Genomic DNA, 535,032 nt, shown 5'->3' with positions numbered 1-535,032 from the left:
AAAGTATTGGAGTTTCAGCTTCAGCATCAGTCCTTCCAAAGAACACCCAGGACTGATCTCCTTTAGGATGGACTGGTTGGATCTCCTTGCAGTCCAAGGGACTCTCAAGAGTCTTCGCCAACACCACAGTTCAAAAGCATCAATTCTTCAGCACTCAGCTTTCTTCACAGTCCAACTCTCACATCCATACATGACCACTGGAAAAACCATAGCCTTGACTAGATGGACCTTTGTTGGCAAGGTAATGTCTCTGCTTTTTAATATGCTATCTAGGTTGGTCATACTTTCCTTCCAAGGAGTAAGCATCTTAATTTCATGGCTGCAGTCACCATCTGCACTGATTTTGGAGCCCCCAAAATAAGTCTGGCCATGTTTCCCTCCATCTATTTGCCAATGAAGTGATGGGACTGGATGCCATGATCTTAGTTTCTGATGTTGAGTTTTAAGCAAGTTTTTCCACTCTCCCTCTTTCACTTTTCAAGATGCTCTTTGTTTTCCTCTTCACTTTCTGCCATAAGGGTGGTGTCATCTGCATATCTGAGGTTATTGATATTTCTCCCAGCAATCTTGATTCCAGCTTGTGCTTCATCCAGCCCAGTGTTTCTCATGATGTACTCTGCATATAAGTTAAATAGCAGGGTGACAATACACAGCCTTGACATACTCCTTTTCCTATTTGGAACCAGTCTGTTGTTCCATGTCCAGTTCTCACTGTTGCTTCCTGACCTGCATACAGGTTTTTCAAGAGGCAGATCAGGTGGTCTGGTATTCCCATCTCTTTCAGAATTTTCCACAGTTTATTGTGATCCATAGAGTCAGAGGCTTTAGCACAGTCAATAAAGCAGAAATAGATTTTTTTTGTGGAACTCTCTCGCTTTTTCAATGATCCAGTGGATGTTGGCAAATTGATCTCTTGTTCCTCTGCCTTTTCTAAAACCAGCTTGAACATCTTATAGTTCACAGTTCACATATTGTTGAAGCCTGGCTTGGAGAATTTTGAGCATTATTTTACTAGCGTGTGAGATGAGTGCAATTGTGCGGTAGTTTGTGGATTCTTTGGCATTTACTTTCTTTGGAATTAGAATGGAAACTGACCTTTTCCAGTCCTGTGGCCACTGCTGAGTTTTCCAAATTGCTGGCATATTGAGTGCAGCATTTTTTGCAACATCATCTTTTAGGATTTGAAAGAGCTCAACTGGAATTTCATCATCTCCACTAGCTTTGTTTGTAGTGATGCTTTCTAAGACTCACTTGACTTCACATTCCAGGATATCTGGCGCTGGGTGAGGGATCACACCATCGTGATCATCCGGGTCTTGAAGATCTTTTTTATATAGTTCTGTGTCTTCTTGCCAGCTCTTCTTAATATCTTCTGCTTCTATTAGTTCCATACCACTTCTGTCCTTTATCCAACGCTTCTTTGCATGAAATGTTTCCTTGGTATTTCTAATTTTCTTGAAGAGATCTCTAGTCTTTCCCATTCTATTGTTTTCCTCTATTTCTTTGCACTGATCACTGAGGAAGGCTTTCTTATCTCTCCTTGCTATTCTTTGGAACTCTGCATTCAAATGGGTATATCTATCCTTTTCTCCTTTGCTTTTTGCTTCTCTTCTTTTCACAGCTATTTGCAAGACCTCCTCAGACAACCATTTTGATTTTTTGCATTTCTTTTTCTTGGGGATGGTCTTGATCACTGCCTCCTGTTCAATGTTGTGAAGCTCTGTTCATTGTTCATCAGGCACTCTGTCTATCAGATCTAGGCCCTTAAATCTATTTCTCACTTCCACTGTAAAATCATAAGGGATTTGATTTAGGTCATACCTGAATGGTCTAGTGGTTTTCCCTACTTTCTTTAATTGAAGCCTGAATTTGGCAATAAATAGTTCATGATCAGATCAACAGTGAGATCCTGGTCTTGTTTTTGCTGACTGTATAGATCGTCTTCATCTTTGAATGCAAAGAATATAATCAATCTGATTTTGGTGTTGACCATCTGGTGATGTCATGTGTAGAGTCTTCTCTTGTGCTGTTGGAAGAGGGTGTTTGCTATAACCAGTGTGTTCTCTTGGCAAAATTATATTATCCTTTGCCCTGCTTCATTTTGCATCCCAAGGCCAAATTTGCCTGTTACTCCAGGTGTTTCTTGACTTCCTATTCTTGCATTCCAGTCTCCTATAATGAAAAAGACATCTTTTCTGGGTGTTAGTTCTAAAAGGTCTTGTAGGTCTTCATAGAACCATTCAACTTCAACTTCTTCAGCATTACTGGCCGGGGTATAGACTTGGGTTACTGTGATATTAAATTTTTGCCTTGGAAACGAACAGAGATCATTCTGTCGTTTTTGAGATTGCATCCAAGTACTGCATTTTGGACTCTTTTGTGGACTATGATGACTGCTCCATTTCTTCTAGGGGATTCTTGCCCAAAGTAGTAGATATAATGGACATCTGAGTTAAATTCACCCATTCCAGTCCATTTTAGTTTGCTGATTCCTAAAATATCAACGTTCACTCTTCCCGTCTCCTGTTTGACCACTTCCATGATTACACAGGTCCATGATTCATGGACCTAACATTCCAGGTTCCTATGCAATATTGCTCTTTACAACATTGGACCTTGCTTCCATCACCAGTCACATCCACAACTGCATGTTGTTTTTGCTTTAGCTCTGTCTCCTCATTCTTTCTGGAGTTATTTCTCCACTCATCTCCAGTAGCTTATTGGGCATCTACCAACCTGGGCAGCTCATCTTTCAGTGTCCTATCTTTTCACTTTTTCATGCTGTTCATGGGGTTCTCAAGGCAAGAATACTGAAGTGGTTTGCCATTCCCTTCTCCAGTGGACCACATTTTGTCAGAACTCTCCACTCCATAGGTCTCCACATGACCCATCTGTCAGGTAGCCCTACATCGCATGGGTCATAGTTTCTTTGAGTTAGATGAGGCTGTGGTCCATGTGATGAGATTGGTTAGTTTTCTGTGATTGTTATTTTCAGTCTGTCTGCCCACTGATGGAGAAGGATAAGAGGCTTATGGATCTTCCTAATGGAAGAGACTGACTGAGGGGGAACTGGGTCTTGTTTTCATGGGTGGGGCCATGCTTAGTAAATCTTTAATCTAATTTTCTGTTGATGGGTGGAGCTGTGTTCCCTGCTACTTACCTGGGGCCAAACTATGGTGGAGGTAGTGAAGGTAATGGTAACTTCCTTCAAAAGATCCCACACATGTCCTGCTACACTCAGTGCCCCCAACCCTGCAGCAGGCCACCACCAATCCACGCCTATGCTGGAGACTCCTGGACACTCACAGACAAGTCTGGATCAGTCTCTTATGGGATCACTGCTCCTTTCTCCTGGGTCCTGGTGCACAAGGTTCTGTTTGCGCCCTCCAAGAGTCTATTTCCCAGTCCCGTGTATGTTCTGGGAGCTGTACGGTGGAGTTAATGGCAACCTCCTCCAAGAGGGTTTATGCCATACCCAAGTCTGCTGCACCCAAGGCCCCTGTCCCTGTGGCAGTCCTCTGCTGACCCATACCTCCACAGGAGACAGACTGAGTTCTGTCTCAGGCTCTGTGAGATTCCTGGGTCCTGGTGTGCACAAGCCTTCTGAGCATCTCTGGTGGGAATGGGGTTTGATTCTAAACATGAATTTGCCCCTCCTACCATCTTGCTGGGGCTTCTACTTTGCCCTTGGACGTGGGATATCTCCTCATGGCCAGTCCAGAGAAGCGCAGCCACCACAATTGACCTTGGATGTGGGGTATCTCTTCAGGGCTGCTCCAGCAAAGCACAACCACCACTTCTGACCTTGGACATGGGATATCTCCTCTCAACCTCTCGCCACTCCAGCGCCAGGCAGTCTATAGCCAATGTGGACCCAACTTCCATTCTTGTTTGTTGCTGGCCACAGAGGTTCATCCTTGGTTGTCTTCTCTCAAATCTTTGTCATCCTACCTTATACTTTTTTAGATTAACTTAACATCTTAACATTGCCATATCTGATGTCAGTACCTAAACTCCAGCTTCTGTTTTGAGTACAAATGAGTCTACTTTTATTCAGTCCATTTTTGGCACTGCTGCAATAGGTTTTTAAAAACATGATAGGATGATCATTGGCAGTATTAACAGATAATGTTTTTTCTCCCTACACTGTTTTCTTATCTTTTTCATTAATTTTTATTGAAGTACAGTTGATCTACATTGTTGTGGTAGTTGCCACTATACAGTAAAATGAATCAGTTAAATGTATACATATATTCATTCTTTTATAGATTCTATTCCCAAATAAGTCATTATAGAGTATTGAGTAGACTTCTTTGTGCTATATAGTAAGTTCTAAATAGTTGTGTATTTTAAATACTGTACTATGTGTTTGTCAATCTCAATATCCCAAATTGTTCCCTTTCCTCCCTTGGTAATCATTGATTTGTTTTCTACATCTGTGACTTTATTTCTGTTTCATAGGTTCATCTGTGCCATTTTTTTTCATATCCCATGTATAAGCAATATCATGTAATATTTATCTATCTGACTTACTTCACTTATTATGGTAATTTCTAGGTGCATCCATGTTGCTGCAAATGGCATTCTTTCTTTCTTTTTTATGGCTAAGTAATAATATCCCATCATATATATGTACCACATCTTTTTTATCCGTTTCTTCATTGATAGAGATTTCAGTTGCTTTCATGCCCTGGCTCTTGTAAATTGTTTTTCCATGAGCATTGGGATAAATGTTGTTGTTTTTTTTTTTTTTAATTATGATTTTCTCCAGATATATCACTGGGGTATGGTTGCTGGATCAGGTAGCAACTCTATTTTTTAGTTGTTGTTGTTGTTTGTTTTTGTTTGTTTGTTTTTTAATGGAAACTCCATGCTATTCTCCATAGTGGTTGTACCGATTTACACTCCCATTAACAATATAGCAAGGTTCTCTTTTCTCCGCACCCTCTGCAGCATTTATTGTTTGTAGAGTTTCTGTGTTAGATATTTGGACTACTATAATAAACTACAGTAGATTGGATGAAATAAGCAATAACACTTTATTTCTCACAGTTCAGTGGGCTAAGAAGATCAAGTTGATGGCAGATTCTGTGTCTGGTGAGGGCTCACTTTCTAGTCTATAGACAGGCACCTCCTCACTATGTCCTCACATGGCAGAAGCTATAAGGGAACTCTCATGCACATTAAGTCGCTTCAGTCATGTCCGACTATTTGAGACTCTTTGCAACCTGCTAGGCTCCTCTGTCCGTAGGATTCTCCAGACAAGAATACTGGAGTGGGTTGTCATTCTTTCCTTCAGGGTATCTTCCCAACCCAGGAATTGAACCTATGTCTCTTATGTCTCCTGCCTTGGCAGGCTGGTTCTTTACCACCAGTGCCACCTGGGAAGCCCAAGGGAACTCTCTGGGGGTCTCTTTTATAAGGGCTTCCCTTGTAGCTCAGACGGTAAGGCGTCTGTCTACAATGCGGGAGACCCGGGTTTGATCCCTTGGTCGGGAAGATCCTCTGGAGAAGGAAACGGCAACCCACTCCAGTAGTCTTGCTTGGAAAATCCCATGGACTGAGGATCCTGGTAGGCTACAGCCCATGGGGTCGCAAAGAGTTGGACATGACTGAGCGACTTGACTTCACTTTATAAGGGTACTCCCTAATCCCATTATGAGGGTTCCTCCCTCATGACCTAATCACCTGTCAGTGGCTCCATCTCCTAACCATTCCAATTAGAATTTCACATATGAACTTTGTGGAAAACAAGCATTTAGCAACCGCACTTGTTTTTATTCTATAATCGATCCTCATTTGATCTAATGGACATGAACCTTCACTACTTTAGATAAAGTTTCCAAAAATGCAATCCTTGGATCTGCTTATTGGCATCACCTGGGAATTAGTCCAATTCCTAGGCCCCACATAGACTTGTTAAATCAGAAAATCCGGGGCTGGGGTCCAGCCATCAGTTCTTTTACAAGCCCTCTATGAGCTGCATACTCCAGTTTGAGAACCACTGCTGTGTAGGAAATTTGTCATGACCAAACCATAAAATAACATTTAGTTTTTGAATTTTAATTATTTAACTAAAAACTGCAGAATACCTATCAGTTCAGTTCAGTCGCTCAGTCATGTCCGACTCTTTGCGACCCCATGAACCGCAGCACGCCAGGCTTCCCTGTCCACCACCAACTCCCGGAGTCTAGCCAAACCCATGTCCATCGAGTCGATGTCACCATCCAACCACCTCATCCTCTGTTGTCCCCTTCTCCCCCTGCCCTCAATCTTCCCCAGCATCAGGGTCTTTTCCAATGAGTCAGCTCTTCACATCAGGTGGCCGAAGTATGGGAGTTTCAGCTTCAGCATCAGTCCTTCCAATGAACACCCAGGACTGATCTCCTTTAGGATGAACTGGTTGGATCTTCTTGCAGCCCAAGGGACTCTCAAGAGTTTTCTCCAACATCACAGTTCAAAAGCATCCAGAATACCTATAACTGTTAGTCCTTTAATGGACCAGAACCTGGTGGTCCAGAGTCGATGATAAGAAAGTAAGAGAGAGAGAGAGGCCGATATCCCCTGGTTTACGTGGGAAGCCAATAGAGCCCTGTTCTTAGGCACCAGGCGCCCTCTCGAGTGGGTGAAGGCACAGTGCGTCTTCTCGAGAGGGTCTTAGAAGCCCGGGCAAGAAAGTGAGCTCAACCGGCCTCTGCACTCCAAGGAATTAGCCAGAAACAGAGAGTTAGAGAGAGAAAGACAGAAAGAATAGAAAGAAAGAAAGAAACGGGGACCCAAGCTCTGATGAAACAAAGGTGTTTTAATCAACATGGTGTGTGCATGTATACTGTTTTACAAGTGGTTATTCTCAGCAAAGATAAAGATTAAAATTCCAGACTTACAAAACATAAGATGATCCCTATCAAAGAGAGAGTTGCAAACAATCACCTTTTACCATATGGCTCATAAAAAGGAAGAGGGTACTTATCACCTTAATGAGAAATGCCTGGATTCCTCAGCCTGGGGAAAGGCGTGGCTCTCCTCTTAATTCCTGAATATTCAGGAATTAGTAAGAGCCAGAGGGTTCCTGACAGATCCAAAACAGCACACAGGAAGCCTCTTGTTAAATGCTTCCTGACATATAACCTCAAAGAATATTCACTTTTACTTTGACTCTCTAGTTTTATTTTCTTCTTGTCTCTTATTAGTGTTATAGACTACTGAGAATTTCAAGGGAAAGAAAAACATATAAATGGCTTCCCCCTCAGATTAGCTCTTTCTTAGCAGTTAGTATGTGGAGACTCAGTGTTATATCACATTATGAAATATTTTTCTCTACCAAAGTAGCAGGTATAATTTTGTTTAATATTTCAAGCCTCGCCATGTGTTAGAAAATTTTCCTCAGGCATTGAACCTAAGTTTTCTGACTAAGAGTTTTAGTCTCTCCTTCTTGAATGAAATATTCAGAAAAGTGAGCACATACAGGGTCTTATTCACCATGGTCAAGGATTGAGTCCATAAATAGGGACAATAGAAGACAGAGGATATAATTTAATTGCATTCTCATTAAAGTCTGTTATTCTAAGGGCTTCCCTGGTGGCACAGACACTAAAGAATCTGCCTACCATGCAGAAGATGCAGGTTCAATCCCTGGGTCAAGAAGATCCCCTGGAGAAGGGAATGACAGCCACTTCAGTATTCTTGCCTAGAGAATCCCATGGACAGAGGAGCCTGGTGGGCTACAGTCCATGGGGTTGCAAACAGCAACTAACACACACACACATGCACATTCTAAAATTCATTGATGAATATAATAAATGCACTGGGCATGATCTTATACAAAATTCTGCATTACTAGGATTAAGTCTGCCTGTGAGTGACAATCAAAATATTCACATTTTAAAGCACATAGGATTTTTTCTGCCACATAGAACAGTCTGGAAGCAAGTGATCTAAGGATGACAGAGTGTGACATTTTGCTTTTATTTCTTTTTCCATTGAACTTTATATATAACCCCCATTTGGAGTTTCAGGAACACTTTTAAGCTTTAACCGTTAAGTCTACATTCCCCCAGAAAGAGGAAAAAAGGACAAAGAAATTCATCTCTCTTCCTTTTGATAATAAGTATTCCTCATCACTTCTATGAAGCTTTCCTTGACCAGAATTTAACCACATGATTGACTGTCAAAAATGAGAACTCCTGACACTTCAATATGTGCCACACTCCACAAAATAATTACAGTTTCTATAAGGAAGAAGAAAAAAAATGCAGAATGGGCATAACTATGAGTTTCTGTAAAACTGTGGTCTTATCATCTTTACTGTTTAAGTTTTATCCTTTATTGCCCTTTGATTTACCTAGACTGAAAAAAAAATATGATTTATTTGTGATATGTAGAGACAACATATTATTGTTGTTGTTCACTTGCTAAGTCGTGTCTGACTCTTTGTGACCCCACGGACTGCAGCATTCCAGGCTTCATATCTTATTAGGATGGTGCAAAAGTAACTGTAGTTTTTGCATTGCTGAAATTTGCTGTTTGATATTGGAATATATTCTAAATAATTATGTTATACATCACTTTAATGCACTTTTCTCAGTTTATGCTTTTGTGATAGATTTATTACTTGCTATTTATTTTATATTTATTTTAGACTATGGAAATGATGTTAAACAAAAAGCAAGTTACAATGATCTTCTTATTTTAGTTCAAAATCAGCCTTAAAGCAACTGAGACAATTGTCAATATCAATAATGCATTTGGCCCAGGAACTGCTAAGAAACTTACAGTACAATTGTTGTTCAAGAAATTTTGCAAAGGAGACAAGAGCGTTGAAGGTGAGCATAGTGACCAGCCATTGGAAGTTGACAACAACCAATGAAGAGGATCATCAAAACTGATCCTCTTACTACTACATGAGAAGTTGACAAGGAATTCAACGTTAACCATTCTATGGTGATTCAGCATTTGAAGAAAATTGGAAAGATGAAAAAGTTCAATAAGTGGTTGCCTCATGAGCTGACCCAAAAAAAATAAAAAGAAAAAAGAAAATCATTATTTTGAAGTATCCTTTTTTTCTTATTTTACGCAACAACAAGAAACCATTTCTTGACTGGATTGTGATATGCAATGAATAATGGTTGTTGGTCCCAACACTTCATGGCAAGTAAATGTGGAAAAATGGAAATGGTGACAGAATTTATTTTCTTGGGCTCCAAAATTACTGCAGATTGTGACTGCAGCCATGAACTATAAAGATGCTTGCTCCTTGGAAGAAAAGTTGTCACCAAATTAGACAGCATATTAAGAAGCAGAGACATCACTTTGCCAACAAAGGACTGTATAGTCAAAGCTATGGTTTTTCCAGTAGTCATGTGTGGATGTAAGAGTTGGACCATAAAGAAGGCTGAGTGCTGAAGAACTGATGCTTTCAAATTGTGGTGCTAAAGAAGACTTTGACTGCAAGGAGATCAAGCCAGTCGATCCTAAAGGAAAGAAAGTGAAAATGTTAGTCGCTCAGTCATATCCAACTCTGAAACGCTATGGACTGCAGCCCTCCAGGTTCCTCTGTCCATGGAATTTTCCAGGCAAGAGTACTGGATTGGGTTCTCTCTCTCTCTTTAGTCACTAAGTCATGTCCGACTCCTGCGACCCCATGGGCTGTAGCCTGCCAGGCTCCTCTGTCCATGGGATTCTCCAGGCAAGAATACTGGAGTGGGTTGCTAGTTCCTTCTCCAGGGGATCTTCCCAACCCAGGAATTGAACTCGGGTCTCCTGCATTGCAGGCAGATTCTTTACTAACTGAACTATAAGGATTGGGTTACCATTCCCTTATCTGGGGATGAAACTTGGGTCTCCTGTATTGCAGGATGATTCTTTACCATCTGAGCCACCAGGAAAGCCCTTATCCTAAAGGAAATCAACCCAGAATATTCATTAGAAAGACTGATGCTAAAGCTGAAACTCCAATACTTTGGGCACTTGACGTGAAGAGCCAACTCATTAGAAAATATCTTGATCCTGGGAAAGGTTGAAGGCAGGAGGAGAAGGAGGCAACAGAGGATGAGATGGTTGGATGTCATCATTGATTCAATGGACATGAGTTTGAGCAAACTCCAGGAGATGGTGAAGGACAGGGAAGCCTGTCATGCTGCAGCCCATTGGGTTACACACAGTCAGACACGACTGAGCAACTGAATAATGACAACATATGACAACAGGCGATGACCAGTTCAGTGACTGAACTGAGAAGCAGCTCCAAACCACTTCCCAAAGCCAAGCTTGCAGCAAAAAAAGGTCATGGTCACTGTTTCATGGTCTGCTGCCAGTCTGAACCACTATGGCTTTCTGAATCTCAGTGAAACCATTATATCTGAGAAGTATACTCAGTAAATCGATGAGATGCCCCTCAAACTGCCACACCTGCAGGCAGCATTGGTCAACATAATGGATCCAATTTTTCTTCATGACCATGCCTGACTGCATTGCACAACCAAAGTTTCAAAAGTTGAAGGAATTGGGCTATGACATTTTCCCTCATTTGTCGATTTCACCTGACCTCTCGCCAACTGACTACTACCTCTTTAAACATCTCAACAACTTTTCACAAGGAGAACACTTCAATAAACAGCAGGATTCAGACAATGCTTTCCAAGAGTTTGTCCAATCTCAAAGTATGGATTTTTACGCTATAAGAGTAAATAAACTTATTTCTCTTTGGCAAAACTGTGTTAATTGTAATGGTTCTTATTTTGATTAATAAGGATATACTTGAGTTTAGTTATAATGATTTAAAATTCACAGTCCAAAACCATAATTACATTTGCATCAACCTAATAATAACATTGGGCACATAGTTTCATCTTTAAAGTATTTTATTACTTAACTTTCAGTTCAGTACAGCATCCTTATATTTCATATTTTTAATTGCAGCATGGATAGGACTTCTCTGGTAGCCCAATGGCTAAGACTCCATGCTCCCAATGCAGGAGGCCCAGTTTTGATCCCTGGTCAGGGAACCATTAATAGATCCCACACACCATAACTAAGACCCTGTGCATCAACATAAATAAAATCAAATGGATAAATATTTTAAAATAAGTAAATGTAGCATGGGCTCATAAAACTCCAAAAAAAGTAAGTTCACTACAAAAAAGTGAAATTTCCATTTCACCCTGCTTTGCTATCTCAGTCAGATAAAATGTTTTTAAAATGCCAATTATGCCCTGAATGAAGTAGTTACTCCCCGGTGGTTCTAGCAGTTATCTTCATAAAAATCCAGAAGGTTTGCATTCTTTGAATTAGAGTCACTTCCTCAGCCTGTGTGCTCAGGAATTCCTAAGGCAATCAACTTCAAAGTCTTTTCTCAGCTGGGTGGATTGTCTGAACAATACTTCATAGAGCCTGTATTCATTCATTCAACATGGACCTAACAGAATTCTTTCTGCAATTACTAGGCAGATAGCCTGAAGTCAGGCAGTGCCTTTCTATTTTAACCTACTGGAAGTTGAATTTTTATTTAACAACACATCACATAGTTGCAACTTAATATGAAACCCACAGTACTATAACCAAAAGAAGAAAAATAAATCACCTTTTAAAGAAATCAGCAGAACAAAATTTGTATTTCTAGTAAGACAAAAATAAAAATCATAATATAGTACTGTCAAACAACTGTAGTAAAGTATAAAACTCTCTTCTCTCTCCTGATTTTTGATGGAAGGATTTCTAGTCTTTGAAGTGAAGCGAAGTGAAAGTCATTTAGTTGTGTCCCACTCTTTGCCACCCCAGGGACTGTAGACTGCCAGGCTCCTATGTCCATGAAATTCTCCAGATAAGAATACTGGAGTGGGTAGCCATTCCCTTCTCCAGGGGATCTTCCTGACCCAGAAATTAACCGGGGTCTCTTGAATTGCAGGCAGATTCTTCACCAGCTGAGCTACCAGGGAAGTCCCAGTCTGACAAATGTTTAAATAAAACACTAGCTGTAACTCATTGTTGGAAATTGCTTTTCAATGTTTTTTTGTTTTTTTTTTTTTTAATACGAATTCTTATGTTCTTAATACAAAGTTACAAACATTTAAAAATTGCCTATTAAAATGAATACAACTTTGGTACAAAATTATGTTAACTTAAAAATATTAAAAAAAAAATATTCACCTAATTTAAAGCACATTAGTTTATTTTTTAAGGTGATATAAATTCAGGGGTCACTCTTCTGTATACCCTACATATTAAATGGTCAATAAAGAACTTGATAAATAAGAAGAAAAGTAATGCATATCATATTAAAATCCATAATTTTTACATAAGAATACCTAAAGTGATACTTGCTTATGAATCTTAGTCTAGACACACTTTTCAGGTCTTTTATTTTTTAAAAAATTATAAGAAGTTTATATTTATGTTTGGCTTCTATAATTAATTATTATACATTTTGCTGTTGTTCTACTGATAAGTTGTGTCTGACTCTCTGTGACCCCATGGACTCCAGCACACCAGACCTCCCTGTTCTTCACTATTTCCCAGTGTTTGCTCAGATTTATGTTCATTGAGTCGGTCATCCTACCTAACCATCTCATTCTCTGCAGCCCCCTTCTCCTTTTGCCTTCACTCTTCCCCAGCATCAAGGCCTTTTCCACAGAGTTGGATCTTCGCATCAGTTAGCCAAAGTATGGGAGCTTCAGTTTCAGCATCAGTCTTTCAAATGAATATTCACAGTTGATTTCCTTTAGGATTGACTAGTTTGATCTCCTTGCAGTCCAATGGACTCTCAAGAGTCACCTATAGAACCACAATTCAAAAGCATCAATTATTTCATCCTCAGGCTTCTTTATGGTCCAACTATCCACATCTGTACATGATTACTGGGGGGGGGGGGGGGGGGGGGTAATATATATATATTTTTGACTACACGGACCTTTGTCGAGAAAGTGATATCTCTGATTTTTAATATGCGATAATCTCAATTTAAAGAATTTGTTTTATACAAACACTGAATTCTTTAGCCATTCACAAACACTTTTATAACTATAAATATTTTCACAGTGTTGTCAAATTATCTCAGTGTTAGAAAACATAGTGAAAAATGAATATGTGACATAATGAAGTTTTATCCTTCCTATCTTTCCCAACACTTTGCCTTCTTTGAGACCTTAACAATATTGAATGATTAGATGGAGACTTGAGACATGGCCAACATAAAGAAGATAAAATTTTGTTTTTTATAAAGATTATTGTATCTTAATCTAAATGAATAGGAGCTGACTTGAGGGACCCATACTATATGAAGTTTTTACTTTTCTCATCCAGGATAGAACTGAGGCATAGAGCAGAAAATTTGAAAAAGAAGGACAGAGAGCAGAAAGAAGTGGGCAGAGTCAGAAGGAGAAGAACAACAAAGGGAATCTGGAGAATCATGGGGAAAAAAGAGTTGGAAAAATGATCAAAGAAAGAGGAGGTAGCCAGAGAATCATCTGAAGTGAACTCTATGAATTAACAGGACAAAATATTGTAATTGTCTCCTTATACATATTTATACTTGATCTCATATATAGTAAAATTTCTGGTATTGCAGGAGTTAAATATCTTCTTACATATTATGGCCTTATTAAGCAATTTTGGGAGAAGTGCCTTAACATCTGAGAATATTGAACCTTAGAACTATAGCCAGTTATATTGAAATTAAAGCCCTCTGTAGAACAACGTTTCCTCTAAACTGACTAACTCTAGAGGGAATGGTGCTGAGGATGTTAGTAAAGAATAAGGCGTAATGGTGTTTAAATTATTACTCGCTCAAGAAGACGAGTAATGTTGATGTGCGGAGACAGTTGGAATCACAGCATTGTAGCCAGTAGGAAAAGCATACATGTCAGGAAAAGTTGATCTGACTAGAAAATTGTGACTTTTATTTGTAATTTTATTCACACCAAATCCTTCAGGAAATTGCTAATATAATCTATTGTAGGAAGGAACCCACCAAGGATCATTTATATAACTGAATTATCCACCATGGATTCTTTTTTTTTTTTTCCATTTACTTTTATTAGTTGAAGGCTAATTACTTTACAATGTTGTAGTGGTTTTTGCCATACATTGACATGAATCAGCCATGGATTTACATGTGTTCCCCATCCTGAACCCCCCTCCCACCTCCCTCCCCATCCCATCCCTCTGGGTCTTCCCAGTGCAACAGCCCTGAGCACTTGTCTCATGCATCCAACCTGGGCTGGTGATCTGTTTCACCCTTGATAGTATACTTGTTTCAATGTTATTCTCTCAGAACATCCCACCCTCGCCTTCTCCCACAGAGTCCAAAAGTCTGTTTATACATCTGTGTCTCTTTTTCTGTTTTGCATATAAGGTTATCATTACCATCTTTTTTATTTTTTTTTATCATTACCATCTTTTTAAATTCCATATATATGTGTTAGTATACTGTATTGGTCTTTATCTTTCTGGCTTACTTCACTCTATATAATGGGCTCCAGTTTCATCCATCTCGTTAGAACTGATTTAAATGTATTCTTTTTAATGGCTGAGTAATATTCCATGGTGTATATGTACCACAGCTTCCTTATCCATTCATCTGCTGATGGGCATCTAGGTTGCTTCCATGTCCTGGCTATTATAAACAGTGCTGTGATGAACATTGGGGTGCACGTGTCTCTTTCAGATCTAGTTTCCTCAGTGTGTATGCCCAGAAGTGGGTCATATGGCAGTTCTATTTCCAGTTTTTTAAGGAATCTCCACACCATGGATTCTTAAAGATCTCTGAATTGTTTTTGGGCAGAGGCAATCTGTCCCTTTCCCCAGACTGCTCAGGTACTAACTGTACCCAGAAAAGAGAGGCTGGAACAAACAAAGTAGGCAAGGAAGGGAGCTGGGATAGACACATCCAGTAACAGACAAGATTTTTGTGATGAAAATAGAGCACATATCAGAAAACAGAATGAATACATTTTAGACTGAGAATAAAGTTGGAATTTTAGACACATGTCTGATTAGGAAACTGAGCTTGTGGTTCACTTGGTAAAGAATACGCCTGCAATGCGGGAGACCTGGGTTTGATCCCTGGGTTGGGAAGATCCCCTGGAGAAGGGAGAGGCTACCCATTCCAGTATTCTTGCCTGGAGAATCCCATGGATGGAGGAGCCTGGCAGGCTACAGTCCATCAGGTCGCAAAGAGTTAAACACGACTCAGCAACTTCACTTCACTTTCATTAAATAGAAGGAAATTGGGAGAGAGAAAGAAATTCATAACTGTTGGTAATAAACTATGTAATGAAGAAGCTGGACAACTGCAGATGAAAGTCATAAAGGCAATGGCAAACTGACATTTGAAAACCTGTTAGAATTTGGCCTCAGAGGTCTGTGAGTACTGAGATTACCAATACCTCTGACATATTACCATAAATTCTGGAAGTTCCAAGGAAGTCTGTGAACCTTTGAAAAAATGGTGAACTTTGTGACAACGGAGTGTTTAGACATCACTGAAAGGATAAGATAAGGGAATCTGTTTGTTGCAAATGTTACCTTGTGCTAGACCTTAGCCCATTATTGTCTAGACTACATAATGGAATGGAATGTAATCAAGTTATCCTCACCCCTTCTGTACTGATAAATAAATGCAGGATCCAGAGGTCCCAAGAAGTAGCTTCCCACTTCATTCTGCTATTTGAGAATCAAGAAGGTGGAAGCAGATAAAACAGTCACCTTCAAATTTAGGAACTGCTAATGAGACCACAGATGAATGAAAAATGTAGTTGGGAAGAAGCAGTCAGTGAGAAGTTGGTTTCTCCCTCTCCATGAATGGGATGTATGCTTAGTCGCTTTCTCTTGTCCGACTCTCTGCGACCCCAAGGACTGTAGCCTGCCAGGCTCCTTTGTCCAGGGGGATTCTCCAGGCAAGCATACTGGAGTCGGTTGCCATGCCCTCCTCCAGAGAATCTTTCCAACCCCGGGGGTCGAACCTGAGTCTCCTGCATTGCAGGTGAGTTCTTTACAATGTGACCCACCAGGGAAGCCCATGAATGGGGTTGGGTGTTTTAAATGGAGATTGCATCTAAGAGAACTGCAGGATTCTTAATAATTTAGAGAAATATTTATGATTCCCCCTTAGGGAGATAACTAATAAAGACATTGCATGTGTAGCTTTTTAAATGAATGGCAGTAGTCCATACAGATATGCAATCAAAGTTGCATATTTAAAAGACTGTTAAAGGACACATGAACAAAATTAAATCAGTGCCATGAATCTTGAGTTAAGATGCACAAAAAGAAGGAAAAAATGTGTTAGATTTAAGAGACTCATTTTAGTTATGAAGAAGACATCTTTATCTTGCCTGGAGCAAGGGTGGGGTTTCAACTTTGAGTTGTCCCATGTCCTCAGTATTCTAATGACCATGTCTCCTGGCACCTTACTCTTCCCAACCCCAGACCCCACATTCATCCACTACTGAAACTGTACCTCCTTGAATTGACGGTTATTCACCTGTAAAACCCTCTCTAACCCTCTCCATCTCTGTGTCTTCATTTCAGGCTATTGACAGTTTCTTCAGCTTCTAGTAAAGCTCTGATCTTCTCTTAGGAGCCTGCTACCTCCAATGTTCTCTCACATTCTTCGTGTATCTATGTTTGGAGATGAGAAAGCTGTTTCCTCATTGTTGTTGCTTTCATACAGTTTTTACTGCCTTCCCAATCCTCTTGATCTTATTTCTCCATTGTGCCTCAGACACTCACTCATACTAATTCTAGGCCCATTTATTACCAATCTCAGCAATGCCAGAGAATTCTGTGTCAAGGAATTCCCTCTTTTACATCATCTCCTTCTGCAGAAAACTACAAAATGTGAACCAGTAGAAAGGAGGGAGCACAGCAAATCTGAACAAAGCAAATCTTCTCCTGAGTGTGAACTCCAGGAAGTTCTCATAAACCTACCTTAAGTAAAGAGCATTTAGGAACCATGCAATGTCCTCACCAATCTTATTTTAAATTTAGTGACAGGCTCCACATGGAAGTTTCTAATGGAGCCAAGACATTAAAGATTAATATGCTCAAACTTGTGGTCACTTATTGGTCTTGTATCAGAATATAAAATTTAAAGTATCTTGTGAATAGGATGTGAAAATTACTTCAACTACTTTTTATGTCTTATTGGAATCTAATCTAAGTCAGTGATGCATCCACACTGGGAACTGGAGTGAAAGAAACCATTCTCATATCATAGGTGGTCTCTGCTCATTGTAGACATGCAGCCTATTGTGAACTGGGACAATGAGACAAGCTTTTTTTGTCACAGTTTTACTAAGATAGAGGTTTCAGGAAATTCTCACATGTTTTATTGTGCAGTTCAATGAATTATAGACAATAATATATTGCACAATGTCATTAAAATTTTAGAGAAAAATCTTGACATATTTAATTGCACACATAAAATTTTCTTTCTCTTCTTTGAAATAAAGACAACAGCCATCCTGGTGCACCTTAAAACTTGGCAGAGTGTTTGTTTGTTGTTGTTGTCATTGTTATTTAATGGAGTTTAATGAAAATTTTAAATGGTTCTCCCCACAGGCCAGTAAGTAATAGTTCATGATTTTGCTCTCTGGTCAGCAGGGGCCCTGGTAGGCTGCTATTGAGTATTGTTTGTTGAGTACAGAACAATCCATTTTAAGCAGCAGAAAAATAAATGTTAAGCTTAAAATTCTAATATAAAACTGGAAAAACTGAAAAAGATTCTTGGTTGGATGAAAATTATCTCACTAGAGAATGATGATGGGGGAGAGCTAAGAAAGCTTGTAATCATTTCACTCACAAGGAATTCTGGTAAATAATTTTAAAAAGAAATTCAGGCTACACATGCTGTTTTGAAATATTGAATTTTAATTTGTTTGAGCACACGTGTTTGCCTGTGCATGATTGCTTTCTCAAGAGAGAACTCAGGTCACTCTGTCATTCTTTCTAGCCCTTTCTCCTCTTCTGTTTCCTCCTTTTACCCAACAAGCATTAGTCAGTAGGGTAAGAGCTAATTTGCAATGATGACTGTGATGGCAACAACAGAGAAAGAAATTCTCTCTTTGAGAAAAAAGTACAAATCGGAAATACAAGCATCCCTTTGAGGAGAGACTCAGCTCTAATTAAAGGAAGACTATTAATTAGAAAGATTGAAGGCAGGAGGAGAAGGGGGTGACAGAGGATGAGATGGTTGGATAAGATCACCGACTCAGTGCACATGAGTTTGAGCAAAGCGGGAAATAGTGAAGGGCAGGGAAGCCTCGCATGCTGCAGTCCATGGGGTCACAAAGAGTCAGACGTGATCAAATGATTGAGCAACAACATTTAGTTAGTACTTTGCTTAGTATTAGTTAGTATTAATATTAGTATATATAAATTATATATTATTCAGGATATATCATTGAATTTGGTGTTGTTTGGTCACCCAGTCATGTCCGACTCCTTGCGAACCCATTGACAGAATACCATGCTTCTCTGTACTTCACTGTCTCCTGGAACTTGCTCAAACTCATGTCCACTGAGTCGATGATGCCATCCAAGCATCTCATCCTCTGTCGTCTCCTTCTCCTACTGCCCTCAATCTTTCCCTGCATCAGGATCTCATAATATACTATATTATCACATACATCCATTTAAGTAAGTACTTTGTTTATTCAGGTCTTGTGTTAAAAGTTTGTCCTATATACTGATAAGTAAACTAAAATGTAAACACTTTTGAGCTCAATTGAGAATATGACTGGCCATTTAATCAGACTGATGCAAAACTTATCCATGCTCTGGTGTTTATCACAAACATCCAATTTTGGTTAATAGGATTTTCTTCCCTTTAATGTGAAGAGATAAGAATGTCCTTGCTATAAAGTTGTTTTATTACCAAATCTTGTCTCTTTCCAACTCAAATGTAATACCTCTATTCATTAAAAATGTTTTGGTAATTATGAAAACAATAAGCAAAATTAATTTCAAAATTCAAGCTATTCAAATTTAACATAATTTGCAAGAAAACTTAGAAGTATTATCATCTAAAAGTGATAATGTTCACATTAGAGTCTACTCCAAGATATCTATTATAATAAAGGTAAAAACTCTAAACATTTAAATAAAAAAAAGTGCTTTAGAAGGTTTGGAAAGCTAAACACAGTATAGGGCTCTGCCTGTGTTTAAATGGCACCCAGGTGGCTCAGATAAAGAATCTACCTGCAATGCAGGAGACCTTTGTTAGATCTTAGGGTAGGGAAGATCCCCTGGAGAAGGGAATGGCAATCCACTCCAGTGGATTGCCTGGAGAACTCTATGGACAAAGGAGTCTGGTGGGCTACAGACCATGATGATTCAGAGTCAGACATGACTGACTTTCAGTTTGTATTATGTACCATATTTGAGGATGCTGGTAAAAAGGGTCATGGACAACCAGCATTTTCTATCTCTCAGAGTTCAATTTTAGATTTTTCTGTGTGTTCTTTACCACAGAAAATAGTGGTAGATATTAGTGGTAGAAAATAGTGGGCTAGATATTTTACTAATTTGATTGAAGTTTATGATATAACATACTTTTCAAAGTATGCCATCTATAGGACCGTGTTTTGGCCATTAAAGTTTTCTAATACATATTTTCATTATATTTGTTAAAGCACAAATTCCTTATTTTAGTAATTACATGGTGATTAGGAAAGTTTAAGCTATCTAAGTTAGACTAAAGTAATCACTCAAATTATTGTAATCCCACTTCTCTGCAATGAAAACAAAATACCCTTGAGCTTTACTTTCTTTGTAGTAGAAATCAGGCTTGATTTCTGAGGTATAACCTTTATTTTCAAAATGCTCCTTACATCGAGTTTGTTTAGAAGTTACTATTACAAATGATGTGTTATATATGTAGATTAATTATGCATTAAGTAGGTATTTATTCTATTGTGGTGCTCTTAACTTCCCAGGTGGTGCTAATGGTAGAGAACCTGCCTGCAATACAGGAGACTTAAGAGACATGGGTTCAATCCCTTAGTTGGGAAGATTCCCTGGAGGAGGCATGGTAACCCATTCCAGTATTCTTCACTGGAGAATCCCATGGACAGAGGAGTTTGGTGGGCTACAGTCCATAGGATTACAAAGAATTAGACATGATTGAAGCTACTTAGCACACTTGCATGATTTTCTTAGGAATTATAGAATCAGAAATTATATTATTTTTAGAATATTAAGTGTGGAAATAAGCCTATGATCCTTGTTTTGGGAGAATATGTTTGCTAGTCTCTCTGGCTCAAAGATTACCAAAAGCCAATCTAGTTTTTTTCTCAGGCCTTCTTTGGCTGGTACCTCTGGATCAGAAAGTAAGCTCTAGACCTGTCCTTTGCATCACCATGACACTCATAAACAGGCTGATCATCTATCTAATGGAGGCTTAAATAGATCATTAATGAAAGGTTAAATTTTCCAAATATTATGACATATGAGGACTGGGAATTAAGATGATAATCTAATTAACAAATCCTGTTCAACCATAAAAGAAGAAGAAGGTCAGCCTCACAATTTATGCCTTTGGAGGATCTTCATTTGCATACTTCTTCACATTCAATCTTTCATAAACTTTTCAATATCTCAGAGTTTGCTTTTTTCCTGAAGTTGTACTTTAAACTTTCCCTCTTTCTTCCAGTTGACCTATTTCCTTTCTCAGGAATCTCCAACTTATTCTCTTTCACTGGAGAATAAATCAGTCCTCAGTATCTCCCTATCTCAGAAATTCTGGATTCTCATCAGTATAGTAATGGAAGTATTCCTCGACCCAGACTTCCAGATGAAAATTGTTCATCTTCCCAGAATTCAGCCGCTTTCTCTGATTTTCACTCCTTAGAACTTGATTTTTGATGTAACTCAAAAGCATCCAAAGGAAAACTTTGCTCATTGATTATGAATTCAATAATCAATGATGCTTAGATTTTAAGGATTTTAATCCTTCTCAAGTTCATAAGATTGGAAATCAAGAAAATTGGCAACTATTAGTACATCAACTTCCCTGAAGAATTAATTCTACAAAATTCCACTAATTTATCTTGCAAATCCTATTTATCCTGATATTTACATTTCATACCATGCTATATTTTATAATATTGCAATATTGTTGTGTTACATAATTTTTCAATAACTAAAGAAATGCTTTTCTTTTTTTTACAATATGAAGACTAATACCTTATTTTATATAATTTGTTCCTGGAATAAAAAATGATGGTAATATTCAGAACAGACAAAATAATTATCTAAGTTATGATTAAATACAGAATAAGAGGCATATGTGAAACTGGGATTATTTAACACTTTCCTTATTTCCTTCCCATAATACATTTCAAATTATTATTAAATTAATTTTGAATGATGAACATGTCACTTTGGTACATTGTCTCTGAAAATTCTACCTCAATTAATCAATGCAAAATTTTTAGAGTTTTAGAGTACTTCTATGAGCCGAGAGAAATGATTATTTTCAGAAATCATTCTACACTTTTCACTGTTTTATGTCATATTCAGGAAAAATATCTAGAAATGTAATGCGTCTCTTCAACCTACCAAATACATTCAGAGAAATCATTTAACTGTCACGGCAGAAAGTGACATTCTTCATGAAAAACTGAGTGACACCAAGGAGTAATTAGTAAAATTAGATTTTATATTTGTTTCTCTGTGTAGGAATTGTGTGTACCAGGAAGTGGGGATCCTTGGGACCCATTTTAGAAGGTTGCCTACCATATGTGTTTTCTTAGCAACTAAACAAGTCTCATGATTCAGTTGGTAAAGAATCTGCCTGCAATGCAGGGGACATGGATTTGATTCCTGGGTTGGTAAGATACCCTAGCGAAGAAAATGGCAACCCAGTCCAGTAGTCTGGCCTGGAGAATTCCATGGAGAGGAGCCTGGCAGGCTACAGTCCATGGGGTCAAAAATAGTGCACATGCTATTGAAAATTGTATTTACATATATTTTATGTAACAGATGTTTGTAAAGAATGTTGGAAATGTCCAGAGATTACATAAATTTGTGAATCTAATTGAGGTTAACAAATAGTTATCTTTAAAAAAAAAAGTTATATAAATGTATTAATAGCTAAGTCCTATAAGGGAGGATGAGGACATCCAAGGATGAATCAGTCCTTTGAGAAGTGAAGTTTTAACGAAGTGAGAGAAATGGAAATAAGGGTATAAATGGCAAATGGGCTTCCCTGGTGACTAAAACAGTAAAGAATCTGCCTTCAATGCATGAGACCTGGGTTTGGTCCCTGGGTTAGGAAGATCCTCTGGAGAAGGGAATGACTGTGTTGTCACTATAGTTGCTTTTCCCCCCCACCAACCCCCGAGAATCCCGTGGACAAAGGTGCTTGCTGGGCTACAGTCCATGGAGTCACAAAGAATTGGGCATTACTGAGCATCTAAGCATGCATGCACATAGAGTAACAGACATCAAGAAGCCCATCCAGGAAACTGATTTTCTTATTATCAAGTCAATTCTAACTGCTGCCACTAACTTCACGTCCTTCTACTGATCTCTGATTACTCACTAAGAAATTATAACTCTTAGGTGCTCCAGCCTCTCTTTAAATTGTGGGTTCTAGAATTAGTATTGCAATGCTACATGTCAAAACTAGTATGAAAACTTTGTATAAAATAGCTACATTGAATCCTGAATAAAGTGCACAACTCTTCTTCTGTATTTATATCAGCCATCTCCTGGTTGAGCATCACATTTAGAAATCTTCCCAAAGATGGATATAATTTTCTGATAAATATTTACAAGTTTCAAGTTGATAGACATTAGTCACTCCATTTATCTTGCGGTTTCCTTTAAAAGAAGTCTGTCAGTGTCTACATCTTATTGAGAAAAGTCTGTGAAGTTAATGCAGATAGAATTATCCAAGAATGTAAAAAATAAATATTTCATCCTGTGTCAAAAATAGAAAAGAAACCTTAACTTCCTGTCTTAACAGATTCTAAACTTTGTATGTGCCTTTTGTTCTCTGGATCATAAAACAATAATCTGTGAGAAAAAAACAAAACTAAGACCTCCACAAAAATATCAAATTTTCTATTCATATACAGTATTAACCTTAAGAAAGGATTAAGCTTTACTAACAGTATTTGAATTAATTTTTATTCACGTTTATAATTTATATATGGATACATGCTATTGATTTTATTTGAAAATGTATTGTATTTGTCTTTGAAGCACAAACATGAATGTTAAGTGTTTGCCATGGTAGGTCTATAATAAATATCTGCTGAGTAAATTAAATTTATTTTGATGTTATTTCAGAAATGTAAATATGGCTGTTCTCAAATCAATTATTTGTTTAGCTCTTCTATTTTAATTACTCTTATTATAAAATATAGAACATATGAAATACTTTAAGGCAACAAATACAGTTATCTAAACAAAGCAAATCCTTTGACGTTTGTGTTTTTGCTGTAGTCCTAGCGTGTACATTTTAAACACAGTTGTAATCAAATTGTACATATAATTTTCTGTTCTGCTTAATCTCCATATTCTATACCAAATAAGCTGTCTTTTGTTATCATTTCCCTACAGTTTATATCAATATAATATAACACCACAGTGGCCCTCTGTGAATGTTTATGTTCACATCTATCAGTCAGTCAGTTCGGTCACTAGCTCATATCCTACTCTCTGTGACCCCATAGACTTCAGCACACCAGGCTTCCCTGTCCATCACCAACTCCTGGAGCTTGCTCAAACTCATGTCTATCGAGTCGGTGATGCCATTCAACCATCTCATCCTCTGTCTTCAACTGTCAACTTCTCATCATGCCTTCAATCTTTCCAAGCCTCGGGGTCTTTTCCAATGAATCAGTTCTTTGCGTCAAGTGGCCAAAGTATTGAAGCTTCAGCTTCAGCATCAGTCCCTCCAATGAATGTTCAGGACTGATTTCCTTCAGGATTGACTGCTCTGATCTCCTTGCAGTCCAAGGGACTCTCAAGAGTCTTCTCCAACATTGCAGTTCAAAAGCACCAATTCTTCGGCACTCAGCTTTTTTTTTAGTCTAATTCTCACATCCATACACGACTACTAGAAAAACCATAGCTTTAAATACATGGGCCTTGTTGGCAAAGTAATATCTCTGCTTTTTAATATGCTGTCTAAGTTGGTCATTACTTTTTTTCCATGGAACAAATGTCTTTTAATGCCATGGCTGTAGTAATCATCTGCTGTAATTTTGGAGCCTAAAAAAATAAAGTCTATCACCTTTCCATTGTTTCCCCGTCTATTTGTCATGAAGTGATGGGACCAGGTGTCACGACCTTCATTTTTGAATGTTGAATTTTAAGTCAGCTATTCACTTTCCTCTTTCACTGTCATCAAGAGGCACTTTAGTTCTTTTCACTTTCTGCCATAAGGGAGGTGTCATCTGCATATCTGTAGTTCTTGATGTTTCTTCAGGAAGTCTTGATTTGAGCTTGTGCTTCATCCAGTCTGGCATCACATGATGTACTCTGCATATAAGTTAAATAAGCAGGGTGACAAAATACAACCTTATGTACTCCTTTCCCAATTTGGAACCAGTCTATTGTTCCATGTCCATTCTAACTGTTGCTTCCTGACCATCTGCATGCAGATTTCTCAAGAGAAAGTTCAGGTGGTCTGGTATTCTCAACTCTAAGAATTTTCCACAGTTTGTTGTAATCCACACAGTCAAAGGTTTTGGCATAGTCAATAAAGCAGTAGTAGATGTTTTTCTGTAACTCTTTTGCTTTTTCGATGATCCAACAGATGTTGGCAATTTGATCTGTGGTTCCTCTGTCTTTTCTAAATCCAGCTTTAACATCTGGAAGTTCTCGGTTCATGTACTGTTGGAGCCTGGCTTGGAGAATTTTGAGCATTACTTTGCTAGCATTTGAGATGAGTGCAATTGTGCAGTAGTTTGAACATTCTTTGGCATTGTGTTTCTTTCAGATTGGAATGAAAACTGACTTTTCCAGTCCTGTGGCCACTACTGAGTTTTCCAAATTTGATGGCATATTGAGTGCAGCACTTTCACAGCATCATCTTTTATGATTTGAAATAACTCAACTGGAATTCCATCACCTCCACTAGCTTTGTTCATAGTGATAATTCCTAAAGCCCACTTGACTTCACATTCCAGAATGTCTGGCTATAGGTGAGTGTTCACACTATCATGGTTATCCGGGTCATCAAGATTTTTTTTTTTAAATAGCTCTGTGTATTCTTGTCACTTCTTCTTAATATCTTCTGCTTCTTTTATATTGTGCCCATCTTTCCATGAAATTTTTCCTTGTTATCTACAATTTTCTTGAAGAGATCTCTAGTTTCCCATTCTATTGTTTTCTTCTATTTCTTTTCATTAATCGCCGAGGAAGGCTTTCTTATCTCTCCTTGCTTTTCTTTGGAACTCTGCATTCACATGGGTATATATTTCTTTTTCTCCTTTGCCTTTATCTTCACATCACTTATTGTCAAATACATATAATTTTCTAAAGTGTAATTGCTTTATACCAGTGTGATTTACTTCTATCACATAATTTGACTCTGTAGCTATAATGTATACTATTATACACACTTCAATAATATTGAAGATTAATTGAACTCTAGTATTTGAAATGTACTTTTACAACCAAGTGCTTGACTCTTGTGTTCATGAAGAACCCTATTCATATTTATATCAATGCATTTCTAAGGGATCACATATCCAATGTCCTCAGGGTCTGGGGAATAAAGTGAATTAGCAAAATACTCAGGTTAGAAAAACGACCACTAGTCACAACGTATTAAAAGTAAATATGAGTTTGTGAGAACTTTGATTCTGAATGCAAGTCCTACATTGTTGTTGATGTTTAATCACTCAGTTTTGTTCAACTCTTTTGCAACTGCAAACCATCAGGCTCCTTTGTCCATGGGGTTTCCCAAGCAAGAATATTGGAGTGGGTTGACGTTTTCCTCTACAGGGGCTTTCCCGAACCAGGGATCAAATTCACATCTCCTACATTGGCTGGTGAATTCTTTACCACTGGGTCACCAGGGAAGCCATGTCCTTAATAAATGCTCTATTTGCTATGTAAAGTCCATAAATTTCCCCCGCATGATCATGCTAGCCAGTGCAGCCAGATCATCTGCATTTTTGTATATTATTATTTGTTTTGTTACAAAGTACAGATATTCTGTATCAATTCCCCAATTTGCTAAATGTTGGCAAAGACTTATTAAAGCCCTATATCATAGACCAAACAAACTTTGTGAGCTCTGGCATAGAATTTACTGCAAAAGTACACATGTCATTAGTAACATGTTGGGTTTAATTCTAATCTTAGTATTAATAAAATGGCAAATTCTACTATAGGCAATCTGGTCGGTCTCTGATTTTACATAAACATATGGAAATCCAAAAATTTTACCTGGTTTACCTCAAGGTGATTCGAATAAGTCACAACAGCTGTCATCAGTGACAAGGACACTTTCTTTTGCTCTTTGATTTGATTAAAATGTTGAACAATTTCAAAGGACAAAAAAAATAAATTTTGGAGTATATTAGTAATGATAATACAGTGAAATTTAGATTCCATGTAACTTTATTCTTAATCTCATCAAATTTCAATTTAACCATTTAAGACAAAAAAAGAAGCAAATGATACCAGATTTCATAAAACAACTTTTTGATTATATCAATAGTTTACTGTAGAGTTAACAGATTTCTTGCTAACACTCACATGTATAGTAAGAAAAGTCACTCAGTCGTGTCTGACTCTTTGCAAACCCCTAGACTGTAGCCTACCAGGCTCCTCCTTCCATGGGATTTTCCAGGCAAGAGTACTGGAGTGGGGTGCCATTTCCTTCTCCAGAGGATCTTCCCCACCCAGGGATTGAACCCAGGTCTCCTGCATTGTGGGCAGACGCTTTACCGTCTGAGCCACCAGGGAAATCTCACATGTATATTTACCCATTAAAGCAGCTAAAACTAATATTTAGAATCATGAACTGAAAGCTCTAAAAAGGCACCTGCAGTTTGATAGTAACCTCTGTCTCTCCCAGTTTGACGAAGGACTCATCATTTACCTTGGCTGATCCAAATTTCTTCATCCATAGAAAAGTCCTAAAACCCCAATTTACACTGCTTTAAGAATAAGTGGGAATCCATAGGCTTTTAAGAAAATAAATAATCCAAAGATATTACTTGCTTCTGAAGAAACTAGAGACTCAAAAAAAATGGCAACTGTACTTTCCCATCTCTCTATTTGGTTTTTATTGTTAGTTCTGTGAGTACTAACAAAGTTGTGAGAGAGTTAATTCTTAGTAAGGTTGATAAAGAGTCCAGGACTCTGGAGGAGAAAGGTGTCCAGAGCTCTTGAGGAGGAGAAAAGGACAAACTTTTTTCTTTTTCTATAATCTTCTTGTCTTAGTCACATAGCATTCCTTTGTCTTACTCACATATTTTCTTTAAGCCCCAAACTAGTGATTGTACAACAAAGCAATTCATCTTGCTCAAGGGTATGTTTTTCCTTAAAGTCTATATTAATAATTATATAATAACAATATATCTTGCTTGAGGCCATATTTCTCTTTCTTAACAAGAACCTTCTGACTAATCTTGTTATCTTAGTTATCTTAGTAAGTGGGTCTGGTAAGATCTTTCTATTGTTAGTTCTAATCCTGTTCATTTAAGATGTATGTTGCTGGAGTGGATCTGATAAAAGTATATAAAGTCTCGATAAGACTAGAGAGAGGGGCACTCTCTGTCTCTCTTCTGATGTCTACATCAGAAGCTTTCTCTGTCTTTTTTCACTGCAATAAAACTTCTACCACACAAAAACTCTGAGTGATCAAACTCTGGTCTCTGATCCTGAAGCTAAATCTTCTTCAGAGATCACGAATCTGACATCCTTGACCATAAGCTATCAGTTGGTTCACGCTTCATTGTGCTCATGGGGTTACGTTCAGATTTATACTACATAAAACACAGGAATAAACTTTTTACCAAATATTCTAACAAAGGTTTTAGGATTGTTTGGCTTTCATCTTGTTCTTGCTTTTCATCTTGTTCTTGTTTTTCAACCAACAGTCATGAAAATGTGATCTCCCCCATTTGGAAAAAGCTGGAAGGTGTGGTCATCACTGAAATGAGACACCGTCAGCAACACCTTGGGTCTTCCCAGGTAAAGAATCCAACTGCCAAGGCAGGAGATGCAAGAGACACGGTTTGATCCCTGGGTTGGGAAGATAAACTGGAGTAGGAAATGGCAACCCACTCCAGTATTTTTGCCTGGGAAATCCCAAGGACAGAGGAACCATGTGGGGTAGAGTCCATGGGGTTGCAAAAGTTGGGCATGACTAAGGAAACACAGCAACACTTTCAACCAGTGAGCAAAGACTGTGGACAGAGTAGTCAGAAGCAGAGCCTAGAAAATTCTTGAGGAAATGAACACGGGGCAAGAAAACCACCATACAAAATCTTCAACATTAAACATTTTTTTTTTTTTGGAAAATATTATGCAAGTAAAGTTATAGGATAGGCTTCTCTGGTAGATCAGACAGTAAAGAATCTGTTTATAGGTTAGTGTATAGAAAATAGCTATTACTCTTTCAAAATCAATAATTCTTAGTGTGAGATTACCTTATATGCTTTATCAATAACAAGAGCAGATGTACATGTGTGCATCTATATATAAGTGAACCAAAAATAATACCAGGAAACATATTCCAAGTTTGCTTAATAGCAACTAAAAATTAAAATATATTGTCAATTTTTTAAACTAAAATTTAGACTTAAATCAGTTTTGGCAGATAGAAAGGTATGTATAAGAAGCGGTTCTTTATAACCAAATTGATATTATAAAAAGACAGAGAAAAACTACAAATAATTAATGTTTCTATCTCATATAAAAAAGTGGCCTATCAAATAAATATCTACAAGATATATTTTCTTTGTGTTGTACACACTCATTTTGAATTTCAATTTTAATTTAGAAAATTAAAATATTTAAATTTGTTTTATGTAGGTTCTTAAACTAAATTTAGAATTTTAATAAAAGTTTAATTATTACCTAATGAATACCTATCATTTCTCCAGATGTACTGATATTTGATTAGATATTTTACTCCTGACTTGCTTTTAAATAAGCTGATGGTGAATAAAGAGAAAAATTTAATCAGTAATTTACAAATAATTATCAAAGTAACAAAAAGAGTGGATATCTGTTTATGTATAACATTCATTTTGCTGTATAGCAAAAAGTAATACAACATTCTAAATCAACTATACTCCAATAAAAATTAATTTTAAAAAGATGCTATATTGACACAATATTTGTTTATAAGATGTTAAAATGTAGACAATGCTCTAAACTAAATAATTCATAAATATTTTAAAGAGAATAAATGAAAGCTAAGTAATTTTGTGCAAAAATCACTTTTAATCTGCATCAGTTGCATTCATTAGCAGTTACATTATATATGTATCAGTTCATTTCAGTTCAGTTCAGTTGCTCAGTAGTGGCTAACTCTTTGAGACCCCATGGACTGCAGCATGCCAGGCTCCCCTATCCATCACCAACTCCCAGGGCCTGCTCAAATTCATATCCATCGAGTTGGTGATGCCATCCAACCATCTCATCCTCTGTTGTCCCTTTCTCCTCCTGCCTTCAATCTTTCCCAGAATCAGGGTCTTTTCCAATGAGTCAGTTCTTTGCATCAGGTGGCCAAAGTATTGGAGTTTCAGCTTCAGCATCAGCCCTTCCAATGATTGTCAGGACTGATTTCCTTTGGGATTGACTGGTTGGATGTCCTTGCAGTCCAAGGGACTCTCAAGAGTTTTCTCCAACACCACAGTTCAAAAACATCAATTCTTCAGCACTTTCTTTCTTTATAGTCCAACTCTCACATCCATACACAACTATTGGAAAAACCATAGCTTTGACTAGATGAAACTTTTTTGGCAAAGTAATGTCTCTGCTTTTTAACATGCTGTCTAGGGTGGTCACAACTTTTCTTCCAAGGAGCAAACGTCATTTAATTTCATGGCTGAAGTCACCATCCGCAGGGATTTTGGAGCCCAAGAAAATAGTCTGTCAGTCTTTCCATTGTTTCCCTTTCTATTCACCATGAAGTGATGGAACTGGATGCCATGATCTTAGTTTTCTGAATGCTGAGTTTTAAGCATTTTTCACCTCCTCTTTCACTTTCATCAAGAGGCTCTTTAGTTCCTCTTCACTTTCTGCCGTAAGGATGGTATCATCTGCGTATCTGAGGTTGTTGATATTTCTCCTGGCAATCTTGATTTGAGCTTGTGCTTCATCCAGCCCAGCATTTTACATGATGTACTCTGCATATAAGTTGAATTTACAGCCTTGACATACTCCTTTCCCAATTTGGAACCGTCTGTTGTTCCAGACCACGGAGCAACCACGGAGCAACCAGAGCCCAAAGATCCTTGGAAAGGATATCGCAACTTCTGAGGACAGCAATGGAGAAGTGCAATCGAGGCTTCAGGGAACAGCACAAGGGGAACCGAGGTGTCAAGGGGACAGCGCCAAAGAAGTAGACGCTTCAGAGGACAGCGATCAGGAGGTGGCAACAAAAGTAGCAGATTCCAAAACAAAGGGCAGAAGCAGAGTTTTAATAAAGCATTTGGACAGTAATTTAAAGTAGAATATTTATTTGGCAAAAGCAGAACTATGTTCACCAACGAGGAACTGAACATTACTTTTCATACAAAGTCAAAAGCACACTGTATTTCCTTCCTGACCACTTGCCCAGTCCCCATCTCTTCAAGAGAGAAAAGCTTCATCTAAATTATTTCATCTGATTGATGACTGTCATTTATAACTTTTTGCTACTTCTGCCTCGGGTATTCCTTTGGAAAATGTGTATGGATTCATTACATATTCTAATGTATTGTCTAAAGATTATAAGATAAAGTCAAGCATGCATCTGCTGATACTTTTTAAGTTGACCTCTCTTTATACTTAGAAGTGTCTGTTAATAGTAGGCTTTCCTGGTAGCTCAAATGGTAAAGACTCTCCTGCAATGCAGGATCCCTGGAAATGGCAACCTACTCCAGTAATCTTGCCTGGAGAATTCCATGGACAGAGGAGCCTGGCAGGCTGCAGTCCATGGGGTTGCAGAGTCAGGCATGACTGAGAAGCCATCACTGTTGTTCCATGTTTGGTTCTAACTGTTGCTTTTTGACCTGCATACAGATTTCTCAGGAGGCAAAAACATAGTTCAATGGCTATACATATGTTTTTGCCTCCTGAGAAATCTGTATGCAGGTCAAGTTTTGATTTAAATATATGCATTATTGGAATGACATATATGGAATGTCATATAACATATATGGAATGACATATATATATACACATATATATACATATATACATATATGTTATTCCAATAATGCATATATTTAGGATCAAAACTCCTACTCATGTAAAATCATGTTATTACCATTTTCTGAAAATCATCATCTATCAATACTTACATGGTAGGTGATTTTATAATTGTCACAATTTATTTAAATGGAAATGTAATTTAAAAATGAAAAATTATGTGTGGAATTTATTGTTTCTTTGATAAATTATTTTGATTAACTGTGATTGTTTTCTTAACTCTTCAGCTGCTCTTATGTTATCCTAATTTATTATATGGAAATTAACATAAATTTCACAACATTTTATGGTAATGTTAATAATAAAATATCTCTAAACATTTTTATTGTTTCATAATTTCTTAAACTATTACATTTCATAAGATATTACTCTAAGTCCCTTAATATTCTTCTTTCTCTATTTTGTAACTATTTATTGAAAAATTTGCTATATATCACATATAACTCTGCTTTCAAAAATCTTCCCTTTAGGGAACTAAACTAAGACCTAGATAAGCACATCCTAATTGCCATATTTCCTACATTTTCATCTGCTTTGCCCTTGAATTTTTAGGCAATGCTAAATTATATATGTGAATCAGATGGAGTCCATCACATTGAGTTAGTTATAATCTATCACAGAAATCAGGTAACAGAAAATGTGCAGAAATAATTCTAATCCTTAATGTCAGTTTATAAGGTTTTACTTTGTAAACATGGGGACATAATATAATTTCTCCCTCTCTCAGACTTATCTGAAACTTAGTCTAATTAGTTTGTCTGGTTAGGATATGTAGAGACATATTTTGCATATTTGCTACCATACATATCTCCGCAAATATGTATACAATTTCTGGGCTTCCCTGGTGACTCAGAAGGTAAAGATTGCCTGCAGTGCAGGAGTCCGGGGTTCGATTGCTGGGTTGGGAAGATCCCCTGGGGACAGGAATGGCAATCCACTCCAGTATTCTTGCCTGGAGAATCCCACGGACAGAGGAGCCTGGGCAGCTACAGTGCATGGGGTTGCAAAGAGTCAGACACGACTGAGCAACAAACACACATACAACATCTATGTTATGTGTCTTTACATCTGTTTGTATGTGTGTGTCTAACAGGTGAATTTGCAAAATAAACATATACCATTTTATTCTAAATCTATAAGAAGAGATGATTTGCTCTGCTGCCAAGCAATTAAGACAAAAGTAAATAAATATTAGAGATGAGACTGGAATAAAGTTTGCTTTTTGCTCTTCACATTTACAGACATTGTTGAAGTCACTATTTAAATTTACCTTTAAATTAATATTTTTAATGCTGTTTCAAATTTAACTTTAGTGGTACGCTAATAAGGACTAAAATCTGTATCTCCAGATAGTCCTAGTGGTAAAGAACCTGCCTGCTAGTGCAGGAGCCACAGGAGACATGAGTTCGATCCCTGGGCCAAGGAGATCCCCTGGAGGATACCATGGCAGTGCACTCCAGCATTCTTGCCTGGAGACTCCCCATGGACAGAGGAGCCTGCTGGGTTACAGTCTATAGCATCACAAAGAGTTGAACATGGCTGAAGCAACTTAGCATGCAAAATTCACACAATGAAGCCCTAACCCCCAGTATGGCTGTACTTGGAGATGGGACTATGATGAAGTAAGGCTTCCCAGGTGGCTCAGTGGTAAAGACTCTGCCTGCCAATGCAGGGAATGCAAGAGATGCAGGTTCAATCTCTGCTTGGGAAGATCCCCTGGAGTAGGAAATGGCAACCTACTCCAGTATTCTTGCTGGAAAATTCCATGGACAGAAAAGCCTGGCAGACTATAGCTCATGAGGTTGCAGAGTCAGATATGACTGAGCATACACATGCACACACACACATTGAGGATGAAGTAATTAAGTTTAAATGAGACCTTGAGGGTGGGACCTGATGTGATGGATTAGACTCCTTATTAGACAACACACCAGAGAAAGTGCCTTCCTCACTCTCATGCTCTTTCTCTCTCTCTCTGAACATAGGCACCAAGGAAAGAGTAAGTGAGGACGTAGTCAGAGGTACAAGACCAGAAGAGAGCCCTCAACAAAGACTAAATTGACTAGATTTCATTCTCCAGAGCTGTGTGTGTGAGTTTGTGTGTGTGTTAAGTTTCTTCATCTTGTCTGACTCTGTGCAACTGTATGGACTATGGCCTGCCAGGCTCCTCTGTCCGTGGGATTCTCCAGGCAAGAAAACTAGAGTGGGTTGCCATGCCAGTGAGTAAATAGATTTCTACTGTTTAAGCCACCCTTTTTGTGTTATGGCCTGCTGAGCAGACTAATATATGGTTTTAACGTCATGTGTCCTAAAAATATTTTATGTTAATGCAATATTAAATCAAATGATAAACTAAAAATTTAACATATGTGCTTAGTCAAGATGTAATGAGACCTTGAATATAAACAGTTACTATAGAAAGCAGAGGAAGAGCCAGATATATTAAGAACATAGATATCTACACAATCTGTTATTGGATTTGAAATGGAAGGCAACAGATTATAAAATTGCTGAAGTTTAGCCTTGCTGTCAGAATGCTCCTTGGTATGAAATTGTGTATGACCTACCTCCCAAATGAAGAGAAGACAAAGAAGGATTATAAGACAACATGATTAATTGTGTAAGTGTTCATGGTTCCTGTGTTCTGGTTCCTGTGTTCTCTGGATCCTGTTTAAGGCTAACCCTTCAGCCATTCATAGGATCCATTCTTTGTTACTTGTTCAAAAACTCTACTGCAGAGACTTGCTATTTCATCCATGGTAAAATAGGAGACTAGACTCTCCTATTCTTACCTACTATAGGCAAGACAAAATATGTGAAATAACTGCTTTCAGGTATGGGGGAAAACAGCACTAACCTGTGAAATGTATGTTGGAAACATTCAGTTGCCCACCCACGTCCAGTTCTTTGCAATCCCGTGAACTGTAGCATGCAGGCTTCTCTGTCCATCACTATAACCTGGAGTTTGCTCAAACTCATGTCAATTGAGTTGGTGAAGCTCTCTAACCATCTCATCTTCTGCTACCCTCTTCTCCATTTTCCTTCTATCTTCCCCAGCATCAGGAGCTTTTGTAATGAGTTGGCTCCTATGTACAAGGTGGCCAAAGTATCAGAGCTTCAGCTTCAGTATCAGTCCTTCCAATAAATATTGAGTTGATTCCATCTAGGATTGACTGGTTTGATCTCCTTGCTATGCAAGGAATTCTCAAGAGTATTCTCTCGAGTGGATAGCCTTTCCCTTCTCCAAGGGATCTTCCCAACCCATCCACCCTCACTGCAGGCAGATTCTTTACCAGCTGAGCCACCAGGGAAGCCCAAAAATACTGGAGTGGGTAGCCTATCCCATTTCTAGCAGATCTTCCTGATCCAGGAATCAAACCAGGGTCTTCTCCATTGTAATTGGATTCTTCACCAGCTGAGCTACCAGGTAAGTCCAATATTGCAGTTTGACTGTAAAGTTTGTGGAATTCTCCAGGTGAGAGTACTGGAGTGGGTAGCAGTTCGCCTCTTCTGGGGATCTTCCCAACCCAGGGATTGAACCCAGGTCTCCCACATTGCAGATGGATTCTTTACCAGCTGAGCCACCAGGGAAACCTCTTCTGCAGCACCAAGATTCCAAAGCATCAGTTCTTTGGTGCTCAACTCTCTTTATGGTCCAACTCTCACACCCATACATGACTTCTAAAAAAAGCCATAGATTTGACTCGATGGATTTTGTTGTCAAAGTGATGTCTCTGCTTTTTAAAATGCTGTCTAGGTTTGTCATTGCTTTTCTTCCAAGGAGCAAGCATCTTTTAATTTCATGGCTGCAGTCTTTGTCCACAGTAATTTTAGAGCCCAAGAAAAGAAAATCTGTCATTGTTTCCACTTTTGTCCCCTTGTATACGCCATGAGGTGATGGTACTGGATGCTATGATCTTTGTTTTTTGAATGTTGAGTGTTAAGTCAGCTTTTTCACTCTCTTCTTTCATCCTCATTAAGACATTCTTTAGTTTCTCCTCACTTTCTGCCATTAGAGTGGTATTATCTGCATATCTGAAGTTGATATTTCTCCTGGCAATCTTGATCTCTCCTGTGAGTCATCCAGTTCAGCATTTCCCATGATGTACACTGCATATTAGTTAAATAAATGGAATGCTAATATACACCATTGTCTTATTCCTTTTCCAGTTTAGAGTCAGTCCATTCTTCCATGTGATCGTCCCTTGTGGCTCAGATGGTAAAAGATTCGCCTTCAATGTGGGAGACCTGGGTTCGACCCCTCGGTTGGGAAGATCCCCTGGAGGAGGGCATGCAACCCAATCCAGCATTCTTGCCTGGAGAATCCCCATGGACAGAGAAGCCTGGTGGGCTACAGTCCACGGGGTCACAAGAGTCAGACACAACTGCATGACTAAGCACATCACAGATTGTTCCCTGTAAGGTTCTAACTGTTTCTTCTTGATCTGCATAAGGCTTCTCAGGAGACAGATAAGATGATCTTGTATTTTTATCTCTTTAAGAATTTTCTACACACTCGAAGGCATTAGTGTACTCATTGAAGCAGAAGTAGAGGCTTTTCTAGAATCCCCTTGCTTTCTCTTTGATCCAATGGACTTTGGCCATTAGGTCTCTGGTTACTCTGCCTTTTTTTTCTAAACCTAGCTATACATCTGTAATTTCTTGGTTCATGTACTGTTGAAGTCTAGCTTGAAAGACTTTGAGCATAACCTTGCTAGCATGTGAAATGAGCACAATTAGACAGTAGTTAGAACATTCTTTGGCACTGCCCTTTTTAGAGGCTCATAAATAGTACAACTGTATAATTTATGCATAATGATTTTGCTGCACAATGCTTAAAATTTACTTTTTATAGATTCTAAGGAAATATACTATGCACAGGAGCTAACATACAATTGATCAATTAATCCTAAGTGTTAGTCATTCAGTCGTGTCACCCCATGGACTGTAGCCCAACAGACTCCTCTGTCCATGGAGTTCTCCAGGCAAGCATGCTGAAGAGGGTTGCCATTTCCTTCTCCACAATTAATCCTAAGATAGAGCATAAACTGGCAATCTCCTTCTCTGAACACTCCAAATTTAGGGGGTACCAGTTTTATATATGTATTTGACATATATATATATATATATATATATATATATATTTCATTTTATATTCATATATTTGATTTAATTTCCCAGGAACTAGGGAATGTGAATGTTTTAATGACCTTTATTTCTTCAGTGTGTAGCATGATTTCTAAACAGAATAGATAGCCTATAAATATGTGCTCTATGATTAACTACACTTTGAATAATAAGGAAAATAATGATGTCACCTCATTTAATATGTTGAAATCTATAAAAACAAAATAAGTAAATTGCAACATTATTGCATTGCTGTAGATAATTTTTTTAAAAAAACCTGGCATCAGATTAGATAAGCAAGCTCCTCATTTCATACAACTATTGTGAAAAATCAGTTTGCTGATGCAGACGATAACAATTTACCATGAATCTCAGAGTAAAATTATTTTTAAATGTTCTAATGACATGTATTAAGTAATCAAGGGATGAGACACTGATTGTGTGGAAAAGGAAGGATTACATTAAAGCATGCTTTAATGACACATTTTCCCTTTTGTGCTAAGTTAAATAAATAGAACTGAATATATATTAATTATAGAGGTGTTGAGTGATAGTGTGAGTACTTCTAAAACTATAGTCATTTTTTAATTCTTTATAATCTATTTTCCCTTGTTCATATAAATCTATATAAAACAGAATATTGCATAAATCTCTCCCATATAGTTTTTTCTTTTCTTTCTTTCTTTTTTTTTTTTTTACTGAGTGGTGCAAATGATACAAAATTAATACTTCTTGAAATGATAACTGAATGACAATGAAGGCACCCAATAAAGTAAAATTATGTGTTGTTATTGCTTAAAGTTACTAGAAAATCTTGACAACCTGATAATAAGCAAAAGAAAGCAAAAGATAAATAAATCAGTTTGTATAAAGGAAAAGTATTATAAACAACATAGTGATCTGAAGATTTCATTCTTTGCAGCCTCATCCTTCAAATACCAAAACATATTTAGGTCACAAATATTTCAGTTCAGTTCAGTCGCTCAGTCATGCCCAACTCTTTGTGACCCCATGAATCACAGCACGCCAGGCCTCCCTGTCTACCACCAACTCCCAGAGTCCACCCAAACTCATGTCCATTGTGTCAGTGATGCCATCCAACCATCTCAGCCTCTGTCTTCCCCTTCTCCTCCTGCCCTCAATCTTTCCCAGCATCAGGGTCTTTTCAAATGAGTCAGCTCTCCGCATCAGGTGGCCAAAGTATTGGAGTTCCAGCTTCAGCATCAGCCCTTCCAATGAACACCCAGGACTGATCTGCTCTAGGATGGACTGGTTGGATCTCCTTACAGTCCAAGGGACTCTCAAGAGTCTTCAACACCACAGTTCAAAAGCACCAATTCTTTGGCCCTCAGATTTCTTTATAGTCCAACTCTCACATCCATACATGACTACTGGAAAAAGGGTCGTCTTGACTAGATGGACCTTTGTTGACAAAGTAATGTCTCTGCTCTTTAATATACTGTCTAGATTGGTCAAAACTTTCCTTCCAGAGAGTAAGTGTCTTTTTATTTCATGGCTGAAGTCACCATCTGCAGTGATTTTGGAGCCCAGAAAAATTAAGTCAGCCACTGTTTCCACTGTTTCCCCATCTATTCCCAATCTATTTCCCCATCCCATGAAGTGATGGGACCAGATGCCATAATCTTAGTTTTCTGGATGTTGAGCTTTAAGCCAACTTTTTCACTCTCCTCTTTCATTTTCATAAAGAGGCTCTTTAGTTCTTCACTTTCTGCCATAAGGCTGGTGTCATCTGCATATCTGAGGTTATTAATATTTCTCCCGGCAATCTTGATTCCAGCTTGTGCTTCTTCCAGCCCAGAGTTTCTCATGATGTACTCTACATATAAGTTAAATAAGCAGGGTGACAATATACAGCCTTGATGTACTTCTTTTCCTATTTGGAACCAGTCTGTTGTTCCATGTCCAGTTCTTACTGTTGCTTCCTGACCTGCATACAGATTTCTCAAGGGGCAGGTCAGGTGGTCTGGTATTCCTATCTCTTTCAGAATTTTCCACAGTTTATTGTGATCCACACAGTCAAAGGCTTTGGCATAGTCAATAAAGCAGAAATAGATGTTTTATTGGAACTCTCTTGCTTTTTCAATGATCCAGCGGATGTTGGCAGTTTGATCTCTGGTTCCTCTGCCTTTTCTAAAACCAGCTAGAACACCTGGAAGTTCACGGTTCACGTATTGCTGAAGCCTGACTTGGAGAAGTTTGAGCATTACTTTACTAGCATGTGAGATGAGTGCATTTGTGTGGTAGTTTGAGCATTCTTTGGCATTACCTTTCTTTGGCATTGGAATGAAAACTGACCTTTTCCAGTCCTGTGGCCACTGCTGAGTTTTCCAAATACGCTGGCATACTGAGGGCAGCACTTTCACAGCATCATCTTTTAGAATTTGAAATAGCTCAACTGGAATTCCATCCCCTCCACTAGCTTTGTTCATAGTGATGCTTCCTAAGGCCCACCTGACTTCACATTCCAGGTGAGTGTGAGTGATCACATCTTTGTGATTATCTGGGTTGTGAAGATCTTTTTTGTATAATTCTTCTGTGTATTCTTGACACCTTTTCTTAATATCTTCTGCTTCTGTTAGGTCCATACCATTTCTGTCCTTTATTGTACCCTTCTTTGCATGAAATGTTCCCTTGATATCTCTAATTTTCTTGAAGAGATCTCTAGTCTTTCCCAATCTGTTGTTTTCCTCTATTTCTTTACATTAATCACTGAGGAAGGCTTTCTTATCTCTCCTGGCTATTCTTTGGAACAAATACTATGCTTCAGTAAAGGTGGTATATAATTGAGACTACTGAAAATTGTGTAAATGCTTCTCAAAATATGAGACAAGAGAACAAAAATGGGTGAGAGTTTGTGAAACAAAGATAATTAATAGTTACTCTATAAATAAATTAGCAACAAGGATATATTGTACAGCACAGGGAAATATAGCCATTAGTTTGTAAAAACTTCAAATGGAGTATAATCTATAAAAATATTGATTCACTATTTTGTACACCTGAAACTAATGTAATATTGTAAACCAACAGTACTTCAATAAAACAAAATACTTTATAAAATTGGAAGCTTGATTTTCTGCTGAGATAGGTAGGAAAAAGAGTAATGTGCGGCAGTGATTGGAAATGAATCTAGCAGATAATTTTAAAACAACTTCCATACGAAATGGAAAATGAAATAAGCTAGAGATAAGCAAAAGATTATCAAGCTTAGGTATGTCAAGGGGAGACAGAAAAACGATATGGAAAGAGCTTATCCACTGAAGTTGGTGTAACAAATGTCCATATCAAAGTTCTGAAAATTATTTGCTTTGAGACCATGGGAAATTATATAACTTCTTAGTGCCTCAGTCTTCACATTTGAAAAACATTAAAATTTCAAATGTTATTTCTAGGAAACTGATGCAAATGAATTTACCTTTTGAGTGAACTTCAAGGTGAAACATGATGTGTGTGTTGCACTAAGGAAATGTTTACTTTTTCGATAAACTGATTTTCTTTAAGATTAGACTTATTTTAACATAATGGAGTCCCATTCACATGTCAAGCATCTTTGGCATTGAAACAAAGAGATATAAGAGCATATATATTTCTTTATATTTATGTAGAAATAGTTCTTTTCAAGGTCTAAAAGTCGGATGAGTTTGTAGCTATCATTGTTTCTGTTGCTGCTGTTTTTACTTGGTTTTACTTCTTTCAGAACTGTCACTTAAAAGCAATGTGACTATAGGAGTGGCATTTAATCAGGTTGAGAATACTTTCACAGGGATGGTATAAATGAAATAAAAGATAGAAAAGCATATAACTTTAACTGAAACATATATTATCATTAAATGCTTATTCAGACCTTTCAGTATTAAAATTGATATGCCTGTGTATCTGAAAATAGAGGACTAATGTTTAGATGTGCCTTCTTAATTGAACTTTATACTATTGTTTCTATATAAGTTTTCCCTAAGTTTGGTTAGGGCTTCCCTGATGGCCCAGCAGTAAAGAATCTGCCTGCCAGCCAGGAGACATGGCTTTGATCTCTGGGTCAGGAAGATTCCCTGGAGGAGGAAATGGCAGTCCACTCCAGTTTTCTTGCCTGGGAAATCTCACGGACAGAGAAGGAGCCGGCAGGCTACAGTCCACAGTGTTGCACAAGACTAAACAACGACAAGCTTAGAAACTACTCATGTTATGGTACCATTTGACTGTATGCAAGCTATCATTCCTAAGAGCAGAAACGCTCCGAGCCCAACAAAGTAACAGCCTTGTAAGAACAAGAGATTTAAGTACATCTATAATATGGTATCTGAATGCGATTTTATCTAGCTAGTTTACAGATGCCATAATAAACCTAGATTTTAAGGGTAACTGTTTCACATTTCCTTCCATTTCTGGGTCTACAGTGGGAACATTTGTATGCTCAGCACCTAAAGTATTTTTATCATCTGATTTTGCATATGACCTTTTCACAGTTTCAAGAATTTAAGGGATGTTATAATAAATGCTCATTATAAACTATAATGAAGAAAGGCTGGAATTTTGCTCTGCTCATTTTTTTTGTGTTCATCAGTTAAACGACTTACTTAAGAAAAAAAAAAAGAATCACTTTTCTCACATTACGTTCCAACATAGGAACCTGGTGTGCCATAGTGTTCTAGTATTTCTCTAATATTCTCAGAGAAATGTCTCACATTTCCTTTCCCTTACACTTCTTTTGATTTTGTTTTAGCTATTTTTGTTTCTTTGTTGTTAAGGTATCTAATGATTTATGATGTCTATCTTCTTTGTGAATTGTACCTTTTATCATTAAAAATATTCATTTTATTCATTAAAAAAAGAAAAATGTATATTTAGCAGTTATAAAATATCAAATTCTATCTTCACTTAATGTTACTGAATTTAAGAAATGATAGATCCACCACATGCAATATTTTTAATTATACATATACATATATGTAAGTCTGTATATATAATATGTGTATGTAAATATGTACAGACACATGCAAGGAATCACATTTAAAATTCATAATGAAAGAACACTACTATAGTGGAATGTTTAATGTATTTCATTATTTTTTTGTAAAGACTTCTATTACATTTTATTATAGTTTATTTAGATTAAGTGAAAATTTGTTTCCTTATATTAAGTACATATTTTATATGAAGAAAATTATAGCAATGATATATGAGTGAATATATCAGCATGGGATGAGGATTTTCTCATGCAATTCATTTAAAAATTTTTGAAAATAGATTGGAAAATACTGAAGAGAGTAAAGGTAAGGATTTTTTTTTTTAACACTGTAACACTGGACAAATACTTTCAAAGGTCATACACTTGAGACACATCTTACTAAAACTTTGAGATTTAATATGAAGATTATAGAATGCTCCCACTTTTCAATATCTTCCCACCACACAGAAGGACTTCTGTATAATGTTCTAAAAATACTAATTAAAAGTCAGAAATTATCAGAGAAGATTAAAAACACACAGAATAATATTTTTGTATATAAATGAAAATGACTTTAAATCGTAAAGATGCCATGAGGCAAAAAGTATAGGAGTAGATAAAGGTATCTATGTGAATAATAATCAAAAGAAAGCTAGAGTAACTATATTGAATTTCAGACAAAGCAGACTTCAGAACACAGCAAAAGCAAATTATTAGAGATTTTTTTAAAAAAGGAATTTACCAGACATAAAGAAGCAATCAACTCACCAAGAAGATCTATTATCTTAAATATGTTTGTAAGGCAAACATGGATAGAAATTAAAGGCGAGAGAAAAAGCCATTCTCTTTATAGGATACTTCAACATCTCTTTGTCAGTAGCTAATAGATAAAGGAGGAGAAAAATCAGTAAAATAGACATTTTCTGAATGGCTCTATCAATAACATTTCATAATGAACATTTATAGAATATTCCATCCAGAGGTAGTAGAAGAAACATTCTTCTCAAGGTGAAGTCGGACAATTACCAAGATAGATCTTTTTCTGTGTTATAAACACACCTTAATAACATTTTAAAATCACACAAAATGTTCTCAGCTCACAATGGAATTAGAGTAGGAATCAGTAACAGAAGCAAAACTGAAAAAAAAATTAAATGTTTAGAAATTAAGTAACACTTTTGAAATGACACATGGATTTCAGGAGTTTCCAAATAAATTAAAAATGTGTTTTGGATTAAACAAAAATGAAAATGCAACTCTTTAAAATTTGAGAGACGCAGTGACAATAGTGTGTAGAGGGAAATATATGGTCTTCAGTGCATATATCAGAAAAGAAAAAAGATCTAAAGTAAATAATCTAAGGCTCTATCATGGAGAACTGTGAAAAGAAGAACAATTTAAGTTTAAGGTACTTCAAATAAAATACAAAATTAAAACATATATGTATATATAAATACATACATATAAAATTAGAAAATATATTATATGTATATATATGCATGCATATATATATACATAGAGACAGACATACGTATATACTCCCTCCCTCTGGAACATCCCTCACCCCCCCTTCCATTCCTGTACTTAATTTTTTAATTCTTACTTCAACTTATATATATACATATATATATAGTATGATTTATTTGCATTGTTGTAGTGCAGAAACAAGCACAACATTGTAAAGCAATTATCTTGCAATTAAAAAAACAATAAAAACAAAGCCTGGTTATTTGAAAAGATCAATGAAATTGATAAAACTCCAACCAGTCTAACCAGAAAAAAAAAAAAAGAGGTGAGAAGACACAAATGAATAATGTATGAAATGAAACAAAGGAGGTCATCACTATAGATTTACAGATCTCAAAATGATAATAAATGAACACTGTGAACAAATCTATGCCCACAAATTTGATAACTTAGTTAAAATGGATTAATTCCTTAAAGAAACAAACTCCAAAACTCATTCAAAGAGAAATAAATAACCTAGATAATCCTGAATTCATTAAATAAATTCATAATTAATAAACATCTAGCAAGAAATGTCTAGGCCTAAATTATATCTCTGGGTAGTTGTACCAGACAGTTAAATAATAATAATTGTACATAATATTTTCCAGAAAATACAATGAGAAGTAATAATAGTAATAATTCATTTTATGAGATCAACAGTACCCCAGTATCAAAGCCAGAAATGACTGTAAAAAAAGGGAAAATAAAGACTACTATATTGTAAATGTAATTGGATTTGATATGCTATTAACTATAGAGGGTTTTTATCTCTTTCAATTCTTTTAAAGACCTTTCTGGTTTTGATATTCGGGTAATATATATATATGAAAAACAAATATGATTCATTCAAAGTTAAGGCTCTTTTAACCACCATATCAATTCCCCAGCGGCTCAGTGGTAAAGGATCTACTAGCAATGCAAAAAACTCAGGTTTGATCCCTGAATCAGGAAGATCCCCTAGAGAAGGGAATGACAACCTACTCCAGTATTCTTGCCTACAGAATCCTATGGACAGAGGAGCCTGATGGGCTACAGTCCACGGGGTTGCAAAACAGTTGCACATGACTTCGCAACTAAATAACAACGTTCAATTCAGTTCAGTCACTCAGTCCTGTCCGACTCTGCCACCTCATGAATCACAGCATGCCAGGCTTTCCTGTCTATCACCAACTCCTGGAGTTTACCCAAACTCATGTCCGTTGAGTCAATGATGCCATCCAACCATCCCATCCTCTGTCGTCCCCTTCTCCTCCTGCCTTCAATCTTTCCCAGGATCAGGGTCTTTTCTAATAAGTCAGCTCTTTGCATAAGATAGCCAAAGTATTGGAGTTTCAGCTTCAAAATCTGTCCTCCCAATGAACACTCAGGATTGATCTGCTTTAGGATGGACTGGTTGGATCTCCTTGCAGTCCAAGGGACTCTCAAGAATCTTCTCCAACACCGCAGTTCAAAAACATCAATTCTTCGGTGCTCAGCTTTCTTTATAGTCCAACTCTCACATCCATACATGAACACTGGAAAAACCATAGCCTTGACTAGACAGACCTGTGTTGGCAACATAGTGTTTCTGCTTTTTAATATGGTTTCTAGGTTGGTCATAACTTTCCTTCCAAGGAGTAGGTGTCTTTTAATTTCATGGCTGCAGTCACCATCTGCAATGATTTTGGAGCCCCAAAAAATAAAGTCAGCAAACATATCATTAGGATAACAAAGAAAAATCATTTGATTGTAACATTTTAACATAGAAAATATTGACAAAATTTAACAGCCATTCATAACTTTAAAGATCTCAGTAAACTAGAAATAAAAAGAAGCATTCATATCTGATTTAACAAATTTAAATATATATTATATATATATAGAGAGAGAGAGGGATGCAGAAGGACAGTTCCAAGCCCAAGTAACAGCACAAATACTTAATTCTGACAGATTAAGAAATACACTTGTATCCAATAAATTTGAAGCCAAAGAGTTGGCCAGGTATATGTGTTCAGAAAGTAGCAAATGTATGTAAGCAAAACTTCCTCATCTTACCTAAAGAGCAAACATATGAATAGAGATGAAACGATTCACTGAATAATATGTGTACATGGATGAAAAACAAGATTATAACAGGAGATCTTCCAATGTTGACAAAAAGAAATGAAAACAGATGGGAAGACTCTACAGGATTATTTATGTAGACTGTGTGAGAAGCATTAAAAGAAGAAACAAAAAATGAATGAGCTGAGAGGTGGAGGTAGAAATTGAAAGTGAGATATGAAGATATGCTTAACTCTAGAGATATTTTGAAAAGGGAAAGGAAGGATCATTGGCATTTTCAGTTACAAATTTGCAAGGGAACTTCAAGCAAGTGTAGTAGGACAACAGACCAGACTTCAGATTGTTGAAAGGTCAGTTATATGTGAGTGAGGTGAAGTTGGGTATACCACATCTCATGGGATAAGGGCTGAAATGCACATATCATAGTTTTACTGGGGTCCTTTGTCATGAAGTAAACAAGTTCCTTCATGTGTCTCAGCATAGTTTATTCCTGTGCAAAAAAGCAATAATGTAATTCATAAAATGATTGTGAACACTAAATTTTTGTAGTATTTTTTTGCAAAGTATATACTCAGTGATGAGCACCTTTATTAATATTATTGCTGTCTCATTTTTTTAAAAATTGACAGAGCAGAAGAGGAGAAAAGGAGAATTGCTGATTGTCTCACGTAATTTTCAGTGATGACATACTGGAGTTTTCAATCATGCCATAGCAAATATGGTCAGTGAATGATGAACTTGGAGAGGTATAAGTTAGTTGAATTTAAAAGTTGGAGATTTAAGTGATGGTTCGAACTAAAGTGGATTTCCCTGATAGCTCAGGGGTAAAGAGTCTCCCTGTCAATGTAGGAGATGCGAGTTAGATCGCTGGGTCAAGGAGATCCTCTGGAGAAGAAAATGGCAACCCACTCCAGTATTCTTGCCTGGAAAATCACATGGACAGAGGAGTTTGGTGTGTTACAGCCCAAGGGGTTGCAAGAGTTAGTCACAACTTAGTGATTAAACAACAACAAAAACAAGAACTAAAGTATATTTATACACATGGGAAAGGAAAATAGACAAAATTGGATTGAAAATTCAAGAAAGTTAAGGTCAGAATTATATATATATATATATACACACATATATATATATAAAATACATATATATATGTATGTATGTATAATACATATATATGTATGTAGGTATAGGTACATGTGTAAATGCATTGTTAATATGAATATTTAAAAGAAAGTGAAAACTGATGTCATATCAAATACATTGATTCTTGATAACATAGAGTTCAGTACTTTCATGTATAACTGATTTCTTAATTGTCTTGTAGGCAACTGCTGTGTCTTACAATCCTGGTTATTGAGTAATATTGATCACTCTATAATAATAATTATTGAGTAATATTGATTTCAAATTCAAAGACATTTAAGTTTTTTCCCTTTTCTTAAGAAAGTACAATATTATATTGTAGTATGACCAGGAATTCCCAGGATTTTGTGTTAATAACATTTGCCATTGAGATGTAACATGTAATGGTGTAGAATATACCATGTAGGAATATATTGAGGAGAAGGCCATAATGGAAATTGAAAATAAATGTACTTAAACTCTTCACAAGTGAAAGGCTTTGCCATCTATTCATTTATTATTTATTGGTTCTGCACAAGTTGTTTGAACATACTATTTTCCATTTATTCATCTTAAAGTTGGGCAATAAAAGCAAACAAACAAAAAAAACCATTAAATTCCTCATAAAGTTGAACTCCTTTTTGAGAAATTTAATCACTGACTGATAGTTGTGAAAATCCACTGCACTACTAAATATAAGGGACTTGAATAAAAGGATTCAAAGGCAGTCAAAAATATACTGCAAATTGGAATTATCTTTTAATTACATATATATGTGCATGTGTGTGTATACTGTTTTATAGCAATGGTTATAAGGGAAGAAATACTCAGATTCTTGGAAGAATAATTCCAAGTTGTAATTGCATACTTAGCTAAACTGTACATTAGATGAGAGTCTTCCTTGGTAGCCCACACAATAAAGAATCTGCCTGCAACATATGAGACGCAAGTTTGATCCTGGGTCAGGAAGACCCCCTGGAGAAGGGAAATGGCTGGCTGGTGGTGGTGGTTTAGTTGCTAAGTTGTGTCCACCTCTTTGGGCTCCTATAGACTGAACCCAAAGAGTTGGACATAACTGAGTGATTAACACTTTCACTTTTTCTCTTTTTTTTCACACAAAAGAGTCAACAGAAATTCTCAAACATGGAGAGAGATTTACAAAATTATCTCCCTCTCACTCTTTTTCTCTTAGGAACTAAACTGATGTAGCATGCTGACATTTTATCAATTCTTTTCAGATCTCTTAGTACTTGGAAATTGCCTCAAATATAGTGCTAGCATATTTGCATTTGTTTCCAAAAATTCATATTTTATTTTATTTCAATTTGTTTTTTATGGCCACACTGCACAGCTTGTGGGGATCTGAGTTCCCCAGGCAGGGACTGAACCCCAGACACAATGATAACACAGCATCCTAAACACTGGACCAGCATGGAACATCCAGGAATTCTCATTTTAATACAACAGTTACTAAAACTTGCCCAGTGAATTTCATTATTATTTTTATAATTTTATTTATTATTTTTGGCTGTGCTGTGTCTTTGTTTTTGCACAGGTTCTTGTCTAGTTTCAATGCTCGGGCTTATTGTCTTGGCTTCCTTGCTGCAGTCATGGCTCCCAGGGTCTAGAGCACAGGTTCCGTGGTTGTAGAGTACAAAGGCCTAGTTGCTCCATGGCACGTGGGATCATCCCAGACCAGAGATTCAACTCATGTCTTCTGAGTTGGCAGCATATTCTTTATTACTGAGCCACCAGGGAAGCCCTGTCCAAGGACTTTTAAAATGCCCTCCTCTTAAAGACAAGGAATAACATCCTTTCTAATTTTTTCTTCAAAGCACTTGTTTTTCCTCTTTGACTCAAGATTAGGGTTATATTTTAACACTTCTTTCTATGCATACCTCTACCACTCCATCTTGATGAAGAATTTTAACAGCTATTACTTAGGAGAAGTAGTTGTCTAGCTCTTCTGACATGGAACATGGTGAATCCATGTACAACTAATCATATCCATAATTCAAAGAAGCTTGTGACTTACAATATGTTTTAAAGATCTCTATGATTCTCATAGTGTTATGTAATAAATATGTAAACTATTTAATGGACTTCATGTAAATGTAACTAGAGCTTAAGAGTTAAGAAATTTCAGAGGAACATAAACAACACCAAGAGCAACAAATTCATTTTGCCAAAGAGGCAAGTATCACAGGAAGTTTAAGGCGCTGACCCCAAATGACTTTTACAGTTAGTGATAGTATTTGGTACAAAATAAATTTTAAATTTTTTTCTAGTGGATCATACCACGGTTTCACTTGTGTGTTGATCTAATACTTCTTTGACCACAAAGATTGCATTTTCAAAATTTGTAAGTAATATACATATATTACATAGAATATGTACACATATACTTCTGTAAACGTAAGCATGCAATGTAATTAAAAAGTTATGTATTATTGCCAACCCCTTCCCATGTAAATTTTAAGCATTTTTATATTGTTTAACTCCTGAATGAAGGCCAGTTACTGCAATATTATAAATAAAAATGAATCTCTAGATATTTACAAGTATTGAAATATTAGGCCCAGTACTTTCAGTAGTGTGAGTGATGTACCATAATATTACTAATTTATGAGCACCAAAAGACCTCTGCTCACCTTGTCACTTTTGTGGTTTCCCATTGTACATGAACTTATTTCCGTTCATGATTTTTATTTTTTTTGTTTTTGTTTGCCTCTTTGTTGTAAATCAAATATGTTTTTGATTTTTTTTCCTGGTAACATCTCTATGGTTCTTATGGGTTAAATACATCCCCATAAAATTCATATTTTCAAGTCCTAACCATCAGTACCTTATAATATGACTATATTTGGAGAAAGGACCTTTAATGAGTTAACGAAGATTAAAAAAAAAAAGTCGTGTGAGTGGGCTCAATGTGACTGCTGTCCTTAGAGAAGAGGAATGAGCCCAGGGGTGGGGGCGGGGACAAAAACATGCAGAGAAATGAAGAAAAGACAACCATGGAAAAGCCAAAGAAAGAGACCCTTGGAAGAAAACAACTCTACAGACCCCTTGATCTTAGACTTCTAGCTTCCTGAAGCTTGAAGCTTCTTGCTTCAAGTCACCCAGTCTGCATTGCTTTGTCATGGCGGCCCTAACAAATGAATTCAGTGGTTTAGCAAACATAAAAGATAGAGGTACCTGAAAAAAGGCTTACTCATTTGGTGCAAGTAAGAACCACCAATTTCATGCGCTTACTTAGTATCTCAGTCACGTGCCTTGAAATGACCTACTTCCCCTAAAGTCTTTGTGACATCATTGCTTCTGATATATAAATACATGAAGAGGCGGTCAGATTCTCTAGTAAGGTGCAACAAGCAGTCATTGTTGACAAGAATCAGCTGGAAGTGATTTGCGTAGTAACCTTCTTCAAAGGACCTTGCATCATGGCATAGCCAGTCATGTTGCTGGGGCAGACCAGAAGTTGACATATTTTTTTCCTTCAGAATAGTTATGGAATCACCAGCTTTTTAAAAAATTACATGAACACTTCCCAAGGCAAAGTATACTGCAAATTATCACACTCCATCAAGACTGAATGCAGTTGCCTGGGATGAGACAAAGGTAAAGCCATCAAAGTGGGGAAGAACTGTTGATCTTGATAAGGAAGACAAGCAGACTCTGCAGTTAAGAGACACCAAGAGAGCAATGGGAAATGCAGATTCAAGTGGCCAAATTAGCACAACATAACTATCAGATATTTATTTCTGAAGTAAGCATTTAATAATAAATAGGACTGAATATAATTTGCCTACATGATTTCTATTTCTACCCATTTTCCCCATATGTGAATGTTTCCTTTCACACTTTGCAATACAAATATAATTATAAATATTTAAGAAATGCAGCTGGATATAAATGATGTCTTCAGAAATAGTCCATAAGTAACTTTTATTTTTCCTACATATTGTTTTAATATTTCAGTAGTCACTTGTATAGTTATAATATTAAGAAAATATATTCTTACTTTATAGGTAGTTACCTGTTTTGTTAAGTGCCTTTCTAGATAATGTGAAGTTCACTTAAAAGTGATGTATCAGTATATGAGTGCAGCTTACCTGTCTGCTTATAAAATCTAGTATTTCTAAGAAACTTCATCAAACTAAAAAGTAAGTTTTTTTACAAAGGAGAGTCATGATATTGTTTATATTAGAATTGTAGATAATAGGGTACAGAAGTAACTCTGAGCTCCAATAGAATGATGCTCCAAGTTGAAATTCACATTAATAAAATAAGTAAATCAACTGCCAGATCTTGCATTAGTGTACATTTAGGTGTTATATTTGGTTTGAATTTTCCAAAGTTCCTGATGTTTCATTTGTTTGGTAATTATTAGCAAATATTTTTAGAAATGCTATAAATACATTCTGCATTATTTGATAAATGTTTTATCTTCTTGGCTCATCAAAGAATCACTAGCTTGTAAGAAACTCTGAGAAGCTGTATATAAATTTATCTTTCCTTGTTTAAATCAATGACATTTTCCACAAAAATGTTTCATAATAACACAACTTAAATTTTTGGTATGACTGAAGACTGTAACGATCTGATGATTTGTTAAAACCAACCTTTCACGCACTGGCACAATATTAAAACAAAACCAATATTTATTTTCATCTGAATTTCAGCCTGAGGCTTCTTTTATAAAGAGTTTTTTTTTAATCTTCTTTTTAAAAATTTTATTTCTTTGGAAAACAATTAACATTTTCATGAACACTTTTAATAGGAACTAATATTAAGATCAAACATTGCTTTTAAAATTTGGGACTTACATATTAACTTTGTTATTATCGCATTTATTTCAATTTTCTGAAAGGGTAGGAAAAAACAAATATATATTGGCATACATTTTAAAAAAGAAAAAAGAGCAGTTTAATTATAAGAAGATGGAGTTCAGAAAGTTTTCTTTTTTCCTTAAAAGGAATGAGAAGTCGGCATGTTGCTATTGCTCCTTGACATAAAGACAGTGTCTTTGTTTTATGTCCTCTGTGTCTGAATCCTGCAATGCCATCACAGCAGAGAGTACTCTACACCGCTTTAAATGATAAGAGTTTCAATAGGCACTTTAGTGGAATTAAGAAAAATCTAACACTCTTCCACCGTGATGCCACATAGCTATCTTCGTTCTAGGTTGTCACGTCAGTAAATTGTATTGAATAGGCCTGAGCTCGTCTCAGTGTGTTTCCAAAATAACAAAACAAAACCAAGCAAGTACACACTAGAGGATTTATCTTGTGTTGGCAGAATAAACCAAAGCTGACAATATGATAAATATAGCAACTTGCTAGAAACCAGATAATCAAAGGAATCTTGTCCTAGAAAGCCGTGTGTGTGTGTGTGTGTGTGTGTATGTGTGCATGTGCACGTGTGTGATTTCTATTTATGTTCCTTTCCCTTAAATTTCTTCTGTTGGCTGTGTTTTAATCTTTGCCTCTCCCCTAAGTGACTTTATCAGGGTTATAACTCTCTTCTTCTCCAAACATGTCTGCCAAGACTTTAAAGCGGGGTCCCCAGTCTGTTAGGTAGTTGTAGTCCTGGTCCGCTTCCGTGGTCAGAGACTCTATGGAGCTGAGAGAGTCGGCTACTGATCCGTTGCCTTCATAGGCATATGTTGCCAATGAATCATATGGTGGGGCTGTGGGGTCCACATCATGTTCTTGTAGCCTTTGATTAATGAAATCCCTTATGTCTGTGTTATCTTCCACTGGTGGTCTCTGACGAGGTAAACAGAGAGAGTCTGGTTTTATATCCCTGCGAATTTTGTTATCTTCAATCACTTTTGGGTTTCTCAGAGCACCAATGTCGAAAGCCTGGGTGTCCTCCTCCCCGCCTCCTTCATCATCATAATGGATAACGTTGTCTCTGATGTCTTCTTTAGAGGTCATCAAGGTGTCTTTCTTCTTCTGCCGTCGCAGAGCTACATACAGCACAACTATGGCTAGAACAAAACAAAAATGGCAAAGTGAGACTGTGTCTGCTCATCTCTCTGTAAGAAATTAAATTGATCAGGGCTGGCTGAGTTTTTTAATGACATCCTATTATTTTCAAAGTACACATATTGTAATCTGCATGGATCCTATCTATGCTGATTTTCATTGTTTAAATTCAGTTTCATTTTTAAATTGTAGCTAAAGTGAAAACATTGCAAAACTCACAAATTCTAATAACAGTAGTCTTATATTTGACATATGTTTAAATATCTCAGTGTCAGGTAATTTGTTACAAAGTTTTAAAAAAGCAGACAGAGAAAGGCAAATATATAATTTATATGTTGAATTTTTTAAAATGGTGTAAATGGACCTATTTACAAAACAGAAATACAGTCACAGATGTAGAAAAGAAACTTATGGTTACCAGGGGAGAAATGCGGGAGAGAGAAAGTGGGAGATTGGAATTGACATGTACACACTACTATATATAACATAGATCATGAATAAGAACCTATGATGTGGCACAGGGGACTCTAGGCAATATCTTGTAATGACCTATATGGGAAAAGAATCTAAAAACAAGTGGATATATATATGCAAATAACCACTTCACTTTTCTGTATACTGAAACTAACACAGCACTGTAAATCAACTATAATCTAATAAAAAATTAATATAAAAAAGAAAAAAATAAAAGAATGGCTTGTCCAATCATACATAGAACTGTATAGCATTGAATAAAACTTGGGCCTTCCCTGGTAGCTCATCTGGTAAAGAATCAACCTGCAACTCAGGAGACCCCAGTTCGAATCCTGGCCCAGGAAGATCTCCTGGAGAAGGGATAGGCTACCCACTCCTGTATTCTTGGGCACCCCTGATGGCTCAGAAAGTAAAGAATCCGCCTGCAATGCGGGAGACTCGGGTTCAATCCCTGGGTTGGGAAGATACCCTGAAGGAAGGTATGGCAACCCACTCCAGTATTCTTGCCTTGACAATCCCCATGGACAGAGGAGCCTGGCGAGCTACAGTCCATGGGGTCACAAAGAGTCAGATCTGATGAGTGACTAAGCACACAAAATTAAACTTGAGGGGCTTCCCAGGTGGCCCTAATGGAAGAGAACCTGCCTGACACTGCAGGAGACAAGAGACCCAATTTCAATCTATGGGTCAGGAAGATCCCCTGGAGGAGGGCATGGCAACCCTCTCCAGTATTTTTGGCTAGAGAATCCCATGGACCGAGGAGCCTGGAGGGCTACAGTCTATAGGGTGGCAAAGAGTTGGATGTGACTGAAGTGATTTAGCACACAGTAAAACTTGAATATTTTTGCCCATAATTGACACTTAGATATTATTCATATCTAGATTTACCTTGTGTTAACATTGCTTTATTTCTGACAAAATAAACACAAATCACAGAAAAGCCACTTTTAAAAGCATTAAACAAGAAAGAGAAAAAGAAAAAGAATATACAATATAAGAGTCAGCTTTCCAAATTGTGTCAAGTAAGACCACAAATAATTTAAATTCTGTGTCTTACCATATTGAGATATTCTCCAAACTAAATGCTTAGTAATCAGTTGGCCTTCTTAAAACAAGATCATACTTTGAAATACTTAATTTACTCTTATCATCGAATATCTCTTTTCTTCCCCCATCAACTTATGGTCATCATTATTTTGATATATTTTTTTTTGAGTGAATAAACACAGATTCACACCATTAAGTCAGTGCTCAATTTTGCCTGGAATAATTCTCCCCTCTCCTCCATAGCAGTGGCAATAGATTGAAAGCCAAATGTGTTTAATTTAACACAACAGTGTTTGGAAGAAAGATCTTGTCACAGGGTTAGAAAGTAGGCGACTACATGATGATTAAAGCAAGTTTATTCCCTTTTCTTCCAAAATTAAGGAGGAAGATAGAGGAGATAAAGGTAGGGCTTCTGTACAATGGGTTTTGAAGAGATGTTCAGCACTTTTCACTTCTGGGCTTTATGCAGATCTCAGAACTGAAAACACTATGGTTTGTTCATCCAAAGTGTGTGTGAGAGAGTTTAAACCTCATAGAGAGACCTGCATATGTATAAAATGGCTTGAGAGTTGCCATGACTGACACTAGTTAGATGCGCTTGAGAGTCAAATAGAAGTTCCTGGACACCACAAGATTCTCATGCTTTCACTTACCCTAGGAAATATATAAAATGGCTAAGAATAAGATGATCGAAAGGGCTCTGAGATTGGCTACAGAGATCAAATAGATGGATTTGTAAGCAGACCCCGTGGCAAGACAGTGTCAACATTCAAAGCTGTGTACCAGCAATTCACACCTAGGTACAGGGTAGACACCTGGTAAATACTTAGCAAGTGTGTGCTAAGTTGCCTCAGTCATGCACAGCTCTTCCATGGACTTTAGCCCACCAGGCTCCTCTGTTTATGGGATTTTTCAGGCAAGAATACTGGAGTGGGTTGCCATGCCCTCCTCCAGGAGACCTTCCTGATTCAGGAATCAAAGCCAGACCTCCTCATTGCAGGTGGATTCTTTACCGTCCAAGCCACACATCCTAGTGAGTACTTAAAAATTTTATTTTCTATCCCAAAGATAAAGGCATGTGTGTACATTTGTCAGAATATTTTGGTTAAATAATACACATGCATAGATATAAGCTGATTCCACAGAGCCCAACTGTACCTCTGTTGCAATTTTCATTTAAAGGAATGACTGGAAAAATAAAAATAAAAATCTCTCTTTGTTTTTGTGAATCCAGTAGAGGATGAATAAGTGAAACAGAGTCAGCTGAACAAAGTTGATGGAAGAGGGAAGCCCCTGAAGTAGGTTTTCATTCTCACAGAGATGTTACAGAATACATTTTCTTCAATCCTTTCCCTTCGCTGTGCTTCTCGATATTTTAGTGTATTCTGTTCTGTCCTAGTGGAAATGGTGAGAGTTTGGATGTAAGGAGATCTGAGAAAAGTGGAATAAGAATTGCTTCTGGCCAGCACTTTAGACAGAAAAAAACAAATTCAGAGGTGCCTTTACTTTCCTGTGCCTTCTCTTCTCTTTCATTCTTTATTGAACTAGTATTGGACAACTACTCTGTGCCTCGTATCATTTTAAAGGTTCTACAATCCCATAATTACCAGGATGTAAAAAAATGAATTTAAAACTGCTGCTGCAATGGGATAGAAAAGTTCATTGCAGCAAGTGCCACAAACTGTTCACACTTGAAAATTCCCTAGGGCTTGAACATACTTTTGGTGATATTTATTTCTATTGGTATATTTCCATGTGGTGGGAAGTAGAAAATTAACTTTGATAAAAATATAATTCAGTATAGATAGTCTTCCTTCTATCTATATGCAGCAGCTCAATGAAGAAACACTGATTTACATGGTAAAATGAGAAGAGAGATACACAGACAAGGGAGAGAAAGAGAATACGTGATTAATATTGAAACCAACCTAAGAGTATAACAATGCACAGAAGGATTGCAATCAAAGCCCCAGTGCTAAGTCCTACAGGTAGAAAAATTGCTTCCACGTTACAAGACAGGATGGTGCCATCAGAGTCACATCGACAAACTCGAATAGTCATTGTGTTTGTGCTGCTCTGGACAGGATAACTGCTGTCTTCTATTACAACGGGGAGGAAATACAACTCTTGCTGCCTGCGGCTGTATCCATTTCTTCGGGTTTCAATTCCAGCTGTGTTGTCTACAAAACATGACACGTGTGGTAAGATGGTTACTATGAGTATCACTTCAAATCTTCAAGTTGGTATCTGTTAAACAGTAGGAAGCTCTTCTTGAGTCAGTAAAATACACCATATTTCAATTCTTTCTTTTATCATTATGAAAGCTGCCAAATTGTAATCAGATGCAATCAAAGAAAATCCTTCAGAAAAGAAGAAACATTAATCTTGTCTGCAGTAAGAATTAAATTTTTTATTGAGAAAGAATAGAAAATTGGTTACAAGACAAGAAATATGTTGTATCAAAGCACTTATCTTTTTCTGATATCAAAATCTCACAGAGAAAACAAACCTCAGTGGATGCTTTCTTACATGATTAGAAGAACAAAGATTATAAAGGATGAATCAGCATAGTATTTTACCTAAGAATATAGTCTTTAAAATATGACACATATCAATATACTATTTCAGATAAAATTTGATTTTTTACTTTTCCCAAGTCTATATCTATGCTACATATATGTATATATGTGTGAATATATGTATACATTTTCACTTTTCTAAAACAGCATAAGAAACATGCAAAAGAAAAGAAAATGTGTTAAATCATCAAGATTCATTAAAATTTGTAAGGAGTTTGAATCACAATAGCTATCAATTCTATCAATTGCCAGATAAAGAAATGTGATATAATGTATATATATATATATAGATAGATATACATATATTCATACACAATGGAATATTATTCAGTCATAAAAAGGAAGGGAATCCTGCCATTTGTGACAACATGGATGAATCTAGAGGGTATTATGCTAATGAAAGACCAGTCAGAGTAAAACAAATACTGCATGATAAAACTTACATGGGGAATCTAAGGAAAAAAGAAAAGTAGAACCCATAGAAATAGAAAATAGAAAAATAGTTGCCAGGGACTGGAAGTGGGGAGAAATGGGATAAAGTTGGTAAGAGGCTTAAAAACTCTTAGTTATAAGATGAATAAAGTCTGAAGATCTATATTATAGTACAGTGACTGTAGTTGATAACACTGTACTGTATAATTGAAATTTGCTAAAAGAGTAAAACTTAAATGCTCTCATAAAATAAAGGTGAAAAAAGTGTCTATCCATTTAAACCAAAAACAACTTCCAATTACACTTAAAATATAACAAGATAAAATGAGGGTATGGTAAATGGCATGAGTGGCAAATACAAGTTTAGATCATGAAAATATACTATATCATGAGGCAAAGATGATCTGGTTCATGTTATTATGAGTAACCAAATATAGATTCTCCAGCAAATATAAAATGGTGGAAAACAGTCAATACTTTGGTTCCTGAATGATATGACTGTCTATTTAGTTGCCCAAACCAATGGTCTGCAAGTCTTACTCGTTTTCTTCTTCATCATTTTTACATGAAATCTAGGAGATCTAGCATCAAGCTTATGTATTCCATCTGCCAAGTCACTAACCTCCATCCTCACAGCCGTGTCTCTAATTCAAGACACTTTCATCCATTTTCTGCAATAGTATCAAATATAGTTTTGTCTTCCTCTATTGTTTTCTACACTGGATTCATCCTGATCTGCTAAAGTGCTCCTGTGTAAACCGTTCAAAGACTTCCCAGGTCATTGGATTTGTTATAAACTCTTTAAATGGCTTATAGACAGGTTAACTAAAGTCAGAACAGCTGATCTGTTGCCAGCCTTAATGTATTTAATCCAGTGTCCTTTGTATTTTTGTAGTGATTTTAATAACAGCGGATGTTACTAAATATTAGTAACAGTGATGGTAGTATCAGTGGTGGTAGATATGTAAGTTAGTTATGATGACAGAGCTGGTAGCTAAAATTATCTTAAAGGTAATAAAGTCTAGGCACTGTGTTAAAGGATTTGCATTACATCATCTTATTTAATAAAACAAGCATGAGGTTAATTTATGGTAACTATGAAGTTGAAATTATTTAGTATACTTTAATGTATTGAGAATCTGCCATTTAGGTTGTATTGCAGTAGGAGTGAAACCTGTATTATTTTCACTAAAAAGCCTGCACCATACCATGTGTCATACAAATAAAAGAATTACTTGTATGCACGAGCAGTGCATGTAAAAGAAATGATATATTTAAAACATGAAAAGTAATTTCCCAAACAGTATATTGGTTGTCTGACTCATTAAGGGAATGCCCCCATTATAAATGGAAGTAACTTGCCTCATTAGATATAGTCTATATAGGTTAAACAGTTTACTGTTAGTCATAAATTTTGTATTTCTCATATATAGATTTCTATATTTTAAGAAGTTGAGTGCTTTTAGGAAGAGCATTGATTTCTACCTTTGTGTCCTTTTACAAAGTTGCCTGATAAAAGCTAAATTTTTACGAGGTTAAACTTACTTCTGAAGTCACGAACTGTAAAATTTGGTTTGATGGCAGCTTCAGGTGATAATTTAAAGGAGAATTGTTGTCCAGCAGGTGAAAGATCTCGGTCTGCAGCACTGACTATCTGAATTATCTGAAACAAAGTTGAGATCAGACTTGAAATCAGTCATTGATTTCAAAGGGAACTCTACATACCAGGCTAATGCATATATTTAATGAAACATGAAAGGAAACCAAAATGACATTTTAGAATTTATATCATTGGGTCAATCATTTACAAATACTTTTATAAACAGTAAAATATTTAGAGTTAATAGTGGCAGGTACAATTACAGGGTATGAACTAATTCTAAATCAATGTCCACATAACTAAAGAGAATAACAATGTTGAAAATTCTCACTAATAAGCAAAATAAAATTAAAATGTACTTGCTTGCATTTTAAACTAGACAAAATAATGCTTTCTAGCCTAAATATGAAAATACTTACTGGAGACAAAGTCTCTGATTATTTAAAAGTCCTTTCAAGGAAAAAAAAATTAGTATCATTATGTTTGTGAGAACGAGTTTTATCTTCATAAATAAGTAAAATAGTGAGAAGGAAGCAGAGGATGTAGATCTGTTTTTGTTCTTATGTCCCCCCACCCACCCACCAGTGGGTGACAATATAAATTATGTTTTCTTGGAGTTTTTTTTTTTTTTTTAAGAAGTAATCATGATCAACTTTGTTTCAAAAATTTTCCAAAATTGCTCCTGAAATATCTAAACAGTTAAAATTCTAATATTTCAATGAGACTCCCTTAGGAATTTGGTGATTAACTTTCAAGAGCCAAGCTATGACACTGATAATTCACTGTGTAAATAAAAAAATACAAATGGCTTTGAGGTATTTATTTATTAATGTATGCAATGACTTTGCATCAGGAAGAAATTGCAGGACATGTGTGCAGAAGAGGAAGGCAGGGTGCAGCTCAGGTGACCACATTCTTAGACTAAATTTGAATTTGCCAGAGGAAGACCTTAGATAATCCTGTGCACTTAGATTGATTCCATTAAACATGAGAGTTATTTGCCCCTATTTGTTTTTATTCCATGGTTAAAACTCAGACTTATGATTGCTATCTGCCTTCTATCTAGCTGTGTGTTTTGGTGGGCACACCCAGGACCACACACAAGTACATAACATATATACCCGGGCTTCAAGTTCACTGCTAGGTAATTTTTAATTTGATCATGGAATCGCTAATGAGAATTTCAGTTGCCTATTTTACTGTGGGGGTTTCCAGGTGAGTAAAGTGGGCTTCCCTAGTAGCACAGATGGTAAAGCCTCCGCCTGCAGTGCAGGAGACACGGGTTCGATCTCTGGGTCGGGAAGATTCCCTGGGGAAGAAAATGACAACCCACTCCAGTATTCTTGCCTGGGAAATCCTGTGATCAGAGTAGCCTGGTAGGTTAAAGTCCATGGGGTTGTAAAGAGTCGGATATGGGCATAACTTAGCAACTAAACAGCAATAAGTTTTACTGTGATTCAGTCACACAGGATCTATTTAGCCTTTAGAATTATCATGGATTCAACACCAAAGGCCAAATTGTGGAATACGGCAATTTAGTCTAATAATTACCACGCAAACCCTGTAAAGCTTCAATTTTCCTCAGATAAAACCGTGTACTCAGATCACTATATCTCATCTATGAAATTTCTTTAAATTATTTGGGAATTAATTTGCCAAGTTTTGCTTTGCCTTTGCTATCAACTAGCATAATTATTTTGTCATAATAAGTCGACATCAAAATTTATGAAGAAAATAACTTCATAACAAAAAAATCTTTTAAAATAACATACAGAGGTGACCTTTTTGGTATAAACTGACAATGATCTGGAATTGCCACTTGGGAGTTATTGCCCTAAGGAGCTACTGAGGCCAATGTGTCATTGATTCATCATATAAATCACTATTGACTTATGTAGAGTCATCTTTTCTCTTCTTTTGATAGGTAGAAACAGGCACAGAGATGGATAGGTAAGGCATACATACATACATACATATATATTAAGTTATTATATAATCCAAAACAGATAGTTCCTATGCATAGTTTCTAGACCCTTAGGATGACTGGGATCAAAAGCAGAAAATGCTCATATACTGTATTTCTCATATTTCAGGGTTATATTTTGTATGTAAGTGTGGCCCAAAAGGGCTTCCCTGGTGGCTCAGTTGGTAAAGAATCCACCTGCAATGTGGGAGACCTGGGTTCCATCCCTGGGTTGGGAAGATCCCTCAGAGGAGGACATGGCAACCCACTCTAGCATTTTTGCCCAGAGAATTCCCAAGGACACAGGAGCCTGACAGACTGCAGTCCATGGGATTGCAAAGAGTTGGACACAACTGAGTGACTAAGCATAGTGGCCCAAAAGAATGCAAAATGCTTGACATATAATTATTATGAAAAAGAGCTCTCAGCGACCCCACAGATTTCTTACCACTTTATCTGAGTATACAAAAATAAAGTTATCTCTAATAACTTCTACTATTCGCAATTTTTTAATTTATTAGAGAAACATAGAAACATTAGAGTTCTATTTCCAAAAGTCTTTAAATTGGCACATTACATGATTCTGATTGCTATGATATAATCAATGTCCCACATTACCTAAAAATAAAGGACTAGCTTTGAGAGATCCATGGAAGGCTCTGGAAAGTAGTAAATACCTCTAAATTGTCAAACTTTGGTAAACTTATTTTCATTTTTTGTCTGTGTGCTCAGTCACTCTGTTGTTTCAAACTCTTTTGCGACCCCATGGACCGTAGACCACCAAACTCCTCCGTCCATGGGATTTTCCAGGCAAGAACACTGGAGTGGGTTGCCATTTGCTACTCCAGGAAATCTTCCCAACCCAAGGATCTAACCCACATCTCTTTTCGTCTCTTACGTTGGCAGGTGGATTCTTTACCACTGTGTCACCTGGGAAGCCTCTTATAACTTTGCAAATAATGAAATCCAGCATAAATTTTGCCTGCATTTAAAAGGATAAAGCATTTAACTTTAAATGTGTATGTGTATATATATATATTTCTGTGTCTATTTAAAGTTAAAGGTGCAAATTTATCACTTGGGAACATATGACTAAATAAATCATCCTGTAATACAGTTAATGAAATGAATGTGTTAGTTGCTTAGTCATGCCCAACTCCTTATGACCACATGGACTGTAGCCCACCAGGTTCCTCAGTCCATGGAATTATCCAGGCAAGAATACTGGAGTGAGTTGGCATTCCCTTCTCCAGGGGATCTTCTCGACCCAGGGATTGAACCCGAGTCTGCACTGAAGGCACATTCTTTACCATCTGAACTACCAGGGAATTTTCTCCAAATTATCAAAAAAAGTAACAGGGCAACACAGTCCCCTAGAAGTTTCTGTACTGATGGGAACAGTCTGCATGTACACGGATAAAAATGGTAGCCACTTGGAAACTAGGATGAGCAAATACAAGCTACCGTATAAAAATATATAACTAATAAGGGCCTATTGTATAGCACAGGGAACTCTATATTCTGTAATAACCAATATGGGAAAAGAGTCTGAAAAAGAATGGATATGCATCTATGTATAACTGATTCAATTTTCAGTACACCTGAAAATAACTCAATACTGTAAGTCAACTATACTCCAACAAAAGTATTTTTAAAAAATTGTAGCCACTCATCTCATATAGCTACCAGGCACTAGAAACAAATAAGTGTGAATGATAACTTTTAAAATTTATTTAATATTAATCAAATACATATAAGGCTAGTGAACATCACACGACTAGAGCCATGCAAGAAATATTCTATGAAGCAGTAGGAAGCATTCAAATGGAAGCAAATACTAGATATTAAAGAAGGACATTTTTAATAAAGATACAGTTTCAAATATTAAGATATTTCCTCAAGCAAGAATTAAAACTTCAATTTTACTTAAATAAGTAGTTAAATAGTTATTCTGTGTAAAACAAATAGAAATAGACATCAAACCAAAGCATATAGATGGATTTTTCTTTCGGAACCTAGGTGCACAATATTGGATTAATTATATTCTTATTGCATAACACACTCTTACCATCTGCTCATGCCTGGTTCCTATTAATCATATTCAGTTCAGTTCAGTTCAGTTCAGTGGCTCAGTCTTGTCCAACTCTTTGCAACCCTATGAATTGCAGCATGCCAGGCCTCCCTGTCCATCACCAACTCCTGGAGTTTACTCAAACTCATGTCCATCGAGTCTCATATCAATTCATATCTCCATTCATTCATTTATGAAAGTGAAAGTGTTAATTGCTCAGTCATGTCCTACTCTTTGCAACCCCATGAACTGTAGCTCCTTTGCCTATGGAATTCTAGAGGCAAGGTTACTAGAGTGGGTAGCCATTCCCTTCTCCAGGTAATCTTCCTGACCCATGCATCGAACCCAGGTCTTCTTCACTGCAGGCAGATATTTTACCATCTGAGCCACCAGGGAAGTCCTTTATAATAGTGTTTATAGAAAAGCTGGTTACTCACCATTACCCACATAAATGCTAGGATTTTGAAAGTAGCTTTCATTAACAGTGTGGTCCTTCCTCATATGCTCTCCCCACTAGAACTTCCCTCCAGAGTAATACTTAGTAAGAAAATGTAATTCAGATATTTTGAATAACCCAGATGTTCTATTCAAGGCCACCAGAGAAAGTTTTCCATTCTTCATGGGCTTAAGAGTATCTATGCACCCCTTCATAAAAGCATGTGAACAAAGCAAGAAATATCATAGAAGAATGTAGTCTAAAGTTTTTTGCTCACTGGACTTGCAATCACAAGTTATTTGGAAATTTCATAGTCTACAGAAAATAGCAGAATATGCAATTCTAGAACTGTTAGTTATACAGAATATATTCACTAGGCCATCATCATTTTTATCCCATGTGGTATTAATTCCACATGCAACACATGCCATTAATTCAAAAGGATTCCATTTATGGTTTATTTGATGAAGACATGTGATCCGTGTCTATATACATGCATGGTCTCATAACCTAAAACACATGCATATAGCAGGTCTTTATAAAATCTTAAATAATAACATGGATAAGATACCTGTCCTGGTTTGGCATTTTCACACACAGCTGTCTCATATGGCACAGATATTTCTGGAGGAAATTCATTGACATCTAGGACATTAATTAATATGTTGACCCTGCTGGTTAATAATGGGTTACCTGTTAAAAACATACAAGGAGAAAAGATGATTACAAAATCTGATCAATCATTGCTTTTATGGTGAATATCACTAACATTTAAAAATCAGCATTCATATGGAATCCAGAAGACTTTTTCTTTATGGGAAACTGAGACATTGTGTCAAATCTAAACGATAAAAAAATGAATATGGGCACTCTCCCTGTCTCACTGTCAGAGACAGTGCACTACACAAGAATTTATCCCTGAAAATCACCCCCAAAGTTAAGGACAACCATTTAGCTCATGTTTCATAAAAAATGCAACCATCAAACTAGAGTGAGTTAACAGGACCAATCTTCACTAAACAGTGATATTTTTCATTGAATAAAATGTATGCTTTTATATGTGTGTCTATAACTTTATTCAGTAGTATCATCTACATATTTAAATAACTTTCTCAAAATGATCCCCCCTAAAAAGATGATAAATTACAAGGAATATGAAGGAGAGATGACTTTTTATAGATGAAAATTAAAATAAACTTAAGGAAGTAGAACTAAGAGATTATGTACAGTTAAGATGCACCCTAAAATTATTTGCTGATGATGAGAAAAGACAAAGTAAACAGCATTTCCTTCCTACAGTGTCAAAAAACAGTGCTTTGAAAAATTATCTCTGCCAAAATCCCATCACAAGTTTTAGTCCCAACCTGCGATATGATACCAACTTCTCTGTCCTTTGCTGAAGAAGACCAGGCATAATTCAACAAATAAGGAATAACATAATGGATAGGTTTCAATTTATTTATTTTACCTAATGAAACTTTACAGATGGATAAAATGCCCCAGGTTGTTGTATCTTGTCCAAAGTCACACATCTAGAGGAATGGGGAGTTAATATCCAAACTCAGGACTATGGAAATCCAAGTATTATGCTCGCTCCATGTTTTTAATGATTGGTTATTGTGTTAGATTCTTCATCTGCAGTGCCACTGAAGATTCACAGTATTGGCATTGTTTTAGATCTCTGTCTGGATGCTTTTAAAGAATGCATACAAATCTTACCACATGACTGATTCTGACAAGCCTACAATATTCTGTTATGCTAAAATTGATTTAAAGAAATAAAAAGCATTGTCAGCAGTAGCTTAAAAAATGTTCACACATTCATATATGACAAAGTGAAATCCATTGTCGTATATCAGTTCAGGCACAGACAACATAAAGGGAGGAGAAATGGAATGTTTAATAAGTTACTGTGAGGATGGGACAAGATTTCTCTCCCAATTATATTTATAATACAGACTTGCGTTTATAATATATAAACATGTTATTAATTTAAACTGATTTTTACCCATGAGAAATTCTGTTTTGGTAGTTTTAAATATTTATCCTCCTGAAATATAGATTTTATATCTGTCCCAATGAGTACTGTGTCTCAAAATATAATCACTATTGTAACATCTTATTATTAAAAGTGTTTCTCAAAGATGAGCTTTTGGTAATTTAGCTAAAGCCAAATATTTTGTTGTGTGAACTTTTCCTGTGCACTATAGGACTTTTAGAATCACTACAGAATAAATGTGACTAGGCATCACTGTGGCAATTACAAAATGTGTGTTAGTCATGTTCGACCCCATGGACTGTATAGCCTGCCAGGCTCCTCTGACCATGCAATTCTCCAGGCAAGAATACTGGAGTGGGTTGCCATGTCCTCCTCCAGGGGATCTTCCTGATCCAGGGGTCAAACCCTGGTCTCCTGCATTGCAGGCAGATTCCTTACCATCTGAGCCAACAGGGAAGCCCCTAACATAACAGTAGATACTGGGCTTTATAACATGCACAGTAAAAGAAAAATGTGAAGAGATACAGTTGCTAGTTAAACTCATTCTTGGGACAGAGGGTAGAAGTAGAAGAGACTTTTTTGGCCTTTCATGGAAAGGATGCAGAGTAGAAACAACCACAAAGACTTTGAGTGCTTCCTTAAAAAGTGCAGAGAGAAAGTCTTCCCTGAGTGGGTTTGAACCCCCCAACCTTTCAGTTAGCAACTAAATGCTCCAACAGACTCTGCCACAGAGATACATGCAATTACAAAATAAATACCCAAATAAGAATAGAGGAAAAACTGTAACAACATCAAAGACAGGTTATTCATACTGTCCAAAATGAGTTATGGGTTTATAGTTTTCAATATATATATAACTCTTCTATTGTATATTTGTAAAACTACTTATGACTAAAGGTTTAAAAATGTCACCTTCTATTTGTAAATCTGGTTAGGTAAGCAGCAACATTTCTCTTTGACAACTACTGTATGCAGGTAAGAATTGACCTTTTCACAAGGGAATATTTTTATTAGAGCAATATAGAATTTTTTTGATTTATGTATGTAATTCACTAAATGTTACGGTAAAGTAATGACATTTCTTTTCTGACTCATCTTTAAAACAACAGTGATGACATTTCTTTAAACTTGATTTGGCATAAACATTATTATCCAAATCCCTTCCATATTAGAAACCAGTTATCAATGAGCAATTATAAAATCAATTCAAATATTAACTTAGTAAATATTAAATACTCAAAACCTTACACAATTAATTGCTGTGTTCCCAGTAGTCAAGCCATTTAAACTCCAATTATCATTGCTTCATATTGCTTATATTGAATAACCAATGTATTAATAGTTTTGTGGTCAATTAAGATAATCAATAATTCTGTTTTGTCCCTCAGGCCTTCAAGAATGTTTTAAATCTTCTTTCTTTATTCTTCATGATATCTTCATCAAATCCCATACATTTTTGAGCCAGTTTGAATTAGAACTGCCTTCACATTTTAAGGTGCAACTTAAACCAAGAAAGAAAGATTAAGGCCAAATTATAAAAATTGAGAATAAAGGAGAAGTGAAATACCATAAGTGAAATGCATATTATAAAATAACATTTCAAATTTATTCCAAAAGTTCAGTTAACATAGATAAACTGAACAAATTCCTAGAAAGACATATATTGTCACACGTGTGCGTGCTAAGTCACTTCAGTCATGTTTGACTCTGACACCCGATGGACTGCAGCCCTCCAGGCTCCTCTGTCCTTCGTATTCTCCAGGCAAGAATACTGGAGTGTGTTGTCATGCCCTCCTCCAGGGAATCTTCCCGGCACAGGAATCAAACCTACGTCTCTTATGTCTCCTGCACTGGTAGGCAAGTTCTTTATCTATCGCTAGCATCAAAATGAACTAGAAAATCTTAATAGACCTAAGGCAAGTGGGGAAAATTAAGCTTTAATAAAAAATCTCCCAACCAAGAACAAGTCATGCCCACATGGCTTCACTGGGAAAGTCTAGCAACTATTTATAGACCACATAATATCAATTATTCATAAACTCCTTCAAAAAATAGAGGAGAAAATGCTTACCAGCTTATTCTTCATATTGTAATACCAAAAGTCAATCAAAAATATCATCAAAAAAAGCATGGATTAACCTCATAAACACAGAAACAAAAATTGCTTAAATATATATTAGCAGTCAATCCCAGAAGTATATTACAAAGCTAATATATAATGACCAAATGTCATTTATCCTAGGCATGTAAGGTTAGTTTAGCATTTAATAGTATTACGATCAATGTGATATATCATATTAATAGAAGAAAGAACAAAAAATTGCATAAGCATTTTGATAAACTCAGCATTAGCTTCTGACAAAATCTCATCCATTCATTATTAAAAAAAAAAGATAAAAACCTTAACAAATAATAAATAGAAAGCAACATCCTCAATCTGACATAGTCTATCTATGATAAAGAAGCCCATAGCCAGCATTATATTCAGTGGTCAGAGACCAAATATTTTCTTTCTAATACTGAGCATATGGCAAGATGTATGCTCTTACCACATATTCACCATTGCACTTGAGGATTTATTTAGTGCCATCAAATAAAAATAAAATTTAAAAGTATTCAGATTGAAAAGAAAAAAAAATATTTTTTATCAAAGAATGTCAAGAACCTGTAGGTTGGGAACCCTAAAATATCCACAAAAAAACGTATATGTATAATCAGGGCAGCACATCAAGAACAATATTAAAAATGGCTATTGTATATTTAATATACTAGAAAAAAACAGAGAAAAAAAGAATTGATAAAGAATTCAAGTCACCATAGAGTCAAAGATAATAAAATATTTAAGAATCAATTTAGCAAAATAAAGGTAGGAATTACAAACAGAAATTGACAAATCATTTCTCAGAGAAATGAAAGGGATTCCTGATAGAAAGGACTGCTGATGGAAATATAAAGTTGTACAGTCACTTTAGAAAATAGGTTGGAACTTTCTTTAAACCCTGAAGTGTGAAGTAACATTCTCTTCAGTTGTGACTCTTTGAGACCCCATGGTCTATATAGTCCATGGAATTCTCCAGGCCAGAATACTGGAGTGGGTTGCCTTTCCCTTCACCAGGGGATCTTCCCAACCCAGGCGTCAAACCCAGGTCTCCCGCATTGCAGGCAGATTCTTTACCATCTGAGCCACAAAGGAAGCTCAAGAATTAAATACTGAATGTGAATTTATAAGCCAACAATTCCACTGCCATATGTCTACCTAAGACAATGAAAGGAACATCCACAGAAAACCTGTATACATATGTTCATGGAGGTATTATGCTTACAGTCCCAAACTGGGAGCAATTCAAATGTCTATCTTTTGGTGAATAGATTAACAGTAGCATATCCATGCAGTAAAATTATATTATAAAAATGGGAAACAAAACAGTGATGTGTGCTTAAACAACATGAATGAACCTCCCTCATTTATGCTTTATTGATAAGGCTAACAGCACTTCTTGTTTTTGTTTTAGTCTCTGTGTCAGACTCTTTTGCAACATGATGGACTATAGCCCTTCAGGCTCCTCTGTTCATGGAATTTTCCAGGTAAGAATCCTGGAGTGGGTTGTTATTTCCTTCTCCAGGGGATCTTTCTGACCCAGCGATTGAACCCACATCTCCTGCATTGGTGGCAGTTTCTTTACCACTTAGCATCCTGGGAAGATCAATACCACTCCTTGAAACTGTGAATCACTCAGTCATGTCTGAATCTTTGTGATCCTATGAACTGTAGCCTGCCAGGGTCCTCTGTCCATAGGATTTTCCAGGCAAGAATACTGGAGTGGGTTGCCATGCTCTTCTCCATGGGATGGGGACCTTCCTGATGCAGGGATAGAACCCAGGTTTCCTGCATTGCAGGCAGATAATTTACCATCTGGACCACCCGAGAGGCCCCCTCTTACTTGGAGCTTATTTAGCTGTAGAAAGCAAAAAGTTTAAGAGCCTTTGGGCTTCTGACACACAAGAGCTTCCCAGAGATTCCAGCCCTCAGCTGTCAAGTCTTCTAGACTTCCTGGGGACAGATATTAAGACAGACCCTTTTAGAATCCTTTAAGGGCTTCCCTGGTGGCTCAGAAGGCAAAAACTCTATCTGCCTGCAAATCAGGAGACCTGGGTTTGATCCCTGGGTGAGGAAGATCCCTTGGAGAAGGAAATGGCAACCCACTCCAATATTCTTGCCTGGAGAATTCCATGGACAGAGGAGCCTGACGGGCCACAGTTCATGGGGTGGCAAAGAGGCAGACACTTCTGGGCGTCTTTTACTTTTTAGAATTCCTGACCCCAAAATGTTCTATCATGATCTATTATGCAGCCATAGGTGACCAATTCCAATGATAAGAAATATCAAAATGCATATTAAAAGGAAATAAGCTTTCCAACTAGGGTTTCAGCTGCAAGGGCCCTGCAGGGCACAGTGGCCATGGGGTTAGAAACAGTATTCTTTTCCAGAGGTCTTGCAGGAGCTTTCCTCCAGGGCGTTGTTGTTGGGTGAGGGGGAGTTCCCACTTGGTTCCAGGTCTGCAGACACATCAAGCAAGGCTTCGGCTTCCATGGAGTTTGATGCAGCTATCAGCTCCCACAGTCACCAGGCCTCCTGGAGTGGAGTCACCATCCTTCAGAGCCATATGTCACTCTGTCCTGACTCACAGGGGCTCTAAGCCCACCTACCTTCAGCTGTGGGTCAGGCTGGGCCGGCCCCTGCTGGGACATGGAGCCTGGCCTGGGCGATTGGCCAGCAAGGCTAAGGAAGCTGGTGAGAGTTTGTGGAGGTCTCTTTCCCCCTCATCTGCTGAGGGAGATCACAGCTACCCTCAGGAATCTCAGGTCAAGTTGGCGTCTGGCCTCACTTCAAAACCCAGACTTTGAGAGCAAGCAGGACAGTCGAGGCATCATACGTGACATCAGCATGTCAAGGTGTGGCCAAGCCGGAGGCCACGCAGATCATCGACTTCCTGTCTATCTGCACACTCACCTACTTCCTGGGGTGCTGGTGTCTATAGTAAGCAACCTGGCAGGTCTTCCCTATGAATTTCATGATGCCTGTTCCCAGTGCCTGGTCCATTCCAGCTACATCATACCCCACATATTCTATCTGAGCACAGAGGCTGAGAAGGAGCAACTCATCAGGAAATCCAAGGCCCAGATTATCAGGATGGGATGCCGATAAAGCTTGTTTTGTTGGGTTGTTGTTTAGTCACTATATCTGACTCTTTGTGACCCCATGGACTGTAGCCCACCAGGCTCCTCTGTCCTTGTGATTTTCCAAGGCAAGAATACTGGAGTGGGTTGTCATTTCCTCCTCTAGGGGATCTTCCTGACCCAGGGATTGAACTCACATCTCAAGCTACTCACAAATTATTCATTAATTACGTGTATATTCAAATGTTCTAGAGGGTATGGTAAGCCATATATATCAAAGATGTATAAGATAAAGTCTTGGCTACTAAGAAGTTCACATCTGAGAGAATCCCTATGCAAATAGGTGAAGTACAATATAGTTCATAATGCCAATAAAATAACATTGACAATGCAAAAATATTTTCAATGTAAAAATACTATTTTTAATTCCAATTTTGATAGGTGAAGTTAACACTTTTCTGTACATATCTAAAATATCATTTTATTCAAATTTCAACCTTTAGGTGACAAGCTTATCATGTAGTTTTAATTTCCAGAGGGAAATCAGATGCTAATTAAGGAAACAAAAGCCTGACACAGTTGTGTATGTGATTCTGATAGAGAAATTTTACTGGTTTAAACTACTCCTAAGTTAGCTTGATTACTGTAGGGCACCCATAAGCAGTTGAAAACTTACAATAAAATATAAATTATCACAACAAATTTGAATTCTATTATATTTACACATTATACAATTGTGAGAAAATTGGTATCATTTCTAAATTAAATCCATGAGTATATTGGCATTAATAATTATTATCACCATGTATACAACACATTGAAGGTTTTATGAAATGGTTCAATATTTATAAGTAATTTTTTAAATTATGTATTACTTGTCTGTATTGCACATACTACTGAAATGTTATCAATACTAGTATAAATCAAAGTTACCTTTCTTTGAGAATACAAAATATTGATAGTTTCATATGTTACTTAGGGAAAAAAGGAAAATGTTAAATGGTAGATAAACTACCTAGACTCATAAATGTAAAGTAAGGTACTCATGGAGAGCAAAAGAAAGGCAGTTAGAGGAAAAAAGCAATAGCTTCAAGCCAGAATTGAAATCAATGGTTTTATTCAGCCTTCAAAAGTCAACTAGGCTCTCTGAGTAAGTACATGTCTTCATAGAAGTACATATCTTCATAGCAACATTAAGCTGCTTTATTTCCCAAATCCATGCTAATAATTAAAACTTTAGAGAATCTGGCATTTGGTTTCAACATCAGTATCCATCCAGTGACCTGGGTATCATTTTTAAGGTGGAAATTTCTTGGCAATAATCCCAGAAATCCTGATTCAGGATGTCTTGAATGGGGTCCAGGAACACTCTAAAAGTGGACTCTGATGCAGGCGAGAGTTGAGAAGTTGAAGAACAGTAATAGAAATGAAAGGGCCCACCTGCACACTCACTATCAGTAAATGTACACATGACTTACAACACTCGGAACAAAAGACTAGCCAAATGAGAAAGAAATGTCCCCTGCTCAAACACTGCAGAGAATCCAGTCACCCCTGTTGCTTGATTCTTGTGACATAAACCTCAGTGGATACAGTATAACCCAGACGGTGCTGATTTATAGAAAATGCAGGTCCCTTGCATAACTACCTTGGGGAATTTGGAGAAGTGAAATATGCTTCTTTGAATATATGCTGAGCTAGAAACATATAGTATTGATGGAAACAACAGAAAAGAGGATGGACTCAGAACACACCTAAAAACTTCTTAGTTTCTCCATGTACATTTAAGGCTCTGTTTGACAAGGCCTCTGACTTTCTTTTCTTTCTTTATCTAAAAAATGGAGATATATTAATAATTGACATATGGTGGTGGTGGTTTTTTTTTTTTTTTTTTTACTTTGTACTTTACAAACTTTATTAAATAATGAACATTACTAACTTTCATTATGTGGTGGTGGTTTAGTTACTAAGTCATGTCCGGCTCTTTGTGACCCAATGGACTGTAGTCTGTCAGGCTCCATTTTCCATGGAATTCTCCAGCAAGAATACTGGAAAGGGCTGCCCTTTCCTTCTCTGGGGGATCTTCCTGACCCAGGGATTGAACCCACATCTCCAGCTTGGCAGGCAGATTCTTTGAGCCACCTGGGAAGCCCATAATTGGCATATAACATTATATTAATTTAGGTGTACAACACAATGATCTGATATTTGTGTTGATCTTGAAATGGTTGCTTGACGCAAAAGCACAGGTGTGCAAAAAGGTGAATGTGATCAAAACATACAGACTTCCAGTTATAAATAAATCAGTCCTAGGGATAGAATGGTCAGCATGGTGACTGCAGCTGACTAATAGAGTATTCTATATGATAAAGTCTTTCAGAGGGGAGAGCTCAGGCTTCCTTTCTGACTGTATTTTCTTTACCCTCCTCTCCACACTCTGGACACCCACTGTACTACCCTGCTTGTAATTTTTCATCTAAACATGAGCTTTGATATCATTCTGTCTTTGCTAAAGATGTTTTCTCCACCTAGAATCCCCTCCTCTCCACCTTTTTCATATCTTCTCCATCTTTTAAACACTCAGCTCAAATGATAATTCCTATGATGTAACTTAATATGCTTGTGCTTTTAATTTTTTTTAATTTTTTAAAATATATTATTTTTGATAATTAAATAATTATTTTTTTTCTTACAGCACTTTGTATTTTGCTTGTATTCTTAATGAATTCAACCAGATCATTGTCTTTCTCACAAAATTTTCAGGCCTAGTGATTAAGTAATGGGCTTCCCAAGTGGCATTAGTGGTAAAGAACCCACCTGCCAAGGCAGGAGACTTAGACATGTGGGTTCAATCCCTGGGTCAAGAAGATCCCCTGGAGGAGGAAATGGCAGTCCACTCCAGTATTCTTGCCTGGAGAATCACATGGACAGAGGAACCTGGTAGACTAGAGTCCGTAGCTGTGGCAAAGAGTCAGACACGACTGAAGCGACTTAGCAGCAGTGATTAAGTAATACAGCCTCCAAACTCTCTTCACTTTTAGAGACACTTGTCTTTGTGTGTGTGTATTTAGTCACTCAGTCATGTCTGACTCTGCAACCCCATGAACTGTAGCCTGCCAGCCTCCTCTGTCCATGCGGATTCTCCAAGCGACAATACTGCAGTGGGTTGCCATGTCCTTCTCCAGGGGATCTGCCCAACCGAGGGTTCAAATCCAGGTCTCCTGCATTGCAGATGGATTCTTTACCAACTGAGCCACAAGACTTGTTTAGTTGCTGAGAAAACACATGTGGTAGGCAACCTTCTAAAATGGGTCCCAGGGATCCCCACTTCCTGGTACCCACATGAGTTGTGTGTGTGCTGACAGACTTCAGTCATGTCCGACTCTGTGTGACCCTGTGGACTGTAGCCTGTCAGACTCCTCAGTCCATGGGATTCTCCAGGGAAGAATACTGGAATGGGTCACCACGCCCTCCTCCAAGCAATCTCCCAGACCCAGGGATCAAACCCACATCTTTTAGGTCTCCTGCACTAGCAGGCGAGTTCTTTACCACTAGCACCACTGGTGAGGCCCACCCACATGAGTCATCTCCATGTAATTTTCTGTCCTGAAGTGTGGTCTGGATCTAATGATTTGCTTCGGTTTAGTGCATGTGTGTTAGTCATTCAGTCGTGTCCAACTCTTTGTGACCCCATGGACTGTAGCCCATCAGGGTTCTCTGTCTGTGGGAATCTCCAGGCAAGAATACTGGAGTAGGTAGCATTCCCTTCTCCCTGGGATCTTCCCAACCCAGGGATTAAACCCTAGTCTCCTGCTTTGCTGAGGCAAAAGTGATACCACTGATAAGAAACAGCATGGCATCACTTTTGCAGGGGAGTAGAACTCTATTTGAAGAAGACAAAATCCATGGAGTCATCTGACTCCCCCACCTCCTCCTTCTTCCTCTCTCTTTTCTCTGCTGATGCCTGGGCTGAAGCCTCAGCAGGAGTTGCAGAATCACCCTCTGGAGACAGGTGTGCTGGGCAGTGACTGATGTCTTCACTGTTGTTTTCCTTTCAGCTCACTGGTGACCTTGTTGAGCCAGGTCATCATCTACCTCATTGGTCCTTGCTCTGTCCAGGATATTCCTTATATCTTTGGCACTGGAAAAGGCACTGCTATTAACGGCAGTGAGCAGGTAGGAGGTGGCATAATATAGGTAGACACAATTTTCTAAATATAGGGAAATTATCACAATGAAATCATTAGGAACTGTTGTAGTTTTTTTTTTTTTTTTTTTTTTTTTTGAGTGTGATCTAGTAATGCATACCTATTAGATAGAGATCAAAATCTACCCACCTACAACACGGCCACACACATACCAATTGCACATATATTTGCCTAGCCTCATATTTTGAGTATTTGTAGATCAGTCAGGAAAGCATCTGCCTGCAATGTGAGTATCCCAGTTTCAATCCCTGGATGGGGAAGATCCCCTAGAGAAGGGAATGACTACCCATTCTAGTATTCTCACCTGAAGGATGCCATGGACAGAGGAGCCTGGTGGATTACAGTCCATGTGATCACAGAGTCAGACATGATGGGGGCACTAACAATTTCACACTCACATATTATTTTCAAAATGCAAATTAACTATAGAACTCTAATAGGTAAGTAATCTAATGAGCTTAAATATAGATGGATAGATAATAGATAGATGCCAAGATTAACAATAATTTCAATTCAATTATTTGTACAATGCAAATGTACATATAATTACTATGCTGTTTTTCAGTTGCTAAGTCATGTCCAACTCTATGACCATATAGACTGCAGCCTGCCAGGCTCCTCTGTTCATTTAACTTTTCAGACAAGAATACTGGAGTGGGTTGCCATTTCCTCCTCAAGGGGATCTTCCTGACCCAGGAGTTGAACCTGTGTCTCACTATGTTTCCCGCATTGGCACATGGATTCTTTACCATAGTGCCACCTGGGAAGCCCTGGCTCCAGTCTTGTTCGGGTTAGTCATTCACTGTGTGACAAATGAAATATATCTTAGCTTACACTTTCTTCACTCTTGCAATGTGGATAGCAATAAATTGAGTGAATATATATAAAGTTACTATAATAGCTTGGTTTACTAGCTTAAAACATTTCTTACAATTATTATAGAAAAATTAGATACTTTTTTTCTCATTTTGCCTGAGAACATTATTCCATGTCTATTTGGCACACAGGCAGAAGGAAACCCTTTAAAAAATTCTACCAAAAAAGTTTATTTATTTTGTTTAAATCTTTCATTTCTTAATGACCCATTTGGTCAGTATAAATCTTTTGCAACTTTCCCCTGAAGGCTATCTGAGAGTATATTTAAGTCCATTGAACTCAGCATATGTTGCATAGTTTTAACTAACTAAATTAATTTGGGGGATCAACTTCTAACTATTCCCAAACTCTCCTTAGGAACAGACTTCAATATTAGTTTTAACCCACAACCAATAATGCTTTGAATGTAAATAATGTTCTGTAGAAGTTTATAAAAAATTAGATGAAATTTTGTTGATCTTATCATAGATAATAATCTCAGGTTGATTTTTCTCTACTGCAGATGACATTATTTGCATTATGTTGAAGTAAGAAACATTAAAGCAAAGTAGTTCTAATGCTAAATAATCTTAAAAATTAATTACCTTACAGTTTAATCCCAGTTTATAATGGTGTACTTACATACAAGTGCATATTCCCAAAATATAGCACTTAGTAAGTCTATCATTGATTTCTGATCTGTTCCACAATGAATGGGAACAATGTATCACCATCTGGATAACTAACGCAATCAAGAAAAGAGGAATCGTCTCTGGTATCATCCATTTATTTTATAATTTTGTAAATTTTCTAAGGCTTTAATGCAGTTATTTATAATTATCTTTGTATAGTAATATGTGTTATAGTCAATATCCCCCAAAAAACACAAAAAATTAGAAACATTTGCTGTTGAAAGTTTCTGATAATTTGAATGAAGTGAATTTTTGAGACTTCCACTTTTTTTTTTTTTTCCAATTTGAAAGATTAGTATCATAAAGCCAGCAAAGCAGTAATGCATTAAAGAATTATTAGGGGTCTAATAAAATTATTTGGACCGCCAACTGTTGTAACACTGATTAATGATTGCTTTTTAATTAATTGGAAGTTGTTCAATCATTGTACCATTTCATTTCATCTGAGAGTTTTTATAGAAGGGTCAGGGCCAAAGCATATGCTAGTATAATCTGCAATAAGGTACATTTACACAATTTTTTTCCACTTGGCAGGGCAAATGTGGGCTATTTATTTCATAGTCATTCACCATGACAATAATTTCCTGCTCAGGCTGGCTGGTTTGAGCAGAGAAAGCAACCTTATATATTAAAATTTAAATAAAGTTGACTTTCAAAGTCTGTGAGCTCAAATAAAACCCACAATAGCCTATCCTTATTGCAGAATCATTAATTACCGCATGGTATGTGCTTGGCCTCTTTCTTCTCCATGGAGGTGTAAGGTGCATAGTGTTTGTCTCACCAGACTTCTTTGAAGATGATAATTCCTCTCAGTAGTCTTTGAATAGACAGTGGAGTGGATCGAGGTAGATAATTTAGAAACATTAGCCAGCCGCCCTCTGACAAGGTGTGCGTATGTATGGGTTGTGAGTCTAAGTCCCAGTTCTGCATACGTCCCAGTGAGTGCCAACATAACTGATGAGACTCCACACTGTGGGGTTTCCTAAGTTGCATTTAGGTAAAAACTACATAGGATGTGACTGCAGCCATTAAACTAAAAGATGCTTGCTCCTTGGAAGAAAAGCTATGACCAACCTAGACAGCAATTAAAAAGCAGAGACATTACTTTGCCAATAAAGGTCCATCTAGTCAAAGCTATGGTTTTTCCAGTAGTCATGTATAGACGTGAGAGTTGGAGCATAAAGAAAGCTGGGCACCGAAGAATTGATGTTTTTGAAATGTGGTGTTGGAGAAGACTCTTGAGATTCCCCTGGACTGCAAGGAGATCAAACCAGTCAATCCTAAAGGAGATCAGTCCTGAATATTCATTGGAGGAACTGATGCTGAAGCTGAAACTCCAAAACTTTGGCCACCTGATGTAAAGAAAGAACTGACTCCCTAGAAAAGACCTTGATGCTGGGAAAGATTGAAGGTGGGAGGAGAAGGTAATGGCAGAGAATGAGATGGTTGCATGGCATCACCAACTCAATGGACATGAGTGTAACTTGGCGATGGACAGGAAAGCCTGGCGTCCTGCTGCCCATGGGGTTGCAAAGAGTTGGACATGACTGAGATACTGAACTGAACTGACCTAACATAGGATGTAGAGATTGGGGTGGAGTTAGTGCATGCCCTAATTATACTGATAATTAACAAAATATGTCCTGAATATAGCACAATATTGTTAATCAACTATGCTCCAACATAAAATTTAAAAAATTTTTAAAAATTCGTTTAAGTTTGAAAAATGACAGACTTAGGAACAATGACACTTGTTTGCATTGTAAAGTGCACACTCCCCTTACATTCTACAAATGGGTGCAGGCCAGGCTCTGACCTGAGGTGTCGAACCTGCTACTACACGTGCCCTCACACCACAACGATGGTTTTTGGTGGCTTTTGTACCCCATGGGGAGAAGAACTTTTGGAGCTACAGTACAGGTGAGTGAAGAACTAGAGGCAGGCTTTCATCTTTAGTTAAGGTACTGGATCTAATATCTGCCTTAAAAAATAAATGCACATTTTCCATGTGTATTAACAAAAAGGTTAGGTGACACAGGATAGCTTTAATGAAGACTATTTTGCTAGACAATATGTCTTAGATAATAGAAATTATTTGAATAGGCTACTTCTGGTCAGTTATCACCTAATATATCCAAATCATTAGAGTGAATATAATGTAGTTCATAGAGGTCTTCTACCCCATAACTTAGATATCTCATTTTCACTCTACTTGTCAAAGATCTCAGAAAACTACAGTTTATTTTCTAACTATATTATGGTTAAACTGCCCCCAGTATTATGGATAAAGGAAATAATTCAGAGTTGAAATAATTGAAAGTGTGAAAAAGATGATGAATAACATATGTAACCATAATAGGAGGTGATATGGGAAAGAAGAAAGATATCTAGCAGGAAAGGAAACTTTAAAGCAGAAAATCATTTAAAGAGAACGGGCGAAGCTAACATTCCATTCTGTTCTCCTGACAGCATGTCTGTTGAAGCAGCGGATTGGACAATCCACTCTGAGAGGCTAGCTGAGCAAGGAAGGAAGATTTGAAAGCAGACAGCAGGACAGAGAAAGCATACAGCAGAGGAGCAGCCTTCAGACTACATGTTTAGCATCGCAGGGATGCGCAAATTTCCTCAGGATTGAGTGAACACAATAGAAAGCTGGAATTGAGAAACCATGCTATGAACTCTCCCAAGAAAACCATCTGCAGCACAAGGGGACCTGGACCTGAAATTAAGAAGCTATGGGGTCTACCACTGGGTGCTCATAGCAAGTTCATGGGCAGATGGGATGTCAGGACACCAACACCAAATAACACAAAAATTACATGAAGAGAGTTAGTATTTGGGCAGTCCACTTAGCCAGTCCGTTTTAATCCTAGAAGCACTGGCAAAAAGGGGAGTGCTCTCTCATCAACCAGGGGTATATGAGAGAGATTTATGTGAAATAATAACATTTGCAGCAACATGGATGGTTCTAGAGATTATTAAGTTAAATGAAGTAAAGCCAAAGATAAATATATGATATCACTTTTATGTGGAATCTAAAAAAATAATAAAAGTGAACTTATTTGCAAAACAGAAATAAACTCACAGACTTAGAAAACAAACTTACAGTTAGCAAAGGGGAAAATCAGAGAAGGGATAAGTTAGGAGTTTGGTATTAACATATACACACTAGAATATATAAAATAGGCTTCCCCAGTGACTCAGTCATAAAGAACCAGGCTGCCAATAGAGGAGACACAGGTTCGATCTCTTGGAGAAGAAAATGGCAGCCCACTCCAGCATTCTTGCCTGGGAAATCCCGTGGACAGAGGAGCTTGGCAGGCTACAGTCCATGGAGTTTCAAAGAGTCAGATACAATAAGTGTGACTAAGTCTTTCCTATGTATACACACTGAATCGAGACTGATCAAAAACCTCTCAATAGAAATCTTCAGTTAGCGCTTCCCTGCATTGAAACTGACATTAGCTGCCAGAACGTTGTACCAAATGCACAAAAGGAAATAGGAGGAAAGCAATATACAAGATACTTAGAAGGAATTTCCTCAAATCTTTCAATAGACCTTATGCAGAAGAACTGCTATGATGCATTTCCATTATAGACAATGATGTTGATAGCCAGTGTCTCCACTCCTATCCTGATCTGTTACCTTAGGAAGCTTGTCACCTTGATAATATCCTCCACTGTCCAGCCAAATCCACATGACCTACCATCACAGTCTAGAGGATTCTGGACCATGCAGAAGCCAACACAAGGAGTAATGCCTAACAAGCCTATAGATTCCAAATGATTCCTTGAAGAATTGCACTTAAAACTCCTGTATAAACATCCCACCCTGACAAGTGCTCAGGGCTGGTGCACTGGGAAGACCCAGAGGGATCAGGTGGAGAGGGAGGTGGGAGGGGGGATCGGGATGGGGAATACATGTAAATCCATGGCTGATTCATGTCAATGTATGGCAAAAACCACTACAATATTGTAAAGTAATTAGCCTCCAACTAATAAAAATAAATGGGGAAAAAAAAAAAAAAACTTCTGTATATTCCACAATGGTGTTCATACACTAACGAAAGAAGAGAGAAAGAAGAAGGGTGACTTTAGAAATGCTCTCTTTAGGACTTCCCTCGGTGGGCCAGTGGTTAAGACTCTGTGCATCCAAGGGGCACAGTTTCAACCCCTAGAATGGAGATCCCGCATGCTACATGACACAGTAAAAATAAATGAATAAATAAAATCATGCTCTCTTTAACTTCAAAAACTGTTTCAGAACAGGTGATTTTATGTGATGATGATTCCCTCCTGCCTGGCCTATGAAACTCTGCATAATATATACAGGGGTGCAATGTGGAAAGACATTGGAATGATGGTGGATTTTTAAGGTTACCGGGTGGAAAGAAGTGAGCTCACACCATGAAAAGCACCGCTAGATATCCCTGCCGTCCTGCAAAAAAGGTGCAGTGGCAGCTGTCACAATTTTTCTGGACTTGGACAATGAGGGAAAGGAGCAGGTTTCTGAGTTTCCCCAGGAGACCACTCAGCTGTCAGTCCAAAACTGAAAAACAGCTCAGCGGGGACTCGTTTAAGAGTGTGAAATTCAAAGAACTGCAGTATAACATTGATCCCGTCCATGCCATACTTACTAACTTTACTCGCAATTATGGAGAAATTATACTGCGCGATGCTTTCTCTGTCTAGTAATTCATTAGTGGCGATGGTTCCTTCAGTAGCATCTATTGTAAAGTAGCTGTCCCCAGCACTCTTCCAATCGATGAGGTACCTGTGTACAAAAAGAGGAGATGCAAATGTGCAATGATTACACATTCATCATTATGGCAGTCGGGCTAAGCTGACACAGTTCCTTATTTTTCTCCCTGTAGCTATTACCCACCTTGCAATAAAGAAGAGTGTAAGTGACAGCTTCTTTATTGCAAAGTCAGTATGCTCAAGGGGAAACTGGGAATAATGAAAGATTTAGTACTCCTGCTGTTCATATTATTTTAGGGTCTTGACACCTTGAAAGCTCAGCAGAGACTAAAATTCTAAAGCTGACCATGGGTTTCCTTAACCTGCTGAATATTAAAACTTTTTCAAGCAGTAAAAGATTCCTTAATGGTGGCTGTGGGAAGAGCTGGGGGTGGGGTAGGCATCTGGAAACAGCAACAAAGAACTTAGGTCAGAAAAGAGGTAGCATCTTTGTTTCCATGGACAGAAAAAAAAAATCATGTTAAGGAAACGGGAAATTCTTAAACTGACAGGTGCTATAATTGCACAGAAATATTTTCCTCAAGCACACAAAAAAGGACCATGATTGTTTTACTACTCTTAAGTATCAGAACAAGTTCCTTAAAAAAAGTGACCTTGGCTATACTGTCTCTTTATGTTCTTTATTAGCCAAACTCCTTGATAGTAAGTGATCCGCTTTCTTTATGTGAAACAGTTGGAATAAGAAATCCAAGAATATGAATTAAAAAAAAATATGCATTTGTATAAATCTTTATGTAGCAGTGAACATATACAGTGATATATATAAAATCATTTTAAAGGTGTATTTTCAATCATCATATTAACAGACATTTTGAAATCTTTCCATGTGCCAGGTATTGTTCTAAATATTTATGTATGTTAATAAATTCTCACAACAACCCTAAATAATGATATTATTAATTGCCTCATTCCACAGGTGAGGAAATTCCTGAAGTTCACAAAATTAGAAAGTTTTAGAGCTGATATTTGAACCAGGTCATAAATGTTTCCCACATAATTATCATTGTGTAGACTTACCAATTTTAAATGGACCATTTTAAGTGAAAAGGCTCTGCTAATCAAAAGGCTAAATGCACAATATATTTATCACCATTTTTGTGATTAGAGAATCAAGGTGAGGTCCTTACAAACAGTGGCTGAAGACAGATGACATCATTGTAGTCAGCGCGTCTAAATCCCCGGTCATCATGAAATGTTAATTAAAGCTTGTGTTTCAAAATAGCAAGTTTTAATCTTGACAAACAGGTTATTTAAAATTGGGACAGTGTGCGTAACATTTTAGAACTAGATCAAAACTAGTTTGATTTATAACTTGTCAGTATTCATTAGTAACTGATAGGATCAGAGTTAGAACCAAGCTTTTTATCTGCCTTTGATATTTCCATTGTTGATTTTTGAAATGCATTGATGCTTTATGAGTTCAGTGTAGCATCCTGTCTCATAGAAATGATCTCAAAAATTATAAATGAACTTAAAAGCCACAGAGTACAGCATATAATGAGCTTCATTCTCTCTATTGTAAGATGCCCTTTTTGGAACAAAAAAGCATTTTCTCACAGTACCCATTTTCAGCACCTTTATTCAACTTGGTAACATGCCTAATTTGAGGTAGATTGTTACTGAACTTCCTTAGTGACTATAGCATTTCTGAAGAATTGCTGGTGTAGACTAACAGTGGCTGGTATTTAATGGTAGAATTCACTAAATATTTGCTGAGTGCCCACTATGCTGCAGACATTGTAGTAGGGTTGAAGCACAAAGGAAATTATAAAGTATAATGCTCACTAATAATGAGTCTAGTTGAAGGAATGTATATAAAGAGGATTATTATGTTTGATAGAAGAACAGAAAAGACAATACAGGAGTACAAAGAAGATCCCTGGTTCAACACCTATTGGTTCAGGCAAACCTCCCCGCACACGATGTTTGACTGGCATTAGAAGGCTATAAAGGAATTATTTATGAGAAGAGAGAGGCAGACAAAGTAAGGTGAAGAGGAAAGATATTTTAGGAACATCAACAGCAGCAGCAAAACCATAGACTGCAAAACCAAACTCACTTCTCCTGCAATGAAAACAAAATACCCTTGAGTTTCACTTTCTTTGTAGTAGAAATCAGGCTTGATTTCTAAGGTATAACCTTTATTTTCAAAATGCTCCTTACATCGAGTTTGAGAAGTTACTATTACAAATGATGTGTTATATATGCAGAATAATTATGCATTAAGTAGGTATTTATTTTATTGTGGTGCTCTTCTTAGCTTCCTAGGTGGTGCTAGTGGTAAAGAACCTGCATGCAATACAGGAAACTTAGGAGACATGGGTTCGATCCCTTAGTTGGGACGATCCCCTGGAGGAGGGCATGGTAACCCACTCCAGTATTCTTGACTGGAGAATCCCATGGACAGAGGAGCTTGGTGGGCTACAGTCCTTGGGGTCGCAAAGAGTCAGACATGACTGAAAAGATTTAGAACACATTCACGTGCAGGCTGAAGGAAAGAAGACACGAAACAGGCCGGTGTCCTTTACTTTGACCAGGATACTCATGTGAAGTGGATGTTAGATTTACTTGTCATCTTTAAGTGTGATGGAGATAGGACAGGAAAATGGAATCTATAGAAATTATTAGTTTGGATAAGTAGAATGAAGACTTTGATGTCAGAGCTGCACAAGGTCATAACAGGTTTCCTCAGAAAACCATAAGCACCAAGAGTAATCAATATTGATGCAAAAATATTCATATTTGGTACAGATATGGTAGAGCATTAAATCTAAGTGTGACTGGAAAGCCTGAATGTAACTTGCAGTGCTGAGTTACTGTTACTAATTTCCATACACAATGGATGGAATACCCATACACTTTTCATGGATGAAACATTTTTTAGTTATTGTTTCCTGTGACCATTCTGTTCTGATCTTAACAAACATATTTTGCTCTGAGCACTACAATAAAGTCTCACCTTTCAAGCATATGCTTCCTTTTTTCCTAAGCCCTATTTTAAATAATAGCTTTATCCACATACTATTGGAGAAGGGAATGGCATCCCATTCCAGCGTTCTTGCCTGGAGAATTCCATGAACAGAAGAGCCTGGTGGGCTGCAGTCCATGGGGTTACAGAGAGTCGGACACAACAGAGTGACTAGCACTTCACATACTATACAATTTCCCAATTTAAACCGAACAAGTCAATCATTTCCATATATTCAAGTTGTGCGGTAGGTGGTAAGTTTTAAGATGTTTTAAACTTATTCGTTCATTTTCTTTTTTCATTTAATTCATCACTTGGGCTAAGCTCCAATTACCTGGGAATTTCACTTCTATAGATTGAAGATTGTGAAGGTGTGGTGTTTCTGGATTTTCCCTCTGCTACTTCCTTTTGCATTGAGTGCATATTATTCTGATGGAATATTAATTATTTTATCAAATAATAATGTTATACTCTATATTTTTAGTTATTTTATTTTTATCTGCTGCAGGTTTTACTATATACTGCTTAACATAGATTGAAATTTATGTTAACTTAATTCTAATAAAATATAGAAATTTCACTCCTATGTAGGCATGTGCTATTATATATACGAAAAGTGAAAATGAAGTTGCTCAGTCCTGTCCGATTCTTTGCAACCCATGGACTATAGCCTGCCAGGCTCCTCCATCCATGGGATTTTCCAGGCAAGAATACTGGAATGGTTGCCATTTCCTTCTCCAGGGGCTCTTCCTGACCGAGGGATTGAACCCAGGTCTCCCATAGTGCAGGTGGATTCTTTATCAGCTGAGCCACAAGGAAAGCCCATATACACATATACATATATATTAGCATATTTTTTCCCTGGTGGTGGCTCAGTGGTAAAGAACCCACCTGTCGTTGAGGAGATACAGGTTTGACCCCTGGGTCAGGAAGATCCCCTGGAGAAGGAAATGGCAACCCACTTCAGTATTCTTGCCTGGGAAATCTCATGGACAGAGGAACCTGGCAGGTTACCATCCATGGGGTCACAGGAGAGTCAGAAACGACTTAGCAAGTAAACAACAACAAACAATATGTTGATATGGCAAAAAATTTAGTAAAACATTTTTATAATTAGTTCTTTCATAACCTTATGTCTATTAAAGCTGGAAAATAAAGGGAAGCAAATATTTTGGGAAGAGCTAAAGTTGTCTAGTCCTACAGACTCTTTTACCCTGAGAAATTCTCTAACTTCTACAGGTCCTGGATGGAGGCAGGATGGTCTTCTCACTTTGTTCTCATTTAGACTCTCCAGGAATGAAGCAAACAGTATGAAGTGAGGGTGACTAGACTCCAAATTTTCAGCCTGCCTGGGAGAGGACTTCTCCCTGTGAGTGAGGCTGAGTGGAGGAAGCAACTGGCCAACTGCTCAACTAGGAATTTTGCTTCTGAGAACTCAGAGGTGGAGATTGGAAACACTGGCATTCCTGCCCCTTCCAGCAAGATGATATACCCCAGGATTGAGAGCTGAGGACAGAGGAGCCATCTTTTCTCAACCATTCTGTCCAGGGTCCAGAGAGAATTCTCCATCCGGCTGAACTGACAGACGAGAGTGGAAGTGAGAGAGCGGGTCCTGGGTCAAGCGCCATAGCCTCTTGCTGTTCTTAAGGAGTTTTAGTTGATCTTCTTGAATAAATGTTTCTTCATTTGCTATATAGAATAATTAAATATTTCTACTTCAAGGAAACATATCTAGGACTCTAAGAATGTCTTACTTAGGACAATACACTATTTCGGGTTTGCTGAGTGAGGACTTTCTTAGGACTAGCACTGAGTGTCCTGAGACCCAAAAAACACCTTGGTCCCAGGAAAAAAATGGAACAACTGATCACCTTATTTCTAGTTAACGCTTACAGTATCTTACAATTTATAAAGCTGATTCAGACAGAATATGTGTACAATGAATCACTATACACTCACAGGTAATTTTTTAAATATAATTTTTACAAATATGTTATTTATTTGTTTGTTTTGGGTGTGCTGGATCTCTGTTACTGTGTGGGCTTTTCTCTAGTGGGGGAGAGTGGGAACTACTCTCTAGATGTGGTGCACAGGCCTCTTCATTTGGTGGCTTCCCTTGTTGCAGAACATGAGCTCAGCGTTTCCGGGCTCTAGAGCATGGGTTCAACAATTGTATCCCACGGACTTAGTTGTATTGTTGCATGTAGGATCTTCCCAGACCAGGAATCAAACCCGTGTCTCCTGCATTGGCAGGTAGATTCTTTACCACTGTGCCACCAGGGAATACCCGCAGGTCATTTTTAACTGTAGTTTTAACTTTTTCCGGTAATGACTTTAAAAACTTAAGAACTTAAATATTGTATCCATAAAATAGGTGCCTATCTCTGCTGATTCATACACATATATACATAATGTGTATATATATATATCAAACCAAAATTCAATATATTGAAAAGTGAACAGGCAAATTTCATTTATTTAGTTACTTCAGTCGAACACTGAGATAAAGTTTGCATTCCATAATTATCCACCACTGAGAGGCAAAGAAATATATATAGAATGAAGACCATGAACTTTTTGGAGAGATAACTTGGGTGATATACTAGTTCCTTCACTTACCTTGCGCAATTAGGTTAGGAATCTTTCTCCCTATTATCTGTTCTCCTTGTCTCTTATAAAATTTGGAAAATAATACCGATCTAGCCATGTAAGGGAAAGTGTGGTACAGATGAAATGAGATAAAATATATGTATCTAGTTATAGAATCACACATGTGGAATGTTTACACACATGTACATGTGTGTGTATGTATCCTTTCCTCCTACTCTCTTTCCACATTATCCGTTATTTTGTAGTATTTTTCATTTAAAACAAAAGTCCTTCTTTCTAACACATAATTGTATGCTTTGTTGTAGCACCAAATTGTAACATATATATCTTTCAACTTTAAAACATCTGAGGGTCTTCCCTAGAAATCCAGTGGTTAAGATTTCACCCTCCCGATGCAGGGGATTCATATTGGATCTCTCATCAGGCAACTAAAGTAAGATCCTGCATGCTACAACAAAGACACAGTGCAGCAAAAAGAAAAAAAAAAAAACCTTCCTGAACTACAGTTCAGTTGAGTTTAGTCACTCAGTCGTGTCTGACTCTTTGCGACCCCATGAATCGCAGCACGCCAGGCCTCCCTGTCCATCACAAACTCCCAGAGTTTACTCAAACTCATGTCCATCAAGTCGGTGATACCATCCAGCCATCTCATCCTCTGTCGTCCCCTTCTCCTACTGCCCCCAATCCCTCCCAGCATCAGAGTCTTTTCCAACGAGTCAACCCGTTGCATGAGGTGTCCAAAGTATTGGAGTTTCAGCTTCAGCATCAGTCCTTCCAATGAACACTCAGGACTGATCTCCTTTAGGATGGACTGGTTGGATCTCCTTGCCATCAAAGGGACTCTCAAGAGTCTTCTCCAACACCACAGTTCAAAAGCATCAATTTTTCAGTGCTCAGCTTTCCTCACAGTCCAACTCTCACATCCATACATGACCACTGGAAAAACCACAGCCTTAACTAGACAGAACTTTGTTGGCAAAGTTATGTCTCTGCTTTTTAATATGCTATCTAAGTTGGTCATAACTTTCCTTCCAAGGAGTAAGCGTCTTTTAATTTCATGGCTGCAATCACCATCTACAGTGATTTTGGAGCCCAAAATAATAGTCAGCCACTGTTTCCACTGTTTCCCCATCTATTTTCCATGAAGTGATGGGACCACATGCCATGATCTTAGTTTTCTGAATGTTGAGCTTTAAGCCAACTTTTTCACTCTCCTGTTTCATTTTCATCAAGAGGCTCTTTTGTTCTTCTTCGCTTTCTGCCATAAGGGTGGTGTCATCTGCATATCTGAGGTTATTGGTATTTCTCCCGGCAATCTTGATTCCAGCTTGTGCTTCTTCCAGCACAGTGTTTCTCATGATGTACTCTGCATGTAAGTTAAATAAGCAGGGTGACAATATATAGCCTTGATGTACTCCTTTTTCTATTTAGAACCAGTCTGTTGTTCCATGTCCAGTTCTAACTATTGCTTCCTGACTTGCATATAGGTTTCTCAAGAGGTGGGCCAGGTGGTCTGGTATTCCCATCTCTTTCAGAATTTTCCACAGTTTATTGTGATCCACACAGTCAAAGGCTTTGGCATAGTCAATAAAGCAGAAATAGATGTTTTTCTGGAACTCTCTTGCTGTTTCAATGATCCAGCGGATGTTGGCAAATTGATCTCTGGTTCCTCTGCCTTTTCTAAAACCAGCTTGAACATCTGGATGTTCCTGAACTACAAAACCCCCACAAATCCTACAAGTACAAACCACTGGAACAGTGTCAGGCTTTATTTCTTACAATAGTGTTTTTGCTTGGTCCTCATTCACTATTTTCTGGCATCTAGTTTTTATCTCCATCATCTTGTGAAGTTGGTACCCCCTTTGTATGTTATCCTCTCAGAAAGCTTCATGGTGGTTTAGTTGCTAAGTAATGTCTGGCTCTTGGAACGCCATGGACTGTAGCCCTCCAGGCTCTTCTGTCCATGGGATTTCCCAGGTAAGCATAATGGAATGGTTGCCATTCCCTTCTCCAAGGGATCTTGTCACCCCAGGGATCAAACCTGTCTCCTGCATTGCAGGCAGATACTTGACCAACTGAGCCATCAGGGAAGCTTCAGAAAGCTTACTGCCTTCTTAATATTTTCTACTTAGTGAAATATCTTCAGCATCCTCCTGGAACTGGTCAAACTCTTAATACTAGGTCCTGGCATTTTCCTAAGGTCCTATCTTAGTGTGACTGGCTAATCCCTATGCCTGACTGAATGGCAAACTTGAGACAATGACCATTTTCTATTGTGATATTTTGCCCAGTGTAACAATTAGGGGATATTGGTAAGAACTGATCATCGGTGAACTGACAATGAAAACACTCCTACATTTCCTGGATATTTTCAGAGAAGACATGCTACTGCTACTGCTAAGACACGACTCAGTTCTAAAATGTCTTCAATTAGTTTCTGCAAAACACCATCCCAGTGTGAGCCATCAGTAGTTTATTTTGCTACAGCCCACATCCAATCTAAGGGTAGATTGATATCTTAATTGCAACTAATCACAACACTATAATATGAAATGTCTAACTTGGCCCAGCTCACCTGTTTAAATAAAGTAAAACCTTTAGATACTGACTGTGTTTGAGTCATCTTATATTATTAAATGAGAAGATGATATTCAAATGAAAAAGGTATTTATGATCTAAATGATACAAATCTATAGTTCCTAGTATGCACAGTGACTGTTGCTAAGAAATTTGGTTTAATAATTGAATGGAAATCAAAAATTAATGCATTAACTTAATCTTCACAAGCCACTTGACAGAGAACAATTTTATTACTTTTCTGTAAATGAGTTTTCAGAAATGTCTCGAAGTTTTGCTCTCTTCATTAGGTAAGCATTTCCCTTAAAATTGTTTCTTTTAATTTGCCTAATAACTTTGTCACAGTTAATGGAAGAGCTAACTTTGACCCTGTCCCAATTCTCAAACACACTTTATACAAAAGTACTTGAGGACACAGAGTTATATTAAAATTATTACATTTCATTCTTTAAGCAATAAAATGCAGAAGTGATGACTCAAGTCCAGGTAGGAAATATTATTTTGTTAAATTACTAAAAAATAGACCAAAATATTTTCCCTCCACTATTCCGTTTGTTTGCCTTTAAAAAATTATGTCTGGTTGCAGATAACTAAATGAAAATAAATTCAGTTCAATCTATTTCCATAAACATTTTACAGAGAACTTAGGTCATATACAACACTTAGAATGTAATTGCTTCATCAACTTCACAATTACATTGTTTTCTTGGGAATCCCTATATGTTTCTCTCAAACTTTCAAACTTTGTTAAATAGTAGTTCTAATTTCCTGCTAGTTTTTTTTTTTTTTCCTAATCCTCCTCTTCATTCTTAGTTTCCTCTCAGCAGAATTAAGTCATATATCAGTTAAGATAGATTCCCTTGTTTATTTTAAATGTCTGATGAAAAGATAAATGCATTATCAAATTATGAAATTAATAAAGGCACAGTTCTTCTACCTTTAAATTCCGTCTAGAGGCATGTAATGAGTGTAAAATAGGTCTCTAATAGTAAAGGAATATTCCATAATCTACATAGCATTGAAATCATAGCCGTTATACTTTTTTATTTTCTTCAATGTGGCTTAAGGTCTCCTCACTATGGTGATTTTTTTTTTTTTAGTCATTTTTTAATAGTCACACATGGTTTTCTGCCTGTGTATGGCCTTACATAGCTAGATGTCAACTCTCCTCTGCCCCCAAGCCTTTAAACCTGGTCTTTGATTTATTCTGCAGGGACTTCACAGCAGCTTCCTCTAGAGGAAAGAAAATTAAGTTTAGGCAAATATAGATTAAATATGGGTTCTACACTTAAGAACTTAGATAGCAAGCATGCAGTGAAAGTTTTTTCAGTGTTAAAAATATGAACAGTACTACCTGGATAAGCGAGTAAATTAGGTGATCACACCTTTGCTCATGGTCTTCCCATGAAGCCTTGCCAAAACCCTCTAGGAAGTATTTGTTGCTTCCTTAAAAAAAATCGGGGGGCTTCCCTGATTGCTCAACAGGTAAAGAATCCACCGCAATGCAGGAGACACAGGAGATATGGGTTTGATCGCCGGGTCAGGGAGATCCCTTGGAGGAGGAAATGACAACCCACTCCAGTATTCTTGCCTAGAGAATCCCATGGACAGAGGAGCCTGGCTGGCTATAGTCCAAAGAGTTGCAAGGAGTTGAACATGCCTGAAGGACTAAGCAGCAGTATTACAAAATTCTATATTCTTACTTCTTTTATCTTATTTACATATTTGAATTTTTGTTAACAGTCTTTCTCAAACAAGAAGGATAAAATAATTGTATTTTGTTTTAATGATTATGCAGAAAGTTTCTTTAGAGTATGGCTGGATTTATTGTTCCATCCATAATATCGTACATTTGCATGAGGGCATTGAGTTATCTTATAAAGATATCTGACTGTTCCTTTTAATAATGACCTGATCACATTTCAAGCTTGGAAATATTTGTTTTATATCTTTGAGTATCCAGACATACTTATTCTGAAGTCTTTTTATGTAGCCATATCACAACTATTCCCTTGACCTGAATCAAATGCCAGTTGTTTTCAAATCAAGTTGGATCTCTTTACTCTCACTGAACACCATGGCCAATGTCTCTGAAGACAGATGTCATTGTAACTAGAGTCATTTACCGTTTAATACACAAATATGGGCATCATGTTTGAAAGAAAGCTTTTATTTTCTGTTTGCTTTTTTTTTTTCTTTATGATAACTAATCTTCCATTTCTTCCTTGTGATTTATCAACTCTTTAGCTCCTTTTCTCTGAAAATTACTCACATTCTCTTAACTCAAAAATAGCCTTGGACAGCTTATGAACTAGATTGACTATTATAATAATTTTCATGGTGAAAGACTTATATCAGCTTAGGATATATTTGAAGTAACAATCTTTAAAAAATCAAAAATAAAAAAAAAAAAAATCAAAAATATAAAAACTCTAAATAACTGATTTTAAAAAAAGCTATTCTCTAAAAGTATGTAAATTGTAGAGAGGAGGAAAAGAGCTGTGAAATTTACACTTACATAGAGCACTCAACCCTTTGAGAGAAAGCAAAGAAACTGAAACTCTAGCAGACAAAATGCAAACCCCAAACATTTAGGTAAGTAATAAAGAACATAGACTTAGGGACTTCCCTGGCCATCCAGTGGTTAATAATCAGCAATTCCAATGCAGGGGGCATAGGTTCAATCTCTGGTCAGGGAATTAAGATCCCACATGCCATGTGGTGTGACCAAAAACAAAGAAAAAACAACAACCAAATGAAAAACATAGACTTGGGCATTGCTTTATTCTGAGGAGTTACATGAAGCACAGAAAGATAGCTTCAAGACATTCATCATCATAACTATTATCTGGACATTTTAGCCATCATTTCATTATAAAAATGCAAAATTTGTTTTAAAATAAAAGTAAATTCATCATTGGATATCAAGATCCAATCCTTATAAAAATTAGAGCTATATATCTGTATTATAAATCCACTGAATTCTGTCAATAAATTCTTAGCTATATCTAAATTTTGTAAGGACTTTGTAGTGATCTGGAAAAATAAAAGGTACTGAATCTCAAGTAATAGCAATTTTTTCCATATGTACAAAAGTCAGCAAAATAACTGTATTTTTTGATTTTATATTTCTAGCCAGATCAATGTCAATTTTCACATACTTGAATACAACTCTTTTCAGGTTTAAGTAAAGTCATTTCAAGTTTTAAACAAGATGAACCTATGTAAAGTGTTTAGTATGCTTGCTGGCATATAATAAGGTCCATGGTTATCACATGTTAAAGATCAAATAGTGTACATTTTTTACTGACATGTTTTGGCATTCTATTTTAACAAGTTACTGAACATTATTAAATTTTATTTGTATTTCCAAAACTTCTGGAATTACAAAGCAATGCAAAAACCTAGATAAATACCTCAATTAACCCTTATTAGCAGAATGATTAGAATCTAGCTACTTATGTTCAAATTAATCACTCAGTCATGTCCTACTCTTTGTGACCTCATAGACTGTAACCCACCAGTCTCCTCTATCCATGGAATTCTCCAGGCAAGAATACTGGAGTGGGTTACCCTTCTCCAGGAGATCTTCTCAACCCAGTGATCAAACCTGGGTCTCCTGCATTGCAGGAAGATTCTTTACCATCTGAGCCATCAAGGAGGTCATTCCCATTTTACTGAAGTCATAATTGAGTCTTCCTGTGCCTCAGTTTCTCTTGCTATAAAATAATCACTCTGATGCCTAAAAATCTCTGGCCAAAGAATAAATTATTACAACATCACTATTTGCTGTTAGTTAATTGCCACTGAGTATGACTAAGATCATGGCATTCAGTTCCATCCCCTCATGACAAATAGAAGGAGGAAAAGAGGAAGCAGTGATAGATTTTATTTTCCTGGGCTCCAAAATTACTGTGAATGATGTCTGCAGCCATTAAAAAAAACAAAACAAACAAAAAAAAAAAAAACGTGCTTCTTGAAAGGAAAGCTAAGACAAACCTAGATGGAGTATTGAAAAGCAGAGACAACGCTTTGTGGACATAGGCCCATACTGTCAAAGCTATGGTTTTTCCAGTAGTCATATATGGATGTGAGAGTTGGACCATAAAGAAGACTGAGTGCCAAAGAATTGATGTTTTTGAACTGTGGTGTTGGAGAAGACTTGAGAGTTCATTGGGCTGCAAGGATATCAAACTAGTCAACCCTAAAAGAAATCAACTCTGAATATTCATTGGAAGGACAAATGCTGATGCTGAATCTCCAATACTTTGGTCAGCAAAGCGCTGACTCACTGGAAAAGTCCCTGATACTGGGAAATGATTGAAGTCAAACAGAGCAGGGGGGGCACAAAGGATGAAACGGTTAGGTAGCATCACTGACTCAATGGATGAGTTTGAGCAAACTCTGGGAGATAATGAAGGACAGGGAAGCCTGGTGTGCTGCAGTCCATGGGGTGGCAAAGAGTTAGACAGGATTTAAGGACTGAACAACAACAAGAAGACAAAGGCTAGAAATGTAAAGGAAACAATAGCTAGAAATTAAGCTCATGGCAAGAGGGGACAGGACATGATTATTTGTGGGGGCATTACACCTAACTGAACCTTTCTTCTAAGGTTGTGTAGTTCCGGTTAATGCCATTGCTTTCTGGCTCTTTGCTATGCTAAGTGATGATGAAATAATAATATTAATAAAATACTCAACCATGTGGAATATCCTAGTCTTAAATTAATACCAGGCACAATAACCCTATGAAAAGGGTAATGCAAAGCAGTAAATGCAGTAAAGCAAGAGGAAACAAACAGAACATACCTACACATGCCAAGTAATTTGTCGTCTTAATGCTTATTTTTTATAACACATTTTTACTATCATTCCTATGTGAGCAAACATGTTTTCAGGCTTAGAAGTGATTCATACTCCACATTCCTCAACTGACTTGATTCAAGTCTACTGTTTCCTCTATGGACATGAAAGTAAGACAACTTTTATGTTGATTCAAAACCACCTCTGTCTTTTGACAACCCCTCACGGGGCTCAATTAGATCCATCTGTGTCTACAGCTCCAGTGAATCTGGCTGCCACCCATTAGAAATAAGACTAAGGATGCTCCCTTATTTCAAAGTAGCACTTGTCAGACACTAGCTTCTGTGACATGAAAAACAAACAAAGAAGATAGGCTTGTAGCTGGAGAATTTCTCTACAGTGTAGCCTTCTTTTATTCCACACACTTGGATCTTGATCTAATTATTTCCTTATGCTTGGAAGTTTGTAATTCTTACCTTTACCTTTACAGGGTGATATTTTTTAGTTGTAAATGCTCTGATTTTTTTTAAGTATTTCATTAAAATAATATTTTATTCTTATCTTGACCCTATCATGTTACAATCAGTATTCAAAAATATAACATATAGCAAATTAAACAACTTAGTATGTCCCCTAAGATATCATGTCCCACTATGTCCCACAAGTCTCATCTACTGAAGTGTAGAGAGTTTCAATCCATATTTATTTACCTTTTTTTTTTTTTTTTTTTTGCTGTTTTCTTTACAACCTTCAATATTTCTTCCATTCTGCTTACATTCTTGAAATTACCTGTAAATCTACTCAGCAGGCATTTTCTACTTTCACTGTGACTAGCAGCACACACAGGGTGTTCAGGAACAAGACTGATGAATGATGACAGATTAATGGATAACAACTACTAACGCAGCAGATTCTTGAGGATGCCCCTGTGAACAGTGATGACAAACAGACTTTTTTGGACTTTAACTGAAAGTGAATCATGCTGTAATTTGAGCATGTATAACAAGTTGAACCCAATGAGGAAATGAGCCAGGATTCAACCCGATTGGGAAGGGTGCTAAATAATGGCACTTCCCTTTCTCAAGACAAATGTGCTCTTTTAGAGTTCTCTCTTGATCACAGACATGCTTCAAGAAGGAAGGCATCCAGGCCACTGTAAGGGATAGATTTGACACATACAAAGAGAAGAGATTCTATGCTTTCAAGCCATTGCCTGAGAGTTTTCTCTATGCTATGAATGTGTTGAGGCTACCACTGAAAGGTTGATCTTTTTGGTTTATTTGTTTGTTTTAATCACTCATTACCCCACGACTTAAAATCTTGCATGCATCTATGTATTTTTCCTATGCAACAGAGTACTGTTTTGCTTTAAAAGTCTATTTAATGTGTTCTTTGGTTTGGATTTTGTATACTAAGCTTCGACCCTTTAGAGTTAGAAGATTGAGAACAAATCCCGTTTTTCTCTTTCTCTGTCTGATTTTAGTTTGCATCTGCTAAGCCCAAACTCCCAATCCTTCCCTCCCTCAAAACACCCATCCTCAGCAACCACGATGTCTGTGAGTTTGTTTCTGTTTTGTAGATATGTTCTTTTTTTTTTTATTTTATTTTATTTTATTCCCCACCCCTCCTGCCCTCTTTGTAGGTGCATTGACACATGGCACAGGTTAAGTATCCAGAAGAAGCAAAGTTGAATCAGAACAAATCTCCAAATATCTTACAGGATCAATTTATAAGTGTGGAAAAGGGAATGCTACCATATTTGAGCAATAGAGTGGCATTTAGGGGTGGGGGAAGAGTGAGCATTTTCTTACACTTTCTTACTCTTGCTTGGTCTTACTGATTGCTTGGTCGAACTCACTACTCAGCAGCCATACACCAATAAGGAGCTCCTTGCCAAGTCTGGACTTTGAGCAACTCCACAACGCATCTTACCTTAAATCTGACTGCAATTGTGCCTCTCTTAGGAGATGCAATTGCCAGTGAAAAATTGAACTGCAAATTACTCAGGCTTGAACAATCTTTTTTCAGACACCAACTTTGGGTAGGGGACAGAGATTTTAGAGTAATTGAAAAATGTGTTTTATATATGTGTGATATTTCGGGCACCTTGAACATATCTTAATATCGTTATTTGTGAGATGCATCCTTTTAGGCTGACTACTAAATCCCTTTTGTGGATAAAAAACTGAGGTTGATCAGCTTGAGTGACAAGTCCAACATCAGGTCACTACTAAACCCCATTAAAGGGATTGCTATCAGATGTTTTTGCTCAAACCCTATGAAGTGAAAGTTGCTCAGTCTTGTCCTACTCTTTGTGACCCCAAGGACTATACAGTCCATGAAATTCTTTAGGCCGGAATACTGGAGTGGGTAGCCGTTCCCTTCTGCAGGGGATCTTCCCAACCCAGGGACTGAACCCAGGTCTCCCGCATTGCAGGCAGATTCTTTACCAGCTGAGCCACCAGGGAAGCTCAATGGCTCTTCCTTTATTCTACCCACCATGAAAAGTCGTTACATTTTCAAGCATTGCATTCTATAACTAAATCATTCATACAAGCCTGGTCAGAGCCTTCTTTTCTTTCTCTTTCTGACACATAGAAGAGAAAGCACTGCTTTTTCTCACCTAACGGCGCTGCTGCCCACGTCCAGGTCTTGCGCGGTGACCGCACCTATGATGGTCCCCACGGGAGTGTCCTCATAAACCTCCATGGTGTAGAGTGGCTTGCTGAACACCGGCGGCTCTTCCACGTCCAGCACGCTGATCTTCACCGTGGCCGTGTCCTTGAAAGGGCCCGCGGAGTGAAACCGGTGGTCCAGGTGAACGTTGGAGGCCTCTACTTTAAAAGTGTAAGCTTTCTTTGTTTCAAAATCTAATGGCTGTAGGAAGGACAAAACAAAAGTGAGAAATACTTTCAGACAGGATGTGGCGAGGATGACGGACCTTGCTGCAGAGTAACTTACAAGTTAGTAGCAAATTATCATTTTCCTTTAAAGATCAGTGGGTAAGGGAAGTAAAAGTTAAACATTTTAAGAAAAGAAGCTACCACTTGTAAAAATGCCTGGATAACTTGTAAAGATAATCAGCTGCATGCATTCAAATGATATATGCATACACATATATGTTGCTGCTGCTGCTAAGTCACTGGGAAAAAGTGAAGTTGCTCAGTCGTGTCCGACTCTTTGCGACCCCATGGACTGTAGCCTACCAGGCTTCTCCGTCCATGGGATTTTCCAGGCAAGAATACAGGAGTGGGTTCCCATTTCCTTCTCCAGGAGACCTTCCTGATCCAAGGACTGAACCGGGGTCTCCTGCATTGTAGGCAGGCGCTTTACCGTCTGAGCCGCCAGGGAAGTCCTGTTGCTGCTGCTGCTAAGTCGCATCAGTCTTGTCCGACTCTGTGCGACCCCATGGACTGCAGCCCACCAGGCTCCTGCGTCCATAGAATTTTCCAGGCAAGAGTACTGGAGTGGGTTGCCATGGCCTTCTCCAGGGAAGTCCTAGGAAGGGCTTATTCCTTTCCTGTGACTAGTTACCACAAAAGATCAAGTGGCTATGAAGTATTTTCTGGTCTTATCCAATGCTGACATCTGGTGGATCAAAGCAGTAATTACAAATACAACAAAATTGAAATTAATCTTTTCTTTTTCTATTTCAGCTGAGAATTTGGTGTAGCAAAATGTATTTTGTTGTTGTTGTTGTATCATTTTTATTATTTTGATGATAATACCCTTTTCTATTAAATACTTTTGAATATCTAAGTGTTTTTGCTGTAGAAGGTCTATGTATGTTGCTAAGGTCCGTTTCTAAGTTCTGTCTGAGTCTTCGTGACCCCACAGACTGCAGCACTCCAGGCTTCCCTGTCCTTCACTGCCTCCCAGAGTTTGCTCAAACTCATGAGCATTGAGTTGGTTATGCTGTCCAACCATCTCATCCTCTGTTGTCCTCTTCTCCTGGCGCCTTCAGTCTTTCCCAGCAGCAAGGTCTAGTTTTGGGGCTTTATATTTGTCAGCTTTACACATGTAATTGGTAGGTACTATAATGCATTATCAGAATATTTGACCAAGCATTAAGGCTTTGAGCATATATAATTAAATAACAATATTAGACAGAATATTTAGATGTAATTTGTCCCTGGAGTCATGATCCTTGATTTTTCACTTCGCTTACATTTACCCTTTTTCTGAATATTAGTTTTATGTTCCCATTAACTGGAAATATTACATTATAGAAATATGCTGCTGCTGCAGTGCTTAATTAAAACAAAAACTTTAAGGTCACTTGCTCTGACTTCTAATCACCTGTGACAAACTAAGACAACATGAAATTAACATGAATGTAGTTAATTGACACAGTGATTTTCTGGGACCTTTAGAAGTTTCTGCTTTCTCAGTTAATTCCCTCTAGTATGACTCCATTACGAGGAGGCAACGACACCCCACTCCAGTGTTCTTGCCTGGAGAATCCCAGGGGCGGGGGAGCCTGGTGGACTGCTGTCTATGGGGACACACAGAGTCGGACACGACTGAAATGACTTAGCAGCAGCAGCAGCAGTGTGACTCCAATGATGTGCTAATTGTGTTGACACGTCCCTTTTTGGCCTTAGTACACCTGGGGGAAATAAAGTGGGCACCTTTCATTCTTTTAAGGACTAGATTTCTGTTTTATGCGTTTCCTGTGAAGAAGGGAAAAGAAAAGGAAAAAAAATTGCTGTGAAATCAGAAAATCACAAATTAATCAAGTTTATTATAGCAAATAGTAACACTTCTCAGACTTGAAATAAAGTCTCTTTCACAGTAATTTTCACTCAGGGGGATCTATCTTTATTTTCCCTGTAATTATTCCCTTTACTTTGTTTAATTAGTGCAGTTTTTACTCATATATTTATTTGCCTTGGATTCAATGCTTTATTTTAGTTTTTATATTTTCACTTATTCATTTATTCATTATTCATAAGGTTTTACATATAGTACTGATTTTCTTCAACTTCTATCTCCTTCTTTTTAAGACTTTTCATTTGTCTTAAAACTAACATAAATATAAGTAGAGTTATTGCATAATATGCCATGGTTGATATTGCGTCTGTTGGTTACACAGATAGAAACATAGTATCTCAATAAAGAGATGATCCCATAATGCTACTGGTTTGATCAGTCTACAGCTTAAACTACTGTTTTTTGTTAAAGGAATCGGGCTCAAGAAAAGACAACCAATTGCCAGAATAGGATAGCAAATATCATTCAAACCAAAAACACAAAACTGTTACAATTACTGAGACTGCTTACCTGGAATGAAGAAGATCAAGACAAAAAAAGGATAAACCTTTTCAAATATTGAAGGGCTCTCATGTTGAACATCAGTTTGATATACTCTGTAAGTCTTTCAATGGGGAGTTAACAATAATTTAGTTTACTAAATATGTCAATTTTAAGGTAAAAAGGAAGAAGTTTCTAACAAATGAAACCATTCAAAGTTAAATTAATGTTAAAAGATATTGATTGCCTACATGGTATTAAGACCTGGAAAGCATTCCAGAAGGACAGAAGAGACAAAGATAATAAGATTTTCCATCTTGTTTAATGACTGAGTTGTTTGTAGAAGTACTAAGTCCCCCATCTTTTGATGTATTCAATGGAAATTGGATGCCAAAGAGATAGCTGAGTTATGTATAATTTATAAGCTATACAAGCTGTTTAAGGTAACTTATAAAATACAGTTTGCTTTTACAAACTCCAAATGCCCCATAAATGTTAAACAATATAATATTTATCATAGTTATCTGTAACTTCTGGTATAAGACAATTTTGACTTCACCTTTGGTCTGTTTGTCTAGAAAGCTATTTGATCTGCCTTGGCTGACACTTATGCCCTTCTCTGAACCAGAATTGACTCCCTTAAAATGAAGAAGTTGGTACCAGCTATTCTTCCTTTCCCTCTCTACTTCTACCAGATATTGGAAGGCTTCTGATTGTGGGATTAGGCAAATTCTTTCTTGACAAGATCTCAGTTTTATTTACCTACTTAACCAATATGCCACTGTTATGGACTTGCCACTGATGGACATGTCTCCCCACTTCAAAAGTCATTTCAAGCCCAGACATGAAGGCAAAATTTAAAAAAAAAAAAAAAAAAAACTTATTCTATATTTTGTTTTAGGAGATCAGACATAATTTCTATCTTTTAAGAACTCCTGACCTGTCACTGCAGGCAAATATTTAGTGGTTGTGGAGATAAAGAGAGATAAAATAAACTTTCTGTACATATAGATATTATTTTATGGCTGAAAACTTACATCCTGCAGTGATCAAATAACTGAAGAAAATTGTAGGAGAAATGCCACAGTAGTATCTTACTTCTTCATGATCTTGGCCCTTAGGTAATGCCATTTTATAAAACTGGATAATTCAGAAAGAGAGAGAAAAAAAAAATCAATACTAGTCTCTCTCTAGTTGACTTTATCCAGCTCATGTGACAGACGGTCCTCCACTTTTTATGGCTGCAGGGTAAGACGGGGTGGTGCTGAGGAATAAAGTTCACCTAACTTTGCAATCAACAAAAATCTTATTATTTGAAATAAGTATAGGAAAAAAAACAGATTTTTTTTGTTATTGTTAGGAAATGAATCATATTCTGTAACAGAAATCCATTATGATGAAGTTAATTTAGTTCTGCCACATTAAATAGAAAACTTTGTGGTACTGCTTGGGGCACATTCAATTTTATGAACCTTTCTAGAAAAGTAAGGAAATGATTGATTGAAGAGAATTTAGTTGAATAGCTCCTTCTCCTAGGGATGTTTCAATAAAGGAAGGTTAGCAAGGCCAGAGTTTTCAAGAGGTAATTCACATTGTAGGGAATAGTATGGTAAGAAAACAACTGTGGAGAAATGAAATAAGATATCTTTAAATGGCCTTTGGAATATAAAGGGAGGAATTAATCAAGATATTATCTTTTTGCTTCTATCTTTTTATCCACTTTCTCTGCTCTTACTTTGCTGAGGCCCAGGTCATGTAAAGCTACATAAAATATTAAGTGCAAAATGATTTTCTCATTTCAAAGAGGGAAGAGCAATTTTTGTTGTAAAATACAAGAGAATAATTCCCTGGGCTCTTCCAGGCCTTGTCACTTTTCCAGAAAATGTTGCACAAAAATGGATAGCTAGAGTTATATTTTGATGAATCTGAGAAGCAGCTTTGGTAGACCAAATTCCAACCTCTCCCAAAGATTCTTGCCCCCAAGGACAATATAATCTCTTCTATAATCTCTTGTATAATTGTATGCCCTTGAGTGTGTGAGGGTTCTCTGAACTGAAATCATGAAATGTAGTATTACATCATGAATTTGCTAAGTTTTATGGAAAATATAATCAAGGTCTTCAATCACTTAACATTGAGTTAATTACAAGGGAGATTTTCATTTAAAGAGTCTGATGTAATCATGTGAGGTTTAGTAGAAGCTAGTAATTGTTCCTGGCCTTGAGGAAGTACATTTGTGATGTAGGAGCCCACCTGCCTGTGATGCATATAGTAACTGATGGTAACTGAGACTGGACCTTCACCAACAGCCTGCAAAGTAAGTAGGGCCAGCAGTCATAAAGCCCTAAAGAAATGAATTCTGCCAAAACTAGTAACCTTAGGGAAAAAAAAAAAAAAAAACCCAAAAAACTCTAAGCCTCAGATCAATTGTAGCCCTGGTCTATACCTTGATTTCAGCCTGGAAGACCCTGAGCATAAGACTCACTTATGCTCTACTCTGACCCACAATAGTTTGTGCTTTCATCACTGTTTACTTTCTACTCTTCTATATAGCTTCTATATAGTCAAAGCTATGGTTTTTCCAGTAGTCATGTATGGATGTGAGAGTTAGACTATAAAGAAAACTGAGCACTGAAGAATTGGTGCTCTTGAACTGTGGTGTTGGAGAAGACTCTTGAGAGTCCCTTTGATGGCAAGGAGATCCAACCAGTCCATCCTAAAGGAAATCAGTCCTGAATGTTCATTGGAAGAACTGATGTTGAAGGTGAAACTCCAACACTTTGGCCACCTGATGCGAAGAACTGACTCAACTTGAAAACACCCTGATGCTGGGAAAGATTGAAGGCAAGAGGAGAAGGGGATGACAGAGGATGAAATGGTTGGATGGCATCACCGACTCAAGGGACATGAGTTTGAGTAAACCCGGGGAGTTGGTGATGGACAGGGAGGCCTGGCGTGCTGCAGCCCATGGGGTCGCAAAGAGTCAGACATGACTGAGCAACTGAACTGATATAGCTTCAGTTTTTATGATGAACATGTATATCTTTCACCATAGTAGTAGAGTCCTCCCTCTGAACAAAATGCTTTAGAAACAACTCTATTCTTTCAATCATATTATAGATCTTAACGGTTAATGGAAAGAAAATTCTCAATGAACTCAAATAACTGAAGGCTGTAATGTATCTGAAAGAGAAGATGCTTTTCAAGCAAGCAACTAGACAAGAGATTTATAGTAGACTGAACAAGGTTAAAAAGACACTAGGAACAAGCTCTTGTAAAGTAGGTTTATGATACCAGTGTGTGTGTATGCATGTCCTAAGTTGCTTTAGTCATGTCAGACTCTTTGCAACCTTATGGGCCATACCCCACCAAACTCCTCTGTCCATGGCGCTTCTCCAGGCAAGAATACTGGAGTGGGTTGTCATGCCCTCCTCCAGTAGGTCTTCCTGACCCAGGGATCAAACCCAAGTCTCTTATGTCTCCTGCATTGGCAGGCAGGTTCTTTACCACTAGCGCCACCTGGGAAGCCTTTATGATACCAGGCTGAACTACCTGACTTTCAGATCAAGCATCATTTTATAGGGAAAGTCAAGTTCCCCAATCAATTAAGTAGTTTTGATCAATACAGTAATCAATTCATTTATTTGTTCCTAGCACTTTCTTATTCTATAAGAACTCACTCTAGAACTCTACCAGTACTCAAGTTACATATTAAATCATCCACAGATGATGTCTGTAACTACTTCTTTAATTGATTTATTCAAATTAATTTAAATCTGCATAATTTGAATCAAATATTTGATTAGAAAAAAAATTAAAAAATATATTTGATTAGATTTTAATACAGTAGGAACTGAGGATCTCTTGTTTCATGAGTTAAATTAAGTCCTTTTTTTTTTTCTTCTTACAGAAGAGGGGTAGCCAGAACAAATAATAAGTAAATAATTCTTTTCAGTTAGTGGTAAGGTTTATGAGGAAAATAGAAATGGGACAGAAAAACAGCTGGGGAGACATTACATAGAGCAGATAGGATGCACTTCTCTGAGGATGTAATGCTGGAAGTGGGATGCAAAAACCAGGTATGAGGGAATCAGAGGGAATTGAACCTAAGGGAGGAAATTAAGGGCAAAATTCATGCATATTTTATTCCTCTTTGCCACACATATTGCCTGAATATTCAACTGTGTGGGCTTCCCTTGTGGCTCAGCAGTAAAGAATCTGCCTGCAACGCAGGAGATGCAGGAGGTTCTGGTTCAGTCCCTGGATCTGGAAAGTCCCCTGGAGAAGTACGTGGCAACCCACTCCAGTATTCTTCCCTGGAGAATCCCATGGACAGAGAAGTCTGCGAGTCTCCAGTCCATGGGTTGCACAGTTGGACACTACTGAAGCGACTGAGCACGCACACACACATCCTACAGTGTGCTAGATGTCATGATAGATGTTGGAAATGGACAAAAATCCCCCACAGAGATCACTCTCTTCTGGGATTTGATGGACAGCAGTAAGATAAATAAGCAAACTGTAGCGTCCAAAGTGATCATAAGTGCTATGGAAAAATCCAAGACTTGAAAGGCATATGTGTATAGTGTATCGAGGGATAGATGAGGAAGAATGTGTGTGTATTTATGTGAGAGAGAGCTATGGGAGGGCCTGGTATCGTCTACACTGAGGAAGAAATTCAACTCAGTGCTTTACAAAACAAAATATTTTTTTTTATTCACCAAAAAATAGCCAAACTGTTATTCTGTTTGACTTTAAAAAGTTGTCACATTTTCAGGTGATGATGTTCCTTTAGTAAGAGGGAAAAACAATGAAATCTGGACATTTTTAAAGCAGATTTTAGTTTTGATAAATTTAAACAATATTTCAGTTCCAAATTTAAAATAAAAAAAGAATTCTCGAAGAACAGTAGAGTTTCAGAACAAAAAGTGTCTGTCAAAAAAATATTAAGCTGAAGAAATATATACTTAATACAACATATCTCTAAAAACATTGTTAAATACTATTCATTAGAAATGAATTTAATTTTTCTATAGGCAAGTTATCAAGGATTTTGTGCAGGACTGCAAATTTTTGATAATTTAATGTATTAAGAGTCATGGCATCATATTTAAGCCTGCATTTCAGTCACAATAATTTTTGGAATGAATTCACTAAGAAAAAACATAATACAAAAGAGAATTAGAAGAACATCTAGTGTTTTATCTGAGGGCTTATGGTGATATTTTCCCTAAGAAAGAGAAGATTTCATCAACTGTTATAAATGTCTAAGCAAAATATGCGTTTTATAGGCACATGCAGTATAAATCATGACCATCTGGAGGGACAATTATATTTTTAACTTCTTGTATGACCACTGTCACATTTTATTTCCAACCTGTATTGTTCTTTGCAATAGTTAAAACTATGTGCTTTTAAAATATGTACTATAAATTGACTGCAACTTGTGTAGTCTTGAAGAAGTTACTTTTCTCCAATGAGTTTCATATTTCCCATTTGCATAATCAGTGAAACAATATTTTTCTAAATAGCTTAAAAATATGTTGAACTCTGCATGGTATGTGAGGACCAAGAACAATATTGCATCTGAAATTAAAGCAATAAACCAATATGAGACATTTTTTTAGACAGAAATTTAAACACCCACATATTTCAAGCATTTCCTTTATCATGGTGACACATATATAGTAATGGCCAAGTGTCTTTAGGGGATTAAACTAAATAGAAAATTCAGATGCATTTAAAATTTGAGCCACCATAAAGTCTCATATGTGTTTGGGCAGAAATGGTAACTTTGGGGGAAAAGAGTAAGGTGGGATCAGTATTGCCTGGAAGTCTTTGGTGAGAGACATGGGTGCGAACCATTTAAAAAACAGAAAAAAAAATGAACAGAAATGCTCAGGAAGGGTGCTACCTTCTATGTAGCTGGTAAAATAGCACAGCATCTTCAGGAGAAATTGCAATGAGTTTGGTGTGGTTGGCATGTAGTGAATGAATGTGTGCATATATGTGTGTGTGTGCAGGTGTGTGTGTGTGTGTGTATTCAGAGGATGGTAATAGAAAACATGCTATCTGCTCTTTATCTTAACAGTGATGGAACCCAGAAACACATGAAGGGCAAGAGTAAAATTCACTCAGAAAGGAAATGGATGAACATTAGGCATGTGGCTCAGAGAAGAGCCATTGTAATAGTGGAAAGAAGAAACAAAGATGGTTGTAAATCAACCCATGAGGAGGAAATTTTAATTCAAGTTTGGGAGGGGATCAGTGGCTGGGTTTCCCATGCTATTCGGTAAGGGGAATTCAGTGGTAATAGAAGTAGCATAAAAATAAGCCTAGATTTCTGCTTTAAGGAACTGGAGAGGAAGCAGGGCTTTATCCAGGTAGGAGAAAATGGGAGCAGGCATGCTACTGTTGGGAGAAGTAAAGGAATTCAGCTTTAGACACTTTGAGAGTGAAAAGACTATCACACACACATTAGAAATGTTTACAAGGCAGAAAACAATCTTCATTGGTTATGTTAACTTTGGGGCGGGTTAAGAGTTGAGACTGTGTGGATCACAATAAACTGTGGAAAATTCTGAAAATGGGGAATACCAGACCACCTGACCTGCCTCCTGAGAAACCTATATGCAGGTCAGGAAGCAACAGCTAGAACTGGACATGGAACAACAGACTGGTTCCAAATAGGAAAAGGAGTACACCAAAGCTGTATATTGTCACCCTGCTTATTTAACTTATTTGCACAGTGCATCATGAGAAATGCTGGGCTGGAGGAAGCACAAGCTGGAATCAAGATTGCTGGGAGAAATATCAATAACCTCAGATATGCAGAAGATATCATCCTTACGGCAGAAAGTGAAGAGGAGCTAAAAAGCCTCTTGATGAAAGTGAAAGAGGAGAGTGAAAAAGTTGGCTTAAAGCTCAACATTCAAAAACCTAAGATCATGGCATCTGGTCCCATCACTTCATGGCAAATAGATGGGGAGACAGTGGAAACAGTGTCAGACTTTATTTTTGGGGGCTCCAAAATCACTGCAGATGGTGATTGCAGACATGAAATTAAAAAACGCTTACTCCTTGGAAGGAAAGTTATGACCAACCTCAGTTCAGATCAGTTCAGTGGCTCAGTCGTGTCCAACTCTTTGCAACCCCGTGAATTGCAGCATGCCAGGCCTCCCTGTCCATCACCAACTCCTGGAGTTTACTCAAACTCACATCCATCAAGTCGGTGATGCCATCCAGCCATCTCATCCTCTGTCGTCCCCTTCTCCTCCTGCCCCCAATCCCTCCCAGCATCAGGGTCTTTTCCAAAGATTCAACTCTTCGCATGAGGTGGCCAAAGCACTGGAGCTTCAGCTTCAACATCAGTCCCTCCAATGAACACTCAGGACTGATCTCCTTTAGGATGGACTGAATGGATCTCCTTGCAGTGCAAGGGACTCTCAAGAGTCTTCTCCAACACCACAGTTCAAAAGCATCAATTCTTCAGCACTCAGCTTTCTTCACAGTCCAACTCTCACATCCATACATGACCACTGGAAAAACCATAGCCTTGACTAGACGGACCTTTGTTGGCAAAGTAATGTCTCTGCTTTTTAATATGCTATCTAGGTTGGTCATGCAAAGAGTTGACTCTTTGGAAAAGACCCTGATGCTGGGAGGGATTGGGGACATGAGGAGAAGGGGATGACAGAGGATGAGAAGGCTGGATGGCATCACTGACTCGATGGACGTGAGTTTGAGTAAACTCCAGGAGTTGGTGATGGACAGGGAGGCCTGGCATGCTGCTATTCATGGGGTTGCAAAGAGTCGGACACGACTGAGTGACTGAACTGAACTTTAGAGTTAAGACTGGGAAAGTTAGGTGAAAGAAAGTGAAAGTGATAGTTGCTGAGTCGTGTCCCACTCTTTGTGAACCCATGGTCTATACTGCCCATGAAATTCTCTAGGCCAGAATACTGGAGTGGGCAGTCTATTCCTTCTCCAGAGGATCTTCCCAAGCCAGGAATCAAACTGGGGTCTCCTGCATTGCAGGAGGATTCTTTACCAACTGAGCTATCAGGAAAGTTAGGTGAGATGCTTAAAAACAGAAAATGACAAATACGAAAATTATATAATATTTACAGAAACAAAGAACACCTTGTATTTTTCTCTGAAATTTTCATGTTTGGCAAAAACAATAAATCGAGGTGTATGCTTGGCTATGTAAAACAGTTGAGTGCCTGCCCAGTCGTGTTGGACTGTCTGGGACCCCATGGGCTGTATGTAGCCCGCCAGGCTCCTCTGTCCATGGGATTTTCCAGGCAAGAATACTGGAGTGGGTTGCTATTTCCTTCTTCGGGGGATTTTCCCAACCCAGGGATAAAACCCGGTTCTCCTGTGTCTTCTGCTTTGCAGGTGGATTCTTTACCGCTGGGCCACCTGGGAAGCCCAAACAGGTATTCCTAATTGTTCATTTTTTCTAAGAGTTTTTCCAAAATTAACCATGGGGTGGTGCTGTGCTCCCAAATCAATTGATGTCAATTCACTCCCTTGCCACTGAAGCCAGCGAAAAGGAGTTCAGTGACAGCAAGGCATAAGTAAAATGTCCCGCGGAATCAGTAGAGAGTTTAGCCTATTTATTTAAAATCCCGAGGAAGAATAAAATACCTTATCTCTTACGTTTTTAAGGAAAAACAAAATAATTCTCCTTTGGATTTACTGTGATCACAATTACGGTTATTTGAAATGAAATAATATTGTTATGCAATAGCAAAATAGTAAGGATTTATTTTCTAGTTCCAAAGAAGTTTCACTTATTTTAAAATAAGTAGGAAATTACTTTACCCTTCTTTATTTTAAATGCTGTCATCACTTATTTGAGTTCCCAATAAATATATTGTAAAAATAGTACAGAGCTGTTTTAGAAATTATTTGTTATTGAAATTGCTCTTTTGCTCAATATAAGTATTCATCTCAGTATTTAACTGCCTAAATCTCTTAATCAGTAACAAGCAAACCACAGTGTGCATGTACATAAATGCACAAACTACATATCCTGTATTTTCAGTTCTTGAATATTTATAACTCATGTTAACTTTACATTTGTATTTATATCCAGTAAATATATATTTATTCTCATTTATGGGCTTCGTGGGTGGTGCTAGTGGTAAAGAACCCGCCTGCCAGTGCAGGAGGCATAAGAGACGGGTTGGATCCCTGGGTAGGAAAGATGCCCTAGAGGAGAGCATGGCAGTCCTCTCCGGAATTTTTGCCTGGAGAATCCCCTGGACAGAGGAGCCTGGCAGGCTATGGTTCCCAGGGTCACACAGAGTCAGAGACAACTGAAGCAATTTAGCATGCACATTCTCACTTATCCAGTAAGATATAAAATCTATGGACTAAAAATGTATATTTAATTTAGCTTTTCTTGTAACAATGAGATGACTGAATTTAAAATGACTTCTTCTCTCATTTTAAATGTAACCCATGGCCTAACTATTAGCTGTGACAAAAAAATTTTAAGTTATATTACCCTAACTTTGTTATTGTTTCTATTGTTATAATACTTAGCAATATATAGGGCATTTTTTATTTATTTATATTTTCTTAGTGCAATAGGACATAAGTATAAAATAAGAATAGTTTCTTTAAAAAAAAAAGCAGTATCTTGTGCCTTGGAGAGATATATAAAGTTGCATAATGTTATTCTGAATTCAGAGTGACACAGTGAAATGGCATTGTCACAGTGCTCATAAACTGAACCCAAGTTGAGGTTTAAAAAATAAAAATGCCTTTTTTTCATTCTGAGAAGCTCATGTAAACTTGACCATCATTTTTAATCCACTTATACCTTCCATGCATGGAGAAAGAGGAGAGAGGGAAAAATAGTAAAAGGAAACTAAATAAAGATTTTGGAAATGTAATTATAACAAGAATGTGTGTTTTAGAGAATTTTAAGCATTTTAATTTATTCTTTAGTGAGATAAAAAAGAAAATCACTCAAAAACAGAAAACAGCATGATATTTTAAAACAGATGTATTCAAATGGAGAATATGTATTTTTAGACTTTATATATGCATGTAATATACTTAAGAATATAATTTCTATATGAATTTGATTTCATATCAAAAATCTTCATTGCAATTCTATGCTGAGCTATTGAGAGAAAAGTTTCCAAAAGTAATTTTAAGATCATTATGGAACCTAAACACTGCTGTTGATATTTACATACATATTTATTATTGTACATCTACTTTTCCTGGGACTGAATAAGTTGAAGATACAGTTTTCTGAGAACTCTATGTATGTGGACATAAATAGTCTTTTAATAGAGTTTTCCCTCAAAAAAAAAAATCTATTTAAAGAACTATAGGCCAACTAGTACACGAAGAGATGCTGAACATCACTAATCACCAGGAAAATGTTAACAGCATAATGAGATATCACCTCATATATGCTAGACTGGCTATTATCAAAAAAACAACAAAATAGTGTTGGAGGAAAAAAGAGCCCTTGTGCAGTATTGGTGCAAATATAAATTGGTGTAGCCATTATAGAAAACAGTAGGTAGGTTGCTCACAAAGTTAAAAATAGAGCTACTATATAATCCAGCAATTTCTTTCCTGGGTATTTGTCCAAAGAAAACAAACACTAACTTAAAAGGACATATGCAAAACCATGTTCACTGCAGCATTATTTTGTTACTGTTATTTAGTTGCTAAATCCCATCCAACTCTTCATGACCCCATGGATTGTAGCATACTAGGCTCCTCTGTCCTCCACTACCTCCTAGAGCTTGTTTGGGGCTTCCCTGGTGGTTCAATGGTAAAGAACCTGCCTGCCAGTGCAGAAGGAGGGGGGTTCAATCCCTGGGTTGGGAAGATCCCATGGAGAAGAAAATGGATACCCACTTCAGCATTCTTGCCTGGGAAATCCCTTGGACAGAGGAGCCGGAAGAGTTACAGTCTATTGGGTTACAAAAGAGTCAGACACGATTTGGTGATTAAACAACAACAGGCAGTATTATTGCCAATAACAAAAATATGGAAGCAACTCAAATGCCCACTGAGAGGTGAATGGATAAAGAAAATGTATATACAGTCGTCCCTTGGTATCCACAGGCTCCAAGACCGCTTGCAGATACCAAAATCCAAGGATGCTCAGATCCCTTATATAAGATGATAGTATTTGCATATAACCTGTGCATATTTTCTGTATACTGCAAATATTTTTTAGATCACTTATAGTATCTAATATAAGTAAATGCTATGTAAATAGTCGCCAGTATGCAGCAAGTTCAAGTTTTGTCTTTCAGAATTTTACATGGAACTTTTCCCCCGAATAATTTGGCACTTGATTGAATTCTCGGATATGAAATCTGCAGTGATAGAGATATGGAATAAAATCTTGCTATTTACGACAACATGGATGAACTTTGAGGGCATTGTGCTAATTTAAGTGAAATAAGTCAGACAAAGAAAAACAAATATCATATGATTTCATTTATATATGAAATCTAAAACAAACAAACAAGCTCATAAATACAGAGAGCTGATTGGTGTTGCCGGAAGTAGAGTTGGGTAGTGGGTGAAATGGGTGGCATGGGGTGTTGCTCGCGCACTCAGTCGTGTCCAGCGCTTTGTAACCCCAGGGACAGTAGGCTGCCAGGCTCCTCTGTCCATGGGATTTCCCAGGCAAGAATACTGGAGTGAGTTGCCATTTCTTCTTCCAAGGGATCTTCCCAACCCAGGGATTGAACCCGCATCTCCTACATTTCTTGCATTGGTAGGCAGATTCTTTACCACTAAGCCACCTGGGAAGACCCCAGTAAAATGGATAAAGGGAGGCAAAAGGTTTTTTCTCTTTCTCACATTTACATATTTTTTCATGCCCCTTCCTGACAAAAGACAAACTACATATCCTGAGATAATGACGTATTTCTAATATTTTGAATCTTACTCTCCATTCTCTTCTATACAAATCAAGTTAACATAACTAGAGGGCTTCCCATCACATTACACCTTCTTGTCTTCTTCCTCCTTCTGGTTAATTTTTCTGTTTACTTACCACATCATAGCACCCTCAAGCCCAGCTTTATTCCTTCTCATTTCTTCCATTCACCTGTAGCAGAGCTTGCCCATATCAGAATTCACCCACTCTGAGGTCTAGGCTCATGAACAAGTGTGTGAGTTAGATATTGATGTTCTCATAAAAGTAGTAAATAGGACAAGGCCAAACTTGGTATACTTCGTGTTTACTTCTACATCTTATCTTTAAATTAACCTGTTCATCTAAGCTGATAACAATAGCAAATTAAATTAAAATTAAACTCTGGTAGAATTTTTTAATAACTTAAGTGAATTAATAGGCCTAGTTGTTTCAACATAAAATATGCATGTGTGTGTGCGTGCTAGGTTCCTTCAGCAGTGTCTGACTCTTTGTGACCCTATGATCGCCTTCCCCTGTCCATCATATTCTCCAGGCAAGAATACTGGAGTGGGTTTCCATGCCCTCCTCCGGGGGATCTTCCTGACCCAGGGATCGAACCAGCATCTCTTATGTCAGGTGCATTGGCAGGCACATTCTTTACCCCTAGCACCACTTGGGAAGTCCAGCATAAACTATATACCTGTTGAATCACAGAATAAAAGTTGGGAATCGATATTTTCTAGTTACCCAGACTTTATTTTTAATTTAAAATATTCATAATTGAAAGGAAATTAAGATGTCTCTCATTTCCTTTGTGTTGTTTAATTTTTATTGGGTAATCTGCTTTTCAAAAACATGTCCACGTACCTTTTTCAATTTGATAACTCCTTCTTGTGTGTCCTCATCTGTGACGATGTCAAACAAATTTCCCCCATCTCCTGGAACAATATTATATTCAATTTCTGCATTTTGTCCAAAATCAGGGTCCACGGCTCTTATTCTTCCAATAGCTGAGCCAACAGGGGAAGACTCAGGAACTTTCAGATGGAAAATGCCTGATGAGATACATTTATATTTTTTGTTTACAGTGAAGTTAGTAAAATGTATAAGATTACTTGGCTTGAAAATACAGTCAACAGAAAATAAACCAACTGTAAAACATAATAGTGCAAAACCAAAAGACAGTTTGTTCTCCAGTTAAAGGTTATAATTAGGAGTAGTACTTTCACTTTTCACTTCAAAGGATTCTGTTGTAAAATTTCAAGCATTAAAAATAGAAAGTGTTGAAATTACTATGAAAAAATATTTTACATACTAACACCATCTAACACTTGCACCTATTATCAAATGTGAAGGTGAGGATATCCACGAAATAAATTGGCACTAATGTAAAAGAATCCAGGATATAAGACATAGATTAAAAAGGTGTATAGAGAGATGATAGATGAATAGATAGATGAACACACAGAAAATAGAAGAAAAATATTTAGATACTTAGCAAAATAAGGTTATTCTATTATTTATTAAAAATAAAATATTTATCCTAATATTTATATTATCTTAATATTAATGTATCCTATATTTATAAAATATTTATAGTATAAATATAATACAATGAAATATTTAGTCAATGAGTATAATCATTAAACTAAAAATGACCTTGAAATAAGTATATGAGTGTATATGTATTAAATATATGTACATATATTTAATCTATAATGGATTTAATTATATTGTGCTATAGGCTAATATTAAACTTATATTTAGTCAATTTTTCCTGCATTTCCTTCTAGGTATTTTTGCACACTTTTAAAATCAGGACAGAAATTTCTCTCTCAATTTTTCATCCTTAAAAGAAAAAAGTAAACTGCTAACTTTGTGCCACCAGGGGGCGCACCAACATTACTACAAATCTGATACTCCGTCAAGCCTAAAAAATAAACTATAAAAAATACAACAGAATCACAAAAAATTATGACATCCCACAAAATTAAAACATACATTGCTTACAAGAATTTGCAAAATTTTATAAGGTATGACATGAAGAAAAAGATACAGGTTATTTTATTGATATCTCACCAATAAAAGTAGTTGATTAAACAGTAGTCTGTTTAAGCCAAAATAAGGAAACAAAGAAAATAGGAGGAAATATAAATGCTAAATCAAAACTAAACACAAAAACACAAAGTTTAAATTAATAATGACTTTGATTAAAATTTCTATTAGCTGATTTTGGATTGCAATTTCCTATAAGTAAAGCAACCAGGGTAATTAATTTGATTTGCACTTCTATGTAACTAGAAGTTATAGCAATTAAATTAGGAAGTAAATATGTTTTTGAATGGTGAAATTCATTCAACATACTAGATTACAGTATTACAATCATTTCTTTTTAGAGATATGAGACAAATAATAAATCACATTAGGGAGATTCTGTCAAATAATTTATTCTTTACTCCCAACTGTTTTTATAGGTTTTATTGTTCTTTCACAGTCAGCTTCAAAATTTTATAAATTAATTAGCCCTGGTAGCTCTTAAATCTTGCCATCTGCCTTTCTACCACTCCCCCAAAAAGATTTAATACCATTTGCTCTTATAATGTTAATATTAGCCTTATTTATATCCATTTAATGTTGGAGAAGACTCTGGAGAATCCCTTGGACTGCAAGGAGATCCACCCAGTCCACCCTAAAGGAGATCAGTCCTGGGTGTTCATTGGAAGGACTGATGCTGAAGCTGAAACTCCAATACTTTGGCCACCTGATGTGAAGAGCTGACTCATTCGAAAAGACCCTGATGCTGGGAAAGATTGAAAGTGGAAGAGAAGGGGAAGACAGAGGATGAGGTGGTTGGATGGCATCACCGACTCGATGGACATGAGTTTGAGTAAACCTGGGGAGTTGGTGATGGACAGGGAGGCCTGGCATGCTGTGGTTCATGGGGTCGCAAACAGTCGGACAGGACTGAGCGACTGAACTGAACTGAACTGAATGGACATTGCCTCAATGGTACATATAAATATATGACATATAAATATATACACAGTCTCAACAGAGTTAAATGTTTACCTAAATCTTTTGTTTGCATGTAATAGAAAATATACAGAGGTAGAAAATTCTTGTTTAATCAGTTTATTTAATAGCGAACTGACTGCATGTTGTTGTAATTGTTGAGTCTCTAAGCTGTGTCCGACTCCTTGTGGCCCCGTGGACTGCAGCACGCCAGGCTTCCTCGTCCCTCACTATCTCCCTGAATTTGCTCAAACCTACGTCCACTGAGTCAGTGACGTTATCCAACCATCGCATCCTCTGCCACCCCCTTCCCCTTTGGCCTTCAGTCTTTCCCAGCATCAGGGTCTTTTCCTGTGAGTCATCTCTTTGTATCAGGGGGCCAAAGTATTGGAGTTTCAGCTGAAGCATCAGTCCTTCCAATGAATATTCAGGGTTTATTTCCTTTAAGATTGACTGGTTTGATCTCCTTGCAGCTCAGGGGACTCACAAGAGTCTTCTCCAGCACCACAACTCAAAAGTGTCAAAAGTGGCTTAGTTGTAAAGAATCTGCCTGCCAATGTAGGAGGCACAGGAGACATGGGTTCTGTCCCTGGGTCAGGAAGATCCCCTGGAGGAGAAAATGACAACTCACTCCAGTATTCTTGCCTGGGAAATCTTCCAGACAGAGGAGCTTGGTGGGCTATAGGCCGTGGGGTCTCAAAGAGTTGAACACAACTGAATACCCAGGCTTTCCAGGTGGCACTAGTGATAAAGAGCCTGCCTGACAATGAAGGAGACATAAGAGACGTGGGTTCGATCCCTGGGTCAGGAAGATCCCCTGGAGAAGGAAATGGCAACCCACTGCAGTGTTCTTGCCTGGAGAAGCCCATGGACAGTGGAGGCTGGGGGCTACAGTCCATGGGGTCTCAAAGAGTCAGACATGACTGAAATCTCTTAGCACACACATGAGCATGCACACACTAACAAGACAGCTGCCTTCAAGAGAGATATGAGAAATCTCTCTAAAAGAGAAAATGTGATATGAATAGATAAATAGACATAGATCAAATAAGAATACTTCAAGTGGCAATAATGGAGCATTAGGTAGACATTATAAAATAATTTGGGTTGAAAAACTCATATTTGTCTATCAATCTAGCAATTTTTCACAGACTATAATTATGATTCATTAGGTTTCATCCCTTAAACCCTTAACAGAGAGGCTAACCTATAGAGTTGCTCAATATTTGTGGTCTTAAAGTAGGGTTTGAATTTGAGGCAACAAGAGAAAAGAAAAAGAATAAAATCATAGGTAACATTTTTATATACTCATGGCCTACAGAAAAGGTAAAGACAGATATCAAGGGGAATTTGTATGAGTTCAAATAGCCATGATTATATAATCAGAACATAATGCAGCTTTTTCAACCTAGTTTCTTTGGAGCATAAGTGTCTCACAATAACCATATTAAACTCTGACCCTATTGAAGCTCTCCTGAGATGTAAGCAAGCATAAAGATGTCTCAATTCCTGTTTAATGCAGCAAGAAAGCATGTGACACAGTTATTAAAGTTGTACTAAACTTCTCAGTTACAAACTCCAAAGAAAAATGAACAGGCATAGCACATGTGAGATATTGTTTGTTTCTTTCATTCTTTTTTTCTCAATGCCTATGGTTTATCAGAAACGCATCTTCATCCTTTGCATTTCACTGTGTGCTTGTGATATCGAATAGAAGAAATACCAAAAACCTTGCGATCTGTCATGGTCTAATCTCATGGTACATCAAGAAGTGTTAGGAAAGTTCTTGAGCTTTTCCAATAGAGCGGTGGAGGTATAGGTTGAAAAATAAATGCTCCTTTAACAGGGTGTTTAGTTAAGAAATGTGACTTGGTGTGCTCAGCCGATCCTTCTTGTCTCTCTCTTTGCAATCCCAGGGACTGTAGCCCACTAGGCTTCCCTGTCCAAGGGATTTCCCAGGCACGAATACTGGAGTGGGTTGCCATTTCCTTCTCCAGGGGATCTTCCTGACCCAGAGATGGAAACTGCAGCTCCTGTGTCTCCTGCATTGGCAGGCGGCAGTCAAGTGTAGTGGATTTCAAATTAAAAACATGAACAGCTGTACATGGTGGTGATAGTGATACATCATTGGAGCAAGGGGAGTATTGAATGAAATCTTTAGGAAAATATGTGTCTAACTTATAATCTTGGAATATTTCTTACTCTAGCCTATCTATTTAAGGGAAGCAAATAAGTTACATGTTAGGTTTAGGTTTAAGTTTAGGTTTGCTTCTCATTTGAATATTTAAAAATAAAAATAATAGAATCAAAAAATCAAGGAAAATAATCTAGTCTGGAATCATCACTTAGGGATTATGATTAGTGAAGGCAAAGTATTTAGCCAGAATTGAGACCATTCAATGTTAGAAAAAATGTTGAAACTCAGGAAGGTTATCGAAAGGACATCAGATAATACAGAGCATAGATGAAAAAGTTCTCCTTTTCAAGACAATATCCTGAGATATGAGTTCTATGTTTTATAAAAGAACATTTTATGAGGCTAATAACAATAAACATAAGATAGCTATTATTTGTATTATGCTATCAATATACGTTAAGTAGCAGCTTTTAAAAAAACTGTCAGCATACAGTAAGCTTGCAAAACTCATAATTATCTAACGGCATTAGAAAATTTGTGATTAAAATGAAATACTATCTCTGTCCACAAAAGATCTACTCAATAACATTCCATTAACATGCCTGACCCAAATTAAGATATAATAGAAGTTAAACAGTGGTTTCCCATTTACATCATTTTTGTGCACTGAGGTTTTAAGGTACATAAAGCAAACACATAAAGAGCACTGAATTATCTGTTGTTTACATAAGAGGTATACATATTAGTAAGGTGGGAGATGCATTCATTAAGACAAACATTTCTCAGTAGGACATCATAGTTAGTAATAAAGCCTGCAAAATACGGAACAAGTCAGAAAAACTGTGCATTAGTCTTGTCAGATTGCTTACACTCTGTCGTTTTATTTTCAATGACTTGACATTTTATCGCTTCTAGAAACTCAACAGCAATAAAGCTAGGGTCATTCAGATTAATTCAAAACTGAAGTAAATCTTCAACTGTGCCAAACTTGGATGGCTTTTGATGTACTATGTAATTACACTGCCATCATTTTCTGGGCATCCTACTTCTGACGCATATGAAACATCTTAATGGCACTACCTGTCCAACAGAGATTAAGATATAAAACAGGTGACAAGAAATTATTCACAGTGTCAATACTGATATATACTTACATATTTATCAATATGAATGCTATGCTTAACTATCAGAACTAATAAATGAATTCAGTGAAGATGTAGGATCCCAAATTAATTTGCAGAAATGTGTTGCATTTCAATACACTAGTAACAAAATATTGGAAGAAAAATTAAGGAAACAATTCCCTGTACAGTTCCATAAAGAAGAATAAAATACCTATAAATAAATATAACCAAGGAGGTGAAAACCTCTACTCTGAAAAATGAAAGACATTGATAAAACTATAATCTAAAGATTTAATGCAATCCTAATAAAATACAAATAATATTTCATAGAACTGGACAAAACAATCTTAAAATTTGTATGAAACCCACAAAAACCACTAATAGCCAAAGAAATCTTGAGTAAAAAGAGCAAAGCTGGAAGTATCATGCTCCCTACTTTCAAGCTATAGAACAAAATCAGCCATAAAAAAAGAATAAGTTTTGCCATTTGCTGCAACGTGGATGGATCTAGAGGGTATTATGCTAAGTAAAATACAAAAATACAGAAAAGGACAAATATCACATGATCTCACTTATATTTAACATTTGAGAAACAAAACTTGACTCGCATTGTTGAAGTCAATGGCAGAAACCAACACAACTTTGTAAAGATTAAAAAAATATATTTTAAAAATCCGACAAAACAAAAACAGACTCATAGATATTAAGGAGAATGGGGCCTCACAGGTGGCACAGTGGTAAAGAATCCACCTGCCAATGCAGGAGACAAGAGACAAGGGTTCGATCCCTGGGTTGGAAAGATCCTCTGGAGGAGGGCATGGCAACCCACTCCAGAAGCCCATGGACAGAGGAGCCTGGCTACAGTCAACTGAACCCGGCTACAGGCTACAGTCCGTGGGGTTGCAAAGAGTTGGACACGACTGAGCGACTGAGCATGCAGGCATACACACACAGACACAGAGAACAAACGATGGGTGATTTCCAGAGGGGAGGGAAGTGTAGGGGACAGGCAAAATAGGTAAAGGGAATTAGGAGCTATATACTTGCAGTTATAAAATAAATAATCACAGTCTTATATTGTAGAAAGTAACGAATATAATCAATGGTATTGTAATAGCTTTCTATGGGGATGGATGGTCATTAGATCTACTGTACTGACCTTTTAGTGGTGAGTTTAAGTGTCCAATCACTATGTTGTACACCTGAAACTAACATAATATTGTACGTCAACTATGTGTCAGTTTTTAAAAGTAAATTAATTATTGATACATGCTAAAATATGGATTAACTTGTAAATATGCTATGTTAAGTAAAACATGCTATAAAGGTTTAAATATTGTATGAATCCATTATATGGAGTGTACAGATAGGCAAAGCTATTAAAAAAAAAGTACATAAAATTATGCATGGGATTTGGGGAGGCAAAGGAGAGGGATGGCGGAATTATTCTAATGGTATGCCGTTTCTTTGAGATGATAAAAATAGTGTAGAATTAGATCACGGTGGTGGTTACACAACTGTGTATGTATGATTAAAAAACACTGAATTGTATACTTTTAAAAAACAAAAAAAAAGTTTTAAAAAATAAAATTTAGAAAATAAATGTGTATTACTATAAAGCTGTTGAGTCAGTGATTGAAGTCAAACATTAGTGATCCTGTATGTATGATTTACCACCTAGTTACAGAGAAGTAAAATGTTGCTTTATAAACATTTTAGTGTTTTAATTACTTAAGGATGTGTGTGTGTGTGTTAGTAGCTCCATCATGTTTGACTCTTTTCAACCCAATGGACTGTAGCCCACAGGCTCCTCTGTCCACGGAATTCTCCAGGCGAGAATACTGGACACCACCAAATGACTAATACACACACATACTGGAGTGATTTGCCATTCCAGCATCAAACCCAGGTCTCCTGCATTGCAGGCAGATTCTTTACCATCCGAACCACAAGTCCTAAGCATACAAAATGATCTTTTCTTATCTATAGAAAATAAAAAAGAAATGAAAGCAAACATCATATCGCATAGGATATTGCCTGATATTTTACAGAAAAGATAATAATATCATATGGAGGATAGATCAGCTTCCTGAACTTTTAGACTAAGACACATTACATTACCAATAGTATAAAAAAGTACAATGTATAAGATGCAATAAAACCATTTTCCTTTGTCTTCCACTGTTCCTTTAGAGTTTCTTCACTGGCCTTTTCTGCTCATCTTTAAATAGACAATCCTATGTTGACTTTAATTACCAAAATCTGAATTTGGAAATCAGACATTTCTAGTATAGTATATTTATTAATGTTTTGATCCTTAAACAAAATGAAGACTTATCTCGTCTGCCACTCCACCTCCAAGCCAAACTGGACCAGTGCAGATGGGGCTTCAGTTTAGAAGCCGATGTCTTTAGAGGATTACCCTCTGTCTTGTCATTCACTTACCAGTGAAACTCCCACCCTGGTTTACTTCAACACAACATCACTGAATGCAGATTTGAGAGGAGATGTGCAAGTAAGGTCCAATGCTGTGAAGAGAAATATTGCATAGGAACCTGGAACGTTAGGTCCATGAATCAAGGCAAATTGGAAGTGGTCAAACAGGAATGTCGACATAGGAATCAGCGAACTAAAATGGACCGGAATGGGTGAATTTAACTCAGATGACCATTATATCTACTACTGTGGGTAGGAATCCTTTAGAAGAAATGGAGTAGCCATCATAGTCAACAAAAGAGTCTGAAATGCAGTACTTGGATGCAATCTCAAAAATGGCAGAATGATCTCTGTTTTTTCAAAGGCAAACCACTCACTATCATGGAAATCCAAGCCTATGCCCCAATCAGTAACACTGAAGAAACTGAAGTTGAATGGTTCTATAAAGAACTACAAGACCTTTTAGAACTAACACCCCAAAAAAGTTGTCCTTTCCATTATAGGGGACTGGAATGCAAAAGTAGGAAGTCAAGATACACCTGGAGTAACAAGCAAATTTGGCCTTAGAGTACGGAATGAAGCAGGGCAAAGGCTAGTAGAGTCCTGCCAAGAGAATGCACTGGTCATAGCAAACACGCTCTTCCAACAACACAAGAGAAGACTCTACACATGGACATCACCAGATGGTCAACACCGAAATCAGATTGATTATATTCTTTGCAGCCAGAGATGGAGAAGCTCTATACAGTCAGCAAAAACAAGACCGGGAGCTGACTCTGGCTCAGATCATGAACTCCTTGTTGCCAAATTCAGACTTAAATTGAAGAAAGTAGGGAAAACCACTAGACCATTCATGTATGACCTAAATCAAATCCCTTATGATTATACAGTGGAAGTGAGAAATAGATTTAAGGGGCTAGATCTGATAGACAGAGAGCCTGATGAACTATGGATGGAGGTTAGTGACATTGTACAGGAGACAGGGATCAAGACCATCCCCATGGAAAAGAAATGCAAAAAGGCAAAATGGTTGTCTGAGGAGACCTTACAAACAGCTGTGGAAAGAAGAGAAGTGAAAAGCAAAGGTAAAAAGGAAAGATATTCCCATCTGAATGCAGAGTTCCAAAGAATAGCAAGGAGAGATAAGAAAGCCTTCCTCAGCAATCAATGCAAAGAAATAGAGGAAAACAACAGAATGGGAAAGACTAGAGATCTCTTCAAGAAAATTAGAGATACCAAGGGAACATTTCATGCAAAGATGGGTTCGATAAAGGACAGAAATGGTATGGACCTAACAGAAGCAGAAGATATTAAGAAGAGGTGGCAAGAATACACAGAAGAACTGTACAAAAAAGATCTTCACGACCCAGATAATCACAATGGTGTGATCACTCACCTAGAGCCAGACATCATGGAATGTGAAGTCAAGTGGGCCTTAGGAAGCATCACTATGAACAAAGCTAGTGGAGGTGATGGAATTCCAGTTGAGCTATTTCAAATCCTAAAAGATGATGCTGTGAAAGTGCTGCACTCAATATGCCAGCAAAATTGGAAAACTCAGCAGAGGCCACAGGACTGGAAAAGGTCAGTTTTCATTCCAATCCCAAAGAAAGGCAATGCCAAAGAATGCTCAAACTACCACACAATTGCACTCATCTCACATACTAGTAAAGTAATGCTCACAATTCTCCAAGCCAGGCTTCAGCAACACATGAACTGTGAGCTTCCAGATGTTCAAGCTGGTTTTAGAAAAGGCAGAGGAACCAGAGATCAAATAGCCAACATCTGCTGGATCATCGAAAAAGCAAGAGAGTTCCAGAAAAACATCTATTTATGCTTTATTGACTATGCCAAAGCCTTTGACTGTGTGGATCACAGTAAACTGTGGAAAATTCTGAAAGAGATGGGAATAGCAGACCACCTGACCTGTTTCTTGAGAAACCTGTATGCAGGTCAGGAAGCAACAGTTAGAACTGGACATGGAACAACAGACTGGTTCCAAATAGGAAAAGGAGTATGTCAAGGCTGTATATTGTCACCCTGCTTATTTAACTTATATGCAGAGTACATCATGAGAAATGCTGGCTGGAAGAAGCACAAGCTGGAATCGAGATTGCCATGAGAAATATCAATAACCTCAGATATGCAGATGACACCACCCTTAAGGCAGAAAGTGAAGAAGAACTAAAAAACCTCTTGATGAAAGTGAAACAGGAGAGTGAAAAAGTTGGCTTAAAGCTCAATATTCAGAAAACTAAGATCATGACATGTGGTCCCATCACTTCATGGGAAATAGATGGGGAAACAGTGGAAACAGTGTCAGACTTTATATTTTGGGGGCTCCAAAATCACTGTAGATGGTGATTGCAGCCATGAAATTAAAAGACGCTTACTCCTTGGAAGGAAAGTTATGACCAACCTAGATAGCATATTAAAAAGCAGAGACATTACTTTGCCAACAAAGGTCTGTCTAGTGAAGGCTATGCTCTTTCCAGTGATCATATATGGATGTGACAGTTGGACTCTGAAGAAAGCTGAGCACCGAAAAATTGATGCTTTTGAACTGTGGTGTTGGAGAAGACTCTTGAAAGTCCCTTGGACTGCAAGGAGATCCAACCAGTGCATCCTGAAGGAGATCAGTCCTGGGTGTTCTTTGGAAGGACTGATGCTGAAGCTGAAACTCCAGTACTTTGGCCACCTCATGTGAAGAGTTGACTCATTGGAAAAGACCTTGATGCTGGGAGGGATTGGGGGTAGGAGGAGAAGGGGACGACAGAGGTTGAGATGGCTGGATGGCATCACCGACTGGATGGACATGAGTTTGAGTAAACCCCGGGAGTTGGTGACGGACAGGGAGGCCTGGTGTGCTGCGATTCATGGGGTCGCAAACAGTCGGACACGACTGAGCGACTGAACTGAACTGAGCATAAGTGACAGTGCGGATGTGGTAGAGCCAGCTCCAACACACAGATGAGGAAACTGAGATGGAAACATGTAGCTACTTACAGTCAGTAAGTTGAACCAATCAAATGTTATCTCTACTCTAAACTACAGTCCCTTATTTGGTCTGCCCATTTCACTTTACTTTTTTTTTTTTTTCCGCTGCCTTAGTGTCAGTCAAGTGGAGACAATTGTTGAGTTAATAAATAAGCCCTTTACAAATACAAATAATTCAAGTTCTTCTTAATTTCAGCTGTACTGATGAATGAAGACTCCAATTAAGTGTGGATTCAGTCTGTTGGATATACTTGGGCAAAGTTCCTCTTTTCATTGCTTATAAAATAAATATCAATGAAGATATAGAGAAGAGAGCATTTTTAAAGATAAAATGACTCCTGCACCCAAGAAAGGAAGGATATTTATCATATCTCTTTCTGTCCTTCCAATTCTGTCTTTCTTTTTACATAGGTCCCACATTTCAAGTGCAATTTTTTTATATTTAATACCATAGTTTTACTGATTTGTAGTTCAGTAAACATGTGGCTATATTTCCATGTGAAACAAATTACTATTTATAATATTATTCTTTTTCAAGACGATGTAGTGAAAATTCCAACAAAAACATTCCAAATGAATTATGAAACAAAAACCAATTTATATTACTTAATAATTGTCAGGAGATTCCCTGGTGGCTGGGGGCTTCCCTGGTGGGTCAGCGGTAAAGAATCTATCTGCCAATGCAGGAGATGTGGGTTCAATCTCTGAGTTGGGAAGATTTCCTGCAGAAGGAAATTGCAACCCACTCCAGTAGTCTTGCCAGGGAAATTCCACGGACAGAGGAGCCTGGCTGGCTACAGTCCATTGGGTTGCAAAAGAATCGGATAAAACTTAGCAACTAAAAAGTAACAACAATGATTGTCAGAATAACAACTGTTCCTGATTTTCAAATATATGTATATATATACACATATATATAATTATATGTGATTTATATAACCACTCCTGCCATTACATAATAGTAAGCATGATGGAGAGCCTGGCGGGAGCACACAACATTTCAAGTGCATCAGTAACCTTCCACTGTACATTCATTTTATGGAGCACATTTACTATTCCCTTAAAACCTCCATTAAATATACAACACTATCTTTCGTCCTTGTCTATTTAATTTCTGAACCATCTAACAAAACACAATAGGTGGATAATTGATATTTTTCAGTAATTTCACAAAAACAGGCCACATCAGAGATTTTACTATAAGTTATAAATATATTCAGCATCTTATAAACTAGGGTCTTGAAAAATGTTTGAAATTCAAATTCACCTGGGAATACTTATTTAGCCAAAGTTTGACTTTTCAAAGATTTTTTAAAATATTCTGATACTAGTCTAGAAAAGTGATATTTGTTAAGTCACTTCCCACATGATATTTTAGTTTCTTTTAAGCAAAACTAATTTTTTCAATAGCAACAAGTTAATTGATCTACAAATTTTATTTATAAATATTCATCATATGTTAATGCATCATGTGCACATGCAATAGTTTAAATATTCTGTAATTGTCTATATTTTATTAGTTGACTATTCCATATCTCTTCCCTATTTTGTTACTTATACCTAAAATATTTCACTTTCCTACTACTCTTCATTGCCTTTTGCATAAATTCTATTTTTCATTCTTTCAAGGACAGCGTCAAGTAATTTTTAATGAAATTTGTTCTTGTGTCTTTGCACTTCCATTTTTTCACAGTTCTTTAAAATTATGCATTATGTTTTTTCAGTGTTTTAGTATATTTTGGTACACATTTGCTGTTCCACTGATTAACTCTTATTAGATATTTCAGAGATAGCATTGACAGTCTTTCCTTCAACATTCTCTCAGATATACTCTGTAATGATTTGGGTGCCCATCTTACACATTTGTATATCACTGTGTGCGTAAGTCCATCATTTACTTTACTTCAAGTAGTATAATTGTTCATTAATTTAATCTCCCCATTATACACAGAGATGCTTGAGGGAAGAGATTAATTTTTTATCTCCTTTATGTAGTACAAAAATGAGATAGCCATTTATTCTTCAATAAAACTAGCAATCCATGAAACATTATTCACTAAAGGATACAATTTATTCTGTCCAATATTTGGTAATAAAATGTTTCTTATGTACAAAATATTTTGTTTTTATGATTTTTAGTATTGCTTATACATGTTTAACTCATAAATATTGTAGCAGTCCAATTTCTTTGCCTGTTTATGCTTAGACCAATAGTAAGGCAAATATGAAATAGGTTTAAATCATGTGAAGTAAATGGGAATTTAGGTTACTTTCATAACTGCGATAAAAAATGTACACCATTGTCAGAAATATGTTTAAATGTTTGAGGTGATAATTTCTAAGGTTCTCCTTAAACTTTCGTCATTCCCCTTCCTGAACTTATACTCAAAATTAAAGATTTATGTCCTCTTCATTCTGATTAAATTCATCCATGCCTCAAGTTTCCTTTATCACTTCTATCTTTATGTTAGAAAAGCTTTTTCTTTTTCTTTTTACTTTGATTTCTCTTTGAAGCGTTCTGTATTTTCAGCTATTTTTTCCTGATTTCCACTAATTTCAGCATATCAACAAAAAAACTATCCCTTAGTTTAAATAATTTCTTTGCCTGCTCTTTATTTTACTTATCTCTGAATCCAGCAGACCACAAAGTCCTTCCTATTCTGCTACTTCAGATTTCTCAATTCTGCATCTATCTATTCCAAACAGTTACCCTAGGTTTGTTCCACATCTTCTCTCTGCTTCAGTGTTTACCAAATTATTTTTCTAACTTATTGATTTATGACATTGTCACTCTAATCAAAAGCACACACATACATAAATATATGTGTCTGTTTCAGGTTCATGGCACTCTGCAACCAACCTTCTCTCTTTCAGTCTGTTAAATTTTTAACTATACATGCATTGCTTCTTAAATTCTATATCCTTCATAAGTATTTTGTAACAATTCTAGCTTGATCAAATAGCTGTACCCTCTTTACACCAATGATTATTCTTATCATATTACAATTTTGAAATTTTATAGTGGTTGTTATTTATTTGCACATATAGGTATTTGTCTTATAGAGTGCACTGTAGGGTGAGAAGAATAAAGAGAGTATTATTCAATTCACATCTCTTAAGAATCAAGGACAAGTGTCATAAATACATGTATTTGATTATATAAAAGTGGCAGAAATTTTTGACAATGCAGTTTTCAAAGGCTACAGTAATAATAAAATAAGCTTAAAGCATTTTAAGACAACTGCGGAGATGATATTAACAATCAAAGCATATATTCTTTACTCTGAGTAAAACTGTTTGATAATATTAATATTATTGTTATCATTGCCATCTCAATGACATCACTTGCTATCCATCTCATAAGCTCAGCTCCTCTGGTAGTCTGCTAATAGGGCAATGGAACAACCAGGTTCCAATCTTCTATACTTTGCAACGTTGGGAACAGGACCAAACCAAAAGTGTCAGCGCTATTTTAAAAAGACTCATATACTCATCCGCAAAGCACAATATGATATTCACAGGAGCAATACTAAGAAAGGAGAAATAGTTTTAAAGTTCTATTGCTTTTCATTTGGTTACATCTGCTTACACATTCTACTGAAATTCAGTAGACCCGTCTCACTGGAGAATTGGGAGTGCAAAGTTTTTCACTGAGCTTGCATTCAAATTGTATTCACTTTGATAAAATTTGAAGTCAGCCTTAAAGTATCAGTATCTGACGTCCATAAACTCTTTGGAAGACGTCTAAGCAAGATATAAAAATGTATATGAGTGCTTAATTGTTAAAAAAAAAGAAAAACTTTCAAAATACTTAATTTAAAATGACCGCAGTTTAGTATGCAGTCTCCACCCATATAGGTGGAATTTTATAGGAATAGAATTTTGTGCGAATTAAAAAATTCTCATGAGATGCAAAATAATTAACTCATTACCTCTAGTTAATGAATAACGAAAAAGCCATCTCAGAGAATCAACACTTGCCCCTTCATCACGGTAAACTGGTGGATTTCAAATTGTGCCCTGCAGACTACCTATACCAGAATTTATTGGAATGCTTATTTACAATTCAGATTTCTAGGTCTAAGCTCTGTCAACTGAAGCACTGCTTTTATCACTACAACATAGGGTCCCAAAGGATTCCTAAGGCAAACATGGTTTGAGAACCACTGGGAGACCACTGATGAGTAAGTCCCAGATTATCAATTGTATGTCTTATCATCAGGAGATAGTTACTTCTTATTTGTTTTTATGAAAATAGACAAAGACCCATTTGGGAGTTAAACTGAAAGTATTTATTCTACTTAGTGAAAAGCTAGTTTTAAAATGTGTCTTGCCTGATTTTTCAAGAATAGAAATAGAATTATCAAATATAATGACTCATGCCTACATTGTATGTGAGAACTGGAAAATTATTGAGTATGAACTCTTTGTGTACTTTTTTAATCCCTAAAATTTATATTGTTTAATGCTTTCTGGGCTTCCTAGGTGGCGCTAGTGGTAAAGAGTCATCCTGCCAATGCAGGAGATGTAAGAGACCCAGGTCTAATCCCTGAGTTGGGAAGATCCCTGCAGGAGGGCATGGCAATCCACTCCAGTATTCTTGCCTTGAGAATCCCATAGACAGAAGAGCCTGGTGGGCTATGGTTCACGGGGTCACAAAGAGTTGGACATGACTGAAGCAATTTAGCATGCATGCACACAATGCTTTTTAAACATTTCCTCCCAAAGGAAGAGAATATCTAGTTGTCAAATATCATAGGTACATACACTATTAAAGATCAACTTATTTAATTTTTTTGTCTTAGTCATATCTTTGGGAGATATTGAGCAGCTGAGCACAGACACACACACACACACACACAACCTAAAAGCCACAGATTAGAATAAATTGTCAGAGAATGCTAGAAAAGTGCTATGTGTTTGAAATTTCTTAAATAAAATTTAACTATGGGAATTAAACTGTGTATTAAAGTGGATGCTAAATTGGCACTAGTATTAAATTTGAGAAACATACACAAACAGGACTTTATATCATTAACCCCTTCACGTATTTTTTTTTCTTACCACTTAAAACCAACACCCAGTTCCAATTAAGGAAAGCCTTAACTTGCATTTGATCTACTCTGTCAAATTTGCATACAACTGATCTATGCCACTCTTCCAATCTCAAATATTTTAGTGAAGCTGAAGTAGGCTTTCTCACTTAAATAGTAGTGGAACTTACATAAGACCAATTATTTTAGTCATGTTTCTTCTGGTATTTCATTCAGAGTAATTGCTACCATCTCTTTCTAATTCTTTCACCTAAAATAACATATCTGAGACAGCGATAAGAACAGAAATCCCACCTTTGCCTCAGAGGCATCTTTAGAATCATGCTGGGGTTTTTAACAGTTTATTTGTACTTGACCAGCAGGTGGGAAGCAAGCCCTTGGCCAGAGTCTCCAGATAAACTAAGAGGTGAGATTTGTACATATTTCATTCCCTAACAGGCCCAGAAGGAGACTGTGAAAAGAACTGAAGTGATTCTCAGCATGTACATATTTGTGCATGCGTGTGCTAAGCTGCTTCAGCGTGTCTGACTCTGAGACCCCATGGACTGTAGCCCACCAGGCTCCTCTGTCCATGGGATTCTCCAGGCCAGAATATTGGAGTGTTGCTATGCTTTCCTCCAGGGCACATATTTACATATTCAGCTGTATCCTGGGTACTCAAAATTCAGGAAATATTTTTTCCTATGATGTTATTTAAAGAAATATGTAAATCTATATAAAGTTTTAAATTTTCAAGTTGCATATTAAAATCAAACATAAAATATATAAATATGCACAAATATATCTAAAACTAAATTCAAATCATGAACATGTATCTTTAGTGGGTGATCTCAGTCATCCTCATAACAATCAAACATTGGGCACCTGGAAGAACGTGAAAGTACATTTTCTAAGGCTGAATCTGAGTAGCTGATTTTAGTTTCTTATTCAGAATAACTTATTACATGGTTTTACTGAGAAAATTTCAGTGTCAAAGCTCACCATTTTCCATTTAGCAAATGGTGAACAAAGAGAAAGAGACTTTGTGACCCTTCTGGGTGTAACTGGGTTCATATTAATTCTAATAAATATCTTTATTAATTACATATTGTAATGACTACTTCCTTAAAGATAAACAAAATATTGTAAATTTTAAACTATTAAAAGAGCCAATCTCAACCTGGATGCTAAAAAATAATGATAGGATGAAATGAAGAGATATGTTTTAAAGAAACAGATCAATATTTTTCAATAAGTAAAAATATTTTTGTCACCATTTACTTAATTCAATAATTAATCTGGGCATCCTATCATTTTTCGATATCATACATTTACAATTTAAGAAAAAATAGATAGCTGGATATATGTATGCATATATTTGGGCTTCCCTGGTGTCTCAGACAGTAAAGAACCTGCTTGCAATGCAACAGACACAAATTTGATCCCTGTGTCAGGAAGATCCCTTGGAGAAGGGAATGGCTATCCACTCCAGCATTCTTGCCTGGAGAATTCCATGAACAAAGTAGCCTGGCGGGCTACAGTCCTTGGGGTTGCGAAGAGTCAGACACAACTGAATGACTAACAATTTCACTCTCATGTGTATATTTATGCATAATTCTGTAGTTTTTGATAGTTTGTTCAAAAAAGAAGATCAGATATTGCTCATTGTGCAGTAGGCATTTTGGCTGATGCATTTAATTCTTTAATTTTAGATAGTTTTTATGTTAACTGAAGGACAATAACATTGTTCTCTGGGGTGAATTTTAATATTTGTAAGTGTTTTATTTGTTAAATTAACAAACTGTAACATGGATACAATGGTATGTTTTATAAAGTAACTATTGCACAAATATTATCAATATAATTGAATCAAAATTCCTATAATGAGAAACAGTCAATATAAATAAATAAGTTAGTTATTAGATGAAAACAGACCTACTTTTATTTGTTTATTTTTTGGCCACACCACACCAAGCCACTTATGGGATCTTAGTTTCCTGACCAGGGGTTGAACTTGGGCCACCACAGGGAAATCACTGAGTCCTAACTAGTGCCAGGGAACTCCCCAAAAAGCAGATTTACTTTAAAATATTGTTTATGACTAAGAAACTGTCTTAAAACAAATATTAATGACCTATGTTCCACAGTCAAATTTGTTTACCATGCAAACAGTTCTTACATGCTTATATTGAAAAAAAAGCAAACACTTCTTTACATTTCCTATAAATTACCTCTTTTCATCTAAAACATGAAAGGCTTTATTTCACCTAAGTTGCTTTCTTATTCATTACAAAATTATTATTACAGAAGAGATAAGTGAGAGAAGTATTTTGCCTAATGTGAATTAACCACATCACTTAATTGATTTGATCTCATAGTGTATAATTTAGATAAGCTTGTTAGATGGTTTTGTCACTTAGAATTCAAGTAATGGAAACCACCAGCGTTTTGCTGGTAGCTTGTTTTGACAGATGAAGATCCTCTACGGATGTATTTGATTATAGCAGATGGAAGTTATATGACTATATGTAAAAGATTTTACAAAGAAAACTTTTAATCTTCATCAGACTGCAGGTAGAGCTCTTTTAATATACTGGCATTGTTTCTCTTTCTAAAGCAGTATTCCCTCCTTTTTTTGTGAATAGTGCTCTATATTATCTGTGGGACTTTTTAGTGCAAAACACTATCAAAAGTAAATTGCCTTTTAAGAGGCAAAGTGATAAAAAGTTAGAGTTTGAAGTCCTTTCATAAGATGAGGTCTTCGGTTCTCCTACCAGGGGGTTGTGTGATCTTGGACAAGTTACTTAACTTTTAATAATAATATAGCCTTGCTATTTTATGTCTAAAACTGAGAAACTACTAGACAGTCATTGTAAAGCTAAATGGGAATATATATGCAAATCACTTTGCATAATGCATGACACATGGTAACTTATTAGTAAATATCATTGTCACTATCATCAAATTAAATTGGTAGGAAATTTTGATGCTGCAGGAACCATCTATTTTGCAACAATAAAACAGTAAACTATTTACACTTGCATCATACAAATGGCTATGACATTTAATTTTATTTTCATTTCTAACAGATTTATAGAAGGAAATAGATGGAAATGGGTGCTTAACAATGTTACACATGCATATGTATGCACACAAAGTCAAAACAAATTATGATTAGTAAATTTTATGAAATAATTCTTGTGCATTTTTAAGCAATGATAAAATGTAGCTCCATGAAGTTTATCTGAGGAAGGATTTTTTCCAGTATAATTGATTAATAGATAAGAACAAATATAGCTGGTTATGGGAAATTCTCTTTTTAAGTTACAATATGTATGAAATCTATATTTTCCTGATTTTTATATTCAAAAGGTTAGTATTTCAGTTTGTCATTTTATGTCATATTTTCAGTTTAATTGATCCATGTGAGAAACACTCCTGCACAAAGAGTATTGGCTTCTATAGAGGTGGCTTTTCTGTTTTTAAATGTATTCTGTATTTTCCTCTGAAGGATGTAATTCAAAATGACAGCACATTAAAAAGAGCTTGACACAAGTCATGTAAAGTTTCAAGGGGATTAATTTTTTATTCATGCAAAATGTGAAAAACCCTTTTCTTTCTCATGATTCAGAAATATCTCTCACCCTATTATATTTTCAGGCTATAGTTCAAATGTGCATGTAAAACTTGCATATTTGAAGAAAGAAAATAATTAGATCACAGTGATCCATTTGGTATATTTATTCTACCCTTTCATTTCTGTTTACAGCGACCATTCAACATATGCCATGTGACTTTTTGCAGATGTGTCTTAAAAGTATGGTTTTAGAGTTGCAGGTAAAAGAAAACAATTTTCATTAAATGATTTGAATGATTTTCATTTTCATATTATGTTGAATTGGAAGAAATTTGAACTGCAGAGTCAAAAAAAAGTTTGCCAGTTTTGATGATCTTGGGCAAGTTAATCTCTCTAAGCCTCAGCTTTCTTAACAGCAAAATGTGGAATATAAAGACCTCGAAGTATTTCCAAAGAAAATGTTCCTGACACAGCATGTAAATGCTCTAAAAGTTCAAATACCCTTACTTGCCGAAGTATTCCCTCGAAGTATTTCCAAAGAAAAGTTCCTGACACAGTATGTAAATGCTCTAAAAGTTCAAATACCCTTACCTGCCGATCCTTCTTTCTGGGTCTCATCTAGTTGCTCTTAGACCTACAGATTCAACTTTGAATAAATTCCAAACAGGCCTGCCACTTTATCCAGATCCTTTTCCCTAGCAAAGACCTGGAGTTGATTTTCCTGTTGCCCTGGGACCTGAGTGTGCCATCGTGGTTCCCTGACTATATTCTTCTTTCTCTCCCATTGAGACATTTTCATTTCCATGTTGTACTCCAGTCTATTTGTCTGATGGCTGCACAAACTTTTGTGAACTACCCTTCATTCATATTCAGAAGCTGTTTCTTTCCAATGGTTGAGTTTTACACTCCTCATCTGAAAATTTTTACCATCATCCTTGTGAATAAGAGTGTTGACACCACCTAAGAAGATCTCTGCTGTCTCCTATACACTAGACTGAACCTATTTTATATGCACAAAATCCAAAACAGGATTTTAAATCACTATACCACCTTTTATGTAAAAGTATACTGATTCTTCAAACTAGTCTCCTCAATTAGCTATTACAAATTGCCACAAATAAATAGTAAAAATACTAAAGTCAGTATTTTTGAGGTGAGAACATGTTCTTTGTTGATGCCATATGCTAGAGAATCAAACACATTATTTTTTTCTTTTAAATATATATTTATACTTTTTTTGTTTCCCTTAATAGAAGAGTAAGGGAAAGGGATGCTCTAGGGCTCTGTTATTAGTCATAACATATTATTTGCTAGCTATTTGTCATACACATCCCATTTGCTAAAGTAGGGTGATTTCTAATTGCCAATCTTATAACATTTGTTCAGTACACTGACTTTCTGATCGCCAACTAAAGATATTTTCACAACACAAAAATATGTTGGTAGTTTTAAGAAAAAAAATGACCAAGTATTAAAGTACGTAAAACCATACAGCTAAAGGAATAAAATATCCATTTAGCTAAATGTTCTCAGTGTTATATACTTTAGTAGATAAACTCGCCTGGAATTAGATGAGGAAAATCATTTTGCTTTGTTTTATAAAACTATTCATGCAAAACAGTGACTTTGTCAAGTTCCTTATAGAAACAATGATAGAAATATTCAGTTTCTGTATTCTAAGTTCTAGGAACACTGAACTACAATTCTCAAAAAGTACCGAAAATCAAACAGGTACTTATTGGTGTTAAATGTAATACTGCAAAAGAAAACTAGATATAACACAAGTGAGAGGTATTCATTTTCAACAAGAAACATAGAATTACAGAGAAGAGATAGGTGTGAATTATTCTATTATCATAGAAACTGTAGTAATTTTCACCTACAGCCAAACTCAAATAAAATACAACTAAAGTAATGAAATAGCATCACTATATCATATGATATCTCTAAGGAACTATACAGAAACAATTCAACATATATAATTGATAAAGTGAAGCCAGAAAATTTTATGTTAGTTATATGATATAACAAATAGTACAGTGGTATGTACATCATAGGTCAAATTATACAGTAATTTTCATATTTGTATTACTTTTTCAATTAGTAAGGAATTAGACAAGATCTCAACCTACTATGAATATTTTACTTTCATATGAATTGATAACATAACTTATATAAATATTGACTCATTTATGTTATTTTCTATTAAAATCATGCTATGTATGACTCTAATGGAAAAATGTAATTCTGAGGACATTTAATTTTTAGCTTCTGCTTCCTAAGGAGCAAAAGCGTCTGGAAAATCATTACAAGTCTTGTAAAATTCAATAAAAAGTAAGACATTTTTTAAAAAGCTGCACTGATTTAGACTTAACAGGAAAGAACGTACTTTTGGGGAATCGAGGTGGATTGTCATTGACATCCGTGAGGGTGATGTTGACTATTGTCGTTCCAGCTAACCCTCCCAGCTGTCCGCCCATATCCTTGGCTTGGATGAGGACTTGGTATTGTTCTTTGACTTCCCTGTCCATGTTTGGCAAAGCTGTTCTAATAACACCTTAAGGGGGGAAAAATAGAAAACAAACATCACAAATGTTCAGTTTTCCAAAATAGTCCACAAGAAAATGATTCTATACAGATTCTTTAGCAAAGACATGCTAACAAAAATTATGTGGTTTTTTTCAATTAATTTAGTTTAATCAGAGGCTAATTACTTTACAATATTGTAATGGTTTTTGCCGTATATTGACATGGATCAGCCACGGGTGCATGTGTCCCCCCATCCTGAATCCTCCTCCTACCTCCCTCCCTACCCCATCCCTCTGGGTTGTCCCAGAGCACGGGCTTTGAGTGCCCTGCTTCATTGATTGAACTTACACTGGTCACCTATTTTACATATGGTAATATACAGGTTTCAATGATACTCTCTGAAATCAACCCACCTTCTCCTTTGCCCACATACTCCAAAAGCCTCTTATTTACATCTGTGTCTCTTTTGCTGCTTTGCATACAAGATCATCGTTACAATCTTTCTAACTTCAAAATATATGCGTTAATATACTGTATTGGTGTTTCGCTTTCTGACTTACTTCACTCTGTATAATAGGCTCCAGTTTCATCCACATCATTAGAATTGACTCAAACACATTCATTTTTATAGCTGAGTAATATTCCATTGTATATATGTACCACAACTTCCTTATCCACTCATCTGTTGATGGGCATCTAGGTTGCTTCCATGCCCCAGCTTTTGTAAACAGTGCTGCAATGAACATTGGGGTACATGTGTCTCTTTCAATTCTGGTTTCCTCAGTGTATACGCCCATCAGTGGGATTCTTGGGTCGTATTGAACCAGAGATCAAATTGCCAATATCCACTGGATCATCGAAAAAGCAAGAGAGTTCCAGAAAAACATCTATTTCTGCTTTATTGAATACACCAAAGCCTTCGACTTTGACTTGGAGATGGGAATACCAGACCACCTGACCTGCCTCTTGAGAAACCTGTATGCAGGTCAGGAAGCAACAGTTAGAACTGGACATGGAACAGTAGACTGGTTCCAAATAGGAAAAGGAGTACGTCAAGGCTGGATATTGTCACCCTGCTTATTTAACTTACATGCAGAGTACATCATGAGAAATTCTGGGCTGGAAGAAGCACAAGCTGGAATCAAGATTGCCGGGAGAAATATCAATCACCTCAGTTATGCAGATGACACCACCCTTATAGCAGAAAGTGAAGAGGAACTAAAAAGCCTCTTAATGAAAGTGAAACAGGCGAGTGAAAAAGTTGGCTTAAAGCTCAACATTAAGAAAACTAAGATCATGGCATCTGGTCCCATCATCTCCTAGGAAATAGAGGGGTAGACAGTGGAAACAGTGTCAGACTTTATTTTTTGGGGCTCCAAAATCGCTGCAGATGGTGACTGCAGCCATGAAATTAAGACACTTACTCCTTGGAAAGAAAGTTATGACCAACCTAGACAGCATATTAAAAAGCAGAGACATTACTTTGTCAACAAAAGTCTGTGTGGTCAAGGCTACGGTTCTTCCAGTGGTCATGTATGGACGTGATAGTTGGACTCTGAAGAAAGCTGAGCACTGAAAAATTGATGCTTTTGAACTGTGGTGTTGGAGAAGACTCTTGAGAGTCCCTTGGACTGCAAGGAGATCCAACCAGTCCATCCTAAGGGAGATCAGTCCTGGGTGTTCATTGGAAGGACTGATGCTAAGACTGAAGCTCCAATACTTTGGCCACCTCATGTGAAGAGTTGACTCACTGGATAAGACCCTGATGCTGGGAGGGATTGGGGGCAGGAGGAGAAGGGGACGGCAGAGGATGAGATGGCTGGATGGCATCACCGACTCGATGGGCATGAGTTTGAGTAAGCTCCGGGAGTTTGTGATGGACAGGGAGGCCTGGAGTGCTGCGATTCACGGGGTCGCAGAGTTGGACACGACTGAGCGGCTGAACTGAGCTGAACTGACGGCAGTTTTATTTCTAGTTTTTTAAGGAATCTCCACACTGTTCTCCACTGTACCAGTCTGCATTTCCACCAACACTGTAAGAGGGTTCCCTTTTCTCCACACCCTCTCCAACATTTACTGTTTGTAGACTTTTTGATGGTGGCCATTCTGAACAGCGTGAGATGATACCTCATTATGGTTTTGATTTGCATTCTCTACTAATGAATTATGTTGAACATCTTTTCATGTGTTTATTAGTCACCCGTATGTCTTCTTTGGAGAAATGTCTCTTTAGTTCTTTAGCCCATTTTTTTATCAGGTTGTTCATTTTTCTGGTATTGAGCTGCATAAGCTGCTTGTATATTTTGGAATTTAATTCTTTGTCAGTGGTTTCATTTGCTTTATTTTCCCCCATTAAATTATGTGTAGTTTTAAAAGTGAAACACCCACAATGTCCAACGGTTTGGATATAATTCAATATATTGCGGTAATAGCCATTTACTGACATTTGTGCAGCATTGGGAAGATGGTTAAGGACCTCACTAAGTCAACCCCACTTAAACATAATTTACACAGAATGATCTTACCTTTAAAAAATAAATTGTTAAAAAAATGTATATTTTATATGCATGCTCAGCCACTAAGTCATGTCCAATTCTTTTCAACCCCATGGACTATATAGCCTGCTAGTCTGCTCTGTCCATGGGATTTTCTAGGCAAGGATACTGGAGCTTGTTGCCATTTCCTAAGTGGTTACAGTGAGCATGAGATTTCTAAAAAAATACCATATTCTTCATTCTTATTTTTTTAGGATATATATATTAACTTTTTTAAACACTTGAAATATTTTATTTGTATATTTTCTTTTGTTTCTCAGGATTCCTCTCACTAATTTTAGTCACAGATTTTTTTTTTTTACTTAGATTTCATTAAGCTTTGCCATTGTAGGGAGTTTTGTCTCTCTTATCACCAAGTTATTCCAGCCTCTAATGGAGTGCTTATCATTCAGAAAAAAACTTGGTAAGATTGTGTTGATCATCTGACTAGTGGGATGACTAGCTGAATAAAGAAAGAAATCTATAAATAATTTATAATCATGAACCATTTGATATATATGCATATTTATATAGCTTACTCATTTTCTGCCCTTATGCCCAAGTGTAGAACTGTATTTATATGTAGTCATAGTGAAAAAGCTGAAATCTTCTGAATTTATTAAATGAATTTTATAACAAACACTAATATATACCCAATAATTTTAGGGGGGATTGCAGATAACTTGTCTTAAATGCTTGTGTATTTAGTATTGCTATTTCTTAAATAATAAGGCTTATATGAATAATAAATGTAATATAAGTTGTAAACACAAAATATAGAATCGAAATCATAAACTAAATACATATCCCTAATTCTTCTGTACTTATCTAATGTTGTTCTTTTGCTAATTTAGATTTAACTACAATCTGAGTTTTCTTCTAGCCCTTGGCAGGAAAAAGTTGTAAAAAAGGCAAATTCCATTTTTACTCCTGCTGTTTCATTTATGCTCTGCTATTCACTTACTATTATTTCAATCTGTTTGTCCTTTCTTCAGCTTGGATTTCTGATGTTTCAATTCCAAAGGTCTTAACTAAGATCCTTTATCTCTACATCTTGGCTGTACGCCTTAAGCTACATGACATCTGCCTGCCTTATAATATTTATATTTTCTAAATAAATGCCTGAATTTAATTCACATTCATGCTATAGTTTCCACTTGTTGATAAGATTTGTGTTTACTCAATTCATTTCCAGTAAGAACATATGTATATTTTTTCATTTTACTCACTTCATTTCTAATAGGACAATTCCCAATATCACAATGGACTTCCCTTCCCTAGTGGCGCAGTGGTAAAGAATCCACTGCCAATGCGGGAGACACAGATTTGATCCCTGGGTTAGGAAGATTCCCAGGAGAAAGAAATGGCAATGCACTCCAGTATTCTTGCCTAGAGAAACCCATGGACAGAGAAGCCTGACAGGCTACAGTCCATGGGGTTGCAAAGAGTGGGATACGACTTAGTGACTAAGCAAAAACAACAGTAAATACTCCACAGAAACTCCACAGTAATGATACCACAAATTGTAATTAATTTAAAAACTAAAAAATTAATTTAAATAGTAAATAAATAAATTCATTGATTTATAATCAATCTTTACTTTTTAGGCACATGTACATTGAATCCTAGTATGAGTGTCTTGTACCTGATGAACTTTCCAACATACACAATCAAGATAATTAGGGTAAAAGCAAGAATGAGAAAAATATATTTATTTCTGCCAATATAAATGGAAATATATGGTTAAGAGTATTATACCCTTAAATTTATATATTAAATAATACTAACCTATCAGGGGATATAGTCTCCCTTTACAATCACCCTCCTGCTTGTATTCAAGCCTCTCAATTTTGGTGAATCTGGGTGTATTTCGTAAAATTGGGTTTGATAACTCTGATCTTACCAAAATTGATGCTTTTGAATTGTGGTTGGAGAAGATTCTTGAGTCCCTTGGACTGCAAGGAAATCAAACCAGTCAATCCTAAAGGAAATCAGTTCTGAATATTCATTGGAAGGACTGATGCTGAAGCTGAAACTCCAATACTTTGACCATCTGATGTGAAGAACTGACTCATTTGAAAAGACCCTGATGCTGGGAAAGACTGAAGGCAAGAGGAGAAGGGGAGAACAGAGGATGAGAGGGTTGGATGTCATCACTGATTCGATGGACATGAATTTGAGCAAACTCTGGGAGTTTGTGATGGACAGGGAAGCCTGGCGTGCTGCAGTCCATGGGGTTGCAAAGAGTTGGACATGACTGAGTGACTGAACTGACTGACTGACTCTGCTGTCAACTTTTTGAGGTGAAAGTAATGTACTACTATATTGAAAAAATCATAAAATATTACATGTGATAATCGAGTATTTGGTTTGATCTGAGTTATTTCTTGAAGTGGCTGTTGAACTGTAGGATTTAAACATGGGGCCATAGAGTTAGTAAACACCTTTACTAAAATATACATTTCATTCAGGCACTGTTACTAGATTTAAGGGTACAGTGGGAAACATGCTTCCATCTGCTTCCCCAGTACCAATTTGTATACTTTTCTAGACTTCTTTCTCCTCTCTGGCTTCTGGTTACTTTAGGCCAATATGCAAATGATTGGATAGTAGACAGATGATGAGGTTGGGCTTTTCTTTCCATAAATTTCCCACATTCCACACTCTCTCCTGCCACGGTCTGCCTGTCTCTACCCCCATTCCCTCATTTTTCCACTCCAGTGTGGAAACTGCAGCCCCTTCTTCTTTCTTCTCCAGATTCTGCATTATCCTTTATGGTTTCCTTACAATCTGCTCGCACATCCCATAAAGAGTCCTTTTATTAAACTAATTTCAAATTGCCCAACTGGGTATCATCTTTTTTCATCTGGGAAAATAATTGATAGAGTCTCTTACAAGGTCCCTTCATGAATTGTACATTTAATGGGTATGTGTTCCTGTGGAGTGGTGCAAAGCCCATAAAGAAGCTATTAAATGATTAAACTAATTTCAGATGGTGATTGCTGTTATGAGGAAAGTGAAAGCAAGTGCTTCTGAAGGTAGTATCAGAAATGTCCTCTGCAAGGAAAGACTTTAGAGCTGCAATTCTAGAGAAATGGAAGAAGTAGACTTATAAAGAACATAGGGAGGAGTATCCTAGTGATGAAAAGGAGAGCATTACTTCCTTAAAGCTTACAAGAAGAGCACTTGGAGGTCGATATGGCTGCAGCATACCACTATTGAGAGAGATGGTATAAAAGAAGACCACAGATATGAAGAAAAATGAGATAGTGGTTTTCAAAGATAAATAAACCTTCTGGGAAAACATCTTGAAAATCAACAAGTAGGACTACATCAAACTAAAAAGCGTCTGCATAGCAAAAGGAGTAATCAACAAAAATGAAAAGGCAGTCTATGGAATGGGAAAATTGTCTGTTTACCATATATCTGATAAGGACTTAATACCCATAATAGAAAAGAACTTATGTGACTCATTAACAAAAACAAAAATCTAGTTTAAAAAATGGGCAAAGAAACTGAATAGAAATTTTTGCAAAGAAGTAATACAAGTGTCCAGTAGTTACATGAAAAGGTGCTGGACATCAATATTCATCAGGGAAATGTACAATTATCAAAGCCACAATGAGACATAACCTTAAGATTTTATAATGGCTGTTAACAATAAGTCAAGAACAAGAGATAACAAGTATTGGCAAGAATGTTGAGCAAAGAGAACCCTGTGCACTGTTGGTAGGGATGTAGCATCCAGTTCCATCATTTCATTGGATATGGATAGGGGAAAAGTGGAAACAGTGACATATTTTCTTGGGCTTCAAAATGACTGTGGATAGTGACTGCAGCCACAAAATTAAAAGACACTTACTCCTTGGAAGAAAAGCTATGACAAACCTAGACAGTGTATTAAAAAGCAGGGACATCAGTTTGCCCACAAAGGTCCATCTAGTTAAAGCTATGGTTTTTCCAGTAGTCATGTATGGATGTGAGATTTGGACCATAAAGATGGCTGAGCACCGACGACTTGATGCTTTTGAACTGTGGTGTTGAGAAGACTCTTGAGAGTCCCTTGGACAGCGTGGAGTTCAAACCAGTCAGTCCTAAAGGAAATCAATCCTGAATATTCACTGGAAGGACTGATGCTGAAGCTGAAGCTCTAATACTTGGCCACCTGATGTGAAGACCCAACTTATTGGAAAAGACCCTAATGCTGGGAAAGATTAAGGGCAAGAGGAGAAGGGGGTGACAGAGGATAAGATGGTTGGATGGCATCACTTGCTCAATGGACATGATTATGAGCAGTTTCTGGGAGACAGTGAAGGACAGGGAAATCTGGCATGCTACAGTCCATAGGGTCACAGAGTCAGATACAACTTAGCGACTAAGGAACAAAAACAACAGTAGGAGATAGTATGGAGTTTCCTTAAAAAAAAAATTTTTTTTTTAAATAGAGCTACTATATGATTCAACAATTCTTCACATCTGAGTATATATTCAGGGGAAGTGAAAATAAAATCTCTCACACCATGTTCGTTACAGCATTATCCATAATAGCCAAGATATAAAAATAACAGAAGTGTCCATCAACAGATCGATGGATAAAGAAGATGTGATATAATGGAATATAATTCAATAATTCAGTCATGAGAATGAAAAATAAAATTCTGCCATTTGCAACAACATAGGAGAAACTTACATTATGTTATGTGAAATAAGTCAAACAGAGAAAGATAAATATGCTATGATATAATTTATACATAGACTAAAAAGCTAAACTTACAGAAACAGAAAGTAGGATAAGTGGTTACCAAGGGCTGTGAGGTGAAGGAAATTGGGAGATTCTGGTCAAATGGCACAAGCTTACAGTTATAAAATGGATAAGTTCTATGAATATAATATATATCATGGTGCTTACAGTTAGTATTACTACATCATATACTGAAAACTTGCTAAGATAGGTCTTACAATTTCTCATCACATAAAGAAAATGGTAATTGTGTTACATGATGAAGGTGTGGCTAATGATCACAATGGTGGTGATCATTTTGCAATATACAAGTGTATCAAACCAATACGTTGTATACCTTATATTTACACAATATTATATGCTCATTATATCTTAACAAAGCTGGAAAATATTATTAATTTGAGACTATTCAGATAGATTATGTGGACTGATGGATGGATAAATAGATATAGATAGATAAAGAAAGACAAAATGAACAATAGATGAAAGACTGCATTCTCCATTCTCTGAGGATTAGAGTCCAGAGGAGACCTGGATCACCGCTCTATTCTTAAAAAGGCAGCCAGGAAGATGAGGTCTGAGTGTGAAGCAGGTCATAGAGCTCCTCCTATAGGAGATCCTCAGAGACAGTGCAGATCACTCGGATTGAAGATATAATATAGTCTTCACTTTCTCACTTAACTCTCTGATCTTACCTTTTACAACTCCGTCTTTTGTTCACGAGAGCTTTGCAACATCTTTTCCCTCTGCTGGAAATTTCTTTCCAAGATGAATAGGACTTCCAAGGTAACTTCAGTTCCTTTCAGTTCAGTCACTCATCGTGTCGACTCTTTGTGACCCCATGAACCACAGCACACCAGGTTGCCCTGTCCATCACCAACTCCCGGAGTTCACCCAAACTCATGTCCGTTGAGTCGGTGATGACATCCAACCATCTCGTTGTCTTGTCGTCCCCTTCTCCCCCTGCCCTCAATCTTTCTCAGCATCAGGGTCTTTTCAAATGAGTCAGCCCTTTGCATCAAGTGGCCAAAGTATTGGAGTTTCAGCTTCAACATCAGTCCTTCCAATGAACACCCAGGACTGATCTCCTTTAGGATGCACTGGTTGGATCTCCTTGCAGTCCAAGGGACTCTCAAGAGTCTTCTCCAACACCACAGTTCAAAAGCATCAATTTTTCGGCTCTTAGCTTTCTTTATAGTCCAGCTCTCATATCCATACATGACCACTGAAAAAACCATAGTCTTGACTAGACGGACCTTTGTTGGCAAAACAATGTCTCTGCTTTTTAATATGCTATCTAGGTTGGTCATAACTTTCCTTTCAAGGAGTAAGCCTCTTTTAATTTCATGACTGCAGTCACCACCTTCAGTGATTCTGGAGTCCAAAAAAATAGTCAGCCACTGTTTCCCCATCTATTTGCCATGAAGTGATGGGACCGGATGCCATGATCTTAGTTTTCTGAATGTTGAGCTTTAAGCCAACTTTTTCACTCTCCTCTTTCACTTTCATCAAGAGGCTGTTTAATTCTTCTTCACTTTCTGCCTTAAGTGTGGTGTCATCTATAAATGTAAGGTTATTGATATTTTTCCCGGCAATCTTAATTCCAGCTTGTGCTTCTTCCAGTTCAGCATTTCTCATGATGCACTCTGCATATAAGTTAAATAAGCAGGGTGACAATGTACAGCCTTGACGTACTCTTTTTTCTATTTGGAACCAGTCTGTTGTTCCATGTCCAGTTCTAACTGTTGCTTCCTGACCTGCATACAGGTTTCTCAAGAAACAGGTCAGGTGGTCTGCTATTCCCATCTCTTTCAGAATTTTCCACAGTTTACTGTGATCCACACAGTCAAAGGTTTTGGCATAGTCAATAAAGCAGAAATAGATGTTTTTCTGGAACTCTCTTGCTTTTTTGATGATCCCGCGGATGTTGGCAAATTGATCTCTGGCTTCTCTGCCTTTTGTAAAACCAGCTTGAACATACAATAAGATGGGAAAGACTAGAGATCTTGTCAAGAAAATTAGAGATACCAAGGTAATATTTCATGCAAAGATGGGCTCAATAAAGGACAGAAATGGTATGGACCTAACAGAAGCAGAAGATATTAAGAAGAGGTGGAAAGAATACACAGAAGAACTGTTCAAAAAAGACTTTCATGACCCATATACTCATGATGGTGTGATCATTCACCTAGAGCCAGACATCCTAAAATGTGAAGTCAAGTGGGCCTTAGGAAGCATCACTACGAACAAAGTTAGTGGACGTGATGGAATTCCAGTTGAGCTATTTCAAATCCTAAAAGATGATGCTGCAAAAGTGGTGCACTCAATATGCCATTAAGTTTGGAAAACTCAGCAGTGGCCACAGGACTGGAAAAGGTCAGTTTTCATTCCAATCCCAAAGAAAGGCAATGCCAAAGAATGCTCAAACTACTGCACAATTGCACTCATCTCACACACTAGTAAAATAATGCTCAGAATTCTCCAAGCCAGGCTTCAGCAATACATGAATTGTGAACTTCCAGATGTTCAAGCTGGTTTTAGAAAAGGCAGAGGAACCAGAGATCAAATTGTGAACATCTGCTGGAATATCAAAAAGCAAGAGAGTTCCACAAAAACATCTATTTCTGCTTTATTGACCAGTGAACTTAGTGGTAAAGAATCTGCCTGTCAAGGCAGGAGACAGAGGTTTGAGTCCTGGGTTTGGGAGATTCCCCTGGAGAAGGAAATGGCAACATACTCCAGTATTCTTGCCTGGGAAATCCCCTGGACAGAGGAGCCTGGCAGGCTATAGTCCTTGGGGGTGCAAAAGAGTTGGGTTCAACTTGGCAACTCAACAAGAACAAACCATGAATTAACTGCTCTACTTTTTTCATATCTGTCATCAAAGTCATCTTCATAGGACTGTATTGGTCATTCTATCTAAAATTCTACACTGAATTAGTTTTTTTTTTTTTTTTGCTTCTGCAGTGATTTTTTTTTAAAGCTAGTTCATTCTTAAACTTTATTAAAAATGTGGTGTCCATGACCACACAGATAAGGTATATAATTTAAAGAAAAATGTTGCCAATAATGTATTTTGAGGATAAGAAAAGTTATCAGGTTATGTTGAGGAGAAAATGTGAAGTTTGCATGGCCCAACTTTGCACCTACAACATTCCTTAACTATTCTTTAAGATTTAGAAGTCACTTCCCCAAAAGGTTTTTTTTTTTTTTTCCCTCAAGGAAATTTCCCCACTCTCATCAGCCTATATCTAGCGCCCAGGAGCCACACTATGTATCATAGAATTGTATCCTAGGAAACCCAAATGTAATTTTCTGAGGACACGATGACCTCCTTCAGATAGATGGGTTCTATTTGAGGATCGTCTTGATTCATCTCAGAATCCTGGCACACAGAACCTGCTAGGCAATTGGTTATAGATAAATATGTATCAAGGAATTAATACTAGAATCCAGCACCTTATCACTCAATACCTGCTTTAACACTTCCAGTAAAGTGAAGCTCACCATCTCATGAGGTGTTTGCCCCTCTTATTTACGGACAAGCATTAACATCTATTTTTTGTTAATGAAACCAAAATTCTTTCTCCTGTAATGCCTACGAGCCACTGATAGTCCTTTTACTCTTGTGCAACACAGAAAACAGCTAATTCCTCTTTTATACAACAATTCTACAACTTCCTAAAGACATACCCCTGGAGTATTTTCCTTTCAAGGCCAAATATTGTTATATCTATCTGCTGATTTGTGCATTCCATGGTTTCTAAAATAAGGCAAGTAGAGTTCACACAGAGTTTTCATAAAGTGTGACAAGGCGGAATACAAGGAAACCATTGTCTGTGGTATATTTTTAATCATGCAATTTACTGTACATATGCAAATTATTATAAAACAGGTAACAGCATATGCTGGTGAATCTTAATAATTGTCTATTTCCAATTTCACTCCTGTAAAAAAAAAATCTGTTTTTCATAAGCACTGACTGAAATGTCTGAATCCTGTAAGACTTTTCTCTGACTTAAAATCAAAGGCATGTTCAAGTCATGAAATAGTATAAATATGTATATTGTAGTTTATATAAAGAATTAATCCAAAATAAAGTCTGACGCATGCTTTAATTTTAGTATGGGGCTTTAAAACACTAATGCATTTTTTAAGACTGAAAAACATACATATCAGTCAGGGTGGAGGAGGATTTATTTAGGAAGTAGGCTTAAAGAGAATAATCTTTAAACAAAATGTGCTAATGGAACTGAAAGAGGAAAAGTCTTGAGAAAGTGTCAGTTCTCTCAGCATTTTATCAAATTTCCCAAACAGAAGCAAGGACAGAAATACAGAGCACGAAATCTTAGGATAGTGGATATAAGAAAAAAGAAAATAACTCAGGCTTGCAACCCCATTCTCACTCAGTTGTTTTCATGTGATTTCTCAAAATGCACATTAAATACATAGCAAAGTCTTGTAAATACACTTTTTGACAGTGCACATAAACAAAAAGACATTGATGACAAATTTCTAAAGATGACTAGTGGTGATGTTTACACAGTGTGAACATTCATAATGTCACTGAAGAGTACACTTAAAATGGTTAAAATAGTAAATTTTCTGTTATGTATATTTTACCATGATAAACAATTTAAAGTTTATAAATTTTAGAATATGTTGAGCTAAAATAGGCTTATAAGGCTTTCTCAGGTAGAGCTGAGATTATTTAGAAAAATCAACATATCACCACATGATACACAAAATAGCAATATCTAGTTATCCAACTCAGACTAGAATTTGAAATCATTTAGAGAAAAATTCAAATACCTCAGAAGAATTTTAAATGCAAATTGTCATGAGATCAATTATTTATAATAACATTTGTTTTCCTAAATAAAATAATTTATCAATACTATGGAAACATTTAACCTCTCAATTTCATGCATCAAATAAAATATTACAATGCCTCTCATTTAATGTTTTATAGATTATAAATATTTTTCTAATATATAATAAATATTAAGCCTATAGTATATATAATATAAAAGTATATCAATGGAACAAATATTTTAGTGTTTAATATATGCTAAATATAACAAGAATCAATATTATTTGGTGTTTATAAATCCATATACCTTTTAGCTTTTTAAAAATGTTTAATAATTATTTGAGGCATATACATGAAGGCATGCAAATGTTAATCACAGTGAACAATCTCTTAGGTAAGTCATAGAATTACCAAATTAGCCAATTTTGAAAAGAACTATCATTTGGGGATGTATTTCATAGAATGCATCACTTTATATCATTTATAAATAAACTGACCTTATTTTTATATTATAGAGATGCAATGAATGTTTGTCAAACAGCAATGTCAATGAGAATGTAAAACTTTTATCATTCCAAGTGAATAATAGTAAATGGTTATATTTATCTCTTCATAAATATTTAGGTACCAGAAGTTTTGATGAGGCTCTTCACTTAGAAATTATTTTAAACTGTTTTCTGTAGTCAAATGTGGAAATTTTTTATTAGTATCAGTTTTTCATGCATTTTATTTCACAACAGCAAAAGGAATCATAAAAGGAAGCTATATGGCTGGAACAAATGGAGGCTATTTCTGAGAAATTGCAATTACCCTTGATTTTTGATTTATTCTGATCTACCACAAGGTGATAAATTTGACAAAAAGTCTCCTTAATGGTTTCTGTGCATGAAGAACTAGTTATCATTCTATTAATGATGTGCTTCACCATCCACTCTTTTCCTGTCTAGTGGTCTGGGGCATTGTTAGTACCAAGACTTCTGTCTCCAGTGAAAATCAATGCTTCGAAAAATCTATTCCATAGTTCACACCAGAATTGTTTCACCTTCAGTTATAAATAAAAGGCCTCATATAGAAATATAAATACACAATTAGAAAAGCCTTATGATGAATATATATACACTCTTCTGTAAAATGATGCTTTCAGAAGACATTAGAATTTATCTAAATTTGATATTGAACAATCAAGAGGAGGCAAGTATTTGATTCATATAATTGTCTGTTCATTATTAATTTGACCAGAGCAATTATACTCTGCACCCATGACTTATGCTTCAATTCATCTTCATATTTTGTGTTTTTTTTAGTTGGATATTATCTCCATCTATAGTTATTTTGCCAATATTAAATCTTTACTCTTTCTTCTGCCACATTTATTCTGAGTATATAAACTCATCTTCTTTATAATCAATACAACTCAGGAAGTTTAGCCTAATACTAAACACTTTCCTCCTCACCAATGTCTATACACCTTCCTTTCCTTTTCTCGCATGCTCTCTGCCTGTGAGAAGTGCTTCTCAGAGGTTGAAGTGATCTAAGAGACATATGCTGTTCTTACTTCTATTTCTGTTAGATTCTCTAAACATAATTGTATCAGAAAAAATAACCCATAATGCTTTGATCTCAAAAAAGGATGGATAACATCTTTGATAATTTCATTATTTGTCTATACATCTGACATTTTGTACAAACCTTCTTAATTCCTCTGGAACATTGTACCATCATAAACAACTTTCTCAAACTTTTTATCACCAATTTTCCCTTTTTTTCCTACAAATATAAAAACTTTCCAAAGGTAAACAACAATAACCACCACAAAGTTTCCTCAGTACCTATACTTAAAATATTTACTTCTCATCTTGTCTGTCTCCTTCTTAAAAATAACTTTAAAAAAATAAATAAATAAATAACTTAAATTTTAGGTATAATCTTCCCATTACACACTCATTCTTAACAGTTGCCCTCTGGCTTTTGATTTCTGATCTTCCAAACCAAAAGAGTTTCTTTGTACCAAACCTCTCTGTATTTCCTTAAGCACTGATGTTCCCTTCTTCATGGGCTAATACTGTCTTTACAACTATTTACCTTTTTTTTTCTTTTTCAGGTGTACAAAAGGGAGCAACTCCCAGGCTTATTATCATAATGTTTAGATGGCTTCTGTCTCCCTATTGGCTTGATGAAGAAGGTGAGAAGTGAGGACAGGATGGCAGGTTAAGTTGACAGAAAATTTGTAGGTTCTTTATTTTCACTTAATTGACCTTATGTTTCCAGGCAGCATCCATCTATGGTTAATTATTAATTAACCTATGTCTAACTGGTATTCCAGATTCTAAACATGTCGAGGAAGTATAAGTTTTGAGAAGTTTAACTCATTTGCATGTATAGTGTCAGAAGCGAATACCTTAAAATCAGTGTAGCTCTTTAAAGATCTATTTACAGATTTTAAAAGTAATTTATCAGTCCATTATATTAACAATTGATTCCATTACTTTAAACTAATGTGTTAAATAGTATGGAATTCACCATGCAATATGCTATGAGGTATATATGAATTAATAAAACAACCGTCTTTACAGGGTTTCTGCATTAACTGTGACACAGAGCATCTCCTTTGATCACTGGTCAGCTTGACTGGAGTTCCTGAAAATCATTGTTATTCAAAAACAAATTCTCTAGAAACAGGGCTACCTTGTTTAGTTTTAAAGAGAATGCAAAATCTTCCTGCATGTTTTCCTGCCCTTCCTATATTTTCCATAGATTCTTATATATTGGGCTTTGAAAACTGGAATTTCAAAAGTTTGACTTAAAAATGAGACTGAATTCAAAAACATAGAGCAGAAAAAATAGTGATCTTGGGGTTTCAAGTTTGTCAGCCCTCTCCTTTCCCCTATCTATGTTTATCCAAAGTCACCATCCATAACCCTTGATAAACAGAACAATAGAAATTCCATTCTTGAGTTGATTTGGCCCCCAAATTGAATATAATTGAACTCAACCAAGAAAAAAACTATTTTAGCTTTTTTAGAAATAAAAAAGCTTTTTTTTTCTTTTTCTTTTATTTCTTTCTTATTTTTTCTTTTATTTCTTTTTATTTTTAGAAATAAAAAGCTATTTTAGCTAGAAGAAGCAAACAAACAAAAAAATATTCCTAACCGTTTGAAAATTTAAAGTAAATAATACAGAGAATTCCTAACAAATTTGGACTTGACATATATGCATAAAAAATTTATTTTTATACCAGTTTCAATCTGAAGGAACTAGCTTTGTAGCAGCAAGGTAAGATCTGATCTTCTTGGCTTGATAGTCAGCACACTGAATCTTTATTGAGGTGTTAGAAGAGGCAAGTTCCCATGCCAAGATTTAATTAAAGTTTAAATATTTGAAGGGGAGGTGATAATGTTGTCTCTAATAAAAAATTTACCTGTCTTGGGATCAATAGAGAAATAAGGTTGTCCCTGAAGAATGCTGTAAACGACTCTGGCACTGTTTCCATAGGTTGGGTCATCAGCATCCGTGGCCTTGACTTGGAGAACATAGGCACCTGGAAAATAAGACAATATGACTCTAGCAACTTTGTTGTATAGAGCTCAAGAGTATGTCTTTTATCCTCTGGACTCCTTTTTCCTTTGGACTTTGGCATTCTTTTAATCTGTGAGTATAGGAAGACACTGAGAGTAACTCAAATATTATAGCCAAAATGTTGAGCAACAATATTAGCTGTTAGGGCACATGATACCTCTTTTAAATAGGTATCATTTCCAGTAGCGCCATCATAGACCTCAAAGTCGTTGCAGTAGCTTTATTGATTTGTACACTGAAGAAAACATGACTCCACTTACATTATCTCATCTGCTTACTGTAGATGTTTAATTGCATGATTATGATATCAGAAGAAGAGATAAAAGGTTTCAAGGCTTCCTGAGCTTTAGAGGGTATAAGTAATTTGCAATTGCAATTTAAAAATCAACATTTACACACTTATTTAGGAAGCCTTTAATTAGGACAGAATATTTGAGAAAGCGAGGAACCAAAAATAATTGCAAGAGTATCTAGAGAAGCAACTTTATGCCTCAAGGTTTAATCATTCTAAGTGATAGCTGATATTGGGAAACTTTAAAGACAATCCAATGCCAAACAATGATTGCAATCCAGTTGCCCAAAGAGACAACGCCAAAGAGTGCTCAAACTGCTGCACAATTGCACTCATCTCACACGCTAGTTAAGTAATGCTCAAAAATCTCCAAGCCAAGCTCCAACAATATGTGAACTGTGAACTTCCAGATGTTCAAGTGGGATTTAGGGAAGTCAGAGGAACCAGAGATCAAATTGCCAACATCCACTGGATCATCGAAAAAGCAAGAGTTCCAGAAAAACATCCATTTCTGCTTTATTGACTATGCCAAAGCCTTTGACTGTATGGATCACAATAAACTGTGGAAAATTCTGAAAGATATGGGAATGCCAGACCCCCTGACCTGCCTCTTGAGAAACCTATATGCAGGTCAGGAAGCAACAGTTAGAAGTGGACATGGAACAACACACTGGTTCCAAATAGGGAAAGGAGTACTTCAAGGTTGGATACTTTCACCCTGCTTATTTAACTTATATGCAGAATGTATCATGAGAAACACTGGACTGGATGAAGGACAAGCTGGAATCAAGATTGCCAGGAGAAATATCTACAACCTCAGATACCTAGATGATGTGACTCTTTTGGCAGAAAGCAAAGAGGAACTAAAAATCCTCTTGACAAAAGTGAAAGAGGAGAGTGAAAAAGTTGGCTTAAAACTCAACATTCAGAAAAGTAAGATCATGAAACCTGGTCCCATCACTTCATGGCAAATAGCTGGGAAAACAGGGGAAACAGTCACAGGATTTATTTTCTTGGGCTCCAAAATCACTGCAGATGGTGACTGCAACCATGAAATTAAAAGAGGCTTGCTCCTTGGAAGAAAAGTTATGAACAAGCTAGGCATCAATTAAAAAGCAGACACATCACTCTGTCAACAAAGGTCCAACTAGTCAAGGCTGTGGTTTTTGCAGTGGTCATGTATGGATGTGAGAGTAGCACTATAAAGAAAGCTGAGTGCCAGAGAATAGATGCTTTTGAGCTGTGGTGTTGGAGAAGATTCTTGAGAGTCCCTTGGACTTCATGGAGAGCCAAATAATCCTTACTAAAGGAAATCAGTCCTGAATATTCATTGGAAGAACTGATGCTGATGCTGAAGCTCCAATACTCTGGTCACCTGATGCAAAGAACTGACTCATTTGAAAAGACCCTGGTGCTGGGAAAGATTGAAGGTGGGAGAAGGGGAGGACAGAGGATGAGATGGTTGAATAGCATCACTGACTCAATGGACATGAATTTGAGTAAACTCCGGGAGTTGGTGATGGACAGGGAGGCCTGGTGTTGCATTCTATGTGGTTGCAAAGAGTCGGACACGACTGAGTGACTGAACTGAACTGAAAGACAATCCACATTGTCTGTAGCTTTCCTCATCTCGTGATACTTTCCATACTTTTTATGTACTAAGAGAACGTTTAGGCTCCAAAATCACTGCAGATGGTGACTGCAGCCATGAAATTAGAAAACGCTTGCTCCTGGAAGAAAAACTATGACCAACATAGTTCAGTTCAGTTCAGCTGCCCGGTCATGTCTGACTCTTTGCGATCCCATGGATTGCAGTAGGCCAGGCCTCCCTATCCATCACCAATTCCTGGGGTTTATACAAATTCATGTCCATTGAGTTGGTGATGCCATCCAACCGTCTCATCTTCTGTCCTCCCCTTCTCCTCCCGCCTTCAATCTTTCCCAGCATCAGGGTCTTTTCGAATGAGTCAGCTCTTCGCATTAGGTGGCCAAGATATTAGAGTTTCAGCTTCAGCATCACTTCTTCCAGTGGATATTCAGGACTGATTTCCTTTAGGAAGTACTGGTTGGATCTTCCTGCAGTTCAAGGGACTCTCAACAGTCTTCTCCGACACCACAGTTCAAAAGCATCAATTCTTTGGCTCTCAGCTTTCTTTGTAGTCCAACTCTCACATCCATACATGACTACTGGAAAAACCATAGCTTTGACTAGACAGACCTTTGTTGGCAAAGTAATGTCTCTGCCTTTGAATATGCTGTCTAGGTTGGTCATAGCATTTCTTCCAAGGAGCAAGTGTCTTTTATGGCTGCAATCACCATCTGCAGTGATTTTGGAGCCCCCCAAATATAATAAAGTCTCTCACTGTTTCCATTGTTTCCCTATCTCTTTACCATGAAGTGATGGGACCAGATGCCATGATCTTAGTTTTCTGAATGTTGAACCTTAAGACAAGCTTTTCACTCTCCTCTTTGACTTTCATCAAGAGGCTTTTTAGTTCTTCTTCACTTTCTGCCATACGGGTGGTCTCATCTGCAAATCTGAGGTTATTGATATTTCTCCCAGCAATCTTGATTCCAGCTTGTGCTTCTTCCAGCCCAGCATTTCTCATAATGTACTCTGCATATAAGTTAAATAAGCAGGGTGACAATATACAGCCTTGACATACTCTTTTTCCTATATGGAACCAGTCTGTTGTTCATGTCCAGTTCTAACTGTTGCTTCCTGAACTGCATACAGATTTCTCAAGAAGCAGGTCAGGTGGTCTGGTATTCCCATCTCTTTCAGAATTTTCCAGAGTTTATTGTGATCCATACAGTCAAAGGCTTTGGCATAGTCAATAAAGCAGAAATGGATGTTTTTCTGGCACTCTCTTGCTTTTTTGTTGATCCCATGGATGTAGGCAATTTGATCTCTGGTTCTTCTGCCTTTTCTAAAACCAGCTTGAACACCTGGAATTTCACAGTTATGTATTATTGAAGCCTTGGAAAATTTTGAGTATTACTTTACTAGTGTGTGATATGAGCGCAATTGTGCAGTAGTTTGAGCAGTCTCTGGCATTGCCTTTCTTAGCAATTGGAATGAAAATTGACCTTTTCCAGTCCTGTGGTCACTGCTGAGTTTTCCAGATTTGCTGACATATTGTGTGCAGCACTTTCACAGCATTATCTTTTAGGATTTGAAATAGCTCATGAGTATGAATAGGCAAAAAGATAGGACACTGAAAGGTGAGTTCCCCAGGTCAATGGGTGCCCTTTATACTACTGGAGATCAGAGGAGAAATAACTCTGAAAGAATGAAGGTATGGAGTTAAAGCAAAAACAACACCCAGTTGTGGATGGGACTGGTAATAGAAGCAAGGTCCGATGCTGTAAAGAGCAATATCGCATAGGAACCTGGAATGCTAGGTCCATGAATCAAGGCAATTTGGAAATGGTCAAACAGGAGATGGCAAGATGAATGTCGATGTTTTAGGAATCAGCGAACTAAAATGGTCTGGAATGGGTGAAGATAACTCAGATGACCATTATATCTACTACTGTGCCTACTACTTAGAAGAAATGGAGTAGCCATCATAGTCAACAAAAAAGTCCAAAATGCAGTACTTGGATGCAATCTCAAAAATGACAGAAAGATCTCTGTTCATTTCCAAGGCAAATCATTCAATACCACAGTAACTCAAGTCTATGCCCCGACCAGTAATGCTGAAGAAGCTGAAGCTGAACAGTTCTGTGAAGACATACAAGACCTTCTAGAAGTAATACCCAAAAAAGACATCCTTTTCATTATAGGGGACTGGAATGCAAAAGTAGGAAGTAAAGAAACACCTGGAGTAACAGGCAAATTTGGCCTTGGAGTACAGAATGAGGCAGGTCAAAGGGTAATAGAGTTTTGCCAAGCGGATGCACTGGTCACAGAAAACACTCTCTTCCAACAACACAAGAGAAGACTCTACATTTGGACATCACCAGATGGTCAAAACCGAAATCAGATTGATTATATTCTTTGCAGTCAAAGATGGAGAAGTTCTATACAGTCAGAAAAACAAGACTGGGAGCTGACTGTGGCTCAGATCATGAGCTCCTTATTGCCAAATTCAGACTTAAATTGAAGAAAGTAGGGAAAACCACTAGATGATTCAGGTATGACCTAAATCAAATCCCTTATGATTATACAGTGGAAGTGAGAAATAGATTTAAGGGACTAGATCTGATAGACAGAGTGCCTGATGAACTATGGATGGAGGTTCATGACATTGTACAGGAGACAGGGATCAAGACCACCCTCAAGAAAAAGAAATGCAAAAAAGTAAAATGGCTGTCTAAGGAGGCCTTACAAATTGTGAAATGAAGAGAAGTGAAAAGCAAAGGAAAAAAGGAAAGATATACCCATTTGAATGCAGAGTTCCAAACAATAGCAAGGAGCAATAAGAAAGCCTTCCTCAGCAATCAATGCAAAGAAATAGAGGAAAACAATAGAATGGGAAAGCCTAGAGATTACTTCAAGAAAATTAGAGATACCAAGGGAACATTTCATGCAAAGATGGGCTCGATACACGCCAGAAATGGTATGGACCTAATAGAAGCAGGAGATATTAAGAAGAGGTGGCAAGAATACATAGAAGAACTATACCAGAAAGATATTCATGACCCAGATAATCACGACGGTGTGATCACTCACCTAGAACCAGACACCCTGGAATGTGAAGCCAAGTGTGCCTTAGGAAGCATCACTGTGAACAAAGCTAGTGGAGCTGATGGAATTCCAGTTGAGCTATTTCAAATCCTAAAAAATGATTACCAACCTAGACTGCATATTAAAAAGCAGAAACATTACTTTGCCAACAAAAGTCCATCTAGTCAAAGCTAGGATTTTTCCAGTAGTCATGTATGAATGTGAGAGTTGGACTATAAAGAAAGCTGAGCACCAAAGAATTGATGCTTTTTAGCAGTGGTGTTGGAGAAGACTCTTGAGAGTCCCTTGCACTGCAAGGGGATCCAACCAGTACATTCTAATGGGAATCACTCCTGAATATTCATTGGAAAGACTGATGCTGAAGCTGAAACTCCAATACTCTGGTTACCTGATGTAAAATTGACTCATTTGAAAAGACCCTGATGCTGGGAAAGATTGAAGGTAGCGGGGAGAAGGGGACGACAGTGGATGAGATGGTTGGATAGCATCACCGATTCAATGGACATGAGTCTGAGCAAATCCGGGAGTTGGTGATGTACAGGGCAGCCTGATGTGTGGCAGTCAATGGGATCACAAAGTGTCAGACACAACTGAAGGGAACTGAATTGAAGAGAAGTTTATGGGAGTTTTAGTCATTTTGTCTCATATTCATAGTCACGATTAAATCCTCTGAGAACTAAATGAGCATCTCTACTTAATGTCTATTCAGTTCATGTTACTATTTAGAATTGAAAATAAAGTAAAATCAAAGTTATCAAATGTTGTGTTAATAAAGTAATATGTTGCTGATGAGGAAGGAAATATCTATTGAGCATAAAGGGAGTGATATATACATCCAGAGTGATACAGTGGACAGAGCACTTTTCCTCTCTTGGAGACACTCAGTGTAACTGTCTGTTTGGAGATGCAAGATTGCTTCATTTACACATTCAGGTTTTTTCTTTAAGACAGTGCAAACCAGGAACAAACTCAGTCTTAAGTGTTTGCTCTAAAAGCTAAAAGCTAAGATAATGAACCATCTCTTCATCTCTCTTTTTTTTGCTGATATGAAGTGTTAGAATGCTTAAAAAAAAAAAGTAAGAAATAACAGTCAGTCGACATGTGTGCTTGCAGTTAGTCACTCAGTCTTGTCAGACTCTTTGCAACCTTGTGGACTGTAGCAATGCCAAATGTTTTATGTTAAAATATTTTGGTAAATTCTAGTTATGTCAACAGATGAAGAATATGTGTTATTACAACAGCCTTTCTCAGGAAAGGAAACTACTAGAAGGAAAGTAGGCAAATATTTCTAAGCTTTAAAGAATGAGAACTACTGTTCTTCATCATCTATCATCTTTATCACCAGCAACAATATCTGCCTCATTATTAATAATTATTTGACAACTAAGTATTGATAGGTAGGCAGTGGGGTCTTATATTAAAGGCTTATCAAAGCTATGTCCTTCATAATGCTATAGGAATGAACAGTTGCAAGAGTAAATTCCCTTCCCTCTTCTGAATAGTGATTCTTTTCCCCAGAAAAATCAGTCACCTAGATCTCCATTATCATTTAATGACATATGTGCTATAGAGGTAAAGTATACACATATTAAATAATGACCAGTTCTAGATAAAAATGTTGCAATTCTAGGTATAAATACATGCATTGCTTTACTTTGAAGAAAAAAATTATTAAATCTTCTAGAAAATATATAGTAACAAATTTAATAAACTTTTACCTAACAGTCACCATATACTCAATGCAGAATTCAAGAACAAAAAAGATAATATCTTCCCTTTTACATTTCTGTTGTTAATATTAACATAAACCTTCACTATGTATGTAGAAAAGTATATTCCAAATACATGCTAAATTCTTCACACTAACAATTTTAATCTCAAATATTAAAGGAGTTAAGAAATATTCCCATAAATTATAGAAGCACCAAATTCAATCCCATTTTGCCCACCTCAAAAGGATCAGTAAATAGCAATAATAATGACACTTGTTTCATTGATACTCTCATTCAGAGTATGGAAAAATGATTATCCTCTCAATTTCAATAGAGCTTAAGTCTGGTTTAGTGAAAAGGCAGTTTCTGATGCAAGTTATTCAAGAATTCTTAGAACTACCTCTATATGACCTTACAAGACAATTAAGCAACATTGTATCAGCTTCTCTTGCTGACTGCTCCATGACTTTCACCAAACTAATGCAAAGGAAGACTTGATACTCCCTTCATTAAGGAGACACAACTAATTGTCTGGAGTACATACATCTCCAAATACTACCTTGGGCAGTGCTTGAATAGCATCTCTTTCTGACACTAACAAATACTAAATACTCAAGAGCTGGGAGGTGGTTGGGGGCCTGTTAGTGTGAAGCAAGGAAACAATATAATCAATGGCACCCACAAAAACTGGAGTCATCTTCTTGTGTGTAGCCAGCATCTTAGAGTTTATTCTCCTATCACTCAGATGTAACCACCCTAAATGTTGAAGCTCAGAGAGTTATCTCTTTTCCCTAAGTTCTATTCAGTGATCATGTTGTGGGTTCTGGAGCCTAATGTAGGCAAATCAACATTCTTTCATAACACAGCTATACTTCTTAAGCTTACTTCTCTTAGCTCATGTAAAATGTGATAGTCACACTGTATTTAATTTTCTTAAAGATAGTATTATCAAGGGGGATACATTTTAGAAATTATTTGACACAATGTCTACATTTCACAATTAATTAATTGAAGCCCTGTGATATCAAACCATTCTTGTTGATACTAAAAGTCATTTTCATACAAAATGGTAGAGAGGTAGAAGTAGAACTGAACCCTACTATCTCATGGTTTCAGCCTGAGTAGGAATGGATCTGTTGATTCATTCATTTCTTCTTTCAATCAAGAAATGCTCAGTGATCCATACCATGCACCAGGTACTACTCTCATGAAGAATAATACGTTGCATAATTATTTATTCTGTCAAACACCACTTCCAGCATGACAGGTCTATGCTTATGTGTTCAGTCCTCAGTCCTCTTTAACTCTTTGCGAGCCTATGGACTGTACCTCTCCAGGCTCCTCTGTTCATGGGAAATTTACAGGCAAGAATCCTGGAGTGGGTTGCCAATTCCTACTCCAGGGGATCTTCCTCATCCAGGGATTACACCCTCATCTCCTCTGTCTCTTGCTTTGCAGGCAGGTCATTTACCCAACTGAGACACCTGGGAAGACAGATTTATACTCAACGTGGTTTGCTTTTTTTTTTTTTTGCATTTTGGATAGTAAATAAACAAATTTTCTAGAAATACATTGAAAATATAAGTGGATTATATTGAATTTATGACCTCTTGTTTAATTTCCCAGATGTATGAGGTCATTCTAAACATTGAATCAGTTCTTTGCTTTTAATCACCCTGCCACTATCTCAACTGGTTTGAATCTTCACTCTCAAGTCACAAGGCTCCAAAACATTCTAATTGCTTCCCCTTCCAATTCCTATTACACAGGAGAATCATTTTCCCATAATACAAGATTGATCAAGTTACTCTCATTCATTAAAAAGAAAAAGTTGTGATTGAAAAAAAAGAAAAAGAAAAACTTTTAATGGATTTCTATTCCCAGTGAAAGACAATTATTTAAATTCATTGGCACGCTATGAATAGCATGACATGAATGGGTTTCAATCTCCCTCCCAGATTAACTTCCAACTAGGGACCCTTGCAGTGATTATACATACTTATTTACTATTTATTCGAGACATTTTCCCCTGTGTTCTTGCTCAAGTGACCTTGCTGCCTGGAGGATATTGGTTTCCACCATCTGGAGCTATCCCACACACTTCTGATGTCCCAATTCTACTTCACTTCTGAGAGTCTGTGCTTTTCTGCTCCCAAGCAAAGATAATTTGTCCACACCTCTGTACTCCCAGTAGCCTTAGTATATTTTGATTTTTAAAACGACACACAATGTATTCTTTTCATGGACCACATAGTCTTTTACATCAGCAGCCCCTCCATATTCATTTTTGTACATTTAATGTCAGTCATTAATTACACCCTAAATAAATGCTATTGGTGAATAAACATATTCACATGTACACAAAAAAGACAAAAATACAACACATAACACTCTAAATGGCCAACCTGGCAGCTAGTTACGACCTTTAGAGTCTCTTTTAACGCTAAATTGGGAGTTTAACTTGTCTTGAATTTCTAACACACATCACTGTTCTCATTTAAGAAAGCAGAACCCCAAATGAGTGACATTGCATTGAAAAAGATCACATGAGTAAGGTTTAACCACAAGCTGGTACACAGACCTGAGGAAAGTCAATATACGTTTATTCACTGAATAACACTAACCCTCTCACCGATGCATAAACGGGAAAGGAAATAACCATGCAATGCAGTGTATCATTTTATCTTTGTGTTTGCCCTTTGTATACACTACATTATAATCAAGAAATAATACAGTTAGAGTTTAAAAGGTACAGAATGATAAATACAATACACTTTCTTTTTAAATAGGACTGGAAAATAAATGTACATTTTATCATATAAATAAGACATTAAACAGCAGAGAGAATTTCAGAACCGAGTCAGATAGAGGGAGCAAATGAGGCCATGTGCACACATGGGACATTTTTTTAAGGAACTAGGATGCTATGACATTGAAACTTGAGTTCTGCTAAAGCAGACTTTAATTATACAGTAAAATTAAACATGAATGCATAGCAGTTGAGCCTAGTCTTTAAAGGAACTGGGTCTTTATCAATTTTACATTATATTTCTCTGAGCTGCTTATGAACACTTGGCTCTTAGATTCCTTGGGTGGATTCTCTTCCTATGCTGCTGTACTGACCTTCTGTTCAGTCGTGTCTGACTCTGTGACCCCACGGACTACAGCCCACCAGGCTCCTCTGTCCATAAGCTTCTCTTCCTATATTTGCCCCTTAAAGTTGTATATGGCTCCTCTGCCCCTTTTATCTTCAACCAGGGCTGCATATGAGACATTTGCAAGGGTTATTAAGAACACCACTTCCTGGGCCCTCATCAGAAAGTCTGATTTAATTGCTCCTGGGTGGGCCAGGTATCAGACATGATTAAAAATCTCTGTAGATGAGTTTGATGAGTAACCATCACTGAGAAGTACCATTACACACATATTCCTGAGGAGATTTATTTAATTAGGAGAGAAGGCACGGCTTGCCATTGAACTTAGCACTTTTGCCTCTGGAATCTTAATGCCTAAGTTTGAATCCTAGATGTACCACTAGCAAACTGTGTGACCTCAAGCAAATCACTTAACCTCTGTTTTAGTTTCTGCATATGCAAAAAAGTGAAAAAAGAGTACTCATTTTTAATATAGAAGTATTAAATGAGCTAATATTTGCAGGGAAAAGAGTTTTTCATATAGTATGTGCAATTTAAAATAAAATAAACACATACATAAATAAAATAAATACACACTTTTTGTTCTCCTGCATCACATGGAGGGTCACAACACCCAGATGTATAACTGATATGATTCCTGTCTCCAAATCCATACTTTAATATTTGAATATTATTTGAATATTGAATACTAATCTAGATTTTATGTCCCATATATTAGAAAAATGTGACTTAGAGATGTGTGTTTAAGATGTATTAAAATGCAAAAAGTAGAGTATGACAGTATTGGGCCACTTTATTAGAGACACATGAATGAAGAATTTGCATACTTATTAAACCTGCTTGAAGTAATCAGAATTTTTAAGGATCAGAAAAGATATATGCCATAAAAAGCCTCCAGAGTAGAAGTTATGCTCCCTTGAACTGTACTTCAAGGATCAGAGCAGGTGATTTGGTTTTTTCCTGCCTCCAATTCCAACATTGCTCAGCCTGGCCTCAGAGTATCCCCTGGCACATGTAATGCTGTGACTTCAGCTTGTGATTTGTTATTCAGTCCCATGGTCCAAAAGCACTCTAAGGTTATAAAACTCTCCTTCCAGATATGTCCTAAATATTTTAGACTATACATATTTACACCTTGTGATCCAAATGTTCTTTGATGGATAAGTGAATCCATTTTTATGAGCACTTTATCTCTCTGTTGCTTGCCAAGAATTCTATATGACGAACACTAACACAAATTCTAATGTGTTCTCCCAGGAACACATACTGAATGAACTCTGACTTCTAGTGATGTCCAATGCTATCTCCTTTGTACTTAGTGTAATTTAGAAATTATTTTCACAGAAGTCGTTGTTAGGAAATTTCTTAGAAATAATGATAAAAATATTTCCAAATTAGCACACTGGTCAAAGAATCTACCTGCGGGAGACAAAAGAGATTCGGGTTTGATCCCTGGGTCTGGAATATCCCCTCAAGGAGGAAATGGCAATCCACTTCAGTATCCTTGCCTGGAAAATCCCACGGACAAAGGAGCCTGGTGGGCTACAGTCCATGGGATGGCAAAGAGTCGGACATGACTCAGCAACTAGCAACAATGAAAAAATATGAGTCTGTAATTCATTCACTCAGTGGCTCCTGGCTATAATTTAGTAAGATCTATATTTTGGCTGCATAGCCAAATACATAAAGAAATCACTTCTGATCCAAATGTACTTAGCCAAGGTATTAAGGGCCAGTTAATTAGAGTTTATTTAAAAGACATCCAACACACCTGAAATTATTTGTTTTTATTTGATTGGATGATTCTGCCATGGTAAGAGCTTCCCGGTGGAGCTAGTGGTAAAGAACCTGCCTGCCAACGAAGGAGAAGTAAGAGACAAGGGTTTAGTCCCTGGGTCAAAGAGATCCACTGGAGGAAAAAAGGGCAACCCACTCCAGTATTCTTGCCTGGAGAATCCGATGGACAGAATAGCCTGGGGGCTACTGTCCATAGCGTCTCAGAGTCAGACACGACAGAAGTGACTTAACATGCACACATGCATGTCATGTTAAGTGTAAGAGAGACCTATGTATCTAGCCACCTAATATCTATATCTATCTTCCCATCCATTTATCACTTTATCTAGTTTTAGAAATAAAGAAAAATACAAGCTGTTTATTTGTGTATATACGTGTGTATGTGTGCGTGTATACACCAGAAGCCAAAAGTAATGTATCCTAGAACTAGTTCTGTAATTAAATAGATAAATGATCTTTTGCAAATCTTTTCAACTCTGTAAGGATAATAGTGTAATTTTAGTGGATAATGCAGTTATCCTCTCCAAAAAACTTAATCCCCCTAACTGTAGGAACTGTGCATATAATACTCATGTATCACTATCTCCTCCACTCTTCAATGTTTGTTAGAAGGAACTTGACTCCCATGCAGTCATTTGATTCCATTCTAAACTTTCTGGCTAATAATGATTGGTTAAGGAATGTAAATATAATTTATTTCAAGCCAATAAAACCAGAGGAAATATTTGATGGGACCTTCCAGGGAATGCTCTCTTTTTCTTTTTCCCTGGACTCTGGTGTGCAACATCTTGGGGTAAACACAACTTGAGACAGTCACATACAAGAGGTCATACACACTTGAGAATCCCAGGGAAGGTAATGAGGGGTCTTGATTCCCCCTGCCTGAAGCTCAACCTCTAAGCATTTTGATGATTTGAGACCACAGAGCGCTTTTTGTATGAGATTTTATAATTGAAGATAGATGGGGGGTTTTCTATTACTTTCAAATTAACAAAATTTTGGCAAGTCACTTAAACACTCTATACCTCTGTTATTTCAAATAGCAAGTGGGAATATAAATAGTAGAGGTCTCATGTAACTCACTTATGCGTTAATGCAGCGGTTCCCAGCCTTTTGGGCACCAGGAACTACTTCTGTGGAAGACAGTTTTTACACGGACAGTGGTGGGTGGGAAGGTAGTGGTGTAGGGATGATCATCATAAAGCACAACCTAGTTCCCTGGAATGTGGTTCCCAGTGATTCCCAGTCGGGTTCACGCTCCTATGAAAATCTCCTGCCTCCAGTGATCTGACAGGAGGTGGAGCTCAGGCAGCAATATGAGTGATGGAGAGCAGCTGTAAATACACATGAAGCTTCGCTCACTCACCTGACAATCATCTCCTGCTGTGCAGCCCACATTCCTGACAGGCACCAGTCTGTCTGAGGCCCAGGAGTTTGGGACCCCTGCATCAGCACGTGTAAATTGCATTGCGTAATGGCACATAAGGTGCCCACATCAAAATGATTGTTACAAATTTTCAACTTCATAATGATGGGCTAAGATTTCCTTGTTTCCTTCCCATTTCAGTAATTTGTTTGACAAATGGAAACGTAATGCAGACTTACCTCTTTTTAAAATAGCTTTTCCATTGCTACAGAGTGGTCTTTTGGTTCCAAGATTTTGACCATACCTTGACTCTGTCCAAATCCTTTGCTGTTATGTTATGCATTACTACACAGTCTGAACACTTTCAAGACCATTCACAGTCTGATATTCATCTCTTTTTTACCATTCTAAACCTTAACTCCTCAGTTTTCCAAATCTTCCCTCCAGGAAATGTTTTATCCACTGTTCAACAAAAATGAAAGCTCTGCCAATTTGATTTTGGGTAACAACTCTGAGCCTCTCATCCAATAATTGGAAATAGATATCTGAATTTCATAAAGAGTTTGCAAAGTATACATTAAGCAATATATGGATATCACCTCCTCTGGTTTCTTCCACTATTGCCCATTGCTGAGGGTAATACAGACCAACTCATTCATTGTTACACTTGCACAGGATGATTCCATTGTTTCCTTCCTTTAGTTGAAATCCTGCTTTCTTCTGAGCTTAGTATTGCTTATTAGCACATTTTAGGCCCACATTTTAGGAAGCTGCCTTCCTCCAGCTTTCCAGTACTGTTTCTGAGTAATTAATCTTTTCTACTACCAGTAAAAGGGGCTCCTCATGTTTTTTTTTTTTTTAATTTTTTTTATTTTTTTTATTTTTAATTTTTTTTATTTTTTTATTTTTTTATTTTTTTTTGCTCCTCATGTTTATCTGACTTCTTTAGGGATATTTACCTGATTCATGCACATCTCTTTCTTCAGGTTGCCTCCAACTACGGTTGGTTTCCTCAGTGTCGTTTATTCTTGGCTCTCTCCTTTATTTCTTGATCACACTTTCTTAGTTTTCTCTATACATCCTTTGCCTTTCCCTGCCCTTAAAATATTCATGTATCCCAGGCTTCTCTCTCTCCCTATATGCCTAAATCTACAATCTTACTCATATTTTCCCCTAGGTTTTAGTGACTGGACTATCATTTATATACTCCAGTTGCTTAAATTACAAAATTTCCAGTTGGCTTAGCCAAGATACACTGAATTTTTTAGTTGCAGTCTAAACATTTTAAAAAATCTTTTTTTTTTTGTTTACTTCCAGTCCAGTATATTTTATTTGACTAAAATTTGCTAAAATGTGTTTGTCCTTTTCATTCTGCCACTAATTTTCTTCAAAATGTTATTGCTTTTTGGATTCCCTGGTGGTCCAATGGTTAAGAACCTCCCTGCCAGTGCAGGAGACATAGGTTCAATCCCTGGTCCAGCAGGAGTCCACATGCTAAGGGGCAACTAAGCCCATGTGCCATAACTACTGAAGCCCACACACCTAGAGTCCAGGCTCCACAAGAAAATAAGTCGCTGTAATGAGAAGGCCAACTAGACTGGCCCCTGCTTGCCACAATTAGAGAAAGCCCATACATAGCAATGGAGACCCAATCCAGCCACAATAAATAAAATTTAAAAAGAAATCACTGCTTCTTACCTGGATTATGGCCTTATAATATTTAACAATCATTCAGTTACCTGCTATAACCACCTATGATTCACCCTGTGTACTTAAAACCATATTCGAAAAATAAAATTTTATTTTGTCCTCAGCATCATCTCTAATGCCCTTTGTGACTTTGCCTCTACCTACATTTCCAGGTTTATCTCTTGTGACTCTTTCTGTCTACTTCATGTTGCCTCAGTACAATATTACTTCTCTAAGACATGGTGCTATTTCATATCCTGCTGTTTATAGATTGGGTTTTGATTATCAGAAAAGTCATTTCACCCAGGTGAACTTTAGCCTTGATTGAAAATTGGACTCAATGACTCCTCTTCCAGAAACTCATTCCCATATGTTCACAGAGCATTAGGTCATGTCTCTCATGCTACCACTAGGCAGCAAGCATGCCCTATCTTAAAGACTGCTTACAGTTCTCTTTTCAATTCAGTACTTACTGTGGAGCTTGGTACCTACTAGGTACATAATAAATTTATCTTGAATAAGTTAATAAAAAATAAGTGAGTTTCTCTTAGAATTAATCTTGATCGGCCCATTATAGCAGTTTCCAGTGAAACCTTTGTTCTCTCTCTTGACTCAGGTCCAAAATCCAAAGTCCCCTCATCTCAGCTTTTGTGGCAGTGATGCTGTTTTGTTATCTGTTACAGATATCAAATGAGCAGCTTCAAATCAAAAGTGACATGAGAACTCTTAATGAAAGTGCTGAAAGAATACAAGAAATCAATTAGTAGCATGTTAATGATCTCGATGTATCAGGCCCTGCTAACTCTATTAAAGAGTATATGACTCTACTCCCAGTTTCAAAGAAGAGGATGAACTTTTGTAAAAGTAAGGACTCTACTGAGGTCAATATCTATGGAAATTTCATTATAAGAAAGTCCAGAACTAGTTCTCTCAGTTTACATAACTTGGAATTCAGTGACCTTAATTATTGATTATTTCACAACTCAAAGACAAGATGATGCCATTTTTAAAAGTGCTCACAGACAGATTTGTCCACTGGCGGAAAGCATGTTCAGCTATGAAGTAGCATTGATTTTTGGCATTATTGCTTAAATAATCTTAACTAATAGATAAAGCTGTGTTATTTTTGTATAAGTGCTATGATTTCATATTAAGGTTATGTTCCTTTTATGTTGCTGTGGTTAAATGCTGCAGTGATTTAGGCTGAGGTTTAGTTGCTAAAGAAATAAAAGACTTCCATGTGTCAGCTGGTGCTCTGTGATGACCTAGAGGAGTGGGATGGAGGGGAGGGTGGAGAGAGAGTGGTTCAAGAGGGAAGGGACACATGTATACTCATGGCTGATTCACAACATTGTAAATCAAGTGTCCTCCAATCAAACATATTTTTTAAAAATATGCTGTAGAAAAGAAATAAAAGACTTAAACACAGGACAGTTGACCCTTGAACAACACAACTTGGAACTCTGTGTGTGTGTGTGTGTGTGTGTGTGTGTGCGTGCGCGCACACGTGCGTGTGCACACGTGGGCGTGCTTAGTCACTCAATCATATCCGACTCTACGACCCCATGGACTGTAGTCTGCCAGGCTCCTCTGTCCATGGGATTCTCCTGGCAAGAATAATGCAGTGGGCTTGCCATGACCTCCACCAAGGGATCTTCCTGACCCAGGAAATGAACCAGGATCTCCTTGTGACTCAGCTGGTAAAGAATCCGCCTGCAATGTGGGAGACCTGATTTGATCCCTAGGTTGGGAAGATCCCCTGGAGAAGGGAAAGGCTACCCACTCCAGTATTCTGGCCTGGAGAATTCTATGAACTGTACAGCCCATGGGGTCGCAAAGAGTTGGACACGACTGAGTGACTTTCACTTTCACTCCTTCATTGAAGGGGATTCTTTACCAGCTGAGCTACCCAGGAGCTGTATGAGTCTATTTGTACACATTTTTTTCCCAGTAGTAAATATTATTATATTTTACCACAGGATCCAAGGTTGGTTTCCATGGGACTTGGAATGTGGATAAGGAGAAAACCATTAATATGAAGAACCAACTATAAATTAAACCCAAGTTTTCAATTTCATAGAGGTTAGCAACCCCTAGCCCCTGTGTTGTTCAATGGCAAGCTGCAGATCTGCTATATCCACTGTAATCCAAATCATCAAGATAGAAATGTACTACAGCTAAACAAAATTCAACCTTTACTATATTTCATAGTACTTCTATTCCAAATTCTCTTAATTGATGAACAAATAACAATGGACACTACAAATCACCTGATCTCAGTTTATTAATCTATGTAATGGAAGGTTTGGAATAGATGTCTATAGATTCCAGGATACAAACACATGTTGTAATTCTAGACAAAAAAAAAAAGCTGCTTAAATTGATAGTCAATGAGATTAAACTGTGATGGGTCTATCAACTTTATTTTATTTCACCTAAGTTTCTACCAAATGGTCACTTCATGTAAGTTTCTCTCCTGATAATGGAAACTAAGATTTTAATTTGAAAAAGTTATATTTGTCTTTCTTATGGTAATGCGTTTTCATTTAGAAAAAAATCTTCAGAAGTTGGACATGAGTTTTAAAACTCACCAAAATAGAAAAATAACATATGCATTATCACTGCTTTATAGAATAATGGTCTGCTTGTTAACCACTTTGAACTTTTCAGAGTAATACATAGGAAGATAAAAAAAAACTTTATCACTAAATCATAATTTTAATGCATACTATATGGAACATTGAACTTAAGTTATTAGCTTCACAATGTGTTCTGATAACTTAGAGGCATTCCTGTTACTTAAATTGATACAATTTGATGCTACTTTATAATACATGATTGATGACAAAACTATAACTTTGCCATTATTTCCAAAAAAAAGCTGTATCTCTTAATTCACTTATAATTCTATTATTTTTCATGAGATTTCTCCTATTATGTTAAATTATTCCTTTGGAATATTTTGGTGAATATATTACTATATGGAGTTGTTCATATATAGTATTTTTAAAAAAAGCTTTCAAGTTGTAAGCCAGCCATAAAATATAGTGCAGATTAAAAGATAAAAAGGGATTAAAAGTCTAAGAGAAAGTGAGTTATAGCTATATGGGGTTACTCATGAATTTATTTTATGATCTAGCTGAAGAGACAGAAAAGAGACCAAATGAAAAGTGGGCAGACAGCATGAGATGGTGCTCCAGAAGCACAAGAATATTCAGAATATTATAGTCATGAATTCAACTCATATTTGATTTAAAAGGTAGATTGAAAACTTGGTGAAGGGCAATTTTGCTTGGTACAATTACAAATTATGGGTTCCTGGTATTATAAAAGAAGCTGTGAGAAGATAAATTTCAGGAAAGGGTTTCATGTCCTTGCTTGGAAATATTTAGCAGCTGGCCAAAAAGTCCACTGGCAAACCACAGTTCTTAATGCATGAAGAGGTGAGATTCAGATCCAAGTTCTCCTCTTCCTCCTTTAGAGCACTAAGCCTAGTGCCAAACTCAGTAGAAGTTTACATGCCTTTGAAGGTTTGGAGTTATGTCCATTCTCTAAATCTACCCAACTGAGAAGTCATGAGTCAAAGAAATGTATATGTCTTACTGCTGTGGTCTCTCCCTTATTGTCTTGTCTATAGGTATTGACAGTTTCCCCCACCCTGCCCCCAGAGTCAGGCCCAGGAGCATGGCCTTTTTGTAATCTGTGACTTTAGGGTTTATCTATTTATTAGGCTCATTCTCCAGTTGGGTTTCTCTACAAATACTGATTTTTATTTTATTTTTTCTCTTTTTGTCCTGGTTTTTCTTGATCCCCAGGAATCCACTTCCTGTAAAATCCAAATAATAGAATGCAGGGTCCTAGTAGACCCCATTTTTAGAATTTTCCATCTAAGACAGAAAGCTTCAACATCTCACAACCTCTATTTCTTAGCTCTGAACGGTGAGATGTTGCACTGAGGTGATGCCTTGAGTCTTACATAATGTCCAAAGAACAGAAACCCAAGAATCCCAACCCACTAATAGAGTGATTAAAGCTAAACACCTGGGTGTCTCTCAAATATGCTCTAGGGAAAAAAATTTTCACTAGTTTTCATTTATTGAGCAATCAGTTAGATGACCGTTATTGTGGCAGTTAATACTACACTAGGTACTGAGAATATAAGAAATTTTAAAAAGCAAAAACAAAAGAAAACCCTGCTCTTAAAAAATAGTTTTCAAAGCACTTAAGCTTACTTTATGTTTTTTCTTTTGTGGAACTCAGAAAATTATACTCATCTGCAGCTCCCTCTTCTTTCTGAAAAAAAACGTTCAAGTACAACAAATATATATTGGACAGTCAAAGTGTATAAAATACTGACTAAAAGATTTTCTGTGTATTATTTCACTTAAGGCTTGAAACTATCCTACCTCCTATAATTAACTCCATTTTTACAAATGATAAAGTACTGCTTGGGCTTCCCTGATGGCTTAGATAGTAAAGAATCTGCCTGTAATGTGAGAGATATGGATTCAATCCCTGGGTCAGGAAGATACCCTGGTGAAGGGCATGGCAACCCACTCCTATATGCTTGCCTGGAAAATGCCATGGTCAGAGGAATCTGGCAGGTACAGTCCATGGGGTTGCAAAGAGTTGAACATGACTGAGGGACTAAGCACAAAGTACTGCTTGCTCCTTGGAAAAAAAGCTATGACAAACCTAGCCAGCATATTAAAAAGCTGAGACATTTCTTTTCCAACAAAGGTCCTCATAGTCAAAGTTATGGTTTCTCCAATAGTCATATATACAGATGTGAGAGTTGGACCATAAAGAAGGCTGAGCACTGAAGAATTGAAGCTTTCAAACTATGGTGTTGGAGAAGACTCTTAAGATCCCCTTGGGCAGCATGGAGATCAAACCATTAATCCTAAAGGAAATCAACCCTGAATATTTATTGGAAGGACTGATGCTGAAGCTGAAGCTCCAGTACTTTGGCCACCTGATGCGAAGAACCAACTCATTGGAAAATATTCTGATGTTGAGAGAGATTGAGGGCAGGAGGAGAAGGAAGGTGACAGATGATGAAATATTTGGATGCCATCATTGACTCAATGAACATGAGTTTGAGCAAACTCTGGAAGATAGTGAATGGCAGGGAAGCCTGATGTGCTGCAGTCCATGGGCTTACAAAAATTCAGACATGTTGAGTGACTGAACAACTTAAAAGTACTCTTGGTATTCTGTGGAGCTGGGCACACTCTGGCTGTTGATAACAAAGACTTTGCCCTTAGCCACGCCCCTGCATCACTTCCAGGACACAGGAATTTTGTAAAGTGACTGAGCTTTTCCATTTTTCTTGGCTTTACTTGATACAACTTTCTTTTCTTTTCTTTTCTTTTTTAATCTGGAATTGAGATTACTTGTTTTAATGTTTGTACTTTCCTAAGATATTTTAATACCTTCAGCTTTGTTATTCTTTCTTAAGATTGCTTTGGCTATTCTGATTTTTTTTTTTTTTCCAGTTCAAAATGAATTTTAGAATTGTTTTTGTCTATTTCTGTAAAAACCACTATTGGGATTTTGATAAAAGTTACATTGAATCTGTAGATCACTTTGGGTAGTATGGCCATTTTAACAATATTAAATCTTCCATTCCCTGAATGTGAATGTCTTTCCATTTATTGGTGTCTATTTCTTTCATCAGTGTTTTATAGTTTTCAAGATACAAGTCTTTTAGCTACATTGTTATTACCAAGTATTTTACTCTTTTTGATAGTATTGTAAATGCAATTATTTTCTTAATTTCTTTTTTTATAGTTTGCTGTTAGTGATAGAAATGAAACTAATTTTTGTATGTTGATTTTGTTTCCTGCTGTTTTACTGAATTCATTCACTAATTTTAATAATTTGGAGGGACATCTTTAGGGTTCTCTACAAATAAAATTATGCCATCTTCAAACAGAAATCATTTTACTTTTTCCTTTCAGCTTTGAATGTCTTTTTTTTCCCTTTGTTTCCCCTTTTTTCTTTTCCTATTTGTTCAGGCTAGAATTTCTAATATGATGTTGAATAGAAATTTTCAAAAGTGGATATCCTTGCCTTCATCCCAATCTTAAAAAAAAATAAAAAAGCGTTCAGTTTTTCACCATTCAGTATGATGTTAGCTATAAGCTTCATTCTTTCATTTCAAAATAACAGTATAGGTCACTGGAACATAAAAGAGAGCCCAGAAATAAATCTATGCATATAAAGTCAACTGGTCTATGATAAGGGATACAAGAATACACAATGGGAAAAGGACAATCTCTTCAACAAATGATACTGGGGAAACTGGATATCCACAGGAAAATGAAATAAAATTGGACTGGACTTATTACATACACAATAATTAATTCAAAATGGATTAAAGGCTTAAGTGTTAACACTTGAAACTGTAATAAAAACATAGGAAAAATCTTCATGACATAAGTGTAAGCAAAGATATTTTGAATATGATCCACAAAACACAAATAATGAAAGGAAAAATAGACAAATGAGACTATATAGAGCAAGAAATCTTCTGCACAGCAAAGTAAACAATCGACAGAGTGAAAAGACAACCATAGAATAGAAAAAAAAAAAAGAAGTTTCAAACTATATATTGGATAAAAGGTTATTATCCAACATACTTAAAAAAAATTTGATCTTAAAAATGGGCAAAGAATTTGAATAGACATTTTTCCAAAGAGTACATACAAATGTCCAACAGTTATACAAAAAGATACTCAGATAAAATCAACTTGGACATGCAAATCAGAGCCAAAATGAGATGTCACTTCATACTTATTAGAATGGTGATTACTTTTTTTTTTAAGTGCAGGTAGTTGATGATGTGGAGAAATTGTAAGCTTTATCCCTTGTTCATGTTTGTGGGAAAGCAATATGATGGAAATGTAAAATGGTGCTATAGAAATAGCATGGAAACTTCTCAAAACAATAAAAACAGAACTACTACATTATAGACCAAGGCCACTTGGGGGTATACATCCAAAAGAACTGAAATTGAGTTCTCAAAGGGATATCCATACTTCCATGTTCATTGTAGCATTATTCATAATAGGAAAGATATAGAAACAACTTAAATGTCCATTGACAGATGACTGGATGAAGGAAACATGAAATATACACACAATGAAATATTACTAAGGCTTTAAAAAAGGAAGAAAATCTTTACATATTCAACACCACTGATGAATCTGGAGAACATTATGCTAAATGCAATAAGACAGTCACAGGGCAAATACTGCATGATTCCACTTATGTGAGGTATAAAAATAGTCAAACTGAAAAATAAAGTAGTATATTGGTTTCCAGTAGTCATGTATGGATTTGAGTTGGACTATAAAGAAAGCTGAGCATAAGAATTGATGCTTTTGAACTGTGGTGTTGGAGAAGACTCTTGAGAGTCCCTTGGACTGCAAGGAGATCCAACCAGTCCATCCTAAAGGAGATCAGTCCTGGGTGTTCATTGGAAAGACTGACGTTGAAGCTGAAGCTCCGATACTTTGGCCACCTGATGCAAAGAACTGACACATTCGAAAAGACCCTGATGCTGGGAAAGATTGAGGGCAGGAGGAGAAGGGGACAACAGAGGATGAGATGGTTGGATGGCATCACCAACTCAATGGACATGAGTTTGGGTAAACTCTGGGAGTTGGTGATGGACAGGGAGGCCTGGCGTGCTGCAGTTCGTGGGGTCGCAAAGAGTTAGACATAACTGAGTGACTGAACTGAACTGAACTGATATTGGTTGCCAGGGGCTGGGGAAAGGGAGAATGGGGTGTTGCTGTCCATCGATTACAAAGTTTCAGTTTTACCAGATGAACAACTTCTAGAGAACTGCTGTACCACATTCTGTCTATAGTTACTATATTGTCCACCTAAAATTTTAGAAAGACATATCTCATGTATGTTGTGTTCTCATTAAAATAAAAGAAAAAAATTATATTAATACTTTTTAAAATTCAAGTAGTCAATAGTCTATTTTGTTGTGTCGCCAGCATTGGTGGCTCAGATGGTAAAGAATCTGCCTGCAATGCAGGAAGCCCTGATCAATCCCTAGGTTGGAAAGATCCCCTGGAGAAGGGAATGGCTACCCACTCCAGTAGTCTTGCCTGGAGAATTCTATGAACAGACAAGTCTGGTGGGCTATGTTCTACAGAGTCCCAAAGAAATGGACTATACTGAGTAACTAACACTTTTTCAAGAATACATAGGAGATATGTCCATTGAGGCTTAGATTTATTTATTTTAATCTTATTATTTAAAAGTCTAGCACCATTGAATCCCATGTGTTCACATTCAGGAAAACTGGAAATTAATCTTATATATAAACCTCAATTAATGAGGCATTTTGATACTTCACAATTTATTGATTTGAAAACTGAAGATGAATAGTGTCTTATTGAAACTGAAAATAGATTATAAAAAAATAGATTACAAAGCAACATTTGTAAGATTATAGCAAACAATATCACCAATATTTAATTAAGAAGCAATGTCTGGATTTCAGCATTACATTTTTAGTACCAGACAGTTATTTTCAGTGGATTTTTTTTGTTGTTGTTCATGTCATTATAAATTAGTAACTGATACATCATGCTGATTCTTCCATTACTGGAAATCACACAGTATTTATTCTTAAGTCAAGATGTTTGTATTATCCATGCAATTTGCTCTGAAAAGAAGTGAAAGTCTCTCAGTCGTGTTGGACTGTTTGCGACCCCATGGACTGTACAGTCTGTGGAATTCTCCAGGCCAGTATACTGGAGTGGGTAGCCATTCCCTTCTTTCCAACTCAGGGATGGAACCCAGGTCTCCCGCATTGCTGACAGATTCTTTACCAGCTGAGCCACAAGGGATGTGAGAGAATACCGGAGTGGGTAGCCTAACCCTTCTCCAGCGGACCTTCCCCACCCAGGAATCAAACTGGGGTCTCCTTCATTGCAGGCGATTCTTTACCAACTGAGCTATCAGGGGAAGCCCTACTTTTACAGAGACATATACAAAGATCATGTGGAGCAATTTTGAAAATAATAAAAAAGATGCATTATTATTATTATTATTTTATCAATGTTTTCAATTAAATTTTTTATCAAGAAGTCATAAGTCATTTGAACCAGAAATAGACAGCCTGCATTGTTTTCACATTTTGGCAGGTCTTCCCATTATACTTCAACTACTATACTGAATTGTTAACTTTCTATAGAGCTATATATTTGACAGAATTCTGTTTTCATTAAAATATAGTGAAGTTGCTCAGTCATGTCCGACTCTTTGTTACCCTATGGACTGTAGCCTACCAGGCTCCTCCATCCATGGAATTTTTCAGGCGAGAGTACTAGAGTGGGTTGCCATTTCCTTCTCCAGGGGATCTTCCTGACCCAAGGATCAAACCCAGTTCTCCTGCATTGCAGGCAGATGCTTTACCATCTGAGCCACCAGGAAAGCCCTTACTTAAATATAGTTTTACCTAATATTTGCAACTACCCTATAAGGTAACAGCTAATTATAAAAAGCTTTGTTCTAAGCACTTCTCTTATATTAGTGCATTTAATCCTCACAACAATATTGTGAGAAAGAAATTATCATCTGCTTTTTACAGGTGATGAAACCAAGGCAACAAGAGTTTATGTCATTTGCCCATAGGTGAACACCTTTAGAGCTAGCTCATGATTCAGGCTGTCTGATTCCTCAGCCACTATTTGAATACCATTTTAGGTCTCATCAAACAGTTATATGCAGATGAATTGGGATGGTTAGCTAGAAACATGATGTTTAGTTTCAGAATGGTTCACTCTTATAACAAAAGATTCATGCAAGCTCCCCAATATATGTTCAAACACAATTGTGGGTAGCAAATTTGAACCCAAGGCCTAGATATAATTTCATGTTTCATCATTCTGAATTACAGTTGCATCTCAATATGTCTTTTGCATTGATTATAAGGCTGTCCCTGGTCTCTCAGGGGTAAAGAGTCCACCTGTCAAGCAGGAGACATGGGTTCAATCTCTGAATCTGGAAGGTTCCCTGAAGGAGGAAATGGCAACCCACCCTAATATTCTTGCCTAGGAAATCCCATGGACAAAGGATCCCGGCCAATACAGTCCATGGTGTTGCAAGAATCAGACACGACTGAGCAATTATACAGTCACAGCAACTGATTTAAATGTGTAAATTATAAACATAGCATAGTTTATCAAAGCATAACTTAATATGGCTAAAAGTAATAATCCCTAGCCCAATTGTTACATTTTCTTTATATGAATGTTTTTGTTTTTTTATAGGATTTTAAATGTATTTTTTCTTTACACTATTTTTCTTTACTACACCATCAGGAATTTCCAAATATCCCAAAGTTGCATCAGTATCAGTATATTATTAAATTCCTATTTTGTTAATTGGTTCTTCCCACTGTCTTCCCATCGACCTGCTTTCCTGCACTGCTTGACTGGATGGATAGCTCTGAAGTCTCCATGTCATGTTAAACTCTTTCTTGGGCTAGTCCCTTAATTTTGGAGAGGAGATTCTAGTACGACTTTCAAACGTGTATTGGGAATGTTTATTGTATATGTACTTCCTTGAATTTAACCAGTAATTCTTGGTTGGAAATCACCTTTCTTTATAACACAAAATCTATTGCTTCATTGACTCCTTAGCATCCATCCTGTTTTCATGCTGCTCCTGAGAAGACTAATGTAATTCTGATTATCCACTTAAAGTGAATTATTTGCTTATTCTCTTCTTTTTATTTTCATTCATGTGTGTGCATGTATGTTTCTTTTCCTCTTTTGAAATTTTGGGATTTTCTCTTAATCATTGTTATTCTAATATTTTTGTCTCTTTTTTTGGTTCATTATTCAGGGTGTTCAATGGGTGAAAAATTTCAACTTTCTTCTCATATCTGTAGATTATATTCCTTTTATATACTATTTCTTTCATAATTGTCTAAATTTATCTCAGTTTTATCTTTCTAGAACTGTTGTTATTCTTAGTTCCTCTGCATTGATGATTTTCCATATTTCTTTCTCACATTAAAAAAATAGATGTTTTGTTGTATTTCCTTGGAAAATGTCTCAGTTTTTTTCATTAAATATGTCTCCAAATAACTCATAAGATGAAATCTTCTTTCTTCCTCTTTTAAGGGTTTTGTGTTGCAGTCTTCTTAAAATGTATGTTGATCTTTGATTCTGGTTCATCGTTTAAGATGGAACAATAAAATCATTTTGACGGCTCTCTCTGTGGGGTCAGAATACGTTTATTTAGGGCAGAGCCTTCTAATCCATGCACCATGGACTAACAGTGTGCTATAAAGGTATTACAAATTTAGCATGGATTTGCCTCTACCCATGAAGCAGCAAGATACAAATATGCAGTCACCTTTGCCACGGAGCCAATAATTTCCTCCAATGTTCAGTGGAAATGTTCTTGTTATCTATATTTGTTTCTGCATTCAATATTTTATTAATATCAATATTTATGCAATCAAATGTGATAGGAAAAGGGTGTGTGTGTGCTAAGTTATTTCAGTGGTGTCCGGACTCTGTGCAACCATACTGACTGTAGTCCGCCAGGCTACTTGATGCATCCCCCAAAAATAGCAAAATGTTTATTCCATTTTATGTATGTTATATTCTCTGACTTTGAGAAGTTTGCAATCAGAGTGTAAGATGCACAAAGCAGTTAGAACAATAGACCAGACAGAACATAACTTTATGACAATCATAAACAAAATATGTTTATGAAAAATATGAAAAATGAAAATAGTTTGAAGAGATTGATCTACATCTTTAGAGTAGTTGAGAGAAATGTTGGTGGTGCATATGTGACTGAATTTTGAGTATTAATAATGGGTTTAGAGGATAAAAGTATTGGAAGGAAGCTATCCAAGTGATAAAAGTGGTATAAAAGAATACCAGAAAGCAGAAGTGAGTATGCCCCCCAAATCCACAAGATAATTGTTCAGCAAATAGTATGAGTTGTATTATGAAGAAAAAAATGACAACAAAATGAATAAGGTCAGAATGTGGGTTATAATCTCCCTCAAGGCCCTCATCAACACATTTAACAGAAGTTTCTTGAGAGCGCCCCATAACCCTCAAACTGTTCATGTTACTTTTGTTCGTGTTAAAGACAAAATAGCTTTTAAGATTTGTAGAAGGCAATGTTAAAAGGATTTCTTCTATCACAATACAAAATATTTAACTATCAACAATGAAATTTTCTAACTACTTAGAATATTATTACAAAGTTGTTGTTCAGTCGCTAAGTCATGTCTGACTCTCTGTGACCCCATGGACTGCAGCATACCAAGTTTCCCTGTCCTTCCCTATCTCCCAGGGTTTGCTCAAACTCATGTCCATTGTGTTGGTGATGCCATCCAACCATCACATGATCTCATTAAGAATTTCAACTATTTTATTTCTCTATTTTTTTAATTCCCAATTTACTGGCTGTAGACCACCAGCATTTAAGATAGTAGGCAGGCCGATTATGGAAAAGATGGCTGACAGACCATCACCCTTTCTCTGCATGATCATCAGTGATAACACGAGACACTGCTGGTGTTTGAGAGATCTTCAATCATTTAAAAACTGGCCTTCTGTGATATTCATCAAGTTAACCCCATTCTGCTCTCTAGAGACACTAAAGATCTGTAGCTTACGTGTGAGTGAGTGAAATGAAAGTTGCTCAGTCATGTCCAACTCTGTGTGACCCCATGGACTATACAGTCCATGGAATTCTCCAGGCAAGAATACTGGAATGGGTAGCCTTTCCCTTCTCCAGGGGATCTTTCCAACCCAGGGATGGAACCCAGGTCTCCCGCATTGTGGGTAGATTCTTTACCAGCTGAACCACAAAGGAAGCCCATAGCTTACATGATGAGCTTCATACATTGGAAGCTAGCTGTCATGTTCCTCCATATTGGTTCTACTTTTCTTCCAGCTGAATACTCTATACCATTCAGTTATTTCTTGTATAGCATGGCTTTTCACCATGTCCTTCTTGTTTTGCTTCTCCTGGTCTCTCCAGAACTGCTAATTGTCATTCCTGGCACTCAGAAATTAATTTTTGAGTTGTAGAAAAATCAGTACCAGGCTTCCCTGATCGTTTAGCGATAAAAAGAAAAAAAATCTGCCTGCCAATACAGGAGATACAGGTTTGACCCCTGACCCAGGAAGATGCCACATGTCACAGAGCAGCTAAGCCCATGTGCCACAACTACTGAGCCTGTGCTCTGGAGCCCAGGCGCTACAACTACTGAACCCACATGTCACAACTATTGAAACCCACACACCCTAGAGTCTGTGACCTGCAACAAGAGAAGCCACAGTGATGAGAAGTCTGAGCACCACAAATAGAGAGTAGCCCCTGCTTGCTGCAACTCGAGAAAAGCCAAAGAAGACCAGCACAACCAAAAAGAATAAATACATAAAATTAATATTAAAAAAAAAAAAAGAAAAGTCTGTGCCTAGTTGTGTGAGACTGTAGTTCGTATTAATTTAATCAGAACAGGCATCAGAACATTAGGTAACTAATTGTATTGTTGGGCACAGGAAGTAGGAATAAACCTTCGCTTGGCTCCATGCTGGGAGTAGATGGCATAAGCAGGAACTGCCAAATCCAGTCTTTCTTCTTTTAGCCCCAGGCTATCTTTCAACTATTTTCTATTAGCATTAAATCATTTAACTGAGCACGCCTTCTACATAAAATGCCTGAGAGTGCAAGATTAAAAAAAAAAAAAAAAAAAAAGATACATTTAAGAGAGTCTTAAAAGAGGGCTGTATTAGCCAAGTTTGAGGCTATAACACTGGAGTAGGAAATGTCAACCCACTCCAGTATTCTTGCCTGAAAAATTCCACGGACAGAGGAGCCTGGCAGGCTACAATGCAAGGGGTCACAAAGAGCCGGACAGGACTGAGCAACTGAGCACACATTCACAGGGCCATAATGTGCGGGCAAATATTTGGTTACAATAAATACAAAGCTTAAGTTCTGAAGTGATGTTAACCTACTTGCATAGAGGATCTGAAAAAGAGAGGGCCTGCTTTCCTTTCTTTTTTCTCCTATAATTTAGTTTAATGTAAATTCAGATTATTAAATATTTATTTCTTTAAATGAAATATGGAGATTTCTTTGCTTTCAAGCTTTAAGGAGCTAGTTATTAGTTAATTGAGAACACCTGATGGTTAGCTCAACACGAATATAATTTACTAATGCCAGGAGACAGCACCTCCATCTAGAAAATAATGTACATTTTTTAATCTAAATACAGAAGTAATACATCTTTATAGAAATTAAATTCAGCTATACTCCCAATATCTAGGAGCTGTTTATGATAATACTTTTCTAGGTTTTATTGTCATTTCCCCACAGATTTAAGTGAATTGATAAATACTAAAATTGTCCTGTGTGTTTGCTAAGTTGCTTCAGTTGTGTGAAGCAGTGTGAAGTTGTGTGAAATTGTGTGAAGCACCTCAGGAGTGAGATGCCATTTCCTTCTCCAGGGGATCTTCCCAACCAAGGGAAGGAACCCATGTCTCTTATGTCTCTTGCATTGGTAGGCAGGTTCTTTACCATTAGAGCTGCCTGGGAAACCCATATGCTACCCATAATATATTATAACCCACTTTTTAAAATTTAATAATATATAGTGCAAACCATTCAGTTTTTAAATATTACCAACATACTGTTAATAAATACACAGTATTTCATCAAATGGGTTATCTCACTATTTTTTAAAAACTAATCCATCATTAATGTCATCTAGTTTATTTCTTACTTTTACCATTATAAGGAAGGGCACAATGTATATCCTTGCATATATAAATGAGTGCGTATTGGAGAATTAATTTATTCTTAAATAAGTATTTAAAATAGAAAAGAATATCTCATTATATCTATGTATCTTATCCATATCTGATCTAATAAGAAATGGAATATATTTAAGATGCTACTCATGTATTTAATTAGGAAGATCAACAGGCCTCATTGTATGTAATATTTTTATAAATATTTTATATTTTATAATGATTAAAATTTTTATATATGATTTTTTTATAAAACCATTATTTTTCACTTTGTTATTAAAGAACTATTTGAAATAAAGATTTTATTTAAAAAATAGTATTAGATCAACAAAAGTACTTAATTTTATAAAGGTACTAATTTCTGAACCCCAAAGTGTATAAGAGACATTTTTCTTTAAGCAGTAATGTAACTGAGCTTAACAAAGTGGGCACGGGGAGGTCTGGCTTCTGGCTCACAGCAGAGGAGCATTGCAATTTCATCAGGAGGCCCCAGGCTCTGAGCATATTCCCCTCCCTGTCGCAGCAGGTTTCAGCAAAGCTGTAGTTGCTGCACCTGTAACCAGACAGGTCAACATCACGTTTCCGGGGCTTATCTTTAGAAAGAAAAATATTACCAGTAATATGCTGTGAAGCTAGACTCTTGAAGCTACTTTTACACAGTCATGTGAAACAAAATGTTTTACCCAAAGCAGCCTCTTTCTTGTCTAGGTATCCAACATATGTGCAGCCTTGATAACACACATCATCACTGTGTTGAATGTTGAACAAAATCAGGAAGGAATATTTTTCTGCTCTTTTGCATTCAAGACATTGCAAAATACACATTTTTTTTTTCCGTTTTATCTTTCTGATGTAAGAAGTAACCAAATCCATAAATGTAATACCACTGGGTTTCTAGACAGATGATAAAAAACAGCTGCCTTTGTCTACAATCCCTTTTTGTGCTGGCAATGGAAGCCGGAGTTACTTTTCTAAGCATATCAGTTATCAACAACTGGCAAGATTTGACTTTTGTGGGTCAGGGAATGCAGTAAAGTATCAGGTATAGTCTGAGACACTTCCTTTATAATACAAACTATATTTGATCAGCAAAACATAAATCTCAGAGCTTCCTTCTATGTTTCAGGAAATATAGGAAGGGAGTTTAAATGATTGATGCTTAAATTAATCAATTCCAAACATAGTGTCCTATTTTTAGCTTTGTTAAATTATGGTAAGCACTCTCACTTTGTGTGTGTGGGGGGCGGGGTATTGTGTGCACTTATTTCTATTTTAAAATCTAAACAACTGTTTTGCTCTAGCTGCTAAGATTTACTTCCCTCACTAATCTTCCATGTCAGGCACATTACCCAACACAGCACTCACCACAAATATTTAATTAATCGTTACTTAAATGACTCTGAATAACTATTCATGAGTGAAACTTTTGAATAAATGTGCAAAGTCAATTATTTGGTATAATTCTTAAGGGCAGATAAAAGTAAAAAGACCTGCATTCTTACTTTCAAATAATCATTTGGTTAAGTAAGGATTTCAGTTGGTGTATTTCTCATGTGCTCTGGGTATTCTAATGCACACTGGACATCAAACTCAGTGGAGAAGGGTAAAAAAATTAGTATGTGTTTTTAATATGTGTTTTATATTTATTTATTTGCATTTTTATATGTTAAATATGAGTGTGTTCCACACCCACTTTGTTGTTGTTTAGTCCCTCAGTTGTGTCTGACCCTGTGACTCAATGGACTGCAGCATGCCAGGCTTCTCTGTCCTTCATTATCCCCCCGAGTTTGCTCAAACTCATACCCATGGAGTCGATGATGACCTACAACTATCTCATCCTCTATCCTTCACCTTCTCCTCATGCCCTCAACCTTTCCCAGCATCAGAATCTTTTCCAAAGACACGGCTCTTCATGTCAGGTGACCAAAGTACTGGAGCTTCAGATCCACACCCATTAAAGCACAGTTATAGAGATAAAAGTTTCTCAATATATGTAGACTGAGCAACAGAGATGCCCATAAAGTACAAGACTGTTTGTGATCCCCTACATATTTGAAAAGTAGAATAGCTCAATCAAGTCTGTTTTATAAGACTATATCAAAAGTACAAGGATATTGTCAAGCATACTTTGTGATGTAAATATCAATATTTAGAAAAATGTATAAATAGAAAATTTAAAGTAAAAAAATTAAATTTAATACAGTTTTATAGTAAAGAAACATACCAAAATCTAAAAAAAAAAAAAAAAAAAGGAAGCTGAAGAGAGAAAAATCTAACTTTTTACACTTGGCTTAAGTGTTGTCAGTGTTACCCAAATGAGGTAAATGTTATGTCTTCATAGAATGTAGACTGGAATTTCAGTCAGTGATGACATTAAGCCCAAACATAAGCTATCAATATACCAAAAACACCTTCCCAAAAGAATAGCCCACCACGTGATATATGTAAGTTGCTTACATATATTATAATTGCAAAGCATTATTGTATATAATTACATACATATATTGCAATTTCAATGTATATTTCTGTACTAAGAATAAGATCTCATTCATTTTATTGTCTCTATACTATTTGTGATAAACTAGGAGAAAATTAAGAGTTCCAAAAAAAAATACACCGTCAGGTGTTTGATATTAAATTCCAATCTCTTTTACACCTAAAATAAAACCAACTTACACATATAGAATTTTCAGGCCCAATCCTACTTTTGGAAAATCAAACAAGAAATATTAATACTGCATCCATCATAGACTCGGGATTTTAAGCTAGAAGTTACTTAAAATATCTCTTTACCTTCCACTTTTTGAAATCAAGACAATAGACAGAAAATGTTTAATGAATTATACTATCAGAGTTGGGAGAAAACTTAAGTCCCTCTGTTATCAAGGCAGTGCTCTTTCCTCTGCCCAACATTAAAGAACATCTTCACTCCACCAACATTCCTTACATAGGCAAATATGAAGGCACATAAATGATTTGACTAGTGAGACAAACACAATTAAATTAATACACATTTGCCTCCTTTTCTGGGGCTCTTTTTCATAATAAATAACACTCCGCAAGGCCTCTCCACAGGCTAAATGATGATCAGAAGTCAAACTTTGGATTGAGTCATCTATTATATATTTGGAGGTGGTCAAAGTAGCTGAATTTATCTCTGCATGGGACAGTAAAAGTTTTCTTCAAGGAAATCGATATGGTCTACAGTTTCTATGGTTGCAGTTTCTATTTTTACTTAATTCTTCTTGCTAAATGTGCCTTATCAATTATTTTGAAACCATGCAAGAGTGTGTGGCTAGATCAAATCAAAACTTCAAAAGAAGGGAGGAAGGAAGGAAGGACCAAAGAGTAAACTAGGAAAAAACTCAAAATTTATTCTTAATTGATGGCTACTAATTTGAGTTCCTTTGGACTTGTTCCAACTCTGTGATGGGAAATTTAGTTGACACTAAGACAGTTTTAAATACACATAATTGCTTTGACTTCATATTATTAAAATCATATTTAAATTGTTACAATTTTCATCAAAGAGTAAGAAAGGTTATAAACTGAACTCTGGTTTGAGAATCAAAAATGTAAGTTTTAAGATGAGTACTGTGTTGATTTTAGTATTAAATCCATTTGTTTCCATTTAATAATAAAAACCAGTGATTGATAAATAGCTTCTGGGTTTAGTCATATAGATATTTGGCGAGGCTCAGAGTGATGTGGTTACCAATCACGGTGATAAGCTGTCTTGTTGGTTTAGCATGATTTTTCCTGAAATGAAACAATATCCCCTTAGAGAATCCTATAGCTGTGGAGTTGATGGTGATTTTAGGATGGCAGTGGGAATAAGTGGCACATTTATTGTTGTCACTTTTCTCAGGCTTCCCAATCATATGCCGACTGTTACTTAGATCCAGAAATTAATTTGGATTGAGAAAGAAATAAACCTTCCTCTTCTTTCTAAATGTATTCATCGGAGGATTAAAAGTCATACATCCTTCCTGTGACAGAAACTCATGCCAGATATTTTAAATGTTTATTTGATATAAATATATGAACATCAGTAAATATATTTAAGAATAATGTTTGTACCAAAGTAAATTTATCTACAATGGGAAATCTTTTGAGAACTCTGGTAGGAAATGGTTCTCAAGGAACTGATCTATGGCCCTTCTGATCTTCAAAGAAACTGTGATGCTGCTTGAAGTGGTATTAGAAAAAACAAAAGCATATTCTTCTCTGTTTTCTTCCTTACAAAAGCTGGTTGATCCAATAAATTTACTTAAATAACAACATAATTTATAGAATAATTATATCCCCCAATTTATTAATATGATGTAGAGCAATGCTCAGAAAGAGTAACCAATCAACAATGGTTCCCATAGAATTGATCTTCCTCTGCATACAAGGATTTAGTAGAGCAAAACGGCCTTCCTTTGATAGCTGTATCCTATTCTCTACCACTTACCAGCCATTTCACAACATTCTCCTGCATTGTGCTCTTGTCCCTAGCTTTTGAACATTCATATCTACAAGTTGACATCTCATCGGAACACTTTCAATCATTACCTTTCAAGTAATTGTGACATTGGAAGCATGAAAGGATCATTCTAATGGGTATTTGTAGGAACTGTTAGTCTAAGTTGTGGCTGAGGGCAGAAGATAGGACTCAGGAATTACACTAATAGCGTCTGAAAAAAACAAATAGCCACAATAAAAGGAAAATTCAAGAGAGTGGGAGAAGAGAACAAAGTTAGGTCCAGAAATGCACAAAGAACTCAGAAATGGGCACATCAAAGAAAGGGCAAATTGAGACACATCTCTTCATGAGCGCAGACTCACCTAGAGAAGTATTTGGGCTCCTTCTTTCTTGCTAAACAGTGCTGTTCACATTTATTAGCTGTATATAACTGTCAGCTTGGTCAAACTCTGGGAGATGGTGAAGGACAAGGAGGCCTGGCGCGCTGCAGTCCACGGAGTCACAAAGAGTCGGACACGACTGGGCAACTAAACAATAACTGTCAATAGCTGTATCAAAAGTGTCTTTGAATATGTGCAGTACTAAACAATTATGCTTTTTTGAGCTATTCAACTTTTCAAAAAATTCCAAGTATTTTTGTAATTTTGATTCATATTAACTGTAAAATATACATATGTCGAGTCATGCTAATACTGTTTTAATATTATGAAAGATTTTTAAAGATATTTAATATTACTAAGATTTTTTCTCTGTATCATTAGCCAGAATTGGGGAATAAAGATTTTACTTCTTAGAAGCAGGATTCAAGTTTCATACACGCTGCTATATAAAAATAAATAACTAATGAGAACTTTCAGTATAGCACAGGGAACTCTATTTAATACTCTGTAATGACATATATGGGAAAATAATCTAAAAAAGAGTGTGTGTATGTATTTGTATTAATGGATATTTGTGTGTGTGTGCTAAGTCTTTTTATTCGTGTCCAACTCTGGGCAACCGTATGGACTATAGCCTGCCAGGCTCCTCTGTCCTCTGACCAAGTATTCTTGCTTGGAGTGGGTTGCTGTGCCCTCCTCCACCAGATCTTCTGGATGCAGGGATTGAACCTGTGTCTCTTATGTCTCCTGCCTTGGCAGGTGGTTCTTTACAACTAGCACCACTTGGGAAACCCATATGTATGAATAAACTGACTCAACTGATGTACAACTGAAGCTAACACAAGACTAAATCAACTATACTCCAATAAAACTTTCTTAAATGTTTCATAATCTTTTCATTCAAGAAACCATTTATTTAATACTTTTGAATGGGGCTGCTGAAGGTGCTGGCACATGGAAATGATTGGGGGAAACAGACCTAAAACAAAGTATAACAGGTGTTCAGTAAGTGTAGAAATAAACACACACATACAACCCCCACACACAGACACACACTGAAATAAACCAGCAATTTGGAAAAGGAAGTAATCTTTTCTTTTTCAGCCTGTAAATGTGTTCACTATTTTATCCAAATCATATAAAAACTACTACTTTTTGAATTTAGAATGCATTTGAAATGTCCAAAGTCTTTTTTTTTTTTTTTTTGACCAAGCTTTAAAACCGATACAGTGTTGTTTTCCTTATTATCTGTATTACTTTAGAACATACAAAGAAATCTAACAGTATCTGCATGAGTCTCTCTTTCTGGATGACTTGTGACTATTTTTGATCCCTCCAAAAGCTCCCATATAAAAGAGTGATGGCATAGAACATAGGTGGTTGGTAACATTTGCTCAAGTTCATTTAAGTGCGAGGTAAAATGAATCTATATAGAAAATAAACTGAAAAGGTCTGGTTTTCAAACAATTACTTATTAACCTGCTATTTTATCACTTCTTAGTTGACGTTTTGATTTCCTCTAGTTTTGTTATAAAAGGGGAGGATAAAAGATAATGTAGGCACTGACATATACACGCTACCATGGGTAAAATAAAGAGCTAGTGGGAAGTTGCCCTATAACGCTGGCAGCTCAGTTCAGCACTCGGTGATGACCTAGATGGGGAGAGGGAGGCTTGAGAAGAAGGGTATGTGTATCCTGATATCCGATCCACGTTGTTGTATAGCAGAAACCAGCACAACATTGTAAAGCAATTATCCTTCAATTGGAAGTGTTAGCCACTCGGTTGTGTCTGACTCTTTTGGGACCCAATGGACTGTAGCCCACAAGACTTCTCTATCCACGAGGATTCTCCAGGCAAGAATACTGGAGTGGGTAGCCATGACCTTCTCTAGGGGATCTTCCCGCCCCAGGGATTGAACCCAGGTCTCCTACACTCTAGGCAAATTCTTTACCATCTGAGCTAACAGGGAATCCTCCAATTAAAAAAAAAAAAATTAAAAACATACTAGACACACACACACACACACACACAAGATAATGTAGGTAAGAGAATAGAGCTAAGGAGAGGAAATATGTTTGCATGAAGTTTCCAAGGATTTTCTGAGGGGCATGGAATATACCTCTACCATCCACCTTCCACAGCCTGCTCCTCACACAAACCTTCTGTAGGGATACTAATGAGATGAACATTTGTGGTCCAAACCCAAAATGTAACAGGGAAGGCCAGTATGGTTTTTCACGTGAAAAAAAAAAAAAAAAAGTCAAAAACGAGTTGGCTTGTCCTAGAACTGAGTAAAGGCTCTGAATCCATGTGTTTTATTAATGCATGGAGCCTTCTTGACAGAGCACATCACAGACAGCTCATCCTTCCATTAAAAAACCTACTGTTCCAGAAACAAACTTCAGTCTGTTTGGGAACCAGGGTTTTTTCCTCTGAGCCGCAAACATGGGAAGCTGCATCACTCTGTTAGCTCGGCTGCTGCTCTTTCTTTCTGTCCTCAGGGCCAGCTGAGCTGCTGACGACAGATACCTTCTTGGCATTAAAATTGTGTCAGAGCGCAGAGGGTTCTCTGCTTCCCACCCAAAGCCACTGAAGAAAGAGCACCCAATCCTACCTTCTGGAAAAGGCTCAAGTCCTGCCAAGTGGGCAGATATGAATGCCCATTATTGAATGTAAAGGTAGATTGTGGGAAAACTTCCTTCAGAAGATCGTGCATGATGGTAAAGATACTAAGACACCCCATGAATGAAGTAACAGAGCGTGGGTGCCCACTCCTGCACTAAGTAGCACCCCTCACACCTTACATCCGTTCAACAGTGTGTGGCCCTTGGCTGCAACCCGAGTTCCAGGAAAAACTGAATCAGGCTAAACAGCGTCCTTCCCTTGAGAGTTACCAGATCCCTTTTAGGGAAAGCAGATTGACTCTCCTTTATTTTCAACTTATTTATTTTTAATTGGAGGAAAATTGCTTTACATTATTGTGTTGGTTTCTACCATACATCAACATGAACCAACCATAGGCACACATGCGTTCCCTCCCCCTTGAACCACTCTCCCACTTCCCACCCCATCCCACTCCTCTAGGTTGTCAAAGAGCACCAGATTTGAACTTCCTGTGTCATATAGCAAATTCCCACCGGGTACCTAGTTCACATATAGTAATGTATATGTTTCAATACTACTCTTTCTATTTGTTCCACCCCCTCCTTCCCCTTCTGTATCCACAAGTCTATTCTTTGGGTCTGCATCTGCATTGCTGCCCTGCAAACAGATTCTTCAGTACCATCTTTCTAGATTCCATTTGTTGGTGTCTATTTGCTAAGTCATGTTGACTCTTTGCAACTCCATGGACAAGCCAGGCTTTCCTGTCCTTCACTGTCTCCCAAGTTTGCTCAAACTCATGTCTTTTGAGTTGGTGATGCCTTCAAATAATCTCATCCTCTGTCATCCCCTTCTCCTGCCCTCAAAATACATGTATTCATATATGGCATTTGCTTTTCTCTTTCTGACTTACTTCACTCTGTATAAGAGGCTCTAGGTTCATCCAACTCATTAGAAGTCATTCAAATGTGATCCTTTTTATGGTTGAGTATTATTCCATAGTATATATGTATCACCTTTATCCATTCATCTGTTGGTGGACATCTAGGTTGCTTCCATGTCCTAGCTACTGTAAAGAGTGCTGCAATGAACATTGAGGGACATGTATCTTTTTAAATTATGGTTTTCTCAGGGTATACAGGCATGTCACTTTCAATGTCTCCATCAATTAATGGTCACAGATTTTCTTTATAAAACTGGCTGAGAGAAAGCTTCAGTGTCAATCTATGAATTAAATTTCATTGGTCAAAAATATTTGCTGAATGTGACATTGGACATCTAATCTTCTGGCATCCTCATAGCATATGATTACACGACATTGATTTTGTTTGTATTTTGGTAACAACAATAACGAAATCTCCAAAATGAAACTTTTATGTTACTGAAAAGAAATAAAACATAGAACGTATGCTATGCTAAATGAAAATTTGTTGACAAAGGTGATCTGAAGTTTCTACAACAGCTATTATTCATCTATCTTATATACCTTGAAGTTTCAGAACTACCCAAAAAACAAAGTGACAGAACTGTCAATATTTCTTTTATGCTGTACTTGAGCTAACTCTAAAACAATCATAGAAGTGTGGATATAGTACATGTTAGTTATGTATACATACATTTGCAACAAAATTAGTTTTATATAAAGATTTCACAAATATTTCTGATATAATTTTTGAGATTAAAACCTCAGCATTACAAAACATATATGAAAGCTATTTTTAAATATCAAAGTAAAAATAGCTCTCCAAATTTCATCATTTGCTATATATCAGAATGCTTCTTCATTTATGACATTAATCAAATACTTCCATAAAAACACTGAAATTTAAATACTGATATACCATAATTAAATTAAAGAAGGTAACGTTTCAAAATGTTAAGAAAATTTGTGGGTTATATGGCACTTAATGTTTATAATAGCTTTGGTATTTTTATTAAAGTCATCATAAAATTGACATGTTCCCTCTTAATGACAGGTATGACCTTATGTAGTAAAAGAACTGTTGAATATTCAACAACTGCTTAAATCATCAGAATTAATCAAAAGGTTTGGTTTATTTGGGGAAGAAATTATAAGAGAAATGCATACTAGTGGCCATGAAATGTAGATTAAAATTCTTAAAGAAACCTTTTGAGGAGAGAGAATTTAAATTTTATGAAAGAAACTTTTATAAGCAAATAATAACATCAAGTTGAATGAAGATAAGTAGTCAAGAAAAATGGGGTGGAGGTGTGATCACCATATACCTTGAATTTTATCATGGGAAAAGAATCTATAATGGAAAAAAAGCACTCCTCCATGGTGAACTCTCCTCCAAAACTCTCTCTCCAGCCAATTCCTCACTATTTGTCTTGTCTTCCCGGGAAACTTCACTTCTCAGTTCCCAAATATAGTCTTTCTACTGCTATGATTTAATTCATATTCTTCTTTCCACCTGGGGGTTCTTCCTGCCTACAATTTTTATATTTGCTGTAAATATACTCATCCTTGAAATCTGAGTATCATAACCACCATGAATTTGTCCATGACCTTTCTAGCTAGAATTAATTTTCTACTCCCCTGTGCTTCCACAAAACTCTCTACTTATATTAAAGTATTTATTGCATGCCACCTCACATTACAGATCTTTATCTAAACCAGCTAGCTTCATTCCAGTTTGTAGATTTCTTAGAGGCAAGGGCAAGTCTGAAGGTATCTCTCATAATAAAGAGAACCTTGCATAGTGTTTCCTTAGAAAATAAACTGTCAAATGTCATAAAAGGAGTTCATGGATATGGACAGTCAAGACCCTAAATAGCTTGCACTGGCTTCCTCAATGTCTCAGTCGGTAAAGAATTCACCTGCAATGCAGGAGACACAGGAGATCCAGGTTCGATCCCTGAGTTGGGAAGTTTCCCCCCACTTCACCAGTGGAGGGAATGGCAACCCACTCCAGTATTTTTGCCTGGAAAATTCCATGGACAGAGGAGCCTGGTGAGCTACAGACTATGGGGTCTCAAGAACCAGACCCGACTGAGTGACGAAGCATGCATAAAGTAACGAGGCTAGAGTTACAAGCTTTAAGATTGTTGTTTGTTTGGAAAAAATCAAAGACAAGCATTCTTTAGGAGAAAAAGAAAAGTCTCAAAATTTGAACTCATTTAAAATTCAAAAGGTCTCAAATATTTGAGAACTTCCAAGGGCAGAACAATAAGAGTTTTCAGAGACAATTAAGACACAGTATCCCCATAGACTAGTATCTTGTTGTTTACTCACTAAGTCCTGTCCAACTCTGTGATCCCAAGGACTGTAGTCCGCCAGGCTCCTCTGTCCATAGGATTCTCCAGGCACGAATATTGGAGTGCATTAACTATTTCCTCCTCCAGAAGATCTTCTCGACCCAGAAATTGTACCTGCATCTCCTGTGTCCAGGCAGATTCTTTACTCACCCCTGAGCCTCCAGGGAAGCCCCACAAAGGGCACATCATTTATATCATGCTATATTAGCTTTATTAATGTTATTATACCCACATTTATTACAGTAAAACTACACTGATGCATTAAAAACTGGCAGTGAACAGGCAGTTACATACAGTAAGAAACAAATATCGGACATTGAACAGCAAGTGTCATGATATTGATATTTCTTCACTCTGGGTGATCACTTCTAATTTGGACTCTGAACAGAAAGCAAATATTTCAAAAAAACAGACTCAGGTGCCACCTCCTCTGATGCTCAGCACCATTACAGCACAAGCCAGGAATATTCTGAAGAACCCACAGAGTTAACACAGTGGAAAAGCCACACTGTTGCTAAACACTCACAGATGCAAAGGGCTGTGGCATCACACAGTCATCTTTAAAACCTGTGCCTAAATAAAGATGAGAAATCCTTGAGAGAACAAATGAGCATCACAGCTTCATAGCACTTGTCACATTGCAAACAAAGGCCCATGCTGTTCTTTCTCACCAACATTCCTGCATGCAAAATCTCTGGCACACAGCAATTGCTTGGCAAATATTTGTGGAATACTATAAATGAATTTAAAAGTTTAATCTAGACTCAGCCAAAGAAGAGATTACTTTTGCTTCTTCAAGATTTTCTCCAAATCTGTAGTGAAGTGGTTCATGTTCTAGTACACATTGCAAGTTTTTCACTGCAAAATGTAGGTTGAATCATTTCAACAAAACATTTGGGTCTTCTAAAATCCAATAGTAAAGAACAAAATGTTTTTATGCAGTCTATGAGGTGCCCAGAACTGTTGTTCAGTCACTCAGACAGGTCTGACTCTTGCGACCACATGGACTACAGCACACAGGCTTCCCTGTACTTCACCATCTCCCAGAGTTTACTCAAATTCATGGCCATTGAGTCAGCGATGCCATCCAACTGTCTCATTCTCTGTCACCCACTTCTCTTCCTGCCCTCAGTCTTTCCCAGCATGAGGTAGGAGCTGGCTCTCCACATCAGGTGGCCAAAGTATTAGAGCTTCAGGTTCATCATCATCACAGAAGTTAGGGATCATATTAATTAATAGAGTTATGATTCCAGTTTCAACAGTGGGCAAAACAGGAGAAAATGTACCTTTTATAATTATGTCTATTATGACTTATTTCTACTTGGTATGATCTATGCTACATATGGTAAAAACCTATGAAAATCTTCAATCATTCTAAATCTAGCCAAATAGCTTCTGATTCAAAATTTTTCAAATATCCTTTCTTGTTGGAAACTCAGAACTATTCTAGCTCTGTGACATGCTTTGACAATTGAATTTAAAAGTGATATCTCAATGTTGTTTGATTCATATCTCTGAAACTACTGCTTCAGGGCTTTCTGATTTTCTTACCTATATTATAAAATTTCTTCTTGGCCTATCAGATTTTTTCCAATGACCACCACTGTAACTTCTCTGATTGCTATCTTTGTCAAGTCTTTAATCTCTCTTCAACCGTCCACCACTACATATGATTTTTTGGCATCTCTTAGTTCCCAAGAATTCAGGCATTTTCCTGACTTGGTCTGTTTGCACCTAATCCAGACTTGGAAAATAATATCCCAGCCCCTCAGTCTTCTATAGCTATAGTGATTTTTCCAAGCTTCAGTTGTTCGATTATTTTCTTGACAATTTTTGCTCTATCGGCATTTCGCTTGCACTATTGAATGGAGAGCAGACACTGTCTGAGGAAACAGAAGAAGATCAGAAGTTCTGGGGAAAGGAGGGGTGAACACAAGAGACAGGCAAGAGGAAGGAGAACAGGACAATTAAGGAAGACCCCACAGGCACTGGATGCTGGCATTCTAGAGCACAGTCACACCAGATTGGAGTGGCTAGGGAAGACTCAGGAAGACTGCCCCAAGACTGTAAGTTAAGGAAAGAACTAATGTCCTGGGACATGACTGACAACACTGGAAGGGGAGATTGAGGATACACACAGAGAAAGTACATACGGACTCCCCACCACCAAAATAAGCATAAATTCACAAGTGTATCAACTAAAGGGAAACCAAGGAAATATTTATTTGCATAGCATAAAAATGTGTGCTTGAATTGCCACTAAAGTTTTATTTTTTTGCAGCAAAATATACATAGAAAAAAGTTCAAAAATACTTTTAGGGCACATTAGTGAGCACAGAAAGTTGGTTGAGGCAAAGGAGAAAGACAGCAGACAACTTTGTAGGGAATTACTTCAACTTAGAGCATTTTGGAACCATTTACTTCAAAGTATATGCTTCAAAACCCACTAAAAATATACAAATGATAAAAGAAAGTATAAACAAAATAATTTTTAAATGAGATTAGGGGATAATTTTATACCATTGTGACCATATCTTAATGTTATTAGAGACTTATCTCATAGAGTACTGACCAGGAACTCTCCTGGGCACTGGAAATAAAGCAATGAATAAAATAGACAACAACTACTAACCTCCCAGATTATCTTTTCTTCCCTGGTAGGTTGGAAAATGACTGAATGAAGTCAAATTTCCTTTATGATTTTCCAACTTCAGGTTTTAGAACTTTTACAACTGATGGCCAGCCTGGAGGAGGGCATGACAACCCACTCCAGTATTCTTGCCTGGAGAATCCCATGGACAGAGGAGCCTGTTGGACTACAGTTCATGGGGTTCCAAAGGGTCAACATGACTGATGCAACTTAGCAGGTAAGCATGCATGATGGCTAGGCTCTGGGCACCACTTGGATTCCTCCTCCATTCTCCAAATCTCCCCGTTCAGTTAAAAGATCGTTCCTCCCAGTCTTTACCTCTTCTGTTTTCCTGGGCTAGAAAGTTCTGGCCTAAATCCCAATTGGCTCATTCATTCCAGTCTGGAGTCATATGACATCTCATGAGAGAGTCTTCCTTGATCAGGATCTTTAAAATACTACCTCACAAGAAACTTAAACAAAAATAAATAAGCTACATCAAGTTAAAAACCTTCTACACAGCAAAAGAAGCATTCAGCAAAATGAAAAGGAACCTTAGGCATGGGAGAAAATATTTCCAAACTATATATGTTTGATAGATTAATATACAAAATAAATAAGTAATGCATACTGTGTTGTGTGCTTAGTCACTTAGTCATGTCCCACTCTTTGCAACCCCATGGACTGTAGCCCACCAGACTCCTCTGTCCATTGGGGGTTCTCTAGGCAAGGATACTGGTGTGGGTTGCCATGCCCTCTTCCTGGAGATCTTCCCAACACAGGGATTGAACCTAGGTTTCCTTCATTGAAGGCGGATTCTTTACCACCTGAGCCACCAGGGAAGCCCATAACTCATACTTTAAAGCAAAAATAACAGCCATAATAATCATCCAATGAAATCATGGGCCAAGGAACTGAAATATACTTTTCCAAAGAAGTTATAGAAATGGCCAATAGGTATACAAAAAGATGCTTAATATCATTAATCATCAAGGAAAAACAAAGTGAAACTTTAATGAGGTATCACTTCATATCTATTTGAATGACTGTCATCAAAAAGACAAGAAGTAACAAGTATTGGTGAAGATGTGGTGAAGAAAAGGGAACCCTCCTGAATTGTTGGTGGGAATGTCAATTGATGCAGTCATAGAGGAAAATGGTATGGAAATGCCTCAAAAAACTAAAAATAGAACTATCATATGATCCAGCAATTCCTCTTTGGGATATATAATGTGTGTGTGTGTGTGTGCTTATAAAGTCAAATGTTATTCAGTTATAGAAAGAAGGACATCCTGACTTTTGCAACAGCAGAGATGGAATTAATGGGCGTTATGCTAAATGGAATAACTCGGATAGAGTAAGACAAATACTATAGATTATTGCTTATCTATAAAATCTTAAAAAGTTGAACTCATAGAAACAGAATAAAGGGGCTGGGAGGTGGAGAAATTGGGGAGATGTTGACTAAAGTGTACAACTGAATAATTTCTGGGCTCTGGTGTACAGCATGGGAGTCTAGCTAATAATAATGTATTATATACTTGAGAGTATTTTATAAATTGTATAAAAAGTATATTTTATGTACTTGTATTATTTAGGTAAAAGTGCAGGCTTCACTGATGATTCAGATAGTAAGAAATCTGCCTGCAGCGTGGTAGACCTGGGTTTGATCCCTGGGTTGAGAAGATCCCCTGAGGAAGGGAATGGCTACTCACTCCAGTATTCTAGCTGGAGAATTCCATGGACAGAGGAGCCTGGCAGGCTACAGTCCATAGGATCACAAAGAGTCAGACACGACTGAGTGACTAACGCTATATACTTGAAAGTTGCTGAGAGAGTAAATCTTAAATGATTTCACCACAAAGATGAGGTAACTGTGGTAATGGATATGTTAACTAACTTTACAGTGCTAACCATCACATTGTACACCTTAAGTTTACACATTATATATCAATTACATTTTAATATGGTCAGAAAAAAAGTCAAAATACCTACCAGTCCTACTCTTTTTCTTTTTCCCTTTTCCAGCTTTATTTTTATTTCTATCATTTATAACCACCTGACCTTACATGCATTTATTTATCTTTTTTGATCAGCATTTCCCTGATTGCAGTTAAGACATATGAGAGCATTTTTATATTTTGTCTCTTTTTAAATTCATGGTGTCTAGAATACTGACTGGTAAGTATTAGATACTCAATACTAAATTTTGAAAGAAAATAGGAAGTACATGAAGGAGATAGGCAACAGACAGAAATGAAAACTTAAAATAAACTTTGATAATATGATGCTATATGCACACATTTATAAGCTTATTTTAGCTTCTATTAATATTCAAATCCTTTTTAAAGACTATTTTAGGCAGTCTTAAAAAATAGAATTTGTGTTCAAAAATAGATTAATTTCTTGAAATGTAATATTTTTCAGATGTAGATATAATTGCATGAAGCGGTCAAGTCAGCTTTCTTCTTAAGTCTGGCCATTTCTGTTAATGTTCCTGCCACATGGATTCACAGAGCAGACTTTTGTTGTTATATATTTAGCAAAAGCTGAAGTTTGTACAGTTCTATGTCCAACATAATGAGGTTTTGACACATACTTTAGAACATAGCAACACCTTATTAGTTACAGAATAATAAATAGATGCTGAAATGAGAGAAACAGACAACTCTGAAGTTCTTCCCATCACCTCACTCTCCAGGGAAAGAGAGGTGTTAAGAGGTGCTGAATAATAATCACAGATGAGTCACTTTCTGACTCTGTTGTCTTGCATGATTTACAGAGCATAAACCCTTAGGCTGGTCTTTGCTTTCTTCCTCAGATCCCAGTAGGAGATATTCATTTTTATTGTGTTTCTTAAGCCTTCAAGTTTAGGCAACTGATAAGAACTCTGGGACCTGACATTGTTTCAGTTCCGGGGTGAGCCTCATATTTTCCTTAGACACCTGATGCAATACTTTTTACAACAATCAGCTTTCCTCTGAAACCCCTACCATCTCCAGCTGCTCCCTGGCATTATTCCCAAAAATGAAATAAGAAATGATGGTTTGGGCTAGACAGAGCCCAGCTCCTGTGAAACTCAGCAGTGAATGTGATAAGCTGGCTATTACAAAAGACAGCCTCAGTCTTGTGGAGAAAAAACCTATTTCAGGACTGTTTTTGACTCAGCAGACTGATCACATGAATTCTAACTTAGCCTCACCCTGTACTAGAAAATCTTTAGTGCCACAAAACTACACATAGCCACCAGTTAGAAGATGATAGCATGAATGAAACGTTAAAAACAAGAGGGAGTGTAAAGTTCAATTGAAAACCTGTCCGCTAAAGATCTCTTGTCTGGGGCATGGGAGGGGGCAGGGCGGGGGGTGGATACTGGAAGAGGAGGCCGAGAAAGATACAGCAGCGCAAAGCCGCTGACCCAGATAGGAAAAGAAAGGAAAGAGAGGCATGATTTTCTGACTAATCCTGAGAGCACCGGGTGAGGTTTCAGCGGAGTCTGTATGTGAAACTGCAAAGCAATCACATGAAATGTAATTTGCTCCTGTGTTGGCAAAGGGAGGGGGCTGCAGGTGGGCGCAGGGATAATCTGTATCAGGCAATGTAAGCTTGATGGAAATAGCTTCCGAAAGCATGTGATTGCTGTAACCAATTTAAAGTTGGAAGTGAAATATGATTACTCCATATCTGGGAGTTTCTACCCCAGCTCTAGCCCAGGTGGTAATCAAAGAAGACAGCCTTGCATCTTCCCTTACCCAAATCTTAGGACTACCCAAGGCCTCTAAGGCAGGCTATTGGTAGAAATGAGATCCAAGATAAAATTTCTGGTGTTCTTCTTGGCATGGAATTTTATTTTCACATTTCTATAGCCAACTCTAGTGTCTGTCTTCTTCTAGAAAATGGAACATTATCTGCCCAGACAGATTCTACCCAAATACTTCATGTACCCAGAATAATATCACCTCTTCACCAAGTCTTTATGTTCTGTGTTATAACATTGGTATAAAAATGAGCTTGGATCAAGTGAGTTTATATGTATTATAAGCTCCATGTGTTGTAGCTGCTCCAGTAAAGTGAAAAATGTTAAGTATTACCTATCCCCTCCCTTGACTTGAGACGATTGATTATTTCTTTGTGTTTCTCGGTGACGGCCCTGGAGCCTTTGTGTTGAGTGAAAGGAGTGATACAAATCTGCAAAGCTGGAAGGGTTCTCTTTGGTTATTTCACTAAGGGATAGTCGAATAGAAGAAAAAAATCATAGCACAGAGAAACAGGGAAAGAGGAGGTATATTAGTCTGTCAGAGCAATGGAGAATTTGCAGAAACTATTTAAAGGGCTTCCCTAATGCCTCAGGCAGTAAAGAATCTGTCTGCAAAGCAGGGCACCCAGGTTCCATCCCTAGGTTGGGAAGACCCCCTAAAGAAGGGAATGGCTACCCACTCCAGGATTTTTGCCTGGAGAATTGCATGGACAGAGCAGCCGGGTGGGCTACATTCCATGGGGGTGGCAAAGAGTTGGACACGACTGAGCAACCGATGCTTTCACTTTCATGTTTAAAGGCATTCTTAGGAAGCTTTCTGATAACAATCATAACAGCTATTGTCGTAATAAAATGCTGTGTAGCAAGTAGGTCAAAATTCCTTTGCAAACTATAATAAGCCATTATTCTCACGCTCATAGTCCTGCTCATTTAAACTGAGTTTTCCTAGTGGCTGTGTTTCAAACTATGTGTCCAGCTGTGCTTGACTGCCCCATGTGGGTTGTTGGGCTGAGGTCTTATTCCTGAGTCTTTCTTCTGGGACCCAACTTAATGTTATAAACAGATATCTGGCAGAAGCTCTCTTCTTGGCATTTACAGAGCATTAACAAAACAAAACAAAAGCTTGTGAATGATTATGTCAATTATCTGCTCCTGTCATGCCTCTCAATAAACAAAGAGATCAAAGTCAACCACATCACAAGCCCTAAATCAAGAAGCAGAGAAGCACCTTGTGCCTACAATAAGAGGACAGACAAAATCCCATGACAAAGGGCCTGAATGCAGGAAGGGAAGCTGATCTTCCAAACAGTGTTACTCTGACCTCTTTCTTTATCATCAGTAAATCCCCAGAAAAGACTATGATCCTTCAATGCCTTCAAAATCAGACAGTGAGAGTAACCTGGTTGCTTGCTTGCTTCATGTGACACTTGTGAGATCCTCTCCAAGTTAGGAGCAGCGGAAAAGTGAGGGTGGTCAAGAGACAGCACGTTTGTTTGCTCTTTACTGGGATTTCTCTCGAGCAGTAGTTTCCAGGAGCTCAGGGTTGGAGAATTCTCTTTCTTCCTCTGCTTTCTCTGTGTTCCCTTCTTAAAACCAATGGATCACATCAAAACAATAAAGAAAATCTCTCTATTTTTCAATAATTTAGGCTACACCTGTTTGGACATCACTACTCAACTTTTTAAAGAAACCTTTATCTCATTATTCCAGTATCTTCAGCCCAGTGATTCTGGGATGTGTCATAATTCCAATAAGATTATTCATAACATTGAAAACTTTATCAATACCACTGTGATCGTATGATGCTTGTGCTGGCATTTAACCCATTTATTTCATGTCCCATAGTATGTATGCCAGGCTGGGGACTACCCAAAACCCTGACTAAGGAGCACCCAGGTCAATCTGAAATGTCTCCAGGAAAACAGGAGAAGACAGTTTTGTAAACTTTATGTTTGTCTCACAATTTTTCACGGTCCAGTAGTGAGCAGTATAATGAGTTGTCATACATTGAAATTAAAATCCAGAAGAGAGTATTTAGTTACAATAAAACACTGGTTCCTATGCTTTGAGATTTCTCAAGCCAGTATCATTTCATCATTTTCCTTCAACAATGACAACAAAAACACCGATAAAACTTGGGGTCTATAAATCATTATCCATATTTTATTTTAATGACTATAGACAGTCAACAAAGCCATAGGAACATTAAGAATTATATGACAAATTATAGGTTCATTTCCTTGGAGACATTTATAAGCCAAAAAAAAAAAAAAAGACAATCTCAGAATAAAGATAATTTAGCTGAAGGGAAAAAAATAAAACATGGCTTTCTCCTGATATTTTCTCATTTTGTTATTCCCTGATAATAACATCATCACACGCTGGAACCTAGGAATCATTACCTTAAATATCTCTTCTTTCACCCATTTCAAGATGTACTTGATTGGTTGTGAAATTTCAAATGCTATGGGGATTCAACTGGGAGCTCTCTGGTCACAGAGAGAAAATAGCTGTTATTCAGTACAAAACTAGATTGTTCCAGTTTAGAAAATCTATGCTTCTCAGCTATTTTACTATCTACAGGACTATGTTTAGCAGCTATTCCCCACTTAACACCCAGGCTACCACTTATCTAAATGAGTTACCATGTGGAAAATGTGTACGTACTTGCAGACACAGCATCCTAGATGCATTATTCAGAACTCTTCCGGCTGCCAGTGATAGAAAGTCATCTCACACTACCTTAAGGGGGAAATGGGCTTTATTGACTCTCATAACCTAGGAGTCAGGGGTGCTCTGGCTTCCAGCACATCAGACCCAGAGATTCCAAGGATGTTGTTGGAACTCACACTTCTCACCTCTGGGCTCTGTTTTCATCTTCAGTCTCTCTTGTCTCAGACACAGCGACAAGGCTGCCTGTGGCTTCAGGTTCACTTTTTTTTTTCTCTCAATCACATCAGGAGAAAGAAAATGTTCCTTTTTTTAACAGAGTGCTCTAACAGAAGCCCTGGAGTGGGAATTCCTGGCTGGCATGGCGTCCTTGAACTTACAACCCAAATCTCTATCACCGGAGCTGCTGCTGCAACCTATGGTACATATGCATCAATATATAATTTGTTCTTTTTTTTTTTTTCTTTTACCAAAAGAAGAGGGAGAACCTGAGACACTGGAGAGAATAAAACTGGGCAGATGCCACTACTCTGAGAAACCTCATTACCTAAACCCTCCAGTGAGGCTTATCTACACCAAAGTCATCTCTTCTGTGCTAAAGGAAAGGTGATCAATAGACCCTTCAAGGGGCCTCAGTAACTCAGATTCCAAAGGGTGAAGAAACCAGAGGACTCAACAGCACAAACTGATTAGCAACTTTTGTCTCTGAAACCAAAATGCCCTCGAAGAATATTTCTCAAAAGCTTTCATCTCTCTCATGCAACAACCTAATAACAAGTTTTGCAATGTTTAAACGATTCTGCAAAGTTGATTTATAAGAAATGGACATAGCACATGTGTAGTTTTCTTGGCCCTATGCAAGTATTCAATTCACTTTTTTAAAAAGGACCCCAGATAGACTTAGTGACTATTTCTCTCCATTGATGCCATTTCATTATTTACCTTAACAGAAAAACTCTGAGCTCTTCACTAAAGTCAGGACAGAAATTCTAGTATGTAGAAGTATCACATCACTATATATCCTGTAAAAATAAAATCCTCTTCTAGGTATAAATTAGAAGTCTTACTCAATGTTTAATACTTATTAGCACACCTCTAATTATTTACCCCTAATTGATTTTTGCCTAAGATTTAGTTAGATTGCTAAAAGAGGGACTGCTACATGAAATGATGCTACAATATTATCAGTAACATTTTTTGTAATTGTTAAAAAATGACCATATATATGGTATATTAGGAGACAAAGAATAGTTAAACATGACTGAAACCACCCAAAACTTGTACTCTGTATGTTGGAGTGGTTCCCCATGAAAATTAATAAAATATAATCTAAAATTATAAACTAAAGATGCAAAAAGCTTAACTTTTGATATAGTTCATTCAAACTACATGGAAAACATTCCTCTACACTTGTATATCTCGAGCATACACATTAATGCTTTTGTTCTTTTGAACACAATCATTCCTCAGCCTAAAAAATGGAAGTAAATATATTTTATACAAAATGCTATGCAATTATTAAAATATCAGTTCTCATACGTAGCACACTCAGGTTTTATTTTATTTTCAAACTTAACTTATCCTCAAAAAAATCGTAATTTTTTTTTTTTTCATTTGGGAAAGTTGCTAACTTCTGCGACTATATTAAATTTGTTTGGAATACAAGTTATATTATGTGCATTGAGTTATTTCAAATACCCCAACTGTAAAATCTATTAACTAACAAAACACTAAGATTTATAAAAAATGAATCAGTTTGGACAGTCTCTGTACAATTCTTATTGTATAAATCAGAGGATATCAAGAGAGACAGAGATTATTCCCAAAAAATATTTTAAAAAGAAAATTATCAGCTGCTAGACATTCCAAGACAAAATTAAGACTCACACTGTGTGATTTTGAGATGTTCAATTTTGATACTTTTTGATCCTAGCAAATAGTAGATAAGGTAAATGTGATATTTAAAACCAGGGACATAGTATGGTTTTTGACTGAAAACTAAATGAGACATGGAAAGGAAATGGATTGGAAAACTGTTAAGAATCCTCATTTTTTCTCCTCAGGGACTTACATAACTCTTAATTCTACTCATCAGTTCTGCATTCAGTCAGGTCACTTCAACAAACATTTACACCACAGGATTTTAAATGGAACTCCTGCTTTCTCAGAGTTTTGATAGAAGTTCCAAGGCTGAGAATGTTGTTTTTGTTTAGATGTTAAGTCGTGGCCATTGTATGAGACCCCATGGACTGTAGTCCACTAGGCTCCTCTGTCCATGGAATTTTCAGGCAAGACTACTGGAGTGGGTTGCCATTTCCTTCTCCAAATGCTGAGAATTTGGTGTCAATTTCTTCATACTTGTAAAGATCTGCAGCATCTATGGAAGGTTGACCCAGAGGGTGATCCAAAGCCAGCCTGCCTCAAGTGGACCATTAGCCACTCCCCAGGTTATCTAAAGACAAATCATTCTTGTCATGGGGGAAGGGGGTCAATAGGAAGGGCATCTTTAGAGCAGCTTTGTCAACTTGACCTCACAGTAGAATAACAAGGATGCTCAGACCACACCTGGAACAGTACATCCCAATCTCTGGGGATGGAACACAGTGTTGAAGGCGCCCAGGTGACTGCAGTGTGCAGCCAGATTGGAGAGACAATCTATGCAGGGTCCTAGCTTTTCCCCTCCTCTCCCCATGGTGCTCAAACCAAACCAAGCAAAAGGTTATGGGGAGTTTTGGAAGGCTTGACTAATGTACCAAGGACCTGGGAGCTCAGAGGGATCACTTGATACACACCTAAAAATTTTAAAGGAGGAAGGACCAATAAAGGGGTCCAGTGTGAGGGAGAGAAAACTACTTAGAATGGTGGTAGACAAAACTCTACTTCTCTAATTGTGAGGTAGAGGCACGGCATTGTAGGAGCCAGATGTGGGCGTTCTGAAGTAGAAGTATTCTTGAGTAGTTTTGAAAGGAGTTTCATTTAAGAAGACTGTCTAAAGACTGCAAAAGCCCAGAGAGAGAGACGGTGTAAGTGAAATCAGTAAAAGCAAATGCTAACAAAATGAAGCATTGCCTGGACCACAGAATAGAGTCATTCTCCCCAGTATGGTACCTCTTGGCAACCACAGAAATATTCCACAAAGAGGCATTCTCTGAACTTTAAGTTAGAGAACATCAATCAAGATGACAGTTATACTCTTCTGTAAAACCTTGCCTCCTACTGGCCAACTTCAGAGGGACCAGATATGGTAGTCAGTGAGTAGAGAGGAGGAAGGATGTTAGTTGGGGCAAGGAGGAGGGAAGAAGCTACTGATATTCCTCCTACTTCCCCAAGCCAGCTTCCAATCAAGCCTGATCTGAGAGCAAAGGGAAGATTTGAATCAAGTGAAAATGATGTTTGACAACTTGTCTTTTTTGAGGAACCACAGTTTGGACACATTTGATATTCAAATTTTAATCCAGAGACAAGAAGAATATATCAATGGATCTTGTTTGAAGGTGGTGAAGAAGAGAAAATAAACCTGTTCTATAATTATGATCTTCTCAAATCCAGCTCATTCAATAAACACGTAACTTATTTTAAGTTCCTAATTGCCAGACAGTGTGCTAAGTATATAGGAGACAAAGATAATTACATTTCTGTGGGTGTGTGGTTTCTGGAGCACATAACACTGAATTCCTTGTAGAGAGAACACTTACATAATCATCCTTGTTACAGCTGATGTGTTGTAATTACATTAGACATAATAGTAGTATTTTTCTCAGGGCCCAGTATCACCCATACCTGGTCTTGTAAATGTTCAAAAATATCTGTTGAATAGATAGATGAATAAAGAGCTATGCACATGTAAATTAAGATTAGGGGCTTCCCTGGTGGTCCAGTGGTTGGGATTCAGTTCTTCCTATGCATTGGGTGCAGGTTCAATCTCTGGTTGGGGAACTAAGATTTCACATGCCACATGATATGGCCAAAAAATAAATAGATGAATACATAAATTCATTTAAAATTAATGTTATATTCACTGGCACTGTGGAGATAATAATTTTTCTATTATAATGTAGTATAGCACATACTTTATAGTTCAAATTTATGTATTTTTGCTAATTAAAAGAACCAAAGCCATGTCTTCTTCTCCCAATAGCCCCATCCTGGTCCTTATTTTTGTTTTTCCCCTACTACTCTATGTTGCCACTTTTCACCCTTAAACACACACAGATACACGCACAAATGGTTACAAATAGAAGTAAAATTAAAATTTTTTAAAAAATGAACAATTCATTTATGGTAGCCCCGAAAGCAAAAGAATTCATACTGTGGAAAGACTAGCCTGGGTGGCAAGGAGAGGTGTAACATGTCTTTTCTGCTCTTGATGTTTCCTGGAGCATTGCCCTGGCTCCATACCCCATATAGTAAGTCCCCTACATGTGAATGAGTTCTGTTCCAAGGGTGCATTCGTTAAGTCCAATTTGTTCATAAGTCCAACAAAGTTAGCCTAGGTACCCAACTCACACAATCAGCTATAGAGTACTGTACCATGGTGGGCTTATCATACTTTGCACACAAATCATACATCAAAAGCAAACACAGAAAGTAAAGAGAACATTTTTAATTTTATAGTATAGCTCCTTGAAAAGTATAGTAGCTGGCATAGAGGACCTGGCATCAAGTGGACAGGCAAGAAGAGTTACTGACTGGAGGAAGGAGGTGGGAGATGGTCGAGCTGAAGGATGATCAGCAATCGGAGACAGAGGACCAGCTCCAATTTCACCCACGCCTGATGCTGATGGCACAGGCTCTGATTCCTTGCTGGAACTGGATTTTTGAAAGTTCCCAAGCTAAAGGTTCCTATGTTGGGGACTTAACGTATCTTTATTCAGTCCTTTACCCCAAGGAAGGGGAAGGAATTTGCAGCTCCTCCAATTGATCTATTCTGGACAGGAGGAGGAGGAATGACGGCCGGGCTGTAACCCAGCCTCCCACTGTTAATGATTCAGTTCAGTTCAGTCGCTCAGTCGTGTCCGACTCTTTGTGACCCCATGAATCGCAGCACGCCAGGCCTCCCTGTCCATCCCTCTAAATCTAGAATCTCTTATTTGAAAACCTCCCTCTCTGGAGATTATGATCAACACTCTCCAATACCAGCCTTACTAGACATGGATGTGTCTCTTTGTCTCCAAATTCTTTCCTCCTGTATCTGCTCATAACTATCTTAAAACTCACATCATGAGGGGGATTATTCATTGTGTTCTTTTCAAAACTCCCTTTAATAGTCTTTGCCTTTTTCCACATTTAACAGATCAGATCTGGCAGTTTAATTCCTGATTTTTCCCCTCATATTTACCTTCTTCTTTATGTGTTTACCTGCAAAGGGATGAAGCTTGACAGCATAGGATTTCAGTATATAAACCCTGTGGGGGCTTTCCTGATGTTTCAGTGGCAAAAAATCTGCCTGCGATACTGAAGAGGAAGGAGACTCAGGTTTAACCCATGGGTCAGGAAGATCTGTTGGAGAAGGAAACAGCAACCCACTCCAGTATTCTTGCTGGGAAAATCGCATGGGCAGAGGAGCATGGCGGGCTACAGTCCATGGGGTTGCAAAGAATCGAACATGACTGAGTGATTAACACACACACACACACACATACACACACACACACATACCCCTTTCATTTTTATTTTCTTTCTACATCACAGCTTGTCCCTTAGTCATTATGAAAAAATGACAGTCTATAGAAGTTTCAGTGTCCTTGCAATACAGAGGATAATATGTAAGCTTGATTTTAACATTTTGTTTTTGATTTATCTGAAAATTATCTCAGACTTTTGGAAGGAATCCTAAAGCTTATTCCAATGAGGTTAGAAAAGCTCTTAAAAGTAGTTTTGCTAAGATACTGTCCTTAGTTTTTCTGAGTCACTAAGGAATAAAGATAAATTATTTAGGATTTTAATTTTTTCTTCTGCAAAAATTAATTTATACATGCAAAACTCATTTGTTCTTGAACTATTTCTCCTTCAAGAAATACATATATAATGACTTTTTATAAGACCTTAATAGTATCATTAATATTAGATTGAACAAAGAAATTGGACATTGAAATAGTATTTAATAGAACTGTACTCAGTATTTTTATTATAACTTTTTGAAAATACCTCTAAGTTATTTTTAATATATTTGTGTCTCACAGGAAGGAAAATAAAAGCAAATGGATTGGGTAAATATAAAAATAGATTGATGTTTTAGCTTAGACTGTTTGTTGAAATATAATACATAAAGGGTTTAAGAAAAAAAGGTGATTGTGCTTTTACAATAGAAGTAATGATTCATACTTAGATTGTTTCTTATTCTATTCATTACTTTCTTGCAACCAAACATTGTCAAAGAAGGGCACTCTTTCTTCTTCTTGTGTATAATCCAGATCTACTTCATCAGCTCTTCTGGTTGAATAAGCAAATCTCCTAAAATATGCACAAATCATTCTGTAAATCCTTAACTTTACTCCTCCTCTCTTTGATGGATAGCCAAGGCTTCTGAATATATGGACATGGTATCCAGTACCTATTGTTTCTAAACAGAGATATGCTATTAGGATCACTGCTATTTCATTTCATAAGGAAGAAAAAAATGGAAAGCCACCATTTAGATTTTTGTTGTTGTTCGACCACTAAGTCATTATGATGCTTTGCGACCCCATGGACTGCAGCATGCCAGGGTCTTCTGTCCTCCTCTACCTCCCAGAGTGCTCAGATTCATATCCATTGAGTTGGTGATGCTATCTAACCATCACATCCTCTGCCACTGCCTTCTCCTTTGGCCCTCAATCCTTCCCAGCATCAGGGTCTTTCCAATGAATTGGCCCCTCGCATCAAGTGCCCAAAGTATGGGAGCTTCAGCTTCAGCATCAGTTCTTCCAATGAACATTCAGGGTTGATTTCCTCTAGGATTGTCTGGTTTGATCTCCTTACAGTCCAGGGGACTCTCAAGAGTCTTCTCCAGAACCACAATTCAAAGTATCAATTTTTTGTGCTTAACCTTCTTTATGGTCCAACTCTTACATCTGTACATGACTACTGGAAAAACCACTTAGATAAGCTCAATAAACGTGTTACAGGTCAACCGCTGTAACAAATGCCAAGCCTCAAATTAAGAAATAGGAGAATAAAAGATCAAATTAAAAAATGCATGAATGTCTGAATTTGCTTTGCATATTATCGCTTATTTTTTTTTTTTTGCAACTACTATTTAGAACCTGTGTGTCAGCTGAAAAATCGTATCTAATTATTTATGTGCTATTGTTAGAAACATTTTATTTATACCTTATATATGGAGAAGTTGATTTGGGGAGAGATTACATAATTTCCCAAAGTTTAGAGCCAAAATAAAATTGAAATATAGATTCATGTAATTACACAACTCACATGAACATTCTTCCAGTGATGAAAAGCAGCCCTCAAAGTAAGTCAGTTATTTAAAAAATATGATGCAAGATGAAAAATGATATGTTTTAAGACATTAAGGAGCTGCAATTTAGGAGCAAGATTATATCTGTTTGATTTTTAATTTTACTATGTATTCTGTTGCAGATTCTCATTGTTTGTAGTAATATTTTCATCATTGACATATGAGTCAATACAGTGATCTTCATCTCAGAAAAGTAGATTGTTTTCCTTTTTCACTGCTAAACAGGCTAGAATGTGCTTTGGCTAAAAGTTTTATTTGAAAGCTACTGCAGCTCTGAAGTGAGTATTATCCAAAAAAATGTAATTAATCTTTCTTTTACTATTTCAAGATGTTTCTGTTAAACCTGTAAGCTGAAAATACTTCCAGACACTGAGTTCAGTCAGTTCGGTCACTCAGTCATGTCTGACTCTTTGCGACCCCATGGACTGCAGCACGCCAGGCTTCCCTGTCCATCACCAACTCCTGAAGCTTGCTCAAACTCATGTCCAACGAGTTGGTGATGCCATCCAACCGTCTTATCCTCTGTCATCCCCTTCTCCTATTACTCAGACGCTGAGTATTAACTATTAAAATAGCTTTTTTTTTTTTTTCTGTGAAGAACCTACTAAATCTATTTACTTTTCAAGGAATAGTTAGACTTTATAATAGACAAAATTGATACTTGAGTAACTTCTCAATGAAATGCTGGAGACTTCAGTAGTTATATGATCTTATGGGGTGAAGACTTTTTGTTTGACTAGGCTATTTAAATAACTCCATAGAAACAGAAGTTAACTTAGAGAAAACAGATATTTATGGAAATATTTCTTGTCCATAGAAAACAAATTACTTATGGCTGCTAGAATGCAATTGCTTATTGCCCTGTGGATAACCCAGATTTCCAAATTCATTTCAACATTACTCTTCTTCATATACATTTATGTTTCTTTGACTTCTTCTTTATACCAGTTATAATATCTTACTGATTCTCTCTTCAATAATGAGGTAAACAAAATCTTTAACACTTACTCAATTTAGCCCTGCATAAAAGTTATAAATTTCTTTTTTATTGAAAATATTCCTTTAATATCTTTAAGATATATTTTTCATATATAGTATATTGATGCACAATGTTATTTAAAAGAGACCCTCAGTTGTCTTATTTTCTTTTAAAATACACAGAAAATTACCATTTAGAAGACTATTATTTCACTGTTAATCACCACATACTGGAAAACTTACTTTATTCCAGTTTCCCACATGCATTTGGCCTTCTCTGGTGGCTTAGACAGTAAAGAATCTGCCTGCAATGCAGGAGGTCTGTGTTCGATCCCTGGGTTGGGAAGATTCCCTAGAGAAGTGAACAACTACCCACTCCAGTATTCTTACCTGGAGAATTCCATGGACAGAGGAGCCTGGTGGGCTACAGTGCATGAGGTCGCAGAGTCAGACACAACTGAGAGACTAACTCACACACATACACGCACACGCATTTAAATGTGTTTGGATTGAAGCAATTTTAATTTCTTAGCTAGATACTGAAATAAGTTTCTTATTTTAAGGCATGCCTTGTGTCTAAAAATCCATTTTCTCAATAAAGTATTTGAAAATATCTTAATATAAATTATCATATTGTCACATCTTAATTTAGATAGAAATTGCATGACACCCTCAATTAGGTTTATTTTTTTTTATCATTTAAATTCTAGTCATTATATCTTTGGTTATTAGTATCTTTACCATATAGCCTATATATTTCTCAGTTTTACAGACAGAAATGCTTTTAAGTTAGCTGATTGGAAACTAAAAATTTTTAACTTATGCCTATTGCTATGCAATACTGCAAGCATTACCTGTTTGCTCTTTTTTAATCTGAAAGTCCAATAAAATACCATTAAGTCATTATGATAATTACTACAAAGACATAGATTGATAACAACTGTATTAAAACAAATTTTTAGTTACACAGTTTTATTCTATTGAAACGGACAAACTTTCTATTCTACTGAAAATATAAAGCTCAAGCTATTCACAAATAAAATTTAAAAAAATGATGTCACCTGGTTAAAGTTTCTTTATATTCAAATATAGGGAAGAATCTATTTTAAGGCTTAATTATCCACACAGTAATGTCTTACACAGCTGAGCTATTTCTCCACATTCAATTTCCCTTGCTATGGTTTGTGCTAATATGTTTGATCACATTTACTTAGAACACATATTAGTTTACAAAATATTTCTTACCAAACAAAAAGAATCAAGTGGAATTTTAATTATCAAATGCAAAAATGCTAAATTTAGTCGTAGATCTATTATTTATTTTTTTCAGATTTGACAATTTAAAATGTCTTAAATTGCACACAGAAACAATGTGTGCAATAATAAACAATATTAATAATGTTTAAATTCCATTCAAAATTTTCCATTATCTCATAAACTACCTGTTTTCCCACTTTCTTCATGCAAATTCGTCTTAATTTCTACTAAGCAAAACTGGCAGGCTTATACAATTGACCCTCAAATTTCCAGGCGCGCTCAACCTTAGTCATTTGAATTATTTATTTCCACCACTAGATGTCACTACGCTCTTCGTAAAAGCTAGTGTAGCTAGCTTCACGGAGAAACAGAATAGTAAACACATAATTTATTAAATCTAAAAGTCAACATTATCTGTGAGGAATCATTTGGATGCATTAAAATTTTAATTAATATTATATTTACTATTTAAATATCATTATAAGCCTGTGACATGAGGATCAAGCATTCACATTCTCATTGTCAGTTAGCATTTTAATATTAGAACTTCTCAATGATATTCCTTCAAATACTTACGAAACAAAAGATTTCTATGTCTACCACATGTTGATGCTCCCAATGATAATATTAGGAGAAATATCCTCATACCAATTTTATAAGAATTAAATGAGCAAATATTGAACACACTTTATTCATTTTACTTGATTTCTCATTTCCCTTTTAGTAATATTAGGATACATATTATTTTAAACATATAATTATGGATACTGATATCATTCACTGTTAAAAGCTTTGGAATATTGTACATAAGACATTTATTTTTGTTCTTTCATCCATTCATTCAATAAACATTTATTGAGACCAATCTTGTCCAAGAATTTAAGTGAAATGTATAATGCAAAATCAGACAGATATTCCAGCCCTGGTGGAATCTAGCTGTTTATCAATGACAACCAATGGAAAGATTTTGACTGAAAAAGAGAAGCTTGCCTCTAAAGTCAGATATCTTAGTTCCATCAGAAGATTTTAGAAGTTTGAGAAGAAGAGGTCTTACTTTTAGAAACTCTGAAACTACCTATCAATAATATTCAAAGTTGAGGTACCTAACCTTTTTGTGACTTGGCACAAGAAGACAGCCATAAAATTAAAAGCACTTGCTCCTCGGAAGAAAAGCTATGACCAACGAAGACAGCATGCTAAAAAGCAGAGGTATTACTTTGCCAACAAAGATCATCCAGTCAAAGCTATGGTTTTTCCAGTGGTCATGTGTGGATGTGAGAGTTGGACCATAAAGAAGGCAGAGCACTGAAAAACTGATGCTTTTGAACTGTGGTGTTGGAGAAGACTCTTGAGAGTCCCTTGGACTGCAAGGGGATCCAACCAGTCCATCCTAAAGGAGATCAGTCCTGGGTGTTCATTGGAAGGACTGATGCCGAAGCTGAAGCTCCCATACTTTGGCCACCTGATGGGAAGAACTGACTCATCTGAAAAGACCCTGAAGCTGGGAAAGATTGAAGGTGGGAGGAGTAGGGGACAAGAGAGGATGAGACGATTGGATGGCATCACTGATTCAATGGACATGAGTTTGGGCAAACTCAGGGAGATGGTGAAGGACAGGGAAACCTGGCATGCTGCAGTCCATGGGGTCACAGAGTCGGACACGACTGAGCGACTGAACAACAAGGCCTTCAGAGAATGTACGGCATTTTAAGTTGGTATAGACACAAGTTTGAAGTTATGGTGTATTCACTCCTGTCATCTTATTTCATTTTTATGAGCCTCCAACAATCCAACAACATACAGGAAAGGGACTAGAAAAGTAGGAATAGTAGTGAGTCAAGGAAAGAGAATCATGAATGTTTAGATAGTCAAATTTGCTTCAGCAAAGGAAAACCTCCTCTGCAGCAGCTGCTTGCAAATTGCAGATTTTTCCTAATGCTACATCTGCTGCTCACATTTTAGGAAGCAGTTACATACAGAAAAACCTTTTTCTCTAAAACATTAAAATTGTTGTCTCTCTTCTGTGTCTATCCTTGAGGGACGTAAAGTTGATCAACAGCATTTGTAGAGGACTTGATTCTTGGGAAACGTGAGAAATAAAGAAAAAAAATTAAAGAGATATAAAGCCGTATTGAAGAAGGAAATGGCAACTCACTGCAGTATTCTAGCCTGGGAAACCCCATGGACAGAGGAGCCTGGTGGCCTACAGTCCACTGGGTGGCAGAGTCAGACACAATTTAATGACTAAACAACAGCTACAAGGCCACATACTCCATGTATTTCAGAAGTACAGAAATTATATAGCTTTAGTGGTCCTACTCTAAACTCTCTGGTAAACCTTAACATCATAGAGAAGATACATTTACATAAGGTTAGCACTATCCATATACAGATCTTATTCAGCTTACCATAGGATTATGCCCCCATAAACACATAGTCAAAAATGCATTTAATTCACCTAACATCATAGCTTAGCCCAGCCTACCTTAAATGTGCTCAGAACTCTTATATGGGCAAAATCATCTAACACAAAGCCCATTTTATGATAAGTGTCACTTCAGTCGTGTCCAACTCTGTGTGATCCTGTGGACTGTAGCTTGCTAGGCTATTCTGTCCACGGGATTCTCCAGGCAAAAATACTGGGGTGGGTAGCCAATACCTTCTCCAAGGCATCTTCCCAACCCAGGGATCCAACCAGGCTCTACCTACACTGCAGGTGGATTCTTACAATCTGAGCCATCAGGGAAGCCTGGAATAGCTCATGTAATTGATTAAACACTTCTGAAAGTGAAGAGCAGAATGACTGTCTGGGTGCAGGATAACTCTGGGTGTATTGGCTGTTGCCCTTGGGATGGCCTGGGCTGACTGGGGCTATCTCTGCTCTGGTATCACAACAGAGCATCTTACTGCATATGATAAAAATTCAAAGTACAGTTTTTACTGAATGAGTAGAACTTCTGCACCATCGTAAGGTTAAAAACAAAAAACAAAAAAACACGGAAAGAAACACATTGTCAGTTGAACCATTGTAAGTCAGGAGCATCTGTACTGTGATAATGTCAAGATAAGTTTAGCATGGATGATTCTGCCTCTCTTCCATCTGGTTTTGAAACTGATCTGTTTACTTTATTCCTACAGGAAAGTAGATGCGCTCTTTCTGAAGTTAACTTACTTCCCCTTAAAACAGTTTTCTTCTCCGGCTTCCTTTCTTTGCTCCTGAGGAATGCTGCTGTTTCCAACCAAAACTGTGTGAGGCCAGAAGCAAGTGTTGGAGACGGTGCCGTTCGAGCAGCCTCTGAGAGTCACAGCGAAGGGCACTGGGCTCAGTCCAATCACGAGATGAAAAGGCAAGACAGTCCTTTCTGTTCCCTCATACCTCAGCGATGCCTCGTCCTTGCTCTTCTAGATATGATGCGGGGGAGAGGAATCCGCCACGACAAATATCCCTCTGTGCAGCACCAACTGAAGTTTTGCTACAGCAGCATTTCTGCTGGCTTCAACATGAGCAAAATTCATCTCAGAACCTTTGAAGCCATCAGGGGAAGACAGGGAAGGCTATTCAAAGCTTTTTCCTGTGTAAAGCTGCTGGTTTTCCTTTTGATTTGCTATTCCTGATTTTAAAATGCCCGCCTCTCTGCATTTTCACAGATTCCCTAACCCATTGGCAAAGTCTCAAATTGTTTCTAAACCAGAAGAGAGAAATACAACACACACATACAAAATGAGAAACCTTGTCTTTAAGATTTTCAGGTGAACTCTACCTCTCAAAGTATAATTTTCTTCCCAGCAGTGCTGAATTATGGGTCACCAAATCTACATCTGCTCACCTAAAAAGCTATTGAATATGCAGAAGAATGAATTGAACCTTTCTTATAACACGTGGTCAAAGAGTTCCTGAAAATGTCCAAGTTTCAATTCTCTTATGCAGAAATTCTTCAGGTAAAGGCAGAAGATATGACATTATTAGGCAACATATTTCAAACTTAATGCCATCACCTATAAGACTCATTCAGCTTTAGATAAGTGGAGAGATATACAGGCTACAAAAAAAAAAAAAAAAAAAGGTGAAAATGCTGTTTCTATACCCTTTCTTCAGATGCTGAAAAACTACTTACAATCCACTCTACTTCTATCTTTATATTTTTTTATCCATTTATTTGCTTCCAGAAAGCATAAGGACAGAAAGCATTGCATAGCTTCTCCTACCAAAATCCCTTTGTAGCATATTTTTCTCTATCAGTTCAAGTCTATTAATTATCCCTCTTAACACTTTCTTATATCAAAATTCTCTCTTTTCCTACAGTACAGCTAAATTATGGAATGACCCATAAATTAGAGAATTAAGGGACTGGAAGAGACATTTCAAATAGTCTAATTCAAGCAGCATCTCACATTTCCATCCAAATGCAAGGATATCTTGTCTATGACCTTTAAGAAACTGTCTCCAGAATATAAGTGAACACATTAACAATCTTCTCGCTCCCTCCCCCTTTCTGTAGATAGATAAATACAGATATATATATAGATAAGATATATAGATAGATCACTTATATATCTCCAGTATGTAATTCACTTTTATTGAAACCCTCTCAGTGTTAGTTATTAAGTACACTGAATTGAGACATCACCCCCAAATTATTCCACCATCACCCCATCTCAGCTCTGTCTACCTCCAGGAGTAGCTTCCCTTTAGTCTTCTTCACATTTGTGTTCAGTCATGCCCAACTCTTTGCAACCCCCAAGACTGTGGCCCTCCAGACTCCTTTGTCCATGGAGTGGGTTGCCATTGCCCTCTCCAGGGTATCGTCCCATCTTGGGGACTGAACTCTCCTGCTCGCAGGCAGATTCTTTACCACTGAGCCACCAGAGAAGCCCTCTATTCTTCCTAGTAGGTCTTGTTTTGTCTCCTTGAACAAAGCTAAATACTATAGTCTTCCTTCAAACTCTTCACACCCCTGAGGATAACTTTTATTTTCCCTTATGCTCCCTATGTCTTTTATTAGCTAGATTGCTTCTATTTTCTTTAATAGTTCCGTAGGAAATAGATAGCAATCCTTCTAGAATATCCAAATGGATAAATCTTTTGCTTTTTAACACTTAATGATTTTACTATTGTTTCCCTGGTGGCTCAGCAGTAAAATCCACTTGCAAATACCTGTATCCAGTATTCTTGCCTGGGAAATCCCATGGACAGAGGAGACTGGTGGGCTACAGTCCATGAGCCTACATGGGTCAGCCATCACTTAGCGACTAAACACACACACACACACACACACACACACATGTGCACACACACACAAGGACATGGGCTATAGCCTGTCAGGCTTCTCTGTCCATGGGATTGAGCCTGACATGACTTAGTGACTAAATAACAAGTTTACTACTAATTTGTTTCTATCAGTTTGGGGCACTGCTTCAAAAGGAGATCTTGTAAGTCAGATTTTGATACATTTTTACCCATCACAAAGTGTTTTGTTTGTTTGTTTTATTTTGTTTTCTATGAAACAATTTGTAAGTCTTGGGTAGGGTTTTAGGTCAGTATTTTTTTAAAAATGATGGATATGGGTGAGTGTAAATTCCTTTTCTACAGAATTAATGACTTATGGCTGACTGTTGAAACATGCAGATATGCTACCAGCAGTTATGATATATTGGATGTGTACTGTATTCATAGTGGATGAAGTGAAGAGCTTTGAATTGCCAGAGGAGAATTAGCCTGCATTCTTCTTCCTCCCTGTATTAACTTACATTTCCCATTTAAAGAAATCAATGCTCAATCTATAATAACTTCACTAATGCTATTGCTGGGCTCCCCTGGAGAAGGGAATGGCAACCCATTCTGGTATTCTTGCCTGGAAATTCCATGGACAGAGGAGCCTGGTGGGCCCTAGATCATGGGGTCACAAAGAGTTGGACATGACTGAGCAGCTAACACACACGATGCTATTGCTAATTCAAAGTTTCAAATAGGAAAACTAAAAGGTACAACTACAATCACTATATGCTTCGCTCCTGTGAACTGGTGGAGGAACAGAAAGACAGTAAGAAGAAATGAAATAGAGGATACTGTGTTCAAGTCCTAACTGGTCATTTCCTACTTGCAACCCTTGCTAGCTTCTCAATTCAGTTCCGTTCAGTCACTCAGTCATGTCCAACTCTTTGCGACCCCATGGACTACAGCAGGCCAGGCCTCCCTGTCCATCACCAACTCCCGGAGCTTACTCAAACTCATGTCCATCGCATCAGGGATCCCATACAACTATCTCATCCTCTGTCGCCCCCTTTTCCTCCCGCCTTCAATCTTTTCCAACATCAGGGTCTTTTCCAATGAGTCGGTTCTTCACATTGGGTGGCCAAAGTATTGTTAGCTTCTACCAAGTCTCAAAACTTGAACTGGTAATGACAACTTTCATTGTTTGATTTGCCTTCTGTTGTCCTTAACCTATATTCTATCTCTTTCATGTGCTTATTTCTCAAAGCTGGAAGATAGCTCCTTTTAAGTCATATTACTATTGGACAATGCAAAGGACTTTATGGCCTTCTTTTATGTGACAAGTTTGAGGCTGATGTGAAAATTTTGCTTTGAATACTAACTACTCACGATTATTTAAATACAGTCACCTTTCACATAGATTTTACGGACATTGTCTCTTCTCTGAACTTTTCAGTCAATGCTACAAATAACAATATTATTTAGAACTTCTTACACACTAGGTCACAGTTTACTAATGGTTTTTCCTGGCTGAGATAATCAATTAGAACTATCACATAAAATAGTGCACACAAATGTAGATCTTCCTGAGGAATTTGACATGTTTAATTTAATCAATAATCTGGTTATCCTTTTTCCTGGTAAACAACAAGCAAAACCAAGAGAGAAAAGTTAAAAATCAAGAAGAAACCCAGGTTACAGCATGACTACAGCCCAAAGTTTGGACTTTAATCCTGAATGTTCCTGAAGCCACATTCACATTGTTTTAGCGTACCTGTCCTTTTCTTGCAAATCACAATGCATTTTACAGCGTTTTCTTTCCAAAAAAAAAGACAATTGATAAAAAATTCATGAATATATGCAAGAGTGGCTCTAAAGAAAACTGCCTCTCAAGTCTTTTCTAAAACATTTGACTAAATAAGATGCGTTATCATTTAAGTGAATAAGAGAAAATGAGATAAGCCTCTAATTACAGTTGACAGTAACACTCTAGTATGATATGACTTGTGCCTCTAGTATTGATATGAACGCCTCTGAGCATGACTCCTGAATTCTATCTGTAAGCATTTCCCCATCAAAACCCATGGAATTCTCTTTTGACAATGTGCCATGTATGATTAAAACCTAGAAGCAATATGTTACATTTTAATAGAAGCTACTCTCACCACATTAAGTGATACTGTCAATTATAAGAGATTGTTCCATGAATTTATTCATTGGAACCAATTTGGTTCTCCTTTGATTAGCCTTTTCTGTGCACATCCCTTCAGCTACATTTAGATATAAGAACTAGAACTACTAGCATCAGTTTGACCACCTATATGCAATCATGGATTTTTTAAATATTACTGGGCATTGTTTCTCAATATTTCATGTTTAATTAATAAGGGTAAATGTAGAGAGTGTGCGCTGTGACTGTAGTGAAAACAGGCCAGGAAACAGGTCCAGAACAATTGAAAGGAGACTGTGAAGTGCTACTGACTTTCTATTCCATTTTCTTGGATGTGAATTACAACTCCAATAATATGCTTTTGGTGGGAAAAAAAAAAAAAAAAAAAAAGCAGTTTCTGGCCTCTTGTGGGGGAGGATCTGAAGAGGTTTTAAATTATATTTTGTCATGAAAATACACATCTTGTCATCTTTCTTTAGATGTTAGAGTCTTTCATCTCGCTTGAAAGTTCAGATTGATCGGTAACCTTTTTCTTTAAAAAAAAAATCATATGTCAGGCACTTTGATGTGTTGTGCATATTTTTGTTCTGGAATCTCAGGAAGCTCAGACCATAACTGAGAAATGCAAATTGAATTTTCCTTCCTACTCACTGACCTTGGAATGGTGTTAGAGTGCCCTGGGAATCAGACTGCCCTACTTGGGACTGCTCTAGGCAATTCAATGACATAATTGTTGATGTGGCTTAATTCTGCAATTGAGGTTTGTGCAGACAAAACAAACTTCCTCATCTCCTCACCTTTGGTGGATACTTCTAGAAGGAACTTTGGTGTGTTGACCAGAACCAAGGAAAATCTAGTCCAGTGTTAAACTGCACTGTCTCTGTTGCTGTCTCATTCTCTCCTTTTCTCTATGTGATTTTTCATAGGGACCTATATCTTTTAGGTGAGGGCATTCTAACCACTAACAAAATCTGTGAATGTGCCAGTCCTATGGTTTGGGAAGTAGGCTGAATAAACTTTTGAAGACAGGACTAATAACAAAAAGTATTTTATTAATCCCAACAATTAAATAAGCCAGCTGATGCTCTAAATCATGATTTGATGTTGCTGGTACCATGTGAAAGGGGAAGGAATGAAAGGGCTTGCTTGTGTTTGTAGGATGTCCTTGAACAAGCAAAAATGAATGAAAATAATGTCAGTGGAGGGGGTGGTCTTCACCCAGAGTGGCAGAAGTGAAAGCTACATGTATGTGCCGAGATGTGCGGGCAGTGCTAGGAGTGATGCAAAGATACTCTCTTCTGACTGCTTGTAATTTCTCAATAAAAATTGAACCAGGATATCAGCTGAGAGAGAATGGAGAAGTTATTGGATGCTTGTGGAAACAGCATAACAAATAAGGAAGAGTCTCTAAGCTAGTAACCGACTGAACAAACAAGGGGAATTTCATGGGACAGCTGAGTGGCACATGTGGACAGCTGGAGTTTGTAGTCATGGCAGACAGGTTGTCATGGCTATATTATATATCCCCCAGACACATTACATTGTTATCATGATAGGTATGGAGTAAACATAGAGGTGGATTTAACCAGAGTCAGGGCAAAAAACCTTGAAGTTGTATGCAAGACAGTGATAATAAAAATCAAACATAGCATTTAAGATGGGCAAGAAAGAATGGAATGTCATGGATGCGAGAGTTAAATGTAAAGAGATATTAATGAATGAATTATGATCTCGGGGGGGTAATTTTCTGGAATTGCATTATTAGAGGGAAAGAATGGGAAAGATTGTGTTTAGGGATTGACATGCTTGAAACTGAAGTTATGGAGACCACAGTTATTGAAAATGTCATGATGATAAAAACACTTGACTAATAACCATGAATGTGAGAGGCTGAAGTAGTTAAATGCCAAGTCATTGTGTGTATATGTGTGTGTATGTGTGTGTTTATAGCTGGGTGGTGTGTGTGTCAGAGACAGTGAGAGTGAAAGTTAGGGAACAAGAAGATGAGGCTAGAGATTTAGAATAATCACTTGTCAGCTTTCAGTTCAGTTCAGTTCAGTCACTCAGTCATGTCTGACTCTTTGGGACTCCATGGACTGCAACACCGCCAGGCCTCCCTGTCCTTCACCAACTCCCGGAGTTTACACAAACTCATGTCCATCGAGTTGGTGATGCCATCCAACCGTCTCATCCTCTGTCATCCCCTTCTCCTCTTGCTTTCAATCTTTCCCAGCAACAGGGTCTTTTCCGAGTCAGTTCTTCATGTCAGGTGGCCAGAGTACTGGAGTTTCAGCTTCAGCATCAGTTCTTCCAAATGAATGTTCAGGACTGATCTCCTTTAGGATGGACTGGTTGGATCTCAATGCTAACCAAGGGACTCTCAAGAGTCTTCTCCAACACCACAGTTCAAAAGCAACAATTCTTTGGTGCTCAGCTTTCTTTACAGTCCAACTCTCACATGCATACATGACTACTGGAAAAACCATAGCTTTGACTAGACGGACCTTTGTTGGCCAAGTAATGTGTTTGCTTTTTAATAAGCTATCCAGGTTGGACATAACTTTTCTTTCATGGAGCAAGCATCTTTTCATTTCATGGCTGCAGTCACCATCTGCAGTGATTTGGGATCCCAAAAGAATAAAGTCTCTCACTGTTTCCATGTTTCCCCATCTATTTGCCATGGAGTGATGAGACTAGATGCCATGATCTTAGTTTTCTGAATGTTGAGTTTTAAGCTATTTTTTTCCCTCTCTCACTTTCATCAAGAGACTCTTTAGTTCCTCTTCACTTTCTGCCATAAGGGTGGTGTCATCTGCATATCTGAGGTTATTGATATTTCTCCTGGCAATCTTGATTCCAACTTGTGCTTCACCCAGCCCAGCATTTCTCATGATGTACCCTGCATATAAATTAAATAAGCAGGGTGACAGTATACAGCCTTGACATATTCCTTTCCCTATTTGGAACCAGTCTGTTGTTCCATGTCCAGTTCTAACTGTTGCTTCCTGACCTGCACACAGATTTCTCAAGAGGCAGATCAGGTGGTCTGATATTCCATCTCTTTAAGAATTTTCCAGTTTGTTGTAATCCACGCAAAGGCTTTGGCATAGTCAATAACGCAAAAGTAGATGTTTTTCTGGAACTCTGTTGCTTTTTCAATGATCCAATGTATGTTGGCAATTTGATCTCTAGTTCCTCTGCCTTTTCTAAATCCAGCTTGAACATCTGGAAGTTCATGGTTAACGTACTATTGAAGCCTGGCATGGAGAATTTGGAGCATTACTTTGATAGCATGTGAGATGAGTGCAATTGTGCAGTAGTTTGGGCATTTTTTTGACATTGCCTTTCTTTAGGGTTGGAATGAAAACTGAACTTTTCCAGTCCTGTTGCCACTGCTGAGCTTTCCAATTTTGCTGGCATATTGCGTGAAGCACTTTCACAGCATCATCTTTTAGGGTTTGAAATAGCTCAACTAGAATTCCCTCACCTCCATTAGCTTTGTTCATAGTGATGCTTCCTAAGGCCCACTTGACTTCACATTCCAGGATGTCTGGCTTTAGGTGAGTGATCACATCCTTGTGATTATCTTGGTCATGAAGATCTTTTATGTATAGTTCTTCTGTGTATTCTTTCCACCTCTTCTTAATATCTTCTGCTTCTCTTAGGTCCATACCATTTCTGTCCTTTATTGTGCCCATCTTTGTATGAAATTTTCCCTTGGTATCTCTAATTTTCTTGAAGTGACCTCTAGTCTTTCCCATTCTATTGTTTTCCTCTATTTCTTTGCACTGATCACTGAGGAAGGCTTTCTTATCTCTCCTTGCTATTCTTTGGAACTCTGCATTCAAATGGGTATAGCTTTCCTTTTCTCCTTTGCCTTTCACTTCTCTTCTTTTCACAGCTATTTGTAGGGCCTCCTCAGACAACCTTTTTGCCTTTTTGGATTTCTTTTTCTTGGGGATGGTCTTGATCACTGCCTCCTGTACAATGTCACAAACCCCAGCTTTATTACTATTGAAATCACCAAGAATTATGACAAGGGTAGTACTGGAGAGAGACGGACAGTGGGTTAGTTGCATTTTAATGATGGTAGGGAAAATGCTTCTTGGGTTCATAAATGATAATAAGGAAGATGGAAAACTCATTTTCACCTCCAGAGTTCTCAGGACAAAGCTGGGGAAGAAAAATCATCCAATGCTCATCAAAAATTTGGGGGGAAGAAATGTTCTTAGGAAAGACCCCAGTATTGTTCAGAGCAAGAAGATTAAGGGACAAGAGACTGGGGATTTTTGCTTTTAACAGAATTTTGCTTATAACAGGCTGCATGCTGCAAAGAGCACGTTGGACACACAGCAAGAGTTGGAGAGGGATGGGGGACAGAAAGAGAAGCAAGTGTGTCTGGAGTTGGGGGACGGATGGGAGATGGAGGGAGGTGAGGAGGCAGTGCAGTACCAAAAGGGGATGAGAGTTTATTTTCCTTTTGTGTCTTTCACCTTTAAAATGTATGTTCATGTTTTTGTTAGTTTTATCAAGAACTTTTTCTGATATCATGTATACTAATTCTTAATTGCATATTTACTTTTGGCATCTTTCATTCATTGCTAACAAACTGGTTAATGCCATTGGATATTTTACCTTTTAAATGTACATCTTTTGGATAATTTAGAAAATGGCAAAATCTGCGCTGTCTTGCATTTTTGGATGATTTGTAACATTATTATATAAATTATTCCTTCAATTTTTGTGTTCCTTATCTCAAAGCAGACACATTTTCTTGGTTCTGAAATCATTCTTGATTTTTCTCCTTCATTCTTTGCTCACCCATAAATTATACTATGGATTATATTAGACGAGTCAGAATTCACTCTCCTTGCACAAATTTTTCAGGATGGATGGAACAAATAAGGAGATTTATGGCAATGGGAGGACACCTACAGAATGAAAGAGAAATGGAAAGCCACAGGGGTATCAAAATTGGGCTGTAGGGAGCTTTTCTACATCTTCATTTCCCATTTAATATAAAACATGAAATCAGGTGGCTGTCTTTGTGGTTATAAAATGGGAAATGTTCTCTTTGGTAAACAAAGCAAAATGTAGTTTTCAGCTCAGTTCAGTCACGCCCAACTCTTTGTGACCCCATGGACTGCAGCACACAGGCTTCCCTCTCCATCACCACCTCCCAGAGCTTGATCAAACTCATTTCCATCGAGTAGTTTTAACTGTGACAATTGAATCTATATATATTTTTTCTCTCTCTCTCCTGGTCATAAAAGTCTTTTAAGATACATGGATATAAAATATTTTCCATTTCAGAATGTAGTGACATGGTAATTAGGTGCAAAATATGTGATTGAGAAAAAAAATAATATACATGATAAGTATCACTGATTAACACACAACTTATTCTCCAACTAGCCAGGAAGCAAATAGCCTATTAATGAGAACCTGAAGGATTGGGGTGATGAGAGAGTGAGACAGAGGATTTGTTAGAGTTCGCTAATGACTGCAAGAAGATCCAACCAGTCCATCCTAAAGGAGATCAGCCCTGGGTGTTCATTGGAAGGACTGATGCTGAGGCTGAAACTCTAGTACTTTGGCCACCTCATGCGAAGAGTTGACTCATTGGAAAAGACCCTGATGGTGGGAGGGATTGGGGGCAGGAGGAGAAGGGGATGACAGAGGACGGGATTGCTGGATGGCATCACCGACTCAATGGACATGAGTTTGAGTAAACTCTGGAAGTTGGTGATGGACAGGGAGGCCTGGCGTGCTGCGATTCATGGGGTCGCAAAGAGTTGGATACGACTGAGCCACTGAATTGAATGGAACTGAATGATTCCAAGGCATTACATCCCTCTATTCTTTTATATTTTTTTCTTCTCATTATGCCCCTCATTGATTCCTACTTTTTTCATTCTCTTCTTTTCTTTACTGTTTCCCCCACTTGGGCTTAACTGGAGCAGTGAAAGATTTAAAGTTAAGTATTTTTCTTATGTTGGATATTCCAATCCAAACATATATCACTTTCACAATCAGAACTAATAAATACTGAATTTTCAAACTAACAAAGTATATTTGAAAGATAGGAAAGCAGAACAATTTCAGGTCATTATGATTTGCTAGCTGGATACATCCTCATGAGCCAATATGACTGATGATACTGCCTTCATATGTCCCTTAGTCCGAACTACTGTCTGAAATTCTACCCAGAATCATTCATTTTGAATATCAATTAGTTTTCCTGAGGAGAATGCAATGCAAGTCATTGATATTTTGGTGTAAGTTAATGACATCAGAAATCCTGTTGGATAGTGACATAGGAAGCATGGGCTAGATTTAGTAGAAATAGCATTTCAGATCACTGTTTTACTGGATGGAGTGGGGGAAAGGAAAACAGACTTCAGTGAGTGCTTGTGTTTGGAACAAGAAAAGTGACCTTGAAAGGGATTGAATAATAATTCTGAGTGGGAAGGGTAGTTGAAAGCTGAAGGGTTTGGCTCTGATGCCAGCATGCTGGCACTACTTCTTGCTAGTTATGTTTGTGGAGGAACAGTTCTTAAGTCTCATTTTCTCAAATTTAAAATATAGAGCGTGATTACCTTTTTTGAAAGTTATTTTGCAGAATGGAATGAGAGTGATCCTACATCCTGGTTTACCAGGGAAGCTGTAGATTTGCAGCTATTTCCCATCATCTTATCTAGTTGACATTTGTCCTAGATCAAAATATCCAAGATTGGAAGATTCATTATAAAACTGTCCTGAATATAAGCTACATACTGTCAACTCTTTGTACACACCAAATGAATGGTGCTCACCATTATTAGAATAATAACTCACAGTTATTTTTAGCATTATTGTTGAATACCACTGGAAATTCTTCCATTCTAAGTTTATTCTTTGTAACCTAAAAATTTAGTATAGTGTAAGTGCTACATGAGATTCTTATGATTAATGAAATAATGTGTGGATTAATGGTAAGAAGACCACAAAGTTATTGATAATTGTGATTTTAATAGTTAATAACTTTATTTTTATTATGAAAAACTCAAACTATGTCTTAATTAAGACTGAATCAGACTAGTGGATTATTGAATCACATTCCATAAGCAATGGTCTAAAATAGATTTTAAAGGATTTTGGGAATAGCATGGAGCACCAAGGACAATTAATTTGCTCCAAAAGATCTTGAGCTGTAAGTGTGCTAAGTGTTCTTGGTAGTAATTTTAATTCATGGACATATTTTCTATGACAGAGCTTTTAGCTAGATCATTCAGAAATCCAAGTGTCTCACTACATGCATAGACCCTACATTTTTCTCTGCTAGAACAGGATATCTTATTAGTATTCCAGAGCATATGATCCAGCGATTTACAGTATTCAAAAGCCTGTGAAGACTGTGAGAATATTGAAAGTTGTGAGAGGGGAAAAAAAAAAAAAAAGCTAAGAAAAGAATAAAACGATGAGCATTTCCTTCACACTTGTTCCCAGCTGGGACTACAGCTGCTTGATTCATACCATCTGGGGGTGTCTAATTAGAAACTACCTAGAATAGGCTTTTAAAGAAGTAGTTTGAAAATAAACTTAACATCAGCAGCAGTTCACATCCCAGAGGGCTAGGAGTTAAGGTTGCATGAACTTATGGATCAATGAACAAAAGAAATATTCACTCATCGCTGCACGTGTACGGTATTATTCCTGAACAAAGCAAAACGCTGCTTGCTTCTTCAATGCATAATGAAAGTGGTAGATGGTCAGTAGTTTCCAACTATGTGCAACAGTGTGGACTGTAACCCGCTAGGCTCCTCTGCCCTTGGGATTTTCCAGGCAAGAATACTGATGTGCATAGCCATTTCCTTCTCCAGGAGCTGTTCCCAAACCAGGGATTGAACCCACGTCTCCTGCATGCACTGCAGGCAGATTCCTTACTGCCTGAGCCACCAGAGAAGTCAAATGCCAACCAGCATTTAGGCTAGTAAATAAAACAAGAAAAAAAGAAGCTATTCATATGAGACTCTTGCACAAACTCCTTGTTACATTGTGGTTTAAATTGTTTTCCAGTTTTAAATTCATCTTTTTCTTCTTTTTTAATTTTTAACTGGAGGATAATTGCTTTATAATATTGTGTTAGCTTCTGCTATACATCAGCATGCATCAACCAAATATAATAATGTGTCATTTCAAAACAAGTCACTATTAATATTTAGGCTACCAAATAATTTGACCAATGATGGTCAGAATTCTAGCCTCAAAAATTGTTTTGGTCTACCAAGAATAGCCTTAAGGAGAAATAAAATTAAAATTTTCCTGTTTTACCAATTTAATAAAAAAAAATTATTTACCAGTCACAATAATTTAGATGTCAAGATGTCATAGAAATTTTCCAAATCAAAATAATGCTCTAATAGCACAAATTACCAACATTTGAAATGCACATCCAGAGACTGATGAAAAAATAAATAAATAAAGCTTCAATTTTGGAGTCACTGCCTTTTTACTAGTTGTATTGATGTCCATCCTCTATCACCAGGTTGAATTTCACAAAAGAACACTAGTATATAGGGTTATCATTACCATGTTTCTAAATTCCATATATATGCGTTAGTATACTGTATTGGTCTTTATCTTTCTGGCTTACTTCACTCTGTATGGACTCTGTGGGAGAAGGCGAGGGTGGGATGTTTCTAGAGAACAGCATCGAAACATGTATATTATCTAGAGTGAAACAGATCACCAGCCCAGGCTGAATGCATGAGACAAGTGCTTGGGCCTGGTGCACTGGGAAGACCCAGAGGAATCAGGTGGACAGGGAGGTGGGAGGGGGGATCGGGATGGGGAATATGTGTAAATCCATGGCTGATTCATGTCAACATATGACAAAAACCACTACAATATTGTAAAGTAATTAGCCTCCAACTAATAAAAATAAATTAAAAAATAAAAAAAAATTACTTTGGCCAAAAAAAAAGAACGCTAGTATACTATATATAAATGATACAATATGGGAACAAAAAATAAGTCATTTTGCTTAGATCATAATAAGATAATTGTTTTTATTTGAAGTATTTAGAATTAAGACTATCTTATATTCTTGTCAAATATAATTTACATCATCAAAACTACATTAGCACATAGGAACTTATATTGATGCATAATAAAAATGGTGTAGTTACTTCCAAACCTAGAAAAATTTAGTCTTAATATTTTTTTTATTAATTAGTCAAATTGGTAACAAACTGTTTCATTGTCTCCATTTTCTCCCCTAAGAAAGAAATAACAATTCCATCTCCAGAAAAAGAGATACTTTTGCATGTTTAGGTGAGTATATTATCACTATTAATACAAAAATTATAATCACTGTTTTTGAGTAAAAAATATTCAGCTCTCTCAAAGGGACTGTGACATAACATTTGAAAAACCTAGAAATTGTGGTTTCTGGTTGTATGTTTTCACTGCACCGTCTGTTACCAAAATATAATTGTATATTATTTCAAAGAAAAAGTAAAAGAGAAAGACTATCAAATGTTATAATACTGGACAAAGTCACACACAGGTTCTTATCAAATATGAGCATTCTCTGTTATCATTTCACTATTTTTTTTCTATTTCTTTTTGAATCTCAGATTAATAATGTGGCTTAAAAAAACCTATGCAACAAGACTCATAATTTTGTATCATTCCTTATATGTAATATATTGCCAGCGCATGTTTTGACTTTACGGAAAAAAATGAGAAATGTGCATTCAAGATTAGGAGACCATCATCAGTATTCATTAGGCAGAGTATCTAATATAAACAAATGGAAGATATTCTCTTGACATACATAAGTTTAAAATGTAGATCATAATCACCAAGACAATTAGAACTGAAGTAGATGAAACAACATAGTGTGTATCCCCAGTTTATAACTATTATTTGAATGTCACCTTATTTGTGCTATTAATTTTATTACTTTGAGCATCAATTATTTGTATTTTTTATAGGCCAGAATTAAATATGAGACCAATAACCTGTGTAATCTTCTGAGCCTTATATTTTACTAAAAGGAAAACCACATTGGGCTTCAAAGACAGAGTTCTAACTGGGAACAGGGCAGAACATTGGTGACATTTTTTAGTATTCCAAAATACACCTCAAGTGAATCGAGCTGATAACTAACACTTTTAAGTAATTAAGCTAAGATTACTTGGGCATATCAAAAATCTTGTAAAATGGGATGAGGGTTGTTTAAGAACAGCTGAAAAATTAATTATATAATCTACAGCATTTAATACCTTGGGGGGATCCCTTTTTGACTGGAGATTGTATTAACCAAACAAGCACCAGACCAGTACTGGGACTACTAGTAACAGAAACATGAGGAGAAACAGGAGGTTGCTCTATACATATAAATTAAATGGTAGGAAATAGTGACATAAGAATAGGACATGATAATGGACTCAAACACAGACATATAGAAGAGAAGTTTATTTATAGCAGTTGTTGGATAAAGGAGGTGGGGGAATGATAGTAAAGTAGGAATAATTCATTACACATTTATTCATTGAACTCAAACATGGCAGTGTTCTGCCATGAGAAACTTTTGTAATCAGATAGAAGATAAAACTAACAGAAAGCATGAAGCAGTCACTAAATCTTTTTACTATCTGTGGATTCGAGGCACAGCCATGAGATTTATTTGACAAAAGGATTGCTACAGCAAATTGTGTCATGGGATGTTTTTCATTGGAAAACATTATTTCAGTTCAACTTTTTCAAGTTCAGTTCTTACAAACTTAGAGTTTCATATTAGAGTAATAACACATACAAACACACACACACACACACACACACACACTTCACCAAAATTATATGCAATCATCAAAGTGATATGCATTTTAATTGGCACATTTCACGGAGTAACTTGGTCATATGAGTCATAGAAGATTACTTTTTTCAGAAAGTGTAATATCTATTAAAAGATGCTCTCATCTTATAAAGATTATTCAGCTATTTGGAGGAGGAACAAGAGGTAATCTTCCCATTTGATCTGTATTTCTCAGAGTTCACACTGGGAGAAAATAAGTAATTTCTATCATATAAGAAAATGTTAGTAATTATTGGTTAAGTTATTTTAATTAATAATACACAGTATCACCTTAATACAGGTTACTGCTGTAACAAATACAGCGTTTGCCTGAGTATGGCTTTCTTCTTGAAAAGTTATCTCATATTTAGCCACACTGCTATTCAGAGTGTGCTCTATATTTAGACAGAGTTGATGTATTAGGTTGATCGATATAAAATGCTTTCATCAAATATTATACAATATCAGTTCCTTTGACAAAGTAATCAAGATGCATCTAACCTACATGGTGAAATTCATAAATTCTCAGGAGAACAATAAAGGTCAATCAATAAGAGTCCAAAGAAACAAATTCTACCCCAGTTTTTACTTCTCAATATCTTCCCTGAACATGACAACTGCTAACATTTGCTGAGTCTCAATTTCTTCCTTTGGACAGTCTGTAATCAGTCAGTTATTCATTCATATTTTTCAGAAAACTCCATCAATCATCTTTTCTCTGCCATGGTTATACAGGTTCTATTTATAACAGTGGACAAATGTGAAGATTTAAGTACTATATGATAGTTATTTGTACACCATAAAGTTCCAAGTAAGTGTGAAATTAGTTTATTATAAATTAAAACTAATTAAAAATGTGAACATATAGTGGTGGAAAGTGGTAGTCATACAGTCATGTCCTATTCTTTGTGACCCCATGGACTGAAGCCCGACAGGCTCCTCTGTCCATGGGATTCTCCAGGCAAGAATACTGGAGTGGGTTGCCATTCCCTTCTCCAGAACAGATCATATTTAAGATCATAAAAGAAAAATGAGGACAAAGTATTCATCCAGAGCTCAACTAATGCCCCATGTAACCACACAGCAGATTACTCAAATTTCAAAAAAAAAAAAATTCATACTCTTAGAGAAAGCTTTCCAAGACACACTATTGCTACATAAACAAAGACATGAAATAAGCTTCCATTAAAAATAAGAAAAGGAGACACATATTTATGCACAAAAAGACACAATATGTATGTATGTGTGTCTCTTTATAGATGATCATATTTGTGGTTTCTGGGGGCTTGGAGGGATTGGTGGGAGAGGGAAAAAAAAAGTATCTTCCTTTGTTTCCACCCATTCTTCCTATTCTCCAGTTCACTTCTCCTCCCCCCGATTTTTCTCTTTCTTTTCCTCCTTCACTTCTACCTCTTCCAATCATGTTTAGATCAGTTCAGTTCAGTCAGTTCAGTCGCTCAGTCGTGTCCGACTCTCTGCGACCCCATGAATTGCAGCATGCCAGGCCTCCCTGTCCATCACCAACTCCCGGAGTCCACTCAAACTCATGCCCATCGAGTCGATGATGCCATCCAGCCATCTCATCCTCCGTCGTCCCCTTCTCCTCCTGCCCCCAACCCCTCATAGTTTACCATATATTGTGTTAAATTAAAAGCTTACAGTATTTCTTAGTGATAGGATCATGGGATAATTTTATATACTAGTTTTCACTTTCTACAATGTTCCACATTTAAAATATGATATGTTGTTAAAAATTCATATTCAGTTCAGTCACGGTTACACAGATATTAGCAAACTTTTAAGATTTACAAATTTGAAAAGAAAAAGAAGGGGGAAAATTTCTTGATCAAATTAATGTGTTTCTATAAATGAGATGTTAATATTTCTTCCCTTGGAGAAAGTCTAATAAGTTCTATAGTAGAGGAATGATAGTTGCAATGGGTTAAGAATCTACCTACAATGCAGGAGACCTGGGTTCAATCCCTGGGTTGCAAAGATACCCTAGAGCAGGGAATGGCTACCCACTCTGGTATTTTTGCCTGGAGAATTCCATGGACAGAGTAGCCTGGCAGGCCCCAGTTTATGGGGTTGCAAAGAGTCAGACACCACTAAGCGACTTTGCATTTTTTTTTATGTTATAGAAAAATATGCAGGCCTTTAAAAATGAGTTAGCTGCACATGTACTGACAATGAAAAAAACATTGTGCAAATAATGCATACACCTTATTAAAAGCTGCATTAAAATGATAAATGATATACATATAATCAAACTATATTTTGTACAGGTGTAAAATTATAGAAAAATAAATTTAGAATATGTAGTACAGGAAGAACAGGAAAAATTCACACTTTGGATTTTTATACAAATGTTTGAATCTCCTTAAACATAAATGCTAATTATATTTTTAAAATGCCAATAAGCTGATATACACAAATATTTGCTTAGGGCTTAATAGAACTTCCACAAAATATGTATTTCAATAGAGTTTCATATACAGTAGAGTCACAATAAAATTTAACATATTTCCTATTCTTTTATTCAATAAGATACTTAATTTTATTTTTCTTCTCATTGTTTCCTTCTTAAAAATAAGGCATTTTGCATTTATCATGAAATAAAATCAATTTTAGATTATTAGGAGTTACTTCATAATAGTGCACTTTAGGGACAGGGAAGCCTGGAGTGTTGCAGTCCATGGGGTCACAAAGAGTCGGATGTGACTTAGGAATGAACAACAAAAATGGACTTCAATTACTAAAATGCTCAAAGGCAGTTGTATAAAAATATGCTAGTCACCACATCAGTTCAGTTCAGTTCAGTCGCTCAGTCGTGTCCGACTCTGCGACCCATGAATCGCAGCACGCCAGGCCTCCCTGTCCATCACCAACTACTGGAGTCCACCCAAACCCATGTCCATCGAGTCGGTGATGCCATCCAGCCATCTCATCCTCTGTCGTCCCCTTCTCCTCCTGCCCCCAATCCTTCCCATCATCAGGGTCTTTTCCAATGAGTCAACTCTTCGCATGAGGTGGTCAAAGTATTGGAGTTTCAGCTTCAACATCTGTCCCTCCAATGAACACCCAGGACTGATCTCTTTAGGATGGACTGATTGGATCTCCTTGCAGTCCAAGGGACTCTCAAGAGTCTTCTCCAACACCACAGTTCAAAAGCATCAATTTTTTGGTGCTCAGCTTTCTTCACCGTCCAACTCTCACATCCATACATGACTACTGGAAAAACTATAGCCTTGAATAGATGGACCTTTGTTTGCAAAGTAATGTCTCTGCTTTTAAATATGCTACCTAGGTTGGTCATAACTTTCCTTCCAAGGAGTAAGCGTCTTTTAATTTCATGGCTGCAATCACCATCTGCAGTGATTTTGGAGCCCCAAAAAATAAAGTCTGACACTGTTTCTTTCCACTGTTTCCCCATCCATTTCCCATGAAGTGATGGGACCAGATGCCATGATCCTAGTTTTCTGAATATTGAGCTTTAAGCCAACTTTTTCACTCTCCTCCTTCACTTTCATCAAGAAGCTTTTTAGCTCCTCCTCACTTTCTGCCATAAGGGTGGTATCTTCTGCATATCTGAGGTTATTGATATTTCTCCATATTTAAGGCAAAAATTGCAAAAAGAGACTAAAATATGCTTTGGTGCTTTTAACTCTGAAAGCCTGAATATCCATTCCATATTGAATTTAAAGACCTTATGAAAATTTATTTAGTTTTTAGTTTGCCTTACCAGTTTTTACCTAGTGAGGTTGCATTTCTCCTTTTTCCTAATGATTAAAAATATCTAAGATTTTTAAATATATATATAACATAAAATACTGAAAAAGTCATTTAATTATATATACATGCTAAATAAAAATATATCATCCATCTAAGCTTATAACATAAATTACAGTATTGTCTGTAAACTGTCCATAAACCTGTGTTTGTAATTGAAATCTGTTATTTAGTGAAAGAGTCACAGACTTCACAGTTATGGATTTTCTTTCACTTCCAAATGAACTGAAGTTCTGAAATGAACCTTAGTACTCTTATTTTAATAGTCACTGCTGCCTGCAAGCTAGCTGCAGGTCATTTTAGTTACCAGAAGCAACAGTAATTTACAGTATCATTCTATAACTATTTGTAGGTAAAATTTTGTAGGCAGCTGACTCCAGCCAAAGGCTAGCTTTAGGATAGCAACATAATCCCTATGAAAAAAATGTGAAATAACCCAGCCATCAAAAGGAAATTCACCTTGCTTGACAATATTTGGAACAAGAAATAGTTTCTGAAGTTTGCTCGACATTTATGAAAATATAGAAATTAAGATAACGAGTCATCTAAACAGCACATACTTAATACATTCATTTTTCATTATATGAACATTTCTTTTTTAAAAATCTTAAGTCCAGATGTTTCCCATTATGAATAATTTGTCAATTTGTGCCAGAAACTAAATTTGAAAAATGTGACTGATCATTCCCATTAGAAATGAGACTCAAAGTCTGTTCCACTAAATCAAGCTTAAATTAGTGAGTGTGTACTTAGATGTAGTTGAAATCTAAGGATTCTTTGTGTTAAAAACTTTTAAATTATATTTTTGGCAAACTGGCTGGTATTCTTCAACTTGAAGGTATGAGAGATGTTAAGAGACAAAGCACAGAGTGGAAAGTCTCTACAAAAGAAGAAAAGATGTAGTATTATTCTTGTTTCAATATGAAGAATGGTGTGGCTGGTTTCATTTCTAATCTAGCTACCCTGTGGTTTAGAAGAATATTTTATTTTCAAATTTGAAAAGTGAAGATTGTCTTTTGTGGTAGACAGAACAGTGGCTCTCTGAAGTGTCCACATCCTTACCACTGGAACCTGTTACTATATTACCTAACACGGATAAAAGAGCATTGAAGATGTAGCTATCCAAGGATCTTGGGATAGGAAGAGGAATCTGGGTTATCTGAGTGGGGCCAGTGTAAGCACAGGGGTCTTTATGTAAGTCAAGAGAAGAGTTAGACAGAGGAGATGAGTAACCTTGAAGCAGGGGCTGAGGTGATGTGATTCTAAAATGAAGAAATGGGCCATAAACAAGGAATGCAGGTGGTCGGAAGGGAGAAAAGGCAAAGAAATTAATTCTCTTCTAGAACCTCCGGAACCAAAGCAGCTCTTGATTTTACCAAAGGTGGGTCTTTCCAGCACAGGGCTCTGTGCAAATGCATGGATAAAAAGCTCATAAACCCAACCCTGAAAATAAGTTAGTTATAAAGCATAAAAGTTTAAGGCCATGGCCCATATCCATTTTTTATTCATAACTGTATCTATGCATCTGTATTAATTTGTTGTTGTTCAGTCACTCACTCATGTCCAACTCTGTGCAACCCCATGGACTGTAGCATGCCAGGCTTCCCTGTCCATCACGAACTCCCAAACCTTGCTCAAACTCCAGTCCATTGAGTTGCTGATGCCATACAACCCTCTCATCCTCTGTTATCCCCTTCTCCTCCTGCCTTCAATCTTTTCCATCATCAGGGTCTTTTCCAATGAGTCAGTTCTTCGCATCAGGTGACAAGAGTATTGGAGTTTCAGCTTCAGCCCTTCTAATGAATATTCCGAATTGGTTTCCCTTAGGATTGACGGGTTTGATGTCCTTACAGTCCAAGGGACTCTCAAGAGTCTTCAGCACCACAGTTCAAAAGCATTTATTCTTCAGCATTCGGTCTTACTTATGGTCCAAGTCTCACATCCATACATGATGACTGGAAAATCCATAGGCTTGACCATTGAGATGTTTGTTAGCCAAGTGATGTCTCTGATTTTTAATACCCTGTCTAGGTTTGTAATATCTTTACTTCCAAGGAGCAAGCATCTTAATTTCATCACTACAGTCACCATCTGCAGTGATTTTGGAGCCCTAAAAAATAAAATCTGCCACTGTTTCCACTGTTTCCCCATCTGTTTGCCATGAAGTGATGGGACCAGATGTCATGATGTTAGTTTTCTGAATGTTTAGTTTTAAGCCTGCTTTTTCTCTTTCCTCTTTCACCTTCATCAAGAGGCTCTTTAGTGACTCTTCGCTTTCTGTCATCAGGGTGGCATCAATTGTTTATCTGAGGTTATTGATATTTCTCCCAGCAATCTTGATTCCAGCTTGTGCTTTATCCAGCGTGGCATTTTGCATGATGTACTCTGCATTTAAGTTAATAAGCAATATATAACCTTGAGGTGACAATACATAACCTTGAGGTACTTCTTTCCCAATTTGGAATCAGTCCATTTTTCCATGTCTGGTTCCATCTGTTGCTTCTTGACCTGCATAAAGGTTTCTCAGGGGCAGGTAAGGTGATCTGGTATTCCCATCTCTTAAAGAATTTTCCACAATTTGTTGTGATCCACACAGTCAGACTTTAACATAGTCAATGAAGCAGAAGTAGATGTTTCTTTGGAATTCTCTAGCATTTTATATGATCCAACAGATGTTGGCAATTTGTTCCCTGTTTCCTCTGATTTCTAATGTCAATGTTAATGACTAAATCTATATACAACCTCACAGTCATTGAGAGATCTTTATAAATTTTCTAGTCCAATTTTGTCTTTTTGGAAATTAGAAAACTGAACCTCACAACATTTGAACTATATTAGTAGTTGAGATTAGAAATAAAAATAACATCCTTCAAAACATATTTTAGGCATTTCTCTTAACTGCCAGTTTAGGGCTCCTTCTACCATGTCAAAACCTCCCTGCTCCATATCACTAGGAAATTGAACTGCATATTTCTGTTCTAATTCACTGTGCAAAATAGCCTTTGACTAGACTATTTTATACTGTATTGAACAGAATAAACAATGCTGATGGCAGAGTTCAACAATTTTCAGGGACAGAGTAAATACTGATTATTATATAATAAACAATATATAAATAGAAGAATTACATAATTTATTATCTAAACTGGAACATTTTGTGAGTTAGCAAGGACATTATTAATGACTATGTGGAGACAGCAATGAAAATAGTACTGTCAGCAGAACTGGATTTATGTCACTTTACATATAGCGAAAGCTAGCACCTAAAGAAATTTAACAACTTACCAGGCATTGTCCTAAGGGCTTTGCTTGCATTCAGTTTCTGTTTCCTCAGCACCTGCTTATGCACTTTCAACACTCTCATTTTAAACATGATAAAATTGAGGGACTCCTCTGGTGATCCAATGGTTAAGAAACTGCCTCACAATGCAGGGGACACATGTTTGATCCCTGGTTGGGGAACTAAGATCCCACATACCACAGCAGAGCTGAGCCTGTGTGTCCCAACTACTGAGCCTGCGCTCTCCGGAGCCCATGTGCTGCAACTAGAAAGTCCACGCATCACAATGAAAGATTCCACATGGCTCAGCGAAGAACCCACATACCACAGCTATGACCTGAAACAGTCAACAAATAATTATTAAAAAAATAAAATTGAGACATGATGGGTCTCAAGACAAGATTTTACCTATGGATAAATATATTCATACTCAAGTATGAAGCTGAGACTCAAACCCTGCCCTGGAGGCCACAACATGAACAAATATGCAATGCTATCTCTCATACAATCCATGGTCATAGGCGGCCTGGATTATTGAGCCATGAGGACAAGTATGATAAAAGAAGTTGTGATTAAAAAAAGAAAGAAAGAAAGAACTTGTGAAAGAATCTCCAGTGGTCAGACCATAGCCTATCCCAATCCTCACTCTTTGGAAGCTAACAACCTGATATGAATCAGAATCCATTTCCCCCTCCCGGATATCACTGAGGTGTATTGGGGAACTGACCTTATATTCCACACTAGAATCAATAACTGTGTGTGAGTCAGTGTCCCAGTTTCACCAGGAAGTTGACAGTAGATGGAGGGGATAACTGAACTTCCACCTCCCCAATCCCCAGGGGAGAGTTACCCCACTTTTGGCAGAGCAATGCTGTGGGGCCCAATAGGAAGCTGGATACGAATACTCATCTACCCATCATGCCAAAAAAATCAATAGTTCTATCTGCAAAAAATTTCAGAATCTCATAATAACAATATCCAGGATGCAATACAAAATAACTTGTCATACAAAGAACTAGGAAAAAGACAACTTGAATGAAAGAGAATCAATAGATATCAGCAACAGTAAAATAAACTTGAATCCATCAATCCATCCAAGAGACTGGAATCATCTGACCAGAATTTTACAGAGGCCGTTGTACAAATATTTAATAAGCAATTATGTATTCTCTTGAAACAAATAAAAATAAAAAAATTTTAATGAATATTTGGAAGTTACAAAAATAACCAAATGGAAATGATAGAAGTGAAGAATATGACATGGAAACAATACACTCAGGGAATGGGCACAATAGTAAAGTGAAGACAGAGGAGAGAATTGATGAATTTAAAGACATACGAATATAATTTATTTGGTCTAGACATCAAATAAAGCTGACTGGAAAGCAAACAAACAGAATCTCAGAGACCTATAGGGTGTTAATAAAAGAGATAATGTTCACTATCATCAGAGTCCCAGAAGAAAAAAGATAGTGTAGGATGAAAAAAAAATATTCAAAAAATATGACTGGAAACTTCCTGAATTTGTTGAAAGGTGTAAAACTAAATATTCAAGAAGCAGAGCAAATCCCGAGTAGGATAAACCTAAAGAAATTCATGTCAAGACCTATCATACTTCAATTTCTGTAAGCAAATGACAAATAAAAATCTTGAAAGCAGAGAAAAATTGTACATTTTATAGAATCATAATTAAATGATAGTAGATTTCTCATGTGAGACCATAAAAGCCAGAAGAAAGTGGACAAGATTTCTTAAGTACTGAAAGAAAAAACTGAACTGTGGATTCTATATTCAGTGACATGCTTTAGGGATGGAAAGAAAATAAAGACATTGTGAAATCAAGGAAAACTAAGAGAATGAGATAATTATGTTTAAAAAGTAGAATTAAAATTGGACCTACAGCAAAATAAGGTTTCTGTACTTCACTTAAAGTAGTAAAACATCAATTACACCAGTCTGTGGTAAGTTACATATGCATATTATTTTAACGAGAGCAACTAAGGAAACAAACAAGATTGTATACTCCAAAACACTAAAGATGGAATCTTAAGGTGTTCATATAACCCACGGGAAGGCAAGAAAAGAGAAACAGGAATTGGTTGCTTAGTAAACAAACAGAAAACAAGTTAGAAATGGTAAACAAGCTATAAAATATTAATCATCAATTTAAATGTAAATGTTCCATATAAAACAAGTCCAACAATATGCTCTCTACATGAAACTTCAAATACAACATAGATAAAGTGAAACTCAACATTTAAAAAATTAAGATCATGGCATTCAGTCCCATCACTTCATGGCAAATAGATGGGGAAACAATGGAAACAGTGACAGACTTTTTTCTTGGGCTCCAATATCACTGCAGATGGTGACTGCCACCATGAAATTAAAAGACGCTTGCTCCTTGGAAGAAAAGCTATGACCAACCCAGACAATATATTAAAAAGCAGAGACATTACTTTACCAACAAAAGTCCACCTAGTCAAAGCTATGGTTTTTCCAGTAGTCATGTATAGATGTGAGAACTGGACCATAAAAAAAGTTGAGGACTGAAGAATTGATGCCTTTAAACTGTGGTGTTGGAGAAGACTCTTGAGAGTTCTTTGTACTGCTAAGAGATCAAACCAGTCTATCCTAAAGGAAATCAAACCTGAATATTCCTTGGAAAGACTGATGCTGAGGCTGAAGCTCCAATATTCTGGTCACCTGATGCAAAGAACTGAGTCACTGGAAAAGACCCTAATGTTGGCAAAGATTGAAGGCAGGAGGAGAAGGGGATGATAGAGGATGAGATGGTGGGATGGCATCACTAACTCGATGGACATGAGCTTGTGCAAGCTCTGGGGGTTGGTGATGGACAGGGAAGCCTGGCGTGCTGCAGTCCATGGGGTCGTGAAGAGTCAGACATGACTGAGCCACTGAAATGACTGAAGTTGAAAGCAAAACTATAGATAAAAATATATCGGATAAATATTAAGCTAAAATATGTGGACAATACTAGTGATACCAAATCAGCAACATTCATTTTTAAAAAGTAAAATTATACTTCTAAATATTTTACAATGCCTTTTCATTCACAAAAATAATGTTGTCTTCAACATGATAAAATAAGTACCATTAAACCTAGATACTGACACAATTATTTTTTTAAAGTGCATTAATATTTATAAACTTACCTCTTTCTTCCTAAAATGACTTCATAATTTCCCTTTCTAATTCTCCTTTACTTGATGAAACAGAATTAAAATATATTCACATGCAAAATAAAAACAAAAACATAATAGCTAATATCCTGTGCTAAAAGAAATTCCTTTTGAAACAGGTATCCTTGATAATAAAAGAAAGTACTTCATTTCACTGTCCTAATTATGCAAATTGAAGTTCTTAAACTCTCTTGCCAAAGAGGAAGATGAAACTTTCCTACAGAGAGAGTAGACCAACTACTCAAACCAACCCTACTCCACCTCAAATATAGTTTGAAAACCTTTTATAATGGACTGATTCATTCTCTTTCAAGTTAGGCTGATAAAATCTCCATATGATATCTCTCAGACCAGAGTTATCAGGGAAAAAACAAAACTTCTAATCAAATAGACACCAATGACACATGAATTAATAACACTGGAATAGTATAACTCCCATCCACTAGGTTGACATGAGTGGAAATCAAAAATCTAAGGTTTGTAAAATAAGCTTTCCCCTTGTCCTCCTTTTAGCAGCATATCATTTAATCAGAATATATAGATAATACTATTGAGCACATAAACATAATTTTCTAGAAATTATCGATGATAATAATTATTTTCATTGCTATAATTTTGGTTCTGGTATATTGACGGGCAAATAAATATCTTCTTAACTACACAGATAAACTAATTCAAAACATTTAGAACTTTCTTTCTTTGTTTACTGGGACTCCTCCTCATCCTGTCCTTGAAATTAAAAATGAGATGTTGCATATTTCTTCTGTGTGTGGTTGAGTTTGTGTGCTTTACTTCCCCATCTTCATCCTTTCAGAATACTGTATGTGCAAGTGCTCTTTAAATTAATGCGTAATCATTTAAAACTGAGGACTAGCAATTGATAGCTTATTCTGTTGCAGGAGATGGGACAGATTTCCAGGGCCTGGGAGTGGGTTCTTGTTTGTCAAAAATGAATTATTGGGGAGACACTTGTGCTGGCAAAGCAAGAGGCTTTATTGGGAAGGGGCGCCCAGGCAGAGAGCAGCGGGGTAAGGGAACCGAGGAGAACCGCTCTGTTACATGGCTCCCAGTCTCAGGATTTATGGTAATGGGATTAGTTTCCTGTTGTCTGTGGCCAATCATTCTGAATTAAGAGTCCTTCCTGATGGCGTGTGCATCACTCAACCAAGATGAATTTCACTGAGAAGGATTCTGGGAGGTTGTTGGGACATATAGAGCAGCATCCAAACTTCTTCCAGCTGTGAGTTTCAATTTAGCTTGTTAGTTCTGCATTCCTTACCGGGACTTCCTGTTGTAAGATAGCTAATGTAAGTGGCTACTATTGGACCTGGCCAGGGTAGGCAGTTTCCGTCAGCGGTTTCCCTAGCAACTCTGCCTTACCACACTGGGGAGAAATGTGTGGTAAGACTGGCTCCCCAGTTACCAAGTCGGTGTAACTTTATTAGTAAATTAAATGATCTTAAAAAAAAAAAAATGCCCACAAGCTAAAATTCAAAAGTAAGATTGCATTCTGAAGCTTTGTGTATTGCTTATACCTATCAGAGCAACTTCCTGCTTTATTATTGTGAAACAAGAGAGATTTTATAATACTACTGGAGGAAAGACTGATACACAGTATCTCTGAAAAAAAGGAGATCGGTTATTAATTGAATTGATGTTTGGCTTGTCTCAGTAGCTTTATTCTCTAGGAACACTTTGGCTATAATTGTGAGATGAGTTTAACCTCAAATATTACATGCAGACAGGAGAATAGCAGGAATTCATAAGAGATAGAGGAACGTTGTATAAGTGACACAGTTTGATTTGTCTGGAGGAAGTACTTGCCCCAGAAGATGACGATGTGATTGATATTATTGAGTACAGTGGTTCCACCGTGTGTTCCCTCGTGACAGTTTCATCCAAGAATTTTAGTTGCAGAGGCTGAGAGAGCTAATTATTCAGTTCTATGCTTTTCAGTTATTAAGTTAGATTTTTATAAGATGATTTATTTAAGCCACACACAGCTTATTTATGCATCCCCATTTTACAATGAGAAGATGGAAAAATAGTGACAAATCATTTGGCTGTGGTCCTTCAGGTGGAACAATAGTCAAACTAGGATTGTCTTCATCTAATAGCCTCTTTCCACGTAAGAGGTTCCAAAAATGACTTATAAAATAAAGTTAGCTAGGAAAAGAAAACTGACCCAACATATAAAATATACTCCATATATGAATAGACAAATGAACTTCTCAGGTGGCTCAGTGATAAAGAATCTGCCTGCCAAGCAGAAGATGTGGGTTCAATCACTGGGTTGGGAAAAAACCCTGGAGAAGGAAATGGCAGCCCATTCCAGTATTCTTGCTTGGAAAATACCATGGACAGAGGTGCCTGGTAGGTTTTAGTCCATGGGGGTCACAAAAGGGTTGGACACCATTTAGTGACTAAATTACCACCATGAATAGCCAAAGATTTCAATTTTCAGCAATGCATGGATAAGTTATTTGAACTACACCTTTCACTGAAAACAGTCCAAAATACCAGTTACCCGTACATTTTTTAAACGCCTTTTGCACATCATTGAGAGTTTTGTTGTTCAGTCACTCAGTTGTGTCCGACTCCTTGAGACCCCATGGACTGCAGCATGACAGGCTTCCCTGTCCCTCACCATCTCCTGGAAATTGCTCAAATTCATGTCCATAGAATTGGTGATGCCACCCAGCCATCTCATCCTCTGTCTTCCCTTTTTCCTCTTGCCTTCAATCTTTCCCAGAATCATGTTCTTTTCAAATGAGTCAGTTCTTCACATCAGGAGGTCAAAGTATTGGAGCTTCAACTTCAGCATCAGTCCTTCCAATGAATATCTAGGACTAATTTCCTTAAGGATAGACTGGCTTGATCTCCTTGCAGTCCAAAAGACTCACTCCAACACCACAGTTCAAAATCATCAATTCTTCAGCATTCGGCCTTTTTTATGGTCCAGTTCTCACATCTATATATGACTACTGGAAAAACCATAGCCTTGACTATATGGACCTTTGTTGGCAAAGTAATGTCTCTGCTTTTTAATATATTGTCTGGGTTGGTCATAGCTTTTCTTCCAAGGAGCAAGTGTCTTTTAATTTGATGGCTGCAGTCACCATCTGCAGTGATTTTTGAGCCCAAGAAAATAAGAGTTTATAATATTTTAAGGCGTTATCAGCTCAAATTTAAAGAGAAAAGAGAATCCAGAGACGTGAGGCTATTCTTTTTCCATCAGTACATTTCTATCCCTACAAAAATACAGATTTATTTGACAGTCTCAGGGTGAAGGAAAAATAAACAAAAGCCTAAGTCTGACATATGTTAAGAATTGTATCAAGAGTGCTCCTCGAAAAGGTTAATATCTCCAAAGCATATGTCTCAGAGAAAGATGAACCCCATGTAAATCTGTTCCATCTTGGATCTATGACCTGGGCTTGTGTGAAGCTCATCTCAAGACTTGATGTTGTATAAGGTAGCCCTACTTATGCACTGACCAGGTAGAAGCAAACTCAAATACTTTCTTAAGAAATCTTCAACCTAAACCTTACAATATTCTTGGGGAACACAGTAAAACTAAAGGAAAAATAGAATTAACAGAAACATAAAATAAAACTAAACCTGTTAAAAACTTTAAATATTGGTCAATATTGGATGATGATAATATGTATTTTACTTAAAAATTTTTAAAAATTCCAAAATTGCAGAAGAAAAATGATAAAAATATTATGTGGTGGATCAAATATAAATGTAAAATTCTCAAAGTAAAAAAAAATCAGGATATGTTTCCAGGGAGATTAGACAAAATCAAAGTTCATAGAAAATAAAGCTTTAAAAAAAATGGACACAAAATGTACTGACTTAAAAATAAATTGACGATAGACACATCAGTTTATTTCTCTACTCTGGATTCTATACCACTGGGTTATATATAGGTATATCATTATACAGTGCCAGTACTGCAGCTTTTCAAAAAAATAAGATTTTATATATATTCATGATTGACTGACTGATTGACTAATTATGATCCATGATTGACAGTCCAAGACCTCACAACTCTAATATTTTTTAATAAATAATTACCTAGCCTTGAGATTGGCAAATTGTCTCAAATAACCCGACTACCTATTAAGACTTACTCTATATCAGTAGTGAACTTTTATAAAGTCACCTTCTACCTACTATGTTTAGGATGAAATTTATATGACAAAAATAAGTCACAGTTTCTTATCCGACTGTGATTTTTAAAAATAAAAATCTAAAAATAAAATACATTGTACAAAAACTATATTGACTTAATAAACTGGAAATGTTGCCATTTTTAATGTAATAAGCCTTGGTCATTCAAGGAGATTCTATTAAATAGTTGCTTTTAATAGTCAATTTATGGGGTCTCTGATAGCTCAGTTGGTAAAGAATCTGCCTGCAATGCAGGAGACCCCAGTTCAATTCATGAGTCAGAAAGATCCATTGGAGAAGGGATAGGCTATCCACTCCAGTTTTCTTGGGCTTCCCTTGTGGCTCAACTGATAAAGAATCCACCTGAAATGTGGGAGACCTGGGTTTGATCCCTGGGCTGGGAAGATCCCCTGGAGAAGGGAAAGGTTACCCATTCCAGTATTCTGGCCTGGAGAATTCCATGGACTGTATAGTCCATGGGGTCGCAAAGAGTCAGACATGACTGAGTGACTTTCACTTTCACTTTAGAGGTTTAGATTCTGGAATACTCTCTTTTTTTTTTTTTGGCAGAGTGGCTTTCAGGATAGTTCCCCAACCCAGGTTTGAATGCCCAGGGAAAGCACTGAGTCCTAACCACTAGACCACCAGAGAACTCCTTGAAATAGTCTTTTGATATCAGCTTTGTTTTTTCTACTATTTAGCATATTAGCTACAATTTGCCAATAACATTTTCCATTTCTGACATGGCTGAGTCTTGTTCGCAACAGGCATTTTATTTTATTCTCTATGTTAGTGACTTATCTCTCTGAGAGTATAATACTACTTAATGTTTAATTATTTTCTTTTGTTAATTCTACTTCCTTAATATTTGTTTTGTTTTCTTATATGGTATACATTTATGCTATTGCTTTTATTCAAACATTTGATGAGTGTTAGTTTTCTCTTCATATTTGGAGTTGAGGGCCTGGATTAAGTATTAGAATTAGAAAGAGTATTTTCTCTTCTCACATGAGTATACTTATTTGAGTCAAGTAATTGTAGGTCCTAGTTATTAAAACTTTGGTCAAGCTACTTATGTGAAATCAGAATGGGGAAGATGTCGGCAGATATGGAATTTCTTCTCAGTGTTCAATAGTTAAGTTTCTGAAAGTAGAGGCATCTCCATCTCTTATGTTTATGTTCAGGGCTCTACTTATCTTAATGAACAAAGGCTCGGTTGGAAGCCCCTATCTTTGAACTCATAATTTAGAGAGATGAACCAAGCATTTCTTCTAAGAGCAAAATATAAGACACACATTGACTATGAATGAGGAGGATGATTATGTGTAATAAATTCCCTTATAGACTCACAGTATGCATCAAATTCCATTCACTCTACTTCTGATTTAAAGTTTCTTTTTTATTCAAACACACAATAACATTGATGGAAAGCCTTCATTTTGACAGTATGGGATATGTGACTACTCACATTTACTGGGATTGACTGCTACAATTTTTATGTATGATGTTGATTAATTGGATCATTGACTTGCTTGCAGTTTTAAAACTTACCTATTTGCTTATTTTTTTAATCTATCTATTAGAATTTAGATGCAGTAAAATGCAGAGAAGGTGTGTTCAACTTACTGAGTTTTCACAAATGTATACATCCATTTAACCAGTATTCTAAACAATGTAAAGACCACTGATTGCTTTACCTCAGAAGAGACTTTAATCTCATACAATTTGCACAATTTTATGGCCTAAAATGCACAGTCTTTCTTCACAAATGTTCCAGGTAAATTTGATAAAAAAATATTATGTTATTTTGTGAATAATGTTCTAAACTGATAGATTACATTGGTTGATAGTATTTTTGAAATCACTCATATTTACATATCAATTACTGAGAATTGAGTGTTAACATATCCAACCATGAGTAAAATTTTGTTGTTGTTCTCTGTTTGGCTCTATTAGTTTTTACTCTGTGCATTTTGAAACTTCTCAAGAATTTATCCTTCTTATATCTTATTTTATTTCTAGTAACTCACCTTGTATTAAACACCACTTTGGTGTTAAGTCGCTTAAGCCATGTCCTACTCTTTTTGACCCCATGGACTGTAGCCTGCCATGCTCCTCTGTCCATAAGAAGAGTTCCCACAAGAGACATCAGCTTTCTTCTGCTTATACTTATATACTTATATCCATAGTATATCTTCCTTCACTTTCTTTTAGTTTTAAGCTATTTTTGTCTAAATATTTAAAATGCATTTGGAGTAGAGTGTGTGTAGTTCACTCTTCTCTTTTATTCAGTCTGAAAATTATTGCCTCTTAATTTGAGTATGTTATGAGTTGAAATTTTCCTTCAAAAAGGTTGTGTTGGGACCCTAACAGCCTATACTTCAGGATAAGAACTTACTGAGAAATAGGATTGTTATAGAGGTAACCAACTTAAAATGGGATCATTTCCCTGGTGGTTCAGATGGTAAAGAATGAAGGAGACCCAGATTTGACCCCTGGGTCGGGAAGATCCCCTGGAGAAGGGACTGGCTATCGACTCCAGTATTCTTGCCTGGGAAATCCCATGGCCTGCCACCGGAGCCTGGCAGGCTAAAGTCCACAGGGTTGCAAAGGGTTAAACATGATTAAGCAACTAACTTCACTTCAGAATCCTATTCAAAGATGGCTGGTATCTTTATAAAAAGGGAACATTTGGCTACAGACATGTGAGCAGGAAGAATACTACATGAACATGAAGACAGCCACATACCGGCCAAAGAGAGAGGCCTAGTACAGTTCCAGCATCACAACCTTCAGAAGGAATGAACACCTTGATTTGAAACTTCTAATCCCTAGAAATGTCAGACAATATTGTTTCGTTGTTTGAGTCACCAGTTTGAAGTAGTTTGTTACAGTAGCCCTAGCAAACTAATATAAGTGTTTAGCATATTTGTATTTAGCCATTGGTGTGTGTGCGTTCAGTTGTGTCTGACTCTTGTGACCCTATGTAGCCTGCCAGGTTCCTCTGTCCATGGAATTTTCCAAGCACGAATATTGGAATGGGTTGCCATGTCCTTCTCCAGGAGATTTTCCCAACTTAAATTAAACCTGCATCTCTTGCTTCTCTTGCATTTGTAGGCGTATTCTTTTCCACTAGTGCCACCTGGAAAGCCCAGTCATTGATATAGCTGTATTTAAATATACCAGGTTGCCATTTGTTTACTATTCAAGGGTTTTTGTTTGTTTTCAGTTATTTTTATTTTTTTTTTACTTTTCCAGTCTTACCTCAAATTAAATGGATATTTTAAAATTATTCTATTTATTTACACTATTGGTTGTTTTAACTTTGTGTGTATGTTGTTTGAGCTTCTTGGACCTAAAATTTGACATTTTTATTCAAAATTTGACAAATATTCACAATTATTTATTCAAACATAAATTTCCCCTTCATTTTGTCTCTTATTCTTCCTGAATCCTAATTCTAGATATATTTGATGGCTTGATATTATCTCATGTCAATCTCTTATTTATCTCAGTCATTTTCCTCTTTTATTTTAAGAGTGTATAATTTCAAAGACCTTGATTGTCATTTGTCTTTTTTCTGATATCTATAATCTGCTATTGAGCCCTGCCAATGAATGGTTAATGAGGTATACCAAACTTTCTATTTCTGGAATGTCCATTATTTGCTATTGGTGCTGTTCTATCATCATGACAATGTTTTCCATTAGTCTTAAAATATATTTATATTTTTTATTTGTTTATGTATGTTTATGCATGATTTCAAAACCAGAGTCATCACGATATTTATAATTATTGACTGTTTTTTCCTTGAACACTGATCAGATTTTTCAGTTTCTTTACATGACTTGTATTTGTTTTTATTGTATGCTAAAATTTTTAATAATACACTGTAGAAAATCTGGATGCTCTTATATAGGGTCTTAAGATAATTCTTTTTGAGGGCAGTTAAATCACTGGCAGATACTTTTGATCTGTCAGGCCTAGTTTAATTATTTTAAAAAGTCTCTTCCAGGTTTTGCTTTTAGACAGAGGACACGGCCTTCACTGAAGGAAATGACTTGTGCTCTTAATGCATGGGCTTTCTGGAGCCTCACATAAATGTATGAGATATCCAGTGAAATCCCCCCTCTGTGGCTAGTCTGTCCCTTCAATATCTCCCTGCCCTGCATCACAGTGGGTATCTCAGCCTCAAATCTGCCTCCCGCAGGACTTAGAAACTAGTTCTGTGTGTGCGTGGAGCAGCCCCCAGTGAAAACGCCTCCTAAATCCCTCCTCTGACTTCTCAGTGCTTCTCTGTGACCCTCCTTGCTTTCTATACAAATTCCTGCCACTTCAGCAATTCTTGAACGGCAGTAACTTCAGCAGCTCAAGCTATAACCTGTCTCTGGACATTCTTTTTAGAATCACATTCCTTGTGCCATAGCAGGAAAAGTGCCTCTAATCAAAGATTCCAGCTAAATGTGGGGCTTGATTCATGGGAATCTCTCAAGGATGACAAGCCTGTACTACTTGGCACACACATTAAAAGACTGCTGCCTCACAGACCTTGTGCAATTTTATCATTGTTTATGGTGAAACAATGATAAGGGCTTCCCTGATACGTCAGTTGGTAAAGAATCCGGCTGCAATTCAGGAGACCTGGGTTTGACCCCTGGGCTAGGAAGATCCCCTGGAGAAGGGAAAGGCTACCTACTTCAGTATTCTGGCCTGGAGAATTCCATGGACTGTAGAGTCCATGAGGTTGCAAAGAGTCAGACACGACAGCGACTTTCACTTTCACTTTATGGTGAAAACATACTGGAGGAATAAATGGCAACCCAATCCAGCATTTTTGCTGGGATAATCCCATGGACAGAGGAGCCTGGCAGGTTATATCCCTAGGGTTCCAAAGGGTCAGACACGACTGAGCATGCAAGCACATGCACACATGTTGAAAACACAAGCCTAATATCAATAATTCCACTGTGGCCAAACCCAGAAGTCCCTGTGAAAGAGATTATATCCTACCGAAATGCCTTATTTTTTGGTCTGCTATGGAACACTTCCCAGCTTCCTACAGATATATTTTCTAAGTATTATATTGTGCTAGTTCCATGTTATTTTTAAGCAAAGGAGAAATAAATGTGTTTGCTCAGTCCACTGTCATGAATTTGAACCCCTAAGACATTACTTTTAACATCCACTTGGCATATTTTTGCACAGTTTTATTATATTTTATGCCTATCATATCTCATTTCTTAGGTTCTGAGTCTCTATTCAAATATTTTGGATGAATGGTATTTCATAAAAAAAAAATGTGTTCTCAGAAGGAGATGTTTTTACTAATGTCCTTCTTATATGATTTACTAGGAACAACTTCAAGGATGAAAATAGGAAAATAAAAAATGTCATTGAAGACTCTGCTCCAAATCTAAAAATCCCAAAGAAGAAAAAGCTGCTGAAGGAAAAAATAAATTACTAGCATTTTATTAAAATTCTTGTAGAGTGTAGTTTTTCTTTCCTTTTTATTTATTTATATTTTTTTTACAAATGGTATATCTTTCAATCCTTATATTTACCGGCAAAAACATTTACAAAAAGGAAACACTTCTAAACATTACCCCACATGTTATCAAATTTGAGTCCAGATCTGCAGTACTCCAGGGTCTATTTTATTTCCCTATAATATTCTGACTTTCTAGAATTATGACCTTTCTTGTTAGTGTTCTGCAAACACTCTTTCAACTTTGCTTTTGTCAGTCATACTAGTCCTTTTTAAGATACTTTTCACTAGCATTCTTAAGAAATAAATATATGGACCCAAAAATAATCTTTAAAAGTTTTCCTTTTTCTGCTATTTACAAAACAATAGTCTTCTTATTGCAGAAAGACACTCAAATTTTTTTAATTTTGAAAGCTCTCCCTGGTTGAGAAACAGTATACCTGCTTCTGTTACTGGGAATTAACACATGATGATAGTGTTCTTAGTAACTGCGTAGGGAGGTTTGTTACTTTTCAAGAAGCAGATAAATTATAGCTTAAAAAACAGAATAGAAATTCTATATATTGTTTTTAAACAAATTTTTGTACAAAGCTAAGACTTTGTACAAAGCTAGAAAAATTTTTCTTTTATAATCCCATTGGTATTTCTGATGTTTGGAACTCTTTGTTAGTTTAAATATATAGCATTTTCTTTTAAGTAATAAATGGTAAGGAATATAGGCAGTAAAATTTACATGACCTTATTAAATTCTAGAACATCCACTCTGGCTAACTGAACAGAAGTGAGAATAATGAAAGAGAACTCAGTTTAAAATGAACATATTTGATAATAGAAATATAAACATAATAATTTGAGCTGCTTTTAATTGAGGCCTTAGCTAATTAGAAACTTAATATTAGTTACAAAAATACCTCTTCAATGAAGATGACTTTTTTCAGAACTGGTAATGATTATTTTTAAAAAGATTTTAAAATGGAAATTGTTTCCATTTTAAAATGGAAAATACTTTCTTATAGTGCAGTTCGTACTGAATTCTCATGATATCAATATTTTTAGAGTAAATCATTTTACTGTCAAACAGCATATACTTGATTAAACAAAGGGAAAAAGAGAAGAAAAAGGCATGAAACAAAACCTCTCAATAGTCAGGCTACCACCAATTCCTTTCTTGTCTAGTTTGAATTATGTAGCAGCTAATCATTGTTTGACACTGTCTTACCATCAAAGCATTTCATGAAATTATCCCATTGCAATGTTTTTCTCAGAGGCAAAATTAACATGGATGACAGTTTAATTGACATGTTTCCTTTTCTTCTAGTGCCATTGCCAATTAAACAAGTTGTACAAGATTTTGATATTCACTTTTGTTCATTATTTATACAATTGTAGTCTCTGATTTTTTTTTTCTTTTTCAACTTTCAGCTTCTTAGTCAGAAATGAAAATAGTGCCAACCTTGATAAACTCATTAACCTTAATTTCTGAGGTAGTTTTCTCTAATACTTAGTGGGTAGTACTTGTTAATATGGGCCACTGTTTTCAAATTTGGCTTTGGTAATTTTTGATTTTCCTTTCACCACACATATATGAGGCAAAGAACTTAAGAATCCTGAGAAATCATACAGGGAAAGAATGTTTCAAGTGAATCTAGAGTTTCTCCTTTTTCAAGCTTCTTAATCTCAGTTTAAATGTTTTTTTAATTTAAAAATATGGTTGCGTAATTGAAATAATTATTTTGTAGGGAAATAAAAAATATTTTATCATGAACTTTTAATACTTTAATGGGCTTCCCTGGCTCAGTGGTAAAGAATCTGCCTGCAATGCAGGAATTCCAGTGTGTTCGATCCCTGGGTGGGGAAGTTTCCCTGGAGGTGGAAATGGCAACCCACTCCAGTATTCTTACCTGGAGAATCCCACGGACAGAGGAGACTGACGGACTACAGTCCAAAGGGTTGCAAAGAGTCAGACATGACTAGCACAGTCCCTCTTAATACTTTAGTAAATTCAAAACATTCCCTTCAGCCCCAACTAAATGATCATTGCTCAGCTGTGTCCGACTCTTTGTGACCCCACGGATTCTAGCCCACCAGGCTCCTCTGTCCACAGGATTCTCCAGGCAAGAATACTGGAGTGGGTTACCATTCCCTTTTCCAGGGAATCTTCCTGACCCAGGGATTGAAACTGGGTCTCCTGCCTTGCAGGCAGATTTTTCACTGTCTAAGTGACTGCGGTTTTGGATACCGATTAAATGGGAGCATACAATTTCAAGCCACATGCAACTTGTTATTGTAAGACTTGTTCCTGCCTTTCATTTACCCTCTCATCCTGCCATTTCTTTTTCTTTCTTTTCTTCTTTTTTCAGGAAGCTTTTCACTCTCTTTCTTCATGCATCTGTTCAAAATTGTTGACTTTACCTTAGCCTCCTCTCTGATACTCAATCCACCATCATGGCTCAACAAACTTTTCCTGTAAAGGATTAGGCTGCATACAGTGCAGGCTTTGCAGGCCTTTTGGTCTCTGTGGCCAACAATTCCACTGTAGTGTTAACACAGACACAGATAACACATAAATAGACAGATGTGACTGCATCCCAATGAGAATGGGTGATGTGCCAGAGTCAGCCCTCAGGGTGTATTTCGCTGTTCCTCACTAGACCTTTGGAATGAAAGCTTTTTGAAGGTATGGGTTTTGTCTGTTTTCCTCACTGTTCTAATCACAATTCCTAAGAGGGTCTTGTATATAATAGGTTTCCCAGAAATATTTGAATCCATTAAATATCACAAAGCAGAAAACTTTCAGCAAAATACAATATTATATGATTTGGAAAACACTTGGATTCTATACAAATCAAAGCTTTCCCAAGTAATTATGTGGCTTGATGATGAGTTACTCTGTCTGGAATAATGGAGCAGGTTCACATTTTCAATTGAATCAGTGTCACCCTTGATTTTATTGTGAATTTGGTCAAAATAAACAGATTTTCTGGGCTAATTCCTGGAGAGACTTTTATATAGTGATGTGCTTTTTACTGCGTTTGAATTGCATGCTGTTGTCACACTGAGTTATTTCCAGACATAGATTTCCAGTCTTTTATCATGTTTGGTTTAGTGATCTTATTAACTCAGTAGTCTTGCCATTTTGCCTGTCTTTTGAGTCTGTTCTTTTGATGGCATATTTTCACCTCAGTCAATGAGTATAATCTATCAGTGTTTGGTTGCTTGAAGTTATTTTCCTTAATATCAAACTAACTTTTTACTCATCTTCATACCTCAATACATTGCACAATGGAAAGCATAAACAAAAATTATTTCAGAAAATGGAGCCAACATCTATGTGGAATACCCAAGCAATTGAACCCCAGAGAACTCTCTGTTGCCAACAGGGCTTTATATATGTGTAACTGCTCTCTCATGATCACTTATCATAAAGCAAGAGATAATTGGGCCAAGGTAGCCTCTTGCCTGCTTTCGTGTACAAAAAAAAAAAATTAAAAAAGTCGAATTGAGCAAATAAGAAGAGAAAAAACATAAACGGAAAAACCAATATCACAGCTGGAAGGCAACTTTAAAGAAAAATGATGTTCATCGCTATCCTGCCAGTAGCTGGCAAAGTAGTTTTTATAAAACATATTTAATGTTTACAACCACTTGGAGGCTCGGAAAAGAGTAATACTTCGAAAATATGTTTAATGTGTTGAACCACTCGGTGGCCAAGAAGCAGCTTCTGTTAACATGTATTTAATGCTTAGAGTCATTTGGTGGTTGGGGGGAAAAACACTTCTTGTTAATTTTTAACATTTACGGCTGATCAGTGGCTGCTAAAGCAGCGATCAATGCAGGACTGTTTATTTTTCAGGCAACACTGTGCTGCTACTAAGACAATTCACATGCTTTTTTTAAGGCCACCCAAACCTTGTCAGTCATTTTACCTTTGCAACTGTACCACTAAAAAAAAAAAAAAAAAATCAAACACAGGGAGGGATAAAATGCTCCGGGAACACACAGTCATAACATCCAATGTCCCTGAAAATGGTTCTGCCATGCTGTATGCTGTGGACACTTCACCACTGACACCAGAGGGATAAACAGGCTTTGTTCAATGTCATCAGATGTGTAAAGGCTGCTCAACACATTGCAAGGCAAGAGTGTCATCTGATAATTGGTGTTTCTTACAAATCAACAGCTTGTCTTCACACATTAACGGAAAAGAGCACTCTACACCAAAGTAAATGTAAATTGGGATAGAGAGTCTGTTAGGTTCTTACATAGACTTAGCACAGTTTGAACAAAAGACAATAGTAAATATTGAGCTCATGTGTCACAGGGAGGGACTACATAGCAGAAGGGGGTAAGATCACTAGCTGAGACCTCTACAAGTTAGGCATTCTCCTGCTAGTTTCCTAAGATGATCATCACATTATTAACAGGATCCTTCCCCATTTATTGACTGCATTTTTCCCCCCCAGGCATTGGGATCAGTGCTAAACATACATTTTCTCCTTTACTGCTTGCAGTATACCTCTGGGAATAGGGTATTTTTATTCTTCATTTGTAGGAAAGGAAATCAAATCAAAATGAGGTCAAATAACCTATGCAGTCCTCACAACGAGGAAATGGTAGACAGGGACATGAATACTTAACAAGTTCACTGCCCACATACTGTGTGGCTAGAATACACTACAGCAGAGTTCTGTCCTCTATCTCTCTGTGGAAATATCTTTTCATTGACTATGACTAGAAAAGATCTATTCCAATATGGAAAATTATGTTTTCAAAAATCAGCATATTTTTTTCCGCTTCTGATCTTATCAGCCATTTACTAGGTCAGCTTTGGTCTCTCATATCACAATTCCTGGTGGCTCAGAATATAAAGAATCTGCCTGCAATGTAGGAGACCAAGATTCAATCCCTGGGTCAGGAAGATCCCCTGGAGAAAGGAATGGCAGCCCACTCCAGTATTCTTGTCTGGAGAATCTCATGGGTCACAAAGAGTTGGATTTGACTGAGTGACTTTCACTCACTCATAATAAATTGTGAATTAAATGCAAAACAAATAAAGGGTCCCTGATTTATATGTTGTTAACACATGTGTAATATACAATTTAGAGGTAAGCACTTCTATAGGTACTCTAAATCCCTTTAAGAATCAGAAAAAGCCATTTCCTCTTTACTCATCTTCTAGAATAATTCAGTCCTAAAGCCTTTTGTGCTGGCAGAGATGTGCAGTTGGGGAGGGGCTACAGCAACCAGATGAAGGTGCCTGAGCCAGATCCGAGTGAAGGAGGTGTCCACAAAGAAGGGCTAGCAAGGGGTATCAGGGATCGATTAGCATGAGTAAGGCATCCATGTGTGAGAAATATGGCCTGTGTAGGGACTCAGAGCCCTAATGAGGTGAACAAAACCCCCACCCACAGTGGAGGAGACAAGATGATGGAAAGAGTGAAGATCTTCAAAGCTGGAGTCACAGAGCCCCTTGGTGGTGTCTTCAGGGGTCGTGACAACTAAAGACTGGGCTTGATCAAACAAGAAAATGTATTAAGGATAGAACAGCCAGACTTCTCACTCTTGGAAAAGAGAATTATAAAATATAAAGGGATGAAAAATAAACAAACCTGTGATAAATGGTGACATTAGATTGGAGTTGAAGGTACTAGAGCATAATCGTGGTTTTCAACATCTGTACAGTGATGGAGAAATAAATATTTTGTAGCTCAGCTGGTAAAGAATCTGTCTGTGATGCAGGAGACCCCAGTTTGACTCTGGGGTTGCAAAAAATCCCCTGGAGGAGAGCATGGCAACCTACTCCAGTATTCTTGCCTAGAGAATCCCCATGGACAGAGGAACTTGACAGGCTACAGTCCATGAGGTCACAAAGAGTTGGCCATGACTGAGTGACTAACCACAGCACAACATGTACATGTGCATAGATTTACTACTTAGCTGTGCCCACTGAAAGAGACTGGGAATGATAACATTCTAATAAGGAAGAGCACATAGAAACCAGATTTTTGCTTCTAAATATTATTGTCCATAAGGGTGAGAAGAAAACTTCTTGGAAAAATAGCTTTCTTCTTGACCAAGGCAGCAAACATGCAAAACAAGTCCCAAACATACTTTTGAGCCAGAAGGTAAGAAGTATTCAACTAATTAAGGATGATATTAAAAACACATAGAAATTAGCTTAACAAAGATTTCATTGGCCACATCTAAAAAAATTTCAATATTAAATAGATACCAATAGATTAGAATCAATTTAATAAAATATGAAATCTTGAGACCACAGAGATGCAAATTAATAGATGGATAATTTGAAAATATGATGATGACTAGGTTATTTGTCCAGTTTTAAGATTCCTCTTAACAAAATATGAAATAATCACAGGAAAGATAGAGCAATTTTACAGTGTAATCAGCATCTAATATAGACAACCTTTATATACACCTCAGTTACGCCTTCCTTCAGTATTCACATCTTTATCTAATCCTATTTCCTTGAGTGTAGAATGGGCTTATCAAATTGATTCTAAAACAATACATAGAATATGACAGAAATAATAGGATATCAGACCTCCCATGTGACACAGCAGTAAAGATTCCACATGCAATGCAGGAGATGCAAGAGACACATGTTCAGTCCCTGGGTTGGGAAGATCCCCTGGAGAAGGAAATGGCTGCCCACTCCAGTATTCTTGCCTGGAAAATTCCATGGACAGAGGAGTCTGTCTGACTAACAGTCCATGGGGTTGCAGAGTCAGAAATGACTGAACACACACGCACAGTAGGAGATCAATTCCAAAATAACAACCACATGAGGGCCTTAGTAGTGCTTCTTGTGACAGGAGAATCTTCAGAGGAGATATTCCTGATAACTAGCTTGACACGAAATCCACAAGAGACTTTGCAACAGAGACACCCAGCCAATTCCATGCCCCAGACAAGAGATAATACATGTTTGTAGTTTTATAGTTTTGAGGCTCTAAACCATTGGTCAACTTGTTACAAAGTAGTAGATAATATCAATTTCATACCTGGCAGTGAGGTGCTGCCATAACAAATACTTAAAATGTGGAAATGCTTGTGTAGTCAGGCAGTGGGCTTTGAGAAGAATGTGTCAGGACAAAGTGCCTAGAACACATGGTTTATTGAATCATCATTTACTTGCAAGGTAAGTGAGGAAGCTGTAAATGAGGGCTTGCAACAAGTAAGAACCTCTTACTGGGAACTAGAGGAAGAGGGATCATTGTTATGCAGTGGCAGAAATTTAGCAAAACTGTTGCCTGCATTTATTTCAACAATAGAAAATAGATTTAGTGACTTTTAAACAAAAACCTATCCAGGTCTTGCTGCTTTTGAAGCTTCCTGGTCTTTCCACATGGCAAATGACACTAAAATGAAGAGGTGACTTCCAAGCAAAGCTTAAATCCAGGACATTGCCCTGGAACATTTTACTATATAAGACATTATGGAGACAGTTGATGAAGCTTGAATAGAGTCTAAAGATTAGATTGTAATAATAAATTAATGTTAATTTCCTTATTTTGATAAATGTATTTTTGTTGTGTAAGGAGAATGTCTTTATTTGTAGAAAACAGGCAAAATTCTTTCTCCACTCTCCTGATGATGGCTATGCTTATGGGGCACAGATAGAAATCAATGGTAGTTTCCCTGTTCATTCTATACCACTTGAGCTGCTCTATGAGCTCATGGCTGGCATGTATGATAAAATATTGCTTTATCATTTTATGTTTGTCTTTCTGTGACACTTCTGGGAAAGCAAGGAAGTATGGAGATTTATGCTTTAAAATAATAATGGAGTAATAAATTGTGTGAATAAATAATGGTATAATAAAACATTACATTTTAACTACAGTCAGAGTCTTCACTATTTCTTTCTTGGAGCTGGACTATTTAGTAAGACCATGTAGAAAATATTCTCTGTTTAAAAACCTACCAACCGAGATTTAAGCAGTACGTGAACCGTGGACTTCCAGATGTTCAACCTGGATTTAGGAAAGGCAAAGAAACAAGAGATTAAATTGCCAATAGCTGTTAGATCAGAGATAGAGCAAGAGACTTGCAGAAAAATGTCTACTTCTGCTTTATTGACTATGTCAAACCCTTTGAGTGAATCACAACAAACTTTGGAAAACCCTTCAAGAGATGGGAATACTTGACCACTGTACTTCCCTCCTGAGAAATCTGTATGCAGGTCAAGAAGCAACAGTTAGAACCAGACGTGGAACAATGGACTGGTTCCAAATTGGGAAAGGAGAACATCAAGGCTGTATATTGTTACCCTGCTCATTTAACTTATATGCAGAGAACATCATGTGGAATGCCAGGTTAGATGAAGCACAAGCTGGAATCAAAATTGCCAGGAGAAATATTAATAACCTCAGATATACAGATGACACCACCCTTATGGGAGAAAGAGAAGAGGAACTAAAGAGTCTCCTGATTAAAGTGAAAGAGAGTGAAAAAGCTGGCTTAAAACTCAACATTCAGAAAACTAAGATCATGGCATCTGGTCCCATCACTTCATGGCAAATAGATCGGGAAACAATGGAAACAGTGGCAGACTTTATTTTGGGGGGCTCCAAAATCACTGCAGATGGTGACTGCAGCCGTGAAATTAAAAGATGGTTGCTCCTTGGAAGAAAAGCAATGACCAACCTAGACAGCATGTTAAAATGCAGAGACGTTACTTTGCCGACAAAGGTCCATCTAGTCAAAGCTTTGGTTTCTCCAGTAGTCATGTGTGGATATCAGAGTTGGACCATAAAGAAGGCTGAACACTGAGGAACTGATTCTTTTGAACAGTGGTGTTCGAGAAGACTCTTGAGAGTCCCTTGGATTGCAAGGAGATCAAACCAGTCGATTTTAAAGAAAATCAGTCCTGAATATTCATTGGAAGGACTGATGCTAAAGTTGAAACTTCAATACTTTGGTCACCTGATGCAAAGTACTGACTCACCGAGAAGACCCTGTTGCTGGGAAAAATTGAAGGTGGGAGAAGGGGGAGACAGAGGATGAGATGGTTGGATGGCATCACCAACTCGATGGACATGGGTTTGAGCAAGCTCTGGGAGTTGATGATGGACAGGCTAGCCGGGTGTGTTATAGTCGCTGGGGTTGCAAAGAGTCAGACAGTACTGAGCGACTGAACTGACTGAACTGAATAACCTACCAAAACCTCCACCAACATTTCCATCCTGGAATTTATCCCCAAACCTCATGTAAAACAGAATGCAATTCATTAAAAAAAAAAATCCAAGGGGGTGCATGTTACTTATTTAATTTTTGTGAAGCCAACAGTGTAATTCCTTGAGATGTGCACTAGTTTACTTAATTCTTTCTAAACATTTTTTAAACTCCGTGAAAAAGAGATACTTATTCCCCTGATTTTTTTCTGATGCATGGAACACCACCCTCTAATTATAAAATAATACAGTAATATAATATTCATACTAAAGTCTATACAAGCACAACTGAGATTAAAAACTAAATTTAAAGCTTCCAAATAAATTTAGAAACCACTAACCCTAGAAAAAGGATATAATTGATTGCACTAACTTTGTTATGAAGAACCGGAGTCATTCCTATTATCTGATCCATAAGAGTTTTCATAGAAAAATAAAGATGAAATAGTAAATGATACTGCATGTAATTATCATAATGGTTAAGGAAAACAGGAAATGCAAATCTCCATTAGTTCACCTGGCCCCTAACTATTGCTCAGGAAATGGTAGGTCTTACTTCATAAATTATGATTCACAATTAACATCTATAACATGTGCCATAGGGACCTGGTTACGAATAACCCACTCAGTGGCTTAAAAACGGCTGAGCTCAGGCTGAAGAAGACAATACAGGTATAAATATGGATTTATAAATCTTAAATCTGTCAGCACTCTAGAAAAAGTAACTGCACACCCTACTGATGCAAAATCATCAGATATTAAAGAGGGCACATTACTGTAATTCATTGTTACTCCAATGATCTTACAGAATTAAGACCACATTCATAACATCCAAATTTGTCTCCAAGGAAAAACTTCGAGTTGGGGAATATCTGGATCATAAAGTAGTTTCCTTAGGTCAGAGTAAAGGTACTTTATCTGTGAATATTATTTCCATAGCATATTAGATGTAGCACAAGTTAGTGACAAAGTGACCTTTCTCTTAAACAATTCATAGATTCACTAGAATTTTCTTCAACTTTGGGGAACTAAATATATTCCACAGTCTTAAAAGTCTTAAATACCAATTTACCTCAAAAATTTCTACTATCCTGCTCACCATTATCCTCCCTTTGTAAAGTTATGAGTTTTATACTTTTCACATTTGTTAACTTTGATTCCAGGTTTAATTGTTCATCATATTTTCAGATGTAAAATCCATTATTGCAAAATTGGCATTTACCTAATAGATATTTTTCTTGACCTTTTATATCACAATTAAGCTATCTTTTTGATGTCCAATCTTTCAGTCGTGTCCTACTCTTTGAGACTCTTTCCATGAACAGAGGAACTCCAGGTTTTCCAGGCAAGAATACAAGAGTGGATCACCATGGCCTCCTCCGGGGGATCTTCCCAACCCAGGGATCGAACCCATGTCTCCTGTACTGGCGGGTGGGTTCTTTACCTCTGAGCCACTAGGGAAGCCAAAATGAATGTTAATTTAACTTGAATATTTTTTTACTATCTGTTGAGAACAAAACATTATATTGAGAGATAGAAGAGTAAGCCAAAATTCCCTGATTAAAGAAATTTGAAATCTGCTTGCTCCTATGTATGGAAGCTGAGCAGATGAGGCTGAATGGAGAAGGAATATATTACCTCTTATAGATACAATTTGCTTAGATATATATTTTTTTAATTGGCCATGTCTTTTATTAAAAATGAAATAGGAACATTCTTGATTATTGGGAAAGGGTAGTGTTTCCCTGAGAACACCTCAAGCGTGGATATGCAAAGCCAACTGTGAGATTTTCCACAATAGCTACATTGTCCAATACACCATAGTCAGTTCTATCTGGTCTTGACTGCATTATTTAATATTCCAAGGAAAATGACACAGAGGCAGGGATTTCCTAAAATGGGTGTAGCAAAAGAAAACAGAGGGGAGAGAAAAAACAAACCATGGGACAATTAGAGAAGTAAGCCATTTCCTGATGCTAAGGAGGGTATGCTTGGGAGTGGAGTTCAGGTGCTCTAGGGACAGAACTATGATGTTAGGATGCAGCAGGATTTTTTTTTTTTGGTCAAGTAAAAGCTGAAACAACAAATCTCACAAAACTAACCAGGTCTTCTCTTAATAGGTGTATTTTGGTTATATGTACATGTAGGATTCTGGGAGATGGCAAAAGTAGTGCCTGATAGTTTTTCAATTTCTAGTATTTAATATGTAAATGGTGTTTATACTTAGTATTTATCTGAAAATGGCATATTATGTAAACGCAATCCAAGAATACCTGGGTGAACTCATGGCATATGATACGGTTCCACATTCAAAAGAAATACTCTTCTGTTATTAAAAAAAAATAAACTATATTTTAAAAGGAGGGTGCATTGAAAATCAGTTTAGGTATTTACAGAAGTCTCTTGAATAACCAGTGAGAAATTTTGGCTATAGTATATGACAAAGCATTTTAAAGAACCTGTTCTTCCATGGATCTTTCTGATAACTCATGGTAGCTCAGCAAACTCTGTCTCTCCCCAGTACCAAACATGGACCACTTAGTTCTCTTACTCACCTATCCTTCGCTTGAATTTCCAGATTTATTTCTCTCTTCAGGCACTAGCTGAAAATTCTTTATATAAAGAATGTTTATAAATCTTTATATAAAGGTTCAGCTCTTCAGCCCTAACCTTTCTCCTAATTGGCATAACAAAAGACCTAATGGATTATCTAATAAAACAGAATTTTCTAATACTGCAGAGGAATGTGTCTGTTTGCTTTAACGATGCTGAATCAGTACTAAAGAGTAACTAAAGGTCATGAATTCATGTAAATACTTCCAATTCACATGCAGTAAGCACCAGGTTAAAGTATTTATGTACTGGATTTCATTGTCTTCTTAAAAGCCATACTTTGTCTCAAAGTACTATCTTCATTTTTCTCCCCCCACCCTTCATTTTTCTACTTGTACTTATCTTCAAAGTGTAAGTTTATAAACAGCTGTCCATATTTTTAGGGACTATTTACTAATAAGACATTTTCCAAACTGTATTTCTAAATCTCTAGCAATCATCAGCTCAGTTCAGTCCAGTCGCTCAGTCGTGTCCGACTCTTTGTGACCCCATGAATCGCAGCATGCCAGGCCCCCCTATCCATCACCAACTCCGGGAGTCTACTCAAACTCATGCCCATCTAGTCAGTGATGCCATCCAGCCATCTCATCCTCTGTCGTCCCCTTCTCCTCCTGCCCCCAATCCCTCCCAGCATCAAGGTCTTTTCCAATGAGTCAACTCTTCGCATGAGGTGGCCAAAGTATTGGAGTTTCAGCTTCAGCATCAGTCCTTAGCATAGCATAAAAGAAGCAGTTTAAAAAAAAAAAAAAGTAGCCCTGAGTATGCACACAAAAGTTTAAATCGAAGTGAACTCCTCTGAGCTGATTTCTTAGGTCAAGGAAAGAAAATGGTCTTTGAATGCCTGATAAGGTCACAGACACAAGTTCCAGTGCATTTATGGTAAATCCATGTGACAACTCCTATAGCCACTAACCTGCGTCTGCCCTCAGGGTACCCTGTGCAATCTTCTCTGCATGTCTGGGATGGCTGAGGGGGCAGCAGGAGTCCTCTGAGAAACGTCAGACTTAGGAAATATTAGCAGTGGTTCACATAGAGCATTTCCAGTTGAAAACTAGAAGTGATGAGGAACTTTATCTTACAAATGTGCTAGAAACCAGAAGTTACTATGAAATAAATTCAGGGACTGGCTATGGTGACTGGGCAATAAAAGGTATAATTAAAAATTGTCATTAAAGCTGGAATCCTTAACTCACTGGCCCTAAAATACATATGATAGGACTTCGTGAATTTCGGTTGTTGTTATTCAGTTGCTAAATCATGTCTAACTCTTTCTGATCCCCATGAACTGGAACACACAGACTTCCCTGTCCTTCACTATCTCCCAGAGTTTGCTCAAATTCGTGTCTACTGAATCAGTGATGACATTCTTTGGGAATTCAAGTAGTAAAAATTATATTATATTTAAATTGCTAAGAATTATGATGATACTATAGACTAACTGTAAATTTATTCTAGTAATGGCTATATAATGATACTTGCCTCCGGGTTTGATGGAATAACTGCTATGGGTTATTATAGACACAATACCTTTTTTACAAAGTCTCTCTGGATAGCTCCAAAGCATGAAACACATCCCTTTATGAAGTCTTTCCAGATGCAATACATGTTTTGGGTAATTTATTTTGGGCCTAGAATTACTATTTGGTATTTGGTGTTACCTCCAGAACTGTGTAGGAGCCTGAATTTGTAATGGCAATCACTTTCAGTACAAAGTGAGCAATGTCCTTAAAATAAAATGGCATTCTATGAATTCAGGGAAATATAAAGATTGTAAAATAGTGAAGAAATGTTATATATCCTAGATATTTATGTATCTATTCAAGCATTTACAATGGAGCAAGACAGGAAAAAAGTTAAGCAGAAAAAAATGTTGAAAAATTAAACGAAATTAGTTGTATCCTACATAGTGCAAGAATAATCTTCTGGGTTACAAGTAAGATATTTCCATCAACCTGCAGAAAAATACATGCTGAAAAGGCCTCATTGTAGCATCTGACAGAATTTTTATTTGCTTACTCACCCACAGGAGACATTTCTGGAACACTAGCAATGTAAGGTCCATCCAAAAACTTCGGCTCATTATCATTAATATCCTGCACTTTGATGATGAATTCTGATTCAGGTTCCAGGGGCTTCCTGGTTTCTATGTCCACAGCCTGAGCACGAAGGGTATAGAAAGGTTTTTCCTCTCTATCCAGGCTCCTTATGGCATGAATGTCCCCTGTAGTTTCATCAATGGTAAAAACGGTGCCGGCGCCATCTCCCGAGAGGGTGTATTTTACGGTGCCCTCTCCTTTATCTAAGTCGGAATGGAGCTTTAGGGAGAGAGAGAGACAGACAGAGAAATACCATTAAAGGGATGCTCACATGTTAAAAAGTCATAATTGCAGTATAATTTTTTTTATCAGAAAAGTTAAACCAAAAACTTACAGCTCTTTTTTCCCTTTTCCCTTTTTTATCACCAATTTTTTTTACAAATATTTTTAACAGAAAAATTTGGAAAATGTATGGTGAGCACCTACATATACTATATATCTCAGAGATTCCACTGTTTCCCTTTCAATCTTACTATACAGGACTTTTGATTTATCACATAGATAGATCACACATCTATCCTTTCATTAACTCTCCCATCAATCCATCTTATTTCTCCATGCATTACAGAAGTCAGAAGTATAGCCCCAAATCCATCAACATGCATAAATACAATGATTTTGAACATTTACTTCTTTCACATACTTTGGGGGATGAAATTTCATAAAATGAAATGCACAACTCTTAAGCATACTTATTGCTTCATTTTAAGTGACTGTTGTATTAAAATAGATTAGCTGATATATATTAAATCAGTCCATGGTGACACAAACAGTTAGGCATGACTGAGCATGCACGTGCATGCACACATATTATATCAAAAACCTTCCAAATACCCTGAAGATAGAAGTCAATAATGTGCACCCATTGAGACATATAGTAAAAACAAAGCAAAGCTCAGAAAACACTATCTTTTCACTTGAAAGGAGAGGGCAGTTTTGGCGTACCAGGTCGATTTCAGATATGAATGATGGAGTACCTCATTTTAACAGACTGACTCTCAATGAGTTATTCAATCTTACTCAGCCAGATGATGGGTTGAATAACTGATTATTCCTTCAGATCCACAAATGTTTAGCTCTAATCTGTACTATATATTTGAAATGTAATATAGAAAAGTTTTGAATTTCTGCTGATTTCTTTTGAAATTCAGCACATGTCTAATTGACTATAATACAATAAGGAATGAGAGACATATAAATATAGTAGAGGAGAGGACCATTAAGAAGAGAAATTATTATTGTGATACTGTAAATCAGTGTTTTTCAAACTGGAGTCCAAGAATTAACATAAGATGACCCTGATGCTGGGAAAGATTGAAGGCAAAAGGAGAAGAGGGCCACAGAGGATGAGATGGTTAGACAGCATCACTGACTCAATGGACATAATTTTGAGCAAACTCTGGGAGACAGTGGAGGACAGGGAAACCTGTCGGGCAGCAGTCCATGGGGGTCACAAAGAGTTAGACACAACTGAAGTGACTGGGCATGCATGCATATCATATGATATAAATGTTTCATTATATACAATCTCTAAGAATATGTATGAGTGAAAGTCACTCAGTTGTGTCTGACTGTTTGCAACCCCGTGGACTATACAGTCCATGGAATTCTCCAGGCCAGAATACTGGAGTGGGTAACCTTTCCCTTCTCCAGGGGATTTTCCCATACCAGGGATCAAACCCAGGTCTCTCTCATTGCAGGCGGATTCTTCACCAGCTGAGCCGCAAGGGAATTCCCAAGAATATGTATACTCATATATATAATGTGAATAATATACATTCATATTCTAGTTAGATTTAAAAGGATGCTTATTTTTATAAATCATATTAATTTTCATCCAGATGCTGATCTGAAATGTTTTAAAATATTTTTATCTGATTTCAATGTTCAAATTTTTAGATTTAAAAGTTCATTCCAGTCAACAGAGTAACCAAAGAAAATATGTTAAACTTCTAGTGTAACTGAAACCATTGGTGCCATATTTTAAATTTCTCGTGCAAGTATAACTCTCTTGCAAAATTTTGGAGAAAAATGAGTTTTGTTTTTCTTAATATTTCAACACATTCTAAAAGTTTTGAAAATATTTTAAAGCATATAATAATCCTTTGCAAATAGGCATTGTGTGTATTAGTAATATTAAAAAAAAATCAACTTCGCCACATCTTTGTCCTTAAACTCAACATCATCCTTTAGAATCAGTAAAATAACATCATCCTTCATATTAATGTCATTAAATGACTTTATTCATTTTGTGAATTTGTATTTATTCCAAATGGCTCTGAAGTACACTTGCATAAGTGCATAAGCAAAGAATTTATACTGGGTGGATGTTATAATTTAAACAATGAGAAAACTATAAAGGAGCACCACATCTTTTTTTTTTCCTTAAAAGTCTCTGTATATTTTACTCAAGTCTAAGGAAAATTGCTAAAAATGACAGGAAGAAGTTTTTTCCTCCTAATTTTTTATAAACTGCTATGAAGCATAGGAAGTTTCAAGCGTAAAATCAAGCTGTAGATAAATGTTCTTTGAACTTAGGAATTTCAAATTACAAATTTCACCCATACCATTAAAGGTTTTCAGCACAGTGAGAATTACTTTTGCTTTCAAATTTATCTGAAGATATGAGACAGGCAAAAGCAATGACTTTATAAACTGGATCCATTTTGCCAATGGCCCCAAAGAATATCTGCTAATTTTGTGGGAACCAAGTGAAAATTCTAAGTAGGTTTTTACAATGTGATCCAAGTAGAGTTACCAAAAATATCTCCATTTAGCCAAAATCAGACCTGTTTTCTTTTCAAACTGACATAAGACTAAAAAAGCAAATGTGTTTTCAGTTCATGGATCCAAGATCCAAATGAAATTCAATTGCTGCTACTCCTTACACGTCTATCTTTTCCTTCTAATTTAAAGTTGGGTTTTGCAGAGATTAAAGCTTCAGAAGAAATATGTGAAAAGATGTTAAAATTTAAACTGAAAATGAGATTGATGAAGGTAAAATTCTCGAGAGGATTAGAATGGTTATAGCAGTTTATTGCATGATAATACCTTAAAGAAGATCACCTGCAGTATCCGGCATTGACAGGCAATGTTTAAAATTATTTATTCAATATTGATTGAGTCCACTACATGCATGACTAGCTAAAAGTATAAGTATTTTTGCAACATTAGTTCTAATGTTAAATGATGTTGGCCTGATGTTGGGTATCTTAGAATTTTTTTTTGTATTACATATAGAATAATTTGAGTAGAGAATGTTATAAGCTAACATGAAAATCCCCACCATCCTCTTACCTAGAGATAACTTCTATCACTTTATACCCTTTCTGTTATATATATACACATTCTTATATAAATATATCTGCAAGTTTATATATATTTATATATGATTTTATGTGCTGCGGTATTGTGCAGTCTCTTCAGTTATGTCCAACTCTTTGTGACCCTAATGACCATAGAATGCAAAGCTCCTCTGTCCATGGAATTCTCCAGGCAAGGATACTGAAGAATGCCTTCCTCCAGGGGATCTTCCTGACCCAGAGATAGAACTCGTGTTTCTTGAGTCTCTTGCATTGGCAGGCAGGTTCTTTACCACTAATGACACCTGGGAAGCCCATAATTTTATATGTATATATAATAGTCTCTTATTATAAATACATATAAACGTGATATAAAAATGAGAAACCTGTCAACATTTTCCATAACCATAATCATTTCCAGTGTAATTTTAAATTCTTCAGAATTACTTTTTAATACCTGCATTATATTTTTTAAAGGAAGTTGAGTGATTCAATGGCTTTTGCTCATCCTTTCATAAGTGATGTGATGACTATGTGTGTGTTGTCCTGTTTAATTCCATAATAAACAGGTAAATACAAACAGAAGGGTAATTATCCAGACCAAAAATGTGATGTTTTTTATGAATCAAAAGTTTTTGAATCTTGAATGATTCCAGAACTTGATCTCCATAGATGAATTTGATTTCTTAAAAATTTTAGCAATGCAACTCAGGCTCAGTTTACATTATGAAGCTCCTTCATCTTCCTTTCATTTAGCAGAAGAGGATTACAGAAGAGTTCACTTAATGAGTTTCATCTTTTGGGTTGTGTAACTGTGAACAATCACACGATGCCCTTTTACAGAGGAGCTTTAAGCTTCATGTATAGCGAGCTAATGATTCCACAAGGATAAAATTATTTTCCTTTATAGCAATTTAAAAATAACAGCAAGGAATGTTTCTTATTCCAATTGTTTTGCTTTAAAAGCTGTTTCTGAGTAGGTGCTGACTATATTTACAGACTGAAGCAGCCAACTCCAGTAATATCATCTTTTAGTATTGACACTTAAAATTTCTGCCAGAAACAGAGTTCCATAAATGGTGTATATAGAAATATGCACTGTCCAGGCAGTTGTTTTGTGGAAATGGTGTTGTTATTTTCTCATGTTTTCCAAGTCATCTCAGATGGAGCGTGAAAATGAGATGCCAAGAGAGGCTTAAAAAAGATACTGAGGACTAGCTTCAGAATGTGAGCAAATCTGAATTCCAGTGCTTAAAAGTTTTGAGAAAGCCAGCCTAAAGTTAAGTATTTACCAGCATCTCCCTGATTATATTTTAGAAACTGATGCACCAAAAAAAAAAAAAGGAAGAAATTTATTCTTATTTTCTCTGGGTTTAAAAGTGCACATAAAATGGAAAATACTTTTTATATCACTACAACCAGCAGTGATTTTATTTCCATTTGCTATTTCCCAGGATAAGCATTGGTTACCAGGCATGAGAAGGGCATAGAGTATGTTGGGCAGAGAAATGTATAATTTTGACAAATTTTTTTACTGGAAAGTTAAAACTTCATTGTTATTGTTCAATTGTTAACTCATGCCTGACTCTTTGTGACCCTATTGACACCAGCATTTCAGACATCCCTATCCTTCACTATCTCCTGGAATTTACTCAGTCTCATGACCACTGAGTCAGTGAAGCCATCCAACCATCTCATGCTCAGTCATCCTCTTCTCCTCCTGCCCTCAATCCTTCCTAGCATCAAGATCTTTTCCAATGAATCGGTTCTTCGCATCAGATAGCCAAAGTGTTGGAGCTTCAGCTTCAGCATCAGTCCTTTCAATGAATACTCAGGGTTGATTTCGTTTAGGACTGACTGGTTTGGTCTCCTTGCTGTCCAAGAGACTCTCAAGAGTCTTCTTCAACTTCATAATTTGAAACAAATATTTGACTTGGTGTAAATACCTGCAAACTACTTTACTATGTGTTTATGGGTGTTATGGTATTATGGGTATTAATCTAACCTGCTTTTTAGATTATATTGTAAACAATTTGCTTTTCCAATAAGTATGAATTTATTTACATCTATTTATGTTAATCACAAGTATTTTAATCAAAATAATACATTGAAATGGCTAAAATCAGAGTATGGATGTGTTTATCATATACAACTTTTACACTCCTTTTCTCTGTCTTTTTCACCAGGGAAATCTGTATCTATTGTCTTCCAGAAACCAACAGTAACACTGATGTCTGATTGATATATCCATTGCAAGTAAAGAGCTTGTTTTTTCTCCCCCCTTATATTTTCTTCTAAAATGTTTGCAGCCTTGTTTTCATTTTGGTATTCTAATTATTTAGAACATTGTCTCCAAGTATGAGTTTATGTGTGCTTCTGTTTTGAATAGTGTGTCCAGATATGAGTTGATACATTTGTGATTCTTTCATTGGGTTGGGCACTTAGCAAATTCTTTCAATTCAAAAACTATTTTCCTTCAGGACTAAGAAACTTCCTTCTATGATTATTTCATAATGAAGTTCTATCCTCTGTCTTTTCTATTGTTTATCTAGAATTCATTCATTCAATGTTAGACCTTGTGCACCTTCTATAAATAATATACTCTTTCTACAGTTATTCATTCCTATATGTTTTGGTCTATTATGTGAAAAAGTTAAAACTCATCTTAAAATTATGTATTGCTTTCTATATTTTCAAAGTCAGTAAACATGCCCCCACGTGTGCATACATACGCACATACCACAGACATATTAATTTCCAAGATTTTTTTCATTTACTATGAATGTCCCCACTTAGTAGAATCATGTTTTTGTTTTGTGTCCACTGGGAATGCCCGAATCTTTTCAAGAACTCTAATTTGTATATATATGTGCGTGTGTGTGTGTTCCCTAAACTTTCTATTCCTTCAGGATCACATTTTGTTTTTGGAATTTGAACCTTTATTTTTCATATCACTGGCTTTCCTCAAATGCTTGATGACTCTCATTCAACAGTTCATATTTATGAATAGAGTTTTGAAATTGCAGATTGAATTTATTGATTACAGTTTTGTCCTAGGTTGAATGGACAATGAGGTTCTATCAGTGGCCTAATTCTTTTCAGATTTTCTTTAGCAGAACTTAAAAAAAAAAAAGTCTTTATTGTTTACATAAGACTCATTTATGTCTGGATTCCATGCATTATCATGCAGGTGGGAGGAATTCTGTACACAGACCATCAGTTAATCTCCATGTTTTATCATCCTTTTCTCTTAATCTTTGGCATTTTTGAGTCTTTTTCAGAATTGTTCCTCCTTAGTTGGAACCCTATCAATACAAATGCTTGTGAGTAGCTTTGAATTTATTTGACCAGTCACCAATCCTTCACCCACTTACTGGTTTATAGAAATTGGCTATACTGTCAGTATACTGTAATGGTCTTTATCTTTCTGGCTTACTTCAGTCTGTATAATGGGCTCCAGTTTCATCCATCTCATTAGAACTGATTCAAATGAATTCTTTTTAATGGCTGAGTAATATTCCATGGTGTATATGTACCCACAGCTTCCTTATCCATTCGTCTGCTGATGGGCATCTAGGTTGCTTCCATGTCCTGGCTATTATAAACAGTGCTGCGATGAACATTGGGGTGCACGTGTCTCTTTCAGATCTGGTTTCCTCAGTGTGTATGCCCAGAAGTGGGATTGCTGGGTCATATGGCAGTTCTATTTCCAGTTTTTTAAGAAATCTCCACGCTGTCTCCATAGCGGCTGCACTAGTTTGCATTCCCACCAACAGTGTAAGAGGGTTCCCTTTTCTCCACACCCTCTCCAGCATTTATTGCTTGTAGACTTTTGGATGAGACAAGTGCTCGGGCCTGGTGCACTGGGAAGACCCAGAGGGATCGGATAGAGAGGGAGGTGGGAGCAGGGATCGGGATGGGGAATACATGTAAATCCATGGCTGATTCATGTCAATGTATGACAAAAACCACTACAATATTGTTAAGTAATTAGCCTCCAACTAATAAAAATAAATGAAAAAAAAAAAAAAAAAAAGAAATTGGCTATACTGTCTGATGCCCTGCACACCACCTCAATCAAGATTATAGCCGTCATCACCCAGTCATGTTCAATTTTCTCCTCTTATCACTCCAAATATAGTTCTTTATTTTTTTAAACATTGATCCAAGCAAGATTCAAGCATTGCATTTGAATTTTGTCTTTGTTTTCTTTAAGTTGAAAACAAGCATGCCTATTAATATTAATTATGTTGTCATTATCTTCTTTAAGAAACTTAGGCTTTCATTCTAAATGTGTCTGCTAGAACAAGGAACTTCTTGATGTGTCTTTAAATATTTACTGTTCTATCTTAGACCATCTCTTCTTCAGTTTTTAAGTATATACGAGTCAATATGGTGCCATAACAGTGTGTGTGTGTGGGGTTAGGTTGTTTCAGTCATGTCCCTGTGTGTGACTCTATGGACTGTATCCGGCCATGCTTCCCCGTCTGCGGGATTCCTAGGCAAGAATACTGGAGTGGGTTGCCGTTATGCCCTCTTTAATATTGAGATCCTTGTAACACAAATTACAGACATCTTCCACCAGCCATCTTCATAAACACATTTAGTCTAAGAAAGAAACTTCCCAGTATAGGATGTGCCTCAGTAAATTTTGGTGTAATAGCAGCATGGAAGTGGTAATATTTATTTTCAGTTTTGAAAATCTATGATTATGAAGGCTGTAGAGTGACTTAGTACTATGGTTCAGCAGTTCATGCGTGAGATAGGAAATAATATTATTTACATACAGGATTCATTCTGATAAGTGGGCCAAAATGAATATAAGGAAATTTTATGTGAGTTTCTTTGGCTGAAATAATCTTATGACGCATAAAACAAACTACTTTTGCTACATTTTCCTTGGTAAACATTCATTCCTGTTTTGTAGTAGTTGCTCAGTTCTCAGGAACCTTGCAGTGGTCGTTGTAAGAGCTACAAAGTGATTAGATTATGTTCAAGGAATTGTTTATTGATGAAAGAAGACCAGACACAAAGATGATCTATAACCCTGCCTGAGTAATGACACAATGCAAAAATTCTGTCTTTTAGAAGCCACAGAATGCCCAAGAAGATTTGGCATTCTATTCCATTCTGCCCCCTAAGGGGACTCATTTGTTCTTCCTAGCTTGACTGTTGTCATTTGAGCAAGAGGAATACCACTTTACAAGGCTGGGAATTCCCTTTAACAGCCCAATGTGAGTTCAGAACTCCCCTGACTGGATTACAGACCCAAAGCTATTTATCATCTGGAAATATTTCACCTTCTATTTAAGAGAGTAGAAATGCATTTCAAAAAGGCCCACACCTCCCCCGAGGTAAGCCACAGAAGAGCAAAGAAGAACAAAGACTATTTACAATGCTTGGGAACAATAAAAATTGATGTGCTTGGATATATTACACATCCCATTAAAGAAAAAACATACTCTTCACCGGGTGTTCTCTTCCATCTTTATTTTTCTCCTTGAAGATTGCATGTGTGGCTACATGTGAGGAGCATCCTAACTAATTTTTTAGATTGTCATATTTTACAACTTAAGCTTTTAAAGATTATTTTATATAATTTGAGAGTGTCACAATGTATTAATAGGTACTTCTGTAAAAGTTTGAGAGGTCATTGGAATGGTGCCTGGATTCAGGAGGAAAAATATGAGTAGACAAGGTCAAAATAATTTCTTTCCTACAATTCCAAAGCTGTAAAATATTTTTCACAGTCAGGTTTTTGGTTAAAAAAAAAAATCTTAAACAATAAACTAGCAATAAACTAGTCTTATCAAATTGTCAGAAACAGAATCTCTCTTTGCAGTAAAATTGTATTTTATGTAAGATTTCAAATATGGTTATTTTTCAGAATGCTAGATAAATTTGTATGGTTTATTCTAAATGTAAAGTAAATGCCAAAAATAATGCAGAAAGTAATGCCAATAATTATTAGTAATCAAGATACAGTATTATAGCTAGAGGTAATTTTTTAATTTATTACCATTTTGTCTGTGTGTTATTACTTTTATTATTTGCCTTTACTGAACAGCAGGCACTATGTTGTATATTTTATAAGCTTTATTTTAATTCTCAAAATGATCAATGATATGCTAAAATTAAAAATTTGAGAGATAAAATTTTTAAACTAAATTCTAATAGTTTAACATGTTTAATTTTCAACAGCTATATGTTCTATCCTAAATTCTTAGTAAGTGTATCTAATAACTCTAATAAAGCAAGCAGACCCAAATACTAACTCTAATGTTAATCATGGAATGATCTAAAATCTATGATTATGAGCATCAAAATTTAGGTTTGGAGTCCCAAATCCATTTGTTCTTGCCTGGACATTACTGTGTAACTTAATACATGTCTTTGGACTTCAGAATCCCTCATATGTAAAATGTGGATTCTAACATTTATATCATAAATTTGGAGGATACTGTAGAGAATTTGACTTCATATTGTCCATTTTCCTTCATTTATCTCCATTTATATCCAAATGAGCCCAGGATAGCAATATTTTTTTTCATTTGTATCAATTTATACTCATATGTGCTAATTGGATCCAAAATAGTGATAGAAAATGCTATCAGGCTTCTACTTTTGGCTAGACAATTTTTAGTGGTTTTATATACTTTCTATATTTAATGCTGAGAACAACCCTACAGGTACAACTCTATTAACATCATCATTTTGTAGATATAGAAACCGAGGCACAGAGAGGCTGCTTCCTCGGGACACACATAGAAAGATACAAAGCTGAGACACCAACCAGGTAGTTACATAAATGCATGTCACTAGCACTTAAACCAAGCGTTTCCTTTCAATTTGGAAATTATAATGTCATTTTCATTAATTTTCTAAACAGTCTCTCTTGAGAGGAAGCATACACATATACATTGAATCTTGGTCAGATAATTAGCTTAGCCACAGATGGAAGTTACCTAAGTATTAGCTTTGTGACATCAGTTGGAACAATACCCAATTGTAATATTATGGTTCCATTAATGAGAATGGTTTCGGGCCTGGTGCACTGGGAAGACCCAGAGAAATCGGGTGGAGAGGGAGGTGGGAGGGGGGATCGGGATGGGGAATACGTGTAACTCTATGGCTGATTCATATCAATGTATGACAAAACCCACTGAAATGTTGTGAAGTAATTAGCCTCCAAAAAAAAAAAAAAAAAGACCATGTTGTTACCTCTATTGAACTGTCTTTGCATTTGTCAAAAAATAAATTTTCCTGACCTGTTTAAAAAAAAAAAAATGCTTTGGACTGCCAACTAGTGATTGCACTACACACTAGAGAATGTCACTTAGTATTTTTTCTCAAAGACACAGGAGTCGAGGCCAGTAGGGAACAATATGAGCCATAATAACAACGATATCCATTCAAAACACTGTCTCTTTCTATAGTTGTGTGCCTCTCAAATCACAATTTTCTATAGAAACTTTTGATAAGCATATACTATATAATTTTAAAATGTTATATTTGTGTTTTATTAAAATACAAACTGATATTACATTTATAGTTAGAAATCATCATCTAAGTAACATGCTGTGTCAATTACAGATTTGGACAATTAATAGTCAATTAGAAAGAGGTGAAAATCTCTTGGACAGAGGAGTCTGGCAGGCTACAGTTCATGGGGTTGCAAAAGAGTCAAACACAACTTAACCACTAAACAACAGCAGGAGTAAACAATATTTATGTTGAAGAGAATATAACTTACTTTTATATCAATTAAAATTATTTTTTGAAGATTTTGCACGTTTACATTATAATTTGCTTTGAGACATATAAAAAATCTGTTATCTAAAAGACAAATTTGAGTAACTATTTCATTAAAGAAATGGTCATTAACATGTGTGGTCCTTTCATCAATGTACTAGTTACAATGTACTAATAACCACATGGAGGAGGCAATGGCACCCCACTCCAGTGCTCTTGCCTGGAAAATCCCGTGGACGGAGGAGCCTGGTGGGCTGCAGTCCATGGGGTCGCCAAGAGTCGGACACGACTGAGTGACTTCACTTTCACTTTTCACTTTCATGCATTGGAGAAGGCAATGGCAACCCTCTCCAGTGTTCTTGCCTGGAGAATCCCAGGGACGGGGGAACCTGGTGGGCTGCTGTCTATGGGGTCGCACAGAGTCGGCCACGACTGAAGTGACTTAGCAGCAGCAGCAATAGCCACACAGATAAACATGTGAATGTGCTTGAGAATGTTTAGACATGTGTACATGTTGTATGTGAGAGAAAAAAGAGAAAGGGTTGGTATTTGTACATTTTCATGTGTTCAGACATGCACATTTTTGTAAAATGAATAAAGGTCAAGTAGATATACATACTATAAATCAATGCTCTAAGAACTCAATCTGAAATTACATTTTATCTGCTTTTATTTTTTTCAAGGGTGGTTTGAAGGTGACCCATTTTCTGTAGCATGCATTACTGTGGGGATTGCTTTATGTATTAAAGCACAAAGCCTTCTCATTGAAGTCTTTTATTTCCTTTCCTCACTTTACAGTGACTTCTTTAAGTGGATTTTGAAAGTATAATATCACCAATGCAGAAAAAATAAATCCAAGCGCTTAAACAGGTTGCTTTCTTTTTATCATGAGTCAAGCTGTTTTATGTCAAATTAACCACTAAGAATTCATCTTTCTCAGTCTTTATCCTGTAACAGTGTCATAAATATTATCTTATTTGCATGATAAGGTACACATTAAATAGTATTGTCCCCCAAAGTATAAAAATGAGTAATCTTAAAGCTAAATATCAATTTGTTAAAGATAAATGAAAACAGTACTATTCTATGTAAGGAAGGCAGTAAGTTATATGTTGTTTCTAAGTACAGGTTAGCCATGTTTTTTTTTTAAGCTCTCATTATAAACACATTAAGTAAAGAATCATTCTCAAGATTCACTTTCTTCCCATAGGCCTAATAGTATTCCCTAGAAATCTCCAGAGATAATAGATCCACTTTAACTCTAACTTTAAAATGAAAAGAGAAAGAATAAAAATAAAAGAAAAATGAACACAGCTTTCATAGAGGCTAGGACCTCAGTTTTGACTGCTTTTAGCAAATGTATAATATTGGATACCTGAGTGAAATAAATTTATTTCAGGCTATTGTATTTTTAAAGGTCAGTTTTTTTTTTTTAAACAAGGAATTCAAGATTATAAAGGCAGACGATTAATTTGACATTGATTGAGACCTTAAATGGTGAATAAAGCTTTCAAAGTTTGATTGCTTTTCAGAATAAACTGAATTGCTTTGTGATTAAAATTACTTAATAATTCATAGAATCCATGGAATCATGTGTATGTATGTGTATTTGTAGCACATTTTCCTAAACCTGACATATGAATACCATGGAATGTATATCTGCATTATTTCCAAAATTAAAATGTATATATATATATATATATATTACTGGTCTCCTTTCACTGCTTGTTACAATATTTTTCTCTTGATATATCATTGAAGGAATTCCCTGGTGGTCCAATGGTTAGGACTCTGAACTTTCATGCCAGGGACCATGAGTTTGATCCTTGGTCTGGGAACTAAAATCCCCACAAGCTGTGCAATGTGGCCAAAGGGGGGAAAAAAAAAAAGTCATAATTCATTGAATGCTGATTAAAGTAAGTTATACAGAATTTCTGAGATTAACTGAGGTCCGATCTTGAGGTCCGATCATATACTTCATTGTATTATTATTTTAGATCATATAAACGTGTACACACTCAATACAAAATTGAATCCAAATCAAGGCTTAATTCTCAGTTGTGATTGAACTCCAACATATACAATGTGATCAGCAGAATTCTACTTTAATGCCAAGATTGTTCTCCCCTTAGTATACAGAATCTGCAAAAACTCCCAGCACTGAGAAGACTGGATTTAACCCTTCAGGTTACTTTATGTTGGGTAAGCTCGACATAATCACATGCAATTTTTGAAAACAGGAGGGTTTTTTCCTAGATGTAGAAAAAGAAAGTCAGAGATACATGATTTAGCTGGTTTGTAATAAAACGAATATTCATGCTGAAAGTTACTAACACTTTCAGAAGGAGTTGAAACAGTTCCCATACCACTGCTGGCAGTATGGAGGGGACTTCAGTTCTACAAAAGTGAGGAAATACATACTCCCATCAATCTGAAAGAGCTTGAAAACTGACTTTTCCCAATTCTCAAGAGAAAATAACAGTACTGCCGACACCTTGGGTTCAGTCTTTTGAGACCCTGAGCAGAGAACCCTGTGACACTATACTGGATTTCTGCCTGAAGAACTGTGAGTTAATAAACAGGTATTGTCTTAAGCCACTAAATTTGTGGGAATTTGTTATGCAGCAAGAGAAAATTGATACATGTAGGTAATTATAGGAATAAAATATTATTGTTATTTCATTTTTAAAATGTAAGTCATGATTTTAATTAAAAATGCAATTTTGATTTCTTGGTTATGTGCTCCAATTTTCTAACACATTATTTAGTTTGCTAGTTTGTTTAATTTTTCCTAGTATCTTTACTATTTTTACTAAACTCATCTGCTACTTCTTTTGTACAAATGATCCTGTATCAATCCACTGGGTGAATCTAATGACATTGTCAAGTACTGCATTTCATCCCTTTAACCATTCAGTGGCCTGGAAAAGGAAATGGCAACCCACTCCAGTATTCTTGCCTGGAAAATCCCAGGGAAGAGAAGCCCGGTGGGCTACAGTTCATGGGGTCACAACGAGTCGGACATGATGAAGTGACGGAGCACTGAGCGCAACCATTTGGTGGGAAGAGCTCTTAGGTCTGGTCAATGTTGATAAGCATCTGCCTTTCAATTCAAATCTGCTTGACTGTCAAGATAGTCCTCACCTCATCCTGCATGCTAGACAACAAAATGGAGGCTCCTTGAAAACAGAAGAAAATGAAAGCTACTTGCAAAGCAGACTGAGGTAGGAGAAATAAGGAAAGAAAAGGGGGAGGTCATGATACCATCATGTCAATTCCAGGAATCATTCAGACTTTCCACATAGAATAAACCCATAAATCTCCACTCTGAATTTGTTCTTGCCAGTCATTAAAAAAATCTTGTCTAATTGACCACAAAATAGAACCTTTCACCCTTTATTTTTCCATGCAATTAGCATCTATTGAATACTGATTGTACTCCACAGACCTGGGGACAAACCCATCAGCAATTACTCAAAGGTCAACATGGATATGGAGAAGGCAATGGCACCCCACTCCAGGACTCTTGCCTGGAAAATCCCATGGATGGAGGAGCCTGGTAGGCTGCAGTCCACGGTGTTGCTAAGAGTTGGACACGACTGAGCAACTTCACTTTCACTTTTCACTTTCATGCATTGGAGAAGGAAATGGCAACCCACTCCAGTGTTCTTGCCTGGAGAATCCCAGAGATGAGGGAGCCTGGTGGGCTGCCGTGTACGGGGTTGCACAGAGTCAGACACGACTGAAGCGACTTAGCAGCAGCAGCAACAACAAGGGTAAAGGATCTGTTGTTCCACATCAAAGTCGTTAGGAAAAAAAAAAAAAGCTCAAAAGATTTCACTGTTAATTCTTCATCCTTACACAATTTAAAACAACTATTTCTTGTGTGTGTTAGTCACTCAGTCATTTCCAACTCTTTGAGACTCCTTGGAATGTAGCCCACCAAGCTCCTGTTTCCATGGGATTTCCAGGCAGAAATACTGGAGTGAGCAGCCGTCCCCTTCTCTAGGAGGTCTTCCTGACCCGCTAATAGAACCAGGGTGCCTTGCCTTACATGCAGATTCTTTACCATCTGAGCCACCCAGGAAGCCCATTTCTTATATTAGATCAGAATAAAATGTCTGCCAGTCTTAACTTTGGAATGAGTGAAGCCTAGTTTAGTTGATCTGATATGTGGTGAGCTTGGGATTGACAGCAAAGCTGTCATCATGTAAATTGTCGTGTGAAGTCAGATGAAATGTGCTGTTTCATTATGTGCAGAAACTTACATGGTGGCAAAGGCCTCTGTTCCTGTCATTCAAACAATGACCATTAATTAAAGCTAATTAAACTGGTTCAAATGCTTAGATTCAGTAATTTTCTCATATTCTTACAAGTATTCTCCAAGTCAGCTATTCTAAACATTTATTTTTAATATGAGGTTTTTTTAAAAACAAAACAGCAGCTACCTCACTATGCAGGGTATGTTGAATGAGCCAGGGCAGGCTCCAGTTTCCTCCCAGTTCCCTTTCCCTACCCAGAATCATGGATACACTCTGGAAAACTCATAACAATGCACAGAACACATGAAATTCTCTGCTTAAAACTTTATGACGCCACAGTGTACTCCAAGCCAATCCCTCACCATTGTGGGACAGGAAACATTTTGTGTAGAAGATGTTTCTTTAATTCCAAGTGTTGATTCTGTCCATATAAAATATGAATAATGATGTATTTTAGTTTAAGATGGGCTTAATTCATTGCCTTATAGAACACTGAGACCTTTGCTTCTGTGATCCTTCCATGTTTGCGTATTTGACAAATCTGCCACCCTTTTTATATCCTGAAGCCTTCTCTGAGAACTCGTATCTGTTGGTTTTGAGTACACACTTGCTGCTAATGATGCTTAAAATTTACTAGCCCTGCTCATAGGAAGGAGAATAAGACGGCATTTGAGCAGTCAGCTCAGATATGTCAATATATATCAGCTCACATGCAAAAAAATTTAAAGGCATTCTACTTGTTTAAACTGCATCTTTCATATTCAAGAACTATTTCTACATGACTCTTGAACTCACCAGTCCAGATCGCTGAATAATCCCTTGATTAGAGAAACTAACCACCTGGCTGTTTCCCAATTACTTTGATTATACACAACTCTTAAACTAAGTGATACTATAGATCAGCTATTCCAAATTTAGTGTTAACTGAAGTTGGTAAAGAAGGAGATAAAACTTTAAAAAGAAAAGAAAACACACACACACACACACAGTTGCGTGGCTCTGTCACAGTGTAAAATCAGGCCTTTAGAACCGGAAAGAACCTGAGAGAATATTGTTTCAATTACTTTGTTTCACAGTTGAGGAAATTGAGAATCAGAAAGGCTAAGAGATTTCCTCAATATCCCAGAGTTTAGTTAATTACAGAAATCAGAATAGAATCTGGGTTACCCAGCTCTCTGCCCAGAGTTGTTTCCATTACACCGAGTGAAATTATCTGCCACTATTTTAGGGCTAGATGACTCATGAAAGCAGCCTCATAATAATTAATAAATCAAAATACCATATGCCTATAAAATTTAACACATAAGTACAAAAGTCTAGCTTCCTGATAGCTTAAGATATATGTGTGTGTGCTCAGTTGTGTCTGAATCTTTCAGACCGCATGGACTGTAGCCTGCCAGGTTCCTTCATCCATGGGATTTTTCCAGACAAGAATATTAGAGTAGATTGCCATTTCTTACTCCAGGGGATCTTCCCCACACGGTGATCAATACTGAGTCTCTTGCATCTCCTGCATTGGCAGGCGAATTATAAATGACATTAAATGTACTTCATTCTAATTTCATATATATTCTCATGTATAAATTTATATAATTTCATATATAAACATTTTAGTGAATTTATATGAAGAAAAAGTCAGTAAAACAAAAATATCAGGGACTGAGACTACATCAATGCTGGGATTAGAAAGAATCACATCAATTTCAAGCTTCATTGGCAACACAGATAAAATAACATGAAATAAAATTAGTAGACACAATCTTCATTATCAGACTTGTGTATGTGTGTAGAGAACAATATAAATCAAATGAAATGGGATCTTTTTATTATTAATAATTACATTAAAATTTTCTATTTGAATAATTTATATAAATATACTAATTATTTTATAAATATTGCCTTCTTTGGCATCATTAATAATCTTGTCCTCCTTTGCTGTGAGAATGAGGAGCCTGAGGATTGGGATATTAAAATAATTGTTCAATATATTGCAGCTCCACAGTTGAGAGGCTGGACACAAAACTCACTTATCCTGACTTAGAATAATTTTATTTTTAATTTTACTGTAACCTATTTTGGAAGTTTTTCAACAACAATAACAACAAAACCACCCCCCCCCAACATTTAACCCTATTTTAAAGGCCTATAATTTGCAGTCATGAAGAGGTAGTTAACAGTGAATATTTTCTGTACTTCACATCACTTATCACACATTATATATTGTGGAACATAAAATTTTATGAAATTATAGTTACATGCTTGAAATGGATGTTAAATCTCTTCATTTCCTATGTCACAAGTGAGAGCTGTAAACTTGAAAAATTAAAGCTACAATATAATTTATCTTACCCAGAAATAGTCTACTATACGTTATACATTTTTGAAGTAAATAATGATGGATAATACTAAAAATGACATTTCTCCATGGAAAACTGTATGATAAATAACTAGAAATGCCATGATATAACTGGAATTATGTCCCCTGAATATAGAGAGAAGACTCTCAGCTCCTTACTTTTCTATGCAATAAATAGTTGTGCATACAATGCTTCTTTTTTCATGGGACAAGAATCTTTCTCTTTCTCATGACAGATATGATAATGTCAGATAATATAGGTATTTTATTAGCTGTTTCTTTTTTCCCTGCAAATAGATAAACCAAACAAATCTGTTTATTCCAATGCTAATAAACTACATATATCTACAGGGATTTCCCTGGTGGTCCAGTGGTTAAGACCATGCTTCTGGTGCAGGAGTGCAAGGTGTGATTCCTAGTCAAGCAATGAAGATCCCACTTGCTGTGGCAAAAAAAAAAAAAAAAAATACTCAATATCTACAGTGATTTCACGCCTTGCAATATTGTCTTCAATTTGGGGTTGAGAATTTTAAAGGCTATTACATAATATAAAATGATGTGAGGTCTGTGGATATATTTCTTTAGCAGGAAAAGTTGCATGTAATTTTTTTTTTTAAGACTGCTTCTGCTTTTGAACTTTTTCAATCTGGTAAACTGAGGTCACAATACAAAATCAAGAATTCTATGTGAAAGAGACAAACAAAAAATTTCAGTATAGAGGTATAAATTCTCCCTTCTCATTACTTTCTTCTTAGTTCCCTATATAAGTGTTAATTTTCTTCCTCAGTGACGCTATGCAGTTAATTATAATAACCACCATCTACATATACAGCAAAAATAAAACATTTTAGTCATATAGCTGCAACAGCAGTCAATAAATGGAAAAATGAAAACTACAAAGTATCTTTTTTTTATTAAATTTGGAGTACAAAATGAAGCAGGGCAAAGGCTAAGAGAACTATACAAAAAATATACAAAAGACTAAGAGTCTTTTGCCAAGACTCTTCCAACAACATAAAGGACAACTCTACACATGGACATCATTAGATGGTCAATACAGAAATCAGACTGACTATGTTCTTTGCAGATGAATATGGAGAAGCTCTATACAGTCAACAAAAACAAGACTGGGAGCTGACTGTATTTCAGATCATGAACTCCTTCTTGCAAAATTCAGACTTAAATTGAAGAAAGTACGGAAAACAACTAGGCTATTTAGGTATGACCTAAATCAAATCTCCTATGGTTATACAGTGAAAGTGACAAATAGATTCAAGGGATTAGATCTGATAGAGTGCCTGAAGAACAATGGATGCAGGTTCTTAACATTGTACAGGAGGCACTGATTAAGACCATCACCAAAAAAAAAGAAATGCAAAAAGGCTAAATGTTTGGGGAGGACTTACAAATAGCTGAGAGAAGAAGAGAAGTGAAAGGCAAAGACGAAAGGGAAAGATATACCCATCTGAATGCAGAGTTCCAAAAAAATAGCAAGGAGAGATAAGAAAACCTTCCTCAGTGATCAATGCAAAGAAATAGAGGAAAACAGAATGGGGAAGACTAGAGATCTCTTTGAGAAAATTAAAGATACCAAGGGAACATTTCATGTAAAGATGAGCACCATAAAGGACAGAAATTGTATGGACCTAACAGAAGCAGAAGACATGAAGAAGAGGTGGCAAGAATACACAGAAGAACTGTACAAAAAAGATTTTCATGACTCAGATAACCACCATGGTGTGATCACTCACCTAGAGTCAGACATCCTGGAATGTGAAGTCAAGTGGGCCTCAGGAAGCATTGCTACAAACAAAACTAGTGGAGGTGATGGAATTTCAAATGAGCTATTTCAAGTCCTAAAAGATGATGCTGTGAAAGTGCTGGACTCAATATGCCAGCAAATCTGGAAAACTCAGCAGTGGACACAGGACTGGAAAAGGTCAGTTTTCATTTCAATCCAAAAGAAAGGCAATGCCAAAGAATTTTCAAGCTACCATATAATTGCACTCATCTCACATGCTAGCAAAGTAATACTCAAAATTCTCCAAGCCAAGCTTCAACAGTATGAACCGAGAAATTCCAGATGTTAAAGCTGGATTTAGTAAAGGCAGAGGAACCAGAGGTCAAATTTCCAACATCTGTTGGCTCATAGAAAAAGCAAGAGAATTCCAGAAAAACATCTACTTCAGTTTTATTGACTACGCTAAAGCATTTGACAGTGGGGATAGCAACAAACTGTGGAAAATTCTTAAAAAGATAGGAATACCAGACAACGTTACCTGCCTCCTGTGAACCCTGTATGCAAGAATCAACAGTTAGAACTGGACATGGAACAATGGACTGGTTCAAAATTGGGAAAGGAGTACATCAAGGCTATACATTTTCATCCTGCTTATTTAACTTATATGTAGAGTACATCATAAGAAATACTGGATTGGATGAATCATAAACTGGCATCAAGATTGCTGAAAGAATATTAAAAATTTCATGTATGCAGATGACAATACCCTTATGGCAGAAAATGAAGAGGAACTAAATAGCCTCTTGAAGGTGAAAGAGGAGAGTGAAAAAGCTGACTTAAAACTCAGCATTCAAATAACTAAAATCATGGCATCCAGTCCCATGACTTCATTGAAAATAGATGGAGAAACAATGGAAACAGTGACAGTCTTTATTTTCTTGCACTCCAAAATCATTGCTGATAGTGACTGCAGCCATGAAATTAAAAGATGCTTACTCCTTGGAAGAAAAGCTATGATCAACCTAGACAGCATATTAAAAAGCAGAGACATTACTTTGCCTACAAATGTCCATCTAGTCAAAGTTATGGTTTTTCCAGTAGTCATGTATGGATGTGAGTGTTGGACCATAAAGAAGGCTGAGCACTGAAGAATTGATGCTGTTAAACTGTGGTGTTGGAATAGACTCTTGAGAGTCCCTTGGACTGCAAGGAGATCAAACCAGTCAATCCTTAAGAAAATCAATCCTAAATATTCATTGGAAGGACTGATGCTGAAGCTGAACCTCCAATAATTTAACCACCTGATGCAAAAAGCCAACTCATTGGAAATGATCCTGATGCTGGGAAAAGTTGAAGGCAGGCGGAGAAGGGGACAACAGAGTATGAGATGGCTGGATGGCAATACCAACTCAATGGACGTGGGTTTGAGCCAGCTCTGGGAGATGGTGAGGGACAGGGCAGCCTGGCATGCTACAGTTCTTGAGGTAGCAAAGAGTCGGACATGTCTTAGTGATTGAACAACAACAACAAAGTACCTTTTAAAATTAAATCTGGAGTCAATTTAAGCTTTGAGAATATGTGTGTGTGTGTGTGTGTGTTGTGCTGTTCTGTGCTCTGCTTTGTCGCTCAATCATGTCAGACTCTTTGTGAGCCCATAGACTATAACCCGCTAGGCTCCTCTGTCCATGGGGATTCTCCAGACAAGAATACTGGATAGGGTTAGCATGCCCTCCTCCAGGGGATCTTCCCAACCCAGGGATCGTACCCAGGTCTCTCACATTGGAGGCAGCTTCTTTACCATCTGCGCCATCAGGGGAGCCCAGGAATTCTGGGGTGGGTAACCTATCTCTTTTCCAGGGAAACTTCCCAACCCAGGAATTGAACCGGGGTCTCTGGCATTGCAGGTGGATTCTTTACCAACTGATCTACCCAGGAAGCCCCATATATGTATATATATATATACACACACACACAGACACAGACAACACACACACAGACACACACACACAGACACACACACACACACATTCATACACCCCAATGATAATGCAATTCTAGATCATCCTCCACAAATCACGTGCAGTTTTCACTACCAGCACCAACATTAACTTTTTCTTTCATATTAAATCTCAAGTTGATTTTCATGTAGTACATAGAATACAAATTGTTTCCTGCTTAAAATAAGAGCTAATAATTCTGTGTCATTAATAACTGCAACATTGGCATACATTAAATATTTTTAAAGTATTTCTCCAAAATATAAGAAACGACCTTACTGAGTAAAAAATCATTGATATTTAGTCTTTACAAAATATTTCCAGGTTCAGCATTTCAAAAAAAAATAGTAGTAAAATGTTTCTTAATAAATGATAACATAAACATATAAGGACAATCTATTCTCTTGTGGTACTGGAATGTAATCTTTGGCAAACTATTGCTGGTCTTCTGAGAAGTTAATCCACCCTTTAGTACCCTTATGGTTGTTGTTGAGTGGCTAAGTTGTGCCCAAGTCCTTTGTGACCCCATGGGCTGTAGCCTGCCAGACTCTTCTGTCCATGGGATTTTCCTAGTGAGAATACCAGGATCTTCCCAACCCAGGGATCAAACTCCCAGTCTCTGGGTTGGAAGGTGGATTCTTTACCACTGAGCCACCGAGGAAACCCCCTTTTGTACATTATCCAGTCCAATACTCTCTGCCTTTTCTTGTTCTTTTCCTTATTATGGGAAATTGACAGATTCCTTCCTTCAAAACAGGGCATATATAAAGGAGAGAAAAATCTGATTTTCACTACAATTCATCTAAAACGTTGCTCTAAAGCACCGCACACAGTCAATTGAATACTGAAACACTCTTACAAAGGGGCTTAAGGGTCCTCCATGTCTCTTCAAGGTACTTAATTTTGAAGTGCTTCTCCCATTTACACTTGCAGCAAGACACACTTGCAGGGAATCCTTTATTAAAGCAGAAACGGTCATTGATTTAGAAACATGAGTCTTAGAGCAAATAAAAATTGACTTTTTTTCCCATTCAGAATACAAACCCACTGAACTATCCCTTCAGGTTTGATGCTCCATCAGTTAACACTACACTATTTTCACAAGAAATATGATTTGATCAGAGAAGAACTGCAGCAGCCTGAAACATATATTCCCAGAACATGTTTCTAAGAGTACTGCAGCCATTAAATGCCTTCCATAATGTCTGTGATAAATCTTACTATTAGTGAACAGTATCAGTTAAAGGCATCTCTTTGGAACTGCTAGTCTAACCTACAGGTGCCCATTTTCTATGGAATTTTCCAGTCATAAACGTGGATAGGTCAATCTATCAGTGTTTTTCTTAAAGCAGTAAACTCAACAATAGTGTAAAGGCTTCCTTTTTAATTTAGTTTTTTTATTTATTTGCTATTTTATGTAGTTATAATGTAGAATTTATCATTTAAAAGCATGGACTTTGGTACTTAATTGCATGAGTTTGGTGCTATGACCTTGGACAAAATAATTAATTTCTTTTGTGTAGATGGGAATAATAGTGGCAATGTGATGATTAAATAAGATAGTAAAAGTAAAGTGTTTTTTACAGTATAAAATGTAAGCATTTTTATAAGCGTTACCATTTCTTCCAACCCATCGTGTCTATATTCTTGCTTCCAGTTTTTTGGAGCCAGTCTGTTTTTTGTTTTTATTCCTGAAGTTTAGTCATGGTTAAACTCTTGTATTCTGTCCCTTCTTTTGCCTAATGATCTTCTGTTCTTTTATTCCATTTGATAGGCCAAGCCAACATCTATGTGTACTCTATAAAAGACTTCTGAAATACTGAGACTGTGATCTGTCTGAGATCAAATTAATTCTGCAAAACAAAATAGATCAAGGTGATTGTTTAAGTCCCAGAGAGAGCTGGAAAATTAGACCCAGGCATCCACTTTAGCTGCTTAGTGATAGTGAAGTCGTTCAGTCGTGTCCGACTCTTTGCGACCCCATGGACTATAGCCTACCAGGCTCCTCTGTCCATGGGATTTTCCAGGCAAGATTACTGGAGTGGGTTGCCATCTTCTTCTCCAGGGGATCTTCCCAACCCAGGGATCGAACCCAGATCTCCAGCACTGCAGACAGACGCTTTACCGGAACCTAGGCCAAAAGCAAGGGGCTGGACTAAACCTCTTGATTCCTCAGAATCAATAGCAACACAGAATTAGTCCATCTCCGTGACTATTTCCAGGTGTAATGTGACATAATTATTGCTGATTCATTCCCTAATTATAATGTGAGAGCTATTACTGAGTGGTAATATTGCAGCAGCCAGGAGGATGCTTACCTCTCTGCCATGGAGTGAAAACAACGATTATTACATTCAATCTTCAAGTGATGGCCAGAATAATACAAAAATGGTTTTACCTGCCATCCATATCAATATAGTGAATATGAAACTTGTTTCTGTATATTTTTTGGCTATAAAAGTATATTTATACTCTGTCAAATATTTGTCCAACTTAAATCAAAGCCTGCAGTAGTTCATAAAATTAATAAATTGATCAATTTCCTTTGCTTATTTAACATTATCATTACAAATAAGTAATCAAGAAAATTAATAGTTTTCCTTTTTCTGAATATTTTATTCAGTCACTGAAAATCTTTAACTTGAATTTCTATTTTTTTTTCCCAGCTCTGAGCAGCTTATGTTATCTTAGTTCCCTGACCATAGATTGAACCCATGCCTCCTGAAGTAGAAGCCCAGAGTCCTAACCACTGGACCACCAAGGAATGTCCAATTACATGAATTTTGAAAAACAAAAACAAAATCAGATAATTGTGTATCTATGATGCAAAATAATGTGCTCATTCTAAAATGTCTCCCATTGAATAAATTTAAAAAATAATAACAAGACAAAATTGAATAATCTGCCTAATCCCACACAGCTAGAAAATAAGAAGTAAAAATGTAGGTGTCTGACTCCACACTCTGCATTTCCACCTTTAACTGTGGCAGCTTTCAGTAAATATTTACTCCAGACCATTAAATCATAAAAGACAGTGAGATCTGCTAGCTTTGATTCTACTGAAGTACTTGAACTTTTATTTTTAACAATCTCTATCTTTGTTAGCTTTTTGGGACCTACTTGAAAAGTCTATATTGAATATGGCAGTCATTGCTCAAGGCCTACCCAATATCCATTACCTCTTTCTTCTTATTATTAGAATATTTCCATATTAATAGAATCTATTATTGATGAGCTGTATCTTGGATAGCATTAAGCCTAATTAAAATGCTTACCTCCCCAAAATACCTTGAAGACAAGGTAGACACTGGATTCCATTTGACTAATAATATAAACATGGAAGAAACCTCTAAAATGGATAGATTCATCTGTTCTGTACTTTTTGCTGATTTTCTTTCAGCTTTTCCATTTTTTTTCCTTCATCTTTTCCATCTTTTCTTGCTGACATAATGGCTAGACACTCAGAAGTCACTTTATGGGGATAGAGAAGAAAGAAAGCTTAAGGTGATGGATTGGAAAATTAAAAGGCCATTTTTGATGTTATCTTGGAGTTGCTGTACCAAACTCAGGGTATCTATCTCTGGATTTCTTTTACACAAGAAAAATAAATCTCAACTTGTTGAAGAGATTACAGTTGGATTTCTTTTCCATGTAACTGAATCCAATTCTGACTTAGTGGATGTTTTTCTTCATGCAATAGTATTTCAGTTTGTAAAACTTACTTACAGTTTGTAGTAATAATCACATATATGTAAAATGCATATATAAAGAGTATCTTAAACTCATTCAAATATTCAGCTGTTAAATATTACATAATAGACTAAATGACTTTGATTAAGCCATTTTATGTAGTGTTTTTCCTAAATAAATACCTTATGCAAAGAAAATGAGCCATAAACTCTCTAATAATTAGTGAATCAACTATCTTGTAAAGAATTTTAAAGACAAGGAAATTTAAGGGTAATTGTCTTTATTGAAAACCCAAACTATCTTCTCTGTTGCAAATCAGATAAAAGTTCTACATACTAATTTGAAGAAACTTGTTTTGAGCTTTATGTTTTAATAATACTATTTTCATCATTTAAGTGTATTTTCTAACAAAATAAAAGATATATTTTGAACCAATAATCTGTCTTTATTGCATTTCTTCTCCATATCTTTTTGCAATGTCATTAAAATGTAATCAATTACAAATTGTCTTTAAGGTGTTTTCACTTCTGTAAATATGTCTGAGCAAAAGTAATTTTTTAAGAAGAATTCAAATATGGTGACATTTTAGGGATTGATAGGCAATTCTTTTAATATAGAATATTATGTACAATTTAATCATAGCATTTCACAAATCTCCATTAGCCTGCAGACACATCTTGAAGGAAAGTATCTCATTAGCCAGTAGATACAAGATTTAGTGTGTACAGCAATATTGAAAAAAGCCAATACTATGAGTATTTTTATAAAGTTCAGATTTCCTGATTAAAGTATGATTCTCTGGAAACTGACTCAAAGTGGATGCATATAAAGTACTTGCTTATTAATTACCTTAAGAAAAAAATTGGAATGCATTTATAACTGATAGGTATCTGATTGACCTTGTTTTGAATGTTACAAACTGTACTTTAAAAGTGATATAATATAGTTGAAAGAAAATATTAAAAAAAGAGAATCTTTGATTTAGTTTATTTATGGCTAAAAAGTTAATATTTTCATTTTAATGATACTTGTTTGGGAACCATGTGTGTGTTAAGGGATCTTATGTCCAGTCAGAGAACAGAATTTGCATCTATAAATTTATTAATAATTCTTTCCTTATATAGCATATAACATTTTCAGGATAATGCATGTATATAGTGCTGTATGCTCAGTTGCTTCAGTGATGTCTGAATAAAAAGAACTGCAATCTCCACATTTTCTCCAAGTATTCATGTGAATTCTGTTTAAGTTGAGAGAATAGGGGTTTATTTAATTAGAATTAGTAAACACAGTCAGATTTCAGAGTTAATTAGGATATGATTATTTATCTTGCATTGCTGTTCCTTTATCAAAGTGACTGAAACAATCCCAAAAACCAATCATTAACACTTGAAGTAGATATTACATTTATAAGCCCAGTTATCAAGAAAGGTTAACAATTGTATTTAACCATGGGTCTATTATATAAGGAAAATCAAGGAGAAAATGTCAGAATAAGCATTGTTACTGGATTCAAGTTTTGAAATAACTTCAAATGCATTCACAGTGGGCTGTCCCTCTGAACACTAAAGGACATTGAATAATATCACTGTTGCATCAGCAGGGTTCACACAGTTACCCACAAAGTGGGTCACTAACATACTTACATAAGTAAAAGCTACAACATGGAAAGTAAGTGTGAAAATTATTAAGAAAAAAAAAGAAGCAATTTGAAGAGTAAATTATAGAATCAGTACTTGACTTGCCGTAAAATTATTTTCCAATCACCTCAAAATTAGAGCAGTAGGTCTAGGATACAATAATTTTAGTTCTTCCCTTCCAAGCAAAGAAATAGAAATTTACCTTAGATGCAAAGGTTATATGAGAATGTATTTTGGATTATCTTATTTCTAATAAAATAGTTTAGGGACTTCCCTGGTAGTCCAGTGGTTAAGGCTTCATACTTCCACTGGAGGGGGCATGGTTTTGATCCCAGGTTGGGGATCTCAGATGCCACATGACTCAAGGTGCAGCAGGGGGGGACAGGGGCGTTTACCCCTACAGAATTCTATAAGATCAGTTTGATTTATTCTTAACAAATGTATCTGCCTAGTTTAATACAAGATCTTGTAAATTACACATTATCATAGTTATGGCTTCTCTATTTTGGTTAGTAGTTACTCAGAACAGAATTAAGAACAATGACTTGGCTGTCTCATCCATTTGCCTTTAGTGTATGGTCCTAATCCATCTATAGACCCTCAAGTGGCTTCCGCATCTTGCCTGTTGTAAACATTGTGGCAATATACATAGGGGTGCATATATCTTTTCACATTAGTGCTTCTGTTTTTTCAGAAAAATAACCAAAACTGGAATAGCTGAGTTATATGGTATTTTTATTATTTTGAGGAAATTAAAATCTGTGTTTCAAAGTGGCTGTACCAATTTGCATCCCCGTCAACAATGCATGAACATTCTTTTTTTGTCACATCTTCACTACTCCTTGTTATTTGTTGTCTTTTTGATAAACATTCTGACAGGTGCAAGGTGACATCTCATTGAGGTTTTGATTTGCATTTCCCTGATGATAGTGATGTTGAGCATCTTTTCATGTGTTTTTTGGTCATAGGTATGTCTTCTTAAGGTTTCTTAAAAAGCACTTCCCGATATTCATCTTGATTCTTTGTACATTGTGGGTAAATAAAAGCTCATTTTCTTTATTTACTTTTATAAATAAATGAAGGGTCAGTAGTTCAGAAGAAAGAAAGAAAGAAAAATGATTCAAACTTATGCTAAAACAAATTCAAGAACTATAATATTTAGTTTCTTTTTGAAGCATATTATTTAAAACATATGCTGTATTAAAACATTTTTGGTTCAGAATTATCTTTTTTTCCTTCTCATCATCCCAGATCCTTGAATTAGCTATTTATTTCTAGAAATAGGAGTGATTACCTAAGGAAAATCAAGGTGGCCCAATTTTGGGGAAAAAAAAAAAAACACCAAGTTTTTATATTTAACTTATTATGTTTTTTTATCAGTGTTATGAGAACCACAACCATTCTTATCAAACCCCCAGTCCAGTCTCTTTTCTCTTCCAGTGCAGTCATCTATTCTTTTCTTCTCTCTGTTCATTATCAAGCTGAGAACATACGGTCCTGAATTTTCACAAGACAGTTGTCAAAAGTCAATTCTCCTGTCACTCATTGTATAGTAACTGTCAAAACTGATGGTGAAGTCAAATCTCTGTGCATATGATCCACACTGAGCAAGGCTGGAAGAAGTCAGGGACTACTGCGCATTGTCGGCAACAGAAATAGCTCTTATTTCACTAAAGAAAGTTCAGTCCTTGCAATGACCTTTAGGTCCTTCTGTTTTCTGGCCCGCACAGTCCATTCCCACTGTCTCCTTAACCCCTGCTGCTTCCCTCTCCTCGTACCCACTGGGCGATGTGCGCACAGACTCTCCAGTCTCCTTGCCTAGACTGCTGTTCCAACATATCCACATGGCTAATTTGTACTTTCTCTGTCGGATATCATCACTCACATATTACCAAAATTAAGTATATTTGCCAGCCTTATGTTAAATTGCAACCCACTCTTTCTTGAACCATTCCTGATTTTCCAAAGCCTGGTCAGCTTGTTTTTTTTAACATTGATGATTTTTTTAGTGAACTGTGTAATCTCTTCTACCTGACATTCAATGTTTTATCAACCTGCTAGACCTTCCATTTCCAAAGAGTAGGGGCAATTGTCTGTTTTTACACCCAAATGTGCTCAGAGGAGAAAGGGATGACAGAGGATGAGATGGTTGGATGGCATCACTGAGTCAACGGACTTGAATTTGAGCAAACCCCAGGAAATAGTGAAGGACAGCGAAGCCTGCTGTCCTACAGTCCTTTGTAAAGAGTTGCAAGGAGTTGTGAGGGACTTCAGGATTGTCAAGTGATTGTAAGGGATTGTAAAGAGGTGGATATGATTTAGAGACTGAACAAAAACATACTCAGCTCCCCCTGAACGGTGCCTTACTCACTTAATTATTCAATAAATACTTTTTGAATTAATGAATAATTTTCTAATGATCATTCCAATTTTTTTTGTAAATTACCTGAAATTGCACATCTACTCAACTTACTCTCCTGCTCTCTGAAATGATAATATCAAACCTATTCACTGCACTGACAACCTCCAGCTCTGCCCCTTCACCTGAGCAGATGGATAAAGTTATCCATATGAGCAGATTGACTTAACATGATAGAAAAAATTTCAGTCCTCTTTCTACCTGCCTTTAATGCTATTTACCATTTTCTCCTTGAAGTAATATTTCTTTGATTTCAAAGACACTACTCTGATTGGACTTTCCTTCTACCCTTCTGCCACTCTCACCAGTTTTCTTTTCAGGCTTATATTCCTTTCCCCACCTACTGGACTCTCCATCTGTGTTTCCCTGTTTCAGGCCACCTTATCTCCTTAATCAGAGTCCTATATCAGGTAATATCATCTACTTCCTTGGTTTTAATACTTATTAAGACACTCGAACAGCACTCTCATCTAAACTTCTTCTAAGTTTCAAACTGTTGAATATATATACCCCTCATAATTTAAATGTGATGTTGCTGTTTACTTGCCAAGTCATGTCCCACTCTTAGGACTCCCATGGTCTGCAGCACGCTAGGCTTCTCTGTCCCTCACCACCTCCCAGAGTTTGCCCAAGTTCACATTCAATTGAATCGGCGATGCCATCCAACAATTTCATCCTCTGTCGTCCCCTTCTCCTCCTGCCCTCAATCTTTCCCTGCATCAGGGTCTTTTCCGATGAGTCAGCTCTTCACATCAGGTGGCCAAAGTATTGGAGCTTCAGCCTCAGCATCAATCCTTCCAAAGGGTATTCAGGGTTGATTTCCTTTAAGATTGTTGTATAACACAAAAATATTAACCCACGTGTCTCAAGGCATTCGTTATTGTTGTGTTGTGCTTATTCACTTAGTCATGTACTACTACTCTTTGCAACCCTGTGGACTGTAGCCCACCAGGCTCCTCTGTCCATGGAATTTTCCAGGCAAGAATACTGGAGTGGGTTGCCACTTGCTACTCCAGGGATTCTTCCAGACCTGGGGATCAAAACTGCATCTCTTGAGCCTTCTGCATTGGTAGGCAGATTCTTCATACCCCTGACACGTCTCTTTGAAAGGCCTCACCCACTGAGTGTCAGTGGGAGGGAGTCAGCATTTGAACACCTGAAGTCAGTCTGCCATCCTCTCCCCTGTTATACCCCAGTTGCTTGCCTCCAAAAGAAAAGCAAACTTCTGTTTCCCCAACTGGACCTCTTGAGAATTTCCTTTTTTTTTTAAGTTTTTATTTTATATTGGAGTACAGTGATTAATAATATGTTAGTTTCAGGTGTATTTCAAAGTGATTCAGTTATACATATACATGTACCTATTCTTTTATTCAAATTCTTTTCTCGATTAAGTTGTTACAGAATACTGAGCAGAATTCCCTGTGTTATACAGAAGGTCCTTATTGGGTATCCACTTAAATATAGTAGTGTGTACATGTTAATCCGATGATCGGCGAGCAGCTTGACTCCACTTTGGGTAACAGAAGGACACGAGGCGTATGTTTGCTATGTGGTGGGAGTAATAGCATCTACCTTATGGGATTGTTGTGAAGATGAAGTGAGTTACTCCCAAAGCTATGAGGACTTGGCCTGACAGGTAGTATGCAAGTTTTTTAAACCATATTTTTCTTGTTAAAACTTGCAAGTTTCACAACCACTTCACCTTTGACTATGTGTTTTGCTTTCTTTGTGCACTTGCTTATGGTGACTTGTCTCTTGGTGTGATATGCAATACTTGTGTTGTGAGCTCATTTCCTTGGAACTTTATCTGAGGAAAGATTTAAGACCTGAATTTAAGAAACATTCCTTAACAGGTTGTTTGGGATTTGCATTTCCTGGGTCTGTGGGATCATTTCCAGCCTGACATCATTTTTAAACTATACATTTGACGTCAAGCTTTTTCTGAGGTCACTGCCCAGTACAAAGGAAAGCTCATGGATAAGAACTCTCTAGAGAGACTTCACTTCTTTAGCCACACAGAGCAAGTTTGCAGGATGCAGACCTCTATGACTCTAGCTAGAAGACTCCCCATCTGCCCCGCCAATGATTCATTCTTTAGAATTGTTCTGTGTCTTCCTACATCACTTTTTTACTTTCACAGACGTCTGACCTGCAGCACAGTCTAAAGACTTTTCCTGTCTTCTTTTGCACCTTCTGATTGATCCTTCACATGACTTTTCCCCAAATATCTCTTGAACCTGTGGTCACAACTGGACTGGTCAGAATTGACACAAGTGGCCAGTGCTATTCCAGAACAAGCATCATTCTCTAGAGCAACATTACTTGCTGATTCTCTCTCCCCAAGTTTTATCTTATATTAACATCAACTCCATGACAGACAGTGCAGTAAAAAAAAAACAAAAAAACTTAAAACGATAATAATAATATTTTACTTTTAATGCTAGGCCTTCTAGGAGGAAGGTCTTAGTTTGCCATATTGCCAGAAATGAAGATCAACTCTATCTTTTCCTCATCAGTTTAAAACAAGAGGCATGTTGGCCAAAAATGTTAAATGCATTAGTGAAAAATGTGTATAATGAATTCTTTCTTAAATATTTTCTTTTTATAGTCATGAAACTCTTAATTTACCATACTACTTGGAGGGCATGTCAGTATTGGTATAATATTTTTCAGAATCTAATGATGCATAAATGTGACTACAGTATAAGCTAGTAAAAGTAATGGTAACAACCTAGAGGGATGGGATGGGGTGGGAGGTGGGAGGGAGCTTCAAGAAGGAGGGGACATATGTATATGTATGGCTGATTCATGGTGATGTACCGCAGAAACGAACACAATGTTGTAAAGGAAATATCCTTTAATTAAAAATAAGTTTAAAAAAAAGTAATTGTAAAATTTCTCCTCTTCTTCACCATGGTTCCATGACAGGTTTCCCAGAAAAATAAAGATCTTTTTATCCTGTGAGAAGTTTGGTTGATATTTATGGTCATTAACCCCCATCCTTTTAACTGCATGTGTTTCATGCACCTTGGGTTTAACCAGAGTTGACTTAGCAAGGCATTTATTTTGGGTGAGTGCCTCACTTCACCCAAATGACAAGTGCTCTTTGCTTCATGGAACTCTATTGCTTTTGTTGCCTAGAACCAATTATATCTTAGCTAATCTTTTGCCCTTTTAATTTTCCTCGATACTTTTTACAATGAAATGTGAAAATGACTAATGCAAGATTACACCCACTTTCTGGTTTATCCACTTATGGATCAGGGCACAGAACTGTCTCCAGCTTATTATGAATTTGCTTTTCTCAGTTATGGTCAATAACAAGATTTCTCTTGCTCTGGGTTAGTAGTACACCCAGTCATCTCTATTATTTAACTAATTTACTCTTATGGTACTGTCTAAGGTATATGCTTGTCATTTAAAATTATATACATGTGTGTATGCATTCACTTCCCCCATAGGCTTTGTATTATGCATCTCTTTGCTTCAGAATTTTGGGGCCTAACTTCTTTTCCTTTGTGTATTAAAGGCTTTTGAGAGAAGTCTGCCATTGAGGAATCTTCGAAATTCCCTCTAGCAGAAGTGAATTGACCATTGTTTCATAAATGTGTCTTTTCAAGGCCCTGGATTAGTCTCAGTCATGTCTGACTCTTTGAGATCCCATGGACTGCAGCCTGCCAAGCTCTCTGACCATGGGATTCTTCAAGCAAGAATACTGGAGTGGGTAGCCATGCCCTTCGCTACCCAGGGATCAAACCTGGGTCTCCCTCATTGAAGGTAGCTTCTTCACAATTTGACTCACAAGAGAAGCCCAACTTTTAAGTATATGACTTGAAATTAAACCTCAATAAAGACTCACTGTAATCTAGTTCCTTTTCAGGGAAAATGACCATGTACATGCTCCCTTTCAGTTTATATAGTAAAGATGGGCAACATTTAGAAAGGATGGCTGGAAGGATAGTGGCCTGACATTTTCTCTGGATATTGGAAATTCTTCGTTAGATTAAGTCAGACCAGCAGAGAGCCTTAGTCCTCTATGACATGAGAATGAGACCTTATGAAAATGCTCTTACAAAGATCTAAAGGAAGACTATTACAAGAACTGGCTCCTTAAAACTTATTATTTACTGTAAGGATATTGCCATTTTTTAAAAAACTGTGGATATTATTGATGGCTACTATTTTTATTTGGGGCTTTGCAGGTGGCTCAGACAGTAAAAAATCTGCCTGCAGAGAGGGAGACCCAGGCTCAGTCGCTAGGTCTAGAAGATCCCTATTTGGTACTCTTTTCACAAAAACTAATAAGACATATTCTCGTATCTGACTAAAAGGAAAAGTGTGTCATGGTAAAATAAAACGATGTGTGTGTGTGTGTGTGTGTGTGTGTGTGTACAATTAACTTTTGGAAAGTCTTATCATGCAACTGTGTCATAATTTCTGTATGTAGATGAAAAGCCAAGAGCCATATGAGCCCACCACTAGAAAACAATTCTTCCTGACATGGATTTTGTAATCCTATGCTTTATAGAATTTTTTCTAATTTAATTTTCCCTCCATTCTGACATCCTCACTTTACTAATTTTATTTTATTCTTTAAATTATATATACTTTATATATACAAAACATGTAATATATATATTATATATAATTAGAAGACATATTAATCTTTCTTGAAAGCAGAAAAAATATGGAAAATAGATTAATCCTCTATATACAACTTAAATATCATTCTTTCATATACTATCAAAGGGCATAGAATATTTGAAATTTCAAATATGCATAATGCACACTTGTTTATCAAATAAAGAAAATTAGAATTTGAAAGATAAAGCCATTTCTTCTTTGTTTATTTTAAAGTATTAGTAGTTTATAATCTTGACTGGCTTTTATCTCAATAAAGTCAATCCTCTATTACCAAAGTACAGATTAATGTTTTAAAAATTCATTGCATTCAAAATTTACAAATAGATTTATATTATTAAAATGCACATTATATTTTTTAAAGTTATTTTAATTTTCAAAAATCAGTATACACATCTAGAGTATCAAAAAATGCCTGCTGTCAGAACTTCTGAATACCAGCACATGCCACCCTGGGTCTATAATGAAATGTAAATTTCCTTTTCCATTGTTTGTATTGTATTTTTAAACATCAAAAAAGAGAAAGAGAGATGAAAAGTTTTTAGCATTTCAATGAAATATAGTTTTTCAATAATTGAAAGTTGGTAGACTAGAAAACATGTATTACTATAATGACAAGGAGAATAAATGATTTGTGTTATGAAAGAGAAAAAAGATGAATTAATATATTTTGAATTCCAATTCAATTCTTTAAGCAGAATGAAAAAGTGCATCAGTGTCTCTCCAAATTTTAAGTTAGATTTCTTTTTAAAGAGTCAAATTTGCTTGTCTTTTGGTTGATAGATAGTTACAGGCAAAAATCTTTTACCCTAATGATTTACAGACCTGCTGAAATATCTAGGTGCAATTATATTTAGAATCTTAATGAACTTTAGTAGTTGTTGTTGTTTAGTTGCTCAGGCATGTCTAACTGCAACCCCACAGACAGCAGGACCCCAGGCTCCTCTGTCCATGGGATTCTCCAAGCAAGAATCCTGGAGTGGGTTGCCATGCCCTCCTCCGGAGGATCTTCTTGATCCAGGATCAAACTCACGTGTCATTATGCTTCCTGCCTTGATAGATTGGTTCTTTACTTCTAGGGCCACCTGGGAAGACTGATATGATGTAAACTAACATACAAAATATATCTTCAATATATCAAATGATTTTAAATATCTCAAATTTGTGTAGGATAGGTGTGCATATTCTGTAAAATTTCCGAGGAAGGTTGATAGAATCTTCTCTTGAGGGTACAGGTTAGGAATAACTGACTCACAGGGCAGAGCAGGACACTTTTGCTTTGTGTGGATGAACCAGTGTTAAAGTTAGTTATGCAGTCAAGTCACCCCACTGGTAACAGAAACATAGAAAGATAAGAATTCCCTATGTGAGAAAAGTTTAAATCTTCATAACATCATTCTTTTGCCTCCTGTTATCTGACCTATGTAGTCTGCCATGGAATCACTTAACTTAAAAAAAATACCAAAAAACAAAACAGTGAATACATCATAATCATTCTTAGATTCTTGTAGTGCATCCCTAAAAGTATGTCAATATTTAGCAGAAAAAATATATGAGGCCTGCACTTTAAAATATATTATATGTATGCAGAATAAATCAAATTTTAAATATGCATATATGTGATCAATAAGTACTTGATGCCATAAGTACTATAAGTATAAACTCATTCATGAATATCATGGTGACTTTCCCCTAAAAGTGTACAAAGTAAAAATAATGGAATATTTCCCAAAGAGAGCAAGAGATAAAATTGAAAGAATGTTGACCCAACTTTTGTTGTGATCATCTGTTAATTTTCTCACAGCTGATTTTATTTAATTAGGAGATGACATTAGCTAACTTTGCAGTTAAAACATTATTGCAAATCTTTAACACATTGTATCTTTCCCATTAAAAAAAAAAAATTCAGTGAGTGTTTAGTATACCTTTCTATGTTCTATTTTTTTGCTCCTGAAGAAATACTTTTAAATTTAAGAATACGATAGCTATCATAAAATAGAGATGTACATATTGCACCACTTCCTTTTAAAATTAGTGCTAACATAGCATGAGGGAAGTGTAATTCAACTAGAGAAATGAAAATTTACATTTTTTATCTCTGAAACTGAACACTGATTCTCTGAAAATCATTTGCATTAATAAAATCTGTCAAAATGTGTTGAATATATGCAACATTTAGACAAATGTCACCATTATCTCTTACTCAGACATGGTTTAAGGACCATGTTCATCATGTCCTTTATTATATCATCCATGCATATTAAGACTACAAATGACTTTCAGCTACTTAAATTCATAATCATGATATAATATCTGTGCCTTTATAGAGTCCCAGCATAATGTTGCATATATTCTTCTTTTCAACTGACTTTGTTCTTTCACAGTGAAGTACTGTGACAGATAGTTCCACCAGAGATTTCTGAAGCAAATAATTGGTATAGTTTCTTGTAGCTTACAATATCACATCGAATGCTTATAGATGGTCACAAAAGGAAACCTGACAAATTCAGTTGAAATGGACACATTTCCTACCATATGCCTGTCATATGTAATTAGCTTTTTAAAGGTAAGTAGAACAAGGAATTTGCATAATGTCACCCTACTTGGTAGAAATCTATTATTATCTCATTATATAGGGCAATGTCAGTTATATAATACCCTGTTTAGAATTACATAAGGATAATTTGCTATTAAGTTATGGCTACAATAATAGCTAAACTAAATCAGGATAATTATGAATGCCATTTTTGTTATAGCTTTTTTACCTATTGTTTTTAGGAATGGGATAAACCTGCACAATCACAAAGCTAATTTACATTAGCATTTATGCAGGTAGGGTTTCCCAGGTGGCTCAGTGGTAAAGAATTTAGGTAACAATGCAGGGGACTCCTGAGACCCAGTCTTGATCTCTGGATCTGGAAGGTCCCCTGGAGGAGGAAAGGGCAACCGACTCCAGAATTCTTGCCTGGAGAATCTCATAGACAGAGAACCCTGAAGGACTACAGTCCACTGGGCCTCAAAGAGTCAGATGTGACTGAGCATGCATGCACAGTATTTATGCAGATATGCACTGACTATCGGGGCTTCCCTGGTGGCTCAGATGACAAAGGATGTCCTTGCAATGCAGGAGACACTGGGTTCGAACCCTGGGTCAGGAAGATCTCTTGGAGAAGAGAATGGCTACCCACTCTAGTATTTATGCCTGGAGAATCCCATGGACATCAGAGCATAGAGGGCTATTGTCCACGGGGTCCCAAAGAGTCATACGTGACTGAGCAACTAACACACACTGATTATCACCTTCAATTTTATTAATGTTCTTACTAAAGAAATGGTTTCTCAAGCTATTAAAGTGATAATAGTTACACTCAGAATCATTCTAGTCATTAGGAGGGAATTAAGTGGAAAGCTTTGATAAGCTTCTGTGGAAGCCTTTTGTTTATTGAAGTATAGTTGAATTGCAATATTATATTAGTTTCAGGTATATAGCATTGTGATTTAGTATTTTTACAGATTATACTTGATTGAAAGTTATTACACGATAATGGCTATCATGCCCAATGCTATACAGTCTATCCTGGTTGCTTATCTATTTTGTATATGGTAGTCTGTATCTTTTAATCTCATAACCCTAACCTTGCCTTCTCTCTTCCCTCTTTCCTTAGGTAACCACTAGTTTGTTTTCTATATTGTGACTCTATTTCTGATTTTCATATAATCAGTTTGTATTATTTTTTAGATTCCACATATAGGTGATATTATACAGTATTTGTTGTTCTCTGACATTTCACTAAGCATAATAACTAAGTACAATATTCTCTAGGTTCATTCATGTTACTGCAAATGGCAGAATTTATAAGAAATGTTCCAATGCATGTGTGTCTGTATATATATATATTCCATTGTGTTTATATATAAAGTTATGTTTATATATTTATATTTATTTATATATTATGTTGCATATATGATATATGTATGTATATATAACAGCTTCTGTATCCATTCAGCTGTTGATGGGCATTTAGGTTGCTTTCATATCTTGGCTAATGTAAATAGTGCTGCTCTGAACATTGGTTTGCATATATCTTCAAAATAGTTATCATTTTTCCTGAATATATACCCAGGAGTGGGATTGCTGAATCATACACTAGTTCTCCAGCAGTAAAGTGCTAGAGAATTCTCCTGAGAGTCGCTTGACTCTCTCCAGCAGGGAAATCAAACTACAGGAAATCAACCCTGAATGCTCACTGGAAGAACTGATGCTGAAGCTGAAGCTCCAACACTTTGGCCACCTGATGTGAAGAGCCGACTCATTGGAAAAGACTGATGCTGGGAAAGATTGAAGGCAGGAGGAGAAGGGAATGACAGAGGATGAGAGGGTTGGATGGCATCATCGGCTTGATGGACATGAACTTGGGCAACCTCCAAGAGATGGTGAGGGACAGGGAGCCCTGGCATACTGCAGTCCATGGGGTTGCAAAGAAGTGGACAGGACTTAGCTACTGAACAACAGCAACACAGTAGCTCTATTTTTAGTTTTTTTGAGAAATCTCCGTGCTGTTTCCTTTAGTGGCTGCATTGAAAGTCACTGTTTTGAGATTGCAGTACACTGGTACTTTGTGATCACTGAACAGATGACAAGATGAAAGAAGCTATGATAGTTCCTTCCGATTGTAGCATGTGCTCTTTCTAGATGGCTGATAATAATGGAGATGTCCTTGTTTAAAAGTGTAAACAAAATACTTTTGTGATACTTCCTAATCTGAACTGAGTGATTGCAATCAGGTGCAAGTAGGCTCATACAAGCCAAAATTTTGCAATTTCATCCTATTCCCCTTTGTAGAGGCATATGTATGAGATGTTAAAAGTTCTTCTCTTCAGTCTTCACCTGGGTCTCCTGCATTGCAGGCAGATTCTTTACCATCTGAGCCAGCAGGGAAACCCAGGAATACATTAGAAAGTGGAGTCACTCGGTCATGTCCAACTCTTTGCAACCTCATGGTATGTAGCCTTGCTCCTCCATCCATGGGATTTTTTAGGTAAGAATACTGGAGTGGATTGCCATTTGCTTCTCCAAGGAATACCTTACACAGCGATAATTGTATTTAACTAGCTCCACTTTAGGAATTTCTGTTTCTCTTTGAAATAAACTTGTTCATTTATAGACAACTCTGATTGACATAAGAAGTTTGCCAAAGAAGTTAGTATTTTCCTTTAGTTACTAGACTTATGGAAACCACATTTATTGACTTTGCTTACTTTCAGTGTTAGACTTCTTCTGGGCCAGCCAATTTCTGTTATAAGAAAACTGTCTCTGCCTGATCCAAAGGAAGAACCTAGCTTCTGTCTCCATGCTATGACCCACACACCAACTGAGCCTGATTGGATTAAGAGTGGACTCTTGGGTCAATAAGAGCTACAATATTAGCCTAGACCAGAATTACCTTACTATGACACTAGCCTCCTTCTTATCCTCTCTCTCCTTTCTCCTTTTTTAACCTATACCTCCCCATTTTCATTTTCTTTCTTTCTCTTTCTTTTTTTTTTTTTTTTTGCTTAAATCTTGACTAACAGATAACCCTGAAAGCTAAAAGCAACATGTCTAAGAAGATAAGAAGAATTGTTCTGAGGGTTTTGAGAAAAGGATTATACTAATGATCCCAAAAAAGAAACATCTAAAACTAGAAAATCCAATTGTTCCAACTGCAAATTTAGTAACAGTTTAGGATGAAGAAACCACTACCTGGGCTGGACTGTAAGATCACACCCTCCATCTTCTCCTTGCTCTCTGAAAACTCCGATTCAGGTGTCTAGGGAGTTAGCTCATCTCCAGACACTCCTCATTTGTGCATCAGCTGAATTAAGTGTTTAATCTCTGTCTGAGTGATAATACCTTTTTTTTTCAATATAGTTCTATTTTCTATGAATTTTGGACAAGCTCATAAAAAACTAATCTCAAGAAATGTCCTCCTATTAAATGAAGATGATTTGACTCTGTGGTCAATACTGTCATGACCTTAGAGAAGCAAATAAAGAAAAGGGTTAGGGAGAGAGAGAGAGAGAGAGAGACTGAGTATAGTAGATGAAGGGACATGTGGGCTTGTTGGATTTTTTTCAAGGAAGGTCTCTGTTTGCTTTGTCTTTTAACATAATTTAGTCCAGATTATCTACTTTATTTGTACATAAAGAAATTTTAGCTCAATTGGTAAAGAATCTGCCTGCAATGCAGGAGACCCCAGTTCGATTCCTGGGTCATGAAGATCCGCTGGAGAAGGGATAGGCTACCCACTCCAGTATTCTTGGGCTTCCCTTGTGGCTCAGCTGGTAAAGAATCTTCCTGCAGAGCAGGAGACCTGGGTTCAATCCCTGGGTTGGGAAGATCCCCGGAGAAGGGAAAGGCTACCTACTCCAGTATTCTGGCCTGGAGATTTCCATGTATTATATAGTCTACAGAGTCACAAAGAGTCGGGCACGACTTAGTGACTTTCACACTCACTTAAAGAAATTATAGTGTAATTCTAATAAATATCTTTTTGTTGTTGTTGTTAAGCTAGTTTGAAGTGCTTCAGTTTTTAAAACCAAACGTCAGTTAACAGACACATTTTGAAAAGACAAATAACCTCCTTCTTTTTTATGGTAAAGATCAATAAGTGCTTACCCTAAAAAAAAAAAAAAAAAAAGACTTATCAGAGCTCAATCTCCAAAACACCCACTATCACATATTTATTGCCTTATCATTTCAAAACACTTACTATTATTGAATCTTAACACAATCTGTAAGAACGATTATGTTATCTCCGTTGTATTGATGAAGATTAACTGGGTAAATGTCACTTAAAACACAATATGAGCTCCATGATGACAGTGATTTCCCTATTTGGTTCTCTGTGAACTGCACAATGTTGGCACACAATATTATTTCTTGAATAAATGAATGAATAAATATTCAGGGATATGTACAAATATCCAGAGATTAGAAATTAGATTGTCTCTATTGAAGTGAGACTATGCTTTTAATTAGACCCTGGGTAAATAGGCAAGAAACTTTTTTTTATGGTTGTTACATGGAAGTTATATTGTTTTAAAATATCTTCCATAAAACTAGTACTTTCTAGTGTTAGAATATCAGTGAATTCTTGACACTATGCTATGCCAAGTCCCTTCAGGGGCATCTGACTCTTTGTGACCTCTTGAACTGCAGCCCACCAGGCTTTTCTTTCTGTGGGATCCTCCAGGCAAGAATACTGGAGTGGGTTGCCATTTCCTTCTCCATGAATCCATGAAAAAACAGCTATCAAAATATGATCTACTAAAGACTAGGGCAACTGATAGTGTTAAACGCAGGAATATTCTGATGGTCTACTAAAAACAGAAAAGTTTCAAACTTTCCTGATTGTAAAATTTGAATATTATTATGTACATAGCCTACCTTGCCTTGCCACCAGCCGTGTTCTGTATGTTGATAAAAGACCAACTATACAATTAAAATGATATCTTGACTTTCATGTACCGACTATGTATTTAGGTGAGGGTATAGAAGTAAACAAATACATAAAGCATATACTTAGGAAATTTGAAGAGTGCATAGTAAGAAATTTTTATGCTTAGTGTCAAAGTATGGGTTTTTGGCCCATGGCTTTGGTCATTAGAACAATATCGTTTATTGAGCAGAGGAAATGATGCACAGCAATGCAGAAAATAATAATAATAATAATATTTACATAGGAACTTGGATAGAAAGACTGGAATACACTTCTGAGAGCACGAAATAGGTGTTTTGTTTTTTTTTTTTCTGATGTGAGTTTTAGATATATGGTTTACATTTGTGTGTACACATTTAGAGATATAAGATTAGTGAAATCAAATAATAATACTCTGGAATTGCTACTGGATGAGAGGGTGTGTTAGCCTGCTCGGGCTGCCATAACAAAATATCACAGGTTGAGTAGCATAAACAACAAAAATTAATTTCACAGTTTTGGAGTTTAGGACTCATGAGATCAAGGCGGCAACAGATTCAGTTCCTAGTAAGAGCTCTGCCTGGCTTGCAGATGGCTGCCTTCTTGCTGTGTCCTCATATGGTCTTTCCTCTGTGTGTGTGTGCTAGGAGAGAGTCAGAGATCTCTTTCCATTCCTCTTATTATGGTCTCTTATCCATAATAAGGTTAAGGACGCACCCTTATGACCTCATTTAACCCAAATCACCTCCTAAAGGCCTGAGTTCCAAATACCATCACACTAGTGGTTCAATCCAGTTCAGTCACTCAGTTGTGTCCGACTCTTTGTGACCCTGTGGACTGCAGCACACCAGGCTTCCCTATGCATCACCAACTCCCAGAGCTTGCTCAAACTCACGTGCATCAAGTCAGTGATACCATCCAACCATCTCATCTTGTCATCTCCTCCTGCCTTCAATCTTTCCCAGCATAAGGGTCTTTTCCAATGAGTCAGTCCTTCACATTAGGTGGCCAAATTATTGGAGCTTCAGTTTCAACATCAGTTCTTCCAATGAACATTCTGGACTGATTTCCTTTGGGATAGACTGGTTTGATTGCCAAGGGACTCTCAAGAGTCTTTTCCAACACCACAGTTCAAAAGCATAATCTTCAGCGTTCAGCTTTCTTGATGGTCCAACTCTCACATCCACACATGACTACTGAAAAAACCATAGCTTTGACTAGATAGCCCTTTGTCAGCAAAGCAATGTCTCTGCTTTTTAGTATGCTGTCTAGGTTGGTCATAACTTTTCTTCCAAGGAGCAAGCATCTTTTAATATAATGGATGCAGTCACCATCTGCAGTGGTTTTGGAGACCAAGAAAATAAAGTCAGTCACTGTTTCCATTGTGTCCTCATCTATTTGCCATGAAGTAATGGGACCAGATGCCATGATCTTTGTTTTCTGAATGTTGAGTTTTATGCCAACTTTTTCACTCTCCTCTTTCACTTTCATCAAGAGATTTTTTAGTTCCTCTTCACTTTCTTCCATAAGAGTGTTATCATCTGCATATCTGAGGTTATTGATAATTCTCCTGGAAATCTTGATTCCAGCTTGTGCTTCATCCAGCCTGGTATTTCACATGATTTACTCTGCATATAAGTTAAATAAGCAGGGTGACAATATGCAGCCTTGATATACTCCTTTCCCAATTTTGAACCAGTCTATAGTTCCATGTCTGTTCTAAATGTTGCTTCTTGACATGCATGCAGGATTTCTCAGAAGGCAAGTAAGGTGGTCTGGTATTTCCATCTCTTTAAGAATTTTCCACAGTTTGTTCTGATCCACACAGTCAAAGGCTTTGACATAGTCAATAAAGTAGAAGTAGATGTTTTTCTGGAACTCTCTTGCTTTTCCAATGATCCAACAGATGTTGGCAATTTGATCTATGGTTTCTCTGCCTTTTCTAAATCCAGCTTGAACATATGGACGTTTTCAATTCACATACTACTGAAGCCTCACTTGGAGAATGTTGACTATTACTATGCTAGTGTGTGAGATGAGTACAATTGTGTGGTAGTTTGAACATTCTTTGGTATTTCCTTTCTTTGGGATTAGAATGAAAACTGACCTTTTCAAGTCTAGTGGCCACTGCTGAATTTTCCAAATTTGCTGGCATATTGAGTGTAGCACATTCCCAGCATCATCTTTTAATATTTGAAATAGCTCAACTGGAATTCCATCATCTCCCCTAGCTTTGTTCATAGTGACACTTTCTAAGCCTCACTTGACTTCCCATTCCAGGATCTCTGACTCTAGGTGAGTGACCACACCACTGTGGTGATCTGGGTCATTAGTGTCTTCTGTGTATTCTTGCTATCACTTCTTAATATCTTCTGCTTCTGTTAGGTCCATAACATTTCTTTCCTTTATTGTGCCCATCTTTGCATGAAATGTTCCCTTGATATCTCTAATTTTCTTGAGAAAATCTCTAGTCTTTCCCATTCTATTGTTTTCCTCTATTTCTTTACGTTTATCACTGAGGAATGCTTTCTTATCTTTCTTTGTCATTCTTGGAAACTCTGCCTTCAGATGGGTATATCTTTCCTTTTCTCCTTTGCCTTTCACTTCTCATCTTTTCTCAGCTATTTGTATGGTCTCCTCAGACAACCAGTTTGCATTTTTGCATTTCTTTTTCTTGGGGATGGTCTTGATCACTGCCTCCTCTACAATGTCCTGAACCTCCATGCATAGTTCTTCAGGCACTCTATCAGATCTAATCCCTTAAATCTATTAATCACTTCCACCATATAATTGTAAGGGGTTTGATATAGGTCATACCTGAATGGTTTGACCATACCTAAATCTGGTGATTTTTCTACTTTCTTCAATTTAAGTCTGAATTTGACAATAAGGAGTTCATGATCTGAGTCACAGTCAGCTCCTGGTCTTGTTTCTGGTGACTGTAGAGAGCTTCTCCATCTTTGGCTGCAAAGCATCTATTCAATCTGATTTCGGTTTTGACCATCAGTGATGTCCTTGTGTAGAGTCATTGCTTATATTATTGAAAGTGGGTGTTTGCTATAACCAGTGCATTCTCTTAGTGAAACTCTGTTAGCCTTCTACCTGCTTCATTTTGTACTCCAAGACCAATTTTTTCTGTTACTCCAGGGATCTCTTAAATTCCTACTTTTGCATTCTAGTCCCCTATGATGAAAAGGACATCTTTTTATTATTATTATTTTTCCTTTGGTGTTAATTCTAGAAGGTCTTGAAATTCATCATAGAACCATTTAACTTTAGCTTCTTTGGCACTAGTGATTGGTGCATAGGCTTGGATTACTGTGATGTTGAATGGTTTGGCTTGAAAACAAACAGAGATCATTCTGTCATTTTTTGAGATTGCACCCAAGTACTGCATTTTGGACTCTTTTATTCACTATGAGGGTTACTCCATATCTTCTAAGGGATTCTTGTGCACAGTAATATATATAATGGTCATCTGAGTTAAATTCACCTATTTGGGTCCATTTTAGTTCACTAAAAAAAAGGAAATGGCAACCCACTCCAGTACTCTTGCCTGGAAAATCCCATTGACAGAGAAGCCTGGTAGGTTATGGTCCATGGGGTCACAAAGAGTCAGACACGACTGAACGACTTCATTTTCACTTTCCTTCACTTTAGTTCACTGATTCCTACAATGTTGATGTTCACTCTTTCCATCTCCTGTTGGACCACTTCCAATTTACCTTGATTCATGGACCTAACATTCCAGGTTCCTATGCAATATTGCTCTTTACAGCATCAGACCTTGCTTCTATCACCAGTCACATCCACAACTGGGAGCTGTTTTTGCCTTGGCTCCATCTCTTCATTCTCCCTGGAGTTAATTCTCCACTCTTCTCCAGTAGCATATTGAGCACCTACTGTCCTAGAGAGTTCATCTTTCAGCGTCATATCTTTTTGCCTCTTAATACTATTCACACTAGAGGTTAGGACATTTATATATGAATATTGGAACTCAGGGGTTCTGTTAAGTTCTTTATGTAAAATATTTATTTAAATAATATTACAGTTTCCATATATGTGGTGGTTACTGTAATTATCCCTATTTTAAGTGTTGTTTTTTTATATTGGGGCAGGGGGATAGTATTTTTCTTTGGGAATGAAGAGGGTAAATGGGAACTGTCAGAGGAAAATATATAGATTAATCAAAGTGGAAACAAAGCAAGATGACCCAGTGAAGACTGCTTGAAAAACTGGAATTAAAAAAAAAAAGAAAAGAAAAATTAGAATATATATATTGATATTACATGATGTGCATTCTTTGAAAATGAAACTTTTAACAAAGCTTATAAAAACATTTGGCATTAAACTTTCTCTCATATACAGGTAGGAAAAGGGTCGACCACATATTCAGTACAGAGGTAGTAAGAGGAAACGGAAATATTTTACCTAAGGTTGCCTTCTTTTTTCCTATAACCTTCTTAGAACTGCTGATTCAGCCCTTAGGAGCCTGTCTGCCGCAGAAGCCACTGTGCAAAGCTCCTGAACTAATGACCCAGAGAGCTGTGACCAAGAGATTCTCAGTGATCCTTCTCAGGATAGCATTTTATCAAGAGAGGCATTCAAACCATGCCTAGGAAAGAATGTGAGGAAAAGGCAACAAAACACACAGGGGAATAGAAAATAAAAATGTCCCTCAAACTGAACATGGTAAGTTAATAGTCTCAAATGAGTGACAGAATTTTATCGATTGTATTGACTTGATCAATCCTAAATGCAGTTAGACAATTTAGTTCTGTCATTAGAGCAACTAGTTAGAACAGAACAGGCATGTGGCTATTCACTTCAGATATCCTAACATGAATGTAGTATCAGTGTATCATAATATGCAGGAAATTGATAGAGAAAATGTTGGATTTGGCTATTTTGCTCTTTATTTAAATAATCAGTAAATATTAAAGCCTATAGACTTTCTTTCTGCCTCATACTTCTTTTTGTCACAAAATAGAACATTGATTTAAGCTAAAAGCCAAAGTCTAGAAATCACGTTTGGTTTTTCCTTTTTCTTTCTTTTTCTTTTTTTTGATACCCCAAGGGTAAATTATTACAAGTACATACTGTATAATTTGTATCCAAATAGAGCATGGACTTTATTCCCCTGTATTTAGATCCATGCTCACCATAAACAAATACTCTATTGTCTTATGTTCAAAGCACTAGAGAATAATCCAACTTCCGTTCTAACCAATCTTCCAACAATAATTTCAAACATCAAGCATTAAAAAAAAATAATAAAGCATAAAAACTAAAAAAAAAAAAAAAGCAATCATATCATATTGCCCCCTTCATTCAATCCAATCTATAGGTTTCAGCTATAGATAACATAGTAACCCAACTCCTTGGTATGTGAATCCAAGCATGATCTATTTGACTTCTATAACTCTATCTTGTTCCATTCTCCCTCACACTTACCAACCACCCTGAGCCTTCACATCTTACCAAAACTGAGATGTTGTCTGATTCAGATCCTCTGTGTATGCTTTTCTACTTTGTAGAACTGCCTCCTTCACACTAGTACATCCTCCAAAGGATGTACTTCCCTTGGATATTATTTATTTCAGTACCCTGTTATTTCTTTTTCAAGTGTGCAGATTCCAATTTACTTAATAATTCACATATCAGTTCAATTCAGTTCAGTTGCTCAGTCGTGTCTGTCTCTTTGCGACCCCATGAACCACAACACGCCAGACCTCCCTGTCCATCACAAACTCCTGGAGTTTACTCAGACTCATGCCCATCGAGTCGAAGATGCCATCCAGCCATCTCATCCGCTGTCATCCCTTTCTCCTCCTGCCCCCAATCCCTCCCAGCATCAGGGTCTTTTCCAATGAGTCAACTCTTCGCATGAGGTGGCCAAAGTATTGGAGTTTCAGCTTCAGCATCAGTCCTTCCAATGAACAGCCAGGACTGATCTCCTTTAGGATGGACTGGTTGGATCTTCTTGCAGTCCAAGGGACTCTCAAGATTCTTCTCCAACAGCTTTCTTCACAGTCCAACTCTCACATCTGTACATGACCACTGGAAAAAACATAGCCTTGGCTAGACAGACCTTTGTTAGCAAAGTAATGTCTCTGCTTTTAAATATGCTATCCAGGTTGATCATAACTTTCCTTCCAAGGAGTAAGCATCTTTTAATTTCATGGCTTCAATCACCATCTGCAGTGATTTTGGAGCCCAAAAAAATAAAGTCAGCCACTGTTACCACTCTTTCCCCATCTATCTGCCATGGAGTGATGGAACCAGATGCCATGATCTTAGTTTTCTTAATGTTGAGCTTTAAGCCAGCTTTTTCACTCTCCTCTTTCACTTTCACATATAGAAGTGCTCAAAATATGTATGAATAAATAAGCAAACATTTGCTATTGGGGGGTTTGTAGTCCAATGATTAGGACAGATTCTCTAACCTCATGAGGCTTTTATCCTCTAAAGTATGCATAAACAGCTTTCTACAAAGTTAGGTGAAACTAAACTTGTACTACACATAAAGCAGACTGCTGTGGATGTAGAGGTGGAAAACGTATTCAATGTATCATGGAGAAAGAAAATGTTTTCAAGGGCATGTTAAAACAGGCTTGGGTAGTTTGTGCTAATAAATTAACTCAAAAAAGGTTTAACACAACAAAGGTTAAGCTCACACCAAGTTGGTCATATCATTGGAACATTCTAGGAGGGCATTCTTATATTCAATAATTCCAGATAGGAGCAGGATCAAATCTGGCTTTGCATTCTCAACACATGCATTCCAGGTTATTGATGCAGAGGAAGAAAGGTGTGAAGAATTATTGGACAGTCCTTAAATGTATCACTTCCATTCATAGCTCCTTGGCCAAAAGTAGTCACGTGATCCCACAAAACTGCATAGGGCCTAGGAGTTGGGTGGTAATGTATAAGCTGCCCATGATCTTGGGCTTCCCTTGTAGCTCAGTCAGTAAAGAGTCTGATTGCAATGCTGGAGACCTGGGCTCAATCCCTGGGTTGGGAAGATTCCCTGGAGAAGGAAATGGCAACCCACTCCAGTATTCTTGCCTGGAGAATCACATGGACAGAGGAGCCTGGCAAGCTATAGCCTATGGGGTCGCAAGAGTTGGCCACGACTGAGCGACTAAGCATGCACAAGATCTGCAACAGTTCCAAATGCCATGGGAGGTGATTCTTTTGTGTCATGGTGAGGTAAATTTATTACCCAAATGCAGGGTCAGTGGTGACTGAGATTTTTGTGAATTGAAAATATAACTTTACTGTCTTCAAAAATACACCATGCAGTGGTAACAGATAAAGAAGAAACTATCCACTCTTCTTGCATAATACATTATAGTGTTTTGTCCCTTTTTCTTCCTGAATGTTTTACCTAATATATCACAATAATCCTTTAGGACTGCAATATAAAGCTCCTTATGCCTCTTTGGCTCCACTTTAGATAAAAAATGGCAAACAATAATCTTCAATTTAAGAAATAATTTGCATTTTCTCACTTAAAGGGACACTGAATGACTTTAAAAATACAGTGGAAACAGCCACTCACTTTCAACATTTCAAATACAGTAAATCCCCTACATATGAACAAGTTCCCTTCTGAGAGAGTGCTTGTAAGTTCAATTTGTTCCTTAGTCCAACAAAGTTAGTCTATGTACCCAACAAACACAATTGGCTATATTGTACTGTACTGTAATAGGTTTATGACACCTTTCACACAAATAATACATTAAAGAAACACAAAAATAAAGATAATGAAGAAGGAATTCATAGGGCCTGGACTCCATCTGAGGCCTGTCCATGCTGATCATGCTCAGCCACCTCTCCAGTGGACTCTGAACTCTCTGCTTAGTGCCTGTGGGAACGACAATGGAAGGATAAGACCCCCTCCAGACAGGGGAACCTTGAAGATCATATCCAGGTTACTCATCACCTAAGAGAAAACAGACACTAATCACTCCCGCCTCTGGACAGTATCTATCGGAATGTAACCACAGGCTTATCGGTTATTAACTGGTTGGAATGTTGAAGGAGTCTTTTGGGCCTAGAAAAGAGAACAACAGTCTCAAAGGGCCCTTGCTGAATAATCTAACTTCGGAGAAAACAAAACAGAACTTTAGTTCCACCCTGATGTTCCAGGCTGGTTGCATCTATCTGGGATTTATCAACCCCTGTCCAGAAACCTTCCACCCCCTACACATGCCCAGAAGACTTATTGCCCCCTGCCCAACTACAAATGTCATCTCAACAAAAGAATACTCAAAATATCCCGCCTGATTAATGTTTCTCTTATCGCTTTCACAAACCTCCCTATAAGTATGAAGCCTCTTTGATCCCTCTCGGCACTCAGCCTGGTTGTTAGGCCGACTGTTGCCCCTCCTTGCCTGAATAAAGGTAATCTACTTCTGTTGAGGTCGTCTTTCCTCTTCTGCTTCACCCGAACTATACCCTACAAATGTAACCACGGGTTTATTGATTATTAACTGTTTGAACACATAACACATGAATGATGGGGTTATTGTGATTGTATTTATCCCTCCTTTGTGAGCCTCAAGGAATTTGGGGTGGTGGGTTCAGACACGTACACATGGGGTATAAAAGATTTTCACAAATGCTGATTGGGGTCCTTGGCTAAGAGGAGGCTCTGCCTTGGGACCACAGGTGTAATAAACTGCACTCCACTATCTGCTTTGTCCTTCTGAATGAGTTTGTTTCCCAGAAAGCATGGCTATAACAATGGCATTTTTAATTTTATAGTATAATAGTACAGTACAACGGCTGGCATACAGGGGCTGGCCTCAAGTGAACAGACAGGAAGAGTTACTGATTGAGGAGGGAGAAGAGACGGGAGATGGTATAGCTGAAGGATTGGATCATCAGCAAAGGGAGATGGAGGGCAAACTGCAATTCCACTAACACTTAATGTCGATGACACAGGTTCTAATTCCTTGCTGGGTTCAATTCTATCTACCCTTTTGAAAAAAAAAAAAAGACCTCTGATGTCTGGATGGTAGCTGTTTTTCTCATCATGGATGACTTGGTAATACCGGATTGTGTTCTGAATGGCCGCTATAACTTTCATGTACCACTCTACATTCAGACCCTGTGCCTTAAAAACCAACAGCGCCTCCTCAAATGAAGAAACCCCCCCTTTCCATTTCCTAGCACCATTAATCTCTTCAGTTCTTCAGTTACGTCTTCCCCTTGTCTCTCTTAGGCCTTCCTCTGGGATTCCAATTCCTGGTGCTTCTTAGCCTTAGGACTTCAACAAATACCTCTTGACTTCCTATTGTTTGTTAAGAGGAGGGGATTCAGTTTTGAGAAAGCTGGCCCAACCCCTTGCTTATCATGACCTTCCATCTGAAGAGAGAGATAACAATACATGAAGAGGAAGGACTCCCAGCAGAGAGAGAAGAGAGCGGAAGTTCAAGCTGCAGTGGGGAAACCAGGAAGGGCTCGCGGCCTTGCCAAGGTGAATGAGAGGGGAGCAATCAATGGCCAGAGAGTAGGGACAGTTTCTGCAAGTCTTTGTCTTGCTAAAATAAATATTCCTACCTCATGTCAAGAGACTGTATAAACAACTACCCACCCCCCTCCATGAAAAAAGGAAATGGGCAGGTCTTATAAACTATTATTTTACATTTTTTAATGACAAAGGAGATGTAATTTCATCCTAAGTATAAACAGAGGAATTTTAGGAATGCATTTTCTTACCAAACACACCGAAGTTTCTGAATCTTGTGAAGGAAAATGTAGCTGTAGTTTATACGCTGCAGGAAATTTTCTTATGATATGGTCTCAGCATTATAAAAGTGAAATAAGGGAGGTTGGAAATCAAGTCTATTGTTCCAGATGTGGTTTAGGCAGTCCATAGTTTTCTATTATCTCAACTTTTTCAGAATTGGCAAAGACAAAATCTTCCAAAATATCACAGAATAGAGTTATTCATAGAGAAGCAGACACTATTCTCACAGATGAGTCAATTATATAAAATCTCTTATTTCTGTGTCAGTTTGAGAAGAGATGGATGGATTCTCTAAAAAGAGCAATTTGGATTTTCCCTGAATAGAAATATCTACTATGATGGTTATTTGAAAAAAAAAAGAGAGAGAGAGAGAGAGAGAAAATGCTTTTGCAAGAATTCTAATTCAACAACAAGACCACCACTATTATTATTATTATTATTATTAAATATGGCTATTCCTCTGTAAGCAAAAATAACAAGTGGATAAAGGAAGAGGGAGAACACTGAAAAACACTAAAATTCAGATAAAAGAGACAGTGCATATTGATAAGACAGCAAAAAAACACTGTCAACTTCTTACCCAGTATAACAGTTTAGTCATGCCCATGAAGTCATCCTCTTCATTGAACTTTGGAGGTTCCCTCTCTATCACTCACCACAGTTTGTAGTCAAAAGCATATGTGGTGGATTGCTTAATAACATTATCCTTCCAGGTGTCTATGAATATAAGGAACAGGCATATTCTTCTACCTGCCTGTCTCATTTTAATTCCTCAACATATATTTAAATAAAACTATTGGAGGGAAGATTAGAAAAGTATTTCTTAAGTTAATAGAATTCCAATTATTTCTCCAGAGTGAAAATGGCTCTTTTTTTTTTTTGATATTGTAAGGGCAAATCATGTGACACATGGTATGTTTAAAAGCACCTGTGAAAAGAAAATCCCATTCAAGGAACTATGTGGCACAAGTCCTGGAGTAAATATTCCAGGGTAAGGTGAAGATTTCTGCTCTTTCTGGGTTCATAGTACACTAAAGACCTTAATTTATAAAGGATAGTTTTCTAGCCTCTGCCTTTTACATAGATAGGACATTATTCACAGACTGGCTGATATAAAGGAAGATTTATAGAAAATCAAATTTTCATAGTTGAAAAACACTTTAACTTGTTCAGGAGAAACTATAAGTCAATTGTCAATTTTGCAAATTGGTAACAAAAAAATATGTTGTCAAGAATAAAAACAAGCAATTAAAATAATATTGGAGCCTAAAACATCACTCTCCATATAGTTAACTTTAATCACTTTAGACTTTTCGGTGTTTTTGATAAGAAAATGAGACCAGATAGTTGATATAAATGTCCTATGTCTGCTCATATGTTATTACTCACTACTAGTACCCCAATCCCTAGCTAGATGGTGTTCTGCATGCTAAAAAAGATCAGGCTTAATTCCTGAGTATCTGGATCTTATGGAAAATTGGAATGACTTGGATTACAATGTTTTCCTATCTTTCACACAAAGATCTACTTAACTAGCAGAGAAAAAGAGGAAGAACATGTTATTAGTTATCAGCAAATCAAACGGAAAGATTCAACTTATATACATATAAATTATTAGAAGCATTAACCTTGTGCAGGTAAGTTAATTTTTCTGGCCTTAGCCATATTATATGACATAATATTAACTCTTCTACCAACATCCAATCTTACAGAGAGCAGTAAAGAATATGAAGTATGCTAACATGCTGTGAAACTGTAAGGATTTACTTAATATTTATTGTTTTATTATTTAATACAATGAGAACGGTGAAGGTAATAAGGCTAAAATGTATGTAAAAACTCAATTGCCAACAGAAAATCAGAAAATTAGATAATCAACCATGAGTTGTTCTTGATTTGATCTCAGTTTAGAATTGACTATGATGAAGAGAAACAGATTTTATTTCTAGAAAGAATTAATGTTTCCTTTTACATTTCTCCCTCTCTCTCTCTCACACATACACAGAGACACACAACCCAGAAGATTCTGAAAATATGGTCCTGATTTAACATTATGATAAAGTAAAACCTTTCAAAAGTTCTAAAAGGAAACTTGACCACTGCTTCAACTCACTATGTTTATGACAGACCTTAAGCTATACAAATGCCAGCTGCCAGAATTCATTAGGATTATATGAGAATCCCATTTGAATCAACAGAAATCTATTGATCAATTCTGAGTATCCACCACTCCTATCAATTAAGGTTAAACTAGAAACAACTACCTACTGTTGGAGAGAGACAGCTGGCATTGACACATAAGAGCCATTAACTGACTTCTATTACCCATTTGTGAAAAAAAAAAAAAAAAGTACCTTAGATCATATGACTGGTGCACTAAACTAATAATGGAAATGCTTTTTCCTCTGACTTACTGGTTATCAACTGATGCATGTACTTTTGCAGGAGGAAAATAATTTTTTGAACACTGCTGACTTCTCCACACTCCACCAATGGCTTATGATGATTGAATGCTCAAGATCATGTAATGTGCTGGAGATGAAAGCAGTGGAAAATTACACATTGGTGTATCCAGGGACTACAAACAAAAAATTACTGGACAAAAACAAAATGCATCCCCAATATAGTATGAAAACAATGATATGATAAGCCAATCCAATGAAAGAACCTTGTTGAACCCAATGTCGAATGAAAATGGAATCTTTTTCAGAAAGATATAGTTGGAAAACCTTTTCTTTAGTGGATAGTCAGTCATTCATGGAAAGACACAGAAATGGAATTCTGTCATTGGGCTTATTTTAGAATTTTCCCTCTTTTTTTTTGCCCATAGCTATTTTGGAATAATTACTACATGCAGAGCTTTAGAGCCATGACATTGTTAATGAACCTTATGTTCACAAGGCATATTTCTTTGTCATCCAGGAAAAGAAACTGTTACTAGCCTTTAGGGGCTGTAAAATTTAATCAAGTTTTAATTGATGTTTTAAGACCCTATAAAATTTCCCTTAATCAAGATTTCATATGAAAATATTTTTAATAACAGTGCTTTCTAAGCTAGTATCTCCAAGCCAAAGACATGAAAGGACAGCTTTGAGAAAGCTTATGACTTTGATTTAATGCAGTTATTTTTCTTAACCTAAGAGAACTTTGTTTGTGATTACTTAGAAAATGAATATTGATTTGGGGGAGTATGGGAAGAAAATTTGTATTTATTATTTGTAATCATCACCTGTAATTTTTGTTAATGAAGTCTAAAATTGAGCATGGAGAAGACTTAATGCAAAAAGAACTGAATTTGGGAAGCAAGATCAATAGACATACAGATAAATCATTTATTATCCCAGACATAAAATATGAAAATGTCTGGAAACTATAAACTTGAAAATCAAAACCCGGTATAGAAGGCAGAATTAAGGCCTCTCCCCTCTCCTAAAGATGTCCAAATCCTAATCCCCAGGATTTGTAAATGTGTTATCTTACATAGCAGAAGGGATTTTGCAGATGTGATTAAATTATTTTGAGATAAGGAGATTATCCTAGATTATCAGGGTAAACAGGGTAATCACAAGTTTTCTTAAGAGAGCCAAAGGAGATCTAACTATGAATGTGTAGAACCAGAATGATATAACCTGAGAAAAACTCTCAGCCTAATGATGTCTTTGAAGATGGATGTGTTTATGTATGCAAAGTTGCTTCAGTTGTGTCCAACTCTTTGTGAGTCTATGGACTATAGCCTTCCAGGCTCCTCTGTCCACAGGATTCTCCAGGCAAGAATACTGGAGTGGGTTGCGATACCCTTCTCCAGGGGATCTTCCTGATCCAGAGACTGAACTCATATCTCTTGAATCTCCTGCATTAGCAGATGGGTTCTTTACTACTAGTGACACCTGAGAAGACTTGAAGAGGAATGCAAAACTCTAAGCTGAGGAATGCAGGCAGCCCCTAAAAGCTGGAAAACGAGGTGAAGAAGGACTTCCCTTTGGGACCTGTCCTTCAAGCATCTTAACTAAGACTCATGTCAGACTTCAGATCTACTAAACTGTAAGATTATATTCACATTATTCTAAACCACTCAATTTTTGGCAACATGTTACAGCCATTATTGGAAACTAATACACTCAACTAATTCTCTAGTATTAGAAAGTAGCCTTGCCAATGGAAATATAACAGCATGCCCACGTGGAATTACAAAATTATAAGCAATGTTGAGAAAATTATTGGCCATTAACTCATTCAAATAGAGCAGCTCTTCTGATTGAGTTGATGTTCAAGCCAACAATCTGGACAATTATAAAAACAAATGGTCATTTGAGTGGTTTGACAAGTTTTTACAACTAAACAAATTATCTATTTAATGAAAGTGTTTACAGCCCCAGTGAAATTTAGCAATAGTTAATCAAAACTTGCCACAGTATGTCAATTCTGATAAAGTGGAAAGAGCCTTGAAACCTGAATCTGAAAGTTTTCAACCTAATCCTGACAGTTACTAGCATAAAAACACAGTAAGGTCATTTAATTATCTCAGTTCTTAAAAAAAAACAACAAAAAAACAACTATAATGTGGGGATATTACCGTGAAAAATTAAAAGCTAATATACATGTGAAAAGGAGCCTGGTTGAAAAGTTACCATAGTGTGAAACATTTTTACACCAAATCTGATTCACACAACTCTCTGCATTCAGAGAAAATTACTCTTTATGGTTGACCCTCATCTACTTTTTCTTTTACTTTTGTAGGTAGTAAAGTGCTTTCACCTGGAAATATTTTCCAAAGATTGGACAACATCTCATCATTTGCCTCATTTTTTTTTTTCAAGATGGTGCTAGAAATCTACTTCGTAGAATGTTGGAGACCCACCTGCTCAGATGCTCCAGAAAAGAAATGATGTTTGAGCACCTCTGGGAAAAGCTGCTCACTGCTCACTTTTCTTAACTGCTTGCTGGCATCCCCTTAACAACTTTCTCCCAAATCCTGAAATCCAGTACCACTCAGGCAGAGTCCACAGATCTTTCTGCTCAGTGGTGTCCAACATGTTAGTAATCTGATCCAAATCTGTATGCCTATGTAGTACATACAAGTATCAGTGAAAATTTAAAAGCTGAAAATAAAGACATCTATAACCTTTTCCCCAGCTATCCACCAAATGGCTATTCAATATACCTTCACATCAATCAGACTGGTAAAAGGGATTCAAAGCCAAACTCCTGTACTTGTAGATGATGTGCTTCCTTCCACTTTTGAATTGTCCCCTCTGTGCTGAAAGTGAAAGCTGCTCAGTCATGTCTGATGACTCTTTATAACCCATGGGCTGTAGCCCACCTGGCTTCTATGTCTATGGAATTCTCCAGGCAAGAATACTAGAATGGGTAGCCATTTCCTTCTCCAGGGGACCTTCTCAACCCAGGGGTTGAACCTGGGTTTCCCACATATGCAGGCAGATTCTTTAGCATCTGATCCACCAGGGAAGCCAGATTCATACCTCTAAGTCAAATCACAGGACTACCCTGGTGGTTCAATGGTAAAGAGTCACCAACACAAGAGAATCCATGTTCTATCCCTGGGTCGAGAAGTTCCCCGTAAGAAGGAAGTGGAATCCACTCCAACATTCTTGCCTGGGAAATCCCATGGATAGAGGAGCCTGGTGGGCTATAGTCCACGGGGTTGCAAGAGTCAGACACGACTTAGAGACTAAACAACAACACAAAGTCTAACCACAACTTCAAAGACCAGATAACGCATTGAACTTCCAACTGGCCATCATGTCAAATACAACATACCTAAAATTATTCTCATTATTTCTTTCATATTTTAACAACTCAATACCTTTCTAGCATCTTCTCTTTTTATGGAAGGCAGACAGGATAATGTATATTAAATGGTCACACTGAATGCCTCTGAGTTATGACTAATGTAGTAAAGAATGTCATAGGGCATAACGGATATTTTGGTTTTGGTTTCATCCGTATCATCTCCTTCCTCTGACAGAAATTGTATTTGCCTCTCTATATAAATATCACTTTGTGAAGGTTACGAACGAAAACACCCTTGTTTTCAGGGGTAATCATGGGACATAGGCTGGATAAATCACTGTACAGCAATTTTCCCTGGACACACATTGGCCATGAATTGAGCCTGGGAGATAATTCAGATTTGGCAAGAAAGAGTCTCTTTTTCTCCCATCATAAGGCTGTAAGTATGAATATGTAATAGTCTAATTAATTGTGGCTATGGTTTTTAACTTGCAGAGACACTTGATCTAAGAATGAAGTCATATATATTTAAAAAAAAAAAACAGAAAAAGCAGCAGTTGAAAAACTCAAAAAGAAATCAAGAGAGTACATTCTTAATAGTTCATGATTTGGGCACAATTAATTCATTTTTGTTTGGGATTTTGAGTTATATTTTGGGTATTTAACACTAAAAGCTGCTTCATATGCAAATGTATATGAAGATTATAATGGTGCTGATTATAATAGGGGATATGTTTCTAGTTTAAAATCTATCATAGTTGATTTTTCCTGCTAAAAGAGAGTGATATATTGATCACAGAGAACAACACAGGCATAGTTGATTTTTCCTGCTAAAAGAGAGTGATATATTGATCACAGAGAACAACACAGGCTGAAAACAAAACAAAACAAAGCAAAATTAACCACATAAGATATGAAAAGATAAAAGAACTGAAGAGAGGGAGGGAGGGGGAGAGAGAGAAAAGAGGGAGAAAGATATGAGCAGAAAGGAGAGAGAGAGCATACACTATTATACACAAGCCTTCAGGCTAACATGGCCGAAAGCTAGTCCAAATTTTGCAGAGCATAGGAAACAAACAAATAAAAGCCTTTGTAGAAAGTACTGATTAAAGTTTCAGAACTACTTTCAGGCAGAATTAATAAGGACATTCTGCAAATAATAGTAAAGGAGCATGAAAAAAGGGAATGCCAGCCCAGAATAGAACTATGACACTGGTACTCTATGCAAGGATGAACATCTGTATATCCAGGCAAAAGACGAATCTATTAATATTCCAAACAGAAACTATAATATTTTTTCCATTATTTATGAGTTTATTAAGTATACAATTTATAGTTTCTTGCTTATATTTATGCTTGAATTAACTTGAGTAATTTGCATATAATTCTCATTACAGAGTATGGATTCAATCACTGTCAAGAAATTCTCAGGTTGGTTTAGCAAATTTATGAATTAGAGATCCCTGGCTGGTATTGATACATATATATGCTTTAGTTGATATATACATATGCTGGGAATTAGTGGTTCATATCTACTATCAACACAAGTCTGGTGTCCAGAATTCAAACAGTCTTAAAAATGATTTCTTTTGAAATTCTTTCATTTGGCTGAGCTTTATGATACTGCACTGCTACACACCAAATCATATTAAGAAGTAATTCTGAGTTCTTCCCCTTATTCCCTGCCCAAGTTCAACTGCATTTACTTTTCAAATACATCTTGAGAGTTTTATCTCCTCTCTCTATGCTAACTGCTACTGCTTTAGTTCCAAGCCCCAATGTGATGTCTGAACCAATCTCCCTATGGATTAGCTTCTCCAAGTTCAGTGCATTTTCAATGGATTATACTTCTATATTGCCATCAAAGAGGTCTATCAGAATGAAAATGTGATAAATTCCTTCCTTTGCTTTAAGCCCTCTAGAAAAAAAAAAATTTTTTTTCTCTTTTCTACAGAACACAAACTTAATGCCTTGTCAGACAATGAATAGTCCTCATTGGATAGTGATTCATTTGGAACCCTTTCACATCATTTCTTTTTCTTTCCAAATTCTTTATTTGTGCTTCTTTAGATTCTCTGAGGGCTTTTCAGGTGGCTCACTGGTGAAGAATCTGCCTGCCAATGCATGAGACTCAGGAGATGAGGGTTTGATCCCTGGCCTGGAAGATCCTCTGGAGGAGGAAATGGCAACCCTAATCCAGTGTTCTTGCCTGGAGAATCACATGGACAGACAAGTCTGGCAGCTACAGTCCTCCAGGCAGGGTCGCAAAGAGTCAGACACAGCTGAGTGACTGAGCACTCACATATGCAGTTGCTCTGAATATCTTAGAATTTCACCAAAGGTCTCATGCTGATGTCTGCATACATAATTTGCAGTGCAGCTTTTCCTTCTTTTTTTTTTTTTTAACAGTATATCCACTCATTTCTTGTCCTTAAAAGTTGCTTTAAATGCTGAGTTCCTATAACCAAAAATCAATGTCAGTTATTACCTACTAGGTAAAATCTCTGTGGATTTTGTCCAATCTCTCTTTCCTGACCTAACTTCCCAACTCTCCGGAGACCTGACCACCATGTTGGGAGGGCTTCCCTTGTGGCTCAGATGGTAAAGAATCTGCCTGTAATGCAGGAGACCTGGATGTGATCCCTGGATGGGGGGATGATCCCCTGGAGAAGAGAATGGCAATCCACTCCAGTATTCTTTCATGGAGAATTCCACAGACAGAGGAGCCTGGCTGCAAAGAGTCCAGTGCGACTGACACTTTCACCTTCACTCACTTCTGTACCACATTTATAAACTAGGTTTGCATAATCACTTTCAACATTTTGTATGGGGACTTTCCTGGTAGTTCAGTAGTTAAAACTTCACCTTCCAATGTAGGGGGTGTGGGTTTGGTCCCTGGTTGCAAGCTAAGATACCACTTGCTTGAGGCCTAAATAAATAAATAAAACAGAAGCAATATTGTAACAAATTCAATAAAGACTTTCAAAAGTGGTGCACATCAGAAACATCTACTGCTTTATTGACTATGCCAAAGCCTTTGACTGTGTGGTTCACAACAAACTGGAAAATTCTTCAAGAGATGGGAATACCAAACCACCTGACCTGCCTCCTGAGAAACCTGTATTCAGGTCAAGAAGTAACAGTTAGAACCAGACATGGGACAACAAACTGGTTCCAGATTGGGAAAGGAGTACTTCAAGGATGTATATTGTCACCCTGCTTATTTAACTTCTATGCAGAGTACATCATGGGAAATGCTGGGCTGGAGGAAGCACAAACTGGAATCAAGATTGCTGGGAGAAATATCAATAACCTCAGGTATGCAGATGACACCACCCTTATGGCAGAAAGTGAAGAGGAACTAAAGAACCTCTTAAAAGTGACAGAGGAGAGTGAAAAATTTGACTTAAAACTCAACATTCAGAAAACTAAGATCACGGCATCCAGTCCTAACACTTCATAGCAAATAGATGGGAAAACAATGGAAAGAGTGAGATACTAGACTTTATTTTCTTGGGCTCCAAAATCACTGCAGATGGTGATTGCAGCCATGAAATTAAAAGACGCTTACTCCTTGGAAGGAAAGCTATGACCAACCTAGATAACATATTAAAAAGCAGAGACATTACTTTGCTGACAAAGTTTCATCTAGTCAAAGCTATGGTTTTTCCAGTAGTCATGTGTGGATGTGAGAGTTGGACTATAAAGAAACCTGAGTGCCAGAGAATTGAATATTTTGAACTGTGGTGTTGGAGAAGACTCTTGCGAGTCCCTTGGACTGCAAGGAGATCCAACCAGTCAAACCTAAGGAAATCAATCCTGAATATTCATTGGAAGGACTGATGCTGAAGCTGAAGCTCCAATACTTTGGCCACCTGATGCAAAGAACTGACTCATTAGAAAAAACCCTGATGCTGGGAAAAATTGAAGGCAGTAGGAGAAGGGAATGATAGAGGATGATATGGTTGGATGGCATCACTGACTTGATTGACATGTGTTTGAGTAAACTCTGGGAGTTGGAAATGGAAAGGGAAGCCTGGTGTGCTGCAGTCCATGGGGTTGCAAAGAGTCAGACACGACTGAACAACTGAACTGAACTGCATATCAGAAAGATCTTTACAAATAAAATAAAAGGAAAACATTTTGTATTATTCTTTATAACTACAAATATGTTTGTGATCTCCTTATGGTATGCCCTATGTCAAAAACAGCCTGAAACATAATAGAGGATCACAAAACCTTGCCTCATTAAACTAATTTAGTAAAATACATATATTAAATTTTCTAATAGAAAGATCCATTTACACGTTCTATTATACATCTCAGCAGTTAAACAGTTCTAAACAACAATTACATATATTTTCTACTCACTATGTCAGTTCGTCTGCTAACCAATTATCACCCTTTCAAGCTGCACACACCTGGAATTAATTTAGTCTTGGATTACTGTGACAATTGCAAACTCTTTTCTGTGGTATATTACAAGCAATTGAGGAAATTACAGTCTGTACTCAATACTGGTGTTCTACAGAGAGTTTCTGAAAAACCTGACAATCTGGAAACCAAAATTCTCTAGTGAGAGTTCAACCATGAGAACAGCAAATATTGTGAGAATGTCATCCGCTCACTGGTCTTAAAAGTAACACATAAGTGATGATCAAACAACCAATCAGCATTCTTGTTGAATCTAAGGCAATATTTCTGGAAGTGTGATCATTGGGACAGTAAAATCTGATTCAAGGGGGTTTTCTGTTAAAAATGCAGGTTCTCATATCTTATTCAAGACCTACTTATCATCTGTGAGGAAGGAATCTGAGAGTTTCTTTTCAGAAATTCTTTTAAAAATTTTTTGGTAACAGTTACTTGAAATAATTGTGATAAATCCTAAATGACTCCTGCTTTTGGAAAAGGAGGGACTATTAAAGTCCAACCACTATTACACAGACATGGCTGACTTTTCCTGAATATAAATCCACTTAGTGATGGACTCTCCTATTGCCCCACTTAAGGTACTATTTGAATTCTCTAACTCTGAGATTGTTACATAGGAGACACTTAATAAGTAAGAGCTGTAATTACCATTTTGATTTATTTATGACAGTGAATTGCAAGAGAAACTTATCTAGATTAAAAATTTCACTGTTGCCATTTTTAATAAAATATAATATTTTTATTCTGTAAATAGTTATCCAATATCAGTATGTATAGTATAGTGTAAAGAGTACAATTGGGAAGATATAGATGATTTGACTGTAGCTTTTTGGTAGTTGTCAGACCAAATCAACATGGCTCATTTCCAAGAGGCAAGGGGTTTAACCCTGGTTGCTCTCCTCCACTTACAAGACCAGTAACACAGCTACCTGACATTATTTCTCTAAATGTTGTTTTTGTCAACTCTGTTGGCAAATGTTGTATTTTTGTCATAAAAATACACACGTGACAAGATATAAATTATTAAGTAAAAAAGTTTCTAGTCTTTCTCTTCTACTGTCTTCTGAAAATGATTCTTGCTTGGGTTACTTCAGTTAATTCACCTCTCTCAATTCTTAAGTTTATTTATCCCTGAGTAGGAAACCATTTGGACTTCCCTAAAGGCTCAGTTGGCAAAGTATCTGCCTGCAAAGCAAGAGACACAGGAGACAAAGCTTCAGTCCCTGGGTGGGGAAGATCCCCTGGAGGCGGGCATGGCAACAGATTCCAGTATTCTTGCCTGGAGAATCCTATGGACAGAGGAGCCTGGTGGGCTACAGTTCATGGGGTCACAAAGAGTAGGACAGGACTGAAGCAACTTAGCGTGCACACAGGAAAACATTTATTTGGCATTTGTGTTTCCTAATTAGGTGAAAAAATTTGAGACAGTATGGTGGAAGAGAACAAGAACTGGAAAATGCTTTTCATTGACTGGGAAGAGTGCAGTTTGAAATGAGATATATTGGGCCAAGTGCATGGATGTTATGAGACAGAAACTAATTCCCAACCCAGGGAATAGGACCCAGGGATTGAACCCTGGTCTCCTGCATTGTAGGCAAATTCTTTACAGACTGAGCCACCAGGGAAGCAAATAAAACCTTAAAGAAATGTTACTTGGGGATTATGGACTTCACTTATTGTCTCCAAGAATTGATAGTATTCAAATATTTTTTGAATATTTTCTTTTAAACATGTGGTTTAAACATGTGGGTACAACATCATATATTTTACATGCCCTTGGTTAAAAATCTCAGGAGAAGTTTTTAAAGAAAGTGATGTGTTAAAAAGTCTTTAGCACTTTGCTCTGCACAAAGCACAAATTAAAAAAAAAAAATCAACAATGCTATCTATTAAATTTTATCTTTCTTTGATTTTTTTTTCAACTCCCATAATTTTGTTTGAAGTATTTTTCTGCTACATTGTTCCCACAAAGTCTCACAATGATAAAGGAATAAGGGTTTTGTTGCTGTTTTATTTTAGAATTCATTGGTTTCACTTCAATAAGCATAACTGGCAACTTAAAACTATGTGTGATTATCTTCTTCTTTCAGCCGCTGTCTGTGAATATTTTCTTGGGAATTGTTCACCTATGACAGCTCACCCTGCCTCCTTCTAATCTCCCTGCTTTTCATGAAGCTGCAGATCCAGTTGTATGGAGGCACAGACCCAAAATTTAATTTTGACGTTTATGTACACACACTGAGGCATTGTTTCTGGCTTGTCTGTTTCACCCCTTTGTTTTCTAATGAAACAAGAAAATAACAAATTTTACTCATCTTGTTTTGATTTGCAAGATTTGTTTTCCCCTAAGAATCCATAAATTATATTTGAGGCATGTTTTGACAAATGGTATATACATTTGCTGTTTTCCATATAACTTTCCCTGTTAAGCCTTATGAACTCTCTTCCTCAATTAAAATAAACATTTACTATACCTGCTAAATTTGTCTTAAAGTTGATTAGAGTATGGGAATTGCTTTTAATTTATTTTTTCATGAAAGTAAGTAAAAAATAGGAACAAATTAACAGCTTATGTTTCAGCCAAGAGGCTATTAAAGGCAGAGTTCAAAACCTCTTAGGAATATGCCATTGCATATTTTGACATCTAACATTTATGTAGCGTGAATATTTTGCACTTGTATTTTAAAATAGACACTTGAAGAATTTGTTTAATTTCTAATATCTTTACTTATTTATGTTTTTCAGGTTTTCACTTAAGAACTCTGAGAATTTCTTAAAGAAAAAATCATCCCAGATAAATGAAGAAGAATATCTGAAGTAGCCCTCTGATATGTCTAGAAATATCTGAAGTGGCACCTTACAAGTCTTACTGCTCTAAAGCTCTTCATTTCCGCTGAAACATAGACTCTCTTGTACACTCTTACCCGATAATTGAGTAATTGCAAGGTCCTTCTTCAGGGACTGAATTAACATATGTCTTAAGTTATAGCCCGTTCAACATCATTTCATTATCTCCTTGAAAGTGACATCATGGAATGAATAATATGTATGACACCACTTGCCTTCCCAGAGCTTTATGCCAACAGTCTCACCTCATTTGGGAGTTTGCTCTACTCTCTGTTAACATGCTTCATGTGCCAGGGGGCATATTAAACACTGTCAAATGCTATCCTGGCTGTGTGGGCACACCAGCATATGCTAGCCCCTCTCCTCAAGGAGGACTTATAGTCTTCCTTTGCACTTTAAACTATACTATATAACATGGGTCACCTCCCCTGTATCAGAGTTCCTACTATTCTGGCTTCACACATAGGAAGACCTATTTTTGGACTTCAGCTCCCCAATTTTATGAGCTACTTGTGATTTTTTTTTTTAATTGGAGTTCAATTTTGTGTTGCTATCTGCTGTACAACAAAAGTGAATCAACCATATGTGTACATTACGTCCCCTCTTTTTTGGATTCCCTTCCCATTGAGGTCACCACTGAGGACTGAGCAGAGAGTCCTTTCTGCCATATAGCAGGTTCTAATTAGTTACCTATTTTATACATACTGGTGTATATATGTCAATGCCCATCTCCCAATTCATCCCACTCCCCTCCTTCACCCTTGGTACATATACGTTTGTTCTCTACATCTGTTACTTGTGAAAATTGACTGAACTCTGCTAAGACTCCACTTTCTCACCCTTAATATACAGAAAATAGTCCTCACCTTTTGGGTGTACTGAGAAAATGAACGAAATAATTCCTAAACACTCTCCACATAGGAATGAAGAAGAAATAGTTCTTACAGGCACAATCTCCACTCTGTCATCTCCTCTCCCAACTTCTTAATCTACTCAAATTCTATAAAAAATTATAAATAATTCCTAGAGTTTGAGGAACCATGGGGTTTTTAGCTATATTATCTCCCATCATAGTGTTGGTAGATATCTGATGTGGTTTTGGTTTGTCTATATTTGATGCTGGAAAATTTTCAGTTGGATATTTTCTAGTAAGTCTCTATTTTCTATGAAGAAGACTAGAAATAACCTGTGGGCAAAACATTTTCTTAGTTCTGGGAAGAATTAATATTTGGGATTCTCAGGTGGCTCATATGGCAAAGAACCTGTCTGCAATGCAGGAGAACTGGTTGATCCCTCGGTCAGGAAAGCTCCACTCCAGTATTCTTGCCTGGAGAATTCCATGCAGAGAGGAGCCTGGCAGACTACACTTCATGGGGTCGCAGAGTTGAACACAACTGAGTGACTAACATTTTCACTTTCATATACTTATATAAATATGTGATACAGCACCTCCCCATCAATATGAGGACATTTTTCTACTAAGACATTTCTGGTAAGGGTTTGTCCAAGTCTTAGCTAGTAATGTCTCTCAAATAAGATTTAAATTTTCTTCCATGTATCTATTTAATCTGAAAGTTTATTTGAAAAGTAGAATAAATTTATATTAGTTATATAAAGACTATTAATGTGTTAAGCATGTTCAATGCATGTAGAGACCCTAATTGAGGCACATATTCAGAAGAATAACAGGGGAAAAGTCATCTAAGGAGAAAGAAAATTCTCTGTCAAAAACCAAAGCTTGGCCATGGGAGAATGGTGTTACTTTGGATTTAGGATGGAGCTGGTTCTGAATGCTCTGCCAATCAACTGTTAAGGGCATGCCTGGGGCAAAATCGCTGCATTCCTGTGTGTGATTCAATGGAGCTTTTACCATAGGGACATGGCCCGTGTGGCCTAGACAGTTTCCTAAGTGATGTACACACTATTGTTGTGCAGTCACTCAGTCATGTCTGACGCTTTGCAAGCCCATGGACTGCAGCACGCTTGGCTTCCCTGTCCTTCACCATCTTCTGGAGCTTGCTCAGACTCATGTCCATGGGGTCAGTGATGCCATCCAACCATCTTGTTCTCTGTCATCCCTTCTTCTCCTGCCTTCAGTCTTTCCCAGAACCAGAGTCTTTTCCAATAAGTCAGCACTTCGAGTCAGGCACCTGAAGTATTGGAGCTTCAGCTTCAGCATCGGTCCTTCCAATGAATATTCAGGATTGATTTTCTTTAGGGTTGACTAAGGAGGCTGTATAATTTATTATCCAACAGGAACACTTTTGAAAGTAAAAATGGGTGCTATTAATAAATTTACCCTGAGAACAAGATGGCAGAGGAGTAGGTGGACATCAGGAAAACACCTTCAGACACAAATGCACGCAGAACTCCATCTTAGAGTGGACAAGAGTACCTGACCAGTGGGAAAGAATATATAGAACCACACAAAACTGGTAGGACTAAGGAACTGGCGGGGGGGGGGGGGGGCGGGGAACAACAAAAAAACCCACAAAAAACAACAGGCATGTTAGCAGGACTGGACCTGCCCTCAGTGGGTGGGGGAACTGAAGCAGGGGTCTGATCCCCACAAAGGGGCAATTGTCTGAGTCAGAGGAGAAACATTTCAGGCTGAGAGTGAAACCGCTGATCTGTGGCAGCCTAAATGGAATAAGAATCAGACAGTCCTTGCCGCAGCCATACATACCCTAGACAGGGACACAGGTGGTTGAGAACTGGAGTTTAGGGATTCTGGAGCAATCCCAGGGCAAGGGCTGCTGTTGACTGCAGAGAGACAGATTGAGGGGATGTGAGGGAGGCGATTGTGCTTGGAAATGCCTGTGGAGGAAAGCTGGGGAGCCATGGAAGCAAGACAATACTGCTGAGTCATGCCTAGGGGCTGGAGCCATCACCATAGCCTCTCTCACCCCAATCGCCAGCAACAGCAGCTGAACAACAGAGAGGCTGGCCCATCAAACACCTGATGCACTGAACTACAGAGTAGGAGCCCAGCCAGGGGTCCCCTCCATGTGCCTGACGCATGGAACAGCAGAGAAGGACCCCAAGGGAGCCCTCCACGTGCCTGAATGCACAGAGCTATGGAGGAAGACTGGCTAAAGAGGCCTTTAATGTAAATAAATATAGTCTATCTCTATTTAACTTTGCATATCTATTCTTTCTTTCTTTTCTTTTCTTTCTTTCCTTTCCTCTCGACACATTTGTTAGTGTTATTTTCATTGCTTTATTCCCCAATTGGTTCCTTGCTTAAGTTTTGTTTTCCAGTTTGTGCTTTAGTTAGTTTTATTCTGGTAGATATACTTTTTTGGTTTCCTTTGTTCTCTGGGTCAGTCTATTGTACTTTATTTTTGTTGGACTATTTTGATTTTGCTTATGAGTATATATGTATATGTGTATATTCAGTCACACTTTTTATTGTTGCTATAAACCTCTGCTTCTATGTTGGGCTTTTGCAGTTCTGTGGCATTTTTCTTTCTTTTTTCTTTCTTCTTCCATTTTTTCCTTTTTTAAAAATAATTTTACCTTTTAATTTTGTAAAACTTGTTATATTTTTCTACATTTATTCCTTTGCCTTTGCTACTGTTCTTTTCCCCTCCCAGTTAATCTTTAATGTATATAAATCTTCATCCACCTTTATTTAACTTTGCATATCTATTCTTTCTTTTCTTTCTTTCCTTTCCTCTCCACATATTTGTTAGATTTGTTTTCATTGCTTTATTCCCCACTTGGCATCTTGCTTTAGTTTTGTTTTCCAGTTTGTGGTTTAGTTAGTTTTGTTCTTAACTGGTTAATATAATTTTTTATTTCCTTTGTTCAATGGGTCAATCTACTGTACTTTTGTTGCACTGTTTTGACTTTGCTTATGGGTGTACATATATGTGTGTATATTCCATTATTTTAATTATTATTTGTCTGATTTTGTAACTGTCATTTGTCTGCGGTTCATCTTTGGTTTTCCATTTCTGGATATTTGCTTTAATCTCACTTAATGCCATAACAAGACACTTGTGGAATCATTGTTCCTAACCAGAGATCAAGCCCTGAGCCTTTGTAGTTGGAGCACTGACTCCAAGACCTGAGACTACCAGAGAACTAACGCTAGGGAGTATGAAATAGTGAGAAGTCACATAAAGGAAACCACCTGAATACAAGACCCAGCATCACCCAACCACTAACAGCACCCTGTGCAGAACATCTTATCTAAACAACAAACAAAACAATAATACAAACACAATCATCAGCAGACAGGATTACTACCTCACTCAGCCTTGCTGATCAGAGGAAAAGCAAACAAACAAAAACTCAACACAAATCTCACCCTATATGGAGCTTACACAAACCACTGGACCAACCTTAGGAGGGCAGAAACCAAAAAGAAGAAAGAATTCAACCTTGAAGCCTGGGAAAAGGAGACCTCAAACACAATAATTTAATAAAAATATAATGAAAAGGCAGAGAAATACTACACAAATGAAGGGACAAACTAGAAATACAGAAATCCAAATAAGTGAAGAGGATACAGGGAAATTACCTGAAAAAGAATCCAGAATAAAGATAGTAAAAATGATCAAAAACCTTTAAAACAAAATGGAGAAAATGCAAGAATCAATTTAAAAAAGACCTAGAAGAATTAAAGAATAAACATACAGAGACAAACAATACACCTACTGAAATTAAAATACTCTAGAGGGAATTAATAGCAGAATATCTGAAGCAGAAGAATGAGGCAGTAAGCTAGAAGATAAAATGTTGGAAATAACTTCTGAAGATCATAATAAAGTAAAAAGAATGAAAAGAACTTAGGACAGTCTCAGAGACCTCTGGGACGATATCAAACACAGCAACATTCGCATTATTTCTGGAGGTCACAGAAAAAGAAGAGAAAAAGAAAGGGTATGAGAAAGTTTTTAAAGAGCTTATAGTTGAAAATCTCCCCAACATGGAAGGGGAAATAGTCAATCAAGTCCAAGAGGAAGAAAGAGTTCCATACTGGGTAAACCCAAGGAGAAACATGCCAAGACACAACTGCTGCTGCTGCTAAGTCGCTTTGGTTGTGTCCTACTCTGTGTGATCCGATAGACGGCAGCCCACCAGACTCCACTGCCCCTGGGATTCTCCAGGCAAGAACACTGGAGTGGGTTGCCATTTCCTTCTCCAATGCATGAAAGTGAAAAGTGAAAGTGAAATCATTCAGTCATGTCTGACTCTTAGTGACCCCATGGACTGTAGCCCAGCAGGCTCCTCCGTCCATTGGATTTTCCAGGCAAGAGTACTGGAGTGGGGTGCCATTGCCTTCTCCAAAGACACATACTAATCAAGCTCATAAAGACTAAACACAAAGAAAGAATATTAAAAACAGCTAAGGAGAAGCAACAAGTAACATACAAAGGAAACTCCATAAGCTTAATAGCTGATCTTTCAGCAGAAATTCTGTAAGCCAGAAAGGAATGGTAGCATATATTTAATGCACCAAAAAGGAAAAATCTAGAACCAAGATTACTGTACCCAACAAGGATCTCATTCAAAATTTATGGAGAAAGACTAAGCTTTTCAGATAAGCAAAGGTTAAGAGAATACAGTACCACCAAACCAGCTTCACAACAAACGTTAAAAGGACTCATATAGTCAAGAAATACAAGAGAAGGAAAAAGATCTATAAAATCAACCCCCCAAAATTAAGAAAACAGCAAAAGGAACATATATATCAATAATTAATTTAAATGTAAATAGAGTAAATACTTCAACCAAAAGACACAAACTGGCTGAATAGATACACAAACAAGGCCCATATATATTCTGTCTACAAGAAACCCATTTCAGACCGAAAGACACATATTGACTGAAAGTGAGAGGATGGAAATATATATTCCATGCAAATGGGAAGCAAAAGAAAGCTGGAGTAGCAATCCCCATATCAGACAAAAAAGATATCAAAATAAAAAAAAAATATACAAGAGATAAGGAAGAACACTACATAATGATCAAGGGATCAACCCAAGAGGAAGACTTAACAATTGTAAATATCTTTGCACCCAACACAGGAGCACCTCAATATGTAAGACAAACACTAATGGGCATAAAAGTTGAAATCAACAGTAATGCAATAATAGTAAGAGACTTTAACACCCCACTCACACCAATGGACAGACCATAAAAATGGAAAATTAATAAGGAAACAGAAGTCTTAAGTGATACTTTGGATGAGATTGATCTCATTTATATCTTCAGGATATTCCATCCAAATGGAGAAAAATACACATTTTTCTCAAATGCACATGGAACATTCTCCAAGATAGACCACATCTTGGGTCACAAAGCAAACCTCAATAAATTTAAGAAAACTGAAATCTTATCAAGCATCTTCTCCCACCACAATGCTATGAGACTAGGCGTGCTGTGATTCATGGGGTTGCAAAGAATCGGACACGACTGAGCGACTGAACTGAACTGAACTGAACTATCAAAAAAAAACTGTAAAGAAACACAAACACATGGAGATTAAGCAACACATTTATAAATAACCAACATGTTACTGAAGAAATCAAAAGGGAAATTAAAAAAAAATTCTAGAAACAAATGACAATGAAAACACAAAAACTCAAAACCTATAGGATGCAGCAAAAGCAGTTCTAAGAGGGAAGTTTATAACAATACAATCCTACCTCAAGAAACAAGAAAAACATTGAATAGACAACCTAACTTTACAACTAAAACAACTGGATACAGAAGAAGAAGAACAACAACAACAAAAGAAAAAAAGTAGAAGGAAAGAAATCATAAAGATCTGAGCAGAAATAAAAAAGAAATGAAAGAAACAATAGTAAAGATTAATAAAACTAAAAGCTGGTTCTTTGAGAAGATAAACAAAATTGTCAAGCCTTTAGTCAGACTCATCAAGACAAAAAGAGAAAAGAATCAAATCAACAAAATTAGAAATGGAAAAGGAGAGGTTACAACAGACAATGCATAAATACAAAGGTTTATAGGAGACTATTATGAAGCACGCTGTGATTCATGGGGTCACAGAGTTGGACACAACTGAGCAACTGAACTGAACTGAATGCCTATCCTTCTAAAACTCTTTCCACCAGGGCCACCATCATTCTGATACAAAAACCAGACAAAGACAACACAAAAAAAGAAAACTTCAGGTCAATATCACTGATGAACGCAGATGCAAATATTCTCCACAAAATTTTAACAATCAGAATCCAGCAACACATCAGAAAGCTCATACACTATGATCAAGTTGGGTTTATTCCAGGGATGCAGGATTCTTCAATATACACAAATCAATGTGATACACCATAGTAACAAATTGAAAGATGAAAACCATATGATAATCTCAATAGATGCAAGAAAAGCCTTTGACAAAATTCACCCATTTATGATTAAAACTCTTCAAAAAATGGTCATAGAAGGAACCTACCTCAATGTAGTAAAGGCCACATATGATAAGCCTATAGCAAACATTATTCTCAATGGTGAAAAACTGAAAGTATTACCCCTAAGCTCAGGAACAAGACAAAAGTGTTTACTTTCATCACTATTATTCAGCATAGTTCTGGAAGTCCTAGCTACAGCAACCAGAGAAGAAAAATAAATAAAAGGAATCCAGATGGGAAAAGAAGTAAAGCTCTCACTGTTTGCACATGACATTGATGCTGTAAACAGAAAACCCTAAAGACAGTGTAAGAAAATTATTAGAACTAATCAGTGAATTTAGCAAAGTTGAAGAATACAAAATCAATATACAGAAATCACTTGCATTTTTATGTACTCACAATGAAAAATCAGAAAGAGGAATTAAGGAAACAATCCCATTCACCACTGCAACAAAAAAAATTAAATATCTAGGAATAAACTTATCTAAGGAGATAAAAGAACTGTACACAGAAAATTATAAGATGCTAATGAAAGAAATCAAAGACAACATAAACAGATGGAAAGATAGTCCATCTTCCTGGGTAGGAAGAATCAATATTGTGAAAATGACTATACTACCAAATGAAATCTACAGATTCAATGTGATCCCCATCAAATTACCAATGGAATTTTTCACAGAACTAGAACAAAAAAGTTCACAGTTCATATGGAAACACAAAAGACCCCGAATAGCCAAAGCAGTCTTGAGAAAAAGTGGAGCTGGAGGATTCAACCTTCCTGGCATCAAATTATACTATAAAGCTACATTCATCAACACAGATGGTACTGGCACAAAAACAGATATATAGACCAATGGAACAGGATATAAAGCCTAGAAATAAACCCATGCACCTATGGGTACCTTGTTTTTGACAAAGGAGGCAAGAACACACAATGGAGCAAAGACAGCCTCTTCAATAAATGGTGCTGGGAAAACTGGACAACTACATGTAAAAGAATGAAATTAGAACACTTCCTAACACCATACACAAAGATAAACTCAAAATGTATTAAATACCTAAATGCAAGACCTCTTAGAACATAGACAGAATACTCGGTGACATAAATCAAAGCAAGATCCTCTATGACCCACCTCCTAGAGTAATGGAAATAGAAACAAAAGTAAACAATTGGGACCTGATTAAACTTAAAAACTTTTGCACAGCAAAGGAAACTATAAGCAAGGTGAAAAGACAACCCTCAGAATGGGAGAAAATAATAGCAAATGAAACAACTGACAAGGGATTGATTTCCAAATATACAAGTAGCTCATACAACTCAATACCAGAAGAACAAACAACCCAATCAAAAAATGGGAAAGAGACCTAAACAGACATTTCTCCAAAGAAGACATACAGATGGCTAACAAATACATGGAAAGATGCTCAACATCGCTCATTATTAGAGAAATGCAAATCAAAACTACAATGAGATATCACCTCACACTGGTCAGAATGGTCACCATCAAAAAGTCTACAAGCAATAAATGCTGAAGAGGGTGTGGAGACAAAGGAATGCTCTTGCACTGTCGCTGGGAATTAAATTGATACAGTATGGAGATTCCTTAAAAAAAAAACTAGGAATAAAACTACCATATGACTCAGCAATCCCACTCCTAGGCATATACCCTGAGGAAACAAAAATTAAAAAAAGACACATGTATCCCATTGTTCATTGCAGCACTGTTTACAATAGCTAGAACATGGAAGCAACCTAGATGTCCATTGACAGATGAATGGATAAAGAAGTTGTGGTACATACACACAATGGAATATTACTTGGCCATGAAAAGAGTGACTTTGAGTTAGTTCTAATGAGGTGGAAGAACCTAGAACCTATTATAGAGTGAAGTAAGTCAAAAAGATAAAGATAAATATCATATTGTAACATGTATATAGGGAATCTAGAAAAATGGTACTGAAGAATTTACTTACAGGGCAGCAATGGAGAAACAGACATAGAGAATAGGCTTGTGGACATGGGGAAAGGGAAGGAGACAGTGAGATGTATGGAATGAGTAACATGAAAACTTACAATACCATATATAAAATAGATAACCAACAGGAATTTGCTGTATGTCTAAAGAAATTCAAAGAGGGACTCTATCAACCTTGAAGGGTGGGGTGGGGAGGGAGATTCAAAACCAAGGGAATACATGTATACCTACGGCTGATTCATGTTGAGATTTGACAGAAAACAACAAAATTCTGTAAAGCAATCATCCTTCAACAAAAAGTAAGTTAATTAAAAAAAAAAATATCCTGACATCAGGCATCTAACCCTATCCCTAACTGGATTATAGCTGAAAGGAAGATACCTATTCCTTTGTTTCACAAAAAAACAGCCCTAGTGCTAAAAGGCAAACAGAGAGGAACTTCTCCGGTGGTCTAATGGTTAAGAATCTGTCTTGCAAAGCAGGGGACAGGGGTTCGATCCCTGGTCTGGGAACTAAGATCCCACATGTCAAGGGGTAAGTAATCTTGTTTGTCACAATGCTGACCCCCTATGCTGTAACTACTGAAGTCCATGGCCCCTTGACCCTGTGTTCTGCAACCAAGAAAAGCCAACACAATGAGATGTTGTGCAATGCAACAAACTCATCACGGCAAAAAGAAAAGGAAAAAAAAATTAGCAAGATCTGCACTTCAGGCTGGGACAGATATCAGTGCAGTTTGCTCCTCACTCCCTGCAAAAGCAGTTGCAAGGTTAGCTTCTTCATGACAGGTGCAAGGGACTAGACCTCCTGCTCAGTTGGTACTTGGGTCTTATTTTCGTATCATCTCAAAATAGCAAGCAAGGATGACCTGATTATGTAGACCCATATTATTGAAGCCCATAACATAAGGGGAGCATATCAAAACCTGTATTTTCACTTCAGATATTTCCTCTTCCCTTCTATCCATGTTCACATTTTACTCATCCTAAAATTCTCACAGTCCTTACCAACACTTAGACATTTATATCTCACTTACTGTTTTGAACTCTCACCCAGGAAGCTTAGCATATTGAGAATATAATTATTTTTCTGGAAGCAATTATTCTACTTAATTGAACTGGAATATTTCCCTCCTTAGTCACTTATTAACTTAATAGCTGCCCTTGATCATTGTTTGACACAAAAAGTTTCACTCAGTAATGTGTATACCCAGCCATTAATAAAAAGGCATCACTTGAAATATATGGGCATCCTGGTAAAGAATCGCTTGCAATGCAGGAGACCTGGGCTTTATCCCTGGGTTGGGAAGATCCCCTGGAGAAGGGAAAGGCTATCCACTCCAGTATTCTGGCCTGGATAATTCCTACAGTTGATGGGGTTGCAAAGAGTCGGGCAGGACTGAGAGACTTTCACTTTGACTTTTCACTTTGAAATATAAATATGACTATACTTCAAATGCTGTCACCTGGTGTCACCAGCAGGGAGGCCCAGCACTCAGCTTCCCTTTTCTTCTGCTCTTGACTATTTCCCTGGTGGCTCAGATGGTCAAGAATCTGCTTGCAATGCAGGAAACACGGCTTCGATCCTTGGGTGGGGAAGATCCACTGGAGGGAATGGCAATCCACTCCAGTATTCTTGCCTGGAGAATTCCCTGGACAGAGGAGCCTGGCCAGCTCCAGTCCAAAGGGTCGCAAAGAGTCAGACACACTAAGCGACTAACACCTTCTCACTGTCTATACTTCAAAATCGATTGGCCGATAGAAATAAAATAATCATCTTGTAGCTGATAAAAATAAACTAATCATGTCTCAAAAGTATTCAATGTCCCAAACTAAAGTTTGATATTTAATGAAAGACTGTATGTCTTATCAGCGGAGGCAAAGACTACAAATATGCTTGGCAAATTAGTAATGAGGGCTTGTTTGCAAATATTGATAAAAATATGTCATAAGTAGCACTTCTAAATACTGAATTAAACACTGGCATTCTATGCTAAGAAAACTAGATTTCTTCCATGAATTGCAAAATTTTAAATTTACATAGAATTGCTAAGTTTATTTGTAATTGTTGAGCATAATGAGTATAAAGGAGCCAGATGTTATACATAATAAATGTGTTGAAACTAACCAAATAATGAAAACAGAGTCTGTTAAATAGTTTAAATAATTTTATCCACTATGCATATTAATATTGATTTAATCTAGTGTGTTAAAAGTCGTGTCTTGATTTTGTTCACTTGTTCTCATTAATATATTTGGTTTTTGACATGACTTTCCTCGTATATTGTAAACTTTGAATAAACTTATTTCATCTGTGCTTTATGATAGGAATCATTGTACTCCTGACAATATGAATTTAAAGAATTCTAGCAATAATTTCCCCACTTATTATGATTGTGTGGCTGAGATTATTTCATAACTGCAGTGCTGGCCGTTTGAATACCCTTAAAGAAAAGAACAAAAGCTTGGAACGTGGGTCTGCTTGTGATGCTGGGAGATTCTTGGGAAACTAGGGAGTCACGGTGGCAATGGGAATCTATGTCTTGTTCCATAGAATATGACAAATCCTTCCTCTATGGTCCTCTTGTTCCAAGGAGTGAAAAGTACCTTCTGATAATCTAGACACCTTTGTGTAAAACCTAAATTTCCCTATTCCATCCAGGAATATTACAGTTTCTACACCAGGTAAAAATTCATGTGAGGGTAGCACAGTGACATTAATGACACTTGGCTGAGGATGGTCACACATTGTTCCATATGTGGGTTAAGTTATCCACACAACGTCCATCTTATTTCTTTCCACATCATCCCTACTCTAAAGATGAGGATACTGAGGTAGGAAGTTTATTAAAAGCCACAAAAGAGGTCAAGATTCTTTCACTGCACCTTGCCTTTTCTCTCCCAGGAGACTCATTTCTGAGAATGAGCATCCTGAATCTTCAAGACAGACAGGACTGAGCAGGCAGTTCTGAGCATCCACACGTACAAGGTCAAAAGTCCATACAGAAATGTTGTATCAAGGATAATTATCTAGGGATTTTTTTTATAAAGAACCAGGTAGTCGGTTTTCGAAGTTTTGTGATATAATAGATTTCTGTCCTAAATATGCAACCTTGCTATCATGTGTGGAAGCAGCTATAGACAGTATGTAGATAATCATGACGGTGTCCCTATAAAACTTTATTTTCAAAAACAGATACCAGGCTGGATTTGGTCTGCAAGCCAGACTTTGCCAATTTCTGATTAAAACTCATATTTGAAAGATTTCTGTTAATATTAATCTTTTTCTTTGTTGCACTAAATATTTCTCAAGAACACCTTGATTTCGAAATAAAGGAAAGCATGAGCAGAGGCAGCCATTAAACAGAGAAACACTTTCAAAGAAGCTTAGATACTTATTACTATTAGGAGGTAAAAATGTGTAATTAAGATTTTTCAACACAGTTTAGTATCAGAACCACTCTTTCTTTCCAGGAAAAGTGAAGCAGTGGGATCACGGAAAGGAGTGCATTCTGAGGAACTTCTCAGTACAGACACAGGGAAACTGGGGACAAGGATTTCTTCAGGAATAACCAGACACTGAAATAACTTTCCTCCATCCTCTCCTCATTTATGCTATTTCTGACCCCAAACCATGAGGGTGAAGACTTGCTCTTTCATGATCCACAAGAGCCAGATATTTATAAACATTCACTTAATTGGAAACACATAATGTTTGCAACAAGTTTTCATGAGGTGATGATGAAGGTCCAGTTATTAAGGGCAGAAAAGTGAAATCGCTCAGTCATGTTTGACTCTTTGCGACCCCATGGACCGTAGCCTACCAGGCTCCTCCGTCCATGGAATTTTCCAGGCAAGAGTACTGGAGTGGGTTGCCATTTCCTTCTCCAAGGGATCTTCCCGACCCAGGGATTGAACCCAGGTCTCCTGAATTGCAGGCAGACGCTTTACCATCTGAGCCACTAGGGAAGCCCCATTAAGGGCAGTTCAGTTCGATTCAGTCGCTCAGTCGTGTCCGACTCTTTGCAACCCCATGAACCACAGCACGCCAGGCCTCCCTGTCCATCACCAACTCCCGGAGTTACTCAAACTCATGTCCATCAAGTCGGTGATGCATCCAGCCATCTCATCCTCTGTCGTCCCCTTTTCCTCCTGCCCCCAATCCCTCCCAGCATCAGGGTCTTTTCCAATGAGTCAACTCTTCGCATGAGGTGGCCAAAGTACTGGAGTTTCAGCCTCAGCATCAGTCCTTCCAATGAACACCCAGGCCTGATCTCCTTTAGGATGGACTGGTTGGATCTCCTTGCAGTCCAAGGGACTCTCAAGAGTCTTCTCCAACACCACAGTTCAAACCATCAATTTTTCGGCGCTCTGCTTTCTTCACAGTTACTCTCAAATGTATACATGACCACTGGAAAAACCATAGCCTTGACTAGATAGACCTTTGTTGACAAAGTAATGTCTCTGCTTTTTATATGCTGTCTAGGTTGGTCATAACTTTCCTTCCAAGGAGTAAGTGTCTTTTAATTTATGGCTGCAATCACAATCTGCAGTGATTTTGGAGCCCCCCAAAATAAAGTCTGACACTGTTTCCACTGTTTCCCCATCTATTTCCCTTGAAGTGATGGGACCAGATGCCATAATCTTAGTTTTCTGAACGTTGAGCAGAGAGGTGGTCAAATATGTCACTCAGTGCTCTGGGTCCTCTAGGGAATCAGAGATATGCGAACATCTACAAACTGTGTACCTTGAAGTTATTCCTTGATATTAGAAAAAATATGTATGGATTTGGGCAAGTCTTCAATGATACTATCTAAAAAGAAGTCTAGTGCATCTTTGTACATATATTTAATGTTTTTATTTGTTAGATTAGCTTCTAGTTTTCCCTTAAATTTCTCCTTTTGTTCTCTTAAGATCTTTGCTAAGAAAGGAAGGAAGGAAGAAAGGAAGGGAAGCAGGGGGAAAAAAGAAAGAAAGAGAAGAAAGAAAGGGCTATATTTATGCTATTTTTGGTTTCACTTTTATTTTCAGGGTAATTTTAAAGCTAGGCTTTAAATGGATTAAGAAGCTCTGAGTGTTTAATTAAACTTATTTTCTTCAATCATTTATTTGTTAGAAATTAAGCTTTTGCTTGTTTTCATGTATTTCTTTGGCACATACGAATGCAGCTATAGACTTGAGAAGACATTCAGTATTCTAATTTGTATATAGCAAAAGAAAAATTTTAAGGAATTTCTTGATCACAATAATTTAATGCATAATAAAAATAATTTAAATATTTTCCTATTTGATGATCAAAATATTTTAACTGAAGTGAAAAATTACTGATGGGTTATGTTTTCAACCATTTTTAATTGCCTGGCTTTATTTTCAAAGTGTAGTTTTCCTTGTGTTTTCTTTGTTGCTTTTTTTTTTTTAAAGCTACAACACTGTTTAAAATGGCCTCAAAAGTTACTATTTGAAATGTATTTGCAATAGTAGTTGATATGGCCAGCATAACTATGACTCCATCTTGTCAAAGCTACCAATTTATTGTTTAGCTTATAAGTCTACTCCACAGAGAATTGTCTTTAGAACCTTTTATATTATGAGAAAACATCTTTGCCCTATTTTAATGCCTATCACTTTGAAAACACTTTGATTTACAACCTTGTATCCTTTAAAATAGCTGGCTGAAAGTATCATAAGATCCCATAAATAATCTCAAACTATCACAGGTTATTTCAAAATTAAATATCACTGAATACTTTGTAAAATCAAGAGAAATGTAATTCTATATGAGCTGTTCATTCCTTATTATAATAAGTCACCATTTATGATGGAAAAGTAACTTTAATCAAGGAGTGAGACTATTTATATAATTATGAGGAAGTTATATTTTAAACAATTATTCATACCCAGTGGCTGAAAGATAAGTGATTTTCTATCATTAAGATAAAAAATAAGTATGTATATACAAAAGGTTATACTTATTGAGAAGATAGTTGTGGAGATCAACATCACTGAGAGTCAGAAGCAGACTTGGGACATTTCTTCTTACACTCAGTTCCACCCCTCCTTTATATTTTTAATTCTAGGTCAAAATTTCAAAATGGAAGAGAATATGATTTATTTTTATGTTGCATAAAAAGAAAGAGAATGAAAGAGAGAGAGAGAAAGAGAGTTATCATTTGACTACTGACAAAACAATTCAGTTAGCTGGCAGGAGAAAGTGTTTAAATTGTTCGTAACTTTACTAAAAGTCACTACATTACTTGTTAGTGCAATGGTAAAGAATCTACCTGCCAACGCAGGAGATGCAAGCAACATGGGTTTGATCCCTGGGTTCAGAAGATCCCCTCTAGGAGGAAATGACAACCCACTCCAGTATTCTTGTCTGAACAATTCCGTGGACAGAGGAGCTGGCAGGCTACAGTCAGTGGGGTCTCAAAGAGTTGACCACAACTGTGATTGAACACGCATACACGTTATATGTTATTGCTTTAGTGAATCACCATACTATATTACACTGAAAGATAATTCTCCATTCTCTTTTGTTCCTGCAAGTCTTATGCAGAAAGCATTTCCTCAAGTATGTATTTTTAAGAATTTTATATAACTGCAACTTTGAAAAGTTGAGACATACTACCTTCTTCCAAAACAAAGTTCACATAATGCTTGCAATGCAATAGAATAACTATAATGTCTCCTTCCCAGCAAAGGGCAGGAATTAAATCATCAGGGTTCCTCTTGTAATGAAACCCACTGCATGTGCTGGCATCCACCTGACTTATCCATTTTGCCCACTGGTACCTGAGGCCATGGGAACTGACTCAGTGATGTGAACGCTCCAGTTGCCTGATGTGCTATGAGTGATAATGTGTCTTTTCTCTGATCCAAACATCTCATGCTTTCTTCCAGCATTCATGAAACTGTGGAAGACTAGCCACTCCCAATAGTTGACAGAAAACAAGGACAATAGCAACAGCATAGCGGCATTCTTTAATATAGAGAATGAGTAAACATTAAAAGTCTATAGTGGTTACACTGCTATATGATATATAGGAAATCTCATATATGCAATCTTTATGAGAAAGTCCAGGAGCAGAAAACATATGCTTTCATAACAGTAATTTTATATATTAGTTGCATTGATTAAATGTCAGCAGCAATAGATGATGCCGCTCCTTATGAACAACAAAACATATATAGATAGTACCTCCTATGACAGTGGTTTTGGTTTTTTTCAGAGCTGAGAAAGAGGAATTTTTCTCACATATCTGCTATGTTTAAAATATACAAAGGAACCCCTCTATATTACAAGCATGGTTAGAGTGGCATAAATTCATAAATGCAATGTTGCTAGAAGATGAAAACATTATATTTGAAAACTTTATTATTCAGGTCATTTCGTACTTGCTTTTTCTGTTATCTTTTCATTCAGGTGCTCTTTCTCCAGGTACTTCTCTAATCATTCCACTGGGTCCCATATCTTAACGTCTGCTATAAAATGTGAATGGTGGGTCATCGTTTCCCTGTTGGTTCAATAAAGAATGAGCCTGCAATGCAGGAGACCCAGGGAAGATCCTCTGGGGAAGGAAATGGCAACCCACTCAAGTATTCTTGCCTGGGAAATCCCACGGACAGAGGAGGCTGGTGGGCTACAGTCCATGAGGTCTCAAGAGTTGGACACAAAGACTAAAACACCACCATCACAGTGGTTCATCAATGTTTAGCCCACAGAAAGCACTGTTTTCCAAAGAATACAACTAATATTTGTTTTGTTTTCAATTAAATGGTTTACTAAAAATATTTGGAAACACACACACACGGCAAACATACACACACAACGGATTGTACTGTTAAGTTTGTGACAAATGCATCTGAGCTATTTCTGGTGCAAATATAATCTCGGCATATGATATTCTGCTGTGCCCTTAGTCATGTGGATTGACATGCATACTTAAGCACTTTCATATGGATAGTTATTATAAGACCTAAAAATTAGAATCAAAGCTAACCCTTTATCTTAGCTTTTAAGTAACCAGTCAGGCAAATCCCTAATTAATGCAGAGAAATGATTAAAATGACAAGAAGGACTGAAAGATAATTAGAGGCAAGGTGGAAAAACAGTAGGAGGAGAAGAGGAAAAGAAAGGAGGATAAAAAGAAACAAAAAGAGTGTTAATGTTACCCATGTTACTTTTGAAACGTTTTTTGTTAATGATTCATATATTGATTTAAAGATGTTGACTTTCTTTCAAGGTCCTGCCAATTCAAAATAAACCCATTAAACCTTTATGGCACAGCTATTATGAAACAACTAGCAGGCTAGAAACACGAAACAAATTGTAAAGGGGAGAGACTAACTCGCATACAATGAGCACTGACAGTTTGTCCAACCTCTAATTTAGCAGCAATTGTCCTTTTGGATGTATTGCTATCTAGTCATACCCCAAAATGATTATTTCAATGACAATCTCATATACTGAGAGAGACTATAAAACTCAGGGATATAGTTAAGAACCAAGATGTATAATAAAATATCAGACTTACCTAATGGTTTCCTCTGATGTCTTGCTACAGAAAGAGCAGGTAGCTAAAGATGCTTTGATTAGCGGCAAGGTCAATCCATTTGACAGTAGAATGGATTAGAAATAAGACCTTGATTTAGGACACTTGAATATACTGCAAAAGTCTCTCAAATATGTGAGGCAGGAGTCAAGAGGATGAATACGTTTTTAAATCTTGTATGAAGATCGAGCTGGTGTGATGAACCTTGAATTTCAAATGAGCAGAAATTACTTTGATTTTGAAAGCTCACACTTTAGGAGCAAATTGAACCATGAAAACTACATTATGGGCTTCTTCAAAACTACAATTCATCCAAAATTCTCCAAATTATCCAATTCTCCAAAGCTGCAATTAATCCAAACTATAATTCAGATGACCATTATATCTACTCCTGTGGGCAAGAATCCCTTAGAAGAAATGGAGTAGCCCTCATAGTCAACAAAAGGTCTGAAATTCAGTACTTGGGTGCAATCTCAAAAATGACAGAATGATCTTTGTTCGTTTCCAAGGCAAACCACCCAATATTACAGTAATCCAAGTCTATGCCCCAACCAGTAATGCTGCAAAAGCTGAAGTTGAATGATTCTATGAAGACCTATGGCTTCCCCAGGTGGCTCAGATGGTAAAGCATCTATCTGCATTGCAGAAGACCCGGGTTCAATCCTTGGGTCAGGAAGATCCCCTGGAGAAGGAAATGGCAACCCACTCCAGTATTCTTGCCTGGAAAATCCCATGGACAGAGGAGCCTGGTGGGCTACAGTCCATGGGGTTGCAAAAAGTCAGACATGACTGAGTGACTTCACTTTTTCCCTTTCAATTTATGAAGACCTACAAAACCTTCTAGAACAAACATCAAAAAAAAAAAAACAAAACAGATGCCGTTTTCATCATAGGGAACTGGAATGCAAAAGTAGGAAGTCAAGAGATACTTGGAGTAACAGGCAAATTTGGCCTTGGAGTATAGAATGAAGCAGGGCAAAGGCTAAAAGAGTTTGCCAAGAAAATGAATTGGTCATAACAAACACCCTCTTCCAACAACTCAAGACAAGACTCTACAAATAGACATCACCAGATGGTCAATACTGAAATAACATTGGTTATATTCTTTGCAGCCAAAGATGGAGAAGCTCTATACAGTCAGCAAAAACAAGGCTGGAGGCTCACTGTGGCTCAGATCATGAACTTATTGCAAATTTCAGAGTTCAAATGAAGAAAGTGGGGAAAACCACTAGACCATACAGGTATGACCTAAATCAAATTCTTTATGATTATACAGTAGAAGTGACAAATAGATTCAAGGGATTAGATCTGATAGACAGAGTGCCTGAAGAACTATGGATGGAGGATCATGACATTGTAGAGGAGGCAGTGATCAAGACCATCCCCAAGAAAAAGAAATGCAAAAAGGCAAAATGGTTGTCTGAGAAGGCCTTACAAATAGCAGTGAAAAGAAGAGAAGATAAAGGCAAAGGAGAAAAGGAAATCTATACCCATCTGAATGTAGTGTTCCAAAGAATAGCAAGGAGAGATAAGAAAGCTTTCCTCAGTGATCAATGCAAAGAAATAGATGGAAACAACAGAATGGGAAAGACTAGAGATTTCTTTAAGAAAATTAGAGATACCAAGGGAATATTTCATGCAAAGATGGGCACAATAAAGGCCAGAAATGGTATGGACCTAACAGAAGTATAAGATATTAAGAAGAGGGGGCAAGAATACACAGAAGAACTATACAAAAAAGATCTTCATGACCCAGATAACTACAATGGTGTGATCACTCACCTAGAAACAGACATCCTGGAATGTGAAGTCAAGTGGCCCTGAGGAAGCATCACTATGAACAAAGCTAGTGGAGGTGAAGGAATTCCAGTTGAGCTACTTCAAATCCTAAAAGATGATGCTTTTCAATTGCTGCACTGAATATGCCAGCAACTTTGGAAAGCTCAGCAGTGACTACAGGACTGGAAAAGGTCAGTTTTCATTCCAATCCCAAAGAAAGGCAGTGCCAAATAGTGTTCAAACTACCGCAAAATTGCACTCATCTCACACATTAGCAAAGTAATGCTCAAAATTCTCCAAACCAGGCTTCAACAATATGTAAGCCAAGAACTTCCAGATATTCAAGCTCGATTTAGAAAAGTCAGAGGAACCAGAGATCAAATTGCCAACATTTGTTGAATTATTGAAAAAGCAAGAGAGATCCAGAGAAATATCTATTTTTGCTTTATTGACTATGCCAAAGCCTTTCACAGTATGGATCACAACAAACTGTGGAAAATTCTTCTAGAGTGGGAATATCAGACCAGCTTACCTGCCTCCTGAGACATCTGTATGCAGGTCAAGAAGTAACAGAACTGGACATGGAACAATGGACTGGTTCAGAATTGGGAAAGGAGTACATCAAGGCTGGATATTGTCACCCTGCTTATTTAACTTATATGCAGAGTACATCATGGGAAATGCCAGGCTGGATGAAGCACAGGTTGGAATCAAGATTGCCGGGAGAAATATCAATAACCTAAGATAGGCAGATAACACCACCCTATGGCAGAAAGTGAAGAAGAACTAAAAAGCCTCTTGATGAAAGTGAAAGAGGAAAGCGAAAAATTTGGCTTAAAACTCAATATTCAGGGAGGGGGGATCGGGATGGGGAATACGTGTAAATCTATGGCTGATTCATATCAGTGTATGACGAAACCCACTGAAATGTTGTGAAGTAATTAGCCTCCAACTAATAAAAAAAAAAAAAGAAAGAAAAATGAAAAAAAAAAAAATCAATATTCAGAAAACTAAGATCATGACATCCAGTCCCAGCACCTCATGGAAAATAGATGGGGGAACAATGAGAACAGTGAGAGACTTTATTTCTTGAGGCTCCAAAATCACTGCAGATGGTGACTTCAGCTATGAAATTAAATGACACTTGATCCTTGCAAGAAAAGCTATGGCCAACCTAGAGAGCATATTAAGAAGGAGAGACATTACTTTGCCAACAAAGGTCCATCTAGTCAAAGCTATGGTTTTTCCACTAGTCATGTATGGTTGTGCAGTTGGACTACAAAGAAAGCTGAGCACTGAAGAATTGATGCTTTGAGCTGTGGTGTTGGAGAAGACTCTTGAGAGTCCCTTGGATAGCAAGGAGATTAAGCAAGTCAATCCTGAAGGAAATCAGTCCTGAATACTCATTGGAAGGACTGATGCTGAAGTTGAAACTCCAATATTTTGGCCACCTGATGTGAAAAACTTACTCATTGGAAAAGACCCTGATGCTGGGAAAGATGAAGGCAGGAGGAGAAGGGAATGACAGAGGATGAGATGGTTGGATTTCATAACCAACTTGGTGGACATGAGTTTACGTAAGCTCCTGGAGTTGATGATGGACAGTGAAGCCTGGTGTGTGCAGTTCATGGGGTCTCAAAAAGTTGGACATGACTGAGTGACTGAACTGAACTAAATGCTACATGACTCACAAATGAGGAAGATAGAAAGAGAGGAACAGAGAGAGGAAACAAATAGAGGAAGAGAGGGAAGAAGGGAGGAAGAAAAGAGAGGGAAAGAAAAAAGAGAAAGAGAAAAGATACATAGATGTTGAGCCATAAAGACAATTTTAAAATGTCTTAGTATAACTTTGTGATATAACTTGCATTATTATTGGATATAAGGGGATACATGCTGCTGCTGCTAAGTTGCTTCATTCTTGTCCGACTCTGTGCAACCCCATAGACAGGAGCCCACCAGGCTCCCCCATCCCTAGGATTATCCAGGCAAAAACACTGGAGTGGGTTGCCATTTCCTTCTCCAATGCATGAAGTGAAAAGTGAAAGTGAAGTAGTTCAGTCGTGTCCAAGTCTTATCGACCCCATGGACTGCAGCCTACCAGGCTCCTCCGTCCATGGGATTTTTCCAGGCAAGAGTACTGGAGTGGGTTGCCTTTGCCTTCTCCAAAAGGGATATATACATGAGTTAAAATAACATCTGTATATTGTGTTAGTTTGGAAGACTTTCAATATAGACAAATTATTTTTTCAATGCAATTATAACTACTTTAATACACTACTGTACTATTTCTATTTTTTCTTTATCTTTTATTTTACTAATTCAAAACCAAATTCTACATGTAATTATTTAAAAAATAAAATTCTATTGCCACAGTCTTGACTTTTTGTGCATGTGTATTTATATGCTTATACATATATACATATGAACATACACAGAATATCTTGTTTTATTGCATTTCACATTATTACACTTGTCAGATAGTACACATTGTTCAAACTGAAGGTTTATGCATCTCTGCTCCAGCAAGTCTATCAGCGCCATCTTTCCAACATATTTGCTCATTTCCTGCCACTGGGTTTCATTTTGGTAATTCTCCAAATTCTAAAACTTTTTTGTTATTATATTTTTAGGTGATCTATGATCAGTGATTTTGACAGGACTACTATGACTTGCTGAAGGCTCAGATAATGGTCAGTTGGCAGCTTGTAGCAATATTTTTTAATTAAAGTATGCACATTGTTATTTTAAATATAATTCTACTGCACATGATAGATTTTTATGCATAGTGGAAACCAACTTTATGTGCTTTGGGAAACCAAAAAAGATGTGTGTGGCTCACTTGATTGCAGTGTCTGCTTTATTGCTGTGATCTAGAACTGAGCCCACAATATCTCCAAGGTATTTATGTATATTGCAAAGCATATATTTTTATAGGTACATCTCTTTGGAACTTTAGTGTTGTAGATTCACTGGTTTCTCTTGGTTGTTTTTTTAGTAGTCTTCTCTCTGTTCCATCACAATGATCCCCTCAAACAAACAAACAAACAAAAAAAAAACTGCAATAATGAATTGGTACAGTCATCTCCTCTTTTTCCTCCTCTTTAACAGTTTCTTGCTGATGAAGAGAATTGCACATTACTGATTAGTTTTAACACTTAGAAGCCATTTCCCTTAAATCATATATATATATACATCCTCTTGGTTTTGTTTCTCTGGGAAACACTAATAGAATCTCTATCAGATCAAACCAGCACAGAAGAATCTTTTTTACCTACACTTCTGAAATGGCATCTACAGTTTCTTCAAACTGTAGAGAAAATGATGAAAATAATTTTAACTATATTTGCTTCTGATTCACTCTCTGACAAAATCAGTAGAAGTGTTCCAGTCATTGTTTCATTTGACCTGCAGAAATTGGCATTGTCACTTGTTATTCTTAAGACTTTTTTAGCTATATTTTCTGTAACATTCTTTGTCTTTTATTTCTTATTCGTTAAATTGATCTATTCTTCATCTGCTTTGCAGTTAAAAATCAGGGTTCTCATATTTTCTCTGTAACTTTTCCTAGCTCATTGTCACTTTACATAATTACCACTTATGTGATTTTGACCACCATCTGTATATCATCTCCTGATCCTATATCTCTACCATAGGTCTCTCTTGTGAACTCTAGGTTCATGTATCTAAACAACCATGAGATACTTCACCTGGGTACTTCTAAGAAACTCTGGATATATAATATATAAGAGTGATCCTTTTATTTCTTCTCTAGAACCAAATCTATACAGTACACTAGCAAAACAGAACCCTCTCATTCTCTACACGTGATTGTCTACTAACTTTTTTTTTTTGTCTCATCCTTCATATTCTCTTGAACAGTGGATCTTGAAATTTTATTATCCATCTACCTTTTAAATGACCACATTTAATATCCCTTTTCCTTTCTTACTCCCTAGGTAATTCTCCTGTAACCTTCTCCTACACATGTTTCCTATCTCCATGTTTGTTTTTGTGTCTCCAGTGTCCTTTAAATGGATCACTGAGTGATCTTTCTAGAACTGCAGTTTCTTCCATGTGAATCTTCAACCAAGGCACTTTGTGGATACTGACACCTTTAAGAACAAATAGTACTGCAATGTTCAGCATAGTGATTGCAGTTCATAGTACTGTATTACATATTTGAAGGTTGCTAGGGGAGTAAATCTTAAAAGTTCTCATCACAAGAAAAAACTGTAACTATGCACAATGATAGATGTTAAGTAGACTTATTGCGGAGATCATTTCACAATGTATACAATAGCAAAACACTATATTGTACACTGGGAACTGCTATTCTTTGTCAATTATATCTCAATTTTTAAAAAAAATAAATAAAAGAATAAATATTATTAATCTTGACATCAGACTTGAGCCTCTGTACTTTCTCTATTTAACCTACTCTGAAACTTTCTATAACCTACTCTGAAATGTTGATTTTACACTCTCTGATTATTTTGAAATATAGTTATTGAGGCTCACCTTGCACTTTCAAGCAAGAGAGCTTATAAAAACATTCTCTCAGACTATCTCTTCCTAAAAACAAAGACATCTTTCAAGATTCATTTCAGGTACTTCATCAACTGTGAACCTCTTCTTGAATTTTTCTTTTAGACATAGTCATAGACCTTATTTTGTCTCCACAACTCCTAATAGGGTCTTTGTCATAGTACATTTGACAGAGTATTAAAATTATTGTAAGCTCCTGAAATGCTTGTATGATAATAAAATGTGATGTTTTCTGGTGCCATGGACCTAAACTACCTGCTCTACCCAATTTAAAATCCCAGTTTCAGTATTTCTTGGGTGTTGGGCCATGGGAAATTATTTGATTTTCCTGCACCTCAGTTTTCTGATAAGTAAAGTGGGGCTACCAATAATTTTCCTGATAGCGCTGTTGTGAAGATTACATGAATTTATATAAGTAAATAAATTAAAATAGTGCCCTAAGACACTCAACAAAGCTTATCTGTTATAACTGCAATCTAAAGACATTAATACTTTACTCCCACAAGGCTTAACACTTTCTGAAATGATAATGCATTCTCAATTAAAAATATGTTGAATAAACAAATTCCTCTGAAATTAGGGATTAGATATACTGCAATATTGAATCTTTATGCCATATGCCATATTCAGTTCAGTTCAGTTCAGTTCAGTCACTCAGTCGTGTCGGAAACTTTGCGACCCCATGAATCGCAGCAAGCCAGGCGTCCCTGTCCATCACAAACTCCCGGAGTCTACCCAAACCCATGTCCATTGAGTTGGTGATGCTATCCAGCCATCTCATCCTCTGTCATCCCCTTCTCCTCCTGCCCCCAATCCTTCCCAGCATTAGGGTCTTTTTCAATGAGTCAACTCTTTGCATGTGTGGCCAAAGTATTGGAGTTTCAGCTTCAGCATCAGTCCTTCCAATGAAAACCCAGAACTGATCTTCTTTAGGATGGACTGGTTGGCTCTCCTTGCAGTCCCAGGGACTCTCAAGAGTCTTCTCCAACACCACAGTTCAAAAGCATCAATTCTTCGGTGCTCAGCTTTCTTCACCATTCAACTCTCACATCCATACATGACTATTGGAAACACCATAGCCTTGACTATATGGACCTTTGTTGACAAATAATGCCTCTGCTTTAAAATATGCTATCCAGGTTTGTCATAACTTTCCTTCCAAGGGGTAAGTGTCTTTTAATTTCATGGCTGCAATCATCATCTGCATTGATTTTGGAGCCCCCCAAAATAAAGTTTGACACTGTTTCCACTGTCTCCTCATCTATTTCCCATGAAGTGATGGGACCAGATGCCATGATCTTAGTTTTCTGAATGTTGAGCTTTAAGCCAACTGTTTCACTCTCTTCCTTCACTTTCATCAAGAGGCTTTTTAGTTCTTCTTCACTTTCTGCCATAAGGGTGGTGTCATCTGCATATCTGAGGTTATTGATATTTCTCCCGGCAATCTTGATTCCAGCTTGTACTTCTCCCAGCCCAGTGTTTCTCATGATGTACTCTACACATAAGTTAAATAAGCAGGGTGACAGTATACAGACTTGATGTACTCCTTTTCCTATTTGGAACCAGTCTGTTGTTCCGTGTCCAGTTCTAACTGTTGCTTCCTGACCTGCATACAGGTTTCTCAAGAGGAAGGTCAGATGGTCTGATATGCCCATCTCTTTAAGAATTTTCCACAGTTTATTGTGATCCTCACAGTCAAAGGCTCTGGCATAGTCAATAAATCAAAAGAGTCTGAAATGCAGTACTTGGATGTAATCTGAAAATGACAGAATGATATCTGTTCGTTTCCAAGGCAAATGATTCAATATCACAGTAATCCAAGCCTATGCCCCTAACCAGTAACACTGAAGAAGCTGATATTGAATGGTTCTATGAAGACCTACAAGACCTTTTAGAACTAACACCCAAAAAAGATGTCCTTTTCATTATAGGGGACTGGAATGCAAAAGTAGGAAGTCAGGAAACACCTGGAGTAACAGACAAATTTGGCCTTGGAATGCAGAATGAAGTATGACAAAGGCTAATAGAGTTTTGCCAAGAGAATGCAATGGTCATAGCAAATACCCTCTTCCAACAACACAAGAGAAGACTCTACACATGGACATCACCAGATGGTCAACACCAAAATCAGATTGATTATATTCTTTGCAGCCAGAGATGGAGAAGCTCTATACAGTCAGCAAAAAGACCAGGAGCTGACTGTGGCTCAGATCATGAACTCCTTATTGCCAAATTCAGACTTAAATTGAAGAAAGTAGGGAAAACCACTAGACCATTCAGGTATGACCTAACTCAAATCCCTTATGATTAGGTAGAAGTGAGAAATAGATTTAAGGGACTAGATCTGATAGACAGAGTGCCTGATGAACTATGCCATATTAAATAAATACTTTCAATTTAAGAATTTCTGCTAACAATCTCTTTTGAATTGAGACAGAGGCACCCAGTTATATTTGATGGTATAAACAACTTACTCGTGTATGTGTGTGTGTGTGTATGGGCAGGCACATCTATGTGTTCCTTTAACGACACTTTTTTGAGGTGACTTTGAGCAATAAGTAATGCATGTGTTAAACATGTTTGCAAATCAAATTAGTTTCTGTGTTGCTCTGCAATATGGTATCTTACACATATCCAGGTGTTGTAGCAAATTCAATGAAAAAAGTATTGGTTTTACCTCTGGACAACCTTGGAATTTATTTGTGTATTAAGTCACAGTCATTATAAGCAATGCCACAGTTTGGTCTTTCTTGAAAGGATATCAACAATAACATCTGATCCTTTTAAATATTAAATATAACAGTTGTTGAGGCTAATATCCATTAAGCCACTCACTCCTTCCTCATTAATTTCTACAGGAAGAAATTCTTTTAAACTTGAAGGTAGGGAAACTTTTTTTTTTCTCTTAGTAAGTAGAGTTTCCAATAATGGTAACTCTTCAAATCAATGTTTTCTATGTTCATTTTGGGGCTTCTCTGGTGGCTCAGTAGTAACGAATCCACCTGTCAATGCAGAAGGCACAGGTTTGACCCCTGGTCCAGGAAGATCCCCTGGAGACGGAAATGGCAACCCACTCCAGTATTCTTGCCCGGAAATCCCCATGGACAGAGGAGCCTGGAGTGCTATAGTCCATGGGGTCTTAAAGAGTCAGATATGACTTAGCAACTGAACAACACAATATGTATGTTCTTGCTGCAAAGAAACATATGTTAAATCTGAATCTCAATTATAATTATAATGGTTCAGTTGACTATTGTGCTTGGCACTTGTGCATTTTCCTTTTCCCATAACACAGACTTCTATATTATTTATAGTACTTTGTTTTACTGTGAACTGTCTCAAAGCCTCCTAGAAAGAGCAGGAGCACAAATATATTTATATATGTTTACACACTTACATATAATGGCTTGAATTGGCCCCAGCGTTATCATATTACTATTCCCATATCTAGAATCATCAAGACAGAGTCAATTAAACTTTAATTAGTTTCCATGTGGAAAGGAAATCTTGGAAATAGTCTTTTCATTTGCATTAGAAACATACATTGCCTGAGAACCATAAGTTTTCATTATATTTTACAAATGGGGAGCCATGCATCTATGAAAATAATGTTTTAATTTCATAATGGATTAGATCTTAGGTCTATTTCTTTCTAATCTATTTGTAAATACTGATTCATCTCTTAACTGATTTGGATGAATTCCATACTATCATATCAATTATAAAAATAGAATTCAAGAGTATCAAACAAAACTTCTATAAGTAGTTCCTAGATCATTTTAATCATGTCCACTGGGAGGTGAAATTCTACTCTGGCTAGGATAGATTAAAAGTCAATTTCATTAAATTTTCAACAAAATGTCAACTTTCTCACCTCAAATTCTGGCAAGTAAAGGCTATGGATCTGCTTTAATTAAAGTCAAAATGGCTTCTCAGCAGACATTTGCCAGGAACCTCAATGTGATGTCCAGCTTCCATCACAAGCAGAGTTGACATAACTGACACCCAGGAGACAAGAATTCTAGAGGTAAGCTTCCTCTCCATTTGTCTTGGATTTCAAAACCCAATCCTTATACTGAATTAATTCACAAGAAATCAGTGTACTATGACATAAAATTATCTTATTAGAGAAAACTTTACTCTTTTATACTCTTGGATCACACAAATATTTTAAGCAGAAACAATGTACAGTAACATCAGGGGACATTCATGCTTTGGGGTGCTTTCCTCAAAAGTTTTGAAGTCCCTTCTTGTGCTCAGAGCTATTTATGGAGCAATGCCATCTGAGTGGAGGTACCCTGGACTCAGTTGAAACTTGTTGGGCTCCAGTAGACAGTTCTCCCCTTTATGGCTCTCTCTGACTTTCCACTTAATTTTAGGGTTCATCAGGTACACTATGGACCTCAGAACTACCATGTATGGAGTTTTCCTGGATCCAGAAAACCAGACTCTGACTCCTAGTAGCCAACCTGACAAGGAGATTGCTCCTGCTAAATGGTACTGTATGTTTTTTGCAAGGTCACTAAAATTTGGACTGTGAGAATGGTACTCAAATATTGATTTTATGTGAATCACACTTTATATATAGATAGGTATCCCACAGGAAATATTTGCTAGGGCCCCATATCAGTTCAGTTCAGTCGCTCAGTCGTGTCTGACTCTTTGCGACCCCATGAATTGCAGCATGCTAGGCCTCCCTGTCCATCACGAACTCCCAGAGTTTACCCAAACTCATGTCCATTGAGTCAGTGATGCCATCCAATCATCTCATCCTCTGTTGTCCCCTTGTCTTCCTGCCTTCAATCTTTCCCAGCATCAGGGTCTTTTCAGATGAGTCAGTTCTTTGCATCAGGTGGCCCAATGTATTGGAGTTTCAGTTTCAACATCAGTCCTTCCAATGAACACTCAGAACTGATATCCTTCAGGATGGACTGATTGGATCTCCTTACAGTCCAATGGACTCTCAAGAGTCTTCTCTAACACCACAGTTCAAAAGCATCATAGGGTCCCATATACCCTAGTGCATTTGTGAAGGACAAATCTGATTCCATATTAGATCTATTTCTTTTATTTTAATCTTTGTGCTTTGTTGCTTATACTTAATCATACTGGCTCTGCACCATTTGCAAAAGAATGCTGCTTATAGCCTGAAATATACACCATAGCCCATTCTCAAGACCTTGGCCTTTAAGAGTCCATTTATATAGAGATAAAAACTTGCAGAATAGAGAATAACATTTGTCTTGGAGATTTACAGGAACCTCTTCACTTTACCTATGTGGACACCTGAAGGACAAAGGATTCCTACCCAAGAAGTTTACAACTAACCACACCCTGCCTTCCCTTACCTTGCCTTTAAAAGTGCTTTGCTGAAACTTTCAGGAGTTCACATTTCTTTGGGAACAAGCCATCTGTCTCCTTGCATGGCCCTGCGATAAAACTTTCTCTGCTCCAAATGTTAACACTTTAGTTTGTTCAGCCTCACTGTGCATCCATCACAGTGTTTGGTAACAGGAGGGCAACCTGACTATGTGTTCATTTTCAACAAAGTTTCTAGTTGAAGACCTTCCGCATTATATTATTCAATATTTTTAAAATACATTTCCAAAAGGTAAATTCTAAAATCCTAGGGCAAAGAATTTAGCTTTTAAATAAATTTGTTTCATTTAAGTCAGCATTAGAATCATAAGACTCATCATGTTTCTCATTAGTTTAGATTTTCACAAATCGCTAGGGACTTTAATATTTCAGAGATATAATCTATTATATCAGTTCCCTAATACTCTTTTGACTATGGTTTTCTATTTCTGATTTAGATTTATTTTAAACTCTCTTCAAGCATAAACATTTTTTTTATTAAAACCATAGCAAAATCTTTTAGAAAAAAAAAAACCTGGAATTAGCAAAATGAAAATAAATAAAATACGCATTTTCCTGAAAAAAACTCTGGTGTCATTGATAAGGTCTATGACAGATATGGCTCCAAAGTGGATGTAAGAATAATAACAGTAAAGCATAAATCTGTTGAAACACATAGTTAACATTTTGTGGAAAAAAAAATTCTTAAACTATGAGACTAAAATTTGCATATTGTGTTGAGATTGATGTGTATTTATTTGGGTTCCAACATTTATTACTTTGGCCATAAACACCTTTATAAATACCTTATGAAACCTATAATAAAGAGCGCCTCCTGGTGGTCCAGTGATTGAGAATCCAAAACAGACAATGCAGGGAACTCTGGTTTGATCTCTGGTCCAGAAAGATCCCACATGAAACAAGGCAATTAAGCCCATGTACCTGCAATTACTGAGCCCACGTGCCCTAGAACCCATGCTCCACAACAAGAGAAGCCACAACAATTAGAAGTCAGTGACCATAGCTATAGACTAGTCCCCAGTTGCCGCAACCAAAGCCTGCATGCAGCAGTGAAGACCCAGCGCATTCAAAAATTAATAAATAAATAAATAACCTATAATAAAGGAATTACTTTAAAGAATAAACAAACCAAATCAAATGCAGATCTTCCTTAACTTAGACCAGAGCTACATCCCAATAAAGCCATTGTCAATTGAAAACATTGTTAAGTTGAAACGCATTTAATACACTTACCCTACTGAATATCATTACTTAGTCTGACAGACTTAAACATTCTCAAAACATTTACATTAACCAACAGTCAGGAAATCATCTAGCACAAAGCCTATTTTATAATGGAGTGCTGACTATCTCATGTAGTTTATTAAATACTGTAGTAAAAGTGAAAAACAGATTGGCTGTGTAGGTACGGGATGCATATTGCTTTTGCAACATTGTAAAGTTAAAAAATCTTAAGTCAAACCACTGTAAATCTGGGACCATCTGTACACCAGATCCATAATGTAAATGATATGTCCTACTTTTTAAGGGGAGGGAAATGTAGATATTCTTGTCATTCAAAGATATGAACAATTTAGAATACTTATATCTCCTGATTTTTTCCTGTGTTTCTTGCTGGTAAACAATTCCAGAATGGATATGGCCAATAATGTACTATAGTAACACGTTCAGTTACATTTACACATATTAACTTCATGACTTTGGTGAATAATGTCAAAAATAGCAATATAATATATACTAACTTCATTAAAATAGCCAAGGAGAATTGAAGCAAAGAGGGAGGAAATGATATTCCAAAGCTTACCCGGGTCATTGAGTCAGGAAGAGAAACCAGGTCTCTTGACTTCAATTCCAGTGTTCTACTCACTGGTTTGTTCAACTCCTGTGCAAAACACCCACACACAATACCCAATGCATAAGCCCCCTTGCTATCAAGTGGTTGGCAAAAGAAACACGCCATTACCTTTCCCACATACTGAGGCTCGGAGCCCATGTATTCCTCCAGCACAAAAAACTGATTCCATACCCAGCCACGTTTAACTCGGTGGACATGTGATCGTTGTCCTGGTAGGTGGATAACATTCTCTCTTGGTTCAGTGGCTAAAGTCTGCTGTGGCTGAGGTTGAAGTGGTGTTAGGAGACCTCCATCAAACAGGACCCAGAGCAGCAGGGATAAACAGTTCCTTGTAAGCATTGGCAAAACTTTCCTACAGCAGAGTAATAAAAACTCCAGCACTTAATGTAGAATTGTGGAATCCAGGTTTGAGGTGTCTGTGGCCTCCACCACTTAGCTTTCTGTTTTATTGCAGAGATGATAATGCAGGCATTAATCCTTTTGATGAAAATGCTTCTGCTATATTATATTCCATTTAAAGGGACCTATAAAACAGATTAACAAAGATACATTACATTGATAGAATTACATGATGATAGTCATCAAAACTCTCATTATATATCTGCCAACATTGAAGGAAACAGAGAGAAAAGTCTTTAAAAGAACTATATTAGTAAATGATCACTGCTATTTAACTTATTAACTTGGATAAAATATCTAAGTGTTTTTCACTGACTTGAAAAAGTATGAATCACAATAAAGCAAGAGTTTATCATAAATAGAAGCAATCATTTTTTAAATTTAATAACCATTTAAGAGTAAAACAGAGATCACGATTTTTTTTTTACTGAAGTATAGTTAATTTGCAATGTTTCAGGTGTACAACAAAATAATTCAGTTAGACATATATATATATTCTTTTATATATTTTTTCTATTATAGGTTATTCTAAGAAATTGAATATAGTTCACTGTGTTATATAGTAGGTCCTTATTGTATGTTCATTTTATATACAGTATATTTTATTTTTTAAATTTAACCTCAAATTGCCAATTCATCTCCCCCCACCCCATCCCCCTCTGGTAACCACGTTTGTTTTCTATGTCCATGAGTCTATTTCTATTTTGTAAATAAGTTCATTTGTATCACATTTTTTAGATTCTCTGTATAAGGGATATTACATGATATTTGTCTTTCTCTCTCTGACTTACTTCACTTAGTATGGCTCTCCTTTATTGCTGTTTAATCTCTAGGTCATGCCCAACTCTTTTGTGACCTCATGGACTGCAGCCTGCCAGGCTCCTCTGTTTATGGGTTTTCCCAGGAAAGATACTGGAGTGGGTTGCCATTTCCTTCTCCAGGGGATCTTCCAGACCCATGGATTGAACCCGTGTCTCCTGCATTGCAGGCAGATTCTTATCACTGAATGCACTAGGGATATGCATGATGATTGCATTATTGCAGCAAATGACAGTATCTCATTCTTTTTTATGGCTGACTAATATTTCATTGCATATATATATATATATAGGTATCTATAGATAGATAGATAGATGTAGATATATCACATCTTCTTTATTCATTCATGTCAATGGACACTTAGGTTTCTTCCACATCTTGGTTCTTGTAATTAGTGCTGCTACAGATATTAGGAAGCATACATCTTTTTGAATTAGAATTCTTTACTGGGATTATGCTTTTTAAGGTGAACTGAGAGTAGGATTTCATAGCCTTAGGACAACTGACATCTGGGGTTGGATAACTCTTTGTTGCTGGGGGGCCAGCATGTACATTTTAGGAATCCTAGAAACGCCCCCTTTCCTTCACTCAGGAGATGACGGTGGCATCCTCCCCCACTGCTAGTTGTGATAACCAAAAAATGTCTCCAGCCATTGCCAAATATCCCCTGGAAGGAGCAGAATAGATCAAGACTGAGAAGCACAGATTTAGAGAATAAGGAAAAAACAAAGCAGTTTTAAAGAAACAAAAAATTATCTGAAGTTAGAGAATAGGAAATATAGGACCACGCGTCAAAGAACATTCACTGGAAGGATTAACACTGAAGATGAAGCTCCAAAACTTTGGCTACCTGATGAGAAGAGCTGACTCATTGGAAAAGACCTTGATGCTGGGAAAGATTAAAGGCAAAAGGAGAAGAGGATGGCAGACAAGGAGATGGTTGGATGGCATCACTTACTCAATGGACATGAATTTGAGTGAACTCTCGGAGAGAGCGGAGGACAGAGGAACCTGGCGGGCTATAGTTAATGAGGTTGCAAAGAGTCAGACAGGACTTAATGATTAAACAATAACAACAATGGAAGAATAACGTAAATTTACTAAACAAAAATGATCTAAGATGTATGCTATTGAGAAAAATGTCAGATGGTTTTATAAGACTTTATAAGCTTTAATGTTTAAAAAAAATGCTTCTCTAGTCTTGGCATACTAGAAACACTGGGATACAGAGGAATTATTTCATAGATAGTGTGTGACTCAGAGCAAACTTGAATCACTATCAGATGGATAATCTCTACTTTGCATTTAGGTAAAACTGAGCTTTGAACATTTTCCTTACAACAAACACTTTTTTCATTCACTTATCTAAGGTTTGAGTGTCTAAGATGTACTAGGTTCTTTGTAATACAGTAGGTAAGGAAACAGACATGATGCTTATCTTTCCTAAATCAGGAATGGAAAATAAATATAGTCAAATACATAAATGAGGGCAAATTTACCAATGCTGTGGAAAAACAAAAGCAAATAGAATATCCTGATGGCAAAATTTAAGTGGTCAGAACTTAAATTAGACAAAAGTCTGCCATCGGTGACAGTTTCAGTGAGAATTAAAAACAAGAGCAACTTTATATTCTTCAAGCAGCAAGGGAAAAATGTGGCTTTAGCCAGGGAAGCTTCACACATTGGCACTAGGGGACAATTGCCCACAGCCTTCTCAGAGGTTTCCAAAGATCAAGAATGTCAGAGGTCAGAAATTATATACAATGCTTCCAAAACAAGACAACTAAAATAAAAATCAGCTTATGTTTAATCACATGCCTATAACACAGGGCATTTTGTCAACCTTTCAGTTGCAGTTTGGTTTAGTGACTATTCAGCTATATATAATACAAAAGTATAATGCATTCTTTTTTTTTTTTGCATTCTTTACATATATTCGAATGTAAAAAATGTGGGAGCAATTCATTGAAGATAAGATGTGAAATGGGGAGGGTCTAAAAGTTATACTGAGAGCATCCTACAATGACACTCTCAAAAGGAGAAATAAAGTAGGATCTATTTTTTTTTCCTCTGGCCTGAAGGGATGCACCTGTTAACTACTAACAAAAACATGAACTGTATATATTTTATTGCATCCTTTCATTCTGGCAGAATAATGTTCATAAAAAGTTAACTTAGACTTATATTGTCCAATATGGGAACCACTAGCCATATGTGGCTGTGGAGTTGAAATTTGGCAATTTGATATTGAGATGTCCTCTAACTTTTCACTTATATACCACATTTCAAAAAATTACTGCAAAAATAAGAATGTAAAAGATCTCAGTATTGATTTCAACATTTATTTTTTGTTGACATGCTAATAGTTTGGGTAAAGAAGGTTTGTTGTTGACTCGCTAAGTTATGTCTGACTCTTTGCGACCCCATGGACTGCAGCATGCCAGGCTTCCCTGTCCTTCATCATCTCCCAGAGTATGCTCAAACTTATGTCCATTGAGTGGGTGATGCCATCAAATCATCTGTTTGTCTATTGACCTCTTTTCTCCTGCCCTCAATCAGAAGGTTAAATAAATACAAACTATTACATTAATTTGACCTGCTTATTTTTCTTTTTTAATGTGATTACTGGAAAATTACAATTATAGATACAGCTTGCATATGTGACTTGCATTATTTTCTATCATGTAGCACTGACTTAAATAAGAGTTTAAGTCACAACTGTGATTTCTACTTAAGTCATATATATTTTAATATTCAGAATAGAATATCCAGCACAAACTGTATCATGTTTGTATGACAATATATTGGGATGTCAGAGGATATTTGCAACTATATGCATTAAGCCTGTGTAAAAATAATGCACATATTTTCCTCAGCTGTTTTCAAGTTTAAATTACTAACACTGACATCTAAAGTGTTTGAATTCTTGAACTTTCTGTTTTGTCCATGTTTCTTCCCCTACTCATGCCAATCCTACTCCCAGCATTTATAGAACAAATGGGGAGATAAACGTTAAGTAGAAGAGATGGATGGCAGGAACTCTAACTTTCCAAACCTAGTCTAGTACATGTAATTAGGTTGTCTTTTTGCCTTTGTGCTTCATTAATTTTTTTTTTTCTCCTCCACTTTTTTTGGGGAGGTGTGAGGTGTAAAAATTCAAACTTTAGTGAGTATTGACTCCTAAAGTTATCTCTTTAAACAAGCATCTTTTTATTTTACATCCTACATTTTTTATATTGGACAGGTAGCTATATTCCATCATCAGCATCATCAGTATAGGTCCAGCTACCCATTACCCTTGATAGTTGAGGATCCGAAATCTGAGTTTGGACCTCCTTTTAGAGGAGTCTTTCAGAAACTCTAACTAGCTCATGGCTTCCCCCTTTGTTACCCAATAATCCCTGCTAATTTGAGGGGATTAGCTTATAAATTATTAATAATTGAAGAAGAATATGAAAGTAACATAGAAAGAATGTTTTTTATAAGCTAATTCCACAACACCTTAAAGATAGATTAACATTGCCAAAAACAGCCCCTAAATGCAAAACATTGTCATGAGGCTGAAGTTAAATGGAGCCACATCGTGGTACAATATCCCCCCATTTTCCTCACCTGGTGCCCACATCTTGTTCTATCCTTTGATTCTCTCTGGACACACATTCTACTCAGCCCACTGTATTCTTATACTTTTTTCATGCATTCTCCTTTATTTCCCTCTTTCTCTAAGTAGACTGTTCCTTACTCACATCCTTGCCATCAGAATACTTTCTCCTTTTTTTGTTACATTTTTATATTCAGAGGAATATTTGTTTATGGATAGTTTTGCTGTTATTTTCATTAGGAAGGTAATGGTTAGGGGTGACCATACAGGTCTGAGAGATACACACATAATCTTATCCTTTGCCACGAATGTTGCTGTTTTAATATGAATTCTGCAGAAGGCAAAGCTTTTTAGGAACTCAAATACCACACTGGAGTAGAAAGATCTGTAATTAACATTGTAAAGCCTTCTCTCTGCACACTGGGATGCAACATATAGACAGACGATTGTAGTTAACGCTGTAGTGTGTATCTGGAAATTGCTAAGAAAGTAGATCTTAAAAGCCAGGACTTTTATGATGTTCATGAGCTTAACAGTTCATGAGCTGCACAATCTTCCTCTGCATCACTCTAGACCCTAGCCATTCTCTCCTTCTCTCAAAACCTTTATTGATAAATGATAACAAAAACATAATAATTTGTATTATAGATGTACTTGTATGATTATTCTTCCAGTTTTCTGAGTAGAGTGACAAAGGGCTAAGAGAGTAGCAATGATGACTATTGTCAGCCATTCTCAGCTGTTCTGTTCCTGGCATCCACAATGGCACATGGTAAGTACCAAACACATCTTTGTTAAATGTGAGCAAGTAAGTCATTGAATGATGGTAGCTAACTTTTATTGAAAACTTACTATGTTCCATATAATGTTATGTGTTCTGTATCAGTACAATTGTTCTGTGAAGGAGGAGCTTTTATACCCATCTGACAGATAAAATGGAGAAACAAAGACTCTAAATGACTTGACGGTTTTCCACAGACAAGCACGTGGGCAGTGTGTTTGAATTTGGGCAGTCTGACTCAGGAGCCCATGCCTTTGGATTCTATTCTACACTATACAATGAATCCATAAATAGATGAGGATTTAAGGGCTTCAAATCCCCATAAGAGAATGAGTATGAGCTTAAAGACCTGAGTTCCAAATTCATTTTCCAAATTGAGTACATATTTCAATATTGGGCAGCATAAACTTTCTTAGACTCACTTAGATCATCTGTGAAATTAGAAGATTTGAAGCAATCAGGTCAACATAGTTCCTCTGAAGTTAGGAGGTTCAGGACTCCCAGCCCTCACCCAACTAAGGTGTGAAAAATAGACACATAATTCTAGGCAGAGAAGGATAAAAGAAAATAAAAAGCTGTAATTGGCATGGTTACTGAGCTAACAGGATTAGATGGTGACTGAAAATTCAGAAACTGCACAATAGTCCTGCTAATCCACCCAGCAAGGTGCTGGGCAGGCCAGGTGACCCAAAGCCGACAGGAAGATAAGGTCCTTTCCAGCTGTCCAGCTTCTTGCCACTTAGACTGAACTGAGGGTGCCACCCTGGGGTCAATCACATAAGTGGTCAGCTTGTGGGACCAAAGTGAAGACCCTGAATTCGGGGGCCACTTCCAATACTGGTATCGTTGCATGTGAAGTCACTTTAGTCATGATGAACTCTGCGACCCTATGGACTGTAGCCCCCCAGACGCCTCTGTCCATGGGATTCTCCAGGCAAGAATACTGGAGTGGATTGCCACATACTCCTCCAGGGGATCTTTCTGACCCAGGGATTGACCCCGCGTCTCTGATGTCTCCTGTATTGGCAGGCAGGTTCTTTACAACTAGCACCACCTGGAAAGTCCCTTGGTATAGTTAAAAAAGAAAAAAAAAATCATAATAAAATAAGTAAATAAAAAGATAGGCTTTGGAATAAGAGAGGTCTGAGGACTAATTTCTAATGAAGTCATAGCATAGTTTTATGCTAGATAACTGTCAAGCAGCATTTGAATTGTAGGGGCGCAATCAACATCATTCTTAGATCTGTAGAGCTATATGCATGAAGAAACACAATATATGCTAATCTCATCACTCAATTAGAATGTGTGTACACTTGTATTTCCTAACTCATGTTATCCTATTATGATCCTAAAATCCACTCCAAGACTATAACATTGTGGTACTTTAGTTAGGAGGGGGCAGATATTATTTTCAGTGGTGATGCCACTCCCAGCAGATCCCAGCCTCCGGCAACAGTTGTCAGCCAGGGAGCTTTTAAAGTGTTATATCACGACAAATGTAACGCAAGGAGATTGAAGGACTCCGGTTCTTAAATGAAAGACGAACAACTCCCTCGGGTATGAAATGTAGCCAAAATTACAAGGAAAAACTATGTGGAGTCATCAACCTGGGTGCACTTGCCCCGATACCAATGGTGCTGTTAGAAGAATAAGAATAGAGCCTTGCTCTGAGGTGTCAGCACCCTATGGAACCATGTGAACTTTAAAGAAGACGTATGTGTTACAAAGAACATCACCAGAGATGCGTTTTATTCCCTATACTGGATTTCGGGCACAGTGTTTAAAATTTTATATTTGTCTATTATTCCTAAACTTTTGTGGAGCCAAAGTGGCTTTCCAAAGACTTTCCAAGCCCGCAGATGAGTCTCCGGAGCCAAACATTGCTTTTAGCAGAAGGGGAATTTTAAACCATGGTTATATATCAAAGCCGGGGGATACTCAGATGTGAAATACCCACTGACAGCTTTTCTATTGTGTGTCTTCAAAACTGAGAGATACCCAAAGGCTATGGGTTCTGTAGTTTTTGTTTTTTGGGATGTGCTTGTTTTTTAAATTTTGGGAGTGTTTGTTTTTAAGAATACTTCCTGAAAAGGGATCTATTATATGTGAATTACTCTGAAAGTGTCTATATTACCGGAGGTCTTATTAGGCTGACAGACACAAGTAGTTCTCAATTGTGTGTAACATTCTAAGGCTAACTGCAAAATGGGTAACTCTTTAATAGTGACTATGCCTATGAATTAATTTCTTAAGAGTACTTGTTAAATATTTTATATAACCATGATTTACATGTTTGTATAAAATATAATTTGTATTTTATATAAAAATAAATAATTCATATTTTTATAAGCTTTACATATATCTAAGTATCCTCTGGAGAAGGCAATGGCACCCCACTCCAGGACTCTCGCCTGGAAAATCCCGTGGACAGAGGAGCCTGGTGGGCTGCAGTCCATGGGTTCGCTAAGGGTTGGGCACGACTGAGCGACTTCACTTTCACTTTTCACTTTCATGCATTGGAGAAGGAAATGGCAACCCACTCCAGTGTTCTTGCCTGGAGAATCCCAGGGACAGGGAGCCTGGTGGGCTGCCGTCTATGGGGTCGCACAGAGTCGGACACGACTGAAGCGACTTAGCAGCAGCAGCAGAAGTATCCTCTGTTTTGATATATGACCATATTGCTCATGTTTAGTCACTCAATTGTGTCCAACTCTTTGTGACCCCATGGGTTACAGCACATCAGTCTTCCCTGTCCTTCACCATCTCCTGGAGCTTGCTCAAATTTAGGTCTATGAGTCACTGATGCCATCCAACCATCTCATCCTCTGTCATCTCCTTCTCCTCCTGCCTTCTATTTTTCCCAGCATCACAGTCTTTCCAACAAGTTGTCTCTTGGAATGCCTTTGAGATGAGCAAATACTCCTACCACATCTCTGTTGGTCCTAGTAAGCCCACACCAAAAGTAAAATTTAGACTCTTTCAGGTGCAGTAAATCCTTAACCCAACTCTCCTATTTTACAAATGACACAAATGAGTAGAGAAGTACGGGTGGTAAACCCATTTCATTCTCTTTTAGAAGTGAAATAAGGATGCTTGAAGGTGATAAATATTTTATGATTTTGATTTGTGAAGTTCATTAATCCTTGCTCTCTAACTCATCCTGGTGGCTCAGATGGTAAAGAGTCTGCCTACAATGTGGGAGACCCGGGCTCGATCTCTGGGTTGGGAAGATGCCCTGGAGAAGGAACTGACAACCCACCCAGTATTCCTTCTGGGGAAATCACATGGATGGAGGAGCCTGGCAGATTACAGTCCATGGAGTTGCAGAGTCGGACATGACTGAGCGACTTTACTTTCACATTATCTGACTTATCCAGACCCTACTCTTTACTGTATATAGTACTCATACACAGTGAAAGTTAAATTGTTAGTCGCTCAGTCATGTTAGACTCTTTGTGACCCCATGGACTGTAGCCTGACAGGTTCCTCTGTCCATGGTGTTCTTCAAGCAAGAATACTGGAGTGGGTTGCCATGCTCTCCTCCAGGGAATCTTTCCAACCAAGGGATCAAACCTGGGTCTCCTGCACTGCAGGCAGATTCTTTACCTTCTGAGCCATCAGGGAAGCTACATATGTATGCAATAAATATGCTGTAAATATATAGTATATATGCTGCTTATATAGCATAAATGATACTGATACCTCCAATAAGCTAAGAAAAAATATTATGGGAAAAGAAGAGAAACTCAACATGGGCATCTTCCCAGTATGTATGACAAGGAATACAATCTCTCTTTCCATTTCAGAAGAGAGATTTGAGTACACATTCACTTTCATGGTATGGTTTTAACTGCATTGTTAGAACAGTCTTGATGTCATGTCCTAATATGGTACTTTACCTCTTTGGTCTTCCTCTGAAAAACCAGTAACAATAGTCTCGTCATGAGAAATACATAGACAAGTCCTGACTGAATGACATTTTTTAAAATGCCAGAGCAATACTTTTCAAAACTTTGAATGTCATAAAAAAAAACAGGGAAATATGGAAAGCTGTCATAGGCAAGAGATGCCTAAGGAACCATGAAAAGTAGATGTAATAGTTGAGATTTTGGAACAGGAAAAAGACATTAGGCAAGAACTTAGAAAATTTGAATAAAGTATGAACTTTAGTTAATAATAATGTGTCAATATTTATTATTTAATTGTAACAAAGGCTTCATGCTAATGTAAGATATTATCTTAGAGGTATTGGATATATGTGTGTTCTCTGTACTACTGAATAGTATTCTCAATACTATGGAAATATTGTTTCAATATTTCTGTAAATTTAAAGATGTTCAAAGATAAAGTGTATTTAAAAAAAAAAGGAATCCAGGAATTCAGTAATGATGATATTTAAACAGAATGGCAAAGAGAATCTCCAGAACAATAGAATGGAGAGAAAAAAAAAATTCCAAGAGGTATTAATACCAAGGAGGAGAAATTAATGGATTAAAACAAATTAATTGCATGTTTTTAAATGACAGAGAAAAAATCATGCTTCTTCTCAAGTGTGTTGATGAAATAATGATTAATACAAAAAAGAGGCAATTATTCATTCCTAGAAAATAAATAAAAAATGACTAGAAATGTAACTGAATTGTATTACAACATGATTATATTAAAAAATGAGGCTATACTGTTTGAGGAATTTTGAGCTTACTTATTTACCACATGAAACAATACCCTGATGCCAACATTCACAAGAAATATTTGGTTAAGAGGCTTCAGTACAAAGTTAATTCTTAAGAGAGTGAAAAATCTGGCTTAAAACTCAACATTCAAAAAACTAAGATCATGGCATTAGGTCCCATCACTTCATAGCAAACAGATGGGTAAGCAATGGAAACAGTGACAGACTTTCTTTTCTTGGGCTCCAAAATCACTGCAGATGGTGACTGCAGCCTTGAAATTAAAACATGCTGGCTCCTTGGAAGAAAAGCTATGACTAAACTAGACAGCATATTAAAAAGCAGAGACATTACTTTGCCTACAAAGGTCCATCTAGTCAAAGCTATGGTTTTTCCAGTAGTCATGTGTGGATGTGAGAGTTGGACTATAAAGAAAGCTGAGTGCCAAAGAATTGATGCTTTTGAATTGTGGTATTTGAGAAGACTCTTGAGAGTCCCTTGGACTGTAAGGAGATCCAACCAGTCCATCCTAAAGGAAATCAACCCAGAATATTCATTGGAAGGACTGATGCTGAAGCTGAAATTCCAGTACTTTGGCCACCCGATGAGAAGAACTGACTCCTTGGAAAAGCCCCTGATGCTGGGAAAGATTGAAGGTAGGAGGAGAAAGGGATGACAGAGGATGAGATATTTGGACAGCATCACAACTTGATGGACATGATTTTGAGCAAGCTCCAGGAGTTGGTGATGGACAGGGAAGCCTGGCATGCTGCAGTCCATGGGGTCGCAAAGAGTCAGACACAACTGAATGACTGAACTGACTACTTTCTAAAAGACACAGGAGACATTTACATGGAATAAAGGGACAAGATCAGGAGAAAACAAAAAACTTTAGAGTTCTGTTCAGAGCACCTGAGCGCAGTCGCTAAATTGTGTCAGACTCTTTATGACCCCATGGGCTATAGCCTGCCAGGCTCCTTTGTCAATGGATTTTCCAGGCAAAAATACGCAATGGGTTGGCATTTTCTCCTCCTGAAGATCTTCATGAACCAGGAATCAGACCCAGTTCTCTTGAATCTCCTGCATTGGCAAGCAGTTTCTTTACCACTGCAGCACCTGGGAAGCCTCTGTTCAGATACTGCCTTGTAAATGATGGAAATTTTTGTAATGGTAATAATTCAAAGGCTGAAAATAATAGGATATCCATTTTGATTACCACTTTCACGATGCCTGGAAGAAGGGGGTCTTAAGTTGGAAAATAGTTTGGATTCTTACATTGCATTGAAATTCTGTATCAACAAAATAAGGGAAAATGCTCTAGCTCTGACAGATTGAGAAAAACTTACAAGAGGTCAGCCACTAGGGACTGATGGATAGCTGCTTAGAAAATCAGCTTAGAGTAAGGCTGGATTAACTCCCAGTTCTAGAAAAAGAGCCAAGATTGTCTGAAGGATGTTAAACTTCATCACACCCCTGAGTAGTCTCCCTGAATTTTCAATTTTATGGTGCAAGTCACTACTAGAAGGGAAAAAAAAAAAAAGGGAAACTACAATGTGTACATTCTGTGGGTAAAACTAAATAGGGTATGGAGTTCTATACTTCAGAATAGCACATTGAGGGGTTCAATAGACACTCTTCAAAGCAAAACAGCAATTTTACTAAGAAAATTATTTAAAAACAATCATTTAAAATTGCTAGAAATTGTCTTAAGCATATACAGCAAACAGAAACATTCATTTGAGTATCTCTACTACATCTTGGTGGGTTTCCCAGGTATCTCAGTGGGTATAGAATCCTCCTGCAATGTAGGAGACACAAGAGATGTGGGTTCAGTCTCTGGGTCAGGAAGATCTCCTGGAGGAGGGCATGGCCACCCAACCCAGTATTCTTGCCTGGAGGGTCCCATGGACAGAGGAGCCTGGTGGGCTACACAGGGTCGCAAAGAATCAGACTTAACTGAAGCAACTGGGCATGCACACGCTACATCTTGGTAATAACAGAAAGGGTCTGTGACATTGAGCCGTGACCTGCTTTCTTAGATGATATTATTAAATGTACATGTTCCAGGTCTGTGTTACGGAAGCTCTCTGCTTTGGGCAGAAGCAGCCAGAGAGCAGAAGGCTCCCATTTTGCCCAGCTCCTAGTCTCAACCTTGGATTTCATCCCAGGAGGAAAAAGCTGGCAGCAGCATTTCCATAGCGTGAGGCCATGCCCTACAGGAAGAGCAGGTGCTGGTTCCTCGCTGTTGCAGAGCTGCAGGTATTATTCCCAAGGGAAAGGAAGGCCAAAAGGATAAACAGCTCCAGGGCTGCACCTGAGAGGACACACTTTATTTCAAACAGAATGTGAACTCCTTGTCTAAAAGTGATGTTGACAACAATGGTGATATTATGCATGCATGCCAAGTCGCTCAGTTGAGCCTGGCTCTTTGGGACCCCATGGATTGTAGCCTGCCAGGCTCCTCTGTCCATGGGATTCCCCAGGCAAGAATACTGGAGTGGGGTGCCGTGCCCTCCTCCAGGGGATCTTCCCAACCCAGGGATCGAACCTGCTTGTCTTATGTCTCCTGCACCAGCAAGCGAGTTCTTTATCTCTGGTGCCACCTGGGAAACAAAGAATTTTCTAAGTCTATGATACAAGCAAAATGGAAGAGCAGCCAAGAGTTTAATAGCAAGAACCAGGAGAAGGACAACAAAGAGGAGCCCTTTGGGGTCAGTCAACTCTGGGGAGTAGAAAGCTGTGCATGTGTGCTAAGCTGTATTCATCCCCAGAGATTACTGCCGGGATCAACCAGATATGAAGGAATTCCCCAGGCTGCACTCAGACCACCAACATGGGCAGGTGCGGGTGTGGGGTAGAGGGGTGGTTCATTGGCACAAGGAGCTTAAATACAACTTCATACCAATCATCTCTTGCAGTCATGGAGAATGTGTATATCCCCATTTCTGTGCCCTCATAGAAGTAATTAGAGGCAGAACATTTTAGGTACCAGGTCCCAACTAAACTTGGAGCAAAAAAGTACAAATGCATTACTCAGTAATGGCAGCTTACAAATCACACAGATATCCAGTGGTAGAGGGCAGTCACCACCTAAGGGGCTGCAGCACAGTCACTGGCCGATAGGCGGCTTCTGCGGATGCAGGACCGATACCATAGCGAGCCGGGTTGAAGGATGGACAAGAGAAAACTAACGTGAACAGGCACATCAGACGCCACACATTTTGTGGAGGTAATATACTTTTCCAAATAAGTTCACCTAATTCACTAAACAAATAAATGACCAAGCAAACAACAGCAAGAGCAACTGCCAGGGGAGGGGATTAGAGCTTCAGTAACTACTGCGGTCACAGTATATTATGTGTAAAGGCCACTCTTCAACCCTTACAAAGGAACACGTAAATGTGGCCCACACATGGGGGAGGGGCAGAGAAATTAGCCTTGGAAGGGGCTCAGATGGTGAACTGAGAAAACGAAAGCTTCAAAGTAGCTATTGTAAACATGGCTTTAGAGTTAATAGGTGTCCGCTATATACAAACTGGGAGCCAATTTACAGGGTCCATCTTTGCCTCATTTCTACAGCAGCAAGCAATGGAATATTATTTGGACTGAAAAGAGTGGAATACTGATATATGCTGCAGCATTGATGAACACTGAAAGCATTGTGCTAAAAGAAAGACACTAGCCACAGACAGACCACGTGTTCCAAACTGCAGATATATAAAGACAGAGGGTAGATTAGTGGTTGCCTAAGGCTGGTACTTGAGGTAAAGTGTGAGGACTGATTGCTAATGTGTTTGGGACTCCTTCCAGAAAGCACAAAACAGATCTTTAAAATTAGATTGTGATGATGTTTGCATACTCACATGAATATACCAATAAAACACTGAATTGCATAGTGCAAGTGGGTGAATTGTGTGGTATGGAAATACTATCACAATAAAACTATTACCAAAATACAGATACACATAGTCACAAGACAAGAACAAATGACCAAATGGAGAACTTCATAGTCAGGATTTTGGACTGGATGTAGGGTACCTGAAATTGCCTTTGTTTCAACTCAATTCAATTCAAATAAATTGAATCAAGTAGAGTCACAATGCACCTGCTAATAGATTTTACATAATAGTGGTCAGTCTATCCCTGTACTCACCTATGACTTATATTCGAGACTATGTTCATTGATTTACCACTGCTACTGAACTGGGTTTCATCATGACCACCTAAGTATCAGGTACATCCTTTAAATGGTTACAGAAATTCATCGGTGCTGGAGATAGTCCCACATTTTCTCATTTACACTGCATTCTGATTCAGTGGGGTATACTGTTAATGCATGATATTCTTCCAACACACAAAGGTAGTGCATTCTTCCAGATGGAGGCATTGAACTTGAGTAAAAGAGAGGTCTGAATCCATGCCTTGACTTACTTGCCAGACTAAGACTTGAAAGCACTTTTACAGATGCCTCAGGCAACCTGATCCGCTGTGAGCAAAAGGGCCCTTGGGTTGCAAAAATAGACACCATTTTAATCTTTATGGAGAACCACAAAGACTTAAATAATACTAATATTAATGCAGTGAGGAGTTTCACTCACCAGAATCCCAGAGGGACTAAATTCAGTAGAAAATGAGGCTGAGATTAGCACAAACTATATTTTTAAGAGGAATGCCTTAAGGAAGAAAGTATTGACTACGAGACCATCATGACAGTGAGCAGACACCGTGGGCTAAAGGTAGGTGGGCCTGGGGAGGGCAGAAAGGAATAGGGAAGGAGATTTTGGAGATGGGTTTTAATTTGGAGGATTTTAGTGGGCATAAAAAGGCATTAGGATGACCCAGCCTCACATCAGAATAAATTTCAGAACACAGAAATAATTAAGGCTATAAAACTATTGGATTTCTGAAAACCAAGAAAATATATTATCTCTAATTTAAAAAAATACTTCTATGTACTGACCAATTTTAAAATGAGTTGCTGACTCCTAAACCTTAATGAAATACTAGAGAAGTTTTCTTGCAAATTATTTGAGGGATAATGAGGGACGTATTCAGGTTCATAAATTAATATTGAATTTTAATTTTTCAAATAGAAAAACAGTGGGGGTTATAGTGGAAAAGGAAGAAGAGCTATCACAGGAAAAGAAAAACAATGAGCAGCACATATTCCCTAAATCTGCAATTCCAGACAATACTGAGATTGTAAGTTTGCAAGACTTTTTGTTCTTAGAATTACCTCCAATTCCTCTTTGTCTCTTAGTGTACCTAATTACAAAGCTTCAAATGAGAATCATCAAAACGTTTCTATAACTCTCTTTAAAGTCTTCTCCATATTGCTATGGCTTCTCTGCTATATGCCACATTATAATTTTTTCATTTATAAAACCCACTCTACTTAAATATATATTTATTTAAATTATAAATTACTGTATTGCCCTCCTGATTTATTAAAATATCATTGTATAATACATCATGGCCCTTATGACTTCCATATGCTACAGGATATAAATGGATTTTCTTCTTTTGGGAACCATTCTATAGTTTAACTTATTGAAAGATATCTTATTTATAATTCAATTATTTAACCAGTTGAAGGATACATATTATTTACCAAGGTAGCAGCTGTGTATGTGAAATTTATTCTTGATCCCTTTTGCAATAGTATTTTACTATAGAGTACTACTTCCATAGTATACTGTTAGTTTTGTTATAATAAATAATCACTGATATTTGATTATGAAAATTATATATTCCCTCTGTACAACAATTTGAAAATATGGCATAAAAATAAAATTACTTATATTGACATCTGGATTTTTGCTCATTTTTTCAACATACAAATGTTTATTCACCACCTAGTATTATCCAGGCACAATTTTAAACACTGTAGCCTGTCACTGAACAAACTGACACAATTTTCTATTTACATCATGCTTTCACTACCGAGATAATGAAAATAATACTGATGTATTAATAATTATTTGAATATTTTATTCCCATATTTGAAATATTCTTATGTGTTGTATATTAATGTATGCTACAATGGGAAATTTAGAATTGATTTACAAGATTGTAGAGCACAGCTACATTTATTTTTCTTCTATTTGCCAATTTCTAAAATTTTATTGATATCAGTATCTCATTAGAAAATTTAAAATGCAAAACGAACTCATATTTTTCCAGAATATAGAAGCATAGTGTGTCTGGTGTTCCAATGGTCAATTGCCCCATGACCTTAGACTTCAATATGCCAAGAAAGATTTTCCAATTTTCTAAGAGTTATTAAATACAAATGGAGACAGTCCAAATGAAAGTAAATAGAAGAGAGATTGTCAAAAAGTGAGGCCTGTGAAGAAATCACAGAAAAAGATATTTTTTAGCTTTTTTAAATCTCATAAATCAAAGGAAGTGGTAAACCATTTTTTCCAAAAATTTACATACAAATGATGTAATTCTATAAACTATAATTGAGGAAACTGGGATCCATGTATCAGACAGATTTTTATTAACAGTATAATTTAGGGACTGGCAAATATTTTACATAGTGGACCAGAAAAGAAATATTTTAGGCTTATGGGTCTTAAGGTCTCTATCATAAGTACCCATCACTTTCACTGTAGTTTGAAAGAAATCAACAACATGCAACCAGATGGATGTGGGTGTGTTCCAATAGGACCATATTTACAAAATCAGACATTGAGCAGGATTTGGCCAAAAGTCCACAGCTTGCTGATCTCTACAGTCTGAATATACTTTGAACAGCACCTTTCAAGAGGTACAGTGGAAAGGTATCTTTGAAGTCACTGATAATTGGATATGTGTCAGATTTTCCATGTCAATAAGACCATACTGTTCAATTCTTTTATTAATAAATACATGAAACATATAACAATAATTTTGGAATCTACAGGAATATTAAATGAAACATTGTGATGTCTAGGGAGCTTCCTTCATCCTTAAGCATCATTTATTCTTTGTAATTGAGAAAGGAGCTTTCAAATAATGTCCCCTGATTGTTTCAAAAGGGAAGATATTCTTCAACATACAGTAGGAAGCATACCACACCCCAGAGTGAGGCATAGACACTAATCTACATTGACCTACATCATTAGAGGCTCTGAAGTCATGTCCCAGTGTGATTATACATGTTCACTATGCTCATGATTAATGGATACAGTATTTCAGCAGATGCCGCTCTGACTTTCAGCACTTAGAGATGGCAGATGGGTGACAGAGAAAGAAAAACAAAAGCCATAATTTTGTGACAGTTTCTAATCTTGGATCTTGATGTATCTGGTCTCAAGGAAGCAGATCTCACATTTCTCTTTCTTTTTTCTTTTATTATTCTTTTTCTTCCTTTATCCTTTCTCTTAAAAGTTGTCATGCTCTTAAAGAAGGTGAAAAATATGTTAACATTGAAACTTAGGAGATGAGAGATTCTTAGAGCTAACAGGCCAAATTATGAGGGGGAGGTGGTGTGTAGATTATAGCACCTAGGCAACTGCTCTTCTGCACAGATTTTTTCTCAAATGATAAATAAATTGTCCTTTCTTTTCTGGTGTGAACACATAGATGAATATTGGCTTGGACAGGTGCTGGGCATGTCTTTAATTTCATAAATTGCATTGCATTCTGTCTTTACTGCCAGTGAAGTCCTTTACACTTGTATAGTAAATTGTTTATTGCTTATTAAACAATAAAATCCAGAAATTAGATTGCTTTACAGATTAATGAATCTGTTAAAAATTCTGGGTAATTCTGTTTTCAAAGTCACTGGTTCTGAATTCAATGTTACATATATAAGCAGTGAAAATAACGTAATATTTCCTTTTCTCATTTAATCAGAAGGCTATGTTTTACATTCACTTAATATAACACTGTTTTGGATTGAATGTTTGCTCAAATGCAATATCAGTATATGAAATAATGGTACCATATAAGTGAAAGAAGTCATACCTGCTTATCAAGTCAGGTTTTGGGCAATAAACATAAATTTGTCAAGCTATTGCGCTTTGCATCATTATGGCTTGGAAGAAAAATCAATAATGCATTTGTAAGGGTAGCATTCACTGAAAGGAAACAAAGAAACAGTCCCTGCTGAGGCCGCACTTGAGGTGAACTCAAAATGGAAAATTATGAGAAAATTGAATGCAAACCTACAGCTTTATAGATTGAGAAGCTAATCAATGAGTTCTAAAAACTGTGCAAGTAAATAGATATATGCTTAGTCACTCAGTCATGTCCAACTCTTTGCAACCCCATGGCCTGTAGTCCACCAGACTCCTCTGTCCATGGAATTTTCCAGACAGGAATACTGGAAGGGGTAGCCATTCCCTTCTCCAGAGAATCTTCCCAACACAGGGATAGAACCCAGGTCTGCCGCATTGCAGGCAGATTCCATCTATATTATACTGGGTGTAGCATACAAAATAGATATTTATCACTTACATTTGTAAATATATTATGAAAATGCTTTTTAAAAGTTAGCTCTTAAGCAACTCCCCTTCATGGATCACAGCCTTGCCATAGCAAAGGGGCTTTTATAACTGTGCAGCTATGCCATGCCATGCAAGGCCATCCAAGACGGATGGGTCATAGTGAAGAGTTCTGAAAAAACCTGGTCCATTGAAGGAGGAAATGGCAACCTGCTCCAGCCTGTACTCTTGCCTGGAGAACCCCGTGGACAGTAGAAAAAGGTAAAAAGATATAACACTGGAAAATGACACACATATCCACCCCCGTCCCTCACCCCCCACTCCCCAGGTCAGAAGATGTCCAGTATGCAGCTGGGGAAGAGCAGAAGGCAATTACTAACAGCTCCAGAAAGAATGAAGTGGCTGGGCCAAAGCAGAAATGATGCTCAGCTGTGGATGTGTCTGGTGACGAAAGTAAAGTCTGATGCTGTGAAGAACAATATTGCATAGGAAAATGGAATGTATGAATCAAGGTAAACTGGACATGAATGTGAGCAAACTCTGGGAGATAGTAGAGGACAGAGGAGCATGGCATGCTGCAGCTCATGGAGTGGCAAAGAGCCTGACATGATTTAGCGACTGAACAACAATTAAACAACTGTTGCCAGTTTCTTTGTGGATATTTGAATTAGATCATATAAAAACTAGCATCATTTTAAATGTTTTTAGATACAAGTTGGGGAATGATCATTTTTGATGTTCCCCAGTGTTTGCAAAGCATGCATTTGGAAAGGGATTTTGCTTCGTTTGGGCTTCCCAGGTGGCACAGTGGTAAAGAATTCACCTGCCGAGAAGGAGACCAAGATACTCAGGTTTGGTCCTTGGGTTGGGAAGATCCCTTGGAGGAAGAAATGGCAACCCATTCCAGTATTCTTGCCTGGGAAATCCCATGGACAGACGTGCTTGGAAGGCTACAATCCATGGGGTTACAAGGAACCGAACACAACTAAGCATGCTGATCTTGAAGCTGAAACTACAATATTTTGGCCACCTGATGCGAAGAGCTGACTCATTTGAAAAGACCCTGATGTTGGAAAAGATTGAAGGCAAGAGGAGATGGGGGTGACAGAGGATGAGATGGTTAGATGGCATCACTGACTCAATGGACATGAGTTTGGGTAAACTCTGGGAGTTGGTGATGGACAGGGAGGCCTGGCGTGCTGCGGTTCATGGGGTCTCAAAGAGTCAGACATGACTGAGCAACTGAACTGAACTGAAGCATGTTCTAACCATATATATATATATATATATATATATATATATATATATATAAACCATTGCTTCCCTCAGGCTTCCCTTATCACTGAGTGGTAAAGAATCTTCCTGCCAGTGCAGGAGACAGGAGTTCAATTCCAGAGTCAGGAATATCCCCTGCAGGAGGAAATGGCAAGCCACTCCAATATACTTGCCTAGAGAATCACATGGGCAGAGGAGCCTGGAGGGCTACAGTTTATGTCCCACTCTTGGGACGTGACCAAAACGACTGAGCATGTATGTACTGCTTCATTTGGAGTCAGATTCAACGAGGAAAGAAGGAAAGGAGGGAGGAAGGAAAGGCAGAAAAGACACTTAAAAGTTAGCTTCATTATTATCAGGACTGTTCTGGAAGGAGAGTTATCTTGGAAGTCTTTACAACCAGACCATTATCCTAGTAAGTCCAGAAATCTTTGTATTTGCAACACTGGCTGATATTGCCAAACTAAATACATTGTAAGTGGACACACGGATTTGCACTCTCACTCAACGTATATTGACATGTAGCCCCTTATTTTCTCAAACCTTTATTTCTGAATTTTTGATTAGTAATCTTAAAATAGTTTAAAAATATGTAAAGTTGATTTATTTGACTTGACAAAACACAGAGACTGTACATCTTCCATTATTTGTAAGGTACTTGATTTTTATTTAAAATTAATCGTCATGGTTTTTGTCCATTTTTCAATGGGACATGTGTTAATTTGCCACAGCAAATTACCAAAACCTTGCTTTCTTAACCAGCAGACATTTACTGCCTTACATTTCTGGAGGCGAGAAATCTGAAGTTGAGGTGTTGGTAGGGTTGGCACCCCATGGGGATTATGAGGAATAGTGTTACATACTGCTTTCCACAGTTAAATTTCTTGTTATCACAGGAGCTCCTTGCCTTACAGATGACATTCTCCTCTTGCTTTCACATCCCCTTCCCTCTGGGCCTGTCTGACTCTGTGTCTACATCCACCTTCTCCTTTTTATTTTTCCCTTTCTATTTTTCCCATTCATGTTGAATGAAAGTGTTATTTGATCAATCTTGTCTGACTCTTTGCAACCCTATGGATTGTAGCCCACCAGGCTCCTCTATCCATGGGATTCTCCAGCAAGAATACTGGAGTAGGTAGCCATTTTCTTCTCTAGGAGATCTTCCCAACCCAGGGATCAAACCTGGGTCTCCTACATTACAGGTGAGTTCTTTACAACTGAGTCACCAGGGAAGAACCTTGGCAGATGAAGGCCAACCCTGATGATCTCATTTTAACATGATTGCTGATATGAAGACTCTGTTTCCAAATGAGGTCACATTCTGAAGTCGTGAGGGATTTCAGTATATCTTTTTGGGAGGGGAACACATTTCACTCCATCACAGGACAACACATCTTTTTTTTTTTTCTGTTATTTAAATGTTAGGGCTTTCCCGGTATTATGTAACATTGGTCAGGTGTGTTGTAAATGTTCCAGGTTGGCACATGTGTTTTGGTTAGTTTATGAAATATTATGACAGTAGAAACTTCAGACTCTTGTGGTCAAATTTGTTCTTCTTCTCTAAGATTCCTGGGTGCTCTGTCCATTTTCTGATGTTCTCATCTGGTTCGCTCATTTCCTTTTAATGTCAGTCTTTGAACTTCTTGGAATGTATTTTAACATACACACAAAATGTAGAGTATTCAACTACATTTTATCCAGGAGACATGCCAATCATCCTAATATCTCTTTTAACTAATGCATGTAACAGTGTTGTATAAGAGCTAATATTTGTTGAATCTGACTGCCTTCTGGGCACTCATCCAAAACTTTATATTATTAATTACTTACCAAAACCCCTAGTTTTTTATCATTTATATTTACAGACAAAGACAGGAGACACAGTGGGGATCAGCCTGCCTATTCTAAGGGCTCCATACCTCCCTTGGCTGAAGTTGGGAAAAACCCAAGAACTCCTCATGCTTCAGAAAAGAATGCCCCTCCCACAGTCTTTACTAAAAAACTACTACACATCCAGTAGATAATTCTTTGTTATGCTTATGCATCTCTTTCCTACTCTTTCAAGTGTATTACACTGTGGCATCAATTCCACATAGTGTAAGAGGCAGGACTACCAAAGTTATATGCATCTTATTAGAAATAAAATCCTGAAGTTAGAACATTAAAGATTTCATACATGAGACTTCTAGCATCACTTAGATGGTAGGAGAGGCAACTGGGAGAAAAAGTTTCTCCCATTTACTTTCCCTGGCCTTGGCCTTGTGGATGGTACTCACTTCTTCATCTTCACCCAGCTGTCCATTCTACTGACACAGCCTCCTGAAAGTCATGTCCAAGTGCATGAAGGTATGTCAGAGCTAGCCCTTTGGTTATGCTATAGTACCACATTTCTGCTCTTTTTGAAATTGATGTACTTTACAGGCTTAAGAATTTGAGAAGATCAATAGGCATTAGGCTATCATCAGTATAAAGAGCCTCAATCTTATGTGATATGTAAATGTAAAACTTAATTACTCTAGTAAAAGGAAGTAAACTATACACTAAAGACCCTGATATATAACAATAATTCACAAGAAACTCATAATAATAAGCAGGAAGAAGATATGAAACACAAGGAACAAATAATTATGTAAATGGTACTGGCCTTAGTTAGTAAACTACTATACACCATGACCTGTTTTTCCCATGGGTCCACAAGAAAATACACATGAAGATTTTTATCACTATGCTGTTTGTAACAAATGGAAGTAGGTGCATATGCATCACTACATCAGCAGGGACATAAAATATGTTACAGGCATTAGATGAGATACAATAAAACAATCAGAAGTAATGAACTAGATTTACATGCAGCAACATGACTAGATCTCAAAAAGACATGCTGACTGAAAAAGTATGAAATAGAAAGATATTTTTAACAAAAATAATGTTGGCAGTATTAGAAATATAAATAATCAACATGACTTGGTGACTGAACAACATGACACCAACATTTTTATGTATCATAAATATATCAAAAATATTATAAAATATTTAAATATAAAGCCCTATTATTATAAAATATTATACAATATTATATAAAATATAATTATATTTAACATATAAGCTATATAATAATATGTTTATATAATCTACATATTTGTATATATAATCTACAATCTATAAATATTTAAATAATATATAATATACAAATAATATTATATAAAATATAAAATATTATAAATATAAAAGTCCTATCTAAAGCAAGGGTTTTTCTGGAGGCTCAGATGGTAAAGAATCTGCCTGAAATGCAGGAGACCTGGGTTCAATCCCTGGGTTGGGAAGATCCCCTGGAGATGGAAATGTCTATCCACTAAACGGCTACCCATCTAAAGCAAAGTATGGAAACAGGATTGGAAGGGCATACATAATATACTCTTGAGTAACTGTTTCTACACATATGTAGACATGGAAGATGGATGAAAGGAAATCGTATAAAGAATAAGAGGCATTGCATTCAGCACCGATGCCAGTAAGCCATGACCTGAAGGATATGATCAACTCAGTTTTGTGCACCTGGGGTCTGACAGAAAGAACAAAGTAGATAAAAACTCACGTGGGCAACTCAAGCCTTGAATCTAGCTGTTAGAGATGGAGTGGTTTTATTGCTGGAAAATGTCATCCTGAGTTATGACACAGATGACAAATGATGACAGGCTGTGGAAACCTTCTCTAATAATACATCTTATGTCACATTAGGATCATAATATATTTGGAAGGGATTGTAGCATTCATTGATCAATGTTTTTTTCAGTAACTCCCTTAAGAAAATGAAGAGTTCATACACTGCTACTGTATTATTTTTAAATGTATAAACACATCACTGTCTCTGAGATAATTATTTTTAGATTTTACAATGTATAATTTGAGCAACATTTATAAATTTTACCAAGCAATTAAAACAGAATATTTTGAGTCAAATGCTTGACAAAAGAAGCATCATTAAAACGTGTGGGAAAATGCTGCCTACTTTACAAGGATCTGATTTTTCACACTTCATATTCTTGTTTATGATACTTAAATTTGAAGGAGACAATTCTCCAGGCACCTTTTAAGTTTCTGCTAATGAGGTACTGACTGTCCTCGAGTTCTGAACCATCTTTTCAAGGATGCAAGATAGAGAACAGGTCTTTCAGTGGAAGAAAAGACAGTTCTACTTCAAGTCTTGGAAGGCAGAGACAATATCTCCACCAGAGCAAAAGTCAAGCCTGCTTACTGTCCTTTATGAATGATTCAGGTTCCTCTCCTGTAATCCAACTCACCGTGTTTACAAGTATCACTTGGTCCTTTCCACATCACCTTATGGGATTCAAGGGCCAGGGAAGAACAAGAACAAGAACATGCTGCTGCACTGGCAACTGCTGTCACTGTGAATCAGGAAGCACATTGCCTCTGACCAGTGAGTCCCACGCCATCTACCAGCATCCTTGAAATTGGCTGGCTAATTTGTTAGCTTGCAAGCAGGGTAAAGTCTCACATAGGTTTCAACAATAATCAAGAGGAAAACTATTGGACACACTCTGTGCTCTGAAGTCTTGACTCTTTGACTATATCACAAACCAGTACTGTATATTTTATTTATTGAAGACATTGGAAGAAAATCCTCAGGTTACCAGAGGGGCACAGACAAGGATTTGTCACAGATAGCGGAAATATTCAATTGTATCATGTAACCTGAGTACTTCAGGATGTTGTCTGAGCCATTATATATTTGCTATTTTCTTGAATGGTGGGTGATGGTAATCACTCATTGCCCTTTTCCCATGGTCTCTTTTAGCAACACCCACTGTAGAGGTAACATTTGTGTTACAACTCAATGCGTGTGCATGCACGTTCGTGTCCAACACTTTGTGACCTCATGGACTATAGCCCGTCAGGCTCCTCTGTCCATGTGATTTCCCAAAACAAGAATATTGGAATGGGTTGCCATTTCCTTCTCCAGAGGATCTTCCCAACTCAGGGATCGAACTCCTATCTCCTGCAGTCTCCCGTATTGGCAGGTGGGCTCTTACCACGACTGCTACCTGGGAAGCCTCAGCAACACCACCATAGAGGCAATGTGGATGTTACAACTCAATGAGCAGTCACTTGTCAAAGTATTTTCTAGGATGACAGTAGTAATCTGACAAAATAAGAATACTGATAAAATGGAGTTGGAGAAAAGAGAAATACACCTTTCTAGAGTCCCCTTATACTCTACAATAACTGACATATTAAAAGGTTAAGTAAGAGGAGTGTGTATCATATGCAGCTGCTTCTTCATTTTTTCCAGACACTAACCCTTTAGGCTATGATCATAAATCCAGGAACATTCTCTATACTATGTTGAATAATTCAATTTGAGTTTCACTACATATTTGGTGCTCTTGGTTACAAGTGAATTTTTCATTTACATAATCACATTCTGCCCACTTGAATATTCCCTGTGCAGTTGCACTTTTATATAATATACTTGTTCACCATCTGTCCTCAATTTTGGTCAAGAGATGCTTCATATTTTTCAACACTTTGCATGGTAATTGTGCCACCCCAAAAGTCATTTTTGTTAATACACTTCTTGCTTATGTACTGTCAATATGACACTTCAGGTTCTCACTGACCAAAAGATGGTTTGCCTTTAGAAGTGCTACATCCACCTATCAGAAGCAAAGAGAATGTTACTACAAACCACCAAAAGTATATTTGAAACTTCAAGTGCATGCATACACACATATACTACAATTGTATTGAAGGCATTGAATGAAATAAATGATTTTGGGTATGTAAACATATACACACATGTATCAATTATATATATTTCCACTCTAGATTTCATTTTAAAGTTATAATGAGACACAAAATTAATTTAATATTATATTTTTCTCTTTAGGTCTTTCTCTATATGATTATAATAAAGTACTACTGTATTTAGTGATCATTTAAGTATTAGGTAGGGTCAGAATCCCTGCTATTTCTTTATTCTGGTAAGGTGAAAAGAAAATTAAATGTATATGGTACGTCAAAATTTTTTGTTCTTTAAAAAAAAATGCTTCAACTCAACTGAATTACTTTGTTTGGCTTCTCCTAATAGATTTTTTTTTTATGAGAAATTTTGATATGCTTGAGAGTCTTTTCCCTTAAGACAAGGATCTAGTTTTCCATTTCAAAAAGAAAAGCATATATGTGTGTGTGTGTGTGTGTGTGTGTGTGTGTGTGTGTGTGTTTGTATGTGTGAGTGTATATATATATAAATATATATATATAGTCATTTGTCCTTTTTGATGCATTCATGTGTCTACACAAACACACACACACACTGTCTCTCTCAAACATTTATCTTCATTAAATTTAGCAGTTTTAACTACTCTTCCAACATAAAAATATCAAGAGTCAGTTATTTTTTAATTGCATGTGAACATGAATCATCAACCCAAACATAAACCAACTTAAACAAAAAAAGCCAGTATAAGTTATCTAAATCTTACTCTTAAATTTACTGTAAATATTTTATAATCTAGATTAATTTTATAGCCTGTCATTCTCTTCCTCTGCCCTCCTACCCAACTCCTAACTGCATTTAAAACCTCTTTCAAATACTAAACTTATATAGCTATCCAAGCTTTGCAGAGCTCAATCAGACTATTTAGCATAATAACTAAATAAACTTCTAGCATTGATATTAGAGAATCATATAGTTCAGCAGAGTTTTTTTAGTAAAAACCTAGACAGGATTACCCATTCTGTAACTTTCTGGCTGTGTAATTTCATGAATGAATTTTACTCTTTCTTAGCAAATCTCTCTAAATATCCATTTCTGATAAAGGAACAATTTAGTAGTCATGCCCTAATGTCACTGTAAGAGAAATAGATGACCACATTCTACAGCACACAGTGAACTGTCAAAAAAAGGTAATTGTGTTTTTTTAATACTAAATTTAAATTACATCCACAGGAGCAGTTATCCAAAACAACATCAAAATAGAATAAGTTCTCATTCTCTCTACTTTTTCCTCTTTTCTTTATTATGATTTCTTCTGAGATCATGTGGGTTGTTCTTATTTTAAAAATCTTCCACTTCTCTTCGCTACTCTGTGGACTTCTTCCCTGAGGAGAGGAGAAGATCCTGGTCTAAAAGAACAAATCCAACTAATTGTACTACTGTTTGCTTTTCACCACTAGCTTTCAGCATTATCTTTCCTTTGTTTAATATATACTATATGAAGGATTACATATTGTCTCTTAAGAGTAGTTCAATAAAGCCAAGAACAAGTGCACAAACATGAAACTACTAAGCTCTGAAATAATTATTTTATTTTTGCTTTTATTTTTCTATTAAATGATATATGTTCACTTTAGAAACTTTAGAAGCATAGTAAAAAGCAGAATATATAAATCTATAAATCATTCTTGTAATCTTATTATGCAGAGTAAACCAATGCTAACTAGTTTTTAGGAGTTCTAGATTTTTGGATATTGCCATTTTATTAAACGCAATTTCCTATGTATTTTAACCTGGTTTAACTGGGCACCATTCATCAGAAGAAAATACCTTTAAATAAGGTAGAATTTGATGAAAACATAGATTTTTATAGTTTTTATTTTAATTAAAGAGATTATCTTTTAATGATGCTATTTATTTTTATAAGTAAGTCAACTGAGTCACCAAGGGATTAAGAGATGCTCTCAGAGTAAACGCACAGAGTAAGTTGGGAGATAAAACAAAAGAAAATAAAGTTCAATTTGCTCTGAAATCTTGGCTTTTCTATCCATTAATATTAAGCTTCCCAGAAGAAGCGGAAGATAGGGGCAGGGTGGACAGAGAGAGAGAGAGAATAAAGACATAGTTGTGGAACCATAATATAGACTATACTGTAATGTTAAAAACGCTCCAGGGACGGCTTATGAGCAGTGTGGTAGGCTAATTAGTAATAGTAGCACAGTCGTGTCCGACTCTTTGACCTCGTGGACTGTAGCCCACCAGGTTCCTCTGTCCGTGGGATTCTTCAGGCAAGAATACTGGAGTGGGTTGCCATCTGCTTCTCAGGGGATCTTCCCAACACATGGATGGAACCCGGGTCTCCTCCATTGCAGGCAGATTCTTCAGCTTTTGAGTTACAGAGAAGCCCCTACACTGGCTGTTCGGGATGTTTGCCGATATGACCTGAGGGCCCATTCCCGGCCCGGCTCTAGCTCTCTTCTGATTGGCTGGGATGTGCTGTGGACTGATCTATAAGGACTCTACCAGCTGATCACTCTTTCTGGAGTTAGCCAAACAGAGGTGTTGAAAAGCATCTTGTGCCCCAAAGAGGCAAACTTGGATATTTCTTCCCCTCCAGCATGATGGGTGGCATCTCTAGCAGTTGCCTCTAGTTTCCACATGAGAGCCAGCTTGGTTCCAGCTTGGACTGGTCACCCAGCCCCAGGATTTTAGAAATAGTACTCCACACTGTCCAGCACATTCTGTCAACAGTGGCTTTTATGTTTCTTTACTATACCCAATTGGTTTCTCCACTTTTCTACTTTGTTATCACTTCCCTCCATTGAATTCCTTCTATTTCAAATATGCTGAGTGTTTTGTTTTTTTTTTTCTTTTTGTGTCTTCTTGGTTGGATTGCAAATGATACAGTGTTTGCTGAAATCTTCCTTTCGATGTGACTTCTATATGGTATAAAAATATATCATTTTCTACACGATCATTTCTTAATATTATAAAAATGTATCATTAGTCTTAGGGAATATACTATTCTGCATTTGATTTTGTCTTCAGAGCTCTAAACAATTGTTTATACATATAAAATGTATCTAACTATAGAAAATAATCACGAAGTATTCAATTTCTAAAGAAAAGAACTCTAAAGGTGATTTGTTAAATTGGTAAGTAGTTTTACTACCCTGAGAATTAAAAAAAAAAAAGAAAAGAAAAAGAAAAAGGAATAACTGTTAACAGTGAAAAATGCTGCATATTCTGATAGTTGCTACTTAAAAAAATAAAGTAGTAAATTTTTCTTTCTTTTTTCTGTTGTTTTGGGGTAGAGAAATGTTGTGGCTTCCACATAAGGAATTAGTGTATACGTAAGCATTCTACTTGAAAACACATTCTAGCAATTTCTTTCTTCATACTGGCCCACAAGAGAAAAATGCAAGATACTAATAAACTGTATGCCCTCTCTTTTAAAGGGAAATCAAGTACAAGTGTGCAAATCTTCTCTCATTCAAGAATAAGAAATAAAATGGTTCCCAGAGAAAATAACCCAGTGGATTTGAAAACAAAGAGTGGAAGATTTTGCAGCCTTACAGATTTGCTGCAGTGGCTGTGAATCTCTGGAGAGCAATCTTGAGGCTAACAATCCAGGAACAAAGAGGTTTAAAGTTTACATCTTGGTTTCAGTCTATAAATCCCAGGGTAATCTACATTCTCTTTTAACCACCCAGATAAACACCCTTTTATTTACATAGATTCTATTTGATAGCCTTCAAACACTTATCAAGTCTTAATGCTCTTGATGATATTGACAACATGACTTTCAGTTATCTCCTAGGACTGCCTTTTATACACAGACTTGGGTGTACTATGCATTTTAACCACAAGAGCACATTGTCTGTTTCTATAATAGTTATGTTTACAGCATACAGCTTTGTTCCTTGAATGGTTTAATTTCATTTTTGATTGTCATTTATTCTTAATGGGTTTAGAATGTTCACATAGCTACAGACATATATTTCTACTCAGCTTCAGAAATGTATGAGAATAAGATTAGAATCTGCATTATACAATTAGTAGCAAAAATGGTGTTATATTGACATCAACAGTTTCACAGCAACCTTTCTTAAAATTGGTTTTATTTCTTTTTATATATTCTATTCATAAAGTAGCCAGTTCAGTTTATACAGATGAGCTGTAGTATTAGGACAGTACATGTCACCTTTGATTGACTAGTTAGAAATGCACCAGAACTGATATCAGGGCTGACTTAAATTGCCTTTTATTGATATTATACATTTGAGTTGTGACTAAGATAAACAGAATTTGGGCTCCATTACTTTTACCTTCAGTGTAATGACCATAAATATGTTACAACACATGGTAGAAGGGATTTTGCAGATGTAATTAATGTTGCTCATCATTTAACTTTAAAATAGAAAGGATACCTTGGATTATATTATAGGGGTAGCCGTTATAATCACATCAGCCCTTAAAAGCAGATTTTTCTTCCCTCCCAGTGCAGAAAAGGAAATCTGACAGATATGGCCAAGAAGTAAATCAGAGGGATTCAGAGAATCAGGATACCATGTGCCAATGTTGTTGTATAGATGAAAGGGAGGCATGTGTCCAGGAAATGGGAACAACAAAGGACTGAATTCTACCAACTACCAGTGGAGTTTAGGAAGAGAATTCAAGAAGTGTGTAGCCCTGATCAATATCTTGCTTTTAGTCCTATGATCTTAAAAAAAAAAAAACAACAAAAAAACTCTGTATTTTGTATTGGAGTATAGCCAATTAACAATGCTGATAGTTCCAGGTGAACGGCAAAGGGCCTCAGCTATGAATACTTCACAAGTATCCATTCTCTCCCAAACTCCTCTCCCCTCCAGGCTGTCATACAACATTGAGCAAAGTTCCATGTGCCATACAATAGGTCCTTGTTGGTTATCCATTTTAATTATAGCAGTGTGTGTGCATACTCAGTCATGTCCAACTCTTTGGAACCCCATGGACTGTAGCCCACCAGAGTCCTCTGTCCATGGGATTTTCCAGGCAGGATCACTGTAGAGGGTTACCATTTCCTACGCCAGCAGTGTGTACATGTACACAATCCTGTGATGCTTTAAGCACAGTAGTAGCCACACCATACTGGACGGCGGCCCTACACAGCTACAAAATGATAAATGAGTGTTGCTGGAAGCCACTGTGTTGTGGTAGTATGCTGTGAGGCAGCTGGTCACTAACACAGTGATTCACACAATCTGCATTCAGCTCTGTTGAAGCATCTGCAACACTTATTTTAATGCTAGTGGATTTTTCCATCATTACTGCTTTTAAGACTTGATTGCTAAGTGTGCTTTGCTGTTGTTTGATTGCTTGTTTGTTTCTTTTACCAAGAAATAAGAAGCAGTGCATTATGGTGGAGTGAGAGGTGAGGGTTATGATGTCTCATATTAGCATCATAATATGTCTCTGTTTTGCTTCTGTTTGTAAACTCATTCAAGTCAGGGAGCCTCTCTGGATCACCATTTCATCACCAGGACATAAAGAAAGGTTGTTCTGATTTTCGTGTCAGTATTAAGGTGCTATGATTCTATAAAATATTTGTAAAACTTCTTGAATATACTGAATTACCTTCCAGTAGCTTTGAAAAATATAGAAACTATTTAAGACATTTTTTGACTCATTAATTTAAATAAATACTTAAAAATGCTTAATGAATGAGAACACAAATCAAGTTCTGAAATGTGTGCTGCAGAATCCAAGGACTATTCTACTCCCAAGAAAGTATATTATGCTTATGGGTTATTGACTTTTGGTTTAAAAAGCTGGGCATAACCCAGTTCTGATACAATGAGTTTAAATATTATTCATTTTAAATCCATAAATGTTAATGAGTACTTAAATGCTGGGCAGCATAAGAAACAACAAAGATAAATGAGACAAACCCCTGATCTTGATGTTACAGCATGGAAGGTAAACACTTATGCACACTAATGAGTGTAATAGTAATAATAATGTTAATGTCAATAATCACTTTAACTCAGACGGTAAAGAATCTACCTGCAATGCAGGAGACCTGGGTTCGAATCCTGGGTTGAGAAGATCCTCTGGAGGAGGGTACAGCAACCCACTCTAGTATTCTTGCCTGGGGAATGCCATGGACAGAGGAGCCTGAAGGGCTACAGTCCATAGGCTTGCACAGAGTCAGACAGGACTGAAGCGACTTAGCAAGCATGCATGCATGCTAATAATAGCCAGTTCTCTTAAATACTTTTTATGCACCAAATTTTTTAGTTACTCTACCATTTAAACCTTATAATAATTAAATAAATTTAAATACTACCATTATTTATACATAACATATAACAAAACAGCAGTACAAGTCATCTAAATCTTTTGTCCACAGTCATATATCTAGAAAATGATGGAAAAATATTTTTATTTCTAGCACCTGTGTCATCTTCATTTGTTTTTTTCTAAGACGCATAGGTCAAATATATATACTTACTATATGTATTCAGATATAGGAAGTCAGAAAACACTGAAATATCTCAAAATCAAATTCATGATTTTTCTGCTGAACTTAATCTTCCTTTCTGATTCCCATTTATGTGAACAGTGAAAGTGAAAAGTGAAAGTGAAGTCGTTCAGTCATGTCCGACTCTTTGTGACCCCATGGACTGTAGCCTACCACACTCCGCCGTCCATGGGATTTTCCAGGCAAGAGTACTGGAGTGGGTTGCCATTTCCTTCTCCAGAGGATCTTCCTGACTCAGAGATTGAACCCAGGTCTCCCGCATTGTAGGCAGACGCTTTACCATCTGAGCCACCATGGAAGCCTATGTGAATGGTAACTCCACCTACATTTATGCCAGAAGCCACTTGAATCAAACTTAAGTAAACCATTCTTTACCACTCTGTCCCAAAAGTATAATTTCAATGCATCACCCAGTTTGTTGATTTAGCTTCTACCTACCTTAAAGCCATTCATTAACTTGATCTCTACAACCACAAACTCACTACAAATGACAATTATCTCTTGTGACTCTGGTTTAGATGACAAAATACCATTCCCTAAAAAAAAAAGAAAAAAAAAAAAAGCATTGTAGTGGCTTCCTGATGCAAAGGCAATTAAAAACTGAAAATCTTAAGATTGACTTAAAAGTCTAAAATTAGGCAATTATGTGCTTTTTATTCACAGAGCTTTCAAAAACAAAAGAGCAAAAACCTTTTATTAAATTGTCTACCTTTTCTTTTCTTTTTTTTTAACTTTTTATTTTCAATTGGAGTATAGCTGATTTTCAGTGGTGATAGTTTCAGGTGTACAACAAAGGGATTCAGTTACCCATATATCTGTATCTTTCTTTTTCATTTTCTTTTCGCATTTAGGTTATTACATAATATTGAGCATATGTCCCTGTGCTACACAGTAGGTCCTTGTTGGTTACTCATTTTAAACATAGCAGTGTGCACATGTCGATCCCAAACACCCTAACTATCCCTTCTTCCCCCAAATTTCTATCTTTTCTTATTGCCTAGTAACCTAAAATGTTGAAGAACAGTCATCATAATAGTTCCAAACAATATTGTCTCTTTCTCTCATTTATTTACAAACTCCCATCCACTTTGCATGAATCCCTTCCTCTTCCCTCCTACCCTCTTCCACATCATTATCTCAGAATATGTCATATATGACTTCTTTTAGGAATGTTGTCCTCCAATCTCCCGATAATGGCTTTTCCAACTATAATTAGGAGAGAGTGTTTATTTGGTATGAGGGAAATTGGGTGTCAAGTAGTTTAGCAAATGCTCTGTTCTGGGGAGTTATAATTGGAGTCACAAAGTTGAGGTTGACAGTTAAAAAACAGTGAGAAGATAAGATTGCCTTTTCACTTCTTATACGTATCTCGTGGCTTCCAGTCAAGACAGAGTCTAAAGACTACATGCTCTGGTTATCAGGAGGAAAATACTACACCTTGCTCAATTTCAATTGTCCTCTAGTTTCAGTATAAGGTTTTGAGCACTGAAATGCTTTTTGCCTTCAATGTACTCACCATTGCCAAAGAACAGCGTCATATCAGACATCGCTGAACCTTCTATTTCTTAAGTCACATTGAAAGTAGGACTTGGATTTGAATGTATAAATTAGATGCTCTTGTCATAGTACTTTATATATTCACAGGCAAAAGTATCTATGCCTTGATCATCTTTTTTCTTCCCTCATACACAGTAAAGCCAATATTTATGGGAGCACAACAGAAATGTGATATACACTCTAATTTTAAAATGGCTATAACTTCAAATACATATCTGAAGTCCCTGGGTTGCTTTGAGATTATCGATTTTCATGGCTAAACATTGGTACTATTCTCAAAATAAAGGGTGCTAATAAAAATTCCATTAAAGGGGAGACAAATTTGCATTTGAACAGGAAAGCTACATTTCACAAAGATAAAGCCTGCTCTTTTTGAGAGCAAAGTTAAAATGTAACAAATTTGCCTTGTTGCTTCTTATTGATTATTTTTGCACCCCTAGGAAATCAAGGGGAAAAAATCTCAGATACTTTATTTCCTTGGCTTTGTAGAGAACTGAATCATCACTTTCTTTTCTGGTACCTGAAACTCCCAGTGATACTGTTTTTTTTTCTAATGGATCCAAATTTTCAGAAGTTAAACATCTTTCTACTGAGTACCACCTAAGTTGTGTTGGACTATATAAACACAAAGTTAATTTCTGTCTTGACTACAGGATTGAGAACTGAAAGGAATATCATGACAGGAAAAACAAATATAGTATCAGTGGATCTTAAATTAGCCTTGTAGTCTTCAGTACATGGCCACATGCCAAAATATCTCAAGAATAAAAGGCCAACATTATATCAGTCTTTGAAGTATCTTGCCATGAGGAAAATTACATTTGAGGTTCTTAAAGCAATTGGTTATTCAAGTTCACAGACAAATGGAAGCAAGAAAAAAGATACTACAATATAAATCTATGCTGTATTTTTATTTAAAAAAATAAAAGGATATTTGCATGAATTTTATGATTTGTTGTTTTAGTGAATGAAGATATTTTACTTTTCAAAATACACTGATGTGAAGAAATTAATTTAAGAAGGAACATTATCAGATGTAATGGTTACCTAAATGGTTTTGCTCATTTTCTCTTTTATTCTTCATTGGAATGATTATCTAATGAAAACAACCTCAGTTTTATAAAATGAGCTAGGATCAATTGGGATAAAGCATACTTTATCTTCTCCTTAAATGCCAGTCCCTTTATTCAATTAATCATAACAAGCTCACACTCAGTCTCTAAATCGTATCAGACTCTTTTGTGAACCCATGGACTGTAGCCCATCAGGCTCCTCTGTCCATGGGATTCTCCATGCAAGAATACTGGAGTGCATCTCCTTCTCCAGAGGATCTTCCCAACCCAAGGATCGAACCCATGTCTCTGAGTCCCTTACATTGCATGCAGATTCTTTACTACTGAGCCACCAAGGAATACATCAAACATACAGATTATCTTTTTAACAAATTTAATGAGTTTGTAGTCGCAAGCTTATTTTTTTCTATAAAGTCACAAGAGAGATAACAGAAGAATAAGTACTTGATGACAGAAAACTGTTTCAAAATTTTGTGTACTTCTAGCAAAAGTGTTATATATAAATACATTTTTAAAGGAACTGCTTATTATAAAATTATAAAATTACCACAGTAAAACACTGGATTTACATTTCCTTTAATCCCAAATTAAAAATTCAGACTTTACAATTATACCTATATTATATGCATCCCTCCCACCCCACTTTTGTACTTATGAATGGAACAAAAGTTCATTGAGATATTTCATGTTTTAGGATTCTTATTAGGCATACAAATGACTGATTTTTCTTTTACCTTATTAAAGACTTGGGAAAGGACTTCTAGTCTCTGATTCCTTAAGCAAGCAGCTTGGGAGTCAATACTCCATCCTAACAACAGGTAAAATGCCAAACAGACTGAAAAATCTATAGTTCTTCTTGGATCTGGGAGGACACAGGACAAACTACTGTCCTCAAAGTTAGAGAGATAAAGAAGTGAATATAGGGAGTCCCAGCTTCACAGAACTGGGAGTCATGAGCAGAAACCTCCCCAGGAAACAGCACCAAGGTAGGAAAACCTGAACTGTAAGTGATGAACTGTTGGGGCTCAGAGTGCACAAGTCTAAGAGTTAAAAAGCTCCAGAATCACAGCCCCCACACAGCATCATGACATTTGCTTCCAGGAGCTTCACCAAGTTCCCATAGAAAATATCTCACAGAAAAATCCCCTTAGGCTTCCAGTAAGGGGAGGAGAAAAGGAGCAATTTTGAAATAGGCCAGCCAGTGCACTCTGTTCTTCTTAACAAGGCCTGTCATCAGGGGAAATCAGTTAATCAGAGCCTAATCTACTAGGATATTATCAGAGACTAACTGCTCTGGGAAAGGGAAATAGTCAACCGCTGGTGGCTCTAGCCTCTTTCCTGGGAGAAGGGACATAGCCAAATCAAGCCTACTCTAGCCATCCTGTCCCAACAAAAGGGAGGAGGGGGAAAAAAAGCCTGAGAAACATTTGTGAAGTTCACAGCCCAGGGGCAGGAGTTCACTAACAGACTAAGATCTCATCATAGGATTATAGAATGAATCCCATCCCCTCACATCTAACCAACACAGTGCTAATAGTGTATTGGTAGACATTATTTCTATACAGTATATCATGACTAGCAATAGAAAGAAAGAAGGAAGGAAAGAAGAGAAAGAAAGGGAAAAAGGAAAATTACAACTCAGACTAAAAGGCCAAGCCAACAAAATTTGACAGACCGTGTACCAGTATCAGACATGGCAAGGATGTTAAAATTGCATATTGGGAATTTAAGACTATGATCAATATACTAAGGACTCTAATGGATACATAGATAGCATGCAAGAACATAAGGGTGATATAAACAGAGAGTTGGAAATCCTAAGAAAGAAACAAAAAGAAGAGCTAGAGATTAAAAAATAAGATAAAATAGTGTATCAGAAATGAAGGATGCACTTGACAGGTTTTTAGTAGATAGGACATTGGCTGAGGAAAGAATCTCCTGAGCTAGAAGATCTATCAGTACAATTCTTCAACTGAAAAACAAAGAGGACAAAAAAAAAAAAAAAAATCCAAGACCTGTGAAGGTCTGTGGTATGTGGCACAACTGTCAAAGATCTGATATACATAAAATGATACCAGAGCGAGAAGAAAGAGAGTAGAAGAAATATTTGAAATAATAATAGTGCTTAAAGATTTTCCCAAATAAATGTCAGACACAAAATAACAGATCTGGAAAGTGCAGAGAACAGTATGCAATATGAGCAGGCTGAAGAAGAGTAGAGAAATATTCAAAGTGTTGAGAAAAAGTGAAATTGAGCAGGACCCCTGGGGGTGGGGGTGGAGGGGCTCCTGGGCCCAAAACCCTTTCTGTGTCCTCCATTTCTTGTTATGGAATCCTGTTCCTGTCCTCCATTTCTTGTCCTCCAATCCTGTTAGGAAACAGGATTCATTCAGACTCCATGACCTCCCCTGAATTCCAATGGACAGGTTCAAATAATTACTAACTAGGGAAGGGAGGGCATACAGAGACAAGAGAGGAACAATCAAGAAATAATAATGCAGCCTTGGGGCAAGGTCCTGGTTCCCCCTCAAGGGACACATATGGCAATATCTTTGAGCTATTTTGCAGATACTGAAACCCATACCAGGTTAGGGCTTTCCTGGTGGCTCAGATGGTAAAGAATCTGCCTGCAAGGTGAGAGATTAGGGTTCAGTCCTGGATTGGGAAGATCCCCTGGAGAAGGGAATGGCAACTCACTCCAGTATTCTTGCCTGGAAAAGTTCACGGACAGAGGAGCTTGGTAAGCTACAGTCTATGGAATCGCAAAGAGTTGAACACGACTGAGAGGCTAAGACTTTCACTTTCTTTTCACACCAGGTTAGAGAAGTTAACAATATGTTGCCCTCATGCATATAGACCCATGACTGGTTGGAATAAAAAGGCTGATGAGGCTGACTCACACTTACTTTACCACCAACCAATCAGAAGTATGTTCACAAACTGATCAGGCCCTCTTTGAATCATTATAAGATTCCTCACTACCTACTCTAGAACAAGACACAGCATTGAGAGTTATAGCCCACTGTGCCTCCCTTTGCTAGGCAAAACAACAAAGTCATTCTTTTCTATTTTACCCAAAGCCCTATTTCCAAGATTTAATTCAATATCAGACTACAGACTCCGGATTTGGCGCTTTAGGGTCAGTCCTGGAACGTCATTGTTCTTGTAGGTATTCATTTAGCTTGCTCATGTGTTACAATGAGTGTATACTGAAGGTCAAGGTCTAGCGGAAGTAGGTCTGCCATTTTGTACCTATTTTGTTCTAATCAGTTTATGTCATGTCCTCAGGCTATGCCATTCTTTTAAAGGTTGTGCCCTTCCCCCTTCCTGTCTCAATCCTATCCAGTCTTCTTCAGAGGATGGGATGGAATCAGGAGAAAGGCATGTGTAGTCAGTTGCTCAGTTGTGTCTGACTCTTTGTGACCCCCATGGACTATAGCCCTGCCCCCCAGGCTCCTCTGTCCATGGATTTTCCAGCAAGAATATTAGAGTGAGTTGTCATTTCCTTCTCCAGGGGGTCTTTCTGGCCCAGAGATTGAATCCAAGTCTTCTACATCTCCTGCATTGGCAGACAGATTTTTTACCACTGTGTCACCTATGTAGCCCATATCAGAGGAAATATTCCTATTTCATTCAACAAGGCCAACATTACCCTCTATCATATGTCATCAGGGAAATGCAAATTAAAATGACAATGAGATACCACTATGCAACTACTAAAAAGGCCAAAATCCAGAACATTGGCAATACCAAATACTGATGAGGATGTAGAGAAACTGTAACTCTATTTATTGCCAGGGGAATGCATAATGGTATAGCAACTTTGGAAGACAGGCAGTTTTCTTATAAATCCAAAGAGACTCATACCACTGAGCAATTATGTTCCTTGGTATTTATCCAATGGAATTGAAAACTGATGTCTATACAAGGCCTGCATGTGAGTGCTTATTACATCATTGTTTATAGTTGGAAGAAATCCTGATGTTACTCAGTAGGAGGATGAATAAATAAACTGTGGTATTTGAGACAATGGAACATTGTTCAGCACTAAAAATAAATGAACTATCATGCAATAAAAAGACATGGTGGAAACAAATGCATATTACATGAAAGAAGCCAATCTTAAAATTCTGTTAACTATATGATTCTAACCATGTAACATTCTAGAAGAAGCAAAACTATGGAGAGAATGTAAAGATCAATGGTTACCAGGGGTTGGATGATGGGGTCAGGGGTGGGAAATTTATAAATAGACAGAGCACAGAAATTTTTCAGGCTGGTGAAAATACTTGGTATGGTATCATAATGATGGACACAAATACATATTTGTCCAAACTCACAGGACTCACAACACCGAGAGTGAATTGTTACTTAAATTTCAGATTTTGGTTGACAATGATGAGTCACTACAGGTTCATGAATTGTAACAAATACACCACTGAATGTGGATGTTGATAATGGAGGAGGCTATGAATGTGTGGAGCAATAGCTATATGTCAAATCTATGTGCTTTCCCCTTAGTTTTGATGTAAACCTAAAACTGCTCTAACAAAATAAAATCTTAAGTAAAATACAAAAAGCACAAATCATTAAAATGAAAACAAAATGGTATTGCTTTGTTTCTTGCTCTGTGCTAAGTAATATTCATGCCTTAAGCCAATCATCATTGCAACCAGATGAATAAGATGCTATTAGTATCCTGATTTTAAAGATGAGAAAAAACAGGTGTTTAGAAAGTCTTCATAATCTGGACAAGGTCATTTCTGTTATAAATGGCAGACAGTATCTGAACCCAGGTTTCTCTTCTGCCAAACTGGAGCATTCAAACAATTACCAGCTTTATTTTCCTTGATTTCGTCAGTGATTTTTAATTTCTGCAATAACTTTTATCAGACGTTACTTCCTTAGGCCTATGCACGTCTTTGCCTTCTCCTTACACTTTCCATCTCACCTTTGATGTCTGTGCTCATGGATTTCCTATTTTTATTGGCTATCACTGAAAGTAAAATTCAGCACAATTTAATTGTCTTTGGTTTGCTGAAATGTGTTCTTGAAATATAGACACTGTCTTTCACACTGGATGTGATCTTCATCTGCGTGTATTAATTGTTCACCTCAGTCCTGTTCTTTGCTCCCGGAATGTATAGGGACAGAAATTTCTCCCTTATCCCTCCAGGCCTTGAGTGACTATTTCCCTCAGAATAAGTGCCTGAGATATTTATTCTGATCTTCAGCTAAGAAGGGAGTTAATTTGACACTATCATTAGGAATTTTATCACTGCATTCATTCTCTCTACATTAAAAAAAAAAGTACACGTAACAAGGTGTCTTGTCTGTTCCTGTGTGATGCTTATATCCCTCTTTGCTTCCAGATGTCTGGGTAACTTTTTATTTGATTGTTTACATTTTCAAGGTTGGAGCTTTGATCTAGCCATATTCTTTGTTTATTTGTTTAGTTTTGCTTTGTTTTGCTTTGCCCTGCTCAGCCTTCTCTGAAGTCCCAGCTGAGTGAGTGGCTTATGTTAGATTTTGAAAGTGAAAAAGTGAAAGTTAGTTGCTCAATCCTATCAGGCTCTTTGCCACTCCATGGACTGTAGTCCACCAGGCTTCTTGTCCACGGAAATTTCCAGGCAAGAGTACTGGTGGGTGGCCACTCCCTTGTCCAGAAGATCTTCCTGACACAGAGATTGAATCTTAGTCTCCTGCATTGCAGGCAGATTCTTTACCACTGAGCTACAGGGAAGATCTTAGACTTTGCTCCATCTGTACTTACAATTTCTTTGAGGAGACCCTCCACCACTTTTCTGGACTGGACCTGAGCCTCCTGTGTCTTCAGATTGACATTAGTTCTGAGTGAACCACCTCCAGTGTTTCCCCTAGTTGCCATTACTTCTCACCTCCATCCTTACTTCAAGAACATCAATGAGGTCCTTGAAACAGTTTTATCACTTTCTGCCAAACTCCAATGCCCTCTGCGTGGAAGAGCCCTGTGTTGACCACTTGAATCTTTTTTTCGTTTATCCCCAAATTATACTGGATCTGGATGACACTTCTTGAGTCTTGGGATGAGAAGTCAGATGCTAATTTCAGCTTCCACTGAGATTTAAAAAGGCTGTTCATTTCACTCAGCTTTTGGCAAACAAATTCTACAAACTGCTTTTATATTAGCATTTTTTCTTTCAAAATTCATAGTGTTTTTTGTTTAAAGCATACCAGTGATTTTAATAAAGCTGTCTAGAGTTGGAGTATGCATAGACCTGGGTGTGAAAAGGTAGAAATTGATTTATATACATTAAAATAATTGATTTTATTCTCTGAAGACTCTAAGTTGCTCCTTGGTGTTAAGTGAAGCACTTAGGGAAACACATTTAGCTCTTCAGGTTCGGAAACATTAGATGACATTATAGACAAACTGGAGTCACCAGCTTGCTAAGTGGTCCTCCCATCCTTCAGAGACATAAAAACTAATGTGTTCTGCTCTGCACCTCACTTTCTGCTACTAGGTCTTATGAAGTGCTAAGAAAAAGTCATTAGCTGTGCACCTTTTTTGATTTGATATGAAAAGGATGGCAGATATTCTATACATATTGTGAAGAGCATTGGTGTACATTTCTCAAGGTAGCATAAATTGTGTTGAAATCATCAGTTCAGATTGCGTGTAAATAACTTGTATATATTTTTGAGTACAATATAAAAAGCAATAATTATCAAGAAATATTTGTTTTATTATACAAATGTCCTGTTCCCTGCTGATGAGTAGTTTTTGTATGTATTTGATATACTTCCAGGATTTATTCTATTTGTAAAAGAAGCAATTACTCTATTAGCGAAAGGGTTGTAGACTCTCCATTTCTTCAGCCTCAGCCCTATGTCTATCCCAGACACTTGCACAAGTCAAAGAAACTGGTTACAGGCTTTACAAGCGCCAAAATGCTAATTGTCAAGATTTTAAGAAAATGACCATTTTTCCATTATTTTCTCAGTGCCATATAAAAAGCTGTTAAATGGGTTGCCTGTTTCCTACCGTGATTCTTTCCAGTGTTAAAAGACATGCTTTGGGAAAACCAAAATTCAATCAAAGAAAGAATGAACGGAAGAAAATGTGTTAAAAAAGGGACTTCTGGCTAATTTTACAGAAAAGGATACAAATTCTCAAAATGTGTGTATGTGGGCAGGGGTGTTACATATTCATAGCACTCCATAGAAATTATTTCTGAGTCTCTCAAAAACAGTTACGTTGTGCTTTTTCAAATTAACACATGCAAAAGGAAACTACAAAGAAGAGAGAAAGATGTTAGAAATAAATGAAAGAAGAAAGCAGGGGGAAAAGAAATAATTAAATGGAAAATAATATTTCAGGAGAAATAGTATTAAATACAGAAATCCAAAGGATGATATTAATGTATTTTGAACCACAGAACATGAACCAAAATCTTACTTTTCTTCCCTCCAAAATCTTCACATTGAACATTATCTGTGTTTTTTACAATTTCCAAGCACTTTAAAACTTCAGATTTATTCCTACACTTTCAGAATATATGATTATGCAAGTAAATCTAGGAACTGGTAAGATTTCTATTATCTGAGGTGCTGTCATAGATTTTGTAGGAACTCTATTGGCTTCCAGCAGCATAGAAGGCAGCAGTCGTGTATGCAAGTCTGGGAATAGCTTTAAGTGAGATATTATGAAGGTAATATACAATATAAGGAGCCAGTCTATGTTTGAATCTTGTTTCACTAGTAGAATTAGATATGCAGTGGCATTTTCTGACTAGGAAAATATCTGCTGTAATGACCTGACATTAGCATTTTGTGTGTATAATATGCTATCCCTACTGGGACATTTTATGAAAGCTAGAGGTTGTGACCTACCGTTCATTTCACTTAGCTTCTGAGGTGCCAGAGATTGATGGAGGAGCCAAAGTGCATCATTGCTCTTCACTGGACCTTTGCATTTATTAGTCACGAGTCTGATGCTAATGGGATTCACTCTTTTGTTGGATTGATGCTCAGGGTTAGGCGGGCAGATGAGCTCCTGATTTTGACCAGAGATGATTTGCCCAATGCCAATTAGAAGAGGAGGAGGGCAAGGTGGAAGTTGAACTTGGACTTAATAGGAATAATAGATGCTGAGGGCGCATGATTAAACTCAATAAGATAATGCACTCTATTCCTAAATTGACAAATTTACCTAGCCTTTCTGTTACCTAGACTTTCTGTTATTGTCAGCCAAGCAAAATGTAATCCTTTGAGAAATAGTCCAGCTAGTTGTTTGTTTTTTTTTAACTACTCATAGGACATAAAGTTATTTCTGTTAAATATAGATATTATTTTACACATTTCAAAAATAGCTCTCCTATTTCACACAAACGACAAAAAGAAAAAGGGTGTTACCCAATCATTTCGAAGACATGATCCCTCAGGGTAAACAAATACGTCCTGTTTTAAATACCCTTTACTGTAAACATAAATTTAACATGAGGAGACAAGATAAATATTAAAATTGGAATAGAGTAGTATTTTTAAAATTATACTTGTTCTTTCAAGTTTTTCTCTCACTGGGAAATTTCCCTCACTTCTCTCTCACTGAGAGCCGGAGTTGCTGAAATTTATAGGAGGCGCTAGTGTTTCAGAACTCCTCTTGGGGGGAAAATTTTAAAAAAGCAGTTAAGACTGATACCTTTTGGCAACCATAAGTTTGTTCTCAAAGTCTATATTTGCCAGAGGGGAAGGACGAGGGAACAAGACAGTCAGAGGTTTGGGATGCACATGGTCACACTGCTATATTTAAAATGGATAACCAACAAGATCCTACTGCGTAGCACAGGGAACTCTGCTCAATATTCTATGGCAGCCTGGATGGGAGGGGAGTCTGGAGGAAAATGGATACATGTATATGGATGGCTGAGTCCCTTTGCTGTTGACTTGACACTACCAAACATTGTTAATCAGTTATACTCCGATATAAAATAAAAACTTTTTTTTTAAAAAAACTGATTACCTTTTTCTTAAAGAAGCTTCCTAAATTATGTTCTAGGAGTTCAGGTATTTGCATATTTGCACATCCCTTTATCTTATAAATATGTGCCGTTTTCTCTGTGTATTTCACAGGGCATGCTGAGTCGCTTCAGTCATGTCTGGCTCTTTGCAACCCTATGGACTACTGCAGCCAGCCAGGCTTCTCTGTTCATGGGATTCTCCAGGCAAGAATACTACAGTGGGTTGTAATATTATCATTATTTCAGGAATTGAAAAATCCCTAGCACAAATACAAACTTTGGGCAAGCTCTGAGCAAACTTATTTCAATAGGTGCTTGAAAGTCACTTATTGAAAATAAAATTGACAAAAAATGCTGGTTGAAATGAAAATCAGAAATTCGAACATCAGGATAAGGATACTGGGCATGCTCTTTTATCGATTCATGCTTGCTCTTTAGCATATTAGGGTGTCATCTGGTGCCCAAGAAATATTTGTTTAGTTGTTTTTGTTTGATCCAAATTAATTTTTCGGGTATGCTTTTAAAAACTGGCAAGAAGATAAAAGATGTAAACTGAGCTCTGTTATAGTGACATTATTACTTAGCAGCAATATGTGGGATGGATTAGAGAAAAGAAAGATGGAACACTAATATAACAATAAATGTAAACTCTTTACCCAAACCATCACAGATATATGGTGGACATGAGAGACATATTCAAAGAAAAATCCCATTATTTCACTAGTAAAAGTTGCATAAGAGATGCAAGGCAGAAGGAGCTGAGGCTTATGCTGAAGTTTTAATCTGAGGTCTGAGGTGTCTTAGGTAGAAGATGCCACATGTTAAATTTGAGATCTGATGACTTTGCTTTATGATGTCAAGATTCCACACTCTACCTGTTGCATGACCTTAAGAAAAGGCAAGGGATAAACATTTACAAAGGATTAGGACTTCTCTTGTAGCTTAGTTGGTAAACAATCTGCCTGCAATACAGGAGACCAGGGTTTGATCCTGGTCTCCTGTCGGGAAGATCCCCTGGAGAAGGAAACAGCAACCCACTCCAGTATTCTTGCCTGGAGAATCCCATGGACAGAGGAGCCTGGTGGGCTACAGTCCATGGGGTCGCAAGAGTTGGACACGACTTGGTGACTAACCCACCACCACCACCACCACCACCAGGCCTTCTCTAGTGGCTCAGTGGTAAAGAATCTGCCTGCCAATGCAGGAGACACAAGTTTCACCCCTGGTCCTGGAAGAGCCCACATGCCACTGGGCGACTAAGCCAGTGTGCCACAACTACTGAGCCCACGTGCTCCAACTACTGCAGTCCGCATACCCTAGAGCCCATGCTCTGCAACAGGAGAAGTCGCTGAAATGAGAAACCAATGCACTGCAACTAAGAGTAGTCCCTGCTTGCCACAGCTAGAGGAGAAAAGCCCATGGAGCAATGGAGTCCCAGCACAGGCATAAATAAATATATGTTTAAAAAGTCAAAAGGTATACATTAAAAAAAAAAAAAAAGCTTTCAATCTGGAGTAATTAAAAAGAGCATGAGAAAGAAATCTTAGGCAGGACACTATACTCAGGAAAGGGTTTAAAAAAAAGGTCTTTTTGATCATGGAAAGGCAATCCTAGACATAAGAAAGACCAGAAAGCTTAAGTCAAGAAAGAGAAAATTCTGAAGTTTTCTTTTTTTTTTTTAAAGCAATTACTGGAAAAGTTGACATCATTGGAGCTTCAGGCCCAATAGTGACATTTTTCTTTTTGTAAGTTTCAATAAAAGAGTAGAGATGGACCTTCGAAAGCAAGAGATGGGATGAATTATGTATATAAAAGCAATATGTGTCAATCATCATTTAAAGAAATTTGCACAGAATAAGCAAAGTAGGATAAGAGCTTGAAAGTAAGGCTTTTACATATTTTCAGGTTTTTTTTTTTTCTTTATCAGAGGGGAAACTGTTTAGACTCAAAAACCTGAGTATAAAAAGAAAGAGAAGGATGGATTTAAGTAGACCTGAATTATAATCTCAGATTCTACCAAACACCTCTGAGGCTTAGTAGATTCATGCTTGAATATCAAATAAGCAATATGTTTAGCTCTAAATATTGTATTTATTTATTTTTCAAATTAATTCATTTATCTGGGGGCTGTGCTGGGTCTTTGATGCTGTGTGAGCTTTCCTCTAGTCGTGTTGAGTGGGGTCTACTCTTTAGTTGTGGTGCACAAGCTTCTCTCTGCAGTGGCTTCTCTTGTTGTGGAGCATACTGTCTACAGCACAGGCTCAGTAGTTGTGAGCCTGCTCATGCATCTAGTTTAGGCACACAGGTTTAGTTGTTCATGGCATGTGGGATCTTTCCCACTCAGGGATCGAACTTTTGTCTCCTGCATTGGCAGGTGGAATCATAACCACAACCACCGGGAAAGTCCAGCTCTAAACATTTTAAATTATTGTATAAGAGGTTTAAAAAATAATTTTTGAAGTGTAATTCATATAAAATTTTAATTACATATTTTTACGAGTTTTGACAACTGCATCCTTCCTGATAACTGCCTCCACAATAAAGACATGGAACTTTCCCACCACCCAAAGTCATCTGACCCTCCTCATCCCAGCCCCTGCCTACAGGCAACCATTGACCTAGATTCTGTCACTATGGATAAGACTGGTCTTTCTTAAATGTTACGTAGATAGTATAAGTATGTATTAATTTTTCCAGTTTCTTTACCTCAGCATATTTTTTTGAAATTTATCTATTTAAATGAGTGTGTAAGTCTCTACTCTTTATTACTGCTGAGTATATTTCATTGTACATGCGAGCATACATGCTAAGTCACTTCAATCATGTCTGACTCTCTGCAACCCCATGGACTGTAGCCTGCCAGACTCCTCTGTTCAAGGGATTCTCCAGGCAAGAATAATAGAGTGGGTTGCCATTCCCTCTTCCAGGGATCTTCCCAACCCAGTGACCAAATCCATACTTCTTAAGTCTGCTGCATTGACAGGCAGGTTCTTTACCACTAGCGCCACCTTGCAAGTCCTATATTTCATTGTAAAAATGTTTAATTTATCTATTTTATCCAATTTATCCAATTTATCTATTCACTTGTTGATAGACACTTGGCAGGTTATAGATTTGGGATAATATTAATAAATCTTTGTGCACACATCTGTTTAACTGAGAGAACTTATACAAAAATTCAAAAAAAATCACTATCACAGAAAACTGGGAAGGCAGGCATGTGGAGTCCAGCATCTGCCACTGTGTGAAGATGGGATATTAGTTTTCCAATTTATGAGACACCACTACCATAGTTACAAAATATTTCTTCACCAATTAGTCATGTACACAGGCTATACAGACATTTGATTGTGTGGTCCTAATTGTTCTGTATGTGTGTGTTCAATTGTGTCCAATTCTTTAGTGATCTCATGGACTGTAGCCTGCCAATCTCCTCTGTCCATAGAATTTTCCAGGCAAAAATAGTGGAGTGTGCTGCCATTTCCTACTCTAGGGGATCTTCCTTACCCAGGGGTTGAACACACATCATTTGCATCTCCTGCATTGGTAAGTGGATTCTTTACCACTGAACCACCTGGGAAACCCCCTAACTGACTTATTTTGAGTCAATAGGACATGGGACAGGATGGGACTGGCTTTAGCATCAGCTATTAGCATCAGTGGTCTACCCCCACCCCCACATGCCAGTCTCAAATGGTCATAGTGTTCTAGAACTGGAGTGGCTAAATTTCTCTCCTGAGTGACCAAGTGGCTCCTCTCTTCCAGGTCACCTGCTTCTTGGTGAAAGAGAAAGATCCTGAGCCGGGCTCTTTTCTTGCATCCATGCACACACTTTAAACAGCCAAATTTCATTAGTAAAGAATTATTTCCATGACAGCATGTGGGAGTATTTTTCCATCTGTTTCATGTAAATCAAAGAGACACTCTTCAGATATTCTAGACCCAAGGAAAAAAGAAATTCATGTACTGATTCCTCTCGATTTACAGAAATATTTGTTGGATGGAGTCCTGCCTTAGAATTAGATCTGGCCCTATATAAAGAAATACCACAATCTCAGGTCCTTTGCTGGTTCTCTACTAGTTGAGGAGTTTCTGGATTATTCTGAAAGGCACTGTAAACTTCCCCCTTTCTCTTAAGCCTTCGTGGACATTAGTAGGAGGCGAAAAGTGATGGAAAGAATAATTTAAGCTCTTCTTTACTGTGGAGGGCTCGCAAAATCTGTATAGGGTATTCTGTCTTAAAGAACTCTTTTCCTTACACTACTGTTTTAATCAACCCATCTAGATAGATGATAGATAGATGGTAGACTAGGTAGGTGGATGATAGATGGATGATAGATATAGATAATAGATGGATAGATAGATAGACCGATACACACATACTGAAGGCTTTGATTGGGAGTGGATTGCTGAGATGAAGCCCCCACTCAAGGTACATAAGAGTTCTGGTTGTAATAAGGGAATGATGAGGAGAAGGCTTCTGGAGGGAGAAGAATAACCTCTCTGAAATGGAAGAGAGATCAAAGAGAGTTTGAGGGGCAGACTTCCAAATAGGGAGCTAAGCCTAAGAACAAGGGGACGGCCATCCAGTCACTCTAGTGTTGTGTTTACATGGCTTTCTTTTCCAGAAGACACCTGGAACCATCACACTAAGCATCCGTAATTTCAAGTTGTTGCTGGTTTTGGATTCATAATTTATTTTCCTTTAGTTAATCTTAGACTTCAGTGACACCTAATATACAGCAGCCTTGTGCAAGGGGTTTTGTATATAAGTAAAGAAGGAAAACAAATAGCAAACTCACTGAAGACCATGGGAGGGAGGCAGTTAACTAGTTGTTTAAGGCAAATAACAATGTGGAAGTTCCAGGCTATTACCAGGTCAAAAAGGTAAAGTTCCAGGGGTAGCTGAAAGTGGTAATAAGATATAAGGAAAATGAAAAAGTATGCCTGATCCAGGAGAAACTTTTTTTTTCCTCCAATCATTTAAAGAGAAGGAGACCATTGAAGAAGAGGAAGAGTGGCAGGTGTTTAGGTTATACATAGTGTTCATCCATCTTGGCCACACAACTCAGGTCCAGCACCCCCCTAGCTGCTAACTATACTAAGTGTCACAGAGTCACCGCCTCCTATGGCAATGTTCCCTGCTTTACTCAGGGTATTTATCTTCAGTTATTGCAAATTCCATTTGCAAAGCAAATATTCTTTCCAGAATGTGTTTTACACTATTTTAGATATTGATAAAATTCTGAAATAACTTTATTCATTTGAATACTTTGATAATCAAACCAAAATTTAACATAAAGAGTAAGAGTGGACAATACATGATATAAAGTTGTTTTGTGCATTCATGACAAATAAATACCATGTATTTTTCTATTTAATAGCTCTAAAGAATTTCTTTATTTTAACTAGTTTCTTGTAACTAGAAGAGGGTATCAGGATTTTCAAAAGAACCTCATTGAGTATCTTTGATCATTTAACCTTTGGGCAAGTTTGTCTCTGAGAGTATGTTTTTAGTCAGTCATTGGAGAGCAATCATTAGTGAATTCCCATATCCATCCATCAATTTCAAGTTGAAGCTCACACATTGCCCTAAATCCAACTCAGAAATTTATGGGGAAATTGTATCACTTCTGACATTTTAGAAACTAGTTAAGACAGATTGAAGCCTACAAGGCAGAGGAGATAAAATGTAGAATTTTATCTGTAAGTCAATCCAAGTTAAGTATTATTAGTAACAAATTTTAATCTAGTTCTCAACTAGATTTTGGACTTTTAACTTCTAAATAAAATAATATGGTATAAATCTCAGCATCAGAACAGGGACAATTTTTGTATATGAATTTACTTACAATTACTCCTAAACTCAAAAGACGTAGTTTAATTTGAATAAATAAAAGAGATAAACTGTGTTATTTGGGCTTGTCCATCCAGCTTGCTTTAACAAAAATACGAGAGATTAGGTGGCTAAACCAATAAACTTTGACTTTTCATAGTTCTGGAGGTTGAGAAGTTTGAATCAAGACACCACGAGATTCAGTAATCTGTGAGGACTGCTTAGTAGTTCACAGAGCAGTTCACTCATTGTCCTCACGTGGGACCAGAGAGATCTCTCACGTCTCTTCTTATTGGGGCACTAACATCATTCATGAGGACTCCACCCTGATGACCTAATAACCTCCCAAATGCCCTGCTTCCAAATGTCATCATATTGGGAATTTGAATTTCAACATATGACTTTGGAGGAGACATAACATTCAGTCCACTCCAGGATTTATATCTGAATTTTACACAAAAACATAACAACACCTATACCTCTGTCAAGAATAAAATCAAGTAAAATAAAGCATGCCAGGCTCCTTCATCAAATAAATTATTTAATTTAGTAAAACAATATTGTTAATTTTTCTAACTAGTTTCCTTTGGTTTTCAGATAGATTTGAAATGGAAAAAATCTTTAAAGAACAATTGCTTCTTGAATAGTCAATGCAACAGTGTGACAGTTTACATACAGAAAACCAAGAAGGAACAATCAATTATAAAAATAATTATGATTGCTATTATCCAAGATTCTTACATCAGATAATATTTCTTCACATTGTCAGAGTCTGCACTTATTTTTCTACCAGTTCACAGAGCTGGTATGACCTCTGTGATCTTGTGGCACCTTCACATTCCATAAATGGAAAGATGACAGAATTCCACACATCACCTCTAACAGGCAGAGAAAGCAGGATGTCCAGAGGCACTGCTTTGGGTGAAGAGCAAGGCTAAAAATGCTGACCTCAAGTAATCATGACTAATAGTCAATGGCATGGACTTCACTGGGCAGGGCTTATTCAGAAGACCATCCAGCACTTTCTTTTTGTAATAAAATGTTTTCTAGGATGCGGGTGTGGAGTTGGGACACCCGTCAGAAGAGCTGAGAAGGGGAATGTGATAGGAACTTGTGTCACTGTTGGAAAATGAGTGAGCTGTGACATTGAGTGGGCTGTGATATTGACTGAAATAGATTCACTCAGGGAGACAAGTTAGGTATATCTTTGATCTTTTTTATAAGCAGCTGGATAGAAAAAAAAAAAAAAGCATCAGGAAAGGAGGGACGGGATAAAAGAAAGTGTCATTTCACCCTTTTTATTCTTAGGATGTCCTGATTCTTCAGCCTAGAGCTTTAAATATTTGTGTAACTACTTTCTTGGGGAACTGTCATCTCATAGTCATTTTGTATGTATTGAGCTCCTAAAGCTATGGATGCTTTATAAAGCTACAATGTAAATTTATTTCTCTCCAATATCCCTGTCACTTTCCCTGTCTCCACATAAAAAGCAAGAGATGTAACATTTCATTATTAATTACAGCAGCAGCAAGCTGGCTGTCAGGAAGTCAAACCCCTCAAACACACTTTCCCCACCAAGCTGCTGAGCTTTCAGCCATTTACTCATTAAGCTTATGATGATGATGGAGTTTTTAAAACCTGCTATTTGTAATGGACAGTAGGCCTTAAAAATCTGTCATAAATTGCTCAATTGAGGAAATCAAATGGCAAAGAGAGCGATCCAGGCTAAGAGCAAACAAATTGCACCATAAAGGGAAGTTGGGTCTTTAACTTGGCTTTCATTTTTACAAAGAATGTGAGGGCGACCCTGCAACTGTGAATGCTGTGGGATTGTTTAACTGAGAGCAGTTATTCACAGTAAAGAGGCTGAACATACAGGGGAAAAAGAAATTTCAAACCAAACCAAGAAAAAGGACTGACAGCACTTTGGGGTGCATTTGTTTTTTAAACAATAAGTTACTGGTGAGTGAGAACGACTAAATCAATTTTTAATGTGCATTTTCCTTAACATTTTAATAACAACCTATATAAGATAACAGTGGATTTCAAGGTGATCACAAATCAAGTTAAAGACCTAAGCATACAAAGGAATATACTCTCCCATCTAGTGAGAGGTTTGAAGAAATGCACATCAATTTGGATATTTTTCATTCATTCATTCAAGATACATTCATCTGTACCTATTATTATATGGTCCAGCTTTTTATCTAAGCACTTCAGAATCAAGGATGAACTAAACAGAAATGTATCTTCTGTTGAAGGAGGGAGATAGCAAAAAAAAAGAAAGAAAGAAAAAAAACAAAGAAACACCTGCATAATACATGGTATCTTAAATGGCACATTTGAAAGGGATAAAGTCATGAAAAAATAGGAAGAGCAAAGGCAGGTAAAAAGGGACGGGGAGGGCAGGTGTGGTGGTTTGAGACGAGGATACAAGCTTAAGTAGGAGGTAAATTCTGAGAATCCCATTTGGGAGGTGATAATAGGGACACTTGAAGAAAGAAGAGCATTCCAGGTAGATTGACCAAAGGATTGCGTTTACTAGCGAAAGCAAAATTTCAGTTTTATTCAATAGAAGCTCTTTTAAACCAGGAGAGCACAGGAGTGGCTAGCTCAGCAGTGTCCACTTATGAAAACGGCTCTTTCTAGTATGGATCAGTCTCCCTAATCATGCAACCCTACAATAATTACAGCCCCTAAACATCTTTTAGAAGTCTATATTTGGCACCAACATATCATTACAAAGAAGAACTTGTGTATGTCTATTTGTCCACATGATTGTGTCAATCTTTTACATATATATAATGCTATATAAAAAGTTAATATTCCCATTGATGATATAACGTCTGCTTTACTCATATAAACAGAAATGTTTCTACCATATTAATGAATTATTTAGAGTTTTAAATCCCAGGTAGGCACTTTACTCATTGGAAAAGAACCTGATGCTGGGAAAGAGTGAAGGCAGGAGGAGAAGGGGATGGCAGAGAATAGGATGGTTGGATGGAATCACCGACTCAATGGACATGAGTTTAAGCAAGCTCTGGGAGTTGGTGAAAGAAAGGGAAGCCTGGTGTGCCGCAGACCAGGGGGCCGCAGAGTCAGACATGACTGAGCGACTGAACTGAACTGACTGAGCCACTTTACTTGGATAATACTTCTATGGAGTTGGAGAGAAAAAAAAAAATATATGCGTACCTTAGCGAAAGAGTCATTTGAAAAGATAAAAATTGGAGACGGTTTGCTATAGTGACAGTCTGCTATAGTATTAGAAGTGGTATCATTTAGGACCTGAAATCTTAACTAGGCAAAAAGAAATGATTCTGGAATTGTATGTTGTTGCTGTTCAGTCACTTAAATTGTGTCTGACTCTTTGCGACCCCTAGACTGTAGCCCATCAGGCTCCTCTGTCCATAGGATTTCTCAGGCAAGCATACTGGGTGGGTTGCCATTTCCTACTCCAGGGGATCTTCCTGACCCAGGGATCAAACTGGCATCTCCTGCATTGGCAGGCAGACTATGTTACCACAGAGCCTCAAGGGAACTGTAGACCAGAGAACAAGAAATGATCAGTAGCAAATAGCCAAATATGTGTTGAAGCCACTAAAGAAAAAAAAAAAAAAAGGCAAATTAAAGAATCTTTCTAAAATCTAAGCATTTGTTGGTCTTAATAGAGAACACCACTGTATAAAACTCTCTTTAATCCAAACTTCTAGTATTATTTGCAGACATTTATTATTTCTAAGAGCCTCATAGAACTCAGTACTTGCTTTGTAACTTTTCTAAGTAGTCATGACAGCAAACATATATTGTATAAAATACAGGCTTTAGTTTTATATTTTGTCTGTAATTGACATTCATGGTTTAATAAGTTCTACGTGGGTCAGTGTACCAGTGGACTTTGCAAGTTATATTAGACCAGACAGCAACATTTTTATATAATTGATATCATTCTGAAACTTTACATAGCTTTTTTTGCACTTCCTTGGGCTGATATCCATTATGTTCTCTCTGTCTTTTCTGTCTGTCCTTCTCTCCCCACACTGACAAGCTTGGTGCGGCTTTAGGACATTTACTAAATATACTCCTAGGTATTTTTCAGTGATTACCAATGATTAGATTCAATGACTGTTAGCCTTCATTATAAGTTCCCCTTAACATTTGTACTTTTATTTGTGGGAAATAACCATGCACTTTCATAGACATGTGTTTCTCTCAATCTGTCCCATCAATTTCTCAGGAGTAATTGGTACAATTTAAATCTTCACCTAACTCTTCTCCTTCCATTGTACTTAGAATAGCGTCTATTTTTAAAGTAAGGACTATTCTTGTGCTATTCTTTTATTTTGGTAATTTATGGAGAACTCACTGCCCAAAACAGGCACATGGGCACTATAAATAAAGCAGTCTGATGATTGCTTAAACAAAACTGGGCTCTATAGACAGGCAATGAGCTCTCATTAAGGTGAGGCTAGAGATGAGTTTGCAATTTCTCTGAATAATCTTTTTTAAAATTTCTCTTTATACACTACTGCGCATTCCATAAAATTATAATCTTGAAAGATACCAGCACTTTGTTTAACCAAAGAAAAAAATAAGCATGGTATTTGAGTTATATCTTACTAAGTTGCACATTTAAATATATTTAAAAGTTATGAATGTGAATTGGAAAGATTATTCAGATGGAAGCAATGAAATTTCCATTGTAGAACTAGAGATATTTCAGATTTTAAACATTTGCTCCCTTTGTGATTTCTTTTTCTTTTTTTGCTATTTAAATTCAACTTAACCTTCCCTGTCGTTTAAAACTAAAAATAGCATTTGTGGTCTTTTATTATTTTCATGCACAATTTAAACAAAATAAGTTAGTGTTTTATCTTGATTTAGGTATTATAAAGATTTAGGTGCTAAAGATTACTCACTTATAAAATGGCCTAACTACTTCATCTGCAATGTGAACATTTTGAAAATATGAAGAAAAAAATGAAAACTTTATTACATTTAATTTTATAATACAAAATATAGGATTGAAAGCAATTATATTTACAAACCAATTCTGTATTTAAAAGTGGATTTATTTAAATGTGTTTTGTTGTTGTTGTTAGAGAAAATTTTAGTTGTTTTTTTTTTTTTTTCCCCTTAAAAATTGCTCCTAAAGTGGCTATACTACTGTCTAAAAAAAGAAAAAAATTAAACTTGGGCAAATTAAGCCAAATGGAAATAAATGTGTTCTTTTTATAGTTAGCAAAAATCTTTTATTTTATTGTCTTTGAACTCGGTAGAAGCTTAATGGAAATTTAAGTAACTTTAATTATTAACACATCAAATGCATGTTTGAATATGAGTAAGATCAAACAGATTTTTAAGCTATTTCCATGAGGTCTTAATTTCACCATTATGCAGACAGAAGCCATAATTTAGTATTGTGTTTCTCTGTCAATTTATTCCTCTCCAATTTTTGATGTGAAAATCCCATCTTTTTATTTTCTGTTAGGCTGCAACTAAGTGCATGGGAGGCTAGATATACATGGAAATCCTACCAATTAACAAATATTTTTCATCCTTAATGTCAATCATAACCTGAAATCCTATAGATAAAATATTCCAGTAACCAGATATTGTTTAGACATATTTCTTCTAATAATTTAAAATTTTGGTGAAATTTGAAATCATCTTCTTTTCCTCCTTAGTACTACTTCTCTCTATTAAAAAAAAAAAAAGACCAGTAATAATAATTCTGGAAGGTTAAGAACACTGGGTTGTATTAATTCCATTCTCTTGATTTAGTTGTCAAAGTCATCTTCAGGTTAACTAAAAAAATCCTGTCTTTACCGTTTGATATTTGCTCCTTTGTAGGCGAATATTCACAGTAGAAAGCCACCAATCAGCCGGCAAAGTCAGCATAGTTAGTTAAGAAGAGCCTGTGTGTTTAAGTTGCAGGAGGCTTGCAGGAAGCGCGCGTGTCGGCAGAGCTGCGTGATAAGGCATCTGCAATAACTGACTGCATTGGGTTTCCCTTTGGCTGGTGTCTTCACTCTGTCACTTTCATCCATTCCATAATTTGCACGAAAAGAAGGCAAACCACAACAACTCTTTAAATTCTGGAAATGTATGGTCAACTGTCAGTTTCCCTTCTATGAAGTTGTTTATCTCTGGATTTTACTTGGCACACAATTTTTCAGTAGATGTAGCCTTCCTTCCCAAGCAGAGGAAATCCCGTTGATCAATGGGGATTGTGGTGCTTATCAACATCAATATGGAGACAGCTTAATTCCTTAGATTAGCATTTGGCTCCACCCGGCCAGGGTTTCCTGAGAAATTACTATTAATATATTTCAAAATATCCAATTTCTTTATCTTCCTCCTACCAGCTCAAAATATAAGCCATGCCATGTGGCTGCATCTTAATCATGTTTAAGCTTGAGAGCCATCCTTCGCAAGTTTGTCTCAGTTCGTAGATATGAGAGATTGTAATATTTTAACATTTCCTACTGCCAAGTTGCTAAGCAATAAAACTATCTTGGCACTTCCCTGCCAGTTCATCATGAAGAACTACTTTAGATTTGCTCAGTCTCTTGATGAAACAAATGAAAGGCAGCTGGACCAAATGGGCTTTCAGAAACATGTTGCCAAACAAATTCTTGAAATGTTCACCCCTTTCCGTGGCTAGCTGGGTGGAAGCAGAGAAATCCTATATGTGGAGCAGCATAGAAAATCATGTCTTAAGTATTAGTGATTAAAATTATACAAATATTAGTTCATAATTATAGAATTACATCCTTATCTCACATTACCTTTATACAAGGTAAACAGAGGTGTGATCATGTCTCACCTAAAGATATATTTTGCATACTTTAGCATAATCATCAAATGATATATATTAGATTGAATGCATATGATGAAGCTAGGGACTGTGCCCCTAGAGAGCATCATGACACACAGCTCTTTAATAACACTTATACTTGTTTTTGCTGACTCTCTCCTCTCCTATGAAACTGTGATCTCCATGAGAGCAGGGCAGAGTGCCAGACATTTATTCTTTAATTCAATGGATGTATATTGAACATATAGTATAGTAAAACCATGTGCTGGATACTAAGGATAAAGTGATTTTTTTTTAACTGGAAGATAATTGTTTTACAATGTTGTGTTGGCCTCTGTTGTACAACAATGAGAATCAGCCATAATTATGTATATCCCTTATCTCTGAAGCCTCCCACCCCTTCCCCCCATTCCATCTCTTTAGGTCATCGGAGAGCTCCAGGCTGGGCTCCCTGTATTATATAGCAGTTTCCCACTAGTTATCTATTTTACATAGGATAGTGTACATATGTCAAGGCTACTTTTTCAATTTATCCTACCTTCTCCTTTCTTCACTGTGTCCACAAGTGAAGGATCTAGAAATACTCTATGTTTGCATCTCCATTTCTGTTTTAATGGCATGAGTCTCTCTCACCAACCTTATTTTTGAGAAAGGCATGAATGCAAAATTACCTCGATTATTACTTAATCAGATTGGTGGTATAATCTATGAAGGGAAAGTGCATGGGGTCCCTGTGAGTATAAGGAGCAAGTTAGTCTGCTGGGAAAGGATGGTGTTTGGGGAAGGGCCCTGTAAGAAGTCACATTAATTGAGACTTAAAAGTAAATGGGATGTCATCAAGAGAAGAGAAGACCTTTAGCTCCTTAGTAGAACTGGAAGTGTATGGAGTAAAGAGGTTAGTGAGCAGAAGGTAATGGGCACATATTATGGATGAGAGGTAGACTAAGGACAAGCTGGTTAGCAAGGATTTTATATTGTTAAATATTGTGATCTTTTCCCTAGAACTTTTGGGAAACCATCAAGCAGTATTAAGCAGGTCAGTAAAATAAGTAGTTCTGCAACTGGACGGTAGATGGTGGGGGTGGCCAAGAGGGTGAACAAAACATTTGCAGTTAGAAATGGGAGAACATGGTGATTAATTGAATGTTAAAGGCTGGGTCAGGGAAGATACAGATAAAAATAATCATAAAAGTAATAGCTAACATTTATACAATGCTTGTTGGTACCAGTTACTGTTGTTTAGTCACTAACTCAGGTCTGACTCTTTGCAACCCCGTGAACGCAGCATGCCAGGCTTCCCTGTCCTTCACTATCTCCCAGAGTTTGCTCAAACTCATGTCCATTGAATCAGTGATGATATCTAACCATCTTATCCTCTGTTGCTCCCTTCTCCTCTTGCCCTCAATCTTTCCCAGCATCACAATCTTTTCAATGAGTCAGCTCTTTCCACCAAGTGGCCAAATTATTGGAGCTTCAGCATCAGTTATTCCAATGGATATTCAGGGTTGATTTCCTTTCAGATTGACTAGTTTGATATTCCTGCTGTTCAAGTGAGTCTTGAGAATCTTCTCCATCACCTCAATTCAAAAGCATCGATTTTTCAGCACTCACCCTTCTTTACATCCACCTCTCACACTGGTACCTGACTACTGGGAAAACCATAGTTTTAACTATATGGAACTTTGTCAGCAAAGTGATGTCTCTGTTTTTTTAATACACTGTCTATGTTGGTCATAGCTTTCCTTCCAAGGAACAATTATTTCTTAATTTCATGGCTACTGTTACCATCCACAGTTATTTTGGAGCCCAAGAAAAGAAAATCTAGCACTACTTCCACTTTTTCCCCTTCTATTTGGCATGAAGTGATGGGACTGGATGCTGTGATCTCAGTTTTTTGAATACTGTTTTAAGTCAGCTTTTTCCCTCTGCTCTTTTACTTCATCAAGAGGCTCTTTAGTTCTTCACTTTCTGTCATTGTAGAGGTATCATCCATATACCTGAGGCTGTTGATATTTCTCTTGGCAATCTTGATTCTGGTTTGTGATATATCCAGGCTGACATTTCACATGATTCCAATTTATTAGTTCATTTACTTTACAAAATACCATATGAGGTGGTGTTGTCATTATGCTAATATCATTATGTGAGTGAGCATAGACATATTAAATTGCTTTCCCAAAGAAATCCAGCCATGTAAGTGAGCTGGTTTTCAAAGTCTAGTGTTGGCTCCAGAATCTATCACATAAATATTATTTACAGGCTCACAGAATGAGAAACCTGGGGAATAGTGGTACCTTGAACTGAAGCAGAGAATATTGGAGGAGTAAATCTGGGTTAAGTATAAGGCTTGAGTTTGGGACAAGATGTGCCTTGAGATGCACAAGTGGAGATGCTAGGTCTGGCATTCTCATGCTGAATGTGACCAGGGGGTATACCATTTTGGGACTCAGCAAAATATAGATGACAACTAAAGCCATGAGATAAATGAGATTACCCAGGCTTATACTCTACAGTAGGAAAATAGAAAGTCTCTACTGAGTAGAGGAAGGGGGGCTGGCATAGGACTTTGAGAAGGAATTGCTGAGTAGTTACAAAAAAAAAAAAAAGCAACAGGAAAAAGCTGTCACAAGTATCAAAGAGAGACTGTCATCCAAAAAGGACAGTAAACGGGTACATTCCAGGTTCTCAGAACATTTATTGACTTACTGATTGTTCATTAAACCACACTTTAACATCCACATAGTTTTACTTAGAGTGTCCTCAGGTTACTTCTATTCACGAATAAATCTATGATTGCGATCTATGAAAGATTAGCCCTTTTATCCACTTCAGTCAGAGTGAAATTTTAGGAAATTATTTTTTTCTAGAACCATAGTCAGGTTCAATCCCTGCATCAGGAAGATCCCCTGGAAAAGGAAATGGCAACCCACTCCAGTATTCTTGCCTGGAGAATCCCATGGACAGAGGAGACTGGTGGATTACAGTCCATGGGGTCACAAAGAGCCAGGCATGACTGAGTGACTTAGCACAGAACCATAATGTTTCTTTTTTCCTCATCCAATAAGTGGTCGAAACATATAATTAATTTCTAAGATCTGAAAAAAAAAAGTACATCTTCAAAATCATATGTATTGGTTAAAATCCAATTCATTTCCAGAAAATGAGTAGATTTGGGTTAATCTAATCCAACTAGTATGTAAAGGGTGTATGTATATATATATATGTATATATATATATATATATAGATAGATAGATATATATATATCACTGCAAATTTACATACACCATTTTAACTACTGCAACATCATTACAACAATTTTCACACAAGTACAATGAAGGCACACAGATACACACACTTTCAAATATTTTTGTTCTCATGGTCAATGTCTCATGGTCAAAAATTTAATTAAAATTTTTTGCACTAAGGCAAAATAAAAAAAACTAGAATTTAGATTGCATTGTATTTCATATATTATAAAGAAGCATCTGCCCTATATCCAATTTTAACCAAGTGCAAAGGTCTGTTTAGTTTAATTAATAAGAATTACATAAAAGTTTCTCCCCAACTCCCAACCTCATCATAAATGAAATGTGGTAGTCTGTCAAATCTTGGTGGTATCAGTGATCTGAAATCAGACATGCATCTGTATTCCAGAACAACTCACATGTACCAAAGTTAAATTTACATAGTTAAATGTATAAATTAGAAAAAGGGGCCAGGTAAACTATGGCAAACAGATTAAATATCTTGCAAAGTTATTAAAATTAAATTAAATTTATTGATATCAGGGACATGGCACTGGTCTGATATAGTCACCTCACAAGATTTTAAGTTATTTTCTGACATAGGGTTGCTCCTCAATGAATATTCAATCAATTTGAAGATGTGAATATATGAAAGAATTAATGACTAATTCATGATATCAACTAAAATGTCTTGGAGAAAATTTATTGAAATCTTTGATCTGATCATTGAAATTTATCAAAATTATCTTAAGTAAACTTTTGAAATGTAGTTTAACATTTTCTCTAGATTCCTGAAAAAATAGTTACAAATCAAGCTGAGAAAAAGAAATGTCTCAATAATTTACATAGTCTATTTTTATATAGTAACAATATTTCATAAATATAGAGAAATATGATTTTTATCCTTCAGTTATCCACTCTCTGTCGTCATTTTTTTTGTTTGTTTGTTTTTCTTTCTTATGAGTCAGTCCCAAAAGCTTCTGAGAAAAGCTGAGGCTTCTTTCATACCCTTTAAAATTCATTGAACTTTTTCATTAGTTCTATTCCTGTAATCAATCAATCAGCAAACTGTAGACTTTTCCTCATTAATATGTGCAGCGACTTCTAATCCTATCTCATATTTCATGTTAGGGCAAGCCATCAGTTTCTCTCAGGGGAATTACTACAGTGGCTTCCTAAACTGTATTCTGCACTTGCTCCCTAACACAATTTCTTCTCATTGTAACTAGTGACTATTTTTAAATGTTAAATCAGATTATGCCCTTCCCTGCTTCCAACCCTCCATTGGCATTCCATCATACTTAGATTATAGTTCAGCAATTCATGGTGGCCCAAAGGAATATTATATAATCCAGCTTGTGCCTATGTCTCTGAGTTTAATTGCTTTCTCTTCCCTCTGGCTCCTGCATTCAAGTTCTGCTGACCTTCTCCCTGTTTAATAGGTCAAGCTTATCCTTGCCCATGAATAAGACTTTGCTCTGCGTTTTACCAGAAAAATCCTGCATTAAATCAATATTAAGGCCTCTGTTCAAACACCCTCTTAAAAGAAACCCTGCCACTTTCTCATCTTACTTATCTTTCTACATAGCTTTCAAAACTTACTATCATTTTATACATGTTTTTCTTCCTGTTTTCCTTTCTCTTTCTTTCTCTTACTGGAATGCAGGCTCCTTGAGATCAGGCTTTTTGGATTTGGTAATTATTGTTGCATGTGCCATCTACATGAATGAATTAATAAATTATTGAAGACTTTTGACTGTTCTATCTTGTGACTATCTTTCCCACTATTCTCCAGTTCAAGAAACGGAACTTTTCATACTTTAAGCTAATAATTTTGTACTCTTATAAAATGAAATATACAATTTAGGAAAAGATATAACCTTACCAAATCTGCTGACAATGCGGGAGACCAGGTTTGAGCCCTGGGTCAGAAAGATCCCCTGGAGTGAATCCACTGCAGTATTCTTGCCTGGATAATTCTGTGGACAGAGGAGCCTGGCAGGCTACAGTCAATGGGGTCGCAAAGAGCTGGACGCGGCTAACTAACACACACACATAACCTTATTTAAATGGCAATCATTTTTATTCAACTTACCTGAATTCAAATGATAATCATTTTCCATATTATTATGTATGCATTGTCAACTGAAATTATTGTTGAGTTTCATAAGATTTACATTTTATGATTTTTAAATACTGTCTGGTAAAATAAACTATATATTATTTAGAATCAAATCAGATTATGGCAATCTGGTAAAATTTAACTGAATTTTTAGGTAGAGCAACTAAAGTTTATATTATAGAATGCAAACAATTGAGTTGAAGTAAAAAAATCCTTCATTATTTTACAGAAGAAGACACTAAAACTCATTGGGGTTAAATGAGGTGAGAGATTGAGAGATTCTGGAAACATGATAATCTGAATCTAGTTTTCTTCAACCCTGTGGCAAGAGAATTGCTTTTTATGAGAGAGGAACTACTACCATTTGTGATAAAATTATATTTATATATATATATGTATAATATATATACAAGTATATATATATACTACATATGTATACATATACAACTGTCTAAAATAAAATTGTGTATGTATGTATGTGAAAGTGAAAGTGAAGTTGCTCAGTTGTGTCCGACTGTTTGCGACCCCATGGACTGTAGCTACCAGGCTCCTCCGTCCATGGGATTTTCCAGGTAAGAGTACTGGAGTGGGGTGCCATTTCCTTCTCCAGGAGATCTTCCCGACCCAGGGGTCGAACCCGGGTCTCCTGCATTGCAAGCAGATGCTTTACCATCTGAGCCACCAGGGAAGTCATGTATGTGTGTAGGTATATCAAAATATAAAATTAATGTATTAAAAATTTAAAGCCATACAATTAGTTATTAGGATTCTAGGATTGTATCATGTCAACTTTTTATGACATTTCTATTCTTTCCATTAGATTTTCCAGCACGTTCATGAAAGAAGTTCTTAATTATTTACTGAAATATTATGAGCAATGGTAAATCAGCTTGCCACCTTGAGCGGGATAGGTACTCAGAAAATGCAAGTTGACTCTAAAACACGTAAAATTCTAAAACAGCTATTCCCATTGTGATGCTTCTGCCCTTGATGTGTTTTCATGGATCCCGACTCTCTAACTGTTCCTAAGAAGAAATACGCTCATCTATTCCTTTCTTAACCTGTTAAATAGGAATACAGATAGAGACAGAGGGAGAAGGGAGGGATAATGATGGTTAATGGCAAAATAAACATGAGAATGTACAGCCAAGTACTTCATTTCTCAATATGAATTATAGCAGAAAGCACTTTGTTAAAAAAAAAAGAGAAAGAAAGTACTTTGTTGAATCAACAGTTTCAAGGCAGTGACGCAGTGGGGACTGAGCAGGTATAAAATAAATATTTTCTGACAGAATGAAGCAATGCAGTATTTAAGGACTGAACTGTCATACTCACAGACAAGTAGAGAAAGAGAAGATCTAAGAGTTGAAATTGAGAGTACAGAAATTTCTGAAGCACCTTACAGTTCAGAAAACCAATCTTAACATATTTCATTTCAGGACCTTGAAATAGATACGCAGAAATTGCATACCTCTTTCCATCATAGAACAAAACAACAACAACAACAAAAAGAAATACTTCTTATCATTTAAATATTGTTTTATCCTAGCAAGAAAATGTGCCTGGATTATACAATATACACTTGACCCAACTATGATGCTAATGGCTACAAACACTTAATCATAATAACCCACAAAACAAGTAATATATTTTTAACACTAGAATTCTGATCAATATGTGTTAATAAAGATGTGGTTACCCATATCACCATTTGCATACTCTTAGAGGGCATTATGACACAAATTCTCTTGTCAAAGGTATATTTAAGCTTTTACTCTTGCAATAATGTAAATTAAATAGACATGAAGTACCATATCCTAAGCACTCAAGTGAAAGTGCCTATAATATCACCTTTAAAATGAAAGAGTAATAGAAATTTATTGTGTTTCTACACACTAATAATGAAATATCAGAAAGAGAAAAGTAAGAAAATAATTTCTCTTTAAAACTGCATAAAGAATATCTAAGAATAAACATTACTAATGAGGTGAAAGACTTAAATTCTGAAACTATAAAATATTGATGAAGGAAACTGAAGATGATTTAAAGAAATAGAAATACATACCATGCTCTTAGATTGGAAGAATTGATATTATTAAAATGGCTGTACTACCCAAAGTAACCTATAGATTTAATACAATCCCTATCAGGATTTTTCACGGAACTAGAACAAATGATCCTAAAATTTCTATAGAATCACAAAAGATCCTGAATTGCCAAAGAAATCTTCAGAAAAATGAACAAAGCTGGAGGTACAACCCTCTCAGTCTTTTTGGACTGTACTACAAAGCAACAGTAGTCAAAACAGCAATGGTATTGGCACAAAAACAGACTCAAAGATAAATGGAAAAGAAAAGAGTCCAGAAATAAACATGTTCATTCTCAGTCTATTAACCTACATCAAAGTAGGCAAGAATATAGAATGGAAAAACGACAATCTCTTCAATAAGTTGTGCTGGAAAACTAGAAAGTCACATGAACAATCACAAAACATTGATATTAGAACATTTCCTTTGCATTTTATTTAAAAAAATATACTCAAAACTGTTTGAAGACTTAAATGTAAGACATAAAATTGCAAAACTCCTAGAAGGGTGAAATACTCTTTGATATAAATCATAGCAAAACTTTTCCCTTGAGTCAGTCTCCTAAGGCAAAGTAAATAAAAGCAAAAATAAGCAAATGGTATCCAATAAGCTTAAAATTTTTGCTTAGCAAAGGAAACCGTCCAAAAAAGCAAAAAGACAAAATATGGAGGGACAGAAAATATTCACAAATAATGCAACCATCAAGCATTTAATATCCAAAAGACAGAAGGAGCTCATACAACTTAATATCAAATAAAAAAAAACCCTCAAAAAATGGAAAAAAGATTTGAATAGACACTTTTCCAAAGAAGATATACAGATGTCCAGTAAACACATGGAAAGATGTTCAACATCACTAATTTTTAGAGAAATGCAAATAGAAACCACAGGGAGGTATCTCACATCAATCCAATGGTTATTATCAAAAAGTCTACAAATGACAAAGGTTGGAGAGCATGCAGAGAAAAAGGAACCCCATGCTCTGTTGGTAGAAATGTAAATCAGTGCAGCCACTATGGAAGGCAGTATGGAGACAGCTTATAAAAGTCAATATACAACCACCATGGGGGCATCTATCTGGACACGCACCCAACCCAGTGTTCACAATAGCAGCATTTACTGTAGCCAAGACATGGAAGCAACCCAAGTGCTCATCAACAGATTATATAATATGTATACACACACACACACACACACACATACATACATACATATACACATCTCTGGTGGCTCCGTGATAGAGAATCCACCTGCAATGCAGGAGATGCAGGAAATGTGGTTTTGACTCCTGGGTTGGTATGATCCTCTGGAGGAGGGCATGACCACCCACTCCAGTATTCTTGCTGGGAAAGTCCCATGGACAGAGGAGCCTGGTGGATTAACATCCATGGGGTTGCAAAGAGTCAGACACAACTAAAGTGACTAAGCCCGTATGTGCACATGCACACACATACACTTGCAAACACACACAATATATGTAATATGCCACATCTTCTTAAGCCTAAGTACTTATATATAATAGAATATTACTCAACCATAAGATAGAATGAATTACTTTTATTCACAGCAGTGAAGATGGACCTAGAGAATATTATGCTTAGAGAAATATGTCAAAGATAAATACTATAAGATATCACTTATATGTGAAGCTAAAAGAAAATAATACAGATGAATGTATATGCAAAACAAAAACAGACTCCCAGATATAGAAACAAATGTACTATTGTCAAAGGAGAGAGGGAAGGAGGACAAATTAGGGGTATGGAATTAATAGATACAAACTGCTATGTATAAAATAGATAAGCAATAAGGATATTTTTATAGCACATTATACTTTTATACCTATTTTCTTGTATGATCCTATAAAGGAATACACTCTTCAAAAATAATCACTATGCTGTTCACAAAGACCCAACATAATACTGTAAATCAACTATACTTCAATTAAAAAAATATTAATCTGATAGAGACAGCCATGGACACATTCTTGATACAAGTATTTTAATTTCTCCCTTTAATCAGTCAGGATTAATTTTTCAAATTTTTATGAATTTTAGAAAAAAATTGAATCAAGGGCTTAAAATTATTTAGCAAAAAATGAATAAATATTTTATATAATTTTTAAAAGAAAGCAGCCTTGATAATTTGGTAACAAAAATTGTGTTTTATGATCCCAACTCCATTATTTTATATTATTTTATAATAATTATAGATAATTAGCTTCCCAATTAAGGGAGGAAGAAACTTGCATACCAGTAACCAAGAAGTAGGTCATCTGCAGGTGAGAGGGAGATTTGTCTTTACTTAAATAAAATTTAAAACACTGAAAATTCACCCATCTTAAGGCTTACTTTTATTTCTTAATATAGGTGAAGAAAAATAATCATGTATTCAAATCTGGAAAAAAGGTAGTTTTGCTTATATAAGGAACAAAGCTGAAATAGCTTCTTGAACAGTTATATCATTTTTACTTTGTATCACTTGAAAGCAACAGCCTCCTGGAAACTGTGAATTTTCTATTTACACATACACATAAATAAGATAGACCATATAAAATAGGGCTATCTTAGCCATAATTTTCAGAGAGGTCCAGAAATAATGTTTACTGCAAATGGATATATATAATAAATGTATAAATAAACACATCTTTATGATATTATTTCTTTATATGGGTTCTTACAGAACCTTAACTTTGTGCATCTGCAAAGTTATAACAAAGTCTTAGCTTCTCAAAAATTCATCTGTTGTAAAAATTAAGTAACATCTTATTGCCATACTTATTTGCTATTCCTATTTTGTTATCTATTTTGCCTCCATAAAAGACCTTTCAGCCAAATTAAATTCTAGGGCCATTTTCTTACTGAACCAATGCCATCTGATGAACAATGTTCATGTTCTTATCTCAAAAAACATGTTAGGTATCTGTCTCCAAATTTTTACTCAGTTTTTACAATACTTTCTGGTTCCCTTTTGATGAAGTTTGTCTTCTCTTTGCCTGCGCTCCACTCAGTGTTAAAATTCAAGGTGAGTTACTAATGAAGTGGCCTTAGCTGAAGTCATCCTTGTCTTTCAAAAACAAAAGAGAACTGGAATCATCAGGATTTGCCATATCAAGAAAAAAGAGAATAGCAATTGCTAGGAACAGGCATTGTTTATTAGTAACAAGTGTTTAGTCTTTTTAGAATATCTTACATAGAACTTATCTGGCAGTAGTCAGGATATCCATGGTACAATGTTAGAAATTCATGATGTTTAGTTTTCCATTCCGACAGTCTCACACCCTTGTTGTTTACCCTTAAGTACATAAACCATGACATTTTTTCTGAGCTGTCTGATTTCCTAAAAGGTACATCTGCCTCTTTGGGATTTTGTTCCTAAACAGTGTCTATTTTTTTTTTTTCATTGTATATACAAAACTATCAAGCACTTAAAGACTTGTCCTCTGACTGAGTATGATGCTTGTTTATGTCAACTGCCTATACCTTTGAGCCTCATTACACCTGCTTCTATAATTAAAAGCTCAGTTCAGTTCAGTCGCTCAGTCATGTCCGACTCAGCAATCCCATGGACTGCAGCACTCCAGGCTTCCCTGTCCATCACCAACTCCCAGAGCTTGCTTAAACTCATGTCCATTGAGTTGATGATGCCATACAACCATCTCATCCTCTGTCGACCCCTTCTCCTGTCTTCAATCTTTCCCAGCATCAGGGTGTTTGCCAATGAGTGTTTTTCACATCAGGTGGCCAAAGTATTGGAGCTTCAGCTTCAGCATCAGTACTTCAAATGAATATTCAGGACTGATTTCCTTTAGGATTGATTGGTTTTGTCTCTTTGCAGTCCAATGGACTCTCAAGTCTCTTCTGCAATACCACAGTTCTAAAGCATCAATTCTTGGGAGCTCAGCTTTCTTTATGGTCCAACTCTCATATCCATACATGACTACAGGAAAAAACACAGCTTTGATTAGACAGACCTTTGTGGGCAAAGTAATGTCTCTGCTTTTTAATATGCTATCTAGGTTGGTCATAGCTTTTCTTCCAAGAAGCAAGGCCATTTCATGGCCACCAGATGCCATGATCTTTGTTTTTTGAATATTGAGTTCTAAGCCAGCTTTTTCACTCTCCTCTTTCACTTTCATTAAGTGGCTCTTTAGGTCCTCTTCATTTTCTGCCATAAGGGTGGTGTCATCTGCATATCTGAAGTTTTTGATATTCCTCCCGGCAATCTTGATTCCAGTTTGTGCTTCATCCAGCCCAGCATTTTGCATGAAGTACTCTGCATATAAGTTAAATAAGCAGGGTGACAATATACAAACTTGACATATTCCTTTCCCAAGTTGGAACCAGTCCATAGTTCCATATTTGGTTTAACTGTTGCTTCTTGACTTGCATGAAGATTTCTCAGGGGGTAGGTAAGGTGGTCCTTGGTTTATAGCTGTATTATGACATGGCTTTATTCCTATTGTGTCTTTTATGTGTCTCAGTATCCAAATCTTTTTCTCTTTTAAAGATAACTAATCATCAGGAGATCAAACCCATCAATCTTAAAGGAATCAACCCTGAATATTCATTGGAAGGACTGATGCCAAAGCTGAAGCTCCAATAATTTGGACACATGATACTAACTGCCAGTTCATTGGAAAAAATCCCGATGCTGGGAAAGATTGAAGGCAGGAGGAAAAGGGGACTACAGAGGATGAGATGGTTGGCTGGTTGATTCAATGGACATGAACTTGGGCAAACTCTAGGAGATGTTGAGGGACAGGGAAGCCTGGTGTACTGCAGTCCAGGGAGACACAAAGAGTTGGACAAAACTTAATGATTGAACAAAAACAATAATCATCAGGTTTAGGGCCCACCCTAATATGGTAAAGAATCTGCTTGCAATGCAGGAAACCCAGGTTTGATCCCTTTGATCTTCTTGGATCAAGAAGATCCCTTGGATAAGGGAATGGCAACCCACTCCAGTTCTTGTCTGGAGAATTCCATGGACCTCAGAGGCTGGTGGGTTACAGTCCATGGGGTCACAAAGAGTCAGACACAGCTGAGCAACTAATACACACACACACACACACACACACACACACACTAATGTACTGTGTTCTCATCTGACCTTGATTATATCTACAAATATTTTATTTCCAGATGAGGTTACCTTCCCAGGCTCCAGGAATTAGGACATGGACACATAATTTTTTTGGGGGGAGGGGTGGCAAAATTCAGCCCACTACAATGTCTGATTTCAAGTTGTGTGTCCAATGATATGGTATGCTGCTCCAAACTATGTTATGCTGTTTCACTGAAGGTCTCCCTTTTGAAAGCCTACCATGGTCTCCATCATAATGCTTCCCTGTATCCACTTTACCTATCTTGTCCTCTATGATTTTCCTGGACTCAATTTTAAGCTATGCTTAGTGAGAATTTGAAGGAAATATTTATACAATTCTCAGCTAACCCAAAATAAGCAGTCCTTTCCTTGATTTTATTCAATAGTTTCTTCTGCATGTGGACCTCTAGAAAACTCTTTCACTTGAGTTTCAGAAGGGCACCTTTACCTACTATATATCTGATTTGATGATTTCCAAATTCAATAGATTTGAAGTCAAGTAATAAGAGACAGAAAATTTTTGACTCATTTTTGAGTATTCTATTTATAAATCAATTTTCCAGTATATTTTTTTATTTAAACACACACATACTGGTACATGGTGTTAGTGAAAGAAAGAAAACTGAAGTGTTAGCTCCTCAGTCATGTCTGACTCCTTGTGACCTCAAGGTCTGTAGCCTGCCAGGTTCCTCTGTCCATGGAATTTTCCAGGCAAGAATTGAAGGGGGTTGCCATTAGAAGGTGGTTGCCATTTCCTTCTCCAGGAAATCTTCTCAAGCTGGGACTTCAAATCTTGAGAAATCTTTATCTTTTTTATATTTACATCTATATTCCCTGAGGTATGAATATTTTATGTTGTAAAACTTTTTGTTTCTGCCCTCATTTTTTTTGTGTGTGTGTGTGTGATATGCTTGGCCTCACTATCTACTCTCACTTTTCAACCCAACAATTATCATTAATTATTCATTAAGGTAGTTAATATTTACTATATACTTAAGACTTCACTTGTTTTACTATTTCATACGTATCAACCTTGCCTTCAAAGCATGCTCAAGCTCCTCAGATTTAAGTACACAATATAATATCATTACAGTTGTTCAGCCTACCATTCTGTACATTCAGTACGGAATAACTGTAAGTATGAATAGAAACATAAATCATACACATATGAATCTAAGCATAACTATGCTCGGTTTTCAGAGACGTCTATAGTTTTTTAAGAATTAAAATAAATAACATTTTTTCTAGATCTGGAATGGCCAAGAGAAACTGAATTAGTCTTTTTTTGTTACTAAATAATAGTCAAAAATTTATCAGGCATAATTGTTAGGACAAAGAGAGCTGTGCTTAGATTTTCCAGTAGGGTGTATTTTTGCTAGTTACTTGATTAGAAACAAAGTTGTCCCCTCTGGACAGATAAGTCTGAAAAACAGATCAGCTTTGAGTGGGCTCAAGAGGAAGTAATGGGAGCAGAGATGGAATTTTACCCTCAAAGGTTCCCTCCGTAAGAAGCCGTGGTGCAGTGCACATACTGCACGACTGTGCAGAGTAGTCCTGGCTTTCGGTTACAGATCAACAGGCTTCTTCAGTAAAGAAATGAGAGTTTAACACCTTGCATAAATAGTTCATGCATATTAAGTACTTATTGCATTTCAATGCCTATGTGAATTCATTCATTTCTGCTGAATGAATCTATATAAACCCATTTTTATCTGTATGGAAATCAAGGCAAAAGAGGTTAAATAACTTGCCCAAGGTCACACAGCTTTAAAATGGTAGCATGACATTTCAAATATATGCAGCCAGATACACAAAGCATGTTCATGTACATTACACTGTCTCTCAACCAATGAATGGAATAAAAATAAATGTAAGAAAATGAGGCTACTGAAAAAGGGATAATAAGCAATAGGTAGGAGGCATTTTTAAGTCACGAAACTCACATTGTGAAATATCCACTAAAAACATCATAGTATTGAGAGAGTATTTGCTTTTTTAAAAAAGATATAAAGATGAGAGACCCTTCTATGAGTTTTAGATAAAGATCTTTAGAGTTACTATATTAGGCTAAAAGATTTTCTCCAAAGATGAAATTAAAAAAGGAGCTAGCCCTTCGATTTTGTTTGTAGTTTTGTCACTGCCAATAATTTTGGTCTCCAAGCAGTGAAACAAGTAATTCCACAATGCAATCTTTGTTAGGTCTGTAGGTACTCATTTTCTTAATTGCAAAGAAAATTATTTTAAAAGTAATTTTTCCCTCAGAAGCAATTCCAAGAGTGAAGATTAATACATAGAGACAGTGTGATTCAGTTAAAAAGTAAGTAAAATGACAATAACTTTTAAAGGAGAATAACTGAAAACAGTTAAAAGCCAATTTATTTAATTACTAGGAATCGACACCAAAGAATTCATGCTTTCTAATTTTGCCACTGGAGAAGATTCTTGAGAGTCCCTTGGACTGCAAGGAGATCAAACCAGTCTAGCCTAAAGGAAATCAACCCTGAATATTCATCGGAAGGACTGATTCTGAAGCTGAATCTCCAGTATTTTGGCCAAGTGATGCAAAGAATTGACTCTTTGGAAAAGACCCTGATACTGGGAAAGACTGAGGGCAGGAGAAGAAGAGGGTTACAGCAGATGAGATGGTTGGGTGGCATTGTTGACTCAATGGACATGAGTTTGAGCACACTTAGGGAGATGGTGAAGGCAGGCCAAGTCTGGTGTGCTGCAATCCATGGGGTCGGAAAGAGTCAGATATGACTTAGCAACTAAACAATAACAACAACAAAGGATTTTATTATTCATTTTTAGCCACATAAACCGACAAAAAATAACCTGCTTCCAGTTTACACATTTTCTGATCTGATTGTCTTAATTTTTGAACATAGAGCTATGATACAAGTAGGTTTTGATAGTGAAGAGTTACTGCTCTTGTAGGTTTGGGAAAATAGCACAAGATTCCACTTTATGTGATTCTGTCCTCAGGGAGAGAGAGGTCAGTACACAGCTAACTCCAAATCAATGTTATCATTCAATAAGAACGTGAACTCATTGGTTGCCGGACTGCCAAGCCTGCCCTATCTCATCTGAGACTTTCTGTCTGACTTGACCATCCTCCTGAAGACTGGATGCTCCATTCAGAACCTTTGCCTCCATGAAGTTACTGTTAAGATTCAGACTGAAGGAAGCACTGACAATTCTAGGCCATTCTCCCTTGTCTACATCCATCATTAAGAAACAAATAAAGCCTCTATTATTATTTAGTAATTACTTCTTATCTAGCAAACAATATACTGGACACTTAAATGATTTAATTCTTAAAGAATATTTGATAATTTACCTCTGTTTTACAGCTGTATGAAATGATATGGATGTCAGGATGAAGTGACTTGTCTAAGGCTATAGTGTCAAACAAGAAATTTACATTCACTTTTACATTTAATGTGCAGATGAATCATCTAAAGCTCTTCATAAAATGCAGATGCTGATTCAGAGGGTCCAGGTTTGCATTTGAAATTTCTAACATGACCCCAGGTAATGTTCTTACTCCCGTGGTAAGTTTTTCTTGGGGTGAGGACTGTAGTCCTTACCACATTGATGGCTCTCCTATTAGAATATGTAACTGGTCCCTGGGCTTTAAGTTTCTATGAAACCATGAAAGAAGAGGTAAGTGTATGAGCTCTGCCATCAAACTTGATTTTCTATTCTATATTTGAAATGTAGTAACTGTTTTCACCTTGAAGAAATCACTTAAACTCTCAAAGCCTCAGTTTCTTCATTTGTAAAGTAGGAGTTCTTGTAGAACTATCTTACACTGCAGATATAGAGATCAAATGAGAAAAATCTATGTAAATAGAAACACACTTCCTGGCATAGAAAGTATTCAATATTCATTAACATATTTTTAATTCAAAAAATAATAGCTTAGAAAATTCAAGAAGTGGCACCTTCAGCTGAAATCCCTCAACTCATATAACATCATATTATTTGTCTACTGTTAGGGAAAATATCACCATCAGTGTTGCCATCTAAAACAAGACAACTTTATAACTGAGTCATTTCTGCTGGCCAGGATTTTGGTGTATTTTATCTGGGTCTTCTACTCAGAGACTAAAATGGCTAAAATCGGAGTGCTGATCAAATACATCATCACCTGAAGGCTTGAATAGGAAATGCTCTCTTCCATATCCCCTTAGGCTCTAACCAAATCCATTTTCCTGTGGTTGTAGAACTAAGGCCCCCATTGTCCTACTAACTATCAATGACTGAATGTATTTCCTAGAGGCTCCTTTCAGCCAGTGCCCTGTGTCCATTGCTGTTGTTTAGCAGCTAAATTGTGTCTCTTTTACAACCCCATGAACTGTAACCCACCAAGCTACTCTGTCCATGGGATCCTCCAGGCAAGAATACTGGAGTGGATTGCCATTTCCTGCTACAGGGGATCTTCTTGACCCAGGGATCGAACCTGCATCTCCTAAGTCTCTGGCATTGGCAGGAGGATTCTTCACCACTAGCGCCCCCTGGAAAGCTTAAAGGACGGGTGTGATTGAATCATAGTCTATTTTAAGATCAACTGTGCAGTATACCAACTCACAGGAGTAAGATCTGTCAAAATCATAGTCCTCCAGATCACACAAGGAATGTACCACAGTAGGGGGGTAATATTGGGAGCCAAGTTAGAATATTGATTATTGCAAGCATAAAGAAAGCCACCATATAAACGCAGATTTGAAAACTACTTCACAAGTTAAAAAAAAAAAAAAAAAGAAACTCTAATCCAAAAAATATTAGGAAACATAGTTTGACATTTAGTGTTTTAAGCAGATATAAAGATCTTTTAAATAAGTTACCATTTAATCTTGATATTAGAGAACAGTTGAGAATACTCTATATTTTAGAAACATGATTTTTTGGAATGATATATTTTATGCACATTAGGGGCTTTGGAACAGATCCTGGAACATAAGATGTTTTAAACACTTGAAAATATCTAAAAATACAGAAAAAAATTTGCAGAAGGAAAGAAGTATTGAGGAGTATTATGTATGCATTGTTAATGTGTTTAAAGAAATATGCTCCCAACAATAAGAGGTAACAAAGGCAACACTGATTTAAAAAAAAAAAAAAATTTACAGTCATGAGCTTCATGCACTGGTTTTATGAACTAGAACAATTCTCTGCCTTCTAGAATTGGAGAATATGCATCGAGTCATTCTGCCCTATGGGCATTTCAGAGCTTTTAATCTAATAAAACCTATATGTCAGCCAGTAGCATGTCAGGGTCTCATTACCCTGCTTCCTTGGTGCTTGATGTGGACGGTTAAGTCCTAGCACAAATTTCCCCCTTAGGGTTCCCTGAGGTGGAGCTGTGCAGCTTTGCATCTTTACTTACTGACAAAGAGAGAAAAAAGATAACATTAAATATTCTATTCCTGTTTTCAGTTAAGCATTCACTAAGAACGATGAAAAGTGGAGATTACATGGCAAGGCCTAAGGACTGTGCATGAAAAGCTATCTTACATGTCTCATCAGAAGTCAGTTTCTAGCTGTTTTCAGTAGGCAAGTGAGCTGCCTCTTTGTCATAACATCACTTAAGCTTACTCGGAGACTGCCAGCAAACAAACTTAGCTTAAGTGGACCAACAAATAAAACAAAAATTTAAACGGTACTTTCATGAAAAAAAAATATTGCAAAGAGAATTGACAGAGACTTTTAAATATAATTTAGTTAACATGATTTTTACTATTAAATGATTTTGGCCTAGGAAGACATAAGAGACTTCAAAAGAAATAATTCAGGTTACCAAGTCCTCCTTGGAATAGTTTACTTTGTGGTGCTGCATCTACCTATGCTCAGTGAAGAAAATAAAATAATGGAGTAGTTTCTGTCTTTAAGTCATTCAGGAAAAAAAAAAATAAATAAATAAAGACCAAATGAATCATTAATTTAGCCAAAGAATAAATATGATAAAAAATGTACACAATTTTTACATAAAACAGTAAGCAGCTGGTTGGATTTTGCTAGTATTTTAAAATTTAAAATTATTAAAAAAAACTTCAGTAAACACTAGAGAATTAAGAAATTTTAAAGTAAAATTATAGCTGCACTTCATTTCACATTGTCTTAGCCTTTTTGACATTTTAATTGCTGTGCCATTTTTCACTAAGGTGGCAAGTGTTTTTTCACATGTGCATAACGTAGTTTGTGTTAATGTGTATTAATTAAATTATAGATGGAGGTACCAGCATGCTGGAATTTTCCCCGCTGTGACCACACTGAATATCTCCACTTTTTTCCCCCTTTTAAATGAAGGAAAGAAAAGATGAAGTTTGAAAAATGTTTTTATGCTACACGAACTCTAGTATTAATAGGTGCAAAAAAATTGAGTTTAACAAAAGAAAGACTAGAAAGCATCCGCTTCACAAACGTTAAGTCTTTCATTTCTGCATAGGAGACATTGTAGAAAAATCAATAACTCTCTTTGAGTCGAGTGATCTAGTTGTTTCTGAGAAATTTACATCTTCCTGACAGGCAGTTTGTAAGGTCTAGTTCACTTGGGTCACAAGAGTCAAGGTAATTTGCATCTTGAGCAATTTCTCTTTTTCCTTGTACCTGTTCTATGAGGAAGGAAGATTGAACTTGGTCATAAAGAGGAGCTCATTACGTCTTAGCTGAGAAGAGTAATTTTGTAGGTGTTCTTGCAGTGCAAGAGTATCATACAATGATAATATTTCCTCATAGATCTGCAGACCTACACAAACACCAGGAAATGAAAGTAACATAAACCTGAGGCATATTTGATGCATTTGACTTGACATTCACCAGACAAAATTGAAGTGTTCCGTCAAGGTCATTGGTGAAATCTGATCTCAAGATAGATATACAGATCATCTGCCAACAAATATACAAGAGGGAAATTATAGGGTACTTCTTATAAATCTGAAAAAAAGACATATTTATTCTGCCTTTTAAAATGTACAAGGTCTAAATTTCAAATAAATGTTTGTGTTATTACATACTAATATATGGCATGTAGTTTTTTTCTAGTTTGTGCAATAAGTTTAGTACAAAAATAAATAGAAACCAAGAAAGAAATGCTGATATATTTTTGAATCAGAAATAAATGCAATAGCATTAACTTTAATTATATCTTTTGTATAGCTATTTTGACTCTCACTGTTAAATATGAGTCTATCTGGATGCCAATCTAAATAAATATTTGATATAGAGTCTAAAAACTACTCTATTTCAATGTTTCCTCTCCAGGATAAAGATTGCAATGAGATTCAAATGTATTAATATACATCTTGCACTCATGGAAATTAATGTCTAGGTGTAGATGAAACATACTATTAAAACTCGCTGTATTATATTCAAATCTGGTATGCTGGATCTGACATATAAAATAGAGCGAGTGCAACTTTAAAATGGGTTCTATATACTCATTTCATAGTTTTTTCTTTACAATTTGAGCTAAATTCTCCTTTCAAAAAAAAAATATGTTATTTAGGCACCTACATTAACCCAGAAAATCTATTTGATACCACTGAACTTGAATACTAATAACCCTGGCGTAAGTTGTAATTCCTGGAAGCAGTCTACTATATCTTACAAAAATGCTCTGGCAGGGTGTTGGTCATAGGCACCATTTGGAGAGGAAAAATGGCTTTATTTATTTCTTTCATGCATAATTCCCCCATTATTTTTGCATGTAATAAAATAGATAATATTTACTGAGCACTTATCACAAGTCAGATGTCATGTTAAGTGAGGCAATGCATTTTTGATGAGTCTACAGAAAACCATTCTGAGGTGGTACAGCATGGCTGCCTTTCACTGAAGGATCCATTCATGAGGACCGTACGTTTACACAATGAAAGATTAATTTCCCACAGGTGCAAATAACAAGCTGAGTAGGTGTGTTCTTTAGAAATATTATGGTGATAATTTGGTTTTATTTAGAGTATTTCTAAATCAAGTGTCTGCAGTATTCCATGTGCTGGTTTTTTTGGGGGGATGATTTTTATTTTTTTCATTATTTTTCAGCACTGGCCCTTGTATATCCAATTTTAATATCATTATGACAAGGTATACTTTTTTTTTGCATGATCATAATGCATGCTAAAATAAAAGCATAATAAGCACAAGCACAGTTGCTTGCAGATGTTCTGATACATTTAAGCAACTGCTTGATTCACTACATATTGACAAATTAGCACTAGTTATCATTTTTATTATCAAATGTACTATTGCTACATACAAATAATGACAGGGTTTATAATGGTGCCTCCTCAGTTTTGAAAATGTGTGACGCCATAATAACTTTACATGTATTATTTTGAAATTTGCATGTACAAGGATATTGCATTTTTAAAAGTTTGATCACAGTCATATGGCTAGCATTGGTTTCCCTAGGTTTTTGAACACACAGATTCACTAAAAGGTCTGCAGATTTCCCAAAGTAAATTTTACAGCAGCAGCAAATGTAAGGGGAAAAATAGAGGAGGAAAGCTATAGGCAAGACAAAGACCTAGTAACAAATCATCTGAAAGAGAAGGAAACTATCAGTGCACTCCACTCAACAAGGCCAGAGGAGAGGAGGGACACGATAGGATATATTGACAATGGTGCACAAAGAAGAAAATGAAATATAAAGAAAATACTGCTATCCAAAAATAAATGTGGTAATTTATTATTCAACTATCTCCATGATGAAAATGACTGATTTGCTATGATAAAACTTATTAAGATAATGAGGATATGCCTATGATTATACACACTCATGCTGAGAAAACCTCATTGTTTTAATCAGAAAATGGTGCATAGGTGTAATTTTCTTGAAAACTTATTTTTTTAGTATAGGAGTATTTTTTTCTCTCCAGATATATTAATCAAAAACATATTATCTCCTTTCTGATCTATATTTATGGCCTGTATAATACAATGGATTTTCTCTGGCAACTCTCTAACATAATCACTGTTGATAAACATTATTGATCATATTTTTTACCCACCACATACAAATTTTCACCATAATGCATTTTATCTGTACATCATATATTTACATACTGAATAACTATTACAGAAAAAAATTCACCTGGGCTTTTGTCTGGTAAACAATGGCTTATCTATTTAGTCCAAACACTTAAACTTTCTTGTAGCCTATTTACTACATAAGTATAAATGTACTGGAATTAATTTTACCATGAAATAAAATTATTGCTTCTTTCTGGAAAAGGCAGGTCAAGGTACAAGGCCAGAATCAAAAGACAGCAGCAAAATGCATACATGTGTGTGGGTATGCATTTTATTGTCACTTAATCAAATAGACACAACAAACAATAATAGATGTATAAGAATAAAATATGTGCTAGTCAGTGAAAATTAGAAAATTATAACCCATCTGTTGCTCTTCTGTCCTAGCACATCTAAACAGGTGTGTGTTCCAGAGGATTCTACAATTCCTCAAAGATTCTTCATTTCAGTAGAGTGTCCGTCATTTGGCACATACACTTAAGACTAAAAATGGGTTCAGTCTGATAGCAATATCTTCATTGGAGGCATTTTTTTTTCTTACAGAAAAGCAAAACCAGAACAAATGATTAACATTCTACATTGGATGTATTAGATGTGTTTCCCAAAGAGCACTGGGGTAGCTCCTTGGCTGGATATTTTCAGAAACTCACAGTTTTTAATCCTTATGTTGAGTATTCGCATAAATGATGTTTAGCAGGAAGAAATACACCAAGAAAACCATTCTTTCAAATAAGGACAGTACCTGTAGGAATTGACATGACCCTAAACAAACAAACCGAATTGAATAAAATATTAGTTTCCAGAAGCAGAAAAAGATTAATGTTAGAAGATTCTTTGCAACTGTGTATGGAAGAATTATCCATGGTTCTACATGGAATCCTTTCTCCGCTCTTCTGCAAAGCACATGGTCCCTGTGATGCACACAGTTTGTGACCTTGCTCAAAGTTTTAGGCTTTCATATTGCAACTCTGGGAAAAGATACAGCAAGAAGTAGAAGCACAGAGTTGAGCTGTCATAAAAGCTTCACTATATTCACACTCTGTTCTCATTCATGTGTTTTATCTCCAATACTATCCACAATCTGGTGAACTTTTTTGTTCACTGTATGGTCCAGAATTTCCTTAAATCCCTTACCTCTGTGTCACCTGTTGTCTATTCTGGAAATTAAGGACAGAGATTTTAGATGATTTAAGAATCCTTAAATTAAAAAAAAAAGCAAGTTAAGATTGGAAGCTTAATATTAAGATAGTTAAAAGAGAGCATGCATGCAGTAAGCATAATTAAAAACAGGTTGAAAGAATGACATCCGAGCACTTCAAGTGTGTTGGTTAACTGCAGTTGGAAATTAAATTTATAACAAATTCTGAAAGTTGAAATACAAGAAAAATGTGTACTTTAAAAGAAATATCATGTATAGTCATATAGCTATTAGGTCTGTTTAATTAAAATATTTATTTTTTATAGAATGAGGGCTTCACCTTCTACAAAACCTTTATCAAAATCACCTTGTTTATTTATGAGCCACATTTGACAAGGTTGAATATTTCCTTCTCCCTTACATGGCTTTCAATACATCACATTCTCTTCATCTTATCACACAGGTTGCTCCTTGACAGTCTGTTTTGTTGGTTCCTCCTCTTTGACCTTTTAATGTCATGTCTGAGGGTTATGTCCTTGGCCTTCTTATTTATTCTGTTCACATGTATTTGATTGAATTTCTTGTCTAGTGTCAGGAATTCAAACATCCTCAATATGACAACAACTTTCAAATAGACAATTTCATCCTAGAACCTCCTTCAGTCCTATACATTTCTTGTAAATACTCAAGTATTAATTTCCTCCTCAATCTTCACTGCTTGATTGTCTAACATGGATTTCAGACTTGTATCTAAAACTGAATTTTGCTCCTCCACCCTCCATGAAAAAAATGTAAGACCACTAAGTTTAAAGTCATTCTTGAATTTTCTCTCCTTTTTTTGCAATCCACGCCCATTCCAGTAGTGGAATACTCCCCAAAATATTCATAATTTGAAATTTTTCATCACCTTTGTTGCTATTGCCTGACAAGAGCCACCAGTGTTTCTGGCTTGGATTATTTCCATCTGCAACACCGAGGATTTAATTGTCAAACGTGATACCCTGTGAGGTAGAGACTTGATTCAGTGTCAACCTTACTAATAATTTCAAGGATACAAATAAGCAAGAGATACAGGTGGAGCTGGGAGAATTTGAGGACCCCTAGTGGGCCTCCATATGTTATTTTTTCATCTAGTCAAATGTGTTCGTTTTATGAAACAGATGAGCTTCTTAATGAAGTATCTAGTCACTTTACACACACAAAAAGAGCCATGTAGATTATGGAACATCCTCATTTCATGTTCTATCATTGTATAAGTCACATTATATTATCTAGGACATGATAGCCAATAAATTTATTGATTCCAGGTGTGTTTACCAAAGCAATAATACAAGAAGTAAAAAATCCCGCCAAAACTTCCCATAGTAAGGACTGTCCTCCTGGTACAGATCACTCAATTTAACTGCCAGGGGGTCTGTCATTGTCATGTTTAATAGGAGATAGCCTCCTTGCTGAATTTGTCTCTTCCCCAGGAGCATCGCCTGGGTGAAGGGAATTAGTTCACTGCAGACTTGCTGTGTAAACATTTGTGTCTCACCTCATTACAATATCTCTACTCTTACTTACTACCCCTTCTCCACCTGACATTCTATTCTCCACACAACAGACAGAGGAACTGGTCAGAATTTGGTCTAATCATGTCATTCCTTTGCTCATTGCTCTGCAATGACTTGACATTTCTATTAGGAGAGTCAAATTCCTGACAGTGGTCCCAAAGTCCCTAGATGATCAGTTCTTGTTATCTCTCTCAACTCATCCACTATTCAACTTCCATTTACTTTCTCCATTGCAGCCACCCAAACCTCTTGGACTGGATGTTGCCCATATTTGGCAGGCATGATTCTGCTGCTTTTCTCATAGATAAACACAAGGACAACTCCTTTACTTCAAGTATTTGCTGGATTTGCACTTTCTCAATGTGTGGATCCTATTTAAAACTGAAATTACCTATCCTCTCCGCCACTCACACACACACACACACACACTTCAACTATTTGTGATCTCTTTACTGTGCTTTACTTCTTTACCTTATTAATGATCAATTATTATTAACAACTATTTCCTGCCTTACTTTGTTAGAATGCAAATCTCAAAAAAGCAAGGGTTTTTATCTCTTTGTTCACTGATGTAACCCTGACACTGAGAAAAGGACCTGATATACAGTAGATGCTAAATATTTCTGAAGGAATACATGACTGCACCAGGAGTGTATAGCTGCTCATTTTAATTGGGTATCTGGTCATCCTTTGACTAGAAGCTAATGTTTTTCCTTGTTTGTATCACACTGCCTGATAGTTTGTTGAGATCATATCTTTTCCCAGAATAATTTTCATTTAAAATACTTCTTCTCTTTCTAAATGTTTAAGAACCAAATAACCAGATTAAGATCATTCAAGTATTTTGGCTCAAAACATATAAAGGGTGGGTTAATCAATAACTCTAGAAAACAGTCATTTTTACAATTATTCACTGTCAAGTCCTTTATTGCATAATTTTGATAAATTATATGAAATACATATATTTAAAAAAAAATATTTTAACAGGTATAAAATGTAGTAAAACATTGTAAAATAATTATATAGAAAACATTCATTTTATAGACATGCTGCTGCTCTAATTAGTATATTTTAGGAATATTTTCAGATCAATGTTTATATTTTAAAAAAAAATTCTTACTTTTAAAAGTGATCACAACCTGAAAAGGTTAGACATTTTAAAAGTTTTTAAAAAATGACTGTAAAAGTCAACTTGAATCAAATCTAAGAAATCTTTTAACTGACAAGTAATGCTGTCTAAATATCTTGAGGTTCAGAAGAAACTTGAATGGTTGATCCTCAATTTTTATGTTTCATATGGAAATATTTGGAAAGAAAATAACTGAGAATCATCAACTAGTCTAAAAAAGATCATCATTCACCCTTTGCAGTCATATACATTTAATGGCATGATACATACATATGAATGAGAAAAGAGAGACCTCAATTTGTTTAGATTAGGCCCATTTCAATCAGCAAGAGAAAATGCATACAAGAATGGATGTGGTTTGTGGGACAATGTGTTAAAATCTCTCCGTTTATATTCTGAGGGCTGCTGGTCACATGAATGATTTTAAGCGGCAGAATATATAAATGCCAATCAAGTAAATTACTCATGGAAAGCCCATGCCTTACTGAAAGAAAGGTACCCCAGGGAACTAGAATGACCTTACACACTGCCAAACCGAAGTGGATTGAAAAGTTTAATGCCATGGACAGATTTTGACAGTGGTAATGGTATTGGTGTCCTTGGCTTGTTCCTACTCTGGGGAGTTATAACTTTAAAAGCTTTGATTTTTGTTTATCATGACAAGTTCTTCAAATATATTGCTCTTCAGACTCAATGGCTTTGGCATGACCCATTTCCCTTCTATAGGTCTGAGGTCAACCATAAGAAAATAAAACATGGCACTATTTTAAATGTCATAATTTAAATCTTTAATTTTACTTTGGAACATATAAATACCATAAATTTACAGTGCTATAAACAGGTAATGACATCATGATGAAAACTAGATTTTCTCATTTTATATAGGTTTGGATATTTCTTTTTATAAAGCATTTTGTATATGACTCCTCTGGGTCTGGTTTCATTAACGACATGAAAGTTAAGCTTTAAAAATCCATATTACATTCCTAATAGCTTTCCTCTGGCACATGAATATATATCTGACCCAAAATATATCTGACCCAAAGGGTGACATCAACCTTTCCTTTCTCAATCATATTGACTTCTCTCAATTTCTCCTCATAACACCATCATTAGGGTGGATACTTTTCCATTGTTTCTAAAGGTCATCATTGTGCTCTTAATACATATAACTGTCAGGAGTGGCAGCTGAACAAGGACAAAAGAATTCTCATGTCACTAAGGTGGGATGTGGAGGACAGACAGGAAAGGGTGGAAGTAGTTTATTCATTGTAGGTTCTGCACCAGTATCATCGTTGTTCTGGTTAAGCACAGCTCGCAACTGTATGAAATGAGAGTGCTGTAAGTGTACATCCATGGAGATTATATGTATATTTGTAGGTATGTATTAATTTTTAATGAATAGCAATTTAAAATTATGTGATTGTTTTCTTCTGTCCTACTTTCCATTATTACATTACTGGTCTCCTCTAAGCCCACTGTGTTCAGTTGCTCACTCATGTCTGATTCTTCGACACCCCATGGACTCTTGCCCATCAGACTCCTCTGTCCATGGAATTTTTCACACAAGAATACTGGAGCGGGTTGCTATTTCCTCCTCCAGGGATCTTCCCAACTGTGGATAGAACTTGTGTCTCTTGAGTCGCCTGCATTGATGGATGGATTCTTTATCAGTGCACCACCTGGGAAGCCTCAACTGTTATGGCCTGTTCTTTTAAATTCTGTTTGATAAGGCTTCATTCTCTGACTAATATGATATCCTCTATTTACATAGTGATTGCTCATATATTTTCCTGTCATCAGAAATCTTTCATGGACTTTGTTATCTTGAAGGAAGGGGTCATTTAATTTCAAAACAGTTTATTTAGCATGCATTATTATAGAGCCAGCTGAAGACAGAGGGATACAGACATAATGATATCCATGCTTGTTTCTCTCCCATTTCCTTTTTATTCTATATACACTACAAGTAAAGGAGGAAACTTTGGCTTTTGTTTGTGGGCTTTTCATTTTTTCCATTTCTTTCCATCCTGGCTCTCCTTGCAGCTTTCAGATACAGACACACATTATCTATGCCGCACATGATTCAAGTACTGTTATGAGTTATGTGGTACAATGTCTGATGTATGTCGTATAGAAAAATAAAGGGTCTAATACATTCCTTCAAAGAATAATCAAAGTAAATAATGTGCGCATGAAGCATACACTGCACAAATAAATACCACGAAGAGACAGCAGCCCTTGCCATGGGGCACACATCTTCCCTGGTGACCTCCCATTGACAATAATGACACTCCGCTGAGGAAGAATAAGGATCCTTTCTTATGTCAGACAAAAAGAAAGGACTCCTATTTTGGACACATTTCATTTGTTCTTTTTCTATCTGTCCCTCTGTCTATCTGCCCAGCCAAGCTCTTTGACTCTTGTCTATTTCGCTGTCTGTTTCCCTTATGTTCCTGTCTGTCAATCTTTGTCTCTTGCTCTCTGTTTTTTTCTATTGTGTTACCCTTTGACCCTTGATCTTATCCTATTTTCCTGTTTTTTTTCTCTTTGTCTCTCTCTTTGTGTGTGAATGTGTCTCTCTTTACACACACTCCTATGCATTTCCTCATTTTCACTTTACCTTCTTCTCATATTTATATACAGAGAGATATACATACATAATTAACACCTTATAGGTTGAACTCATTACTGTTTTACTCTCTTGCCCAGTAAAATATCAGTCACACTATCCCACTTACCGAGCCAAATTTTTTCCTTACAGCCAAATTTCTTTTTAAAAACTTCCTAAGAGTCTGAAAATGAATGGTCTTATCCACACTAATGACAGTATGCACTATATTTGCATAGCACATTTTCAGTCAAACTGCCCTGCAGCCCGTTTAGACCTCTGACTTCAAGAATGCACACAGAATTGTTTAACACAATGACCTTGACAAGCCTCACAGGGAAGTCTGATTCTGAGAAAATAACACCTGAAAGAAATTAATTTACATATAGCACTCCCAAGTCTAAACTATACCAATAGGCAATTTTTCTCAGGGCTGAATCTATGCCTACATTATAGGGTATAAAGAAAAGAAAGAGAAAGAAGTGATTGTTGAAGGAAAATTACTAAGTGCATGTTAATATGTAATAATCTCATTTTATTTTCCATGTCAAATGTTTACCTAAGTTATTTTTGCTTTATACATGTTCTAAAAAACATAAATTAAGTTGCTCGATGTCATAGATTTTGGAAGCACTATGTTTGGGTTTAATTCGAGAGTCATTGGTATTGAAAATATATTTTTTATCCTTATAAATATATCTCATCCAACAATCCCTTCCCAATGCTTCCACATTCTTATGGATGTTTCATCTTTTTGTTGTTGTATAACTTTACTACTTATTAGGCTGCACTGTGCTCAGTCATGTCCAAATCTTTCACACTCCATGAACTGTAGCCTCCTCTGTCCATGGAATTTGCCATGGACAGAGAATACTGGAGTGTGTAACCACTTTCTACTTCACAGGACCTTCCTGATTCAGGATTGAACCTGTGTCTCTTGTGTCTCTGGCATTGGCTTGTGATTCTTTACAGCTGCACCACCTGGGAAGTCCCTTACTACTTATTAAAACCTGTTTAATTGAAATAACCCACTAAACTTTGATTTGACATTATAATCATGGCATTACTGAAATTGTTAGTATCTTTTTTTCAAAAGCTAAATATAGTAAATTCTGACTGGGTGAAATACTTAGCTGGATATTATATGCATATGGGTAGACTCCTGGGTGTGACCAAAAAATAGTAAAAATGTTGTTTTTACTGAGCGACTGAGCAATAGACAACTCTGTCTCTTTTGAAGACATTTCATTGAGGGCATTAATATCCAAAAGTGAAAAGAAATAAAAAATCTTAAGTTGTTCTGATAATCTAGGGATATCAGTTTTGGGAAATCAAATATAGTGAATGATTCAATTGACCTCCAACATTCCATTTAGCTAACATTTGCTGACTCTCTAATATTTTTAGGCAATTTTACTTAATATATTTTATGGCTCACAACAATTCTAAGTGGAAGGTATAATGGACCTCAAAAAGTGACTAAATTTGAGCTAGGAGGGTTTTGTTAGGTGTTCAAAGTTAAGAAGGTGAGAGTTGGTAAATAAAGTGAGGGATATATATATTGACTTTCCACCAGGTCATTATTTTCAATCCACTTTTGAACTGATGTTTCTTCACTGAAGGAATGTAGCTAGTTTAATGGGTTTCGCTGGGAGCTCACTTGGTAAAGAATTCACCTGCAATGCAGGAAACCGAGGTTCGATTCCTGGGTCTGGAAGATCCCTTGGAGAGGGATAGGCTACCCACTCAAGTATTAATGGGCTTCTCTGGTGGCTCAGGCAGTGAAGAATCTGCCTGCAATGCAGGAGACCTGGGTTCGATCCCTGGGTTGGGAAGATATCCTGGAGGAGGGCATGGCAACCCACTCCAGTATTCTTGCCTGGACAATCCCCATGGACAGAGGAGCCTGGTGGGCTACAGTCAATGGGGTCGCAAAGAGTCGGACACGCCTGAACAATTAAACACACACAGCACTCACACATCTAGTTTAACGTTGTACAATCTCTTCTTTGGTAGCAGAACCGCTAACTGAATCTGAGGACTGGTGGCATACCCCTGGTTATAATAATAAACTTAAACCTAAATTTTTTTTCTAACCTTCAATTTTACTGAACCATAAAATTAACATTTATCTTATTTTACTCATTGTCAGTAACCACGGTTAATTAAATGTTTAATTAAGCAGCAGTCTAAGTTGTTAGAATTCATAAGACTCTCAAATCAAGAGGTTAGTAGATACATGCATAAAAATAGATGCTGTTGGAGGTACATGCATACGTATTTCTGCCTGCTTTAAGAGTTAAAATTAGATATGCTTACACATAATTTAGAAGGAAACAGTTTAAGAATATTCAGTCCCCAAACTAGCATGGTCCATTTAACGGCATCCTTGACAGGGAATCAGGACTTTGCTTCTATTCCTGGCTACATGCTAAACCAGTCATCCGGGTTTAGCAAGTGAATCACTTGTTCTGTACATCAGTGCTGTTATCTCTAGCACTGAGATAATAACTCTGACCTACCACACAGGAATCTGTAATGATTAATTGGATAATGTCCATTAAGTGCTCCTAGCTACTTAGAATAATGTGCTATATGGCTATTAAGTGTTGTTATTATAAGATGTTGCTTCAGTGTAATATCAGTGACTGACTGCTCCATGATTAGAAGGAAAATTACTTCCTCTGATAACATGAGCATAATACATATTGATTTAGAAATATATTCTTTGAAATACATCTAGACTTTGTGAATGAGCTAAGCAAAGGATAGCATTCCACACTGGTTTTTGATTGTGTAATAGTGTTCATTATCAGACAGGCACTTTTGTAAGTACTGTATCTTACAATAATTCTGTGAATGTCAAGTTGGGCTCCTGATATTTAAATGGCTGGCCCAGAGTCACACAACTAGTAAGTGATAGAGCCAGAGCAACATTTAGAAAATTGACTTTAGATCTCCCGTGCTTGACCTCCTCATTAAACCCTATATCTATTATGTGTACATATACATTATAGTTATTACCATGTTCAAGAAACTGGAAGTGTTTAGTTAGATATTAAGTTCAGTTCGGTTGCTCAGTCATATCCAAATCTTTGCTACCCCACGGACTGCAGAACACCAGGCTTCCCTGTCCATCTCCAAGCCCTGGAGCTTGCTCAAACTCAAGTCCATTGAGTTGGTGATGCCATCCAACCAATATGTCCTCTGTTATCCCCTTCTCCTCCTGTCTTCAATGTTTCCCAGCATCAGGGTATTTTCCGATGAGTTAGTTCTTCCAATCAGGTGGCCAAAGTATTGGAGCTCCAACTTCAGCATCAGTCCTTTCAATGAATATTCAGAACTGATTTTCTTTAGAATTGATTGATTTGATCTCCTTGCAGTTTAATGGACTCTCAAGAGTCTTCTCCAACACCATAGTTCAAAAACATCAATTTCTCAGCACTCAGCTTTCCTTATGGTCCAACTATCACATCCATACATGACTACTGGCACAGCTTCGACTAGATGGAATTTTGTCAGCAAAGTAATGTCTCTGCTTTTTAATATGCTATCTAGGTTTGTCATATCTTTTATTCCAAGCAGCAAGTGTCTTTAATTTTATGACTGCAGTCACCATCTGTAGTGATTTTGGATCCCAAGAAAGGAAAGTCTATCACTGTTTCCATTGTTTCCCCATCTATTTGCCATGAAGTGATGGGACTAGATGTCATTATCTTCATTTTTTGAATGTTGAGCTTTAAGTCAGCATTTTCACTCTCCTCTTTCACCTTATTTAGAGGCTTTTTAGTTCCTCTTTGCTTTCTGCCATAAGGCTGGTGCCATCTGTATATCTGAGATTATTGATATTTTTCCCAGCAATTTTGCTTCCAGTTTGTGCTTCATTCAGCCCAGCATTTTGCATGATGTACTCTGCATATAAGTGAAATAAGCAGGCTGACAATATACAGCTCTGATGTAATCCTTTCCCAATTTTGAAACAGTTCATTGTTCCATGTCTTGTTCTAACTGTTGTTGCTTCTTGACCTGCATACAGGCTTCTCAGGAGGCAGGTGAGATGGTCTGTGAGTTTTCCACAGTTTGTTGTGATCCACACAATCAAAGATTTTAGCATAGTAAATGAAGCAGAAGTAAGTGTTTTTGTTTGTTTGTTTTTTAATTCTGCTGCTTTTTCTATGATCCAACAGATGTTGGCAATTTCAATTCTGGTTCCTCTGCCTTTTCTAAATACAGCTTGAACATTTAGAAGTTCCCAGTTCACATACTATTGAAGACTCACTTGGAGAATTTTGAGCATTACTTTTCTATCACGTGAAATGAGTGCAATTCTGCAGTAGTCCGAACATTTTTCTGCCTTTCTTTGGGGTTGGAATGAAAACTGACCATTGCTAGCCCTGTGGCCACTGCTGATTTTTCCAAATTTGCTGACACATTGAGTGTGGCACTTTAACAGCATCATATTTTACAATTTGAAATAGGTCAACTGGTGTTCTATTACCTCCACTAGCTTTGTTCATAGTGATGCTTCCTAAGGTCTACTTGACTTCACACTCCAGGATATCTGGCTATACGTGAGTGATCACATCATCATGGTTAGCTGAGTCATGAAGATATTTTTTGTATAGTTCTTCTGTGTATTTTTGCCACTTCTTTTTAATATCTTCTACTTCTGTTAGATCCATATAGTTTCTGTCCTTTATTGTACCATTTTTGCATGAAATGCTCCCTTGATATCATTAATTTTCTTGAAGAGATCTCTAGTCTTTCCATTCTACAGTTTTCCTCTATTTCTTTGCATTGATCATTGAGGAAACCTTTCTTTTCTCTCCTTGCTATTTCTTGGACCTCTGCATTCAGAAGGGTATATCTATCCTTTTCTCCTTTGTCTTTAGCTTCTCTTCTTTTCACAACTATTTGTAAGGCCTCCTCAGACAGCCATTTTGCCTTTTTTGCATTATTTTTCTTGGGGATGGTTTTGATCATGGCCTCCTGTACAATATTCTCAACCTCCCTCCATAGTTCTTCAGGTGCTCTATCAGATCTAATCCCTTGATCTATTTGTCACTTCCACTGTATAATCATAAGGGATTTGATTTAGGTCATAGCTGAGTGGTCTAGTGGTTTCCCCTACTTTCTTCAATTTAAGTCTGAATCGTGCAATAAGCGGTTCATAATCTGAGCCACAGTCAGCTTATTTTTGCTGATTGTATACCATTTCTTCATGTTCAGCTGCAAAGAATATAATCGATCTTATTTAGGTATCAACATCTGGTGATGTCCATGTGTGGAGTCATTTCTTGTGTTGTTGGAAGAGGGTGTTTGGTATAACCAGTGTATTCTCTTGGCAGAACTCTATTTGCCTTTGTCCTGCTTCATTTTGTACTCCAAGGCCAAACTTGCCTATTCCTCCAGGTATTTTTGGCTTCCTACTTTTGCATTTCAGTTCCCTATGATGAAAATTATATATATATATATATATATATATATATATTTTTTTTTTTTTTTTGGTGTTAGTTCTAGAAGCTCTTGTAGGTCCTCATCAAGTCATTCAACTTCATCTTCTTCAGCATAAATGGTTGGGACATATACTTGGATTACTGTAATATCAAATGGTTTGCCTTGGAAATGAACAGAGATCATTCTGTCATTTTGAGATTGCCCTCAAGTACTGCATTTTGGATTCTTTTGTTGACTATATATTTTAATTTTATTGCAATCCTAAATGTAGGTGTCCCCAATTTTTTAGAATCAGAAAATATGTTAATACTATAAACTTCTTATAGCACATGGGAATGGAAGGTCTTCTATACATTGTAAAATAAAATACAACACAATTTATTCAAAACCATAAAACAAATTGTCTCTCATACTCCAGGGATAAAGGGGTTGAATATAATTTTTGATGCAGCATCTTGATATCATCAACAAGGACCTAGACATTCCATATTTCTCTTCTCTCTTCTTCACCTGTTGACTGAATAATTCTTCCTTGAATTCATGGCTTCATGAATAAGTGTGGCTTCCTGACCAAAATTAGTATTCTCTTAATAAAGGATGAGATTGTCTATTGGGTAGACAATTGAATAGAGCCTTCTATTATTCTTCTATTTTACTGACCATACTTCCTTTTTTTCTTTCCCATCCTTGATATTCCTAATGTAAGAATGAATGTATTTAAGTACTATTCATTTTAATGTCCTAATGCAAAGCTTTACAAATCAAAATGGCAGAAAAAATTAGTGTATTGAATTCTGTGGCACCACAGTGAACTGAGCTTTCTTTTATGCTATGACTGAGGATAACTCACAACCAATCTTTCTTCATGCTCAATTGCAGAAAGCATCCAAGATTCAATAATCAGACTTAATGACATCTACATCTTATGTGAATGTCCTTCTAGATGTCATATCAACATGTAGATTTCAACATAGCCACAAAAGAAAAAAAAAAAGCAAAAGAATTCTACCTAACTTTCCTGTTTGCTTCTAGGTTTTGCTGCTGTCTCTAACATATTATTTATATATATATATTTTTTAACAGTTAGGTTTTAAAATTTTTTGGGAAGTCCCAAACATATGCATGCATACCTATATATCTTACTTAATACTAGAATGGACTCTAGGGATCCCTAAGTCTAAAAATCCTCTAATATACTTACATCAAATCTTTTGGGGCTTTACTTGGTTTTCACAACATTGGTTAACATTTCCTTTCTATGAAGTGGCAAGATATCATTTGTTCTGCTTTTATTATACTGAGAGTCTTCTGTGTGCTGTAGCTATTCATATAATTATATTGCTACTTCTACTTAACTATAATAATAAAGCCACAACTAACATTTACATAATGTATAATTTCCTCAGTCTTTTCCATGGTTCAGTATTTTTTTGCAGTGTTAATAGGTATCATATGATAACAGATTTCAGTTAAATAAATCTGGAGAATTCTAATTCTAACAAAATTGTAGAGCCTTTAAAAATTAATATGCAACATGCTACTCCAAACTGAAAGGTTATAGTATGGTTACAGTATGCTGCACTTTCCAAGTGTATGTGAGCCATGAATCACTTTTTCCTGTTGATCCCATAGCAAGGCTAATGTTCTATAAAATATGTAGACAAAAGCGAGTGTCACAATCTATAATCCATAAAATATTTTCAAAATATATTCACTTGTTTTTCACCAACATTTGAAGTAGTTACATGAAGACCTGGCATTACTCTCATTCTATGGATGAGGAATTTGAAATTAAAAATAGGTTTCATCACAAATTCAAAGCTAACGTGGGCTCAGATTTTAACTAAATCCTGTGGTTTCTTCATTAGACTACTCTAAAGAAACTCCATTTTCTTTTTCCTTCAGTACCATGGGCAGAACCTTTCACGTTGTAAAGACTAAAAAAAAAACCTTCAAATTTCATTCAATAGTAAAGTAAGATTAAAACTAGAAATATGCAACAAGTATTACTGTGTAGCTAACATTTTGTTCAAATATTGATATCAGAAAATTTCTTTGTTTAATTAGTTGAAGATCCTATGACATTTCCAAAAACTTGTAAAACCAACATTAAGTTCTGCCTTGCGCTATGCTGTGCTTAGTCACTCAATCATGTCCAAACTCTTTGCAACCGATGGACTATAGCCCATCAGGCTCTTCTGTCCATGGAGATTCCCCAGGCAAGAATACCAGAGTGGGTTGCCAGGCGTTCCTCCAGGGGATCTTCCCAACCCAGGGATTGAACCCAGGTCGCCCACATTGCAGGTGGATTCTTTACCAGCTGAGCCAGCAGAGAAACCCCAGTTCTTTTTTATTTTCTGTCAAACAGCAAGTCTAGGATTTAGTTAGAAATCATATGCAAATCATAAATTGCAAAATCTGTTCTGACACAGCTCTAGGTAGGAAATGGGATGATTAATCCAGACCCTAATGAATATAGATGGAATTCTACCTGGTTTATTAAGTGAACCACAGGAATTAGTCAATATCATTTGTCTTGGGGACAAGTAAGGATTAAGCCAAAGTATACTTTAAAAGGCTATATTAATGTGAATTTGTAATTAATAATAATTCCCCACCCTGCTCATTAATAATAAAAATATTAAACAATACATTTTATATATATGCATAATCACATTTATACCTGGTGTTAACTCACTTTGCAAAGCTGGAAGTTTTAGTCAAATATCATAAAATGTATTAGTTATAAAATAAATTGGCTATTTTATGGGTTTAAGACACTGGGAAGCATCTAGGAACTCTGATGATTATTTAGTTTCTTCATGATCATTCCCTTCTTTCTATAATGTTATTGTTACAAATGGTTTATATCTAATTACCCAGAGTTACACTGAAAATTTCAACTCAGTATTGATTAAAGTATACTTTAAATGATTAATACTTATTTCTCACTCAATTAGACATTTCATATAAGAGACAAAAGTCTCTGGCATTGTGAATTATATAGAAGATAAATTCATTTCTTACTTTGAGGATGAATAGATTCTCTGATTAAACCTGGTTTCAAAGATTGTCAGTATTTTGCTAGCCATTACTTGTGATAATATTAAACAGAAAAATTGAATGTACAGCCAAATTTTCCTCTGTACAAGTTGTGAACCATCTATCTACTGTCAGATTTTGGAAGCAAAAAAATGTGATTATAGCAAAGAAAAATGTAGCAGCTTCTTCTGTGTCTATTAGGTTACTCTGTTAAATTCTGGAATAAAAATTCAAGATCAAAGAAAAAGTTGATATAAAGCTATTGGGAAACCTGAGAAAGGGACAAAATACATATATGTTTCTTTGTCTGTTTTCTAGGTTTAAGCTTTTCTCAACATCAGAAAAAAAGATTAATAACTAAAATCAAAGAGACTATGGTGTTATTAGAAAAAGGCAGCAAAGCATTTTTAGGTTGAATGGGACACTGTTGACAAGAACTTTGTAGAGGCAGCATCCGTGTAGGTCAAGTTGCAATGGGAAGTGAAAAAGTCAATGGGAGAATGAAATCTAATCAGGCTAAGGAGAGACAAATCTGAATACCCCTGGAGGTTCATTTCCTTCACTCTCTCAGTGATTTAGCAAACAACTGGTTCAGCTCATCTTAACTAGCTCAAGAAAAAGTGAGGCAGAGCTCAGGCACTTTGTCCCTTTAACTGGGCTGCTTCCTTAACCAGGAAACATCAAACATAACAGAATTCCTAGATGCTTTGCTCCCTTCCCCTAAAAATACATGGACCATTACAGGAGTGGGTTTTTTCTTTTTGAGTGTTTCCTGGAATTATTTCAGTTATATCTGATTTTAGCTAGTCTCCATGGATTATTGAGAGATTAAGGATCATATATATCAGACTACTTCTCAGCTTATAAATCAATGTTTTAACCAAATAATAATTTATATGTATACATAATTCTATTCTATATATACATATATAAAGTATATTATATATATGTATATCACATGGTGGTGTTCGTGTGTGTCCAAGGCTCCTATATTATAGGACAACATTCCTATATCTAATGTAGTAGTAAAATGGTGACTTTTTATATTAAATGAAGATTCACAGCCATGTAAATTCCTTCACTGTGTTCTTTTTTTCTTCTGGAAATATGTTGCAGAGTAAGTTACTCTTGATGAATATAGAGTATTTTAATCAATGTGTTAGTTCTAGAAGGTCCTGTAGGTCTTCATAGAACTGTTCAAATTCAGCTTCTTCAGCATTACTGGTCAGGGCATAGACTTGGATTACTGTGATATTGAATGGTTTGCCTTGGAAACGAACAGAGATCATTCTGTCATTTTTGAGATTGCATCCAAGTACTGCAGTGCTGCACTCAATATGTCAGCAAATTTGGAAAACTCAGCAGTGGCCACAGGACTGGAAAAGGTCAGTATTCATTCCAATCCCTAAGAAAGGCAATCCCAAAGAATGCTCAAACTACCACACAATTGCACTCATCTCACATGCTAGTAAAGTAATGCTCAAAATTCTCCAAGCCAGGCTTTAGCAATAGGTGAACCGAGAACTTCCAGATGTTCAAGCTGGTTTTAGAAAAGGCAGAGGAACCAGAGATCAAATCGCCAATATCCACTGGATCGTTGAAAAAGCAAGAGTTCCAGAAAAACATCTATTTCTGCTTTATTGACTACTCCAAAGCCTTCGACTGTGCGGATCACAATAAACTGTGGAAAATTCTGAAATAGATGGGAATACCAGATCACCTGACCTTCCTCTTGAGCAACCTGTATGCAGGTAAGGAAGCAACAGTTAGAACTGGACATGGAACAACAGACTGATTCCAAATAGGAAAAGGAGTACGTCAAGGCTGTATACTGTCACCCTGCTTATTTAACTTATATGCAGAGTACATCATGAGAAACGCTGGGCTGGAAGAAGCACAAGCTGGAATCAAGATTGCTGGGAGAAATATCGATAACCTCAGATATGCAGATGACACCACCCTTATGGCAGAGAGTGAAGAGGAACTAAAAGGCCTCTTGATGAAAGTGAAAGAGGAGAGTGAAAAAGTTGGCTTAAAGCTTAACATTCAGAAAACTAAGATCATGGCATCTTGTCCCATCACCTCATGGGAAATATATAGGGAGACAGTGGAAACAGTGTAGTGTTAGACTTTATTTTTTGGGGCTCCAAAATCACTGCAGATGGTGATTGTAGCCCTGAAATTAAAAGACACTTACTCCTTGGAAGGAAAGTTATGACCAACCTAGGTAGCATATTAAAAAGCAGAGACATTACTTTGCCAACAAAGGTCCGTCTAGTCAAGGCTATGGTTTTTCCAGTGGTCATGTACAGATGTGAGAGTTGGACTGTGAAGAAAGCTGAGCACTGAAAAATTGATGTTTTTGAACTGTGGTGTTGGAGAAGACTCTGAGAGTCCCTGGGACTGCAAGGAGATCCAACCAGTCCATCCTAAAGGAGATCAGTCCTGGGTGTTCATTGGAAGGACTGAAGCTGAAACTCCAATACTTTGGCCACCTCATGCGAAGAGTTGACTCATTGGAAAAGACTGTGATGCTGGGAGGGATTGAGGGCAGGAGGAGAAGGGGATGACAGAGGATGAGATGGCTGGATGGCATCACCAACTCGACGGGCATGAGTGTGAGTAAACTCCGGAAATTTGTGATGGACAGGGAGGCCTGACGTGCGATGATTCATGGGGTCGCTAAGAGTCAGATACGACTGAGCGAATGAACTGAATTGAACTGCATTTCAGACTTTTTTGTTGACTATGATGGCTACTCCATTTTTTCTAAGGGATTCTTGCCCACCATAGTAGATAAAATGATCATCTGAGTTAAATTCACCCATCCCAGTCCATCTTGGTTTGATGATTCCTAGAATGTCGACGTTCACTCTTGCCATCTTCTGTTTAACCACTTCCAATTTGCCTTGATTCATGGACCTAATATTCTGGCTTCCTATGCAATATTGCTCTTTACAGCATCGAACCTTGCTTGCATCACCAATCACATCCACAACTGGGTACTGTTTTTGCTTTGGCTCCATCCCTTCACTCTTTCTGGAGTTATTTCTTCACTGATTTCCAGTAGCATATTGGGGACCTACAGGCCTGAGGAGTTCCTCTTTCGGTATCCTATCTTTTTGCCTTTTCATACTGTTCATGGGGTTCTCAAGGCAAGAATACTGAAGTGGTTTGCTGTTCCCTTCTCCAGTGGACCACATTCTGTCAGACCTCTCCACCATGACCCTACACGGCATGGCTCATAGTTTGATTGAGTTAGTCAAGGCTGTGGTCCATGTGATCAGATTGGTTAGTTTTCTGTGATTATGATTTTCAGTCTGTCTGCCCTCTGATGGAGAAGGATAAGTGGCTTAGGGAAGATTCCTGATGGGAGAAACTGACTGAGGGGGAAAATGGGTCTTGTTCTGATGGGCAGGGCCATGCTCAGTAAATCTTTAATCTGATTTTCTGTTGATGGGTGGAGCTGTGCTCCCTCCCTTATTTACTGGGGGTCAAACTATGGCAGAGGTAAAGAAGATAATGGTGACCTCATTCAAAAGGTCCCATGCATGTCCTGCTACACTCAATGCTGCCAACCCCGCACCAGGCCACCACTGACCCATGCCTCCACTGGAGACTCCTGGACACTCACAGGCAAGTCTGGGTCAGTCTCTCATGGGGTAACTGCTCCTTTCTCCTGGGTCCTGGTGAACATGTTTCTGTTGTGCCCTCTAAGAGTCTATTTCCCAGTCCTGTGTAAAGTCTGGCAGCTCTATGGTGCGGTTAATGGTGACCTCCTCCAAGAAGGCTTACACCATACCCAAGTCTGCTGCACCCAGGGCCTCTGTCCCTTTGGCAGTCCATTGCTGACCCACACCTCCACAGGAGATGCTCAAACACAGTTCTGTCTCAGTCTCTGTGGGGTCCCTGGGTCCTGGTGCATGCAACGTTTGTTTGAGCCCTCTGAGCGTCTGTGGCGGGAATGGGGTTTGATTCTAAATGCGAATTTGCCCCTCCTACCATCTTGCTGGGGCTTCTCCTTTGCCCTTGGACATGGAGTATTTCCTCACAGCTGCTCCAGTGCCTACCATCTTACTGGGGTTTCTGTGACCTTGTACGTGGGTCATCTCCTCACAGCCACTTCAGCACCATGCAGCCGCTGCTTGCTGAAAGGAAATCCAACCAGTCCATCCTAAAGGAAATCAGTCTTGAATATTCATTGGAAGGACTGATGTTGAAGCTGAAACTCCAATACTTTGGCCACCTGATGTGAAGAACTGACTTATTTGAAAAGACCCTGATGCTGGGAAAGATTGAAGGTGGGAGAAGGGGATGACAGAGGATGAGATGGTTGGATGGTATCACCAGCTCAATGGACATGAGTTTAAGTAAACTCTGGGAGTTGGTGATGGACAGGGAGGCCTGGCGTGCTGCAGTCCATGGGGTCGCAGAGAGTCAGACATGACTGAGTGACTGAACTGAACTGAATCAATGTGTTTGAGTGAACAGTCATCCTTATTCTGAAAGAGCTATATGTTCAGATGGTCATGATTGTTTTGTGACATTATTTGCTCAATTATCTCATATTTTGCTTGCTCCCTGAATTCCTTACCCAAATAACTAGAAACTTAGTCTCATACTAAATGATAGAAACCATCTTTATTCCTTCACTATTTATCCTAAAAGTAAGTCTTAATGACGTGAGTTTGAGGAAACACTGGGAGACAGTGAAGGACAGGGAAGACTGGTGTACTGCAGTCTATGGGGACACAAAGAGCTGGGCACAATTGATCAACAGAACAACAATAAATAACAATGAATCTAGTTGATTCTTCCTCACATAACTTCTTGATCTTTCCATTAGACTTCATCTATGCATTACTAATACCCTACTCCAAGTTAACATGATTTTTATCTTTGATTGCATCCTACATGGCTCTCCCTGCTTCCACTTTCCCTCTTATCAAATCAAATCTCTTCTGTAAGAAAGTTGAAGCAATTTAATCAGATAAGACCACCACCTTGTTAATTTGCCTGTGGGAATCTCCCTGTAAAACTTGTTGCTTAAAGAGCTTTGCCTCTCATAAAAGCCCCTGTCCCATGAGCAGCAACTGAGATTTGGTTCTTGGACAGGAGTCCACCTTCTCCCCCGGTTGCTGGGGCCCCAAAATAAAGCAAACTCTTCTTTCTACCAACACTTGTTTCTTGAGAATTGGCTTTTGAGTGATGAGCAGCTGAACCTGGAATTGATAACACCACCACAGCCAAGTACTTAGGCTTACACACAACTTATAAAGAGGTTGCTTCATTTGTTCTTTTCTCCAAAAAGTGTCTCTAGAACTTTCTCTCTCAGCTTTTCCAACTCTTGGTAAGATTTTAAATATAACACAGAGATCATCTTAATTGGTTAAAAAGTAGCTAGCATTAATGAACAGCTCTATCAATTCCTAATGTCAATGTCAATGATGAAATAGGATTTTGTTATGTTCAAAATAAGAATAACAGGCAAAAGGAGATGTTAGCAGCACTACTGACAATGAAAGAAAGAAAATGATCTGACTCCTGTACACATTTCCAGCCATCTCCTTCTGCTCCGGCTTATTTCCATATCATGCTCCAAATACCAAAATATTCAGGATGCCAAAAGATAATCCTGAATATTTAAGGCTTTCTAAATCTCTGTAGGTTTAATTGGTCAGGCTTTTCTGCCTAATGGAATTTTAACACCCCTCCTTTTCTCTGGCTAACTTCTATTAAAATTTCAAACCAGAGCTCAAAGTTAAACTCTTCCAGATGGCTACCTTCACCCCACTAGTCCAAATGAGGAATTATCCATAGGACAGTGGACTCATTTCAAACATCATGAATATCCTGAGATATCATTAACTTAATTATTCACATGCTCATTAAAGCCTTCTTTGGGTTATTGTGATATGTTATTATTATAAAGAATATTACTTATCCTCAGAATTATAAATATCTGCATCTATGAACAGTAATTTTTTTCAGGAAATTTTTCTTAAATGTCTAATTTTCTGGTGTATAAAACTTTTTATACTATAATCAGCAATGCAATGAAGTGAACATTTCATTCATACATCTTTGTACCTGTTTTTCATTATTTCCATAATTAAATTTCTAGAAGCTGGAATTGTTGGATACATAGTATTAACATTTAACACACTTTGTCAGGTTGCCATTCTGAAAGTCTGTACCAATTTCTACTCTTACTGATAAGCCCATGGAGTTGCCCTTTGCTCCCCAATACTGCAAACTCTGAGCATTATGAATCATTTTTAACTTCACTATGGTGGTGGTGTTTGGTCACTAAGTCGTGTCTGACTTGACACCCCATGGACTGTAGCCTGGCCTGCTACTCTGTCCATGGGATTTCCCAGGCAAGAATACTGAGTGGATTGCCATTTCCTTCTCCAGGGGATCTTCCCAAGCCAGGGATAGAACCTGGGCTTCTTGCATTGCAGGCAAATTCTTTACCAACTGAGCCACCAGGGAAGCCCCAATTTCACAACAGTGAGAAGCAGTCTAGACTGTTCTGTGGTTCTTTAATACCAAAAGAAGACTGGAAAAAAAAAAAAAAAAACTTCAATTATGAATTTGGAATTAAAGGTATTTTTCTTCTCTAGTTTATGCATATCTACTTTCAAATCTCATTTAACAAATAGATTACCATTTTATAATAACAGATGCAGTAAAATGATTTGCATTTGAAACTCTCTGTGGTAGTTTAACTCTAAAAAGACAACTTTACACAATGGTTAAGATTGTGAGGTCGGGACTCAAACAGACCTGAGTTCAAATTCAAACACAAGTTTTTGAAATACAGCTCATTATCAGGGATATAAGAATGATAGTACCTACCCTCCCTAGGATAAAAATAATCTCATAAATATTGAGGTCTTAGAGAAGCATTCAATACATATTAGGCAGCTAATAAATCATGGTAATGAGGAAGCTGATGATGACCGTAGCTACTCAGATTGCCCATTCATCAGTACAAGACAGAAATCATCTCTGTGCTTGGACATCTATTCCTGGTGGTGCTTTCCTTCAAATTAATGCATCTAAGGAAACAAAACTAATTTGAATATGATTATTTGTGTTGTTATCATATATGTGTTTATGACATCTTGTAGACTATTCTTTGAAGCAGGTTAATTGCATTTATACAATAAGAAAAGATTTAGTACTATAAATAGAAAACATTTAAAGTTTTTTTGCAATTTGTCTTAAAAGTATTTCATTGAAATTAAATATACACTATGATATTTCGCTCATTATCTTAAAGTTGGAAGACAAGTGTTTCAGAAGTTATTTTAATACAAATCTAAAATTCAACTTAGAAGTTTTCCAAAGTACAATATATTAAATCTAAAGATTGTTAGCTAGAAGTTTTTTTTTAAAAAAAAATGATGGTCTATGGTAACTGCTGTGTGCTAGAATGTTTTTTTAAAATGTTTTGCAATTTGATCATTTTAGCATTCCCACAGGATAAAAATCAATAGTGCTGCAAAATTAAACGTGGTCATCATAAACATATTCAAAATAAACTCACACCTAAGTTAAATGACTAATCAAAATCTCCCTTCCATCTATTAATTGAGTACCTACCAAGTTCAAGACTTTAGAAGCTTAGGGAAGCAATAAGAGTGGGATAATTATGTGACCAGCATCTTAAAGAATGAGTAGCATTAGTTCTCCAGATTGGACAGGTTTATCAAGCAGAGGAAGTAACAAACATATGTGACAGAGGGGAAGGAGAATACAAGGTCAGAGGAACTTGGTTGGGTGTAAGAAACTTCCCTTGGAAGACGGTGAGTCCAAGGAAGACAGTTGAGGATGGATTTTGTTAAAGAGATTTAATCTTACTCACTTCCAAGGTCAGAGGAACTTGGTTGGGTGTAAGAAACTTCCCTTGGAAGACGGTGAGTCCAAGGAAGACAGTTGAGGATGGATTTTGTTAAAGAGATTTAATCTTACTCACTTCCATCATTAATCAAGGAACCTGGAAACTCTCTGAGATTTTCTGTCTCTGAAACATCTGCTGTGAATGTGAATGATATCACAGCACAGAAAATAACCTAGAACCTCAATTATTTGGCAACTTAGTGTTGCTACTTTTTCTATGTAAGATACCCCACAGTCACTCAATTTCCTCAGCTACTATCTTTCAGCTGCTTTTTCAGGAGGTGATCTTTTCATCTACTTTAGTGGAGAAAACTAAACATACACATTGTGAACTAGCCCACTTTCTCTCTCTTTTTTCTTCAAATATAAAAATTCACCTAAAACTATAATTAACTTTATTTTTCTTCATTTTACTAGATGAGTCATCTCTTCTCCTATGTAAGACAGTCCTTTCATTAAAAGTTTTCAATACTTGATGGAAAATTGAACTTTTATATTGGAGTTTCTTTTAGGGCACATGTTATAGTTACCTACAGAATCTTTAACAAAGTTTACTGCTTTAGAGATTTTTTTTTTCATGTATGCAGGGTTATAATTTTTGTTAGACATCTAATTGCACATAATTTTGGGCACCCTGAATTATGCTTTCTCCCTTTTATGAATTTGACATTGATTTCTTAGTCAAAGCTTTTATATGGGTATATAAATGCATTGAAGTCATTTAAACAAGTTAACAAACAGACTTTCTGATGGGTAGCATATCATTCTCTGTTCTCCCTCACAGGCAAAATATGAAGAAACATTATGCACTATCTGAATCTTCATTCACTTCTCTCACCAACATTCTCAACTTTTTCCAACTTAACTTCAGGTTCCTATTACTTCAAAAGTAGTTGATAAAGTCATCCATACATAACCCTATATGCAAAACAGAAAAAGAGACACAGAAGTACAGAATAGACTTTTGAACTCTGTGGGAGAAGGTGAGGGTGGGATGTTTCGAAAGAACAGCATGTATACTATCTATGGTGAAACAGATCACCAGCCCAGGTGGGATGCATGAGACAAGTGCTCGGGCCTGGTGCACTGGGAAGACCCAGAGGGATCGGGTGGAGAGGGAGGTAGGAGGGGGGATCGGGATGGGGAATACGTGTAACTCCATGGCTGATTCATGTCAATGTATGACAAAACCCACTGAAATGTTGTGAAGTAATTAGCCTCCAACTAATAAAAAATAAATAAATAAATAAAAAATAAAATAAAATACTTAAAATTAAAAAAAAAAAAAAAAGTCATCCATACAGCTTGAGTGGACACATCTAATAAACACTGGCAGAATTTTTTGACCACTCAAGGTACTTGATCACTCAAGATACTTGGTTACTCCCTTCACCTTGAAATACTTCTCACATTTGTCACAGAGTATGCTCCTGTTTTTCCTCTTACCATTTTTCCCCACAACCACTCTTTGCAGTCTTCTTAGGCTGTATCAACTTCTATACAGACATTAAGTGATGAAATTCTTGAAGACTCATCTTTGGCATTCTTTCCTTGGAGATCTACATTATCTTTCCATATAATCACACTGATGCCTACACTTCTAATAACCACTTGTATGCCAGTGTCTTTAAAATTTTTATTTATATGCTTATCTACAGTGTAAAGTTTTCAGTGTTATACAATATACTCAATGATTTCCTTACATTCTTTGACACCATCATGTTTTATGTTGCATAAGTGCATTGTATCCAATGTACACAAAAGCAGACATCATCTTCTAGCCCTGTTTCTTCCTCTAATACCCACCTTCTTTCCTGGTCTCCATTCTCAAAGAATGGTACCTTCATTCATCCGTCTCTGCAAATTATACCTCTAGGAGTCATTCTTGACGTTTCCCTCTCTTTGATTCTTTCTTCTCTTTCATTCAATCCATTAACAAGTACCTTAAAATGTTTACTCCATTCAATTCATTAACAGGTTATCTTAAAATGTTTAGACACAAATTAAGAATCTGCCCCTAAAATACCCGGTAGGTTTTGCTGATCCTCTTTATAATTGCTACAATATGTATATCCTAAGGTATCTTCATCTCTTGTCAATACCTTCTATTCAGTCTCCCCACATTCACCTTGGCCTCTTCCAATCTGTTTTATAATCATATCACTTTCCCTCTACACTTAACCCTTCAACTTATTTCCTTTGAATCTAGGATGAAGTCCAAACTTATGGCTCAATACAGCCCTGAATATCTAGTTGCACTCGTCTATTTGTTTTTTTGTGTTCACATATATTGCCCTCTTCCCTTTTAAGGGATATATTCATTTGTTCATTGTGTCTTATATATATATGATTTTTTAAAAAATCTAGCCTAGCTTTTGTCACTCTTCAGTTTTCAATTTAAAATCTCTTTGCCTGACTTGCCAGATTCCTCAGATCTCTTCAATATATGCTTCTAACATATGCTAGATTGTGATTTTACATTTGTTTGCTGAGTTATTTGATTAAGGTCCCTCTTGTCTACCCTTTAAGTCCTGATTCAGTATCACCATGGTTTCTTTGGTGCCCAGCCTGGTAGACAGTTCAGTCTCTATAACTGCTCACTGGAAAAAATGAATATTTATTCTGTCATAAAGAAAGGTACCAAGATTATGCAGGGTAGGGACATAGTTAATTTCGTCTGTTTTTAAAAAGTATACACAGCAGAAAATAAAAGAAACTGAAGGAGTGAGGGTGTTCTAAAGACAGGGGGATTGGCTAGAAGGATATTGTAATTGCCTAGGCTCTTGCCTAAACATAGAATATTGACTAAGGCAATAGCAATTTGATTAAAGAGGAGGTGAAATTGAGAAATATTTATGAGACTAATTCATGGCTTGTTTCGTACTGGCTGAGTTGGGTCAGAGGAAAGGGAAGCCACAAGGGCAAATGATTATTCTTTTAAGTAATAATTATAGGGGGAGAGTGGAGGAGAAGGAACCATTTGTGGTGAATTCTTAGTTAACATGTTACAAGGCTGAATTTAAGTTGATGACAGGGAGAAGTCAAGAGGGATATGGAGATAAAACACATTGTTCAAAGAGAGCAATGACCTGGTGAAACAAATTTGGAAGTCACTGACAAAAAGAGTAATGGATAAAGCCATAGATGTGCTGAGAACACAGAGAGACTGAGCCGTGGAAATACTCACATTTTAAAAGGAGGATGGAGGGATTTGAGCATGAGGAAATGAACATGAAATGACTAGCATATGTAATAGCTCAGACTGTAAAGACTCTGCCTGCAATTTAGGAGACCCAGGTTCGATCGCAGAGTTGGGAAGATCCCCTGGAGAAGGGCATGGCAACTTACTCCAGTATTCTTTCCTGGAGAATTCCATGGACAGAGGAGCCTGGAAGGATACAGTTCATGTAGTCGCAAAGAGTCAGACATAACAGAGCAACTAACACACAAACAACTTATGTAATAATTTCAGTAAACAGTTTCAAGAAATATTCTAGGGAAAAATGACATATCTAAAACTCCATTTTCCTTATTTGATGCCTGTAGTTGTAAAAAAAATATCTTCTTATATATAAACTTAATTTTTTCAGTTCATTTGTTTATCCTGGGAACCTGGGTAAAACTAACTATTTTGAGAGTACATAGAGTTGGGTCACTGATTCATTTTATTAACTCTGAATGAATCTCATGTTTCATTTAAAAAAATTACAATTATTTTGACCCCTTCTTTACAAAGAGATAAAAATCACTTTAAAATACTTAGCAGTATAGTACAAATTTATTGTCTGAAGATCACTAGTTTTCTATATTATCATGAAACTGTAGGCTAAAGAGAATTGTCTCTTCAATCTAGTCTGAGATATAAATGCTAAGGCTTTCAGGGTTTTTGATAACATTATCTTGTTTAAACACTAGGCAGCTGATTTGTTTCTTAGGAGCAAATCACAAGTGGCTCAGTGGTAATGAATCCACCTGCAATTTAGGAGATGCAGGAGACTTCAGTTTGATCCCTGGGTCAGGAAGATCCTTTGGAGAAGTAAATGGAAACCCGCTCCAATATTCTTGCCTGGAAAATCCCATAGACAGTGGAGCCTGGAAGGCTATAGTCCATGGGGCCACAAAGAGCTGGACATGAATTAGCAACTAAACAGCAGCAGTATAAGTATAGACAGAAAACCAGAGTGTTAGGTAATGACAAAGTGAGACATTTGAGAAGAAAGTGGTGAATCAAGATGCAGCTTAAATAAAATATTGTCCATAAAATTTGGTGATTAGAATTTCCTTCTGGTATTATCCAGTATATCCTTATTGGAATTAGATAAAAATGAAACTAATTGAGTTGAAAAGTAAATAGGATAGAAAGCACCAGAAGTACAGTATGGCAATTCTGTTCTGTACACATTACTCTAAATATTTTTGGTTGTAAAAGAGAAGAGCAATATGGTGGTAGTGACATCAGAAAGCAAGGGAGGTAGGAGTTTTTGTCTTGCACAATGCAATGAAACCCAAATATTTTAACTGTAGTTAGCATTTACTATATCTCACGCTGATCACCAAGATCCCTTCCTGGTCCTGCCATGAAAAAAAGGGGTTATGGTATTAGTGCTATGGAGGGTCAGCATGGAGGGATGCTCAAAGAAGCATCCCAATCAAAAAATGGGCAGAAGATCTTGATAGATTTTTCTCCAAAGAAGACATACAGAGACCAGGTCAGCATGTGAGAGTTGGACCATAAAGAAGGCTGAGTGCTGAAGAATTGAAGCTTTTGAACTGTGGTTTTGGAGAAGACTCTTGAGAGTCCCTTGGATTGCAAGGAGATCATATCAGTCAGTCCTAAAGGAAATCAATCCTGAATATTCACCTGAAGGACTGATGCTGAAGCTGAAATTCCAATACTTTGGGCCACCTGGTGCGAAGAACTGACTCATTGGAAAAGATCCTGATTCTGAGAAAGACTAAAGGCAGGAGGAGAAGGGGATGATAGAAGATGAGATGGTTGGATGGCATCACTGACTCAATGGACATGAATTTGAACAAGCTTCAGGAGATGGTGAAGAACAGGGAAGCCTGGCATGCTGCAGTCCACGGGGTTGCAGTGTTGGACACCACTGAGTGACTGAACAACAATAACAATATATGAAGGATGGCCAGTTTGAAAAGGAAGTATTAAATAGCTTAGTGATTTAAAAACACAAAGGCAAGGATTAGAGAGACCTGAGCCTGATTTTCCAGTTCTGTGAATCACTAGGGCCTTGATTTTAGGCAAGTCATTGAATGCCTCCTATCTCAGTTTCTTCATTTATAAATGAGTAATAATACCTGCCCTTAACATTGCAAAGAGTATTAAACAAGGCCACAAACCTAAAATGTATAGCTTGTGATACATTCCTAAGGGCTAATAAAATCATTCTTGCTCTTGACAGAGTTTAAATTGAAAGGAAATATTGAGATGGATTGATAAAATTGATCATGTTTTCAAACTAAACATAGCTTTTCATTTCCAAAAATATGTTATTCGATTATCACTAACAAACACTTACAATGTGCACTTTCAAGTTTAATTAGTCCCACTTATTTATTTATTTTAGCATTCCAGATCTCGATTAAATTCAGAAGCAAGCTTCTGAGAAGAAGGCACAATTTGGTCCTGTAGGAAACAGTTCATTCTGACAGTCCTACTGAGTAAGAGGAAGCCCAGTCTCCTGTTAACTCCATCACAGCACAACTTGATATTATTCTTATTTTTATTTTTAATACTCTAAGAGGTGGATCCAAAAAGATATTGATATGATTTTTGTCAGAGAGTGTTCTGTCTATGTTTTCCCCTCAGAGTTTTATACTATCTGGTCTTATATTTAGGTCTTTAATCCATTTTGGGTTTATTTTTGTGTATGATATCAGAGCCTGTTCTAATTTCATTGTTTTACATGTAGCTATCCAGTTTACATGTAATTGCCTAATTAAACTTAAAAGCTTTTGCACAGCAAAGAAACCACACACAAAATGAAAAGACAACCCACAGAATGGAAGAGAATATTTGCCAACAAAATGACTGACAAGGGATATATCTCTGAAATATACAAACAGCACATGCAGCGCAATATCAAAGAAGCATCCCAATCAAAAAATGGGCAGAAGATCTTGATAGATTTTTCTCCAAAGAAGACATACAGAGACCAAAAATCACATTGAAAAAATGTTCAACATCTCTAATGGTCAGATAAATGCAATTAAAAACTACAATAACATATCATTTCACACTGGTCAGAATGACCACTGTGAAAAAGTCTACAAACAATAAATGCTGGAGAAGGTGTAGAGAAAAGGTAACCCTCCTACACAGTTGGTGGGAATGTAAATTGGTACCACCACTATGGAAGACAGAAGGGAGGTTCATTATAAAACTAAAAATAGAACTACTGTCCAACCTAGCAATTCCATTCCTGGGTGGATATCCAGAGAAAACCATAATTAGAAAAGAGACATGTACCCCAATGTTCATTGCAACAGTATTTACAATAGCCAAGACATGGAAGCAACCTAAATGTCCATCAAGAGAGGAATGGATAAAGGAGAAGTACTGCAAAGACATTAATACAATGGAATACTTTTCAGCCATAAAAAGAATGAAACCATGCCATTTGCAGCCATATGAATGTACTTAGACATTATCATACTGAATGAAGTAAGTCAGACAAAGTAGCGTATGATATCACTTACATGTATAAGCTGAAAAAAGATATAAATGAACTTATTTACAAAACAAAAATAGACTCACAGACTTCAAAAACAAATATAAGGTAACAAGATGGGGAATGTGAAGGGAAAAGGATAAACTGAGAGTTTGGGATTAACATATATATATATATGCTACTACATATGAAAAAGATAATCAACATAGCACAGGGAACTCTATATTCTGTAATAACCTATATGGGAGAAGAATCTGAAAAAGAATGAAGACATGTATATGTATAACTGAATCACTTTTCTATATACCTGAAACTAACACAGCATTGCAAATCATACATGCTCAATCACTTCAGTCGTGTCCGACTCTTTCTAACCTATAGACTGTAGCCCGCCAAGCTCCTCTGTCCATGGAATTTTCCAGGCAAGAATACTGGAATGGGTTGCTGTGCCCTCCTCCAGGGGATCTTTCTGACCCAGGAATTGAACCCATATTTCCTGCATCTCCTGCATTTCAGGCAGGTTCTTTACCCACCGAGCCACCTTGGAAGCCCCAAATCAACTATACTCTGATATAAAATAAAAATTGAATTTAAAAAAATGTTCACTTTGAACTGGGCTAAAGTTCAAGGCAGAATATAATTTCAGAACCATAAATACCCTTTTCCTTGAACTCCCAGTTCATTCATGCCCCAACAGCTATAGCAAGACATTTTTTCTGGGTCTAAGATTTCCATTCATAGCAATTGCACAGCTGGTGGCCCAAAGCAAATAAGGAGCAAGTGCCACTGATATAAATACAAAAATGAATGCAGAAAATGGTAACTTCTGAAAAAGAGAAAATTAACTGGAAGTGAAGGAAAAAAAAAAATTCTTGAACACTCTGCCTTCTTTTTACATAGACTGCCCAGACTGGCTTCCTGTATCAGAGCTAGACAAAGTCAAGACCTCAGCTGGGCCATGTTCCTCTGCCTGTGAATGTCATGCTCCCGCCAGGAGTAGCCCACTATTCATCATTTTTCCATGAGGACAATGAAGCCAATTCAAGTTTTTTCTTAAAGCCTAGTTTCATTAGTATGGTGATGGTAGTGGTTTAGTTGCTAAGTCCTGTCCGATTCTTGCGATCCCATCGATTGTAGCCTGCCAAACTCTTCTGTCCGTGGAATTATCCAGGCAAGAATATGGGAGTGGGTTGTCATTTCCTTCTCTAGGGGATCTTCCTGACCCAGGGATCAAACCCAGTTGTCCCGTATTGCAAGCAGATTCTTTATGGACTGAGCCACCAGGGAAGCCCTTCATTAGCATAATGTTTAGTAAATAGCATTCAAGAAATGTTTTTTGATTGTTTCTGTATTCTGTCAGGATTCAGTTTATCTCAGGGTGTTTACTTATAAATCTTTGTCCTCCCTCTCATTCTTTGTAAATAAATATTCCATTTGCTCATCTTCAAAAATAAGCAACAACAAAAATACAGAATTCTCTTTCTCTTTGATGCATATATCAAGTCTTCATATGAAACTTCTTCTTACAGAAAAGGCCCACATAAGCTCTTGGCATGAAACCTGAATTCTAAATTGTTTGGAAGAAATAGTTATGTACTGTAGAATCAGAAAGAACTTTCCCTTGACATTTGCAGTATGTCTCCTTTCACAGAACATGGATGATGCTTTTTACCATTCCTTGTCTCAAGCATATTTAGGTACATAAGTGAGAGAATACTGATGCTTATTTCTTATAAAGTAAGTGAAGATGCTCCATGGGAAAATAATCTGAGAATGCAGCAAGGTATTTTATTTTATATTGCACTAGGAATTTTACTGATCATCTATCACTGAAACATGGAATAAAGGACGTGCTGATAGATCAGTTCCATTTACATATATTCCACACAAGAGATTTTTTTTCATCTACATGCAACTGTTGGTACGTTCTAGGACACCCAAGGAAGACATTGCTCTGTGATTTTCACTAAAATTAGTACAAAATAAGGTTGAGGGACTTTATAGAAACAAACAAGGGATCCTACTTAAACTGAACACATTCAAAATTCCCAGTGCATTTTGAGGAAACACACTTGAGTTATTCATTTGGTTCAAAATATACTTGATAGAAATTCATTTGGGCATCCTCTTATGGGAATTTTTTTTCTCCTTAGATGGCCTTGAGTAGATTCTCTCTGGCAGAATTAAGTACCTAACATTATTAGGTATCTTAATTTTGCACTACCTTCTTATATATGGAGCATAAAATTTAGGCAAAAGTAACACAGCCTCTCAATAGCATTTTAAGGAATATATAAGAAACTTTTTTTAAAGTCAAAAAGTGTTACCATTCATGAAAACTCCTAATTCAAATTTTAACAATGTTAAGTTGTCCACTTCCTTTTGATTTGATTTCAGAGAAAAATTGGAAGTCAATCACAAACATGGAGTCAAATCTCATTGAATGTTTATAAAGAAAGTGACACTCGATTCAAATATCTATTTTACATTCCTGTGAAAGATAAAGGCACCATTCTGTGGACAAAATGCATAGTTTTTAATAAACCTGTGTGAGACACTAGGAAACAACAGATTAATGTATAATGATGCAGCTGATAGAGATTTGAATATTTATCCTTCAATTTGGAGTAAGGCAGATAGATATGTTAGGAAAACTATTTAATAATATAAGAAGTTAATGAAAAGTATCTGAGTAAATTTCTTGAAGAAAAGAAAGTTATTCAACTCCAAGTATATTATTTTATTTAAGATATATATTTATAAAACAAAGGGACAGTTAAGGAGTTTGAGATTGACATGTATACACTGCCATATTTAAAATGAATAACCAACAAAGACTGTATAGCACAGGGAACTATGCTCAATGCAACAGTCTAAATGGGAAGAGAATTTGAAAAAGAATAACTATATGTTTATGCATAACTGAATCACCTTGCTATACACCTGAAAGCATGACCACATTAGTAATCACCTACTGACTGAAGAAGATGAAGATTGTTAATCTCTCAGTCGTATCTGGCTCCTTGAGACCTTATGGACTGTAGCCCATCAGGCTCCTCCGTCCATGGAATTCTCCAGGCAAGAATACTGGTGTGGATAGCCACTCTCTTCTCCACAGGATCTTCCCAACCCAGGGACTGAACACAGGTTTCCTGCATTGCAGCCAGATTCTTTACTGTCTGAGCCACTAGAGAATACTCCAATATAAAATAGAAAGTTTAAAAAAAGTAGATATTCAGATTGGGAATTTCATAGTTTTAAAAAAAAGCAAGGAAACATATACAGATAAGTTATTAGGATCAGATCTTGGTTTTTAGTTACCAATTCAAGATATCTTTTTTTTTTTTTTAAGATAGTCTTTCTATAAATCAGTGCTAATAAGTGCATGTAGTTTACAACAAATTACTCTTACGCAAACATTCAGGCACACACAGGTGAAGTCCCCTAGGAGCAACAGACCAGTCCTGGCACCGTGGCAGATGATGCTTAAGTTGCTTGCAGGTGGTGAAGGTAGGGAAAGACACTTGTCATTTCAAATCCAAGTAACAGACACTTTCAATTCAGAAATTAAAATATCCCACTTATAAATCCCTGAGGTACAAGAGGCTGCAACCAGAAATCATTCTAAGTCATGTCGCTGTTCTATATCTCAGTCAAAATGAAATAAAGTGTTTCCCTTTGTTTAGTAGGACTTCCCTTGTAGCTCCATTGGTAAAGAATCTGCCTGCAAGGCAGGAGACCCGGGTTGGATTTCTGGGTTGGGAAGATCCCCTAGAGAAGGAAATGGCAATCCACTCCAGTATTCTTGCCTGGAGAATCCCATGGACAGAGGAACTTGGCAGGCTACAGTCCATGGGGTCACAAGAGTCAGACACAACTTAGTGAATAAACCACCAGCACTTTTTTTTTTTTTTTTTTTTTTTTTTTTTTTAAATTTTTTTATTAGTTGGAGGCTAATTACTTCACAACATTTCAGTGGGTTTTGTCATACATTGATATGAATCAGCCATAGATTTACACTTATTCCCCATCCCGATCCCCCCTCCCACCTCCCTCTCCACCCGATTCCTCTGGGTCTTCCCAGTGCACCAGGCCGGAGCACTTGTCTCATGCATCCCACCTGGGCTGGTGATCTGTTTCACCATAGATAGTATACATGCTGTTCTTTTGAAACATCCCACCCTCACCTTCTCCCACAGAGTTCAAAAGTCTGTTCTGTATTTCTGTGTCTCTTTTTCTGTTTTGCATATAGGGTTATCGTTATCACCTTTCTAAATTCCATATATATGTGTTAGTATGCTGTAATGTTCTTTATCTTTCTGGCTTACTTCACTCTGTATAAGGGGCTCCAGCTTCATCCATCTCATTAGGACTGGTTCAAATGAATTCTTTTTGACGGCTGAGTAAAATTCCATGGTGTATATGTACCACAGCTTCCTTATCCATTCATCTGCTGATGGGCATCTAGGTTGCTTCCATGTCCTGGCTATTATAAACAGCAGCACTTTTGTTTAATAGGATTTCCCAGGTGGTTCAGTGGAAAAGGATTCATTTACCTGCAGGAGATGTGGGTTTGATCCCTGAGTCAGGAAGATCCCTTGGAGAAGGAAATGGCCATCCATTCCAGTATTCTTGCTGGAAAAATCCCATGGACAGAGGAGTCTTGTGGGCTGCAGTCCATGGGGTTGCAAAGAGTCAGACATGACTGAGCACAGAACAACTTTGTTTAATAAGCACCTGAGCGTCTTCATTACATGCCTCTCCTAGGTCTCGGCATTCGCTATATCAGAGGTCATTTAATCAAGAATCCTTTGAAACTTTTAAGTGTTAGCTGAATATCTCAAGAGAGCTGATTCCCTTCACTTGGAAGCCCATTTTGACCCCAAGCACACTAACCTGGACTGCGTACATTTCTTCCTGTGCTGTCACAGAAGATATACTCCACATAAAATAAAGAACATCGACCTTGAAAGAGGGGAAAAAAAGATAGGGGGGTTGGTGGGAAACACATTTAGCAACCCAGACCAGAATCTAGGCTCTGTCAAAGTGATTTCTTATTCCATTTTAGTGAAGCGGTGCCAAGCTTTATCATTCTAAGTTCATGTCTTCCCACTGAGGCAAACCACTTGAATTGGTAAGTTGTTTAGTTAAAGTATACATGTGCTGTTCACATTGTCACTGTGATTTAAAAAGGAGAGAAGTATTCTGTGGGAGAAATACAATGGAAGTGCAGAGAGGAAGAGGGATCTTGAACACTAAATCATGTGAAATTAGCATTTGCTTGTTCTGGTCATTTCCCTCTCTTTTAATGAGTGGTATGCGGATGCCCTATGGCTGAAAGGGCAGGGGGCTTGGTGATGAAGGTGCCAACTTTATATCATCCTAAATCATTCATTCAAGTCGGCCTCAGAAATAGAAAGAGGGAAAATAGGTCTGATCATCGCAGCTAAATTTGACAAACTGTCACCTATACTCTATTATTATGCTACATAATCTCACAAAACTTCTGAAAAATGTCTTCTGCCTATTAGCATTTTAAAGGGCTTTGTGGCCATCTTACTCTCATTTTGGAGCTAGAGATGTTTCATTATCCTCAATTAAAACTCTCTCAGAAGCAAGATTGGCAAGTGTTTATTTATATATTTTTCTTAGAGGCAACATGGGAGACATGGATTTTGTAAAGCAGGCAGGGTGCTGTTCTGCGCGGCACTGAGAGGCAATGCTGGTTTGGAATATTCTCCTAATGTGAAGCTAGCCCCATTAAAACATAAACCATAATTGTGGAAAGCAATTTGCTCAGTAGCAGAGAACTAACAGGATTTCTTATTGTCGTTCAATAACAAGGGAGCATGGAGATGCAATGCTGAAAAAGCTCCCCGTACTCTTTTAATTTTGTTGAAATGTAATTTTCTTCTGTGAAACCAATGTGAAAAGTTGAAATCGTTTCTATTACACTCAGAAGCAAGATGCTTATACATTTCATGCAAATTAACATTTTTCAACTTCAATAAGCGCCAACATTCTCTCATTCACACATTCCAAAATGTGAATTAATAAAAAGTTAAGCCTATGACACTGAGAACAGTGTAAGCATATCCACAGTTTAGTTACAAGTTGATGTACTTAAAGTTCTAATGAGTTGTATCATACTTTATACACTGCTTCCCTTTCTCTAACATTCTTTTTGAACACTGGTAGTCGTTCAATAAAAATTTTATACCAAGTTTGATAAATATTAACAATAAATATATATAAAGTCAATAGCACCATTAATATAATTCTTCCTGTCTAATAAGTTCAATATCAATAAGAGCATGTGAATATATCAGGTGCTGAGATATTATACATCAGATACTACTAGAGTCAAAATCAATGGTGTCAATCAGGGAATCTATTATTATACTATTAATACTTATAACAGTAGATATTTCATCCATATAATTCTATTTCTTTGATTAGGCATGAATCAAATAAATGTTAGCAGCTATAAATGATTTTAATGAATTTATAGAAACATTTATATATTTAAAATGTGTTGCTCGCTCATCTCTTTTTATGGCCCCATCTAACAAGCACAAGACAAGCTTTATAAAATTTTTCTTTTTTTCTATTTTTAATGGGAGCACCGTGTAGAGAGATAAGCAATACTTTGTAACCCATAGTCCACTCAGAGGATAAACAATGCCTTCAGAGCACACACGCCTCCTTTACCAATCTGCCTCTGCCCCATGTGTTAACTCACTGCATGGGCTCACATGAGCTTTTCTAAGGCTTTTTCACTTCGCAGCTGGTGAGTTGACACTTTTCATCACTTCACCTCTTGGCAACAGATGCCTCTTACTTCAGCACAGATGCAGAATATCCACCCATCTCTAACAGTAGCCTTGTATTCTGACTAATTGGGCCAGCAGAGTCATAATTAAGATTTGAATAATTAGATAATGGATATGATTACCTCTGTAATTAATCCTCATATTGAGTCATCATGATCTGTCTTGGATGATGACCACTGGTCTATATTTAATTTGATCTGAGATCATTAGTTTTAAAAGCAAAGCATTGCTACATATATACCTCACCTCTCTCCCAGAATGAATGTATTCTTTAAAAATATGACACTGTGTACAGATACATAGTTTTCATTTTTCAAGTAGATTTTATAGGAATTTGTTGGATGATGAGTAATTGTTTTAATTCAATTCATACCAACATTTTTTTAAAGGATATCACTTTGGTTGCTTCATTGTGTTGTATGACCATATTTTTAAAAAGTGGATTTTTTTCCTTTCTCACCAAGTTGGTGGTATGATAAAAACTCATATGTAAAAACAAATTGGGAGGAAGGAGAGGGTGAGATGAATGGAGAGAGTAGCATGGAAGCATGCTACTATCATATGTAAAACAGCCAATGGAAATTTGCTGTATCACTCAGGGAACTCAAACTGGGGCTCTGTAACAATCTAGAGGGATGGGAAAAGGTGGTAGGTAGGAGGGAGGTTAAAGAGGGAGGGGACATATGTAAATCTAAGGCTAATTCATGTTGCTGTATGGCTAAAATCAAATCAATATTGTAAAGCAATTATCTTCCAATTAAAAAAAAACACAAGGATGATGCCCTCTTCTCTCTCTTGTCTACAGAGAGCTATGAGGGTTAGTATTTCTTATGATTTGGCCTTAAGGCCCTTCCCTAATCTTTCTCCACAATCTATCCACATCTGTGATTTCCAAAATGTCACGTGATAGAAATCTGGTGCTAGAAGTCACGTAAAATCAACAATTCCTAGCAGACCTGTTAGGTCTCTCCTCTCTGCTGATCCCTCATGGAAGCTGGTCCATCTTGATCCATCACTTTCTCAGGGAAAGATCCCACCAGCTCTGAAAATCAGTGTTTATGCTCACTCTTCATACCTCTTCCTTCTGTAACCATTACACTCCAATCCATCATCAAATAACGTTGACTTTTCTTGCCAAACATTTTTTCAAATCTACCCATTTCTCTCCATCATCGCAAAGTGGTGGACTCCCGGTATATTTCTTAAGTAACATGATAATTTGCCTTCTCCCTTTCTGCCTGTTTCCAAATCTCATTCTCCAAAATTGTCACAGCTTCTGCTCGCAGGGCTGCACAGCTCCATCTCTGTTTGGACCACCCTGGTTTCTCTCGGTCCTTTGATTATAGCAACATCCCACCTACTGTTGCATGAACTCCTCCATTAGCCTGACACAGTCTTCCTTTCCTCTCCTCTGGTGAACTGCACGTCCTTCTCTCTCAGTTCAAACATCCTTTCTTCTAAGAAAACACCCTTTAGCTCTCTATACCACACTGGCCCTTACTTTCTACAATCTCATAGCACCATGCACATCTCTTTTAGGGCACTGTCCACACTTGTATCTATACATTTTCTTGGTGATTATTTTAGTTTATAGTTACACTGGATCTAGCCTGGTGTTTGACACACAAGAGACAGTCCACTATTAAATCAATGAATCATAAGATGGTTCAAAATCTTATGGTTCAAAAACATAAGGTTCAAAATGTGTAATTAGCAACTAAAGGATGAGAAAGGTCGCAGAAGTCAACAGTCTTTAAAGAATATATTTCTTCATATATGTGCTCATGTATTACAAAATTTGTACCCAAGTATTAATACATGGCAAACAGGTACAGGACACCAAGTTTACAAACAAACTTAAAATATACTCTGAGCCTGCATAGCATTTGTAATCTATCAGGTAACGCAAATCTGTCGAGCGGAAATTAGGAAGCAATATGCAAAAGCAGTAAAGTACATGCATATCTCCTTTGTTTGCGCTTCACAGATATTGAGTTTTTTGTTGTTGTTATCATTTTCACAAATTGAGGGTTTGTGGGTAACCATGCATCAAGCATGCTTCATCAAGCACCAGGGCTTCCCTAGTGGCTCAGAGGGTAAAGCGTTTGTCTACAATGAGGGAGACCTGGGTTCGATCCCTGGATTGGGAGAAGGAAATGGCAACCCACTCCAGTACTCTTGCCAAGAAAATCCCATGGATGGAGGAGCTTGGTGCAGGCTACTGTCCATAGGGTCGGAAAGAGTCTGGCACGACTGAGCGACTTCACTTTCATGCATCAAGCAAGTCTGTCAGCACCATTTGTCCAACAGCACTGCTCACTTCATGTCTTTGTGTCACATTTCAATAATTCTCACAGCATTTCAAACTTTTTCATTATTATTACACTTGTTGGGTTGATCTGTGATCAGTGATCTTTGATGTTCCTACTGCAAAAACATTACAACTCACTGAAGGCTCAGTTAATGCTTAGCATTTTTTTGAACAATAACTTGAAATTAAGGTATGTGAATTGCTTTTTAGATGTGACACCATCGCATACTTAACAGACTACAGAATAGTAGAATTGTATAAACATAACTTAAAATGCATTGGGGAATAAAAAACTTTGTGGGACTTGCTTTATTGAGATATTTCCTTTGCTATAGTTGTCTAGAACCAAACCTGAAATATTTCTGAGGTATCCTGCAGATAATCAATTAGGCTGATGGCTGGAGATCAAAGAGCATTCTGGAGAAAGTGATGCTAGTGTTGAGTTGGAAGAGAGAATAGGAAATAGAAAAGTTTTGGAGGAGCATACGGATAATGTGGAAAAGTGCAGGTGGATTTTAAGCACTGAGGACAGCATGGACAGATGGGATCAAGGGCCAAAATGTTGCTAGGGGCACTTGTCTGCAAGCGGGCACATACATGCATACATATACGTGTATGTAACAGCCAGTTATTCACAGAGACTAAAGGGGTGATGCCCAGGAAAGGAATAGCAAGAGACACGGGAGGGGGGAGGAATTGGGAGTCTGTCCTATCTCCATGTCAGGAAGACCAGAGCTGATTTTGTAGATAACAGACCACTAGTGGAGGCTTGATGCAGAAAAGCAATGAGGTTGACTTTGTACTTTACACAGATCACGACTAGAGGGACTGGCATGAAAGAGAATGCAAGCCAGTGCATGGAAGAGGAAGTTGAGTCTTGGCAAGAATGAGCGCCTGAATCTAAGGGAAAAACAGCAAATGTGCAAAACACAGTTACCACAGTGAAGACAAAACTGAGAACATGGTAGGGAGGGAATGTGGAGGAACGTGATCACAGTTTAGGAAGACGTTCAGGTTGTAAAAATGCAAGTTTAACACATATATTTCATCTTATCTAACTTGCATATTAGTGTTCAATATAAATCTGTTGTTTTGAATATTAAATGTTCATACCAGTTTGTATGAATGTAAAATCTAATGTGAACAAAACATCTTAAAACTTCCCAAATTTAAGCTTAACGTTTCTATGAGAAAACATATTCAGAATTCCAACCAGGAGCATACAGAAATGTAACTGGGTAACTGGTTGAAACTAGATTCCAAAGAAATGTTTTTTGAAGTTGTAAATACTAGATGATGGCGAAACTCCTATTTTCTTTATGTTTTCAACAACATATATGTACATATGCCTTCTTTTTGCAGGTTGCTTTCCTAGCCATTGAGGATTATCTATAGATGCATAAGCGACCATTGGGATAGAGTTCCACATTGTCTGAATGCTATCTGATTTTTAAAAATTATTTATTTTTGAAAATTGGAGTATAATTGCTTTACAATGTTGTGCTTAGTTTCTGCTGCACAAGAAATTTAAGCAGTTATACATATTCATACATCCCCTCCCTCTTGAAACTGCCTCCCACCGACCCATCACACTCTTCTAGGTCATCACAGAGCACCAAGCTGAGTTACCTGTGCTATACAAGAGCTTCCCACTAGCTACTATTTCACACATGGTAGTGTATATCTATTAATGCTACTCATTTTTTTTAATATATACACTAGAAGAAGAAGGTAATTGTTCTATTTTTATTAGTGATTAGAGATAGATTTTTTTCAGGTAGGTTCTTGCTTCTTTGAATTTTTTTTTTTTTTTGTATGTATATACATGTATTTAACCTGCTGAATTTAATAGGTGCATTCTTGAGTAGATCTATGTTTTTGTGAGTGTTCATGTAGCTATTTTCTGGGATCAAAGATCCAAGAGGATTGCTGAATGACCAGCAAACTCCACTGCACACTTTGACTGCAGAAAAGAATGAATGTGAAATTGGTTTGGCCCAATTCAACCATGACATCCTGCACAAGGTATCATTTAAGAATGACTAACATAGATGCAATTGATGTAGGACTGTTTTCTTCTCATTTTTTTCTATATAGAATAGTTTGGTGGGAGGAAGCAAAGAAGGAACTTTTTTTTTTTTAATTGAAATGAGCGGACATTCTCACAGATTTCCATTAGGATTTGGAGATGAGAAGGTGGGTTCCAAAATGAAAGCCCAGGGTGGAGTCTGGAGGTCTGTCTGTGTTGCTTCAGTGCAGCTGGGTCCAAGCCTCTGTGAGGGAAGAGGTAGTGGAATATAGTCCAGTAGTGAGAAGAGAGCTGACTCCTGGATGATGACAAGTAAGGGTTCACAGAGATGAAACATTCAGGGTCCAGCCCTATGGCCTTCAGAGCGGACAGCTTGTGTGGCTCCTGGTTTATATCTTCTGCCTCCTACTCCTTTCCACTGTGTCTTTACTCTATGAAAACCGTGCTACTTGGTCTACATGCTCTGTGTGACCTTAGTGACTAGCCTGACCTCACGCTGTAAGTATGAAGCAATAAAGGAAGGACTGTGCTTTTCCTACATCTTCACTTCTGTGAGCAATGAGGCCCAGACAGAGGACAGTGTTGCCCAGAGAAGTTGTGATTCCCCAGGAGACTTCAGCACAATGACCTCCTCAGGAAGAAGGCAGGAGGTCAGAGAGGGAAATGAGAGAGTCTTGTTTTGAGAGCCCGGGCCAGCACCTTGGGAGCTTTCACCAACAACTAGGGAAGACTTTGAGTGTCTGAGGTGCAGGAATTAAGGCAGTACTATCATAAAGGTGGTACTTGATGAAAATATGATCCTATTATATTATATTATATATTATTATATTATATTATATTATATTTGCTTACATATGACCCTTACATATTTGCTTTTTCATAGGTGTCTATCAAAGCTAGTTTTCCATTCACTGGGTAAACAGTGGCTTTCTTAGCTTGAAATTATTACAGACCCCAGAAATCAAGGTTGTATCTAGGACACTGATAACTCTAAAATCTGGAGAGGTTGAAATAATCCATGGGGAATGCCAGTGAAATATGGGGACCTGGGCCACCCAGTTAATGTAATTATAGCTGATATCCACAGTGGCAGGGTGTTTGCTATATGTCAGGTGCATTGCTAAGCACATTTACTATGGCATCTCATTGTATAGCAATGCTTGAGGTCATGAATATTACCTGAATTATGCTTGAGAAGGATACCAGGCCCTTAAAAAGTGAAGAAAATTCCCTAAATCTATATAGATCATGGTCAGATCAAAATTTCAATCTGCTGAACTGAAAAATGTATTCTTTTTAATCATTATTACATCACTACCCTTTTTAGATATACTTTGAAATCCTAGATATGCTTTCTGGTGATCTCTTTAAGCTTGGGAAGGCAAAGAAAAACAAAAACAAAACCAATTATTATTGTTTTCTTTGAACAATAGCTACTTATCAGGTATTATGATAGGCATTTTCTTACATTTTGTCTTATTATCAAAACAATCAGTGATGAGATACAAACTGCATATTTTATACATTTTAAACACCAAAAAGCAAAGAACCCTCTCATTCTTACTCTAGTGCCACTAAATTTGTTTGTTAGGAGGATATCTTTTCCTTCCATAAACCTCCCTACTCTGCTTGTTTCTTACCTTTATTTTTTATTTTTTTTTTTTTACTTTTTAATTCCTGAATTTAGTTCAGTATGAGGGAATAAAAGCCTTGGGGTAAGATGCTGGCTCTTTTTCCTGTACAGTATCTCTCTCTCATACTTACACACACCCACCCAATCACATTTTCTCAGTTAACCTGATGACTTCCCAGTGGCTCCAGTGGTAAAGAATCCGCCTGCCAACGCAGGAGACACAAGAGTCATGGGTTCAATCCCTGGGTCGGGAACATCCTCTGGAGGAGGGCGTGGCAACTCACTCCAGTATTCTTGCCCGGAAAATTCCAGGGACAGGGGAGTCTGATGGGCTATAGTCCATTGGGCCACAAAGAGTTGGACACAACAGAGTGACTGAGCACAAAACATATACAATCCTGTTGATAATAATAAAAAAGGAGTATACATTCTTGTTGATAAGATTTAACTCTAGAGGTCTGGATGGAATTAAAAAAGAACATAATAACATGCTACATGTTTCTTTGCATGTTATATTACAGATGTCCTGTGGAAATAGTGTATGTGCATGTATGTGTTTATATATATACATTTACATATATATATAGAGGGAGAGAATATATGTTTATATATAGGTGTGTATATGAATGAATAAAAGTTCACATATGCGTACATGTGTATCATGCATGTGTACATATGCATATACACATATATATATATACACACATATATATTTTACATATCTATGTATAATATATATACCTTATTGATTTTGAAGAAAAGTTAGAATTTTCTGTATAGTTATTGATACTGCTACATTTCAGGTAGTACCTTGTAAGCAGGTCACATATATTAATCACTTGAATTGACCTCAAAGAGTTGGAAGAACTTGGACTTCCCTCGTGGCTCAGTGGTAAAGAATCGACCTGCAATACAGGACCCACAGGAGACTTGGGTTCAATCCCTGGGTCAGGAAGATCCCCTGGAGAAGGAAATGGCAACCCACTCCAGTACTCTTGCCTGGAGAATCTCACGGACTGAGGAGCCTGGCAGGCTGCAGTCCATGGGGTTGCAGAGTCAGACACGACTGAAGTGACTGAGCCCGCAGACACAGGTGGAAGAACTTAGCTTTCACACCCACTTACATATTCCTATAAAGATGGATATCTGAAAATGGAATAAGGGAATTTACTCCAACATGCAAATCAGTCCTCAAATGATTCCTGAAGCATCTTCAGCCTAGTTTAGGCTTCTCTGTTTTTGTCACTTCCTCTCTTCCTTAGTGTCAAGTACCTTTGAGTTTGGGAGGCATGGTTGTTCCCGGCTGGGTCTTCTCTCCCGTTGATTATCTCAGGCAATAGACCTTTCCTCTTCTCACCAATACTTAGTGTTCCGAGTGGATTTGTCTCATTTTCTCAAGGCCAATCAGATAAAAACATACCATGATGAGACACTGATTAGCAAGAAACTGCTAGTTGCATGTATAACTCAAGGGCCTTTAGTATTGCAGTGTAAAAGTGGAAATAACCTTGGGAAATGTATTTTTCATCAGAGAGCTCAAGGCAGAGGATTTGGAAGAGAAGTAGCTTCCAGTAGTGTTAACTTATATTCTGTTTGGGCGACTCTTTTGTTTCATTCTAAATTGTTTTTTATTGCTTCTTATGAAAGCATATATTGGTAAAGCATCCTTATTTCAGGGTCCTCATCTAAAATGTGATGTTATTAGCACTTTTTCCTAAGATACATCTGTCCAGTTAAAAGTTTGAGGTGGTTATTTCATTGGTGCTTCAAACTCTCCCAATATAACCTCCTGTTTCACAAAATCATTATCTTTAAAATTTATATAGTATCAAAACAAGTATGGGATTTCTGGTTTAAACATTTATATGCATCTTGCAGAAAATCTTAACATGCTTCTTCATTTTTTTTGTATCTGGGTGAAATCAGTTTGAAACCTCTAGAAGATTTTGCATGGTGATCTTCACTTGCAAATTGGTGGGACAAAATCCATTATGATAATAAAAATAACCTAATAGCATAAGTGTTATTTTCTTCACAATAAAAATCAGTCAATATTATTTGAAAAGAAAAGAAACAAATTATTTATAATTACAACAAAGTTCTTAGCTAACCATGTGGCATATATAATTTTTAATTATTTAAAAATCATACCACAAGTGCCTGTCTATCTCTCTACCCATGTAGCTGCCATTCATATCCAGATGGTCATTTCCAGACTTCAGACACCTACCTTTTTCACCTCTTGTCAGTCAAGCCCCTTTCAAAAAGCATTCATAATGTTGCCTAAGTGAATAATGCTATGACAGTTTTATTCTTTCATTGTACTTTCATTCTATATAATTACCAAAAATGTTGAAACTAGACTTCAAATTCATTTTACACACCAAATGATCTTTTATGAACATGATATAGAGATGATTATTGCATAATCTGGCAATTTATCTATTAGGAAATGTTGGAAACAGGCATTTTTGACATTCTTAAATATTTTTATTTTTATGGCAAATAACGAATGCCAAAAGAGCAGAATGCCTAACAAACTGTGTCTGCTATTTAAATTATATCCAGCAACCTAAATGCTAAGCTCCTTACATCTGCCTGTGTTGTTATGTTTTTGTCAGATTTAGATTAGTAGCTCCAGGACCTAGGAAAATCCTATTTTTTAAATTACTATTTCACTTCAACATTTCTGCTATATTTAGCAAGTAGTTTACACACAAACTCAAGGCTGATGTGAAGGTATGCTTGTACTGTCATAGACAATGGCTCTATATGGACAAAAATGCTTTTAATCCTGGAGTTTCCTCTTGGAAAGCCAAGCCTATGGAATATTTCAGTGAGTGTAATATTGGCAGGGTCACCGTTCTTTTCAACTTCAAGATTTTGAAATGTTTACCAACCTTGACAAGTTTTATTATTTATCTATTTATTTGGTAAAGCAAGCAAAAGGAAAAGGGGGTCTACTTTTTGTATCTGGTGTGGATCAGAGGAAAGAGAGTGCATGGTCTCTCAAGAGCTCCATGCTATACCCTGAGAAAACTATAATTGAAAGAGAGGTATGTACCCCAATGTTCATTGCAGCACTTTTTACAATAGACAGGACATGGGAGCAACATAGATGTCCATTGACAGATGAATGGATACAGAACTGTGGTATATATATACAATGGAATATTATTCAGTTATAAAGAACACACTTGAGTTGGTCTTAATGAGGTGGATGAATCTAGAGCCTATTGTGCAGAGTGAAGTAAGTCAGAAAGAGAAAGACAAATATTGTATTTCAACATAAGTGTATGGAATCTAGAAAGGTGGCACTGATGAATGTATTTGCATGGCAGCAATGGAGATGCAGACACAGAGAACAGACTTATGGAAATAGCAGGGGAACAAGAGGGTGGGACAAATTGAGAGAGCAGCATGGACATCATACACATCACCATCTGTAAAATAGATAGCCGCTAGGAGTTTGGTGTATGACATAGGGAGCTCAACCCAGTGCTTTGTGACAACCTAGAGGGTGGGATGGGAAGGGAGATGAGAGGGAGGAGACATAGGTATACCTGTGTCTGATTCATGTTGATGTATGGCAGAAAACAACACAATATTGTAAAGCAATTATCCTCCAATTAAAAACAACAACAACAACAGTATAATAATCTCTAAAAATAAAAGAACTCTATCAAAAAAAAAATACAAAAAGAACCCCATGCTGCAATGTGTTCAAAAGGGGACAAGGGATAATTGCAGAACCTAGACACAAATTGTGTAGGAAGCACTATAATACCAAGGATGCAGCATTTGGGCCCCATCGATAATTCATTGTCTTTTCACATGGAAGAGAATTTTACCTTGCTTATTGACCGACACCTACTTTTCAGAAGCAGCTGAAAGTGGTTTAAAAGCTAATATTTGATTTACATGGTTCTAAGGTATGGCCACCCACTCCAGTATTCTTTCCTGGAGAACCCCAGGGACGGGGGAGCCTGGTGGGCTGCCGTCTATGGGGTCACACGGAGTCGGGCGTGACTGAAGCGACTTAGCAGCACCATCAGCAGCAAGGTATGGGTACAGAATTTACCTATGAGGACAGAATTCTGCTTAAACTAGGGGAAATTTTCCCAGTTCAATTCCTCCAAAGATTGAATGAGTTACTTAAGGAAGCAAACTATTTTAACTTTCTAGCTTCTCCTGAAAGAAGAATCACCAAACTTCTTGAGCAGGATGCTACAATGGACACGCAAACAAAAGACAGGGAAGAGGCTCTATGTCACAGGTCATAAAGAGGATGAGAGGTATATGACACGAGAGTGTAAAAAGTGAACTAAGAAAGTACTGGAAGAGAGTGGGACTGTGAAAGGGTTGGTAGCTTCATAAGTTAGTATATTGTTCAAGAACACTTGTAACACGCCATTAGGCCATCATTACACAGTAAGCTTTGTTTCTCCAAAGGAATCACTATGACACTTCTATTAGTTGCTAAGTTTGTGTTGTCTGTGCTCACTCTTTGCTGCCTAAAGATGTGGTGATGTTCTCCTCTCCCCATGTCTGCAGACCACAGCATAATTGGGTCTGCTCTTTTTCTAAAATATCAGAAAAACAAAATAACATAGCATCCAGTAGAGAAAAAAAAATTCTGATGTCTAATTATATGTTTGAGTAGATATAGAATCATGGATATTATATTTTCTGACAAGAAATATTTCTCTATTATTTTAATATGATATTCCTCCTTAGACACTAGTAACAATATTCATCTTGGTGTTATGTTTCTCTCTGCCTTTGAGATGTTTGCCTTCGGGGCCACTGATTAAAAAAAAATTATATTTGGTAAATCTGCATTAGGAATCACTTCTTTCACTGACAAGATATTTAAAATGTCATTTATGCCTTGTGAAGGCTTTTAGAAAAATCCAGAGACCTAGACCCAGATGACCCAAACTGTGTTTCTGCAAGGACTGCAATTTCCTTTTGAGGATTATGGTTCCAGGGAAGATTGCTTCTAAATATCTGTGAGAGAAATACTTTCCAGGATTAATGCTGTTGTTTACTCTGTATTGATTTTCATAGCATCTCACCTCATCTCATATAAAGGACAAGCAATAAAGCACAGTTTAATTATGGTAATATTAAACATAACAGTGAAATCATTCCTTAAACATGTGAGATCAAAGTGTATCTTCAGGATGTGCTTTTTGACAACTGATTCTCAAGTATAGTCAATTTCTATTGTTTGTTCTACCAGTCATTTTCTTTTAAAGATCAAAAAGCCTAAGAATAAGAATTAGAGTAGTTCCCCTGCCCCCAAACATCATCTAGTTATGAAACAAGAATGTAAGAGTAGTCCTTTGAAGAGAATGGACTTTTGAGTTGAAATATGCATGTTCATTGATTACAAGTGGATGAGAAATGTCACCAAGTTATTACACAGAAAGGCGCTGATTGAAAATAGGTGACCTTTACCAAACGTGTGTGAACAACTTTTACTATTCATTAAAGTGTAAGATATCTTCATAGTCCATAAGATGTATGAAACATATTAAATAATATCAGTGGTTACTGGCATGGCAAATTTTTTAATTAATCAAGTTGTGACTCTACATTAGTGTTTTTTGACATTTCATAAAGGTGACATGGAGGTGCAAACTTCTTTTCACAGTGGCAGAAACTTAACTACCCAAGTGGAAGGAAGAAACTTATGAATAAACTATTGTTCTTGAATTCAGAGAATTATATTACCTGTCCTTGTTTACAAAGAATTTACATATGTTTGTATCTGTCACCAGGAATACAATAGTGAATAAAACTCACATAGAGCTTGCCATCAAAGAGTTTGGAATTTTACATTATTCAATGGGGTAATGAGTTCTGGGATTGGAGTAGAAGGGGAATAAAGTTCACTACAGAAAATGGAGGAGGAGCACTTTTCTATACAAGTAGGGGCCAAAAACTATTTGGATGAAGTGACATCTTGTACTTTTCAGGTCAAGAGATCTAGCCAGGCAAAAAGCTAACAATATGATGGGTGGTGGACATGAAATCTCAGGAATAAGGAATCAAAGGTGGCTGGAAAACAGGCTGCTAGGAGTTAGGTGAGACTGAAGATTTGCAGCACCCAGAACATCCATAAAAATGGATGTTTCATGAAGGGTGGGATGATATCCTAAAAGAGAGGGGATATTCCAAGGGAAATCTTATTCTTTTATTTTTTTTTTATAGGCTCTTTTTTTTTTTTGTCATTGTTTGCTTTTTTTATTTGAAGGGAAAGAAAGTGAAAGTTGCTTAGGCATGTCCAACTCTTTGTGACCCCAGGGACTATACAGCCCATGGAATTCTCCAGGCCAGAATACTGGAGTGGGTAGCCTTTCCCTTCTCCAGGGGATCTTCCCAACTCAGGGATCGAACCTAGGTCTCCCACATTGCAGGTGGGTTCTTTACCAGCTGAGCCACAAGGGAAGCCCTTTTTATTTAAACCTACTTTTAATTGGAGGGTAATGGTTTTATAATATTGTGCTGGTTTCTTCTTTATATCAACATGAATCAGCCATAGATATAACATATCCCCTCCTCCTTGAATCTCCCTCGCACTTCCCACCCCATCCCACCCCTCACCCCTCTAGGTGGTCAAGAGCAATTGATTTGGGTTCCCTGAGTCATATAGTAAATTTCCACTGACTATCTAATTTCCCACATGGTAATATACATATTCCCATGCTACTTTCTCACTTTGTTCCACCCTCTCCTTCCTCCAAAGGAAATATTTAACTCAGAAGTCATGTGATCAAGACTGTCTTAGAGAGGTCAGTCTTCTGGGATTAGGGAGCATTACTGTGTAAAAAGAGTTTAACACACAGATCATAAGCTAGGAATAGATGATGGAGGTGTGAACTGTGGGGAGGCAAGGATGAAAATCCAAGCGAGAGAGATTTAAAGAGCAAGATTGAAAGCACCAGATGTTCGTTGAATACGTAAGATGTGAAGGCAAAGATGAGAGCTGGATTTCTAACTTGGCCTACTGAGTAGGTTGGAGTATCATTTGCTGAGCTATTACAGACAGAATAGTACGATGGGAAGATGCAGTGAGCCCTTCTTCTTTTCCCACCTTCTTTTCTTCCTCCACATCCTGCTTCCTTTCTTTCTTTCCCTTAACATACCATAACCAGCTATATGATAGATACTTATCTAGATGCTGAGGCTTAAGAAGTGAATAAAACAAGGCTTCTATCTTCATAGAGTTTATGGCTCCAACTGGAGAAACTACCACCGGACAATAAGTGGTAACTACCAGACTAACAATAAGGGGAAAGAAATAAAAAGGATGATTTGGGGTATAATGGTAAGACAAAAACTGTGAGTAAAGGACATCTGCTATTTAATTTTAGCTACAGTTAACAATAACAACAGAAAGTAGTACACAAAATAAGCAGCCTCTGCTGGAGTAATACCTAGAATTCTACCCATGGATTGAAAGGGTTAACACACTAGCCTCCTAAGAGTGTCAGGGTTATTAAATTTAAATAGCACAATTTGAATTTGATTGCCCTGCAAGTGTCCAGACAAGAATGGAGGTTTTTCTATTAGGTCACAGCCAGAGGTAGGAGAGTGTAAATTCTACTCAATACATTCTAATATCTAATGAGGGGCAGGGAGCCAAAAAAAAAAAAAAATCAAATAAATTTAAAAGTTTACATTTACTGAAACGCTAGGCATTCTAGAAGAAAACAATATAGAAGAATAATAGGGAAAAATATGGGCAGGTTTTCAATTTTAATAATATTAATATAAGTTATCCAAAATTTGTGTCCATACTAATAAAATATATTTCCCTTTGTCTTTTGTAGATTTGAGCAAGAACAAAGAAATTTGGCAGTTGGGAATAAAAAGAGATAAAAGGTTAAATAGGCGAGAGAGCTGAAACATGTATCCTTGCCATTTACTTTTGGGAGAGAAGAAAAATTGAAGTGACAAATAAGGAAGCTTTAGGACTGCATTCCTAAGATGAAGAGAACTGAAATGCTATTTGGGAAGTCAGCCTTTTGTGATGAGTTTGGAACCTTGGTATAGAGCTATCCTGGGTAGTGCTAAAGTCAAAAATTTCTACCCATTGAGAAGTGTAATTGGAAAAGCAATGATCACCCTACTCCTTCTGAACTGCAAAGAATGAAATACATTAGCGATGCTTTGAATTAAATACTGTTAGCGTGTTGTGTGCTAAGTTGCTTCAGTCATGACTGACTCTTGCAACCCTATGGACCATAGCAAGTATTAGCAAAGAATTAAGCATGTTAGCAACATGCTAGAAACACAGAGCTTGGGACTTCACTGGTGGTCCAGTGGTTAAGAATCTGTTTTGCAATGCAGGGGACACCTCTGCTCGGGGAACTAAGATTCCCACATGCACAGAACAACAAAGTCCAGTCAACACAACTAGAGTCCATGTGTCGCAACTAAGATACAATGCAGCCAGATAAATAAATAGATATTAAACAGAAATATGCTGCTTTATAAAATATCCAATTACTTTATATCCAGAGTGAGTAAGTGGAAATAAACAATAAAGTAAAATGTTTCTCAAGTTTCATCCTTCTGTAATGAAAAGAGCTTCTTGAGAGTTTTATCAACCTTTATCTCAGGTAAACTGGGCTGTAAGTCATGTCCTATGTAGGCCCTCGAATATTCCAGAAGCACCCAAAGAGCAGTGTAGGGAAGAATTAGAGCAGCACTTATTGACCAGCTGCGTCAGTATTCCTGGGAGGTTGGTGGAAACACAGAACCTGGGCTCCACTCCAGAACCTCTCAACAGGCTCAAGTCGGGAGCTGCTGTCCTGTAACAGCAATTCTCGACTTGTCTGCACATTAGAATAACCTGGGAGATTGTTTAAATCTCAGTGATTAGGCCACATTCCTATATATTTTGATATATTCAGAATAACCTGCATATATCTCAAAACTGTTTCCTGGGTCTTTTATCAGATCTACTAAATCAGTACTCCAGGAATGAGACCCAGAGTCACTTATCCCTATGTATAACAAGATGTAAAGATATGTGGCTTGGAGGATGGAAAACGATGAATTCCCTTGCAGAAAATACATTTAATTTATTGGGATTACTTGAATCAACTTACAAAATATGAAGTACTTTTGCATATACATATAGATGCATAAATGTTATTTGATAACTTTTCAACTTTATAACTAGATGACTTAAATTCCATAGCAAGAGATTTCCTCTGTTAAGAGGTTAAGAATCCTCCTGCTAATGCAGGGGACACAGGTTTGATGCTGGGTCTGGGAAGATTCCACATGCCACGGAGCAAAAAAGCCCATGTGCTACAATTACTGAGATGGTGCTCTAGGGCCTCTGATCTGCAACAAGAGAGGCCAGCGCAATAAGAAGCCTGTATGCCACAATTAGAGAGGGGCCTTCGCTTACTGCATCTAGAGGAGGCCCACAGGCAGCAATAGAGACCCAGCACAGTGAAAAATATAAAATAATAAATTCCATAGCAAGATACAGATAAGCTAGTAGGCAAGAGAAAATGATAGGCTTGACCCTACCAGGAAATAGACTTTTAGATAGTCATCTTCAAAATATTTTACAAGTATTCCACAGAATATTTCTTATGCTCATAATCAAATCATGTTACATACAAATTAGTTTCATGAATTTGCTTCTCTTTGACAGGGAGGCCTGGCATGCTGCGGTTCATGGGGTCGCAAAGAATCGGACACGACTGAGCGACTGAACTGAACTGAACTGAAACAAGCAGCCAGCATACTTTTTCTGTGAAAGACACAATAGTGAATAATTCCAACTTTGGACACACTACAATCTCTGTGTTCTCACCTATTCAAGCCTGTTTCTATAGCATGTAAGCAGCCATTGACAAAATAGGCAGATTTATCTAAGCTATTTCCCAAATTGCTTTCTTTAAAACAACATCCACCTGTCTGTCTAAATGCAATAGAAGAAAAAATATATATATATGTTCCTAAAATTCAAATGTACTGATATTAGCAGTGTCAGGACACAGTTCTAGCTTCTGGTAAGGTCCAAGTGTGCATTTTTTTTAAGGAGAAAAAATGTCCCAAATTTTTCTTCTTGACAGATAAGGTGAGGGACTTATAAGGTTTCTGGTTTATAATTATTATTACTTCCTGAGCATCTGAGCCACTGTAAATGTGTTGTATTAATAATCACTTCTATTTTACACAATGCTGCTATGGGATGGGTATTACCACTTGCTCCAGCTTAAAGTTCATAAAATTAAAGTTGAGATACCCTAACTGACTTGTCACAGAGCAAGCAAATGTGCTCAGTGGGATTTGACCCCAGGTAGTTGAACCTAGAACCTATACTTTCCACCACTACATATTTCTGACTTTTTCATTGTCTACTGAGACTATGAATATGTATGATGCTGGGCCAATTATAATCTTTTAGCTTGTAAGAAACACAGATGTGCTCAGCTTGAATTGGTTAATGGAACTGAAACTGCAGAGAAAAATGTGGAAAACAGGAAAAAGTCTCACCACGGCATGGCATGTCTGGAATACCACCCAGGATAACATAGCCTTACTGTGCTCCGCAGGGAGCACTCCTTCATTTTTGTGTTTAGTTGTTATAGTGAGTAAAAAAATGTTTGCCTTTTCATTGAGCTAAGGGAATTAACTTTTTTCTTGCCTACCAACTTCATGACTTCAGCTTATTCATAATTTCTGCAGACCATCATCTCCATGTTTCTCGACTTCTGCTCCTGCCCATCTACCACTGTTTAACCACACTGAATTTATATTTAAGGTCACTAAATCAGCTATGTGTTACATAACACATCCTTTATTGGCATGTTTATTTTGAAAGGTTACATGATAGCCATTGGTCACTCTGGAAATGGCTGTCATAGACCTTCATCTTTGGTCATATCTATAGCGGATATAGTGGAGTCTAGACATACAGCCATACTTTCTGGGTGGGAAGACCTCAGCATGGTGGTTGCTCTGCATAAAAAGTTCCTCTGAAATACTGCTTTTTATAGATCATGTCGATTCTTTTGGAATAGTAATAAAGGAGATTATCTATACACCTTGTCTTTCTGTTATTCATATACACCACTAAGATAAGCCAACAGCTTACCATAAAATCTAGAGAATGGAAAGTAAACTGCTGGTGGCTGGAGATTTTACATTTCTTGATCATGTTTCTAATCATTATTGAATCCATCCTTTGCAGTATCTTGTCAAATATTATCTGTTTAAGCATTTGAGAACATGTTAGAGCATAAGAAAGGATCATATTTTACAACTATGCAGCTTATCTAGCTTTCAGTACCATGCCAACATGTCTTTGGATATGACAGCTCATCATAAAAGATTTTTCAGGTCAATCCTAATTTTATAACATCTCTCACTTTTTGTCCTAGGTTGAATCAAATTTTGCTTTGGATAATATTGTCACAATATCAACATAATTAGCTTCAACAAATCTCTGTGTACATATGGAAAGGCTTATGTGAAGTCAGTAGTGCAAACAGACTCCTGAACATTTCAATCTATCTTTTTTTTAGTCCCCTTTTGAACACTCAATCCTGTTAACTTGTTTATTTTTTCTAATACTGTGAATTATTTTGCCATGAACATAACTTCTCCTTAACTTCCTTTTAATTGCATTTCAATATGAGAGTCATGGGCTTTATATCTCTACTCTTTATTTGATTTTATTCTGACAGTATGTCGACCTCTCTTGGAAAAATGTTTATATTGCAGATACTCAATTTCAGTACTGATTATCTCAATAGTAGAGTGCTTTTTCTGTCAGTAGTAATCAGAACCAGCTTGATGCAAAGACTTGAGCATTAGCCTCTTTCAGTACCTAAAAGAACAAAGTATATGCTTCTTTCGAGCACTTGTGGCTATGGAGCTTGCAAACTCATTTATTTTGAGTAAGCCAAGAATTAAACTATTCTAAGGGTGATATAATTAAGCTTCACTATCTTAAAAATCATCTTAAAATATTCATGAGTATCACATTAAATGTTGGAAAAGGTCACCATGTATAAAGTGATGAAATGTATAGTGTAAAGAGCTTTAAATACCGCCTGACCTAAGTTTGAATCATAGCTTCCCCAGCCCAATCTCCCAGACTGCATCTCTCCAACTGGAAAATTGGGGTAAATAAATTGGCGTCAACCCATTTTGACCTGATGATGATATAATCATACACACAAAATTTATACCCCAAATCTTTGGCATTCAGGAGTCTGGTAGACACTGTCTCTCCCCATTGTCTTTTATTGAAAATATCACCTACCGAGGAACAGGTTATAAATCATAAGACAAGTTTTATAAAGTCTTAACAGATTTTTTGTTGTTGTTGTTAAAATTTTGAAACTGCCTATTCTAAGTGAGGCTATCCTATAAAGTGTTTTCTTATTTCATAGAAGGAATAAATTACCATGAAATGAATAAAAAAACAGGAGTCAGTATAAAACCTTGAGGTAGGGTGGAACCTGGAAAAAAGAAGTCTAATTCAAGCAGCAGATGCTACCCAACATAAACTACTCCTAGTTTTCAAATGTACCCAAGATTTTCTTAATTCTCTTTTAATGTGTTATCCAAATTAAAGCAAAAGCTACACTGATAAAATCCCTTTAATTTTTTTAAGTATATCTTTTAAAATAAAAACTACAACCACTTTCATGTTTTAAAATAAATATTTCATTACACACTAAGCACATCTTTCAAGGGTCATGTACATCGATAAAGTACATCTTGGGCTTCCCAGGTGGCTTGTGATAAAGAATCCACATGCAATGAGGGAGACCTGAGTTTGATCCCTGGGTGGGGGAGATCTGCTGGAGAAGGAAATGACAACCCACTCCAGTATTCTTGCCTGGAAATGACAAGGGCAGAGAAGCCTGGAACTCTACAGTCCATGGGGTTGCATGAGTTGGGCATGACTTGTGTTTAGCTCTGTGTCAGATCTCAGTGTCTGACTCTGTGACCCCATGGACTGTAGCCCACCGAGGCTCCTCTGTCCATGGAATTTCCCAGGCAAGAATACTGGAGTCGGTTGCCATTTTGGACATGACTTAGCGGCTAACAACAACAAACAAGAAAAGTTCACTGGGTAGGATATCATATGGATTTTAAACTCGGCACAAAGAATAGTTCATAATACAGAGATGTTATCAGGCATGTATAAGTCTGTTACTAACAGATATGACCCTGTTTGGGTATTATTACCTCTTCCTGTCTATCAATGTTGCTTAAAGTATAAACAAAGAAGATGCCAAAGACTCAATGAGAGCAACTAGTCAACACTTTTTGAGGTATCTTAAATCAGTTGAAAAACCACCTCCCTGGAGAAAAGAGAAGTCTTAGTGCAACAGAGGAAAATAAATAAATGTCTTCAGACCAGCTAAAAACATACAGACAACCAACAAGTACACATCAGTGCCTATGGGTGTCCTAAAAATATTTTATTCCTGTGGGGGAAGCAATAACATCAGCCTAAAAAGCTCTCTAGAGATTTTGGGAGGCTAGCCAATTAATATAAGCATTGTTTTGACATCTCTATAAAATGTCCCATCTCAGGATAGCCATAGGAGGAAGGCAGAAACAGCATTTCATGAAATATGAGTGCTCATTTTAAAAAGTGCATCTAAGATACCATTATAAATCTTTATACAAAAGCAACTAGATTTTACTTTGTGCTTTAGCATAACAGATGTTATTGAAATTCAAACTGTGTAAGTATTATCTCATGACAATATACATTTGTATTTTAAATAATGTTTGTCTCATTGTTAGAAAATCATTTTGAACTATAAGTACTACATCATAACAAGGTAAGTGGTTGCTATTACTAATTCACGTGGTTAGAGTGCTAAGTGATCAATTAGCCGTACATAATTATAGGGATAAAATAATTTTATTTTTTGATTTCATAGGAATTTACATGATGTGGGACAAAACTATACTTACTATATTTACACATACAAAGTAAAATAGGAAAGAAAAAGTTCAGATAATTAAATTTAACTTTGAAAGAGTTTCTTCCATTCTCTCCAGATATTTTTTTAACAAGCTCATGAGAAAAAAGGATTTAAAAGAAATAATGCAAACTAGCTTGTCTAAATTACCTAGAGAATTGCCTTAACTCATGTAAAACACAAGTTTAACCTTAGTTCTCTCTTGTTTGATAACAAAGTGCAACTTCAAACATAATAGTCAAGATATCAATAAACATATCAACTGAATACATTATTGAAGAATTCTCCCATCAAAAATAAGTATTTTAGAAAGAAATTTTTCTTTTTATTCATCTATCTCATAAAAATTCATGTCTCCTATAAAAACCATAAATCATATCAGTGGCATGATAATTCTTTTTGGTTCATTTCTCTTAACAGCTACATCAGAAACTTTATTTAAATTTTAATTGCTAAATGGACACTATTAAAATATTCAGGGATTTAGTCTTAAATCTTTCAACCCAAAGGGAGCTCAGGAACGTTGTTAAAGTAAAATGCTGCACAAAATCCCAACTCTCATTTGCAAATTTTCTTTCCATCTGATTTAACTTTGAAGCTTTTAGACTGAGAGCTTTTACCAGATGACATCAACAAAACACTTCAATCAAAATCAAGTTACCTTAGCGCCGCACAATTCTCTAGATTTCTTTTAAAAGGTAAAATGAGAAATTAACTCTCTTTTCATATTTCCCTTTATTTTTCTCTCGATGCAAGGCGGAATACTTAAGCTTTCCAAAGCAATTGTCCCGTAATATCATGATCCACAAACACCGGCTTTCATTCTAGGACACTTGCTTATAAACTAAGCCTTCTCTTGACATAAACAGTCACTTGCTGCAGTGCAGAATGCCAGTTTAGTCAGAACTTTCAATGCAGAAATTCAGCGCCATGCAGTCACTCAGATCAAGCGGCACTTACCTTAATTGAAATATTCACTTGAAGGAGGTGAGAAATCAGTCAAATCAACAGTGAACGGGGTGAGGAGAGCGAAGTTTTCAATCAACACCCTCGGAGTAGCTGCATGCTGGGCTCTTCCCGGTTTATGTTGAGCCCCTCACTGTCTAAGAGAACAAATGAAAAAAAAAAAAAAAAGAAAAGAGAGAGAGAGAGAGAAGCTGAAATCCTCTGAGGTTCCAGTGAGTGAATGAGGACTAAGCGATGTTTCTGAACGGGGGAGCTCCTGGGTGAGTGTGATGTCTTCGGTGGCTCCCTAACTGCTGTGATAGGCTGCTGTCAGGTCCCCGGAGCTGGGCGATAATCATTGACCTGATTAGCAGGAAACACTCCCCGTGTGCCGGCTGCACACGCCGAGGGGTTAGTGGGTCTCCTGGGATCTGGAAAAGGCACCGGGGACACTTGGGAATCTCGTCGTTCCCAGCCTCGTGGATGAACTCCAACTCTGACCGTAATTTGCAAGGAGATTAACCACAGGGGTCAGCCGCGGAAGGGCTGAAATAAACGTGCTTTCTCCTACTGTTCTGCTAGGCGCGTTCGTGGTAAAGAGCAGGTACAGTGAAACAATTAATCGACCGACAGAGCTGATGGGTAAGACAAGACGAAAGCTGAAAAATGTTCAAAGCGATGTGATAAAAGAGAGAGCTGGGCTTGTCTTTGCCCCGAGCCTGATACATACTTCAACCTTTGTCTAAGTAAAATGTTTTTAAAGGTTGATCACAGCCCTCCAGGGTGCAACTCTGATTTCTAAAAAAAAAAAGGAAGTATTCGTACTAAATAAGCATGTTTGGCAGGTTCTTACAGACACACGCACTCAAACCTAGACACAGAGGTTGTGCAGTTTTTCAAATAGCGTTTTCAATTAGCATCACACTTGCCAAAAATATTTGAAATATACTGTTAACCTGAGTAGCATGGGAGAATGCATCATTATATGTAACAAAATCATCTATTATTTTTGAAATACTGATTTTCTAAAACAAAAACAGGCAAGGGAATGAGAGAATCTAAAATGTCAAACAACATATTAAACGTACTCATGTGCTTTTAACAACCTGCTGATACCCATCCATTGACCACACGAGAAACTCTGCAATACCTCACATATCAAAAGTTACCACTTCCTCCCAGAGATCTAATTCTCTCAAAAAGGTCACCTAATTAAATGCCACAGCCTCAAATGGTTAAGTTTTGATAACTCTCACTTCTATAGCAGAAAATTATTTCAATAATATAAAAAGAACTGATGAAAAATTCATTTGCATGTCTTGAGGGTGAGAAAAATCTCGGTGACAGGGAGAAAAACTGACAAATGTCCTCTCACAATGATGATGTGTTCAGTATTTCTGCTTTTCCAAGTAGGTCTCATCTGGGACATATGGCATTCTCTTGATGTCTGTGTGTGTATGTGTGTGTGTGAGAGAGAGAGAGATGAGGAAGGGGGGCAGCTATTGAGAGAGAGAGAGGTATATTTACAATATACAAATATTGCTATATTTATACTGTTTACATGTATTTTAGAAAAATCTCAAATTTCAATAAAGGGGTGCACAAATCATACACAATGGAGAATAGGTTTGCCTTCTATATCCCCAAGTAAATGTTTTTTTAAAAAAGTATTTCATTAAAATACAAGCTGTTTGATGATGGGACTTCTTGGACAAAGTAAAACTTCAGTGTAACTGAGTTGCTATGATAGGGTAAACACCTGAATTTAAAACAGGGATGCCCCAGAGAGAAGCCCCAGGAGAGCTGATCCGGTTTCTCTTGCAGAGGAGGTCTCTTGCTCCCTCAGCTGGTGAAGGTTGAGAGCTGAAGGTGAGAAAACCCAGCCAATAAGACTCAGGAAAGAGAGAATAACTCCTGCCACCATTGAGCTGGAAATCCATTATTCAATTATTGACTGGCATTAGAGGGCTCAAGTAGAAAAGAGCTGCTTAAATAAAAACTGATGTACATAAACAAACTGAAAATAAATAGCAAACAGGAAATATAACTGCTAATTTCTTCTGCAAGGATACTGGCTAAATGTTAACCTAACACTTGTGAATGAAAATCTGATGGATTCCATGGTTCTAATGTTTATCTGGTCTTCCAGTTAAAACATTTTGGTCTCCTATTTGTCTAAGCTTCATTCTAAGTACCTGAAATAGTGGTTTCTTCTGAAAACATTTAAAAAACTTAAGACAGTGCTTATTTTCTCGAACCCCATCCTTTAGCAATGACGGTCACTAACTAAGATGTGTACATTCTAAGTTAAGTTAATTTTGTGCCATAGTAGATTGTTTCTACCTGGAAAGTCCTGACTGCATCAGACTGTACTGTTCATCCTTCCAAACTATAGCTTCCCACTTGGCTCAAATGGTGAAGAATCCACCTGCAATGCGGGAGACCTGGGTTCAATCCCTGGGTCAGGAAGATTCCCTGGAGAAGGAAATGGCAATTCACTCCAGTTCTTGCCTTGGGAAACCCCATGGACAGAGAAGCTTGGAGGGCTACAGTCCATGGGGTCTCAAAGAGTTGGACACAACTGAGTGACTTTTACTTTTTCACTCTAAAGTTTTCTACAGGGAGTAGAGTAATTCTGAAATAGATTTTTTTTTTTAACCCATGTTGAACAAATAATTGGTTTTATGTGGAAGTACACACATGAATAACAAAGCAGAATACTAATAATACTATTTTAGAGGGACTGTAGAGAGGATCCAGCAGTGATAATTATAGGTATTGCATATTAAATACTTGCTATGTGCCAGATGCTCTGCGTACACTTCAGCTCTAGCTATTGTACATGAAATCCTTAGAACATCATATTAAGCAAACATTATTATCTTTTAATTTTTTTAGTCAATTAAGCTAAGGCTCTGGGCTTCCCTGGTGGGTCAAATGATAAAGGTTCTGCCTGCAGTGCGGGAGACTGGCTGCGATCCCTGGGGTGGGAAGATCCCCTGGAAAAGGAAATGACAACCCACTCCAGTATTCTTGTCTGGAGAATTCCATGGACGGAGGAGTCTGGCGAGTTATACTCCATCACAAAGAGTCAGACATGATTGAGCATGCACTCACACTGAGAAGTTAAATAAATTTACCACTGCCACGTAGCCAGTACAGAGCAAATCCAGAATTAAAACTCAGGCCACTCTAACTGGGATAACCCTGAAGCTGGGAAAGATTAAAGGCAGAAGGAGAAGAGGGCAACTGAGGATGAGATGGTTGGATGGCATCACGGATGCCATGGACATGAACTTGTACAAACTCCAGGAGGCGGTGAGGGACAGGGAAGCCTGGCATGCTGCAGTACCCAGGGTCGTGAAGAACTGGGCATTACTTGGTGACTGACCAACAACACTTTAACCGTAAAATCTTGATGCTTAAAAATTCCCTAACACCAAACAGACAAAAATACTTGCTTCCAAAAGTACAGGAAATTTGTCTTGCTTTTATGATTTGCAAAACAACATTTTTCATCCTTAAAAATGTGTTTTGTGACTGATAAAATATTACCCTGTAACAGCTTAACCACAACACATAGTTATCTATATTTGAGCAGAAAATAAAATTCAACAAAAAATAAACTTTTGCCTAAAAAATAAACTAAATCTAGATCTTCCATGTGATGTAATTTCATTAGCTCACATTGGTCAATTTTAATTTTTCCCTCTCTTTTGCAATTAATTTGCCCTCTTCCTCAAAATAGTAATTATTGGATTTGTTAAAAATAGGAATATGACCTTACTCTAGTATATGTCTATCACAAGAACATTTAGGCCAAAATTATGATGATTTATGATATATCAGCTCTCCAAAGGGACATAATGTAACATCAACGATTCAAATAACTATGGAGTTGAAAATTTAATTTTTAGTCTGTTTGAGTTTTATCTAGAAGTTTCTTAAATCTCTCACTATTTCATATGTTTTATTGAAATTCTCAGACACATTCACAATCTCACAAAAAAGTGGTGTGACCATGCTTTTTCAATGCTTCTAATAAAAATTCTATCTAAAAGGAAATGATAAGAATTCAAATTAATTCAGTCTTTAAAATGCCAAGAAATTTCCCACCTAGTGTCTCATTTGATTCTTATAGAAATCTTATAATATATAGTATGATATTTATTTTACTTATAATTTAATGATGGGAACTTTGAAATAAGAAGAGCAGTTGATTGTCCTTTTGGACTTTAATGCTTAGTGGAAAACCTAATGTCTTCCCTTTCAGATAAGGCTATTGCTCTCCACAATGTCTAACAAATATGTTTGTTGGACTCATGTTGTAGTGAAAAAAGAATTAAATGGATATCAAAATGGAAGCCACTCTTTATTTTAGTACATGCTAAAGAGTCAGAACTGTGATGTAGTGAAGGAAAAATTACTCTGATTGGTAGGAATTTTGTGATTTCCCTGTACAGGAATCTTTCCACTTAGATTTCTCATAGATTTTCTTGATGTTAAGTATAACTGCATTAAGACAATTGTTTAGATGTTGATTGTATGGTTCTAATATGAATCTCATCTTACTTCTCTTTCAACTTCAGATTCATATCAGTACCTCTCTGTCTTTTATGTGGTGACTTAATTATTGGGAGAGAGGAAATCTCAGAATGCTAATGTTAATTCATTTGTTTAATTTCATTATAATTGATGTACAAGATTATATAAATTACAGGTGTACAATATAGTGATTCACAATTTGTAAAGGTTATGCTTCATTTATGGTTCTTATAAAATATTGGTTATATTCCCTGTGTTACACAATATGTTTTCATTTTATATTATACATAATAGTTTGTTCCTTATAATCCTTTATTCCTATATTTTCCCTCGGTTTCCTCTCCCCACTGGTAACCACTAGTTTGTTCTCTATATCTGTGAGTCTGCTGCTTTTTCATTAAATTCACTGTGTGTGGTGTGTGGTTAGTCACTCAGTCATGTCCGATTCTTTGTGACCCCGTGGACTGTAGCCCTCCAGTCTCCTCTGTCCATGGAATCCTCCAGGCAATACTGGAGTGGGTAGCCATTTCCTTCTCCAGGGGGTCTTCTCAACTCAGGGATCAAACCTGGGTTTCCTGCATTGCAGCAGATTCTTTACCATATGATCCACCAGGGAAGCCCAATAAATGCACTAATTTGTTGTATATTTGAGATACCCCATATAAGTGATATCATACAGTATTTGTCTTTGTCTGACTTATTTCGCTTAGCATAGTACCCTCCAAGTCCATCTGCATTCTTGCAAATTGCCCAGACTTCATTATTTATATGAGTATTGTATGGGTATTTATATGGGTATTTATATGGTATATTGTATAAATGTACCACATCTTATTTTATCCATTCATCAGTGTTATTTTATTGCTTATATTTTTATTGGAGTAGATTTGATTTAAAATGTAGTGTTAGATTCTTCTGTAAAGCAAAATGAATCAGTAATACATATACATCTATCCACTCTTTTTTATATCAATGTTATTTACAGAAAATAAAACTATCAGACTAACAAGCTGTTTATGAAATTGATCTTTTAGCAGTAGTACTGAGCTAACGATAACAGAAGAATGTTTGTGGAATACTAACAGGTTCTTATTTATTATATACATTTTTATATAAAACTGGTTGAGGAAAAATTCCTGGGGTAATACTATAGGGCAAGATCAATATGATTTGTCTAGGCTTCCCTGGTAGCTCAGCTGGTAAAGAATCCGCCTGTGATACAGGAGACCTGGGTTTGATCCCTGGGTTGGGAAGATCCCCTGGAGGAGGACATGGCAGCCCACTCCAGTATTCTTGCCTGGAGAATTCCCATGGAAGAGGAGGCTGGCTGGCTACATACAGTCCATGAGGTTGCAAAGAGTTGGGCATAACTGAGCGACTAAGCACTCAATGTGTATGATTCCCCTGAGATACTTATGGTGAAAGATTAACATGCAATGTTACAAAATGCCAACAATTTTGCTCTTAATAGAACATCATTTATATTGGAATTCACTTTGCAATAAAAAAGACAAAAATGAATAAATGAGGACTGATCATGGGAATTTAATTAATAAGCTCATAAAAATAGTTTTGACAAGATGGAGAATCAGTGTGAAGTTTTCTTCTTGGGAGGAGATAAAAGGCTGAATTTACCAGTCTGTAAGGTAAACTTTTCACGTTTAAGGCCAGCTTCACTCATATATACTCATGAATTTGAGATACTATGAACTTCTGAAAATAAAGAAAACTAGACTGAATAGAAGAAAGCTTGAACTATAGTCAAAATTCTGGCACTAACTAGCATTATAACTCTGAGCCATTTAAAAAGTTTCTGGTTAATAATTTCATTGGAAAATATGAGGAAATTAGGCTATATTACCTCTAATATTTCAGTCAGCTATGAAATTATGTTTTCTATTTGACTAAAATTTTGTGATATTCTCTCTACTTAATTCAGACATAATCAGGCAGTCAAGAAGAAAAGGTGGTATACAATTTTTTCCCCTTTCTCATCCTGTCAGGCTAGTAACACTTTTACTTTAATCTATAAATGACATGGAAAAAATATTTTGTTTTCATAGTTTGAGTATGTTAACAAACAGTGAGGAGGCACTGATTTGAAATTGCACATGATAGATGAAAACATTTGCTAAGGTCAAGAATATTCTTTAACTTTTTTAGAGTAATTATAATGCCTTCCTTTTAAGGGACACAACTGTTATATGACATCCAAAATGGATCCTTAGCCTTTTTCTGTTTTGTCCTGGTCAGTTAAAAATGAAAGGTGGTTTAATTAAAATGACTGAGAATTAACTTAAGCTAGGAGTATAATTTTAAAATAGACATATAATATTAACACATTTGGTATTTTTAAAACCCCATTTCCATTTTAGTAGGCAGTTATTTTAAAATAACAGAAAAGTACAGTGCATAATTAAAAGAAATGGCTTTCAGTATATATAATTTATTGGTGTTTTACTCCTTTCCTGTTAGCTCATATTTATTCCATTTTGTTTCTTCTAGGTGTTATTATTAAGTGCAAACAAAATGAAATAAATAATACATAAAACATTAAGAATTATAAAATTCACTTAAAGCTATTGAATATTAGTAATGACCAAAACAGGCATATAATAAAATCCAAACCACACAAATTTTTCCCAATAATTTTAAAATGACTAAGCAAATATCCATAAAATACTATTCCATGAAGAGTATTATTTAATAGAAATAAAAAGGGACCTGTTTATTTCTTTTTGAGTAGGTATGTTTATCCTTTTTAGAGAGTCAGAAAGGGGAAAAGTTAGAGTAAGTGTAACGCTTGTGGAATCTAGAAAGATCAGGAAGCACTAACATGATAAACTATTAATTCACTGTTCATTCAAAATCCCTGGGATTAAAAAATTCGAATTTAGATGGACCAATTAATTTGAAACTATATAAGTACATATTTAATTATTAAAATTCTTTCTATATAATACATCTATTAGAATAGTTAAAGGTACCCTAACGATATCAAGTATTGGCAGTGACACAGAATATCAATAACTCTCATATATTGCTCATGGGAATATAAAGTAGTACAACCACTTTGAAACACATTTTGGTAGTTTCTTAAAAACCTAAATATATACATATTTCGTGATGCAGTTGCCTTACTCCAAGGTATCTGTTCCAAGAAAGAGAAGGTATATTACATAAATGATTGCCTTTATTTATAACAACAACAACAACAAAAAACTGGAAACAGTCAAAATATCTATCAATAGATGAATGGATAAATTATGGTGCATTTATATAATGAACTGCTACTCACAATTAAAAGGAGCAAACTAGTAACATGCCCAAAATTGAACCAGAGGATCATGTGCTGACTGCAAACAGTCAGAAATAAATAAGTAACGAATACATAAATCCATTTATGTAGAGTTTAAAAACATGGAAACAAAGCCAGAGTGACAGATGGCAGAAAAGTGGTGATGAAGGATGGGCATGGAATACATATGGCAAAAGGGTACAAGAAGAATTTTGGGAGGACGAGAAGGGTTAGTACCTTGGATAAGGTAGTGGTTTCTGAGGTGTATACATTTGTCAAAACTCATCTAATTTATACTTTAAATATATGCATCTTTTTAATGTTATACCTAAAGTTATAAAAGTACACATCTTACTCATGTGTGCTTTAATTAAACATTACCATAATTAAACTCTCAATGCTACACTATATCCATAATAAGATAACAGTCTGCATGTCTCTAATTCTACTTCCTACTCTTTGAAGGAACCATATTGAAGATGGGATAAAATCACCTACTTTATATTTCTAACGGTTTCTTAAATTGTAGAGAGCATTTCCCATTCAATCAAAGTTTAAGGCAACTTTAAGCTTAATGTCCTAGTACCTATCGAGATAATAGTTCAGTAAAATTTTATACGGGGAAATAAAGTGCCATTCCATTTGAAACAATGACTGCTGTGAATTGCTTAATTACTTCTTGATACACATACATCATTGTCCATTTGTTTCTAAGTTCTCTTTAATGTGTACTGAAATCTTACCATTGCATAACTTCAGCATCTCTGCCATAGCGAGTGACTTCATATTACAGAAAAATAATTGGGCTTTCTCACCCTCTAACTGCATTTGACAGGCCTTAAGATGGAAATACTTTTATTGCATCATAAAGTTGATATTGTTCCCTAGTGGCTTTGAAAGGATCTCCCTCTTACTCCTATTTAGTTATTTACTAAATTGAACTTTTTCTTTGGGTTTCACCATGACTCCATTAACTTCTGAATACCAGGCTTCATCCTATTCCCAGTTAAACTGACTGTAATATCCAGTTTCCTTTCCTGTCCACTTGCTCTTTTTCTCTGTAGGCCAAAGTCAATAATTTGCTTCTACAATATAAACAATAGATGATTTCTAGCTGCCTTGCTGACCTTATTTTATTTATTAAAAGTAATGTTAACTTTCCAGATTGTGACGTTTCTTGGCAGGTAATCAGAAATAACACTTTTACTACTTCGTGCTCATCAAATATATGGACTAAAGTTTTTGTAGTCATAATGCAGTAGTGAAAATGGGGGGAAAATATCAGGAATTTTGGTGACTACTTCCCTGGAATTAAAACCACACAGCCACATGGCAGTAGCAAACAGCAATTGTGAATCCTTGGGCCAGTCCTTTGACCCATGTTTGCTTCAGTTTCCTCAGAGGAGAAAAGAGAATAAAGTAATATGAAATTAGTTCATATATGTGCAGGAATGGTGAAGGACAGGGAAGTCTGGTGTGCTGCAGTCCATGGGGTCGCAAAAAGTTGGACACAACTGAGCGACTGAACTGAACTGATATGCAGGAATAAGATTACATGAGTTAGTAGATACGCAACAACAAGATGGTAACTGTTACACGATGGGGACTCTATAAATATCAGCCACTATTATTAATTAAACATGAGGTATATGCACTATGTAAATCCCATACAAAAATTTTGTTTTTCATTATCATGATTATGTTCAATGGATGTAGGATAAACTTAAGTCATACTCTATTTTGTATATCCTGAAAAAAATTTCCCATTAAATATGTAAAATAAAATTATTGCATCCTAGGTTTCAGAAGGGACTTCCCTGGTGGCTTAGACGGTAAAGCGTCTGCCTGCAATGAGGGAGACCTGGGTTTGATCCCTGGGTCAGGAAGATCCCCTGGAGAAGGAAATGGCAACCGACTCCAATACTCTTGCCTGGAAAATTCCATGGACAGAGGAGCCTTGTAGGCTACAGTCCATGGGGTCGCAAAGAGTCGGACACGGCTGAGTGACTTCACTTCACTTTATGTTTCATAAGAATGTTACAAAGCATAATAATAAATTGCTGCTGGTAGACATTAAAAACTGCAACTCTATCTCAGGGGAGTGATTTTGATGTTTGTAGCAAAACTCTGTGTGTGTGTGTAGATTGGGTGACTCTATAGATATTTATTGAGAAAATATCATGCAGTACATCAGTGTTTATAATGGTGAAATACTGTGAAAACTAATGTGAGACTATTGATAAGACCTAAACATGAAAATCTGATACATAAGTGCAGATTTTTAATAGAAAAGAATGGAGAATATATTAATAATACAACTTAAGTCTATTTTTATATAGATTAAAGGAAGTTTACGAATGTTGATAAACTAGACATGTGTTCTTGACATAAGTGTTTTGATGGGTTAACTTAGCACTTCTTATTTGTAAAAACTATAAAATAGGAAAAATAAAGAAAAAGAATAATTTTTAAATTATTTTATTGTTTTCTTTTTCAATTCTTTTCTGCTTTTTGTTTATGTCTATATAAACAAAGGGAAAGGGAAGTTACAATTTAGATACTTTTATAAAATCCAGATACTTTAAGAGATACTTTAAAGAGACAGATAAGTGAGTTCTTCAAGATTAGTTGTTGATTTCTCCAGGGATGAGTTTCACATGACACTGTCAGTTGCATCAAGTGAAAAACAAAATCAGTACCAACTCTTTCTGATTGATAAGGGGTATTACCTGTTTTCACATTTTCCACTCCATTTCCTTACATCAAGAATGGGTAAAAAAATCAAGAAAACTGATTCCAATCCCACAGAGAAGCAGATCAGCTACTGAGTAAAAGTGTGACTTCTAGGAAGAAGCCAGAGTCAGAAAAATATATTCTAGTGTTTGGCAAAAATCCCTTTTATGTAATTTGCTTTTCATTGTTGAAGAAGCTCTGAAGAGTCTTTGTATTGCAAGGAGGGAATCTGAGATTTATGTTGGTTGTTGGAGTAAAAATAGACAAACTATTTTCTTTCATTTAGTTTGTAATTTTTCCAACTTCCTACTACAAAAATCTAAGAGAAATATAAACAGTAAAGGAAAAAGTATTGATAGACACCATGTTTCCGTTACCCTTCTTTATTTGGCAATTTGTGGCCAATCTTGTTTCCTCCATATTCTCTCACTTTGTTCGCTCACTTCCTCTTGAATACTTCTGAAGCAAATCCTAGACATTTATACTGTGCCATCTGTAAACATTACCTTTCTTTTTCATTGCAACATATTCATAATATCATTATTGCAGGGAATTTTCTTTTACTTTGACCTTAATTTACTAATGCTAATATGCCTATCTTAACAATTACATCTAGCTTATAGGATTTAAGTATTTAGACTGCATTAATTTCCTCTAGTAGTATAGACTGTTGATATTATTTTATATCAGCCTTCACAAAGAGGTTAGCTGGCCAATAATATCTCACACTTGATTCCAGAAGTTCCTACCTTAGTCTCCCAACACATGCTACTGATAGTGGTCATGAACAGCATCTGAAGATGTATTAGTTATTACAAAGCTTAATAATTGTCATGTCACTCATCTGGTTAATGAAACCTCAATAGTTCCCAGTTTCTTATTGAATAAAATGCAAATTTTTGCTTGTAATTAAAAATTCTCCTTGATCTGCCTATAAACTGATTTCCCACCATTTCAAAGATGAAAGCTGGTTTCTTTACTTTGTTATCAGAAAGTAATTTCCCAATCTCTAGGTTTTTTATTCCTGGGGATTGACTGATTTCTTTCCAAACTTCATATGTAATTATGTAAAAGGACCCATACTACTTGATAGCTTTCTCAATATTTATGCAAGTACTAGATACAAAACAGACAGTAAATATTTGTTGAACACTCAGTATAATGCTCAACCGAACAAAATACTGGTTTTCTGTTAGTGGCAGGTGCTTACCTGCTCCATCATTTTACTATTCTGCTTAAAAGCAACACAGAAAAAACCTTTGGGGACTTTGATTTCCAGATGCTTCTGCTCTGCTTGGAAATATGAAAAGCCAACACAGTTCACCATACCAATATTTCATTCAGGGCAGTTCTCTCAAAGGGGCTACAAAGCAAGGACCTCCTACCTTTATCATACAGTGTTGTTTTTCTTACTAAAGACCAAGAATTAAGTTCTTGATTTTCAACAGAGAAACTACTCGTTATTTCAGGTAAGTCACAGTTTATCATGAAAAGCCAACTTTACAATTTAATGAACATTTTTATCTCACTGAGTATATATTCTTCACTATAAAATGTTATTTTAAACTTATTTTAAATAAGGCTGAGAAATAGCTCACAAATAGCTGAGAAAAGAAGAGAGGCACGAGGCAAAGGAGAAAGGGAAAGATATACCCAACTGAATACATAGGTCCAGAGAATAGCAAGGAGAGATAAGAAAGCCTTCTTAGGTGACCAGTGCAAAGAAATAGAGAAAAGCAATTGAATGAGAAAGACTAGAGATCTCTTCAAGAAACTTAGATTCAAAGGGGGAATATTTAATTCAAAGATGGGCAAAAATGGCAAGAATCTAACAGAAACAAAAGAGATTAAGAAGACATGGCAAAAATACACAGAAAAAAACCTATACAAAAAAATTCTTATTGACTGACCTGGATAACCACGGGTGTGTGATGAATCACCTAGAGGCAGACATCCTGGAGTGTGAAGTCAAGCGGGCCTTAGGAAGCATTACTACAAACAAAACTAGTGGAGGTGATGGAATTCCAGCTGAACTATTTCAAATCTTAAAAAATCATGTTGTTAGAGTGTTGCACTCAATATGCCAGCAAATTTGGAAAACTCAGCCATGGCCACAGGACTGGAAAAGTTCTGTTTTCATTCCAATTCCAAAGAAGGGCAATGCCAGAGAATGTTCAAACTACTGCACAATTGACTCATTTCACATGCTAGCAAGGTAATGCTCAAAATACTCTAAGCAGGACTTCAACAGTATATGAACCAAGAACTTTCAGATGTACAAGTTAGACTTAGAAAAGACAGAGGAACTGTAGATCATATTGCCAGCATCCGGTGGATCATAGGAAAAGCAAGAGAGTTCCAGAGAAACATCTGCTTCATTGAGTACATTAAAGCCTTTGACAGTAAGTATCGCAACAAACAGCAGAAAATTCTTCAAGAGATGGGAACACCAGACCACCTTATCTGCCTCCTGAGAAATCTGTATGCATGCTAAGGATCAACAATTAGAATTGGACATGGAACAACAGACTGGTTCAAAGTTGGGAAAGGAGTATGTCAAGGGTGTATATTGTCACACTGCTTATTTACTTATATTCAGAATGTACATTGTGCTTATTTGCTCAGTCATGTCCAATTCTTCACGACCCCATGGACTGCAGCCCACCAGGCTCCTCTGTCCATGGGATTTCCCAAGCAAGAACCAAGGAGTGGGTTGCCATTTCCTTCTCCAGAAGATCTTCCCAACCCAGGGACCGAACCCAGGTTTCCTGCATTGGAGGCAGATTCTTTACCATCTGAGCCTAGAGTACATTATGCAAAATACTGGGTTAGATGAATCACTAGCTGGAATCAAGAAATATCAGTAGATATCAGGAGAAATATTAGTAACCTCAGATAGGCAGATGAACCAAGCTAATGGCAGAAAGTGAAGAGGACCAAAGAGCCTCTTGAAGAAAATGAAAGAGTAGAGTGAAACAGCTGGCTTAAAACTCAGCATTCTGAAAAAGAAGATCATGGCATCCAGTCCATTATTTCATAGCAAATAAGTGGGGAAACAATGGAAACAGTAACAGACTTTATTTTCTTGAGCTCCAAAATCACTGCAGATGGTGGCCACAGCCATGCAATAAAAAGACTCTTGCTCCTTGAAAGAAAAGCTATGACAAACCTAGACAGCACATTAAAAAGCAGAGGCATTACTTTGCTGACAAAGTTCAGTCTAGTCAAAGCTGTGGTTTTCCCAGTAGTCATGTACGGGTGTGAGAATTGGACCTTAAAGAAGGCTGAGTGCCAAATAATTGATGCTTTCGAACTGTGATATTGGAGAAGATTCTTGATAGTCCCTTGGACATCAAGGAGACAAACCAGTCAATCCTAAAGGAAATCAACCCTGAATACTCACTGGAAGGACTGATGCTAAAGCTGAAGCTCCAATACTTTGGCCACCTGCAGGAAGAGGTAATTCATTGGAAAAGACTCTAATCTGGGAGAGACTGTGGAAAAGACTCTGATCTGGGGGAGACAGTGGACAGGAGGAGAAGGGGATAATAGAGGATGAGATGGTTGGATGGCATCACTGACTGGATATGAGATTGAGAAAGCTCTGGGAGACAGTAAAGGATAGGGAAATCTGGTGTTCTGCAGTCCATGGGGTCGCAAAGAGTCAGACACGATTGAGCAACTGAACAAAGTTTTTCATTCCTGAAAATTGTCATTTTATTTTTTATAACTAACTTTAAACTCAGTGCAATGGATATTAAAATATGAGAATGATAGGTTATTAAATATTATTTGAGAAAATTAATGATTCACAATTTACATCTTCATTTATAGCTAAAGCATACAATTTATTATACTAATGACAGAGGACACACATACTCACAGTTTGTTGCAAAATGATGGACTGTGGAAAAACTAAGTTGCTACACTCTGCTTTTACTATCTTTAATTAAGAAAAATTCACATAAAATCACTCTACAGCAATATGATTTAGCAGCAACTTAAATACCTAAAACATTTTAATAAAAACAACCAGAGTAACACTATTATTAATAGCTTGAAATAATTCTAATTATTCCAGGATCATTATGATGCAAACTTTGTTTTCTAATTTATTTTTAAAAGGAAAACTATCATCCCTGTTGTAGTGAACTTTGCTTTCAAAGTGAGCAGCTTAATGGAAAAAATCAGGCTTTGCTGAATTGAGTTCTAACATATCCTTGAATGGACATCTTAGCTAATGATCTGCATTGAAGCAATCTTCTTCGGATCATCTACTAAATTCAGTCTATTTTAGTAAAGTTAGGGAAATAGGCTGGTTCAAGATCATAGATGTGTTAACACTGTGATGTTTTAGGGGTAAATATTTCACATACTTAGCAGATGTGAAATTTGGTTGTTAATATAAGTGACTCAGGGCCCTGAGCTGTCTCAAGTTGTGGATACTTATCGAGTTGCCATAGGATGAAAGTTGACATAATATTCTGAGCATAGAGAAGGCACCAAGAAAAAAATAGGATTTTGGAAGTCTAAGACAAATGTTTGTAGTTGATTTGTGTAGTAGGGTCATGGTTATGAAGGATATTTGCTGGTATGGTCCTCAGATTAAGCAGGCCTAGGACTGCTGTTCAGAGAAGGCAATGGCAACCCACTCCAGTACTCTTGCCTGGAAAATCTCATGGGCAGAGGAGCCTGGTGGGCTGCAGTCCATGGGGTCGGGAAGAGCTGGATACGACTGAGCAACTTCACTTTCACTTTTCACTTTCATGCATTGGAGAAGGAAATGGCAGCCCACTCCAGCGTTCTTGCCTGGAGAATCCCAGGGACGGGGGAGCCCGGTGGGCTATAGGGTCGCACAGAGTCGGACACGACTGAAGCGACTTAGCAGCAGCAGCAGCAGCAGGACTGCTATTATCCTACTGAGTTATGTGACCCAGCATAAGTGTGGAAAAAATCCACTAGAAAGATTTCATTCTTAGGTTTAACATTAGGCCCCTAGATTATTGTTGTCATGCAAGCAAGTGAAATGTATGACATTTACATTGGAAAAGTAGGATTCTTAAAAATAATAGGAAATCTGCCCTAATCTATTCATAGTTTCATGTTGGAACTCGACCCACCCAAGCACTATATGCAATAGTTTCTCAGTATTCTAGAATTATTGGAGAAGAGATTGAGTCAGAAGAAAGACAAATCTCCAAGTCAATGTAGGAGGGAGCTGTGAAAAACTGGAACATCTCTAAGCCAAGATGCAATATCCTTGCGATAAAAGACACGGTGACCAAATTGCAGGATAAGATCAGGGTCGAGTGTTTCCCAAGCAATTGAACCACAAAGAAAGTCAACCCCATAAAAAAGAATTTCCAGAAGAAACCGTTCATTATCAGAAAATTTGTCACTGCCAGTGGGAATGGAGGCAGATTTCTAGGAAAGAGGTGGGTAAAAACTTATCAGGGAAACAGTGACCTGCCAACAGTTACTTCTTCACACGGCTTCAACTTGCAAAAATGAAAGCAAATAACAGTAACAGGTTACAGAAAGTTTGTTAAGCTAAATAGCTTAGATTAATTTAGGGCAAGTTTCCCTAAATCAACAATGCTAGAAAGTGGTTTATCTGGGATTGAAATTCAGCAATCACTCCAGAGCCTGCTCTTAAAGTCAAACCTTCTGTGTATTTTAATTTCATAACATATCCAAAATACTGTGTTATATACTTTTCAAAGAGATTGCATGCAAATTACTTCTTTGGGAACTATTATATGTATGAAGTGATCAAATCATATTACTATGTCCATTTTAAAGATGAAGAAATCGGGTCTAACATAACAGTATCCTTTTTGAGGTCACAAAGGTATAATTTTAAAACAATAAAGTAGAATTCAGCTTTTCTGTTTCCTCAGTGTTTTTGTTCATTTGACATAAAGGCTGGCAGACTTTTATTTAAATGACTAGATAGTAAGTGGTTTAAAGTTTTCAAGAAAGAAGCAAAATTGACAATATTATATAGGTACTTATACAATAATTTTAGATGTAGCTATTAAAAAGTGTAACAGCTTTCTTTCTTTGTGGTCTATACAAAAACAGACAGTAGGTCGAATATGACCCTCTGGCCATAGTTTAGCAACTCAGATTATACCAACACTTGTTTGAGTGGTTATTTTCAATAGCAACTTAATCTAACAGTGATGAATTGAATAGTGTTACATCATTTTTCATCTCTTTGAGTTACTTAATTTCTGTCATATGTAGGAGAAACTTACAGAAATCCTGATTTATAGAGAAGACATTATTAAATAATATAGACATTATGAAACAATATGAATAATAATATATGAAATAATAACATCCATAAACATATGAAATAATGTTTATAATTTATATTTCTACATTATATATACATTAATATACATTGAGTACAGTTTAAAAAAACTGTCAAATCTAACTTCTTCCAAAATAAAATTATCATGACTTGCATTAAAATCAATTTATGTCTAATTATTTTTCTCTGTAGGTAAAATCTATGGATAGCATACCTTGGAATTTCCTGAAATAGACCATAGGAATTCAGATATCTGAAATTTCCACAATGACAATATGATTGCATACTCTGTATGTGATATTTCCAGACAATAATGACTTTGTGTTAACTTTAATTATGATGCTTTATTAGAATAATTTAGCCAGGAAGTATAAACTCATAAACATACAAAAGCAGATCTGTTTAATATATTTTTTCCTCAGAAAGAATTTGACCTCAGTTTGTAAGCTTTGGAAAAAGATGTTTTACTCAGATACAAATACATGAAATTTATTTTCCAATAAAAAAACAAAAAATGTCAATATGTTCTTTAATATAACCACTAAAACTACTCATTTTGCTTTCCCAGTTTTCCAGAACTTTATATCTTCTATCAATAAATGATGAAGATAGTAACAATAATTATTGGTAACACAACAGAAATGACATTTTAAAATGCCTAAAAGAGGATTATAGTCTTGCAAGAAGCTTTTAATATTTTTTATGTTGGAACGTTCAAGACAATACCACAGATTTTTAGAGAAAAGTTTATTGACTGAACATTTTTGTAGATAAATAGATGACCTTTATTTCTCCTCTTATGTGTACAGTTAGGATTACCTAGGGGAAAAGAAGTGTCAATTTGTCATTCAGTAGTATGATACATGAATTGAAGTAATCTTTGGGAAGGCTTGAAATCTAAGTCGATATGAAAAACAAGAGATTCACTCAGAGAACCAAGCTAACCACAAAAGTTTTCCAAATTGATGAGTTGCCTTTCTACACTGTAGCCTCTTCAAGGTCCTTTGTCTGAATATGGGCAAGCACAACAAGATGCAGAAACGATATGCAAGAATGAGGTCTTTGGGTTTGACCTGAAACCCGTTTTCTGCCCCTTCACTATGGACGCCAATGAACAGCTCTAGAACTTGAAGTATTAGTTGATTTTGAACTTATCGCAATGTTAAAATGAAATTATAAAATATGTAGAGATAGTGTTATTTGTGCTATTCGTGTCCACCTATTTTGCTCATCAATATAAAATAGGACAGTGAAAAAAAAATAAATAAAATAAAATAAAATAGGACAGTGGATGATCATTTCTAAATTATCATGATGGTTGACTCATGCACAGGTGACCACATCCTTGCTCACAACACTTCCGGATGGATATATCAGCCAGTCTAATATGCATCTGGGGCTTCCCTGGTAGCTCAGCTGGTAAAGGATCTGCCTGCAATGCAGGAGACTCCGGTTCAATTCCTAGGTTGGGAAGATCCCCTGGAGAAGGAATCACTACCCACTCCAATATTCTGGCCTGGAGAATTCCCTGGACTTTATAGTCCATGGGGTTACAGAGTCAGACACGACTGAGTAACTTTCACTAGTATGCATTCAAGGAAATCAATGAAGAAAGGAAGGGTCAGTTTCAATAGATTGTGGTGTAATGACACTTTGAGAAGAAAGTAAATGTCTTTATTTCTTTTGACACGTGACACTTTTGACACTTTTCTAGCGAGGGTGTTTTTTATATGTCAAGTTGACTAGGCTACGGTACACAACTATGTAATCCAACAGCAATTGAGGTGCTTCTATGAAGGCATTTATAGAGGTGATAATTTGGGTGGGCTTAGTTCAAACATTTGATAAACTTTAAGCTGCACTCAATATGCCAGCAAATTTGGAAAATTCAGCAGTGGCCACAGGACTGGAAAAAGTCAGTTTTCATTCCAATCCCTAAGAAAGGCAATCCCAAAGAATGCTCAAACTACCACACAATTGCACTCATCTCACACTAGTAAAGTAATGCTCAAAATTCTCCAAGCCAGGCTTCAGCAATAGGTGAACCGTGAACTTCCAGATGTTCAAGCTGGTTTTAGAAGAGGCAGAGGAACCAGAGATCAAATTGCCAATATCTGCTGGATAGTCAAAAAAGCAAGAGAGTTCCAGAAAAACATCTATTTCTGCTTTATTGACTATGCCAAAGACTTCGACTGTGTGGATCACAATAAACGGTGGAAAATTCTGAAAGGGATGGGAATACCAGACCATCTGACCTGCCTCTTGAGAAACCTGTATGCAGGTCAGGAAGCAACAGTTTGAGCTAGATGTGGAAAAACAGACTGGTTCCAAATAGGAAAAGGAGTACATCAAGGCTGTATATTGTCACCTTGCTTACTTAACTTATATGCAGAGTACATCATGAGAAACGCTGGACTGGATGAAGCACAAGCTGGAATCAAGATTGCCGGGAGAAATATCAATATCCTCAGATATGCTGATGACACCATCCGTATGGCAGAAAGTGAAGAGGAACTAAAAAGCCTCTTGATGAAAGTGAAAGATGAGAGTGAAAAAGTTGGTTTAAAGCTTAACATTCAGAAAACTAAGATCATGGCATCTGGTCCCAGCACCTCATGGGAAATAGATGGGGAGACAGTGGAAACTGTCAGACTTTATTATTTTGGGGCTCCAAAATTCCTGCAGGTAGTGACTGCAGCCATGAAATTAAAAGACACTCCTTGGAAGGAAAGTTATGATCAACTTAGACAGCATATTAAAAAGCAGAGACATTACTTTGCCAACAAAGGTCCATCTGGTCAAGGCTATGGTTTTTCCAGTGGTCATGTATGGATGTGAGAGTTGGACTGTGAAGAAAGCTGAGCACCAAAGAATTGATGCTTTTGAACTATGGTGTTGGAGAAGACTCTTGAGAGTCCCTTGGACTGAAAGGCGATCCAATCAGTCCATCCTAAAGGAGATCAGTCCTGGGTGTTCATTGGAAGGACTGATGCTGAAGCTGAAGCTCCAGTACTTTGGCCACCTCATTCGAAGAGTTGACTCATTGGAAAAGACCCTGATGCTGGGAGGGATTGGGGGCAGGAGGAGAAGGGGATGAAAGAGGATGAGATGGCTGGATGGCATCACCGACTCGATGGGCATGGGTTTGGGTAGACTCTGGGAGTTGGTGATGGACAGGGAGGCCTGGCATGCTGCAATTCATGGGGTCACAAAGAGTTGGACACGACTGAGCGACTGAACTGAAGAGCAAAGCTGAGGCTTCCCTGAAAAGAAAAAAAAAAAAAAAAGGAAAATAAAAGAAAAAATAAATGTAACCTGTGGATAGCAGGTTTAGCCTGTGTTCCAAAGTTCCGGCTGCCTTCTGATAGCCTACCTTGCAAATATTGGACTTGCTTAACCAAATCCAACATTTTCATAAGCCAATTATTGGTAATATAAAATTTTTAGTGTGTGTGTGTGTATATATATATATACAGAGAGAGACAGAGAGAGAGAGAGACAGAGAGAGAGGTTCTTTTTCTCTTGTGTAACACTGATTGATACACAGAGGCACTCACTTGATTAAAGATTTAAGAACCTTCTGCAAAATTCTCCAAGGGAAAGTGAATCTTTTATAACGTTAACATCAAATACATATGGTTGGCTAACAATAACAACAATAATACAAACAGTAACAGCAACAAAAACTAAACACCTAGGGATCAAGAGTATAACATGAAACGGAATCACAAATTCAGATATAGCCTGCTAAATAGCTTCAGTGTGGGAAAGGGAATCTTGGTGAATCTTTAGCTACTTTTCCCCAATCTTTTTTCTTTACTTTTGATTTCTTTTTACATTCAGATGTTTGCATTGCTGAGTAGTGTGGCATCAAATTCGAGTGTAACCTATCTCTACAAAGGCTGTTCTCTGGAATCTACTCCTATCTGGGTTGGTGGTATGTAGAATTCTAAGATCATGCCCATGACCCTCAGTCTTTGTAACAACAAAATAATTGTTTGAAGTTATAGCGCTTTGTAATTGAGGCTACAACTCATGGTAAATATAAGATTACCCAGTGAGCCTAATCTAAGCTAATGCACCATTTAAAAGCAGAGCAGTTTCTTCAACAGGGAGCAGGAAAGGAAGTTAAAGATTTGAAAATTCAGAGTTGTTCCTGGCCTAAAGCTGGAGGAGGGCCTGTGGGAAAGACCTAAAAGATCTATCTGGGCTTCGCTGGTGGCTCAGGAGGTAATCTGCCGACAATGCAGGAGACCCAGGTCCCATTCTTGGGTCGGGAAGATCCCCCTGAGAAGTTAATGGCTACTCACTCCAGAATTCTTGCCTGGAGAATCCCATGGACAGAGGAGCCTGGTGGACTACGCTCCACGGGGTCGCAAAAAGTTGAACAAAACTGAGCAACTAACACTTTCATTTTTCAATATCTGAGAAAGACTCTCAGGTGACAGGCAGTGAGAAAATGGGACCTCAATCTTACAATGAGAATTTATTCTGCTATCAATCTGAATGAACCTGGAACCCATCCCTCTGTTAAGGAATCACCTTGACTTCTGCCATGTGATACCCTAATCAGAGTCCAGCTGAGACTGCCTAGACTTCTGGAATATGACATGTGAGATAATAAATGAGTGTTCATTTATGCCACAAAGTGTATAGTAATTTGTTACATAGCATAAGAAAACTAACACCATCCATAGCAAAATATTTGAGTCTCTCTAGTACTGAGAATGGGCTTTCCTGGTAGCTCAGCTAGTAAAGAATCTGCCTGAAATGCAGGAGACCCTGATTCGATTCCTGGGTTGGGAAGATCTTCTGAAGAAGGGATAGGCTACCCATTGTAGTATTCATAGGCTTCCCTGGTGACTTAGATGGTAAAGAATCCACCTGCAATGTGGGAGACCTGGGTTCGATCCCTGGGTTGGGAAGATCCCCTAGAGAAGGGCATGGCAACCCACTCCAGAATTCTTGCCTGGAGAATCCCATGGACAGAGGAGCCTGGTGGGGTACCGTCCATGGGGTGGCAGAGTTGGACATGACTGAGTGACAAAGCATAGCACAATACTGAGAACTCACGTTAATTCTCACTGAATCACAAATGCTCAGTACATTGCCCAGCACAAAATGTGTGTTTAATACATTGCAGTCAGTTACTGAATGAAGGGAATGCCAGTGAAAGTGAAAGTCACTCAGTTGTGTCTGACATTTTATGACCCCATGGACTATACAGTCCATGAAATACTCCAGGCCAGAAGAGTGGAGTGGGTAGCCTATCCCTTCTCTAGCAAATTTTCCTGACCCAGGAATCCACCCGGGGTCTCCTGCACTACAGGCACATTCTTTACCAACTGAGCTGTTAGGAATGCCAGAGGAGACCTGAGAATCTGATCTTTAATGATTTTATTTAGACTGGTCTTTTCCCACATTCTGATAAGTGTTCACTCAGTATAACATATGTAGAATAAAGTGTAAGATGAGTATTTCCAGCTTTTAAGATAACGCTCGGAGATGACATCTCAGGCCATGTGCATTCATATCCCACATTATTTTTGTTATGTGACACATTGTATAATTTAACAATACTAAATCAGAACTAGGGAAATTGGGTTAATATATAAAGGCCTCTCAGTTTCCTTCATGAATTATAAAGGAACTAGATGGATCTAGAGTGGAGTTGTCCAGAAGTCTGGGCCATCTCTAACTGTATTAATCCCACTTTAGTGTTCTACTCTGTGGAGCGGGAAAATATATACAACTTGGAGGCAGTAGGGAGGAGGGGATCCTCTGAATACTCAGAAGTCAAAGAATAAATGAATCCATTTATGCAGGTGAATAAGATCTCACACAGATTTCCTTTTAAAATTTAGGAAGATGTTAATTGTGACTTAATTTTGGACATTTTAGAAACAATTTGACCAAGACAGTTTTTGTCTGACTTTGTATTTTTTGAGATTGGTTAACTTGTAAATGACTCATAGTGAGAATTCTGAAGAGCAGCTGCACTTAAAATCTTAACCTTAGGTCCTCTGAGAATAGTTCTTTTGTGTGAAGAAAACAAAGGGCATCTCAGTACAATGGATATTTTATACAATTATTTGCAACACATTTTTCTTCATTGATCAAAACACTAGGAAACTCCAACAATATTAAAACAAAACCTGTGGAAAAGTTATGTTTCTTTAGTTCTCAGGTGGCCTGTATTGACTTCCTAACTTTAACACTTATGTGGCCATGTCACTAAGTCATGTTTGATGCTTTGCAACTCCATGGACTATAACAAGCAAGGCTCCATGGGTTCTCCAGGGAAGAATGCTGGAGTGGGTTGCCATTTGCTTCTCCGGGGGATCTTCCTGGACCAGGGATCAAACCTGTGTCTCCTGCATTGGCAGGCAGATTCTTTACCACTGAGCCACCAGGGAAGCCCCACAGCCTCATTACTCTGCCTGGGAGAGGAGAATTTCATTCTCATTTGGCAACACAGCAATTCCTTTGCAGTGATATGCCACCCTCATTTATTTTTTCCATAAGAAATGTGAACCCTTCTGTGTTGTCTTAGGATAGAATTTGAGTTCCTAATATTTCCACATCTTTCACTGTCTTTTTGCAGATAATATAGACTTGGACAGTGCTGAATATTTTTTCAGGTCTCAGCTTTGCTACTTAATAACTGCAAAGTTGGGAAAGTGATTTAAATTTTTAAAACCTTAATCTTTAAGTTTGTAAAACTGAGAGAGTGGCTACATTATTTAGGATCTTAGTTAATTTCAGTAAAACGTTCAGAAAAGTTTTAGTAATACTTCTTAATAAATGGTAGCTATTTACTATTGCTATTACTATTATTCAATTCAATTCAATTGCTCAGTCATGTCTGACTCTTTGAGACCCCATGGACTGCAGCATACCAGGCCTCCCTGTCCATCACCAACTCCTGGAGTTTACTCAAACTCATGTCCATCGAGTCAGTGATGCCATCCAACCATCTCATCCTGTCGTCCTCTTTTCCTCCCGCCTTCAATCTTTCCCAGCATCAGTTTCTTTTCACATCAGGTGGCCAAAGTATTGGGGTTACTATTATTAATATTGTTTTAATAATAAGTACCAATATTTTATTTAAAAAAACTGATATACATATAAAAGGATCTGAAAAGGGTGCTGTCCAAACCTAACTTTGAAACACAATTTAATATGTCCACATTTTAGACCTTGGTGATGGTACAGGCATTATTTTTTCTTGCTAAATAAAAAAAGGCAGATTTTGCAGAATTTTAATGTTACTATTTTAACATTTAGTATTCAGTAAAGTATGTTTCCAAAGGGAAATGAGATCTCTGTATATCTCTGTATATCTGCAAGTATCTGTGTATTTAAACATTTTTCTTTCCTGGTAAAAATAAATAAGTACAAAAATCCATTTTTCATGAAAGGAAAACTGAATCATTTACCTATAATGATCAAAACTAGAGCCTAACTTGATATCACGTAGTATATATATTTTTTTTCATGAGCTTGAGAAATTTCTGTTCTGCTCCCATTAATGAAAACAGAAGCATGATTTTAATTAGCCCGAATATATCTTGCAAAAGTATAAATCCCTTAATCAGATGTGAGAAGTGAAGGCTGGTCACCTCTCCTTGCCAAAGTTATACTCTCTTAAAAAAATCTTATTCCTTCCTCTAATTATGTCTTCTAATTAGAATTATAGCTTCTGTAACAAATATAAAATAATTGAAGATAAAATTAATTCATCAAAGAAACACCTTTCATTTCTCAATATATAATACCATTTTAATAGTTATATGAATACAATTGCTTTTATACTTCCTTGGTAGGGGATATTTAAGTTGTCTATTCATAATTACGCACTTTAATTCTTGAATTGAGTAGATCTCCAATCAAAACCACTCGTATTTTTGAAGGATTTTACATTATCAAATTCACAGAAGCAATTATTGCCCCCTCCTAGCAAGTCTGCAAATTCTTTCTCTTCTTTCAGTCATTGTAAGGATTTTCTTCTTTTTAGTAACGCGATTCCAACTTCGCCCAGAATCATATTTATTATGGTGTGTTCATTTAATCATATTGTTATTCCTTCTAGGGCTTCCTTGGTGTCTCAGTAGGTAGTGATTCTGCCTGCAGTACAGTAGACCTGGGTTCACTCCCTGCATAGGGAAGTTTCCCGAGAGAAGGAAATGACACTTTCTCCAGTATTCCTGCCTGGGAAATCCCATGGACAGAAGAGCCTGGAGGTCTACATCCCATGGGTTCCTAAGAGTCAGACACGACTGAGCGACTAAACCACCATCCTGTCTAGGACCACGTACACTTACAATTTAAACCAACATATTTTCTCTGCTTTTGGAAAAAAAAAAAAAAGTAAAACTTACAAGGCATTATATCTAACCTAAGATTTTGGTTTCATTCATGTGATATAAAAGGGCACAGAAGTAAGTTAAAATCATGGAAGGAATATGAATGTCTCAGAATGCCAATTACTTAATTATTTGGTAAAATATTACATTTTATGATGATGTTTGTTATTTCCACAGAGTAACTCACCCTTAATTTGTAAACTGTCAGATATTTCCCCCACAATATTTTGAGACCATTGATTTTTGATCTTTTATAAAACTTTGTTTGATTTACCTTACATTTCAAGCCCAAATGTGTGCCCTTCAGTGGTTTTCCCTTCTTCATTTACACACTTTATTCTGCACTCCAGATATTCTTTATATTTAATCTGTCAGCACAGTCAAGAGTGCCAAAGTCTTAATTCCAGGTAGACTGACCTCTTCTGAGTCCCACACACATATACACTTTACACTATTTTTGTCCATATTTTACTTTGTTTAAACAATGAACTTATTTTTGTTAATATTTAATTTCCCAAGTGACACTTTAAAGGTTAATAAAAAATAAGTGAAAAATTAATATCTACTGATTAACGAATGATGGTGTGACTATGATGCTATAAAGATACTCTGATTTAAAGAATTAATTTGAGACAATAATTTGGAAATTCTAAAACATATAAAAATGGCTCAAATTATTTCTCTATTTTGGATAAGAACCTCAATTTGTTAATAAGAATATGCAGAAAATCCACACACATATCCCCTTGCCTCCAACCTGAAAAGAGGTGAGTTAATACTCCTTTTTTTTTGTACTTTGTAAGGACAAAAAGCAAACTGCTGAGTGGCTAGTAAAGGAAACTTATTTGGGCTACCTTACTGTTTGCTACAATGCATATAATGTTATCTTTATTTTTCCAACATTCTTCATATTACATTAGAATTGGACAGATTGCCTCGTTCATATTCTCACTATTTCCATTCACTGGAAAATAGATGCATGCCAAACTAGTTTCTGCTTTGTTTACAAACTAGTGTGGCAAAAATGAGAGTTCATAATTCTTTAATAGCCAGGATAATTCATGGGAGAAGACTGTCTCTATCCCGTTGTAAGAAATGGGTGGAATGCTAACTTATCATCTTTATTGTATTTATGAATAAATAAAATGGAGTAATAACAGTTAGTAAATCACACTAAAATTGTCAGATACGCATCTTCTGTTATAGTGTCACATAACGGGGCCATATTTTGTGACTTGAATTGCAATGTGCACAGAATATGGGAAAACAAGATTGTATATGCAGTATCCTCTAGATATTGATCTTGATCTTACTGGTAAACTATATAAGCAGAACCATTTCATGACAACCATGGAATTCTAATCTACAGCCCTCTTTACGTTCCATTTTGATGTCACTTGTATTGTATTGGTATGCAGCAGAAGTATCTGAAAATTAACAATAAAAAGGCAAATTCTCACTTTGCATAAGTATCATAGCTTATAAATTAGACCTATAATTTTGAAAAAAAAAACAACAAGTGATTGGCTCAAATTTATTCCTGTAAGGTGGGATATTATTAAACACATATTATAGAGAATTTATGAAAAATAAGCATACTATTCTTAATTATTTTAATGATTATTTCTTTTTAATTGCTATTCAACAAGCTGTTCATTAGGGATTTAATGTTTAATATTACTAATGAAATTAAATAAAAAAGATATATAGCACCATTAAGTAGCACAAAAGAAAAATGCTAGTGCTAAACATAACTCTACTTAGTAGGTACCAAGAGATGCATATGAAAACCGTATTTCATAAGATAGTCTTTCTATTAAAAACTATTACACTATGAGGCATATTTGTTCCTTTCTCCTATAGACGTATAAGTACAAAGCATGTTGTTTTTCAAATTATAAATTATATTCTTTATCAGATATTAAAAGTTGTGGCTTTATAGCAGAACAGAATAATTTGAAACATTTTTTGCTTTACCGTATATAGAAATAAAAACAAAACTTTTGCTTGACCTGCTTGAATTGCAATGACGAAATTGCCCACCATTACGAATGCATTATCCATATACCAATTTAAAATAATCATTAAAATGATTGAAATGAGGGTGATAATTTATGTCATACATGAAAAGACAGGCACATTCTTGGAGATGGAAGAGAATAAACAAAATACGGTTACTTCAGATGATATTTTAGAGATTCTCTAAACTATTATGAATATAGGTACTTTTTAATTTTAATAGTCCTTTAAAAATCATCATTGAGGGTTAGCCATTTACTGTCTTAAGGACTGCAGAAAATTATGTATTTCACATATAGGATTATACTGAAAAAACTAAAAGGAAAGATTACTACACTAAATTTGTTTAGTTGATATTCTGTCTTAATAAACATGTCAGTCATTTTGTTTTTTTTAATTTATTTTTTTAATCTTTTTTGGATTTCAAAGCAATAGCAAACATTTTCTGTGAACTTTAATTATTTTCCAGAGAGTTGTATATAAAAATGATATTTTAAACAAAGACATTTGGAAATATTTCCCATACAACTGTGAAAGCAATTTTGAGATATAAAATCATAGAATTAAGTAAGCTATTTCCTAGACTTATAGTGGCAACATAAAAATTTAAAGAACTAAAAATAATAAAATGTTTGGTACATTAAATATGCTCTTATTTTCTACCAATACCTGCCTAATGAATAGAGAACCATGATGTCTACCATTTGTTTTTAGGAAAATGTCAATAACACTAAGAGAATGATTAGTAAGATAACACTACAGATTTTTAATGACTGGTTATTAGTGTGTAAAGATACTGTGTTTGTATTGAAATGTGCTAAAAATGATTACTTTGATTTCTAGATGATTCTAATACATTGTAAATAAAAGAAAAGAAACACTTTATCTTCATACTTAAGAAGCAAGCCTCTCTCTTTCCTCAGCATCTCTCCCTCTCTCTGTCTCTTTCCCTTTCTCCTACTTTCTTGGACTCCTAGTTAATACACCTTTTATTCCAACATATAATTACTAAGGTTTTACTATTAGAAATATCCATCTTCTTCTGCACATGGCTACTTCAGATAGTATTCAGGGACCTCATGGGTGTGGCTAAAAGGAAATTTTACTCGTGTACAAGTCCCTGTATATTTCAAACACTCTAACTTGCTTGCTACCCTGTCCAGTAAACTAGAAGCATCATCTCAAGTCCACAGTTTGCTAATAAAAATGTCATCAGTAATTCAATGTTACTGCAGTTTTACTGTTTGATATAAAAATAAAACAATATTAATGCGAGTGATCAAACACCAAATGCCATTTCTTCAGAATCAGAATGATGTTTTATAGAGAGACTCTCCTAAGGTACAGTATTTTTTGAACATGAACAGCAACATTTTATCAGTGTCATGGCTATATTTTTGCTAGTGAATGATATAAACGGGGACCAGGAAAACTAGATAAGGCCTATAAATTTTAAGACAACACACAGAAACGTAACTCACATTTTACTGAAGTTTACTTGGAACTAAATTGGTTGACACTCTTTTGTCCTATAATCCCAGTAAGCACACAGACATGCAACCCAAGTAACAAAATTCCATCCATTAAAATAACTGTTAATCTGTAGTCCCAACAATTTATTATTAAATTGATATGACCAATTTTAGTTTATACAAATGTAAGTGTAACAAATGTCTACAATTTTATAAGCTGATATGACAAATTTTAAATAAAGCAAAAAAGTGGCAGTCACCAATTTCTGCCTTTTAAAAAGTAAATCTGTAGGTTAGAAAACTCATTTGCTTATTTGCTAAAAAAAATAAATAAATAACTTTAAGTATCACTGTAGGATATTTAGTTTAATTACCCTAAATAACACTTACTATATAAAAGGTAAAGTATAATGATAATATAAGGGAATATAACACAGACTGAAATATATCTATACTGCCTTTATATACATATATATATATGAATGTGTGTACCTGTGTTATATGTATCTCTATATCTTTTAAACATATCTACATTTTTCTAAGAAAAATAGAAAACTCAGATGCCACATATACATAGAAAAATAGACAAAAAATCAACAAAAAATTAAAATCATAAATTTAAAATACTCATAAATTAAAATTTTACTTTCATTTGAAGTTAGCATATGTTTATCCCATTTGAAACACAAGTTTACATCGATTTATTTTTACTATATAAAAATTCATACAAATCATAGTCAGACAACTCAATCAAAAACCTGGTAAAATACACAAGTAGACATGAGGTAGTGGAGGAAATTCATTCGAAATGGCTGGCAAGCATATGGAGTAATTATGAACATACTCCAGAAATGATGTGTTATTATTTACATACACTTGAAATTTAGGCAATAATCTTGCATATATGCTATATAATCTGCTTTAATCTGTCTGATTAAACTTAAAACCTCACTAACTATTCATGAGGGAAACTGAACATATGCATTACACTATGTCAGAATACATCAGTATAATATGACATGTGTCATGTGATAATTAGTATATATATATAAAATAAACAAAAACAGATCAATATCTTCAGTTAAAATAAATTATTATATAAATCTTTCAGATCAACTCTTCTGATAAAATTAATTTTGACAATAATTTTCTAATTTTAAAACCCTATATTAGAAGAAATAACAACAGTTATAAGCAATGAATGGGGGTTGTAAGAAATAAAGGAAAACAGAAGAAAACCAGAATGTGGTATAAACTGAGCTTGAAAAAATAAAATTATACTGATCATTTGACTTTTCAAGTGACTTGTCTCAAATGTTTTTCATTTAAACCTCAGTTTATCTCATGAAAATTGAAGAGTGAAACCATTTACAAAACATGAGATTGACAAGGTTCATATCTAGTTTACAAAGAGAGCTCACTCTGAAACAGAAAATAATGGAGGTAATACACTCAGCAGGCACTTTATAGCACTATGGATCTATTATGTATACATCTTTGGCTTGATTCTAATATACGTTTCTCATATGATGGCAAGCAGTCAATTACATTGGTCTCCTTAATTCAGGCATTTGTAGTACTGGTAGTCTGTACACAGCAAAAATTACCTCCAAGCTGCTGCTAATGTAATTTCTGAATGATTGCCCTTCTCTGCTCCCTGGCATGTTTTGTATATTTGAATCTAATGGAACTAAACATAACAGAAGATTCAGGCAAGGCGCCAGAATCCTTCATGATTGACCCTGTTTTGAATGCCAACTCCTGAAGGAGCTTCAAGAGCAGACCAACCTCTCCAGGTGATGTTTAAAATAGATTCTGCTCCTAAGCAACACAACACAGTGAGACACCTGCGGCGACTGGGAAGAACTTCTCAAAGAGTTTACGCGTGTTTAACAGTTGGCAAACATTGCCGTTTGTCACCTGTCTGGCTTTTCCTGGTGAAGTCTGTGTAACTCACTGAGTTTTCTCAGAGAGCAGTTGGAGAGCTAGTCAAACAACCCACTATTTTGGGGGGCTTCATAATTATGAGAATCAAACCAATAATTAACAATTTTGTGGGACTTATAAATTATTCCAACAACTCTCAGTGTAAACAAATTCCACAAAAGCATTTTTGAGCTTTGAAAGAAATTTAAAGCAGGTGAAGTTGTAGAAGACATTACTATGAGAATTACTTGGAAAAGAGGGAAGATTATGGGAAAGAAAGGTATTGGGAAGATTTTTCCCAGCAAGGACTAGTGTAAGAAAGGTAATCAAAAATGTTTTAATCCAGACAGAAGGCTTTTGATAATTTTGCATCAAAATGGTCATAATACACTCAAATGTAGTGGAAAGAATGTGCAAGTTGTGTATAGAATCCAAAGTCATAGATTACAATATAGAAATATCCCTATTGCATATATTTTCATTTAATTCCACATGTATGGTCATCTTGTCCATTTTAAAAGTGAGCACAGCCACTGAACAAATTGCAAATGCATAGTGGCCTTAGGTATCAAGTGATGCTGGAATTTTTAGGCATTAGAAAAGATGCTGAGAACATTTCTTCTCAAAATAACTACATATTATATGTAGGAGTTTGGGAAGGAAATACATTTTTTGAACGTTTTTCTGTGCACACTCAATTGCTTTAGTCATGTCTGACTCTTTGCAACCCTATGGACTGTAGTCCGCCAGCTCCTCTGTCCATGGGATTCTCCAGGCAAGAACACTGGAGTGGGTTCCCATGCCCTCCTCCAGGGGATATTCCCGACCCAGGGATCGAACCCACATCACTTATGTCTCCTGCATTGGCAGGCAGGTTCTTTACCATTAGAGCGACCTGGGAAGCTCCGTCCACATTTACTGGAATATCGGGCTTCCCCGATGGCTCAATCGGTAAAGACTCCACCAGCAATGAAGGAAACCTCTTTCAATGCAGGAGACACAGGTTTGATTCCTGGGTCAGGAATATCCCCTGGAGGAGAAACTGGCAATCCACTGCAGTATTCTTGCCTGAGTAATGCCATGGACAGAGGAACCTGGTGGGTTAGAGTCCGTGGGGTTGCAAAGTGTAGGACATGACTAAGTGAATGAGCATGCACACAATAATAATAAATATTGTTTATTTTTAAAATGAGATTTTTGGTACCCTACTTGTTTAGATAATTGAACTGTGATTTGTTTTCACCAATATTACTTTTATACACACAAAAATAAACCCTGGAAAAACAATTCACTATAAATTGTAATTTAGTGTCATGTAATTATATTTTATTATAGTTATGCAATTGATAAGCTAAACATCACTCGATCTGTGAAAAACAAGAAAAAAAAATCTGAAAATCTGGAAGCCATAAACAAAGAAACAAAGACAAATATTCTTCCTCCAATTCAATGAAGTATTTAAGCAGAATCTGTAACATTATGGATAAGTAATTCGGCAAATAATATTTCCAGAGTGATTATTGTTAACATATTCCTAGAGCAGTTATTTTTCACACCAATGATAAACTCAGAAGAATGACAGAAGGGAAATAGAGGAAGTATTAGAGGAGAGGGAGAAGGGAGTGAGGGAGATGGAGACAGAGGAGAAAGAAGATGGAGGGCAAGTAGGAAGAGGAAGAGGAATAAGTAAAGAATGAAAAGAATAGAAAAGAACAGAACAGAATAGAACACAGATTTCAGGAACAATGGTCTAATGCTCTATTTCAAAGCAGTTCTTTAATGGCATGGTGTTACACATGTTAAATTATTATATTATTCTGGAATCAGAAAGCACAAATATTTCCCACATATTTAGTAGCTTGTACTTTGGTAATTTCCCAGGTGGCTCAGTAGTAAAGAATCTGGCTGCCAGTGCAGGAGATGTGGGTCCTATCCCTGGGTCAGGAAGAGCCCCTGGAGGAGGAAATGGCAACGCACTCCTGTATTCTTGCCTGGGAAATCAAATGGACAGAGGAGCCTGGAGGGATACAGTCCATAAGGTCGCAAGAGTTCGACGTGACTGAGCACTTTGGTAATTACTATTTTTAAAAATAAAAACTGTTTTACAAATGTAGCTCATGTAATTTTCATATTTTTTTCTACTATTTCATATAGTCCACTGTGCTAGAACTAAATCATAGTAAAGGAGTAAAAACCCTCTGATTAAAATTTCTTTGTATAAAATAACATAAATGAACTTACACATGAAATGGAAACTGATCACCATAGAGAACAGACTTTGTGGTTTGCAAAGGGGTGAGATGTTGGGGAGGAATGCATTGGGACTTTGGGGTTAGCAGATACAAATCTATTTATATGTATAGAGTAGATAAACAACAAGGTCCTTACTGTATACAAGGACCTCCATTCAATATCCTATAGTAAACCGTAATAGAAAAGGAAAAACAAAAGAAATTGCTTTGTATTACAAGATCTGCTCTACAAGAAGGTTAATTAAAACACTGATAAGTATACACAAATATACACTAAAAATAGTTTAAACTAATTTCAACCAAATTTAGAGCCTTGGAATTGCAATAAGAAAGCAAACAATAGGGCTTTTATATAAATTGTGTATTTCAGTTTTGTACTTAATTAAAAAAGAAGTCTGGAATAAGTACATTCTATTTTGTGGTTCATTACAAGTTTGCATTCTATTAACTTCATATATGGAAAAGTTTAACTGTAGTTACTACTGTCATTTATGGGTATAGTTCTGGTGATAAGGTCACTACCAACATTTTCTCAATTTTTTAAAAAAAGTGATTACAACTGTGTTGTTTCTATAATAAACTCTAAAAGTAGCACCATTGACATTCATTATGTGTTTAATTTGTATCTATTTTTATAAACTATCATACTACTAATCAGAAAGCCAGCATTTTCCTGCATTTGTGTTAAATATCAGAGAATCAAGAATAACATTTTGAAGAGTATAGAATGGGTGCTCTAATACAAACAATTATAAACTTATTCCAACATTTATAAAGATATTTAAACACTATTGGATGTTAAACCATTTTACCAAATTGCATTTATACATGGATTTTCAGGTATGTATGGAAGTATTTACATTTATTATAAAATACTACATGCATGTTAAGTAGCTTCAGTCATATCTGACTCTGTGTGAACCCATGGACTGTAGTTTACCAGGCTCCTCTGTCCATGGGATTCTCCAGGCAAGAATCCTGGAGTGGATTGCCATTCCCTCCTCCAGGGGAGGAGTAGTATAAAATATACTGTTACACTTTTTCATTTTTTAATTTGAGGCTATTATATTCAACCATAACTCTCTGCATTCATTTTAGCAAGAGGCATAAGTAACATTGTAAGTACTGAGCTTACTCAAAAAATTATTTTTAATTAAAGGATAATTGGGGCTTCACTGGTGGCTCAGATGATAAAGAATCTGTCTGCAATGTGGGATACCCAGGTTCGATCCCTGGGTCAGGAAGATCCCCTGGAGAAAGGAACTGGCAACTCACTCCAGTATTCTTGCCTGGAGAATCCAATGGACAGAGGAATTACTCTACAATATCATGTTGGTTACTGTCACACATCAACATGAATCAACCATAAGTATACATATGTCCTCTCCTCCGGAACCTTCGTCCTACTTCTCATCCCATCCCAATCCTATTTCTGATCATTTAACTTAATGTAGTTATACTAAAAGCATAGACAATGAAGATGTCTATATTCTAATCTCTTGTTTTTGCATCTACTCTTCCACAGTTTTTACTGTGATGTTAGGGTTGGTTATCCTGCCTCCACCTCATTCCCAGTTCCTTTTCCAGATGACTTCCTAGCTTGATGGTTGGGAGCACTAGAGCACTTCTTCCTCATTTTTGTGCAAGCAGAGGGAGTATATGTCAAGCACTGTGGTTGGTTCTAACCTCCAGCTTCTCTTAACTACATCTGAGCCAATCACTAATAAATTCTTTAAAAGGAAAAAAAAAAAAGTTTGTTGAAAGGAAGTCACTCAACAGGTGTGAACAACCTGCAAATAAGTGGAGAGGAGTATTGTAGGCAGAAGACACAATAAGTGTGAAGGCCCCGAGGCAGGAGCAGAGCCGTGTGATGGAGGAACACCAGTTAGGTCATTTTGGCTAGAGCGCAGTGTGTGAGAGGAGGTGCTAGGGAATACATTAGAAAAATAACAGGATGATTACCATGGTGAACTTGTCAGTTATAGTTTGAATCTTGGATTTTAGTCCTGGAGAGATGAAAAACCACAGAAGTGTTTGAGAAGAAGGTGGATGCATTCTGGTTTAAAATTGAGCTCCTATGTAAAGATTGAATAGAGAGAGTCCAGAGTGGAAGATAGCTTTGACCACTATCCATCTGTGAATGCCAATCCTCAGGCCTTGTTCTGGAGGTGGGTTTTATGGCAAGAGTACATCTCAGATTTTCCTACTTGTTTCAGTGCAAATATTCCCTCAGTTATCTGAGATGCAGGAATCACTCAACTGGCTTCTGGATTTCTTTGATTGGAAATTGATCAATGTGTACCTTTATAGTCAATGTTTCCATGGGAGGAAAGAAGTTCAGGAACCTTTTATGTCACTATTATGGTGACATCAATCACAAAGGGGATATCCTATGATTTGAAGAAGAATAATATGTTTGAAGTCCAGTTAACTAGTTCTGTCATTATACTTCAGTGTTAATTCAAGTAAAAATGGCTGTTAATGACATACTCTGTATAAGGTGTTATAAAAAATATATTTATCAGTAAGATATAATGCCAATCTTAACATTTTTACAGTCTAAAATATGTTCAATTCTCCATATAAACATAACATAAAGCTCAAAAATCTGATAACCTGAATAACAAATAAATTACAGAAATTAATAGAACATAATTGAACTAAAAATAGGAGAAAAATCCATTCTGAAGTGTATGCTTTGAAATTTCAGTCCTACTTTAATAACTCAAGTTTCATACTTCTGAAGAAAATCATGAAATATGGAATGAAGAGAATATTGAAAATGCAGTATAATTTCAATCTCCCAGGCATTATTTCAAAGACAAAAGTGCTTAAGTCACTTTAGATGAATCTTTGAAAAGAAAACAGAGAAATGCCCAAGAGTCAACATTTGATTTTTATTAAAACCAAGTCTGGATTTCAGCTAAACACATAATTCCTTAGGAAGTGATTATTAACTATGCTCTATAGAAAACCTTATGATACATGATTTCAATAAGAAATTATGAATCTAACTTTAGTAATGACATGTGACAGGATTTCAACTAAAGGTATTTCAAATGAAATTACATGTATCTATTTATTAGAAATATACTTTACTTATAAAACTTTATTTGCATAAATTTATTCTTTTTTTGTTCTTTTCAAAAGAATGTCACATTTTTATTTAATAGAGTTGGCACTGTTGTAAAGAAATAGAAAGAAAGCTTTCCATATTCCAGAGCCTTTAACAGCGTTATTAAGCTCTATGACTTAATCATATCAACCATCTCAATGATATAAATAAATTTCTGGATTAAACTTAAGTGATGCCTAGGGTTATCCACAGTTAAGAACCTAAGATGCATATGCTCTTAATGCTAAAAAGACTGTCACTATTGGTTCAGAACCCTCCCAGGGGATGTAAATAGGGCTAGAGAGTTTATATGATTTAGTCAATGAAATTTAGTGATTAGTGGCAGAATCAAAACTAGGGTGAAAATTACCGTACCCTAAAAGGGTTAGCAAATGACCAGTGAACACATAGCTAGTTTTTCTTCTCTTATAGTAGAATCATTAATCTAAGTGACTGCAGTGTTAATTCAGCCTAAGAGAAACTTCATAATGCTTCACATCACAATACATCAGGCTAAAACTAGCCCATTCACACTGGCCTATAGAAAAGTTTGGCAAATTGAACTGCAACTGTCCTCCATATTACCATGAATCAATATGTATATATTAGTATATGCTATGACTGAGAAAGTTCTACAAATTTTTACTGTCCAATGAACTATTTTATTATAGAAATGAATTGTTACAAGGAGAAAAATGCTACATGTAAGCTTCAGTTCTACACAAATACACAGGTGTGCAAGGGCAGATATATGTTCAACATTTAAATGAACAAATCTTGCATGGGTCCATGAAAAATTTAGCATCTTTACATGAAACCCCAAGAGTTTAAACTTGGTAATTTACCTTTTGTAAGGTAGGTCATTTTAATATCAGGAATATCTCATTTTCCAATTTTGGTTTATTTTTAATCATTAATATTTCAAACCCTAAATACCAAGAGACTCCCAAAAGTGTTTTCAGACTTTCAACAATTTCAGAGGATATTTCAAATCAGAGAGAAAATAATATGTCTACAATCTCTGTGGTCCTTTCTTATTTTATACAAAGAGTACTTGTGCATAAATACTTGCTGAAAAATGTATTTTCACTTGATTTCATGGACATTTTCATTTATGGACACCACTCTTGTAGCTGACTCCAGTGAACAAAATATAAGGTGAAAATAAAAAGAGAACTTAAAGATAATGGACCAAAATACTTATTACGCAGTCATACTTTTGTCATGCTTGCAGAGGAATTTACCCAATAGCATTTCAAGGTTTTTTCACTATGCTATGCATTGCTATGCATTAACTGTGGATAGCTATGTATTAACAGTGGGTGAATTTACAGATTATCATGCACTCCAAATTCAGTCTTATTCTCTGTTGCTTATCAGAAAAATAAATAAACATGATTATAAAGTAGTGTTTTATTTCATCATTTACATTTCAAGTAAACATAAGAATGCTTTCAATAAAAATATTATTTTATGCAGAAATTTAACCTCTCATTTTGTGCAACTTTACTCATTTTATTTTACTTTTCTTCCTACAATTTGCCACTCTCTAAATATGAAATTTAAATCTTTGAACTTAGTTAGATATAGTAATGAATCATAAACTCTGAACAATTTTTTCTATGAAAACTCGAAGAAAATATTGTACCCTATTGCCATACAATTGTGATTACATGACTGATATCTCTTTTACTGAGGAAAAAATTGACAAAAAGTATCACTGAAGCATAGTGTCAATTAATTTTAAATTCATAGAACAGCTGTGAATGTTAAAGACGTGCAGTTCTTCTCTGGACCCCTGTGAATTATCTGTCATGGTTAAAAGAAGAACAATTTGCCACAGGTAGACCCAGAGGCTATGGACTCCTAGGAAAGCGAAGAAAGAAACTGGAGGAGTCAGGAAAGAGTGTGATCGCAGACAGCTGCATGGGGAGAAGAGATAAGGTCGGAGAAGTGGAGGTGGGGTGAGAGCTAATAAAAGCACCGACAGAAGAGACTGATTGTGTAGAGATTAGGTTTACAAAGCAAGATCTGTATCCATAACTCAAATCTGGGAGAAGAACATTTCTACACATCAAAGAGCCTCAAGGAGATGGTTTGCTTTTTAATACAATTCAAAAAGCAACAATAAAATGCCAGTCCTGTCATTACTTCCTAGGTGTCTGAAATGATATGATTACATTTCATGGATGGAATCGTCAGACAACTGTGTTTTCCCAAAGGGTAGGAAATGCAAACATAGCAGAGTTAACACCACTTCATTTGCTATTGTCAACTCAAATTAAAGGTTCTGAAATTAACATTACTACCCGAGGTTGACTTTTACGAGACAGGTAGCAAAGACATTTCTCTACATCACTTTTATTATAGTTTGGTATAGTAAGCATTTTAATTGCAATGAAATGTACCTACAGTCTATTACTTTATTCCTGTCTCAATCCAGCATCTGTATAGCAATATCTGTGATTCTAAGGCAAAAGAAAGAGTAGAATTTGAATGCAAACAGTGGATTATGAGAAACCACTTAGAAGTGTTATGAATGGAGCTATAAATAATAGCTTCACCTAAATAAAAGTGGCATGGTTGGGAGGTAGTCCAGGAATAGCGATATAATTTACAAAAGCCTTCAGATCTGAAATACATGGTATCTATAGGGAATTTCAGAAATTCAATATAATTTGAGCTAAGGATGCATTAGACAATGGTGGATTAGGTTAAATATTAAAAAAAGAAAAGATTTATTTTATTACTTTGTAAGAAAGAAAAGTAAAAACCTTAGTGGTAAAATAATAACATTTACCTTTCATGGATCTGTGATTAGGACAGGGTTCAGTTCAGTTCAGTTCAGTTCAGTTCAGTCACTCAGCCGTCTCCAACTCTTTGTGACCCCATGAATGGCAGCATGCCAGGCCCCCCTATCCATCACCAACTCCCGGAGTTTACTCAAACTCATGTCCATCAAGTCGATGATGCAATCCAGCCATCTCATCCTCTGTTGTCCCCTTCTCCTCCTGTCCACAATCCCTCCCAGCATCAGGGTCTTTTCCAATGAGTCAACACTTTGCATGAGGTGGCCAAAGTATTGGAGTTTCAGCTTCAGCATCAGTCCTCTCAGTGAACACCCAGGACTGATCTCCTTTAGGAAGGACTGGTTGGATCTCCTTGCAAGTCCAAGGGACTCTCAAGAGTCTTCTCCAACACCACAGTTCAAAAGCATCAATTCTTCGGTGCTCAGCTTTCTTCACAGTCCAACTCTCACATCCATACATGACCACTGGAAAAACTATAGCCTAGACTAGATGGACCTTTGAGGGCAAAGCAATGTCTCTGCTTTTCGGACAAGGTTAGGCAGGGACAAATCATCTCTGCCCAACTTGGCATCATCAGAATTATCTGAAGGCTCCACACTCATATATTGGGCAGTCGATGTGGGCAGTCAACTGGGACTACACCTGGGCCTCTGATCAGAACTCCTACAAGGAGATGTTGGGTTCCAATGGTGGGCATTGTCTTTTTTTTTTTTTTTTTGGCATTGTCTTTTATCACCCAGCCTTAAAAGCCATGCACTGTTACGTTTGTCACATGCTATTCATTAGAAGTAAATCACTAAATCCAACCTATATGCATGAGAGGGAAAATTAGACTCCATCTCTCAATGTATAAATGTTTAAAGTGCATTATAAGAAGATCATGCAAAAAGGGATATTTTCCCATAACCATCTTTGAAAAATAAAACCTGGTATTATCGCTTCATTTCTCAATTAAAAATGGCAAAATGCATCCCAATGGCTTTCAAACAGACAGTTTGTACTATCATACCTGGCTCACACTTTGAGCAGAAATGGCCAGAGGCCCTGTGTTTATTGAGAGGGAGACCCCTTTAAAAGCCATTGTAGAACTTAACAGTAAGATCTTGAATTATAACAGGGGCTGTGGGGAAATGTCAGAAGACAATGCACTTTCAGGAGAGACAGAGTAAACTTCAAAGGCAAAGGCTTGAGAGTAGGAATAAAAATAAGGAGTGTAATTTGTTGTGAAATTTGGAAGTAAACTCAGTGTGTTAAATACTGAAGAAGGAAGCCAGATGGAAACAACTGATGTTAATGAAACATTAGAAACTTGAGACCTATAAATATGAAGGTTAGGGACCCAGGGGATTAGAGAAGAATAGAAAATAAGTTAGATAAACTAGTTAACAATTAGATAATAATAAGTTCAAACCAGTCAATACTAAAAGACATCAACCCTGAATATTCTTTGGAAGGACTGATGCTGAAGCTGTAATACTTTGGCCACCTGATGCGAAGAGCTGACTCATTGAAAAAGACCCTCGTGCTGGGAAAGACTGAAGGAAAGAGAAGAAGAGGGCAGCAGAAGATGCGATGGTTAGATAGCATCACCGACTCAGTGGACATGAATTTGAGCAAACTCTGGGAAATAGTGATGGACAGGGGATTCTGGTGTGCTACAGTCCCTGAGGTCTCAAAGAGTCAGATATGACTTACTGGCTGAACAAGAGCAACAAGAAGATACGTATTTAGCTGGAGGACACAGATGAAAAGTTGGTCCTTCATTTCATTTGTTTTTGTCTCTTCTTTGTTGTAAAATGGGTAAATCTGAGATTCCACTGAAAGAAGCTAAAGTTATGTTGGAGGGGTAAGACTTGACAACATTGGCTCCAGTCTATCCTAGCCCCACAGGCAACAAGAGTTGGACACTCTTCTAATGTAACTGATGGATAGAGGTAAGGCTATACACAGGTCCAGAAAAGGGGTAGGTGAGAGAGGGTCATGATCTGTTGAAGCGGGGAGTCTGTTCAAGAATATCCTGACAATTACTAAGTTTGGGAAACAATCAGTATATACTGAATCTAAAGTATATGTTGAAAAGTAAGATGCTTAAATAGGACATTTTCCTTAACTTTTACTGTTCTGCTACTTATGAGTTATATCAAAACAGATTCATTTCTTAACTTATCTTTGCCTCAGTTTCCTTAGCTGTAAAATAAGGATTCTGTCAGACCGGTATCTGACACGTAGTAGTAGTAGTGTTAGTTGCTTAGTCATGTCAGGCTCTTTGCGACCCCATGGCCTGTGGCCCACTGGGCTTCTCTATTCATGGGATTCTCCAGGCAAGAATACTGGAGTGGATTGTCATTCTCTTCTCCACAGGATCTTCCTGACCCAGGGATCAAGCCCAGGTCTCTTGCATTGCAGGCAGATTCTTTACCATCTGAGCTACAGGGAAAATCCAACACATCCATATAAGTACTAGCCAGTTTTATTAAATCAAATGTTAGTCACTTATTCATATCAGACTGTTTGCAACCCATGAACTACAGTCTACCAGGCTCCTCTGTCCATGGGATTCTCCAGGCAAGACTACTCCAGGAGTTAGCCATTCCTTTCTCCAAACCCAGGTCTCCTGCATTGCAGGCAGATTTTTTATTTAAATAGTTGTATAAAACCAAAAGTGCTCTGACCACAGAATATGAAGGTGTTGACTATTGCTGCCGTCACCTCTGCACTAGAATATCCTTAGCAGAGAAGTCTTAAACCTGCCCTTTGGGAAAATATTACTTAAAAAAATATGTATATATATGTACACATATATACATATTTCTAATTTTCTTTAAATATTTTTAAAATTAATTTATTGGATACAGTTAATTTAAAATGTTGTATTAGTTACTGCTCTACACAACGGTGAATCTTTATACACACATATATGTCAACAAAGTATTTTTAAATGAGCTGAACAAGTCTAAACAGCAGGAAAAATAGATGGATTTTATTGTGATTAAAATATTTGAAAATATACCATGTAATAATGAACATATGACTAGTTTATAAACCTCCCAAATATAGTTTTAGCTTAAAATATATTTTCTTTAACATACAGACATATTGGTATTACATTTAGATAGTATCTAAAAATATGTATTTGGTGACTTCTATGATCCACACATTGTTACTGAAATAAATTGGTAGATCATTTTCTTGGTTCTCAATTGCCATCTTCCCCAAAACATGACATCAATAAGAACACTTTTTCAGGGACAGAAAAAAAAAAAAAAACCCAGAAAAGTATTATGAAAAAAATAACTACAATAATAATGTTGATTATCTAGTGTTAGATGCATTCTAACTTCAAAAAAGATAATGCTAAAATGAAAAAGAGAATGAGGAAACAAAGTAAATGGAAGAACATTATTTTGTTTATGTGTGATGAGTGTAATTTTCTGTAGCGCCATTGTGGCTATGTCATGATTGCATAGTACAACAAAAACAGATTAGGAAGATATTGGAAATTGGATGCCTACACTTTCTTTTATTGAATAAGAATTTCTATTCATATTTTTTTATTTTATTTCCCCATCCCAAAATTGCTATGTCAGTGTTCCTCTCTCACTGATAGTATAGTCAATAATCCAAATAGTCAAAAATAAGTGTAGGGCTTATCTTTCATATTATTCTCATTCTCACAGCTTACCTCCAAAGAAGCCCAAGATTTTAAAAACTTTCCCTCCCTAAATCTCCCCTAAAGTCCATCATTTTTCCTCATTTCCAGGTGACCCACCAATCCCTTACAGTAACAGCCTTTCTTGCTACATTTGGACCCGTTGCTCTTTCCTAATTTGTGCCCCTGACTTTGGATGGAATGACTCATTGATTAATTCTTTGAATGTAACTTCTCACTCCATTATCTTCCCCTTGAGCTGCTGCCTGCCTCCTCGCCCAGCCGCTGCACGCTCCACTCATGTCCGGAGTCTCTTGGCTGTGGTCACACTGGCTTTCAATACCTGATTTATATTTCTGCTCTCCACGGTGGTGTGTGTTCGCTGTTCCCTCTTGGTAGATGTGGAGTATCTGTCCTGCCTTTCTTTCCCTGATTAACTCTTTATCATATGTGTAATCTTAGTTTAATTGTTTCTTTATTCAGCAACATTCCCTGACCTTGAGTTACCAAATTTCAACAGAAGAAGTTTCAAGAAATCTTTCACTCTATACCTTTATTTAGTGCAGCTCCTGGATGGTAGTTTCCTTTCATGTTTATCTACCCCTAATTGTTCAGATATGTTGCCAAAAGGTTAGCACAAACAGATTACATTAAAGAGAGAGAGAAGAAAAAAGCTGGAGCAACACAAGGAACAGTGTCTTAAATTCACTACAAAGGCAAGTTAAGCTGCTTCTCGAGTTCGTTTTTCTGCTCAAATTCCTTTCAAAAATAATCATCTTAAAAAATCTGATTTCTCCGTGTGATCCTAATTTGTAGCTGTTTGTGAAGGACACTAAAATATTTGTAAATGCATAATACACTTGCTCAGTGATACCTCTTCTATTCAGTGATTGATTCTGAAACTGTCTGTTTAAAAAAACTTCTGTTCTTATATAGCTGTATGTCTCTTTGTTTCCTAACCACTAGTCCATTACCTCTACTTAGAGAAAATAACTTAAGAATTCAAAGGAAAAGGGAAGAGGAGGAGGAGGGATGAAGGGGGGGAGGAGAGGAAGGAAGGGGCATTTGGACCTCAGAAATTTCAGATTTTAAATTGAAAAATAATTTTGAGAAAGGCAAGAAGTTAGAGTCAATGTTTTGTGAATCAATGTAAATGAACTGTGTAGGAACTATATGAACACAATATAAAAAGAAACATTTTTGAGTAAAATGGTAAAAGGCATAGAAAGAAATGTAAATGATTTGAAACATGTCAGTTATCAGATTATTCAGAGAAGTACATTTGTAACAAGTTATAATTAATCCGGTTAATTTGGTAGATGTATTCCTTATTTACTTCAATTAATTTTTAAGTATTATTATCAAAATTTTTCTAATTTTAGATTGAGAGTTATTGTGGCTCAAATGGTAAAGAATGTGCCTGTAATACAGGAGACATGGATTCAATTCCTGGAGAAGGGA

General features: G+C 36.7%; 1 protein-coding gene across 1 annotated transcript; it reads right to left on the bottom strand.

Moving 5' to 3' along the window:
- Positions 1 to 50,609: 50,609 nt before the first annotated feature.
- On the bottom strand, positions 50,610 to 491,225 carry CDH12 (cadherin 12). The gene is made up of 12 exons (XM_043489178.1): positions 491,083 to 491,225; positions 355,773 to 356,188; positions 260,073 to 260,367; positions 148,918 to 149,037; positions 133,272 to 133,439; positions 111,434 to 111,621; positions 96,023 to 96,276; positions 80,318 to 80,454; positions 63,320 to 63,441; positions 58,224 to 58,341; positions 55,596 to 55,847; positions 50,610 to 52,148 (listed from the first exon to the last, which is right to left on the bottom strand). The coding sequence occupies exons 2-12, from the start codon at positions 356,001 to 356,003 to the stop codon at positions 51,649 to 51,651; spliced, it is 2,385 nt and encodes a 794-aa protein (XP_043345113.1). The 5' UTR covers positions 356,004 to 356,188; positions 491,083 to 491,225; the 3' UTR covers positions 50,610 to 51,648.
- Positions 491,226 to 535,032: the final 43,807 nt, after the last annotated feature.

Source organism: Cervus canadensis, chromosome 16, assembly GCF_019320065.1.
Source record: "Cervus canadensis isolate Bull #8, Minnesota chromosome 16, ASM1932006v1, whole genome shotgun sequence".
NCBI lineage: Eukaryota > Metazoa > Chordata > Mammalia > Artiodactyla > Cervidae > Cervus > Cervus canadensis.
This window is presented reverse-complemented; position numbering and strand designations above follow the sequence as displayed.

What these genes read in the sequence shown, in the direction of transcription:
- CDH12 (XM_043489178.1), bottom strand. Translation starts at nt 356,003, where the DNA reads ATGCTTACAAGGAACTGTTTATCCCTGCTGCTCTGGGTCCTGTTTGAT. An exon ending in AGCCTCAGTATGTGGGAAAG is followed by an intron (nt 260,368 to 355,772) that starts GTAATGGCGTGT and finishes CTCTCCCTAAAG; the next exon opens with CTCCATTCCGACTTAGATAA. An exon ending in TCCACCTCGATTCCCCAAAA is followed by an intron (nt 111,622 to 133,271) that starts GTACGTTCTTTC and finishes GTATCTCATCAG; the next exon opens with GCATTTTCCATCTGAAAGTT.